Here is a 457,813-nt window from a genome sequence, read left to right on the forward strand (position 1 = left end):
TCCTTTGGATCTATCCCAGTTCTATTACCAAGTATTCCTGGTGTGAGTTCTATGCACCGGAACATACCCTCTGCTGTACAAGGCAAATACGCTCATAACTATATGAACATATATGTAAACTTTACTTACAACATCGATAATGTGATAGCCCTAATGAAGATCTTTACTTATACAGTATTAGGTACTTAACAGTGATCCCCATGAGGTACTTTCACACCGTCAACACGGTACTTACAACTGAGAAGACTTTTCTTCTTGGTGAAATTTAAAACCAGACATCTCACAGTTTTTGCCATCATACCATTGTCTGCTGTCCATCTCACAACCATGACGAGGTCTTTTTGCAGCCACTTACAATCCTGTCACAATTATTACTTTATAGAGTACAACATCATTCATATGAAGGGACGGTATGTGAGTCCTTCTCCTACTAAATTTCCTTGACATCCTGTGGAGTGAGTTGTCAGTCTGGATTTCCAGGCTCTAATTCAAATCGGTGTATAGCTTCAAGAAACAATATTCATTACACATTCCCCAGTGATCCGACAATTGTTTACAAAACAAATGTCTTTCTCTGTTGATCCATATGATTCATACGTGATGAAACATACAAATTGAGTCTAATTTGACACATCAATGGACTCGCCAAGTTGAATTGAAGTAAATTCACTATGTTTTCTTTCTTGCATTATGTGTTCCCTAACATTTTGAGTAATTTCAGAAATGCGCCTTGCAATCCTATCATTTGACAAGGAGATTTATTTGCGTCCTCGGTGCTAATTATTGTTAAGACCATATCAGTAGTACAGGGAAGGACAAGTTCTTCAGCAATAGCGTGCGGCTTACATTTCTTATCTATTCTTAAAACAAGCTGATATGATGCTTTAAGAGCCTTTCCACTCTTATTCCTTAAGTGCATAATGCTTTCCTGTTAGTACTGTGAGTTTACACTGGAAAATCTCAATGGACTTGTTTTAAGAGTTTGGTGTTTTATTTTTTAGTTGGCGAATCATCTTAGAAGAATTCGTGCTTTCTGTAGACGACAGCTCACAGCATAGTATATACTGCGGCTGGTTTCCACACACCGTAAATCCTAATTTCAGATATGAATGATTATATTTCTAAATTTTTCCTTTTGCTTTGATTCATCTTGGGATATTATCCATTGTATAGTCTCCTCAGTATGTAATTTACAAGTTAAAGCATATATTGTACTGTAACGTTTATTGCACCAGTTGAGAAATGAATACAACAATGAAGGTTTTGATGATTAACGGAAATACGCGTGCTACATAACTTGCCGATATGGGCAATGAATTGGTGGTGGTGGTGGTGGCGTGGGGGGAGTGTATTAATGTGTTACAGTCAAAACTTAATTCCAATAAAAATGTATTTGTAAATAATTACAACAATAATAAAATGTACCTTAACGGCGACCAACCGACAGTCCGTCTCGACACGCCCGTCTAAAATATCTGCTATATCTTGTTGGAATCCTGCAAGTTGAGTCGCACTGGAATTACTTTTCCTAAATCCAAACCGCCCTCTATCAAATTAGTAATTTCGCCAACATATCGAAAATAATCAGAAAAATGCTTTCCCAGTGCTTACATGCAATTCACCCTTTTTTTGTACTCTAGGGATACTATAACAATTCTTCATTCATTTGGTTTAGGTCCTTCATGGAAACAGTAATCAAGTAACTACTTAAGATATGGTACTATATCCCAACGCATTGCCTTCGGTATATCCCCAGAAATCTTAACAATTCCAGCGGCTTCTCTAGCTTTCAACGTTCGTATCTTTTACGTAAATATCTTTATTATCATAAGTAAATTTCAGTATTTCGCTGGTATTAGTTACCTCTTCTACCTGGGCATTGTCCTTATGTTCAACTGTCTTAAGATACTCCTGACTAAGTACTTCTACCTTCTGTAAATCCTCACATGAAAAATCCCCTTAGAAATTTGTTTCGAAGGAGGGGGAAGTTCGAAAATAATGTGTGGATAAGTGGCTATTTTGTCGGAATTACACGGATTTGGAACGCATATCATTAAAACACTAGCAGTGCAATCCTAGACTTACAGGCATGTGATATGATGCACAAATCACTTCTGAATAAGATTATTATTATTATTATTATTATTATTATTATTATTATTATTATTATTATTATTATTACCGGGCGAGTTGGCCGTGCGTGTAGAGGTGCGCGGCTGTGAGCTTGCATCCGGGAGATAGTAGGTTCGAATCCCACTATCGGCAGCCCTGAAAATGGTTTTCCGTGGTTTCCCATTTTCACACCAGGCAAATGCTGGGGCTGTACCTTAATTAAGGCCACGGCCGCTTCCTTCCAACTCCTAGGCCTTTCCTATCCCATCGTCGCCATAAGACCTATCTGTGTCGGTGCGACGTAAAGCCCCTAGCAAAAAAATATTAGTATTAATTATTATTATTATTATTATTATTATTATTATTATTATTATTATTATTATCATTATTTAGCGTTCGTCCCACATACTGATAGGGTCCGCTGTTTTGGCTCTGTCGACATTTCACACAATCGTGTGCCTACTCAGGCTGCTGGCCTGTAACCCGAGGATTTTCGTGCGGGTTTTCAAGCCAACGCTGAATTAATCGTCCTATCGGCCCTGTACCAGCATAGACAGCTTTCTTTCATCTTTTCAGCGATTGATGCTGCTTCATATCGCCTATGAAATCAATCATTTTTGACATGCATGTAGTGTCAAGACTGATATCCACCTCAGCATCTTTGTTTCCATCGCGGTAAGTCATTCTTCAAACTATTTTGATGAGATTTTTGGCACCATACGGGGCAACTGGGCGGACTACAGAACGGTATATTGTCGACTTGAGTCTGTGTGGACTCTTCTTGTCACAGCACATACGAGTCGCAGAACTTTATTTAAACTGTGCACTGCTCAAACTGTTAGAGATTTCAGCATTGGGGATTCCGTCAGCAGCAATTGTCGGGCCACGGTACTTGATCCTCGAACGTCACACTAGGGTTCTATAGAACCCCATAAATGTTATATCATTTGTAGTATTTTTCCCCGGTTCGTTTGGGCCTGCTAGGGACCACGAGCCTCGTCTTAACTCTTAGCTAAGGTCTTTTGCCTTTTCTTGGCCCAATACGCTTTCATTTTCTATGCCTGCTTCCTCCCATCCGTCCACTTTGGTCAGGTGGTCCCTGTACTCTTCTTGCTTGTGGGAGACAGTGGGAATACTCCCTATAGGATGGCCTATCGGTACTGAGATAGGTTCTCTGTGGTCTCTGATGGGGTCTACAGTTACTCCAGGTCTGATTTTACTGAGGTGATCCACTTGGTCTTGGAAGCCATTCACCTACTTGTCACTGTGAGGATTCTGTTGGTGAGCCTGCAGGGTTTCAGTCATTTGCCCATAGAAGGACAGTCGCGTTTACCTCATACTCTTCCTGATGTTCGTAGAGCTCGTTGTTGTGCCTAATCCCGTAGGCGCCATCCCCCTCTCTTATGAATCTTTGTATCCTCCTCAAGAGCTTCCTTTCTAGTTTCCTAAGTGGGCCCTTTCGATTCATCAACAGGTACCCAGAGGTGTATAGTACAGAGGGTCTTACTACTGAGTTGTAGTGCTTCAGCTTTAGGTTCTTGCAGAGGTACTTGGAGATGTAGATGCTTTTACAGGAAAGATAGGCCCTATGGCCAATGTTTCTAAATTTTATTCTATCTCTTTCCCATTCGAAGTTGGTTGGAACTCCTGCAGGGCACTTACCAAGGTTATTCGAGAGATATGTGACAGGAAAATCCTGTCACATATACTTCTTTTAAATATTTTCTAAACATGGTCCTCTAGAGCCCAGTATACAGTTCGCGTCACATTAATACTGTATAAGTGTACTGCAGGAGGTTTGGTGGTCCATACCGTCGATTTTGATGGTATCGAAATAATTAGGTCTGTTTTCTTTACATTGAACGTAGGCCGACTTCTGCAAGGCGGTAGTTCCTTGCTTGGACTTGATGTTGAAGGTCACTTTTATCTTCAGAAATCAACAGCACATCGACAGCATAAAGTCCAAGGTGCAGTTTTCCACAGATCTCTTGTGATGGTATTCATGAGTGCGACTAAGAGGAAAGGTAAGAAAGCTGATCTCTGACTGATTCCGACAGAAAAAGGAAAATCACCAGATAAACTAGCATCTGATAGTATCCGACTCTTTGGATCATAACAGAGCAGTCTGATCTATTCTATTAGCTCTTCAGATACTCCATGTTCATGGAGGGCAAGCCAGATCAACTGGCACTCGATCATAGGTCTCTTCCAGGACAAGGGAAATGACCCGTAGGTGCTTTGAAAGCTCGCGGTGTACTTTTCGACAAACAAAGCAGTGTGCATAGTGTCCGCCGTTCCGCAGTCTTTCACGAAACCACATTGATTGGTGGTGATTATGACAATTTGTCGAATCCCTTTATCGATGATACATTCGACTATCTTCATCTTATGTGGTAGGAAGTGTACTGGGAATAGTTGCAACTATCGCCTGCTCCCTTTCTTTCTGCTTCTAAATCGGAACAGTGATATTGGACACCCTCTCGGCTGGAATCCTCCCCTCTTTGATGATATTGTAGAAGCAATCTGTCAGCCATTGAATCCCTATTCATTGATTTCAGCAGTTCTGTGGATAGATCAGCTGATCCAATTGCCTTTTCATGTCCCATATTAACCAGCGTTTCAAGGACCTCAGGCTCAATGATCGGTATACTAGCTCTGTAATAGTGTGGACTCTGGAGATCAAGCATGTGGAAACTCTTCGTTTCTAATTTCCTCGAAGTATTGCCGCCATCGTTTAGTTTCTTTATATTGGTGAGAATGCCTTCTTCATCGCCGATGACATAAAACAAATCCTATATCAGCTGTAGGCGTATGTATCTGGCGCTGCTTAGCAACTCGGTAGATTCCTCGCTCGCCGGTTGATGTGTTGGAAGTTGGCTGATTTCACTATCGGAATTACCTTCTTTGCAGCTGATCTGGTATATCAATAATCACACCAATCTTCATTGACTTAGAAGGAAGAAACTTGTGATTTAGTTGCACTTCGCACCGTGTTTTCACTCCCCTCTGTTCATAGTCACGTTTGACGATCGATTATACATTTTCCGGGTTTTGTGGTGCCTAATTGTTCATGATAGACTGTGATGACACTTTCCTTCAGAGCACTCCACGTTGTTTCCATGTCGGTAATAGGTAGAAAAATGAGAATGATGGCTGAAATTATGTCATCTTCCTGTCATTTGAATTGCCAACAATTTATCCCTGCATAGCCATTGCGTTCTTCCTACCTTCCTTCAATTTGGAGGTTTGATACTCATTCGGACAACTAGTGGATAGTGTGTATCAACCGTTTCGTAGGGAATGGCTTTCGCACCAAGGCAAGTTTTCAGTCATGTCGCCGTACAAGAATTTAACCGATCTGGCTCACTGTGTACTATACTACGTCCACAGGTGAGACAATTGTCTTCTTGGAGGAGGTGATCATGATAACTAGTTCGTGTGTCTCAGCAAAGTTTAGGATTCTCTCTCTTTCTTCACTTTTGTGTCGGCACCATGGTTACCGAGGCATCGATATCCATCTGCTTTTGATCCATCATGACTGCTGATATAACCGGGGATAATGTTGGTATCCTTGGATGGTCATTCCAAAACGTTTTCATAAAGCATCTAAAAGTTGTCTTCTGCGTACAGCCAGTATGTAGACCATAACATGAGAAAGTATGAATCTTCTACACATGTGTAGCCAAAACAACTTTCATTAAATGGTAATCAAATCGCTCACGCCAGTGATGGTCTTTGGGCTACCATTAAAAAGGGTTTTATATACAATGATTTTTCACCACTCCGCCTGATCTTCCATACTGTGCATATGTCGATTTTGCGCCTCTTTAATGTCTCGGCTAATTACTATTATCTTGTCCAGCTTCTTGGCTAAATGGTTAGCGTGCGGGCCTTTGACCACAGGGGTCACGGGTTCGATTCCCGGCAGGGTCGGGAATTTTAACCATCATTGGTTAATTTTGCTGGCAAGGGGGCTGGGTGTATGTGTCATCTTCATCATCATTTCATCCTCATCATGACGCGCAGGTCGCCTACGGGAGTCAAACCAAAAGACCTGCACCTAGCAAGCCGAACGTGTCCTCGGACACTCCCGCCACTAAAAGCCATACGCCATTTCATTTACTATGCTCTTCGAGTAATCGAGTTAGTATTGAAAGAGTCTTGCTGTGCATCTAGAGATTGTTTAATTGGTATTGCTCTGAAAGTGCAGGTAACATTGCTGGAGTCGCGTTGCCTACGGGGAACACCTTAGCCTTTTTCAGTTCCATATACACACCTCAAAAAAATGTTTTACACCACCTGGAGTTACTGGTTTCTAGATGTTTGATGACCCCAGGGAATATATGGGATGCAAATACAGACTTTATGTCAAACATAACACGATCGATGTAAGGAAAAAGCAACGGCAGGCGTAACACAAACATTATTCTTCGGCAACGTGCATCCGCCTACCGAACATGGGAATCTGATTCTGCCTCTCAGTATGGTGTAATTCCACCCCATGCAGTGAAGCATGATCATACCCATCGTGGCATGCTGGGCATGCTGTCCACAAGGTGGCTGAGGCTGTCCTGGTCGATCCTGTCCCACCCTTCGACAGCAGCCCTCCGGTAGTCGGCCAGGTTGAGAAGTGGATTCGTTTGTCATCACACTGCCTGTTTCACCATACCAAACATGTCCAATGGGGTTTGTGCTCGGAGACACCCCAGAAGAGTCCATCCGATTGATGTGGGCCTCCCTGAGGAAGATGTTCACAAGACTAGAATGGTGCGAGTGCGCGTTGTCATCTTTCAGAACGAACCTGTTACCGAAATTTTGTCGGTATAGTTGATCAGTGTGCCCGAGGATTCTGCTCCGGTATTGAGTACCAGTCATATTGCCCTCTACGGCGAAGAATGGCGTCCGACGACCATACATAGAGCCGCCCCGAAACATGATGGATCTGCCTCTCGGATGTCCATGTGGGGTGGCGTACAGAACAGGTTCGGTGTTACCTCGCTCTCTCCAAGGCCTGCTGCGATGATTGTCCGGCGTCAGACACATTCGTCTCTCATCCATAAAGAGGACTCTTCCAGAGTCCAGTTCAAGAGCTCCTTTGCCCATCTGTATCTGACACCACTGGGTTGAGGTATACCTGCAGTGCTCGCCAAGGAACACATGAGTATAAGTTGTCCCTGTGGAGACGATGTCTGATTTTCTGCGTAGACACAGCCTTGCCCGTTGCCTGACGTAAATCATTACACAGTTCTGTTGCGGTGTCTGCTGCGTTCTTGGGAGCAAGGATTGGCACGTAGCGGTCGTCAGCTGCTGTGTTTACCGCGGACGACCACTACGAGGACGATCTTCAACATTTTGTGTCACGCGATAGCGGCTATATATCCTGACAACGTCGCTATGGTGTATACCAACTAGGCCGTCAATAGCCCTCTGACGCATCGTCACTCACTATGCACGCACGCTTTCATCGAGACATGTTTGCATATAGCACAGGACACAAATGTATTCTTGTCGTGCTGTTTCCACAGGTGACAGTAACAGTGCACTGCCCTGGACTGTTCTTAGACTGCTTGTATTACCTCCACGTCCTTTAACAGACAGCGTTACACGTCATTCGGACGTCTGTTTGTAATGCAACAACTCCTAGAGCGAACACAAAAAGTAGAGATGGTGCAAAACATTTTTTTTAAAGGTGTGTACTTCGATGTTGAGCCATAAAGACGTGATAAAAGTATATCAATCGGCCTGTCGTAGGGGCTTTAAGCGGTGGGTCTCGACTTTGACGAGCCAACATCCGAATACCGGACAGTATGTTGCCTATTGGTCCACGGAAGGTATTGAATTTCTCTACAGTCAACCATATCTGGGAGACACCCACTATCCGCCATCTGGGGACCCTCCCTCTGCGGGTTACAGGACCCCCCCAAAGGACTCTTAAACCTCTGAATGAGCATTGCATTAATAATAATAATAATAATAATAATAATAATAATAATAATAATAATAATAATAATAATTGTTCCGAGGATTGTGTGGAGCGCAGAGGTGAAAGAGGCTGCGGGCATGAATGGGTGGATATAAGACATCAGAAGATTAATTTAAAACTTTAAAATTATTAATAATAATAATAATAATGTTATTTGCTTTACGTCCCACTAACTACTTTTTAAGGTCTTCGGAGACGCCAAGGTGCCGGAATTTAGTCCCGCAGGAGTTTTTTTACGTGCCAGTAAATCTACCGACACGGAAACTTTAAAATTAGAGCTATGTTTCTTTTTTCTTCTTCTATTCTTTTCAAAAGTTAGACTTTACAAATCCAGGTACCAAAATTTAGCTCATAAGTTAGGTGACAACTTTTACAAAATCAGAACAATCAACTAATAACAAATTAGCAAACTTGAGCTTGCAGCTCCCTAGTTACCAATTTTACATGAGCACAACTGCTCTCATTAACAAGACACGGAGACGGGTCTCCCAATTTCTTTCACATCAACAGGAAGAGCGTTATTGCTCTATCAATTTACACTTAGGAATCCATTTTCAAAAATTTCCAGGCCTATCAAAGACACAATCTACATTTTACAAAATCAAACAGTGTTCACTGTCTTACATGCTCAACAGTCTGATATCTTGACATGAAAAGAATGAGATAGAGTTTAACAGAGGTAGTGAGTACCCATTCTACAAGGCCTTTGGTAACGAATGGTTAAGGTCAGTGGCCCAAAGGTGAGGAGGCGGGCAGAGGCTAAGCTACGGAGGTGACTATATGGAGAAAAATATTTTAAGCTACAGAAATTACAAAATAGAAAATGTTACAAGGTCATAGTCACCTCAAATCAAGTTCAGAACGAATCCGAACGAGAGGGTACCTCACTCTCTATTCCCTGATTTCCAATAAGTCTTTCGACTAGTTTGAAATTACTTTTTGGATTAGAAATTTACATTTTAGAAAATAAAGTTACATCACTGAATATTTGAAACATTCCCCTCGAGGTAGCTTTCAAAGACTATAAGATTTTAATCAGGATCTGCCATTACCTTGAGCTGGTGGACCTCTCTAAGATGGACGAGGCGCCCCGCCTCCTTTATAAACACACTCTGGACTGGAGCGATCACTAATACAACCTGGTCCGAAAATGTGCCAGCTTTTATAGTAGAGAGGAAAGATACAGAAACCTCTGGGCTACCTGACGCACCCCCCCCCCCAATTCTCATTGGATAATCAAATAAATACCAGAAAATTTTGATTGGTAGAAAAAACAAATGTACAAAATTTTTCATTGGCCAACATCTTAAGTTGGCGGGAAGAGATAGAAGTGTTGTAAACTTTTGAAAATCAAAAAACAAACGCTCAACATCCCAGTTTAGGAAACCTATACATACAAGGTTATTCTAGAATTTCAATAGTCCATCTTCACACCAGAGGGCACAACATGCGTTTACAGTAGCGGCATCTGTTGAGAAATATTCAAATTTCTTGCACTAGTTGTTGAAAGTTTTGTATTTTAGATGGCATTCTCCAAGGCGCTTAATTTAAATGCGCGGGGCGAGTGTATCTCCGGTACAATAATAATAATAATAATAATAATAATAATAATAATAATAATCATCATATGGTTCAGCTGCCGTGAGTAGACATTTAAATTTGACTCCATCTGACCGTATCGTTAATTTTGACGTTCCGTTTTATTCTATGACTACTAGATGTCAGAAAAAACCGAATCACTTCTGCGCGTCCATGGCAGAGTTTTAATTAATTTTGTCGGGTAAATATCAAATGTGTCACCAGAGATCTTTTACATGCCGACGTCCTACGATATGGAGTGTCGAATGAATTTTTCTCGCCCTTCAAAAATCCGATTTCCTCTGCAGGTTTCGAATCCGCTATCTTCGGATCCGGAGGCCGACACTCATCCACTAATGTACAGAGGTTATTTGTTATAATGCTATTGGTTTTACGTTCTACTAATTACTTTTACTCATTTCGGAGACGCCGAGGCGCCAGGATTTTGCCCCGTGAGAGCTTTTTACGTGCCGGTAAATCTACCGACACAAGGCTGGCATATCGACCCCCCCAACTTGTTGAGCTCAGAAGGCCAGCTCTCTACTGTCTGAGCTACCCAGTCTGTCACTGCATTATTATTATTATTATTATTATTATTATTATTATTATTATTATTATTATTATTATTATTATTATTATTATTGCACCCGCTCTTGCAACGGTCAGTGCAAGATTATCCCGGTAGCTCATTAATTCTTCTCAGGGTATCCTTTTTCCGCCCATAAAATCTGAGATTTTATATGTAATTATTTAACGTGGTTTCGGAAGAGAAATTGGCCGCTGGGGTACTCGTGGTGGGAGTATCAATATCCACGAGAATGACGACCGATATCTAGAAATCATCTCGCATTTCGTTTGTAAGAACTTGTCGATTGCTTACATCTAGAAAACTTAACAACTAACTTAACTCTAAACGTTACCAGAACAGAAATCATAACTCAGTCACATACTAAAGAAAATATATAAGATTATTTATTGACAAAAATTAATGTTCGAGATATAGTGAAATCTGGGTAGTATTAATTCCGTATTATCTCATCATTTGAAAATAAGTTAGAGTCAGCGCTGGCTCATTTAAGATAAAATAGTGGAACTTAAAAAAAAAATGCTAACATTCTCTCATTTATAAGTTCAAATTCCAATAAATACACATGTGAACCTTCGTAGCCATGTTCCGAAAGTATTACATTTTTTTTTTAAATAATATTTGCGATCATTGAGCATTCAAGGAATCAAATAAAATTTTCATATTGTAAATACTGCTCTGTTAATTATTAAAGTTATCCTCACAACATATGAGACATGTCTCCCAAGTATACACTTTCGCGTGTATTAAATTATGGCAGTGTTCACCGACCTTCCATTCATAAGTTAAAGTCTTTCATAGGTTTGAACTCCGAGTATTAGGTAATATCTTTCTAGTGTGAACAAGTAACGACTTACGAGCTAAAGCAATACCACCCTCGTGCCTACGATATCTGGCTCCTAACTAACCATTGTAATATTCTTCATTTTTATATACTGAGTTAAAATCATATTTATCTGAGTAGAAATAAAAAAAAAATCTAACTAACTCTTCGAATAGTTTCTAATCTACACACTCATCTATTATTGGCTCAATGTACTCTTATGATCTGCACTGTCTCAATATTTCATTTATATACGTGGTACTGAACGTGTATGGATAGTATAGAATGCAGGTATTTCATATCAACCTGTAAGATCACCGCTCCACGAAATACTAGATATATAATCAATCATGAGTCTATTGCATCATATATAAGAACACTCTCTCTTACGCAGTACCTGTTATTCACCCAAGTCAAACACAATATCACTGTCACGATACACAATTCTACATAATTCATGTTTACCTTACCTTGAAATGGTCATCTGCGCGGAATTCTCTTCTTGACGTATATTTTCAAACATGGCATAGAAACTCACCTTATATTACTAATAAATCATTAACACGTCAAATAGCAATTCTTACACTTCCCGTAGAACATAACTAAATCTCTTCACTTAAACCATTCATCAATATATAATCACATTTCAATACACTACCGTCGATACTTTAACATCCTATCGGCTTCCATTTAGCCGCATGCATATAGCCATAACTCCGAAACCATATGCTAAATATTCAAGAATTGCTTAGCAAAATACGCAGTCAATAACCTCTATTTTTAATAACAGTAGTATGAATTCATATGCCCTCTTTCTCTGACGAAAGGAATACTTAATTTGTCAATGATCATCGTATTGCGCAGGTAATTCGTGACGTAAACTATACTCAGGTAAAACGAGATTAATCGAACCTTTACTAGTAACTTAGACTCATTGATTCTAGCTCTACTCAAGTAACATACCTTTCTCTTATCGGATATTATTTCCACTGTCGATGTGCTAGTGCAGTATCCAGTATATGTCATATTGTCATTCTAATTCATCACTTCCATCTAATTTTAAAATCTTAAGTATTTCACACATTACTTATATTACACACGCGTTCTTAATTACTTCATAAATCACCAAACTCTCAGCACATGCCAAAATAGATTGAGGGTGCAGATTGCAAGAAACTACTCTACTATAGAAAAGTATGGACTTAGCTCGTCAGTTGCTACATCTGGTCTGGTGGTTGCTCCGTCCTTCACTTGCTGCTAGACCCTCAGATTGGAACTGGATCTCTGTCTGAACTGGACATTCGCGGTCATCTGCTGGTTACATAGCTCGTCAGACCACTTCGTATCATCCGGTCTTTCGGCTGGCCGATGCTCATCCAACGTCATCATCTCCACTGGTTGGTCTGTCCAATAATCTCCGCCTGGTCATCTGATTCGACGGTACATATCCCCAGTTCGGTCCATCTTGATGAATTAGCAGACAGTCATCATCATGTATCTGTTGACAATGAAAAGAATTCCCTGTGCGCAGTAATTAGTCATGATAATCTGCATTTTCTGTTATTTAAAATAATCGTTAAAGTTTTTCTTTTTGTAAAAAGTTTTCTCCGTAAATAATTATTTTTTTTTACTGCTACGGTAGTTATACTCTTCTCGTGTGTAGTTATTAAATATTTCACAATGGTGAATTCCGATTCTTTCGATCGTTACGTTGCTACTTGATATTCCAAATCCGTCGTATATCACCAAAATTTATATATTTATATTTTTTTTCTCGGCTCATCTACTGGCATACAGCGATGAATACTTTAATTATATGCTGTCGCGAATATATATAATTAATATTCTTCTTCAGTAGGCAAATCTATTCTTGGAATATGTAGATCTGCTCGCATCTGCGTCTTGTCTACATGAAAGTAATTTTTTAGAGTCTCGTTAAACAATTCACCCGCTGCTATATTTTTTTTAAAACAATTCAAATGAGCCTCTACTGTTCTCCAGTGTCTTCGAAACCTATCCTTTCCGTGACGTACATAGCCTCCTATACGTTGCATTGATACGAAGTTCATTGCCTTAGTAGATCGCATGGGCCATACCTTCCTACGCCGCCATTTTGTTGTTGGTCTACGAGATGCGAACGGGCACATTATTATTATTATTATTATTATTATTATTATTATTATTATTATTATTATTATTATGTTATTATTATGTGATTTGTGAACTAATAACATGTCTACTTGATTGAATGAAACATGTCTTCCTATTCTTATGACGTTATTACTTTCTACTGTAATTTAAAGTTTTATCTTTTGACTTTTCGCTTATATTACTAAATGTATTTCATCGACGCAATTCTCACTGTTAGCAAGTCTACACTGAAAAATATGTCTTCTAACCAATCAGAGACGTCTATATTTTGCCAATGAATGGAGATTACAATGCCACTTAATCACTTAGTAGGCCCTATTTGTTTATTTCTACTTCTATGATTTAGCATGCTAATTGTCTTTTTGCAAGTTGCTTTACGTCGCACCGTCACAAATAGGTCTTATGACGACGATGGGACAGGAAAGGACTAGAAATGGGAAGGAAAATTACCCTGGCCTTTATTAAGGTACAGCCCTGGCATTTGCCGGGTGTGGAATGGGAGACCACGGAAAACCATATTCAGGTCTGCCGACAGTGGGGTTCGAACCCACTAACTCCCGAATACTGGATACTGGCCGCACTTAAGCGACTGCAGCTATCAAGCTCGGTAACTTCATCTGGACCATCACTTGGCAGCAGTATTATGGACACATCAGCAATACCGTCACCACATCAAGACTCGAAACTATGGATGAGCGCCATACGTTTCATTTTGCATAACTTTCGTGCTTCAGTTGTGTAAAATAAAGGCCAAACAAACAAACAGAAGTGATGACATGACAGTTTACACGCGATGCATGATCAAATGTAATACTCACGTCATTTGGGTGTGGCCCCTCATCGCCAAAAACCCTCGATGTGTTGGGACGACATTAAACAAGTGGCAGGGGAAAAAAGCAAGTCTCATAAAGTACCTGGAGATTCAGGTCAAACAGCACCCTTTGCAACAAAATGAAGTGAAACTGCAGTTGTTGAAAAATATTAAAGGCTTTGGACATCTGTGGGGCTCCCTAGCCGAGGTGGTAAAGCCGTGTTTGGTTCACCTGCAAGTACGTGGGTTCGATGCCCTGTGACGAAGTAGACGCATGTAAAACTGCGGTCTATACCTTCAGTACCATTCTAGCATTCATCTGGAGTTAAAGTGTGGAAACCACAGAGTATGACTTGCATAATAGTCGAGAATGGGATTTCTAGTCATTTATATTTTCTGAGGATGAATGCACCCCATTCTAACAAGGTCATATTCGTACAGGCCATGAAGGCCGTTGGAGGACTGGAAGATAAAGCTTTCCACTATCCGTAAGCTCGGCTGCTCTTACCGCCAGGAATTAGCCTGATACTCATTTTGGATGAAGAGTAAGAGAACAATATGGCCTTGTGCCTCTTCAGAAGTCGAAATCAAAATTCTAAATGTTTCGACTTCCTGACGAGGATCGAACTGTCGTCTTTCCGAGTGAACCGAACACGTCTTTACCACCTCGGCTAGGCAGCCTCTGCTAGTCGTTCCGATACCATCCCTCTGTGGGTGGAGGCTGTAGAATGCGTCCACGGCATAAACTGCCTGTCGTAAGAGACAACTTAACAAGCAATAGGGGCTCTCAACTTGTAAGCGTGGTTTCTCGACCAAGGGTCCTTAAGCTGAGTCTGCCATTGCCTCCATTTACTTGTCCCAGGCCCCTCAATTCCAACTTTCCTGTTCGGCCTCCCATGGTCAACTCTTGTTTCCTTCCGATCCAGACGGTATTAGATTTGTGAGCCCTACTGTATCTTTCAATATTCAAGCCTCATTCTTCGAAAGTTCAGAGTCCGGCTCCTTGGATGAATGGTCAGCGTACTGGCCCACGGTTCAGAGGTTCAATTCCCGGCCGGATCGAACTTAACTTTGGTTAATTACCCTAGCATGGGGGCTAGATGTTTGTATTCTTCTTAATACACATAACGCCAGAAACCATCACAGAAACGCGCAATAGTGAATGCAAGATCCCAATTGGAGTATAGTTTCAGAACTACTTATACGAGAACTGGAAAAGATCCAAATGAATACTGGGTGATTTCCGACACGTCAGTAGTGTTACGAAAATTTTGCGAACTTTGGGGTGGAAAGACTTGAGAGTAAGGAGACGAGCTGCTCGACTAAACAGTATGTTTTCTTTTTCAACGGAGAGATGGCGCGGAATGACTTTAGCAAGCGAATAAGCTTGAGTGGAGCTTTTAAAAGTAGGAAAGATCATAATATGGAGATAAATCTGGAATTCAAGTGGACAAAATAGCGAAAATATGAATTTAAAGGACGAGAAGTAAGGGACTGGAATAATGGGTGTCGTCCAGATTGCGAACAAGTGGGTACCTGAAGGGGATGACTTGAGGTTGACACCCATTAATGAGTCCAGATTGCGAACAAGTGGGAAATACCAAGTTGCCCAACCTGCGAGATTAGAAATGTTGACTTGGATGGGAACAAAATTCTAATTTGGCGGGCTGCAGAAAAATTAACCCTCACTTGGTACACCAAGCTCTGGTACACACAATTGGAATACTGGGTAATACACAAAAAAAAGTTAAAAACATGTAAGAAAAACCCACTTGTTTCCAAACAAACTGACTATTTCACTTTTTATGTATTATTTTGAATAATAATAATAAATATTCTAAAGCAACCACTCACTTCTTTCACTAACATAATAATACCGGACGAGTTGGCTGTGTGGTTACGGGCGCGCGGCTGTGAGCTTGCATCCGGGAGATAGTGGGTTCGAATCCCACTGTCGGCAGCCCTGCAGATGGTTTTCCGTGGTTTCCCATTTTCACACCAGGCAAATGCTTGGGCTGTAACTTAATTAAGACCACGACCGCTTCCTTCCAATTCCTAAGCCTTTCCTATCCCATCGTCCCCATTAGACCTGTCTGTGTCGGTGCGACGTAAAGCCACTAGCAAAAAAAAAAAAAAAAATCTATTAATAACACAACTCTCACTAATCAACCATAAACAACTACCCTTCTAGTTATGTTATACAATAAAAAAGATATCTAAATAGTAAGATTACCTCAAACTAAATTATTAAATATTTTAATAAGAAAAATATTTTTTTAATATGGTTAGATTATCTAAAACATCCCAATGTACCAGTTAATTTTAATACTACTAGAACAAAAATTACATATGAGACTGTTTTGAAAATTGTATCTGTTTTATGTATCTCACGTTAACACTAATCTCTTGTTCGCAATCTGGACAGGGTATATTTAGTTGTTCGAAATCTGGACGATTTTTGCCTTGTTCGCAATCAAGACACAACCGATTAATGTATCAAGAGAAATATCCGAGAGATTTCCAACTTCTTTGAAATCATTTATGAAAAGTCTAGGTAAACAATTGAGAGGGAATCTGCCACCTGGGCGACAGTCCTAAATGCAGATCATTGATGATGTTTGATTGATGAGGATTGATTGATGATATCCCTCAGCATAGGGTTAGAATCAGGGAAGTCATCAGATAGTAAAACTAGACCAAATCCATACAAAGTACCGAGCCTAGGTAATTGCGAAAAGGGCAACGAAAAAGATTCTTCATAGGTTCAGACCACTTCCATCATTTCCTCCGACTGACGCTAAGACAGACAAGTCTGGTTCCTTGAATGAATTACCAGCGTTTAGATCTACGGTTCTGAAGGACCCAGCTTCGATTCCCGGCCGGATTTTAGCCGCGTCGGGTTTATTCCTCTGACTCGGGGTCTCAGAATTTGTATTTGTTCGAAAACACTTCTCTTCATATGCACGCAACACACGATACTACCAACCGTCACAGAAACACGCAATAGGGAATGTATTCTTCTCCATAAAGTTGGTATCGGGAAGGGCAACCCGCCGTAAAACAGGACGAAGTCCATATGTGCTATACAGTTCGCACCATGACTCCGACTCCGCCAGTGTGTGGGGAAAGTGGCGGAAATAATAATAATAATAATAATAATAATAATAATAATAATAATAATAATAATAATAGCCGGGCTGAGTGGCTCAGACGGTTAAGGCGCTGGCCTTCAAACCCCAACTTGGCAGGTTCGATCCTGGCTCAGTCCGGTGGTATTTGAAGGTGCTCAAATACGACAGCTCGTGTCGGTAGATTTACTGGCACGTAAAAGAACTCCTGCGGGACTAAATTCCGGCACCTCGGCGTCTCCGAAGACCGTAAAAGTAGTTAATGGGACGTAAATCAAATAATAATAACGAAGGAATAATAATAAGAACGAAGGAAGAAGCTCAGCGAGAGGATGAAGAGATATTGGGAGGAAAAGAAGGCCAACACATCAGCTAAGCAAGTTCAATCGTGCTCCTGAGTAGGGCATAACGATGTAAAATAATAATAATAATAATAATAATAATAATAATAATAATAATAATAATAATAATAATAATAATAATGGAGGACGGTTGCCTAGTTTTACTTCCTCCTAAAATAATAACCACAACTACCACCATCCTCATACCACGGTAACATAACATAATCCAAGAATCGCAGCACATCGCAAAGCGAATTAGATAAATTGGATCAATGGCTCTCGTTGTACTTCCTCTTAAAACAAAAATCACCACCACCACCACTTAGTGATACTAACACACCCACCATATCTGCAAAATTTAGCAGCACTCTGTCAGTGTCATCAGAAGTCCTCATTCCCTGCGCCCTTGAAAAGGCTCTGTATTGTTCTCTTGATACCTTCATCCTTACTGGAAATATACGAGATACATTATTATGAGGTTCAAGGTTTTCCTCATATCTGTGGACTGTAAATTTCCTAATTACTCCTGATGTTACGCACAATCTATGTCACCATCGCCATTTAAACCACATTTTTCCGTTCAACGCATTCCATGGAAATCCTACATGGAAAAGCCCCATCAGAGCCTTACATAATAAGGACTTGGTTTCAAAATTCTGACGATAAAGGAAGTGAATATGAAGTTGACGAGAGCGATGGTATAGTTCTCGTTACATTCGACCGAAAAGCAGGCAGAATACATCAATCCAGGACAAATTTCATCTGGAAATGAGTTTCAGAAAAATAACTCGGAACAGAGGTCAGTTCCATTAGAGTGGTACGATGAATATTTTAGGAGAGAGGAAAACTAGGACACTACCCTATATTATTTATTATTATTATTATTATTATTATTATTATTATTATTATTATGATTATTATTATCATAACGTGATGGTGGGCAGCAGGTAAATAAATACAAACTGGTAGCGTTTACTCTAAGATTTATAGGCTAACACTAATTATTGCTATACTCTCTCTCTCTCTCTCTCTCTCTCTCTCTCTCTCACACTCTTTCTTTCTTTCTTTCTTTCTTTCTTTCCACTGTCTGGCCACACAAGTTATTCAGTCTAAAACTTACGAAGTAAAACAAGTACATTACGGTCACTTCTACAACTGAATCTCGGGCCCTAGGGAAATCCACTGTACTACAATAGCAGTCGCACACTTCACACTTTACGCTCTCAGACATAGTCTCAGAAATCTGTACGTGGTACAGAGTTGACGCACTAACGGCAGTCTTCACACACTGTCCCACGTCACTCAGCTGCACTGCTCCGCCAGTCCACAAGCAGCACTCCGTCGGTACTGTAGCACGTTGGTCTAGTATTTACAGCAGTAGACGCACTTCACAGCACTGCCCTCAGCTGCACTCCACTAGACCCGTGACTGTTGCACTCTTCGCTCTCAGACTGAGCTCACACTGAACCGTCTCGGGCTAGTCCGATCTGTCTGTTATAGGAAGGCCGATCATTCCAGATGTTTCGTGAGTGTGGAAGCCGCTGGGAATCTCTAGAAGTCGAATCCTCTGACACATCTTTCTCGTAGTTTCATATATCGCCAGAAGGCACGTAGTGATGACGGTGGTGGTAGTAGCTGGGCTGGCCTATGAGCGTCTGACTATTCTCCGATTGGTTGGTTAGCGGAGGATAAGGCAAGGCCGTATCTCGGTGATGTCGTTCGTGGTTGGAGCTGGCTAGCTTGTTTCGCCCAAAGTCACACTGCCCCGCCCCTTTAAAGTTGCTCGTCCCAAGTTACTCCACGATACGGCGCCAGGCCATCGAGATGGACAACCATCATCCTCCCCAGGAAAAGCCGCAGGATTCTGTAGACAATCTCGTTGAGCCTAGCGAGGACAGTGTATGTGCGCTCCCATGGAGACTGAAGCTTCAGTGACTTCACTTTCGACCGCACACACCAATACATTCAAACCCGGTCGACTTCCTGGAAACCCGCAGAACTCGCCAGCATGCCGTAGCGGGCTTTCATCCTGTCGCTGGCTACCCTCAGATTGTGTTAGGTATTATCGTCGATGTCGTTTAGCTGGTCCACCAACCCCCACACGTAGTCCTTCGCTGGCTGCTCCTGATCCAGTGCCGACCCAAACATCAGGTCGCATAGCAGGAGTAGCTCCCTCCCGAAGGACATGATGACATGATGGCCGTCGTCTCGTGAGTGGACACTCGATAGGTCATCAAGAAAAATGGGATCCTATAACTCCAGTCCCTCTAGTGCGCCATGACCATCTTGCTGAGGTGCCCCTCGATGCTCTTCACGAAGCGCCCCACTATGCCATCCCACTGAGAATGAAAAAGTGTCGTTTGGTTCTTCTAAACTCCCAGACGTTGCTGCCCTGGTCGCTATGCAGCTCCCTCGGTACACCAAAGTGGCAGAATAAGTTCTTCACCAACATGTCGTCTACTGACGATGTGTCTTGGTTAAGGATAGCGTAGACCTCTGAACACTTGGTGAAGTAGTTCATAGTCAGGAGTAGGTAACAATTCCCGACGTCGGATACGGAGAATGACCTAGCGATATCGTTGGTGATCCTCTCAAAAGGCACTCCAACGTTGTATTGCACCATCTGGCCCCTACTCTCGGTATGTGGGCCTCGGCTCGCAGCGCAGGAGTCGCACATCTGCCGATGTCGCTCCTCAGATGGACACAGTAATAACACTATCCGACACGGTGTGAAGTCTTGTTTACTCCCAGTTGACCGGCAGTGATGTCCCCTTCGTTCCTCACACTCCTGGGAATTATGAGCTGGGCCATCTGCTTTTTGCCATCAGCAGACGCCCGCAAGCGGGTTACCACCCCGTCCTTGACCTTCAGAGATATCCACTTGAAGGTTTTCAAGGTTGCACTGCGTTCGGAGATGTCCTTCCATTCCGGTCACTGTACAGACAAGACGCGTCCCGCAGAATCTTCGGACAAAAAATCAAATTGACTTTCTTCACACTAATTTAAATCCCTCTTATCAAATCACCACCGTACACGATCCGTTTCTTTCACAATACCTTTATACCGCACTACTATCTAGAACCGTTCTTTCGCAATCTCTGCTGCCAGGTTATGGAATTTCCTCCCTCCCCACACAACATCAGGGACGTGACTTCCCCTAAAAACCTTAAGGTGGATTGCCGAAGGTACATGCTTGATTCATCAAACTGATTTGTGGGATGACCCAAGTATTAATGTGTAAGTGAATGGTCAATTATTGTTGTATTTGGATTATAGGTATGCATTATAATTAGTTTCAGAGCTGCTGTATTGTAAATAGACGTGTTGTGTCCGTATATTTCACCTTGCAGCCAAACCTACCCACAGCAGACCACTGATGTTTGTGTGTGGTAGTGGCGTCGAGTTTCCCAACGTGAACTATGGTGGCTGCATATCGGTAGCTGTGGTGGTGTGATAGATCTGGGGTTGAAATGAAAGTGGCCGACTACATATCAAAATAGACGTGTGTGTGTTCGTATAGTATTTCACATTGCAGCCACAACTATCCACCGCAGACCACTGGTGTTTGTGTGTGGTAGTAGCCTCTAGTCTTCCATCGTGCACTATAGTGGTTACGTGTCGGTAGCTATGGTGGTGTGGGAGATGTGTGGGTTAAAATTGGCTGATTATGTGTAAAAATATGTGTGTGTCTGTATATTTCACCTTGCAGACAAAACTACCCACCGCATACCATTAAGGTCTGTGTGGTAGTAGCCTCAAGTATCCTATCCTTCACTATGGTAGTTGCGTGTCGTTATCTGTGATGGTATAGTAGATATGGGGGTTGAAAGTGGCTGATTGCATATCAAAATAGACGTGTGTGTCCGTATATTTCACTTGCAGCCAAAACTATCCACCGCAGACAACTGATGTTTATGTGTGGTAGTAGCACCGAGTCTCCCATCGTGCACTGTGGTGGTTGCGTGTCGGTAGCTGTGGTAGTGTACTAGCTATGGGATTTAAAGTGGCCGACTACATATAAAAATAGACGTGTCTGGTCGTATATTTCACCTTATAGCCACAACTATCCATCGCAGACCACTGATGTTGATGTTTGTGTGTGGTAGTAGCCTCGAATCTCCCATCGTGCACTGTGGTGTTTGTGTGTCGGTAGCTGTGGTGATGTGGCAGATGTCGGTGTTGAATATGGCTTACTATGTATGTTCGTATAGTTCACTTTGCAGTCACAATTACTCACCGCAAACCACTGGTGATTGTGTGTGGTAGTAACCTCGAGTCTCCCATCGTGCACTATAGTGGTTGAGTGTTGGTAGCTGTAGTGGTGTGGGATATGTGGGGTTTGATATTGGCCGACTTCGTCGTTGAATGTATTAAAATGAGTGAGAATGCAATAGAAAGATTGGAGTGAGAATGTACTCTAAAAGGCTGTGATGTGTACTCCTTGGTTATATATACCATCTATGATTCATCTGGCAAGAGAACTGTCTTGTCAGATGCATAACAGTTTGCTGCTTTGGTACATCTATGTTTTCTGTAATTCTTGAATATAAAGCAGATACTTACTGAAATAGCTCCTTGAGGTAGTAATCCTAACCGACAAAGAAAAAGGAAAATCGGATACCATACCAAGAATTACATTGATCTCAAATGATTTGTCATTTTGTTTCAAACAATTACAATTTCCAGTGAGATTAGCTTATAGTATCAATCAATCAATAAGGCTCAGGGTCAAACGTTCCACTATTGCTGATTTAATTTGAAAGATTCCTGTTTCTCACATGGCCAGCCCTACGTTGCTTTCTTCCGTGTCGGACAAGTATGAAATCTGTTTGTGCGTACTCCAGACAACAAGACATCAAATATAGTGTATAGGAATGTATTTTTATGAAATTATTTATTAATTGAGATATGTATGTACCCAGTAAATAGAATAAAAATAAAAGAACGAACAGGAAAAGAGTGGTCTTTGAATGCAAGTCTTCTGTATTATATGAAAAAAACTCCATGAAAAAGAAATACCCAGTAAAGCGGGTTATCTTCAGCTAGTGGTTAAATACTCGTATTATTATAGTTAGATTATATTTATGTACTAAGATTAGTATTGCATTTTAAATGTTCAGATTTTGTTCTAATTATATTATAACTATGTATTAGTGTTAGTATCAGAGTTACTGTATTCCAGATTATTATTATTTTGTTATGTTATTATTTATACTATTATTATTAGTTTATTGTCAATTTTGTAGCACGTTAATTAAAATATGAAACAGTAGCTAAGTGTAAGAAAAGGCCCAGGGTTCAAACATCGCCACCAAGATCTAGCTCTACCGAGCTCGATAGCTGCAGTCGCTTAAGTGCTGCCAGTATCCTGTAATCGGGAGATAGTGGGTTCGAGCCCCACTGTCGGCAGCCCTGAAGATGGTTTTCCGTGGTTTCCCATTTTCACACCAGGCAAATGCCGGGGCTGTACCTTAATTAAGGCCACTGCCGCTTCTTTCCACTTCCTAACCCTTTCCTACTCCATTGTCGCCATAAGACATAACTGTGTCGGTGCGACGTAAAACAAATAGCAAAAGAAAAAAAATCTAACTCAGAACAAGCAACTGGGTTTCTTCCTTTGCTTTCTTGTTTTTGTCCATTATTATCCATAATGGACAAATCAGTCTCTTGAATTGTCTTGTTTGCGTCATAATATTTAGTCCAATCAACTGTTTGTTTTTGTCCATTTGGTATCTATGGTATCGAGTTCAATCAATCAAGTGTTTTTCTCCATTTGATAACAACTGTATTTTCCACTTTGTTTTATGTGCAATTTGTATCCGCGGTATTTAGTCCAATTAACTGTTTTCTTCGCTTATATTACAGGAAAATGGTTTTACCTTGACAAAGTTCTCAGGTGGACAGCAGGCAGTGATATGATGGTAAACGGGGTGAAAAGTCAAGTTGCAACGTTCACCAAGACGAAAAGTAATCTCATTTTCAATTACTGCAATGGAGTGCAAGTACCTCATGGGGAACACTGTTTAGTACCTAGATCAAGTTAATATCAGGAATGATCTCCAATCGGATTATCACATTAACGAAGTTGTAACAATTTTCTTTTTTTGCAATTTTGCTTTATGTCGCACCGACACAGATACGTTTCATGGCGACGATGGGATAGGAAAGAGCTAATAGTGGGAAGGAACCGGCCGTCACCTTAATTAAGGTACAGTCCCAGCATTTCCTGGTGTGAAAATGGGAAACCACGGAAAATCATTTTCAGGGCTGTCGACAGTGGGGTTCGAACCCACTATCTCCCGAATGCAAGAAGTTGTAAATAAATAAAGGTCACGTTTCTTTTCATATGGGCATGAGCTATGACGGTAATTCAGAATTGTAGTAAGCAAGTAAATGAGAAGACGTATAAGTCACTGGTAAGGTCTCAGTTAGAGTATGGTTGTAGTGTATGGGATCCTAACCAGGATTACTTGATACAAGGACTGGAAATAATCCAACAAAAAGCAGCTCGACTTGGTCTGGGTGATTACTGACAATAGAGTAGTGTTACGAAAATATTGCAAACTTTGGGCTGCGAAGACTTGGAAGTAAGGAGACGAACTGCTCGACTAACGTTCCTAGCTGTCAGTGGACAGTTAGTATCGGATGACATTAGTAGACGAATAAGCTTGAATGGAGTTGTTAAAAGTAGAAAAAATCACAATATGAAGATAAAGTTGGAATTAAAAATGAGAAATTAAGGATATATTCGTTTATAGGAAGTTGAATATTAAGGATTGGAATGATTTACCAAGGAACATGTTAGATAAATTCCCAACTTCTTTGAAATCATTTAAGAAAAGACTAGGTAAAGAAAGGATAGGGGATCTGCTGCCTGGAAGAAAGCACCAAGTGCAAATCAGAGATGACTTTGATTAATTCCACTTGTAATCATACTTTTAATTTCAGGTTTGGTAGATTTCACTTGTAACTTATACTCACGTTTTTAATGCAATGTTTTCCTAATTTATCATTTTTATGCGGTCTCAATATAATAATCATTCTTATTTTATATGCAAATTCATAGAATGCTGCATTCCCTGAAGTTCGATTTTTCAAAATAATCTTCGTTTGTGTCCCAAACCAAATCTGCCAACTCTAGCTGTAACCTTTGTCGATATGGATTTGAGCTCGATGAGGTCATGACATGGGGCCAGCCAGGCGCGAGTCACATAGCGTGCCGTCCTAAATCAATCTTGCTTGCTACTGCATCGTACTGTGATTTATTTATGCTCCACCTGCACGTACATCAGCTCTCTAACTAGGCATATTTCTCAGTTACGGTAACAAAAAACTGAAACTGATTGCATTTTAACGAGAGAGGTCGTTTCCTAAGTCGGCAGATGTCGTGGCTGTATGAGTACCGGTACTATTATTAACCATTTGTCTTCAGTTGTATTCTGTCTTCTAGTCTCAAGGTTAGTAATAAGCCATAAAACGTCAATGCCGATTAGTAACAGCAATGTTATTCGTTTAACATGACTTAAATTACCAGGTCTTAAGAGACAACTTGATGTGGGGAAAACCAGTGACAAGGAGTTGTATTTAAATATCCTCAAATACCACTAAATTCAACCGGGAACGAACCCGCTATCTTGGCAATAGAATGACAACTGTACCATTGAGGTCGGTTCGACACCAATTAGATTTCTCCTCGTTACTGAAATAGAAAGGTTAGCTCCTTGTCCCATTTATTAGGCCTACTAACAGCAAATCCTATTGCGCTTTGTCCACTAGACAAAGCATTCCGAACATCAGTTATTATATATCTTAAAAGTAGATGTTAAATGCTATGTATATTATGTTATTCATAGCAGTTATACGAATGGTTTCTCAAAATAACAACAGAACCCTTAACAGCTACCAAGGCCACCGTGTTCGTAAGTTGATTGTCTATAATAGCCTGAACAGCTTACAGAACTGTGCACATTTGGATGTTATTCTGCCTCTGCCTCTAGCTCCAACCATAAGACCCACTACTTCTATAGACGTAAACTTATATTTTGTTCCGTAGTATGGAATTGTGGCCTCTGTGGTGTAGTGGTTAGCGTGATTAATTGCCTCCCCCGGAGGTCCGGGTTCGATTCCCGGCTCTGCCACGAAATTTGAAAAGTGGTACGAGGGCTGGAACGGGGTCCACTCAGCCTCGGGAGGTCAGTTGAGTAGAGGTGGGTTCGATTCCCACCTCAGCCATCCTGGAAGTGGTTTTCCGTGGTTTCCCACTTCTCCTCCAGGCCACGGCCGCTTTCTTCCCCCTTCCTTGCCTGTCCCATCCAATCTTCCCATCCCTCCACAAGGTCCCAAATGAGCATAGCAGGTGAGGTCACCTGGGCGAGGTACTGGTCATTTTCCCCAGTTGTATCCCCGACCCAAAGTCTGAAGCTCCAGGACACTGGCCTTGAGGCGGTAGAGGTGGGATCCCTCGCTGAGTCCGAGGGAAAAACCGAACCTGGAGGGTAAGCAGATTAAGAAGAAGAAGTAAGGAATTGTGGGTTCGTAGGCGTAGCATTTCTCTTTATGAACATCCGCTGGTTGAGTTTAGGAGGCCTCAGTTCTAACTGTAGGTTCAATTATTTAACAATGAGTCGAGCAAGCCGGAATGGTTATCATATCTATGCGCTTGCAGGATTCATCCAGCGCAAGTCGATGTAGGTACTTACTCGTGTACTGTATATTGACGATCCCTTAAGGCACGGATGGCGAACATATGACCACTAGATGACACGCAAACACTATCTGTGTGGCAAGCCACACATCATAATAACATATTTTAACATTACACTTTAATAAAGAAGTATCTTATAATGAATTCTATGGCCATAGTTTTTAAAAATTTTATTAGGTTAGAGTGAGCCTCCGTGGCTCAGGCGACAGCGCGCCGGCCTCGCACCACTGAGTTCCGGGATTCAATCCCGGTCACTCCATGTGAAGTTTGTGCTGGACAAAGCGGATGCGGGACAAGATTTTCTCCGGATGCTCCGGTTTTCTCTGTCATCTTTCATTCCAGCAACACTCTCCATTATAATTTCGTCTCTCAGTCATTAATTATTGAGTTGCCTGGTAATGACAAGAAGTTGTATTTAAATATCCTCAAATACCACTAAATTCAACCGGGAACAACTCCGCTATTTTGGCAATAGATGGACGACTAACCGACTGTACCACTGACGTAGGCTGAGTAGAAGCCATTTGCCTCTCTGGAAGTTGAAATCTCCTTTCATTATTTTCCCCTTCCTAATGGGGAATCGAGCTCTTGTGCATCCAGGTGAGTCGTCACTGATAGGCAGCCACTCTAATATCAACATAATTTTTATACACAAATTCCCAAATTTGTAGATGCTTTCCGCTCTCAGTGGATAGAAAATATTTGGTTTCATCCTTAATCTACATAATTCACATACTAGAATATATCACTTTAATTACCAGGTCTTAAGAGACAACTTGAGGTAGAGAACTTATTAATCTTGTTTACTTAAAATTAAATATAAGTAACTATTTCAAATTGGTACGTCTTACTGGATGCTGACTTATCATATTGGTTCGAAAATAAGTCACACCGTTAAAATTCGAGGAAGGAATAAAACCTAAACGGAGGAGACATTCTGAATGTTTATTTTACTGCATTCGTAAAATACTACAGGATTATCGTCCCCAATAAATCACTCTTTTACAGCCAGCCGCCCAGACCCTTGTACATTAAATTATTATGTAACGCATGGTCTCTTGATAACAGAAGTGGATCGATTCTATTTCAAAGAGTAACAACTAGAGTTGTATATGCACTTCTCTAAGCAAGGTGTTTCTTTTTATTGTACATGTTAAATATTTACTACAGGATTATCGTCCTCAATAAATCATAATATGAATTTCCGAAAAGTCGAGTACCGGTACCTCTGGTTCGGGCCGAACTTCAAACTCCGCGTTCCGCGAATTACGTATAACACGACAGCTAGGTGTCCGACCGCCGCAACTCCACATTCAAACAGCTTAGGATGGAAAATAAATATGCGTCATTGTGTTAATATGTAAGATTCAGTATATACGAAAATAAATTTTATTTAGATTACTCAAGAACAGTGTTACCAACTTATATTTTCAAAATCCGCTAAATACTACTAAAAATCCGCTAAAATTCCGCCAAAAAATCCGATCCGAAATAATGAGCAATAAAAATGAGCAATAATAATAATAATAATAATAATAATAATAATAATAATAATAATAATAATAATAATAATAATAAAAGTAAATATCTGCACTCACCTGATCTGCGAGTTTCACTGCGAGCCGGCGAGCTAAAACTTGTAGATGTTTTACTGCCGGGTGAAAACTAGGAATCCCCTACCTCAAGGGCCACACACAGAACAGGCTACTTCATAAAACGGTTTTCCTTCATAGCATAAATATAAATGCTACTCTCTCACAGTTTCATTATCTGTCGTTATGCGTCAACTAAGAGATAAGTACCCATTCCGCACGCATTGCAAATATATGATACCATGATCTCATAACATCAGATCCAAATAACATGTTTTCCTCATGTGACTGCTAGCTCCTGACAAGAAATACGGAATAGCTCGGAGACAGACTGGAGTACAAATTTGAATTTAAAAAACGTAAAATGGATCAAACACTAAATTCCGCTATAATAAATCTAGAAATCCACCAAAATTTCCACTGTCCGCTAAATGATATATTTCTCCGCTGACAGTCTTCTAATTCCGCCAAATTTAGCGGAAAATCCGCTAAGTTGGCAACACTGCTCAAGAATACGATAATTTGTAAAGAAGTAGTCAACATGACATATAAAGTCATTTCATAGCTGGAAATCGTCATCATTATTTTCTTCTATGGAACATCTAGGCACATTCGCAGCAGAAGATTCTGAAGCTTGCTGGTTGATCATACCACTGTGCTTTAGTCATCCTTCTGAATATGTTCTTCGACGGTTTGAAATCTTTGCACGTATCACTGACTGGTCAGCAAGCATCCATTCACTGTAGAAGTAATTCGCCTGTTCCTGTTTTTGACTTCCATGTGATGAATTTTGATTAATATTGTTTCAGAATCAGCATTCGAGTGACGGGGTGACAAAACAGAGTATGAAAATTCTGGAAGTGCGGGAAACTCACATTAATAAAAAGTGTTTTTTACCTCCTGTAACTTAGCCCAAAATGCATTTACTTCATAGCAGGCTTTGATATCATCGTTGATATTGACAAAGGGTAATTTCCTCCATTCATTGTCAATCTGCTGAAGGCGAATGCCATGTTCTACAGACGCGAGACCGTGAAGTAACTCAGAAAGGAAAGAGCCCTCTCTTGGTAAATTCCCCTTAGGAATTTAATTATTCGAAAAGCCTTTCCTTCTCTATCAAACTTGTCATCTATGACAGAACATAACTATAAAAGCAGCCTTGTATTCATCGAATGTAACGCGATAACCCTTGTCTACAATCCTCCCGACCGACAGAAGATTGGATCGTAAATACGGCACGTGCAGAACTTCACTCAAGTCAATTATATCATCGAGTTCGTTCACTCTTGTCACCAACTGTGCAATACCTTTGGCACTGATTTTAGTTGGGCTGAAGTTCACCAAGTTCAGCGTTTCACAAATGGCCGATTCAATGCACTTAAAACTGCTCATGTGTCACTATACAAACACCACCGTTTCTTGTCTGTCGAATGAGCCAGCGAGACGTTTGCTTCGTGACACACACTCGAAACCGGCGCAACATAAAACGACATGTTTTTAGTTTTGATTTGTTTTCTTCACTTTTCATTTTCGATTGACAATTCGTTGATTTTTGCACTTGAAACACCTGAATGTGTCACCGTCATACTTATTGATTTACCTGATTTACCATAGTTCCAACTGTTGTTGTTGGTCTGTTTCTGCACCAACATCGCGTTCTCTACGTGAGTCTGTCGTTTAATCATTCGCGCGTCACTTTCTTCAAACATGTTTATGCACAATATTTCGGGATTCGGGAGTTCGTTACGTTGACTCGATCGCTATGCGATAACTATCAAAACTCCCCGGTAAATTGTAGAGTATCAATATCGAGAGAAGGACGTTGTTTATCGGCACTTTCACATCGCTGTCAGTCAACAGCATCGAAGAATCTTCGCAGATGATTACGAACGTCGCCGCCCTCGTTCGTGCATTGAAGCACTATTTATTCCTGCAAATTAGCTTTCCCTGCAAGGCCTTTGGACTGGTACACATTTTCCAACTTTTGCCAAAGTTCTCTCGACGTTGCACAAGCCTTCATCTATTTCAACTCTGTTGAAGAGATTCCCAGAAGTATGTCTGACATGGCTTTACTATCTTCTAATTAACACGCCGTCGCCGTGGCCACGGTCTCTACATTTTCCTCAGGCTTTACTTTTGCACCACTTTCATAGGTCCACGCATTTTTTAAATTTTTTTTTTTAGTAAAGCTTTCATATGGATTTTCCATGTATCAAAATTGTCTTTTTTGCGCATTATCGCATACGACACCGTTTCTTGTTCTTTCTCACCATGCTACGGACGGAATATTCGAGAACAACGTAACCACACTTACGCGTATTTCTATAATTTCACTCTCTTACGCGCGACTCTCGGCTCATAACCTATTAATAAGACTGTGGATTACGAAATGGAATTCGGCGCCCGTTACTTTAGAGTTCAGGCTTACTGAATGAGAAAAGGAACAAGCGTAATATAATGAACCAGTCTGAACAAGTCAAGCGACCGGCGCGAACTGAACTGAACAAAAGATGGCTACTAGTAATCAACGAGTAAACACCAAAGACTACTAGGTAGCAGCACTAGAGGGCGTTTCGGTTTGAACCATATTTAACATCTTGCTAGTTAAGAAGTACTGGGAGATATGGCAGTAAGTTGTAACTTCAACAAAGAAATTATTTTCAAGTTGAAAACAAGGCTATTATTATTATTATTATTATTATTATTATTATTATTATTATTATTATTATTATTATTATTATTATTATTATTAATCAATTAATTTTATAGCAGCCTAATTGAATGCTCCTATTTATTTAATATCGTTTCCACAGGATAGCATGCAAGGCTCTGCCGACAGAATACCATATTTCCAGCATATGTACGTGACCTCAGAAAAAATGTCAATGCTCTACCACTGTTGCTTTTACTATAATTATTATCAACAAAATTTGTAGGATTCTGCATTATTGGAAGATTAGGAATTATTATTAGCATGCATGTGAGATTTGTAAAGTAGAATTAAATCATTTCAATTGACGCCTAACTGTGAGATTAATAATTAACAGAAGAAGATAAAGAAATTACACTATGTTAAGGGATGTATTCACTGTCTCTTTGTGTATGATTGGTACGTTTAGGGCTGTGTGTGAAGAGGTATGTGTTGAGCGACCCAAGACCCTCTGAACCGAAGGCTGCATCGCTGATCTCTCAGCCAAGGAGCCGGGCAAACCGTCCGCTATTACGGTAAAGAACTTCGTTTTTCACTGTCATACATTTTTTGTTTTTAGGGCAAACATTTAAATAAAGGATTATTTGAAAATATAATTTAATTACAGGAATAGTTTGAAACCGTATTGTTGTATTACACACAAGAATCCTGCTTACCGGGTGAGTTGGCTTGCGGCAAGGTTCGCGGAGCTATGAGCTTGCAAAGATGTTTTTCCATGGTTTCCCATTTAAACACCAGGCAAATGCTGGGGCTGGACCTTAATTAATGCCACGGTCGCTACCTTCCCACTCCTAGGCCCTTCCCATCCCATCGTCACCGTAAGACCTATCTGTGTCGGTGTGAAGTAAAACAAATTGTAAAAATATAAAGAATCCTGCTTATTTTTTAATGTAATGACAATCATTTCATGTACTAAATCTTCAGTTGTTCTTCGTCCAGTTTGTAACGTGTCTTTCTGTCTACATTATGTACAGGCTGTCGACGTTTCGAAGGCAATACAGAATTATTTATCAAGGAGACTGACGTACACTTTTTTATATTCCTGTAACCTTCTATCTCTAAAAATCTGTTCCGTGATAGATCGAATCTAAACACTGTATGAAGTTTGATCGAAATCTGTTCAGCCCACAATGAACAAACAATTAAACAAACAGACAGACGTAGAAAGTATAAACAACTGATATGGTCTACGTCGGCTGTGACAGATTAATATTCCTCTAAAATATTTTTTTAAATAACATAAAGACAGATATATCCCACAGTTTTATGTATTGTACATAGATAACTAGCTTTACCTGGGGTTTTATACGCGTGGAAAATATTTAAGTGGCCATTCAGAGAATTGATGAACACTATAAGTTACATCAAAATATTTTCAGTAATGTTTAAGAAAGTTCTGCTTCCCGCTCTTCTTCCATTCCGATTCGCCTTGTTTTTTCTCTTTGTACCTTAAAGTAGTAGTTTAAAATAATGGGGATTTTATTTTCGATTTACAGATACACTAGCATCATTTTACAGGGTTATCTGGCAACAAAACAATAAAAAACGTCCCTATGCACACATGTCTACAATATGTTACGTATGATGGGGTTATAGGACTACATTGGTCACATCACGGGAAAAGCTCTAAGTGTCCATCATGAGCAGCTTCAACATGGACTGATGAAGCCGCTCGAATCTGTCAAACAGCTAACAGGCGTTATTGATAACCTGTTCCAAGTCTTTGATCGTTAAGTTGAGCAGCAGATAAATATCCAAAGAATTGAAATTAGGTGACTGGGCAGGCTAACGCACTATACTTCGACGCCTGATCCGTTGTCGTGGGAAAGTGTTGTACAAAACCCGGAGAATAATTTAAACTGAAGTGCGCCGGAGCCCCATCATGTATAAGCCACATGGTACCGCAAACTTCTACGGGCACATGCCCCAGGAGTACAGGCAGCGTGTCCCTCAAGGTCAGATACAGCGGGCCGTTCAGTCGTCGGGGTAGCATGTATGGCCCGATCAGTAGATCATGGACAATTACACACCACATAGCGTACAAACTGCTGTTGATGATTAGTGACAAATGTACCATGTATATTTTCAGCTGTCCAGGTGTGTGTGTTTTATGCAAGTTTATAAAGCCATCTCTTGCAAATATGGCTTCGCCGGTGAACAAAATGGAAGACGGACGTCAAAAACACTATGGCAGTGACAACGTGGAACGCCTATACCTCAGTACCAATGCATTGTAAGACATACGTTCATAGTGACATTTTTTTTTTGATCCCAGGAATCACCTCCTACCCCCCTCCCCTTGTTTAGGTAAACTCTGTATATAACCTATAATAATCTGGAAGAAATAAGCTGTCTAGTGAAAGAATTAAAAATGTAAATACCTTGGATCACCACAGACGGAGTGACATTACCAGACACCCCAACACGAGTAAATGCTATGTGGCTGAAGTGCCGTCATGAATGCTATATGACAAGAAAATTCCCACCCGCCTGAATGGAAAAGTCTACAAAACCATGGTCCGATCAGTCGGAATCTATGGGTCTGAATACTGGCTTACAATTTTAAAAAAGCACGAGCAAGTTCTACATGGTATGAAGATGTTACGTTGGTCACTGGATCTTACAAGATTGGACCACGTCAGAAATGAAGATGTCCGAAGGCGATTGCGAGTGACACATATTCCAGAGAAGATACGAGAAGCACGACTTAGTTGGTATGGTCATGTCGTCCGAAGCCCTGTAGACTCTAATGCATACAGCCCTCCAATTTGACCCTGGAGGTTCTCGATCCCGAAATTGTCGTGAGAAAAGATGGTTAGGCTGCATCAAGGAAGACATGCGTCGTGTAGGTATCACTGAAGCTGACGCCCATGACCGCAGGAAGTGGAGGATGGCATGTTTAAAAGCGGACCCTGCACCAATGCGGGATTAAACGCTAGGAAAGAAGAATTAAGTGAAAGAATTAAAAACTGGTTGAATGGTTACAGACGTCACCCTCCATAAATAAACTCACAAACTGTCTCTTTAGAATATTAATGTAGATTATCTTTAATATGTGCTTAACGTAGCGTCAACTACCATTGGTCATATGAGGAGTTGCTCTATATGCCAGTAAATTCCGGTCCCTTTGCCTTAGTCCTCTGGAGATTTTTCCATGGGGAAACATGAAAAGTGTGATGTGTGCTGGTCCAACAACGATCTGAGTAGCATAAGTGGGGGGTTCGGCCGCTCCGGTATCCCGTGGCCTCTGGACGGGGCCTGATCCGGTGAGTGACGTCACAACGCGGTGCGAGCTGCTAGCTAACAGCGCGCTCTTAACCTCCATTGAACTTAAACTGGCTACGTGTCCAAGCTTAACCTTACAGACCTCAGGTTCGACCCCAGGCCTAAAGGCGTTAACCGTAGAGACCCCAGTTCGAAGAACGCGTTCTGGTTTAACCTTACAGACCCCCGGGTTAGACTCCAGGCCTGAGGCCGTTAACCGTAGACACCCTAGTTCGAAGCACGTGTCCAAGCTTAGCCTCACAGATCCCGGGTTCAACCATAGACCTAAGGTCGTTAACCTTACAGACCTAAGTTCGATGCCGAGGCTAACAGCATAACAGTGCAGGCTTAAGCTCACGCTGACCAGGCGTTAACCTAACCAGTTGCCATTCTTTACACCAGCTCGGTCATAACTTTACACCCTACCTAATTGTGCAGGCTTTACCGCACGCTGACCATGCGTACACCTAACCGGTTGCCCCTTCCCTACACGAGCTTAGCGGCTACACGTTGTACTCATAGGACTACGGAGATGGTGTAAGACCTGAGCTGAACTTGGACTCTTGAACTAGATAGCAGCTACACACAAGATGGGACTACACACATTGTACTGATAGGACTAGTGAGATGGCGTAAGGTTTAATACATGTGCTTTATTCATAGGGGCGTAACGTTGAAAAGCACTCTCAGAGGGCTTGGAGCTAAGCTTGGAACAAGATGACGACTACACATGGGACTAGGAAGATGGCGTAAAGCTTAATACATGTATTTTATTAATAGGAGCGTAACGTTGGAAGGTACCCTCAGCGGGGCTTGAAAGTGAGCTTGGAACAAGATGACGGCTACACACATTGTACGGTACTGATAGGACTAGGGAGATGGTGTAAGACCTGAGCTGAACTTGGAATCTTGAACTAGATAAGCGGCTACACACAAGATGGTGGCTAAACACATTGTACTGATAGGACTAGAGAGATGGCGTACGGCTTAATACATGTATTTTATTAATAGGAGCGTAACGTTGGAAGGTACCCTTAGCGGGGCTTGGAAGTGAGCTTGGAACAAGATGACGGCTATACATGAGACAAGGGAGATGGCGTAAGGCTTAATACATGTGCTTTGTTCATAGGGGCGTAACGTTGGAAGTTACAATCAGTGGGCTTGAAGCTGAGCTTGGAACAAGATGACGGCTACACATAGGACGAGGGAGATGGCGTAAGGCTTAATACATGTGCTTTGTTCATATGGGCGTAACGTGGGGAGTTACCCTCAATGGGCTTGGAGCTGATCTTGGAAGAAGATGACGGCTACAAATGGGACTATGGACATGGCGTAAGGTTTAATACATGTGCTTTATTCATAGGGGCCGTAACGCTAAAAACTGAACTTGGAACAAGATGGTGGCTACACATGGGACTAGGAAGATGGTCTGACTCAATACATATGCGTTGTTTATTGGGGCTAAACGCTGAAAGGCGACCTTATGTACGTCTTGGAGCTGAGAGACCGCATAAATGGCAAAAGGGCAAAAAGGGATAAATGTCGAAAGGGCAAAACGGCTGAATGGCTGAAGGACAAAAGGACAAAAGGCAAAGGGGATAAATGACAAAAGGACTAAGGTGCAAAAGGGCAAAAGAGAAAAAGGGTAGAAGGGCAAAAGGGCAAAGGGGCAAAAGGGCCAAAGAGCAGAAGGGAAAAAGGGAAAAGGGAATGAACTATGGTCTAGGGCTTAGAGTTGAACTTGGAACAAGATGGTGACACGGGACTAGGAAGATAGTATAAGGTTTAATATATGTGCTTTATTCATAGGGATATAACTTTAGAAAGCAAAAGTACTTCAATGTCTAGAAGCTGAGCGGTTTCAGAGTCAAAGACGCTAGTAACTGAGCTGATGCGTAACGCGCTGTTGGTTTCTAGTGTTTATAACACTGAATTTTTATTTTAACATTTTCGAGCTTGTAGACTTATAATATTGTTTACATCACTTAGAGATCAAACCTATGTGTTCAGAACCAAAAGAATGTTCGCGCTACATCTGACAGGGAATGGAACACAGGGCACTTCACTTTCTACTGCTGAGTATCATACTAAATAAATGACTCCGCATTGAAATCGTGCGTGTAATTCATGTGAACTTGTGTTCGAATTAGGTTATCTCCCATTTATCCAGGATTGAAACGGGCTCTACAGCTAAAGGCGGAGTTAACACCCTGAAGGGGTTACTAAATAGTTTGTAAGATTGTTTTGTACTATATGCTACAGAAAGAAGGCTTAGGATTAGAGGAAATACGAGTAATATATTGGGAGATATTTAGGTGCTGTACTGTAAAGAGAGTTAGTTTACAGGTAACGTTATCGCTTTGAAAATATATTACTTAACAATACCCACGCGACGTAATTCCAGCTCTATTTCTGAAATGTCTGCTTTATACTGTGTGTAACCAGCATCGTAAGAGACTCTTAGCAGTTGCAAACGTTTTAAGAGTAGGTTGGGGTCTTTACAGTATCTTACATCTATATTAGGTAACAGAGACTTGTTGTTAACATTGCATTTACATGCAGACACTTGATGTGCAGGAAATGGTGAAACTTGTTTTGAAGTAGTGTGTGCTTCTGCGATGGCATTTGCAGGTCATTTAGCTGTTTTGCACTTTCGACATTTAGCCCTTTTTGCCCTTTTGCCATTTATGCGGTCGCTCAGCACCAAGACCTAAGGTCGCCTTTCAGCGTTAAGCCCCTATAAATAAAGCAAATGTATTCAGTCTTACGCCATCTCCCTAGTCCCATGTGTAGCCACCACCTTTTTCCGAGTACAGCTTCCAGCGTTACGGCTCTTATGAATAAAGCATACGTATTAAACATTACGCCATCTCCCTAGTCCCATATATAGCCGCCATCTTGTTCCAAGCTCAGCTCCAAGCCCCATGAGGGTTTCTTCCAACGTTATGTCCCTATGAATAAAGCATACGCATTAAGTCTTACACCATCTCCCTAGTCCTATTAGTATAACATGTAGCCGCTAAGCTCATGTAGGGAAGGGGCAACCAGTCTGGTTAACGCATGGTCAGCGTGCGGTAAGGCCTGCACAATTACAGCAGCTAGGGTGTAAAGTTATGTCCGAACTGTTGTAGGGAAGGACAATCGGCCAAAGTTCAATCGTATGCATATGTTTTTTTCATAGGCAGACCGGGGTAATGATATGTACAAGCACCTGCATAAAAAGCTATATTCGCAAATTTTTGCTAGGTTAGTAACCCCTGCTGTTTGCAAAATCAATTCTGCTGTGACGTGACAATATTTTTCAGCATTCCATTTTTCTGGAGCGAATTGAGCTGTTAGGTTACACTAGCCTTCGGTCCAAGAAAAAATCTAGTGTTCGATTTCTTGGTTATGTTGATCTTCAGTCTAAGGGAGTTCCAAGTTCTATATCCGTTCTCGTCTCACATCGCCATAAGACCTACCTGTGTCGGTGCGACGTAAAGCCACTAGCAAAAAAAAGATATCCGTTCTTCTTTTGTTCAAGGGAGTCTAGACTCGATCTCTGAGTAGGTTAGATATTTTGACTAATGTTACTTTCGTTCAAGGGCGCCCTCAGACTCGATCTCTGTTTTGGGTCAAATAGTAATAATGTTATTAACTTTATGTCCTATTAACTGCTTTTTAGACACCGAAATGCCGGAATTTAGTCCCGCAGTCGTTCTTCTATTGTTCAAGGGATTCCCAGACCCGATCTCTGTTTGGGTCAACTATTAATAATGGTATTGGCTTTTAAGCCTTATAGCCGCCATCTTGTTCCAAGTTCAGCTCCAAGTCCGGCGAGGTTGAGTTAGATTAACGCGTGGTCAGCGGAAGATTAAGCCACCACTTTTATCCAGGGTGTAGGGAAGGGCATCCGGTTATGTTATCGGCTGGTCAACGTGAGCTTAAGTCTGCACAATTAGCTAGGATGTAATGTTATGTCCAAGCTGGTGTAAGGAAGGGCAACCGGTTAGGTTAACGCCTGGTCAGCGTGAGCTTAAGCCTGCACAATTAGCTAGGATGTAATGTTATGTCCAAGCTGGTGTAAGGAAGGGCAACTGGTTAGGTCAACGCCTGGTCAGCGTGAGCTAAAGCCTGCACAATTAGCTAGGATGTAATGTTATGTCTAAGCTGGTGTAAGGAAGGGCAACCGGTTAGGTTAACGCCTGGTCAGCGTGAGCTTAAGCTTCCACAATTAGCTAGGATGTAATATTATGTCCAAGCCGGTGTAAGGAAGGGCAACCAGTTAGGTTAACGCCTGGTCAGCGTGAGCTTAAGCCTGCACAATTAGGTAGGGTGTAATGTTATGTCCGAGCTGGTGTAAGGAAGGGCAACCGGTTAGGTTAACGCCTGGTCAGCGTGAGCTTAAGCCTGCACAATTAGGTAGGGTGTAATGTTATGTCCGAGCTGTTGTAAGGAAGGGCAAGCATTTAGGTTAACGCCTGGTCAGCGTGAGCTTAAGCCTGCAGGTAGGGTGTAATGTTATATCCGCGCTGGTGTAAGGAAGGGCAACCATTTACGTTAACGCCTCGTCAGCGTGAGCTTAAGCCTGCACAGTTATGCTGTCAGCCTCGGCATCGAACTTAGGTCTGTAAGGTTAACGCCCTTAGGTCTAGGGTCGAACCCTGGATCTGCGAGGTCAAGCTTGGACACGTGCTTCGAACTACGGTTTCTACGGTTAACGCCCTTAGGTCTGGAGTCGAACCCGAGGTCTGTAAGGTTAACCCTAGACACGGAGGTATGTAAGGTTAAGCCTGGGCACGTAGCCAGTATAAGGTCATGGGAGGTTAAGAACGCGCTGTTAGCTAGCACTCGCACCGCGCTGTGACGTCACTCGCCGGATCAGGCCTCGTCCGGGGGCCACCGGATACCGGATGCGGGCGAAGCCCCCACTTATACTACTGATCTGAAACAGCGTATCAATAACTTCTGTGCAGCAATTCTATATGACTCGGGTTTCTTCAAGCAGCTTCAGCAGTCCATATTGAGGCTAATTATGGTGGGCACGTTGAATCTCTCAACATTAAGCATAGAATGCGAGCATCTAACTACACTACGGTGCTGGCTTATCATCATTAAATGGATAACGAGCTCACAGGGAAAAGGGAAAAGAAAACAATGCACGTGTTCTAGGAAGAGCATTATCCTTTAAAGTTTTAGTGAATGATCTGCCTCGTGTACTACGTAACCTCTAAACCGGAAAAGCTTTCTTGTAGACACGGCGCCTGTCAAGCTGGATCTAATCGAATTTCCTTGTTATTGTCTAGCAAGGCTCGTGGCGAGCGAATTAGCAGGTGCCACACTATCCTGTTCTGCTCATTATCGGGTAACACAATTACACCTGCTGAAAAGCAGGCCTTCCTCGTTATGAAGGAAGTGCCAGACCCAGTTTCTCAAGATCTTTGCTAACGAAGCTCATTTAGAATATCACTGAAAATCACTTCCATCCTCGGCCTCAATAGTCAGATATGTTACGTCGTTATGTCACGATATAATTTCACTGTTATTCCTTGTCATCGCAATTTGCAAAGTAAGAATAGTTAAAACTTATTAACTTATTTATATACTGACCGTAATATTATTGGTTCTTGGGCAATAGAGAAAATGTCAAATTTACGAGCTGTACTAGCAGTACTCACTCGTGTCCTCCTGCTGAGGTTTTGCAGCTCCTTTCAGGCACACCTCCAGTGGAGATGATCTGTGTACTGTTTGAACCATATGCCAGTTTTTCTGCCGTTCTTAAATCTCTACCAGTACCGGGAATCGATCCGGGCCTCCAAAGACGGCAGCTAGTATAATCGTTACGCTACGAAGATTGAGAATAGCCTAATAAAAACGCACCTCTGATCAATCTCTCTGTCATGTTAAATCTTTCTTCTCATCCTCTTAGACGCGCAGGTCGCCTATACGACGTCAACTCGAAAGACCTGCACCAGGCCTCTTCGGAGGCTACACGCCATTTATTTCTCAGCCTCTAAATCGATAAGCGTGTGCTGTATGTACTTCTAATACTTTAGGCAGTATGTTCTCTTTTAGGGGTCCCAGACGTATAGGTACTGTGTTCTTCGCATTTAATATGTTACCTAACTTAATATTGTTATCAAAATATACTTCACCTTCCATGTAGATACAAACCCCGTGGATAACCAAAACAAACAGTGCGTAAATAGCAGCCATTTCGATAATCTTGCAATTTTTTATATATTAAAAATAGATTTAACACTGTAACGGTTCAAATCCCGTTACGAGGTAATATCTGTATTTTATTATTATTATTGCATCCGTGATATTATTATTATTTTTATTATTATTATTATTATTATTATAATATCCGTATTATTATTATTATTATTATTATTATTATTATTATTATTATTATTATTTTATCTTGAGATTACTATTATTTTGTTATAATTATTATTCAATTCCATTATGCAAGGCTTGTCGCTTGCGTATTTGTAATTGAGTGTATGCATATATACGTATATGTAGATTAACATTAAATATATGTACAGTGAGAATTGTTATATATCAGATGTTGGATATGGCATCGTTACATTGTGCAATAATGCTGGCGATTCTGCCAAGTCATTGCTACGTCATGGCTACGTCATCGTGAGCTTTTAGCAATTCGCTCAGAGACTCAGCCGCCCCAGGGGATTTCACCAGTACATGCAACAATTTGCCGCGTTGTGGGAGTATGTCATTGTTATTTCTGGAGGTTACGTAGCTGTGTCAACCAACGTCTATAAAAGGTGGATGCATATTGTAGCGTCAGTCATTAGTTAAACGGAAGCTGAACAGTGAATAAGTCTACTAGATGAAGAGGCCTCAGTCGGTCAGTCAACGAGTGTGAACGAGAGACGGAGAAGACTCAGTGAGCCATTAATTATTGGTCATTGAGAGAGTGAGGACAAGGCTGGTCGCTCACTTAGTTGAAGACACGGACACAAGGGCTTACCATGGAGTCAGAGAGGGATACCATATTGACTTACAAAGAAGTCAGATGATATGGAGAAGAAGCAGTCACAAGGATGTATCACCAAATTAGGAGTGACACATCTACAGTAAACACCAGATCAAAGGAATACGTCGTAATTGCACTCAAAGTGTTGAAGGTACAGTCAAGTGAATCAGTGAGGGAAATATTTCGTATAAATTGTTAAATGTCCGGTCAAGAAGAATTCAAATTCATGCCTAGTTTCTTTCAGTTGCAATGTCATAATTTCATATTCTCATCTGTTTTATCGCAACAAGACTCACTATTTTTTATATATTATTTAAAGAATATATTTTGTTCTATCAAACGAATTCATAGTTTTATTTCAATGACAGTAAAATATCTTAACCTCAAAGTTAATGAGGAAACCGAACGCCAATCTCCTTTTCCCAGAACTTATATGGTATGTTGTCAAAAGTAAGCTTATTACTCCACACCCTAGAGATAGTCAAGAGTCTCATTCTATTATTGCTGCACTGAGTGGCAGCTGGCGCCCTTCAAATAACGTATGTGTAAGTAAGCAGGTAACAAGTAAGTGTGAGTACAAGGTCCGACGAGTGTGTATTTTATTTAAGGAATATTAATTTTCAGATTTTCCATTTTAAATGCAGATATACAGATTTCTCAAGTTAAAAGAAGTTTTATAATGTTTCAAAAGTTAGTCAGTGAGATAGGAAAGTCTCAATGTGTCGACGCAACGTGGTGCACGAATAAATTCAGAATTTGTTCTGAATGACAGCATATCATAGGTTCATTTTGGGAAGAGTATGCGCATTTTGGGGATATGTCAAGGGATTTGAAGAGGGAAATTAATTTGAGATCGCGTACTATCACTAGTGAACCAAAGATGGACAAGGAAGACAATAACAAGTCATGTGACGACGAGGTCATTGCTTCTGCGGACATCCAAGGTGAAATTCAGAATAGGGAACAGGTGAATACGATGGAAGCTTCTGAGGTAATTCAGGAAAGTGCAGAAATTGATAAGCATACTGAAACTCAGAAGGAAATCGCGGGGGGGAATGAACCAAGATATTCTTAATTTACTGATGGCCAAATTTACCGAGTTCATTAGTAGAATGGAGGAAAAGATTGATACTAATAATGAAAATAGTAATGAACGGATGGAAAAATTTACCGAGCAGAGTGAAAATAGTAAGAAATAGATAACTAATAAAATGGAAGAAATGATTGGTAATAGTTATGAAAATTGTAATAAACAGATTGACTCCATGAGTAGTAAAATGGAACAAGTAATTAGTAGTAACGAAAATAGTAAGGAAGAGATGAAAGAATTAATTAGTACAAATAATGAAAATTGTAATAAACAGATTGACTCCATAAGTAGTAAAATGGAAGAAATGATTAGTAGTTGTAACGAAAATTTTAATGTGATCAATGGTAAAATAGATGGGTTAAGTGAATCACTAAATTCTAAAATAGATACTAAGATAGTAGAGGTAACTAGTCAAATATCTAAGTTAGAATATAAGGTAAATAAAGAGTGTGTTGACCTTAGAGGAGAAATGGAGTTGAGTCAGAGCGATCTTCATACTCAAATTGAGCATGTCAAAGGAACATATACAGAGAATATCAAAGAGTTAAGTAATAAGATTTCTAGTAATCGGGAAGAAATTCACGAGATTGTAGACAAAAAAACTAGACAAGATCCATAAGGCAGTGGGGCAAGATATGAGGGAATGTGTCAGTAAGGTAGATACGTTTGAAAAAGAGCTTGGGCAGGTCAGAGAACTAAAGAATAAACAAGAAACTTTGTCGCAGAAGATTACAGAGAAAGAGGAAAAGCTACAGGAAGAATTGAGAATAATGAAAGAGAATGCGGAGAGAGTGGCGGAAGAAAAAGTTTTGAATTGCCAGAGGGTACTACGGCAAGAAATGAGAGAAGGTCAGATTACAAGAGAAATAGTAGTAACGAGTGGTTTATACAATAGAGACCAAGATTTGCCTAAGTTTACTGGAAAACAATTTAATCCTATGGAATTTGTAACAATAGTTGAGAAAAGATTTGCAAATAAGTTGAGGGATAATATTATCGAATGGGAATACGTGTTAGAGATCTTGTCTAATTCCTTCATCGGTGAAAGTAAAACCTGGTTTCAAGTGTACCGTAATAATATGTCTAATTTGGAAGAATTTAAAGAGAAGTTTATTAATAAGTTTTGGGATGAGAATGTTCAGGGTCCTGAGAGAGAACGGATTATGTTTGGTAAATATAGACAACAGGAGGGAGTGTCTATAACAGAATACTTTCTGGCACACGTGCTTATCTGGAAAAATCTTAATAGTATTGGTTCAGAAGTTGACATCGTAAGGATTATGTTAAAACATTATTCTGATAGGATTAGGGAAGCTGCGTGTATGCAGAAAGTTAGTACTATAAAAGAAATGGAGATATTGTTAGATAGTTTTGATTCTCTGAATAGTAGCATAGGTGGTAATCGACCGCAAAGTAGAACTGTAGAGGGAGCGGGAAACAGGTCAGATAATTATCAGAGGAGAGGTAACAATTATGATCAGACGAGGGTTAATAGGAATTTCAATAGTGATAGAAGGTAGCAGAGTTACCCGAGGCAATCCGACAATGGGAGGCGTGGGGATTTGAGTCATAGAGATGAAAATAGGCCTAACGCGAATGTTATTCAGGATCCATCATTGAGCCAGCGCACTTTAAACTCCCAGCGGACTGCATAAACAGGTCACGAGAACAGTCCGAAGGTAAACGTTGTCAAAAACAGGTAGGTAGTGTAGATAATTGTGTAGTAAAAGTAGATTTAAGAGAACAACGTGATTGTGACCTAAGTAGTGCTAAGTCAAATGTTTTAAGTGATGACGTAGTCATAGATAATAAAGAAAGTAATAGTAGTATTAATTTAGATATAAGGAGTGATCTGTTAAGTGATGTAAGTAGTTATAATACTGAGGATATAAGTAGTGAGGTAGTGACTCCGATGATAGAAATCATGATATGGAGAAGAAAAGTGAAGGTATTATTAGATTCTGGTAGTGAAAGGTCGTGTATTAGCTCCAAGCTTTACGAGGAAATTCTGAAAGAAAGTCAGAATATAACAGAGATTCCTGTGAGGCAAACCTTCATTATAACAGCGGTGGGTAACAAGTCACAGAGAGTAAATAAAATTATAGCGGTACCAATTACGATTGAAAATGAATGTAACTTTCAACCATGCCTTGTTGTGCCAAATCTGGTGTATTCAGTTATTTTAGGAGCTGACTGGCTTACAAATCATGGAGCTAGATTAGACTTTGATTCGGGTAGTGTGTGTTTGTCCTGGGGGAAAACTAGCAAACAAGTATGTATTAATTATGAAGGGTCTGAGGTAAGTGTTGATAACGTGTGTTCTGGTAAAGGTATTAGGGAGGTGAGTGGAGGTGTTCCTAGTGAGAGGAGATGTTTTGACGTGTGTCACTTGTGTATCAGACAGGATCCAAGGGATAGTCTGTATGAGACAGTGACGTGAGGTAATTTGAGTGAATTGCAGGAGGAGTAATTGTGTTCGATGTTAGGTAAGTATCGAGATGTATTTAGTGGTTAAGTGAGGAAGAACACGTATATGAATAAATTTGTTGTACATGACCATTCATCATGTGTGGGAGGTAAGTACCCCCATTCAACTTAAATATGCTAGTGAAGTCTAAGAACAAATAAACATTATGCTGGATTACGGAATAATTGAACCATCTTGTAGTCATAGTATTGATTCTTTAATTATTGTTGCCAAGTTGGATGTGATTTGTTGAGATATGTAAGTTTACAAGGGCAAAATTGATTCAGTTTGAGTGACAGGGTGCTACTCAGAGTTCCATTTTCATCATCTGCAGAGGCGGAAAAGATGTCTAAGTTATTCTTTTGTATCAGGGTTATTTCACTATTGTGAACCGTATCGGGAAGTGTGCATATTCCTTGAAAGATCAGGAAGGGAAGATTGTCGGTACTTATAACATTAGGAATTTGAAGAAGTACTTCACGTGAGATTTGTTGAGATAAAAATAAGATGATTAATTTGTGTAAGAAAATGGCAAAATAAAATTAACATATATGAATTTGCGTGTGAACCAAGTGTCGTATTGGTGTATTGGAAGAATAAGTGCTACATTGTCATGTGTTGTGTGGCAAAACGGAGAACAGGACATTGGACAGTTATCTGCGATAACAATATGCGAGAAAAGTTCTCATATAAGTGAATTTTCACAAAATGTTTTGATATGTAAAAAAAAGAAGAATGTAGTATAATCAAGTAAAATTATTTGTATGTATTTAATCAAGTGCTATACTCTTGTGATTTGTATGAGAGAGACAGAGAATGGGACACTGAACAGTTAACTAGGATGGCAATGTGCGAGAAAAATTCTCATATATGTGATGTATTATAAAATGTATGGATGTTGAAAAAGAAAATTATTGTTGTATACTCATTTAAAGTGTTTATCTGTGTCAGTGTTATATATATAATTTTGTTCATAAATCAATCGATTCTTTGTTCTTCGATTTATTTATGAGGGAGGCGAATTGTAACGGTTCAAATCCCGTTGCGAGGTAATATCTGTATTTTATTATTATTATTGCATCTGTGATATTATTATTATTATTATTATTATTATTATTATTATTATTATTATTATTATTATTATTATTATATCCGTATTATTATTATTTTATCTGTACCGGGCGAGTTGGCCGTGCGCGTAGAGGCGCGCGGCTGTGAGCTTGCATCCGGGAGATAGTAGGTTCGAATCCCACTATCGGCAGCCCTGAAGATGGTTTTCCGTGGTTTCCCCATTTTCACACCAGGCAAATGCTGGGGCTGTACCTGAATTAAGGCCACGGCCGCTTCCTTCCAACTCCTAGGCCTTTCCTATCCCATCGTCGCCATAAGACCTATCTGTGTCGGTGCGACGTAAAGCCCCTAGCAAAAAAAATTATTTTATCTGTGAGATTACTATTATTTTGTTATAATTATTATTCAATTCCATTATGCAAGGCTTGTCGCTTGCGTATTTGTAATTGATTGTATGCATATATACGTATATGTAGATTAACATTAAATACATGTACAGTGAGAATTGTTATATATCAGATGTTGGATATGGCATCGTTACATTGTGCAATAATGCTGGCGATTCTGCCAAGTCATTGCTACGTCATGGCCGTGTCTTCCCATTAGTTCCGATTCCCACCAGTTCCGAATTCTTCCGCGAATTGGCTATCTGCCAATTACACTACTTGAGCGAGTCCCATCAGTTCCGAACACTACCTGGGTGAATTTCAGCTTAGTTTTCTACAGCAAAATTGTATTAATTTGTTTATTACTGAAACAAATAAGGTCCATTGTTAGCGCAAGCCGGGAGTGCGTGCCCTCTTTAATGAATTGGCTCTTCTAACAGAGGGGGGGCGAACGCCACGGACCGGTAGCTCCCATAAGCAGTTTCGCCTTGTCAGTATCTGTGTCAGCATGTCGCTTCGTCTTTGAACTGTTTTTTTATCTTATTTACGAGTCACTTATTAATCAGCACGTAGCTTCGTCAAACTAATCTTTTAACTGAATTATTCTTCTCTTTATACTCTAATCAATATGTACAGCAAAAGAAACATTTCTTAAAAATACTGTTAAATCACCGGTCTCTTCAAACTGTTGAGTTGCTCTTTGAATTCTGTCATCCATTGCAACATATTTCCTTTTCCATTTTGTGGCTCGCAAATTCAACTCTGCCCGCATAATTTCTTCGTCTGAAATTTGAGACTCCTTCAAACACAACACCAAGTCTCTTACACGGGGATGTTGTTTTCCGCATTTAATATTCAGCTTATGGTTCCAACTCTGTACAGAGTTATTCGTTCTATGCCTCTTCCCATAGCAATTCCACATTTCAATCGGAATATGCACGTTTTTAAGCCATTGCTCGACAAAGTAATAAGAAAACTCGATTAACTTTTCATTGTCCGGGAGCGTGCTATGAATGTGTAGCCAACCGTCTTCTACTTTTCCTAGTTTGAGGAATACAAGTGCAGCACACTGTGTGATGGTGTTTCTGATTTCGTGGCTAGTTTTATACATACTCGAAAGCCCAATTTCTTGCACTTTTCTCCAAATACTTTGGTTTAAGTGGAAAAAACAACCTTGCACTTGGACTCTTGGAAATACTTCTTCTATCGCTTTGATCGTGATGAATACATAACACCCTATTACATACAGCTACAATGGTTGAAACTCCATGAACGTCGGGAAATCTCAGTAGCTGTTGCTACGCACAAAATTCTCAAACTGAAGACACCATCCTACCTTTATAATGCATTTAAACCTATGGAGTCGGTACATAACAGAGATAATAGGTTTACAAAAACCACCCTTCAAATTCCCCTTCATCGTACCACTAAATTTAACAAATCCTTTGTTTGCACTGCATCACGTATCTTTAACGTCTTTAATCTTCACCGTTTCGCAAGTAACACTAACTGTACCCAACTAAAGCAGTTCTTAACATCTATCTTTCTGGAGGAGTACGCAAGAGTCTGAGATCAGGCATTCTTGTGTCGAACAATCAGGAATATGTATATTTCGAAGAAAATTGTTTCTCTGCTTTGGCTTTATATTCTTTAAACCCATGTAGTCCAAAATAACAGAAGGGCTTAATGATTTACTTTCTTACTTATTATATAATGTATGTCTTAACCTTACTGGATTTGGTATCTGTATTTTCATTTTTTTTAAGTTTCTTGTTTACTTTAATACTTTAATATTATAAAAATGTAGTTACTGTTTTAATAAATCTGCATTGTATTATAAGAAGACGCTGCATAAAGGGGCTTTTCAGTCTCAGTGGCATGTAAATCATGATTAATAAATTCAATTCAATTCAAGCGATAGCTCCAACCTCAAAATCCATGTTTACTATTTCAGGTGACCATTCAGGTATTACATTAAGGATTTTTTTGAAGAGGCGAACATAAGGGCTTTGCTCTTGTCTGGAAGCAGTGCGAAAACCGCAGGCGTTACATTTATCTCCTCCTTGTTGCTTCCCAAGTCTGCATGAATGGTGCACACTTTGCTACTGACACTCTTAAATGTCCCGTCCGCTAAGAAGTGTTTTTTTTTTCTTTGCCTCTAGGGCTCGCAAATATCAATAATCTGTCGCCTTCACAGACGTCAACCAATAATAAGTTTGTGCCATCGGGCATAGCCTACATAGAGTTTCTTCAGCTAAATTTACTTCATCTCAATGCATTGGTTCTTTCTGCACTCCTTGTGCTTTACTCCGCTGTCTGTACAATGAACTCTCTAAACTTTGGAACTGAGGCATTCGAGTCACTAACTCGTATCCTGTCTGATGCAAGTGTCCGATTTCGTCGTATATCTGAAACAAATATATAGCGTTAGAATGGTTCATTTTGCCGCTTGTAATTATTTAATTCATTATTACAATATTGTTAAATTACAATAATTGTTAAATAAGTAAATAACATGAATCATTAGATCCCTGAGCATGATGATATTATTCCTAAGCATATTAGAAGAAGATAAATATTATATTACTTAATCATTCATGTTTTAATCTTAGCCTTATATTTAATATAATAATTTAAAGTGGTTTAAAAGTCCAACAACCCTGTGTTCATTTTCTGTATTTGATTAATAAAATATCTTGTAAAAAATAAATAAACAGAAGCAATAAGAAAGTAATATGAATCATCCTTACCTGTGAGACTGAAGTGTTATTCTCCTCGCGAGCTCTTTTCCTGCCCATGGAAGCTGCTTTGAACACTTCAACACTGGCCATATCAGAAACAACATCATGGTCCATTTCTTTAATCATTTCCCGATTTTTTAAAATCACTTTTCCGGCACATGGTTTTGCAGCACAAATCCACACTTCGCTTGATTTGTTATCGCGTTTCTTATAAAAATGGTAACCATTAAATATCAAAATTTGGTTTCCTTTAATGCTACTTTTGAACTCCATGTTTATCTGCTCCACTCAAAGACACAAACTACTTGAAAATAGCCCTTAGGTACCTGGTGGTAAGCCCATTAGCTCTTGAGGTCGCGTCGTACTATTATTAGTCGATCAAACGTCAGAACTGACAGCTGGGTTTTCCAGAGACATTCGGAACTATACTGAAATTCAAGTTAAGAGCTTAGGAAAAGTATCCTTCCGCATGTGAGTACGTCCCCTGTTCCCCCTTCCCGTCTCGTCAACGTTCTTCATCTCCGCCACAACCAGCTTATCATTAACGCCGTGCGTCTATCTGACAAGTACAGTATTTCATTCCGAAACAGTGAAGCATCAAACGAAATCACTGCCTTTCACATAGCTGTACTTTGATTACGTACCATACCTATTTATTCCTTCATTGACCATATAAAACCTACAGATTACTGACGAATTCCGAGGCAAGAGAAGCAAGAATTATTTTTGTTTCATAATGCGATTTGTGTGAGGCACATGGAGACTTACAACATACGTATACGATTCCGCTCTCTTGCAACGACTGTCAGTGGCAGTTTCTCATAGTTAAAAAAGCTGAAAAACCCACCGGTGAGTGGGATTGCAAAATACAATGCATCCAGGAATGTTGTAAATATTGTAGTCTCGTCATTCGGAAGGTATAAACGAACTCATGGCCCTCTCATGACAACATTTCTGTGGGTAAAGGGCGGTTGCGAATATAAAGTAAAGTACACATTATTATTATTATTATTATTATTATTATTATTATTATTATTATTATTATTATCATCGAATACGCCAAAGATCCTATTCCCATACCGTGTTAAGGCCCTTCCTGTTTTATTTACGGCGAGTGCTGAGCTGACACATCGTTCTTTCCCTGGAGACTTGGATTTTCCATTCCAAGCGAGCGGCGTAAACACTGTACACAGAAACGCCGATCAGCTGCGTGGACTTTTTCATGTCTTCCACAGTCCACAGTGGATTCTAATCTCGTAGGCTACTGTAAACGTTTAAAACAATTTGGTTTAGATTTTCTACTTTATTTTCCTCTACTTTTGTTAGCTTTAAAGTATTTCACAGGGGACTCAAGCGTCACAGCATCACACACGTCTTGTTCACAGCTGGCAGCCATTATGAATACTGAACAGTGAACACGCTGTTGCAGCCAGTATTGCCAACAGTTTTCTTGGATCCATCTTCAACGTCCCACCTATTATGCGAACTTATCAACAGTGGAATGAACTCGAACAAACTTACTAAGTACACAGTGCAATAAGATATCAATATCATATTAAATTATTATTATTTTGCTACATACACCACTGAGAACAATAACTATTCACAGCCATCTACGTATGAAATATAAGAGTTGGTAACGAACCCGAATAACATACAATCTGTGATATATTTTCCATATTTATACAGGGCAAAAATTTTAATTCATCAAGTCAGTTCACCAGAATATCTAACCAAACTGAAGGAAGCTCCTGACTTCAGGAACAAGTAACAAACCTAGGGAACTATTTGGCGCTGCGGAAGCCTTTTCACCGACCAGAAGTCTGACTAACATCAAAGGGACCGCTAAGGTCTTAAGTTGACTCTCAGTATAGTGGGACTCATTACCTTATTTACTCAGGCGTGAATACGCGATAGGAACTCATGGGACGTTTTTCCTAACCAAATTGTTTTCGGAACTCACGGGAATGGAACTCGTGGGACGGAACCGTCATGGCTACGTCATCGTGAGCTTTTAGGAATTCGCTCAGAGACTCAGCCGCCCCAGGGGATTTCACCAGTACATGCAACAATTTGCCGCGTTGTGGGAGTATGTCATTGTTATTTCTGGAGGTTACGTAACTGTGTCAACCAACGTCTATAAAAGGTGGATGCATATTGTAGCGTCAGTCATTAGTTAAACGGAAGCTGAACAGTGAATAAGTCTACTAGATGAAGAGGCCTCAGTCGGTCAGTCAACGAGTGTGAACGAGAGATGGAGAAGACTCAGTGAGCCATTAATTATTGGTCATTGAGAGAGTGAGGACAAGGCTGGTCGCTCACTTAGTTGAAGACACGGACACAAGGGCTTACCATGGAGTCAGAGAGGGATACCATATTGACTTACAAAGAAGTCAGATGATATGGAGAAGAAGCAGTCACAAGGATGTATCACCAAATTAGGAGTGACACATCTACAGTAAACACCAGATCAAAGGAATACGTCGTAATTGCACTCAAAGTGTTGAAGGTACAGTCAAGTGAATCAGTGAGGGAAATATTTCGTATAAATTGTTAAATGCCCGGTCAAGAAGAATTCAAATTCACGCCTAGTTTCTTTCAGTTGCAATGTCATAATTTCATATTCTCATCTGTTTTATCGCAACAAGACTCACTATTTTTTATATATTATTTAAAGAATATATTTTGTTCTATCAAACGAATTCATAGTTTTATTTCAATGACAGTAAAATATCTTAACCTCAAAATTAATGAGGAAACCGAACGCCAGTCTCCTTTTCCCAGAACTTATATGGTATGTTGTCAAAAGTAAGCTTATTACTCCGCACCCTAGAGATAGTCAAGAGTCTCATTCTATTATTGCTGCACTGAGTGGTAGCTGGCGCCCTTCAAATAACGTATGTGTAAGTAAGCAGGTAACAAGTAAGTGTGAGTACAAGGTCCGACGAGTGTGTATTTTATTTAAGGAATATTAATTTTCAGATTTTCCATTTTAAATGCAGATATTCAGATTTCTCAAGTTAAATGCAGTTTTATAATGTTTCAAAAGTTAGTCAGTGAGATAGGAAAGTCTCAACACTTGTAAATAATGTATGACCAGTACCTGTAAAACTCTAAATTTAATTCAGTTATTTAGTATTTATATGTATTTTCTTCCTAACGAAAAAATACATTTCTGTTTTGGCACGCGATTTGTCTGATAAAATATAATGCATAACCTGACAGTCCTGTTTAAAAGGAGTATACATTCAGAATTAAAAATTAAATTTCCTACAAAGATGTTCATATGCATTTGTTTCGTAACTGTAACAGTTTGCCAAATAATTGGTGTCGAAGGAGCATTTTGAGCATGCACCCCAGAGGGCTCGTATGTCGAGCGTGGTACAGCTGGGTGGATTAGGGAACTGACTGTCAAGCATCCCAAATGTTGTCAATTCACTTTTTGTTAGGAAGGAGATAATCACCAATCAGCCAAACATAATTTCTTTGTACACTCACTATTGTTAAAAAAGTAATAAACAAATATTTTAAAATTAAAAACCGATCAGTCAAGATTACTCAATATTTTACATCCTTTAAGCTATTTCTCAATCCCTCTCTGCAACCCGCCTGAATACCTTGGCCAGAAAGAAGGTGCTACCATCCTAGATGGCCCGCCTCTCCCTTCAGGGGAGGAATGAAAACTTGTTATGATGATGATCTATGTCTATATGATCAATTATTTCTTAGGAAAATGCACCTGCGAGGGACATATATGCCATGCGATCAATCTTTCTTTAAAAGTGACAGGACGTGTGCCCTGGCTTGCTCCACTTTCTATTTCTTTTTTTAATCTTTTTTTTTTCTGCCTTCCTCCTTAACAAAGTTTCTCTCACAAGGTGAAGAAGTATAACAATTGCTGAACTTACACTACTAATGGATACAACAAAGATTTCAACCCTAATCCACCCAGCTGTACCACGCTCGACGTACGAGCCCTCTGGGCTGCATGCTCAAAATGCTCCTTCGACACCAATTATTTGGCAAACTGTTACAGTTACGAAATAAATGCATATGAACATCTTTGTAGGAAATTTAATTTTTAATTCTGAATGTATACTCCTTTTAAACAGGACTGTCAGGTTATGCATTATATTTTATCAGACAAATCGCGTGCCAAAACAGAAATGTATTTTTTCGTTAGGAAGAAAATACATATGACTTTTTTGTTTTAAATCGAATTATTGAAATCTAACTAGATTTGGTGGACTCCTTTAGTAGGATATTGTATTCACTTTTAAGGGTCCCGGACGCGCAATTTCACCGACTACATTTTTAAACTACCTTCTTCCCTTGATTCGCTAGCAAAATTACATATAGACTATGATAATCTGTAAGAAATAGGCTTTGTAAATGATGTTGAAAGAATTACTGAATTCGGTTAAGTCGTTCTCGGGATTAGCCTCCACAAACAGCTATTTTTTGCTATTTGTTTTACGTCGCACCGACACAGATAGGTCTTATGGCGACGATGTGACAGGAAAGGTCTAGGAAGTGGAAGGAAGCGGCCGTGGCCTTAATTAAGGCACAGCCCCAGCATTTGCCTGGTGTGAAAATGGGAAACGACGGAAAACCATCTTCAGGGCTGCCGACAGTGGGGCTCGAACCCTCCACAAACAAACAAACAAAACTTTACTTCTTCAGATTATTAGTATAGATAAAATATGTTTCAACTTATTCCAGTGATGTCGTCCCATCAGTCCCATTTGCGATCACTCCGGTAGAATAAAAGACCAGTTTTTTTTTTTTTTTTTTTTTTTTTTTTTGGACAGGTCCCATTTGCGATCACTCTTATCAGTGACATACAGTCGGGTTGCTGTGAGGGAATTCCCTGCTGAAGGACTGGTTCAGGAAGACATCCCTCAAATAACTGGCGAAACTACATACTAGGATTTTTACTAATCGTATGTTTAAACTCATTAAATTACTTACTGTATGTACCGTTTGAGACTGATGCGTTAATACCGGGACTGACAGAGAATAAAAAGAGTTACCAGATAGTTGTGGGTGTAAAGGCGATTAAACGAGTTTTAAGAAGTAGGTCAAAAGATGGGCGTATTAAAACCGTTTAATTTTACACTTTTCAATTTCAAAACAAAGGATTTTGCTGTAACACTTTGCTTCTTCGAGAGTGCTACCCTTTTCTTAAGAAATTATAGCTCATTTCAAACTTAGCAGTTAACTAACACTTTCTTATACAGTAGGGGACACTATTAAATTACTGCTTTTCATTTATTATTAGCTATTTGTTTTACGTCGTACCGACACAGAGGTCTTACGGCGACGATGGGACAGGAAAGGCCTGGGAATGGGAAGGAAGCGTCCGTGGCCTTAGTTTAGGTACAGCCCCAGCATGTGCCTGGTGTGAAAATGGGAAACCACGGAAAACCATCTTCAGGACTGCCGACAGTGGGGTCCGAACCCACTATCTCCCGGATGCGAGCTCACAGATGCGCGCTCCTAACCGCACGGCCAACTTGCCTGATAAATTACTGCTTAAATAATGCTCAAACTGTTCAAATATTCATACTGACACGTTAAGTAAACAGCTGCTCAAAACATAATTTGCCTGCTTTCATCTATCTGTAGGTATGTCTACACCTTAGTCTCGTTTGTTGATACCGGGTCGGGGATGAGATGAGATTAATTTATACGGCATGTTTCTACGGCCGGATGCTCTTCCTGACAACTCGGTTGAGGAGCTAATGAATTTGAAATGTGTTATGGTGAATGAAATTGGGTAAGGGGGTGGGAGGACTCAGCTCTGGCCTGTGGATAGGAACTGTCCCGGCATTTTCCTGGAAGTAAAAATATTAAACCACAGAAAACCCTTCTGAGAACAGCCGACGGTGTGGTTTGAACCCACACGTTTCCCGAATGCAGAGCTTGGCTCCATAGCCGTAGCGCGTTAACACGCGCAGCCACTCAGCCTACTTTGACCTATATAAATAGGCCTAAAATGATAATTTTTGTCTGTACGCTCGGATTAGATGTACAAGATGCCAGAACTTAATATTAAGAAAATAGAATAAAATAAGTTGAAGAAATTATAATTCTGTAATGATAGCGCGAAAAGATGAGATTGCATTCGGGAAATAGTGGGTTCGAACCCCATTGCCGGCACCTCTGTAGATGATTTTCCGTGGTTCCCTACTTTCACAACAAGAAAGTGTACCTTAACTAAGGCTACGGCCGCTTCCTTCCCACTCCTAGCCCTTTCCTATCCCATTGTCGCCATAAGACATATCTGTGTCGGTGCAACTTAAAGCCAGCGGTAAAAAGAAAAACACCCATGTCACCATACATCCCTGACTTCCGTAAATTTCTGTAAGAGTACCCATAATATAAAGCACAAGGCTTGCCTCTCTTCGTCTCAATGACCTGCATGTCGTAAGTAAGCACGCAGATAACAACAAAAGCTACATTAACGATGGATGTCTACAGCTGGAATAATTACAGTATGTTAAAAACTGTAGACTAATATTACCTCAAAAAACGTTCAAGAGAAAGGGGACGGGTTGGGAGAATCCATATCACACGGTTGCGTGGAGTACGCCCTAATTAGCAGTCCCCCTTCTGCATGGACGTTGGAAAACCCTGATAGGCTGCTGATAATTTTACAGTGATCGCAAATGGGACACGAACTGGTCTTTCTTCTCATTCTTTTTTTCCACTGTAATGGGAGTGATCGCAAATGGGACAAATTTTGCTGTGTTCGCAAATGGGACTGATCGCAAATAGGACATTTCCGAGGCCACTGGAGCCACCGTGGCTCATTTTCGGGTTTGGCTGGATACCCTTCAGGATGCCAGGTAATAATTCCAACCCGAGTATTTCCTATTCTCGAAATGGACTGCCAGTCCTCACTGTCGCTGGAGCACAAACTCGTCCTCGACGAGTGAAAGCTACTTACTTCACTTACAGATTAAATAACTATCCTTTGTACAATACAACGAGATACAAAATAAAGCATTGCTAAACTATAGCATGTGCTTGAGAGAAGGAGGTACCCAGCAGGGGCCCAATGAAATGTTTCCACTCTTAATTCGCCAATTACTTTGGAAAATGTAGGTTAATATTGTTAGTTGATAGTGACGACACGAGCGCGCACAGGTTTAGTGCTCTGTTTGTAAAACAAAATGGCGTATGCAAGGTTGTCGTTCGAACAACGGAAGGCGATTTTGAAGTTCTACTTTAAGTTTGAAAACATTAGCGAGGTACGGCAACAATGGCAGAACGAGTTTCGAACAGAGCCACCAGCACGTCTAACAATTGTGCGTATTCGGAACAGATTCGAAGTCGACGGTAATGTTATGATGTGCAAAATATGACGTTTCGGGTGACCTGTAACATCTGCGGCTACCTCCAACAGCTGTCACAAAAATTTCACTCTCATCACAAAAGTCGAAGTCTGTGAAACTGATCTGCATTTAGGGTAGTCGACAAGGTAGCAGATTACCTATCTGTTGTTTTCCTAGCCTTTACTTAAATGACTGCTAAGAAATTGGAAATTTATTGAACATCTCCCTTTATAAGTTATTCCAATCCTTAACTCCCCTTTCTACAAATGAATATTTGCCCCAATTTGTTCTCTTGAATTCCAACTTTATCGTCATATTGTGATATTTCCTACTTTTAAAAACACCACTCAAACTTATTCGTCTACCAATGTCATTCCACGCAATCTCTCTACTGACAGCTCAGAACATACCACTTAGTTGAGCAGCTCGTCTCTTTTCTCCCAAGTCTTCCCAGCCCAAACTTGCATCATTTTTGTAACACTACTCTTTTCTCAGAAATCACCCAGAACAAATCGAGCTGCTTTTCTCCGGATTTTTTCCAGTTCTTGAATCAAGTAATCAAGTGTAGTGCGAATTTTGAAGAGTGTAAAGTGGAAGTTGTACATTCCAAAATTGCTGCATGCAGTGAATGAGTACGACCCACATTGACGAACTGGAAGCATGGTGAGCGAGGATGGGTAGCTTTCAGGGAAGATTGCCTGGTCTTACATGGGACAATTCAAGAGGAATAGTACTGTAAACCACCACAACTGCGTGTACTGGACTCCCAAAAATGCGCATGTCCATCTGGACAAAGTCGTCAATTTACCAGGCCTTATGAGCGGTGTGGTCTGTCCTCTCTGAGGTTTATTGGGTCATCCGAGAGCTGTATGAGGGTGAGGGGTTTTATCTGCAACAAGATAGCGCCTCAGCCCAGCTGCCATCTGAATGAAACTCTGCCCGGATGGATTAGTCAGAGAGGTGCCCGTGAATATCCAGTACGGTTCCCAGACCTAACACCTCCCGACTTCTACCAAGGATGTTCTTTACAGGGAGAAGCCACAGGATGCGTTACGAGAACAAAATAATCGAAATAGGCATGTGCAGCTATCACACCGGACACGTTACAGAACGTAGTTCGTGGAGCAGTTCGGCGGCATCGACAGTGCTTCGATGCTGATTGTGGCCACTTCGAACACCTACATTAAGCTGCACTTTTCCCAACAATGAGCATTTTATTTCAATTTGTTCAGAAGTATTCGACGAATAAATAATGATACATTTTATTGGCCGCCCTCTGTGTTTTGGAAGAGAACAGTCTCGTGTAAACTAAGCGTGAGTGCTATCCTGAAATAAAACAGCGTTCTGTACTGTGGATGGATGATTTAAAGATTCACCTCCTGTCGCACAAGTGAGAAAGGTTTATTTTCATTCGAAATAATAATAATAGTCCGCCTCTGTGGCGTAGTGGTTAGTGTGATTAGTTGCCACCCCGGGAGGCCCAGGTCCGATTTCCGACCCTGTCACGAAATTTGAAAATTGGTATGAGGGCTGGAACGGGGTCCACTCAGCCTCGGGAGGTTAAATGAGTAGAAGTGGGTCTGATTCCCACCTCAGCCATCCTCGAAGTGGTTTTCTGTGGTTTACCACTTCTCTTCCAGGCAAATACCGCGATGGTACCTAACTTAAGGACACAGCCGCTTCCTTCCCTCTTTCTTGTCTATCCCTTCCAATCTTCCCATCCCCCGCAAGGCCCCTGTTCAGCATTGTAAGTGAGGCCGCCTGGGCGAGGTACGGCCCTGGTAATTCTCCCCAGTTGTATCCCCGACCCAATGTCTCACGCTCCAGGACACTGCCCTTGAGGCGGTAGAGGTGGGATCCCTCGCTGAGTCCGAGGGAAAAAACCAACCCTGGAGGGTAAACAGATTAAGAAATAATAATAATAATAATAATAATAATAATAATAATAATAATAATAATAATAATAACGTTACATCATTAACAGTTGTTTTAGACTGCAGATCCCTAAAAAGGAGTTATTTTATCCAACAAACAAGTTGCTTTACGTCGCACCGACATAGATAGGTCTTATGGCGACGATGGGACAGGGAGGGCTAGGAGTGGGAAGGAAGCAGCCGTGGCCTTAATTAAAGTACAGCTCTGGCATTTGCCTGATGTGAAAATAGGAAACCACGGGAAACCATTTTCAGGGCTGCCGACAATGGGGTTCGAACACACCATCTTCCGAATACTGGATACTCGCCGCAAATAAGCGACTGCAGCTATCGAGCTCGGTAGTTATTTTATCCGTCAATAAATTTAGAGAGAAAGATCATTGCCGAGTTCTATTTTATCATAAAACATTAACCAGCACAATAACCAGCACCACTACCTCTGAATTCTGTATATAAGCATTCATAAATCATCTTAAATAATCATTTCTACTTCATCTTCTTCCTTTTTTTATTTTTGGGGTCAGCACTTGAAGTGGATTTGGCATAGTCTTACGATAGGATGCCATTCCTGTCATCATTGTGATTAGTGTCACAGGCCATACACCACACACGTATACAAGGCCGATAACCATTCTTGCCCACTCATCCTAATACAAAGCATCGTCAACAAAAACAACGGGAACAAAGTAGCGTTAAAATCACAAGTAAAAGCAAAGCAAAGTCACCTCCGTACAGGCCATGAAGGCCCTTCGAGGAGTGGAAGGTAAAGGCTTCCACCATTGTTAACCTCGGCACGTGATGGGGTAGAGTGGTTAGCTCTACGTCCGGCCGCCTTTGCCCCCAGGAATTAACCTTGTACTCATTTTTGGTGTAGGCTGAGTGAACCTCAAGCTCATATGCACCTCCGGAAGTGGAAATCTCGTTTCTTAAATTTTTCGACTTCCTCACTGGGATTCGAACCCACGTCCTTCCGGGCGAACCGAGCACGCCTTTACCGCCTCGGTCAGGAAGCCCCTCAAAATCACAAGTACGAGTATAAACAACTACACCATATTTTAAACACGATAGATTTTTTTTTTTAAAAAAAGCGCCATTGAAACTCCGTTCGGACTTCTGTCTGTACTGCTGGTGTCATTTCTTCACAGATACGCAGCCCTCTCAAAATCAGTTCTAACCACAAAACATTTGTTCGGTTTACACTAGAAGCTCACAACTACACTTTCACAATGTCATTTTTCCAGGGTTATGTTATCCAAAATCAAATATTAATTAAAGTCCGATTTTTTGTAATTAAATTTCGTCGTTCAGTTTTAGAGGTATTTATGTTCTGTTTAAAATATCTCATAATTTTCTTTATACACTCCTGTATTCCTATACAGTAGTCTAAGAAACAGAAGATGACAAGTAAATTAAAAGAACACAACAACAATGGCATTATCTTCTCGCGTAATTCGGGAATATTTCTAGGTGGATCATCTGTCTTTACGTAGTCGCCTTCGGTTCGGAGGCACTCGAGTTCGATTCCCGGTCGGGTAGGAGATTTTAACCTTAAATGGTTATTTCCCCTTGCTCGGGGACTGGGTGTTTGTACTGTCCCCAACATCCCTGAAACTCACACACAACACTACCCTCTACTACAAAAACACGCATTTCCCATACATGGCGGATGGCGCCCACCCTCGTTTCAGGGTCTGCCTTACAAGGGCTGCACCAGACTAGGAATAGCCACACGAAATTATTTATTATTATTATCATTATTATCATCCGTCTTGAAAATTGATTCTGTCATATGCCCAATATGTAGGCGGCATCTGATGGAGGGGTAAGTTTCTGACGCGACAAAAACGGCACGAATCCCGCACGATTCGGGTAATAATGAAGTCCCTGTAGACTACCTATTCTACTGCTTTTGGATTCTGTGTAGCATCCTCAACGAAATAAAGGCCTAATATTCTATGAGCGGACACGGCGTACGAAATTGTAACCAGCTCACTGTGTAGTGGTTTCTGTGTGACGACATCAGGTCATCTAAGGCTCTATAAGATGGATATGCTTAGCCGCCATTTTGGTTCATACATGCGCAATGGGCCATATGATCAAACTCTAGTTTCTCCTACGAGCGCTCGCTCCGTCACATTGAACGTATTGCTTTAATCACCGCGTGCAGGGACAGAGTAGTGTTATATTTGTGTGGATATTTATTACATAATGGTGGGTTGTTCTGCACCTAATTGTAGTAATGTCTCTACTGCGGGATACTGGTTGTTTAGATTTCCTTCTGGTCTGCATTATGCATCCACTCCCTATGCTGACTTAAACCTGCATCCAGCTCCCACTGACACTTCTACATCCCTTAATTCAGTCACATTGATAATTCAATATTCAGTTCTGGCCCCAAAGTCCGGGAACAGGTGTTCAACATCCAAGCACCACAGTTACAATATTTGTCAAAACTAATTTCATATGACAGAAATAATTTGTTTAACGTTGATGGTAGTACAACAAATGCATTTTTGTAAACCAAGATCTGTGGTAGGCTTATATGCAGAGAGGTACATCACATTTCAGAGTTATTTTTGTTCGATGAATATTTTCCTTGTTATTTCGACAACGTTGAAAATAGCGCCGAATCAATTTTACGCAAGTGTGAAATACCAACTGAGATCATGTGGTATCAAAATCTTCTATCACAATTTATATATCTTCGACACTAACCGATTACTTCGTCAAATTCCACGATTTAAAATTGCCAGTAGCCTATATCAATACCACGGTGTCCCTCATTTCATTAAACGGTACCGCGGCGCATAGCTTACGAACAACCTGTCTACTTATCAATAATATAATAGTAAAACAACGATTTATTAGTAAGCTATTTTTTCTAATATTTCTCCAGTGAGAGTACATCCCTAGTTTGTTTGTTTGTTTGTTTGTTTATTAACAGGCAAATTATCAACGACCTTGTTTTTATAATCACCGTCTCGAGTAAAAATTACACAATAATGTACGAAATACACTAATATTTATGTTGTGTAACCGTTTGAGTAATACTGAGAATGAGTATTTTTACAGTATGTTAGTTTAGCCTTATTTTCTAGCGTCGAGAACAGTAAAAAAGAGGAATATACACTGACTGACAGAGCAAATGCAACACCAAGGAGGAGTGGTTCGAAAGGGATGAAAGTTGGGGAAAAAACAGAGTCGGCACGGAAGAATAATTGATGTCTATTTCAAACCGATATGCAGGTTACACAATGCGCACGGCATCGACTCAGTAGGATGTAGGACCACCGCGAGCGGCGATGCACGCAGAAACACGTCGAGGTACAGAGTCAATAAGAGTGCGGATGGTGTCCTGAGGGATGGTTCTCCATTCTCTGTCAACCATTTGCCACAGTTGGTCGTCCGTACGAGGCTGGGGCAGAGTTTGCAAACGGCGTCCAATGAGATCCCACACGTGTTCGATTGGTGAGAGATCCGGAGAGTACGCTGGCCACGGAAGCATCTGTACACCTCGTAGAGCCTGTTGGGAGATGCGAGCAGTGTGTGGGCGGGCATTATCCTGCTGAAACAGAGCATTGGGCAGCCCCTGAATGTACGGGAGTGCCACCGGCCGCAGCACATGCTGCACGTAGCGGTGGGCATTTAACGTGCCTTGAATACGCACTAGAGGTGACGTTGAATCATACGCGATAGCGCCCCAAACCATGATGCCGCGTTGTCTAGCGGTAGGGCGCTCCACAGTTACTGCCGGATTTGACCTTTCTCCACGCCGACGCCACACTCGTCTGCGGTGACTATCACTGACAGAACAGAAGCGTGACTCATCGGAGAACACGACGTTCCGCCATTCCCTCATCCAAGTCGCTCTAGCCCGGCACCATGCCAGGCGTGCACGTCTATGCTGTGGAGTCAATGGTAGTCTTCTGAGCGGACGCCGGGAGTGCAGGCCTCCTTCAACCAATCGACGGGAAATTGTTCTGGTCGATATTGGAACAGCCAGGGTGTCTTGCACATGCTGAAGAATGGCGGTTGACGTGGCGTGCGGGGCTGCCACCGCTTGGCGGCGGATGCGCCGATCCTCGCGTGCTGACGTCACTCGGGCTGCGCCTGGACCCCTCGCACGTGCCACATGTCCCTGCGCCAACCATCTTCGCCACAGGCGCTGCACCGTGGACACATCCCTATGGTTATCGGCTGCGATTTGACGAAGCGACCAACCTGCCCTTCTCAGCCCGATCACCATACCCCTCGTAAAGTCGTCTGTCTGCTGGAAATGCCTCCGTTGACGGCGGCCTGGCATTCTTAGCTATACACGTGTCCTGTGGCACACGACAACACGTTCTACAATGACTGTCGGCTGAGAAATTACGGTACGAAGTGGGCCATTCGCCAACGCCGTGTCCCATTTATCGTTCGCTACGTGCGCAGCACAGCGGCGCATTTCACATCATGAGCATACCTCAGTGACGTCAGTCTACCCTGCAATTGGCATAAAGTTCTGACCACTCCTTCTTGGTGTTGCATTTGCTCTGTCAGTCAGTGTATAAGGCTGGGGCGGTCAACTGCCTTACCAACGTAGTGCAGGAATGAACCATAATGGCGGGCGAGCATACCTATTCTTTAGAGAGCCCTAAGGTCATCCAAACCCTAAAAAACGAGTTGATTATCGGTTGATGTAGCCGTCAATGTGAATATGGCTTTCATCTGAAAACCATATGTTGATGAAGGAATCTGGAACTTCATACGTCATGGATAACTCTCCGTTCCAATAACGTAATCGGTCTCGTTCATCCCTTTCTGTTAAATGCTGAGCATCTTGAATGCGGCATGTAAATCCACCTAGCTTTTTAAATATCCGCCAAGCATCGCTCAAACCGAATTTCAGCGATGTTCGTCGTAGACTACGCTTTGAGGACTGTAACACCTTTAGGAGAAGTCGTGCAGGATTCTTGTTTGTGAAGACGGTTCTTGGGGGCCCTGTTGTCCCCTTTCGTTGAAATAAGACTAACCCCGTGTAACGGAACTTACCAAAGACAGCTAACATTGTTCTGCTATTTCGTGTCTCATTATTAAATAGCTCCTCGTATTGTTCTTTAACGTGAGTCCGACTCGTTGGCTGAATGGTCAGCGTATTGCCCTTCGGTTCAAAGTGTCCCGATTTCGATTCCCGGCCAGGCCGGGGATTTTAATCGTTTTTGATTAATTTTTCTGACTCTGGGACTGGGTGTTTGTGTCCGTCCCAACACTCTCCTCTTCATATCCAGACAAAATACCACACTACCAACCAGCACAGAAACACGCAATAGTGATTATATCCCTCCATATAGGGTTCTATGACGACGATGGGACAGGAAAGGACTAGGATTGGAAAGGAAGCGCCCGTGGCTTTATTTAAGGTACATCCCCAGTATTTTCCTGGTGCGAAAATGGGAAACGACGTAAAACCATCCTCAGGGTTGCCGATAGTGGGGCTCGAACCCACTATCTCCCGAATACCGGATACTGGCCGCACTTAAGTGATTGCAGCTGTCGAGCTCGGTAATTGCAGAAATCAACACAACACTGAATTCACAATACATCGAACTATTATCGATGGCCGATGGTTACAAATCAAAATCCATTATTTTTTCAGGAGAAGAGTTTAAAGTGTTAGCAGTTTACACCACTGCCTCTCAGAAATACACACATTTTTTAAATGAAAATTGGTGGGCACATAGTTCTTACATCATTTATTATAATCTGGAAAAGAGTTACAACTGTCACTCGGCGGCCGCGGGTTCGATTTCCGGCCGGGCCAGGCGTTTTTAATTGTAAATGATTAATATCCCTGGCCTGGGGACTGAGTGTTTGTGTCGTCCTTTCCTCACATTCAACACTTTACACTTTGGCCAGTTACATAATACACGCGGGTTTCTCACATATGGTGCAAGTAGGTCGACGACCCGAACAAATATAATTTTTTATAATAAAAATCCAACTCAAAATGATCCTTTCGAACTAAGCAATGCTACTACAATAATATCAGAACATTGCAAATCGTTAGAAGTGCTCCCTAACCTAAACATACATATATTACGTCCCACTAACTAATGTTTGACGGTTTTCAGAGACGCCAACGTGCCGGAAGTTTGTCCCGCGGGTGTTCTTTTACTTATATTATACGTATAACGTATATATATATGTTGTTTTATATTTGAGCACCTTCAAATACCACCGGACTGAGCCAGGATCGAACCTGCCATGTTGGGGTCAGAAGGCCAGCGCCCAATCGTCTGAGCCACTCAGCCCGGCTCCGTTCGCAGCCTTCGTTATATAAAACAAATACATACTTCGTTGCTGGGGAAACATAGGTAGCAGTTGAACAATAAATTCAGTGTCGTTTGTTCTGCCGCATTCTGCATATGACAGGGCTGGGAAACTGAACCCAGGTCAACGAAGACGCCTGTTAAGAGTGGTACCCGCTATGCTATGGTGTCAGACAGTATATTGGCTTCATTCTATCTTGTGTTGTACTGTATTATAACGTGAGGTTATCAATTTACTGTTATCAAGTGAATGAATATGTACAGTGAAGGTTCATTCAAATTACGAATATTTGAACTTCAAGTTAAGAAAGTTCAACCGTACTACCCTCGAGTGAAGTGGAGAAATCCAGGAGGAAACTAAACTCAAGATAGCCAGCACAAAGCACTCAACATTGAGTTTGCAAATTCATCATGAAGCGAGATGGTTTATGAAGATGTGTCGGAACTACGTACTGTACACTGATACTGACTGAAGCTTGCTACTGTAAAAATGTGATAAGAGCCCTTGACAACATAGGAAGGTTCCTACGCCCACAGAGATAAGGACGTGCTCTGTATCAGTGATAATTTAAAGGAGATTCAGCTAAAGCCACAAACTTTTATCGCATGGCAGGGACAAAAGTCACATAAATACTAGGGTTCACAGGAAATTACCGACCCAGTTTCAGATCAACGGGCCCGCCGGGCGGCAGTGCAGCAAGAGGTATGCTATACGGTGGTATACGAGTTTGATACATGTTATGTATTCGAAATATTTTACTCCGTGATAGGGATTTGGGACACTGTGGTCATCAACAACGTATACTTAGTGCTTGTGAAGTCTCTATAATAAAATGTATGGATGTGTTATCTGCGCTCAGCACAGTATTTTTAATTTAGGCTACGCTGCAAGTAGACCCTGTAATTTACATTTTAGTAGGTACTATTCCGTTATTCACGTGGATTTCAAGAGAAGGAAATTTTACTGTATATTCACTTGTAGTACTGTATAAAAAAGTGAGATTTTAACCGATTTCTCATTTATAGTGTGTTATCCTTGGCTGATTTTTTTTCCAGTGCCAGCCTCCGAAACTAGTGTTAAACTCATGGCAGAGCAGGGAATCGGACCTTGGCAACCCGGACGTAATGCTATATCGAAGTCCTGTGTAATCCAATTCAGTGTAAATATCGGGTGTGATTTTGCATTTCTAAGCGGATTTTTTAATTGTATAAACATGTCGTCGGATTTGAGGTGTAACAAATATTAAGTTAGTGATCGTTGGTGTTGGTGATTGTGTCTTTTTTTTCTTTACGTCGCACCGACGCAGATAGGTCTTATGGCGACGATGAGATGGGAAAAGTCTAGGAGTGGGAATGAAGCGGCAATGGCCTAAATTAAGGTACAGCCCCAGCATTTGCCTGGTGTGAAAATGGGAAACCACGGAAAAACATCTTCAGGGCTGCCGACATCGGGGCTCGAACCTACTATCTCCCGGATGCAAACTCACAGCTGCGCTGTCCTAACCACACGGCCAACTCGCCCGGTAGTGGTTGTTTTAAGAGGAAGTACAACGCAGGAACCATCCTCTCTTAACATTGATCAGAGAAAAATTGAGAAGATCCGATCCTTCGAAGAACGAGGGCGTCGGTAGGAAAGGGATACCTCAGACTCAGCTAGCGCCAACTCACTCTGCGAAGTTAGAAACCCCTGGAAGTACCCGTTTTATTCTGATTTTGCAACAGGCAGGGGATAACGCGAATGTATTTTCTACCCCGACCCCACAAAGGGGATCAGGTACGGATCCCATGGTCGCCAATCCACGCTCCCAATTTGAGAGCTCCTCTTAGTGGCCTTTTATGACAGGCAGGGGATACCGCAGATGTATTCTGATACTCCCGTCCACAGGAGATAGGGTCTGCCCGGCCGAGGAGGTAAAGACGTGCTTGGTTCACCGGAAAGTACGTGGGATCGATTCCCCATCAGGAAGTCGACAAAATTTAAGGAACGGGGTTTCCACTTCCGGAGGAGCACATGGCCCTGAGGTTCACTCAGCCTACGCCAAAAATGAATACCAGGTTAATTCCTGGGGGCAAAGACGACCGGGCGTAGAGCTAACCGTTCCACCCTACAACGTGCCGAGGTTACGGGTAGAAGCCTTTACCTTCCAGCCCTCCAAGGGCCTTCATGGTCTGTACGGTGATGATTTTGCTTGTTTTTTATTTTTTTATTTTTTTATTTTACTTTTGTACCCACAGGGTATGTAGTCAGGAAACCTATTTTTAGAATCGCCGATCGTCTCACATGTTTATTGATAGTAGTTCCTGGTAGTTGACGTGAAATGAACGCTGAATTAGCAGCATCGGCAACACGTTAAATAATAGGGTTATGACTACAGCTATTTCCCAGCTCCTTATCCCCATTGTGGTCTTCGGTTCGGAGAGTTAAGAGTCCCGGTCTTGTCGTGGATTTTTGCAGTGTCTGGTTAATTCCTCTAGCTTATCTTAATATAATCCTCCTCATATACACACAATACATCACATCATACAAATAGGCTGCGCAATAGTCAAATACATCCCTCCACATAGAGTTGGCGTTAGGCAGGTCATCCGGACTTAACATAATGCGAAAAGGATCACACCCTCGACCCCACAAGCAGATGGCGAAAGGAAGACGAATGATTATATGACGGGAGAAAATAGCGGATGATGATAATATTCTGGACGTCAGAGATAAATTACCGTGACATTTCACTAACTTAACAGGAGAGCAGAAAGAAGCTGCTGAGGAGCACATGTTATTACTAGGGTCCGGATGTTAACGAACTAAAAATTGCCCAAATATGCAGGCAAATATGCTGTTAAAAATAGCTAAACATGATCCAAAAAATGGAAAATATGGTCCATCGAAAGATTTTTGCCATTGGTTATTTTATATTGATTCATTGTACAATGTTATTCCACTACTTTAATTAATACCTTACTAGTTCATTTAGCTTAATTCGACTAGTCTCTATCATGAATTCAAACATGCATACATACATACATCATTATAGACCGTTATGCCCTTAAGCGTTCAGTCTGCAAGCCTCTGTGAATTTACTAAATATTGATTAATAATCATTAAGCTATTATCAGTACCGAAGATAAATTATATATATAAAATAAGAGTTTTATTATTTATTATTTATTATTTATTACAATTTGTTTTACGTCACACCGACACACATAGGTCTTTTGGTGACGATGGGAAGGGAAAGGCGTAGGAGTGGGAAGAAAGCGGCCGTGGCCTTAATTAAGGTCCAGCCCCAGCATTTGCTAGGTGTGAAAATGGGAAACCATGGAAAACCATCTTCAGGGCTGCCGATAGTGGGGTTCGAACCTACTATCTCCCCTAACCGCACGGCCAACTCGCCCGGTTGTCTGTACACGCATCACGAGAAAACGGCTGAAGAGAATTTAATGAAAATCGGTATGTAAAGTCGGGGGATGAGCCACTACACTCTAGGCTATGTCATTTTATTCACGCTGAGTGAAATGGTAGTTTAGGGGAAAGCCTAAAATTTAATTCTCAAATATTTGTATTAGTGGTCCTATCGATAAATACTCCATAACTAAAGTTATATAGAAGTAAATTTCAGATTGGGAAGAAAACTAAATGTGAAGGCCTACAATATCGAAAGCGCATTGATCAACAATGACATTACATTGACCATTGTTTGTTGTGATGTTCTTTGTCTCTTATGCTGCCACTAAACTCCGATAGATGGGATTACTGCTGCGTACTGAGTATAACAGCCTGACTGAATAATGGGAGGAAATGGCTGGGGAGTTAGAAAGCTTTCTTCTTTAGCATGCCATTCCTCTGTTTCATACATTGTCTGATACTGCTGGTATGTAACACTCAGGTTCATCACAGTATTCCAGCTATTTGATCCCTACTCTGACGCAATGACATGGGTTGGGATATAGTACTACATCCGAAATACTTATTTGATTATTGTTTGGTTGAAGGAGCTGTACCAAATGAATGGAGAGTTGCTATAGAAGCCCCTGTGTATAAAGGAAAGGGTGATAGACATAAAGCTGAAAATTACAGGCCAGTCAGTTTGACATACATTGCATGTAAGCTTGGGGAAAGCATTCTTTCTGATTATATTAGACATGTTTGCGAAATTAATAACTGGTTTGACAGAAGGCAGTTTGGGTTTAGAAAAGGTTTTTCGACTGAAGCTCAGCTTGTAGGATTTCAGCAAGATATAGCAGATATCCTGGATTCAGGAGGCCAAGTGGACTGTATTGCGATTGACCTATCTAAGGCATTTGATAGGGTAGATCATGTAAGACTACTGGCAAAAATGAGTGCTATTGGACCAGAAAAAAGAATGACTGAATAGGTGGCTATATTTCTAGAAAATAGAACTCAGAGAATTAGAGTAGGCGAAGCTTTATCTGACCCTGTAATAATTAAGAGGGGAATTCTTCAAGGCAGTATTATTGGACCTTTATGTTTTCTTATATATACCAATGATATGTGTAAAGAAGTGGAATCAGAGATAAGGCTGTTTGCAGATGATGTTATTCTGTACAGAGTAATAAATAAGTTACAAGATTGTGAACGGCTGCAGGGTGACCTCGATAGTGTTGTGAGATGGACGGTGGGCAATGGTATGATGATAAACGGAGTTAAAAGTCAGGTTGTGAGTTTCACAAATAGGAAAAGTCCTCTCAGTTTTAATTACTGCGTTGATGGGGTGAAAGTTCCTTTTGGGGATCAGTGTAAGTACCTAGGTGTTAATATAAGAAAAGACCTTCATTGGGGTAATCACATAAATGAGATTGTAAATAAAGGGTACAGATCTCTGCACATGGTTATGAGGGCGTTTAGGGGTTGTAGTAAGGATATAAAGGAGAGGGCATACAAGTCTCTGGTAAGACCCCAACTAGAGTATGGTTCGAGTGTTTGGGACCCTCGCCAGGATTACTTGATTCAAGAACTGGAAAAAATTCAAAGAAAAGCAGCTCGATTTGTTCTGGGTGATTTCCGACAAAAGAGTAGTGTTACAAAAATGTTGCAAAGTTTGGGCTGGAAAGATTTGGGAGAAAGGAGACGAGCTGCTCGATTAAGTGGTATGCTCCGAGCTGTCAGCGGAGAGATGGCGTGGGAGGACATCAGTAGACGAATAAGTTTGAGTGGCGTTTATAAAAGTAGGAAAGATCACAATATGAAGATAAAGTTGGAATTCAAGAGGACAAATTAGGGCAAATATTCGTTTATAGGAAGGGGAGTCAGGGATTGGAATAACTTACGAAGGGAAATGTTCAATAATTTTCCAATTTCTTTGCGATCATTTAAGAAAAGGCTAGGAAACAACAGACAGGGAATCTGCCACCTAGGCGACTGCCCTAAATGCAGATCAGTAGTGACTGACATCTGCTCTGTTTTGAATGAGCAGTGTGCACACTTAGCAGAAGCTCACTTAGTAGTAGCAGTAGTAGTATGACCTGTTCTAGAATTACAATTTAAGTCTATCCCAATTTTTTGCACCACAATTCACTAAACAACTCAAAATTCAACCCTGAAAAGAACGATTTCTTAAGAAAAGCTTCTTCCTCTTCACTTTTATTAAGTTTTGTTCCAATTTAGCAGTGAAGAGGGGTTTGCATATGAAAGCATTGCTTTTCATCGCGCCATTCCTACTGACGTCATTGTAATGACCTATGTTGATTTCAGTTGGGAAAACCACTAAGACAGTCTTTCTGAGAATGTAAAGAGGCAGGTGGTGAGTGAGTGTCTGCGATTATAATGAAAACTCCTCAACCTGATTGTGACTGATAGTAGACAAGAGGGCCTACCATTACAATGAAAATTCCCTAACCCAGTCTTCATATGAGAAAAGACGTTTGGTGACGTCCCCGTCGCGTTTATTGGGTAAAGTTAAGAGCTAAGCAATTTAATACAATCTTACTCACAACGTGTACACTACCTAACCTAGAATTCTGTATATTATGTAGAATTCCGTAGCGAAGCACATGTACATCAGCTAGTTTTAATTAATATTGCTCTCTTACACAATGGTGACAGAAACCACATCGCTGCTCCTGCAAAACAATGTCAATCGTATTAGTTATCGCTATTAAGAATGCGCCGACAGTCTCTGTGGGCACGAAATATTTAATTTAAGTAAAGTACACACACAAAAATAGACAAAATACATACCTCTTATTGCCCATCCATTTCAGCATATTTTTGTGTCTAGCAGTGCCTCTATGCTTCTTTCTTTCTTTCTTTCTTTCTTTCTTTCTTTCTTTCTTTCTTTCTTTCTTAATCCGTTTACCCTCCAGGGTTGGTTTTTCCCTCGAACTCAGCGAGGGATCCCACCTCTACTACCTCAAGGGCCAGTGTCCTGGAGCGTGAGACTTTGGGTCTGTGGGATACAACTCAGAAGGAGGACCAGTACCTCGCCCAGGTGACCTCATGTTGTACTAAACTGGGGTCTTGTATGCGGGTGGGAAGATTGGAAGGGATAGACAAGGATGAGGGAAAGATTAGGTACTATCCCGACATTTAACTGAAGGAGAAGTGGGAAACCACGGAAAACCACTTCGAGGATGGCTGAGGAGGGAATCAAACCCACCTCTACTCAGTTGACCTCCCGAGGCTGACTGGACCCCGTTCCAGCCCTCGCATCACGTTTCAAATTTCGTGGCAGAGCCGGAAATCGAACTCGGGTCTCAGGGGGTGGCAGCTAATCACACAAACCACTACACCACAGAGGTGGACGTCTCTATTCTGATGGACATTAAATCACTTATAGTACTTACTCCATCTTCGCACTCTTCGCAGAAGAGGATTTTTCCTTCGGTGGAGATGCATTCTTCTCCGAACTCTTTAACGCAATTTCTTAATTTAACACTTTCTTTAGGTATTCCTATGGTACCTCTATCGCGGTTCATGTAAATATACAGCCTTGAAAATTGTCTGTGTTGGCATTTTTAAGAAGGGAAGGGTAATTTAGGCGCTACCTGAAGTGGTCACGATCCACAAGTCCTAAGACAGAAAAGAAGTTAAGCTCTTGCGATATTTCCTTGCTTTTTAAAAAGGGTGACATTCTAGTGGAAATAAAAACTCCAACTGCAAGTCTTACGCTAAAGTAAGTTATTCCAAAAACTAGTGATGTAAACTCAGAGACGAGATTCAATAAGCGTCAACTATTCAGCTTTGAGGCCCAAGCTTCAATTTCATCACAATGCCAGAAACACATTTACAAAAGCAACATCGTACAGTAACTTTTTCCGTGCAAATTAGAACCAAAATATGACCTTAAACATCTAAAATGACCGAAATATGACCAAACCATTAAAAATTGTAAAATATGTATTTATATGCCCTATAAAATAAGGCTAAATATGCTCAGAAACGTCCAGTTCGTGCTTAATTCCAACATAAAGCCAAAACGGAAAACGAGAAAGAAATATGACTTGTGCTAAATGTCCTAACATTAGACCTTTAAGGCAAGTCGAATCGACAGTTCTGCCCATTGAAAACTATCGCAATAGCTACTACGAAAAGGAGTGCGACAGACGACATAAGGTTGAACTGTTGTATGACCATTTACAACTGTTTATCGCGGTTTCTCCTTGCGCATACGATAGTATCCATAGCTTATTTTCATTCCTATCAAACACATAGGCTACAACAGTGTACCCGTAAGAAGACACGACCACAAGTCACATCAAAATCGTCATTTTTGCATTTTCGATAGTTTACCTCTGACTTCCAGAATTTTTGTTTGAAGAGAACTATTGGCGAAATCACTGACAGAAAACTGAAAATAACCAACACACCGTAATTCAATAACAGTCATTGCATGGTAAGAATACAAACATATTATTATTTTTCAAATAATATTTTGGAAAAATACATATCAAAAATACCAGACGGGAATATCGTAAGTTTCAAATTCATTAATTAAATTATTATTATTATTATTATTATTATTATTATTATTATTATTATTATTATTATTATTATTATTATTATTATTATTATTATTATTATTGTTACCGTGTTTTTGTGGTAGTTATGCGTGAAAGAAGGTGCGGGGTGGTGAACGGGTCTCAAGCTACTAAAGTAAAATTAATTAAAATTTAACCAGGTTATATTTTCTTTTCAAAAACAAAGAAATAACAAGCATGGCAGGTACAAAGTAGCAAGTCAAAGGGTAGTTACAATATTTACAGGATTTGGGCTTCGAGCCCTGAAAACACAATGCTTGGGCAATCAGCGCAGTTTTACCTCCAAACACAAGTTTCAACAGAGGGGCAGAAAACCCCATTCATGCCTAGGAGCCCTAGCTCCAAATTACACTGAAAAGCCTCCACGAGGCATACAACACTCAATTTTCAAAAGAGCCACTCGCTCTCAAATTTAAGCCTCTCCCAGGCCACACCAAACTCCACCTTCAAGTTGTCCTCAACGGACATAAACACAGGGGGAAAAATACCCAATCTACTGAGGTCTACTAAATGCAAAGGAGGTTAATTAAATGACCTCTAAAATAACAATTTGAGAGGAGGCGAACTTGCACTCCTAATACACTTTGATTAAGACCTACTTGGCACTAGGCCGTTAATACAAGGGCTAATCCCATACTAAAGAGGTGACTTAAGAAGAGAACAATTTGTTTTACGTTAACGAAGAATAGGTTGAGAAAAATAAGTTCACCTCAAAACAATATGAGTGGGAGCTCGAGAGGGTTAGCACTCTCTATCCCAGTATGTAGCTTTAAAAGAGAATATATGAAAAGAGTAGTTACATTTAGGAAAAGGTTACATGGTGGAATGCTTCGAACCCGCCCCGAGAGTTAAACTGCTGAGCTAGCAAAGAAAGAAGTTATTAATCGGCCATTACCTTGTTGTTGACCGCTGCCGAGGAAAGAGGCGCTTCCCGCCTCCTGCTATGTACTTAATACACTGAAAGATGGAACTGAAGTGGCCCGGAGACCCTAAAATCAGCAGTTTATATCCTCTCGCGGAAGGTTCTAGGGGTTAGGGGAATGAAAACACCCTCCCACAAACTTTTTATTGGGTAGGATATAGCAACATATTCAAGTTGGGGGAAGATACCTACGATTGGTCAGAAATTAATAACAGAAATTCGGGATTGGTTAAATGCAAAACAAGGGGAAAGAGAGGGGTATACAGCCAACTTAACCAATGACTGAAAAAATTTTTAGCAAGGAACAAACATTTGAAATAAAAATTTCTCCAACAAAATAGTTCTTTGACTCCGCACTAGGGTGCACTATTGTTGATCTTCAGTAGTGTCCTCTAGAAGAGAAAGTTCACACTTCTTACTTCAAGCAAAACAAAAACACATCAAAAATGACACAGTTCAAAAACTCAAAATTTTCCACGTGGTGACATCTTTTGAGAAGGTAGCGAATTAATAGCGTATATAAAGTTCAGACTTCCTCCAGCAGAGGAGTTTCAACTGGCGCAAATTTTAAATTAGCGGCGTGGAGGTGTACCGCCCGGTACAGACGTCCCCCCCCCAAAAGTACCTCCAGGGGTGACACATGAAATCTGTTTGAAATAAGGTCCAAGTTATGCTGTGGATATGAAGATTGATTGCAGAAGCATTTATAAGATTTCTTAATTTGGTTTGATTCAGTTTCAAAATTTTGTTGTTGCAGGTGAAGTAAAGTCTTTATATTTGTAGAAGTTGAATTTCTGAAGATAAACTTTTAATACTTAGAGGTGAAGAAAAATTTTGCAATTGCCACCAAATATTGCTGTTGAATTCCCAAGTGTAGTCATTGCTTATCGTAACTGTCCATGTAGTTGATGTTGATTAAGTTGAATGGCCAGACCGGCCGTTGCAGCTTGCGTCCAAAGGGAGGCCGCTCGGACCCCTCAAGTACCCTGAGATACCGCTCGCCCGCACTATGAGGGGAGCAGAGGTGTTGAAACACGCCGCGCCCGCGGTGAACATATACAGGCTGCGGGCAAGTAGCAGGTCGTGCGCCGCGCATCAGCCTCGGCCGGGAGGAGAGCTCCGGCTCGCCGTGCACCTGACGTACTCGCTGGAGAAGAGGGGGCCCGTCCTCTGCCCCAGTTGCTGCACGGCGCCGCGCAGCTGCGGGGGCACTGAAACATTAAAGCTAGGCGGCAGAATTGTGTTGGACCATCATCTTTTTGAGGGCACAGCCTTGGTGAAGAGGTTGAGGGGTCAGCGGCGTGCAGGTGTCCATGGCATTTAATATAATCCAGCCACAGTGTGTATTGGAGCAGGAGACGGGAGCGTGGTAATGGCCGAGGCAAGGACAGGATGGCAGTTTAACAAATCGGGGGAGGTTTCACACAAATGCTTACATATAAAACAAAATATTATAGAAGGGGCAGAATGCCTAGAAATTGAAAACTCAAAAAAAATATAACCTTCATATCCCCTCTCACAATAATATGAAGCAAGTTAACACGGAAATTACACCGGTTTCACCTGTGACAGGTGAACCCTAAATATCCTCTCGGTGGTTGGATTGCTTACTAACAACGTAACTGGCGTAAGAAAATCGAGAATGATACAAGGCCCATGAAATCTGGGGGCAAGCTTGCCCGCGGGAACAAAGTTCTTGACCATCACCTGGTCACCTACATTCAAAGTGGTGGGTCTCCGTCCACGATCATACCTTTCCCTAACCTTTTCATGAGATACCTTAAGATTGACTTTAGCCTTCTTCCAAAGATCTTTAATATTATCCGGATCTATTGTCTCGGGTAGAATGTCACTCAGAGACCAGAGGTTAGAGAGCGGCGTGTTGGGAACAAACTTGAACATCAAAGAAGCTGGAGTAAATTTATGTGATTCATGAACCGCCGAATTCAAAGCAAAAGCTAACCAATGCAGGGACGTGTCCCACCTGGAATGATCATCATGATGATAGGCAATAAGTGCGGACCTGAGATTACGATTAACCCGTTCAGCCAGAGATGGTTGAGGGTAATAAGCAGAAGTAGTTACATGAGAGATGGATAAGTCAAAACAGAATTTACGAAAAAGATTTGATGTAAACGCCTTAGCATTATCGGACACAATATATTGGCACGGACCAAAAGAAGCAAAAATAGAATTTAGGCAAGTAATGGTGGACTGAGCGGTAGCCAGCTTAGTCGGAAATAACCAGGAAAATCTTGTAAAACCATCTACACATACAAAGATGAATTTGTTGGCATTTCCCTTTGACTGAGGGAAGGGTCCTACATAATGAATATACAGGCGTTCCATGGGGCGCGATGCTTGATGCGAAGACAAAAGGCCTACCTTGGTGGACATGGTGGGTTTACTGAGCAAACAAGATTTACAAGCTTTTACAAGTTCACGGATTTCACCGTCCATACCTTTCCAGATGAACATTTCACGAATCTTTTCACGAGTTTTAAAGATACCCAGATGCCCTCCTAATGGGGTCTCATGATAATACTTGAAGATCATAGGTACAAGAACCGCTGGAACAACAACTTTCATCATCTTATCATGCCTCGAAGGGCAACATAGAACACCATTCCTCCGAATATAAGGGACAACATGTTCCCCAGAAGAAAGGGTTTCCATTATCGGAGCCAGCGTCGGATCTTCACGTTGGTATTTCTCGATATCCCTAAAGAGCATGGGAGCATCAGTTAAGATGGCATTAACATCAGATAGTATGGACTCGGGAGGTGATGAACTGTCGACCGGTTCATGGTTCTCAACGTCGTTTGAAAACATACGACTGAGTCCATCAGCAACAACATTTTCGGTACCTCTGATATGCCTGACATCGAATTGGAAGGCAGAAATACGGATGGCCCAACGGGCTATACGACCAGTACGACGCGGCCTACCTAAGACCCAGCTTAAGGCTTGATTATCTGTCTCCAGATCGAATTTAACATGTTCCAGATAGAGACGGAACTTCTCTAAGGCGAATAAGACTGCCAAACCTTCGAGCTCATATATGGAATACTTGGCTTCTTGAGCCGACAAGGTCCTAGATGCATAGGCGATGGGTCGCCTCCCTAGTTCAGTCTCTTGAAGAAGGACTGCCGCTACTGCTGACGACGACGCGTCGGTTTGGACGATGAATTTCTTCGAGAAATCAGGCATAGCAAGTACAGGGGCATTACAAAGAGCTAATTTAAGGTCTTCAAAATCGGCTTGTTGAGAAGGTCCCCACTCGAATTTGATGCCTTTCCTACGAAGAAGGTTTAAGGGCGCCGCTCTATTAGCGAAGTTAGGAATAAACTTCCTGAAGAAATTCACCATACCAATAAACCTGGCGATGCCTTTGATGTCCTTGGGAGGTTTAAAATCACGGATGGCCTGTGTTCTAGAATGATCGACGGCTACACCATCAGGTGACACAATATGCCCTAGGAAAGACATAGAGGGCTTAGCAAAGGCAACCTTGGACAACTTAACAGTTAACCCAGCTTTACGAAGGCGATCGAGAACTTCTCGCAGATGATCTAGATGCTCTTCAAAAGTCTCTGAAAATACGACGACATCATCCAAGTAGTGATATAAGTACTCAAATTTGATGTCGGAGAAGACCCTATCTAGTAGCCTAGTGAGTACAGCTGCTCCCGTGGGGAGCCCGAAAGGCACGCGGTTGTATTCGTATAAGTTCCAGTCCGTGGCAAACGCTGTAAGATGTTTAGACTCTTCGGCAAGGGGAATTTGATTATAGGCCTGATTCAAGTCCAAGATAGTGAAGAACTTGGCCTTACGAAACCATGAAAAACAAGAATGAAGGTCAGGAAGGGGCACAGATTGCAACACCACCTTCCGATTGAGAGCCCTATAATCAATTACAGGCCTGAAGCCTCCTTGGGGTTTCGGGACTAAAAAAATAGGCGAAGAATACGCTGACTTAGAGGGCCTAATAATACCGTCCTTCAACATCTGATCGATAATTTCTTTCAGAGCCTTCATTTTAGGTGGAGATAGCCTATACGGTGGAAAACGGACAGGAATCGAATCCGTGACCTCAATTTTGTATTCGATCAGGTCAGTAACACCAAGAGTATCAGAAAACACCTCTGGAAACGACTGACACAGCTTACGAATACTATCAGCCTGCTCCTCAGGTAGATGTCTAAGATCTAACAACATCTCATCCTAGGTAGGCGAAATAGAAGAACATGATGCAGAATTACACTTTAATAAAGGGATGTTACAATTAGAGGCAAATTTGAAAGTGCAAGACCTACTCTGAAGGTCGAGCACAAGACCAGTGTGAAAAATAAAGTCCGCTCCCAATATAATGGGGCAAGACAAGTGCTTGGCCACAAACAATTTAACTTTCCATGTGAATTTAAAAATACGAATTTTGACCAATAAGGAACCTAGAATTTCTAATGGGGATGAATTAGCCGAAACATATTGAACCGGAGATGAGACATAGTCAGGTAGTTTACAAACAGATTTCAATTTAGAATACCATTCAGCCGAAATAATCGAACAAACACTGCCTGAATCTAAGAGAGCTGTTATAGGCTCGTTATTTAACTCAATCTTAAGAAAAGGAACAGGTGCGGGGGAATCCGCCGCAATCCTAAGACACTCTTTGGGACCTTCAAAAGATAAATTTGAAAATTGCTCGTTCCCTGAATTTACAACCTGTTTACCAGGGGCTGAGTCTCGGGAAGATGGATTAGTCGACTCAGCCGAAGCCACTAGTCACTTTTTATTATTGGCATAGGTAGAATTTGCACCAGAAGTTGAGCAGGAGGGGGTGCTATTCGAGTTTGGGCAATTCTTGGCGATATGTGAGAAAGCCCCACATTTAAAACAGCCTTGTGCTGAACCAGCTCCATTATTTGCCCTACTAGTTTTGACCAATGGACATTTATTGCGAAGATGGTCAGGCGACCCGCAAGCATAACATTTACGGGGTGTGACTGGTCGGCGAGGTGGAGGCCGAGTATTACTAAACGAAGGAGGGGGTTCTTTTGTCACACGTAAAGAATCGGCGTACCTAACTCCTTCCGCTGAGACGGCCAACGCTTCAAGTTCAGAGAAAGTTTGCAGGCACGCCGCGAAACACAAGTATGACCTATAAGATGGTGAAATACCTTCCACAATAGCTTGTACAATTTGATCCTCAGGGAAGTGAAGAGCAAACACCCTAGTATAAAACTTAATGTCTTGTATGAAATCAGCCAAGTTCTCATCCAATCGCTGTACACGATAATAGTACTTCTGAATCAGAGAAGACCTCGCGCGGGCGGGAATAAAATTTGCAAGCAAGTGTGCATGAAAATCTTCAATAGATGACTGTTCGGCTATGGCTCTTACTATTTTGTCAGAAAGAATACCAATTGCATAAGGATAGATGATTTGCAAAATTTGACATGGAGAAAGAGAAAACACAAGGGCATGATCCTGAAATTCAACCAGAAATCTTAAAAATGAAATTACTTCACTGGTGGTATTAACGGAAAACTTAGAGATACCTCTGAGCAACATTGCCAATGGATGAGGCAAGCTGCTAAACCCGGGTGACATAGTAGGTAAGGGTTTCAATGGCAAGGAAGTTAATTCAGAACGGATGTTACTCAACGATGCACGGCGTTCAGATTCGTTGTCCAATGGGGCAGAGATAGTTTGAGCGGCGATGGTTTTCCTATTTACTTCTCCCTTAGGAGGTTCTTCCGCGCTACCTACATTCACTGTGGTGGGTAGATCGCTTTTGGGAGGAACCTCCCCTGTTAACAATTGAGTGACCTTGCTAGATAATTCAGACATATTTTCAAGCAGCGTACTAGCTTCCTTCTTCTGAACGTCATTCAACTTTAGAGACAACAGATCGTTAACTCTATTGGAAAAATGAAACAGCCTAGCTTGCACACGCTTAATTTGATTAGGAGAAGGATCATTTTCATCAAAAAAACTAACTACAGAAGCTAGCCCAGTAATATTCTCCGTGATCGTGGAAAGAGAGTCGTCAATTTCTTTCTCTCCCAAATTGGGGATGGAAATGGGCAAATCTAGGGACTCTCTAAGCTTATTTGTGTCTACTGCAACCGTGCCTCCAGATTGTACATTTCTAATAGTCAATTCATAGATCAACTCCTCCTTGCGCAAATAGTTAAGATGGAGAACATCGCGAGGGCCGGGCATGGTGACAGAACAATTTTGAAAAACTCAAAAGATTCCAGCAACTGGGAAAATAGTTAGAGTTCGGAACAAAACAATGTTTAGCCGTCAAAAGGGGCTAAATTGAGACCCATTCAACCACGCTCTGCTACCACTTGTTACCGTGTTTTTGTGGTAGTTATGCGTGAAAGAAGGTGCGGGGTGGTGAACGGGTCTCAAGCTACTAAAGTAAAATTAATTAAAATTTAACCAGGTTATATTTTCTTTTCAAAAACAAAGAAATAACAAGCATGGCAGGTACAAAGTAGCAAGTCAAAGGGTAGTTACAATATTTACAGGATTTGGGCTTCGAGCCCTGAAAACACAATGCTTGGGCAATCAGCGCAGTTTTACCTCCAAACACAAGTTTCAACAGAGGGGCAGAAAACCCCATTCATGCCTAGGAGCCCTAGCTCCAAATTACACTGAAAAGCCTCCACGAGGCATACAACACTCAATTTTCAAAAGAGCCACTCGCTCTCAAATTTAAGCCTCTCCCAGGCCACACCAAACTCCACCTTCAAGTTGTCCTCAACGGACATAAACACAGGGGGAAAAATACCCAATCTACTGAGGTCTATTAAATGCAAAGGAGGTTAATTAAATGACCTCTAAAATAACAATTTGAGAGGAGGCGAACTTGCACTCCTAATACACTTTGATTAAGACCTACTTGGCACTAGGCCGTTAATACAAGGGCTAATCCCATACTAAAGAGGTGACTTAAGAAGAGAACAATTTGTTTTACGTTAACGAAGAATAGGTTGAGAAAAATAAGTTCACCTCAAAACAATATGAGTGGGAGCTCGAGAGGGTTAGCACTCTCTATCCCAGTATGTAGCTTTAAAAGAGAATATATGAAAAGAGTAGTTACATTTAGGAAAAGGTTACATGGTGGAATGCTTCGAACCCGCCCCGAGAGTTAAACTGCTGAGCTAGCAAAGAAAGAAGTTATTAATCGGCCATTACCTTGTTGTTGACCGCTGCCGAGGAAAGAGGCGCTTCCCGCCTCCTGCTATGTACTTAATACACTGAAAGATGGAACTGAAGTGGCCCGGAGACCCTAAAATCAGCAGTTTATATCCTCTCGCGGAAGGTTCTAGGGGTTAGGGGAATGAAAACACCCTCCCACAAACTTTTTATTGGGTAGGATACAGCAACATATTCAAGTTGGGGGAAGATACCTACGATTGGTCAGAAATTAATAACAGAAATTCGGGATTGGTTAAATGCAAAACAAGGGGAAAGAGAGGGGTATACAGCCAACTTAACCAATGACTGAAAAAAAATTTAGCAAGGAACAAACATTTGAAATAAAAATTTCTCCAACAAAATAGTTCTTTGACTCCGCACTAGGGTGCACTATTGTTGATCTTCAGTAGTGTCCTCTAGAAGAGAAAGTTCACACTTCTTACTTCAAGCAAAACAAAAACACATCAAAAATGACACAGTTCAAAAACTCAAAATTTTCCACGTGGTGACATCTTTTGAGAAGGTAGCGAATTAATAGCGTATATAAAGTTCAGACTTCCTCCAGCAGAGGAGTTTCAACTGGCGCAAATTTTAAATTAGCGGCGTGGAGGTGTACCGCCCGGTACAATTATTATTATTATGTGTTGTTTGTAAAACATCCATAAACTTGTAGAGTTTAAGTGATCATATTTTCTGATAATCTACAAAATTAGCAAGTAAAGGAGTTAGCTCTGTCTGAGGTTGTAGTCCTGACAATAATCTGAGTATTGTTCATCCAAGAACAGCCTTTTATTCAAAATGTCGACATTTTATCCCGCTTGAATTTTTCAACGTGACAGAAGACGACAACCCTTAAAGTATCGCATTTTAAACAAACTGAAATGTCACCGAAATAGCGTGAAATCGAACTCGTTACAATGCTTCACTGAGAATGAGTATCATAATCTTAAAATAAATTTTAATCCCGGTATATCACTTGTCATTACGTGCGGCTCCTTGGCTGAATGGCCAGCGTAGTGCTCATCTATTCAGAGGGCCCCGATTCCCGGCCGGGATGGAGATTTTAACCTTAAATGTTTAATTCCCTTGCCCGGAGACTGGATGTTTGTACTGTTCCCAACATCCCTGCAAACACATACACCACATACAACACTATCCTCCACTACAATAACACGCAGTATCCTATACACGACAGATGCCGCCCATCCTCGTCGGAGGATCTACTTTACAATGGTTGCACCAGGCTATAAATAGCCACACGGAAATTATTGTTATTAGTATTAGTTATATTATACTTGTCGTAACACCACGATCAGAATAAAATTAACAAAGACCGTAATGAACAATGCAACGAGTGCTCTGTAAATTTCTGCGAAGCTCTAGTCTATTTTTGAATATTTCCCAAGGAGCTTTCTTCACTGGACTTTCCACTAAGACAGCAGCACTTAGAATCGTGACCAGTGCATGTCGGATATTTTTATTGAAGAGTCTCACCCCCTGCGGTTCTAATTTCACTCAAACCTAGATGGCCCATGGATATGATCTCGAAATCAACTGTAACGTAAACCCACAGACTTGCCATTTTTCTCGATTAAATTTATAAAGTCTGAAAAGGTACATCCTCTTCTGTCATAAGTAGGGGGCGGATTTCTATGACCTAAAAATATATGAAATATGTAGGCTATGCATTTATGACCTAAAACATAAAAATATGACCTGTAAAATTCAAAATATGATTTAATGAATCGCTAGAGACTGCAATTAATTTAGAGTTTAAAAAGTTTTAATTCTTAGAAATCTTTAACCCAAAATCAACTAAAATGATGAATATTTCATGAACTCGTTAAGGTTACACTGCATGCTCCTAGGCAAAGACGGACTCTGTGGAAGACATAAACACTACAGTTACTTTCACTGTTCAATATTCAATCAGTTTTAATTTATACACAAAACATATGTTATTTGAATGAAACTTTCATACCTGATCTAGTCTCCATTATCAGAATTGTTGCAATTTATGACCACATGCATCTTAGGATTGTTGAATGAGAATCCCCTCCTGTTGTCGCTGAGTATCGTCTTGTAGCGGGAAAAACTTCTTTCGACATCACATGATGTAACAGGAGCGTACTTGAATGGAGTTAAGTCACTTGGAGAAAATTCCTGGAAATCTGCAGATGAAGGGTTTCCACAAAGAATGTCACTTATTCCACGCAGGTACACAAGTCCGCTACTTTTTTTCAGTTCATTTTCTAATTTTTACACACCCTAGATGCTATTGTTCCTTTCGCATGCGTTAATTCCTGTTCAATGCACTTTACAACATCCAGTGTATCGCTTAGTTCTGCACCGGAAACTTCCAGTTGCATGATTGCTCCAGATAAAGAATTAAAATTGGACTTTATGTAAGCCAGGTCCGCTTTTGTTGTAGTGCTTGAAAACAAATCTTGAGTGGTTTTTATGGAGGACGATTCTGCAGGATCGAAAGACTTCGCGATCTTCTCCACGACATCCAAGTTGTTGCAATAGTACACTGCGGCATCAAGCCAAGTGCCCCATCGCGTTATAACTGGTTGGGGAGTTCTGAACGCGAAGTGGAGCTTTGACAAACACTTTCTTACACTTCTAACTTCTTCAGCTGCCCTATGCAAGGCATGTGCAAGACATGTCACATGTATCATTTTCGAGTATAGCATTTTAAGTCCCTTTGCTGCCTTCGCCATACACGGAGCAGCGTCAGTTACAAATAGAAAAATGTGCTCTCTCTTTGCCCCGTTTGGCCACAACAGATTCATTGAATTGTCGAAGAGAACTGCATTGATGGAATGGTTTGTCTTCTCTAGTACTTCACATGTCAGGAGGAACGTATCTCCAGTCCGGTCTTCCTTCAGCGTGCCAACGATCACATTTGCTACATATCTTCCATCCACATCTGTGGTCTCGTCTATTGAAACCCATATCTTACTGTCTCCCACGCCACGCCTTATTATATCCAACATCTCTTCATAACAAGGGGTCATATAGTCCTTCCTGAGAGTAGATTCGCTGGGAACAGGATGCTTTGTATATTTTTCAGGAAACTGTCTGAAGCATCGGCTGTTAAGTTTCTTCAAAGTAATATTAGACGAAACCATCATCTTGCAGAAATCTTGTGAAAATTGTGAACACTGTGAACTTGATGTCGGGGTTTCGAATAGCAGACGTTGCCTATTTTCGAGTGCAGAATATCTAGTTACACAATTCTTATGTTTTACAGTATTGCAGTGTTGTTGCACAGAGAAGCGTTTTTTGGACAGTAACTTTTACCTCACATAATTTACAGAATAATATCACTCCATCCGTACTGAATATGTTTTCACCGAACACGCGAACAAAACTTCGCAACTTCCCACAAATTGAGACTTGCGTTTCAGGCATATTGAAAGGAACTGAATGACTGAAGCTCCCTAATGACCAAGGTCATTCAGTGTGTTGAAAGTGTAGGAGGGAAGGGCGAAGGAAAGAGATAAGAACAATGACAAATAACTGCAGAATTACCTCTTCTTCCGTGTAAATAAGAGCCCGGTTTCCAGGAATTGACCCAGCTAGCAAACAATAGCTCCTACCTGTTAGAAACATTCCATACACTACTTTAGAATGGCTCTTCACTAGTATATTCCAGTCTATCCTGAAAAAATAATTTCTAGAGCTTATTCTGATTTTTATAAAACGAAATTCAAATGAAAATTACCAAAATATGCCGTTATAATGATATTTTGTTCAAAATATGCCATCAAACTTAAGAAAGCCTAAATATGCATTTATATGCCCAATAAAACCTGTTTAATTTTGATTATCATGCTTGGAAACGTGTTGAAAATACAAGACTATAAGATATAATGTTAAGGGAAAAAATATGACTTGTCATAGAAATCCGCCCCTAGTCATAAGATATTAAATTCCAAGCCTAGCGAGTTAAGGCTAATTTAGACAGGGAAAATTTAGAGGAATCAAGTACTTGAAGCCTCTAAACTTGAAACCAGTGTTTATTATTACACAAGGACAGCATGCGCGGAAAGCTTTGTACCGATTCATTGATTTTATTAAACTCAAATTCGGCCCCAAATTACTATTAATTAGATAATAAATGTAGGATGATACTCATGAGTCTGACATTAAAATATGCAAGTATATATAAAATTAATTATTGCAATTATTTCATAATTGCTGCAAGAAAGACGAGGAAAAGGAAAACTCGTAGACGAGGCATACGCGGTCCATAATACCCCATTGAGAGAATTGGCTTATTAATAGGGAATGATAGTTCGTATACTTGCCACTAGATGGTTCCCAAAAAAAAAAGTTCGTACAGTGTCAGTATCTATATCAACGAAGTCTTGGTATTTCAATTTGAGGACAAGTCCCTGTGCCGTACATTCCACAAAATGTAATATTCCTCGTACACTTCTAAGAACTTAATAATGTTGTTTGCTTTTGGAGGAGTTAATGTCTTGGAACCTCGTGATGATGTCAAGTGAGGTTAAGGGTAAGTTGGGGTTTACACACGGACATTCTTCTTCTTCTACTAATCATTTTCCTTCTTCTGTGTGGGGTCAGCATTTCTATCCTCTCTATTCAAGGCTTCCTATTTCGTCGAGCCTCTTTCTCTCAGATCCTCAGCTATTTTATTTACCCACCTCAGCTTGGATCTGCCAATTCTTTTTCTTCACGACACCTTAAGCTTCCGCACGTTCTTTCCCACGTAATTCTTGGGTCTTCGTTCAAAGTCGCCAGATCACCTCACCCTGCTTTTTCGAATTTTTTCCCTTCAATGGCCCTACCTTTACGGTCTCATTAATACGCACATTCCTTTCACTCTTGAAATGCCACTCATTCATCTCAACATTGTTGTAGCCACCTCTAGTTTCCTTTCCTGAGCTTTGATAATCGCCCATGTCTCAGCACCGCTGATCTTAACACGGTCTCGTACTGTACAACTTCCCTTTCAACCTGCTGCTCGCATTTCCGTCACACAACACTTAACTCATTTTCCTTCAATTCCTCCATCCCACCGTCGGCAGCCCTGAACTTGGTTTCCCATGGTTTGTCATTTTCACACCAGGCAATACACAGTAGTAAATACTGTACATCCCTCCACATTGGGAAGGGCATCCACGTCAGTGCCGACCCAAGGTAACTGGGAAAAGCCCAGGAAGCAAAGAAAGAAAGAAAGGGCAAAAGGAAGGTACTGAAACAAACCATATAATATGCGTCCATTGGAAAAAGATCTATTGGACATTCGATACTGATCGTGAGACCACAAGGTATGGATGGTAATGATGAAACTCTCACTCACAAGATTTAATGCTGTATTTCTCTATTTACCATGTCACCGAGCTCGATAGCTGCAGTCGTTTAAGTGCGGCCAGTATCCAGTAATCGGGAGATAGTGGGTTCAAGCCCCACTGTAGGCAGCCCTGAAGATGGTTTTCCGTGGTTTCCCATTTTCACACCAGGCAAATGCCGGAGCTGTACCTTAATTAAGGCCACGGTCGCTTCCTTCCACTTCCTAGGGCTTTTCTATCCCATCGTCGCCATAAGTCCCATCTGTGTCGGTGCGACGTAAAGCCAATAGCAAAAATATTTACCATGTCACATATTGTTTCTTCCTTTTTTGTTCTGAATAAGCTCGGGAACCATTGCTTTACAACTGATCTAGTGGAAATACCGTGTAACTTATGCTACTGAATTTAGGTCTACCTAGGCGACTTAGGTAACAATCTTATTATTATTCTTATTCTTATTCACCTGTGGGGTCGCGGGTGCGAACTGCGTCGCAGATGTGGATTTGGCCCTGGTTTACGGCCGGATGCCCTTCCTGACGCCAACCCTATAGGCTATGGAGGGATGAAATCACTATTGCGTGTTTCTGTGGTGGTTGGTAGTATAGTGTGTTGTGTGAATATGAAGAGGAGAGTGTTGGGACGGACACAAACACCCAGTCGCCGAGCCAGAAGAATTAGAAGCGATTAAAATCCCCGACCCGGGACCCTCTGAACCAAAGGCCAGTTAGCTGACCATTCAGCCAACAAGCGACTTAAGTAACAATATCGTCGTTCTATTCTCAAAGCCATATCGCACCACAGCTGAAAACACTATGGTCAGTGATCCTAGAAACGAAACTGTGAGATTTATAAATTGATGGATTAGAACAGGGGTTTCCAAATGGCGGTCCGCGGGCCGCATATGACCAGCGAGGCCAATTTTGCAGCCCGTGGCAGCACTGTACGAAATAATGTGAAGAAAAGTCACAAAAAATATTTCATAGCTCGTTCAAAAACGTATTAATTTTATACACCTTATAGACCAAAGTCAGAACTAATTATTCTTTAATACTAGTTCCTTTTTTCAAGTGTTCACTTGTTCTCAACAGATTATTTTAAAATCCAAATTTCAAGTAATAATGTTATTATTTTTGCGTCCCGCTGACTACTTTCGATGGTTTTCGGAAACGCCGAGGTGTCAAAATTTTGTCCCGCAGAAGTTCTTTAACATTTCATTAAATCTACCGACACGGGGCTGACGTATTTGAGCACCTTCAAATACCACCGGACTGAGCCAGAATCCCAGCGCTTCAACCGTCTCGGCCACTCAGCCCGGCTCCGAAATTCACTCTTTTATGCAATTTTAAAATAATGTTTTATGCAATTAAAATAATCAAAACCTCATTTCAATTGAACTATGAATATTATTTCACAATGGTGCTTCTGTACTATTTGCAGAATTTAACGAAAATTGGCATATTCAAGTGCGGCCCACGAACATGACTAAGGTTTCCAAAATGGCCCTCGAGTCCCTACAAATTGGAAACCCCTGGATTAGAATATTGAAAGACTATTGATGGGAGAAGAGGTATGCATTATGTATTTATGTGCAATAGGTTCCTTCACATACCGACGGGATCTTCAAAAAATAAAATTATGAGCTCCCCTTTTCTCCATATCATTCGTTTATGTAAAGTATGTTTTTTTGTGGTGATAGGGATAAGGAGGTTTTGTAGTTGTTGTCTGTACCGTTAGTTAAAGCGATGTAGTCTACTTCATAAAGTCGCCGCGGCTACACATTGTGGAACTAAGCCATCATAATAATTCTCCTCCCCACCAGCGACATACTTAAACAAGCAGAGCGACATGTTTCAAACCGCACCCGTTATTACCAGGTTCGATTTCAAAGTTCGTCTCTAGTGTATCTTGTCAGAATTATGAGTAATTAGTTTACTATACCTGACTTCATTATAGGTGGCATACTGCAAGCGGTAAGAAACCCTACTTCCCTCAAATATCGAAAAGGTGAATTTACAACAGATATAATTAAATCCGACAGAATGGTGATTTTGAAAAGTATTTTGATGTATTTTTAAAAATACATAAATTGTTGTTTCTGGTTTCTCATAGCACTTTTCTATTTTTGGCACAGAGCCTTCTCCATCCAGTAATTTGTGGAACACGGTAGAATTTGATATTATTCTGTCATGACATTTCCCGATACCAAAATGAATTACTCGCATTGGATACTTCATATTGGGAAGATCTGATCATTTTTCGCTATTGTGATGAGAAACAATTCACTGTTTTGAAGAAACAGTGCGGTTCTTCGTCTCAGATAACAGCTTTCAGGGTTGCTGTTTGCCATGTCTATGAAAGCAGGGCATATTCCAAGAAAAAAGGAAGATATATTTTATTTTTATTTCTGCATGCTACTTATGACGGTATCACAATGCATAACTGATTAGAATAAACGAAACAAAACAATCAAAAAATAATATATACATATTTACACTCAGTATTTACACTCAGTAAATACCAGGTTGGTAACAGTAGCTTATTATAGTTAAATGAACAAGAGAGTACCTACGGTACTTTAAAATACAACAGCATTCATTACTTTATTCACGTGGATTAAATTCAGTTAGATAAGGTATTCAACATAATCTCAAGCTGTGACATAATACAGGTGAGATGTATACAAACATACGTATTATTTAATCAGTCATCAGAGGAGATAAATCCTAGGGTAAAGCATTAACGTAAATTACCACGTAACTTTGCACTTATGAAAGTTTCGCTTCCATTCCAATTATTCCGACATTATCAGTTAGATGTACTGTACTTCACGCGATAAGCTGTTACGTTACAGAGGTCAATCAATCTATTGAATGATATGACTAGGTAAACAATATTTGTCATTAGGTTCTATCTCAGATAGCAGAGATGCACAAAACTTGACTCTGGGAGCAAGAGTGTGTGTTGTGACTTGCTTGCCGCTCCAAGCTCTCGTCCCTCACTCTTCTCGCTCGTGCTTGTCCACTGTTCCTTCCCCCGCACACCCTCGTCTCTCTGCAGCTCCTTTTTTTTTTTTTTTTTGGCTCAACCCACTCATGTGAAAGCGCCTTGCGAAGACTGCACTGGAAACATTTTCACAAACTTTATGGGTTCGGTTTGACGTCACGCTAACACAACGAAGGCTTTCCGCGACGCAAGGACGGTAAAGGGAAGGAAGCGACCGTGGCCTTAATTAAGGTTCGGCTCGTTTAACGTACCCAAAATGTCTCACATAAGAAGCTGAAACATAGTGAAAAGAAAAACGAATACAGGAGTTAAAAATGAAACGCATTTTCTCTAATCCGTCGTTTTCTATAGTATGGGTTTCAGTACTGAAAATGTACGCTTCCGCAGCGCAACAACGCTCTGAGGCCCGGATTCGATTTCCGGTACTGCCAGAAATTAGAAATTGGTGGAAGGTCTGGTGTATGGTCAAACTGGTACATGTTGCTCACTGTCAATAGGGATGTGTCTGAAAAGAGCTGCACCACATCGGGACGACGACACTAGTTTACTTTAGTATTACAAACATGATTGTATACTGTATACTTACTGTATTCTTGTTTTCGTTTCTTTAGCAGCAACAGTGTATTATTTCACTTTAATAATAATAATAATAATAATCGGGTGACCTCAGCTACCGTGTACAGACATTTTGATTCGACACCATCTAGGCTGCTTGCGTTAGATATCGACGTTGCATTTTACTCTACCAGGTGGCAGAGAAACGGATCTTTGTTGCGCGATCTAGGTCGAGTATTAATTAATTTTATCGGGTAAACTTAGTAAGTTCCTCACTACTTAGCGATTGAAACCAAACATATCCAAAATTGTGGCGACCTGCTTTCACTTGAACAATAAACAAGCAGCTTACACGCTTTAAGTACAATTCAGTGGACAGCTAATGAAATTTAACCCTCATCCAGATGGATAAAACGAAAATCTGCAAAGGTCAAAACTCGTAACAGCACAAACTCTCAGGAACAGGCTGGAGTACAACTGCATCTACCTTGAGAATAACACCTCTTGCTTTAGTTTACCCGGCAGCTGAATGTTGCAGTCCAGTATGGCTTAATAGTGCTCACACAGAAAATCGACACTCAGTTGAATGACACAATGAGGACTATATCAGGAACCATGGCTACCAGTACTTTCTAACATTCCACCCCCTCATATTGGAAGACAAATAATGGCACTGAAAAAAGAATTGCTTAAATGCCGTGAAAATTCTCTCACATCAACATCAACATCTCAGGTTAAAATCAAGGAAACCATCATGGGTACTTGGTGAGAGACTGATCCAAGAAGAATTTAACGTGAATCAAACATGGCGCAATACGTGGTTCTCTTCAAACCCAGACAAACTTGGCTTAGTCCTGGATCCAGTTAACCGTCCTCCTGGTTTCAACGTACCCAGAAAAATCTGGACGTCATTAAATATAATAAGAACCCAACATGGCAGATGTTAATACTGGAAGGTAACTGAGAACCCATACTATGACTGTGCCAACGTGCCCCAGACTCTGCAACATATTGCTATGGATTGCCCACTCAGGAAGTTCAACGGAACAATGCAGGACATCCATGCGGCCATTGAAGAAGCTGTAAAATGGTTAAGCATGTTGGACATTCAACTCTGACACTACTACATCGTGTGATCTAAGTCTCAGTCTGTATATTTTAAGACTATTCAAATATGTATATGGTTGTAAATATTTTGATCACTGTTTGTAAACATGTATCCTTCTGCCATACGAGATAATAAAAATAATAATCGGGTAAACACCAAATGTGTCACCAGAGATCTTTTACATACCGACATCGTATGATATGGAGTGTTGAATGAACTTCTTTCCACAGTTTTAAAAGGCGATTACCTCTGCTGAGTGTGAATCCGCGATCTAGATACCCAGAGGTCAGTACTGTACGACTGATCTACAGAGATATTAAGGCGTTGCAGCTCTTCATGCCACCCTATCCTGTGCTAACATTTTCGTTTCTATGTAACTAGTACATCCTCTGTCTACTCTAATCTGTTTGTCATATTTCACACCCACCCATAGCCCCTATTGCAGCGATTGAAATTGTGGTAGTGGATGGAGAGGGGACGCCTATAATATATGCAAGCGATCCTCGAAAGAGAATACAGCACGATTTATTCAAGAGCTCGAAAGAGACGTAAACACATGCATAATACATGGCCCTTGGTTTGTGTTCCTTTCCTATTATTTTATTACCATGTTGCGAAGAATGGACAATATAAAAATGTAGACAACGCATCTTCAAGACTTCCGCATAAAGCATGTAACTGTTCATATAACAGCCCCTTAATTTATGAAATTTAGCCACTATCGATATTTCGAATGGTGTGTATACGTAGAAGGGCAATTTATGTTCTAAATCACTTGCATCAGCTGAGTCAGCATCCGAGGGCATTGACCCTAGTAGTTGGGGTAGGGGGTTCTGACCCGAGATCATTAACCCCTAGTATAGTAGTAGGGCAATGGGGATTCGCATAAGAGAGCACGCCTAACCTCATGGAGGGCCCAACTACACAGTCGCCATCTTGGGTCCACTGTTACGGTCAGATGCCATTCCCGTCGCCATTTGGATCCTCCCCCCAGAGGGGCACATATGGCCTAACCTTGTTTCATGGCCAGATGCCCTTCCCGACGCCATTTTGGAGGGCCTAAGTACAAAGGGCCCAGTTGTACGGCCAGATGCCCTCCTCGTCGCCATTTTGATCCTCCCACCAGAGGGGGCACATATGGCCTAACCCTTTTTTATGGCCAGATGCCCTTCCCGGTGCCATCTTTGAGTAGCCTAACTACACAGTTAGGCCCCTTCAAGTTGGCACCGGGAAGGGCATCTGGCCATAAAAAAGGGTTAGGCCATATGTGCCCCCTCTGGTGGGAGGAGCAAAATGGCGACGTGAATGACATCTGACCGTAAAACTGGACCCAAATGGCGACTGTGTAGTTTGGCCCCTCCAAAATGGTGCCGGGAAAGGGCATCTGACCGTAAAAATAGGCTCTGTGTAGTTAGGCCCTTCCATGAGGTCAGGCGTGCTTTCTTTGCTAATCCCCATTGCCCCTACGCCTCAAGATGGCGTCGGCAAAATCTGCGAATCCCCATTGTCCTACTACTCAAGATGGTGTCGGGAAGGGCATCTTGCCGTAAAAGAGAAGTTAGACCCCTTCATTTGGTTAAGCTTGCTCTCTTACGCGAATCCCCAGTGCCCTACTACTCAAGATGGTGTTGGGAGGACATCTAGCCGTAAAAGTGAGGTTTGGTCCCTCCAAGATGGCGACTGATGGCGTCGGGAAGGGCGTCTGGCCGTGAAAGTGAGGTTAGACCCCTCCAAGATGACGACTGTGAGGTTAGGCTTGCTCTCTTCTGCATAATCCGTGTCCGGGAAGGGCTTCTGACCGTAAAGGTGAGATTAGGTCCCTCCAAGATGGCGACTGTCAGGTTATGCTTGCTCTCGTACGCAACATCCGCGAATCCCCATTGCTATATTACGATTGTAGGGGTCAATGATCTCGGGTCAGAACCCCCTACCTCCACTACTAGGGTTAATCACCTCGGGTGCTGACTCAGCAAAAAATATGCTGACGCAAGCGATTTAGAACATACATTGTACTACTACTTTTATATATTTTATAAAGTGCCGTATTGTTATTTGAGTCAATACTGTACATGTTAAAATAGGTTTGAATATTGTAGTTGATTGATATCAGACAGTATATTATGACTGTACTTTAACTGTAGTGGGCTAGGTATTTGGCACGTTGTATTTTAGTATGAGCCAGTGGCGGCGCGTGACTTTCATCACTGGGGGTTCAAAAGAAGAAAATTTCCCCACCCCCGCCACCTCTATTCTCGCCCTCTCCCCCAGCACCTCTTCCGTCGTGGGCCTTAACCTCCTAAAATAAGATGACAGAAGTTTTAGAAATGTGATCAAATACGAGAGAAGCAGACAACACATGCCAAAATTTACCACATGCAAAATAATAAATGTTTCACTATCAACTTACCCTATGCAGACAGCTTATACAAAAAAATCCATCCTGCGCTCCTTGAAGGACGCATACTTACCTATAACTGCTTTCTTGAAGTCCGCAGAGTCTCGAACAAAGTCCCTTTCAATTGATAACATAGCAAGAGATTAAGTCTATCCTCGGTAAATGAAATGGCGTATGGCTTTTAGTGCGGGGAGTGTCCGAGGACATGTTCGGCTCGCCAGATGCAGGTCTTTTGATTTGACACCCGTAGGCGACCTGCGCGTCGTGATGAGGATGAAATGATGATGAAGACGACACACACACACAGTCCCCGAGCCAGTGAAATAAACCAATTAAGGTTAAAATATCCGACCCTGCCGGGAATCGAACCCGGGCCTCCTGCGACCAAAGGTCAGCACGCTAACCATTTAGCCATGGAGTCGGACTACCCACGGTCACAGTGCTGCGCTAGAAAGTCTTTATTCTCTTCAGGGTAGAGAAGCGCCTTTCTGCTTCCGATGTCGTCATGGGAATAGTAATAACGATATTTAAAAGTTTTCATTGGTATTACCTTGCCGCTATTCTTTACCTCAATGATTTTTAAGTTTTCTCGCCAAAAAGAAGTTATTCCAAAGAAGGCAAATGAATAGTTGTTTAGTACGTATTGATATATTTGAGACAAGATATCAATTAGAATTTGGCAGTTTAATGTGACTTTTGGTATTAATGATGCTTTTCAACACTAGCGCTAGTTACGTGCACTATTCTCTGTTGCCTATTTAAATTCCTGTGAGGGAAACAGGTGGCAGGCACATACCCCAACAACACGACTTGCGAGAGACTAGAGAGAGTGGCATATTGCGCATGCGTAAAGCACAGATATCCGTTTCTGCGATATCCTGATCTTGCTTTCTGGCCGACGTCCCCCCGCACCTCGCCACTCCCTTCGCCGTTGTACGGACGGAGAGATCACCTTCCAAGGGGGTTCATTCAAGACGAGTATTCAGCCACAGACCTTGCGCAGCTCACATGAATTGAAAACCAGTACGAATATATTACGGATAGAGGGACTTAGCAAGAGCTTCGAGGTCGACAAGGGAGTTATGAAAATTACGTAGTTGAGTACGATTTGATATAAACTGGAGGTTCATTGCTCCATTGCGCTATACCAGAAACCGCCACTGGTATGAGCACTTGGATTATTCTGTGACTCAGATGGAAAGTTTCTTTTCTGCAAGGGGCACTTGGGTTGCACTAGCTAACTATGCAAAGCTAGGGCGTGGGTAAGCCTACTTGTATAAAAGGATGATTTTGCATGTAGGCATCTTTCTGTTTCATCCTATGTGGTTTTGTCCTGACCCTTATTACCCGATTACACCGCTATTAAATACCCACCACCACATCTGGCCTGGTAACATGCCCAGCATGGGGACAAGCAGATACTCCTGTAGTATCACAATCCCACTCCTCCCTGCTTTCTCTTCTTAGAACTAATAGCATGTCGGAGGCCATGTAGATTGAGTCGATGGTCACGCGGGGGGAGCGGGTTACGTGGTCCCCCCCCCCGAAAAAAACAGCAAGTGACTCATTATATTACAGCAGTGAATGAGTGAGGTTGTGACGTTTTTCACACAGTATACTGTATTTTCTTTATGAGAGGGTGCAGAAAATGTAAGAGGTCTTAAAAATATTAGCGTGCGAATTGATATTAAAGCATCTTTACGTATAATCTAATTCCGCAATGTGGAGATTACTTTATTGCTATTCTCCAGGCCACCTTTTGAGCAGACTAACCCGGAAGAGAGGGTATAGGCCAGGAAAAGACGCGGGTGAGAGGGGCTGCACCTACGGTGTTGTCACATGTTAGGATTGGGGCAAGGGAGAGCGCGTTTAATGCCTCCTGTCAGCACGAGTTACGGCAATGGTGTGCCCAATACGGAGCTGCCATTCTTATTCAATAGATGTTTTGACCACGTAGATGCAGCTACTATCACAGTCCGTTTAAAACAGCAGTGGCGGCATGCGACTCCACCAATACGTTAATGCATTCATTCTTTCAAATGTGCTCAAGTTACAATCAGTGAGCTGTGCTGTGTTATAGAGTTGGAGAACAACTTTCAATCGCACGCCGGTTTATTTGTCAACCAAAGAGCGAATGTGACGAGGCAATGACCTTACATCCGCTTTAGTTTGTTCAAAAGGTGGCCCGGAGAATAACAGTACTCAATTACTGAGATATACAGCGTAACAGCTTTCATTGCATGCCAGTAGCAATAGCACATTTTGGGACAACAGTCTGCATGTTGTTCAGTGAGATCAAGTCGAGGTTATCAACAAATTAATTATTGTTATTCTATTTACGTCGCACCGACACAGATAGGTCTTTTGGTGACGATGGGACAGGAAAGGCCTAGGAATAGGAAGGAAGCGGCCGTGGCCTTAATAAAGTACTACACCGGCATTTGCCTGGTGTGAAAATGGGAAACCACGGAAAACCATCTTCAGGGCTACCGACAGTGGGATTCGAACCCACTATCTCCCGGATGCGAGCTCACAACTGCGCGCCCCTAAGCGCATGGCCAACTCGCCCGGTCAACAAATTCATCGGAAGCTGTTCTAGTGGTGGCGTGCCACATGCGACCGTGCCGCATGCGACCCGTGCCACTAGCGACCGCATAATCTGTAACCGTGCCGGCTGCGACCGGCGTTGACAAACATATTGTCATTTGATAAGTTGTGTCATCACCCAAGATAAGGTAAGCTAAACGAAGTGCAATGCCATTTCAATAAGTCCTATAAGCAGCTACTGCCCCTAATTTACATAACACTTCTGGGGGAAACTCGTTTTACAACACGAAACATGGTGATGCGTTTACGTCTTTTCCCACCGGGCAAGATGGCCATGCGGTTAGAGGCGCGCGGCCCTGAGCTTGCTGGGTTCGAATCCCACTGTCGACAGCCCTGAAGATGGCTTTCCGCGTTCTCCCATTTTCACACCAGGCAAATGCTGGAGCTGTACTTTAATTAAGACCAGGGCCGCTTCCTTCCCATTCCTAGCCCTTTCCTATCCCATCGTCGCCATAAGACCTGTCTGTATCGATGCGACGTAATCCCACTAGCAATTAAAAAGATCCTAATTCTCTGAAATTATTTACGACTTAGGCCTATGTACTTATCGTGTCCCATTAGTACCAGGAGTGTCCGAGGACGTGTTCGGCTTGCCTGGTGCAGGTCTCTACCTGACGCCCTTGGGCGGCCTACGCGTCTGGATGTGGGATTATGATAATGAAGTAGGGAGAGATGAAATCCGGTTTCGGCACTTAGCCTACTACTCTCGAATAATACCAAGGGGTCTGCTCAATGCTTTACGTCGCCATCCGATGGCCGAATCACCATCAACAGCATCATATCCCCTCACTCCATTTGAACACTGCGAAAAGTTTTGGATTTGAATTCCGGCTTTTGGCATGCAATCTAGTGATTAGAAACTGTCTACCACCAACTTTCCTACGCTGCCGGCCAACATTCTGATGGTGTTTTTTTTTTTTCATCCAGGCTAAGTGACTCAGACGGTTGAGATGCTGGTCTGCCGACTCCAACTTGGCAGGTTCGATCCTGGCTCAGTCCGGTGGTATTTGAACGTGCTCAAATACGTCAGCTTTGTGTCGGTGGATTTATTGGCACGTAAAATAGGACCTGCGGGACTAAATTCCGGCACCTCGGCGTCTCCTTTAACCATAAAAGTAGTTACTAGGACGTAAAGCCAGCAACATTATTATATTTTTCTTTCGACCAATGGCACTCGAACCTGCTAACAACGATGTCAGACCTTTTTTTTTTTTTTTTGCTAGTTATTTACGTCGCACCGACATAGATACGTCCTATGGCGACGATGGGACAGGAAAGGGCTAGGAGTGGGAAGGAAGCGGCCGTGGCCTAAATTAAGGTACAACCCCAGTATTTGCCTGGTGTGAAAATGGGAAACCACGGAAAACCACTTTCAGGGCTGCCGACAGTGGGGTTCGAACCTACTATCTCCCGAATACTGGATACTGGCCGCACTTAAACGACTGCAGCTATCGAGCACGGTGACCTTTATTTTAGAAAAGACCAAGTTAGCTACTTATAAGCAATCTGCCACTTGGTGACAGCCCTTAATGCAGATCAACTGTAAGTGATTGATGGGTCGCATGCGGCACGATGCTTTTCCACTCGGTCGCTATTGGCACGATAATGGCAGGGTCGCATCTGGCACGTAACCGTTCTAGTTACGGAGGTGGAATGTATTGCCAACTATTACGTATTCGGTATGAGAGAATCAATGTGGGTATGGTGAAATGTCCAATTAAAAGACATCAAGATATTTACGACAAACGTACAAGGGAGAATTTTATAAATTGTTATGAATGCCGTTCTGATCGTATTCTGTTGATTATGTTGTTTTGAAATGTTTATTTAAATACCGTATATGTAGATTTCCAAGTTTGTTTGTCGATTCTTCGTGGAGAAATCCTTGTGGCATATTATTCTTCAGTTATGTCGTTTTCAGAGGGCAAGGCCTAACAGAATACCAGATTTCCAGTTCATGAACGCGACCTGGTGTGAGATTTTCATTTGCTCTACCAGTATTATAATTTACATTTGATGGAACCTCTGTTTGACTCGGACACCCATTTACTCAGATTTTCGATAATTACAATAAAAAGTATTGCAGTTTGTTGATAATGTGGCATTGATCAGCGACAACGAGGTATTGCTTCAAGGGGTTTCTGGAAAATGGGCGAAAAGTCTAGAAGTGAGTGGCTCAAAGACCAATCATCTTCACTGCACTTTCAAAGATCCCATGGCTTTAACGCCAGATATTTTGCTTGATTTCCAGCCACTCCAGAAATGCACCCTTTTTAATTACCTCGGCTCTGAGCTGGAAAAACTGCTTGGGTGTGATGAGGATGTAAATCACAGGATCAATATAGGCTAACTGAAGTGGAAAAAATTTCGCCTGTGTTCTGTTCTACTATCGGCACACTTTTTATCGATAGATTTGTTTACGGGGATGAGGAGTAAGGAGGGAGCTCTCCCGGTTCCGGTAGTGCTGCCAACTGAATGGAAATGAAATCTGAATTGAATCGATAATATGATCGATCGATATGAATTTTCTAAACCTTTATTATTTTAAGGCAACAACTGTGTCACACACACACATTATATAACATTATACAACATTATATAACATTATATAACATTATATAAAGGGGGGTAGCAGCCTTTCGATAGTTGCAAGGGCGACAGTCTAGATGATTGACTGATACGGCCTTGTAATAATACTCAACATGGCTTAGCTGTGTTGATACTGCTACACGGCTGAAAGCAACGGGAAACTACAGCCGTAACTAACTCCCGAGGACATGCAGCTCTCTCTGTATGAATGATGTATTGATGATGGCTTCCTCCAGGGTAAAATATTCCGGAGGTAAACTAGTCCCCCATTCGGATCTCCGGGTGGGGACTACACGAGAGGGGGCGATCATCAGGAAGATGGATACTGACATTCTGCGAGTCGGAGTGTGGAATGTTAGAAGTTTGAATCGTTGTGGTAGGTTAGAGAACCTGAAAAGGGAGATGGATAGCCTAAAGTTAGATGTAGTTGGTATAAGTGAAGTACGTTGGCAGGAAGAACAAGATTGTTGGTCAGGCGACTACCGAATTATCAACACAAAATCAAACAGGGGAAATGCAGGAGTTGGTTTAATAATGAATAAGAAAATAGGGTAGCGTGTAAGCTACTACGACCAGCATAGTGAAAGAATATTGTTGTCAAGATAGACACCAAACCAATGCCCACCACAATAGTGCAGGTCTATATGCCTACTAGTTCAGCGGATGATGAAGAAATCGAAAGAATATATGAGGAGATAGAAGATTTAATACAATATGTAAAAGGTGACGAGAATCTAATTGTGATGGGAGACTGGAATGCAGTGGTAGGCCAAGGAAGAGAAGGTAATACAGTAGGAGAATTTGGATTGGGACAAAGGAACGAAAGAGGAAGTCGGCTGGTTGAATTCTGCACTGATCATAATTTAGTCCTTGCCAATACTTGGTTCAAACACCACAAACGACGGCTGTATACGTGGACGAGACCTGGAGGGAGGTATCAAATAGACTCCATTATGATTAGGCAGAGATTCAGAAACCAGGTGTTGGATTGCAAAACTTTCCCAGGAGCAGACGTGGACTCTGACCATAACTTGTTGGTCATGAAATGCCATCTGAAGTTGAAGAAGTTGAAGAAAGGAAAGAATGCAAAAAGATGGGATCTAGACAAGTTGAAAGAAAAGAGTGTGAGGGATTGTTTCAAGAAATATGTTGCACAAGGACTAAATGAAAAGGCTGAAGGAAACACTATAGAGGAAGAGTGGAGAGTCATGAAGAATGAAGTCAGTAGGGCTGCTGAAGAAATGTTAGGAAGGAAGAAAAGATCAACTAAGAATCAGTGGATAACTCAGGAGATACTAGACCTGATTGATGAACGACGAAAATACAAGAATGCTAGAAATGAAGAGGGCAGAAAAGAATACAGGCGATTAAAGAATCAAGTGGATAGAAAGTGCAAGGTAGCTAAGGAAGAATGGCTGAAGGAGAAGTGGAAGGATGTCGAAGGCTGTATGGTCCTGGGTAAGGTAGATGCTGCATACAGGAAAATCAAGGAAACCTTTGGAGAAAGGAAATCTCGGTGTATGAATATTAAGAGCTCAGATGGAAAGCCACTTCTAGGGAAAGAAGACAAAGCAGAAAGATGGCAGGAGCATATCCACCAGTTGTATCAAGGTAAAGATGTAAATAATTTGGTTCTGGAACATGAAGAGGCTGTTGATGCTGATGAAATGGGAGACCCAATTTTGAGGTCAGAATTTGACAGAGCTGTGGGTGACCTCAATAGGAACAAGGCACCTGGAATTGATGACATTCCCTCTGAATTACTGACTGCCTTAGGAGAAACCAGCATGGCAAGGTTATTTCATTTAGTATGCAAGATGTATGAGACAGGAGAAGTCCCATCCGATTTTCGGAAGAATGTTGTTATACCTATTCCCAAGAAAGCCGGTGCTGACAGGTGTGAAAACTACCGCACCATTAGTTTAGTATCTCATGCCTGCAAAATTTTAACACGTATTATTTACAAAAGAATGGAAAAACAAGTAGAAGCTGAGTTGGGAGAAGATCAATTTGGCTTCAGAAGAAATGTAGGCACACGTGAAGCAATACTGACTTTACGTCTGATCTTAGAGGATCGAATCAAGAAGGACAAGCCCACGTACATGGCATTCGTAGATCTAGAAAAGCCATTCGATAATGTTGATTGGACCAAGCTATTTATGATTCTGAAGATGATAGGGATCAGATACCGAGAACGAAGAATTATCTACAGTCTGTATAAAAATCAGTCTACCGAGCTTGATAACTGCAGTCGCTTAATTGCGGCCAGTATCCAGTATTCCGGAGATAGTAGGTTCGAACCCCACTGTCGGCAGCCCTGAAAATGGTTTTCCGTGGTTTCCCATTTTCACACCAGGCAAATGCTGGGGCTGTACCTTAATTAAGGCCACGGTCACCTCCTTCCTACTCCTAGCCCTTCCCTGTCCCATCGTCGCCATAAGACCTATCTGTGTCAGTGCGACGTAAAACAATTAGCAAAAAAAATAAAAAATCAGTCTGCAGTGATAAGAATCGAGGGCTTTGAAAAAGAAGCAGCAATCCAGAAAGGAGTGAGGCAAGGCTGCAGTTTGTTCCCTCTCCTTTTCAATGTTTACATAGAACAGGCAGTAAAGGAAATCAAAGAGAAATTTGGAAATGGAATCACAGTCCAAGGAGAGGAAATCAAAACCTTGAGATTTGCCGATGATATTGTTATTTTATCTGAGACTGCAGAAGATCTCGAGAAGTTGCTGAATGGTATGGATGAAGTCCTGGGTAAGGAGTACAAGATGAAAATAAATAAGTCCAAAACAAAAGTAATGGAGTGCAGTCGAACGAAGGCAGGTGATGTAGGAAATATTAGATTAGGAAATGAAGTCTTAAAGGAAGTAGATGAATATTGTTACTTGGGTAGTAAAATAACTAACGATGGCAGAAGTAAGGGGGACATAAAATGCAGACTAGCACAAGCAAGGAAGAGCTTTCTTAAGAAAAGAAATTTGCTCACTTCAAACATTTATATCGGAATTAGAAAGATGTTTTTGAAGACTTTCGTGTGGAGCGTGGCATTGTATGGAAGTGAAACATGGACGATAACTAGCTCAGAAAGAAAGAGAATAGAAGCTTTTGAAATGTGGTGTTACAGAAGAATGCTGAAGGTGAGATGGATAGATCGAATCACGAATGAAGAGATACTGAATCGAATTGGTGAGAGGAGATCGATTTGGCTAAATTTGACGAAAAGAAGAGATAGAATGATAGGACACATCTTAAGACACCCAGGACTTGTTCAGTTAGTTTTTGAAGGAAGTGTAGGTGGTAAGAACGGTAGGGGTAGACCAAGGTATGAATATGACAAGCAGATTAGAGCAGATGTAGGATGCAATAGTTACGTAGAAATGAAAAGGTTAGCGCAGGATAGAGTGGCATAGAGAGCTGCATCAAACCAGTCTATGGACTGATGACTCAAACAACAACAACAACAACAACAACAACATTATATAACATTTCTCGATGCGAATCTTGTTCCTAGCATGAATTCTATAGTTTGGCTTTGCTGTGTAAACAACAACAGTACGAGTACGTAAAGTGTACGCCAGATGTCGCACAGCGATGCATAAGCGATTCATAGTTTGTGTTTCAAAGGTTGCCAGTACGAAAATCGAAGATTGCCTAGGTCAGGGATGGCGAACCTTTTCCATCTAGTGTGCCATTTTAGGTCTGGATTGTTATTCTCAACTGTCTACTGTGCCACTTGTTAATTTCGCTTGTAATGGATATAATGCCCGCCCCACTCACCATTGCCACCACCGACTTCCATCCCTAATTCCAAATTATGTTTCATAAAATGTGATATTGTAAAATACCAAATACATATGTTTGCATGTTTCATGGTCGTATTTTGCCAATGCCGTAAAAATACTTACTAGCTATGCCATTTATGTAAGGTTCATAACTTGTCTTCACAACGTTCATTGTGGAAAATAGCTGCTTGCAGGCGTGTGATGACCTAAACAAAGTAAGTAGCGCTGTAGCAAATTTCCTCATGGCCGAAAACTTTTGTGGGAGGCTGTTCCACTGTTCAAGTACTAAGTTCTCCGGCTTCTGGAGAGAGTATTAACCATCAACAGCACACTCGATTTTCACTAACAAACTTTTTCACCCGTACATGCTTTCTTAAAATTCAATCAACTCCTAGACTATCAATATCTAACCACTCAAAAATGAAACCTCATTTGTGCAATATGAGGTTTAGAAATAAAGTGGGATAGTTTCTCCAAATCTCGAAACTGGGATAATTTCTTGGCAACTATTTGTCTTACAAAGTTCACAGCAACAAACAGTTACTCACTAAAAATAATTACGCGATGCTGGCAACCATACACAAGCCAAACTTCATTAATTCACTGATGTGTGTGAGCGAATGGCTCGTCAGCCGCAGCTGACATTTATTTCACTTGACTTCCGGACCTATCAGAGTTGTAGTTTTGCCATAATGCACGTTCGAATGGAACTAGAATAATTTAGATTTTTCGGTATTTACTTTATTTACCTGAAACACTATGACTACGATGCACGAGATATGTATAGTCTGTAGTACAAAACGTACATAAAGTGGTGTGCCACCGAAATCGTGTTCGCGTGTCACCTAATGACACGCGTGGCATAGGTTCGCCATCCCTGGCCTAGGTCGACCGATTCAGCACTAGGGTGTAAATCTATCCAGAAAAAGTGTGCCGATAATAACATGACAGTGGTGAAACCTACACTGACTTATGCTTCGAACTGCTGCTCATTCTATGAACACCACAATCCTAGTTTAAATGCAATGAAGATGCTGAGAATGTCAGAAAGACCACATCCGAGAGCAGTGCATCAGAAGGACGTTACACGTGTGGAGAGGGTTGTGGAGAAGATTCATCGTGAACAGACGGCGTGGTTCAGGAAGGTGAACGAACTGGCCGAACGCCATGTTGCTAAAAGTGCTCCTGACTTTCATGTACTCGGAGTACGAAGAAAAGGAAAGCCTATAAGACTAGCTGGACCCAGCAGATGAGGCAACAACTTTACGGCTCCACTGACGTTGAAACTCAAGCAGCTGCCAACAACAAAGTGCAATACTGCTTTCCGCTAACCCTAACCCCTGAGCCTATACTTAAACAATGTTAATAAATGATCATTTTAAATTGAAAGAAAGCGGAACTAAATTGATAGAATCGTCCACAGTTCGACGCAATTGCTCCACTGAAACGGGATCGTTTCTTTCCCGGAGTGCTGTGAAACAAGTCCCTACCATCAGCCCCGCTTCCGCTACTGCTATGTTCCCCAGTCCTTTTTTCCTTCTTTTCTTGGAGGCGAACACCTCTCTGAATAACAGTAGACTACGTTTTGAAAGCCCTAATGTTTGACATAAGTTATGCGTTCTACAACTTGATCTGCAGGAATAGAGAGACGGCTATACAAGCGTACGAATTTCCTCTCCCTCTCGTAAAACTCATGAGTTCTCGGCACTAATTCCAATGCCTGACTAATAAGGGCCACTTAGCGGCGCAAAGGATTATCGCTTCGGGCTTCATGACTATGTTGTCGTTTCCGTGACATCGCACTGCATTCGTTAAAATAAAATTTCACAATTATCTCCAAAAAAAAAAAAAAAGAGAAGAATTTCATAAACACGTGAATCACACCTGACCATGTGCTAGCGGCGACAGACTAAACTGTAAAACTTCAATACGGTAGTCAAGCTAGTTATATATGGTATCACTATCTACCCATATTCCCAACAACAATTAACTGAAAATAGTTCGTATTTATTTTGTGGCTCGCTTAAACCTTACAATATTTTTAAAATGCTCATATTTGTGTAAGCAAATAAAAGATTATAAGCACTGTACGGAATTAAATGCGATTTAACACGAATAAAATGCATAACTCTATCTGACATAAAAAGTAGGTAGTAGGTTGGTGATTCTGATTGACGGGTGACGTTCTTCATTTCATTTTTGTAGTGGTGCCAACATGAATTACGACTGTCAAGTGCAACCTTGTGCCGGCTCACCTAAAGTGTAGTTTAAAGGTCTGGTGCACAACTGAGTTAGCTAGTCAAAGTGACCATGCTTGCCGTCTCGCATCCTCTATTGTCAAGTTGCAGTTCTCTTCGAGGGAGCAGGTAGGCCTATATGCGATCTGAATATCAAAAATACTCTGCAGACTCAGATGCTGAGTCTTATACCATTTAGGCAAGATAAATAAACCTGCCTTTTCTCAACGAACAGGTCGGAATCTGATGGAAATTCTATATTACAACTCACACTTATTTGAGACTCCGACCATTCCAGTTTCAACTGGACAGCATGCTGCATCATGTAACCTCAAGGTTACCTAAGCACAAGGCTTCGGTAGATAATGCACGACAGTACAGGTATAGTAGTAGTAGTAGTAGTAGCAACCAGTGGCGAATTTCCCATACATGCGATTGATGTGTTGCATCCCTTGTATTTTCAACGAAAAATAAATATTCACCGCTCATATTTTCATGAAAGTCATTTATGTAAAATTCAAACGCACAGTTAACGATACTCAGAGATGGAAGTAACGAGCGTGGATGGTTGCCAAACTATTCAGAGGTGGCAGCACGAGAATTGAACCCTTGTTGGTTGTTGATCTCTTCCGTGGGGTTGAAATACGGAATGAACAGCTACATCCATGAAGAGGGCGGTGCAAGCTGGAATCCTTTAAGTTATCACGCCTGGCCAGGACTTATTTTTGTTATTTCGTGAAATACTGGAGTTCTTGCTTGTGAGCGGTTCTTTCCAGTGCTATAAATAATGATATATGACAAATGTGTGTAGTAGTATTATAAAGAATTCAGTTTCGTGTGCTTGTAGTGTAAATTTCAAACAAAGAAAATGCGGGAATGATGCGATTTTGAACTGACATCACACCGATCAGAGAGTAGTTCAGCAGGCATGGCTGTAGGAGCGCCAGGGTCACGCATTTCAGAATTGAATTATTCTAACCATTGTGTAATCGAACGATTATTAACAGAAACATTTAGTATGCTTTCTTTTAAGGAGAAAAGCAGAATTATAAATGAAGGACAACCGCGTCCAATTTTGGATGTAACTACACAACTTAAGTTGTGTGTTCGTCATTTCAACAGAATTATTTATGAAACAGACCACTGGATTGGTGGATGTGAGATTGTAAATAAACTTTTCTGTTGGCCCTATTTGTTGTTTTCTCTTGAAAATGTTGTTTGGAATGACGGTTTGTTTGCGTTGATGTTTCCATTTTTTTTTTTTATTTTTTTTTTTTTTTTCGGTTACATCCCCTAAACAGAAGTCAGGAGTCGCTACTGGTAGCAATAGTAATGGAGCTTTATAAGTTTATTTATTTATTTATTTTGGTAGACGCAGTCTTAAAGTCTCCTCTGACGCTGTGTCGTCGCTGTTCATTTCACAGAAGGCCGGATATGTACACATTCCAGCAACCTTTTACTCGTCATTTCTACCACTACTAGGGGATTCCACTGAGGCAACATTTGGGCGACATGGAGCATGCGACAGTGAAGCATGCTGCAGTCGACTTTCAATTGAAGGAACACGGCACGACATGTAGCGTGCGGCTGTGTGGCATGAGACATGTTGCCATCTGTCGAACACTCTCTGGTGCCGCATGCCTCAAAAATATGCTTGTCGAACAGTGTCGCCCGGGATCCAACAGTGCGTGGATCAGTGCTACAATTTCCGTGCGACAAGATGAAGTGGGCTATTGAAAACACTGCGAATTTAATTGGGGATTATCACAATGCTCCGGAATTGCGGAATGTAACATTGAGTGATTATAAAAACAGTAGAAAAGAAAGCATACGTTAAAACGGCCCCCAGAAAAATATTACTGCAGTGTCCACGAATTGAAAAAAATGAAAAAAATGTGTTCGGCTTTCCACCGAGAGCATAAAAAATTCAGTAAATGAAAACTGGTGTTGCTTCTCCATTGAGAGGAAATCTGTGGTTCGCGTATAATCTACTTACCTTTCTTCTTGACATCGATGCTCCAAACGTCAGGTGACAATGAGGAACGTGAGGTGAATTGATTTTATGCTACTGTTTTCCTCTAATAAATGAAATAAGTTAACTGCTTATGAACTTCTTAAAATAGCATTGTGATTTATTCAATGCCCACCGGGCTGAGAGGCTCAGACGGTTGAGGCGCTGGACTTCTGACCCTAACTTGGCAGGTTCGATCCTGGCTCAGTCCGGTGGTATTTGAAGGTGCTCAAATACGTCAGCCTCGTGTCGGTGGCACTTAAAGGAATTCTTGCGGGCCTAAATTGCGGCACCTCGGCGTCTTCGAAAACCGTAAAAGTAGATAGTGGGACGTAAAGCCATTATTATTATTTTCTTATTATTATTACTATTCAGTTCTTGGTTTTATCCTTACTAGTACTGGCAATAGTTTGCACTAGAAATAAATAAATTAGAGATAACTATTAAAATATAATTTAATGACATCATAGTACTAACTACAACAACAACAATAATAAACTTGGCAAGTTCGATTCTAACTCAGTCCGGTGGTATTTGAAGGTGTTCTAGTAGACCTACGTCAGCCTCGTGTCGGTAGATTTACTGGCACGTAAAATAACGCCTGCTGCACTAAATTCCGGCACCTCGGTGACTCAGAAAACCGTAAAAGTAGTTGGTGGGACTTGAAGCCAATAACATTATTGTACAACAATGATAATAATAACAAACAACGAACAATAATAATAATAGTAATAATAAATTCTACATATCAGTATATTATGGCATTTCCATGCCTATCGATTTCTCGTAAATACATCGTTTAATAGCATAACAACAAATGGTTCTCTTTTCTACACTGTTAACACACAACAATTAATCTACTTTTTATTCGGATATTCTTCGCCGCTACTCTAATTACGCAGTCTTCCAACACTGTTTCATCATAGTCTTTTTCTTCCTCACTATGTCTACTTATCGCCGGCCCCGTGGTGTAGGGGTAGCGTGCCTGCCTCTTACCCGGAGCCCCCGGGCTCGATTCCCGGCCAGGTCAGGGATTTGTACTTGGGCCTGAGGGCTGGTTCGAGGTCTACTCAGCCTACGTGATTAGAATTGAGGGGCTATCTGACGGTGAGATAGCGGCCCCGGTCTAGAAATCCAAGAATAACGACTGAGTGCTGACCACACGATACCTCGTAATCTGCAGGCCTTCGGGCTGAGCAGCGTTCGCTTGGTAGGCCAAGGCCCTTCAAGGGCTGTAGTACCATGGTATTTTTGTCTACTTATTGTCATAGTTGCCACGAGTTATCTTTCATTCTCCTAGTATAACTGTAAGGGAGTCAAATAATCAGAATAGGGTTAGGATATTCTGCTTAAAACTAATACATTTACATTTTTTAAAATATCATTACATTCTAGTGAACAAGAAGTTTCTAAATCTTCCCGTACCTCTAGGCATACAGATTCTGTCATGGTACATCTGACAAAGTACTCCAAAAAATCATCACTAATGGCTTTCGCCTCATGAAAATTCCAACGTGGTTTGTTTGCCAAGGGCTCTATGCCTTATCAGCTTGGATCACTCCGCGCCATGCACATTTCCGGGGTGATTCGTGAGATGATAGGTTGAGAAATTCGAAACAAGGAAGTATAGCTGTCACCAGCCGGTCAAAGTCGAGTGAGGAACTGTTGTCTTGGTTGCCTTGATGGAATAAAGTTTGTAGTTGGCGACAAGTCTCCACAAGCGACGCATGCTACACCCGGCAACACATGTAGCATACCCCATCTTTTGTGCCCGACTGACAACAAGCCGCATGCTACAAAGAGCAACATTTGTTGCCAGCCGCATGCTCCATGTCGCCCAAATGTTGCCTCAGTGGAATCCCGCCTTCTTCTTTGCGACATACCATGCGACCCAGCGTTCTTATCTTATAAACTAGTTTTAGTACTTAAATATATACTGAAGACACTGTATATAAATTAAACATAATAATTAATATGAAGAATGTGTTCGTAATATGGAACTTGAAAATAGATGTAATGAGTATGGTATGAAAATTAGTCTCTCGAGGACTAAATTGATGTCAGCAGGTAAGAAACACAAGATAATTGAATGTCAGATTGGTGATACAAAGCTGGAACAGGTCGATAATTTTAAGTATTTAGTTGGTGTGTTCTCCCAGGATGGTAATATAGTAGCGTAAGTGAGATTGTATCAAGGTGTAGTAAAGCTAATGCAGTGAGCTCGCAGTTGCGACCAACAGAGCTCTGTAAGAAGGAAGTCAGCTCCCGGATGAAACTATCTTTACATTGGTCTGTTTTCAGAACAACTTTCCTTTACGGCAGCGAAAGCTGGGTGGACTCAGGATATCTTATTCATAAGTTAGAAGTAACAGACATGAAAGTAGCGAGAATGATTGCTGGTACAAACAGGTGAGAACAATGGCAGGAGGGTACTCGGAATGAGGAGATAAAGGCTAAGTTAGGAATGAACTCGATGAATGAAGCTGTACGCATAGACCGGCCTCGGTGGTGGGGTCGTGTGAGATGATTGCTGGTACAAACAGGTGAGAACAATGGCAGGAGGGTACTTGGAATGAGGAGATAAAGGCTAAGTTAGGAATGAACTCGATGGATGAAGCTGTACGTATAGACCGGCCTCGGTGGTGGGGTCATGCGAGACGATTGGAGGAGGATAGGTTACCTAGGAGAATAATGGACTCTGTTAAGGAAGGTAAGAGGAGTAGAGGGAGACCAAAACGACGATGGTTGGACTCAGTTTCTAACGATTTAAAGATAAGAGGTATAGAACTAAATGAGGCCACAGCACTAGTTGCAAACAGAAGATTGTGGCGACGTTTGGTAATTTCACAGAGGCTTGCAGACTGAACGCTGAAAGGCATAACAGTCTATAATATAATGTATGTATTTATGTAATTAGACTAATATGAAATAATACAGTACGAGCTTGCGTGTTTATAAATAGGCCGACAAACTTTGGGATTGGATAGACAACCAAACATTGTTGTGGGTTTATGTCACTGACGCTACCACCCAGTTTCTTTACTCTCTGAGCTATTTACCACAAATTCACCCGACTTTATTACCACCTGGGCTCAGTATCGTCTGTTTATTCTATCCTACCTGTTGAATTCTTGTGCTCAGTATAATTCTTCCATCAATTCTGTTGACTTCTTCTTCTCGGTACAGTCTTCCTACCGTACAGATCAGTGAAATTTATTCTATTTTCACCCAATGAATTACTTCAATTCCTTGCTGTAAGATCAGACCATGTGATGAAGATGACATAAACCCCTTTTGCACTGAAAAGAAGCGCCGCAGTCCACGGGCTCCTTAACAAAATAGTGTTAAATACATTCTGTATACATAGGATATTTGTTAATGATGGATATGCAATACTGAGTCACTGAATTACACGGCGGATATTATTGAAATATACCAGTAAAATCGAAGACAAAATTCTTCACACTCGCCTTTACTCTTAAATTCACTCAAACACAATCATCCTCCACAGGCGACCACTACTACTGTTCATGATTCCGCACCTGTCGGTACTAAAACGTGTACTCATCATGAGAAGACGACTTCGGATCACGGCCACTTCCAGCCACTATTCGCATTGTAGATGAAACTTAAAATAATGAAACTTTCCAGCATTTGTCCTAGTGGGCTCAGTAATCTACACTTAGAATGATCGCTAAAGTAAGCTTAGCCCAGATATGAACTACTGTATATTGATTTCCAAATTCTTTCAGGGAATTGTAGCAATATCTCACGGTTGTGGAAGTAATTTTGTTGTCCATACTGGTAACATCATAAGAAGAAAATGAAATTTGTCCTTCTAGTTGTTTTGAGTGCCAAACTACATTCAGCGGAAAGGGAGCACTTGGATTATGGTGGCTAAGCAGTGATTACGGTCTTGATTTTCGCAAACGATTCACTGTGTGGGAGGCTGGAATTAGCGTCGAGAGGAAATTGAAATGAGGGTCGGAGCAATTTGCATATCGGCTGACTGACCCATGCCCTCCTCGCCTTGAACGCTTTTAGAGAAACATTACGTTCTTCGGACACGAGAAGACATGTCGTAAAATACATTTTCATTAACGCATGTTCCTTATGACTACACCAATTAACTACATGATATTCTAATGATATCTAAGTGTACTTAAAGTTATCTCACTCATTTACATGCATAAACATCACTACTTCTTTTGAACAATTCAGTTAAGCTCAATACATTTGTAAATCGTTCATACGAAATAACTCCGAAGTACTACGCCCCCAAATTCCCAGTTTTCGGAGCCGTAATTTAAAGAACTTGGTCCTTAAATCACCGAGCGACTTGGCCACGCGGAGTTTGTTCTGTCTCTACACTTATCTGTAATTTACAGTCCACACAACATATTTCTCCACCACAACTACACACAATGCCCCACGTGACAGACGTCACTCATCCTCCACGGAAGATATGGCTAAGAAAGGCTTCACTTACGCTACAATATCATACAAGAACGTATGATTAATACTTTCGAATGATGTGGCACTTCTATCAGAATGTTGGCCGACGGGATAGGGGAGGTGGTGGCATACAATTTCTAATCACTAGATTGCGTGACGAAAGCCTGGATTAAATATCAAAACTCTCCTCAGTGCTCATATGGAGTGATGGTGATTCGTCCATCGCATGGAGACGTAAAACATTGAGCAAACCCCTCGTTGCTATTCGACAGGAGTAGGCTATGTGCCGGCACCGGGTTTCACCCCCTCCCTTCCTACGATCATATATCACGTCATACAATTCATCTCATTAACTCCTCTGATGAGGTTGACGTCAGAAAGAGCATCCGGTCGTAAAACCTCGCTACGAAGATTCATCTCACTTCATACCCGACCCCGTAGAGAAACGGGACAAGGGTTGCACACACATGTTGTAGCACTTTTACAGTTTTCTTTTCAAATATGAAAGAGTTTACAGTACCACAGAAAGTAACTGCACTTCCGTACTCTTTAAACTAATTGAAGGCACTGCAAGGAATACAGAAGAACAGTGCCATGAAATTCAGGAAACAAACCAGGAAAGTAAGGAATTTCAAGTTACCCAATTGCAACAGTCAAGTTTTAGGGAGGAAGAGTTCTGAGATTGCTTTTGGTTAACTGGCAAAGTGTAGTAAATAAGTAATTTAAATTTAGTACATTGACGGAATCTTAAGAGATTGATGTGGTGATAGGAGTGGAATCATGATTGAGAGAAGGAATGGGTAATATTTCCAGAAGGGTATACAGTTTATCGCAGAGACCGAGGAGATAAGATGAGAGGGGGTTGTTTATTCTAATGAAGGAAAGTTATTGCTTACATGAATGGTTTACCGATGAAAGGGATATTAGGGATGAAATTAGTTTGTGATAATACGAAGGAGGTGGGAATTATAGGGACATATAGGCCTGAAAGAGACATGGAAATATTTGAGAAACTAATAGATTATACTCATAAAAACAATAATGAAAATGAAATGGCGTATGGCTTTTAGTGCCGGGAGTGTCCGAGGACAAGTTCGGCTCGCCAGATGCAGGTCTTTCGAGTTGGCGGCCGTAGGCGACCTGCGTGTCGTGATGAGGATGAAATGATGATGAAGATGACAATTCACCCAGCCCCCGTGCCAGCGAAATTAACCAATTAAGGTTAAAATTCCCGAGCCTGCCGGTAATCGAACCCGGGACCCCTGTGACCAACGGCCAGAATGCTAATCATTCAGTCATGGAGCTGGACAACAATAATAAGATATGGCAATAATTGGGGGAGATCTAAACTTGCCTGAAGTTGAATGGAATGGAGCTGCACATGAAGCCCATGCATGAACAGAAACTGGCAAATAAGTTAATTTGGGAGGGAGAATTTACACAAGCAGCACAAGCACCAATTTCACTCAATAACTTACTAGATGCATTCTTGGTTAAACCATTGGAAATTTTAGTAAAACGGAGGTAATTGGAGGAATAGGTAACCATGAGGCTGTAATAAAGGATGTAGGACTATTACCAAAAAGACTTAAAGGAATAGTCACACAAGACAAGAAATTGTACAGAAAAACTAAATAAAGTTGATGAATTCGGAACTTAACTTAAATCACAATTCAGTTGTTGGATAAATGAAGGGAGTAATGCGGATACACTTTGAACAAATTTTAAAAGAATCATTTGGAAAGTAGAGAAGACATTTCTACCTGTTAAGAAGTGTAAAATGACTTCCCGACCCTGTTTATTGTACAAGAGAAATAAGGAAAAGAAATAGAAAATGTAGAATAGTAAACAACAAATAGGGTATGGAGAATAGAGAAACTAAAAAACAGCCAATAAGGGAAAATAGAGTGAAAAAGGAATGGCATATTTCATGAGCATAATGACCACAAAGGGAAATAATAATAATCATTTCTAGCCGAGTGCAGCCTTTGAAAGGCAGACCCTCCGATGAGGGTGGGCGGCATCTGCCATGTGTAGGTAACTGCGTGTTATTGTGGTAGAGGATAGTGTTATGTGTGGTGTGTGAATTGCAGGGATGTTGGGGACAACACAGACACCCAGCCCCCGAGCCATTGGAATTAACCAATGAAGGTTAAAATCCCCGACCCGGCCGGGAATCGAACCCGGGACCCTATGAACCGAAGGCCAATACGCTGACCATTCAGCCAACGAGTCGGACTACAAAGGGAAATGGAAAAGTTGTATTCATATATTATGAATCAAAACGGAAATGGAATCCAAATTCTCACAATGGTGGGAGAAGAGTGTGAACACTTTCTTTGCAGATAATGAGAAAGCAAATCTATTTAGTAGGGAATTCATAGATTCAGCAGAAGTTTGTCAGGAGTTGGAAACTGTAATATAATATAGAGAGGGAGAGACGTATAAGGAAACAAGAAGCTTCTCATTCACAAATGAGGATATTTTCGGAGAAATCCAACTACTTCAGCAAGGAAAAGCAGCAGGGAGTGATTAGATTATTGGGGAGGACCTTAAGACAGTGGGGTGGTACATAATGCCTTATTTAAAATTTCTCTTTGGCTATGTCATGAATAACAGTATAATACCAAATATCAAATACAGGCCAGAGTAAAGTGTAGCTTCCACCGAAGTCCCAGTCAACATCCATGGCTGTGACAATATGGAAGCTGCTGGGGTATGGGTAGTGCTGAGTAATGACATTCAGAGCACGACTAGTGCATCTCAGTGTTATGAAAGGTGCCGCTCATAACGTCAGTCATGCTGCAATAGTACTTTCTGGCCCAGTGAGGAAAGCAATGGCAAACTACCTCACTCCTCATTTTTCCTAGTATGCCCCATTTTGGTGCTGCCATTGGTTTTTGGAGTTCCCTTATAACCGCATAACATTTGGTGGTGCTATTTGAGGATCCAACCAGCCTCTGGGCTGATGACCAGACAGACAGACCGACCAAAGGAATGGTAGGAATCTATAATTTATAAAGGAAAGGGTGATAAAAGGAAGCTTGAGAACTACAGACCAGTCAGCCTGACCAGAGTAATTTGCAAAATACTGGGGAATTTAATAGCAAAATATATTAGAGGGGTATGTGAAGATAAAAATTGGTTTATGAGGAGCCAGTATGGATTTAGAAAGAAATTTTCTTGCGAGGCACAACTGGTGGTATTTCAGATTAGTTGGATACAGGAGGCCAGTTGGATTGCATAGTCATAGGCCTTTCCAAAGCATTTGCCAGAATGGAACATGGAATATTATTAAAGAAACTGACGGAAAGGGATTGGGCACAAGGGTTATATGTTGGATAAGAACATTTCTAAATTGAAGGGTTCAGAAAATCAAAGTAGGAAATCATGTATCACAGGAAGAGAAAAGTTTGAAGGGGAATTCTACAAGGTAATATAATTGGTCCATTACTTTTCTTTAATATATGCAAGGATTTAGGGAAAAATATAACATCAAAAATAAGATTGTATGTAGATGACATAATTGTATACATGGAAATAAATAACATAGAGGATTGTACAGAATTAGAAAGAGACCTTGACCATATCCAACAATGGGTTGAAGAGAATAATATGAAAGTTAATGGGGAAAATCAACTGTCACAACATTTGCAAACAGGATCTTAAAAACCAAATTAAATATACTTTGGATGAAGTAGGTAATTGTCTCAAACGATGGCAAGTGCAAATACTGTACTTAGGTGTAAGATTTGAAATTCATTTACACTGGAAGGGTCATGTTGGTGACATCGTTGGGAAATCATACAGATTATTACATGTCATGATGAGGCTACTTGAAGGAAACAACAAAGAATTAAATGAGAAAAGTTACTTAAGTATGGTTATTGGAATATGCAATTTTTTTGTAAGCTGCTTTACGTCGCACTGATACAGATAGATCCTATGGCGACGATGGGATAGGAAAGGGGTAGGAGTGGGAAGGAAGTGTCCGTGGCCTTAATTAAGGTACAGCCCCAGCATTTGCCTGGTGTGAAAGTGGGAAACCACGGAAAACCATCTTCAAGGCTGCCGACAGTGGGGTTCGAACCCACTATCTCCCGAATACCGGATACTGGCCGCACTTAAGCGACTGCAGCTATCGAGCTTGGTATTGGAATATGCAAACAGTGTTTGGGATCCTCACCAGGAGTACATAATAAAGGAAATGGATGGTGCGCAGAGGAAAGCAGCAAGATTTGTAACATGGGATTTCAGGAGAAAAAAGTAGTGTATCTGAAATGTTAGAGAAACTTGGGTGGAAAGCTTTAAGTAAGAGAAGGGAGAAAAATAGACTAATAGGATTATATAGAGCCTATACGGGAGAGGAAGCATGGGGTAAATTGAGAGGCTTCAGTTGGAAAATAATGATATCGGCAGGGCTGACCAAAAGTATAACAATTAGATGGGATTTTAGCAGAAGCAATTGGGGCAAATTTTCATTAGCGGAAGTGCTTGATCTTTTTCCAAAATGTGTATAGATATTGAACAAAAGAATAAACAGCAACAGAAAAAAATGTTAGAGAGCTTTTGACCTGAGCGGGTTATATTGTATATACAAAATTTTTGTGAATAAATTAATTCTATCATCCTGTCTGTGGTGATTGAACAACTGAAGTAGGGGACTGCCTGTAGGGGTGAAGGAAAATGGGGACTTGGAGGGCTCTAGGATCGCTACAGTAGCTGTGAAGGAACTCTGAAAAGCAGGGGCAAAAGGGGTTCTGGTTAAGATGCAGGAGGTAGTTATGCATGTTAGGTACTAAAATGGGTTGTATAGTATTGTTTGAAGTAAAAGCAAAGCGGTCATCTCCGTACAGGCCAGGAAGGCCCTTGGAGGGGTGGAAGGTAAAGGCTTCCACTATCCGGTGGTTAGCTGGGGTAGAGTGGTTAGCTCTACGCCCGGCCGCCTTTGCCCCCAGGAATTAACCTGGTACTCATTTTTGGTGTTAGCTGAGTGAACCTCAGGGCAATGTGCACCTCCGGAAGTGGAAATCTCGTTTCTTAAATTTATGACTTCTTGACGGGGATTAGAACCCACGTCCTTCCGGGCACGCCTTTACCGCCTCGGCCAGGCAGTCCCTATTATTTGAAGTGATTGTACTTAATGTACATGAGTTGATTATGTGTGTAAGTACAGCCTTCGTCGCTCAGGCGGCAGCGCGCCGGCATCTCACCGCTCGGTTCCGTGGTTCAAATCCCAGTCACTCCACGTGAGATTTGTGCTGGACGAAGTGGAGGTGGGACTGGTTTTTCTCCGGGTACTCCGGTCTTCCCTGTCGTCTTTCATTCCAGCAACACTCTCCAATATAATTTCATTTCATCTGTCAGTTATTAATTATTGCCCCAGAGGAGTGCGGCAGGCTTCGGCAGCCGGCACAATTTCTATCCTCGCCGCTAGACGGGGGCTTCATTAATTCCATTCCTGACCCGGTGAAACGACTGGAAACAGGCTGTGGATTTTCATTTTCCTGTGTGTAAGTACAGAAGATTTTATGAGTAGAATTTTGTAAATAATACACATTTATTAAGTATGAGCTATGTGTTCAACAGAAAAAAATAGTATAAATTGTGTAATACTGTATTTTAGGAAATGTTCTTCTTTTAAAATTTTTTAAATGCTTGATTTAAAGTTCTTGATAATAATGTATTTTTGTGTACTATTTGCCACCGAGGTAGATACCTCATTTGCAAATAAAGTGATTTTGATTTCATCTTGATGATGGCTCTTATAAAAATGAACAGCAAATGCGTACTGTTTCATCACTATTTATTTATTTATTTATTTATTTATTTATTTATTCCTGGGTAAGCGACACTATGCAACACTGGCGATCCCGTAAGTGGTTGGGAGAAGGATATATTTACCGAGAGGCATTAGTATGATGTCAGTATCTCAGCAATAGGTCGCCCAATACAGTACAGTTCGCGTTTTACTACTCCCCGCTAGGTTGGGGAGTAGTAGAATAATACCACGGTATCCCCCACCTGACGTATGCATGTTGGGTGGTCAGGTCGAAGGCTGGTTTAATCCTCAGCAACTCCGCCTTCAACCGTCACAGATGGCCTAGGCGTCACTGAAGAGGGATTCTAAGTAAATGAGAAGTGATGTAGTTTCCCGTTGCTTTCATCGCCGAGCCAGAAGTTGCTATCATATATCAGTCTGCCAAGCTACTGAAATGCATCCCCCTGTGTATGGGGGTGTTAGAATAACATCCACGTAATCCCTTGCTTATCGTAAGAGGCGACTTAAATGGGCCCCAGGGACTCTTAACTTAGGAGAGTGGGTTGGCGTAAAAGGGCCCTTTAGGTGAGTTCTGGCATTGATTCCACTTACTTGTACCACCTATTTTACCCGACCTCCCTTGGTCAACTCTTGTTCTTTTCCGTTCCCGACGGTATTAGGTGTCGAAGCCTAGAAGGTCTTTCATTTTCATGCCCTTCATGTAGGAGGATAATTAAACACAATTTGACAATTTGTAAGAACTTCGTGACCCTTCTCTTTCTTCGGCCATACCATCATTTTTCGAAGTGTCGAACCCCTTTAATTTGTTCTTCTGGTTAGTGTTAACAGAGGATGGTTGCCTAGTTGTATTTCCTCTTGAAACAATAATCACCATCACCGCTTCCACCAGTGAAATGCACTCACCAACCTACCCGTCGAGACATTTTCACATCAAGGGCGCCCATGCCCGGTGGCAAGGGGAGCCCCCACCCCCCACCCCCCTAGCTCTCGGAGAAAGGAAAGCATCTAATCTAGTTAGGTGTCTTTCTAACAAGAAAACGGTTTAAAAGTCGGCATTACGTAGAAGTGGTAGTACCGCCCCCACCAACAGGCAAGGTATACCGTGGGTGTTATTCTACCGCGGAATACAAGTCACCATTCATCTTCCAAATAGAAAAAAATACTACATACCCCCAGATCTAGATCCCCCCCCCCCCCAACAAACTGTCATATGGGCGCCCATGCGTCATACCATTCATAACAGGGACTGGCTGCACAAGGAATTTCATGGGGAAAAAATTAAATGGCGTATGGCTTTTAGTGCCGGGAGAGTCCGAGGACAAGTTCGGCTCGCCAGTTGCAGGTTTTTTATTTGACTCCCGTAGGCGACCTGCGCGTCGTGATGTGAATGAAATTATGATGATGACGACACATACACCCAGCCCCCGTGCCAGCGAAATTAACGAATGATGGTTCAAATTCCCGACCCTGCCGGAATCGAACCCGCGATTCCGTGATCAAAGGCCAGCACGCTAACCATTTAGCCATGGAGTCGGACAGGAATTTCATGACTAGCCTCACTCATACCTCAGTCACTTTCATAACATCAAAACCAAGGATGAGACTGAGATATATCAATGAAAGTAACAAATTTGACCTAGCCCATAGCAAAATACACAGTGCACTGTAAACACTAGGTGTAACGGGCTGAGTGGCTCAGACGGTTAAAGCGCTGGCTTTCTGGACCAAAGTTGGCCGGTTCGATCCTTGCTCGGTCCGGTGGTATTTAAAAGTGCTGAAATATGTCGACCCGTGTCGGTAGATTTACCGGCACGTAAAAGAACTCCCGCGGAACAAAATTCCAGCACCTCGGCGTCCCCTAAAACCGTAAAATAGTTGGTGGGACGTTGAAAACATAACTTTATTTTTATTAAACACTAGGTCTCGCCAGCAAAGGCACCACTTGTCTTAAGAGGCGACTAAAGGAGACCCCAGTGGCTCTCAAAAAGCAAGCGTGGGTTGATGACCACGGTGCTTCTAGTCGAGCCTATCATTGTTTCTAATAACTTGTGCCAGTCTTCTAAATTTCATCTTTTCAATCCGACTTTCCTTAGTCAACTCTTGTTCTCTTCCGATTCCGACTGTGTTAAGTTTGCGAGGCATAGATATTCTTTAATTTTCAATCCCTTCGTAGGAATTCCTTTCTTCATTTTCGAAGGATTGACGCCTTCCTTTTTTTTCCCTTTAGTTAGTGTTAATAGAGGATGGTTGCCCAGTTGTACTTCCTCTTAAAACAATATTCACCACGGCAGGTTTCTCTCTATCATCTGGCAGAGCAAAATAGAAGATCGAAATTAATACGAAGGCAACCTAGATGACGTCTAATAAAAATTCCTGAACACGGTAGCTACCTGAGGCCATACCATTATTATGTATGTTGTGTATGTTGCGTATTCATCCCGAAGGCTGGTTTGATCCTCTACAGCTCCAACAACAGCTGTCATAGATAGCCTAGGTGTCACTAAAGAGGCATACTAGGAAAATGAGGAGTGAGGTAGTTTCCCGTTGCTTTCCTCACTGAGCCAGAAGTTGCTATTACATATCAGTCTGCCAAGCCCACTGAAATGCATGCATCAACCGGCCCTATAAGCGATATTTTCACACCGTTCATAACAGGGACTGGCTGCAAAAGGAACGGTATTATTAGAATCGCTCGTACCTCGGTGAGTTTCATATCGTCAAAGCCAAGGATGAGACTGGGACAGGTCAATGAAAGTAACAAATTTATCTAGCCCATATCAGAATATATAGTGCACTGTAAACACAACATCCTGCCAGCAAAGGCATTACGATTATTAGGTTATTATTATTATTATTATTCTTCCTTCGTTATGCCCATTCATAGAGCGCGTTTGAACTTGATAGTTGGTTTGATGGTTTGTGCCTTCTTATCCTCCCAAAATCTCTTCATGAATGCACTGTGTTGCATCTTGCGTTCTGTCGACCACTTCCTACCAGTTGTCTTTTTTGCTTTCTCCCTAAATTTATGATTAGCTACTTTGGTTCTAAAAGCTCCACGATTTTCCATGATGTCGTCTGTACTATTTATTTCTTGGAGGTCCGCCTTAGTTTCTTCTAGCCATTTTATTTTGACCTTCTTTGAGTTGATTACTTTGAATAATCTTTTAGTTAGTCTGTCGCTGTTCATTCTGTAGATATGGCCATAGAAATTAAGGCGCCTTTTCCGTACAGCATCAGTAAATCTGTCGGTGAAGGAGTAGAGGTCCGCTGTTTTCCTCTTAATCCACATTCCATTTTCTCTCGTAGGACCATAAATTTTCCTGAGAATTTTCCGCTCCTGCTTTTCAATTTCTGTAATTTTAGAGTGACCACCTAAGCATATGGTTTCTGAGGCATATAAAGCTTCGGGCAATACAACTGTCTTGTAGTGTCGTAATTATTAGGTTATTATTATTATTATTATTATTATTATTATTATTATTATTATTATTATTATTATTATTATTATTATTGATTGTATTTACTTACATAATTAAGTATTTTTTTCACAACGTTGTGCCCACCTAAGAAGCACAAGTGAAATTATTAAGCAAAGGAATTTGCTTTCTTCTCTTCCCAGGATCTCTATGATTTTTCTATGATCTCTGATCTCTATGATTCTCTATGATTTTGCTATGATTTTTCTTCCGTTCTTCCGTCCATCGAGTGGTGGTTTTCATCTTGGATTTTTCATCAAAATGATGCTTGTTCACCAAAGTTCTAAAGCTAGGTCAGTTATGCTCATTTCTGGAAGGTCATTTTCAATTTCGATTATCCAATTATTCTCAACCGTTTGTGGGGAGGCATAATTAAATATCCTTTTAGTGTTCTTCATCGTCCATTCTTTAAATATGGCCATATCATTTCATTTCAATCGTATTTTTCTAATAGTGTCTGATATTTCTCAGAATGTTTGCTGTAACTCAAGAGACCTTTTCATCCAGACTCCTTCTACGCATACTGGCCAAAGATTCTCCTAAAGATTTTCCTTTCTCATTACATTTTTTAGTTAGAGATCTGCCTCCAATGATCAGCAATTTATTTATTTATTTATTTATTTAATTTATTTATTTATTTATTTATTTATTTATTTATTTATTTATTTATTTATTTATTTATTTATTTATTTATTTATTTATTTATTTATTTATATAATATTCATCAAATCGGACACAAATTGGGCTTGCCTAAGGGGGCAGAATAATGATTGATTCTTTTTACGTACTTTTGGATAATTTAAAATTGTAACGATCTTTCGATGAATTATCCTTTAGAAGCCGTTAAAAATCTCTGACAGGTGTCTATGCATCAAAATGTTCGCTATCTGATAAACAAATGTTCCCTTATTGATAATTTATAATCCTTTTTTTTTTTTTCTTCAAAAATTTCATCCGGTTGAGAATATTCGCTCAGTAAATGACACGACCAGAGACCACCCTCGATGAGACTGATGGATTTAGTTATCATTTTCTTACTAATTCCCATGTACAAATATCAGCACTTATTTCATACAGCCCAGTTAAGTTCAATAACTTTGTAAATCGTTTACACCATAGGACTCTGGAAGTTCGGAATTTCAGTGAATTTTTCTTCATGAAAGCAAAAGATTTTAGATTTCCATATATGTTCACAATATGGTCTAATCATCGGTTTTCATCGAAAACTTTCACATTCTTCGTCGGAATATACTAATTTACTTACGTGGCGTAATTACAAATTGAATTTCGTTTGGTCCGCCTCTGTGGTGTAGTGGTTAGCGTGATTAGCTGCCACCCCCGGAGGCCCGGGTTCGATTTCCGGCTCTGCCACGAAATTTGAAAAGTGGTACGAGGGCTGGAACGGGGTCCACTCAGCCTCGGGAGGTCAACTGAGTAGAGGTGGGTTCGATTCCCACCTCAGCCATCCTGGAAGTGGTTTTCCGTGGTTTCCCACTTCTCCTCCAGGCGAATGCCGGGATGGTACCTAACTTAAGGCCACGGCCGCTTCCTTCCCTCTTCCTTGCCTATCCCTTCCAATCTTCCCATCCCTCCACAAGGCCCCTGTTCAGCATAGCAGGTGAGGCCGCCTGGGCGAGGTACTGGTCATACTCCCCAGTTGTATCCACCGACCAAGAGTCTGAAGCTCCAGGACACTGCCCTTGAGGCGGTAGAGGTGGGATCCCTCGCTACGTCCGAGGGAAAAACCGAACCTGGAGGGTAAACAGATGATGATGATGATGATGATGATGATGATGATGATGATGATGATGATGATGAATTTCGTTTGGTTATTGCTAGCCTGCCGGCACCGCGTTGTAGGGGTAGCGTGTCTGTCTCTTACTCGGAGGCGCTGGATTCGATTCCCGCCCAGGTCAGGGACTTTTACCAGCATCTGGGGACTGGTTCGAGGTCCACTCAGCCTACGTGATTACAATTGAGTAGCTACCTGACGGCGAGAGAGAGGCCCCGGTCTAGAAAGCCAAGAATAACAGCCGAGAGACCCGTCGTGCTGACCACACGGCCCCTCGTAATCTGCAGCCCTTCGGGCTGAACAGCGGTCGCTGGGCAGGTCAAGGCCCTTTAAGGGCGTTAAGTGCCGTAGGGAGGGGGGGGGGGTCTGTCTAACAGAAGAAAAGTGTAAATTGTATAGTACAAAAATTTAAAATGCTTGATTTAAAGTTCTTGATAATACTGTATTATGTGTATTATTTGCCACCGAGGTAGATACCTCATTTGCAAATAAAGTGATTTTCATTTGATCTTGATAATGGCTCTTATAAAACTGAACCGCGAATGCGTACTGTAAGTTTCATCATGATTTATGTATTTATTTGTTTATTTATTTATTCCTGGGTAAGCGACACTATGCAACACTGGCGATCCCGTATGTGGTTGGGAGAAGGATATATTTACCGAGAGGCATTAGTATGATGTCAGTATCTTATCAATAGGTCGCCCAATACAGTACAGTTCGCGTTTTACTACTCCACGCTAGGTTGGGGTGTAGTAGAATACTACCACGGTATCCCCCACCTGACGTATGCATGTTGGGTGATCAGGTCGAAGGCTGGTTTAATCCTCAGCAACTCCGCCTTCAACCGTCATAGATGGCCTAAGCGTCACTGAAGAGGGATTCTAAGTAAATGAAAAGTGATGTAGTTTCCCGTTGCTTTCATCGCCGAGCCAGAAGTTGCTATCATATATCAGTCTGCCAAGCTACTGTGTATGGGGGTGGTAGAATAACATATGCAGGCCTTCGGGCTGAGCAGCGGTCGCTTGGTAGGCAATGGCCCTTCGGGGTTGTTGTTCTATGGGGTTGGTTGTATTGCTAGCCTAGTGCAGTCTTCATGAGGTTGACGCACCGACGAGGAAGCTACGTGTGTGTGTGCAGTGGAGAATAGTGGTGTGTGTGTTGCAGAAATATTAGGGACAGCACAAATACCCATTCCCCGAGCCAAGGGAATTAGCCGTTTATAATCAAAATTCCTTGACCCAACCAGGAATCAAACCTGTGGTCCTGAGGACCGAAAGCCAAGACGCTGACTAACCAGCCACGGAGACGAACTAAATTTCGTGGCCTCGGATTTCAAGACAAAGCATGTCCTGTCAAACATGTCGAACGGATATAAAATATCCGGTTTTTCAAGCCTTCATCTAATAAATTAATTACATAAATTTTCTTAATATTTATGTTCATAACTTGATGTATAGCTCTAGCGATTCTAGAAGATGTTTTTCTCTCTCTTACAGCTAGTCACATTTTCAACAAAATTTTAAAATCTCTAACCACGAACGGTTTTGTAGGTGCAAGGCGGGCTGAGTGGCTCAGACGTTTGAGATGCTGGCCTTTTGACGCCAACTTGGCAGGTTCGATCCTGGTTCAGTCCGGTGGTATTTGAAGGTGCCCGAATACGTCAGCCTCGTGTTGGTAGATTTACCAGCACGTAAAAGGAACTCCTGCGGGACAAAATTCCGGCACCTCGGCGACTCCGAAAATCGTAAAAGTAGTTAGTGGCACGTAAAAATAACGTTATTATTATTATTATTATTATTATTATTATTATTATTATTATTATTATTATTATTATTATTATTATTATTATTATTATTATTATTACAATATGTGAATACAGAAGTCTCGGTAATTCAAGGTGGATGGAACGGAGACTACCTCGAACTACAGAAAAAATCAAAATAACGAAATTACGCGAAAGAGCCTGTATACATTAAAAACTTTAGCAATGTGAAATATTATAGCACAGTAGTTAGAAAACAAGAATATACAGATTGCTGTACACTAAAGGGAATTTTCAAGTGTTTTTTGAAAATTAAAAAACTAATTAAGTTAAACATTGCATGGCCTATTTCAGTAGCGATGAAAACACATACATACATACATACATACATACATACATACATACATACATACATACATACATACATACATACATACATACATACATACATACATACATACTGCACCCACCCACTACCAAAGGGCTCCGGCAATAAATCTACAGGGTCGCTAACGGGTTAAAAATCAAATGGGCGTTGAACATAAAATAACGTAGCAGCATACAGGGTAGGAAAAGACGGGTGGCATAACTAAATTAGAATGCGAACACACTCTTATTAAGCTTAAACTAAATCGGATAAATTTATTAAATCCTGTTGGTTATGGGGAATGGAACATATGAAATTTCTTAAAGCTGCAAAATCAAGCAAGAACAGCAACTTCAAAGTGAAGACCTCCAACAGAAACAGTAACAGATACACCTAGGCCCAGTCGGCCTACCAATCGACCACTGTTCAGTCCAAAGGTCGGTAGATTACAAGGTTACGCGTGGTCAGCGCGTCGAATCCTCTCAGCCGTTATTCTTGACTTTCTAGATCGGGGCCGCTATATCAGCCTCAGATAGCTCCTCAATTGTTCTCCCGTAGGCTGAGTGGACCTCAATCCAGCCTTCACATAAGGGTAAAGGTCCTTGACCTAGCCAGGAGTCAAACCAGGGGCGTCCGAGTAAAGGCAGACCGCGAGACTGGCACATGAGTCTAACAGTGAATGTTATGTATAATAATAATAATAATAATAATAATAATAATAATAATAATAATAATAATAATAATAATAATAATAATCTTTTAGTTTATATCGCCCGGTTCAGACAGGCCATATCGTCGCTCCTATGCCAAAACCACGAATTTGAAAATGCTCTTCCAATCCATTGTTTCTCTTAAACTGGTCGCGCCTCCCAGCCACATGTGGATATGCACTCCATCAGAACAATTTTCCTATGCGTATGTGTAAAAGAATATGAATCTTAAATACCTCATACTCTAGGAGGGGTAAATACGTCATTCAAACATACACTCCTACAGTACGGTACAGTAAGGTTAATTTTCCTTTACACACGCGCATAGGAAAATGAAAATTGTTCTGATGAACTGTATATCTATGTCTGGCTGGGAGGCGTGACCGGTCGTACGGTTAGGGTCGCGCAACTGTGAGCTTGCATTCGGGAGATGGTGGGTTCGAATCCCACTGTCGGCAGCCCTGAAGATCGTTTTCCGTGTTTTCCCATTTTCACACCAGCAAATGCTGGGACTGTACCTTAATTAAGGCCAGGGCTCTTCCTTGTCAATCCTAGCTCTTTCCCATCCTTGAGTCACCGAACTGAAATGTGTTAAAACCACAAGCAAAAAAAAAAAAAAAAAAAAAAAAAGCTGGCGCTGCGGCTCTTATCATTAAGATCTAAGTTTAACCATCGTTACCTTGGTCTCTGTCTACTTCTCTTACCCTCCATGGTCGAGTCTTATTTTGCTGGGTAACCTATCCTCCTCCATTCGCCTTACATGACCCTACCACCGAAGACGGTTTGTTCGTACAGCTTCACCCATGGGATTTATTCTCAACCTTTATCCCCTCGTTTCGAGATTTTCTCCAGCTCTTTGTGCCAGCACTTTTCCTCGCTAATATTATGCCAGTTACTTCCAACTCGACTTCATGAGTCCATCCAGTTTCGTCCGAGAACTCAACTTCTTTCTTGCAGAATACCGTCGATCCCAACTAGCGAGCTTACTGCTTTAGCTTTGCTGAATCTTATTAAGATTCACTTACTGTACTGTCATGCCTTTGCTGGAGAGATTTAGTGTTTACACTGCACTATGTCTTCTGATATGGGCTAGAATAAATTTGTTACTTTCATTGACCTGTCTCAGTCTTATCCTTGGCTTTGACCATATGAAGGTGACTGAGATATGAGCGATGCTAGTAATTCCATTCCTTATGCAGCCAGTCCCTGTTATGAATGGTGTGAAAATGTCACTCATAGGGTCGGTTGGTGCATGCATTTCGGTGGACTTGGCAGTCTGATATATAATAGCAACTTCTGGCTCGGCGAGGAAAGCAACGGGAAATTACCGCACTCCTCATTTCCCTAGTATGCCTCTTCAGTGACGCCTAGACTATCTATGGTAGCTGTTGGCGGAGCTGTGGAGGATCAAACCAGCCTTCGGGCTGAATACCCAACATACATACTGTACTACCCTGGGAGAATATGCATCCTGATTACTATTTCAGTTTTTTTACTCACGACCTGACTTTCTTTTTTTTTACTAGTTGCTTTACGTCGCACCGACACAGATAGGTCTTATGGCGACTATGGGACAGGAAAGGGCTAGGAGTGGGAAGGAAGCGACCGTGGCCTTAAGACCTGACTTTCAATCCTCTTTGGTTTCTTCCCTATCGACATTACCTTAGTCTTTGAAATTGTAATTTTCTAATTATACCTGCTCCCTGCACGTTCTATTCGGGTTCCAATATATTAGATCGCAGGATTTCGGCACAGTTTGGCCCTAAAAGCTTTATTTATTTATTTATTTATTTATTTATTTATTTTTTTTTTGCTAGAGGCTTTACGTCGCACCGACACAGATAGGTCTTATGGCGACTATGGGATAGGAAAGGCCTAGGAGTTGGAAGGAAACGGCCGTGGCCTTAATTAAGGTACAGCCCCAGCATTTGGGCCCTAAAAGCAAGTCGTCGGCAATGGCCGGACTGTTTACCGTATTTCCACACAACTGAATTCCTCCTACTATTAATAACAAACGTGAACCACTGTAACTACTTTGAACCAACAAATTTACCGTGCATGCTCATCAATTCAAATAACGTTAAAGAACACTCCTTAGAAATAAAACATACCGAGCTCAATAGCTGAAGTCACTTAAGTGCGGCCAGTATTCGGGAGATAGTAGGTTCGAACCCCACTGTCGGCAGCCCTGAAGATGGTTTTCCGTGGTTTCCCATTTTCACACCAGGCAAATGCTGGAGCTGTACCTTAATTAAGGCCACGGCCGCTTCCTTCCCACTCCCAGCCCTTCCCTGTCCCATCGTCGCCATAAGATCTGTGTCGGTGCGACGTAAAGCAACTAGCAAAAAAAAAAAGAAATAAAACATAATAAACGATTTCTACAGATAAGTGACAAGAAACTGAATTGAAGGACAGAGCTTAAATACGTGTAACTAAAATAACAAATGCCTAGAAGAGACCGACTAACAGTTCATGAAAATATTACGTTAAAGAAAGGGGTGGGGGCGGTGGTTTCTAAACAAACATTATCTAAAGAAAAATACGTAAGTAGCATAGCGAATGTAACGAAAAAGATGATTAGATCATTTAACCGGTTTTACAAAGCGACCATCCCAGCTTTTGCGTATGTAACTCCATAATGGCTGCCAGTGTTCTGAAGCAAAGTTACCCACCTAGAAAATCCATTTGCTTAACAATAAGTGCTATCGTATGTCCATAGTACGTGAGGAAGAATGATAGTGAGTAGTATGATTCAAGCCTTCGTTTTCTATCGTCTGCAGAGTTAAAAATTAAGAACATGATGTGAGAGCAATTTTCCTACGAACGCCGGCCGGCCTGGTAGCCTGTTCTAGCGGCGGGGAGGGGAGAGTTGAGGGAGAGAGACTTGCACCTGCTAGTAACGATGATCTCCGAACATACCCGAAGTGAGGCCGAAGCTAGCGCCGCCATCGCGGCCAGGGCCATGACGCAGTCTGACGTCAGCAGGCGGTCGAGGCGTTCAATAAAGGCCATTGCAGTTAGAGCAGTCTCTTGGCTTGCTCAGCCGAGCCTGGACACAGTGTGGAAGTTGTGCAGTGTGAGAAGGTCGTGTTGTGCCTCCCTCCTTTAGTGCTGTAGTGCGTGTGATTGCTTCTTAAGTTTTACTGGATCCTTCGTTACTTCCCTGCAGGACAGGAAGGCGGACTATAGTTACATCAACCGCTGCTGAACTCCGACCACACCTCTGCCGCTCGCCTGAACAGACCAAGCAACTAACGCCAAGGGATACTACACTTTCACCGCCAACATGCCGGCTGATAAGGTTAGTTATTCTCCTAAATGAACTTCTGGCTACTTCTCATATACCTTCAGAATCCAGGTGAGATACGTAATTGTTCCAATATGCAAGTTTTCTCTTATATTTTCCTAGTTCCTTTTGCCTTTGAATGTAGTACAGTCGTAGATATGAGTTCATTGCTTTCGTTATTTTCATTTTGTCAAGTTGGCCTTGCTTGTTTACTCGTTCTACGCTAAAGTTTGCTTCGAAAAAAATGCAGACTGGTATACAAAATCGTACGTTGCTTGTGCTGCTAACTTACGGAGTTTAGCATAAGTTATAGTCATAAAACGCGTAGATGTTTTTTCTTGTAGAGGGTGGCGTCTGAAATGTGGCTTCTCAGGTGCAACGTACTTTCATGTTAGCCCAGTTAGTCACAGCTTAAATAAAGCGAGAATTTTGAACTGGGCGTGCCGTTGACCTTAGGTACGAAAGGGACGTGGCCGTTAGTTAAAAATAAGGTCATTGCATGTCCTAGAAACATGTTTGGTTTTATATTGGTACCTAGTTTGTTTTTGCATCATAGTAGTTTTGCTTGTGTGCGGATAACCCCCCCCATGATTTTGGTTTTCTTGTTTAGCGTGGCTTTTACATAAAGTGTAAGCAACATTATTTTCTGTCTGTTTAGGAATATTAGGATGCATGTCTTTCCTAGATGAGAGCTTGGAGGTCATAGAAAGGGGAACCAGTGAGTAATGTCCAGCTTAGGGGCTGCCCTCGTAGCGCGAGGCACGGTCCGTATTGATCCCTACACTATGTTCTGCACTTTCATTGATTTATCGAACAGTGGTGCAGGTGGCGCCACGAAAGAACTGTCGCCGCGAATTGTAAGATTGTAAGGATATGTTTATCCTCTCTCATACTTGTCACAACCCAGAGTAACTTTTCCTTTAGAGATTTGGCTTTATACAACCACAAAATAATCTAGGTTCTCTTTTGTGTGGGGTTCTCCAACTAATTTGAAGTATACGGGCTGTAGAGAGGCTGTGATGGGAATGTGGTTGTAGATCAGACTACCTTTTGCGGTGGGAAGGACGCAGCAAATACCTGTCTTCATCCACTAATTCTCGCTAATATATTTTTCAGAGCTTTTTGCTAGTTTTGCTTGTCGAACACGGACATCACTTTTTTAATATCGTATTTGTTTTCGTATGTATTGTCCTTGGGTTCATTATTTGCGTTTCAAGACACTTATCGTACGAAATATCTGGGTTATTCTATTGAGAAACTTGCTCTGGTTCACTAACTGTATAGATCCCACGTAGAATTATTGCATTTCTTGCCCCCCCCCCCCGAGATAATTGTCTGCTAGTGGTGGTGTAATGTGAATTCGTAATTCTCCGAGGATTTGCATGAGGAATTACTCTAAAGGGAGGCAATCAGTACACGTTCCAGTTAGTAGGCCTTTATTGAATAGTTTGATCAGGTTTTGACCAATTATGCGTGTATTCGATCAAATATTTCGCTGTTGTAGTCTTGGAACTGGGTGCGTTCAGTCTATTGGATACAGCAGTCGGTTTCCTAGAGAAGTGTAGGCGGTAAGAGCGGTAAGGGTAATATGACAAGCAGTTGTAGGGTGTAATAGTTACGCAGAAATGAAAAGAATAGCACAGCATAGGGTGGCATGGAGAGCTCCATCAAATCAGTTTATGGACTGATTACTCAAACAATTTTATTAGCTAATTAAGTTACGTTAGAGGCATTTTCTCTACGGCTTCCCACCAATAAGAAATGGAAATTCTGTAATCGTGTCAACATTATAGATAACGGCTGCTTTCTTCGCAGTTTCTAAGACAATTGCCAATATCACAGGTACACGGTTTATCCGGTCTATTTACACGCATAGTGTTGACGAAGGTCTTTCCTTTCCCCATGGAAAATGTGTATGCTCTTCTTGCTACCTCGTCGTGGTCTTGTGCGACTTGTATGATTTTTCTTTCTGTTAAACGAGATGGGCGCTCATCACTCCGTCTACAGTATGCTTCGTTTTTTAGGGGTTTTTTTTTTTTTGGTAACAAATAAGTGGTGTACCTATTGAGTTTTATCTCAGAAGGCGTGTTCGCGAGGATGAACAGATGTTTCTTCCAATGCCTTGCTTCCTATATAGTCTGGGTATTTAATACTCGTACGCCTATCCAGCAAGGTCCCACGAGCACCGATGGAGTGCGTAGCCCGGTGCATGGCATGAGAGGAATGTGACAGTGGCAAATCTGATAGAATTGGAGGCTTGTTCTTGAACTTTTCTCTACACTTTCCTATTTTCTATGGTTTTTATCGTCATGAAGGACTTTTCGTGTTGTTCCCGGTTTTGTTCTTATTTCTCAGTAGTTGAGTAATATTATCCAGCTGTTCAGTGGCAGTGCTCTTCTTGAAGTAATGTGAGGACGTTCTTTGCTTATTTCATTGTGGGATAAGGACGAATTGCCTCAGAGTTTTCTATTTGTTGGCAAAAGTCACCCGAAATTGAATTAATTTCTTAGCATGATAAAGGGCTCTTTGATTGGTATGATCGTGATTTCTAAAAATGTTGATCATTTGAAGCTGATTTTGGTACAGGTTCGCTGGCACTGACGTTGTTCTGCTGGTTACGATTGCTTCGAAACATGCCAGGTGCATACTTCGTTAGTTTTTCAGCTTACCCGTCCTGTGTACTTGGAAAGATGGTGGAGGACGGTCTGCGTGTTTCCACATTAGTCGTACTTCCCCCGGTGTGCATTATTACGTTGAAGAACTGTTGTAACACATGAAATAATAGTCAAGCTGCAGGACTGGTGCTCCTCTCCTTTAGTTACACCACAGGCTTCTGCTCTCTGTTTAGTGGAATGCTAGAATGATACCATAGTTCGATTTCTATTCCAGTTAAACACCTAAATTGTCAGTTTTTCAGGTTGCATGCACATGAAACGAATGGCGGGAGCTAATCCTTGACAGAAATGGTAGCAACGGTATCTCTATCCGTGCATAGATAAGCACTACAGGATCAATTCAGAAATTTCCGATTTTCCATCGGATTAGAACATTTTATTAGCAGATTTTGATTTTTCGTGTTTTCCTTTTCTAAGTTTTATGCCATTGATGTTGTTGAATAATTACATGTTTTCTGCATATTATATCCGTATGTCATGGCCTGCGTCGTTTCCTCAGCGCATTACTTTTATTTTACTATTTCGAGGAGGGGGAGGGGGAATATCTTCGAAGATTGGTGAGATTGCATGGGATTGTCGACTATATTTGTACAGAATAGGTTTCTCAGGGCTTTTATTTTTTGTAATGTTATGTAACCTAGCAAAATACGTATTGTCCATTCATTGCCATTTCAGCGGAGCGGAGTCATTCTTCTTTAATGTGTTGGCTTAAATATGTTCTTGTATTGAACATAGCTACGGTTTCGTTAATTTTCTATCTTGGAAGTTTCTTATTTCTTCTGGTGTAAATCCTTTGCCGCCCCTATAGTCTAGACGTAGCCGGCCAGGTTAGAAATGTTTACTTAGATCTGATGACTGGTTCGAGTCCCCAGTCTACGCGAGAATAATTTGAGGAGTTATCTGATTGTGAGATAGCGGTCCCAGTGGAGAAAGCAAAGAATAACAGCTGAGAGGATTTGTCGCGCTGACCACTGGTCACTCAATAATTTGCTGATTTTCGGGCTGAGCAGCGGTCTTTTGGTAGGCCAAGGCCCATCAGGCTGTACCACCATGGGGTTTCAGGTGGTATTGTTCATTCACTAGGTGTGCACATTTTTTCCCCGTTGTTAGGTTTATTCATTTTTATTTATTTGTTTTGTCGGGAGTGAACTTTTCGTCAGTCACAGTTTCTTCTTCGGCCCAATAACCTGTTCGGTTTCAACCCATCTTTTCCTGGTCTTTTCAAATCGCTCTTGCAATTACTGATATGTAATTTCGGCGTAAGCGTATCTACTTAGGTTCTTTCGTCCTCTCTATTTTGTTCTACGTTTAACTACAGCATTTGATCCAGTTCAGGTTCTAGGCGGATTTCCTTATTCCGAATCGCTCATCTTATATGAATATCTGTACCTCAGATGTCAAGAATCTTAATTCCATTTTGTAATTTTGAAGCTGTGGTATCGTACAAATTGTTAGAAGGAAATCTATTTGAAGGTATACTACCCATTTTTATTCAAATTCATTATTGGTTATAAAAAACGAAGACACATGCCTATCTCCGATATCGTTTACTGGTCTGGCATTAATTATATAAATAATAATGGTTATAAATGAAGTAAGTTCATAAAATAGCGAAATGTAAAACAATGTCCTAACTATGTGCCGGTATTAAGAGCGCAATGAAGGATGTTTCTATTCTCCTCAAAAATAGATTAAGACTCTTGGTATTCCGCGTTGAGGGTTTCGTAATCTTTGTAGTTCATTGCTCCTTACATCCAGTCAACGAGCTTCTCTAGCTTGTTTCATCCAATGGATTTCTTCCAAGACCACTCCTTGTTGCTCGGTACCTTCGGGTGCTTTTTCGAGTCAGCGAAATAATACCTCGGTCTGGTAGTTGTGTAAGTCATCCCTATCTTTCAGGATTGTATAACCTTCCGTTTTCATGTGTGTTGGGTAGTTTTCTTTCTAGGAATAAGAATATTTTTCACTGTCTAAATATGGAATTATGTATTTCTAAAGGTTTTTTTTTTTGACTAAACTGTCAAGTATACTGTAACTTTCATGTAATGTGAGGGAATGTGTACCAGACGCGATTTAGGCACAGGGTGCAGTTATTTATTATCGTGTGGTATATTTCATGAAGATTCAGCGAGATTTGTTCCTTTGGTGACATTCCTGAGCATCCGATTGAAACTATATCATTAGTTTATCATATCGCCGAGGGCATTGCTCAGAAGTGGTATGTTCAGTGGTAATGTAGGTGTAATGGTTCAGACGTTCTCATTTCTGCAGAGAAGAATGATTAGGGTGTGTTTAATTTGTGGAAGAGTTGGTCTATATGTAAAGGGATATTATTCGGCGTTTGCTTCCTTTAGTATGTTTAGTCATACCGAGCAGGTTGGTCGCGTAGCTATGAACTTGCATTAAAATGATGGCGGGTTCGATTCCTATCCTTGGCAATCCTGAAGATGGCTTTCTATGGCTTCCACTACCAAAAATGTTCGTGTTATTAGAGAAGATTTCTTTTCAAAGTAGGTGTATTTGCTGAAGTTGATAGTGTTTGAATCTTTTGCTCATAGATTTTCCTGGGTTTGTTTTTAGTATTTTTATGTATTTTGCCTCAGTGCTGCAGTACTGTATAGATGAGGCCAAAATGTATTCCACTTTAGATTACCTTGCTGGAAATTAATGACATAATAATAATTATAATCGAATATGTATTTTAGGTGAAGTGGGTGCCTTGACATCTCTTTAGATGTGTGAGACCTGTACAGTGCACATCTGTTTTCTTACAAAGTTTTCATACTGTCATTTCCTCAGTTTCCTCTCATATACAGTAAATTTTCTTTCCTGTAGTACTCATCTGATGATAGTGGTCTGACGTCCTTACTTGCAACTATTTCGCAATTGTAGGGTCTGATAATACAGCGCTTTACAAAAATATACTTTCCTTCTGCCATTTACGTGTCAATCACTGTATCCGCCTGAAATACTTCTAGTAGATGTTAAAATGATATTTAATTATGGTGTGTTTCTACATAATAGCTTCAGTTTGGCTTCTTGGCGATTTGCTGTCCCGCATGATGTTAATTAGGGTTTCCCAGTTTTGCACTTCCAGATCGTTTCGTTCCAAGGGGTGAGAGTAACGCAGATAATTATTTTGGTGTCTGAGATTACGGCGCGCGCGCGCGCGCGCGCGTGTGTGTGTGTGCATGAAACGTTCGACCAGCTCCTTTACCATTGTGCACTCTGTTAGTCGCTGCCTTATGTTACCAAGATAGTGGGTGAGGTCGGTGGCGAATAGTTAAAATTTGGCAACTCTGTGTTGTAGGTCTCCGGCATGTCGGAAATATTGACACCCTGGCGTCCTTATTGGGTTCCGTACTGGAATTTGAGTACCACTAAACATTGTTATTTGTCCATGATCTATGTATACTCAGTGCATTGTGGGCCTTTTTGTGAGGCGGTATAACGAGAATGCACGGCTCCTTGGCTGAATGGTCAGCGTGGTGACCTTTGTTTCAGAGGACCCTGGGTTCGATTCCCGGCTGGACTGGGTTATTGTGTTCGTCTTGTTACACATCTTAAATTACATGCAATATATCACACTACAAACCGTAACAGAAACACGCAGTAGCCTTCCTAGTGAATACATCCCTCCATATAGGGTTGCCCCAGGAAAGGCACAGGTAGCTGGGAAAAGGCCAGGAGCAAGAATTACGTAACGAGAATTATATCAGACTGGTTCTTCTATAAATTATCTGGATGATGTATCTTTTTCGATCTAGTATGGGATGTGTCCATAATGCTGTAGATTTCCTCAGGCCTGTCCCGCCTCCGCTTTGTCCACCAAAAGTCTCACATGGAGCGACCGGGATTTGAACCACGGAACCCTGCGGTGAGAGGCCGGCGCGCTGCCGCATGAGCCACGGAGGATCCCCGGCTGTTTTGCAGGCTCCTACAAATGATACAGAGGCCCCCAAGGTCGCCAACCCAAGCCCCAAAGTTAAGAGCCCTTGAGATCCCTTTTAGTCGCTTCTCACGACAGGCACGAGATATCGTAGATGCATTCTCATTCCTCCATCAACAGGGGGAACTTAATGCTGGGCTCTGGCGATTTCCTTGCCCAACCCTTGTATTGACTTTGGGCTCTCGCTACGGGCCCTAATTAAATGCAAGTGGACCGAACGTTGTCTATTTTAAGAGGCAAGAGATTATCAGATCTATTGACTTACTCCACTCACTCTGAGATACTTTCCTCTCTCCTGTTCTGCCTTTCCTTCACATTTCGTCTGTGGACATGTGCTTCTGTCTTTAAGCTACTTGTCTTCACTTTACTTAGAGGCTCCGTGGCTCAGATGGAAGCGCGCCAGCCTCTCACCGCTGGGTTCCGTGGTTCAAATCGCGGTCACTCCGTGTGAGATTTATACTGGACAAAGCGGAGGCGGGACAGGTTTTTCTCGGGGTTATCCGGTTTTCCCCGTCATCTTTCATTCCGCCAACACTCTCCAGTATCATTCCATTTCATCTGTCAGTCATTAATCATTGCCCTAAAGGAGTGCGACAGGCTTCGGCAGCCGGCACAGTTCCTGTCCTCGCCGCTAGATGGAGGCTTCATTCATTCCATTCCTGACCCGGTCGAATGACTGGAAACAGGCTGTGGATTTTCATTCATTCTTCACTTTACTTATGCTCATTTTGTTTCATTGTTGGTTGATTCCTATTTCGGGGACGTTTTCCCGTTATTCCGTATGTTGAATTATTTTCTGTGTTATTTTCACCAGTGCAGTGAGAAGTTTGATTTCCTCCAACTTTGTTTTCCCTAAGGCGGTACTTGGTGGTGGCGTTCCTTCGTTACATCTCGTGGAGGTGCTCGTTCCATCTATTTCCTACGCATTGTTCAGAAACATTTTCAGTTTTTAAACTGAATGGCAGGCTTCTCCAAGTTATTGGTGCGGAGGTGGTGCTAGCGCTAGGTTCATTGCGTTTGTAATGTGCTTGTACAGGGTTGCCAAGGAGAATGCCAGAAAGGACGTAATTGTTGCTGGGAATGGGTTGGACTCGTGACCCGCACTGATGTATGGTGCGGACAGGCACGCGTGCTTGCGACCTCCGACACGGTCTAGTTCCTGACCCTTGCTAAGGGTTGCTAGCCACGCGCACGCAAAGTATGTTGCAACCCTGCTCGCTCTGAACACACTGACTTGCGGTCATGCAGAATTCATGTTGACCTAAATATGTCCTAGAACTGGGGGTCATCCTAAAATTTGTGAAACGAGATAGTGTCATGTAACAAAATGTGTGACGGAAGTAACCTTAAAACCGTGCGGGCTGTGCTGTACAGTATGGATGGATACCTCAGAGATGCGGACACGGAGATTTACAGACTAACTGTTTGCGGTGACTTGCGGGCAGTACACGAAAGGATCGACAAAATTCAAAAATATTTCCATAGCGGAGATCTGCGGACACCTTTGCGAGGGGGCGAAACCTGGTGGCTCGCTGATTAAACGCTAGCGAAGCGAGTTATGACCAGCTAGTTTCTTCAAGGCATTTTGTTTGGAGATTTAAAACAACATATAGTTGATGCAACTAAGAAAGATGATTCCCATCACATTTTACACAGATTTTGGTCTGTCAAAATAATTAGTTATCATCTAGTCGTATTTAAAATCAGCTTAAATAGGCTTCATCATTTTTATACTACTGTATACGTATTTATATATACCCTAAAATTCAACGCTGATTAGGCTTGGTCAGTATATATGCACTTTAACCTAAATATCTAGAAGGCGTTAGTAGTGTTGGTAGCTTTTTATAAAACTTGTAAGATTAGTGGTATCATTCGACATGGTGTTTAGTGTTAAGACCAATTCCTGAACGTAGGCAACGGCTTTTAAGCAAGACCTAATGTTACCCGGCAGTTTTCTCAATCCTGTCGTCCAGCTTCAAGTATTTCCTCTTCCATCCCTTCGAGTTGATCTCTAGCTTTCTGCACATGGAGTTTGAGAGTTCCGCTTCCGTCTTCAGCACAACCAAATAGGCCTAGTTGACTCCATGGCGAGGGTTTCCGATATTGATTTTGTTGTGCCACCCTTCAACATTATTCGTTGTTTGGTGCCGTTTTCCGTACCAGTTCCACATTGCGATGGAGATCTCATTGTGTAGCCACGTATCCATAGAGTAGTCAAAAACAAACCAGGGTTTTTGGTTTTCAGGAGCTTGCGCATCCGTCATTCACGTCCTCCGGTTTTACAAATGCTAGTGCTGCACACATGCTGATGTGAAGTCTCAGCCTATATCTTCATTCTGATCGTAATCCTCAGTTAGACCCGAATGAACTTTCCTCCATAGACACATTTTCATATGGAAGTAACATCCACTTTTTTCCAGTTGAGAACATTGGACGAAGGGCCATATCGCAGCTGCCTCAAAATATTTACTATACTTTGACTCCTCAGGAAATGCGTCGTTAATCAGACGGGACAGGTGGACATTTCTTTCTTCCTTTCTTCTTATTTGGAAACAGGGCAAATACGAGGAGGACTTTTTTTCCTCACTCCGGCCTCCTAAATTTGCGTGGAGGTGTAGATTTGTGCGAACTGCTCGCTGCAGCTCTTAAATGTTCCAGCCATTTTAAAAAATGAGAAGACTTTTTTAAGCTTGATTCTTTGTATCCACTAACATTGTTATTCTCTCTTCTAATCCATTGTCTTCTAGTAGAAACCTGTTGCCCTCACACATTTTAAAGATATATTCATGAAGAACATTGTCCAGACTTTTCTTGGGATTTTGTTGGTTTCTCCGCACTTTACTCCGCTGATGCCGCAAGACTCTTCAAAGTTTGAGTGGGGCATTACTGTGACAAAATCATAACCTTTATTATGTAGATTTCCGTTTCATCCGTGTATATCCCAGATAGCTGGGTAGTTTCTTCTCGAGCCCTCTTCTTCGCCATTCTCCACTTGCCTTTTCACTTTTAGAGCCGCGTCATTAGGTGGGCCATACTGATGTTCGGACACATACAACACGCTTCTTAATTCTTCGACCACATCTTTCCTTTGCGATGATTTGGTTTTTCATGTTAGCAACTCCACGTAACACCTTCAGTTTCCCTAAATTTACGATACACGTATCTGCTATAATGAATGTCGTTGACATTAGCTAGATTTGTTTCTCCCTCCCGAAGGCAGTATCCGCAACTCTCCGGCAACCAAATAGTTGTAGCAATTTGTTAAACCCTTGCCAGGCAGCCGTAAAGCCCTGCTGTCCGCAAGACGCCGCAAATGGTTTATGCTCCCAAATCTCCGTGTCCTCATGTATTCGGACATCGGATGGAGGGCCGGACAGTGTTACCTAACCAAATTTTCCCAAGGGCGATGGCTGGCTGCCGGTGATTTGAAATAGCAACCGTTGAGAGATGGCCATGACTGAGGGGTATGAGACATATTTATATGAAAATGAATGAAAATCCACAGCCTGTTTCCAGTCTTTCGACCGGGTCAGGAATGGAATGAATGAAGCCCCCATCTAGCGGCGAGGATAGGAATTGTGCCAGCTGCCGAAATCTGATAATTAGATTTTCCGATAGGCAAATTTGACACCGTTGAATATACCTAAATTGTTAGATATACATAGGTTGAACTCTGATAGCTTGTCGCTTTTACTTCTCTGACTTGCTCATGCTGTAACAAGGGATTTTGGCATCAGGAAAATGGTTATGGATTCTAGGAAAGGCATGGCGATGACTCGCGTGTTTTTAATTTTTTTTAGGCTACCCTTCGCTCTGGCAGAAGTGCCACAGTGGAGGGTGAGCGTATTTTATAGACCTTATCATGCAAGGTTGGCTAAGGGGCGCTGGGCACGGAAGGAACAAAATACAATCTCTGGTTTGACTGCCCTCTACAGTTCTGCATGTTTTAATCACGGCGTACCGGGCGAGTTGGCCGTATTGTCGCTGCTGCTGGTTCAGCAGTAATACCGTCGCTGTATGTGGACGATTTTGCTCTGCATTATAACTCGCACAATGTGGTAGTCGCGGAGCGACAATTACGGCTAGCTATTAGGAGAGTGGAACAGTGGACTTTAGAACATGGCTTTTGGTTTTCAACTGCAAAGACCTCTGTACACTTTTGCCGGAAGCGCACTCTTCACTCGCATCCTGAGCTTTATTTAGGAAATGTCTCTCTTCCCGTAGTTGACACCGATTTCTTGGGCTCCTTTTCGATAGCAGATTATCGTAGCAGCCACATGTGCGGCAGTTAAAAGTGCAATCCACTAAGAAGTTGAATATTTGCAAGTTTTTTAGCAGTACTGATTGCGGGGGGGGGGGGGGGGTGACTGCACGGTGCTCCTACGATTTTATAGGGCACATATTTTATCCAGGCTAGACTACGGCAGTGCAGCATATGGAACAGCAAGGCGAAGCATACTTGCGAAATTGAAAAGCATCCGGACCCTTCGATTTATCGGAGCCTCTTCCTGTCTGTTGTTGGCCGGTATCCAGGTTCAGTCATCATTTACACGGATAGTTCGAGGGCAGAACCGAAAGTGGGCTATGCGTTCGTTGTCGACAATGATAGGTTCCTGTTTGCTCTCCCGGAGACCTTTAGTGTGTACACAGAAGAGGGTCTGTACTATCTGAAGCTCTGCGATACGCACTGTCCGATGAGCGCCGACACTTTCTGCTCGCAGTCTATTGATACCTGTTTTCCTTGGCACCCTCTGGTGCAACGGATCCAGGACCTGGTGTTCGGATGTCGGCACCAGAATCACGTTTATGTGGCTTCCCAGTCACATGGGCGTAGGGGAAAACGAGTTAGCTGATAAGGCTGCCAAGGAGGCAGTTGCATTGCCCCCGTTTGTGTACTTAAGGCGATCATCTTACCGTGGTACACATCCTTACGGAGTGCGTGGACCTGGTCGATCTGCGCCGAAGTCAAAAACTCCCGAGTACCATCTCCCTCATCTTGCGAGATGACGAGCAGTCAGCAGACCTCGTCATCCGTTTTATGAGGGATAGTGGTTTGTTTGATCGGATATAAGTGTAGTGTTTCGTATTAGTCTTTGTACTATTGCTCACTACGTTTTGAGTCTCTCTTTTAGTTTGTGTTTGTATATTTTAATGTGTTTTCAAAAATGATAATTTGCATGATATATAATTGAATTTTAAGGCAATGTCTTATTATACCATAAACTATCATCTTGCGAATTAGATCCACTGGTTATTTTAAATTCACCATCATTATTCATCAGGATTTGTTTTAAATTCTAGTCAGTGGATAATTTTAAAGCTTTAATTATACCATGTCGTCCATCTCGTACCATTAGGAGCCGATGACCTTAGATGAAGAAAATGAAATGGCGGGAGTGTCCGAAGACATGTTCGGCTCGCCAGGTGCAGGTCTTTTGATTTGACCCCCGTAGGCGACCTGCGCATCATGATGAGGATGAAATGATGAGGACAACACATACACCCAGCCCCCGTGCTAGCGAAATTAACCACTAATGGTTAAAATTCCTGACCCTACCGGGAATCGAACCCGGGACCCCTGTGACCAAAGGTCAGCACGCTAACCATTTAACCATGGAGCCGGACGATGACTTTAGATGTTAGGCACGTTTAAACAAGAAGCATCATAAAGTGTTGCTGAGAGATGGATTAGTTTAGAGCTATTCATCTCACTAATCAGTGACTATAAACCCCCTCCCCCCGTGGCACTACAGCCCTTGAAGGGCTTTGGCCTACTAAGCGACCGCTGCTCAGCCCGAAGGACTGCAGATTACGAGGTGTCGTGTGGTCAGCACGACGAATCCTCTCGGCCGTTATTCTTGGCTTTCTAGACCGGGACCGCAATCTCGCCGTCAGATAGCTCCTCAATTCTAATCACGTAGGCTGAGTGGACCTCAAACCAGCCCTCAGGTCCAGGTAAAATTCCCTGACCTGGCCGGGAATCGAACCCGGAGCCTCCGGGTAAGAGGCAGCCACGCTACCCCTACACCACGGGGCTGGCTCAGTGACTTATAAAGGAACTGCTATTCGCTTGCGGGCTTTGTGTATATTATTATTATTATTATTATTATTATTATTATTATTATTATTATTATTATTGCTACAGGCTGCTATATTGGGGACACATCCTTTTATCACTTAGTGGGGCTATTGCCATAGCCCTCTCTAATTAATTTCTTACTTTTACGAACAAATTATGTGCACGTGGCTGAATTTTGGTCCGAGGCCACCTTGTTCGTCTATCACGCCTCTCCTCACCAGTCGTTCGGTAGTATCTTCAGAACACTATCTTTCGGGTATTTATTATTTTTTCTGCTTGTGTTTTAATGCATTATTGTGCGTATGTAAGTGATATTTTCCATTATTCATATAGTTGACGGAAACTATCCAGAATGTCCATGGTCTCTTTTTCTCGTAAGTTTGTGACAAGCCGGTTAATGTGTGTTCGAGCATCAAGTTTGCAGGTACCACAGGGATTGCAGCGATTAAGGACTAATGCTTTACTTTTTCGTTGATATTTTGAGTCATGTTCCAAGGTACCCGGCATAAAAAGTCAAGGACAACGGCCAAGAGGATTCGTCACGCCAACCACGCGCCATCTCGTAATCTACAGGCCTTCGGGCTGAGGAGCAGCGGTCGGTTGGTAGGCCAGGGCACATCAGTGCTGTTGTGCTATGGCCTTTTCGAGTTTGTTTCACTCATTTTTACAGAGAGGTGAAAATCACCCAATGACTTAAAGCATTGGCTTACTTAAAGTCGTTTTGACGGACAGGATCATCTTTCTGCATACGTCTGTCACCCCACTTGGTTTTAGGGATAGAAGTCCGCTGAAATACGATTTGCTTTTCTTGTAGAAAGGGTACTAAATGATGATTCTTTCAAGAAATTTACCGAGGGAAACCAATAAGAGCTACTGTGTTAGCTTCAAGTAGGTTTGACCCTCCAAGATAAGGAATTGTAACCATTTTGCAAATGTCGGGTTTTATTTATTAAGAGTCTGTTTCTTCGTACAAGATGACAATGTGCTTAGACAGTGTAGACATAGCTTTCATCATAGGGTTTCTTAATACGTGTTAATTTGTTTTTCACTCTTCAGGGAATTATCTTCTACATAAGCAGTATATCGTTTTCATTTGTATAGGACTTTTAAAGGATGAAATTTATGTGTTTACTTCAGTAAATCTCCCCCCTCCGTGATTCTTCACGAAATGTGAACCTGCTTTACGATACAGTACATTTAGTTTTTATTCCCTGTTTGCATATGTTGACATTTTTCCGCAGTCTCATCAGTAAGCTGTTGTATTGATAGTCGTGAGTAGTGGAATTTTTCCCCCTCAGGCCATTAGACAACTCATGAAACATCACTAAGGTAAGAAAGGTGACAAGCATGGTTATGCGTGTCCATCGTCCTGCTGATGGACCTCATCTGAAGAACGCTGGGCTGTATCTTGTGGTAGACCTTAAGTTTTGTGACTATTCTAACATGGAATATATATATATAAAATATGGAGATAATATATTATACGATGGCGATTGAGGTATGGGGATTCGTGGTTACGAAGGCGTAACGAATATAACAGGCCCGTCCGCAGAAAACACGGACCGTTCAGAAAAATTGTATGTAACTGTCAATAAGAAACTGACCGTTCAAGGAAATTGTATAAAACTATCAATAAAACAGATCATTTGCTTACAATACACGAGCTATTTTAAAGTGTTCAAAAGCTGGATAATATCATAGCGTACAACATTCGAGTGTCATGAAATAGTCACAAGGACAGCTAGTTTAGAACTGGCCAGTTTCTTATTGGCTTTACGAATTTAGATGAACTCATTGTCGAACAAATGCATGAGAGAAGAGTTAGATGTTGAATAAAAATTATACTGAGTGTGATATCAGGTGTACTAGACATGAAGAAAATGTGATTTTGGTGCGTAATTTTGTTATTTTCTAACTTGGAGCAACTCTTCAGTGACCTGAGTTCACCGCTCGTGTTATGGGAGACGGCTGTGCTAATCTCATTTCAATAATAATAATAATAATAATAATCATTATATAATATTAGTATTATTAAATTATTATAAACCGAGCGAGTAGCTGCGCGTTTTGGGTAACATGGCTGTCTGCTTCCTTTGGGGAGACCGAATATGGTTTTCTGTGGTTTCCCATTTTAACAAGATGCAAATGCTAGGGGGCTGTACCTTCATTAGGGCCACAATCGCTTTCTTCCCACTCCTAGCCTTCTGTGTCAGCGACGTAAAGCAAATTGTAATTAATTAGTAGGGCCGATGCCCTTCGACGTTAGGTCCCTTAAAACAAGCACAACAATTATTATTAATAATAATAATAATAATAATAATAATTGAGCTTGCATCCGGGAGATAGTGGGCTCGAACCCCACTGTCGGCAGCCCTGAAGATGGTTTTCCGTGGTTTCCCATTTTCCACCAGGCAAATGCTGCGCCTGTACCTTAAGGCCACAGCCGCTTCCTTCCCACTCCCACTCCTGGGCCTTTCTTATCCGGTGCGACGTAAAGCAAATAACAAATAAATATTATTCTAGCTAGATGCAACCATTTGACAATTCCTCTACTTACGAATTGTAAAAGTTGTCCTTTTCGAGCCACTGTACAAAAACCTCGTGATATCACCTTTCCCGTGCAGAGTAACATTCGGGTGAAATGAATTAATCATTATTCATTCACTCGTGGAATGCCTGTGGGGCCCCCTGTAATGCAGCCGTAACGTTACGCCACTGGGTGTTCATACACATCAGAATGTGTTTCTAACTACTATTCAGAGTTAAAAAAATTAAGGGTTATATATATATATATATATATATATACAAGTAACTCCACCAATTACGTTTTCAGGAAAGTCTATTTTGGTTGTGAATCTTTGTTCAGAGTTTATTCTCGCTGGTTACCTCTGTTTTCATTTTCTGCTGTGAGGGGAAATGAGGCAGAACTTTGCCTGTCAGTTGTAATTAACGAACGGATGGTCCTTGAACTTGTACCTTTGAAATGTCCAGTTGGGTATTTGAAATTAAGGTAGGAAAGAAAACCATGAGCCGGGCAGTTTCTCAGACGGTTGAAGCGCTGGCCTTCTAACCCCAACTTGGCAGGTTGGATCCTGGCACAGTCCGGTAGTATTTGAAGGTGCTCATATAAGTCAGCCTCGTGTCTCTTAGACGTAATGTTGTTGTTATTATTATTATTATTATTATTATTATTATTATTATTAAATCATGAGACTTTTAATGTAGTTATGTAGTGGTTAATACATGATGTTCAAAATTGTCCAGTAAAAATATTTAGTGGTCCTTGAATTTAACGATTCGGTGTTCCATTCCGCAACGTTACGTAATATGTATTAAGCGTATTCGAGCAATGCTGTTTACTGGTGCGTAGAATTCATTTTGCAACGAGCGAGTTGGTCGCGCAGCTGTGGGTTTACAGTCGGCAGCCCTGAAGATGGTCTTTCGTGGTTTCCCATTTTTACACCAGGCAGATGCTGGGACTGTACCTTAATTCAGGCCATGGTCACTTCTTTCCCACTCCTAGCCGTGCCCTATTCCATTGTCACGTCGGTGAGACGTAAAACAAATTTTTAACAAAATATCCGTAACGCAGGATGGGAGGATAGAATATCTGACGAACCTGATTTTCATTTTTTAATTTGTACAATCGAAATCGAAAGAAAAGTTTACTAAATATAATCGGATGGTAAAGGTGAAGAGAAGAGCTTGGAACATGTACGTAACAGCATATCGAGATTTGTTTGAGACTCGTGGTTGTCACATTAACGTTTTGCGTGTGTTCAATCCCGGAAAGTGGAGGTCGGAGGAGACATTCGGAAGTCGTGACCACGGCCCTGCTGCTGTACTTGTAACGGGATTCGAAGTCATGATGCCATTTTGAAGACTCCCTGTTGCACAGGATTACCATGTCAAGAAAGGATACTGCTGATGTTGTGCAGTGGAGAGCCACGATTGTGTAAACTGATTGGTTATTGACCCTTTGCTCATACAGTAGGGGTGTTCAAAATTGCGTATGTAAGTACTGTAGTGTAATTTGTCTGCACGATAGCTCTTCACTGTTTGGCTATTCAAGTTTTATTTGTTAGTTTGTCTTTTTGTTATGAATAGGGTCAGTCGTACTGAATCACTGACCAGTTAGGAAAGCAATGACATACTACCTCATTCCTCATCTTACCGAATAAGCCTCATTTAGGCGCCGCCAATGGTTGTTGCGGTTTCCCCGTAACTGCATAACCTTTGGTGGTGCAATTTGAGGATCCAACCAGCCTCTGGGCTAATGACCTGAGGAACAGACAGCAGCGTGAGCGTAGTTCTCATTTTCTTAGTGTAAAGAAAATAAAATCTGTAATCTCGGAGTTTTAATTAGACCGTCAGTGGACTTAATTAGATTGAGATGGTGTTACAGGCAGTAGAATGAAAATGATCAGACTGCAGTGACTCAGAAGAACAGACGAGTTCATTTCAGAGATTAAATTGATAAGTAGAGCCCGGATTTTAAGGCAGTGACGGCTTAGAATGCAAACTAATTTGGTTATGAGTTGTATAGTTCGCTCTTCAGTAATGTAACAAGAGTAACATACATTCTAGGGATTCGTTTACTCAAAGCTCATAGCACAACCGTTGTGCAGGTTAGAGTATACTTGTTACTGCTTCAGTAAATTTGCTTTCAACCCAGTACTGCCTAAAAATCGGGGCTCTGTTGATGAAAATGAAATTCTATAGCCTGTTTCCAGTCATTCGACCGGGTCAGGGATGGAATGAATAAAACCTCATCTAGCGGCGAGGATAGGAATTGTGCCGGCCGCCGAAACTTGTCGCACTCCTCTGGAGCAATGTTTAATGACTGACAGATGAAATGATATTGGAGAGTGTTGCTGGAATGAATGATGCCAGGGAAAATCGGAGTACCCGAAGAGAAACGTGCCCCGCCTCCGCTTTGTCCAGGACGGAACCCGGCGGTGAGAGGCCGGCGCGCTGCCGCATGAGCCACGGAGGATCCCGGACTCGATTGATAACTCCGAAAATATGCCGATCGCAATATTGGTAGTAGTCATTTACTGAATTGCGATTAAATCTTTTTCGATTTTGTGCCCGATCGAAATTATCTTTACACCAGTGGTTCTAAAACTGTGATACGCATAACCCTACAGGTGCTAAATAAGTGTGGTGCCGCAGTAAGCTAATTTTGGAGCCACACGCAGTTCCCAAGTTTCATTGGACTACCACGCATTTGAAAACTTTGTTACGCCATGCAGGCACACCCTTCCATTGAAATTTTGATGGTTCGTAATCTCTCGGTTCCAAAAGTAAGAATAAAAATGATTCATTCTTAGTTATTGTTTTGATATTGGGGCTAACATCTAGCTGCTTTTGACACTGTTCATATAGCGATTGCTGTGTTATTTCATCATTGCATAATATTTATTACAGACACAAACTTTTTAATTTATTGCGATGTGTTATAAAGTTTGTATTTCATTTCACGATCTTGTCTTATTTATGACTTGTATTTAAAATTGTATAATAAATTAAAAACTGCCGTTATTAGCCAGGTGCTCGTATTTTAAAACCTACCTTTTAGGATTTTTTTTTTCATCAGGGTGCATTGTACTCTTATCGCCAGTGGTGGGGTTACAGTCTTATAGAAGTTTGAGAACCTCTACTTTTGAACGTGTTCATTGAGATTGTATCAGGTAGGTCACTGCGAGTCGGATTGAAGGTGTTTGTCGTTTTTATTTGAAAACACGGGATATTTTGCATCTCTTTAGATAATTCGTGTGACGTGGGAGTGGGGAGATATCCATCATGGCGAAGATTGAGGATATCTGCTTACGAAGGTGGGATGTAAAATTATTAAGGGACAAAGTCTACTCTGTTAGGGTCGGGAGAGAACCAGAATTCTCAAAGACAGATCAAATAGCAGTGCCGGCCACAGCTATATCTCACGTCGTCGCCATGCTCTCTTCCCACCTGGCGTTAGAATTTCTTGGGAGATCGCACTTAATGCCTGGCGTGGGATACGGCAGATCTGTGCTTGCACATGTTATAACTACCAGTAGCCTTAATACAATACAGTGCATATAATACCCTTTTAACTTTTATCCGGCTTGCCTGCTGGATGTCACCGTAGTGGCCTTGGTTCAAACTGCCCCCGGTTCGATTTCCGGCTATCCCGGGGGTTTTCACTGCATTGGTTTGATTACTGGAGCTTGGGGAGCGGGTGTTTGTGCTCGTCATTAATTTTATTATACACATCCTCATTTATTGTACATAAAGGCATCGCTCTACAAACTACCAAAGAAATACACCATATTGAATATTAGTTATTCAAAATAAGATTGCACTTACACGAGGTGGCGTTAAGTGTTTTATCGTAGTGGCTAGATGACAGCGTGGCTAGCAGCGTGCATGCCACTGGATCGAGTAGTTGTCATAAGAGTCTCGCATTACCAATAGAAAAATACGAATTTTATAGAAAAGCATATTTCGGTGCTACAAATGCAAAAACAATAGTGAGTTCAGAATGGAATGTGTAGTCGTGTATCACGAAGCCTTGACAGATTGACTGAGAAGTCAGACTTAGCACACTACTGTACCTGGTGACAAAGAATCGGATGACAGAGCACCGGACGTAAACACGCAGTAGTTCCTGGTATGGTGCAGTGCAGTCGTATTTGAAACATGTAGTACATCGCTCTACATAGGGCTGGCGTCAGGAAAAAAAGCATCTGACCGGAAAGCTGAGCTAGATGCGTTTTAAGTGCCGAACGTAAGTAACCGGGCCAAGATCAGGAGAAAGAAGAGTACCCTTTTCTCTTTGGATGGTTATGGTTAAAGGATTCTTTAACATACCAGTTTGACGCTGGTTTTCAGTACTCTTAAATGGTGATCGATACAGTCGTCGCATTAGAGGCCGTACCTTATAATGTTGTGCTAACGCTTTTCGTCCCGTTACTGACGAAGGACCAATATTGACCCACTCTTTTAGCTGGATTAGATGTAGTAGGCTATATTCGGAAGATTACTAAAGGATTATTTTTAACGATTACTTTCACTTATCCACGAAGTTTCATAGATTTTTCTAAATTTTCATTGTATATTCATTGGATTTAGTCCTTCTTTACTCTCTTCCGTACCGGGCGAATTGGCCGTGCGCGTAGAGGCGCGCGGCTGTGAGCTTGCATCCGGGAGATAGCAGGTTCGAATCCCACTATCGGCAGCCCTAAAGATGGTTTTCCGTGGTTTCCCATTTTCACACCAGGCAAATGCTGGGGTTGTACCTTAATTAAGGCCACGGCCGCTTCCTTCCAACTCCTAGGCCTTTCCTATTCCATCGTCGCCATAAGACCTATCTGTGTCGGTGCGACGTAAAGCCCCTAGCAAAAACTCTCTTCCGTTCATGTATCTGTTGCTTGCCTCTGTTGTCAAAGAACATCTCTATCAGTTATTGCCTGGGTGAGTAAGAATATAGCTTGCATGTGTTAAGTGTTATGTCCCATTATGTTCTAAACGACTGCTCGTGATTGGAAGGATGCGTTTAAAATTGAAAAATCAAAGTCCAGTTGCCATGTTCCTTTGTGGATCAGTGGTGGAGTATCCCTAGACCGTCAAGTCGTATTTGTGAACAGCGAAGAAAGTCTGTCTGACAGTCCAGGTTTTACATATCTGCATATGAAAGCTTTCTGGTGACATGCGGCGTTTATCCTATAATATTAATTCTGCATTAGATCGCCTAGTGCAGCTCTGCTTTCTTTGCCATCTTGTAGAGTGAGACGGAATATCAAAATTGACGCGCGTTAGCCTAAACGGTATCGAATCAAAATGCCTGATCATAATATGCGGGGGTCATATTTATTATTATTATTATCTTTTCGTTCGAATTTTTTAATATTTAGGAACTAAATGGCATATTTAGATGCTTAACTTTTTGCATTATTATTATTATTATCTTTTCGTTAGAATTTAATATTTAGGAACTGAGTTGGCACATTTAGACGCATTATTCGACTATATCTTAACTCAGCAGTCATTTGATATTCCATTGGGTCTGCCTACGGGCGTCAAATCAGAAGACCTTTCCAAAGGCCACACGCGGATAATATTTTGTATATCTGCGCAGAGCTCTACCTAATACTTCGTATGACATCTGCATATCGCTAGTTATGTCTCCCACGAGCGTCTCGGTAGTCTAATTACATACGTACGTGCTGTTACCATTACTAAAAACTAGTAGGATTTTTCAGTATGAATGATAACTTCGTGTTGCTATTTCTAGCCGGGTGTAGCCCTTGTAAGGCAGACCCTGCGATGAGGGTGGGAAGCATCTACCATGTGTAGGTAACTGCGTGTTATTGTGGTGGAGGATAGTATTGTGTGGTGTGTGAGTTGGAGGGATGTTGGTGACATCACAGACACGCAGTCCCCGAGCTGAAGGAATGGACCCTTTACGGTTAACATCTCTGACCCGGCCGGGAATCGAACCCGGAACCCTCTGAATCATAGGCCAGCACGCTAATCATTTAGCCATGGAGCCGAACATTATAAATGATAGTAGTCTTATATTGCGAGATCTCGTCTGTTATCTGTATGTCTGGCACATCTGGTTCCTTGTTGACTACACGTTTTATCTTGGCTGTGTTATCGTAAGCGATACATCATGGTCACATAGTATGATAAAACAAGAACAACTTATACACGCCATTGGGAAAGAAGTAAATAGGACAGTACGAATTTCAGGCAGAAAATATACGTACCTCCACTTTTTCCTCAGTTCGCCCTTCGTTACCTGAACCTAGCAAGACGTAGTGGGGCATCGTTAGAAAAAATTCCACTACGTTCCACCTGTCTGTTGGCTCGTCTGATGTGGCCATGACCCGCTTATCCCCAACCATCTCTAATTCAGGGTCGTTTACTTGTAACAATGCGCGGCACACTCGAAGGGAAGCTGATTTCAAATCTACCGTCGTTTCAGGTACATTCTGCCGTAGTTTAGGTACGTTATAGCAGAGCAGTGGAGATAGTGATAACGAGTTCACTCAGTCAGCAGCTTCCATTTCATAACAAGCTCTTACTACATGTATGGTGAGTCATTGCTGTCCGACGTGGTTAGTGCACTTAGCTCTGCCCAGACTTTTTTTTAAACAGCTGTGGGAATACCGTACCCGAAGACTGTCATTATGTAAACTTAAAACGCTCACCTCTCCGACCATACCTTTCGGTATATCCTGGGATCTTTTCGTTGTAAAGTGCTCAAGCTGGTGGCGAGTTGCTTATGGTTAACGCTCGAATTTGTCTGCCCTAAATGCCAAGATATGGCATTAAAACGTGGAAATATGATGCAAAAGAAATTATACGTGCTGGTGATTGTTTTATGCGGAAGTGCTACTGGTTAGCCATCCTCTTAACACTAATGGGGGGTGGGAGAATCCTGATCCTTCCAAGAAGTTATCGGCGTTAGGAAGGGAAGGGCCACGAAGGGTGAGAAGATGGATTACTCTAGCCCTTGTAAAACCTAATATCGTTGGCGTCGGAAAAGAACAAGAGTTGACCAAGTGAGGTTCGATAGGAAAGATGAAAGTGAGGAGTCTGTAACATGTAAGTGAACGCAATCCAAGACTCGGCTAGTGGTCCTGTGGTCGCCAACCCCCTCTCCCGAGTTTAGAGCCCTTGAAGTCCCCCTTTTAATCTCCTTTTGCGGGGCTGAGTGGCTCGGACGGTTGAGGCACTGGTCTTCTGACCCCAACTTTGCAGGTTCGATCCTGGCTCAGTCCGATGGTATTTGAAGGTGCTCAACTACGTCAACCTCGTGTCGGTAGATTTACTGACACATAAAAGAACTCCTGCGGGACTAAATTCCGGCACCTCGGCGTCTCCGAAAACCTTCAAAAGTAGTTATTGGAACGTAAAGCAAATAACATTATTAATCTCCTTTTACAACAGCCAGGGGTTACCGTGGGTGTATTCTGCCCCAACCGGTGGGGTGGGGGAAATTAAATATAGTACAAAATTTGCTGGCCACATTCCTAACATTATTCGGTCCTTTTTATATTGATAATTTACTGCTCGCGAAACCAATTACCTTCAAACTTAATTTGAACACTAAATATTCTAGGCGGCAAGAAATCCAACGCAATCAGTCGCATGTAATTATCAGCACAAACCATGTGAATAATACTTGGAGAACGTATAAGATAATTTAATCATAATATGCTTTTATGACATTCATTTTTTCTATACGATACGAGGCATTGTTGCGGTTCTGTAAAAGTCACCAGCGACATATGAAAGACAAATCTACCCGAAAATAAGTTGAGATCTTCACTTCTAACAGACTGCATGAATCGCCTACTGATGATCAATGTCAAGAGCCCGTGCGGTTAGGGTCACGTATCTGTGAGCTTGCGTTCAGGAGATGGAGGTTCGAATCACACCCGACGTCAGCCCTGAAGATGGTTTTCCGTGGCTTCCCATTTTCACGCCAGGCAAATGCTGGGACTGTAAAGGACACTGCTGCTACTGTCCCAGTCCTAGCCCTTCCCATCCCCGCATCGCCGGAAATATTCGATTTGTTAGTGCGACGTTAAACCATTGCTGAAGAAAAAAAAAGACCCTATAGGGAATTAACGTGTCGATAAGAGTAGCATCCACGAAATCTACAAAACCGATATTCGCTAAGCCCCGTAAACCTCATCCGCCCGGGTCGGAAAAGCGTAAAAGTTGACCAAAGGTGGTCAGTTTGAAAGGATGAAAGCGCGTAAGTTGAAGCGAAGCTAGACTCAGCTGAGATATAATGGTCACCGCTCCACGTTCGCAAGTTAAGAGCCCGAGGGATTTCTTCTTAATGGGTACCATTATCTGCCCAGCGAGGTGAGAGTTCATTCAAGGAAACAGATTAGAAAATGGTTTGAATTTTAATTTTGTGCTGCAGTCCGTTGTCGTAATGAAGCAAGTTCCTCCCTAACAAGTGATCCATATTTTTCTGTCACTTTTACCACACCTTGGGGGGGGGGGGGGGGGGGGCGTCGCGAGTGCGTCCTGTGTAGCACATGTGGACTTCACCCTCTTATACCGCAGGATGTTCTTCCTGACGTTAACCCTATGTGGAGTGATGTCATTATTACGCATTTCTGCGGTGGTTGGTTGTGTATTTATGAAGAGAAGTGTGCTGGGACCTTCACCCAGTCCGCGAAACAGAGGAATTAACCAGATACGATTCGAGATTCGAACCCGGGATCCACCTAACCTAAGGCTATTCAGCCAAGGTGTTCCATCATTTCTTGAGTATATTGAGGTGGAAGTCATGGCGTGTGGCCTCCGGAGAGGCCTGGTGCAGGTCTTGCGATTTGACACCCCGAGGCGACCTGCGCGTCGTGATAAGGATGAAATGATGAGGACGGCACATACACCCAGTCCCCGTGCCAGGTGAATTAACCAATTATGGTTAAAATTCCCGGTCCTGCCGGGAATCGTTCCCGGGAGCCCTGTAACCGAAGGCCAGCACGCTAACCATTTAGCCATGGAGTCGGACGGAGTCATGATTATTGACGATCAGTAGTTATTATCCCTGTTTTGGCATGATGCCCTGTCCCAAAGCGTCCTTCAAACATCAGATAATCTTAGTCTCGCTCATGAGAATTCAAGGACTTGTAGTGTTGTTTTTTATTGAGGCATATTGCCGACAGTACTGTTGAGGTTTCTTAGTCTTGGTTTTACGTTGCACCGACGCAGACATGTCTTATGGTAACAATAGGATAGGACTGCGAATGATGGGTTTATGCACTTCAGGTACAGTCCAAGGCCGTACCCAGGGCGGAGGGTAGGGGCATACAACCCCCATTCCCCCACTACGCCGAAAAGTAAAACAATTGAATTTAACCTATAAAACTGAGCAGTCATCAAATGTTTCTGTGTGCATGTAGTTACCAAATTTTCTGAATAACGTGATTGAACATTTTAATCTTGGTGAGATTTGTTTGTTTTTCTTTCTTTCTTTCTTTCTTTCTTTCTTAATCTGTTTACCCTCCAGGGTCGGTTTTTCCCTCGGACTCTGCGAGGGATCCCACCTCTACCGCCTTAAGGGCAGTGTCCTGGAGCTCCCGACTCTGGGTCGGGGATACAACTGGGGAGGATGATCAGTGCCTCGCCCAGGTGGCCTCACCTGCTATGCTGAACAGGGGCCTTGCGGGGGGATTGGAAGATTGGATGGGACAGACAAGGAAGAGGGAAGGAACCCACCTCTACTCAGTTGATCTCACGAGGCTGAGTGGACCCCGTTCCAGCCCTCGTACCACTTTTCAAATTTCGTGGCAGAGCCGGGAATCGAACCCGGGCCTCCGGGGGTGGCAGCTAATCACACTAACCACTACACCACAGAGGCGGACTTTGTTTGTTTTTAATTTTTAACATAGATTTTGCACAGTCATTAAATTATTTCCACTCGAGACCAAGTTATTCTTGTCTTAAATGTTTGCTTGGGCCTTTTATTAGCGCGGTATAAATACATAACAATTTATATTATAAGTGTTGAAATAAGTTTATATTTGAATGGCTGTAAGCCTAGAAACTTATGGTACATTTTATCTTCAGTTTTCGACACATTTGTTATCAGTTGATGTGGATATGCTTCTGATTTCCTGGACTGTTTCCCAATTATCTAGGACCAGCATCAGCACTATTAGATTAATCCCTGATGAATGGATGCAGGAAGCCCTTCCTCACGCCAGCCCTATGTGTGGGGATGTACTCGCAATTGCGTGGTTCTCTGGTGGCTAGTAGTGTGATATTTTGTGTGTAGGTGAAGACGTGTGTTATAATGATCACAAACACCCAGTCACCGAGCTAGATGAATAAACCAAATGTGGTTAAAATCCGCGGCCCTTCCTTGAAACGAACCCTGGACACTACGCCAGTAAGCTGACAATTTATCCTGGGATCTGAACTTTCAGATATACTTCAGAGACTGAAGTATTCTTTAGAGAATTTTCTGTAAACTCGCGGTATAGCGTGGGCTGCCCAGTATGCCGCGGCTTTACCTTTTCACTTAACCGGTCGATTTGTAAATGGCACTTCTCTGAAAATGTCTGAATATCTTTTATTCGATTTAATATATTACATGACTAAAAATCAATCGATTATATTTGCTGATAGTGGTGACTTTAGAAGTAAGTTGAAGTGTGCAACGTCCGCCTTCGCAGCGTAACTGCGCTATTAGCTGCCGTCGAGGGAGGCCCCACATTCGATGCCGGGTACTGCCAGAGATTTAACAATGGGAGGGCTGGGTCGAGGTTAAAATGGTGCAAGCAGCTCTCCATTGTGGTTGTCTGAAAAGAGCTGCATCACATCGGGATGAGAACATGAGTTTTGTCCAGGTCCATGGCTAAATGGTTATTAGCATGCTGGCCTTTGATCGAAGGAGTTCCGGATTCTGTTCCCGGCCGGATTGGGGATTTTGACATTCATGAGTTAATTATTCAGGTTCGGAGGCTGGGTGTTCATGCCGCCTTCAGTATTAGAATTCATCTCGGGTAGAGAGACATCCTCACAGATGCTCAGGTGTCCTGTAGGGCGTCATCTCGAAAGACCTGCACCAGGCCTCTTGTAAGGCCACACGCCATTATTATTATTATTATTATTATTATTATTATTATTATTATTATTTATTAAATTGTTACTAGAATAATAGCAATAATGGCAACGAACCTCTATTAATACTACATCAGATAGAATATGGAAGATTCTCGCCTGTCGAAGAACGAAGGCATCGGCAAAAGAAAGGGGTGGGGGGACCATGAAAAGATGAAAATTCGACTCCCTAAGCTTCGAAAATCGAATAATGTTGGGGTAAGTAGAGAACAAGGAAGAGACTGACACAAGTGGAAGCAATGCTAGACTCGGTTAAGGGAACCGTGGCTGCTTTTCCACTCTCCCAAACTGAGAGCCCCATGTCCCCGTTGTACACGCATGTACGGAAATGGTGTTCCGACATAAACAAAGCATGGCGTACACCCACATCGTCGCTTAACGCATTGCCGCAAGTTGACAGCCCGCTACGAGATTGTTGTGATCTAAATGGGCACAGTGGTGAATGTATAGCAATAAATACACTATGTGTTAGGCACAACCCGTTAACTCCCTTCCACTCCTTTTAATTTCTGGAGTGGCCGTCAACACTATCCCTTCACTTCCTCCCCTCCTTTTCAGTACTGGAGTGGAGCAGTGTTGATTGTTTTTATGTGCATGCGTGTACTATGGTCGTCTGACTAGAAGTCTAGTGGTTGCGGGGTAAGAGGTACGAGGAGTAAGCATGGCTGGTACGCGTGCGCCAAATTCAAGTCACAAGCATTGACGATAAACATCTGTTCCGTCGGTGGTGACTTTCGAATTATGGTGCTCTTATGATGTTTCAAAGTGGTAGTACAATTGCGCTTTAATTTCACATTTGCTATAAGTATTTCATAATGAACAGTTTAATAATGAACATGCATCTGTGTCAGAGAGCTCGCACTTTCTGTCACGACTGGTGTTTGTAGCTTAGACTGTAGTATGTTACTCGTGCCGTATCTAGAGGCTGCCGCGATTTCTCGTCAGAACCAGATAGTAATTTCCTCGTTCGACAGGCAGCGGATACCGTGGGTATATTCTACTCTACCATCCCCGGCCACAGTTTACTTAAATGACTCCTATAGCTTTTCTTTGGAAGCCCCTCAGGCAAATCCTACCCCTCCGTCTCCCAGAAAAAAATCCCGGGTACGACCTTGGTACGGCCCCAGCATTTGCCTGGTGTGAAAAGTGGGGAAACGCAAAAAACAGTCTTCGAACCTACTATCTCCCGAATGGAAGCTAACAACTACACGACCGAAACGTGCGGCCAACTCTCTAGGCGAACGGCTTATTATGAATACTGTATTGTGGTATTGTAGAAAAATGAATTGCGATTTTGGGCCTTAGACTGGGATTTTGAACACTTTCTTGGTCATAGTGCGAGTCCCATCCGAAATCAGCTCAATATGAATCTTCTGTTACTCGAGTTAGGAATCATTAGTTAACTCCCAGTATAGGCCTACAGCTTTTACTGGGAAATTAGCCGTGATATTGTTAAAGAATTCATTTTTCAAGGGAGCGGCCCACAATAACTGATCGCCGAAAGTTGCCGAGACCTTGCCTGTCTTGACAACTTGTGAATGAACACAGGCATTGTTTCTTCTTTACTGTGCAAGAGGCTGCGCGGTTTTGGTCACGAAGCTATGAGCTTGCATTCGGGAGATAGTGGGTTCGAACCCAACTACCGGCAGACATGAAGATGGTTTTCCGTGGTTTCCCATTTTCACACCAGGCAAATGCTGGGGCTGTAGGGCCTACCTAAACTTAAGGTCATGTTGCTTCCTTCCCACTCCTATCCCTTGCCCATCCCATCGTCGCCATTAGACCTATCTGGGTCGGTGAGAGGTAATGCAAATCGAAAAAAGGGTCTGGTACATAGTGTGGACACCATGCCGTGAGTGGTAAGGAAATTCTCATTCTCGTTAATTCTGTGACAAATTTCCTGTGTACGGATGGAATGGGCTATATGAATATCTTTGTACAATCTTAGCAAAATTAAAGTTTTCCTGTCTTCCACTCCACCACAACAATAGCTGGTAGTACTGGACTCTAGTTCGTTTTACCTAGGAATTTACGGTTTAAGTACGTTACTAGGGTTACAATAATGGTCTAACTGGTAATGGTGGCTTGCAGTATGAACTACATATTTTCGGAGGTTATTTACACTTTCTAGCATTCATTGTGAAGGCTCGCACACTGGGTAGCGATACGTACCGTGCTCCTGTCCCGCTGTCTAAGAAAGGCCCACAGTTGCCTTGATCTGAAATCCGTCAGGGGCCCGAAACAGAATGTGAAGCCTGGTTTGATTTCCTCTCAGTTGTTAAGCGTCTGGCGCGAAACTTTGAAGTTGCTTGTACACAGTACAGTGTAAATTGGCCTCGTTGCATCGCAGCTTGCCAGTATTTTGTACGCCTGAATTCGAGCTTGCCTCTGATGCCAAATATTGTCCTTGGGGCGTTGAAAGTGTTACTGCAAAGTTTTCTATTAGAAGAGAATAAATACGTCGATATCCTTGGGTGATACTATATTTGTAAGTTTAAATGCACTTCGTTGCAGCTAATTGCGGAAACGCCATAATACATCTTCCTTGAACTCAGATAGTGAAGCCATATAACACTATTACTTGTACTTAAAGGATAGTCTGTGAGAGGAGAAGGAGGGATTGCTTGTGCAGTCAATCGATTCGGACGGAGAGTGATCCGCGTTGCGAATTCCAGTTACTCCCGATGAGGACAAGCGTGTGCTGGCAGGAAGGGCCAGTATTAAGCCTTTCTGTCCCATATAAACGCGGGGATGTTATTTCGGAAAACTCGTCTGAAGGATAAATGCCGATTTTTCTCGTTAAGTTGTGCTGAGTAGCTCAGATTGCAGAGCGCTAACTTTCTGAGTTCAAGTTGTTGGGTTCGATCCCAGCTCAGTTCGGTGGTGGGCTGAGTGGCTCAGACGGTTGAAGGCGCTGGCCTTCTGACATATACTTGGCAGGTTCGATCCTGGTTCAATCCGGTGATATTGGAAGGTGCTCAAATACGTCAGCCTCGTGTCGTTCGATTTACTGGCACGTAAAAGAACTCCTGCGGGAGTAAATTCCGGCACCTCGGCGTCTCCGAAAACCGTAAAAGTAGTTAGTGGGACGTAAAGCAAATATTATTATTAGTTCGATGGTATTTGAAGGTGCTCACTGGCATGTGAGAAAACTCTTGCGGCGCCAAGTTCCGGTACCTCGGATCTCTGAAAACTGTAATAGTTGGTCATAAAACCCATTTTTTAATATTATTATTATCATTATAATCTGCTGTTCGGCTCCATGGCTAAATGGTTAGCGTGCTGGCCTTTGGTCATAGGCTTCCTGGGTTCGATTCCTGACAACCATAATTGGTTAATTTCGCTGGCACGGGGGCTGGGTGTAGGTGTCGTCTTCATCATATATCATCCTCATCACGACACGCAGGTCGCCTACGAGCGTCAGTTCAAAAGACCTGCACTTGGCAAGCTGAACTTGTCCTCGGACACTCCCGGCACTAAAAGCCATATGCCATTTTTTTTTTTTTTTTTTTTTTTTTTTTATCATCTGCTTTTTCCATCCATGTTCTGGGTTTTATAGCTTGTTTGCTTGACGAACTTAAGATTAGTCTTTTCTTGAGGTTGGTATTGGGGGGGGGGGGTATAAAGCCCAGTTTTAAGGCAGAATGACCCTTCTGACGCCTACGAGTTTCTGTGGTGGTTGGTAGTGCTGTGTGTAAACGAACACAAATACAGTCCCTGAGATAGAGAAATGACCCATACTCGGCTAAAATCCTCGGAAATCGAATCCGGGGTCCTCTGAACCGAAGGCCACTGCGCTTCCCATTCAACCAAGAAGTCATGATGTTCCACCATGTCACTCAACTTTCACATCCCTGTGTAGGTTGCCATCGTGATTCAGTCAACAGTTTTCCTGTTTCAGTCACGTGTCGCGAGGTGACCTTGTTAAATACCGGTATCAAGAATACTTTTCCGTTGAAGGTTACATTTTTCTTTTGTTTCACCAGTCTTGCAACCTCGGTTCCAAGAACTAACCGCATTACTTCCCTCGCATTTCACTGGAGGATATTGTATGCGCTGAAGTCGAGGAAATCTTCTTATCTCTCGTGATTAACATATCTCCCGTTTCAAGTTTTGAAGCACGTGCACATTGATTTCTTATGTTTGTAGCATTTCCTTGTCGTTTTATGGGCTAGAGGCATCACATTAACAGGTCTGTGTTCTTCACTGTTAGTGTGAATGTTTTGTTATTGTGATATATTTAGAGTCCGGCTCATTAGCTGAATGGTCAGCGTTGAGGCCTTTCGGTTCAGAGGGTCCCGGGTTCGATTCCCGGCCGGATCGGGGTTTTTAATCGCGTCTCATTAATTCTCCTGACGCGGGGACTGGGTGTTTGTTCCCCCAATTTCCTCTTCGTATTCAGTTAACACACTACACTACCAACTAGTGATGGGATAATCGAATACAAAATAATGGCTTAATCTATTCTATTTTTTCATTCGATTATTTTTGGAATATTCATTCGAATAAATGAGGCAATCGAATGAGTATCTTTTTTCATTCTATTATTTTTTTCTATTCATTCGAAACTCTATTCGAATGAATGAGGCAGTCATATAGCGAATACTTTTTTCATTCCATTATGTTTCGATTATTCATCCGAAAATCCATTTGATTCAATGAGGCAATCGAATAGTAAATGTTTCCGTTTGAGTATTTTTTCTATTATTCATTCGAAACTTCATTCGAATAAATGAGGCAACTAAATAGTGAATGCTTTCGAAATACTCGAATGAAGAGTGATTATTTTAACATTCTTTTGCTCCAACCGATTCTGCTGAAACCATCGAATACAGTTTCTTTGGAATAATCTAATTAACGATTTGCCCGTTGGCAAGGAAATAATTGATAAATTTACTGTTTGAGGGAGCGTGTTAGCTCAGTGCCATAATCGTTGCCTCCTCACAAAGAGGGACTGGGTTCGATTGCCGGTCATTGCATATTGGTGTTATTCGAAGTCCACGTAAAATACGATGACTCGTAGCTTGTAAACGCAAGATTGAAAGTCACATAATACTGGAAACTATGCTTATAGACTCATTGAAACAGTCTTTAATCGCTCTCCTCCCCATTCGGAATGGGTAAATATTTCCAAAATTATATTTTGTCGTTAGAGCAACACGTTACAAAATGTTACATAATATTAACATTTATAAAAATCAAAATATGTATTTACTTTTGTGAATATCTGCTCCCAAACATACATTGCTTTATAAAATGTACATGAAATTTTAAACAAATAGGAATTAAAGTTGCTGTTAAACAAATTCACAGAAACGGTAAAAAAATACCATACATTTTCACATTAAATTATCAAAAACCTATCGAAAATAAACTCTCTAAACTTATACACGCACTTGAAACTTAATAAAGCGTAATATAGATTGTAAAACTACCTGTATCTGGATCCAAACACTTCTGTATGAAAACGATATACGTTATTAATGAGAAAATAAAAATGAGCGAAGAGCTATAAATGCTGACCTATCCAAAACAGTAAAGCAAGGCACACACTTCTGTAAAAAGAATCATAAACCATATAAAAATACACGTTAAGAATTTGTATACATGAACAAAAATACACTTGAATTTCATTATTGCACCCGAAAATTTTAAATTTGACGTACATTTGTTGTATTATAGAAAAAAAGGAAATAAGTATAAATACCACTGTACAAAACGACTCAGTTGATCGAACCACCCTATTGCAAATCCTTGAAGAGTTTGGCTTAGATAAGACAGAAGCTATTATCCAGCAAACCCTGACTAACACCACCTCCAAAGTGAAGTTCAGAGGAGAGATGTTTGATGCCTTTGAAATCAGGACAGGAGTGAGACAAGGAGATGGGCTATCACCTCTTCTCTTCAATTGTGTTTTAGAAAAGGTCATCCGAGAATGGCGGAAAGAAATGTTCAGGGGTATAAAATGGGGTAAGGCTAGGCTACAAGTATATGAATCTCACAATCGACGCAGAATCGAGAGTTACTTCTGGATTGAGTAATTAAATTCGAGTCATAGGGTCGACTGGTGCATGCATTTCTGTGGTCTTGGCAGACTGATATGTAATAGCAACTTCTGACCCGGCGAGGAAAGCAACGGGAAACTACCTCACTCCTCATTTCCCTAGTATAACTCTTCAGCGACACCTAGGCTATCTATGACAGCCGTTGGCGGAGCTGTGGAGGATCAAACCAGCGTTCGGGCTGAATACCCAACATACATTTTTATGTATTATTGAATGTGCTAGATTTTAAACGCATATTTTCAATATAATGTTAATTTAAACCGCGGCAAGATTTTGAAGATTTCGAAAATGTGACCAAAAATTTTTAAAGTCATATTTTTTTGTCATATTTTAATACTTTTTAGGTCATAAATGCTTGCACATTTCTAACATTTTTAGGTCATAAATATCCGGGCCCTAGTGATAACTAAATACCAAGGTAGTGGGCTGGGGAGAGAAGGAAATGACATATCCAGTACGAGTAGGTTTAATCCGCTAAACCAGGATTTGCCTAGCATAATTAGATGGCTCAGCATTGCTAGCAGTATTATGATCGCCAAATGGTGAAAATGTAGCCGAACATCGGGCCCCATTTGATTGAGGGGGGGGGGGGGGAGAATTGAATTGTATTTATGATGATTTATATGCCACTGAGGCTGAAAAGCCCCTTTATGTAGCATCTTCTTATAATACAATAGTTTTATGAACACACTAACTACATTATAATATTACCGGGCGAGTTGGCCGTGCGCGTAGAGGCGCGCGGCTGTGAGCTTGCATCCGGGAGATAGTAGGTTCGAATCCCACTATCGGCAGCCCTGAAAATGGTTTTCCGTGGTTTCCCATTTTCACACCAGGCAAATGCTGGGGCTGTACCTTAATTAAGGCCACGGCCGCTTCCTTCCAACTCCTAGGCCTTTCCTATCCCATCGTCGCCATAAGACCTATCTGTGTCGGCGCGACGTAAAGCCCCTAGCAAAAAACATTATAATATTCAAATATTAAACTAAACATGAAACTTAAAAAATGAAATACAGATACCAAATCCAGTAAGATTAAAACATGCATTATTATAATAAGTAAGAAAGTAAATCATTAAGCTCATTTGTTATTTTAGATTACATGGATCTAAAGAATATAAAACTAAAGCAGAGAAACAATTTTGTTCGAAATATACATATTTCTGATTGTTAGACACAAGAATGCCTGATCTCAGCCTCTTGCGTACTCCTCCAGAAAGATAGATGTTAAGGACTGCTTTAATTGGGTACAGTTAGTGTTATTTGCGAAACGGTGAAGATTAAAGGCGTTAAAGATACGTGATGCAGTGCAGACAAAGGATTTGTTAAATTTAGTGGTACGATGAAGGGGAATTTGAAGGGTGGTTTTTGTAAACCTATTATCTCCGTTATGTACCGACTCCATAGATTTAAATGCATTATAAAGGTAGGATGGTGTCTTCAGTTCGATAATTTTGTGCGTAGCAACAGCTACTGAGATTTCCCGACGTTCATGGAGTTTCAACCATTGTAGCTGTATGTAATAGGGTGTTATGTGTTCATCACGCCTGGCATTTGTCACCTAGCGAACACATGCGTTTTGTACCCTCTGTAGTTTTGTTCAGAGAGAGGGGGGGGGGGAATACATTGTATTCACTTGTGCCAGGATCCCATCACATTACCTGTCTCCCTAGATCACCTGTTACTATCTTCCAACCCCGATGGTAATGCGGCATCCAAGACCTAGAGAATAATTCTATATTATGCTTTTGCCCCTTACGACCATTCATCTTTAGAATTCCCACCTAGTCTAGATCATTTTGCCTCTAAAATCTGACGATTACTTATCGTAAACATCCCAAAATAATTGCTACATTCTCCTAAACGACAAAGCAATAAAGAAACAAGAGTGGTTATGTAGTAATTCTATAAAGAAGGTGGCAAAAGAAGCAGACAGTTTCTAAGCAACACTTCCATAGGTCAATCCATGTGGAGGTTTCGAAGAAAATCATGATCAACTTGTAGAGGCAAATGATGATCTTGCTTATCTCATATCCTCAGCATTTTGTTCATTTGAGGATATAGTTGCTTTTCATCCCGTAAAGACAGTCTCAGGATCAGAAATGTCACAGATAACCAAGAAAGTTGTTCAACTTCAAGACGACTAATTCAAGGTTTTGAGTGTCATTTCTGACAATAATAAAGTAACAATGATCCATCTAAAACCTTTAAGTTCCCGGAAATTGATTCTAAAACAGCAGGTCGACTGTGAGAAATCGTTAACGAAAGCAGAGTTCAACCACGTTACGGACATAAGAATGAGAGTAACAATATGTTGAAAAAAGGGTACCGATTAAATTATAAAAATCTACATTCTAACAGCATAGAAGCAACAGATGTCGCTAGCCCTAAATATTTATCCACGAAAGCACTGTCACTTTTGGTTGTAAATGGGTATAAGGCCACTGCACAAATCCATTGGCATCATATGCAAATGGTGGTCTATTGTCAATACAGAAAATAGAAAAATGGAATTTGGCGAATTAAGAAATTTTCCAATCCGTTTTGGTCCAGTTGTAACTTCAGGTTCTAGCTCCTTGAAGAATTGTCACCTGGGTACAGAACTGGATGAAACTGGGCGCAGAAGGACCTCTAATCAAGAGTACAAAAACCTAACAAAAGCAGTGGTTTTGTCCAGAAATTGAAAATGTATGTATTGCCTGGGAAATTTTAGAATGACAAATCAGAAAAAAACGATTTAGCATGTACAGACAATTTAGTGGTGGAATTTAAAATTACTTTATTAGTGTCACCCAGGCAATTGATGCAGAAAAGAAACTTAGATAGGGGAAAAAATATTCTTGGAATAAAATCTGAAAGATAACTTCGAATTGTGAATCCCTGTACTTCAATTCTGAGAATTCTAGCGAAGAAAGTCTACACTGTACAATCAGCGATGTGGACGAACACTTTGAAGGTATTAACTATTTATTACGGTACCTGTAGATGAGAGAAATATCACTCTGCGTATCTCTTTATTTCCGGCTACGCAGCTTTCAAACTATCTACTGAGTTGGCATGCAAGAACTGAACAATTAGTGGTTGAAGAAAATGAGTGATTCGTACATAGGTGATTACCAGAGGAGGGCTGATGGTGCCAGGGGACTGTGTAATATTCGAAACACTGCATTCAATATATCGTGAACATAATTATTTCCAACTCTATGAGAAATCGGTATGAAGTGAACAAAATTAAAGGCTCTGAACACGGTGAAACATATGAGGGGACCTAGCACTTTTTTTCCTACTGGTTCACCGTCGCCATACCACATCCAAGGTTTTCGGCGAGGCAAGGATGTAAAAGGGCTAAGACTGGAAAGGTACTGGCCGTGACCTTGATGACTGTACTGCCCCAGCATTTGCCCGTGTCGTCTCAAAACTCACGAATTCCAGGAAGAGGATTGGTAAGAACAGGTTTCTCTACCTGGACCAGTCTCAAAACTCACGAGCAGGGCCAGTTCTTCTTTGAATGGATAAATGTCTACCCTGTAACTGATGGGATAATGGAATACTTTTAATAATCGAATAACTTCCATCCGATTATTTAAATAATCGAATGAGTTTCAAATATCATTCAGTTATATCGCACAGAATAATCGGACGCGTCATGAGTAATTTCTTTCGGTTTAAGTGTGTCGGGTCGACAATCTATTGAAATAAGGGAATAGACGAACTCTTACGATAAATAGAAATACGCCTTTTTAAAATGAATCTCAAAGTGTTGAAACTAAATGAGTGAATTAACTTTCTTGATCTTTAATATCTAAATAAAATTCCTTATTCAAGTAAATGCCGCCTTCTAGCTGCAAAATGGAACTAAGCCCCAGTACTACAAATTGACAATTTCTTTTAACTAGCAGCGGGCAATATCCTACTTTAATTTTATGTCGTCCGGCTGCATGCATAAATTGTTAGCATGCTGGCATTTGGTCCAAGGAGTCCAGGGGGTCCCGGGTTCGATTTCCGGTCGGGTCGGAGATTTTAACTTTTATTAGTTAATTCCTATGGCTCGGGGACTGGGTGTTCATGCCGTCTTCAGCATTAGACTTCATCTTAAGTAGGGTCTCATCCTTACACACGTGCAGGTCACCTATACGGCGTCAACTCTCAAGACCTGCACCAGACCTCCCTGGAGGCCACACATCATTATTATAAATTTATGTGAAAGGTAAAAAATGCATTATATTAGCTTTAAGGCAACAGTAAAATATTTTAATAATAATACACCTCGGTCTCTTTCATTCACTAGCCATTATCTTTCCCCTGTGGGTTGGAGTGGCAGACTAACGTCCACAGTATCCCCTGCCTGTCGTAAGGGAAGCGTGAGCCACCGCGCACCTCATCCCTCCTGCGGTCATCGCAAGCACCTGCTGTCCGGGGTCGTGAATTTTGACTCATTAGAATGTTTACTTTAGCTACCAGTTTGTAGTCGTGAGTTTTGATACTATTTGTAACTAATTTTAACCCGTGAGTTTTGAAACTCGTGAGTTTTGAGACGTAACCCATTTGCCTGGTGTAAAAAATGGGAAATCACGGAAAACAATATTCACGGCTACAGACAGTGGGATTAAAACTCACTATCTCCCGAATGCAGGTTCACAGCTGCGTGAACCTAACCGCACGGCCAGCTTCCTAAGTGACGGAACCTGAATATGTGGACGTGATATCGCTAAAATTTTGCAGAAAATCATTAGTATTGTAAAATTTTATTTTCTACCTATAAGAACAGGTGTAACAATGTCTTATCCCACAAAAAAACTGAAAACGCTTCAATACAAATAGGGAGGTAATTTTTAACCAACGATATTATTTAACTCTTGCATTATTTGTGGGCATGTTCACTGTTATTCACTTTGTCTACGTGATTAAATCACGATTCGCCTAATAACCATAATATTTAATCAAGGTATCGCTTGTTAACACAGCAACATGATGTTGCTTATTGTTTAAATGGAGCTAACATCTCGGTCATCGACCCCGCAGTGAAGGAAAAGCTCTCTTAACGCTGTTGTTATAAGGTCATTCAACGAACGGTAAACAAATATCACTCCTTGTTATAGATAATTCTGTGGATCAGTGATATTGTGTCGTATTCCGGACCCTGAAATGCCAGGTTCAAATCCGGCAGAGGTAATCTGATTTTAAGGGCGGAAAAGAAAAGCCCAGTGGACTTTATTTTTTAATGATTCGGCAACACCGAACTGTGATTTCCAATTCCCTGCGTCAACCTTCTTAGTTACTTCTCGTCAGAATTGCATTGTCCGACCGTTGAAAATGAAAACCTACAACCTGTTTTCCAGTCATTGACGGGGTCAGGGATGGAAGAATGAAGCAGATATAGGCCTATTAGTACGACGGGGTCGCCACTCACAAAGTGATTTATTAATGACTGATAGATGCAATGAAATGAGAATGGAGAGTGTTGCTGGAATGAATGATGACAGGGAAAACCGAAGTACCCGGAGAAAAACCTGTCCCGGCTCCGCTTTGTCCAGCACAAATCTCACATGGAGTGACCGGGATTTGAACCACGGTGTCTAGCGGTGAGAGGCCGACGCGCTGCCGTCTGAACCACGGAGGCTCCCTGTCCAACCATTAATTCCTTCAAATCATGATTCTGATAAGATCTATCTGTCGGTGCGACGTAAAGCAAAAGCTATTCGTTTTACTAACAATAGGATCTATACAAGCCATGCTCTTAAAAAAAAACAAAAAAAAAACAACGATTTCTCAAGGTATAACGAACCGTCAAGAAACCTTCCCTTCCGCAGCCCCATAAAATTGTACTCCAAACAATGACGGACAGTTTCAAGGAATAAACACGAAACTTTAGGCCGGAGATTAATTCGAAAGTAATTAAACTTCCAAGAAGCAGATCTTCGAATAGATGCAATAGGAAGACCAGATAAACATCTCAAAAAACTTATCTAACATCTTCAGGTCATACTTGTAACACTAAGTAAAACTATAGAAAACAAATTGCTATCGACTATCTCACAATCTGATAAGGATTTTTGCTTCATCAAACATGGTGGTAAACATGCCCTCACCTTCACTTAAACAAATGCGAGCCGGACTGATTGGCTCGGACGGTGGTAAAAAAAATATGTTTGAAGGTGCTCAAATACGTCAGTCTCGTGTACTGGCACATAGAAAAACTCTTGCGGGACTAAATTCTGGCACCTCGGCGTCTCCGAAAACCTTAGTAATTAGTGGGGCGTAAAGCAAATATTATTATTATTATTATTACTATTATTATTATTATTATTATTATTATTATTATTAAACAAATGTGAAGTACTTATCGTCTCTAGTCATTAGTGACTTGATGTACAATGCTACCGATACTTTTTCAAACACGCGAATATAAATGTTATGTAAATGTTTTCATCAAGAAAATTGATGGCAATCCTTACTTTAAATCCTGGTCCATAAACTGTTCATCTGTGAGAAAATCCCCTCAAAGTGAGCATTTGAGGCAGGCAGACTCAAGCAGAAATAACAAAATTTGAACATCGTTATTTCTGACCAAAGTCTCCTTACTTAAGCGAGCAAAAGTGTGAAAAACCGGAGAGGGCCTGGGGAGAGCGAGAAATAAAAAAAGTCGTATTAATAATTTCAATGCATTCAGTGATAAAAGGGACATTTTACGTCCCAGTTAAACTTTGTTGGGACACCACTTCATCATCCCGTAAGTTTGCCGAGAATAACAAGACTCCACAGTTGCTCATAAGGCTTTAAAATTTTCAAGGTAAGCAAGTGTATTTAATCAGGTGTATGTGTCATGAATAGCCAAAGTGCCAACTTAGCTGAGGAAAGTGTGGCATCCATGCACATTACATCTGCAAAACTACGCCCTCGTGAGAATTTGATAAAAGAGAATATGAATCTTTTCGTTAAATATTTATTTCCCCGTTATCTTCGGATAAACTTCATTTAATTTCACTTGAAGCCCCTCTAGAAGTAAACAAGCCGTTACTCTCTCATTAATCATACAGTAGGCCTCCTTCTCTACAAAACAACTTTTTTCCCCTCCCAAACCCGACGGTATTAAGTGCCTAAGGCCAAGGATTCTCATTTTCACGTCCTTCGTGGCTCCTCTCTCTCTTTTGGCGGAGTTTTCATTATTCAACACGAATCAAAAATAAGAACTGCAAACTCTGCCGCAGTGTTGGCACATAAAATCTGCCGAAGCTCCTTTCTGTTGTAGAACCTGGTGGCGGTTATTTCTACCCTGATTCAAGATATTGTGAGTATAGTGTCGAATGCTACGGCTTCAATTCAGTTCAAATCATTTTTACGTAGGCTAAGGATGAATTGGAGCCAAGGCACTCCAAATGAATTTTTCAAGTTGTACTTCCCCAAAAAACAATAACCTTACTTTTATATAAATGTTCCCTAAAGGAAACCATAATTTCGTCGATTGCGAATATTAAATTATTCAAGCCTTTTACGAGCTCTGTTTTAGCGGCGCAATAGCCACCAACGTCTTGGAATGGTGTGGCAATCAATCTGCTAAGCCCATTGCCACACACGAGTGAAACGCTGGTAATTTCATTATTGAAAAAGCCGTAAGAGTTTGAATAATTTAATGATTTTACTTTCAACATGTGAATGCCGGACTTAAGAGTTGGCTGCGTGGTTGGGGCCGCGTAGCATTTAGCTTGACTTTGGGAAATGGCGCTTTTGAACCCCATTGACGGCAGTCCGAAGAAGACTTAACGTGGTTTCTCCCTTTTCACAACAGTTGCTTCCTTCCCAGTCCTAGTTCTGCCCTCTCCCATCGTCGCCGTAACACCTGTCTGATAGAACAAAGAATGAATATCTTGATCCAATGTATAAAATTAAGTAAAGGGACCCCCCTTGACTGCGAGGGATTATTGATCATTCAACTCGGCCAACTACGAAATTGTTAGATTGTGAGATGAAAATACACTTCCCGACCAACCCAACATTAATTTTCTATAACATTTAGGCCTACTCAGAAGTTCCCTTTTTGGTGCGTTATGCTATTTTTGGTTAATAATAGCAATAATTTCACCATTTTATACCGAATGAAATTAAAATGTAGAGCAGTCCCTTTCTTTTCAGAAATGTCTCAGACAGACCGGAGACCAATCTTCGTCCATTCAAGTTTTATCGGTCTTAGTTCCCAAATATCGCGGAAGGGTGGGAGGGGGTGGGGGATGGTAAGAACCTAAAATGGTCCTAATCATACCGGGATATGTTTTCTTTTCTTTTGGCTTAGGTTCTAACTGGATCTAATCTGAACCCTAGACCTCCTCCAGAAAACCTTTGATTTAAATAAAGAAGGAAAGGGGACAGCATTCAGTTAAATTACCCAAGCATGCAAGCAGTAAAATTTCACAAGAATATTCCACAAGAGAAAATGGAACGGAAAGGAATTAGCTTGATCCATAAATCTGTATCAGGGCCAGACGTATGCACCAGATTCTCCCTAAATGAAGTAATGAACTGCCTAATAGAGGATTAATTTGCTCATGGTTTGTTGGGTGATCTGTACGGAGAACACTGCTAATTAGCTTACCCATTTTGGACTAAACTAGTAGAAAACCAAATAGTACAATGAGGCTAGGTGTCACCGATTTTCACAATAACTTTGAGGGGGATTGTGTTATCCTGCCTGTTTCTATCTCTAGACATTTAACTGATTAAAATAGCGATCTCCATTCATTAAGGACTACTTTCAAGTTTGAGAGCAAATGCTTTGCGTGTCCTGTACTACAAATAAATACCAGGTTAGCATAGTAGGGACAGAAGGAAGTAGTAGTAGATCCAGTACGAGTAGGTTTAATCCGCTAAACTAGCATATGTCTAGCATGAATTGGATGCTTCAGCATTGCTTGCACCTGACTGGCTACACGTGGCTGATTAAAATCATGATTAAATGCATACGAATAAGCAAAATTATCCAGGTAAGCAATTTTCTTCTATTATCGAGAAGAGAGTATTCGAAAGGTGTTCGGCAGACGACCTTCGTGTCAACAGCCAGCATGGCGGGCGCCAGCCAGTACAAGCCAGTGGCAGCCAGTTCTTGTCTGGAGTACCTGTTTGACACACTAAGCTATATAGTCATACAACGCAGTCTCCCCCAGTTTCTAACTACAGTCATGGAAATACGTATTCTACAGTTTAGAAAAGTAAACTTTATTTTTGCCACTCTGAAAACAAAAAGGCTCATTGGATTTGTAACATACATTATGCATTCCAAGTTAATTATGCAGGTACTATGAAAACAAGCATTTACAAAACATAATACAGAAACATACTGTCAAGTGCCTTTTTCCACTGCGAAATATTAATACACTGACAGAAAATCACTTATTACAAAGCTACAACTGGTTTAATACTTCGTATGCACATATCTCCTATGTATCGCCTCTCTCGTCATCTAGCACACAGAATGGGCCAATTTTCTTGTAGTCTGTGACGTAAAACTTTGCTATTCTCATAAGACATTCTTTCAAAGCTGTCGTACTATGAATTACGTGTTTTCTCACACTTTATTCAAGTTCTCTTCACAAGTGCGCGATTGGGTTTAGGTTCGGACTCTTAGCTGGCATTCTGAGAGTGTGTGAATTGTACCACAGAAGTACAAGCCCCGATGTAGTTTTGGGCCATTGTCGTGTTGAAGGTAGCCTAGTAATTTCTCGCAACATTCAAGGCATCAACACTCTGTCACACGTTTTTTTTGTTTTTTGTTTTTTTCCTTCAGAATATTCAAATAAACAAATTTGTCCATGTTACCTTTAATAAACACAAGTTACCCAAAACCGGAGGCTGCCATACTTTCCAATACCATGCTCCACCGTGGCTTGAAGGTATTTTTGAAGGTCCAGTTCTGTATTCGGTCTCCTCCAGACGAATATCCAACCATCGTAAATAATCCGTAAATAATACCTTATCCCAAAAATCTGTTTTCTTGGATACAGACTGTTGCGCGAATTTCAATCTCCATTTCTTGTTCTCTTTACTAATGTAGGGTTGTCGTCTAGGTACCCTGGTTCTGTAGCCCGAAGGTTGATACCTGTACGGATTATCCCTGGAGTGATTTCACTTGTAATCAATAACCAAGATGCAATACAAACAAGAAACACAAAATAATAATTAAACTGGGCCTATTACTTTAGATGTTAGACCTCTTTAAACAAGAAGCATCATCATCAATAAATAAACTTTGAAGACAGTCTAGATCATTCATAGGTAATGGAGTTGTTTTGTCGTAATTCTTTTTCGGTATATTCTGAATGTTCCAATGCGAGATTATTAATACACACAGCGTAAAGGGAAAACACCTAGGAAATCCCAAACCTTTCATAAGTTTGAAAGTGAAACATATTCTTAGGATTGAAATTTTAGATTCTAAAATTTCGAATAACATCTTGGTACAGCATGGCTGGCAGTCAAACTTTGTAGATAGTCAAATTTCTTCTGAGATATAGGAAGAAGTTTGCTCTAAGCTTTTTCCAGTATTGGTTCTCGGAACGTCTACAAACGCCTTCTGAATTTTCAGACTTTCATCTTCGCTGTGTTAAAATCTGTTTCTTTGAAAGAAGTAGAAAAAGCAATCATGTCTCTACCTTCAGTACAGAAATGTTATGGAAGAGGACTTTGTCATCGTTCGTGTTTACAACAAAATTATGACAACGCCTATCTGTGAGGTCCTATACATCAACAAAGTCATCGTGTTCCATTTCGAACAGTTTGAAAGGGTTGCCATTTTCTTTTGCCATTCTAAGTGAAGTGGCGTATTGCGATGGGGCGTATTGCGATGGGGCGTAATTGGACCTGATTTCAGTGATCGTTGGACAGTTTTTCTATTACAGAATGAACACAATCACCTTAATTTCGTGTGTGCCCGACAACGAAATATTTGTGTTATCCTTTTTCTGATGATGATGATTGTTGTTTTAAGGGGCCTAACATCCTTTTCATTTGAAATCTTACCACGACATAAAGGTAATAGGCAACAATATACTTATTTGATTATGCCTTTCGACTGACAACACCGAGAAATTGGGAATATTTTCTCTTTACCTAATACTGTAACAACGGCACAATTAGAGACGGACCCCAATCAAATTATTCACCAACACTGGCACAACTTACAATGCGTCACTATTAACAGAGAATGCGCTAAGCGACTGCCGAGCTCCAGGTACTAACAGAAGAAACGACAGTATTGCAGCCAACGTAAACAAAGCAGAGAAAGCAATAGCGACACTTCTGCCATTTGTTGGTGGAATATTGAACTAGGCCTACAAGACATGTCGCTCTTGCTGCTCGAAGACTACTAATCTGCAATGCTGGATAGTGCATTAACACTGAATTCGTATTTTCTGAGTTGTGCCATTATTGCAGCCCACGAGCGATATATTCCGATAAAATTTCCGGTCGTTTTCTTTAAGACAGATGAGTGAAAAACAGGACCCGGATGTTTGACATGCCATATGTTTCCCTTATATTACTTCCATGTAAAATACAAGTTAATTTTGTCAATCTTATCCACGGCGACTAAAATTATGCAATTTTCATGGATCATATGTCATATTTTGGCTTCTTAACGTCTTTTTTACGATAATTTTTCATATTATGTTCACATTATGCCTTTGCCGGCAGGAGCTAGTGTTTACAGTACACTAGATTTTTTGGTATTGGCTAGAGCAATTTTGTTTTGTTACTTTCATTAATTTGTCTCTGTCTTATTCTTGACTTTGATAATATGAAAGTGACTGAGGTATGAGCGATGCTAGTAATGCCATTCTTTCTGCAGCCAATTCCTGCTATGAATGGTGTGAAAACGTTGCTCGTAGGGTCGGTTGGTGCATGCATTTCAGTGGGCTTGGCAGACTGATATGTAATAGCAACTTCTGGCTCGGTGAGAAAAGCAACGGGGAAAAAACCTCGCTCTTCGTTTCCCTAGTACGCCTCTTCAGTGATGCCTAGGCCATCTATGATAGCTGATGGCAGAGCTGTTGGGGATCCAACCAGCCTTATGGCTGATGGCTGTACATACATACATACATACATGGTCATATTTCCCCGTGAATTTTCATATTCTTGTCAAACGTTTATCCTTTTAAAATTCAATTTTCGCATACCTGTTTGCAGTCGTTTCAAAAACGGATTTTTCACATCTAATTGTCTGTAATTTCTTAAATAAATTTTTCTAAGAAAGATAATTGTATGTGAATTAGGACACTGTATAGAAAGACAACTGCGTAGAAAGCGACAGCAAAGTGAGCCGCATGAACTCTGATTTGACGTATTTCAAATATGCCCCAGAGTGGTCATTTTTTCTTTACAAGCCGATGTTGCCTGAATTGTAGTTTTCATTACAGGATTGAATTGTTAAATGTCGCAGACAGCTCCACTTCTGTAACGATAGCTATGGCCCTAGATTTTCACTTAGCTCTTGGTAACTAACCTCATTTTCATTTAAATGCGCAGAAACTTTCATATTCTATCTATATTTATATAAAATTTAACATTCAAAGAGTCAAACTGCATAAAATACCACTTCATCATCGAACAGTTTAAAATTCAACCTAAATATCGCTCAACTTACCAGGTATTTTCCGCATAAATTTTCTAAATTTCCGTCACTGTCGTCTATAGCATCCTTTTTCAACGCCTCTATCTCAAGTTTTTAACCTTTCTTCAGTTTCCAGTGTATCATCTGTTTTTTTTCTTATTACTGGCGATTTTTTTCGAGTGATTGAAAGGCAATCCATCGAAAATTGTTGGAATAGAACCAGCCTTCAGTTTCGGTTTATCATAGACAGAAACCTTTTCCTTACCTTTGGCAGTCCTATATGGAAGTCCGTGATATAAGCAGTTTGAATCACAATGTCGAATGCACACGACGGTCGACCCCGAAGGAGCCTTTTTTGGGGGGGGGGGGGATAATTTCCCACCAACTGATTATGAAACATTTTTTCTTTCGGAAATGGAACATTCTGTGCATTGACTTTTAACATCTTTTACTTCATAATTGGACTTGCAATCTGGCGCACAACATTTTCGTGTCATTTTCACAAACATAAAATTGCTTAAGAATTATCCGAGAGCACGTGGCCTCAGTTCTCGGCGTACTGCAAGACGTGTGCGAGATTAAAACGCATGGTCTCGTGACCTCGTGACGTCACGCTCCCCTCCACCAGAATTCCCGCCAGGATAGATTACGCCGTGGTTCAGACGATATTTAAGTTGAAAATATACACTTCAAAATAGTGTGGGATATTGTTGGAGTAGGCATGTAATGTGGTAGGGCGTGTGTAATCCTTTCGTCATTGGTACAGAGCACTGTACACACACGTAATTCAATTGCTTGTTTAAAATGCAGCAGATATCTCTGCCTAGGGTCTGTGTTGAGCCTGAGATGAACTATGCCATTTCAGGCGAAGACTGGTAGTAGTGTATACAGTGCAGTACGAGCTTCAGCTAGTGCTTACATTCATGAGCAATGCGTATTTCCCAGTTTAACCGAACCAGAATTGTTGCATTTATTGGAGGTGGACATACACAAGTAGCATTAACGAGCATGGTAGAGGTTACTCAAAGTACAGTTTCAAAAACGTGGAAAAGGCACCGTGAGACCGCTGATATGACTGACTGACCGAGGGTGACAACGCAACGCCATGATCGGTAGGCCTATATCCGCGTAACAGGGGAGACAAACTTCGACTTCTCAACAATTACGAGACTACTGTACTTCTTGAGCAACCGGGTTTCGTGTATCTGTACAAACTGTACGCAATTTGCTGGATATTGCCCAGTTAAGATCTTTTCGACCTAATCGAAGAGTTCCACTCGAGAATCGCCATCGTGTTGGCAGGTTGGAGGTTGGATGGCTGGCGTAATGTGTTTGCAGATGAAATACGGATATTTCTGAAACCAGATGCACGACGACGGAGAGTGTGGAGATGTAAAGGACGCGGTAAATAGTACCAGCATGCTCATTTGGAGGTGGTGGTGTAATGTTTTGGCAGGGATTATGCATGACCGTCGTACACCTTTAATACCAGTTCGAGGGATGTCGAACAACCCTTTATGGAGGAATGTGGTGCTGAATTAATTTTCGTCGACGACAGTGCTCGCCTTCACCGAGATGAATCAGTGTGGAACTTCTTGATGTAGGCGGGTATCAATTACATGAATTGGCCTGCTAATTCATCGGACATAAATTGCATTCAGCGTGCATGGGGCAGGTTGAAAACAGCTGTTCTTGATAGTCCACAACCTCCACAGGCACTCCCAGACCTTACTAGAGTTGCACAGATGGAATGGGGCCTTCTTTCTCTAGATGGCGTCAATGTACTGACGGCAAGCATGCCACTGTATGTCAGACACCTGAACAAAGCCACAGAAGACGATACACGGTACTAAGGCAGAGTGGAAGAGACATCCTTCACAACAAACACACACAAATTTTAACCTTATTATTATGCGGATTTTTTGCGTTAGATATTGGAAGAAAAATATTTGAGTCTGTAAAAGTTTACATTTCGAGTTTGTGTGTGTCTGTCACACATAAGCAACAATCTGTTTCAGTGCATTGCATCCTTGACATTCCAACTTTTCTTTTGCTGTTTACAAAATCATATGCCTATAGTAGACGTAAGTTTCGACAGATATTAGAAAATACGTAAACATAACCTGCTAAATTCAACCTTCAATATAAATTGTAGTTGAAACTTTGAGTTGATGACATTGAATTTGTTGTATGTTTGAGTGAGGCAGCCCGTATGTGTGTGTACCTAAAACCATAAGACTTGGCAGAAATCACGAATCCTCGAATTCTCATGATATACTGCTTTCTGTTCTGAGATAATCTAGAAGCATGGAAGTACTGTGGTAGAGGGAATGTTGGATTGCTAAAATAAAGTTCCAGGTAGAAACTGTGAATATACTTGTGGAGCTTGCCGTTTCACTACCTGGAAAGTTGACATTTTTTGCTCTGACCGGACCGTATTTTCGAAAATCCGTGAACTCCCTACTTAATATTTATCGGGTGAGGAGTGGAACCAAGCGACACAGTCGAAATGCCACGGGCTCGTTGGGCGCCAGTTCGTTCAAAGCAACGAGATGGCTAGTTGTATCAGCTAATCTCTCTCATAGATTGGTAGTGCGATTTTCTTCTTGACAAGGGCTACTGAACGGTTGTCGAAACGTCGGCATATTTGTTACGTCGACATGGCATGATATCCTTGAGGAAGATAGACACTTTCAAGGGTTGGTAGTGTTGGCGATTGTTGTTTTCAGGGCCAAACATTGGATTGTCAGCCCGTCGTAAGACTAATTTAGTTGAGAGAGGAAGAGATCCTCCAACACTTCGGAGGATGAATGTATAAGAGAAGAAAGGTCGATTGGTAGTGATTAGAGAAAGTACAATTGGACAACACTAACACAAATCAAAGGGAAATGTTCGAGGTCCGATCTTTCGAAGAATGAGATTATCGACAAAAGAAGGGAAAGGCCGCAACTGGCATGAAAATGACTTCTTAGGCCTAGCAAACCTAATAACGCTAGATTCGGTAGAGAACAATAGTTGACCAAGGAAGGTCGGATAGGAAATGTGAAAGTGAGGAGTATGGCCCATGTAAGTGGAAGTAATGCCAGGCTCCGCTAGGGGACCTTGGTCTCCAACCCACGCTCCCATGGGGGTTACCCTTTGTCACCTCTTACTGCAGGCAGTGGATACCGTGGATGTAATCTGCCGCCCCGTCCCCCTCCCCACACAGGCGATAAAGGAATAAAGAACCATAAAATGTGTAAAAATATAAATATACGACTTGGAAGGCCTCCCAAATCAAGCCAGTGGAGTTGGAAGAAAACTAGTAGACTTCAGACCCTGGAAGGTCGAATAGGGAAGCTAAAAGAGGGGATCGTTGCATGCATACGTGAAATAATGCCAGATGCAGATCAGACCAAGTGACATCTATTCATGTTCACAAGTTGTGAGGTCCAATGGAAATTACTACAAATATGTCGATGTAGTTCATGAAGTGTCAAAATGGTATAGTAATTGAGACGTTGCCAATACACCTCGGTCGGCTGGATCTAATATTCCAGGGGGAAGGGTGGAGGTAATAGCAGAGTGGTATTGTAACTAGCTACTCGCCAAGGCAACTTCGGTTTGAATTCAGACTAATGTGTGAAAGAATTTTAAATGAGGTTCATTCTCCAAGTTGAGGGGGAGGCTCAAAACAGTGATATATCCTCTTAATGATTATGGAAGGAGAAAGAGGAAGGATGCTGACAACCTTTCACCCACCCCACCAAAAAAAGTATTGTGGGCTATAGAAAGCAAGTGACATGGAGGAAGTGAAAATTAGTTCCTTTTTAATCTAACACCATCAGAATGGGAAGAGAATAAAAGTAGCAAAGTAGTAACGATAATAGAGCAGCGTGGTGCAAACTGTGCGTGTCATATAAAGTTTTGCAATGTGAGAGCCCCTTGTAGAGGTAAGGGACACTGAATATTTGCCTCTGTATTGAAATTACTCCACGTACGTTCACGATTTATATTCTCAGTCACGTGAGTTTGTGTTGGGAGCTTTGATTTTAGCTTCACTTTTATATATATAATATATATATAAGTGTTGACGGAAGTAGCCAATGGTGTCATAGTTAACGTTTACGCCTGATGTTATGAGGTCACTGTCGCCACTCCCATCCATTGTCTTTTCTCTACATTGCTGTTCGGCAGGGTTCACATTAAGAGATAGATTCGAACTGAAATGCAATTGCGCCTTTTGATTTTACACTTGGTTCGAATTTCATTAATTATTGTTTTTAGAACATGCGTCGTCTGTCACTGTTTGTAATAACTCGGTTGGATTGTGAAACTTTTGCAATTGCCACTGGTTTGATTGTTACATTAGTTTTAATCTCGTTTGTGCAATAAAGTGAAGTTAAACCATAATTACCCTACAACAACGAGTAGTCTGCTCTAAATATGCAGCGACAACAGCGCCATGATTTTAGGCCGACAATGTCATAATTGTATGGTAAATAAGCGTGTTCAATTTTGTAGGTACAATAGATCTTAACATTGACGTTGTCCAAGAGAAAACAGAGGTGGGTCCAATCCCAGCTGCCCTCGGTTGCCGAGATCAAGATTTAAACCATAAACCTATTTCCTAATCTGAGCTTGTAGCGAGATGTGTGTTCTAGAATAATGGTCGTGCGTTCAAACCACGTGCCTTTGATACATTATGAGATGGTTAGACTGTTAGTATTGTGTGGCCACGTAGTGGGCGATCTAGATTCGTTAATTCTACGTGAGTTAGCGACTCGTTGTTTACGTCAAGAGTCGAGAATGCTTAGCCCTGTTAATTTGCTTGTCATTAGGAACACTGGCCGCAAAAATTTACTCCAAGTCTAGTCTCAGTTCCTGATGATTGTTTAAAGTTTAGCGTTTATCCAGTTGAATTAATCGTGTTGTCATTAAATTTCTGAGAGCTTTTGGCGAATGTTCCATAGGCTTATTTAGTCGTATTGTTTAAAAAACTGATTTTTCAACATCTAACGAAATAACGTTTTACTGTGTCTGCGTTAGGTTTCATTGTGATTAGTAGTGGCGGTCATTGTGGTCGTGGTTTTTTTGTACGCGAAATACGCGAAAATACGGGGAAATAAGACAAGTTCTGACTCTTCGAAGAAAAGGAAGTGCCATGAAAATTACTCCCGACCGAGTGTGGTTGCATAGGAAAATTAAAACAAGGAGCTTGACTCATGTAGGTAGCCTAGGCACAATCGAAGACTAGATTAGGGGCTCCGTACTCTCCAAAGTAGGGACGCCCAGGTAATTAATAATGTAAGCTATTTATTTCAAATCTATATATAAAACGTTTACTAAAAGCAACTTTATCCAGTCCGTCCGGCCGTTCTACGGGACGGATTTGCTTTAAAAAATATATATATCTCTCCGGAGTCGACTTTGAGTAATCCTTAAATCATATCACTATACTGTATAACCACTTCAACAATAACTTGTTGGCGAAGTCTTGCCCTAGCCCGCAATACATTCCGTACTTAGCGGGTTGCACACAGTTAAGGAGTTTAAAGATATCGGCGAAGATAAACGATTTAAATTGTCAGGGGACTGTAGGCAAAGCTGCAGTTTCAACCAAAATTTGTACACGTGTGAAAACTAATACTATATCTATAGAAATCCTTAGGGGTAAGAATACTACCTGTATAGAAATCCTTAAGGGGTAAGACGCCCTTAGGGGTGGAGTGGGGAGAGAGTGACATGTAAAAATAATCAAAACTATCTATATTAGCGTTGAATCCATAGTTATCGGGGTCGCTGAAATGAACGACACTCTGGTTGCCGGTTAAGTTTCCATCGGCATTGAGTGTGAAAATGACTGAAGAGGAAAATGTCCAAATTCACCGAGACTATGGATGTATGTGTGAATGTTTCAGCATCGCTCTCAACCAAACTTCGAGAGAAATACTGTAGGGGTAAGATACCCCCAGCACCCCCTACAGTTGGGGTTGAGTGGTGAACTCTGAACCGGTATTCCATTTAACAAGATTTGTCAAAGACGCAAATAAACTGTATCGGTATTTTGGTCGTCGGAGGTGAAAAAATGGATTGTTTACTCCAGGAATCTTGAATCAATTTCATGGAGGACCATTTTCAAAGTACTATATGAAGTGGAGGTCCAGAGCCACCAAAAATACGAAGGTATCAAAGGAATTATTTACTTAACATATAATACTGTTTTACGTAGAAAAAATTATGTAATTATAATGGAATGAACGGTAAAAATGTAATAAAACACATTTTAATTACTACAGAAAGATACAGAATGTTAGTAGAGAATTACTGGCACTGTGTACAAATTTCACATACATATCATATTCATTATTTAACCATCAATCATTCTGTGTGAAGTGACATTTTCTAGATGGGACCATTTTTCTGAAATCTGGCTCTGAGTGGAAGCTATTTTCAGCAAGCCCTTTAAGTGATCATTAGTTAATCTGGATCTAAATGTATTCTTTATAAAGTTCATTTTTGTAGATGTGGATTCACAAGTGTACGGTGAACTAAAAAAGCGTACGTAACTTTCTTACCAACTTCTGAAGCTCTGAATATTTATCTGCAGGCACGTAATTTATTTGCACCAAAACCGTTCATAGGTAATGAGTAAAGGTACATTTTAGTATGTGTCTTCCTAAGCTGTATCCTCTTGGAACTCAAATCACCTGCAGATGTAGGGATCCAGTGTAGCTGTTGACTACTTCCGCTTCGCGGGCCCATTCGCAGTTTGTCTCCGAAGGGCAAATAGTGTTACAACCTGTCTACGTTGATGATTGTTGTCTGTTCTGGAATTCGGTTAATAAATCAATCATAATTTAATTGTTTTATTGTTAATTTGTATCTAATCAATTAAATTCGGAAAATGCAACATTTTATCATATCACTGCATCAAAGTATGTTGTGTTGAAAGAGCTTTAGTTTATTTGTGGGAATCCTTGTGTCTGATATTGAGCCACGATCATTCCCTTTCTTGCAATTTCTTGTTGAGTACGTTCATGTGTGCAAAGAGATCTGTTAAGAAGGCAATTATTGCTACATGGGTTTTGCACTTTCGATTGAAATGAGGCAGAACTAGCAAATAGAGTGGAAAATTGTATCTAAACACGAAGAAATCTCTTTAGTCAAACTTATAGATTTTCTGGAATGGCTATATTCACTAGTCATTATTTCCAACTTGCTCTTATTTCGCTGTCTGGACTTTCTTTGAATGGAAAGTCATTTGGTGATTTATACACTGCCAAAAAGGCCTTGCTTCTTCGATTCCAAGTTAGCCGGGTTCTATTCTTTCTCAGTTTCTAAACTGCTTGAACATACAAGAAGAATCGTGGGAGATATTGCAGGGTAGGTACTTGAACGATTTTTATTATATTTATTTTATTTATCAGCAACAGCATAACGCCGAATTTCAAAGATCCATAATATTTACAACAGTTATTACTGTTAAAGTGAAGTATTTACAGATGTTTCTAATTTTTGCTAAAGAAAACTTCTATAATTCAGCAGCAAATTGATATTAATGACGAGCCCACTGCCACACTGGGGTGAAACACTGGTAATTTCACGATTGAAAAGGCCTAAAAGAGCTTTAATATTTTTAACATTCGCACTCAAAATAGTTAAATTACGGTTTCCTTCTGGGAACATAATTTTTGATAATATCATATTACTTTCACGTATGTTTTGTAGCATTTTGATTGTCTTATGTAGTTGGTTACTGATTATGGAATTGGTCAGAGTACATTTCATTAAACAGATACTCCTTGGCGTGTTTCTTTCGGGTACCTAATCACCCGACCCAGAATTTGGTGGGAATCAGTTTAAGTTGTTACAGTTAATTTAATAGGTAAAATTTATTATAACCTATGAAATTGATATATTTTGAAAAAGAGCTGCAGTCTAGGTTTAACGATTGCGAGAGAATCATTTGTACAGTATTTATTTTTGTGCATTCAGCTTGTTTGGGAATTTTCGATTTATTTATTTCCAGACACGAACATCCTGAGGAATTATTTTCTACAGCGGCATGAATTTACTCTCGAAATTGCTTTAGTGCTGCAGTATTGAATATGTAGTATATCTTAAGACTGTACAAATCCTTTCCCCCATTCCTTGCATCTCGCTGTTTTACTTAAGTTACGTATATAAGCTTCCAGTTGTTTATTATGCTTTTTGTTAGTTTTATTTTGTTTCTTTAGACTTTATACGATATATTTTGTTGTTAGAAAGAGATCAGAAAACTCTGAAGTTTTATATTTAGTTCGTTTTGTTTGTATATTTATACCTGAGCTGTTTGTGGTTGTTGCGTTTTTTGCTTTGAATTTCTTTGCATACTGTGTTGCAGTTGACACTGTAACAGCGTACAGCCCCTTGGAGTTCTGGCTAAACCTTGTGTTGTATATTTGTTCAGGGCTGTATGATATAATCAGTTAACTGTTTTCTTGCTGCAACCTTACTTAACTACATGAATTGTAAAGTGATAATGAGCACCACAAACAGGTCAGATTTTAGATGTTATTTTCTGTTGCTTTGCTAGTGCACGACCTACCCTCACATGTTACAGCACGGCCGCACAGACTCTTATCGAGATGCTACCTTCAACAGCACCCCAGATGATAACTTGACGGCGGACGGCCAGTATAAGGTACTAGAAATCTGTGACTGATATGTACTTCTTTCCCTCTTTCTCACTTGTGGTGGTGGATTTTCTATACACTGTGTGTCTTTTATGTAGGTGTGTGCAGTTTAGTTTACAGTGTTTGTTATACTTGCATTTTGATGTAACTGTAATGTTCATATAATAACCTATGAATCGGTGTACATTTCGCTGTCAGAAAAACTTGACTTATTTGTATTTGACTGAGTCAGTAGGAACCATTCATGTTCTGCTGCATTGATTAATGTTAATGATTCAGAGGATTGCATCACGATAACTTGCCTCATTACAAAAATGTGTTTTATCCTAGTCCCTAAATCTGATTTTTTTTTTTTTTTTTTCGAGTGTCAGTTTTCTCTACAAATACCGATCCGCGATTTTGAAGATAGCAAAGATAGCATTGAAAAATTGAAAAGTAGCATAAGTTTAAGTCGGTGATGTTTCAGATTATTTCGGTAGGGACTAAACTACGGCTCTGGGGAGATAGAGAGGACAATCTATTCTTATCTGCCGAACGATAATTTCCCCTCCACAAACCTAGCTTTTTAATGCATTGTAGTATAATTGATATGTACTTCAAAGTAATGACTCTTTCCGTATAAATTTTTATAATGTATTCTTCTGCAGTCATAGAATGAAACTCGAAAAGATTTTACTTATAGACTGTCACGTGATGATGCAAATTGCTGTATGGGTTTATATAAATATGGCTTCGGTACCAACAGTAAAGTTATCACCAACCGTTGACATTTTGTTCAAAGTCTTTAATTATAAATTAAAAGAATGGGATTTTCAGTATGTCTCTAAATCGTAGATAGCTTTTTTCCTGTCTAGCGTAGACGTATTTCTAACCTACCGAATAAATTTCCAATAAAATATGAGTGTTCCATGTTGACAAATGTCCAGATATTGATACAAGGTTAGTGTAGCCTATTTATCTGTTATACCTATGCACCTTCACTTTAGCTCTCTGTGGTTCAGTGGTAGTGGCGGTCACTGGATCCCAAGATTGTGGGTTCAAACTCGGCAGGGGTATTTGGATTTTTTGAAGGGGCAGAAAAAGTCCATTCGACACTCCATGTCGTACGATACCAGCATGCTAAAGATCTTTGGTGACATAATTGGTTTTTACCCGACAAAAGTAATCAAAACTCAGCCATAGATCGCTCAAGAAAGATCCGGATTACCCTGCAGTCTGCTATGATGATGATGATGATGACGATAATAATAATAATAATAATAATAATAATAATAATAATAATAATATTTACGTCCCCTCGTTTGATGATTGTCTTCGGGGACGCCCGACTACCGGAGTACAGGGGACAAGAACCATCTGAGCTACCCAGCCAACCGAAAGGGAACAGGGAGAGTAATTTGGCAAGGAATATCCTTAAACTTTTGATCAGCATTATTCTTTGTAGATTCTTGGCTTGTTTCTTTGGGTGTCCGTGTGTCTTTCCCCCGCTCCCCTAGTGGTTTTAATGTGTCTAACACATCGAAGGTTTTCGGCGACGCAAGGATAGGATAGGATTAGGAATGATAAGGTAGTGGCCGTGACCATAATTAAGGTACAGCACCAGCATTTGCCTGATGTGAAAATGGCAAACCACGGAAAACCATCTTCAGGGCTGCCGACGGCGGAATTCGAACTCGCCGCCCCCTAATGCACGCGAACAGCTACGCGACCTTAACAGCACGGCCAACTCTCGGTCCCTGTGTATTTTTATTGGCTAAATGGCCGCATGGGTAAGGGAAAGTAGGGAGATTCACAAACCGACGATAACAATATTACTCGTATGTTCAATGTTAAAGAATAAAGAATGGACTTTTATCAGTAATGTTTCACTCGGAGATATTACGCTCCTCACACGTGCGTTTACACTTACTAGAGTAGAACGCAGCCCAGAAGGCGGTTTCGTTGCGCAGAGGGAGACAGAAGTATGAGGTGCGGTGATGCCAATGTGGCTACTCATAACAGCATGTATGTGTAAACATTTTTTCATCCAGTTATATCTTTAATTCCAAAGCGATGACCTATAATTTTTTGGGGCTTAAAAGTTTCCTGAAAATCCAAATTGATTTTTAACATCAAACCTCGAGAAAGTGTTGAGGGTAATTTTCGAGATATTAAAGAAATTATGTGGAAGTTGAGAGAAATGAAGGCGAAGTGCAGAGAGCATAACAGCATGACTGTGTAAACATTTTTTCTTCCAGTTATATCTTGAATACCAAAGCGATGACCTATATTTTTTGTGGGCTTAAACGTTTTCTAAAAGTCCAAATTAATTTTCAATATCAAACCCCGCGAAGGTGTTGAGGAAAATTTTCGAGATATTAAGGAAAGTAAAAATAAGGTGAGAGAAATTAAAGGCGAAGGGCAGACAGCATAACAACATGAATGTGTAAACATTTTTTCATCCAGTTATATCTTGAATTCCAAAGCGATGACTTATATGTTTTGTGGGCTTGAAAGTTTCGTGAAAGTCCAAATTAATTTTTAACATCAAACCCCGAGAAAGTGTTGAAGAAAATTTTCGAGTTATTAAGGAAGGTAAATGGACGGTCCAGTTTCAATGCCGTAGGATATTCGCCGTTTTTATACATATCAAATATTGTTGTACGCAGAACATTTTTATTGAAATCATCGAGGACCGTCACTGGCTTCTTCCTCTAAGGGTTCTTCTCTGGCGACCTGAACACCGGATTATTTTTATTTCCGAAGCTTGTTTTATCCTCTGTACTGTTTGCAGGCCGATACCACACGCGAGTGCTGTCTTCTTTTGAAGCGTGGCAACATGGCGTTCTTCACCTCCTCCGCCTATGAACACCTGCTGCTGCATGCTTACCATATACAAATACACTTTAAATACTATTTCCCTCGCCTGTCGACGGAATACTTGTCTTTTTGCTCTTCCTGGATCTATCGTACATATGCAAATAGTTCCCTAAATTCGTTGATTATGATATTTACAAATAAAACTCTAAACATTCACTCGTGACCCGCACAAACAGGCACCTCTTACTGAAATGATTCTATTGGCTCAGCGGAAAACACGTCATACTACAAGGCGCGCGAATGCTACTGCGCAACCCTCTTCAAACCGCCTTCCGGGCTGCGTTCTACTCTAGTATAAAGCTGCGTTTGTCATGTGAATTTCCACGTGACCCGTACTGTAGTGTTGTAGGCTGTGCTAGGATAGGAATCATTCCGGTAAGCTTCGTTGATGAAGTTGGATATATTTTATTGGTCATAATGATGCAGTCGAATATCAAGAGATTTTTTATACATTCCTTAAGATCATGTAAACTAGCTGTCGTTTCCGTTGTTTTTATTTCAGTATCTCATAGAACATATGTCTCTGAATGTTAAGGTTCTTTTTTTTTTCTTTTTGTCGCATGTTATTATTGGCTTAAGGACCGTACTGTTATTTACATTTTCCATGCTTGTTGAACTTTTGAGAAGTGCATTACATTTTTAACTTATTCCTCTGCAAACGTCGATTTTAAACACATTGAATGGATGAGTGTGTTCTTATGTTCATCGTCATTTCCTTCGTCCTCTTCAGTGTACGCGGTGCTAATGGTTAAAATAGTCGATGAAATTGGCCAAGGTGGTGAGATGGAATGTATCATCTCCTGGTGCATATAACCATAAATGTACCTCCTGGGTGCAAAAAGGAAGAAAAATAATTAATCATTAACTTCAAATGTACTAACTTAAAATGAATTCTCTGCCATACATGTTTTATACCCGACAGCACTGATTTTGTAACTGGTGGAATAGAACTAAGACATTTTCTCTCCTATCCATTTACCCTTCACAGGGTGTGGTGGCATATCGTGTGTAGTTGCAGAGTTTTTCCCATGCCCTTCCATCCTGCGCTAGATTTGTCGCTTGATGTAAAGACCTCCCAACCAACTCCATCTGGGCAATCCACCTTCCTGGAGCTCGTCCTTGGGTCATTGTTCCTTGCATTTTTTTCTTTCGATCAGAGTTTCCGTAGCTCCAGTCCTCAATATGTGGCCAAAGTATCTCGAATAGGCTTCGCTAATCTTCATGAGCCTGTCCTTGATCTTGAGCTCTTCTAGGATAGAAACGTTCGTCCGGAGCTCGGTCCAGGATTACGAACTCGGCGGTACACCCACATTTCCATCGTACAATCTCCCTCCTGTTGGCTTTATTAATTGTCCAGGTTTCATCTGCGTATGTGACGGTGGGGGGAAAACCGGAGCATTTACCAGCGCGAGTGGGTGCTGTTAGTGATGACTAGAGCCCGGATTTCCATGCACTATCAAATCTCAAAATATGCATGCATTCATGCGCTATCATATGGCAAAACATGCACAATAAACGGGAAAATAGACACTATCAAAATTCAGTTCCTTTTGAAACATTGTACAACTAACGTAATTTCTCCAAATTGTCTTGATGTAAGCTCATTCGTTTATCTATCAGCATATTCTTAAACACATAAAATTATCTTTCTACATTACAAGAAGTGACAGGTGCATACTTAAATGAAGACATTTGGGACAAAGTGCGGTCAAATTGTACATTTTTTTGCATTTTCACCACAATGTGTATTATATAAGTTTGACGATTTCCAAATCAGGATTTGAACGGATCACTTTGTTCGACCTATCTCTAGCTGCCGCAGCTACTTCTCCGTGCAATGATTGCAGACACTTTTGAATGTCCTCAACTGGTAACGATTGCCTGTTGCGATAACAAAGACGTGTGACGAGAGTTCCGGGTAGGAAATTCCAGAATAACAACGGAAGAGGGTTCAGTACAAAACCAAGGTTTGTAAGCTGCTATCTCAGTAACGCGGCGTCACAGAAGTGTGATAAGTTTTGTTTTGTTCGTCTAACATAGACGATATTAAACGTCCAAATATCCGCTATTAAATCCAAAATCTTCAAAATACATTATGCATGAATTTTCTCCTACAGAGGCCAAAATATGCAAACATGCAGGGGAAAAGAACGGTTATTTGGAATCGTTAAGCCATAAAACGAATATTTGCAAAGTTTGAGCAAGTATAACCAGTTTATTTATAAACATGCATTTGCATGGATATCCGGGCTCTAATGATTACTGTTTTCCCATATCTTGTCATCTTCGCAGTCACATTGCGTGCCATTGCAAGGCGTATCCTGATCTCACCCGAGTAGCGCCCATAGCTCGTTATCAGGGCACCGAGATAAACTAAGACGTTAAATGATAGACCTACAAAATTAGGGATGTGCAAGAGGTGCTTAAGGGCGTAAAAGATTATGCGAAAGGAATATTGTTATTTTAAGAGGAATTGAGGTAACCTCTCTTAACTCTAATAATTGGAGAAAAATGAAGTCCGACCCTTCGAAGAATTAGGGTATCGAAGGACAACGGCATGAGAGATTTACATTGGACTCGATAGACCTCGCAAACCTCACATCGTTGACGTTGGAAGAGAACAAGAGTTGACCATGGGAGGGCGGGCAGGTAAGTTAACAGGGGTCCGGCTAAGGTATGTGGACTCAGAGTTCCGTGTGTTCCTCGCGTACCAGTCCGCCCTGGAATGTAGCGGAGATAAGGAAGGCTCGAAGACCTTGAAGAATAGATCAGGATGTCGAATATGAACAGCAGAACAAATAAAATATAAGTTTCGGATATGCTAATTCCACCAGGCTGGAAAAAATCAACGCTCGGACACTTGGAGTTTTGGTTTGCCTTTTAACGCTGAGGATGAATTTGACCCGAGTAAAGAAAATGTTATACAGGGTGCGGCAGAAATATCTGACGAATTTCAGACGTAAAGAACTCAGCAACGCAACAATTTAATATTGAAATCTAGCATTATTTCCAATTCAGTTAGTCAGCATTTAATTGACGCATTTACAGGTATTAACAGAAATGACAGGGAATTAGCGGGACAACATAAGAATATTATTAACTGTATTCTAATATTGAAAATGCCGATCTTGTATACTATTTCACACATAAATATATAAACAACTTTTCTTTTTCCGTCTCTCTTCCACACTTTGCTGGGGTCGCGGGTGTGAATTGCTTTGTACATCTGGAGTTGGCCCTGTTTTCCGGCCGGATGCCCTCCTAACAGCAACCTTATGTGCAGGCATATATCTAATGAGTGGTGGTGTGTGCACACGAAAATGACTGTATTGGGACAAACCCAAACACCCAGTCCAAGAGTCGGATGAATTAGCCGGACGCAGCTAAAATCCCCGATCCGGCCAGGAATAGTCCAAGACCCTCTGAACCCAACACCTCCACGCTGATCCCCAAGGAGCCGAGCATAATTTGTCACCCTTCCATGGTGCATTTTCCATGGATCATTTTCTTCAGACCATACATCGTTTGGTGGAAAAATTAAATCGTTCGTCTCTGTAGTGTAACGTTTAGCTCTATTCGATTCCCGATACGGCAGAGACTTAAGAATGGCGGTTGGACTGGTGTGTTGTTAAATGGGTACATGCTGCTGAACTCTCCGTTGGGGGTTTTCCCGAAAAGAGCTGCACTACAATACATCTGGACGAGGACTTGGGTTTACTTTATTCTCCGTATTGTCAGGACAAAAAGAGCTTTTTGAATCTCGGCTAGCTCATCATCACGTAAATATCTTAAGAGACGCTGAGTAACCAAGCATAGATTAAAACACTTCTGCTGCTGCTGCTAGACTGTTTCTCGAATTTACATTCTTTAAAGACAGCATGAACACGTATCATCCTCGCATAAGAGATAGGGCGCAAGTACAGTACTGTACATGGTCATCCAATTAATGTAGGATCACAGCTGAGGCCGGCAAGCTTTCTAATATCTCGTCGTAAAGAGGTTCCTCGTGGAGCAGGTTAGGGTTTTTGGCATTCCAAAATCGGCTGTTTAGAGAATTTACGTGCCCGCGTAAGTAAAACCGCGCTTCGTCTGAGAATAGCTTGAGATTGGGCTAATTTTCTCAGTCATGTACATTATTTAAAATCCACTAAATTTAGTCCTACACACAGTATCACTCAGTTTTAATTTATTGCACCACAGCATATTTATATGGTTTTAATTTCGTAGCCCTGTGTACGGAATTCTATTAAATTTCAGTTTGCTGGGAAAGACTGCTAAAAAATTACTTAGGATAATTTTTCAGGCGTTGTCCAAAGTCTTAGATATTTTCTGAAGTTTGCACTGTACGTCGCCTTCTTCGCTTCTTATCATCAATATTTCCCTTTCCACGAAATGTCTTAACTAATCTATGAACCGTCCCACTATTTGGAACTCGAACGCCTGGACATTTCTCTTAAAATAATCTAACAGAACGAGCGGATTTTGCACGGACGTACGAACAGTAAACACTCGATATGGAATAGAATAATAAGGTATTAGTATTATTCTATATTGTGAGCCTACTAAAAGCAGCTTTAGCAAATCCGTCTGTCCGTTCTGTTGGACCGATTTGCTTCATCCCTGTTTTTCTCTCTCCGAATTTACCTGCCGGTGAATCATGTGACATTGATAGGTCTCTAAATTCAATCAACTTTGAGTAATCATAAAATTAACTCATTAAATGATCACTCCAATAATTGCAGGTGAAGGCTTACCCTAACCCGCAATACATTCTGTACTTAAGGTTGCTAAGAGACTAACGTTTTCATTAATATTCTGATAGATGTGATTATCATCCTTAGTAATGTGATTGTATGCAGCCATGTTTGATTACTACCTGTGAAGCCAGGGGGTACACATTTCCTCTGACGATGGAAGAATACTATTCTCTGCTAGATATTCTTTGATTCTCTGACCTCCAGTTTCTGAATATACTCAACAGATGGCAGAACGTTTCTAATAACTTACATGCTGCTAAGAGAAAACAGTTTACGTAGTGTACGTATAGACGGAAAGGAATCAAGTCGACTAGCAGTCTGTATGACCATTAATATAGCGCAGGGACAAACTTGAAAAAGTGGATAGTCTACTTACCCGAACCAGTATTCAGCCAGGGCAAATTGTATGTTGCACTATCTCGTGCAAGATCGTTTGAAAGTGTTAAGTTCCTGATACGGCCGAATGGTCGAAGCACAGAGAATATTACAGTAGAGTCTCGATTATCCGACGTAAACTGGACCTGGAGTACGTCGGATCACCGAAAATGTCGGATAATACAGAATAACTTTGAAAATGAACTGAAACAAAGAGGAAGGCTAAAATAAAGACATGTTTTACGGTGCTCTACTTATTGAATTACCAATTCAATTGTACAGTACATGCAGTATTAAACGAAAACATTCCAGATGTCTTACGAAAAGAAACTTTTCTCCACAGATATTAAGCTACCTAATACCGTACCGTTTCTGCCACTGATCACGGCACCCAGCACTGGCAGGAAAATTAGGGTCCCCTTCATTAAACTCCTTCTGGAAATACACAGCCTTTTCCTGCAGAATGGTGCCAGATATTGGCAGGCCCTTTTCCCGGTGTTGAGATACCAAAGAAATAGTGCTTCACTTACTTTTTCGTACTGACATTTTTCATTGTTTTTCTGTGCTCTGATAGAGCACAACTTTTTAATTTCTTCCCTCTGTTTTTTCCAGTCTCCCACTGTAACACGTCCAACACCATAATCTGAAGCCACATTTGGAAGAATTTCCCCTTTGTCCAGTCTCTTTAATGCACTCAATTTGTGTTCCATAGAAACAATCACTTTCTTCCATTTACTCGCCATACTCACAGAGGATATGAAAACTATAACATCCGCACCCAACCAATACTATAATGACTGAAGACTCACTGCACCTGTCCTTGAGAAAAACTCAGTCCTACCGCCAGCGTTCAGGCCAGTGCTTGTCCCATGGTCGCACCCTCCACAGCGGGTGTGCCTGAATTTAGTCTCCACCAAAAGTTGAAATTAAGTCTAACAGTGTCGGATAACACGGAATGTCGGATAAGCGAAGGTCGGATGAGCGAGACTCTACTGTATATGGAAAGTAGTGTTATAACTAAATTACGAATGAATCGGTTATTATGTACCGGTATTAAGTGTTCATAAAACTATAGAAAAGGGCAGCAAAACAATGACTGCGACAGGCATATCAAGAAGTTATCTGACCCGTTAATTATTATTATTATTATTATTATTATTATTATTATTATTATTATTATTATTATTATTATTATTATTATTATCCATTTATTTTCACTTCATTTTACACACAGCTGTTGTTGCTCTCGCTAAGATACGAAACAAACTACGTTGCAAGACAAAGCGAGAACCGGTAGTCTCCGCAGGCTCCTCTCCCTCCCACGCAACTGTTGTCTTAGTCACTCTCAACCGCCGCTCCGGTTACAAGATAATTGGATGACCCAGCAGAAGCAACGCCATACTCAGCTTGAGACTCGAAGTAACCACCAGCATTTTAGAAGCTGTGGTGGTATTTTGTTTTATAATGTTATTTGCTTTACGTCCCACTGACTACTTTTACGGTTTTCGGAGGGTATTTTATTTTAAGGGGAAGTACAACTGGTCAACCATTCCCGCTTAACACTAATCAGAGTAAAAACTGGAAGATCTGGCGCTTCGAAGATCGCAGATATAGGCAAAAGAAGGGCAAGGGCCGTGGTATTAAGGCCCTGAATACCGAATACCGCCGGAATAAATACAAGAGTTGACCAAGGGCGGTCAAATATGGAATATCAAAGTAAGGAATCTGGTACATGTAACCGGAAGCAATGTCGGACACTGCTAGGAGCCCTGCGTTTCGGCATCCCACACTAATTTCCCTACTCCCAAGTTGAGAAACTATTAAAGGTTCCCTTATAGTCGCATCTTTCTACAGGCAGGGGATGCTGTGGATTTATTCTGCCGCTGTCATTGGATCTGAAGCTGTGAGCACCTTAGAAATGTGTTTATACCTGCCAACAATGTGTGAAACAATATCGTGTATCCTTTCACCCATTCTATTTTCTAGTGAGCCATACTACGATTTTTTGATCGCTTGATTGTGCTTGCTTCTTTACACACGGCGTAGAATAACCCGCGAGATAGTTGGCCAAGCCCCTGGAGTTGCAACGTGGTGTGTCTCTGGCCTATTCTTAACTCGGCCGGCCACAACTGGTTCCACTATCCACGGAACACATTCATAACTTTTCCAGCATATAATTGGCAGAGTTATACAATTATCTTTCCTGTTCGTGTACTAGTATTCTTATGTTCCAGTTCGGTAACTTTTCATCAACAACGAAACCTACATTATTACGAAACATATTTACAGCGATTTACTTGAACAATATTTTTCATTATTACGTCTCTTGAAATCGCGTAACTAATAGTCTTAATGTCTAATGTGCTGAACGTGTCTCACATAGGGACGGTAAGAAAGCTATCCGATTTCATGCAAATTATTATTATTATTATTATTATTATTATTATTATTATTTTGTAAGTTGCTTTACGTTGCATCGACACAGATAGGTCTTATTGCGACGATGGGACAGGAAAGGGCTAGGAGTGGGGAAGGAAGTGGCCGTGGCCTTAAGGTACAGCCCCAGCATTTGCCTAGTGTGAAAATGGAAAACCATCTTCAAGGCTGCCGACAGTGGGGTTCGAATCCACTATCTCCCGAATACTGGATACTGGCCGCACTTAAGCGACTGCAGCTATCGAGCTCGGTCATGCAAGTTAAGTTCGCGGCTCGCGCAGTGGAAACGTTTTGTTCCAGTGTTTGTCTTTTGCTCATTTGCTGTAATAAATTGTTGTCGAATTTAAAATTCCTGTGTTCAGTAAACACTACAGTTAGAGTAATTTATGATCATTATATCAAGTAACTCGAAACTAAAACCTCGCTTGTTACCTCGCTTAATTTTAGTTCAGTATATATAGAATTTTAAGGCAAATAAAGGAAATTATATCCTTCAGTCCAGTTCCTTCAAAACTGGTATCTCCGTCGCCCAATTGGTTGATAAGAGTACATCGGAAAGGACAATCGTTTAAAAAAAGTACGTCACAGTACTTTACGCAATTGTTTGTACAAACTCTATACCAGGTTTTAAATTTCTGTATTCATAAATGCTGGAGATGAACCGTTAATATTTTTTTGCGTGCCGGACTAATAAAAAATTTGTCATCTGTCTAGCTCTAAGGCTATGCAAATAATTTTTGGATGAGAAATGGTGATAAGTTTTAAGAGGAAATACAGCTGGGCAGCAGTCCTCTCTTAACAGTGATCAGAGGAAAAATGAGAGAGTACGACAGTTCGAAAAATGAAGGTATCGCCAAAAGAAAGGGAAGGGCCATGAAGGGCTTGAAAATAGCCGCCTTAGGCCTCGCAGACCTAACATCGTCGAAGTCGGACAATAAAAAGTTGACTAGAGGAGGTCGGATGAGAAAGATGAAAACGAGGAGCATGACAAGAGTGGAAGCAATGCCACCGTGGTCGCAAACCCTCACTCCCAAGAAGAAAGCTCCTGGGATCCCATTTAAGTTTCCTCTTACGACAGACAGGGGATACCGTGGATGTATTCTATCGCCCCGATTATATGGGGATTTTGGATGAGGACCATTGGACCAAAATTGCGGTTTTATTGTATCACGGGCAACGTAATGAGATTAACGGACACTTAATTTTAATGAATAGAAGTGGAAAGGTCCGACCCTACGAGGAATGTTACCAGCTAAGAAAGTAAAGGGCTGTGAATGGCTGGAAAAATTTCGTATATCTCGTTAACGTAATGTCGACGGAGTCGAAACAGAACACGAATTAACCGAAGGTGTTCTGGCGCGTGAAAGGGGAAACAATATCGGACTCGGCTAGGTCTCCGCAGTAGTCGCAGCGCGTGTTTCTGGTTGTGGACCTTTTGTTTTACCAAACCAAGCTTGGAAGTTTATGTGACTATTGATATCGTGATCATAGCCACAATACCTTTGATTTCATCTGCAATCCTAACCGCTGGGACGAAAGTTTAAATTTTAAAAATCCTGTATATATTGCCCGGGTTTGTCAATGTAGCCAAAATAGAAGCCGGTATCGCCACATGTTTATCTTGTTATTGATAATAAATTATTGCAAATTGAAAGCAGACCAACTACTTCTTGGTGTTATAATTTAATACTTGACGGCTCGGAATTCTGCACACTTCTCCATTTTTTACCCAGCGAATCGAGACAAACTGTCTAAAATTCTTGACATTTCGCTTCCCGAAAATGGTTATCTACTACATAGTAGTTGTATTTCTCCTTTAAACAATCGCCACCACTACGTTTCTTCCTCCGAAGGAACCACGACTGTTTTAGTTTTAGTTCTGGTAATTGGTTTCATTTCATTCGGTATATGCAATTAGTAACAAGTGGAACAAAAATTATGTTTCCTAGCGAGTTTGCCGTGCATTCGGGAGATGGTGGTTTCGAATCACACCGTCGGCAGCCGTGAAGATGGTTTTCCGTGGTTTCCCATTTTCACCCAAGATAAATGCTGGGACGCTACCTTCCCTATCCTAGCCCTTTCCCACCCTTGCAACGCCGATAACCTTAGATGTGTTAGTGCGACGTTAAACCACTAGCAAAAACAAAATAAATTGTTTTGTAGTATCCTTTTACACACAAGTTTATGATAACGAAATTCTATGGTTAAAGAACTCTTTTTAGCATAATACTAGTCATTTCGTGGCGTCTCCTTAAGGCGAAGTATAAAAGATATTTCAGCATGGGGTAATACTACTAAATGGCAATATCTGCTCCGTGGATATTTTTCCCCATATAAGTATGTGTATTCAGATTAAACCTTGGATTTTGATGTATGTTACATGTGCTACCGACTTGAAAATGTAGGTTGGCTGTCTAGATGAAAATGTTAATTGATTTATTTCAATCACTTTGAGGTCTACAGTGCACGAGTGCGAACTAGGTCTTGTGTTTTTATCCGATAAAATCGCATAGTACCCCTGGAAAATGACCCTATAATTATCTCTCCGTCGCATCTTTCTACAAGATGGACATGATTTTCTACCTTCTTCGCATATAGGTTATAGAGACGGGTTATATATCGGCCAAGTCTCATTCCTCAGGAACAGAGATAAGACAGAACATGACATTTTAAATCTGAGGTAGTCATCTCTACAGATATTTTGGTCGCCACTGAGTTTGTTCCTCACAAATATAATCGATGTTATTAAATAGTATTCCCTCTTCTTATTTCTTCTTCTACACAGAAAAAAATATTAAAACAAATCACACGCTACGAGACTGGTCGCAGTCATAGAACGATCACTCAAAATTGCCTAACCTTTATTGATTTTCCTTTTAACAGGGAAAAATGTTTTGACGACTTAACATTTTCTTTTAACACAACAGGAATACGAAGTGACATCTACGCTAGGCTGATTTACTGTAACTTTATTTTGGACACTCACGTTGGATACAGGGTCTTCGTTGTTCATATTAGCCCTTTAATAAAAGGACAAATAAGTTACTATATTTTTCTCCACGACAGTTTATTAAAAGATCATTCATAATATGAAGAAAAAGTTGGAATCAAGAGAACAAATTGGGGCAAATATTCATTTATATGATTGCCGGACTGAGTGGCTCGGACGGTTGAGGCCGTGGTCTTCGACCCCAACATGGCAGGTTCGATCCTGGCTCAGTCCGGTGGCGTTTGGAGGTGCTTAAATATGTCGGCCTCGTGTTGGTAGATTACCTGGCACGCAGAATAATTCTTGAGGAACTAAATTCTGGCACCTCGGCGTCTCCTAAAACCGTAAAAGTAGTTACTGGGACGTAAAAGCAATATAATTTATTCATTATTCATTAATTTATCACGGGGAATATTCAATAGGGGCAGATGACCTAGTGTTAGGCCCCTTTAAACAATCATCAAATGTTGAATAACTGTCAAAGTTCTTTGGAAACATTTAAGAAAAGGCTAGGTAAAAAATTGCTAGGGAATCTGCCACCTAGGCGGCAGCCCTAAATGCAGATCATTGATGAATGATTAATTAATATAGTACTTGAAACTCGTATAATTGTACTGAACACTGAACTTGTGAAAAGTACCGCTAACAAAATATTACCAGTTTTCTGAAAATGAAAACCTACAACCTGTTTTCCAGTCTTTGACCGGGTCAGGGATGTAATGAATGAATCATATATATAGGCTGTTATTACGATGGGGTCGCCACTCCCAAAGTGATTTATATTAATGAGTGATAGATGCTATGAAATGAGAATGGAGAGTGTTGCTGGAATGAAAGATGACAGGGAAAACCGGAGTACCCGGAGAAAAACCCGTCCCGCCTCCGCTTTGTCCAGCACAAATCTCACTCAGTGATATTATTAACTTAAACCAATAAGATATACGTAAAGAGTCAACGTGTTATAAATATGAACAAGTTGTATTTCAAATTCTTCGTCGTCTTTGGGTCAAAGAAGCGGTCAACTCATGCCTGTGCAAACTTGCCAGGGTTTACGCATGCTACGGTTGATGGCGTTGATGGTGCGGCTGTTAAGATTTCCTGCGTCCTGTTGGCTGTATTGGGTACGTCAATGTTGCCATGTCTCTTCGTATGGTAGCTAATTTCGTTACGTAAGTCAGTGTCGGTCGCCTACAGCCTACAGCCTGGGATACAGCGGTGTTGTGTCACTGTACACAAGCTAATGGGTGATTTTCTACCTTCGTATGTAGGTTAGCTGGGGACTGGTAACACATGCCAAGTCTCGTTACCTCTCAAATTGTGCGCTACTGAGGTTTGCATTGGATTGTTTAGATGAACCTTTATAGACTTTATACACTTCATTGGCATATTATACCTCCAGATCCAGGAAACAGCTTAGTGTATTAGGAGGTCGGACAAGATGCTAGATGGTGATATCGGCTCCTTGATCTAATGGGCAGCATAGGGGCCTTCGTTTCAGACGGTCCCGGGTTCGATCCCCGGTGGGATCAGCGTTTTAATCTCGTATAGTTAATTCCTCTGACTCGGGGACTGGGTGTGTTTGTTCGTCCCAGTACTCTTCCCTTCATACACTTTGAACACATTATACTAAGAACCACCACAGAATAATAAATAATCCCTCCACATAGCGTTGGCATCAGGAAGGACATCCGGCCGTAAAACAGGGCTATTTCCACATTTGCTAAACCGTTCGCACCCGTGACCCCACCACGGTATGGGGAAAACGGCTTCATAATATTAATAATAATTATGTTCGAACCCCACTGTCGGCAGCCCTGACGATGGTTTTCCGTGGTTTCCCATTTTAACACCAGGAAAATGCTGGGGCTGTACCTTAAGGCCACGGCCTCTTCCTTCCCACTCCTAGTCCTTTCCTGTCCCATCGTCGCCATAAGACCTATCTGTGTCGGTGCGACGTAAAGCCAACAGCAAAAAAAAAAAAAAGTATTTAAGTCCCACTAACTCAAGTTGTTCGAAACACGCCGAGGTGCCGGAATTCTGTCCCATAGGAGTTATTTTACATGCCGATACGAGGCTGACGTATTAGAGCACTTTTAAATACCACTGAAATGAATGAGGATCGAAATTGCCAACTTGGGTACACAGCTCGGCTAAGTCTATATAATAAAAAATATTACTCCAATCTTTTGGCTGGATTTTCATATTCGTGGTAACACTGCGGCCAGAAATAAATAAATAAATAAATAAATAAATAAATAAATAAATAATACAGGCAAATTGCATATAAATAACCAGTGTTTGCTCCTCGACGAAATTCTCCGTACGCCACTATAATGTATTTATGTATGTAGTCCTTAGTCCGAAAACTGGTTAGATGCTGAACAGTTCTACCATCGGCTGTCATGAATGCCTGAAGAAGCGCAATGGTCCGGTTCCTTGGCTTTATAATGAGCGTATTGGACTTCGGTTCAGAGGGCCCCGTGTTCGATTCCTGACCGGGTCGGGAATTTTTACTTAGTGTAGTTAGTTCCTACAGCTCGGGGCAGGGTGTTTGTGTATTCGTCTTATTACACCCAACATGTCACACAAGAAACACCACGGAAAAGCACAGTAGTGAATACATCCCTCCACATAGGGTTGGTGTCAGGAAAAGCATCCGGCCGTAAAAATGGACTAAACCCATACAAAGAGCCGACCCCTGGTAAACAGGAAAAGTCCAGGAAGGAGAGATCGTGAAATGAGGACCAAGGTCGTTTCGTGTTGCTTTCATCCGTAAACACATCAGCCAACCCCACTGAAGAATATACACAAGACATACTTTCAGAACGTATATCACTGGAACTGGCTGGTTAAAAAACGGCTTTAGTATCATGGCTCATACCTGTTGTCATATTGTCAAAGCCAAGACAGGTCGATGAAAGTAACAAACTGAATCTGCCCCGTACAAGAAAACTCTTCGCACTGTAAACTCTTATTCCCTGCAGAGAATGGATTTACTGTAGTCGTAATATTGAAAGATGAGTTCTGACAGTTCTTAGAGACGGGTCCGTCTACTGCCTGCCTGTCTGGGTAGAGATTAGGGAGTATGATTGCCATGGAAACGAGGACGGACCCACTCCGGTTGCCTGCTGGCCGGCTCGTGTTGTTTGGAGTTGCCAAACCTCTCACTTGAGTTACGTATAACAGAATACAGCGGTCTGATTAATTATAAAGTCCCATAGACCTGAACATTTAAAAGAAATTCGGTTTATTGGAAATTGGCTTTTGTGCTGTGGTGGTTATTGTTTTAAGATGAAGTACATTTAAACAACCATCCTGTGGTAACATTCATCAGGGAAAGTGGAAGGGGTCGGACACTTCGAAAAATAAAGGTATTAGCCCAAAAAAGACAAGGGCCACAAAGGGTGTGAAAATGAGACATCCTAGGCCTCGACACTTAATACCGTCAGAGTCGAAAAAGAACAAGAGTTGACCAACGGAGGCTGATGAGTCTAGCGCAAGTGCAAGCAATGCCAGGACTCAGCTAAGGGTCCCGTGTTCGCCAACCCACGCTCCCAAGTTAAAAATAGCCCTTAGTGCTTGTGTTTTAAAGGACTTAAGCGCATTTCTAAGATGACAGGCAAGACGGAACACGGAAGAGGACACAGAAGTTCCGTTTCGCTGTTAGTCTTGCGGTGGGTCAGTGTTCGCGAGTCGTGCGTGAGTGACATGTTAGAGAAACTTTTAATTTACACCATTGCAGCATTAGCTTTGAGATCAAAAGCTAAAAAGGAAGAAACTACATCAAAATGGATAAGTTTGGTTACTTTAAAATATATAATTGCGATATATATAATGTAAGTGTACAGTACGGTATAAAATATGAAATATCATGGGCTTTTTTAACACCGCTTCTTTTGTAGCTTCGCGATCAATTTTCTACAACTTTACGCTTACACTCCGTGGCTCAAGCGGCAGCGCGTCGGCCTCTCACCGCTGTTTCGTGATTCAAATCCCGGTCACTCCATGTGAGATTTGTGCTGGATAAAACGGAGGCGGGACAGGTTTTCCTCGTCATTTTTCATTCCAGCAACACTCTCCATTATAATTTCATTTCACCTGTCATTCATTAATCATTGCCCTAGAGTGCGACAAGCTTCGGCAGCCGGCACAATTCCTATCCTCGTCGCTGGATGGGGACTTCATTCTTTCCATTCCTGACCCAGTCGAATGACTGGAAACAGGCTGTGGATTTTTATTTACTCTTACAGTAATCGTACAGTAACTGCCCATAAGTAACAGTTTTGTTCTGTTTTTATTCCTGTACTCTTTACTTATCTCCCACAGGTACGGATTAGAACGCTATAGCAGAATGAATTCTATTAAAAACGCTCGAGGAATGATTCTCAGGTCCGACATGATGTCCTATAAGCGAAGTGCGCAGTTAGAGCAATTGGTTAAAACTTATGCTATGACTGAAGACCCCACACATGCTTTACCTTGTTCATTGGCTTGCCTCTACATCCACCGACACATTTATTTCGAGCCAAGACTAAGACGGTACAGGGACGAAAATTCTACCATACACGATCCGTCTGGCCTGTCATCTTAGAACTGAACAGGCAAGATAGGACGGTAAGACCTATGGGACCCTTTACAGTTTGATTCATGGTGTATTATGGAGAGAATAGAGTTGTGGAAGGGCTGATAATGTGACTCGTAGACCTGATCCGGCGGGGCCAGGAAACAACTTAAGTTCATCAAAACAAGCCGACAAGAAATATGAAAGAGGATTTGGCTGGATAAGTTGGAAAATATTCCAGGCTCTGTTAGAGCGTTGTGCTCTGTTTTTCATTAATTGTGAGGTATACCGTTAACTGCATGTCGGTGAATGTTGTCGCGCAAAGGTTAGCAGTGAAATGGACCGTAACGGGCTTCTTCGAAAGATACGTAAGCCATAAGAGAACTAAATTTGAGGTCACCTTGAAAGGTATAAAAGTAATTCACAAATTACCGCATATACAAGTAGAAAATGCTGCATATGACAAAGGCACCATGCAAGACATAATAGCATAATTATGAAAAAAGACTTAAGTTATACAAACTATGAATAAGAACATTAAAATGAACAGACAGTTCTGTAGCACAGACGAATAAAATATATTCAATAAAACTTCGTAGCACTTGGTGCGCCGCGTTTTGTTCATCATGCGGCGTTGAGGTTGAAATGAAATGTAGACCAAAGAAAAACTATACAATCAATGTTTCGGTAAGAATTAGTTAACAACTCTTCTAGTGTGCGCATTATTGTTACATGTTGCAGCTTATGATTAACGCTATAAAAATACGCTTCACTAATACAGGAACATTATTTACAGGTATTTAGGTTGATGCTTTCACGACTCATAATTGTAGAAATGATTGTAAGCTTTTGGACTTTTGGCCAATAAGCCCAAACACTTATTACCTTGTTTACGATTATTTACAAGTATTATTTTAGAAGTTGGGTACGGGGTAACTTCATTCCTAAGCAAGGATCTTTTCTTCTTGGTCGAGAGATAAATTTTTGACTAGATCGTAAGAGTAGAAGAGGCAAGTTGTATTTCTCGCACAGGTGTACTGTGAAATATTTCGTCCAACTGTTCTTCGCGGAAACTTAGACCAGCTGCCCCCAGTTATCTTGGTGCTGAAGTTCAAGGTTGACATCTGTGTTGAACTCCGGCAGTGTGACGCAAGATGAGTAATCCAAGTACAGTAGATTGAATCCAACTCAGTAAATTTATCTCCTTTACTCTGCCAATATTTTATTCATGCGAGTTTGCAAAGAATTTCGGCCCTTCTGCCACGAATACGAGGTGGTGGTGGTGGTGGTGGTGGTGGTGGTTGCCGTTGTATGGGACAAAAAGAGATTATCGGTTCCCCGTAATGCTAATCGTCGGATTATTGTTTTAAGAGGAAATAAGACTGGGCAACCATTCTCTATTAATACTAATCAGAGGGAAAAAATGGAAGAGGCCTGACACTTCGAAAAGTGAAGATATCACAAAAGAAAGGGAGGGACCACGAAGGGCATGACAACGAGACTCTCTACTAGACCTCGAAAACCTAATACCGTCGGGATCAGAAAAGAACAAGAGTTGGCCAAATGGGATCTAATACGAAAGACGAAGGTTAGTAGCCTGACACAAGTGGAAGCATGCGAGACTCAGCTAGGAGAATCGTGGTCGCCAACCCACGCTCCCAAGTTTGGAGACCGTAGTCCTCTTTTAGTCGCCTCTTACGACGCGGGATGTTATCAGTCCATATACTGGTTTGATGCAGCGCTCCATGTCACCGCATCCTGTGTTAATGTTTTCATTTCTCTGCATCCTACATCTGGTCTAATCTGCTTGTCATATTCATGCCTTGGTCTACCCGTACCGTTCTTAACCGCCTATACTCCTTCATGAACAAACTGCGCAAGTCCTATCATTCTGGTCTTATCATTCTGGCTCTTCTTCCCGTCAAATTTAACCAAATCGATCTCCTCTCACCAATTCGATTCATTATCTCATCATTCGTGATCTCACCTTCAGTATTCTTCTGTAACACCACATTTCAAAAGCTTCTATTCTCTTTCTTTCTGAGCTAGTTAAACATGGACGAAAGTCTTCAAAAACGTCTAATTCCTATATCAATGTTCGAAATTAGCAAATTTCAATTAGCAAATTTCTTTTTTTTTAAGACCTTCTTTGCTTGTGCTAGTCTGCATTTTATGTCCTCCTTACTTCTGCCATCCTTAGTTATTTTACTACTCAAGTAACAATATTCATGTACTTCCTTTAATACATCATTTCCTAATTTAATATTTCCTGCATCACCTGACTTCGTTCGACTGCACCCCATTACTTTTGTTTTGGAATTATTTATTTTCATCTTGTACTCTTTACCCAAGACTCTGCCCATACAATTCAGCAATTTCTCCAGATCTTCTGCATTCTCAGATAAAATAACAATATCAGCAAATCTCAGGGTTTTGATTTCCTCTCCTTGGATTGCGATTCCCTTATCGGGTGGACACGGACGAAAGGCGATAGCGCGGCCGGGTGACTCATTTGCCGAGAGATATATCGCTTCATGACCAGCTAAGATGATCTAATGCAGTACGGTAGCGATAACCATTGCTTCACAGCAATAGTTTAGTTCAACATCTGAGGTATTGGTTGCGTGTTCAATGTGTTCGCTTTAAAATAGCGTACTTTATGTAGGAATACTAATCGTGTGTTTGAGTGATGTATACAGTAGAACAGCGTGTATTCATTGTGTTGTACTATGCGAAGCATTCTTATACAGAGTGCCGGTTTCGATTAATTCGCAAATTTCCTGCCATCCTCCCTCCCCATAGGAGTAGGCCCTACGGTACGTAAATTAGTAAAGAAATTCCGCACCAACGGGTCCATTCTTAACAAGAAATCACGCAGAAGAGGTACCGTTTCAACAGAGGAAAAGCTTGACGAAATAGCTCTCTTGGAAAGAACTCCAACAAAATCCCTGTCGCGTCTCGCCGTACAAGCTAATGTCATTATCTTCTATCCACAAAGCAACAAAACTGTTAAAAGAAAATCCGTACAAATCCAGCCCTGTCCCATATTTGAGAGGACCTGACAGTTTCGCTAGGGTTCGGTAGTGTAACTGATTGCTTCAGGCAGTTCACGATGGGTATGTTGACCCAGAACTTTTATTTTATAGTGATGAAGCATGGCTACACGTACGTAAATAGTCGAAACAGTTGCTACTGGTGTTCAGAAAATTCCCACCAGCTGCATCTACGTCCACTTCATGATGTAAAGATAGGAGTTTGGTGCGCAATAAGTGCTCGCAGAATTGTAGGACCTATATTTTTTCGTGAAACCATAAATGCTGATCCATATATAGATCTCATTCTCACACCATTCTTTCAAGAACTGACGGAAGAGGAAAGGAGTAATGGTTACTCTATGCAAGATAATGCGACGACACACACTGCTAATCGGTCTATGGAGGTAATACGGGAAGTTTTCGAAGATCGTGTGGTTAATTATCTCCCTAGATCTCCTGATTTAAATCCCTGTGATTATTACCTGTGGGGGAAGCCGAAGGGAAAAGTGTATGTGAACAACCTTCACACAAGAGAACTAAAAGAACATTACACAAGTTTTTCGAACATCACACGGGGTGAGATTCGCCGAGTGTCGGTAAACCTATTTACGAGGTGTCAGGCGTTTTTGACAGCTGAGGGACAGCATTTTTGAACATCAAATGTAATGCCAGGTAGGTTTTAGACATATAGTTTCACTAGAAATGGATTTCTATTAGTGTGAATTGCGGTTAGGAGCGCGGAGCTGTGAGCTCGCATCCGGGAGATAGTGGGTTTGAACCCCACTGTCGGCAGCCCTGAAGATGGTTTTCCGTGGTTTCCCATTTTCACACCAGGAAAATGCTGGGGCTCTACCTTAAGGCCACGGCCGCTTCCTTCCCATTCCTGGGCCTTCCCTGTCCCATCGTCGCCATAAGACCTATCTGTGTCGGTGTGACGTAAAGCAACTAACAAAAAAAACCAAAAAAAACATGTGAATTGCTGTGCGTAGTGGGAAGGAAAAGCGCACATTATACCGGCTAGCGACGGAGAGTCATTGCGCCAGCCGTGCCGTGCTCTGAGTGGTGCTGCGGAGCGAGCCAAAAAAAAAAAGAAGAAAAAAGTCCCTGTATGTAAACATTGAAAAGTAGGGGGGACGAACTGCAACCTTGCTTCACTCCTTTCTGGATTGCTGCTTCTTTTTCGAAGCCCTCGATTCTTAACACTGTAGACTGATTTTTATACAGATTGTAGATAATTCGTTCTCGGTATCTGACCCCGATCCCCTTCAGAATCTTAAATAGCTTGGTTCAATCAACATTACCGAATGCTTTTTAAGGATATTCGAACGCCATGTATGTGGGCTTGTCCTTAATTCGATCCTCTAAGATCAGACTTAAAGTCAGGATTGCTCCAGTGTTCCTACATTTCTTCTGAAGCCAAATTGATCTTCTCCCAACTCAGTTTCAACTTGTCTTTCCATTATTCCGTAAATAATACGTGTTATAATTATGCAGGCGTGGGATACTAAACTAATGGTGCGGTAGTTTTCATACTTGTCAGCACCGGCTTTCTTGGGAATAGGTATAACAGCATTCTTCCGAAAATCGGATGGCACTTCTCCTGTGTCATAAATCTTACACACTAAATGGAATAACCTTACCATGCTGGTTTCCCCTGAGGCAGTCGGTAATTCAGAGGGAATGTCATCAATTCCAGGTGCCTTGTCCCTGTGCAGGTCTCTCAAAGCTCTGTCAAATTCTGACCTCAATATTGGGTCGCCCATTTCATCGGCATCAGCAGCCGCTTCTTGTTCCAGAACCATATCATCTACGTCTTTACCCTGATACAACTGTTGGATATCTTCCTGCCTTGTCTTCTTTCCCTAGAAGTGGTTTTCCGTCTGACCTCTTAATATCCATACACCTAGTTTTCCTTTCTCCAAAGGTTTCCTTGATTTTCCTGTATGCAGCATTTACCTTTCTTTGGACACCCTTGTACTTCTCCTTCAGTCATTCTTCCTTAACTGTCCTGCACTTTCTATCCACTTCATTCCTTAATCGCCTGTATTCCTTTTTATCCTCTTCATTTTTTGCATTCTTGTACTTTCTTGCACTTTCGTCGTTCATCAATCACGTGTATTATCTCCTGTGTTATCTTTTGATTCTAAGGTGATCTTTCCTTTTTTTCTTCTTTTTTTTCCTATCATTTCTTCAGCAACCCTATAGAGACCTCATTCTTTACGACTGTCCATTCTTCTTCTATTATGTTTCCTTTAGTCCCTCTGTAACATATTCCTTGAAACAGTCCCTCACACTATTTTCTTTCAACTTGTCTAGATCCCACCTCCTTGCATTTCTTCCTTCCTTCCTTCCTTCCTTCCTTCCTTCCTTCCTTCCTTCCTTCCTTCAACTTCAGGTGGCATTTCATGAACTAACAAGTTGTGGTCAGAGTCCACGTCTGCTCCTGGGAAAGTTTTGCAATCCAATACCTGGTTTCTGAATCTCTGCCTAATCATAATGATGTCTATTTGATACCTTCCAGTGTCTCCAGGTCTCGTCCACGAATACAGCCGTCTTTTGTGGTGTTTGAACTAAGCATTAGCTAGGACTAAATTATGGTTGGTGTAGAATTCAACCAGCCGAGTTCCTCTTTCATTCAGTTGTCCCAATCCAAATTATCCTACTGTATTAATCTTTTCTTTCTTGGCCTTTCACTGCATTCTAGTCTCCCATCACAATTAGATTCTCGTTACCTTTCACATTTTGTACTAAATCTTCTATCTCTTCATATATTCATTCAATTTTTTCATGATATGCTGAACTAGTATGCAGCATCTACCGTATTGTAACGTGCTGTAGGAATGTATATGTTCATAAAGTATTTATGCACTCGTATAGTATAATGCATTTCGCGTTAATTTTCCTTTACAAAATATCACAGGAAAATGAACACAACGAACGTTGATCTGATGTACTGCTTATGTACTGCTTATCCGTGTGTGGCTGGGAGGCGTGACCAGTTTTCGGAGGAGCATTGTGGGATACAAGATATTGCTCACGCACAGTCGATATCCATCAGGTCAGTGGGATGTGGGAGCAGAAGACTCTTGTTAACACCACGACACCGGGCACCCTCACATGGACGCGTGACGTTGTCAATTGAACCCTAGAGAACTGGTGACATGTACCTTGGTCCGGTGAGTCCTTGTTCCAGTTGTTTCGAGCTGATGGTAGGGTTCGGATATGACGCAGGCCACATGAAGCCATGGACCCCAGTTGTTAACAAGACACTACACAGGCAGGTGGTAGTTCCATAATGGTGTGGGTGTGTGTTCGGGTGAGTTGGGCTGGACCTGCTGATCCACCTGAATAGGTCATTGACCAGTGACTGCTACGCTGGACTGCTTGGTGACCACGCAGCCCTTCATGGACTTAACGTACCTCCAGAATGATGAGATATTCCACCAGGATAATGCACCCTGTCATCGAGCTGAAGTTTTCCAGAATTGGTCCGAGGAGTGTTCTGGAGAGTTTTCAAAGACTGCTGTAACCACTTCGTTCGCGTAATATGAACCCTGCCCAGCGTTTATGGGGCATGGTGGTGAGGTCCATTCACACTCAAAACCTTGCACCTGCAAATAGCAGGAAATTGTAGGTAGCTATCCAAACGTCGTGGGTCAGTGTTTCTTGCACTTGTGGAATCGACGCCACGAGGAGTTGCTGCACTTGGCCGAGCTAGAGGAGGGCCGACACGATGACTTACCACGTCAGTGTATATGTGTGTTTACTACTTTAGTCATCTTAAATTAAATTAGGCAAACAGTGCTGTATTCGCAACAATATTTTCCGAAAACAAATTCAGAAAATATCTAAGTTTAACATTATTTCAAAATAAATTTTTAAATTTAAGTGTTTAAGCTACGTGGTATTTTATATAGGATACTAGCATGTACCCGCGGCTTCACCCGCGTTTATTAATTTAAACACTTAAATGTTTTTAAACCATTTATTAAAAAGCAAAATAAATAAAAACATTAACACCGTTTTTACATAAATCATATGAAATATTATATTTTTAACATTTACTTTCAATGCTTAAGATACCAGATTGATGGGTGGTACATAATATTGAAACGGTGTAAAAGCGTCGCCACAAGACCTACATGTGTCGGTGCGATGTAAAGCCAATTGCAAAAAAATATGTAAAAGACCATATTATAAAAAACACAAACTGTTTTTTCTCTCTCTCTCTCTCTCGAATAAACTATACAGTATTAAGTGTCCTGTTTGGAGCTAAGATGTATAGTGTGTTTGCCTTACCAACTCTTAAACAACCCACGTACAGTTGACTATGGGAGAAGCAACGTTTCCGAAGATAGTCCTACAACTTTAAGAGATTACCCTTCTCTTGTTGGTGTATGTAGCGAAACTCAAACTAACGGGGAACTGCAGACGTCTAAATTTAAACAGTATATCCTAAGGGACGATTTGAATCCGATGAAAAAATATTACTTCACTACTTTACCAGTTTGAGTGGTCCCTCTGGCCAAAACAAATAAATGATGGATAGTTCTCGACTATTGTTGAACTGCTTATACACCAGGGATTCGATTATCTAAAGAAAGAGGAAATACTATAATCCAGCTGAAGGATTATCTTTTGCCTCTTGTGGTTTTAAAAGGTAGACAGAGTGGCTAAATTGTCAACAATGCTGGAATTAGCAGGGAATGTCTGGAATACCGTTGGCCATTTCCCGTATTCCGTTCCCTCCTCTCTTTGTGATGCAATTGAAAGATGTATGCGGTTTACGCTTGAAATGTTTTCTCTTTTGCCATCGTTGTTTACTGCATACATGAAATGCTAATGGTGGACGAGGATGAACATTGTCCTGTATTTCTGGTCATTCTATTATTGGGATTTGATTTAAGTTGTGATGGTGGTAATTATTATTTTTAAATAAAGCGGAGGAACTGTTGCATCCTTTAGCAATAATTACAGGAGAAAGATGAAGTATGTTGGCTCATCGAAGAACGAGAGCATCAGGGAAGAGCTATGAAAGACTGAAAAATGGAGACGTCCTAGATCTCACCAACTTTTTTAGTCTTCGGGCCAGAAGAGAGAAAATATTGATCAAGTGTAGTGATGGTGGAAGGACCACGTAGAGATGAAAAGAAAGCCTTCCTAGGCCCCTGCAAACCTTGAGTCTGCCGGGGTCATAAAAATATTATAGGAGGTTGCTGGAAAAGATGAAAGCTAAGAAGACCGCCATAAATAACTTGAAGCAATGACAGACTCAGCCTGAGATGTGATATTACCACTCCACGCTCCTAAGTTACAGTAGGAGCTTCTTCAGGGAGGATATTTTGAGAGGAAAGGCGCATGGAACGTTAAGGTGGAATTTTGATTCATTACACTTCGGGAAGTCCGATAACGTTTAAGTTGAATAGAACGAAAATTGACCACAAAACTTGAGAAACCTTCGAGCCTCTTTTAGTCGCCTTTTACAGCAGACACGAGGTACCGTGGTTGTAAGTTGTACGGCACCGGTCGAGGATTGTCGAACAGGAAAGATGAACAAGAACAGTAAAGTTGGCGCAAGAGGAGTTTTCTGCCCCTCACCCCCACCAAAAAAATCTTAGGAGGGCAGAGTTCCATCCCCCCCCCCCCCCCAAATTCTCCTCTTAGATGTTAAGTCCCTTTAAAACGTGGAGTTTGGTAGTCTTCAGAGGCTGCTAAGGCATTAGATCTGGAGGAAATGTATTTATGAAGCAAGTTCTAATTTTTTTCTTGCAATTATTTTTGATAGCTTCGTACGTCAAACGTTCCTTAAAAGATTTACTGTATTTATGAATCAAGTTCTATTTTTCTGTTTACTTGTGAATATTATTGAAAGCTCCGTTCATAAGACTCGTTCAAAAATGTATTTGAGAAACAAGCTTTATTATTCTGATTTTTCTGTTTGTGAATATTATCTAGAAATGTTTGCATTAATAGTTGCTCTTCATTTCACATGCCTGTCTTCATGTTAATGATGCCTCCCTCCCCAATAATTACCTGAAGTCGGCGCGCGTGAGTGAAAGACATGCCAGACTGAACTGGACCCGCGTGCTTGCTATAGACCTACCTTCTCACGAGGTGTAAGCCGTGAGGTGGAGACTGCGCGGGCTGAAACTGGTCACATACAGTAAGATCTGTACCTGCCAGTGAGAAATGAACGAGGTTCAAGCTCGTTACGGTGGTGGTGATTTTAGACTACCTAAGCCTCAAAAACATTACACCATGGGAGTCGGAAGAGAGCTAGAGCTTAAGGCAGGTGAAATAGGCAAAATGAAAGAGGAGCTGGACACAATACCATACTCTGCTACCGGTTCACTTTCTTGACAGTAGGTCTGCAGGATACACATTACTCCGAAATACTCTCGTAGAAAAAAAAAATTAAGGTGGTGACATTTTCTTTTCCTGTCTGCGAAAAATCACAAATACCAATATTATTGGTATGCAGAAATTTCCTGACTTTATACCTTGAGATTCAGATATTAAGCTGTTTAAAACTACTTTCGAAATAATTTCCTATTCTGGTAGAAGCACGCCCATTGTTTATTGGATTATTCCTTTGTACGTCTAATTATATCAGACAATGGCGTTGCCTTGCACAATGCGTCTTCATTAACCCAACTTAACCCACGACAGTCAGACATGTATTGGGTTAACACTACTAAATCAAGGCTAGCTGTTCTTTTTCTTTGCTCGACTTCTGTGGGCTCAGGCACAACCCAAACTCACAAAGTACAAACCAAACCCCATGGCACTACAGCCCTTGAAGGGCCTTGGCATACCAAGCGACCGCTGCTCAGCCCGAAGGCCTGTAGATTACGAGGTGTCGTCTGGTCAGCACGACGAATCCTCTCGGCCGTTATTCTTGGCTGTCTAGACCGGGGCCGCCATCTCACCGTCATATAGATCCTCAATTCTAATCACGTAGGCTGAGTAGACCTCGAACCAGCCTCAGGTCCAGGTAAGAGGCAGGCACGCTACCCCTACACCACGGGGCCGGCTCACAAAGTACAACTCCAACAATATCGAAATACTGTAGTTGATAACTTTGTCCATTCCTGTAGATTGATTGCAGCATACAGTCTCCATCCCCAGTGTGGATAATGTGCGAGTATAGAATGTTAATGGTAGGCATCTTCCATCGTTCACCAAGGTAGATCTGAAGTCGGCTCCTCAAATTGATTTGGTGAAATGCGGGGAATAGGCTTACGAAAAGTTTTTATTTTTACAACTTGCTTTACGTCGCACTCGCACCGGTACAGATAGGTCTTACGGCCACGATGGGACAGGAAAGGGCTAGGAGTAGGAGGGACTCAGCTGTGGCCTTAAGTTTCATAAAGCAAATTAGATAGATCTTATTCCCATCAGTCAGATATATTGTATTTAGTTGTAAACAGAATGTTTTCATTTTCTCCTTCGTCTACCACGTTTCCCCGCTGCATGTGTTTGGGTTGCGAGTGCGAATTGCGTCGCACATGTGGACCTGCCCCGTTTTACGATTTGATGCCCTTCCTGACGCTGGCCCTATGTGGGAGGTATTATTCACTATTGCGTGTTTGTGTGCTGGTTGGTAGTGTGTTGTGATGTTTGAGTATAAAAGTGAGTTTGTTGGAACAGACACGCACCCAGTCCCCGAGTCGGTGGGATGAATCAGATGTGATCAACACCTCGGACCGTCTGAACCGAAGACCAGTCAGCCAAGGAACCGGACACAGAACACTCCTCTTGAAACATATAATTATTTCTTCAGATTCTCAGACCCCCTGTAGGTGGGGGACTCAGACGAAGAATACACCCACCGTATCCCCTGCCTGTCGTAAGAGGCGACTAAATGGGCCGACCCAGGGATGATCAGGAATTAGAACTATGAGCCTACTTGTGATTAGTCTCATTACGTGAGCAACACCATGGGTCGACTTTACGTAGATTAGTACCACCCTGTGCGTAACATGATGGGTCTACGTTGCCTAGGAGTAGTACAATTATGTGAATAATACAACGGATCTAGGCGTTGCCTGTGATCAAGACCATCGTGTGCATCGCACCGAGCCGGGTGAGCGGGCACCCAGCTGCACAGACTAGTGTCTAACGAGAGAGGGTGCCGAGTGTTCCGCTGGAATGTGTTGGTTCTACTGTGTTCACCATGGGTCTGTTACCTATGAGCGGTGCCATTATGTATGACATACCATGGGTCTACATTACCTGTGATTAGTACTATCATGCGATGAACACCATGAGTCTACGTTACCTGTAATTATTATTACCATTATGAGGGGCCAGTGACTTTGATTTTGGATCCCTTTGAACAACAAGCATAATTTCAGAAAATAAGGCATTGTGAATTGGATCCACTGAATGTTTTGGATTCATGGTCATTTTTTCATCATTAGTTTTAGATTCTAGTTAGTGGATACATTGTGAAATTATTATTAATGATCCTTAAATTCCAAGTTAGAGTACATAATGATTTGTGTTCCGTCACCTCACCCCTGGGAGTTTTTTGAGTCTCATTACTAGACCTGGGATTTTAAGGCAAATGCCTATTTCGTTCCTTACGAAATAACACGACTTTTTAAAAATATGTTGACGTTTCATGATCAATCCCTTATATTAATACTTTCATAGTGCCCTAAAATGCCTATTTGGACCTTTAGAGCCTATTTTACTATTGTAGTGCCTAAAATTGCCTATTTTCTACATTTAAAATGAAATTCAACTTCTGAAATTTTTACAATCTCTCAATGGGCTTCCCTGGAACGAGAAGAACTGCAGAGGGTGGGTTTTTGACAGAAATGTGCTCTTCCCAGGCAAATGTCACCAAAGGAATGATGAGTGAAGGGTGGAGGTGGAGGATTAGCTCAGAAGAACAACGAGCAGGTAGTAAAGGACGTACACTGACAGGGCGAGGGGGAGGATTATCTAGAAAGAACAAGGAGCAGGTAGTAAGAAGGGATATACTGTGTCAAGTCGCCAGTGAAAGAACATCAGTTTAAGTGAATATAGTTCATCATGCCTAAAACGAAATCATCTAAGAGTGCGCTTATATAACAATGGCTTGTACTTTTGATAGCAATAAAACAGGTATGTGCCTACATCTTACATTTCATATTTATCTAAAACTAAGGTTTTGATATTGGCTCCTCTAATTAATTGTAGAGACCTAGTCCAGGGGAGCTGGGTTCGATTTCCAGTAGGCTACCGGCAGTAATTTAGAAATCTATGAGGTCTGGAACGGTATTGACCCAGCATCGTGAGGCCAATTGAGAAGCTACAGTGGGCAGGGGTCACCGAGGCAAGGTAATACGGCTGAGGGATGTATCGTGCTGACCACACGCCACCCAATATCTTCAGGCCATGAGCTGGGCAGCAGCCGTTATTGAAAGCCAAGGCCCTTTGGGGACTGTAGTGTCTTTGTTCTTAATTAACTTTAGAGTAATAATGGCTTAATTTAAATAGTTCAAAATTATAAATTTTATTCAATAGCTCACCTTTTCTATTCCTCATGTTAGTCTCTAATTGACATCACTTTATTGTGTTTTACATTTCACATGAGAAAAAATGCCACCTTCTGCAGCATGCAGATACTGCCAGTCACAAAGCGAAAGCAGCCATGAAAAGTAACATTAGACAGACTCTGCTCACACAAACTATATCTCCTGCAACCCATAATGGTTTCTATGCTGATATGTGTAGAGCCCTAGTTGCAGCAAATATCCCCTGGAATGTTGTGTATAATCCGGTTTTCAGAGATTTTTTACAGAAATACACCAAGCAGTACATCCCATCAGCATCTACATTAAAGAAAATTTACTTAGATATTTGTTGCAATGAGGTCATTTTGTCAAGAGGATATTGGGGATTCTTGCATATGGTTGTGTGTGGACGAAACCACAGACTCTGTGGGCAGGTACATTGCTAACCTTATAGTAGGAAGGAACCCAATCAGGAATCTACCACTCACCTTCTTTGCTCTAAACAGCTTGAGAAAGTCAGTAGTCAAAGCATTGCATACTTCATCAACAAGGTGTTGCAATTATTGTATCCTGAGAGTGTTGATGTTTCTAAAGTCCTTCTTGTCTCCGATGCTGCTTCCTACACGATTGCCACTGCACCTCTCCTCAAAACTTTCTATCCTTCTTTAATTCATGTTACTTGCATGGCCCATGCCTTGCATAGACTCGCAGAAACAGTTAGGGTCGAGTTTCCTGCAGTAAATACTCTCATTTCAACAATGAAGAGTGTTCTGTAAGACTCCATCAAGAATAGCCATCTTTCGAGAGAAACTCCTCTCTATTCCCCTTCCACCACAGCCAATCATCACCCGTTGGGGTTCTTGGATGGAAGCTGCCCTGTATTATGCAGAACATCTTGAGGAAATCATGACGGTGATAGACAATTTGCCTTTAACGGACAACTCTGCATGTGTTTCGTCTGTCAAAGAGCTGTTAAATGATTGTTCCAGTGTTCAGAGAGACATTGCGTATATTCAGGCACATTTTTCATTTTTTCCTGTCACCATTACAAAAATGGAGGAAAAGGGAAACGGTCTCGAACAGCAATTTTCTGTAATTGAGGAAGCTGAGAATAACATACAAAGTGCTAGGGGCAATGTAGGGGATAAAATAAGAGACAAGTGGTCTAGTGTACTGCAGAAGAACCCAGGTTATTCAGTGCTGAAAAGGGTACATCAGGTAATGGATGGGGAAAAGGTACACTTACCAAGTGAAATTGAATTGAAAAATGCCCCTGTAACATATGTGAGTATGGAGCGCTCTCTTTCTGCTTTCAAAATGATTTTAACAGACAGAAGACACAGCCTGACTGTGGAAAATTTGGAGAAGATTATTGTATGTACTGTAAAGCAAACTACGAATGAAAGTACAGTAGGAATGTTCCTCACAAATAATAAACACAGACTCCAATCGCGTTTACACCGTTATTGGATGCCTACAGTGCTGTAATTGTGTACAGTGATTTTAGTATTAAAGTTTTAGATCAGTACTGTTAATGATATATCATATAATCCATAACCTTTTTTGACACATGACTTTTTTGTATTGTTTATGATAAATGTCTTTTTTGTCTTAATTTTGCAGTTTCGGTTAAGAAAAGGGATACCACATTTGTTAAAGTAAAAAAGTATCACGTTATAGTGTATATTGTAATATTTTAGAGTCTATTTCCTGCCTATCCACACATTTTTAAAACATATTTTAAGTGCCTATTTTCTCTTTTAAAAGCCTATTTACTAGTTTTAAAAGCCTATTTTAGGCACCTAAAACTAATTTTTTTAGAGCCTAAAATCCCAGGTCTACTCATTACGTATTATTATTATTATTATTATTATTATTATTATTATTATTATTAATTATCAACTTTCGTTTTCAAGCCATAAGCTTGAAGGCTGGCGCCCATGGGATGTTGTTTATGGAGAAACAATGAGGTATAATTTATTTACACTGACTGACAGAGCAAATGCAACACCAAGAAGGAGTGGTCAGAACTTTATGCCAATTGCAGGGTAGACTGACGTCACTGAGGTATGCTCATGATGTGAAATGCGCCGCTGTGCTGTGCACGTAGCGAACGATAAATGGGACACGGCGTTGGCGAATGGCCCACTTCGTACCGTGATTTCTCAGCCGACAGTCATTGTAGAACGTGTTGTCGTGTGCCACAGGACACGTGTATAGCTAAGAATGCCAGGCCGCCGTCAACGGAGGCATTTCCAGCAGACAGACGACTTTACGAGGGGTATGGTGATCGGGCTGAGAAGGGCAGGTTGGTCGCTTCGTCAAATCGCAGCCGATATCCATAGGGATGTGTCCACGGTGCAGCGCCTGTGGCGAAGGTGGTTGGTGCAGGGACATGTGGCACGTGCGAGGGGTCTAGGCGCAGCCCGAGTGACGTCAGCACGCGAGGATCGGCGCATCCGCCGCCAAGCGGTGGCAGCCCCGCACGCCACGTCAACCGCCATTCTTCAACATGTGCAAGACACCCTGGCTGTTCCAATATCGACCAGAACAATTTCCCGTCGTTTGGTTGAAGGAGGCCTGCACTCCCGGCCCCGGCGTCCGCTCAGAAGACTACCATTGACTCCACAGCATAGACGTGCACGCCTGGCATGGTGCCGGGCTAGAGCGACTTGGATGAGGGAATGGCGGAACGTCGTGTTCTCCGATGAGTCACGCTTCTGTTCTGTCAGTGATAGTCACCGCAGACGAGTGTAGCGTCGGCGTGGAGAAAGGTCAAATCCGGCAGTAACTGTGGAGCGCCCTACCGCTAGACAACGCGGCATCATGGTTTGGGGCGCTATTGCGTATGATTCCACGTCACCTCTAGTGCGTATTCAAGGCACGTTAAATGCCCACCGCTACGTGCAGCATGTGCTGCGGCCGGTGGCACTCCCGTACATTCAGGGGCTGCCCAATGCTCTGTTTCAGCAGGATAATGCCCGCCCACACACTGCTCGCATCTCCCAACAGGCTCTACGAGGTGTACAGATGCTTCCGTGGCCAGCGTACTCTCCGGATCTCTCACCAATCGAACACGTGTGGGATCTCATTGGACGCCGTTTGCAAACTCTGCCCCAGCCTCGTACGGACGACCAACTGTGACAAATGGTTGACAGAGAATGGAGAACCATCCCTCAGGACACCATCCGCACTCTTATTGACTCTGTACCTCGACGTGTTTCCGCGTGCATCGCCGCTCGCGGTGGTCCTACATCCTACTGAGTCGATGCCATGCGCATTGTGTAACCTGCATATCGGTTTGAAATAAACATAAATTATTCGTCCGTGCCGTCTGTTTTTCCCCCAACTTTCATCCCTTTCGAACCACTCCTTCTTGGTGTTGCATTTGCTCTGTCAGTCAGTGTATATTATTAAAGTGACCCGCCACGTTATAATTTTGTCACACATCTGTGGGCCGAGCGGGTACGTCACAACTGTCCTCACTGGATGCTAACAAAAGCTCTCATCGTAACGTGTTCATATCACTAAACCAAATTCTACGCCGAGAAACTAGTGTACGTGCTTGTTAATTAACAAATGAAAAGAGTCATCTCTTTGCAAGATATCTGAAAACTTTTTGCTTTATTTCTTTGCACTTCGCATTTCTGTACCAATGGAGAAACATAACGGGCTTGAAAAGTGAAGAGATTCCTAACTTTTCACTTTGCAAGCTAAATCTGAAAAGTGATGGTGGAATAAAATCTGAACTGAAAAGTGCAAAGTTGCAAAGTTCGTTCGTGGAACAGGCCCCAGGGGGCTTGAAATGTTTTTATACTACATGCAGGTTGAGTTAGGTCGATGGACTCTGAAGTAAGAAAATTGAAACTTTTGCCACATGAGCCTCTGGAGTGATGCTGTTACAATTTTGTAAGAATGAAACAGAACATGCGCGTTCAGAGTGTGGGAATTATAAAATAACAGCATCGATAACATGGAAGTATTGTTTAGTCGTGTTACGTGGCGATGGTGGTGTTTCAGTCGTGATTGTCTTAAGGTGAAAAACGACGTGCTCATCAGCCTATATCGACATGGAAAATTATGAAGATGACTGTAGAAATGAGAATGTGAAGGAACGTCATGAAAAAAAGTCCGACTAGTGGGCTGAATGGTCAGCGGTTCAGAGGTCCCGGGTTCGATTCCCGGCAGGGTCGGGGATTTTAACTTTCATTGGTTCATTCCACTGGCTAGGGGGTTGGGTGTTTGTGCTGTCCCTAACATCCCTGTAACTCTCACACCACACAAAACACTATCCTCCACCACAATAACACGCAGTTACCTACACATGACAGATGCCGCTCACCCTCTTCGGAGGGTCTGCCTTACAAGAGCTGCACTCGGCTAGAAATTGCCACACGAAATTTTGGAAGAAAAACAAAAGGAAGTGATCAAATCAATATCAGCAATGATTCAAAAGAATATGAAACTGCAAATGGCCACAGAGATCAAGGAAGCGAGTACGTCACAACCCGCCTACAGGGAGAGGGGTATGCCCATGTATGCGCCTCAGAATCTGGGGAACAATATATGGGGATGGACAAGTGTCATCATGCACATGCTAATTAATGTCCCGTCAACGACGGGTATTACAGCTAGTCAACAACAAAACTCGCTGTTGTAAATCTATATAACAAAAGGACAATTCACAATCAGCTCTGGAAAATGAGTGAAACGTACTCCTGTATTCTACAAGGTACATAATAGTTAAATTTTAGGTTGGGATTTTTTTTCTTCCATGAATGTATCCTGGCCTCATTCGAAGAAAATGAAAATATTAGAGTATGGTTACTTGTCTACTTATATTTTCGACGTGGTACGCAAAACTTCTTGGAATAGTGGCACTTGCAAACTTTCACACACTGTATTTACCTCGCATCACATTATATGTCAACAAAAACGGTAACAATTCAGTGAATAAATTCCACGAGAAGTATTATGTCCCCTGAATTTATATTACTCATTACGTGAAGATAACATTCCTAACTGTGAGGTCTTCTTATCTTGGGTCGTATTCAAGAACAAGACTGAGCGAATACTCTGCAAAATCTACTTTGATAGGAAAGTCTAACTTTGCTACTTTTTTCCAAAGTCGACTTTGGCTGAAGTAGATTTTATCAAGTGTATTTGAGGTTGGTATTGATAATGTGCCGGGCTGAGAGGCTCAGACGGTTGAGGCGCTGGCCTTTTGACCCCAATTTGGCAGGTTCGATCCTGGCTCAGTCCGGTGGTATTTGAAGGTGCTCAGATACGTCAGCGTTGTGTCGGTAGATTCACTGGAATGTAGAACTCCTGCGGGGCAAAATTCCGGCACCTCGGCGTCTCCGAAAACCGTAAAAGTAGTTAGTGGAACGTAAAGGCAATAACATTATTATGATAATGTCTGATAGAAAACAAGAGAAGAGCGGCTTCCGTCAAGCACTTTTTCAAGATAAAGTATTTGCAAGAAAACATTCATGATCAAAACCTATAGATAATGTTCTGATCTATATGATACATGCAATTTAAAGGAAATAAATCATGTATTTTTCCCTTTATGTTGCTATAATCTAAAATTATCACCAAATTACCTTACTTTACCCTATACCGGCACCAGGGTTCACCATTTCCCTTTCTCCTATTGTATATATCATGCATCAAGTCATTCATTTTATCTCATAAACTCCTCTGAAGAGGTTGACGTCAGGAAGGGCATCCGATCGTAAAAACTCGCTACGAAGATTCATCTCACTTTATACCCGACCCCGCACAGCAACAGGACAAGGGTTGGACATACAGTGGTACTCATGGGGATGCAATACGTTTAACAATATGATCAGAATGAAGTTGTAACCTGTCGTAGGTCTCTTTCATTTTCAGGATTTCCGTCATAAATACTAATTTACGTCCACGGTTTTCACTGCATTTTACGTTTAACCACAACAGCCAAGCAAGGTAACGCTCTTGTTACGATTTCGTGGTCTCTTCGTATGTCACTGTATGACGATTCTCCCTATATCCTTTTCGAACTACCCTACATTCAGGTGATCGTGATGTTGGCCTCGCACCGCACATGGATGAAGTGGCGCTATTTGCTATGAATGCTCTAAACTTTGGGCTAATGGTCTTTAATTTTGCACCAGTGATTCTGTAATGCGTATTTTCAACATTTTTGTCACTCGAGAGCCACGCCCCTTTGCTTATGTAACCACTGAAAACATGGCGGACGTTCGTTCAGTTAGCTTCAGCCAGGTAGCGCGTCCGCCTCTGTTATTCTAGGTCGTTGTTGTTCATAAAAGTATTACTCAGTGCTGGCACTCTTTCTCAGTCTCTTGCTTATTCCATTTGATTCCAGCGAGACCTCTGGCTCTTGCGTGTCATTCCAAACCTGTGGGTATCTCTTTATTAATGGACTTGAAACATCGATTCTTGAAGAAAGCAAATATACTATTTGAGAAAGGGAAAATGTTTTTCTTGGGTTGGTATGGATGCGTTCACTCCCTGGTTCTCACCGACCCTGTTTTTACTAATGGATTCTTTACTGTGTTTGGAGTTGGAGGAATCTAAACCGCGTAAGCGTAAGGTATATTTTATGAACGATACATTTTTGAAGTTCGATGGCTAAGTGGATCACAAAGTACTCGGTTTTTGTTTTCACATTTGGATTTACTAATCCCCACGATCGCTTTATATTTAACTCACGCCAGTATGCTTCATAACCTACGCTTATTACCTGGGAGGTACAGGTGGGTCATGTTATTATACTATTAAATTATTCGGTGTTAGCATTTCGCTTAGCTTCATTGCAAATGTAATTTTCGGTGTAACCGGTGTTATTCTCCAGCATTTCTGTCGCTAATGCTAAATTTTCTGGCAATTGCTTTGATGTGTTAATGAATTAATTAATGGATTAATACTTTATTAACGGTAATACCATTTTACATAACAGTAGAGAAGAATAAACAAAACAAAACACACTAAAAAGAAAGTTCAGTGGAGTATAAGTTGAAAAATATGTACAGATATATACACAGGTTATATTACAAGTAATCACAGGAAAGTAATAGTCATATTTGGAGATTATGTAAGTTATTTCTCAATTTTGACAATGAGCAGTTAAATATATCAATATCCAGTTTGTTTAGAGATCTTGACATTCGTTCAATTGGCCCATTGAATGCGTAGTTAGTTCTATGCCAATTTGTAGAAAATGTATTCTTGAACCTCGTGCGTCTGTCTGGTACATGCACGTTAATTTTTGCAAGGAGTTGTGGACAATTCACCAAGGAATGAAGCAATTTAAAAATGAAGAGTGTATCCAATAATTCATGGTGTTGTGACAGGCTATGCATATTTAAGGACTGTTGTAAGGATGTATAATCAACATTATCATATGAGAATCCTGCTTTAAATGAATATAAACGAAGAAATTCGTTGTACTTAATCTAATCTATGGATAGAGGTCTGATGAGAAGGGTTCCAAACAGGTGTACAGTATTCTAGTATAGAGCGTACCATAGACACATACAGCAATCGATAGGTAGCTAAGTTTGAAAATTCTCTAGAATATCTAGTAATGCAACCCAATCTTTGAAATGCTTTCTTACAAATATTTTCAATATGTTCATTAAACGATAGGTTATAACTGAATAAAACACCAAGGTCATTAACTTGTGAAACAGGAGTTAGAATGTTATTACTAAATTTGTACCGAAATGATATTTTCTTGTTTTTAAAAAACTATATTATTTTACATTTCTCATGATTAAGTTTCAACCCATTTTGAATGCAATACTTTTCCAGATGATGTAAATCATCTTGAAATTTTAAACAATCAAGTGGACAATTAATTTGCATAAATTTTTTTGCATCGTTAGCAAACAAAAGCATTTCAGAATTCTTAAGTATATTTTTAATGTCATTTATGTAGAGTAAAAAGTAAGGGCGCAAGGTGAGATCCTTGAGGAACTCCACTGGTAACAATAATGGGTGCAGAAAAATGATTCCTTATTTTAACAATCTGCAGGCGATTTTTAAGATACGATTCAAACCATGAGAGGAGAGGCCCATTAATTCCGTAGCCTGTTAGTTTTTGCAGCAAGATATCGTGGTCGACAGTGTCAAAAGCTTTTGAGAAGTCTGTATAAATGCAGTCCACTTGGGAGTGGTTCTCTATTGCATCCAAGAGGAACTGAAAGAATAAAAGAAGATTGCTACAGGTTGACCGCCCTGAAAAGAATCCATGTTGCTCATCAATGATGATGTTTCTAAAGAGAGGTGTGATTTTGTCAAGAATTATTGAGTCAAACATTTTGGAAATATGAGAAGAAATTATAACTGGTATATATTGTTTTATGTCAGTTTTATCACTATTTTTGAAAACTGGACTAACAAATCCTTTCTTCCATTCCACTGGAAAAAACGCCTTGGTTTAATGATAAGTTAATAAGATAAGATAAGAGTGCTTCACATAAAATAAATGAGCAGTACTTGAGCAGGTGTTCGACTTAACCTAACATTCTAAAATAGGGGAAGCAACATTTATCAGTGTATTGAAACGCAAGCTATTACGTAGTTTTTCCAAGCTAATAATAGTTTCCAACCTTTTCTAATGAAGGTTTAAACATGAATACTAGATATATCTTACTCAAAAGTCGTCTGTGGTACTTACATGCATATCTTGTGTAGTTTAATCGGTACTCGTGGGCGTACACAACGAAAAGGTGAGATGAAAATTAGGATAGCTACAGTACATTCATTTGCTCCGAGCGACTTGGCCGTGCGGTTCAGGTAGCGTAGCTGTGAGTTGCGTTCAGGAGATGGTGGGTTCGAATCCAGTCAGCCCCTGTTGGTAGAAGTTACAGAATACATCTCCCGTATCCCCTCCCTGTTGTAAAATGTGACTAAAAGGGGGTCTAGGAACTCTCAACTTGGGAGCGTGGATTGACAACCATACCATAGCTGAGTATTGCATTGCTTCTACTTACTTATCATCTCCTCGCCATGAATAAAGACGAATTACTTACTTCTCTTGGCAATCTGGTTCTCCTCCGTCCTCGACGTTATTAGATAAGGGAGGTGTAGGAGGTCTTTCAGCCGGGCTGAATGGTTCAGATGGTTGAGGCATTGGTCTTCTGAACCCCACTTAGCAGGTTCGATCCTGGCTCAGCCCGGTGGTATTTGAAGGAGCTCAAATACCTCAGCTTCGTGTCAATAGATTTACTGGCAGCAAAACAACTTCTGCGAGATTGAATTCAAGCACTTCGGCGTCTCCGAATACAGTAGTTAGTGGGGCTCTTCTTTCTTTTGCCGATACCTTCATTCTCCTTCAAGGATCGGAACTTTCGAGGTACAAACTTTGATCATTGTTAGGAGAGGATGGTTGCCCAATTGTAACTTACTTCATTTCGTTGCCGACGGTAAGATTATTGGTGGTGCTGGTGGTGGTTGTCATTGTGATCATTGCTTTAAAAATTATTAGTAAGTTATTATTTTATCCTACTATGCTCTAACAGAAATGAAAATTGCCATTTGGTTAAATGCTGAAGGAGCGAGAGGGCTACCATACACAAAGATGCACACATATATCAGGCAAAATACTATCTAATATAACTTACTGTGTCTACACTACAGTTCTTAGCTGAAATGCGGTTATGTTATTTTTACTGCCGGCGGATTACTATTTTCCCTACTATGCGGGATGGAGAATAAAAGTATCCTTAAATGCTGAAGAATAAGAGGTCTAAAAACTTTTGTCGAATCTATCCCAGGGACTTGGTATTGCAATTATTGGGATATAAGAATTTGATTATTAACTTTTACTCAATGACTAATCGAAGGTGCAAAGTACGAAGTATGCTGGGGACTTGGCACTACAAATTATCAGAATCAGCTTATTTTTGTATTATTGTTTACTCAGCTACCCTCTAATCTTTGATCTCATCAGAATGCAGCAAACAATAGTCAACAATCCAAAGACTGTTCAGTAATTCTCCAATGAAATACAGTGTATTCTCTCTAACTTCTTTTTTAAAATCAAAGTTTACAGGCGTATTGTGTTATTTAACTGAAAAAAAATTATTACCTTTGTGATAGATATATGAAATACCATGTCTATAGTCTGCTCAAATGTAAAAGCTGCAGTAGTTAGAACTCCTTATGATAATCTAAGTATTATACGGTACTAACGAACCTACAGATATTTAAATGTTAAAAAAAAATTATTACCTAAATTATTTCCTAAACCTAAATTTGAAACTTAACGTAGAAAACATGATCTACTGAACACCAACTGAACTACTTGATATAAAATTCAAATAAATATCACCATTCCCAATTTCTACCAACAAGCACTAAATACCAATATGTAATTAGCACTAAATGGATCTCACTCACTCACTCACTCACTCACTAACTCACTATTTCAATAAGTTTTAAATACTTTATAACTCTGCTAATGCAAGAGCACTCTCCAACATCTAACCATTTACAAGCGCATCCAACAATGGATAACGATAAAAATTTGAAGTAAATTCAAACTATCCTCGCAGTACCGAATACAAATTACTAATTGCTTTTTGTTAACGTAGCTTATTATAAAATGTAAGATGAATTTCTAAACAGGAAAAAACATCGATTTGTGATATTTTGCATTCAAACTACCCAATGGGATATTTTATAGCCCTTCTGTAACTAATTTTTCTGACAGTTCTTGAGGTACCGAAAATTGGTACTGCACTTGCTCTTGAGTAACTAGTGCCCAAAGCCATATCAAAAAGAAAAATATGTATTGAAGTTAATGCATTCTGTTCTTGTCTCTGGTCTTGGCAGTAACATATTTTTGAATTAAAATGAATGCTGTCAATGTATATAAAATTGATGCTGGCATTGATTCATTTTAAGACAGTCATTTTCCAAAACTTAATAATAATAATAATAATACATTGGGGAGAGATATTTAGAATTGTGAGAATTGTGTTGATTTTTTCCTTCATTTAATTTGGTTTTTAACTGAACTGTAAATTCTCTTAAAGTTCTTTCATACGTATAAATTTCAGTCAACATTAACAGTAAAGATATTAATAATTACATTGTTTAATAACTTTTTCTGGATTTTCTTGACTGATTCAGTTGGTTTCAATTTTTTGGTACTGTATGTCTATTCACATGCCATTTAAGCATTTTTGCATTTTTGTAAGTCTTCCAAATGGATAATTTTAATCAAATTTACATCAGAAGGCTGTACATGATAACAATAGCTCTTTTAATCAAATTTTGATTATGATCTCTTCTTGATTTATAATTTGCTAATAACATATTATAAATATATCAGTGGCACTGACCCACATTTTCTGTTTATTCAAGAATATCTATTGTCTGAGTGGTAAACTTTTCTGGGAGCTTGCATGCTGTTAAAAAGGACATGTGAATCAAATTACATAATTTTAAATGTTTGTTTTGACTTTTCAGTCCCGTCGAAAAGATAAGAAGAGGAGGAAGGGAGACAATCTCGATGACCTGAAACAAGAATTGGACATAGACTTTCACAAAATCTCTACTGAGGAACTTTATCAGCGTTTCAGTACACATCCCGAAACGGTAAGTACCTGCTTTTTTCTTTCTTATTTTTAAAGATTTTATTTATCTTATTGCAAAAGAATTAATATAGTATTCAGTTATTCCAAGCCTTAGATTATATTCAACTTTTTGTTATTGATTTTGTACCACAAATTTTTTTGTTAAAAAATTTAAAATATACTTCTGGAGAAAATAAAATAGCAATACTCAGCATAGGAAGGTGGTAAAACTGGGCTTCAGGAAATAATTCTTTGTGCTGATAAATATTTTCATAAAGTCTCAGTGTGTGGTATAAATTATCAGTGTTCCGTCTAGTTCCACATAGTAGTTAAATATCATTTAGCAGTACATAAATGTACATTTCTTGCATGTGTTGATGCAATTCTACAAGGTGATCATAAAAATGATCGTGCAGAATCTGACATATTTTTGCAGAAGTAGTCTAGACAGATTTGCCAAAGAAATTGTTGGAACATTACTGTTATTTTGACTTTCATCAACCTGTCACTTATCCCCTTTACTTTCTCTTTCTATCCATTTCTCACTACCATTCCTACTCCATTTTGCTTTCCTTCATCATTTCCTATCCAGTTGAACCAAAAACCAGCCTCTTACCTTCTCCCTCCATTTAGTCTTCGCCAGCCCTACATCCAGTTTTCTTCTTTCCATCATGTCTACAATGTCTTCTACTTTTCCAGTCAGTATATGTATATCCAGTGTAGCAATTTGTAATCCTGTTCCTCACCAGGGTTGTAGTCTGTTACATCCGTCCAGCTTATTGTTCCTTATTTCCTTGAAAGCGAGTTTACATTCATCACCGACTTTGTAGGCTTGTCGTAACTTCACCAGAGCCCCATTAGCTGCCGTCCACCATCTTTTTCAGGATTCCTTCTCGGGGCACATGTGGTCCCTACTGTACTTAACCCACACTGGCTATTCCCTACTTTATGCTGTTGCCCATCTCCCACGGTGTGGACCAGGGGTTGGACTTGTGGAAGATAATGCAGCATGTCAGCAAATTGAAGAGAGCTGTTGTGTCCATAAAAGAAAATCACAAAGATTGTGAATACATATAGTAAGTCTTATTATTTATGTTTCATTTTCCATATTGATTGAATGCACTATACAGATAAGAAATGTTCCACCTATCAATACTTATTTATTATAAATGGAACACATTTCTTGTCTGTATAGTGCATTCAATCAATACGGAAAATGAAACTTGTAAATAATAATAATACAGAAGCCAACCAGGCAAAACGTAATGCATTCAAATACTAATGTAAATACATTTATAATAAATAAGTATTGATAGGTGCAACACATTTCTTGTCTGTATATAGTGAGTCTTTTCCAAAATCAAAACATCAGACTATTCCTAATCATTTTTCATTGCTGTGGGGGAGGCACTTAATCTGAGAAACATCCAAATGATTATGCCATAAATCATCCAATAGCTGTCATAGATGCAGTAGAAAAACAGAGTGAAGGGATGGGTGGCTACCATGGACTTCTTCCGCATAAAATAAAGATGAGATACTGTGTTGTTGTTTGGGTCGTCAGTCCATAGACTGGTTTGATGCAGCCCTCCGTGCCACCCTATCTTGTACTAACCTCTTCATTTCTGTGTAACTACTACATCTACTCTAATATGTTTGTCACGGTTGAGGTGCTGGCCTTCTGACCCCAACTTGGCAGGTTCGATCCTGGCTTAGTCCGGTGTTATTTAAAGGTGCTCAAATACGTCAGCCTCATGTCGGTAGATTTACTGGCATGTAAAAGAACTCCTGCGGGACTAAATTCCGGCACCTAGGCGTCTCTGACAACCGTAAAAGAGTAGTTAGTGGGACGTAAAGCAAATGCCATTATTATTAATCTGTTTGTCATATTCATACCTTGGTCTACTCTTGCTGATTTTACCACCTACACTTCCCTCAAAAAATAACTAAACTAGTCCTGGGTGTCTTATGTGTGTCCTATCATTCTATCCCTTCTTCTGGTCAAATTTCGCCAAATCATTCTACTCTCGCCAATTTGATGCAGTATCTCTTCATTCGTGATTTGATCCTCTCATCTCACCAGTGTTCTAGCTGCCTCTGTGAATCAGTGGTAGAGTGTCAGCCTCCCGATCCCAAGATAGCGGGTTCAAACCCGGCAGAGGTGGTCGGATTTTTGAAGGGCGGAAAAATGTCCATTCAACACTCCATGTCGTACGATGTCGGCGTGTAAAAAATCTCTGGTGACACATTTGGTGTTTACCTGACAAAATTCATTAAATCTCAGCCATAGACGCCCAAGAGAGTTTTGGTTTACTCGGTCTGCCATCTAGTGGGCCTAGAGTAAAACGGAACGTCAAAATTGACGAGTAGACAGCCAGATGGCGTCAAATTGAGGCCATACTATTGTTATTATTATTATTATTATTATTATTATTATTATTATTATTATTATTATTATTATTATTATTATTACCAGCGTTCTTATTGTAACACCACACTTCAAAACCTTCTATTCTCTTTATTTCTGAGCTGATTATTGTCCATGTTTCACTTCCATTCATTGCCACACTCCAGACAAAAGTCTCCAAAAACTTCTAATTCCTATATCAATGTTCGAAGTGAGCAAAATTAATTTTCTTATAAAAGGCCTTCCTTCCTTGCTTGTGTGAGAGTCTATGGTTTGTCACCGGGCGAGTTGGCCGTGCACGTAGAGGCGCGCGGCTGTGAGCTTGCATCCGGTAGATAGTAGGTTCGAATCTCACGATCGGCAGCCCTGAAGATGGTTTACCGTGGTTTCCCATTTTCACACCAGGCAAATGCTGGGGCTGTACCTTAATTAAGGCCACGGCCGATTCCTTCCAACTCCTAGGCCTTTCCCATCCCATCGTCGCCATAAGACCTATCTGTGTCGGTGCGACGTAAAGCCCCTAGCAAAAAAAAAATGTTTTATGTCCTTACTCCTGCCATCATTAGTTAGTGTAGTACCCAAATAACAGTATTAATCTACTTCCTTAAAGACTTATTTCCTAATCTAATATTTCCTGCATCATCTGACTTCATTCAACTGCACTCCGTTACATTTGTTTTCGATTTATTAATTTTCATCTTGTACTCCTTCTCCAAGACTGTGTCCATACCATACAGCACTTTCTGCAGATCTTCTGCAGACTCAGACAATATCATCAGCAAATCTGTTTTGATTTAGTCTCCTTGGATGATGATTCCTTTTCCAAATTCCTCTTTGATCTCCTTTATCACCTGTTCTATATAAACATTTCCTGGATTGCTGTTTTTTTTTTTCCCTATAGCCTTTGATTCTTATCACTGCAGACTGATTTTTGTACAGATTGTAGATAATTTTTCTTTCTGAGTACCTGATCCGGATCACCTTCGGAATCTCAAATAGCTTGGTCCAATCAACATTACTGTATGCCTTTCCTAGATCTACGAATGCCATGTATGTAGGCTTGTTTTCTTAAATCGATCCTGCAAGATCAGGCGTGAAGTCAGGATTGCTTCACGTATTCCTACATTTCTTTTGAAGCCAATCTGATCTTCTCCTAGCTCAGCTTCGTTTTTTTCCATTCTTCTGTAAATAATATATGTTAAAATGTTGCAAGCGGGAGATACTAAACTAATAGTGCAGTAGTTTTCACACTTTTCGCCAGCCCTGTGGTGTAGGGGTAGCATGCCTGCCTCTTACCTGGAGGCCCTACGTTCGATTCCCGGCCAGGTCAGGGATTTTTACCTGGACCTGAAGGCTGGTTCGAGGTCCACTCAGTCTACGTGATTAGAATTGAGGAGCTATCTGACGGTGAGATAGAGGCCCTGGTCTAGAAAGACAAGAATAACAGCCAAGAGGATTTGTCAGGCTGACAACACGACACCTCGTAATCTGCAGGCCTTCAGGCTGAGCAGCAGTCGCTTGGTAGTCCAAGGCCCTTCAAGGGCTGTAGTGCCATGGGATTTGGTTTGATTTTTTCACACTTTTCAGAACCTGACTTCTTGGGAATAGATATAACATTCTGTATAAAATTGAATGGCATTTCTCCTGTATCTTACACACTAAGGGCCAGTTCTACCACCTTGCCCTCCGCGTAAAAGGATGTTTCCATTCGACCCCTCCCAGATAGCACTATCAACAGCATAAATCGTAGTTATCTAGCGCATAATGTATTGGCCTCTTTGAGGGCCCGATAAGACTTTACCTGTGGAAATTCTAAGTTCCCATGGAGGGAAATAGATATTTTTCCACCAATAGAGCATATCAAAAATCAGATAAAAAATTAGATGTAATTAATTCCATTGTGGAGTTTTATCTCCCATATGCAGTTATCAGACTGTGCCTCTTAAATAGGCTTCTGATAAGTTCACCTGCATACACCCCAGCGTCAGTGGGTAGGGTCCGACACATCCCACTCTGAAGAGTCTAGTGTCAGACCTAAGACAAAACTCTGGTTAATAGAGCAAACGCCTGAAAAGCCATACATCTAATTTTTGATCTGATTTAAGACTTTACCTGCCGGGCAAGTTTTGAGAGCTGAACATTATTAGCTGTATTTGTGGTGACATACAACATAAATTAGCTTAGTATACTGAAAAAAACCATCATACTGTAACAGTGATCGATATTGTATTACAGGATTTTGAACATTAATGCTTCCCTTGAGTTGCTACGGTCACACCAGCCTCTTGCATCGGTAGCTTAGGGAACACATTTTATACTGAAGCTTTCGCAGAGAAACTCTAAAAAGGATATAAAATCAAAACCTATTTGGAAATCGTTTCAAATGGGCTTTAATTTTCTACTTTTTCAGTTTTCAGACACTACGTATAACTTAGTGTATGTATCGTAATTACATCAAGCTTTTTCATAGCGCAATGGCTACCGCGCTTGTGTCATAATATGAGATATGCAGGTTCGAGTCTTCATTATGACGAATCTTCTTTATTTTCATTATTAGTGTTGTATTAATCTGTATGCCTCTTTTCATAGTTCTTTTTTAAAATAATATATTTCATTGAAATGTTTAATCACAATATTATGTCTACTAAGAAAATGCTCTATATGTGCGCTACTTATAGAAAGTGATGTTATGATTAATATAGCATACAGGACTGTGGCCCAGGTAGCAGATTCCCTATCAGTTGTTTACATAGTCTTCTTATATATGATTTTGAAGAAATTGGAAACAATTTCATTCTGAATTCCTTTTCCTATGATTGGATATTTACCCCGATTAGTTCTTTGCATTTACAGTACCTTTCAACTTTATCTTCATAAAGTTAAAAATTAGAATGAAATGCATTATCACGAAATGGAAGCATGTGGAACTAAATGAGGTCACAGAGCTAGTTGCAAATAGAGCATCGTGGAGATACTTAATCAATTCACAGAAGCCAGCAGATAGAATGCTCTAAGGCAATAAGTCCGTAAGGAAGATGTGTGTGTGTGTGTGTGTGTGTGTGTATACGAATATGGGAGCACATAAGAGAGTTAAGAACAACGGCAGGGAACGAAAATAAATTTTAAAATGTAAATTAGAAAGACGATGAAAACCTGCGTACCTTCTATTACGGAGCGAGCGACTTGACCGATCTACTACGAAAATACTCTCGAAAAACACTGCCTTACATGACAGGTTATAATTGTCATAAGAAAATGTAATCTCGAGATTTTAATCCCAATTAAGTATTGATTTTGAAGCTCATAGATTAAAATCACGAAAGCTTGACATAGATCGTTGTCCATAATTCTTAAGACTCCCCTTATTAGGCTTTTTGGTGATAATCAGCAGATGCAAGCACAGGTAAATAAGACAATCGAAATGAGCTTCAAACATCTGACGATAGATAGCACCACACTTGAAAGCGAGAAGTCTCTGAAAATCAGTCTAGCCAACTCCGTATATCGGTGTCTAGCTCCGGGTAGCTACCTAGTGCTTGCATGGAAGTGGTTGCATGCAAGCCAAAGTACCAGCTGATTTACACCCTCATGTAGTTTACCTCCCGAGCAGCTGCCAGCCACTTTACCAGCAGATGGTCGAACCGGCTCTAAATGGAATAACCTCACCATTAAGGTGGTCATTACTTGTGAGGGTATGTCATAAATTCCAAGTGCCTTCTTCCTATTTAGGTTTCTCAATGCTCTTGTCAAATTGTGACCTCAAAATTGGGTCTTCAATTTCATCAGCATCAACAGCCTCTTTTTGTTCCAGAACCTTACCATCTACTTCTTTACCTTGATACAGTTCTTTAAAATGTTCCTGCCATCTTTCTGCCTTGCCTTCTTTGCTTAAGTAGTTTTCCATCTGAGCTCTTAATATTATATACCTAGTTTTTTTTTCTCCCAATGTTTCCTTGATTTTCCTATATGAAGCATCTACCTTTTATACAACCATACAACCTGCATCATCCCTGTACTTCTCCTTCAGCCATTCCTCCTTAGCTGACCTACACTTTCTATCTACTTCATTCTTTAATTGCCTGTATTCTTTCTTCCCTCCTCACTTTTTGTATTCTTGTATTTTTGCCGTTCACAAATCGGGTCTAATATATCCCAACTTATCCTCTGATTCTTACTTGATCTTACCTTTCTTGCTAACTTTTCTTCTGCAGCCCTACTAATCTCATTCTTCACTGCTATCCACTCTGTTGTTTCCTTTGGCCTTTTCATTTACTGTTTGGTGCAACATGTTCCTTGAAACAATCTTTCACACTTCAAATTTATTTTGATCCCATCTTCTTGCACTCCTTCTGTTCTTTCTTTCTTTCTTTCTTTCTTTCTTTCTTCAACTTCAGATGACATTTCATGACCACCAGGTTGTTGTCAGAGTCCACACCTGCTCCTGGGAACGCCATGTAAACCAACAAATAGTTTCTGAATCTCTTCCTAATCATAATGAAGTCTATTTGATACCTTCCTGTATCTCCAGGTCTTGTCCACATATGCAGCCTTCGTTTGTGGTGTTTGAACCAAGTATTACCAAGGACTAAATTATGATCAGTGCAGAATTCAACTAGCAGACTTCCTTTTCAGTCCTTCTTCCCAGTCTGAATTATTCTACAGCATTACCTTCTTTTCCATTAATCAATCAATCAATCAATCAATCAATCAGTCGCTACTGATCTGCATTTAGGGCAGTCACCCAGGTGGCAGATTTCCTATCTGTTGTTTTCCTAGCCTTTTCTTAAATGATTTCAAAGAATTGGAAATTCGTTGAACATCTCCCTTAGTAAACTTGTGAAAATTTAAATTTATAATTCCACCTTTACATTACTCTAATTGTCTTTATTAAAAATATATTAGACTATACTCGTGAAAAATACATTAGACTATACTCGTGATACATGTTTTGTCCTCTTATGGGACATCTTCAGTCACACATACAAACATTGAAAATAAGGTGAGGACACGCTGAAATGACTAAATGAAAGGTCTTTAGATCTTGTGACGCGGTGTGTTGGCGTCTTGTCAATTTTGAATGTTAAAATGGGGCAAAGAGATGACTAACCAGATGGCACTCAGTTTGCATTTCAATTGAATTTTTTCTTTAATTCACTGTTTTTTGAGGCTCATATTGTCAACACACAATCAAGTTCAACTTGCATCATCAGCATAACTCCACCTTCATCTAATCAAGAAAGCTATTTTAATGTGGCATTATCACCACACTATTTTATGTACAATAGGCATATAATTTTATTCGCACAGCCACTCGTGTTTTATAATTGGGCAATTCCATGCATATAACATTATTTTAATCTGTGTTTTAACTGGACTTCATGCTTCATATCATTGTAATTGTGGTGGTAATCTTATACAATAGGGAACTGTCTGAGAGAATATATATCAGATGGAATGTAAAAACACTTTCTTGGGTCCTAAAATTTTCCTAAGAAATTTCTGTTCCTTTTTCTAAATAGTGGGATTGTCTATTTTGGCTAGTGTGTCTGCAGCGTAAGGCATTCTGGTCTGACTACTGTGCGTTAGTGCCTCAGATTCACCTGAAAGGAGATTGATATGGATCTGTGGATATTATGGCACAGTCTAGACCATTTCCATCCTCATCGTTCTTTCTCCTAGCAGTTCTTTTTACTGCCATTGGGAGTACTTAAATTTCTCATTCCTCCAGATACTTCCATACACCATCTCAAATTTGCAGATAGGATCAGTTTTAGTTGAGTCGCTGTACATTGTGCTTTCATGTGAGATCCTCAGGTTACTCTTAGCAGGTATGTCTTGTAGAATTTCTGTTTGTTTCACTGCATTGTGAAGTCTTTTGCAGCCTACTCTAAATATTTATTAATTCATTCACACTATCTCCATTAGGGTAGATCATATGGCAAAAATGTGTCTGATATGAAAGATTGTAAATTTGATTTTTTTTTTATCATTCATGTTATTTATACCTTTTTAGATTAAACTACTACTACTACTACTACTACTACTACTACTACTACTACTACTACTACTACTACTATTACTGGAGGTATTTGGGTGTTTGTGAAAGTTGTAATAATCACATATCTCTTATTATTCCTCATACACATGAACTATCAGAAATTATATTTTACACATCATTTACTTTGCAATGCTCTTCAATACAGCTAATATTAACAGACAGTAAGGGAGTCAAAAAGTAAATTTGTCTCTCTGTCACTGTATACTAATAAAATAATACATTGCCTTGTGCCCAACCCAGCTATCCCCAAACTTAAATACTGAATTTATAGAAATTCTGTTCTGTCGCTTTCCCGTGATGTGATAGACACAGACAGACATTGAACTGAACCTATTTTTTATATTTGTATACCTAATCCAAGATAATGAAATATTAGACAAAAATTTGAAGTGTACAGACATAATTTTATTCAAGTATATATGTTATGTACAGTGAACACCAAACAGAAATTTACACCATATTCAAGCAAGGTGTGCATAGCAAGCTGATGAGGACAGGGTATATTTCCCCACTCAAGAGATGAGGAAGGAACTACCAGGCAGGAAATACCAGCTTCTTTGTCCCATTCTCTGTCCTACATGGCTTGGTCATTAGTAGAGCTCTGTACATATCCTAGAGACATGTGATTGGGATTGCGATTATAAGTGCACAGTAACAATTATCATGGTTAAGTACACCATTGAGTAACAACTGATTATTATTGAACCATATCAAAAAAAAAAAATTCTATGATGTGTGTGTGTAAGTTCTGCAAACAATTTCTGGGAAGTTCGTTATCATCAAAACCATGTGTGTGCTTTATTTGAAAGGTGACATATGACAGGATCTACATACAGCTGAGGCCCTGGAAAATGGAATTAGGAGAGTGATGAGTGAAATAACAGAAGGCGAACTATGATGTATGTCACAGAATTGCCTTAGATGAATATGCTAGGTCTGATTAAATGAAAATGGAAATCATTCTCAGCAGCTGCTATGACATTAAGAAAGGGGAAATCATTGCCTGCTTTTTGTTTCTTTCCTTGTTTTTTAAATTATGATGAGCAGAGGTGCCAACTGTTATGGATTATCCGTAATTATTACGGATTTCCCCGGACGATTACGGCATTATGGTCCAAGGGTAAATTATTATGGAGAAGCGACATTATAAGGAAAATATTTCTACGGAAAAAATAAGGAAACGAGGAGAATTAAATCTTTTTTGAGCATTGGTACTCGACTCTCTTGGTTTCAAATTTTGTGAGTTGGCAATGATACTTACCCAATCGTCACTTCCTTCTGCTACCCGTGAGCGTCGTGATATTTATTGTGAATGAAGTAACTCTACTCTCCTATTCACTGAAAAATGTAATCTTGTATTATTGCAGTATTAAGTGTACCTGACATTAAGTCTCCAACAGAAAGAGTTTTCAGTGTTAATAGGAAAAACAGAATGACTTCAGGCCTACAATAATCACATATACACTGGAATCGCTTATTGTTCATAAGGTGAAAATGTCCTCATAGGGGGGAGAATGCTACAAGAAAAATCCCACACAAAAGCACCTGCTGCGTGGGGAAACAATTTACAAAGAATGTTTTATGACAGAACTGGTAATGTGCCAAATTTATGGTGTAATAGGATATATCTCAGAATAGATTGTTGTTGGGAAGGGCAAAGAGGGTGACATTATCCAGCAGAGATGAGTGTGCTTTCGATTTGACTCCAAAATTTTTCGAAGGGGAAAGGGGAGGGGAATTACGGAAAAGCCATTTCAAAGGTTGGCATCTTTGAATGAGGCTATTTCCTAATTCTTTCTTGTTGAAGAAAATAGTGGCTGTCTCCAGCAAGAAGGGCTGGTAGGGTTCTGGGGGAATTCAGCCTGTCCTTCCAGTCAGCTCCCTACACGTGCCTCACGTGAGTTTACTGTAAATTCCTGTTTGGTGTTCACTGTATATTATGTATTGCAACAGCATCGGCATCCAGCAGATGCCGCAAATAGATGGAACATGACACAAATCTTCTGACTTCAGGTATTCAAGATCTCGGGTTGAAACTCTATAGAGTTTATTGGTTGAAGGAACAGATTAGTCTAGTTAGTATAGAAGGTATTTCTCATGCAATCACTTTATTTTTAATACTGTTAGCTCTAGCCCAGGACCTTTTGGTTTTGACTGATAACAAGCTGCTAGTCCAAGAAGCAGCTCTATAACAATGGTCTGAGTCTCCTTGGGACATCATGACACTGTCAATTTTCTCTTCATTGATAATATTAGGTGTTGGTGGCCTAATAATACAGCATTTTGATTCTTGTACTCTAATCAACCTACTTTTAAATGTCCACATGTAAATGTATTTAATTTCTCCTTTGTTTTCCAGGGTTTGACGCATGCAAAGGCGAAGGAATTCCTAGAAAGAGATGGTCCCAATGCCCTTACACCACCTAAACAGACACCTGAATGGGTGAAGTTTTGCAAAAACCTGTTTGGAGGTTTTGCCCTTTTACTATGGATTGGTGCAATCCTTTGTTTCATTGCCTACTCTATCCAAGCCAGCACAGTGGAAGAACCTGCGGATGACAATGTAAGTTTAAAGATATGAAGATTCAGAGATTTTCTATGCCAGACAGTATGAAAATGAGACAGGATGAAATAAAAATGAAATAAATTTAATGTTTCTGGTTATTGATAAGTGTGGATCTACCCATGTTTTTATGTCAACATTGTGACATCTTGAATGCTTTCCTGGGAAGAATTAAAAGTAATGTCAAACATTGCTAGTAATTCTGTATGCCAGAAAGAAATATGGGATTCAGTCAGAAAGGAAGATTTTAAATTTTACGCCAATATTTTTATAATTGAAATAAACTTTCAACCTATTAGGTCGAACTTAACATTTCAACACAGTACTAAACACGACTTAATAGGTTGAAAGTTTATTTCAGTTACAATACGGTCAAGAAATTTCAGTGGTGTTGTTGTTGTTGTTTGAGTCATCAGTCCATAGACTGGTTTGATGCAGCTGTCCATGTCCCCCTATCCTGTGCTAACCTTTTCATTTCTATGTAACTACTGCATCCTACATTTGCTCTAATCTGCTTGTCATATTCAACCTTGGTCTACTCCTACCGTTCTTACCACCTGCACTTCCTTCAAAAACCAAGTGAACAAGTCTTGGGTGTCTTTAAAATGTGTCCTATCATTCTATCTCTTCTCGTCAAATTTAGCCAATCGATCTCCTCTCGCCAGTTCGATTCAGTATCTCTTTATTTGTGATTCGATCTATCCATCTCGCCTTCAGCATTCTTCTGTAACACCACCTTTCAAAAGCTTCTATTCTCTTTCTTTCTGAGCTAGTTATCGTCCATGTTTCACTTCCATTCAGTGCCACGCTCCACATGAAAGTCTTCAAAAACCTCTTTCTAATTCCTATATCAATGCTTGAAGTGAGCAAATTTCTTTTCTTAAGAAAGCTCAACCTTGCTTGTGCTAATCTGCATTTTATGTCCTCCTTACTTCTGCCATCATTAGTTATTTTACTACCCAAGTAACAATATTCATCTACTTCCTTTAAGACTTCATTTCCTAATTTAATATTTCTTGCATCACCTGCCTTTGTTCGACTGCATTCCATTACTTTTGTTTTGGAGTTATTTATTTTCATTTTGTACTCCTTACCCAAGACATCGTCCATACCATTTAGCAGCACCTCGAGATCTTCTGCAGTCTCAGGTAAAATAACAATATCGTCGGCAAATCTGAAGGTTTTGATTTCCTCTCCTTGGATTGTGATTCCCTTTCCAAATTCCTCTTTGATTTCCTTTACTGCCTGTTCTATGTAAACATTGAAAAGGAGGGGGGACAAACTGCAGCCTTGCCTCATTCCTTTCTGGATTGCTGCTTCATTTTCAAAGCCCTCAATTCTTATCACTGCAGACTGATTTTTATACAGATTGTAGATAATTCTTCGTTCTCGTTATCTGATCCCAATCACCTTCAGAATCTTAAATAGTTTGGTCCAATCAATATTTCAATATTCATCAACATTTTTTATATTTTATGTTCTAGTCTTGGGTAGTTATATTGGTTTTTTTTTTTGTTTGTTCGATCTTGCTCTTGGCTTAAATCTCCTTCCTAAATTTAGATAATCTAGAACTCAGATTTACTTTCTGGAAGTATAATTAATTATGTCATTGCAATGTAATTGGGAAGTCGCAGGAGGAATCAAAATATAAATGCTTCTGCAGTATGCCATGAATGATATCTGAAAATTGGAATTAGTTTAGCAGTGCACTTTGTTTGAATACACAAAAGGTAGGAAGTTGAAGTACACCTGGCTGAAAAGTCAGCAAAGCATAATTTTTAAGTGTAGCATAATTATTAATTATTCCCTCATCAAAAGAATTTGTGTTTTTGTTAAAATGCTGTATATTTAGACAGAAGAGGAATTTGCCTGATTATCTCTTCATTGCTCCCCTAGTTTCGTGGTTAGTGTTGGAAGGTATTGACCCAGTAGGTCATGGATGTGAACCCAGGCTCTGGCCGCTTAAATTAGTGGTCCGAATGGGTTTTGTACAACATTATGGGACTGTTGCGGAACTATTGGACCAAAAAGATACTGGTGTAGTAAACTAAAGAAAATGGTTGTGGAATCAGTCCAGCTGATCACAACACCCTCCTGTTAAAGGAAGGCAGCTGTAAATAAGCTGACCTTAGGTGCTCAAGGCCTGCCTTGAAGGTGGGATATTTTCTCTAATATTCATACTTGGTGTACTGTCAGCAAATTTATTATCAAATCTTTGACAAATATTGTTTGGTGTGTTCTGAAAGTGAATTTTATTATTTTATAGTTTCCAGCTGTGTCAGAAATCTGCTATATAAAATCATATGTGGACATGTTCCATTGTTATAACAGTAATTTCCTTCATCCGTTTGGATGTTAGTCTTATCGATTCACTTCTTGATTACTAAAAATCAAAATATTGTCCACATTTGTACCAATCTGTCTCGTGTCTATAATGTTTAGTCTTAATTTTATTAACTTGTGTTTTCCCCTTACAACCCTTCTAGTTGTTTTTGGGGGTAGTGTTGTCTGCGGTAGTGATCGTCACGGGCTGCTTCTCATACTATCAAGAAGCCAAGTCCTCAGCGATCATGGAATCCTTTAAACATATGGTTCCTCAGGTAAGGGGGAACGTTCATAGAAAGCTGTTATGATGCTTATATAGAATTGTGGCTGATCTGTATTGTAAGTAGGATGTGTTGTCCTTATTTTGTACATCTTCTGCAATCATTATTGTACCCTGTCCAAATTCCCGGTCATTAGCTGTAAAAGTGTTTGCTTCTGCCTAAGCACCATCATTGTTGTTTCAGTGATTGGCATAAATAGGCAATGGTCACTCGCATACAAATGTACACTTGCAAACACTGCACTTTTAATATTAGCAACATGCTTATCAACACTGTAATAGCAAAGACTGTATTTATTTTTTTTCAAATTTCTCATGGCTATTCCTTGTAAGAAGTAGGTGATCTCTGGTATACATATTGAGGAAAAGACTGAGGAAGATAAACCTTCGTAACAAAAGGTGAAGAATCGGTTATTCATTTTAATGCCAATATTTAAGACAAGAGGGGAACATGAACCTTATTTTATTTTTTAATAAAATATAGAAGCAGCTTTTGTAGCAATCAAAATGAAGTCTCCTAGCTTGGTTTCTTTTCTGTTCCCAATGAATTAACCTTAAATGTATGCTTATACAGCCATATACTATTCCAGATTTATTCCAGTATTTAACAGATATATCGTATTTGCTTGCATATAACTCGCATTTTTTTTTGACAAAAAATAAGTGAACATTTTCAGTGCGTGATATATGCAGGGATTTATGTGCAAAGGATCGCGTTCCCAAAAAAAACGTAAAATTTGCATTAGGCTATTGAAACAAGACAGCTGGCATACTTACCCTATTCATTGTCACTACCTTCAGTCTCCGAGCTATTCTCGCATGCATCATTCTGATCACCATCCCATACTGCATCATCCTGACTTCTGTCCAACGCATTTGCAATGTCCGTCTTCAAGAAAATCTTCACAATAACGTCTGTCGACACCATAACCCATGCCCGCAAAACCCAATCACACACGAGTTCAACTGATGGCCTCTTTATTGTACCTGCTGGCGTCTACTCATGCTTCCCCCTGTCATCCATTCGGCGTATAATTTACGTATGTTGCCCTTGAAGGGCTTGTTGATGGAATCTAAGGTCTGTAGACAATGTGAGAGTCCACCAGGAATTTAAGAGATCAGTTTTCATTTCCTAAAGACATTTATTCGTGTCTTCCAAGTGTCCGCGGAAACTGTCCCACACTAGCATTGCTGGGTGTCGATGAAGCAGTGCCCCTGGCCGTACTCCCCACACAGTACGGACCCAGTCCTGGACAAGAGGTGTATCCATCCATCCTTTCTCTTGAACCTGTACATAAATGCCTTTGGGTAACTTCACTTTAGGCACTGTTTTTCTTTTGCAAATAAATGTACGGTGGCAATTTTTTTCACTCTGCAGTTATTGCTAACATGACAGTGCAACACTATTTTTCAGAACCCAGTTGTACGTACAAGCACACTAGATTATCTCTTCTTGTTGATGGTGGTGTTGCATGTCGAAGTTTGTTGTGGTTTGATCTGCATTGCCAATTTGAGATAAGAGGCAATTGTTTTTCTTCCATATTGATTTTTATAATTGTGTCGCTGAAATCTCTTGGCATTCTCTGGCAGAGAAATGTTCGCCTTCGCAGTCACAATCCCTTTCATATCATGAATGTACGGATCCAACCCCGGCTCACTTCCAGATCCAAGCAGCTAATTTCTCCCTTAATCGCTAATTTGCACGCTTTGAAATGTAGCATCTTGTGCGAGATACTAAAGCAATCATTTTGCAACTCTGTAATGTAATGAAGCAACTCGTCTTCCAGTTCAGGAAACTTACCAGTTTTTGGCCCTCTGAAAGCCTTAGGTGTTTGGTTGGTGGTTTCTAGCTCAGCTTTCTGTTTACGCCAGTAGCGAACATTAAACTCAATCACACTGAATTCTTGACCGGCAGCTCTGTTACTATGTTCTTCAGCATATTTTATCACTTTGAGTTTAAACCCAGCTGTATAACTCCCATGTTTCTGCATAACTTGAAGATCGACCTACACAAGAAAACTTAAGTGAGAAACAAGAATGAAAAGTGAAGACAGAATACTGGTGCTTGTCGACATAAAACAGATAGACGATACCTAATATCGTGATCAGCCAGCCCCGTTGGTGTAGGGGTAGCATGCCTGCCTCTCGCCCGGAGGCCCCGGATTCGATTCCCAGCCAGGTCAGGGATTTTTCTCTTAACCTGAGGACTGGTTCGAGGTCCACTCAGCCTATGTGATTATAATTGAGAAGCTATCTGACAGTGAGATGGCGGCTCCAGTCTCGAAAGCCCAGAATAACTGTCGAGAGGATGCGCCATGCTGACCATACGACCCCTCGTAATCTGCAGGCCTTCGGGTTGAGCAGCGGTCACTGGGCAAGCCAAGGCCCTTTCAAGGGCGTTAAGTGCCGTGGGGTTTTAATACCGTGATCACTTGACTGCCTGGGCAGGTAAACATTCCCAGTTCACGTGATCACCTCTGCTGGACAGGTAGCCGTAAGCATATTGACAAAGACGGAAGAGTGAGCGGGATGGCAGAGTGTGACTGAGTGGCCAGGAATGCGGCCGTGGGGCAGGGGTTTGTGAGTTGGGTATTTTTGTTACAACAGCTAGCCTCAACCTCAACGTACATGGTACCGTAACAGCAATTGGTACAGTCCCAATATTTAATGTAGGCATATCCATGGAATACCAAAACTTTACTTCGTGCATGTACCGTATGTCATTTTGGGCCAGTTGCATAAAGACATCTGACCAGAAATTAATTTAGAACCTAGTTCTGAAAATGAACAGAGTAAGGCTTCATCGTGTTGTTTAAAATTGAACTCGGTTTACACGTGTAGTTCAAATGTAATCGGAGTTCAGAAAAGTGGACGTTCCAACACTGCAAAACAAAATGAAATACAAAATAGCTTTGTTCCAAGTAGCCTACGCAGTGGCCTCCACAGTATGCACTAGCCATGCGTCTTTGGTGGGTGTGCTATTTACCAACTGATGAGCCCAATTTTAGCACACTGGGACAAAACTCTGGCAACCAGCAATGAGTTAACTGGAAAATTTATAATGTCCAATAACAGACCAACTACATTGGTAATATAGCTTATATGTAGACAATTACAGCTAACAATGTGTTAGGTTAGTGTTTGGTGCATTTTCTTATGATTTATCATAACAACACAGGTAATATTATGTTCACAATCAGCTGTTCTATCTCAAATAGAAAACAACTCCTTGAACTGAGATCAAAGAGTTTGATTGGATAAATTTCTCCCGTGAAAGTTAATCCTAGTTCAGTGCGAATTAATCTCAGTTTAAAGTTTATACAATAAAAAATCAGAGGTTAGCGTGAACTGAGATCAATTTAGTCTCTGTTCTAAGATCAAACGGTTTATACAATCGGCCATATGATGTCAGAAATTAATGCGAGTTATGTGTGGAGAATTTCTGCTCCTGCAATTTGAAATGTTAAAAATGGGGTGTGAGATATATGCGGTGGCAAGTTATATGCAAGCAAATATGGTATTTTGCTTGTGGAGTGAAGATAATTAAAGGCAATTGTCTAAAGACATGTTTATATAACACTGTTATTGTTGTCATAGATTCTATTAGAAAGAGGCAGCCTGAATTTTGTCCCAAAGGAATCTCATTACTTGCCGATAAATGTATGAGTACAGAGGATTTAAATGAGAAATGAGCCTTGGCAGCACTGGGTGGGCATAATTTGGCTCAAATTTTCACTCACTACTCCTTATGCTGAGACATATGCAAAGCTTCAATACAGTATTGTCATCTGATATGCATTTAAAACTTTCCGTATGACAGTTGTTGCTCAATCTTTACCAAGATTTACCTGAAAGAAGAGCTGTAAACTACATAAAAAGATTCTGCTCAGATTTTATTGTATGGTACCATTGTCACGTATAGTTTTCTAGAAAACTAGCTGAAGACAACCTGTTTCACAGTCTTTTTTTGTACGTCCGTGCGGTTTTCTCTGTATAATACAGAAGATGTGAATTAAAAGACTACTGGTGTTTGAGCACACACATCTATTTTTATATATAGTCGACCACTTTCAGCACCCACATCTCCCACACCACCACAGCTACTGACAAGTAGTAAGCATAGTGCACGATGGGAGACTGGAGGCTACTACGACATACAAACCAGTCGTCTGCGATGGGTAGTTGTGGTTGCAAGACGAAATATACAAACACATGCATCTATTTTTATATATAGTCAGGCAATTTCAACCCCCATATTTCCCACACTACCACAGCTACCGATACAGAACTACTACAGTGCACAATAAGAGGCTCCAGGCTACTACTGCACACAAACACCAGTGGTCTGTGGTGGATAGTTCCAGCTGGAAGCTGAAATATACGAACACACACGTCTATTTTTATATATAGTCGGTCACTCTCAACCTCCACATCTACACCACCATAGCTACCGACACTCAACCACTATAGTGTATGATGGGAGACTCGAGGCTACTGCCACACACCAACACCACTGGTCTGGGGTGGGTAGTTTTGGCTGCAAGGTGAAATATACGGACACGCATGTCTATTTTTATATATATAGATTTAGTGATTAAATAGTTCTGCGAGGCAAAATGAAAGGGAAAAGGTCTTTGTGTGAACAGTTGTGAGATATTTGAAAAACAGTCTAAACTATAAATGTGCTCAGTTTATACTGAACATATTCTGTGAGTGTGTTCATAAGGTATGGTTGCAGCTGACCACCAGCTATTTGTGTGTTTCATATCAGTTTGCCTGCCACATAATCTGAGTGAACATACAAAGCTGACTAGCATGCACAATAAATGGGCACTGCTTCTGTTAGTATTATTATGTCAGAAATCAGACGTGCCAACCAGCAAAAGAGGTCCCTCGTCTTCATGCCAAATGATGGAACCGTTGAGCCACTGTATGTATCTCAACTATTTTATGTTACTGGAAACATCACATTTCAGTTGTTCCTGGGCATTGTACTGGCTGCTGTGGTGATCGTTACGGGTGTCTTCTCTTATTACCAGGAGAGCAAGAGCTCCAAAATCATGGAATCTTTCAAAAACATGGTTCCTCAGGCGAGTATAGCTGTTATTTTATTTTTTAAATTTTATTTTCTTTACTCTTCTGTAAAATTCACATAAAATCTCTTCAATTTTCTTTAAATTTTTTATTGTATTCTTTCACTTCTATCGAATGGTGATAAAAGGACCTGTAAAGATAAAGCTTGCTAAGAAATGCAGGATAATTTTACTGTATTTTGTTATGTTTGGGAGGTGAAGTAGATTCAGTTTTTATTTATTTTTTATATTCTGATACTGTGTTACTGAAAACTTGGTATGGAAAAAGACTCATAAGCAACTGCAGTAATTGTGCTTGCCATGTTTCCTTGAACAGAGGTGCCATAATGAAGTTACTTGAAACATATTTTAGAGGGAGTTGGAGGGTTTATTTACAGGACTTTCCGAAAGCTGGTAAAGAAAACCCAAAGTAGAATAAAATAAAATAAAACTTGTGATATTGGATAAATGATTCCTCAGTTTCACATTACGTATCATCTGGCTGGGAGTGTCGGAGGACATGTGCAGGTCTTTTTATTTGACGCTCATGGGTGACCTGCATGTCTGGATGTGCGATGATGATAATGAGGTAGGGAGAATGTGAAACCCGGTATCGGCACGTAGCCTACTCGTGTCAGAGAACACCAGGGGTGTCTGCTGAGAGCTTTTAAGTCCTTATCAGACGGATGAATCGCCATCAACAGGGCTCTCACTCCATATGAACACTGCAGAGAGGTTTGGAATTGAATCCAGGCTTTTGACACGCAATCTGATGTTCAGAAATTGTATACCACCACCTCTCCTACGCTGCTGACCAAAATTTGATAGTGAATTTTTTAAATAAACGGGACTCGAACTGGCTAACCATGGTGTCGGGCCACATAGACTTGATGCCTTAATGATCATGGCCACCAGGAGGGCTATTTTCACATAATACATATGATTTTACCTGAACCTTGTAATCCATTTGCTTGAGGAAATAGGCTAGAACTTTTACTTCTCATTCACAATTTCCGTACACAAACAGCAGGCAGCAGACTGAGAATCTTGAATAAAATATATTCCAGTATTACTGGGTAGCGAAAAAATCATTGTAAAAGGAAAGGCTGTGCTGAAGAAGGCTAAATAGTGCATGTTGCTGGTGAGAACTGCTATGTTAATGATTCTGCACTCTTCACGTGGTTCACTAGTCTCTTAAAGGGATATACCCCACCTTAATATGCAGCTTTACTTCACCTCTCAAGAAAAAGTATGAAAGAATGCAGTATATTTATCGTCTAGGTTTATGTATTAATCTTTCCAAATGGTTTTTATTTGACTAAGTGTCTTTCATTAAGTTTCTGAACGTACAGTACTTCATGATCAGAAATTGGACTTTCATAAGCGTTGTTTTATCTGCACCTCTTCACCTCATCTATTAACTCTGGCTACATCTGAAGCAGAAATGTGCAGGATAGAAGTGGTAAGGTCAAGTTTGATGTCTGCATGCTTCAGAAGGATGAATCACATAAGGATTAGGATTACATAAATTAAGTCACTAATGTCTGCGCTTTTAGCTGTTATTGTTGCCAGTCTTCATGTGTTCCCTAGTAGCGGCTGGTTTATTGTTAAATGTTGAATGTAGAGATGGTCAATACTAATATTTTCATGATACCTTTGCAAAATTTTGTATTGGGAGACCAGCACCATTTTTATTGATTCTGAGCACATGAATATTCACTTACTCAACTGTTTTCATGCCCCTCTTTGTATGATTTTCAGAAAATAAATGTATTCTTCATTCAAGATGTTTGATTGATTTGTTTATCTTTAATCTATTCAGTTCATTATATTTCTTTATCATTTATACAGATTAATAATCCTGAAAATATCTTGACTTACAACCTAAACCAGATATCACCTAGTTGTATTAACCAAGCTCGAAGGGAAGACACAGTGTCATTTAATTCATTTGATCATCTAGAGGCATATAATGCCAATAGAATATCACAATGAAGGCACTCAAACTTTCACTGCTAACTAGAGATATTGTATCAACAGCATTTTACCAAAAAGGTTGCCTACTGCTGTGGAAGCCATTAAAAGCTTTAATGCACTTCCTAAATTCTAACAGTATTAACTGTATTTGAAGTTGGTGACTCATGCCATTTGATGTAATGCATGGAAAAATATTTTATAATCTGCCTCATCCATTGTCAATAGTCTTGAGTTAGCATGGTTAGCTTCCTACCTGGCTAGATTGGGTTAATTTCTGGATAAAATTTAAAACTTATGATGGATTGAAAAGGAATTCATTCTGCCTTGGGCAGTACATTTAGAGTAGTACAGTAGTTTAAAACTACTCTCAGCCATCCCAGAAGTGACTTTCAGTGGTTTCCCATTTCAACGTCGGGTTGTCGCTGGAGCGGTTCCTAGAATAGTATATAGACCATGCTTTCTGCCCCAGTTAATTACAAATATAACAGCAGTACAGACACATTAATAGTTAAGTCAAACTAAGTACCCCTGGCTGATGATAAAGATGTCTTAAGCACCTTACATGAGCAGCAGCAACAACAGTAGATAGATATTCTGTCTCACTGAGATGCATTTGCTCCCTTACTACATCCAGAAAAGATTCTTTAAAACCTAAATTTTTTGATAAATCATTCTTTTTATTTTCATATTACATTATAATTTTATTCAAAGCAATATACACATATTCAAAATCATTAGCACATTCTTTTAGCATTATACTGTGTTCAGAAACATCTGTTTCGGAGGCTGTGACTAATGCCAAGTTTACATGTTTGGCACTGGGTGTGTTGAACCTAGGAATGGTGTTACGGTATAGAAGAAAGTTGTATGGGTATCAGATAATGCTAGTTTGATTGTTCCATCTCTAATTTTGTTTTGCAAGGAAGGTAGATTTGGAAGTTAGAATGTAACAGCTTTGTAGATTTTTTTTCTCTGATAGAGAATAGTATGTAGAATAGGGAAACCATTGGTGTATTCTTTTAAATTATGGTATCTTAATCTGTTTGCTATAAATTTACACTGGCTCTTGGCATGCTAATTTACAGGATAATTTCTGTACACTGATGCACAAATAAGTGATCTTTGTAGAAATGTTCGCTTTGAAATAGGAAAAATACCATAAGAGCCTATTGAACTGAACGCAACATTTTTCTTTGCTATACCTAGGTATAACAAACTGAAATTGTACAAACTATTGTGCGTTTCTGGGCAAGAAAGTTGTAGACTTGCTTTACATTTTCAAAATTTCAGATGTTGTATGAATTGTAAATATTTAGTAGAATATATAATGTTTTAACACCTTGATGACAGAGAAGCTTTATTACTGCCTTAGCTTGTTTAATACTGGAAACAAACGGGGGAAAAGAAAAACATTAAAAAGAAATGGTTCAATGCTTTCCGAGATGTGATTGGAAAAATGCAGTGCTTAATTTCTCCTCAAGCATTCCTTGCTTGTTCACTTTTTCCCTTAGGTGTAAAAAGTAAGAAGCTTAGATCGCTTAGATGGATTGCAAAGGAAAACTGCTAGTGCTTGGAAAGAATGAGTAGGTGGGGAGGTTGATGATTTTAGATGGTAGTGGTGGTGGTGGTGATTGTTTTAAGAGGAAGAACAACTAGGCAACCATTCTCAACATCATCGGTTTGCCCTTCCTGCGAGCCCGGTAGGGTGTTTAAAAATGAGCTTCTTCCAAAGTTGCCTATTCAGAAAGATTTTATTGTCCATAAGATTCCAATTTCCATCCTCTTATCTCCTTGTCTTCCCGCAGTTGGTCCATCCATCTTCTTGGTCTTCCAGCTGGTCTTCTACCTGTTACTCTCTTTTCCAAATAAGCACATGCTAACCTTGTGCTATTTATTCATTTAACATGCCCAAACCATTTAAGTCTAGATGACCTAAGTCTTTCCTCCATCGATTCGTTTAGACCTAGGTTAGATCGGATTTCATCATTTTTCACGTGATCAAGTAGTCTTTTGGAGGGCAGTTCTAAGAAATTTCATTTCATAGGCTTGAATCCTACTACAATCCTTGGATGTTAGTGTGCAGGTTTCCAGAGAATATGTAAGGATGGGAATGAAATGACTTGTACAGGATCATTTTTGTTCTTTGTGGGACATTCTCATCCCATAATAGGTGTCTAATGATACTGTAAAAGTTAGAGCCTTTAGTTACTCTGTATGTTATTTATATCTCAGCTCTATTATTACTAGCCATTACGCTTCATAAATATCTGAATTGGTGTACTACTTCAACTAGGTGGTCCTGCAGTTTAATGTTGCATTCTGTATTACATCTGCTGATTTTCAGTGCTACTGTTTTTGATGGGTTCATTTTCATTCCATAATCATCAAACTTCTTACACCATGCATTCAGATTATTTTGCACTCCCTCCTCCATTTCATCCCACATTGCCACAGCATTTGCAAACACCAGAGCCTGAAGCTTTTTATTACCTTTTCCTTTTAGTTCCTTTGAAAAAGTATCCATAACTGCTATGCCTAGAAGAGGTGAGGCACTTCCCTGTTGTATTCCTTTGGTTGTATTGAACCATTCAGAGTGACCATCTCCAATACTGACATAGCTTTTGCAATTAGTATATAGCATTTGGATCTTCCTAATAAGATACTCGGGTACACCAAGTTTTCTAAGACTTTCCCAAATAGTTGATGTAGGAACTTGACCATATGCCTTTTCAGGGTCCATAAACACAATAATTAGGTCTTTTCCTCTTTCTTAGTGTTTTTCTGCCATCCTCAAAGCAAATATCAGATCTGTTGTGCTTCTTCCAGCCCTAAAACCATGTTTTTCCTCTTCTAAGATAGGCTCTATTATATCCCTTACTCTGGCTTCAATGATCTCCATGATTTTAAGGCCATGTGATAAGAGGGTAATGCCTCTGTAATTTTCACTTTTCCTTCTACTCCCTTTCTTAAAGATAGACACTATCATCCCTTTTGTCCAATCTTCAGGTATTTCATTATTCTTCCATATCGTTCTGAGAACTCTATACAGCCACTGTATTCCCGATGGACCAGCAGCTTTAATCATGTCGGCTGTAACTTCATCAGCTTCTGCTGACTTACCACTTCTAATCTCATGGAGAGCTTGCTCTACTTCTGTCCATGTAATTGGGATATCTTCCTCTATTGTTTTGTCCTACTGTACATCCTCAACAGAGATCTCATTAGATTAGGAGCTTGTCGAAATACTGTCCCATTTTATGCGTGATACTTTTCATATTGTGAAATATTTTCCCCGTCTGCTGTCTTCAGAGCTGTAATTGCTTCTTTATCTAATCTTTTACTTTTTACTATTCCATATATCATTTTCATATTCCCTTTACTGTCTTCTTCCAGTGTAGTTGTAAATTATTCCCAATTTTTTCTTCCTGTACAATTCTCTTGACTTCCAACTTCCTGTACCTATATTCTTTCCCCATATCTTTCAATTTATTGTTGTCTATGCGGTCGCTGTTGATTCTTCTATCAGACTTAGCCACATCAAGAGCTTTTTTGGCTTTATTCATTTTCATTATGACTTCTTTCTCTTTATCATTCCACTTTCTTTTGTCTCTAACGCTTCTGCTTGTTCTTCCACATATTTTATCTGCGCTACCACCCAGACTGTCTTAAAATCATTCTATCTATTAACACTAATCAGAGGGGGAAAAATTGGAAGGGTTCTGACACTTCAAAAAATGAAGGTATCGGCCAAAGAAAGACAAGGGCCACAAAAGGCGTGAAAATGAGACTCTGTAGGCCTCAATATTTAATACCGTTGGGGTCAGAAAAGAACAAGAGTTGACCGAGGGAGGCCAGATGGATGAAAGTGAGGAGCCTGGCACAAGTGGAAGCAGTGCCAGGACTCAGCTAAGGGCCCGGAGGTCGCCAACCCCCACTCTCAAGTTAAGAGCCCATGGGGCCTCTTTTAGTCACCTCTTACAACAGGCAGGGGATACTGTGGGTGTTATTCTACCACCCCCACCCAGAGGAGGGGATCAGTTGTAGGACTCCACGATCGGTTAAGCTAGACAGGAAAAGCTATCACCATTTTTCAACACTTAGGCAATGTACAGCCAATAAAGAGCGTACCAGAGAAGTGAACTGTCAATATTAAATAGTAATATTGTATGTCCTAGTATTCCGAAAGTCTAAAATATCTATCACCACTGGTGATAGCAGCTACAATTTTAACCATTTTGCTTTCTGTGTTTTAGTCTGTCACTGTTACGGAAAAATGTTATCTTTTAAGTCATTACTTTCAGATATTTTAGATATGTCTGAACAATATGCAATTTTTAATTTATATAATTGTTGTTTGCTAAAATAAATAACACAGAATTCAGTCTGTGGATTAGAAAAGGAAACCATCATATAGGAAAAAGTGCTTCCAAACCATGAAAACAATTTTTTAGAGATTACCTTTTTCAACATTGTATTGTCCCCATTCTTTTATTTTTGCTCATGAAGACTATATTTGTAATTGATTTTTATATTTCTCTGGATTTTTTTATGTAGATGAGGTTTACAAGGCATACACAAGAACTTCGTTTATCCAGATTAAGTTGAACCGGAACTGATCTGGATTATCGAAAATACGGATAATCCAGAATAACTAAAAAACAAATACATGTTATATAATCTATTAACGTAAGTTGTACAGTAATACCTTTTTGCAATTGTACAAGAAAGTATAAAAACGCTTTTCTTAAATTTCTGACTTCGTTTTATGTGTGAGCTTTTACTGTTTTACATTTGTATAGCGTTTGCCCGCTGCTCGATCACAAAGACGTTTTACTAATATCAGTTCTGCCAATGTGGTTTCAGTCTTGCTGTTGCATTGTTGCATCTCCATGAATCATTGTTTCTTCTGATGGAGCGCTGGTTTCATTTTCGAATTCACCATCACACTCGCTATTATCTGCCGAGGAACAAGCGGCAACAATTTATTCATCTGTCATTATGCCGTAGCCTGAATTACAGTCATTTTTCAACCAATCATTTACGTCGTTCACATCTACGTCCGAGCATCCGTGAATGCATGCAGATGTGTCGAGAAACTCAGAAGAGTCCACAATTTCCCATTCTCAATTCCAGGCAAATGCCAGCACAGTACCTTTGGTAGACCGACTTACTTCCAATTCCTGTTGTTAACTATCCTTGGTGGAGAAGACATTCAAAAAGAATTGACCCAGTAAAAGAAATACTGTACAAGTAAAAATAATTTTTTATTATTTTAGATCCAGATAAACTGGAGAACCGGATTAATGAGGGCCGGATTAACGAGGTTGTTGTGTAGTTATAAAATTGATCATTGTTACAAAATGCAAAATTATCAGTGAAAAGGAATTTTACTCACCAAATTCTTGATATAAACATACCTTAATTGAATTGAATTGAATTGAATTTGAAGAGCTCTGAACACTAGTAAGTATATAGGCCTATCATTAATGTTGAAATGCACTATTTACAGTTCGCTACAGTGATCAGAGAAGGTGAAAAGCTTACACTACGTGCTGAAGACATTGTGCTCGGTGATGTAGTAGAAGTTAAGTTTGGCGACCGTATTCCTGCCGACATTCGTATAATTGAGTCAAGAGGCTTCAAGGTGGATAATTCTTCACTCACAGGAGAGTCTGAACCACAGAGCCGGGGCCCTGATTTTACCCATGAGAATCCCTTGGAAACTAAGAACTTGGCCTTCTTCTCCACCAACGCTGTTGAAGGTGAGCAAGCAAACTAGATACCTAAATATTTGTTTGGGGCATGTGGTCAGGCTTATAGTGTATATCTGTAAATATATGTAACAGAAAGTATTTGTGAAAGTGTAGGAATATTGACCTGGAAAGAGAACTAGAAAGGTGAATGAACACACTCAAAAATAAATTGATCTTAACTTACCCAGTTGTACGTCATGGTTTTGCAAAAATGCTGTAGTCGCCACGATTGATGTACAGTATCATATTTGTCCTTCCATAGAACAATTTGAAAAAGCAAAATTCATAAAATTTTAAGGAATTTGTTTTCCTTCCATAGCGTAAACCCCAAAATCAAGTACAGTAGAAGTCCGCTATAGTGAGTACGGCATATAATGAGAACTCCGTTTTAGCGAAAATTTCTTTCTGTTCCTTCAAAATTCCTATATTAAGCTATGTATCGTCCTTCGGTTAAAGCGAGAGCCCTATCACTGTCGCATCTGTTATTACAAGCTATTAAGCTCGCACAATTTTTTCCATTACCAATATTTATGCACCCCAGGAATTATATTACACGCGATCAATTACCTTCGGTATCGTTTCCTCGCTATGTCTACTAGCGAGTTCTCTCGTCGACATTCGAAGGCAATGTCGGAAGTCGATTAGTAATACCCGTCGACTGCTGTTCCGTAAAGAAAATTCTAAATGAAAGAGGATAACAAGTTTTCGTAATAAATGCGTAAATAACGTAGCCGATGGCAGTTGTTAAATCGTTAAAAATAAAAAATTTCTGAATTTTAATGTTATATTCGGAAATTAAGTACGAATGTGATACACTTCAAGATACGGCAGAGTACATCACTGATTTCAGAGGATAGTTCATATCTTCTCGCGTCTAGTTAATTTTCGGAAAGGCTATTTACATATAAATTTTTGCGAGGAGGTTATCATTTCTCTACATGCGTTTAAAATATACACGGTTAGGTTAGATGACGCCGCTTAAAAAAGAAAACTGAAGTGTTTGCCACAGAAACCTCTGGAGTGATACCGTATTTCTCCGAATTCGACGTTTCTTTTCTCTCAGAATCTCATACGAAAACTCAAGGGCTGTCTTGCATTCGCGACCTAACAGTAAGTTAATGGATACCACTGGCAACTACCGCGGTAACCACGCTGCTTCTTTTTACCCGTGCACGCACACACAAAACTCGTTGACAATAAACGACCGCCTCTTTATTATACATCGTTAGCCGCGACAACTGGTTGTACAGAGCCTATGTGTAACGTCACTGGATCTCGGGGAAATAGTGAAGAGAGAATGACGTTTTATTAACCTCTACAAAAACGTTTCTCAAGTCTGCAGAATGGCATCAAAACATGCGAGCCTTCAAATTCTTCGAAAGGCCAGCTACTCAGTTATAACGCGTCTATTTTACTTCAATAAGTATAATTAAAGAACCACCTAATTAATACTTTATTTTTAATAATAATAATGTTATTTGTTTTACGTCCCACTAACTACTCTTTTACGGTTTTCGGAGACGCCGAGGTGCCGGAATTTAGTCCCGCAGGAGTTCTTTTACGTGCCAGTAAATCTACCGACACGAGGCGACGTATTTGAGCACCTTCAAATACCACCGGACTGAGCCAGGATCGAACCTGCCAAGTTGGGGCCAGAAGGCCAGCGCCTTAACCGTCTGAGCCACTCAGCCCGGCACTTTATTTTTTGTGTTGGGCAAAATTAAATATACATAATCACTCACAGAACATGTTTCGACCACTTAATGGTCATTTCATTAAGATTCCGTTCCCCATAAATGAGCAAAAAGACCTCTTATACGAGCACATCAGCAAATACATGGAATGGTTTGACAGACTACAAATAAGTCAAAAAAATATAATAATCAAGCACGACATCGCGGAATCACTGCTAAGTCTCCCTCCTCCCTCAAATGACGTACTAGATGATGACACAACTCCACTTCCCATTTCTTCTGTGGATTGCACAAACAATCAAACCGTGTCACATCATTACTACACTAGGTCGTGCACAAAGACAGATCCCTAAGGCAGCGCGGAATAAACATCTTTGCATGATATGATAACGTGAGAAAAGCTGCCCTAACCAGATGATCGCCATTTTATAACAGAGAAGATACCAAAGAACTTCTACCAATCAAACAATCGACACAGCAAATATTTTTTCCATAACCTAAAGATTAACGCTTGTGCTTATTGTCCAATATTTTTCATCTAAGGTTTCCTTATACAGCTGGTGATGACCATTAAGTGGTCGAAACATGTTCTGCGAGTGATTATGTATATTTAATTTTGCCCAATGCAAAAAATAAAGTAGGCTATCGATTAGGTGGTTCTTTAATTATATTTGTTGATTATACTCATCGATATGGTCATGAAGTGGACAACTTGCAATCTATTGTACTTGACGCTTAGTAAAATTAAGTTTTGTAGACAGCAGGAATATTTTCGTGATGGATAGTCGTATTGTAAAGATACGTGGAAAAGGTATTGCCAGCAAATTTTCAACGGGTTCTCGTCGATATTATGATGGCAATTTTAAGTTAATGGTTATTGAACACTCGGAAATGTAGAATAATTGTGCAGCCGCAAGAAAATACGGCATAGGCCTAACTAAAGTCAATGTTTGGCATCAGTGTGAAGACAAAGAGCTAAAACAATGAGTACTGCACAAAAAATGCATTCAGTGGTCCGCAACCAGGATGCTATAAAGAACTCGAAGATGAAATTGCGAGTTATGTGCACGAAAAATGCAAGGGCGGAATGGCCATACCGTGGCGCAATAAACTTCTTCGTTGACTTTCAGCGTCCACGATTAGGCCTATACATCGCTAGCCGCTAAATTTGGCCGAACCCGGCAAGCGAGACGTGCGTGTGTCGTAGCCAGTTATATCTGACACTGAGTAAAAGTAAGTTTTATAGACAGTAAGAATAATTTCCTGATGGATCATCATATTGTAGAGATGCATGGAATAGGTATTGCCGGCAAATTTTTAACGGGTTCTCTTTGGTATTATGATGCCAATTTTAAGTTAATGGTCATTAAATCTGCCAAAATAAAGAATAATTGTGCAGCCACCAAAAAATACAGCATGACGAAGGCCAGTGTTCAGCGTCTAAAAATAGTCTCAAAATGCGTACGCCTACTGTACAACAAAGGCATTCATATGATTGTACAAAGTTTCCAAGTTTTTGAAGGAAAAATTGGGGTTCGTCTTGGATTCGGAGAGATACGGTACTATATTTTTTCAGAATGAAATTAAACATACACTTTCCCGTAGTATTGGATTTCGAAAAATAACAAGTAAGCCATAGTGTGGATGTCATCTGCGGAAATGCAAGTTTTGAACAAACTGACCGCAATTTCATACCGATTTTAATGTGTATGGGTTTTTTCCCCCGACTTTATACATAAATCAGATATAATGACAATCCACTATAGCAAATAAATGTTTCGCTACTATGAATTCTCGCTATAACAGACTTCTACTGTATCTAACACATTTGTTGGAGGTTGGGAAGGTATATACATACATAAGCATTATAACATAATAATAATCCTCATCCTCAGAAAAATTCTGGGCGTTGTTCAAACTGAAGGCAGATGGAAACTTCGGAGCAACAGAAGTTTACCAGAAGGTGGAAAGAATCTTGGAGACCATGAAGACGAGGAGATTGGCGTTTCTAGGACATTTGTACAGAATGAACAGAAATAGACTTACCAAGCAGATATTTGATTACTTCTGGAAAAAGAAGACAACTACAGCATGGGTTAAGGAAACTCCGAAAGATATGGACAGGTTAAACATTTCAGAGGTCCAAATGTTAGATAGAAATAAATTTAGGAACACTGAAAAATTTGGAAGGGTTTCAAGCCAACGGAAAAACTAAGAAGGTCGGGGGGGAGCAGGCCAGCGAATGCATGAAGGAGTAACTCCATACAAAGAGAGAGAAATGAGGTTGTAGCTTGATCCTCAGTGATCAGTTTACTTTTTTTTTTTTTTTTTTTTTTTTTTTTTTTTTTTTTTTTTTTTTTTTTTTTTTTTTTAGAGAGAAATAAAATGGTCATATGGTCTCTGCTGCCATGTGCAAGCATTTCAGTTTGATGCCATTTAGGCTACCTGCATGCTAATTTTGATGTTGTCTTGTAATCTACCAGATGGGAAAGTAATGTTTCTTTAAGTAAATCTCAGTTGTTAAAAATTAAATAACTGGAAAGGAGGTTCAACCTATTCAATACTCAAAAGAAAGAAACGTAGCAATCGCATTTCTATTTAAATGGGACCGGTTTCGACCTTAGCCTAGGTCATCATCAGCCATAAAAAACATATAAAATGTTTATGAATGTTGGAGGTCAGTTCCACACTCTGTTAGGCACAAAGACACGACATCACATTCTGTCCTGCACAAAGTCACAACACTACTAATCAACATACGAAGATCAAAAAGGCTTGAATTCGCAGACGAACAGATCTGTAGTAGAAAGCCGCCAGCTCCCGGTGACCAGTGCGGCACACTCAAGGTCACGCGCTGCGGCCAAACACCAAAGTAGAGTGGAGAACGTTTCGAAGGTCCAGAACCTGTCACGGCTGCGGGAAGCCAATTACGTATATAAAAATATACGACGCCAATTAGTACAACTCCAGATAAGTTCTTGGTAAACAGTTGACGTTCTCCACTCTACTTTGGTGTTTGGCCGCAGCGCGTGACCTTGAGTGTGCCGCACTGGTCACCGGGAGCTGGCGGCTTTCTACTACAGATCTGTTCGTCTGCGAATTCAAGCCTTTTTGATCTTCGTATGTTGATTAGTAGTGTTGTGACTTTGTGCAGGACAGAATGTGATGTCGTGTCTTTGTGCCTAACAGAGTGTGGAACTGACCTCCAACATTCATAAACATTTTATGTTTTTTATGGCTGATGATGACCTAGACTAAGGTCGAAACCGGTCCCATTTAAATAGAAATGTGATTGCTACGTTTCTTTCTTTTGAGTATTGAATAGGTTGAACCTCCTTTCCAGTTATTTAATTTTTAACATCAATAATTTCAATACGGAACAATGAAATTTTTATCTTTAAATCTCAGTTGTGTCAATAGAGCTTTAACATGCACACATGGAGTATTGAATGGACTTCTTTCCACCCCAAAAATCAGACTACCTCTGCTGGGCACTCGTGGGATCCAGAGGCTGATACTCTATCACTGATCCACAGAGGGAGTTATAAGCATTGTGACAGATATGTAGAGGTAGAGGATGCTAGAGGTAAGGGAAAACGGTAATACATAAATCAACAAGAACCATCACCACATCTTCAGAGAATGAATTCTCATCAATCCCACTTCTTCTAGTTCTGTTTCTTGTTGACTCCCACTGAGAATTTCTTCCCTCCATACTTTCAGGGATGCCTGTTCTTAAGAAATATTTAGTCATGATGTAAGTGTAGTGTAAGAAGAAAGCTTAGGAAAAGAAGGGACAAAATGTAATGAAGCGTGCACAAGTGGTAAAACATCAACTCTGGCCAAACACAGAAAGGGAAGGGTAACCCTATAGGTATTTTTATGTATAATATGCTTGTATATAATGTATCGTAAGGGAACATGAAAGGGCGTGAATATAAATTTCCTTTCCCTTGTTTGCTGCGCAGACTGTTCAGTTATTCATTGTTTATCCTCTTTCCTGCAAGAGAAATATCAGTCAGGTATTTCAGTTTCACTTGACTGTTACTATGGCCGACGCATAACAATTGTTGACACATTCCGACTGATCAGTACGGAAGTGTGGTAAATGAAATTCGTGCAGATGATAAAAGTGGTGATTAAACAGTGATTTCAGAATTAAATGAGTTTGAATGTAATGTAATGTTCTGTGGTGACAGGAAGCAATCCCTGTAGTGGTGACAGTGAAAGTGAAAATATTGTGACAATAGTTACATTTACAGGTACTTTTGGAATAAAACTTTGTATGACTTGCAAAACTGACTTTTTTAAATTTTCTAGACAGAGATTTTGCAAATTCAGGCACGATGGAATGAGATCGTAATTACAGGGATTCTACATTAGACGTAATGTGGACTTAACTGGGAGTTGTATTTATGACTGGTGTGGACAAATACTTGCAGATACTGTAGAATATTAGTCTACTAGTCCTTCCTTTGCACCCCATATGGCAGATTACAACAAAAATATTTACAGAGATTTCACTCAACACTGAAATTTACTTATTTGAATAATAGAGCTGAGAAACCACTGATAAAGTGTATGTTACATGTTTGAAATATAAGTATCTATTAATACTTTATAGTTCATGTTAAGACTGATCAGTATTGGAGTTATTTAAAGAATTGTTTTATGCAGCTTGAGGATTGAAGCTTTTAAATTGCCTGCCAACATGAAAGGCATTTAAATACCCTTCACACTAGGCATAGGGGTAAATTTGTTTCCTTTCCATTGCATGTGTTAATAAGTGTTAATTTATTGTGTATGCATCATTTTTGTTGCATTCATTAATACATCTCCGTTCCATAGTAGATTTTGTAGTTATATAAACAAAATTACAATCTGAATTTTTATTTCTAGGTACTGCCAAAGGTGTGGTGATCAGCTGTGGCGACAACACTGTGATGGGAAGGATTGCTGGCCTTGCTTCGGGTCTTGATACAGGAGAAACACCTATTGCTAAGGAAATTCATCACTTTATTCATCTGATTACTGGAGTGGCTGTGTTTCTTGGCGTAACCTTCTTCCTCATTGCCTTCATCTTGGGTTATCATTGGCTGGATGCAGTCATTTTCCTCATTGGTGAGGTTACATTTTATTACATTTCTAAACCAATAAGTTAGACTTGTGTTCTAGTAATGCATTGTTTATCCAACATCATAACTGCACTGCCAAACAAAAAATGTGTAACACTTCCTTTTCTTTGAGAAATATATATTTAATGAACCAAAATTACATTCTATGTACAATACAGTGGAACCTCAATTACCCGTTCCCGGAAAGTAAGTTTTCCGGAATTATACGTTCAAATTACGTGGTTCCGTGGGCATCCTAATTAAATCACATTGTAAAAATCCCGCGCTTCTGTTGCTCGAAGGGACGATTTCTTGGATCAACCGTCCAGGAATTTAAGCCTCATCAATGCTAAATCCTCGATCAAGCGGTTTTTTCAAGAAACTGTATATCATGAAAGGACTTCTACGGCATACTTAACAGTGTTCTGCTCAGAAATATTTGTCAGCCGGGTGACAGGAATGAGTAGCTGGGAAGTGAATATTACGTAAAACTTCAATATGTAAAAATTTCAATTCATTTCCCTTAAGACATTAACAATAATATCAGATAGGTAAACATTAACTGCAAAATAGAACTATTTTAGTGTTATTATCACGAACAAGACATAACAGAGTATTTTGAACTTCTAGTGTTATATTGCTCATTCCAAATCATGTAACAGCGGACTTAAGCCTACCACTCGGTTGCTGTGGACATGTGGACTGCAATACGGGTTTGTAATGTCATGCGGAATAGAGGGCTCGCATGCAATTCCATGGTAATCTAGACCCCTCTTGCATACGATGCTACATGGTGGTCAAGCTAAACATTTGATCTCCGATGTAATTGATGCAATTATGCTGAAAATGATTTATCATTTTGATCAGTTTTACAGTATTTATATGTTAATTTGGAGCACCCAATGAATCAAATATGTATTAATATTATGTAACTAGCACACATCTAGATCATATTAGCTGGGCAGCCTCTAAAAACGGCAGGGTGGTTAAAAAGGTCCTAAAGAGAACACTGCCTATACATTTTAGCGTTTACGCCCCATCATTGCGATAATTAGAGCAAGTACTGTATTGGAAAAACTATTGGCGGTGAACTTGCATAAGGGGCCATCTTAGTACTGCATTTGGATGGTATTGCTTAGAGAATCCTCGGAAATAATAAAGCAGAGAGTGGCCACGACAACTGGAAGGAGACAGACTGCATTTCGACAGCTCTACTTGAATTGCATGTACAGCTTCATTTTCCGTATCAAATTCTAATCACAGAGACTTACAGTAATTGAAAATCTTCCACCTTTTTGGTACTATTTTATTTGCTTTTTAGCAAATTAATTATAAATAGTACATGTTTCGTTCTCACTTGTTAAGCTTAGGTGAATCGCTAAGTTTCAGAATACATTATTTTCAGGTACATTGTTCCTCTTAAAAACCATTTAAATATAAATTAAATTAAAATGATGTTAAAACAATGGGGGGGTTAATGGGTTGATGAAATGAGACAGGATGAATGCATAGCTAGCCTCTTAAAAAATTATATCTATTCATAGGAATAGTTGTTAAAAGTTTCAACTCTGTTACAATTAATAAAAAACATCAGGTGGATGGACAATGGAGATTATTGCCTAATGCAGTGGTTTATAGGGAAAGTGAATCTATAATAGATACGATGAGAAAAAGAAGAATTGCCTTTGTCTGTCATCTTTCTAGATTAAATGATAATAGGATAATAAAACAACTATTTAATTACTTTTGGAAAAGTAAAACAAAAAATAATTGGTTTAAAGAAGTTCAGAATGATTTAGAAGAGCTGAATATTAGTGAAGCAAATTGAAAATAGAGAAGAAAAAAGGATTCTCAAGAACAAACAAATAAGCTTGTCATTAAAAACTGTACAACACAAACAATATGTCATATCTGATGAAGAAAGGGCAGCCAGGTCAGCCAGAATGAAGAGGTTTTGGGAAAGGAAGATGATGATGCAAGCTAAATCTTCAGTTAATTCCTTGTTAACGTAAATGTATTTGGATTTGATTTAAGTGCTCCAATGTGGGCGTGAACAATGTAAATAAATAAATAAAAATATCTGTTTGTCTTCTAGTTAAGTTTTTTTTAAAATGATTGACTCCCCCCCCTCCGCAGCCTTGCCTCCCCGGAAGGAGGAGCAAACAACGGAACACACACATAATTATTTTACAAGATGTAAAGCAACTTCAAACGTAGCCCCTCCAGGGTCACGGTAGAATTGGAGTTTAACAGTAAGAAATTGAAACGAAGCTCCCTTCTCAAAAAGTGAACCACAATCAGCTTCATAGTTCCGCATTAGACTCAATTTAGGGCACATTAAGCAAGCTCAAAATAAATAACAGCCAACCTGGAAGGAGTGAAAGAAATGAACATTCACCAATAATTAGAACAGTGTCAAGAAGTCAATCATTTTTAAAAAAACCTTTTAACTAGAAGACAAACCGATATTTTTAGTGTAACAGAGTTGAAACTTTTAACAACTATTCCTATAAATAGATATACAGTAAAACCTCGTTAATTCGAAGTTGTTGGGACTCAAAAATCGGACTTCGAATTACATGATTTCGAATTAACTGCCAATTCGCAATTCAGAAATGCCAACCGCGTTACAAAATATTATAAGGCCCGTTATTGCACGCAGTTAACCTTGATTCACAGTTTATACCTTTCAAATGCCATGAAAAAAGAACTATTTCCAAAATGTACCCAAGAAGGTGCATTTACAGTATTCAAATAATGCACTCGGATATCTCACTGGTAAACATAACCTCACGCAACGAAAGAAAGAAAAAAAAAAGCACAATTCAAAGACGAGGAGAAATCTATGCTGGCTCTCATGTGCAAGTGCTTTATTAATTGGATTACTATACTGTGTGCATTTTAGATGCCTTGTATTTACACAAAAAGTACCCGATGCCCTTAAAATAGAACTTTCCAATGACTCTATCCTTGTATGATTTCCCGCCATGGCACTTCTCTCGTACTTCAGAAATGTAAACATTTGCCGCGTCACAAAGTATTCTAAAACCCATTAATACATGCAATCGCCTCGATTCACAATTTAAACCTTTCAAATGCCATGGAAAAAACAATTTCCGAAATGTATCCAACAATGTGCATTTACAATGCTCAAATAATGCACATAACCTCGTTCAACGAAAGGAAAAAATCACACAATTCAAAGACGAGGATAAATTATGCTGGTTCCCCTGTGCAAATGCATTGTTTTTTGGATTTCTGTACTGTTTGCATTTTTAGATGCTTTGTACTGGCATGGAAAGTGCTCGACACCCTTAAAACATTTGGCTTATCGAACTTCCCTATGATGAGGGGATAAAGTTTCTCGTTTCCATGTGCATTGTAATGCACTACAATTACCCCCCTCTCCCACCCTTGTACGATTCTCCGGCTGGCACTTTCTCCTTTAAAACCATAAGACCGTTTGGGCTCGCATTAAAATAAAGCAATGCAGTTTCATCAGCAATGACAATATTGTTCGGTGCCTACGAATTTATTATATGAGCCACGTTTTTCGTCAACTGTCGGCATCGCCAGTGTTTGCGGATTCTGTTTTCCCGCACACTACCTGTTGTGTGATATTACGGCGTTCCTTAAAAGGTTGAATACAAAAGAATTCCGATTTCATTCAACTTAGCAATCATGAAGCGCACTGTAGACCCACCGAAGTGTGTGTAAGTGCGGAAAGCTACCCCTCCACGTTCCGGAACACGCGTTCTATTATGACGCGGAGCGGATAAATTTCGAGTTGAAATTACTCTGTAACATACTATTGTTTTAAAATATAAAGGCAGTTTCGAATTAAAAGTCTGAATTTCGGTAATGGGGCTGACATTGTACTTCGAATTATGAATTATCTGTATTTCGAATTAAACAATTGAAATAACATGCAAAACTGTACCTCATGTTTGCGGGAACAAGAGCTTCTTCGAATTAGGCGGGATTTTGAATTAACCGATTTCGAATTATCGAGGTTCTACTGTAATTTTTTAAGTAGGCTAACTGTATTCATCCTGTCTCATTTCATCAACCCATTAACCCCCACATTGTTAATGTTACATTAAATGTTACTGTACAGAAACTGGTGTCCAAGCCTTTCGAGAATCTGCCTAATTTTGTATAGCCTATCAGGATTCCCCCTCATGATTGCTGTCGTTAAAGTGCAAGAATGACTATATGTTTTCAAAGTGGGTTTGTGCCTTGGTTTTCAAAAAAATTGGGTAGCCAGAAATAGTGTCCTCTGTCCAGTATATTTTCAGATCTGGTTTTTGAATTATTCCGGTTACAAACATTAGTCCTAAGAACATTTTCCTCTCATTTACGTTGACCTGTTTCCACGTTTGTAAAATAGAATGGACGCGGTGTTGCACTAATAACTTGTTCCGTATATTACAAATTACAAATAAATTGATGAAAGACATAATTTCATTGCTATTTACGATGTCAAAATTTAATCCTACCTGGCCAATGAACTTGATTGCAGGCTGGCAATAAGACAGATGCGTATCGGTTACTTGAATGTGCTGAATTTCACTTTGCCCAGAGCCTAGTGTATCTTCATCGGAATTACTTTCACTATCATTGAAATGAAGGAGGTATTCGTCACCAGAATCATCGTTCAGTAGTATGTCTTCAATTTCCTCACTTCGTATACTGTGTTTGTAACTCGTCATGTTATCGTGACACAATAACTCGCTTCACTATACACCCTCACAAGAATACTATGACTGGCTTAGGTCTCTATTAATAATCTTGAGCATAGTGGCCGGTATTGGATCCGTATTGACTTAATCACAACAAATACATAGGTAAATGATCTGCCTAGTCAATACTATATTATATAGTATATATAGTATTATATAGAGAAAAGTATTTTGAAGAATAAATGCATTAGGCTTCCTCTGACCACTGTACAGAGGAAACAATATGTTATAACGGATGCGGAGAGGGCAGCCAGGTTAACCAGACTCAAGACTTTTTGGGAGAAGAAAAGGAAGACAAATTTGTTGTAGTCTGATTTAAGTGCTCCAGTGTGGGCGTAAACTCTGTAAGTAAATAAATAAATATATAAATAATAGTATTATATAGTATTGACTAGGCAGATCATTTACCTATATATTTGTTGTGGCTTAGGTTGGTGTTTACTCAAAGAAAAAAGAAAAAGCATTGGAATGTACAATCTGTTCAGGTAGTCAGGGTGAGGGACTGTTAATTTATATGCCATCAATGGTTTTAAACACGAACTACGACAAGCGACTACTAGCGCTAAATTCGAAACAACGTTTACATCGCGGGACCGTAAACTCCTTAGCTCAGATATGGTCCCGCACATAGGTTGCTCTTAAACGCCTTAAGGCGTCTATGGGAATGAATGTGTTAACACGAATCTTGTATTCTAGTATTATCGTATACGGTATGTTTGTTATCAAGACCAAAACAGATGGGAGACATGAGAGGTCTTGGGATTCCCTATTACTGTTTTGGTCCTAATATAAGAGCGGGAATTTTACATTGTGTTAAAATTTCATAAAAACCAGTCGTTTAATTTGCATACGTTTCATTTAAAAAGTTTGTATCATTTCCCACTCGTACTGACTTCTGCAGCGAGCGCACTTGCCAGCTGAGCTCAGGGCCGTGAATAACCGTAATTTCTGAAGTTCTGATAATATTTTTTCTGTTTCCAATTTGATTGTGATTATTGACGGGTAGAATTTACCGGGCGAGTTTGCCGTGCGGCTAGAGGCGCGCGGCTGTGAGCTTGCGTCCGGGAGATAGCGGGTTCGAATCCCACTGTCGGCACCCTGAAGATGGTTTTCCATGGTTTCCACTTTTCACACCAGGCAAATGCTGGGGCTGTACCTTAATTAAGGCCACGGCCGCTTTCTTCCAATGCCTAGGCCTTTCCTATCCCATCGTCACCATGAGACCTATCTGTGTCGCGGTGCGATGTAAAGCCACTAGCAAAAAAAAAAGGTAGAATTTAATAAAATGCATTCACAAACTTTTGAGAATAGATATTTGCATTCGAAACCATGTTGAGTTCAACATAACCTGTAAATGTCCATGTAGGCCTGATTTACGTGGTACAAGCATTCCAGATACTGACTACGAACAGTACACTAATGATCAAATTACAATAGAAGATTAAGAAAACAAGGGATTTTGCCATCATGTTGGGCACTTTTGTATCTAATGTGTTTAATTTTATCAGATTAGAGAATTAAAAACAACTTGTGGTTGATTGTTGTTTAGCTTGGTGTTATTAGATTTCTCGAAAAATTTGGCTGATCAAAGTTGCTGAACTGGAAGAAGTTTTCATGGAAAACTGACGAAGTTTCTCCAGTGAAACTGAATATAAAGTATCGAGATTTTTAACTCTCGTACCAGTAATTAATGTTTGAAGCCGGTCCTGCGGTCTAACTTGCCTGCCTTTCACCCGGAGGGGCCGGGTTCGATTCCCAGCCAGGTCAAGCATTTTTACCTGGATATAAAGGCTGGTTCCAGGTCCACTCAGCCTATGTGATTACCTTTAATTGAGGAGCTATTTAATGGTGAGATGGCAACTCCAGTCTAGAGCCAGGAATAAGAGGATTTGTCACACTGACCTTGAGTTACCTCATAATCTGCAGGCCTTCGAGCTGAGCAGCGGTCGCTGTAGTTTGCAGCTGTAGTTTAGTTTGGTTTGGGAGTGTTTGTAAGATTATAATTATACATATTTCATTTTCGTTTCTGTTATGTTTAGCCAAGATGTTGATGGTTTTCATTCATTCCTGTATTTTCCGTTTTCCCGTGTTGTAAGTTTCTGTTTCGTGGTTCCTCCAAAAACTGAGAATTGAGGTTCCACCTTATATTATCATGAATGTTTAAGCACTCCTTATTACAACCTCATGTAACCATAAAACCCATTTTAAGAACAAAAGCCAGATCAAAAATGGAATGATTGAAAGTTGTGCACATTGGTCCATTGGCATCATCCACCATCTGAATGGCCCTTCCACAAGCCAGTGTGATGAAACTCTTGGACACAGAACCTCCTAAACAGGACCCACTCGGTAATGAGTGTTATGACCTACATCAATAACAGCTTTCACCCTATTCAGCATGCTGGCAATTAATGCCATTCGGCACGAAGATCCAGGTTTGAAAACTTGTCGATCCGAAACACATCCAAGCTTGTTCCACACATACTCGATGGGATGAGGTCAAGCCTACGAACTGGTCTGCCAAGGGTGATGATTCTGGTGTCTTGCAAGAATGTAGATGCACATCAAGCAGCTTGAGGCTGTGCATTACCCTGGATCAAAAATTTTCTTCTATGTTAAGGGCAAAAGGGATGCCATGTTAGAGAAGAACCCCCTTGATGTTTTGATGAGCATTCATTGCTTCATTTTCAAAAAGTACTAGCTCAGTCCTGCCATGAGAACTAATGCCTCTCCAACCCATGATGGAACCACCCCCATAAGCTGTTCTTACTGAGGATGTACAAGCAAAATAATGGTCTTCTTTACACCTTCTCCCTTTCATATGGAGATCTAAAACTGAACCTTGATTCTTCAATGAAGAAGACATCGCTCCTGCATCCAGTTGTGATGTTTTCATGCAAACTGTAAGTAGGCCACCCAATCTTCTTGACACCCACTCTGCTTCTGTTCTCATTATCCACTCGTTAATTCTGATGCCGTGCACTTCCTGTAGGCAATTTTGAATCCCAAATAGTATGACAAGACAATTTTGTAGTACCCATAGCATTGGAAATATCATCTCTAGTCCTTGTAGACCTTGGACATCCAGATCCAGATTTCCTGTGAAAGGTGTGGTGTTTCTGATGATGGGTTAAAGCCTTGTATGCACTTTTTTGTGATGTTCTCATGACATCTGCAGCATGCCATAAGCTGTGCCCAGAGAGTGCAATAGAAAGAGAAGACCAGGACAAACGTGGAAGCAGAGAAGGACAATGACAGTCTCCCACCTACACTTAACTGCCCTCATCCTTCCTAGTTCTACATCAATTTCTTCCCACACCCCTGACGAGTTTGTTACTGATTTTCAGCTTCATCAAAAGGGGGAAATCATGTTTTCATGTCAAGGAATATTTTTTTTTTTTAAATTAATATTTGTTTGCTGCATCGAAGGAATGTTGAAAATAATAAAAATCAGACTAGCACTATGTGCATGTGAGATAAAAAGTTTGTTTTTACAAAAACATTTACACATTTTAAAATCACATTTTCTGGAAAAACCCACACCTTATATATATTTAATAGCTGTCATACCTGTCTTTGACAGGTCAGCCATGTAGGTGGTTCAGCTAAATGGATGAAAGCAATCTGATTGAGTGGAAGTAGGAATATGATGGTCTATCTGTAACACGACAGGCTCCTCAGAAAGTAAACTATTAACCTGTGAAACTTTTGTAGAAAGTGTGAATAAGTTGTCAGTCCTTCTGTGTAGCTTAAAGAGATTGTCAGTTAATTGAAGGGATATCTTTCTCCAGGTGAGTCTAGGTATAAACAATACTCTAGGTCTTGTCATCTGGAAAGTTTGTAAGAAAAGAATTAGAGGACCTGGCTTGAGAGAATGAGTTATAAGAAAATATCACCCTGACCAGTACCTGTTAAAATATCGTCCTTGATAATATTCTTGTATAACTTCCTTACTCGTAGGCAACTACCATAGCTTAGTTTTGATGCATTTAGTTTCCTCAATAACTTAACCCTTTCAGTCACCTTGTTCTCAATTGAGGTCATCATATTAAACTCTCTGTAATTTCCTTTCCATGTGGAAATTTCACAATTTTTTTATGACAGGAAATAAATTGTGATCAAAAGGGCTAAGAACTTTACCAGCACTCCTGTTTTTAATGTAATTCCATGTGCTGTTTAGCTGGTGCAGAAATAGAATTGGGAGGAACTCTACTGGCTGATGAACTGCATCGTAGTTGTTCATAACAGTTAACTCGTATATATTTTCTTTCTTCACCCGAAATTCAAGTTATATTTTCCCCATTTATTTCCATGACCTGTTCATATATGGAAGCCTCCCTCATTCCCATCTCTTAATTGCTATACAGGCTGTTCCTGTCAGCGAGATAGCTCTCTGTATGGTGCATGAGAACACATCTGTGCACACAAGGTTTGGGACACACAATACATCAGGACTGGTCAACTTTTTTACTAGAATAAAATTGTATAAGGCATGGAAAATTAGAATTTAATTTTTCTCTTTTCTTTGTTACAAAGGATTCTTTGGTAAGTTTGATATAAATGTTAGGGTCCACATATTGAACAGAACATCTAAATATTTCTGTTAATAGTAGTCATAAAATCAATTTGTACAGTACATAAGATTGGAAATTTTCTACAACAGTTTGTTTTGTAGTATTTATCAATAAGACTAGTATTAATATGGATATTTGGGAATTAATGTTTAGACGCTCCCCTAAATTGTTTCAGCCAGCGTGATAAAATGTGTTTATAGCCTGGATTGTTGTCCCTTCTCCTCTGACCTTAAATACTTATTGTATTTTCATTAAATTTTGCTCAGCAGTTCTCTTGTGGTGCACATGCATGCATACAGACATTATGGAGATTTAAAAATTCTAATCAAAGTACAGACATAAACTCTTCTTTATATAGACATCTGTAATTTTTAAGTTGTTTAATTAATTAATTAATTAGTATATTTTAAGGCTAATTCTGAATGTTTCAGGTATCATTGTGGCTAATGTGCCTGAGGGTCTGCTGGCTACTGTGACTGTGTGTCTGACCCTGACTGCCAAGCGAATGGCCTCAAAGAATTGTCTGGTGAAGAACTTGGAAGCTGTAGAGACTCTGGGTTCCACGTCTACCATCTGTTCAGATAAGACTGGTACCTTGACTCAGAACCGAATGACGGTCGCTCACATGTGGTTCGACAACCAGATCATTGAGGCAGACACTACTGAGGATCAGTCAGGTAAGAATTAACACTGTAAAATTAGCAAGCATGCTGTGCACTTTCGTAACTGGAGACAGGCCAACAGAGTACTTTGTATGAATTTCTTTTCATTTCTTTGTATGTTAGCTTTTAAGTGATTTAAAAAAAATTGTAGATCTATCTGAGATCTAGTCAAACATTTGAGAACTGCTAAGCACTGGATCAAGCAAGCCATGAAACAGATCAGGTACAGTGGAAGCAAGTAGTCAAACATGTTACATGAAAGGTTACAAACATTTGTCACTAAAAAATGGAGTTGATGAGGAGTGGAGTGGAGCAACAATGGAGTGTTGCAATTTCTAGGAACTTTAACACATTGAAGACTGAGCAGATGAAGTTGTAACTTACGCTGTGGACTGAGCATTTGAGTGCGTTGTCACATTGTTATACAAAAATAACTGATGACCTTACTTCTAGTCACAAACCTATTTTGGATTCGGCAACGGTTGAGCTACGCATACATACCTCGTTTAAAAAAAATTGAAGCAAAACCACTAACTTTCATAAATACATTTTTAAAAAACCTTGTTTTCTATTTTAACTTTTTTTTTTTTACACATTACATATTAAAAACGTGTAAAGTTTCCTATGATGTAGATGTTGATTCCCGTAGGTCCAAGTACGGACCATTATATTGGTATTATAAAGTTTTCTATTCACACACTGTGATACATTTATGAAACACAACATACATAATATGGTTCATGGTGTGGGTTACTGTGGTCACGTCCTAGTTCGTGAACCATGGGCAACGGCTGTGTGGCCTAGCAAGTGGTCCTGAGAGTGGGGGTACCAGTTGCTACGGAATGGGAGTGGGCATTTTGGACATATTCTGAGCCATGGCCCTCAGGTGGCTAGGACTATACAATCCACCGTGGTACTTAGCCCTTTGAAGGAGAGATCCTCACTTGGACTATGTGTAAGTAGGATAGCATCCTGCTGCACATATTTACTGAGCTCGGAACATTTTAAGGAAGCGTCGGACCGATGGGAGTAAAGGAGTCCCACTCCCATTTGACAGGTGAGGGATTCCTTGGAAACAAATCAGCGAACAAAATGGAATTCGATAGGGAGCGATTAATATTAATGGGGCTTATGGAAGAAAGTAGAACTGGCTGAGTCAGCAAAGAGGATGCATCTGGATGTACTAGGAGTAAATGCTATTCGGTTAAGGGGAGATAGCGAGGAAAAGGTAGATTATAAAGTGTACTTGACAGGTGTTAAAAGGGGAAGGGCAGAGTGTGCATTAGGGCTGTTCATCAGGAATACTATTGCACGCAACATAGTTTCGGTTAGCCACGTAAATGAGCAAATGGTATGTATAGATTTGGCAGGTGGAGGAATTAGGACTAGATTTGTCTCAATGTACCGTATTTTCTCGAATAATTAACGCCCTTGCCCAATATTTTTGGGTCCAAAGTGGACGAAAAGAAATGTTCCCATATTTTTCGAACATCCATCACAGAGCTCCTGATGCGTTTCGAAATAAAGATGTCAACTACTCGAATAGCAGGCTCCCTATTGCAAAACCGGGCATTCCAAATATTGGGCAATGTGCTGTTATCAGCCGGTACGAAATACCACTGCACTAGCCTGCGAGTGAATCAGCGCAGAAGTGGCAGTGATCTCAAAACTTTATTCATCTACAGTGAGCAAGTATTCGAGTAATACGGCATTGTATAAACTCGCAGTGATCAGTTATGCCGAAACATACGGGAATAGGGCAGTGGGCCGCAAGTATTCAGTGTCTGAATGCAACGTGTGCTAGTGGCAAAAACAGAAATTTGCACTTCAAGCAACCAACAAGGCTCGCAAAGCATTTCACGGACCAAAAAGTGGCAAGTTTCCACAGTAGAGAAGGATGATTTTAATACGTGATTTCGTTGTGCAAAGTTGGATATGCCATTTCTCACTAAATGCTGCATTTTAAAGGACGAGAAATAGCTGCTGCACATGGAATCAGTGTCTTGGATTTTAAAGTTAGCTGAGGCTGGATGATTAATTTGATGAAGAGAAATGGGCTCTCTCTTCGAAGAACATCATCATGCCAAAGAATGCAAATTGATTTCAACCTAAAAGTAATTTATTTTCACTGCTTTGTGATTGAGAAGCGTAAAGTTAAGGAATTATTTGCTCTCCCAAATAGGAAACTCTGATCAAGACGCCAATAAATTTCGACATGCCACAAAGTCGAACAGTCGACACAAAAGGGACATAGTGTTATCGTATACACTATGGGAAGCGAAAAATGATGCACTGTAATGCTTGCTGTAAAAGCTGATGGCAGAAAGCTTGCATTTACGTTGTTCTAAAGCGTAAAACAATACCAAAAGTAAAAATCCGCAACGGATCCACGTTCGTATCCAAGAAAAAGGGTGGATGGACATATCACTTATACAAGATTGGATATGAATGGTTTGGGGAAATTGAGCAGGTTCCCTCCTTCGATGCCTAGCCCTTCTCTTAATGGACAATTTTCGTGGCCACCTGCCGGAAGACACTAAAGTTATTGGAAACCATGAAAACCGATTTGGCACTGATTCCGGGTTGGGAAAGTGTGCACGAACTTACCCCAACAGGCAAGATTCGGAAACCACCTGTGGAACTACTTTATTAGTGGAAATTATTTGGGACATTATTTTTACGAAGGTGATTGAATAGAGCTTCAAGAAAACAGGAATCTCAAATTCGTTAGATGGGAGTGAAGACGATTTTTTATGGAGAAATGTGAGCAGTGATAAAAGTAGCAGCTGTTGTTCCTGCAGTGCTGGTAGCGAACTAGAGGACAGTACCCTATGAAAGGTAAGGCTTTTTTTTGCTGGTATGTCAGTATGTACTTACATGAATTGAACTTTATTAGTTCATATTTATTTCACTTCAGGTCGTATCGTCGGCTCATAACGGGAAGAGAACTTTCCAGTGTCGATACTTCAAACCATTGTCTCCAACATATCTTATGTACCCTATCTGGCATTCAGAAAGAAACACATGCCGTAATTTATGCCAAATGACTATAACCGCAAATGAGTTGAACCAATTGTGTGTATATATTTGATGTGTTCTTTTAAATGTTCTTTTAATTTGTAAATATTCTTTTTAATATCTAAATTCCATGAATAATTTACGCATCCAATCCTCCTCCCCCCCCCCCCCCCCGGTCAAAAAGTGCATTAATTATGCAAGGAAATATGGTATTCACCATGTGAGGGTGCAGGTGAGGATTAAGTTGACAAGTTTTATGAAGCATTGAGTGACAATCGTAGTCAGAGTTAACAGCAAGGATAGGAGAGTGCTAATGAGCGATTTCAATGCAAGAGTTGGAAATAGAACTGAAGGCTACAAAAGTGTGATTGGTAAACATGGGGGAAGATATGGAAGCTAATAGGAATGGGAAGCATTTGCTGGACCTCTGTGCTAGTGTGGGTTTAGCAGTTACGAATAGATTCTTGATGCATAAGGCTATTCACCGCTACACATGGGAGAGTAGGGGTACCAGATCCATAAGACTATATCTTAACCGACTTCGGATTCAGGAAATCTGGTAGGAAATTACAGTCTTTCTGGGGATTTTTTTGATGATACAGACCACTATCTGATCTGTAGTGAACCAAGTATCTCAGGCCTAGGATAGAGAAGCTGAAATCTGTCTGCAAACGAAGCAAACGAATAAGGGTAGAAAATCTCCAAGACGAGGAAATTAGACAGAAGTACATCGATATGATTAGGGAGAAGTTCCGAACAGTGGACAGTAAGCAGGTTCAGCATATAGAAAGAGATTGGGTGGCATACAGGGATGCTGTAGTAGAAACGGCAAGGGAATGCCTAGGAACAACTGTGTGTAGAGATGGGAAAAAGCGAACATCTTGGTGGATTCATGAAGTGAGCCCAGCTTGTAAACATAAAAAGAAGGCTCATCAGAAATGGCTCCAAACAAGGGCTGATGCAGATAGGGAATTGTACGTAGATGAAAGAAACAGAGCAAAACAAATAGTTGTTTAATCCAAAAAGAAGTCATGGGAAGATTTTGGTAATAACCTGGAAAGGCTAAGTCAAGCAGCAGGGGAAACCTTTCTGGACAGTAATAAAGAATCTTAGGATGGGAGGGAAAAAGGAAATTAACAGTGTTGTGGGTAATTCAGGTGAATTCATAGATCCCAGGGAATCACTGGACAGGTGGAGGGAATATTTTGAAAATCTTTTCAACGTAAAAGATGGCGGTGTCGCAAACAACCAAGCTCATGGGGAGGAGGAAAATGATGCTGGTGAAATTATGCTTGAGGAAGTGGATAAGGTGGTAAATAAACTCCATTGTCATAAAGCAGCAGGAATAGATAAAATTAGACCTGAAATGGTGAAGTATAGTGGGAAGGCAGGGATGAAATGGCTACATAAATAAAAATAGCATGGAGTGTTGGATAGGTACTTTCAGATTGGATAAAAGCAGTAATCGCACCTATCTATAATCAAGGAAACAGGAAGGATTGCAACAACTGTCAAGGTATGTCATTGATTAGTATACCAGGCAAAGTATTCACTTGCATCTTGGAAGGGAGGGTGCGATCAGTGGTTGAGAGGAAGTTGGATGAAAACCAGTGTTGTTTCAGTCCACAGAGGGCCTGTCAGGATCAGATTTTCAGTATGCGCCAGATAATTAAAAAATGCTACGAGAGGAATAGACAGTTATGTTTGTTTGGTAGATGTAGAGAAACACACAAGTATGAGGATTTGAGTTTTCCACCTAATATTATATGAAGTGTCTAAAATTACCACTGGAAAGTTCTCTTCTCGTTATGAGCCGACGATACGACCTGAAGTGAAATAAATACAATGAACTGAGGATGAGCATAAGTGCCTATAAAACAAGTACAGAACCTCATAGACTACTGAACATAACATTCTTCCGCATATTTGCAGCACAAGAATGCACTTTTGGATTTACCTTGTACAACCATTAGATATAATGTGGGGATTACAGCACAAGATATTTAAACTTGACATACCCTGTTTTATAAATTTTAACATTATAGCATTATATTTTATTGGAATATGTGGCATTCAGGTTTAGTCTAAATGTTTTATATTGTATATTCATTATTGAATAAGCAGGTTCATCAGCAGCTGACGATGACCTAATTAACAGGTTGAAACTGGTACTGTGTTTTAATGTGATTGAAGGATTTTAGACACTTTATTATGTAAAGTGTTGATTACATGGAAAACTCTCATCCTTTATATTTGTGTGCTCAAACTATCAGTATGGACAATAAAGCTGATAGATTATAGATTTAGAAAAAGGATACGACAGGGTACCGAGGGAAAAGATGTTCGCCGTACTGAGGGACTATGGGATTAAGGGTAGATTATTACAATCAATCAAAGACATTTATTTTTACAATTGGGCTGTGGTGAGAATTGATGGTAGAATGAGTTCTTGGTTCATGGTACTTACAGGGGTTAGACAAGGCTGTAATCTTTAACTTTTGTAATTCGTAGTTTACATGGATCATCTGCTGAAAGGTATAAAGTGGCAGGGAGGGATTCAGTTAGGTGGAAATGTACTAAGCAGCCTGGCCTATGTTGACGACTTGTTCTTAATGGCAGGTTGTGCCAAAAGCCTGCAGTCCAATATCTTGGAACTTGAAAACAGGTGAAATGAGTATGATATGAAAGTTACTTTCGAAGACTAAATTGGTGTCAGTAGGTCGGAAATCCAAGAGAATTGAACAGGTAGATAATTTCAAGTATTTATGTGTGTTGTCCCAGGATGGTAGTATAGTAAGTGAGATTGAATCAAGGTGCAGTAAAGCCTAATGCAGTGAGCTCGCAGTTGCGATAAACATTATTCTGTAAGAAGGAGGTGATCTCCTGGATGAAACTATCTTTACATCGGTCTGTTTTCAGACCAACTTTGCTTTAGGGAGTGAAATCTGGGTGGACTTAAAACTAGTGTAAAAACTTCTAACAATGTTCGACATGGCTAAGAGAAAAAAGTACACACTCGTGTTGACAGAGGTTAAAACATCAAAGTACAACATAGAGCTGGTAGTGGAGTGATTTTCTATAATGTAAATGCAAATCTTAGGGTACCATATACTTTTAAGGCCACTAGGTTCAGGCCCTGACCTAAATTTAGGCTAAGACTTATTTTGGCTGATGATGCTTACGACAGTTAAGCGAAACATGTCCCAACTAACACCAGTTGTAATGTGTATATCCAAAAAATAAGGCAAGATAAGTATGGGAAAGGTGGTGTAAATTATTATTTCTTATTTTAATGTTTATAATCTGATGTCCAATACAGTCTACAAGGAGATTTATTACGTGTAACATACATACTAATCATTGGGAAATTAAAAAATTACATTAATTGTAGAAATTAGCTCTAGTCGTTGATACGCGAGACCAAGCTGCTTCGGTAGTACCATCTTTGTATCGTAATAGAATTAGGTTCTGATGTGGTGCTACCTGGTATTTTTGAATGAACTACAAGCACTTCAGAATGTGTTTGAGCACTCTGCTAACGTTTGTAGTACGTTGAAGCGAATATATAAGCACTAGAACTCAACAGACCGAGCTCGATAGCTGCAGTGGCTTAAGTGCGGTCAGTATCCAGTATTCGGGAGATAGTGGGTTCGAACCTCACTGTCGGCAGCCCTGAAGATGGTTTTCCGTGGTTTCCCATTTTCACACCAGGCAAATGCTGGGGCTGTACCTTGATTAAGGCCATGGCCGCTTCCTTCCCAGTCCTAGCCCTTTCCTGACCCATTGTCGCCATAAGACCTATCTGTGTCGGTGCGACGTAAAGCCAATAGCAGGAAAAAAGAAAAAAAAAACTTGACAGCGTATGTTGCTCGACCTCCATGGAATATTACCATCGACGTACGGCACACGACGCTTGTCTTCAAAGTGTTAACTCTGTCATTCTCCATTGTACCTTTTATAAAATCTATTAAATTTAATGTAATGCAATTAGTATTTTGGGACATGGCATCCTAGTAATTATTGTAATTTTAAATATTCATATTAGGATATGTGATTTTTTTATTCGTGCTCTGCAAGCTTAGTTTTGTTGCCACAACCACAGGGTTCTGTCTTGAGCAGTTCATTTTAGCCCTTTATGACTTTACAGACAAATAAGTATTGCAGATTATTCCAGTAGTCAAGTTTCTAAAATACTGTATTCTCACATAATTAATGCCCTTTTAAAAAATGAAAATACAAGCAAAAATTTTGGGCACTTAAATTATTCATGGAATTTATATATCTTGAAATTTTATGTAGAATTTATTTACATTTAAGAAACGTTAGATTTACTCTACCGGAGGTGCCAGCTACTATGGATTGTCAGTAATGATTATGGATTTCACCTCACAATTACGGCATTATGGTCAAAGGGGAAATGATTACGGAAAAGTTGACATTATCAAGGAAAACATTTTCTGCAGAGAATAAGAACAGAAGTTAAAATGTTATATCATTTCGAGCATTTCTGTTAAACCCTCCTCATTTCAATGCTTTTGAGTTGGTAGCTATAATTATAGGATTGTCACTTTATTTTGCTTCCCATGTACGTTGTGAAAATCATGATGATAGAAAGAATGAGCCAGAATTGAGGCCTAAACACATCTATACTGAAATTGGTTATGGTTCAGAAGGCAAAAATGTCATCACAGTGCGAAGGATGCTTCAAGATAATGTACACTGTAAAGCAGGTGCTGGGTGCAAAACAAGCTACAAGGAATGTATTATCTCCAAGCTAACAAGTAGTGCGCAAATGTTATTGAGTAATATGATATACTTAAGAATAGATTGCTGACTGGAGGAGAAAAGAGGGTGTCATTGGTGAGAAGGGAGGAGCTTGCTTTGGACTTGACTGGGAAAATTTTTAGGGGCGGGGGTCTGGGAGTGATTACTGATAATCCACTTCAAAAGTTCGCACCTCTGCTATATACAAAATTGGTTTTACTTATTCACAGTTAATGTCATTTGGCATCAAATTAGGCATTTATTCTGAACAGTCAAATAATGTAAGTCCTTCATCAGGCAAGTTGAACACATGGGTTTGAACTATAGACACTGGAAAATAATCTTCCTGTTATGAACTGGTAATGCGACCTGTAGTAAAATAAATATGAATTAAGTACCAATCACGTAAATAATAATGACATACTGGCAAAATGTCTTGCCTTTTATAGGCTACCATCTTTGACATCGCTACTGACACTGCAGCAAGAATTGCTGCTGCTATAACTGCCCATATATCTCCGCAAGAAGTCATCTCCGTCCCATCTAATGTATTAAAGATTCCAGTTTTCTTGAACATCTTTTCAGTCACCTTCGAGAAAAAATGAAGTCTTAAGTGTGCAGTAGCCACTCGCAAAGGAGTTCCACCAGTGGTTTCTTGCCTATTGGAGCAAGTTCGTGCACACTTTCCACCATCCAGCACTGATACAGTTTACGCACTTTGTCCCTAAATGGTTTATTTATCGAAAGATCAAAGCATTGAAGTACAGATGTTATTCCACCAGGAATTGCTGCCAAATTGGTTTTCATGGCTTCCAAGAATTTCTTGGTGTCTTCTATCAGATGGCCACAAAAACTGTCCAACATGAGGAGAACTGGGCATCGAAGGAAAAACCCCGCTCGATTTCACCAAAATCTTGTACGAGTGACTTATCCATACGCCCTCTTTCTTGGATACAAACGTGGATCCCTCGCAGAAATTTTACTTCCGGCATTGCTTTTCATTTCAGAACAATATAACGTGTAAGCTTTCTACCATCAGTTGTTACAATAAGCAGTACAATACAGCATTGTTTCTCGCTTCCAGTAGTGCATACGATAACAATCCCCTTTCATATCAATTGTTCAATTTTGTGGCATAGTCCAAGCTGATTAGTCTGATCCTGCATTTCCTATTTGGGAAAGCAGATATTTTTTCACTTTACTCTTCCCAATCAAGAAGCGACTAAAATCAAAGACTTTTTGGTTGAAATTGTGTGGCATTCTTTGGCATAATGATGATCATGGAAGGGGAAGTGCACTTCTCGTCATAAAGTTACAGTAATCATCCAACCTCGGCTAACCTTAACATTTGAGATACTGATCCCATGTGCTACAGCTATTTTTCTTTCAAAATACAGCATTTTGTGGGAAACTACATATCCACCATTGAATAACAAAATCTCATATCTGTAGATCCTCTCTACTTCCAGAAATTTTCCACTTTTTTGGGCTGTGAAATGCTTTCCAAGATTTGATGGTTGCTTGAAGTACAGTTTTCTGTTTCCGCTAGAAGCGTACGTTGTACTGTGACATTGAATACTTTTGGCCTACTACCCTATTCCCGTGTTTTGCAGCGTAACTGATCACTGAGAGTTTATATGATACAGTATTACTTGAATACTGGCACTATGGCTAAATGGTTAGTTTGCTGGCCTTTGGTCCAGGAGCTCGATTCCCAGCCGTGTCAGGGATTTTAACCTTAATTTGTTAATTCCGATGGCTCAAGGGGTGGGTGTGTGCCATCTTCATCAGAGTTCATCATTAGTTAGGACCCCATCCTCATAGATGAGCAGGTAAACTATAGTGTCAACTCGAAAGTCCTGCATCAGGCCTCTTCTGAGGCCGCATGCCAAAAAAGAAATAAAACGTCAATACTTGCTCATTGTGGATCAACAAACAGTTTTAAGATCACGAAACGCGCATGTACCCAAAACACACATAAAATCTTTCTCTACCAGACTGGAATAGAGCGTCACTAGTCAGGTCTGTCCTGATTCACTCGCTGAACTAAAGTAGTGCAATGGCCAGGTGATAACAGAAAGTTTCACAGTGCTTGGAATGCCAGGTTTCGCGATCGGAAGTCTGCTGCTTGACACCGGTATTTCAAAATGCACCAGAACAGTGTAATCAATCACTGAGAAAGTGGGTGTGTCAAATACACAAAACATTTTCTCCTAACTTTGAACAAAAAAAAAAAAATTAGTGTGCTTTAATTATGCGAGAAAATACAGTGAGACTCTTTTGATTGCTTATCCTTCCCCCTCTTTTTTAACGTTTCCTTCAAAGATGTTGCAAAGGAAGCTTCCCCCCAAACTTTGACTTCTGTGTTTGGATTTTGTAGATCACATTTCTTTTTTCACCAATTACAGTATATGATATAAGAATATTTTCAATTCAGTGATTCCTGATTGAACAGTAGACTGATATAATTTACACCATGAGCTTGTTATACATTCCTTGTTCTTCCATCCATACAACTTGAAAATTGTATATTTCAGTAGAAATGAAAATAACTAGTCAAAATATCATTAAAAATAGACTCCTAAGAAAAAATTATATTTTTCCACTTTTCAGTACACCGTTAAGAAAGACTTTACACTGTTGATAAATAATTTTAAAAAACTTTTTTCATAACACCAGAACACGTTTCTGTTCCCGTTCGATCATCATCAGCTGGCTAACAAATAAATTTACAAGAGACATTCTAAAACATTTCTAGAAAAAATATGATGCGTAAAGGAAATAGTGTGTTGTCAAACATAATAAAAGTTCATTAAAATATAGCACGATGATTTTAAAAAGTCCACTTGCGAGTCTTAATGCTAAATACACACTGTGTTATTATGTAAAAATGAAGTCGTCTTGTTATATTCTTATCACGTTAAAAGGAATTGTTAGTGTTGTTGGTAAAAAGGACATTTAATAGTGTAAAGTCTTTTCTTTAACAGTGTATTGAAAGGTGGAAATATATAATTTTCTCTTAGGTTTCAATATTTAATGATTTGTAAGTCAATACTGAATCATCACGAGGTTTATTGTGTGTAGTCAAAATATAGTTGTGGTTACTCACTCACAGTTTTTTAAAATAAACTTCGTAAACATTACACACATTCTCTTGTCAAACCAGCTTTTTAACTTTTTTCTTCTTGTTCTAATGGCAGATGTGTAATTTCAGGTGTTCAGTATGACAGAACCAGCCCAGGATTCAAGGCTCTTGCTCGCATTGCTACTCTGTGTAATCGAGCTGAATTCAAGGGTGGCCAAGATGGTGTTCCAATTCTGAAGAAGTAAGTTTTGTTTCATCCCTTAAATTCTAGAAAGAATTCTTTTTTATAGTGGTTTTCATGTTGAAATTGATTTTTAACTTATCAGTTACATGCAGTTAACTAAAACCACACTTTCAAGTTTTGTATACCATATATAAATTGTACGAAATTGTGTTGATTATCATCCCAGTCAATATTCAACATTACATCCAATTAAGATTAAATTTTAAATACACATGTTGTACTGAGGACGACACTATGATCTTAAAGATAAACGTCCATTCTGTTCAGTCAGATGGAACCGTGAAATGAATCCAGGCACTTGAACAATGCAGTTTGCTTTACGTCGCATTGACACAGGTAGGTTTTACGGGGATAATGGGATGAAGGCAGCCTAGGAGTAGGAAGAAAGCGGCTGATGCTTTAATTAAGCATTTGCCTGGTCTGAAAATGGGAAACCATGGAAAACCATCTTTAGGGCTACCAACAGTTGAGTTTGAACCCACTGTCTTCCAAATTCAGGCCCACAGCAGCGCGCCTCTAACTGCACGGCCAACTCGCTCAGTCCAGACTTGATCTTTGTCATTACTGTCATTACCGGCCCATCATCCTAGAAGTAGGATACCAGTCGAAGAAAATTCACCATGCCTGCGATTGAATTTTTCCAAAGCTAACAAACCAATTTTATTAAGATAAAGATCAATGAAGAGTGCAATTTTCCTGTTACTTACGCCAAGCCTTGCATCCCATGCGCATAAGAAATGTTCGAATACTGTGGGAGTTATTCACGTTTTCGTGTTGGAAGTGTACTTGTATGGAAAAGATCGCACATTCTTGAAACCTTCCGGATTGAGTGCTTTTCCAATAACCAGTGGTGCCATCTTATTAGTCTTAGTTCCACTTTCATTACAGCACAGGAGAACTGCAAGCCTTTCCTTGTTAAGTTTGCCGCCGTGACACTTTGCACCCTTAAAATCCAGGGTTTTATCTGGAAGAAGATGAAAAATCAGCCCCGTTTATCTGCATTAAAAACATAGTCAGGAGTATAGTCTTTCAAAATTGCAGGAAGCATTGTAGTTTTCCATGTTTCAGTAGTTTTGCACAGTGTAGCATCAATATCCAGGCCAGCAGCTTCACCTCCCACACATCTATAAACTAGGTCATATTGATTCTTGAATCTGTCAGCCCAGCCATTAGATACCGTCAAGTCCCATCTTCTGTGTGTAATGAATGTTGCCTGAGCTCAAACCACAATACAGTCTATCAGCACGTTTGAAGCTCACGCTTGTAACTTGCTTGTAAATCTCCTTTACTTTATTCACAAGCTGTGAGGGAATATTCCATCTGGTAGGTGTAGTACTGCTGAAAATATTTTTTCCTCTTTGACAAAAGTCTGAAGAGCATGTGTCCATTCAGTAGACTACGAGAAGAAATGGATGTAAAGAAACTGGAATTGCTGAGAGAACAGATCTATTTGAGGATGGCAGTGTGTGAAGATCTGGAGATGGGGTTTCTGTGTTTATCCTTCTCTCTGTATGTTGCTCCCTCTTCCCACATTGACCTGTCGTGTGTTCCTATTCATGTTCCTATCTTTCTTTGAATGTCTTGATTTGTCTCTTGTTCTTTTATTTCTACTTCATAAATAATGGAAGAGTGCATATAGTTTTGCTCTTTTTTTGAAAAATATCAATTATCTGAATAGGGCATTGTGATGTATTTTGGAATTTATTTTTCTTTTCAGAGAAGTGAATGGTGATGCATCAGAAGCTGCTCTTCTGAAATGTATGGAATTGGCTTTGGGAGATGTTTTGTCCATCCGTAAGCGTAACAAGAAAGTATGCGAGATTCCATTCAACTCCACCAATAAATACCAAGTATCAATCCATGAAACGGAGGATCCTAATGATCCTCGTCACCTCATGGTAATGAAGGGTGCTCCTGAAAGAATCCTGGACCGTTGTTCAACAATTTTCATTGGTGGCAAGGAGAAGGTGCTGGATGAGGAAATGAAGGAAGCTTTCAATAATGCATACCTGGAATTGGGTGGTCTTGGAGAGAGAGTGCTTGGTAAGTCTCCAGCCATAAATTTAGTAGATCTTGCCTCTTCGCCCTGCAGTAAAGCTCACAGCATCTCTGCTGTTGACTCTCCGCAGCATGGTGTTATTTTGTTGTAACAATTATTAGTAGTGATTCTAACTGTTGACAAGATTTTTTGTAGTGGCACAGGATTGGTCCGGATAGACCTGGGGCTTAGCTGTGTTTGTTGATTTAAATTATCCTGGGTATATAGGAAAGAGCCTGCTTGGCAGCCAAGGAGGCAGGGAGGGAGTTTGTGCGGCGCTGTCATTTGAACTAGTGCCTTGGTGCTTTTAATGCACTGCAGCCTTTTTTTTTAGCCAACTATAAGAATGAAATAAGACATGTAGGGCCTACAGAAAATGGAGATAATATTCAACAGTATGTGTATTACAGGAAATTATCACATACCCATTCCAGGTTGATTTGATTCATGAAAAAGATATCCAAATTATATATATTTAATTTATTATAAAGTTTCAGAATTTTATTAAGAGAATTCTTATGGGCTTCTGTGTGGCATTTCTTAATGTAAAATAAATTATTGAACCTGCCAGACTTCCAAGGAACGTAAAATGATATACTTCCAAATAAATTTTCATTATTAATTTTGCTATTCAATATTTTATATAGAAATAACATCATGGACTTTTTACGTCTTTGGAATAAAGTTTTAACACCAAAGTGTGATAACATTGTGGAGTAGGACAGAAATGTCGGGTACTCGTGTGACTATTTCCAGTACACATACTTTAAGAACGGCTTTTGTACTGTATCACTTTGATGTACTTAGTGTCTGAAGGACTCCAGATAATAGGACCATATTTTAGTTTCTTACTAATGAGTTGTATAAAGTAAATAACGTTTTGAAAATTTAATGAATTTTGAAATATGAAACCCAAATTCTTATAGGCTTTATTAACTATATATTCAACATGACTTCCAAATTTCAAATCAAAATTGAACTGAATACCTGAATCAATCTCTTGTTTGACTTCCTTTCAAGACTGAACCGTTGATGTTATAAGTATACCCGATGTGCTGGCGACATCTTGTAAAAGACATTTTAACACATTTATTTACATTGAATGGTAATTCATTTTCTTTACTCCACAATGAAATAGCATTTATATCATTTTGTAAATGTTTAGTCATCAGTGGATTTAATTGAAGAAAATGCTTTCAGATCATACTTCAGACTTAGACACGATATCTACAACATCATTTACACAAAAATTAAAAACAGTGAAGGTTCTAGATTTGACCCTTGAGGTACACCTGAATTGGCTATAAAATTGTGAGATGAATGTCCTTTATAACACACATATTGTTTTCTGTTAACTAGGTAAGATCTTATCAAGGAGTAAAAGCCCTGAGAGAAATTTAGAGAGTCGATTTTCTTCAAAAGTATATCATGTTCTCCTTGAAGGAGAAATGAGGGTGGAATGGGACTTTGTCTGAATTTCTGTTAAGACCTAAGGGGTTACTACTTTGTCGAAAGCTTTTTGAAAGTCAGTAAATGCAACATCAACTTGGCCTCTCTCATCCAAATACTCTGAAATATACTCTGAAAATTGGATTAAATTTGTGGTGGTAGAACTTGGCATGAAACCATGTTGACGAATAGAAATAATAGGTTTTACATGATTCATTATTCGTTCAAAAAGAATACTTTCAAATAGCTTTGCAGTAGTTGACATTATAGTTCATCATCATCATCATCATCATCATCATCATTAATGTACCTCTCCAGTCGCCCGGGTGTAGGTAACAAGCCTCCTCCACTCCTTTCTGTCCTTCCACTTTTCCTGCTCTATTACTTCCACCACAGCCAATCCAGCTTCTCTAATGTCCTTCCAAATCTGATCCATCCACTTTCTTCTCGGTCTTCCAACTGGTCTCTTTCCCTTAACTTCTCTTTCCAATTCCCTTCTTGCTACCCATTCCTTTCCCATTCTTTTTACATGTCCGAACCATCTGTCTTGCTTTCTGTATGTTCTGTACTAATGGTTCTATATTTAGCTCTTCTCTGATTTTAATATTTTGAATTCTATCTCTTCTTGTCTTTTTAACTGATATTCTTAAAAATTTCATTTCTACTGCTTGGATCTTACTATCTTGTCTCTTATTAGTTACCAGCATTTCTAGTCCTTATGTTACAATTGGTATGAAATACTGTTTATATAATGTTAATTTCATTCTCTTGAGTACTTTGTCATCCCATAAAAGCTCTCTGACTTGATAAAATGTTGCACCTTAGTCTGTTATTAATTTCAGGGTTGATTTCATTACTTCCTGTAATAATGCTACCCAGATATGTAAACTGTTCTACATTCTCTAACTGTTCTCAGTCTATGTTCACTTGGCTTCTCATTTTCTCTTTTCCACAATGCATGGCTACAGTTTTCTTTTTACTAATTACCATTCCAAACTCCTTCAGATTTTCATTCCAAACGTCCAGTCTCCTATGTACTTCCTTTTCTCCCTTTCCCCAAATCACCACATCATCTGCAAATACAAACACATTCACTTTATCACAACTGATACTCTGCTTTACTTGTTTTATGGTTTCACTCATCAATGTAATAAACAGTAATGGCGACAGTGCACTTCCTTGCTTGAGACCTTTTTTTGTATAAAATGTTTGTCAGCACTTCCCACTTGTACACTGCTTTTACTCTCATGATACAACATTTTTATCTTGTTAATTAATGATTTTGGTACATTCCTTTTCAGTAGGCATTCCCACATGTTTTCTCTTAACTGTACCATAAGCTTTTTCCAAATCCAACAATACGAATATGATTTCCTTGTTCCTTTCCAGATGTTTTTCCATTATCGTTCGCACTGTAAATATCAAGTCTATTGTTGATCTATTCGGTCTAAAGCCATATTGTTCTTCCTCTGTGTTTCTATTATATCCCTCAGACTTTTGTCTATAACTTTGTCCATTATTTTTAGCCCATGTGATAATAGGGTTATATTTCTATAATTTTTCACATTTCTTCCTATTTCCTTCTTTTGAATAATGATACAATGCTTCCTTGTTGCCAATCTTCAGGTATCCTTTCATCCTTCCATATGGCATTCAGGGCTCAGTATAGCCACTGTAGTCCAATGCTTCCTGCTGCCTTAATCATATCCGCATTGAATTTGTCTTTTCCACTTGCTTTACCTTTGGTCATTGTTTTCAGTGCCCTTTCAAGTTCCAACCATGTTATCAGGTTCTCTTCTTTTTCTCCATCTATTGTTTTCATTTTCTTTTCTCCTTCCTCCGAGCAGTCGTCCTCATACAATTTTTCAAAATACTTTACCATCACTTTCTGAAGACCCTTTTCGTCATGTACTATGGATCCATCTTCTCTCTCTAATGCCTTATTTATTTATTTATTTATTTATTTATTTATTTATTTATTTATTTATTTATTTATTTATTTATTTATTTAGATTTTATTACTCTGTATAATAGTTTCTGATTTCATCGACTATCTTGCTCAATTTTGTTGGTAAACTCTCCCCAACATTTCTCCTTTTCTTCCTTGATACTCTTTACCTGTAGTTGCAATCTTTTGTATTCCATATGTAACCTTTCTATCTTATTCTCATCCATCTGATACATTTTTTGCTTTTCCTTATCCATTTCATTCTTTTATTTCTTTTTTTATTTTGTCTGTCCACCTCCATGTCTCCTTTCCCTTAACCTTTGATTTTGTTTTTCTGAATTGTTAATCTATATTTAAAGCTATAGCCAACAACAAGCAAGAATGTTCCCATTTAACTATCAGTATAAGAGAAAATAACCACTCCAGCTAGTAAAGACCTACACGGCAACATTCAGTTGTGAACTTTTTATTATTTCTTCAACAAAAGTATGAAGACCGTGGACCCACTTTGTAAACAACGAGATTAATGGATCCAACAACTTTATCATCTACACAGCACCATACTATAGTTCAATATTACAAGTTTCCAATAAGATAGTTTCAATGTAGTATTAATTAAGCTACTAAGGTTAAAATGGACCTTTTTCTTCAAATTTAAATTGGGTTGCTTTTAATCGAATTTCACTCTTACATTGATACTGCAACTCAAGATTCAAATTTAGCCATAGATCTTCTTATGTGAATATAGACTAGTTGTTTATTTTATAACATTTTTCATCACAGTGCAATATCACACCAACATTATTCATTTCTTCGCAAACATTTTAAACAAGCTTTAATTGTAAATTATCAATTAAGAAATAACAATTTCATATTTTGTAATACTCATTCTTAATATTATATTTTGACCAAAACAATCAGGATCCTGATTTTTGTCTTTTAGTTATGAGTGTAAAAAGGCTGATGATGCACTTATAACGGGCGAAACATGTCCCCATGGTCGCTAACCCACGCTCCACAGTTCAGAGCCCCTGGGGCCCCTTTTAGTCGCCTCTTACGACAGGCAGGGAATACCGTGGGTGTTATTCTACCGCCCCCCATCCACAGGGGGATCCCCTGTGTAGCAGTGAATAGCTTATGCTTGAAGAATGTCTTCATAAGTGTTGATTCCATACTTGAATACTTCCATACTTCCTGTTAGCTCACATATCTTTCTTACATTTACCAATAACCTTCTCATATCCTTCAATTCTGTTTCAAATTCTCACATTGAAATCACCCTTTAGTACCATCCTATGCTTGCTGTTGACCCTGATTATGATGTCACTCATTGCTTCATACCAAGACAATTCTCTTCTTAATTCCTCCAACTGCTAAATCTACCCTCTATATTTCCTCCTTTACATGCTTAACAGAAACTATTTTGTGTGCAGTAGTATTCTTCATGAACAGTCCTACCCACACTCTGCCCTTCCCTTTTTTTTAAGACCTATGAAGATTACTTTATATTTTCATGTCTCTTCCTCAGTATCTCCCCTTACCTGAATATCATTTATTACTTTTACATGGGGATTGAAATTGACTTGAGTACATTTACCAGTACTGAATATGATTCTGGTTTACATATTGTATTTAATCCAGAAATGTAGAGATAAACAATATAGAATAACATAGAATCATAGAATATCAATATTACTTATATTCTTTGATCAGCATAACCTATAGTTTTACAATTAAGAGATGAAAGTATATGATTTTCCACCTGTTCAATACAAATTCAAATGTGATATTACAATGAAATGTCACATTTTGTTCATAAATATTAGGGACCGGTTTCGGCATATCTATGCCATCATCAGCCTAAAGTTAGATACACAAGGACACAAGTAAATTACACATGTCAATACACAAATAAACTTTCTAACATATTGGCAATTCATAATAGCGTTGATATATACAAAATTTTGAATGTATAAAAACTCTCAATTATACCTCTTATAAAATTTACGATAAGGTAAAATGATCTATTTACAATTCTGTGATATCTATTACCTAGTGATGTTTTGTGTTACAATTGTGTGTTAAATAACAAAAGATGTCTTTTAAAACACTTCTGTCTGAACAGCTTATACACCTAATAAAAATTTGGGGTATTGACATTCCTATAGTATTAAAATTTAAGACATCACATAAAAATACTCATGTAAATAAAATTAGTAACAGTGTCCAGTATTGTTACATTGTAAAAGAGAGTAGAAAAGTTTGTATATATCAACGCTATTATGAATTGCCAATATGTTAGAAAGTTTATTTGTGTATTGACATGTGTAATTTACTTGTGTCCTTGTGTATCTAACTTTAGGCTGATGATGGCATAGACATGCCGAAACTGGTCCCTAATATTTATGAACAAAATGTGACATTTCATTGTATATCACATTTGAATTTGTATTGAACAGGTGGAAAATCATATACTTTCATCTCTTAATTGTAAATTTTTTTTTCAATACGGACCAATTATGAAGTTTTTAACATTAAATAACCTATAGTGACGTGATCAACTATGTTTCTATTTTCAAAGGTGCCTTTTAAATAGCCTAGCGAAGTGAAGTAGCGTAATAAGTTATTTATTATTTATTTACATAGTTTACGCCCACATTGGAGCACTTAAATCAAATCCAAATACATTTACGTTAACAAAGAATTAACTGAAGATTTAGCTTGCATCATCTTCTTCCTTTCCCAAAACCTCTTCATTCTGGCTGACCTGGCTGCCCTTTCTTCATCAGATATGACATATTGTTTGTGTTGTACAGTTTTTAATGACAATCTTATTTGTTTGTTCTTGAGAATCCTTTTTTCTTCTCTATTTTCAATTTGCTTCATTGTAATATTCAGCTCTTCTAAATCATTCTGAACTTCTTTAAACCAATTGTTTTTTGTTTTACTTTTCCAAAAGTAATTAAATAGTTGTTTTATTATCCTATTATCATTTAATCTAGAAAGATGACAGAAAAAGGCAATTCTTCTTTTTCTCATCGTATCTATTATAGATTCACTTTCCCCATAAACCACTGCATTAGGCAGTAATCTCCATTGTCCATCCATCTGATGTTTTTTATTAATGATTGTTCTGAGTATCCTTCTGTCAACCTTTTGCAGTGTATCAGTTGTTGCTTTGGTGTTCAATTTAAATAGTGTTTCACAAGCATAAGTCGCTTCAGGTTTAATGATGGAACAGTAATGTTGAAGTTTAGCATTTATTGAAAGAGATTTTTTCCTTGTACGTTGGCCATGTAATTCGTTGTGCTTTTTTTAACTTAAATGTTCTGCTTTCTATTGATGATTTTTCATTGGTGTTCCAAGTTATAATTTCACCAAGATATTTAAACTTATTCACAATGGTTGGTGCTGTAACAGGGAAGGTTGGCATTATTTCTGTTATTTCATATGAAATTTGCAATCCAACTTTTCTTGCTATGTTAATTATGGATGTTTTAAATGCACTTCTATGGATGACTAATCATTTTCTTGTGGTTCTGTTGTCTGTAAATATTCAAGCGGGTATAGATTATGAATGAACATTAATAGCACGAATTCTATTATGGAAAATATTTTCAACAAAATAAACATTTTCAGTATGTTCTCTGTACAATCCACATTTACATGAAACTGAGTTCGAACTGAATATGATCCTAGATTTTACTGTATCGACCTTGAGACTCAATTCTGGACTGAGTCTCCGTTTACATGGTGTTTACATTAAACACACTAACACTAAACACACTAATTAACACCTTCCAGGCACACTCTCTTGGCTGACTCAGCCAGTTCTACGTTCTTTCTTCCGTAAGCCCAATTACTATTAATAGCTCCGCATCAAATTCCATTTCGTTTGTAAAGTTGTTTCCAAGGTTTTCTTCACCTGCCAAATGGAAGTGGGACTCGGTTACTTCTGTAGATCCAAGGCTTGCTTAAAACATTCTGAGTATGCTTGGGTAAAATATCTGTGGAGCAGGATGCTACTGTACATATGCAGTCCCAGTGAAAATCTCTCCTTTAACAAGTTAAGGACCATGGTGGGTTGTATAGCCACCTGATCACAAGTGGGGCCATGACTCAGAATACTGTATGTCTCAGATGCCCACTCCTATTCCATGGCAACAGGTATCCTCACTCTCTGGACTACTTGTGACTGCAGTAACCCACACCACGAGCCAGGAACTTATTATTAAGCTTATAAATTGCATAAAATCTTGGAATTCCACAATAAGGAAATAGTTTCTCAAAATCAGCTTTCACTTCAGAAAAACTGTGGTCATACTGCCACCCCTTTTGCGCAAGTAGCACACTCACTGACCAGTTGCGAGTTTTCTTATAATAATTAATGAATTAATGGATTAATCAATTAATTAATGCAGTAACAATAAATTAGAAAATAAAATGTTCCCAAATGAAAACTCTGCCAGGAAGTCAACAATCCCCATGCATGATACATCAATAATATACAATATATCATCTTCAGTAATGAATCTCGAAAATGATCAGTAAACTAACCTACACCGGACCCTGTATTTTGGTATATTATACCCTGTGATAACACTTATAAGTTTTATTTATGTTTTTTCTCCTTCATAATAGAATAATAATAATTGATGTTGCATTTATTTTGTTTTTCAGGTTTTTGCGACTATATGTTGCCATCCGACAAGTTCCCCCTTGGATTCAAGTTTGATTCTGACGACCCCAACTTCCCACTGTCTGGTCTTCGTTTTGTTGGTCTCATGTCTATGATTGATCCCCCTCGTGCCGCTGTGCCTGATGCTGTTGCCAAGTGCCGATCTGCTGGTATCAAGGTCATCATGGTCACTGGTGACCATCCTATCACTGCCAAAGCTATTGCCAAGTCTGTAGGAATTATTTCAGAAGGTGAGCATTGTTGTGATTGTCTCTTCACTTTTTTGGCTTTGTATTTGCATGTAATTGAGGCTAAGAAGATAAAATTATTCAACATGTTAGATTTACTTATTTGACCTTTTTAATTCCTTTATGAATTTCTTCCCTTTCCCTGTAATAAAGAAAAATGAAAAGCTCCACTTTCAAAAACATTTTATTTTGTCATAACTTCCCCCATTTTTAAGAAAACCTCTTTAAGAAATCTGGGTTCATCCTTTGTAAATTCTGATTTTCTTTCAAAGGTAATGAGACCGTGGAGGACATAGCACAACGTCTGAACATCCCTGTTTCTGAAGTGAATCCACGTGAGGCCAAAGCTGCTGTTGTTCATGGAACTGAACTCAGGGACTTGAATTCTGATCAGATAGATGAAATTCTTAGGTCAGTATTTTCATATCCTATTGCTAAAAATGCACATTTATTGTTTACTTTTGATGATCTTAGCAACATAGGCTTGAATTGTATTTACTCTTCTATATTATGTATATTTCCTCAGAAATCATGAGAAAAAGTGAGGTACATCTTGCATTTGAAATCTTATTGTCCAACACTCAACTTGCGAGGTTGTATTTCTGGGATGTATATTGTATGGCAAGTGTCACAGATAATAATAATAATAATAATAATAATAATAATAATAATAATAATAATAATAATAATATTCGTGTGGCCTCAGCTACCATGTGCAGACATTATTATTTATAAGTTTCATATTCCGTATTGATTGGATTCAATGTAATAGATAAGAAAAATGTTCCACCGATCAATACATTTATTGTGGATGAATTATTACACTAGTACCAGTTTCGACCTATCTTGGCCATCATCAGCTAGCACACAAATTTACAGTCATGGGATAAATTACAAAGCAGTTACTTAAGAGCATCCGGATGTCTGATAAAAAATGGAAGTAAGATATATTGCAGTATGTTGCGTTAAAGCTCTGATTAAAAGTAGTGATGGTTAGAATAAACTAAAACCTATTGATTGAGCATGGACATGAGTACATAAACACATTAAAATATATATGGCACATCATAAGACACTAAAAATATATAGCACAATAAACACATTAAAACATGGATGTTATAAAACGTCTATTAAAATTTGAGTTCATGTTGCGTTGCATTCATTCTTCAATCCTCTTGTAGTTCATGTGTTGATTAAGTTGAATATCGAGAATGTTCTATGGTTGATATACTTTGTATTGGTATGTTATGAGAACTCTTGTCAGTAAAATTCGAAAATTAAGTTGATGTAGCAAGATAGGTTTTAATATCAGAGTAGTTGGTGGTGACACTTCTCTCGTCTATGTACGTATATGGTTGTTATCTGTAAAGAAAAGCTAATATGAGTATAGCGTATGTATGAAGGAATGCCTGGATGTATGTGTGAAACGAAAAATGTACTTACTGTTGTTGCTGTGGAGGTTGTGTACCGATATGTTTGGATATTTGTTGTGCTCTGCTGCGAGTACGTCTGGGGCTCGTGTGAGCTGTGTGGATGGATCTTGGTAGAGGGGATGGAGGAGTGGCTATTGTGAAGGTAGGGGCGGGGTTAGGTTTGTGATTCGTCGGTTTGTTATGACGTGTGTTTACTAATTTGAGATAGTCGTTTTTTATTGCAGGAATGACTTTGTCAAAAATGATACTGGTTTTCTCTGTAATGTCGTTAATGTTATGTTTGGGGTTAGCGTATAGATCCAAAGTAATATAGAAATCTTCGGTTATGTTACTTTGGATCAATACGCTAACCCCAATCATAACATTAACGACATTACAGAGAAAACCAGTATCATTTTTGACAAAGTCATTCCTGCAATAAAAAACGACTATCTCAAATTAGTAAACACACGTCATAACAAACCGACGAATCACAAACCTAACCCCGCCCCTACCTTCACAATTGCCACTCCTCCATCCCCTCTACCAAGATCCATCCACACAGCTCACACGAGCCCCAGACGTACTCGCAGCAGAGCACAACAAATATCCAAACATATCGGTACACAACCTCCACAGCAACAACAGTAAGTACATTTTTCGTTTCACACATACATCCAGGCATTCCTTCATACATACGCTATACTCATATTAGCTTTTCTTTACAGATAACAACCATATACGTACATAGACGAGAGAAGTGTCACCACCAACTACTCTGATATTAAAACCTATCTTGCTACATCAACTTAATTTTCGAATTTTACTGACAAGAGTTCTCATAACATACCAATACAAAGTATATCAACCATAGAACATTCTCGATATTCAACTTAATCAACACATGAACTACAAGAGGATTGAAGAATGAATGCAACGCAACATGAACTCAAATTTTAATAGACGTTTTATAACATCCATGTTTTAATGTGTTTATTGTGCTATATATTTTTAGTGTCTTATGATGTGCCATATATATTTTAATGTGTTTATGTACTCATGTCCATGCTCAATCAATAGGTTTTAGTTTATTCTAGCCATCACTACTTTTAATCAGAGCTATTTTAACGCAACATACTGCAATATATCTTACTATCATTTTTTATCAGACATCCGGATGCTCTTAAGCAACTGCTTTGTAATTTATCCCATGACTGTAAATTTGTGTGCTAGCTGATGATGGCCAAGATAGGTCGAAACCGGTACTAGTGTAATAATTCATCCACAATAAATGTATTGATCGGTGGAACATTTTTCTTATCTATTACATGTGCAGACATTTCGCTTTGACGCCATCTGGCTGTCTGCTCGTCAATTTCGACGTTCCGTTTTACTCTAGGCTCACTAGATAGCAGACCAAGTAAACCAAAACTCTCTTGGGCATCTATGTCTGAGATGCAATGAATTTTGTTGGGTAAACACCAGATGTGTCACCAGATATCTTTTATATGCTGACATCATACGACATGGACCGTCGAATGGAATTTTTTCCGCCCTTCAAAAATCACACTACCTCTGCCGGGTTGAACCCACTATCTTGGGATCCGTAAGCCGACACTCTACCACTGATCCACAGAGGCAGCTAGTGTCCCAGATATCACCAAGTGATTTTTCTTACTAACAGCCACACAGAGCAAGTCAAACAAGTATTTATGAATATTTGCATTGCTAGTTCAAGTTATTTGCCACATTTGCATTTGTTTGAAAACTGTTCCCCATTGAAGATAGTCCCATGGAACTTGATATACTCTACAAAATTGTGTACAATTGATTTATTTATGTATGTATTAATATCTGGCATGATTTCTTCAACATTGCTGTAATGTTTTTGTCTTGTTAAGATAGAGATTGGGCGAACGTTTTCTGAAACGTTTCAAAGAATTTAGGAATATTGCCTCAAGACTCTATTCTCATGAAGTTCCCTCCTGATAGGAGTGGTGTGGGGATTACGGAGAATTGACATTTATCCAGATACTTTAACCCCCCACAGTGTCAAAAGCTTGAGTTATATCTAGCATTGCTATAGATATGTTGGTTTCGTAATTTCTAGCTCTTCTTAAACATCCATCGACCAGTGAGTGATACATTTAATAAATGTTCCTGGCAGAGATACAAATCCCTCTGATTCTCACTGAAGTATATACATTGTCGTCTCAATATCCTATTTATATTCCATTCTATTAAACGCTTTATCTCGGAACGCACAGAAATTTGCCTCCGTTCGTAGGGTCATATCTCTCATCCTTACCCTTATAAATTAAGCTAGTTGTTGCTTTTCTCAACAAAGGGACCACTTCCCATTTCAGCATTACTTCTAGGAGTGCAGAAATTACCACTGAATATTGTAGTTAATTTTAGTGTCTGTACTAATATCTTGCCAAGTCCGGGTGCAAAATCAAATTTAATACTATTTAGAGATTGTTGTATATCTACAGAAATTTTGCAAGACTGCTCCAGATCACCCTGCTTTTAAAATAGGTTCATAATGTTAAACATAACAATGTTTTTATGTAGGCCTTGTCCATAACCGTGAATTAATTCTTTATGTAATAATAAAAACTGTTACTAGTCACAGGTTTTATTAAATGATTTATTCCACTACACGTTTCAGAGACTTTCCTCAATCATCAGGTGGTGAAATGGTGATATTTAATTGTTGATACACAAATGATAATATAATAAAATTCTTCCGGGCTGTTATGCCGTGGTCCACTCCTCTCGCTTCTCCCAGACGTTTCGACTACTGCTGCGGTAGTCATCTTCTGTGGCATCGTGTAGATACGCTCTCCTGTATCCCGCTGGTGACTGCAAAAGTTGTTTGGGAAGCAGCTGTATTTATATGTAAGTGTGTGGCCTCCAATTGGTTCGCGCTGTGCAAACCGACATCTGATTGACTATCTGAAAGCACGACCTCCGATTGGGTCGCGCCGAGCAGCTTGACGTTTGGTTGGCTATCTGAACACACGACCTCTGATTGGTTCGCGCCGGGCATGGATTCTGACTGGGTCGCTCCGAGAAGTCTGTCGTCTGATTGGATCTCGGAGTGCACGACCTCCGATTGGGTCGTGCCGAGCAATGGATCCTCTGGTTGGTTGACTGTAATGTCCCTGATCTTAGTAAACTTCGGCCGTATGTTATATAAAGGGGTGTACCAGGCCTTGCTGAGTTTCAGTCCTTCCTCCTTTCTATTAAAGTTATCTGGATGTTTATGTATTTCGATTGCTTCCCTGTAGAGACGGGCGTGAAAGTGGGATGTTGTGGCCAGTATGTCAGTATCCTCGTAACGGATCTCATGATTTCCGTCAAGCAGTGCATGCTCCGCTACTGCTGATTTGTCGTATTGTCCCAAGCGACAATTCCTTTTGTGCTCCGTCAGGCGAGTATTGACACTTCTGCCAGTCGTGCCAATATAAACAGCTCCACAGCTGCAAGGTATCCTATAGACCCCAGTAGATGTTAAAGGGTCACGTGGATCTTTGGCAGAACGTAACATGTTTCGTAGCTGTTGGGTCGGCTGAAAAATGGTTTTAACTTCGTGACGTTCAAGGAGCCTTCCAATACGATCCGTGACGTCCCGTATATACGGAAAATAAGCGATACCTTTCTTCCTGGGTTCTTCTCGCTTATTATTCGCTGGCTGTCTTCTGGGGTGGAGTGCTCTCCTGATCTCTTGTACCGTGTAGCCATTGGTTTGTAAGGCTAGATCAAGATGCCGTAGTTCCTTCTCGATGTACTCTGGTTCATAGACACGAAGGGCGCGATCCACCGAAGTCTTCATCATGGCGTGCTTCTGCCCAGGATGGTGATTCGAATTTTTGTTTAAATATCGGTCTGTGTGTGTTGGTTTTCGGTATACTTGATGCCCTAGGGATCCATCATTCTTCCTCTTCACCAGCACGTCCAGGAAAGCTAATTCTCCATCCTTTTCCTTCTCCACAGTGAATTGTATACGAAGATGAATACTGTTCAGATGTGTAAGAAAACCGTCAAGTGCCTCCTCTCCATGTCCCCATATTACAAAAGTGTCATCAACAAAGCGGAACCAACAGCTGGATTTATTTACAGCAGTCTGCAGGGCTTCCTCTTCAAAGAACTCCATATAAAAATTAGCAATAACAGGGCTGTGGGCTTCCCATGGCAACACCGTCTGTCTGTTCATAAAATTCATGTTTCCATTGGAAAAATGTCGTCGTAAGTACATGTTCAAATAAAACTATTGTCTCCTCTGCAAAGAGATGTTGAATATGTTCAAGAGTATCCTTGATTGGTACCATAGTGAACAGCGAGACGACGTCAAAACTAACAAGTATATCCCCCGGTTGTACTCGCAAGTGTCGCAATCTGTTTATGAAATGGGCCGAGTCTTTGATGTGTGAGTCCTTAGTCCCTACGTAAGGTTTCAGTAAATTGCTTAAATATTTTGCGACTTCATAAGTTGGAGAGCCAATGGTATTAACGATGGGACGAAGAGGGACGTCTGGCTTATGGACCTTAGGAAGACCATATAGTCTTGGACACAAGGCTTCTGATTTCTTCAGCTTCTTCTGTTCTTCTGGTGAAATAGAAGATTTCTTAATCAGAGTATTGGTCTTGCGCAGGATACTCATAGTCGGGTCACGGGGAAGTTTTTTTGTAGATCGATGGATCAAGAAGTTCTTTGATCTTATGTTCATAATCCATGGTGTTCAAGATAACAGTAGCATTACCTTTGTCAGCTGCTAATATGATAATACTTTCTTCGGCTTTTAAATCCTTTAGAGCAAGCCCCTCCTTCTTGCTAAGATTACGTTTTGGTAACTTGGCCTTGCAGAGTATCTTGGAACAGTCGTGACGCATTTCCTCGGAAACCTCTGGCGGCAACTGACGTATTCCTGATTCTATGTTGGAAATAATATCTTCTATTGGGATGGTCGCCGGTGTAACAGCAAAATTGCCTCCTTTTGCAAGAACAGTAGTTTCATCTTCTGTTAAACAACGGTTAGATAAATTAACGACTGTCCGGGCAGTGTCCACTCTGTCGATCGGATCCCTCGTCCTCATATTGCCACTTACACGTTCGTACTTTTTCTTCTGCCGTAGCGTATCCTTCTTCTCCTGATGTTCCATGGTGTTGTAAGTAATCCTGTCAATTCGGTCCCAGTCACTCCAGTGCATCGAGTTACCTGTCGTCAAATGTAGTGATAAAAGCCGTTCATCATTGAGGGCCAGTTCTTTACGAGTAAAATGAATACGTTCCCTAAGAAGGGCTTGTTCAGTCCTGTTATAAATTCTGTGTGCCGAAGGAGATGAAAAAACTCTCTTCTGTCGAAGAAATTGTGGAATAACACGTGTCGCGGCAGCGGAGTAAAAATGTAAGAGAGCACAGTAGATGGCATTTCTTCTTGCGAAGCGTTTCAAATTGACGACTTAAACGATAAATATCCTCCCCGTAGAGGTGGGTCATTAAAGTATGAAGGCTTTCACGGCCGGTGTCAATATAATAAAATTCTTCCGGGCTGTTATGCCGTGGTCCACTCCTCTCGCTTCTCCCAGACGTTTCGACTACTGCTGCGGTAGTCATCTTTATGAACAGACAGACGGTGTTGCCATGGGAAGCCCACTTAGCCCTGTTATTGCTAATTTTTATATGGAGTTCTTTGAAGAGGAAGCCCTGCAGACTGCTGTAAATAAACCCAGCTGTTGGTTCCGCTTTGTTGATGACACTTTTGTAATATGGGGACATGGAGAGGAGGCACTTGACGGTTTTCTTACACATCTGAACAGTATTCATCCTCGTATACAATTCACTGTGGAGAAGGAAAAGGATGGAGAATTAGCTTTCCTGGACGTGCTGGTGAAGAGGAAGAATGATGGATCCCTAGGGCATCAAGTATACCGAAAACCAACACACACAGACCGATATTTAAACAAAAATTCGAATCACCATCCTGGGCAGAAGCGCGCCATGATGAAGACTTTGGTGGATCGCGCCCTTCGTGTCTGTGAACCAGAGTACATCGAGAAGGAACTACGGCATCTTGATCTAGCCTTACAAACCAATGGCTACACCACGGTACAAGAGATCAGGAGAGCACTCCACCCCAGAAGACAGCCAGCGAATAATAAGCGAGAAGAACCCAGGAAGAAAGGTATCGCTTATTTTCCGTATATACGGGACGTCACGGATCGTATTGGAAGGCTCCTTGAACGTCACGAAGTTAAAACCATTTTTCAGCCGATCCAACAGCTACGAAACATGTTACGTTCTGCCAAAGATCCACGTGACCCTTTAACATCTACTGGGGTCTATAGGATACCTTGCAGCTGTGGAGCTGTTTATATTGGCACGACTGGCAGAAGTGTCAATACTCGCCTGACGGAGCACAAAAGGAATTGTCGCTTGGGACAATACGACAAATCAGCAGTAGCGGAGCATGCACTGCTTGACGGAAATCATGAGATCCGTTACGAGGATACTGACATACTGGCCACAACATCCTTCTTTCACGCCCGTCTCTACAGGGAAGCAATCGAAATACATAAACATCCAGATAACTTTAATAGAAAGGAGGAAGGACTGAAACTCAGCAAGGCCTGGTACACCCCCTTATATAACATACGGCCGAAGTTTACTAAGATCAGGGACATTACAGTTAACCAACCAGAGGATCCATTGCTCGGCACGACCCAATCGGAGGTCGTGCTTTCAGATAGTCAATCAGATGTCGGTTTGCACAGCGCGAACCAATTGGAGGCCACACACTTACATATAAATACAGCTGCTTCCCAAACAACTTTTGCAGTCGCCAGCGGGATACAGGAGAGCGTATCTACACGACGCCACAGAAGATGACTACCGCAGCAGTAGTCGAAACGTCTGGGAGAAGCGAGAGGAGTGGACCACGGCATAACAGCCCGGAAGAATTTTATTATATTGACACCGGCCGTGAAAGCCTTCATACTTTAACAAATGATAATGATCGAGAGTGAGTCGAGGCCCCGGAAACGGCTAGTGCCCCCAAAGAGCGACGCTCCATTCCTGGTGTTCCCATCATTGGAGAACTGTGAAAAGTGGGCAACCAGTGACTAAGATTGCAACCATAAATGCTTTGACCCTTAACAGCAAGACATAAGAACTAATAGAATGCATTTTACAAAGGAAAATTTAAATGTATCCTCCTAATTCAATACAAAACGTAATTCCATCATGGGGTGGAGCAATATAATTCGAACATGTTTTGACTTGTTTGAACCATCTGCAGTGAAATAAGGGGGTTAAACTAATTTATGTAATACAAGCTAAAAAAAAGTGCTAAAAATATAATGAAAGAACAAAAGAAAAAAGAAAATGACAGAAATAAAAACAATAATATACAATATTTACATCACTAGATGGAGCAATAAATAACTCGCTGAGACAAATTCAATTATAAAAGATTAATATAAAACTTGATTGAATCCAAAAAGTGTGCTAAAACTAAGGAAGGAAAATAAATGATAGACAGAAACGAAACAATAAGTGCTAATGGTGAGGTTGCGAACCTCTTAGTCTAAATATTTTAGTTTGATAACAATTCAAAAGACGAGACTAAATCACTGTGTTGAAAATTCAGGCTGACTAATATTTGGTCTTTGTAGAAACACAATCACGAATGGCTAGAAGGGGAGCATTAAAGCTTGAGAAACCAAGTTTGAGAAGAGACAACGTGCCAGGTGAAATGTATGTGATGGAAAAACGCCAGTGAATTAAAAATTTTAGAATAACACCATTCTCAATTTCTTCTTAGTTTAGCGGTCCTGTTCTCGAAGATTGTGTCCTATGTTGGTTAGGTGTATAAGCCTTATTTTAAATGGTCGGGAGGACAGCGACAAAATCGAGAAGCTGCGTTAGAGAAGTAACAGGTGCATGGTAAACTGTAAGTGGTCATAGTGGAAACTGTCAATGAAGTTCCAATCTGTAATGGGAAAAGCAAAGTTGTGTGAGAAACTTCGGCTGATTAGGAAAAATGTGAAATGGGTGTGAAGAAATCTTTAAACTTACGGTACTTAAAAGATGGTTGTCCTTTCAAACCAGCCTAGCCTTCTATAGTTAACGGTCCCATTCGTACAATCGAGTCTATTGTTGACTCAGCTGTGTTTGCGAAGATGGGAGGTGTGGAGGGGAAGAAAGGTGCAGGACTGCTGGTGGGAGTGGTGGTGAGTTGGAGAGATGGAGGCGGAGTTTGTTTTTATTATAGAAGTTCTGACCAATATATGGAATGAATGTTTCAAGTAGAATGTTCTTTTTTTTTTTTTTTTCATTGGTTTCATTTAAATTGTGTGAGGGGTTCATAAACTGATCTAAATAGATGTGGATGCTCTTGAACATTGAGCAAGGTGCCTTTTGCTCATAATGCAAGATCTTAATATCTTTATCTATTGATGCGTATTCATGGCTGGATGCTTATGATATTCACTCATAGCTGAAAAACGATTATATTTGAGAGCGTTGTGATGTTCTGTGTATCTTATGACAAAATTGCGGCCTGATTGACATACGTACACTATGTGATCAAAAGTATCCGGACACCCCCAAAAACATGCATTTTTCATCTTAGGTGCATTATGCTGCCAGTTACTCCATAGCAGCGACCTCAGTAGTCATTAGACATCGTGAGAGAGCAGAATGGGGCGCTTCACGGACTTCGAACGTGGTCAGGTCACTTGTGTCAGCAGTCCGTATGCGAGATTTCCACACTCCTAAACGTCCCTAGGTCCACTGTTTCCGATGTGATAGTGAAGTGGAAACGTGAAGGGACACGTAGAGCATGAAAGCGTACAGGCCGGTCTTGTCTGTTTACTGGCGGAGACCGCCGACAGTTGAAGAGGGTCGTAAAGTGTAATAGGCAGGCATCTATCCAGACCATCACACAGGAATTCCAAACTGCATCAGGATCCACTCCAAGTACTATGACAGTTTGGCGGGAAGCGAGAAAATTTGGATTTCACGGTCGAACGGCTGCCCATAAGCCACACATTATGCAGGTCAATGCCAAACGACACATTGCTTGGTGTAAGGAGTGTAAGTATTGGACGATTGAACAGTGGAAAAACGTTGTGTGGAGTGACGAATCATGGTACACAGTGTGAAGATCCGATGGCAGGGTGTGGGTATGGCGAATGCCCGGTGAACGTCATCTGCCAGTGTGTGTAAAATTCGGAGGTTGCGGCGTTATGGTGTGGTCGTGCTTTTCATGGAGGGGGCTTGCACCCCTTGTTGCTTTGCATAGCACCATCACAGCACAGGCCTACAATGATGTTTTAAGCACTTTCTTGCTTCCCACTGTTGAAGAGCACTTTGGAGATAGCAATTGCATCTTTCAACACAATCGAGTACCTATTCATAATGCATGGCCTGTGGCGGACTGGTTACGCGACAATAACATCCCTGTCATGGGCTGGCCTGCACAGAGTCCCGACCTGAATTCTGTAGAACACCTTTGGGATATTTTGGAGCGCTGACTTCGTGCCAGGCCTCACCGACTGACATCGCTACCTCTCCTCAGTGCAGTGCTCCGTGAAGAACGGGCTGCCATTCCCCAAGCAACCTTCCAGCACCTGATTGAACGTATGCCTGCGAGAGTGGAAACTGTCATCAAGGCTAAGGGTGGGCCAACACCATATTGAATTCCAGCATTACCGATGGAGGGAGCCACAAACTTGTACGTCATGTTCAGCCAGGTGTCTGGATACTTTTGGTCACATAGTGTAGCTGGAATTACAGGATTGGCATTCTAATTTGTAAATTCCAGAGTTCAAATATCTATTATTAATGTTATTATTGTTATTGTTGACAGTGTGTGGATTGAAAATGAGTTTGGAGTTGGTGTGGGGTGTTTTAAACGCTATTTTGATGTGTTTTTTTTAAATATTAGAAATTTGGTAAATGCTGCTATTATTGAAAGTGAATGTGGAAAACTTTTCTTTAGGAGTGGAATCTTTTTCTAGGGTAGTCTTGGGTCTGTTCTTATATCTATTGATGATTCTGCTGATGAAGGTTCTACTGAAACCGTTGTGTTCTGCAATGTTGTAAATAGTATTTTCTTTTTTGTAATTCTTGTGGGATAAAGGGAACAGTTAATGCTCTGAGTATCATGCTATTGTAAGCTGCTTTCTTATATATATCTGGGTGCACAGAAGTTTGTTGGATGGTATTGATGGTGTGGGGTGGGTTTCCTCTATACTGTATATTAAAGGATAAAGTGTTGTTGCAGTTGCGCATAATGGTTAAGTCCAGGTAATTGAGGGCTTTGTTTTCTGACTCTGTGGTGAATTTTATGTGTGGGTCAATGGAGTTCAGAAATGAAAAGTACTGTGTTGCTGTTAGTAACATGGGAGTTTAAAGTAACAAACATATCATCTACAAAGTGTGTCCAGTGTTGAATGCCGTTAATCTTGCCAGTGATGTGAGAATGTTCTAAATGATCGATGTAAATATCCGCAAAGATCCCTGAAGCTGGTGACCCCATGGAAAGACCTATCTGTTGGTAAATGACATTGAAAGTGAAGAAATTGTTATTCAATGTAAACTTCAGAATCTGAATAAATTCATCTATTTCATCTGTACTAAAATTGCTGAATTTTGAAAGATTGTTCTTGATCAATTGTATGGTGTTGTTAACGGGCACATTAGCACACATGTTAGCGATTTCAAATGAATGAAGTGTGTGGTGCTTGGATAAATTAAATTGTATAATTTTATTGCAAAATTCTATGGAATTTTTTTCCTGAATTATATTTTTCCCTTAACCTTTCCATTTGGTTTCATTCTTGCCAAGGATAGATATTGATCTCCTTTCCATGAGATATACTAATTCCTCACACTTTTCAGTTAGGCTAATTATGTTCATAGTCCCTATTTGAGTTTGTAGTCTTTTCCGTGATGTATGCATCACCACATGGCCCATCGTTTTGTCTAGGCCTGTGTGTGTCCTGTTATTTTTCAATCTCTTTCTATTCTTGAAAGCAACTACAGTTTTACTCTTTATACTGGCTTGCTAGGCCTCACGTACTAGAGGATTTTCTGTTAGGGTTTACTCCCTTAGCCTTTGATAGTCCCCTACCATATATACAAGGCAGCAGTTTCCAATGAATATATTTATGATAATTACTTTTATAATTTTTGTCTTAAAGCCACTGTAATAACCACTACAAAAACACCTACATAAAACCATTACAGTCGAACCTCGATAATTCGAAATCGGTTAATTCAAAATCCCGCCTAATTCGAAGAAGCTCTCGTTCCCGGAAACATGAGATACAGTTTTGCATGTTATTTCAATCGTTTAATTCGAAATACGGATAATTCGTAATTCGAAGTACAATGTCGGCCCCATTACCGAAATTCAGACTTTTAATTCGAAACTGCCTTTACATTTTAAAACAATAGTATGTTACAGAGTAATTTCAACTCGAAATTTATCCGCTCCGCGTCATAATAGAACGCGCATTCCGGAACGTGGAGGGGTAGCTTTCCGCACTTACACTCACTTCGGTGGGTCAACAGTGCGCTTCATGATTGCTAAGTTGAATGAAATCGGAATTCTTGTTTGTTCAACCTTTTAAGGAACGCCGTAATATCACGCAACATGCAGTGTGCGGGAAAACAGAATCCGCGAACACTGGCGATGCCGACAGTTGACGAAAAAACGTGGCAAATATAATAAATTCGTAGGCACCGAACAATATTGACATTGCCGGTGAAACTGCATTGCTTTATTTTAATGCGACCCCAAACGGTCTTATTGTTTTAAAGGAGAAATTGCCAGCCTGGAAATCGTACAGTGTGAGGGATGGGGGTCAAAGTAGTGCGTTGCAATGCACATGGAAGCGAGATACTTTATTCCCTCGTCATAGGAAACTTCGATAAGACACGATGTTTTAAGAGCGTCCGGCACTTTCCATGCCAGTACAAAGCATCTTCTTCTTCTTCTTTTATGACCACATAGGATCACTTTAGTCAGTCCGTCGTTCAGGTCTCTTTGAAGGGATTGTTCGGGCTTTGCGGTCCTCCCAGTACTTCTTCAGACGCTCCGATCTTCGTGCCCTTTCCTCAGTTGAAAATGTGCGTGTTGTTGGTTTGTTTTGTGTAAGGGTAAAGCGGAGGTTTGTATTCTTGAGTTTTGTATTCAATTTTATCTTATTTTTGGTGTCTTCTGTTGTAAGGCCTATTTCCTTCAGATCCTCTCTTACTTCTCTGATCCATTTACATCCTGTTGTGGTATTTTTTGAGACGAGATTGTGTTGTACTAGTTGTTTCAGAAGTCTCGAGTCCTGCATCCTCATGATATGTCCAAAGAATCCCAGTCTCCTCTTACGCATAGTATCTGTAATGGGTTCTAGCTCTTTGTACACGACTTTGTTAGGTATTAACCGCCACTGTCCATCTTTCTGATATTTTTTGTTGATACAGGTTCTTCCAATCCTCCTTTCAATTTTCTGAAGTCTGTCAGTCTTTGATTGTTTATTCAGGTAAAAGAGTGTTTCTGCTGCATATGTAGCTTCCGGTTTTATAACTGTGTTGTAGTGTTTTATTTTTGTATTTATTGATAGACATTTCTTTTTGTAGATATCCCATGTTAATTTTTGTGCTTTAGCTAATCTATTTGTTCTTACTTGGATTGAGATTTTTTCATTTAAGTTATGTGTTATTACTTCTCCAAGATATTTAAACTGAGTTACTATTTTGATTTTATTACCATTTATGGTGACTTCTTTTAGCTGTGTTGGTTTTTGGGGCATAATTTCTGTTTTTTCAAATGATATTTTGAGGCCAATTTTATTTGCAATGTTTTGAAGTTCGGATATCTGGGTTTTTGCTTCTTTTATGTCCACTGCTAGTAATGCTAAATCGTCAGCAAAACCCAGGCAATTTGTTTTGATTTTTCGGCCAATCTTTATTTTGGGGGGACATTTTCTAAACCATTCCCTCATTACCATTTCTAGAGCACAGTTAAATAATAGTGGTGAGAGCCCATCTCCCTGCCGTAGTCCAGTTTTAATTTCAAATGTCTCTGATGTTTCACCCCTCAACTTCACTTTTGACTTGGTATTGGTGAGAGTCAATTTTATCATGTTTATTAATTTGGGGTGTAGTCCAAGGTGTCTTAAAATTTTAAACAGAGATTCTCTATGGATGCAATCATAAGCTTTCTTGAAATCTACAAATGTTATCACCATATCTCTGTTTCTTCTCCTGTTATAGTCCATTATCAACTTAAGACTCATGATCTGATCAGGACAGCTCCTCCAGGGTCTGAAACCTCCTTGATATTCTCCTAGTTCTTTCTCAAGTTGTAAACTTATCCTATTAAGGATGATTATTGAAAATATTTTGTATGTTATGTCTAGGAGAGAGATTCCCCTGTAGTTATTAGGGTTGGTTTTGTCCCCTTTTTTGTGCAGAGGATGAATGAGGGCTGTTGTCCAGTGTTCTGGTAGTTCTTCTTTAATCCAGATAGAGACAAGTTGTTGATGGAGGGCAACTTTTGCTGAGGTTCCTGCATATTTCCAGATTTCCGCAAAGGTCTGATCTTCTCCTGGCGCTTTGTAGTTTTTTAATTTATTCAGAGCTTGGTAGACTTCCTTTATTGTGGGGGGATTGATGTTTTCTGGTGATGTTTTTATCGGGGTGTTGGTGTCCAAATGAAGGAGTTCTGTAGGTTCCTCACAATTTAAAAGCTTGTTGAAATGTTTAGCCAGAATTTCTGCATTGTCTTTATTGTTATGGGCCAGCTTACCATCTTCATCCTTCATCAGTAGGGTCGGGGGTTCATATTTTTGGAGCTGCTTTCTGAAGGTTTTGTAGTAGTCCCTTGATTTAGTTTTACTGAACTGTTCTTCAATTAACTGCAGGGTGTCCTTATGATGTTGTCTTTTTATTCTTCTTAAGACTTGGGTAGTTTCTTTTCTCTGTTTTACTAGCTTTTGATAGGATATTTCTGTCTTTTGGGACTGATGTAATAGCCATGCCTGATGTCTTTTCTCCACTGTTTCATCACATTCACTGTTCCACCATTGGTGTTTTTTACGTGGTTTAATTGGAGCTAGGTCTTCTGCAATTTGTTTAAGGTTGTGTACTAAGTCTTCAAGTTTGTCTGTGATTTTTATTTTTTCAGTTGCTTTCTGGTAATTTTTGTTGTTGATTAGCTGGGTAGGATCTATTTTTCTTTTAGTTTTAAGGGCTTGCTTTTGTTGTCTCCTCTGGGGAGTGAGTTTAATTTTAATTTTAATTACGTAGTGATCTGAACCTGTGTCTATTCCTCGGAGGACTTTGACGTTATAGATCTCTTTGTGGTGGTATTTGTCCATGCAGACGTGGTCCAGTTGCCATTCTCCTTTAGTGTAGTCAGGGTGTTTCCATGTTTTGAGTTTTTGAGGTTTCCTCTTAAAACATGTAGATTTTGAGATTAAATTATGGTTTCTACACAGGTCAACTAGTCTCTCTCCATTTTTATTTGTTTTCTTGTGTGCTGGCCATTTTCCGATGATGTCACGGTATTTTCTTTCTCTGCCTAGTTGAGCGTTGAAGTCGCCTATTAATAATTTTATATGGTGTTTGGGGATGTTATCTATGGTCTGGTCCAATAGGTCCCAAAATTCTCCTGTTTCCTCCTGGTCTTTTGAGGAGTTGTTTTTATCATTAGTGGGAGCATGGGCATTTATTATAGTATAGATTTTATTAGATGCCTTTAAGGTGAGCGTTGAGAGTCGTGGAGACTGTGATGTCTTTTCTCCACTGTTTCATCACATTCACTGTTCCACCATTGGTGTTTTTTACATAAAGAAATCCAAAAAATAATGCATTTGCAGAGGGGAAGCGGCATAATTTATCCTCGTCTTTAAATTGTGCGATTTTTTTTTCTTTTCTTTCGTTGCGTGAGGTTATGTTTGTCAGTGATTTATCCAAGTGCATTATTTGAACATTGTAAATGAACCTTGTTGGATACATTTCGCAAATAGTTTTTTCCATAGCATTTGAAAGGTTTAAACTGTGAATCGAGGTGATTGCACGTATTAATGGGTCTTTAGAATACTTCGTGACGCGGCAAGTGTTTACATTTCTGAAGTACGAGAGAAGTGCCATGGCGGAAAATCGTATAAGGATAGTCATAGGAAAGTTCGATTTTAAGGGCATCGGGTACTTTCTGTGTAAATACAAGGCATCTAAAATGCATACAGTATAGTAATCCAATTAAAAAAGCACTTGCACATGGAAGCGAGCATAGATTTCTCCTCGTCTTTGAATCGTGCTTTTTTTTTTTTTCTTTCTTTCTTTCTTTCTTTTGTTGCGTGAGGTTATGTTTACCAATGAGATATCCGAGTGTATTATTTGAATACTGTAAATGCACCTTCTTGGATACATTTTGGAAATAGTTCTTTTTTCATGGCATTTGAAAGGTATAAACTGTGAATCAAGGTAAAATGCATGCAGTAACGGACCTTAGAATATTTTGTAACGCGGCAAGGGTTGGTACTTCTGAATTGCGAATTAGCAGTTAATTCGAAATCACGTAATTCGAAGTCCGATTTTTGAGTCCCAGCGACTTCGAATTAACGAGGTTTTACTGTACTTTCAAAGGATGTATAACACCATCACAGAAATAATTTCTTTGTTCAATCACTTAATGCACTCAAAAGCCTTCAAAAAAAACCCAATGGATAACATTTTAAAGATGAAAATCTATCACTTCACCACAATTCAGACCAACACAAAAAAACCTGTATAAGGAAAACTTTAACTTTCAAAGAACAGGATTAATTTGTTTATAGTACCATAGCAACCATCATCAATCCTTCACTCCATAATTTTTAACTTCCCCCCCCAAAAAAATATGACACCCATAAATGTATCTATCAAAGATGACTTAAAATTACAGACAGCAGCAACAAATCTAAATAAATTTTGAAAAACCACAATTATAATAATATTATTACAGAACTCTTCACACATGTTATCATCAATATTGAAGTAAATGGAAGACAATTAGAAGTTGTGAAAATTTTAAATATTTGGGGAGTATACTTGCAGAAGATGAGAAAATAAATGAAATAGGAAGAGAATCAAACAAGCCAGTGGATTTTATCAATGTGCGAGAGGTATAGTGTGGAACTAGGACATCCCAGAGAAATGCAGGAAAATTCTGTACTCAATGTATTACACACAAATTTGACATACGCGGCGGGCACATGGACAACAACAAAACAAGATGAAAGAAGAATCCAAGCAGCAGAGATAAAATTCCATAGGGAAATAATTGGGAACACACGAAGGGATAATATCAGAAACATAGTAATCAGAGATGATTGGATTCTCTAAACTGCAAGACAAGATAGACCGGTTAACTGAAATGGTATGGACATATGATGAGAATGGAAGAATATAAGAGTTCCAAAGCATGTATTTATGGAGAAAATAATAGGAAGAAGACAACAGCGAAGGACCAGAAAGAGGTGGATGGATACGGTGAAGGAGAGTATAGAGAAAAGAGGAGTAAAAATAGAAGAAATATTTGAGGGAGGAAGGAAGGAAGGTAAGAAAGAAGGAAGGGAGTTGTGGGGGGAGAGAGAACTGTGGAGGTCCATGATTCACAACCCGACCTAGAAGACTGGAAATGGGAAGTAAAGAAATGATACACAATTAAATGTCAACATTTTACCACCTTATTTTGATTGTCTGAAACACATACTGGAGTAAATCATTTAATAAAACTTTGTGACTGGTAACATTTTTTAAAATTATTACATAAAGATTCATAATGTCCAAGACAAGAATTATTGAGCACTCTTCATTTTTCTTACATTGTATCCTTCAGTACTTCAGTTAGTATCTTAAAGAGTTTGTTATTTTGCGTACTTGGTAAAGATTAACACACTGTTTTTATGTTCATTAAAGTATTGATATTGGATAACCATGTACTTGAATTTTTCCTTTGTTTTCTCCCTGTCCCTTTTCAACTGCTGCTGTGGGTTACTACACTCACAGCATTTTTTTTATTTTTTATCATTCCTTGAAGGAAATTTATTCATTCCTTGTTCCATAATAAGAAAGGTGCTTAGGACCTTGCAGCTTGCTGTTAACATTAAACAATGCTGTGATAAATTCATTATGTTAAATAGTTCATTCAACTCACCTGGACAGTGATCTTTCCTGAGCAAAGGCAGAGAACTTTTCCTGAAATGTCAGAATAATTTCTCAATTTACTTGCATACATGCATTCACCAAACTGCTGTTTTGTGAGAAACTGCATTTAACATCCGTTTTCATACTGGTGTGTTTCGACTCTCATTAGAAACTACATGCCACTTGAGATTTTCTCTGTGGTTATCTGAATGAGATCTTGCAATGTGAGTGCATAACCTCCTGTAGCACATTATGGACATGTTGAAAGATTTTTATTAGAAGTGATGGTTGAAGTTGTGGAACAGTAAATTTCTCTGGATATACTTTGATGTGACATAATGTGCAATGAACTAAATGAAAAATACCAATGAAATACATGGTTACTTTAACCTGTAAAGTCCAAGGGATGTAAACAACCTCCTTAGCAATCATTCACTTCAGAAACAAAAAACATACTGTTAAATATACTCTAGAATTGCTAGAAATTTAAGAAATATATAGTTGTCCATCATAACTCGTACAAATACATGACATAAAGACACACATGCACTGAAGATACCTATAACTCTGAGCATATTAACTGAAATATGAGGAGTGTGCAATGTAATCAACTACCGTATATTCTCTCATAATTAACGCCCTTGCATAATTTACGCATCCCATTATTTTTGGGTAAGAAATGTTCACGTATATAACGCACCCACTTCTTCGAACATCCGTCACCCAGCTCCAGAGGCGTTTTGAAATAGATGTCTACTACTCAAGTAGCAGCCTTCCTATTGTGGAATAGGGCATTCCAAATACTGGGCAATGTGCTGTTATTAGTCGATAGGAAATACCACTGCACTAATAAGTGAGAGAATCAGTGCAGAAGTGACTAGTGACGCTCTATTCCAGTCTAGTACAAACCTATTTTAAGTGTTTCAGGCACGGGATATGAGTTTTCTGTGACCTCAAAATTGTATGTTAGTCCACAGTGAGCAAGTATTCGAGTAATACTGCATCATATACATTCGTGGTGATCCGTTACGCCAAAACATATAGGAATAGGGCAGTAGGCCGCAAGTGTGCAACGTGTACTACCGCGGTAACAGAGAAGTGCACTTAAAGTGACCAACAAGTCTCACAAAGCATTTCACAGACAAAAAAGTGGCAAATTTCCACAAGTAGAGAAGGATCTGCTTAAATATATGATTTTGTTACACAACATTGGATATGCTCTTTCTCGCGAAATGCTGTATTTTAAAGGACGAGAATTAGCTGCTGCACATGGAATCAGTGTGTTGGATTTGAAGGTTAGCCATGGCTGGATGATTAATTTTATGAGGAGAGATGGACTTTCTCTTCAACGAAGAACAATATTATGCCAAGAAATGTCGAATGATTTCAACCAAAAAGTCATTGATTTTCATCGCTTTGTGATTGAGAACTGTAAAGTAAAGGAATATTTGATCTTCCAAATAGGAACTGCAGATGAGATGCCTATCAGTTTCCTTATGCCACAAAGTCGAGCGATCAATAAGAAAGGGACATAGTGTTATCGTACGCACTAACGGAAGTGAAAAATAACAATGCACTCAATGCTTGCTTTAACAGCTGATTGCAGAAAACTTCCACCTTACATTGTTCTAAAACGAAAGACAGTGCCCAAAGTAAAATTTCTGCATTCGTATCCAAGTAAAAGTGTGGATAGACATGTCACTCATACAATATTGGATACAAACAGTTTGGGGAAATCTACCAGGGTCCCTCCTTCAATGCCTGGTCCTTCTCATGTTGGACTTTTTTTTTGCTGATATGTCATTATTTACTTGCATGAATTGTACTTTTATTAGTTCAAGTTTATTTCACTTCAGGTCGTATTGTCAGCTAGTGACAGGAAGGATATTTTCCAGTGTCAGTACCTCAAACCCACGTATCCAACTTCCTGATGTACCTTATTCGACTTTTCAGAAAAAATCTCACGCCAGAATTTTACGCCAAACGACAATAACCGCGAATGAATTGAACCAATTATATTTTATTTGATGTTTTTAAATGTAAATGAAATGTAAATGAATTGTAAATAATTTTAAATATCTGAATTCCTTGAATAATTTATGCATCCAAAGTTTTCGCATGTATTTTTCATCAGAAAAGTGTGTTAATTACGTGAGAAAATACGGTATATTGTTTACTGCTTTCTTGATAAATGTAAATAGCAAACAATGCGGATTTGTCTGAAGCACCTAACCAAAAATTTTACAAAATAATTTTTTTCAACTGGTAAAGGACAGCTAGACTATCAAGAGATTAGACAAGTTAGCCAGTTGAGCAGGAACCAATTACAGAGGTACATATTTCAGATTTAGTATACTTCTGTGGTGTAGCTATCTGCGTTTCATAAGCTGTGGGTAAATCGAAGTGATGAATCTCTCATCCAGTAACTAGCATTCTCAGAACTTCCAAACATTGTAATTTGGCCTAGGAAGGTCATGCTGTAATGAAAGGATTAATTTATATGTAAATACTCATAGGTTCATTTACAGTAATGTTAATAAACATGTTCTGATATATCTCTCTGCTGCTTTCACCCCATCCTGATGGGGTCATGGGTGTTAACTGTGAATTTGGCTCAGTTTTACAGCTCTTCCTGACTTGTTCTACCCCTGTCCCAATCATCCCATGGGTTTGAATCTCTTGAACTTGGATGTTAGATCAACCACCCTGTAACCATTGATAGAATAAACAGTTTGTCAGGAAGGAACTGAGTCATGTAATTCCTAAGCAGTGTTGCTACTGTGCCATCTTCCTGCCTTTCCAGCAGCTGTAAACTGAACCTATTATTCTGCATGAGCATGCTTTTAAGGTCCTTAGGTGGAGAACTTTGACCTTTATCAGACAATCTGCCAGCATCAGTCGTACAATCTCTAAGTAAATTAGGTCAAAAAGGGTGGATACATTACAATTCAGCCAAGGAGTCAGACTGGGGTACCAGTTATTATCTGTGGTTAATTCCTGTATATAATTTGAATGTTGTAATTTTTTAAATTTTCTGGAGTAGATCCCGAGCACTGGCATGCTGCTGTTACAAAGCATCCTTTATTGTTTTAATGAAGATCTTAGTAGAAGAAGAGTTTTATAAGATATGTAGGATATTATTATATTAATGTATTGCTGACCATTGAGATTGAGTTAATGAACTTCTTTCAATCTGTTGTGTTCATCTTTCTTACAGGTATCACACAGAGATTGTATTTGCCAGAACTTCACCTCAGCAGAAACTAATCATTGTTGAAGGTTGTCAACGTATGGGTGCTATTGTGGCTGTGACTGGAGATGGAGTGAATGACTCTCCTGCCCTCAAAAAAGCTGACATTGGTAAATTAGTAATTTGTTAAAATATTAAGGCAAATCTTCACCCGTCCTCATGAAAATGTTCTGCATACAGTTTATGGATTCGATTTTGTATATGGAGACCTAGAATGGGGAAGATGATATGTGCTAAGGCTAGAATTTCAACCTCTGACATTTTCATTAAATTACTCTGCCTGAGAATTAAATCAGTATGATGAATTTGTATAGTTCGCATTCAGAATTAAATTAAATTCACTACTCTTTTAAAAGGTGGCTAAGTGAACTTTTGAAATACTTTCCTACCCTGTGGAAACAGTGATTCTGAGCAACTGGCTCATGGGACAGTAACAGTTGTAGTGTTGTGTTCATTAACAACACCATGACTACATATTAGGAACTCCATAATAATAAAATATACCAAGTGGTACAACTGCCCCTATTCACTCAGTTTTATGCAACCCGCAGATTATAGCCTAGCCTAAAAACATTGACCTTGGCTACTCACAGCGATGTCTGGTCTTACTATGCTTTCTATAATTAGTTTATTCATGTCAACAAAAGCAGCATTAACAATAAAATACCGAGTGATTGTAAGGAATCGTGAAAATTCTGTATCACGGAAACTTCATGTACAGAGAATATGATGGCTGAATGACTAGAAGTAATGTTGATATAACACTGCCAAACGACAGCTCGTGATAGCCAAGTGTGCTTGAAGTTAGAGGAGGAAAGCAGTGCTCGTTAGTCGGAGGTTCGAGTCTGATATACGACGATACTTTTATTTCGTTGTTAAATGTTCGTGTGAGTCATGTGGTTGAAGACAAATCTAAATCATGATCAGTTCTCATGTTGCAGGTACTGTTATGTTCATTTCTAAGTAGCTCTTCTTCATTGCCATAAGACCTATCTGTGTCGGTGCGACGTAAAACAAACAGCAAAAGAAAAAAGAAAAGTAGCTCTTAAGAGCTATTTGCAGTAAAATAAGCTATTAGCGACAGAGATGAAATGGGCTTGTGCATCGCCATTCGATTAATGAAGGAAATGTTCAAAATGACCACCTCCTTCGTTAATGCATATCTGCAACATATGAGGTGGAACCTGCCTGCAATTTGCTGCAAAGATTACTATGTGCTGTTTCACGTGCCCTACGTATGAAGTCCAGTCATTCAAGTCAAACTTGCGCAGTTGCTTGGTTGAATGGGTGTGTCATAATGCTGACAATAAGTGCAGTGCGCTTCATTCGTCCTAACCATTTGCCATATAAAAGCCACATGTTATTATTTCTTTCTGATGTATGCTTTTTTTTCTAAAGGTGAAAAGTGACTTTTGAGACTTAAGGAAGTATAATAATAATAATTTTGTGTGGCTATTTCTAGCCGGGTGCAGCCCTTATAAGGCAGGCCCTCCGATGAGGGTGGGCGGCATCTGCCATATGTAGGTAACTGCGTGTTATTGTGGTGGAGGATAGTGTTGTGTGGTGTGCGTGTGTTGCAAGGATGTTGGGGACAGTACAAACACCCAGCCCCCGGGCCATTGGAATTAACCAATGAAGGTTAAAATCCCCGACCCGGCTGGGAATCGAACCCGGGACCCTCTAAACCGAAGGCCAGTACATTGACCGTTCAGCCAATGAGTCGGACACTTAAGGAAGTTAAACCTTAATAAGTTAAACTTTAACTACGAATGCCTTAAGAGTATAAAAATAACTCATAGCTAGATTCCAACTCTGAATCCGCCAAACAAATCACATGCTAGCTGTGATTAGTACCATGTAGCCACTCCAGGCGATGAAGAGTAGGTCTCATTTCTGTACTAATGGAATAATGTACACGATCGGTTCAAAACTGATCTTATGTGTTAAAAGTTATGAACTCGAATGTGCAGACAGGTATTCCTCCTCCCTTTTCTCCTTCCCATGACCCTTGCTGCAAACACCACAGTATACTAAAGAATCATGTACCTTTTAAGCCCAGATAGTTGCAACCATTCCCTACGAGTAGAGTAGGTACCTATTGGGTAAATGAGTCCAGCATAATATTTCAGGTGGTATTCAGAATTAATTTGTCTGTAGTTGGTGCTTACATGGCGATAATTATTATGTCTGTTTATTATAACTTCCGCAGAAGAATATCTGAGACTTGAAAAGGGTCAAGTCTTCGTAAAGGATGCCTAGAAGGGTACAAAATGAAAATTAAAAAAAAGGCATGACTCAGCGTTTCAAACTCTCATTGCTCCCTGTCGCTTATCCAGGTACATCTAACGCGCTTAGTTCTGCGCAGCTACTTCATGCTTGAACATCTAGCTCTTACAACTCTGTATTCACAAGGAGAATGGAAGTTCTTGCTTCGTAAAGTTACTGATGTGTTACAGCCTTATGGTCCAGTTTTATGGCTTTATTGACAGCTGTAACGGTAGTAATTACATGCGTAAACTATCACATCTGCTGCACAGCATTCGCGTGCCATAGATTATAAAATACTGTGAAAAACAAGTTTCTATCAATTTTGATGTGATGAGACAATACAAAATGGCAGTGAATTGACATGTCTGTAATTGGTCCTAACCTATCACGTTTTCTATGATACCGTGACCACCCTTTCCTGTCAAAAGAAAAAGGCCTTTTGAACCAATCAGGTGAAAAATTTTCTACAGAGACCTAAAGGAGGGGCTATGGTTTGAACAGTACAGTAACGTTTCGTAAAAATGACTGTATTGGACTCCGCTCTACATAAAATGGTACAGTGCATTTTTGCATTGTGCGGGGAAGTCTATATCGGACTAACTGCACATAAAATTGCTGTAAGATGTTGCGCAAGATAGGACTAAGATACTTAATTCCTAGCTGGTTGCATATGTTTGGGAAAAAAATAGGGGCAGCTGTACCAACCAGTACATTAATAACAGTAGCAATAATACCAAGCTTAATAGCTGCAGTCGCTTAAGTGTGGCCAGTATCCAGTATTCGGGAGATAGTGGGTTCGAACCCCACTGCCGTCAGCCCTGAAGATGATGTTCCATGGTTTCCCATTTTCACACCAGGCAAATGCTGGGGCTGTACTTCAATTAAGGCCACAGCTGCTTCCTTCCCACTCATACTCATAGCCCTTTCCTGCCCATCATTGCCACAAGACCTATCTGTGTCGGTGCGACATAAAGAAAATGAAAAACGAAAACCCACAGCTTGTTTCCAGTCATTCAACCGGGTCAGGAATGGAATGAATGAAGCCCCATCTAACAGCGAGGATAGGAATTGTGCCGGCTGCCGAAGCCTGTCGCACTCCTCTGGGGCAGTGATTAATGAATGACAGATGAAATGAAATGATATTGGAGAGTGTTGCTGGAATGAAATATGACAGGGAAAACCAGAGTACCTGGAGAAAAACTTCCTCTGGTTTGTTCAGCACAGATCTTACATGGAATGACTGGGATTTGAACCACAGAACCCAGCGGTGAGAGGCCGGTGCACTGCTACCTGAGCCACGGAGGCTCCTGTGAAATAAAGTAACCTCTGAAGAGAAATATTTATATATAATGAATTTTGCTCTCTAATGAGCACATAGAACCATTGTTTGGCACTGATCTTCTTGTTCTTATCTTCTCAAAACTTCCTCATCCTTTCAGTATGGTCTTGTCTTCTCTCATGTGTGGAAGTATTTTTGAGTTTGTAGTTCCTGGCTGTTGGGTTCTTGGATATGAAGTTACGTGAATTGATTTTCTGTCTGAATGTGGTTCGTGTATTTGCCAGTGGGTCAATATCAATTTCTGCAAAGTCGCTTTGAGTGTCTACCAACCAGCATAATTTGGTTTGTTATTCCGTTAATGTGTGGGTTTTTTTTTTTTAGTTTTTTTTTTTTAGTCAAGTCGTCCATTCTTGCTATTTGTCCCTAAAATTTCATACGCCTCTTCCGTGCAACTGAGGAGAATCACGCAGGCATAGAATAGTTCTGTTGAGCTTTTATGCATCCAGATACCATCTTAAATCTTGGGTCCAGATATCTTCCTGAAAATCTGCCATTCTATTTTCTTTGTCCTTGATGTTCTTGGTTAAGGCTGGCGCCTCAATTGCGTAGAGTGCTTCGGGGAGAACAACTGTGAGGTAGTGACGGACTTGGGCTTTGGTGGAAAGCGATTTCTTCTTGTATATATTCCAAGTGATTGTGTGGGCTTTATATAATTTTTCTGCACATGTTATATTAACTATTTTTTTCACTTCCAGTATACCTGATAATTTCATGTAAGTACTTGAAGTGCTTAACTTGTGTGATGTTTCCATATTTGGTTGCAAGTGATGCCAGGCTTTGGTTCTTGGAGTCCGTGTATGGTGTTTTGTCGTAAGAGATTTGGAGATTATTACATACATTAATACATTCATCTTCAGTAGACTGTTATGCCTTTCAACATTCAGTCTGCAAGCCTCTGTAAATTTACTAAATGCTGCCATAATTCTCTGTAACTAGTTCTGCGGCCTTGTTTAGTTCTCTACCTCTTACCATTAAATTTAGAAACTGAGTAACTTCTTGGTCTACCTCCACTTCTCTTACCCACCATGACCGAGGCCATTCTTCTTCTAGATATCATATCCTCCTCCATTCACCTCACCTGACCCCACCACGTAAGAGGTTTATACGTACGGCTTCATCAGTCAAGTTCATTCCTAACTTAGTATTTATATCCTCTTTCCAAGTACCCTTCTACCATTGTTTCCACATGTTTGTATCAGCGGTCATTCTCGCTACTTTAATGTCTATTACTTCTAACATGAATAAGATATCCTAAATCCATACAGCACCCACTCCTATAAAGCAAAGTTGGTCTGAAAACAGACTGGTGTATAGATAGTTTTATCTGGGAGCTGACTTCCTTCTTACAGATTACTGTAGACTGCAACTGCGAACTCACTGCATTAGCTTTGCTGCACCTTGATTCGATCTCACTTACTATACTAGCATCCTGAGAGAATACACATCCTAAATACTTGAAATTATCTGTGTGTTCGAGCTTTGTATTCCGAATTTAACATTCAATTCTCTTGGATTTCTTACTTACTGACATATTCTTATTTTGTCTGGCTCCTTGGCTGAATGGTCAGCGCAGTGCGCTCTTCAGTTCAGAGGGCCCCGGGTTCGATTCCCGGCCGGGTCGGAGATTTTAACCTTAAATAGTTAATTCCCTTGGCTTGGGGACTGAGTGTTTGTGCTGTCCCCAGCATCACTGCAACTTGCACATCGCACATAACACTATCCTCCACCACAATAACATGCATTTACCTACACATGGCAGATGTCGCCCACTCTCATTGGAGGGTCTGCCTTACAAGGGCTGCACCCGGCTAGAAATAGCCACACAAAATTGTTTATCTCATATTTTCAATCAGGCTTTCAGCACAATCTGCCATTAAACCAAGTCGTCAGCATAGGCCAAACTGCATTACTACATTTCCACTTAACTAAATCCCTCCCTGCCAATTAATAACTTTCAGTAGATGATCCATGTAAACTGTGAACAGCTAGGTGAAAGATTTCAGCCTTGCCTGACTCCTATAAGTACCTTCAACCAAGAACTTATTCTACCATCAATTCTCACTGCAGCCCAAATGCCTAAGATTGCTTTTAATAATCTTCCCTTAATCCCCTAGTCTCCCATTACGGTGAACATCTTATCCATATGCCTTCTCTAGATCTACAAAACAAACAGAACTGTCTATTCCTCTCATAGTATTCTTGTGTTACCTGGTGCACACTGAAAATCTGAACTGGACAGCCCCTCTGTGGTCTGAAACACTGGTTTTTATCCAACTTACTTTCAACCACTAATCGCACCCTCGCTTCGCAAATGCCAGTGAACACCTTGCCTGGTATAGCGATCAACGAAATATCTTGATACGTGTCGCAATCCTTCCTTGTTTATAGTAAGTGCATTTAGTATCCTCCTTTCCTCATACACAACATTCCATACTACCGCCATTCCAATTACACGCAGATTCATAAAATATTGTGCCAGTAGGGGCAAAAGATCCACATGGGTCGACGCCCTGAACAAATAGCATTTAAGAGAGAAAAAAAGTGCAGTTAGTGCTTTCATCCAATCGGAAGGTACCTTACTAACATTCTGTGCTAATCTTATCAGACTATGAAGCCATTTCAGGTCTAATTTAATCTCTTCCTGATGCTTTATGACAGTGTATTTTATTTACCATCCTTTCCACATCCTCAAGTGTAATTTTACAAATATCATTGCCCTCCTCCCCATGAGCTCTGTTGCTCATGATGTCCTATGAAAGATTTCCTTTTACGTTAAGATTTTCAAAATATTCCTTCCACCTGTCCATTGATACCCTGAGATCTATTATGAGTTCACCTGATTTACACAAAACACTATTAATTTCTTTTTTACCTCCCTTTCTAAGATTCTTTATTACTATCCAGAAATGTTTGCCTGCCACCTGACCTGGCTTTTCCAGGTTATTACCAAACTCTTCCCATGACTTCTTCTTGGATTCAATAATTACAGTATTTGTTTTGCTCTCTTTCATGTACGTACAATTCCCTATCTGCATTAGTCCTTGTTTGGGGCCATTTCTGATATGCCTTCTTTTTACATTTACAAACTGCTCTCACTTCATTCCACCATTCCCATCTTTACACACTTGTTCCTAGGCATTTCCTTGCTGTTTCTACTACAGCATCGCTGTGGCTGTTTAAACCACAGATGTTTTCACGACTGCGTATTTCACAAAAATATAAATAAAAAAAACCTCATTGATGACAGAAAACCTTTATAAAATCATTGCTGGAAAAATTTTAAAATATTGATTTTCCCCCAAATTTCCATTTCAAAATTAAGGGTAGAAAAATAAAGCAAGGGGGTGGGATTATGTGAATCAATATGGTATTTTCCATTTAGATCCAGGTGACATCAACAAGTATCAACTTTCAGACAGACTTTAGTCTTCAGTGAAAATCAGGTACTTGAAAAATTGAAAGCTAACTTAGATCAGATTACCAGGACTTACTTACTCCAACTGCATCAAAAACTGACTGTAATAAATCAGTTTATTGGCCCTATACTGATATACCACTTCCAGACTGTTTTGGTTGAGAAAATTCCCAAATCAAGTCTGTTAAAAGCAGACATGATCAGAAGCGCACTTAAAGAAATTCTACAACTTCCGAGTGACACGCCGACAAGTATGATCTATTCGAGCCACAAATATAAAGGGTTAGCATTAATGCGCGCTACTTGGGAAGCGTACCTTCAACAGATGAACATCAATCTTAAGTAGAAGCTGTGAATAATTCGCACGTAAATGCTGTTCAAAATTTCACAGCAATAAAAACTCGCTGCCTATCTGAACTTCAACTCAATGAAGAGACATCATCGAAATCTGTTAGACAACTGCGCGACTTACTTAGAACACGCAAATTTGAAGCTTGGTGTGCATATCCACAGAAAGGAAGAGGTGTTGAGTTATTTGCTCAAGTCCCTGCTGCTAATTCTTGGGTTACCAGAAGGGATGGTTTAACTTGTTCGGAATGGAAGGAGATGTTGAAGATGACCGCGATGGTTGCACCAGTACATACTCTGCCGGGACGTTCTACCAGCACAGGCCACTGCAAACACTGCAGTGAGTATGAAACCTTACCACGTGTGCTGGGGAGTTGCCCTCAAGGAGAACTGCTTAGGATCAAATGCCATAACATCATCAGAAACCTGATTGCTAATGCTCTTCGTCTCAAAAATCTAGAAGTGTACGATGAAGTCCACTGCATCACCGAAGGAGGCAGCACTCTCAGGATTGATATTATAGCGATTGACAGACAGAGGAACGAAGCAGAAATTATTGATCCTACGGTACGCTTTGAATCTTCAGCCTCTCAGCCGATTGACGTAGATAAAGAGAAAAAGGATATCTATAATCCAACCATCCCTTTCTTTCTTGAGTCATATAACCTTTAAAAAATTACGGTGACTGGACTTTTTTTTGGCGCGAGGGGAACAATTCCCAAATTTTTCATCACATGGCGCCAAAAATATAAACTAGCGAGAAGTCTAAAAGATGAGATAGTCGTCTCACTCATCAAATACTCAGTTTCGATTCTTCGTCACCATTTATATGGAGTTCATGCCATTTAACATGGTTAATTGTAACCTATCATTTTTTAAACATTAATCTTCTTTATCTTCCCTCAAAATTGTTATTGTGTATTATTCTGTGTCTTATGGCAAATCTAGGGTGTCCTGGATCAGACTAAATAAATAAAAATAAATAAAATGTCCATCAAGATCAGTGTGTTGTGTGGTCATTAAAGGAAAACTAACAAATAGTCATTTTTAGTCAAATGTGGAGAATATATTTTTATATTAGTATAGTTTGTACATGACATTAGAGGTAAATAATTAAATGAAAGAAAATTTGATGTCATAACTATTATAATCTGTATTGTTACAGGTGTGGCTATGGGTATTGCTGGCTCAGATGTATCCAAACAAGCAGCCGACATGATCTTGCTGGATGATAACTTCGCTTCTATTGTAACTGGTGTGGAAGAGGGACGTCTGATTTTTGACAATCTGAAGAAGTCCATTGCATACACATTGACATCAAACATTCCTGAGATTTCTCCATTCTTGGCTTTCATCCTCTGTGACATTCCTCTGCCATTGGGCACTGTTACCATCCTGTGTATTGACTTGGGAACTGACATGGTAAGAAACTGTGGGCCAAGTTCTTCAGTTGTTAATTTCTTATTTTCTGCAAAGTTAGGCACTATACAGTTAGATAGTAAACTATATATTGTATCCTGCATTTGAAAAATTACCAGACTGGAAAATTCTTACTGATTTCTTTTTCCAGCTTGACTATATTTAATTGTTCAGTTTTATGTACTGTTGTACTAAAGTCTATTGCCTAACTCAGCAAATGAGCCTTTGAAAATGATAAACTCATGAACATATTTCAGCTACCAAAATTGCAGCAGCTGCCTGTTATTAATATTTACATTTGCAGATTGGAAGAAGAATATTGCAGAAGCAGCATATACATTCCTTCTGTTCCTCCTTCCTTATTTGTCTTAGCATGGCATGTTTTTGAAGTGTGAGTGTGAAGCACGAGCTGTTCCATCAAATTATCTACCCTCACTGGCATGAATGTTGTATTCTATGTGTACTATATTGCTTTAAGTGTTCGTCAGGTTGGTTCGAGTTCATTTTCATAATGAAGGATATTAAGATACAGTAGAACCCTAATTTAGCAAAGCCTCTATTTAACCCATATGCACCCACCTGCCCTTTGCTCTGACATTGCTAGGAATCCGCCAACTTATTAGTATGCAACCTGGGTGTTGTAAGCTTTCGGTTAAAACAGTATGGTGGGTGATCGACTGTGCGTATTATCACAGGACCTGTTTTATATTATTGAGAAATTCCACGCTATTGTTCATGACACAAAAGAACAGAACAATTTAGAAATATAACACATAAAAAATCCCTTTGAAATCTTATCTCACCTAGGAAGTTCTTTAGTGTGTGTTATGGCCTTAATTATACGACACGAGCCTAACATTTGCCTGATTTGGAAATAAGGAACTAATGGGAAACAAATCACGAGTAAGCGAATGATGACATTCGAACCTATATCCCAAATACGAACTTCAGCCTTATGTCTCACTCGGGTGTATTATTATTATTATTATTATTATTATTATTATTAAGATTCAGAGTGAGGGTCAGTGGTAAAGTGTTCATATCCAGGTACCAAGATCGTAGTTTCAAATCCGGCAGACAGTCGGATCATGAGGGGCGGGAGAATATTCATTCGGCATTCTATGTCGTACGATATTACTACGCGAAAGATCTCTTGTGATATATTTCGTGTTCATTCATGCAAAGGATCACTAATAACTTCTTCCTCACTAACACTGCTGAAATCAGAGCCTAAAACATCAAATATGCTTTGAATTTCGTTATTACTGAGCACTTCGCGTGATAAGCAACTTCCTTCTCAGCCATCTTGTCAGCAACAGAATACAGATTTCTCGATCGATATTTTAATCAATTCTCTTTGCCAAAGAAGCATACCAGAGCACTCTGGTGACATTTTGAGACACCAAGAAAAGATTTCAATTAGAAATGTTTCCGGAAAAAACAACAACAGATGTCACAAATGTCTCCAACATGTGACCTTGCATCCCGGCGTACCAGTCTGCTTGTGGAGTCCTGGCCCAGCCGCTCAAGCGCGTACCAGTCCGCTTATGGGTGCATAGGGGTTAAGTGTTGGCGTATTTGTTGGTTCTTTCTCTTTTTTTTTTTTTTTTTTTTTTTTCTTCTTAGAATTTGTTCTAAAAATCAATGTAAGTTGCATATTTAATGCAATTTATTAACATAAGAATGTGAGAAATCCCAGAAGTTTGTACCTGTATTTATGTAAATGAGACTCGAAATATTGTGACAGTCTGTTTTCTTGTATTGGGTGTGCTGTGATTCAAGTTATTAAATTGCAGAAAATTGTACATTTTTATTTTTCAGACCAAATTCTCTTGGCGATTCCACAGCAGAAATAAATCTTGTTTAATGTTCCTTTTAGTTCAGCCTTTTTAAATTAAATTGACAATATATTATGGCATTAACATTAGATGATTTATTATTATTATTATTATTATTATTATTATTATTATTATTATTATTATTATTATTAAGAGAGAAATTTTCAAATAGTTTTTATTCTTCTTCACTGGGTGTGTATTGATTTGCTATTTGTTATACCACTGGTTTTCAACATTGACGGAAGTGATGCTACTAAAGAGACTGGTTCTAAACATGGCATATTTTGATCTTCCTGCATTAGAGTGGCAGTGGCAATATTTAGAGTTTAGATTTGCAATTTGTCTTATCTGCATTTGCTTTCAATTTTGTAGACAAGAGTAACCATTCCTCTTAAAGTACAGTTTATCAAGGCAAACATTTATGTATATGGACTTTTTGTTCCAAGAAATGACCAAGAAACATACAAAAAGCACCAGAAATTCAGTGGATCAGTCGGATGATTGCCATCTTGAATGTTAACTGTAACAGTTTCCCTTCTGAATACAGTTGCCACATACCACTGGATACTATCTCTCTGTGCTCGTACATTATTAATTATTTTAGCTTGGGAAATATCTCGAGGGTTACTATGCTTTTAATGTTGTTGTTGAAGGCTTAATAGTGTTAGGTGTTTGCTGGGTAAATAAATGATCACAACTGGTACCATTTAATTTCTAAAATGTATTGATTAACTACTAATAGCTACTTACACAACTACATACACACACACACCAGGGTCACAATTTACACTCACTGAACAGAACACACAATTACACAATCCGTGCTCTCTCTCTTTTCCTCTCCATCACACTAACTCACACTCTTGTCTTAATTCACTAACACCTACAGTCTCACTCAATCCCACAGTTACTCTCGCTGTCTCTTTGATGGTCCTTAGTTCACATCCCGCACGCGACAGTCTCACACCTCGGTATGTCGTACGCTGCTCATACTCCGTCCCATGCCGATGCCTAGGGAACTCTCTCCTATGCTGCACCAGATGTACGATGCTCACTCACAGCAGCTGGGCCCAGAGATTCAACTTCACGGCAACAGACACACAGAACAAACACTCGGTTCCACAGACAGAGCATGCTAGAGGCTGCCTTCTCAACTTCAGGCTGTCAATGTCTACAGGAACACACTCGCACTTAACTCTCCACTCCAACTGGACTGAACTGAACCATTGCTGGCAAGTCTCGCATATTATATAGCTTTCAAGAGACTTCGGACACTAGAAGCCCATGGCAGCCTCTGGAGATGTAAGGCTCTCAGTTTAACAATTCTAATTGTTTCTGGTCATTGTTAGCAGCTACAGAGATACTAGGAGACCAGCACACCCCACTAAAAGTTCCTCCTTCCTGAGTGAATGTGTAGGCAGCAGCCAATAGCCCAGATATTCAAACATACCTGCTGGATAATCTGGTTATTTACCAAAATAGGCTACAGTGGCTGTTGCATTGTACCATTCTTCCCAGGCTTCACATATTGTATTTTAAAACCAACTGAGATCTTGTAGTTAGTTCTGAGAACTGATCGCCTCAGAATCCTGAGAATGACATGGATCAGGAATTATTTTATGATATCAGTAGTTCACAATATTTCTCGGTTGTTTTTTATATCTTTTATTACTTGAAATATTGCAATCTTCATGTTGTTTTGGACAATCTCATACACTAATAAGTTTCAGAATTGACAGAGAAATAGTGAATTCATTAAGTCATATTTGTTAATAATTGGAGGTTTTTCCTGTATATATAACATTTATTTCATTTTTCTGTGTGTGGTACTTATCATGACCATTTATAATATGGAAGGTGGAAAGGTCCCATTAACAGCCTACAACTCTGAAGAGTATGGCTTCCAACAAATAATTTGTAAAGTGTTATTCCAACATTCAGAGGTGTTCCTGCCTACTGGCCATTACCTCTCGCTGATGAAGTGTAACTTTAGAGTTAAACAGGATGCTGAATAAAATAAGCAAGTGTTGTTATAAGAGGAAGTACAACTGGACAGCCATCTTCTTAACTATAATCTGAAGAGGAAAGGGAAGAATACAGACCTTTTGAAGAATGAGGGCATTGGCATAGTGGAGGAAAAAGCCACGAAGGGTGTGAAAGTGATACACATTCCAGGCCTCGCAAACCTGACACAGTCGGGGTGGAAGAGAACAAAAATTGACCAAGATAGTCTGACTGCCAGTCCACATTCCCAAGATGAGAGCCCCTGGGGTTAGCACCTTTTAATTACCTCTTACAATGGGCAGGAGATTTATGTATATATTCTACCAACCCTGCCTACAGGGGTAAAGCAAGTGTTGCCAAAGGTGTTTTAAAGATTCGTATATTTGTATAAGAGTGCCCCTACTCTTCATAGAGTGGTATAATTGAAAGTCGTTTAGCAACAGTGATCAAAGTGCCAAAACTACAGTGCTTCCAGACAGGTCTCTTCTAACTCAGGAAAAACGATCCACACAACAGCTGTAATGTGCTGTTGCCTAGCGGAAGTTAAAGCACCACCTACCCTATCTCATATTTCCATTTCAGCAAAGGTGATCCAAATGCCTTCTGTTTTGCAGTAGTGATCCAAATTATAATTTGGATACTAAATAAAATTCATTCTAAATGCCTGCTATTTATAATCGTACTAGCAATCTTAAAACAGGATACAAAATTTAAGTGGTGATTTATTGTTGCTAAGTTAAATCCAGGATACTAGTTTCACAAATAAGCAATAATGATCCAAAAGTCATTCTTAACATACCATGGTGCAAGGTTTTAATATTTATTAAAGTGTGCATTATCAACTAACTTTTTCACAATTTTTGGAAAACATCACAGTTACACAGAATTTGATGTATGAGGTTTACAAAAATCAATAACTGTTTATTATATTGGTGCTTGGATCATTATTGCCAATTGCCATCCAATTGAACATTATTACTTTTCTCTGCATCTCATGAACTTTAATTGCAGAAATTGTTAAATTTTTAAATAAAATTCCAAAGAGAAGCTCAAACAGCACTTTTCTCTATTTTCACATAAAATTTAACTGGAGAGAAAATTATGGAAAGCTGTATGCATCATGTTGTAATATTTCTTAGCTTAATGTAACATTACACATTGCTTGTTACTCCTTAATTAAAATCTACTTTCTGCTAAGAAAATGTTTCAAAATTATAATTATATTATCATGATACATTAATATTTGAAGTAAAATTTTATTAGTTTTTTTGTAATTTCATTCTGAAGTTTGTACTCTTAAAATGTGAACGTTTTAGTAAGCAGTTAAGTACCCAGCTAATGTATGTATGTTTTGATGTTGGCATTAGCCAGAAAAATGTGTTGCCCTTCTCAATACTCCTGTTATCAAAAGGATTCTTGCAAGTAAAAAGGAAGCTTGTCATTGTTTTACATTTAATACGGTAGACCATTTCTGTAATCATCAGGTTCCTGCTATATCGCTGGCTTACGAGGAAGCAGAATCAGATATAATGAAGCGACGCCCACGTAACCCTTACAAAGATAATTTGGTAAATGAAAGGTAACTGTAACCGCAGGCTCCAGCTCTGTCTCTTTCAAACTTGTCACATTTGCAAGTTTGAAGTTTCAATTCTTCTCTTTAAATCGTGTTTTATTCTCCTTTCCTATTTGCCATGTTCTCTTGCAACTTCACAGGAAGTTGTAAACGAACACTGCCCTTGGTTTGTCAGTTTCTCGCCTGTAGTTAACTGTAGTGTAGTGTGATCTGCAGTAAAATCTTGGTGATTAAGGAGTTACTATTAAGTCATATTCATGGTTTTGCTAGATTTCAACCAAGAGGATTGTTGTATAAATACAAGCCATGCAGAACCAAACCAATTATGATTAGGAATTATAAATATTTGAGAAAACAACCATGGAACGGGATCGATAGACACAATATTGCTTGGATTATTGTAATCTTAGGAGAATATAACCAAATATGAAAAGATTTTATGTAAATTTTCTCTTCCTCTCTTGGACTGACATCTGCAGTAACATCACAATAAGATGTCATATTCATGGGGAAAAAGTGAAACGTGATGAAAGATGTAAGTGCACATTTTACGAAAGGCTTCAAACGTGTGGTGATATTACAAGGTAATATTTAAGCTATGCCAGAATAAATGGTAAAATATTGGTACTTCACTTTAAAGAAGCAAACTTAGAATAACTCTGAAGTTACCCTTGTTACTTTTTTGAACTGATAATTTTAGTATTACTTGGGAATTTGAGATAAGAATGATAATGTTACTGTTAATATTTCTACTGACATAGGTCTGTTAAAATTTAAAGTACGGTAAAACCTGTCATTACAGACACTCCTCATATATGGACAGATTTTTTTTTTATGTCCCAACTGAAATAATATAGACAGTTATAAAATCAACTCCCATACAGTCTCACTCTGATGTCTTGGACAACTGATCGAGACTCCTAAAGCTTGCTTTAACTCTGGAGTGCGGACGGAACTGTACTGTGTGTTACAAAAAATAGTTTTGTAAACTGTGCAGAGATGTACTCTATAGACAGAACAAGGAGGGTTTAGTTGTTTGACTCTACCTGTTTACCCTCTAGTACCGTTAAGAAGTGGGCAAATTAAAGAAAGTCAAAAGTCCAACTGATGGGTCCAGAGTCTAGTTACTGCAATCAATTGGACACATATTGTAACTTTATTTTTCTCTCCACTGACTTACCAGTCATTTTAAACTTCTCTCCCAATAGCGGACACCTCCTTGATGCGGACAAATTATGTCACTTTGTTATTAACCCGTTCCAGTCCGGACCTGAATATCCCTAACAAACATTCTGGACTGGGCATTTCTAAGGATTTGAAAAAGATTATATCTCTGTACCTGTTGGAGAAATTTGCATGATTATTTTTTCTTTGTGCTTGTTTGAGCATCTAGTTTTTTAAAGTATTTGTTTTATGTCAGCTTTCACTTGAAATTTTAAAATTGTTTATACAGTATATTATACCATATTTTGCAAATGAAAAAAAAAGTCAGATGGATTATTAAGTAAGTACAGTTTTCTGAAATACTGTTATATTTTCCCTAGGTTGATCGTGTAAAGTGTGCATTGCAATTACAAACCAACAATAATAATGAAAATGATATAAAATAACAGTTCAATAATAATAATAATAATAATAATAAGAATAATAATAATAATAATAACAGTAATAAGAACAAAGAAAATACAAGCTCTTATGAAATTTTATATATTTTTGTGACGATACTGGCTCGGAAGGTGATGTTAGCGAAGATGATATTGAAGGCATGCAATTGTAGTTTTATTCACAAATGGAAATATTGACATCCAAATAGGAATTCGAAACATCTTGCATTTCATTATGATTGGAATTCATTTTACCGTATGTTCCCGTATGTTCATAACTGCTCGAATACGTAAGAATATCCACAAAGTAAAGTTTTCTGTTTTTTAGATGTGAAGGATTACGTTTACATAAAATATCAAAAATATATCTTCTGTCACGCACTTGCTTGCCACGAAATGCCATGGTTTAGAGCACATTGAGTGACAACACGTACTAATGCACACTCGTCAATTATATCGTAAATTCTCTGACTTAGACAATACTGCCATCTGTTGAAATACTCTCGTAAGTAACACATGAAAAACACGATGCAGTCGCCAGAATGTGTGCATAGCTCGTTCTAGATTTTTAGCGAATTGTCAAACTTTACTATGGGCTATGCTCGCAGAGCGGTGTGAACGTAATTTTGGCCGCTGCGAGCTATGCTCGCAGTTAGACCAGAAAGAGTTAAAGATTGTTGGATGCTTTCGAATTACTTCCACATTCATGGTTCATGTCCGTTATGCTTATTTATTCTTTAGCACATCAAGGTTCTCAACGGAGCAGAATCAGTATGCAACACACACAATAGTGCTCTGTTAATACAGTAACATTCTTTAATTAGATTATAAATAATTACACCAAAAATAATGTTGCAGTGTGTAATAGTCATATACCATAATGTTTTATATAGTTCAGAAAAACAGTCTTTTCAATTGAACTCCATACAACACAAAGTAAACAAACCACTAAGGTTTTACTGCATTTTTAGTATTTGCTACCGAAAATCCAGCTCTTGATTTCACTTTAATTTTTTACCCTATTGGTATAGTTCATAGACATTTATCCCTTTATTATGCATGAAATTATTCTAGCTAGGTATGTTTTCAAAATTTTTGTCGTTAAGTCCTTGTCTCGTGTGACAGTCCTGGTGCTGTACTATGGTAAGTTTAATTTCTTCCTCATACTTCCTTTCATCATTCTTACTTTTTTCTTTATATTTTGTCATGGCTGCAAGTTTTACAAGTTTCATATCACTCCTTCTCACTTCCTTACCCTGACCCAAAGGCCTAATCATGTAACAATATTGAATTGCAGTTAAGTCAGGTTGAAGAATATACTGGAACAGCAGTGGTTTGAGATTATTTGTTTTTCATGCTTTTTTCCCCCAACATCGTTGTGAGGATACGATGACCACACGAGCCTATGGAAACCTCATTTGTTTGTTATGTTTCAGATGTCTATCCCCTGCTAGTATACTGCAGCAGAACAGTCAATGCCAAGCTTATGCATTATAATTGGATACTTTGCTAAATAATCAATGGTGTAATTTAGTCTAATGGTACATTGTTGATAGAGTATATGTATTTTTGTACTCAGAAAAAAGGACTAAAAAAAAGAATTGATGGATATTAAGGGATATACAGATGGCAGTTCTCCTATTGATTTCTTAGTAATTATCAGCTACTGAAATGAAGATATTTATAATACTTGTTTATTTATACATATCCTCTGTAAACAAATTTGTACTTGTCAGCAGTGTATCCTGAGTTTAAGGTCATTGTTCTTTTAAATGCTATTTTGTAGCCCCTTTTCAATGGAAATTTTTTGTCTAGTATGTAGAAAGCTAATATATTTTGTTCACTTTTTAGGATACCATAGTAATTTTCTATTTTGTTTAATTAAAATTAGTTGTTTTGTTTGTATATAGCGGCTTTCTTTGACAGAAGAAAGAGACTGGAAAATCTTGTCTCTGTAATTGCTGTCCAAGGAAGTCTTGATTGTTTGGCAGTAAAAGCCAAAGTAGAAATTGAAGTAGTATTTTTGTTGCCAACTGTGTTTCTTAGGTCCCTGCCATTTCTCTTGCATACGAGAAGCCAGAAAGTGATATTATGAAGCGACCCCCAAGAAATCCACGTACAGACAATTTAGTGAATTCCAGGTAGAACTTGCACAGTTTTTGCGAGAATTGTGATATTCTGGATTAAAAAATGTCAATAACTCTGTAGTACTAACCTGTCATTATTACATGATACATATTCTGTGGTTTCTTGTATCAATGTATGTTGTTAGTGACTGTTAAGTTGATAACTCTAGATTTAGTAATAGGATGTCTCTTTAGATCTAGAAGTATATTAATATTATTACTAGATAAAATGCTCCTGACCTTGCCCTAAACTCCTGATTCCTTGCTGTTATCATTCATTTGCCTCCCCATGCCTGCACACTGCTGCCTTGGATGTATTTATTTTACACCCCGCAGTATTTGTGTCTTGCATAGAGTAGCCCTAGCAACCCTCTAATGTCCCTTATAAATGTTTGTGTCGTGTGTATGTTGATTTTGATTTTAGTTTTTACTTTGGTTATATTTTTCACCGTGTTGCGCCATTTTGTTAGGTCCCCGCCATTTCCCTGGCCTATGAAGAAGCCGAGTCAGATATCATGAAGCGTCAGCCTCGAAATCCTTTCACAGATAAACTCGTAAATGAAAGGTAAATTAACACTATACCATCAGATGATGTTTTCTGGATTCTCTCTTGATGGTGTCGGAACCTACTTCCTTATTCTATCTCTTTCTGAAGACCATGGCCGACCGGCTGAGCGTTTTCCTCACGGTTGTCCCTGGTCAATCCTCCTGTGACTTCTGCTTTCCTGCACAGATTTGCTGTTAATTTCTGTTCCATGTGTGTGTTTGTGCGTCTTGTGGCATGCTTGTCCAGGTAAGTACTGTGCCATTACTTTTTCCCTTTGTCCATCACCCTAACATGATTCTCTTTTTATTTTAGCCTTTTTCCGCATCCCTTTTTTCTTTTCTTTTTTAATGTTTCAGCTTATTTCTCTTCTCTTGCACTCCTGCATGTTTTCAAATGCACGTACCCACAGCCATTGCCTCTTCTGATATAGCACTTAAAGTTCCATTTCCGTATTCTTAACCATCTGTTCCTATCTATGCTCTGCCTGCCTTCTACCCTTCTCTTATTCTAACTCTAGTATGGTTAGGTTCTAAGCTACAGGCCATCTTAAGACAGGGAATTTACTACTGCATGTACAGTATTTTGACTAACTTTCTACTTTATTACTAACACTGCCACACTATAGGTGCCTGCTATTTCTCTGGCTTACGAAGCTCCAGAGTCTGACATAATGAAACGCCAGCCTCGTGACCCATACAGGGACAATCTAGTGAACCGCAGGTGGGTGTCCTTTCCTCGATCTCTTGGTAGCAGCAGCGGATTAGCCGAATATTGATGTGTCCCTCCCCATCCGTTCCCTTAGCTGTCTGCATGATGATTTTATCCATCTGTGTAAGCCTTCATATGACCGAAGGTAGTGGTCTCCTTTCATGCTGAGACTAGCAGATCTTTGTTGCAGAAAGACTCGCACGACAATGAATCTCCTCCATCTAGTTGCACGGGTAGTGGGTGGGGACTTGACACCTAGCTGTATTAGTTGTAGTGATAGCAGTCACTGGTAAGACATGTGGGATGTGCCGCGAGTCTTCTTGCAGGACATTGCCTGTTAAGAAGTGCTTGCACCCAGGAGATATGGTTTGTCTTAGTCAAGAAGAATCATCATCCTTGTGTTTCTATGAACAGCATCATAGATTCTCCTGATAAGCGTGTAGCTTAGACAAGTCTAGAATTAGTGTGAACATTTCAGTGCCTGGGGAACTGATTGCACTAGCTCATTAGTTTGCTTTATTCCGTAGTGGATGAGCAAAGTAGCTGGACTCGGTTGTTTTTGTTGCATTCTTCCATATCTCCATGGTGCAACACGCTCAGTAGAAGGACAGACTGAGGATGGTTGCAAGCAAATTGCTTGATGTTTCTGTCTTGTTCTGTACTCTGTTGGGGTATTATTACTTGAATGTGGTTCATGGCAGATTCCAGAATAGTAAAATCCCTGGGCCTTTTGGACTAAACACAGGTAAATGATGCGAGTTTTCACTATGACAGAGGATTCCGTAAGTACACAATTACGTTTTATGTCTTATTGTTCTTATGCTTGCCTGCTTTTGCTGCCAGTTGGCAATTACTGGTAAAAGAAAAGGAAATCTGACCATAAACTTTTATGTTCATTTCTCTGCTTTTTGATATATGCTTACACTTGTATTTTATTGTGCACATTTATAGCTAAACAAACTAACACAGTAACAAAATTTTGAAAACAGCTTTAATTCTTGTTGAATATTAAATATTTGATAGCATAGTTTGAATTATTGAAAACACTTTTAATTATCATGAAACTACTAGATCAGAAAGTAAAGAAAAAGTTACCATCCTGTATTTAGAATCTCTTTGCCTACATATGAAGTACACTTTAGTCACATTTTTTGAATGGAGCATGAAAATGAACTTAATTCCACACACTTAGTTACTAAACATTGAATTGCTTTTAAAAACACTATGCTAATTGACTGTTGGATATTACACAGGCTCATTTCTATGGCTTATGGCCAGATTGGTATGATCCAGGCTGCAGCAGGCTTTTTTGTCTATTTCGTCATTATGGCTGAAAATGGTTTCCTGCCTCCTGACTTATTTGGCATCCGTAAACAATGGGACTCGAAAGCTGTCAACGATCTGTCCGATTCATATGGTCAGGAATGGGTATGTAGCATTTGCTTTATAAGTAAATTTTTTATAATACCTGGTTGGGGCAGTACTTGTTAGTTGCCACTCTATTCTGGACTTTTTATCTATGTCAGCATTTGTCTAGAAAGTGAAATTATATGGATAATAATTTTCTATTTGGCACACGATACTTATCTCAAAAGTTGTTACTCTTACATCATAACAGATGTATTCTATTCAAACATCACAGCCTTCCAGAAGTATGTGGTTTATACACAAACAGAGAAGTTCTATTTTTAATATACTTAGAGTAGTAGAACATCTTGTGTTGTCAAAATCTTACTATCTTCAGAACTCTGAATAAGTCATTCTGGCCATGTACTGTTATCGAGAGAGGCACTTGCTTTCTTCGCACCTAGTTGCAGAATCAAATTTCAGCACAGTTGGTTGGTATGTTACAATGTTTAAGTGTGAGAGACTTGTAATGATACACTGGCACCTTAGAGATCCCTTTTACAGGCCAAATTTCTCTCTTCATTATCTCCTAAATTTTTAACTGGAATTAATTCATATCCTTGTCTTAAATTGTAGGTTTAAAAGTTCTATGAAGTTCGCATCACGAGTATGTCATATACTGTACTGTAATTATTGAAATACTGTATTTACTCGCATATGAGACCCCCCTCCCTTTTTTCTTTTTTTTCTTTTTTCACTTTTACAGCCAAAAAATGTAAGGTTGGGGGGGGGGGGGGGTCCAATGTGCAATAACCTCAAATTTTGTGCAGTGAACACAAGAGCTATAAATTGTACATGTAAACATTCTACACTATTCTTTAACAAACTTATGAATGTATTTGAGTTATACTGGCTATTTTCGTTGGAAGGCAGTATTTCTAAATGTAAAAGGACAAATGATGAACACTACTTTTAGGCCTACATATAAAGTAAATATAGTTAGTTTTAGTTACCGGTACTCGTATCACGTCTTTCGTTTCATTCCATTAATTCCTCTGGTGAGGTTGATGTCGGGAAGGGCATACGGGCATAAAAACTCACTACGAAGATTCGTCTGACTTCATCCTCGACCCCGTAGAGAAAAGGAATAAGGGTATCGCATTATCATATTATGGCCAGTCATTTGTCTCTTTTGTCAGTTGAACAGTATGCCTACCACACAGTAGGCCTAAACCTGATTAAACGTGATCACTGCTACCGGCGTGTCATCATTCCACTGCCATCTCGTCAGCCATGCACTGCAATCGAGAGCATTCGAAGTCCCGTCTTTTTGAACCTTTTAAAAATTGTTTTGTTCCTGACCACAGAGTCCAAAAAGTGTGAATTTATTTCCAAATGATTTCCAGAGATAGTCTCTGATATTCCCAGTTGATGCATGAGTAGCAGAAGCCACTCCTTCCGAATAAAGCCGTGCTGTAAAAAGCGCGCCAAACCACCAGCTGATAACTAACGTATGTTACTAGTTGTACTGCGAAAGGTAATACGTAGTGACTGGCAGGCAGCATTCTTCGGATAACTGCAGCTGTTGAAAGCCAGACCCTAGTTCTGTACATTTACCACATCTGGATTTACCTAAACAGCTGTAAATGAGAAGAGAGACCACATTGTTTAGGTTATGCATGCTATCGCCTGGATAGTGTCAAAAGTTTCATGACAGAAAGAATAAAAATAAATAGCAGGAAAGCTTGCTGCATTTATAGGTGGTAATGCGTTTTATTATCATAATGTTTATTTCGTACATTCGTTGTCTCCATTTTTTATTAACCCATATGCTAATATGTTTTGTTTGGAGTCTCTGAAAATCGTTAAAAGTGGAGACATAAAATTATTATTTGTTAGGTACATTGGCGAATAAAACAATCGTTATCATTGGATAGTTTTTATCACGTTTTAAATTGACTTCTCTCCAAAAAATACCTAGGCCTATATTGGCCTGAGTTACGAGATATTAAAGAATCACTTTGTAAATGATCTTGCCTGCTATATTACTAGCAACAACCGTGAATGTTTCTCAAATAAAGTAAACTTGTTTCCTCATCCTGAGGTTATGCAGCTCTTCTTAGACATACCCCCAGTGGAGGGGAGTTACAGGTACCATTTTTACTGCATATCATTCCTGCCATTCTCTGGCAGTATGGCACCGGAAATCGATCTCAGACTCCCGAGAATGGCAGCTAATTGTGCTAACCATTATGTTGGCGGACATTCTTAACTACAAAACAGACATGTAGCATGACTGATGCATGCTTGCATTGCACGAGTCAGACACAAAACTATTTACCTATTTGTGCAACGTCATCACAGCTGCAGTAGGCCTACGCTACGGAGGCGGATATTTAACTACGAAACACAAATGTACTGCATGATTTCGACGCGTGTTTTCATTGCATGGGTTATGCTGACTAAATTATTCACAAATTTGTGCAATGCCATCAGAGTTGCAATAAGACTTGTACCCACTTCGAAGCAGAATCGTTGTTCTTCTCTGACGAATTATGTTGGACGGGAGTGTGTCTTGTATGTGAGATTTTAGTTCATTTCATTTTCTTCATCTTGAAAAGCTAGGGAGGGTCTAATATGTGAAGGGGTCTAGACACAAGTAAATATTTTTCTATTTTCAGGAATAAGATTAATGCCAGATAATTTCAGAAATATAAATTAACAATGCAGTTTGTACATGTGGTTCTTTTAATAGATCATGTTTGCAATATTATTAATCAACATTGTTGGTTTTGCACCCACTTTTAAAAGAGTTGTCTAAAATAGCGTTTCTTTTACTAATGACTGTGCAAAGTGTCGTGTAAACAATTCTTAAATGTCCATAGATTTCAATTTTAGTTTTATGTGGATTATTGTTCACTTCTGTTATAAATTTGACTTAGTCGTCCAACGTATACCTTTTTCCTCTTTCTTTTCTCCTTGGCTGACTGACAGCAATGTACAACTTCTACTGACAGAACCACAGTTTATATTGCACATTATGGCAAATATCAGTTGTTGGCATTATTTTAATGTGTCTCGTTTAAATAACCTGCTAACAGTTAAAACGGAAGAGTGTTCTATGTCCCAAACACGTGTCTCATAATCTTTCTACTGCAGCCGTATGCTGCACGGTCGCTTCCCACGACCGTCACTATACCACGTCAAAGCACCCCTCTGATATCTGCAGCTAAAGTCCTGCCACCAACAGTGCCGGCTCTAATGGTTGCATTTCTATCTCACCTGTATTTCAGTAATATCATGAAATTCATTCTTCTACGGCATTATTTGAACTCTGTTACATGCAAATGAACTGTATTCCACTAACAGCTCCTGGCTCATAATCTTTCTCTTTCAGTTAAAAACCACGCGTTCACTTCCCATGACCTTCATTATAGTAATCGCCACGTAAGGCCATACACTAAAAGGTAAATATTGCCGCTCGGGTCTCCTTTTTTTTTTTTTTTTTTTTTTTTTTTAAGGCTCATCACTGCTGCCAACATGATTAGTTACATATTAAAATCACTAGACGTAACTTTAACAAACTAACCTCAATGTATAAGCATCGATAATGATCAATCCCTTACTCCAGTAAATGATAAATGTTAAGATTAAATAAATCAAGATATTCATAATTAAACTCGTTTCCATGCTCAATGAGGAATTAAGGAAATAAACACACTTTCTCACTCTCACTCAAATTGTTACACATTTCTACCTTTATTTTGATATACGCATTACTATAACCATATTCTTGAAAAGAGGCTTGTCTTAAACGATGCAATTTATTTAATAAGTCTTTGCAGTTTGTTTTTTAAAAGTTCCAGAAATTATTTAGTGCCTTTCCTTTCTTTTGAGCGAACGTTTCTTTCTCTCTTCAATAACCAGTAAAGGAGAGAGATTATTGGGCATATTTTTAGTTTACAGGCTGGTTATATCTTCAAGCTTATCCAGGAAACATATACTGTAGGAGAACTAATGTGCTAAGCTATGTGAACGGAAATTAGGTCAGTTTTAAAGCTCACTGCGGAACTGAGAATAATAATGTTATTAGTTCTACTAACTATTTCTATGGTTTTCATAAACGTCCCTCAAGAGTTCTTTTACATACCGGTAGGTCTACAGACATGAGACTGGTGTATTTGAGTATCTTCAAATACCGCCGGACTTGAACCCATCAACCTGAACTAGTCATACATTCTCTCCTTCACTCGCTTAAATTTAAACATTTTCTGCCTTTATTTTGATGTACACATTACAGTAACTGTATTAAGGGGGAGGGGGTGGGGGGAGTGGTCTAGATTATATGTTATTTGCACTTTCCATAAGTTCAAGGACTTACCACGTAGGACTTATCTTTCTTTCCTTTTGCTTGGGTGTTGTTTTATTCTTCTTTCTTCAGTAAGCAGTAAGAGATGGGGAGCCATTTTAAACATATTTTTAGCTTGCAAGTTGATGTATCTCAAGCTTACCACATTAGGCAAACACAGGAAATGTACAGGGGCACTAATGAGTTAAACAACATTAGCAGATTTTTATATATATTGGCTTAAATCACACTGATTGACGACAGGTTGTAAGGCAAGAATGGGATAGGAAAGAGGGCTAGGACTTCAATTACACGGTTTGGATTTCTACCATAGGGCGACCCACTTACCTGTATATCGATCTTCAGTTCTTCAATTACACATATATGTAAGAACATTATGTACCTTAATTAAAGATTTTTCCCTAGTCTGTAGTCTGATTGGTGCAGGTTTAACAAATCTGATGATGATGCTTGTTTAAAGGGGCCTAACATCTAGGTCATCAGCCCCTAATGGTACGAAATGAGACAAAATGTTATGACAATTTAAAAGTTCAAAATCATCCACTGACCAAAATAAAAAACATGATGATGAGGAATGAATGGATGGATATGAATTTAAAACAATCAGTGGATCCGACCCAGAAACTATCATAAATAACAGTATTACTGACCAAGGGACTGCTTCTAAAGCACAATCCTGAATCAAGGATGCTTGTTGTCTAAAGGGGTCCAAAATCCTTGTCTGCAGCCCCTCATAATGGTAATTATCGCTAATGAAGTAGAACCATGGTATTTGTCATGTGGTACTAATCAAAAGTAGTGTAGACTCACGGTGTTCCACAAATTATGGTACTACTCACAAGTATTGTACTTCGCACAGGTAACACAGACCTATGGTGTTTCTCACATAATGGTGCCACTCATAGGCAACGCAAAACCACGGTGTTCCTCACCTGGGTGTACAGTACTAATCATGGGTGCTGGTATTCCCATGGTGTTCCTCATATAGTGGATACTAATCACAGGCGACGCAGACCCACGGTGTCGCTGATGTGGTACTAATCCCAGGTAATGCCCAGACCCATGGTGTTTCTCACAATGATACTAATCAAGGGTACCATGCAGACTCACCTTATGTTGCTGCTAATTACAAACCTATGTGTACCTAACATAGTGGTACTACAAGAACAACAACAAACTATGGTTCCCATTTGTTGCTGCCGAACAAATGGCATAGGTGAACAAAAAGAACCTTGGACGAACATACTTTCTACAAACTACCAACCTAACGATTCATCCAAAGATGAAGAGATCCAATTGTTGCTTTGTACAGTTTGTAAATTGTTACAAAAATGAAATGTATTCATGTAACAAATTTTGGTTTTTGATTTAAGTTGGACTTTTATATAATTTTTTGTACATATCACCTAAAGTAAGGCCCTGACTCAAACAAGACCTGCGTTTGACCTTAAGATTGACAATAGACTGAAGATGCCCAAAAAACAGGGTGAAACATGTACCTATGTAGTGTATACAAATCACTTAGAATTTAATCACCACAAATGGTGAATTGTATTGAATAGGTGGCTACAATAAATTTTATTCTATTAGAATCTTACTTATAGTGGTACTACTCACAATTAAAGGCAACCCATGGTGTTCCCCGCGTGATGGTACGAATCACAAGTAGTTTCATGATTCTAATACAATCATCCCTTGGTCGCCCTTTTTAGTCGCCTCTTACAACAGGCAGGGGATATTGCGGGTGTATTCATCTGTGTCCCTCACCCACAGGGGGTGTATAACAAATCTATTTGGGAAGAAATACTTTCATACTGTATCTATTCATCATAAAAAAGTCATGTTGTCATAGAATAACAATATGCAATGAAATAAAGCATAAGCATAATTTACTGTATTAAATATTAGTTTGTTTAGATTTTAAGGGATATGTAATAATAAAAGTATTCAATAAAAAATAAATATGAAGTAATTTACACATCAAGAGTAGGGGGTATGAATAAACAAACATAATAATAAACATGAATACTAGTATTTAAAAAGCAAAAAGCAGTCATCTCAGGTCTCCCAATGGTATCAGCACCTTGATGAAGGCAAAATACATTTTTCTGGGTGTTTTGGAGGCTTGTGTGTTCAAATGATCCTTAGAGCTATGCCGGCAAGAGCATATGCTCCTGGTAGGGCCACACAAGCCGGACAGGTCTAAGGTGATGATCCAGACTAAGTGATACCCTGGTCCTCCGGGTTGGGGGTTGGTGCTTGGGGCTAACAACTCCACCACCACAAAACTACACATTGTTCAGAAACCAAATCGAGATAACCGGACAGTCCCAAACTTACGACGACTAAAGCGTGCTAAATGGCAACGATACGGATCTAGAGGAACATGGAATGTGAGAAGTATCTTTCAGGCTGGAACTAGAAGAAGATTGGAGGAGGAATTACTTAAATATCTGACAGATGTGGCAGCATTACAGGAGATGATGGAAGACTATCGAGGTGGCAGACTACAGCACTACATTTTGTTCAATAGTGGGGAGGAAGAAAATATAATAGGAACAGGGTTTATGGTCAAGAAATCGATCAGTCATAATATGATTGAATATGAAGCAATAAGCCTCGGACTATGCCACTTAAGATTGAAAGGGAGATTTGCCAACATATCACTAATTAGTGTTCATGCCCCAACAGAGGATGCTGAAGAGGAAGAGAAAGAACAGTTCTGTGAAAAACTGGAGAAAGTATATGACAGGTTGTCCAAGTATGATAAAGTTGTCCTAGGGGATTACAGTGCCAAAGTAGGCAAAGAGAAAGAAAACCACCCAGTGGCAGGATATCACACTAGACACCAAGAATCCAATGAGAATGGATGGAAATTGATTGATTTTGCCTTTAGCAAGGAGCTGTGATTAAGAGCATATGTTTTCCCCATAAGGAGAACCATAGAGAGACATGGATATCACCAGATGGTCTGACAAAGAACCATATAGACCATGTGCTGATAGATGTGCAACATGCCCCCAATATTATGGATGTGAGAAGCATGCATGGTGAGACAGTGATTTGGATCACATACTAATGAGGATCAAGTTCCAAGAAAGACTGGCAATTAAACCCAGGGACAGAGCTGAGCAGAGCAGGGTTTGTAATGTAGAACTGTTGAGGGTTGAGAAGGAGGAAAAGTATAGAGACCGGTTGCAAAGAAAACTACAGATGGGTAGAAACGGGGATGTGGACATCAATACAATGTGGGAAGAAACAAAGCTAGCAATAAACGCAACAGCGCCGGAAGTACTTAGAGAGAGAAGGAAACAGAATAGAAATAAATGGTATGACGAAGTGGGTAAGAAGAAAAATCTGGCCCAACAAATTATGCTACAGAGACCCACTTGAAAATATATGGCAGTTTTTTAAAGAGAAATGGAGAATAGCAAAGACATTTCTAAGGAATAGAAGAAAGGGAGAGAGTGGGTGAAATGCAGAAGACTTTTGAAAACAAACAAGGTAGAAAATTCTTCCATGGAGTCGGTCAAGTAAAGAAGGGATATCAACCTAGAGTGAATATGCTTAAGGATGAGACATTGTTGGGAAAGAATGAATTCTGGAAAAATGGGCAAAACATTTCAAAACATTATTTTACTGTCAGATCAATAAACAAAAAAAGAGAAGGATCAGGTAATACGGAAACTTCAGAGAGAGATTAGGAGGGGGAATGTGGAGATGAGTGTGAGGGAGAATGGAGGTCAGGATGAAGACGATATGTGATCACCATTGGTTGAAGAAATAAGAGAAATTATAAAACAATTGAACAGTAAAGACCCAGGGAATGAATGACTACTACTACCACCACTACTAAAACTTTTTCATTCCTCCCCTGAAGCGGGAGGCGGATCTCTTAGATGGTAACGTCGTCTCTCAGGCCGGGAGATTTGTTACGGTGAAGGAGATGCACGGAGAAGGCGAGGGGTTGGTGGCCGTGGCCTATACGAGGAACTGTCCTGGCATTCGTCTTAGTGCAGGAGAATGGTAAGCCATTCTCAGGACAGCCGACGGTTGGGGCCAGCCATGAGATCCAGCAGTGTCCCGAATGCAGAGGCGTAGAGCCACAGTAGAGCCATAGCCACCCTTCCTCTGCTCGGTTGGCCGGTCGGAGTGCAGAGCTGTTGGACTACAGACCAGTCGTGGCCACTTGTGGGGCCGAACCCTACTCTGCTTCTACCCATCCCTTGTAGTAGTGCTGATTGCAAGTAAAGTCGACCCACAGTGTTCATCGCATAATGGTACTAATCACAGATGGTCTCACGGTTCCAGAAGTATCATCCCTTGGTCGCCCCTTTTATTTGGCTCTTACGGAAAGGCAGGGATACCGTGGTTGTATTCCTCACCTGTGTCCTGTGTCCCACATCTACAGGGGGTGTTCCTGGGATATTCAACTGGACATCTACATTTCCTGCATATGGATTGTTTAGCCAAACAAGTGCACTATATCTGCTGCCGAGTACACCAGGCTTAGAGAAGATCATCTAAGGGTGTCAGCAGAGGGTCCCCATGTTGTACCACACGGTTTGTGAATGATGATATTTCCAGTTTTTAGTTTGCCAGTTAGATGTTTCAGATGCTGCTTATAAGACAGAGTTCTGTCCAGGGTTATTCCCAGGAACTTCGGGGTCTGATTATTGCGGAGAATGCTATAGAGACCCACTCGAAATAATATGGCAATTTTAAAGAGAAACGGAGAATAGCATTGATAAGGAACAAGAAAAGAATAAAAGAAAGGATGAGAGTGGATGAAATGCATAAGAATTTTGAAAACAAGGTAGAAAATTCTTCCATGGGGTTGGATGAGTAAAGCAGGGATATCAGCCTACAGTGAATATGCTTAACCCTTTCCCGCCCTTAGCGCCCGACTCTTCACTTTGCCTTCTGGTCCTTAGCGCCTGCATTATCTGCACACTTACGCGAACTATGCGATAGTTGATAGTTAGTTGTCCATTTCGATTTCTTCGGCTTTGAAGTGTTTATGAGGCATTTATGAACACGCAGTATGATCTAAAAGGCTTAGGAAATGAAAGCAGAGCGATAATCTGTCTTGACATCGCCTAGGAAACGGTCTTGAACTTCCGCGAGCGCGGGACAGCTGTTTCGTTCGTAAACATGGCGAGATTGAATACTGCGGATATTGAAACTGAGCTGAATATAGGCGACGAAAGTGACACAGAATCGTTGAGTAGGGTTGGGAGTGAATTTTTAGTGAGGGAATAACGTATCAACTAAGATAATTTTAGTGATAACAATGATGTAAGTGAAAACAGATATCGAGAATTCGGACCAGATTGCGATGCCGCGGCATTTCAGTTAACACAAATATTTCGTTTCGTTACTCCGAATGATTATATGATTGATGTTGAACCTGTCCATAATTTTGAAAGAGTATTATGAGAAATATATTATTTTTGTCATGTGTTAGGAGGAGACAAACTATTCAATGAGATAGCCACTTGCATATACAGTGAAACTCTGTTAAGAAGTTTTTCAAGGGACTGCAAAAAAAAAAAAAAAAAAAAAACTTAAGCAGGAAACTTCTTAAAAGGGGTAATGCCCAAAAACTTATTCTGTACTTTGAAATACATGTGAAACACACAGCCAACAGATTTCCTTGTTTGTGAACAATACCGAAATAGGCCGATATATAAGAGCTGCTTACAGAAAGCCACAATATAAAAATTCGATTATCATGACAATATTTTTAGAGATAAAGTAAAATTATTGAACATACCATATTATAAATATATTTGATAAGAGAAGGGATCATATTAAGTTATATAAAAACGTTGCAAGGTTTGATTATTTTAGCAGGGAGAACCATGTCCTTCCACACTTCCCTTTCCTCCGAACTTACACTCTCTGTTTTGCAACAAATTGTTTTGTAAATGAAAACCAAAAACCCTATGGCACTACAGCCCTTGAAGGGCCTTGGCCTACCAAGTGACCGCTGCTCAGCCCGAAGGCCTGCAGATTACGAGGTGTCGTGTGGTCAGCACGACTAATCCTCTCGGCCGTTATTCTTGGCTTTCTAGACCGGGGCCGCTATCTCACCGTCAGATAGTTTCTCAATTCTAATCATGTAGGCTGAGTGCACCTCTAACCAGATCCAGGTAAAAATCCCAGACCTGGCCGGGAATCGAACCCGGGGCCTCCGTGTAAGAGGCAGGCACGCTACCCCTACACCACGGGGCCGACTTTGTAAACGATGCCGGCTCGATTTTTAAAGCGTTCCAGCCACCCACTCGACGCGGTAAAAGGTACCCTTAATTTGCATGAGGCTTTCTCCTGCACAATAGTCCCACTGAAAGGTATGTTTAAACTTCGCTGCTGTTTAAACCATATTAGCAGAACTTGTTCTATTTCATCATACTTTTCAGATTTAACTTCCTTACAATTTGCTGAAGTATTCCCTGCAGAAGCAGAGATCTCTTCTTTCTTCGCTATAATACCATTCAAAGTAGACGGCGGCATCCCCAGCTCCTTTGCCAAAGCAACACGAGAAAGTGTAGATGACTCCACTTTCCTTATAATCTCCACTTTGTCTTTTATTGTTACTGCCATTCGCTTGATCTCTTTCCTCTGAGTTGCGCTCATTTTCACTTTAAAAAAAAGCTTGTACGTTGATATTACAACTTCACCGACTCCTATTCATACTAATTACGACGCTACACTATGCTTGGCAATCCGTAGCTTAGGCTTACAAGAAGCAAAGACAAGACGTGTACTAGTTTGTTAGGATGTGCTTTCTATCTTCCTCACACCCCTGACACCTGCTTCAAGGATAACGGCAGCAAATGGGAAATCTAGCAACTTAGTCTTAGAGATTCTTAGAACCTAGGCCTAAATCGCCCCTGCATTCCTACTGGTTGTCACGGCAACAGGCGTAGTTTCTGGCTGTTTCACAAGTACCGCATGGCCAAGCCAGTATTGAGTTTATTTTCCCGCTTCAATCCTCTTCATGCTATAGGTACTGAAGAAAAGAAACACAGGTTCGAAGTTGCAGAAATTAGTGCATGGAAATGTATCTGGGGTATTACGTGGGAGAGATAAAGGTGCAGTAGCAATGCTAGCACATCTAAACGTAAACAGTTTCTTTCCCCGCGAGAATTTTATTTCATGTCCCCTCATCCTTGTGCTACGTTCTAACAATGCAATGTAATAATTACGAGTGACACGATAATACAATGTTTAGCTCGTATAAAGGTAAAATTAAAAATAACTTTCAATTTTATACCAACACGTGGTATTGCAATGCCTATGTGTGCCTCCCTCAACACCCAGTTGGCTATCAACATTCGTTCAACTTCGTAAACGATCGGGATCTTTCGGCCGGCTGTTTGGCGGCATGTGTATCAGCTGGCTGCTGGCAAATCAGCTGTTTCCTGCATACTGCATAGAGTCGCGAAGTTGTTTTTATTCACCTCACTAATAATAGACACGGAAAATCTTATCAGTTTAGTTCAAAAACGTAATTTCCTCTACGGCAAGACCCATAAGTATTATTGCAACAACGTAAGACAGAATGCCTGGAAGGAAATAAGCAAGGGAATGACAAATCAGACAGGTTAGAATATTCATTTTTGTGGTAGGTTAACAGTAATGTTGTGGACAAATGCACTTAAAGGTTTTTAATTAATGTTTAGGCCACCTCGATTAATGACTTCACATTGTCGCGGCCCGCAAATTACTGCATTAAAGTTTGATATCATCCATTGCGTACTTCATGTTTCTTACGTAGAATCCCGTTCGATTTTATTCCGCTAGATGGAACGGTGGAGTGGAAATTTTGACTGATGGGTTCGATTCGATTCCACAAGTCGAGAGTGAGCATCTGCTGTCCGTGTTGTCATAGCGTGACGTCATATGGCCGTGGCAGGCCCGCACATGTTTCGTGACACCAGACACACACCGCGAGCGCGCGAACGGTCTAACACAGGGTGCAACTTGCGCGGAGACTGGAGGGTTCTAACCACGGGCTGCTTTGAGCGGACGTTTTCTATCTCAAGGGGCTCTAAAATCTGAACTGTTTAAGCGGGAAATATATTTACAACAGAATACTTTAAACGGGAAAAATATACATATATCTTAATGCAACTGATCAAGGGACCAAGAATATCACACTTCTTAGGCGGGAAAACTTCTTATGCGGGAACTTCTTAACCGAGTTTCACTGTGTATATATATATATATATATATATATATATATATTTATTTATTCACAAAGCACAAGATACAGCTACACTGAGCAAATTTCACTTGCACTGCCAACAGACTATTTAACCAACGTAAACTTTCATAATAAAATATAACAAACATAACAAAATATAACAAGATCAGGTACACAGCCTACTAATAACAACTGTCCAAATCGAAAACCATAAGAATGTCCATATTCATAGCCAAGTCGTCGTGGGTCAAGATGGCGGTATAATCCCTTCACATCAACTTATCTTTAAGAGGCTATTTACACACCTCTCGAATACACTTTTATTTGATGTTATATCGAGTTCTTGTCTCCTGTTAATATTGTTAAAGAGTGTCGGGAGGCGGATTAGGAAAGATCGTTGAAGTATTGAGTGCTGAGTGTGGGGAATGTGGAGAAGGTCTTTGGTTCGGGTGGAGCGGGAAGGAACGCGGAGAGAGAAGAGTGAGACAAGATGTTCCGAGCGGTAATGCCCATTTAAGATCCCGTGGAGGAAACTCAGGTCAGATACCTGTCGCCTGATGTGCAGCGGTGACATATTAATTGCCATTAATACCTGCTGCGTAGACAGATTTCTGAGCTTGGGGTTTCTGTTCCTTACAATTGCAGCAAAGAAGGACACTGCTCTGTCTAACTGCTTAGTATTGGAGGGGGAGGCTGTTGTCCAAATAGGAGAGCAGTAGTTTAAGAGAGGTTGAATGATCGTGAGGAAGAAGTGACGAAGAGCAATGGGGTCAGAAATTTCTGTGAAGCGATAGAGAATGCCTAGTAATTTCATGGCCTTGGTTGTATATGTTTCTATGTGGGTCTTAAATTGTAATTTTGTATCAAATATTACACCTAGGTCACGCTGTTGCGTAACTACGGTGATGGGCTTGTCGAGTAGGTAATATGATGTCGGTAGAGGAGATTTACGTAATGTTATGGTCATGTGGCTGCATTTTTGTGGATTAGGGATAAGTTTCCAAGTACGGCACCAGTTCGAGAGGGCATTAAGTGAGGACTGTAGCAGAGCTGCATCTCCTGGATTCCTGATCTCCCTAAATATCTTGCAGTCGTCAGCAAAGAGTAGGGTATTGGCTGTTTCGTTGAGTTCGGACGGCAGATCGTCCATAAACAAAGAAAACAGCAAGGGGCCAAGAGTACTGCCTTGTGGGACACCGGACGTGACTGGTAACCATGAGGATGAAGTGCCTGATATTACCACTCTCTGCCAACGGTTATGTAGGAAGCCAGAAAGAAGGGTCAGAAGACTGCCATGTATATTAAATCGTTCGGAGAGTTTATGGAGCAACAGAGTATGGTCTACAGAATCGAAAGCTTTCGAAATGTCTACGTAGCAGATATCCAGCTGCGATTTAGCTGCAATGGCGTGTGATGCAAAGCTATGCAGAGTGGCTAGGTTTGTTAGACAAGAGCCACCTGGTAGAAAACCATGCTGCTTGGTTGAGATATACGGCAACGTGAATGCGAGGAGACGCTGGTGTATAATTTTTTCAAAGATAAAGGATAGTGTGGGGAGAATAGAAATTGGTCGGTAAGATGAAACATTAAATTTGTTGCCTGATTTGAGAAGTGGAACAATATTTGCCTGTTTCCAGGTATTAGGAAAATAGCCCGCGGCAAAACATCTGTTAAATAATTTAGATAGAGGGACACAAAGAGTACTGGCAGTATTTTTTAGGAAAAGAGGACCTATAGTGTCGGCACCGGTAGCTTTGTTGGTACGAAGAGTTTGAAGAAGGTCATGAACTTCACTTGGTGTGGTAGTTATGCTTGATAGGGTTCTGTTTGAGGCTGTACCAATGGGTGGGAGCGGTTGGTTTTGTAAGGGAGGGGAGAAGTTGGAGAAGAAATACCTGTTGAACAGTTCATTGCGATCGGCGCCGTCTGCTGTTGCATCGTTGTGGTTCACGGTGACAGGAATCCGCTCCGTCCTTCTTCGTGTGTTGATGAGACTCCAGTAGCGCTTGGGATTGCTGCGGACGTTTTCAGTGACAGTGTCTACGTGTGTTTTGTAGTCTCTTCTGACCATAAACCTCGCGTGGCGGCGGATTTTAACGAAAGTATTGTGAGTGTGTGGGTTAGGGAAGTCTTTCCACAGGCGCCAAGCTCTCTTTTTATTAAACAGTATCAGTCTGGTCTCATGTGATATCCAGTGTTGATGTTTGCTGGTAGTAGCCCGTTGTGCAGGTACGAAGTCTTTAATTGCAGCTTGCAGCCAGTCGTACAGCAGGTCAAGAGCCGATTCGATGTCAGCTATTTCGAGCAGACTCCAGGGAAGGCATTCCAGGGCACGACACATTGCAGGCCAGTCGGCACGTCGCCAGATGTAGGTAGGGCGGTAGGATGTCCTGCTGTGAGGCTTTGAAGAGGGGTGGGGAAGAAGGAGTGTAGCATCGAGAGACTGGTGGTCGCACAGGAAAAGGTTTCTGCCTGGGGTTAATGTTTTAAGTTCTAATGAGGAGAGTATGAAGTCCAGGGTGTTGGGTCCACGGGTTGGGTACATATTAAACTGTTTCAGTCCGAGGCCATTAATAAAACTGTCTATAAAGTATGTGTCGCAGTTGTTAGCTGACAGTCCGGTAGTTGGAGAAGACCACTTTATAGACAGGTTAAAGTCGCCCATTAAAATTACTTCACCATGAGGGAGAGCTGCAATGACTGAGTCCAGGCACTGTTCAAGGTCACAGAATGGGCTGTTTGGTGGTCTGTAGTAACATCCCACAAGTACAGGGCGTCGAGGAAAGAGTAGCTCCACCCACACTAACTCACAGTTCCGTTCGAGATCTGTCCTTCGTTTACACGGTAACGCACTGTTCACTGCTAACATCACTCCACCACCTAGAGTAGCGCGATCACGACGGAATATGCTGTAATTAGCACTGAGTGGTAGTTCACTGTCACTAGCCCAAGAGAGCCATGTTTCCGTAAGTCCAATCACGTCAACTTCTCTTAAGTCTGGCAGGGATAGTTCACAATCAGACAACTTATTGTTTAGGCTTCGCACATTTTGACAATAGATGTTTATGTCTGTTTTCATTTCACAAGTGGTGGGACCGGGGTTTAAGTGGACATCTCCAGCCAGTAGTAGGAGGCAAAGCAAGCCCCTAATCGCTGAGCGACCAGGCCTAGGCTTGTCCGGCTCCGAGCCAGTAGGGAGGCGCCTATAAGTCTGGAAAATGGCGCATCCAGTCAGAGAGAACGCCGGAATGTAGTAGTTTCTCTCTGCTAGTAGCCATGCAAAAGGAGAACTCACTTTTTCACTTGCACACACCGATTCCTTAACTCGAATACACCCGTGCAGAGAACCGTAAAGCGCAACAACTCTGATTATTACCACACAAACAACACAAACTGCAGCAGCACTAAGCTTGCGCGTGTCTACTCTAGCCGCCATCTTGTTATCCAATATATATATATATCAATGCAGCATTCAAACAGGCACATTCCGGAAACATAGACACATAATGTGAAGACACTTGCTCAGGGGAAATAGAAGCTGATATACAGTATACATTCCAGTTCCAGAATCACACGGTTTTTGGTTTAGAGGAATTCATACAACATGTGAATGTGACAAATAGAGCCTACCTTTGTGTCGAGTACCACATTTAGGGGGCGTGGAGGTTTGAACCAACAACCTTATGACTCGGTGAATATGGAAATGGATGTGATGGTATGTTTTCTAATATTATTGAAAATTTGAGTACATTGTGATCAACAGATTTTATTATATTTAACTTTTTCTGAAACAGTGTGCTCTGCTTCAATTTTTCCTAAATAATAGGTTGAAATTGGGCGATAAGCGGACTGAAAATGTGGGCGGGAAAGGGTTAAGGATGAGACTGATTGTTGGGAAAGAACGAATTCTGAAAAAATGGGTAAAACATTTCAAAACATTACCGCCTGTCAGACCAATAAATGAAGAAAGAGAAGGGTCAGGTAGTATGGAAACTTCAGAGAGATGAGGAGGGGGAATGTGGAGATGCAGTGTGAGGGGGAAGAGAGGAACGATGAGAATGGAGACGAGGATGAAGGAGATATGAAATCACCATCGGTTGAAGAAATAAGAAGTTATAAAACAATTGAAGAACTGTAAAGCCCCAGGGAATGGGCTCATAACAGCAGAAATGGTAAAACATGGAGAAGTGTTGCTGAGGAGAATACATGAGATAATTAAAAAGGTATAGGAAACAGGTAAATTGCCGGAGTACTGGACACTAGCAAATATACGCCCTATACTTAAGAAGGGGTCACGCATGCAATACGAGAATATAGAGGTATATCTTTACTGATTATAGTGTACAAAATCCTCTCTACACCCATAACAAAGAGAGTTAGTATAGCGGAAAGAATTATAGGGAAGTACCAAGCTGATTTCAGACCTGGAAGATCAATGACGGACCATATTTTCACCATAAAGAGACTCTGGAAAAGACAAACGAATACAACGTTCGACAAGGACCTTTTTATAGATTTTAAACAAGCCTATCACTAAATAAAGAGATCGATATTATGGGAAACAATGAAGGATTTTAAATTCCCACAGAAGTTAATAAAATTGATTAAGATGACCCTGGAGAGCAGCAGAAGTCAGGTAAAAGTACCGGAAAGTCTGTAAAGATCTTTCAGCACCAAAGAAGGCCTAAGGTAAGGAGATCCCTTATCACCAGTGTTATTTAATATAGTGCTGGAGAAAGCTGTAAGATCAATAACTACTAATCTGGGTGGTAATATTTACAATAGACTGATCCAAGTTTTGGCTTATACAGGTGATGTGGTGGTAACTGCTAGAATTAACGAGGCACTGACAACTGCCTTGAGGGAGCTGAAAGATGCGGCTGGGTCTTTGGGTTTAGAGATAAGTGAGGCTAAATCTAAATATATGGTAACGGAGAGAAGTGGAAGGAACACCGAAAAACTCCAAGTGGATGATTACACCTTTGAAGCAGTAGATAGCTTCACATACCTTGACTCAGTAAAAACATCAAAAAATAAAGTTGAGACAGATATTGTAAATCGTATTAAGGCTGCCAACAGATCCTACAGAGCACTGTACCCTCTTCTGAGAAGTAAAAACTTAAGCAGGAAATTAAAACTGACTCTCTACAAAACAATAATTAAACCAGTAGTTATGTTTGGGAGTGAGGCATGGGTATTGACTGAGGCCATAGAGAGGAGATTCAATGTGTGGGAAAGTACTGAGGAAGATATTTGGACCGGTGAAGGAGGGAGATTTATGGAGAATCAGAACAAATGAAGAAATAAGATCATTGTATAAGGAGCCGGACTTGGCGGACTCGGTCAAAATGAGACAAATTGGATGGCTGGGGCATGTGGAAAGAATGAAGGAGGGAAGACTTCCAAGGAAGGCACTGATAGGGCACCCTGGGGGGGCAGGAGAAGGAGAGGTCGGCCCCAGATGAGATGGCTGGAGGACGTGGAGACTGATCTGAGGACTGTTGGAGTCAGGAGGTGGCGTAGGCGTGCTGAAGATCGGGACGACTGGAGAGCTGTGGTCAAGGAGGCCAAGGTCCTTAAAGGACCGTAGAGCCATGGAGTAAGTAAGTAAAGTCATCTCCGTACAAGCCATGAAGGCCATTGGAAGGGTGAAAGGTAAAGGCACTTGGTGGGGTAGAGTGGTTAGCTCTACATTCAGCATGAGCATTGGAACTTGCTCACTGACTTGAAGCTCGCTGATCCCAAATTCTTCCAGCCAGGTGACAATGAGTTGTTAATAGGCGCAGAACATTTCTCTTCATTATTGAAACTTGGTCACAGAACTCTTATCACCAGATTATCCTATTCTTCAAGACACTGAACTAGGATGGATTATTGCTGGACACTACCATCAGAGGGAAGGGAAATGTCTTACTCTAATTGCATGTTTGTTGAAGTCAGAGGACAGGTTAGACACCCAGCTACAGCAGTTCTGGGAAATAGAAAAGCTTACATCCCCAGTGATGACAAGAGAAGAGAGCCACAGAAAGGCACTTTACAGAGCATACCACTAGGGATGCTACAGGTAGATTTATAGTTCACTTACCCCTCAAGCAGAAACCTGAGGTTCTGGGGAAACTCCTTCAATCATGCCATGTCAGGACTAAATCAATTAGAACTGCATTTCAGTAGGCAGCCCTCACTTAAGCACAAGTACTGTAACTTTCATCATGAGTATCAGGCCATGAGGCATATGTTTAAGGTCAGGGAATGAAGGTAGAACCTATTATCTACCCCCATCATCTTAGAGTAGCTCTGCTACAAAAACGAGGGTTGTATTTGATGCATCTGCAAAAACTTCTGACAATATTTCATTGAATGATATATTACTGGTTGGAACGACAATACAAGAGGATCTTTACTCTATTATTATACTATTCTAAGGCCGGTATTCATAGTCGCAATAAGTAATACTTACGTTCAAGTCGAACATAAATCTCTACTTTATTCCAGATTCCGGCACAAATAAGTCCTACTTTATAGTGATATACTTCATAAAGTCTAACTTCATGAAGCTGGACTTATTGAAATTCATAGTCATTTAAGTGTTACTTATGTGATGAAATAAGTTGAACTTCAAGTCAAGCAGACCCTTGACTTATTGCGCATCTTAACCTATAAAATGGATGAAGATTTTGAGGAAGAGTTAGAAGAAATCCGTGCTCCAAAGCGATACTTGCATAATGTTATGGACCCATTTGAATTTTACAGTGAAGTGGAATTCAAAAGGAGATTCCTGTGATGGCATTTCATATTGCCCATACCTCCAGCAATTGTTGGCATCTCGCTATAATAAATTATAACCAAATTAGTGCTAGGTATAATAATACTTGTACAGTCTTCGCTTCTGAAATAGTATGTTTACTTACAGTATGTATTGAGGAATTGAATTCTTCAGCAATACTTAACCAAGCATCTTCCTTTTGCTTAGAAGATACCGCGTTCGTTTTCTTATTCTCTACTAACAAATGAATCTGTGCTTCGCTACGGTATTCTACATTGTATACAGATTTCTACGTGAATTACTGTACATGCGCTGAGTTGAGATTTTATTAAATAGCATGTCTCTTAGCATTATCGAAGAAACGCCACGGGAGGACCCCATACGTTCTTTCCCGTGTAACGTACGAGTTGTGGAGTTCTGATGATGACGGCAGGCTCACTTGCCTACTGCCATTCACATTCGAGTTGGAAAGTTTCATTATCATGGCAGGCCCCCTTGTCTACTGCCGGTCTCAATTGATTTGGGGAGTTTTTGTTACAATGGCAGGCCCTCTTTCCTACTTCCGGACACATTACAGATGAAGAGCTTTCATTACAACGGCAGGCACCTTCCCTACTGCCAATTAATATTGAGTTATACTGTTATCATTATAATGACAGGCCTCACTTTCTAATGCCAATCACCTTACTGTCAGTCACACTCGAGTTGGTGAGTTTCAGTTACAATACCAGGCCACTTTGCCTAATGCCAGTCACATTTTAATGGGTAAAATTGTTTATAATGGCGGGCACCCCTGTCTACTGCCAGACACAACCGGGTAGGGGAGATTTGAACAAAATTGCATGTTCCCTTGCCTTTTGCTAGTCAAACTGAGAAGAGAATTATTCATTAAAATGGTAGGCCCTCCTTACTAATGTCAGTTACACAAGAGTTGGAGAAGGACCCCATTCTTTTTTTTTCTTTTTTTTTTTTTTAACAAGTTGCTTTACGTCGCACCAACACAGATAGGTCTTACGGCGACGATGGGATAGGAAAGGGCTAGGAGTGGGAAGGAAGCGGCCGTGGCCTTAATTGAGGTACAGCCCCAGGATTTGTCTGGTGTGAAAATGGGAAACCACGGAAAACCATCTTCAGGGCTGCCGACAGTGGGGTTCGAGCCCACTATCTCCCGAATACTGGATACTGGCCGCACTTAAGCAACTGAAGCTCTTGAGCTTCGGTGGATCCCATTCTTACTGCCAGTCAAAGTAGGTGTGGGGAGAATTTATAACAACAGAAGACGTCCTGCTACTGACAGTATCAATTTGTAAAGTATTAATAATAATGACACACACTTTCTAGATCGCTCCAAACTGACTTGCTTTTATATATAGATGACAGATAAACATGGGCATGTTTGTAAGTGCAGACCTTAATTTCTAGATTTACTGCTCCTAAACGGTTCATCATATCGACAAACGGTTTAAACCGTCAGACGCCACTTTTATCGTTCTACATGTTTGGTCCTCAAACATTTTCTCGTATCTCCCATATTTATGGGTTCAATTGAGTTAGAAAATTTGAATGGGGTGAAATTTGGGTACTTTTTAACACTTTATATTTTTCGCATACTTACGTGGAAGCTAGAATCATGAAATTTGGCTCGCATATGGCCTGTATTGTTCGTGTCTGTGTGCGTGCCAAATTCGATGACTCTCTCTTTCCTATAAGTGTGTCAGGTTATGAAATATACATGTCAAAATCACAAAATGTATGTACAATCTAGAAATACAGCCACATCTAACGTATAAGGGAGAGAGAGAGAGAGACAAAAAATCGGGAGTAAAAAGTGAAAAATTTAAAATTCTTGGAATTTTTCCGTCGCTTACAGGCTAAAAGCTATAACTTCGCCAAATTTCAATTTTCTAGCTCGTCTGGCAGATTGTGCCACCAGCTTGATTTGCGGAGAAGGGGGATAAAAATTAGGAATTTCCTGAAAGTTTTTTAAGCCCACTAAACTTATAGGTTATCGCTTTGAGTAAATATATAGGAGTGCATTCTTATGCTGAGCCCAAAATTTCAAGCCTCCTCCCACCCCCAGCATGCCCTCTGAGGGGAGTTTGAGAATTTTTGATTTTTCTAATAAGTTGTAAGTTTCTGAGATGCCTGGAACTGCCTCATTAATTCACGTCTATTCTCATTTTTGTAGCTATATATATATATTTATAGACCGATGATTTATAGATAGATGATTTGAGAATGTTTCAATAAAATATCCGTGACAGCCTCCTTTTCATTGGAAGTAAAATGCTTGCGACTGCATTTCATATCCATTTAAGAAAAAGTAACTACAATTTCAGCCGCAAGAGAACAGGTAAAAGGACAAATATATAAACAAATAAACTCGGAATAAGGAGCACAGCGTAGATCTAGTTGGCCATGTCCGTAGGATGACTCGCATATTCAACTGTTGTGATGATGGCTGTACTATTTCTCATACTATAAAGTTCAACTTAATTGTGCAGAGCATCTGCATAGTAAGTAACGCTTTATAAAGTCCAGCTTAAAGTACTTTCTTGTTGCAGACTTACCGTGACAGGAAGAAGCTGGAATACACTTACCACACTGCATTCTTTGTTACCATTGTCATTGTGCAGTGGGCTGACTTGATCATGTGTTATTTATTAACATCTCCTGTCTACAAGTCAGTTTTTCTTATATTTTTCTTTAAAATGGCCATACAACTTTTGCTTGAACTCGTAAGACTCGTGTAATTTCTCTTCCCTTCAATTCCCTGCCTCAAAATTGTAAAAAATAATAATTGTGGGGCAAGTACGCAAATAAATACGGTACGTGTTTTTTTTGTTTTTTTTTTTTTTTTTTAAATACCGGGCGAGTTGGCCGTGCGCGTAGAGGCGCGCAACTGTGACCTTGCATCCGGGAGATAGTAGGTTCGAATCCCACTATCGGCAGCCCTGAAGATGGTTTTCCGTGGTTTCCCATTTTCACACCAGGCAAATGCTGGAGCTGTACCTTAATTAAGGCCACGGCCGCTTCCTTCCAACTCCTAGGCCTTTCCTATCCCATCGTCGCCATAAGACCTATCTGTGTCGGTGCGACGTAAAGCCCCTAGCAAAATTTTTAAAAATCCTCAAGACATTTAATTGCTCAGCAAAATATATTGCTACATCATAATTTTTTATCACAGAATGAACAATAACATACAAGCAAAATACAATTAAATAAGAGTATTGCTAAAGGGAGGTCGGTACCAACAGACCCCTCATGAATTTCACTTTGAATGAGATTGATATTGTAGTATTGGTTGGTATACCATACAGCAGAGTGTTCTTAATGTTTTCTTTTCAGTTGATGACAAGAGATGATGAGATATGAGGGCTAAATTTCTATGTTTCATTTTGTAGAGTAGATCTGAACTGTTTGGCACTCTATGGCTCAATATGCTTTACTACTACTACTGCTACTGCTGCTGCTACTACTACTACTACTACTACTACTACTACTACTACTACTACTACTACTTTGAAGTAATTATTTTCCCTTCCTCTGCTCATATACCTTTTGAGGGATTATGGATGTTGATGTTTTCCCTTCTTTACCCTTCTCTTGAAAATGTAGATTTGTTTTGTAGCTATTTTGATTGGACCATTTTCATCCCTAAAACAGAAGGAATTTTCCTTTCTTGTTACAGACTTACCGTGACAGGAAGAAGCTGGAATACACTTGCCACACTGCATTCTTTGTTACCATTGTCATTGTGCAGTGGGCTGACTTGATCATCTGTAAAACACGACGTAACTCGATAGTTCATCAAGGAATGAGGTTAGTTATTATGCATTTCTGAATTATAAGTATTGACAACATTATAAACCTCCAATGGGTTTGTTTGGAAACTCCCAGAGAACTTGGAACTATCAGTCCCATTGATCATTCATCATATACAGAGTGTGTTCTTTAGTTTATTAAATGTTGGAAAGGAGCAGCCAAATTGCTATTATCAAATCTTTACCTTTATGTATGTATGTATGTATGTATGTATGTATGTATGTATGTATGTATGTATGTATGTATGTATGTGTAATAGATAACTGCCCACTTCATGTTCTTGAACATAACTTCAAGTTAAACTGTAACTTTGATGACCTTTGTTTTATAAAACAGTTGCTCTATTTTTTTAAAACCAAGAATTGTTGAATGCAATATCACATTGACAAAATTCTGAATTTTTTCTCAAAAGATTATCATAAAACTGGGAATATTTTTGTATGTTAACTTCCTCTGTTTATACATCCAAGGAGAGGAAATCAAAACCTACGAGGGGCGTTTGAAAAGTCCGTGCAAAAATAAAAACTACTTGCATGTTTGGGGTAAACCTTTTTTTTATTTTTCGACATAGTCTCCTTTTAGGCTTACACACTTCATCCAATGATGTTCTAGTTTGTTGATCCCTTCCGAATAATAGGATTTGTCCAAGTCTGCAAAATATCCATTAGTGTTTGCAATCACCTCCTCGTTTGAATAAAATCTTTGTCCTGCCAGCCATCTCTTCAAATTGGGGAACAAATAGTAGTCTGAGGAAGCCAAGTCCGGAGAATAGGGGGGATGTGAAACTAGTTGGAATCCTATTTCCATTAATTTTGCGACCACAACTGCTGAGGTGTGTGCTGGTGCGTTGTCGTGATGGAAAAGGACTTTCTTGTGGGCCAATCGCGGGCGTTTTTCTTGCTTCTCGGTTTTCAAACAGACCAATAACGATGAATAATATGCACCTGTAATAGTTTTACCCTTTTCCAGATAGTCGATGAGGATTATCCCTTGTGAATCCCAAAAGAAAGTCGCCATAACCTTTCCAGCCGAAGGAACGGTCTTCGCTTTTTTTTTTTTTTTTGCAGATTCCCCCTTGGTAACCCATTGTTTAGATTGTTGTTTGGTCTCAGGAGTATAGTAATGTATCCTTGTTTCATCCACAGTGACGAAATGACGCTTAAAGTCCTCCGGATTCTTCTGGAACAGCTGCAAACCATCCTTGCAACACTTCACACGATTCCGTTTTTGGTCAAGCGTGAGCAATCGCAGCACCCATCTTGCGGATAGCTTTCTCATATCCAAATGTTTATGCAAAATATTATGTACCCATTCAGTCAAGATGCCCACAGCACTAGCAACCTCACGCACCTTAACTCTTCTGTCATCCATCACCATATCATAGATTTGATCAATGATTTCTGGATTCATAACCTCCACAAGCCGTCCAGAATGTTCAGCGTCACTTGTGCCCATATGGCCAGTCCGAAAATTTTGAAACCACTTTTAAACTGTTCTAATCGAAGGTGCAGTCACCATAATGTTTATCAAGCTTCTCTTAATCTCCTGAAGTGTTTTGCATTTCATAAAGTAATGTTTAATCACCACACGAAATTTTTTTTCGTCCATTCCTTGAAAATCACTTGACTTCCTTGATTCACACGAATGCCAAACACAAAGAAATAGACCAATATGGCTGCAACTTGGTGTGCGTTCATTCAAGAGATGCTACTAACTAAACGTGACCTCGATGCGCGCCGGTGGTGCCATCTCTCGGACTTTGCACGGACTTTTCAAACCCTGTTCGTATGAAGCCTAAATGCCACAGAAAACAAAAATAAGTACAAAATCGAACAAACAACTTCCTTAGAGTACTGATGAAGAATGAGCTAATATTCAAACCACATTAAAACAATCTGCTTTTGAGAGTCTTAGTAAGGAAAAATGGTGGCAGGGAAAGAAAGGTTTCAGAAACAATTATCATATTGAGAAAGTAATTGGACAAAAGGGAAGCTTTCAAGAAATATTCATCATCCAAGGAATTAAAGTTATATTACCAGTAATCAAAATCAATCCGTACTGATATGCATTTAGGGCAGTCTCCAGGGGGCAGATCCCCTATCTGTTGTTTTCCTAGCCTTTTCTTAAATGATTTCAAAGAAATTGGAAATTTATTGAACATCTCCCTTGGTAAGTTATTACAATCCCTAACTCCCCTTCCTATAAATGAATATTTGTCCCAACTTGTCCTCTTGAATTCCAACTTTATCTTCATATTATGATCTTTCCTACTTTTAAAGATGCCACTCAAACTTATTCATCTACTGTCATTCCACGCCATCTTTCCGCTGACAGCTTGGAAGATACCACTTATGATAAAGAACCTGAAATATTTTTTGTTCCAAATGAGTCATCATCATCATCATCATCGGTTTGCCCTTCCAGCGAGCCGGGTAGGGTGTTTGAAATAGAGCGTCTTCCAAAGTTGCCTATTCAAAAATATTTAGTTGTCCAAGACAGATTCCCAGTTCCATCCTCTTCTCTCCAAGTCTTCCCTCAGTTGGTCCATCCATCTTCTTCTTGGTCTTCCATCTGGTCTTCTACCTGTTATTCTCTTTTCCAAATAAGCACATGCTAACCTTGTGCTATTTATTCATTTAACATGCCCAAAACATTTAAGTCTAGATGACCTAAGTCTTTCCTCCGTCGATTCATTTAGACCTAGGTTAGATCGGATCTCATCATTTTTCACATGATCAAGTCGGGTCTTCTGGAGGGCAGTTCTAAGAAATTTCATTTCACAGGCTTGAATCCTATTACAATCCTTTGATGTTAGTGTGCAGGTTTCCAGAGAATATGTAAGGATGGGAATGAAATATGACTTGTACAGGGTAATTTTTGTTCTTCGTGGGACCTTCTCATTCCATAGTAGGTGTCTAATGATACTGTAAAAGTTAGAGCCTTTGGTTACTCTGTTATTTCTATCTCAGCTCTGTTATTACTAGCCATTATGCTTCCTAAATAACTGAATTGGTGTACTACTTCAACTTGGTGGTCCTGTATTTTTATGTTGTATTCTGTATTACATCTGCTGATTTTCAATGCTACTGTTTTTGATGGGTTCAATTTCATTCCATAATCATCAAACTTCTTACAACATGCATTCAGATTATTTTGCACTCCCTTCTCTGTTTCATCCCACATCGTCTGCAAACACCAGAGCCTGAAGATCTTTATTGCCTTTTCCTTTTACTTCCTTTAAAATGGTATCCATAACTGCTATGAATAGAAGAGAAGTGATGAGGCACTTCCCTGTTGTATTCCTTTGGTTGTATTGAACCATTCAGAGTGACCATCTCCAATTCTGTCACACCGAGCTCGATAGCTGCAGTCGCTTAAGTGCTGCCAGTATTCGGGAGATAGTAGGTTCGAACCCCTCTATTGGCAGCCCTGAAGATGGTTTTCCGTGGTTTCCCATTTTCACACCAGGCAAATGCTGGGGCTGCACCTTAAGGCCACAGCTGCTTCCTTCCCACTCCCAGCCATTTCCTGTCCCATCGTCGCCATAAGACCTATCTGTGTCGGTGCGACGTAAAGCAAAAAAAAAAAAAAGCAATTCTGAAACAGCTAACTTTATCCTCATATTATGATCTTTCCTACTTTTAAAGATGCCACTCAAACTTATTCGTCTACTAATGTCATTCCGCACCATCTCTCCGCTGACATCTTGGAACATACCACTTATGATAAAGATGCTATTTGCCAACTGATGATCCCAACTTAGTACACTGGGGCGAAATGCTGGCAACCAGGAATGAGTTAGTTGGAAAATTTATATGTCCAATAACGAACCAACTATATTGGTAACATACCACTTAGTCGAGCAGCTCGTCTTCTTTCTGCCAATTCTTCCCAGCCCAAACTTTGCAACATTTTTGTAACGCTACTCTTTTGTTGGAAATCACCCAGAACAAATCGAGCTGCTTTTCTTTGGATTTTTTCCAGTTCTTGAATCAAGTAATCCTGGCAAGGGTCCCATACACTGGAACCATACTCTAGTTGGGGTCTTACTGGAGACTTATATGCCCTCTCCTTTACATCTTTACAACAACCCCTAAACTCCCTCATAACCATGTGCGGGGATCTGTACCCTTTATTTACAATCCCATTTATGTGATTACCCCAATGAAGATCCTTCCTTATATTAACACCTAGATACTTACAATGATCCCCAAAAGGAACTTTCACCCCACCAACGCAGTAATTAAAACTGAGAGGACTTTTCCTATTTGTGAAACTCAAAATATGACTTTTAACCCTGTTTATCATCATACCATTGCCTGCTGTCCATCTCACAACATTATCGAGGTCATGTTGCAGTTGCTCACAATCTTGTAACTTATTTATTACTCTATACAGAATAACATCATCCACAGAAAGCCTTGTCTCTGATTCCACTTTACTCATATCATTTAAGAGGCGTGTTTTTTAAGTAAGGTCCGTTTTAAAATAAGTACACAACAAAAGGTTATTTCAAAAAGGTAAATTTATTTTCAGAAAGTACATACTTCACTCTATTTTTCGACATAGTTGCCAAGTTTGTTCAAACACTTATCATACCTCGTAACCAATTTTAAAATACCCTCTTCATAGAAACTTGCCACCTGCTCCGATAACCGAGAGTTCACTGCCGTTTTCACGTCGTCGTCGTCGTAAATGTTGCCACTGAGGTGATGTTTGAGGTGGAGGAACAGATGGTAATCGCTCGACGCAAGATCAGGACTGTAGGATGGGTGGTCTAAAACTTCCCAGCCAAAACTGTCCAATAAATCGCGGGTCTGACCTGCAGTGTGAGGTCTTGCATTGTCATGGAGAAGGACAATTCCCTTTGTCAGCATGCCACGTCTTTTGTTTTGAATCGCTCTGCGTAGCATTCTCAGGGTTTGGCAGTATGCTTCTGCATTGATAGTGGTTCCTCGTTGCATGAAGTCGACCAACAAAACACCATGCCTATCCCAAAACACCGACGCCATGATTTTGCACTGGGACAGAGTCTCTTTGGCCTTCACATTTACAGGCGAGTGTGTCTCCATTCCGTGCTCTGTTGCTTCGATTCGGGTGTGATAAGCGAAAACCATGTTTCGTCTCCAGTTACGATCTGGCTCAAGAAGCAGTCACCTTCTTCGTCATAACAAGTCAAGAACTTCATCGCACACTCAAATCTTTGGTTTTTGTGGTCCTCTGTTAGGAGTTTCGGGACCCAACGGGAGCACAGTTTCCTAAACTTTAGGTGTTCAGAAACAATGTTGTAAAGCAGTGATCTCGACACGTCAGGAAATTCGTTTGAGAGACGTGTTATTGTGAAGCGCCTGTTCTCGCGAATCTTCGCTTAAACTGAAGCCACCAAATCGTCTGTAATCAAAGAAGGGCGACCGGAGCTGTCCTCATCATGGACGTTGTCACGGCCATCTTTGAATTGTCGTACCCACTTACACATTTTGCTTTCACTCATAACAATATCACCGTACACTTCGAATCTGACAATGAATTTCTGCAGCAGACAGTTTCCTTGCTGACAAAAACCGTATCACTGACCGAACCTCACACGCGGCAGGCGAGTTGATAGTCTTAAACATTTTGAAAGCACACAACAGAACCGTACAGGTTAGCTACAGAGCTGAAACTGAGCACAGCTGATCCTGAGGCATGCCGGTACATGACGCATCCGCTCGTTGCAATATGCACGCGAACTACTAGTGTCTACAAAACGTACCTTACTTAAAAAACACGCTTCGAGTGCGTGTTTTTTTGAGTCATCAGTCCATAGGCTGGTTTGATGCAGCTCTCCATGCTCATACAGAGAGAGCTGCATGTCCTCGGGAGTTAGTTACAGCTGTAGTTTCCCGTTGCTTTCAGCCGTGTAGCAGTATCAACACAGCTAAGCCATGTTGAGTATTATTACAAGGCCATATCAGTCAATCATCTAGACTGCCGCCCTTGCAACTTCCGAAAGGCTGCTACCCCCCTTTCGATGACCCATTTGTTAGTCTGGTCTCTCAACAGATACCCATCCGATATGGTTGCACCTGTGGCTCGGCTGTCTGCGTCATTGGGACACGCAAGCCTCCCCACCGCGGCAAGATGACATGGTTCACAGAGGAGGCGTAATATATATATAAGAAAACATAAAGGTCCAATAATACTACTTTGAGGAATTCCCCTTTGAATTATTACAGGGTCAGATAAATCTTCGCCTACTCTAATTCTCAGAGATCTATTTTCTAGAAATACAGCGACTCATTCAGTCACTCTTGTCTAGTCCAATTGCAGTCATATTTGCCAGTAGTCCCCCATGATCCACCCTATGAAATGCTTTAGACAGGTCAATAGTGATGCAGTCCATTTGATCTCCTGAATCAAAGATATCTGCTATATCTTGCCGGAATCCTACAAGTTGAGCTTCAGTGGAATAACCTTTCCTAAAACCGAACTGCCTTCTATCGAACCAGTTATTAATTTTGCAAACATGTCTATAGTTCTATCACCCTTTCCTTTATACACAGGGGCTACTATAGCAACTCTCCATTCATTTGGTATAGCTCCTTCAACCAAACAGTGATCAAATAAGTACTTCAGATATGATACTCTATCCCAACCCATTGTCTTTAGTATATCCCCATAAATCTTATCAATTCCAGCCACTTTTCTAGTTTTCAACTTTTGTATCTTACTGTAAATGTCATTGTTGTCATAGGTAAATTTTAATACTTGTTTAGCATTAGTCACCTCTGGACATTATCCTTTTAACTAACAATCTTTACATACTGCTGACTGAATACTTCTGCCGTTTGAAGATCTCGCATACACACTCCCCTTGTTCATTAATGATTCCAAGAATGTTCTTCTTGGAACATGTTTCTGCCTACCTATACATACCCTTTGATTTTTCACTAAAATTTGTATGACAGCCAATTTTGCTTGCCATCATGTTATCCCTAGTTGCCATCTTTGCTAGATTCAATTTCCTAGTAATTTCCTTCACCGAGCTCGATAGCTGCAGTCGGTTACATGCGGCCAGTATCCTGTAATCGGGAGATAGTGGGTTCGAATCCCACTGTCGGCAGCCCTGAAGATGGTTTTCCGTGGTTTCCCATTTTCACACCAGGAAAATGCTGGGGCTGTACCTTAATTAAGGCAACGGCCGCTTCCTTCCCACTCCTAGACCTCTCCTATCCCATCGTCGCCATAACACTTATCTGTGTTGGCGCGACGTAAAACAAATAGCAACAACAAGTAATTTCCTCCAGTTCTTCCTTACTTCCACAGTTATTTCTAACTCTATTACTTTACTTTTGCCACCAGAATTAGCTTTCTTAAGATTCCACATAATAAAATGTAACAATCTCCAGGATTTCTTAACTACATTTTCCACTTTCTCTGACCAATTTAAGTCTCTTCTAATAGTAACACCCAAGTACTTACAACTATCAACTTCAACAACACTTTCCCCTTGAACTTTGTAATCCCTCTTTCCTGTCATTTGCTTTTTACTGAAACACAATTTCTTGCTTTTTCTGTTGTTCATTTTCATTCGATTTTCACGCACACATTTTCAATCGTATCTAAATCCTGCTGAATCAAAAAATCAAAATCAAAATCTCTTTATTTGCAAATGAGGTGTCTACCTCGGTGGCAAATTTTACACTAAAATACATTATTGTCAAGCACTAAATATTAAATTAACAAGAGAAGAAAATTTTTCCTATAATACAATATTATACAATTTACGCTAACAATGTTTTCTATTAAACACACAGCTCATCCTTAATAAATTTATATTGTTTACAAAATTCTACTTATAATATCTCCTGTACTACTTACAAATATAGTCAACTGATATACAGTATGTGGAATTACTTCAAATGATACTATACAACTGGTATAACATTAATATTTACATTGCATTTATTTATTTACTTTTTTTTACCGTTCTGGATCCTAAGTAGCATAACGACCTGCTGCGTCTTAACCAGAGCCCCTTTTGCCACCACTTTTCAGAGTTCCTGAAGGGCCTTCACAGCTACCGTAACGGTCCCAGGGCCCTCGAAGTCCCCACTGTACTTCACCCCTACAGGCAGTCCCCTACTTTGGCTGTCCAAACTCCTTAGACCAGGGGATGGAATTAATTTATTCACACACTTTTTTTTTTTTTTTTTTTTTTTTTTTTACAATAACCTGAACTGGTCGAATGCCCTCTAACACTTCATTTATTTTCTCTGTTGCTGTTTATTCTCTTCTTGAATATCTGTACAGATTTTGGAAAAGGATCAAACACTACCCCTGGTAAACTGTTCCACTCCTTCCCACCCTTCCCAATGAATGAAAATTTACCCCAATCGCTTCTGCTAAAATTCCTTCTAATTTTATATTTGTGGTCAGTCCTGCCGATATAATTATTTTCCAACTGAAGCCTCTCACGGATATCTCCCCATGCTTCTTCTCCTGTATAAGCACTATATAATCCTATAAGTCTAGTTTTCTCCCTTCTTTTACTTAAAGTTTCCCACCCAAGTTCCTTTAACATTTCTGATACACTACTCTTTCTCCTGAAATCCCCTGCTACAAATCTTGCTGCTTTCCTCTGCACACTATCTATTTCTTTTATTAGGTATTCTTGGTGAGGATCCCAAACACTGTTTGCATATTCCAATAATGGACGAACCATACTCAAGTAACTTTTTTCTTTTAATTCTTTGTTGCATCCTTTAAGTAGCCTCATTATGACATGTAATGATCTGTATGCTTTCCCAACAATGTCATCAATATGACCCTTCCAGTGCAAATTACTTTCAAATCTCACACCTAAGTATTTGCACTCGCCATCTTTTGGGATAACTACCTCATCCAAATTATATTCAAATTCAGTTTTAAAGCTCCTGTTTGTAAAAGTTGTAACAGTTGATTTGCCTCCATTAACCTTCATATTATTTTCTTCAACCCATTGTTGGATACTTTCAAGGTCCCTTTGTAATTCTGAACAATCCTCAATGTTGTTTATTTCTCTATAAACAATTATGTCATCTGCATACAATCTTATTTTCGATGTTATATTGTTCCCTAAATCTTATACTACCCTGTGCAATTCCCTTCCAAACTTTCTTTTCCTGAGATACATTATTTCCTACTTTGACTTTCTGAACCCTTGAATTTAGAAATGCTTTTATCCAACGTGTAACCCTTACGTCCAATCCTATTCCCTCCAATTTCTTTAATAATATTCAATGTTCCACTCTATCAAAGGCTTTGGAAAGATCTATGGCTATGCAATCTAACTGACCTCCTGAATCCAACTGATCTGATATGTCCTGCTGAAATCCCACCAGTTGTGCCTCACAAGAAAATTTCTTTCTAAATCCATACTGGCTCCTCATGAACCAATTTTTATCATCACATATCCCTCTGATGTACTTCGATATTAAACTCTCCAGTATTTTACAAACTATACTGGTCAGGCTGATTGGTCTGTAGTTCTCTGGTTTCCTTTTATCACCCTTTCCTTTATAAATTGGTATTATTATAGATTCCTTCCATTCCTTTGGTATTACACTATTATTTATGACATAGTCAAAGAGAAATTTTAAATAAGGCACTATGTACCACCCCATTGTCTTTAATACCTCCCCAGTAATTTGATCACTTCCTGCTGCTTTTCCTTGCTGAAGCAGTTGGATTTCTCTGAAAATATCTTCGTTTGTGAATGAGAAGCTTCTTGTTTCCCTCTGTCTCTCTCCCTCTCTATCTTCTGTTTTGGTTTCCAACTCTTGACAATCATCTACTGAATCTCAGTATCTGTTAAATAGTGTTCACCCCCTTCTCCCACCATTGTAGGAATTTGGATTCCTTTTCCTTTTTGATTCCTGATATATGAATACAGCTTTTTCCATTTCCCTTTGTGGTCATTACCCTCTTGAAGTATGCCATTCATATAATTCTCTTTTGCTTCCTTTTTCACTATTCAGTTCCCTCATTAGCTGTTTTCTAGTTTCTCTACTCTCCCTACCCTCTTTGATTTTCCTGTTTACTATTCTACATTTTCTTTTTAATTTTCTTATTTCCCTTGTATAATAAACAGGGTCTGAGGTCATTTTACCCTTCTTAACAGGTACAAATCTCTTCTCTCCTTCCCAAATAATTCCTTTAAATTTAGCCCAAAGTGTATCCACGTTACTCCCTTCACTTATCCAACAACTGAATTGTGATTTAAGGTAAGTCCCAAATTCATCAACTTTAGTTTTTCTGTACAATTTCTTGTCTTGTGTAACCCTCTTATTAAGCCTTTTTGGTACGAGTCCTACATCCATTATTACAGCCTTATGGTCTCCTATTCCTTCAATTACCTCAGTTTTATCAACAATTTCCCATGGTTTAACCAAGAATACATCTTAGTAAGTTATTGAGACGAGTCGGTTCTTGTACTACTTGTGTAAATCCTCCCTCCCAAATTAACTTATTTGCCTGTTTCTGTTCATGGGCTTCACTTGCAGCTCCTTTCCATTCAACTTCAGGCAAATTTAGATCTCCCCCAATTATTACCATATCATTATTATTGTTTTTACGAGTATAATCTATTATTTTTTCAAAGATTTCCATGTCTCTTTCCTCTCTTCCAGGCCTGTATGTTCTTCCTATAATTCCCACCTCCGTCATATTATCACAAACTAATTTTATCCCTAATATTTCATCCCTTACATCGGTAAACCATTCATGTGAACAGTAAGTTTCCTTCACCAGAATAAACACCCCCCCTCCCTTTTTATCTCCTCGATCTCTACGATAGATTGTGTACCCTTCTGGAAATCCTCCTCTGTCTTTATCTCCCGGTATATGATGCAGTCATCAGCAAAGAGGTGCACTTCGAATTTTATCGAATCAGGCATATCGTTTATGAAAAGAATTGGCCCAATAACGCTACCCTGAACCCACACCAGATGTAGCACTTATTGGGGAAGATAGTGTTTCTCCCGTGCGCACCCTCTGAGTTCTTCCATTGAGGAGTTCTCGTATCCATTTCACAACTCTGGTGTCCATGCCCGTACATGCTAACTTGTTAAGAAAGATGTCATGTGGCACAAGATCGAATGCCTTAGGAAAATCATTTACTATTGTATCAGTCCTTGACACACTGTCGAGCTTATCCGATATATCTTGACATACGGAACAGAGCTGACTTTCGCAGGAGAAGCCTTCCGTAAAACCATCTGCCCCTTAAATCATTCCAGAAAAGAGTCCTATTAAACTTCAAATAATCTACTATTAATTGCTCTATTTGTTTGCATGCGATTGACGTCCAACTTATCAGTCTGTGGTTATTGAAGTCGCTCTTGTCACCCCCTTTGTGAATAGGAACTACAATGGCCGATTTCCAATGCTCTGGAACTTTCGTATTGTTCAGTGATATATTAAAGATTCTTATTAAATATGGTAGGATCGCATCACCCCTGAGTTTAAGTTTAAGTGCCTCTCCAGAAATAGAATCTGGCCCACAAGATTTACTTCTTCTGAGTTTAGAAAGACCTTTATGCAATAATGAAGCTTTAATTCGGAAATCATTATTAGTTTTCAGAAAATTGTCCCTGAATAGCTGTGCTGCCAGATTAAAAACCTTTCCATAGTGCTTATTTAATGCCTCCACTTTATCTACATCTGTTGTTGCCAGTAAATCCCCTCCTATACAAAGAGAAGGAACTGACTTGTTCTCTCCCTTCAATCTTCGTATATATATATTTTTTTAAAGGGTTCCAGGAATTTCCATTCCATTTTCATTCAGGATATTGTCAGGATATTTCACTTCAGCTACTTTCTTTTCTGCTAGCAAAAGCTTCACCAAACTACTATACTCCGCTCTGTATGCATTGTTATTATTTCTTCTGTTGAACGCTCTCCTTGTCTTACGTTTAAGCTTCCTAATAGTCACAATGTAGTATGGCGGATCTGAATTTTCCTTAATTATCCTTTTGGGAACGAATTTATTCTGTCCAGTATTTAAAATGTTTTTGAAGTTCTCCCAGATGTCGTCCATCCCCTTGCCCTCCTTTAACCAGTTAGTATAGCATAACCTCAAATAGTTTTGAAAACCTAAGGAGTTTCCCCTCGCATAGCACCAAATAGTCTCAGAAATCCCCACATGCTTCGTATTACAAGTTTCCCAAGAGAGATCGAGTACCACTGCATTGTGGTCATTAATCCCCTTAATTACGTCACAAGATATAACTGTGTCATCCGGTCTGACTAGAAAAACATCTAAAATTGCTTGTTTACGTATGTTCTTTGTAACTGCTTGGGAAAAGCCATTATTCCACACTAATAAGTTAACTGCTTCCTGCGATAGGCCCCCCCGTAGTTGACCCAGCCCAGTTTACTGGCGGTAGGTGTAGATCCCCTGCAATTATAGTTCTTTTCCCGTAGCTTATATTTGCACGTGTCAGTTCTGAAAGACGAATGATCGTGCTTAAACCTGATTTCAGCGGGCGATAAACTCCAAGCTTGTTTACTGGATGCATTATTTACCTCCACCCCAATTATTTCGCAGTCATCGAGAACACATTTTAACGTACTGCTTAGTTCTCACTTAACACAAATAAAAATTACCCCTCCTTTCGACCCGCTATCCCGTCTAAACGTTAGAAATTTTGACCTGAATATTTCTGAATTATATATATTAAGTAAAACACTTTCAAGATTAATATTATTGTGTCCACCTTTTCAATACAAATATTTTTTAGTGATTAAATTCTGCATGAATTAAAAACACCAGTTAGGGACATGTTTCGCCCTAGTTATGGGCATCTTCAGCCTAATACTAAATTTTAAGGTCAAGAATTAAAACTATAAACATCGGAACTTAATAGTAAACTTAATACTAAATACAATGGTCTTATGCTTTTTACATAGTTTACAATATGTAGAGTATGTACAATATGTACATTAACTTTGCCAGAATTTATGAACAAGTTACACTCATTTTTGACAGTAGTCTCCCATGATCCACCCTATCAAATGCCTCAGACAGGTCAGTTGCAATACAGTCCATTTGACCTGAAATCAAGATATCTGCTATATCTTGCTGGAATCCTACAAGTTGAGCTTCAGTGGATTATCCTTTCCTAAACCCTAACTGCCTTCTATCGAACCAGTTATTAATTTCACAAACATGTCTAATATAATTGGAAAGAATGCTTTCCTAAAGCTTACATGCAATGCATGTCAAACTGACTGGCCTGTGATTTTCAGCTTTATGTCTATCGCCCTTTCCTTTAAGCATTGCCAGTGGGATTCCTGAGCCGTAAACAACTCAACATACCTCCAAAGTCCCATGGACTCAGCGAAAGCAGTAGCATTGTTGAATGATGGCTCTAGCTACTGCTATGTAGCAGAGATTTTGAACACATCTCCTACAAGCATTCACTGGGCTGTGAAACATTTTCAGAATCATCATACTTGCCACAGAAAGCCTGATTCAGGCTGTCGTAGGTGCACTTCTGCCTTACAAGATTACTTTTTTAATCTGCAAGTGTTGAGAAATGGACATCTTACAGCATTTGAGGCTTGGAGTTGTGTGGTGCAAGTTCACAATGTAGCTGTGAGTGAAAACAGTCAGAAGAGGCTTCATGAGGAAATTTAGCCTCTATAAAACCAGCCAGAGGATCAGCACTTCTGCCGCATCGCCAGAGAGACAGTCTTCATCTCGCGCAGGTGCATGAACATTGGACTGACGAACAGTGCGGACACATCCTCTTCAGTGACGAGTCCAGATTCAATGCAAGTCCACGGGATAGAGTGTGGAGAAGGGTAGGAAAATGCTTTTCTCCCAGTACCTTAACCCAGATTAAACAGTTTGAAGAAGGTTCCGTGAGAGTGTGGGGTGGCGTACGTAACTTCAGATAACCGTACCAACCTTATACTCATTGAGAACGGCTGCCTCACGGCATACAGGTACATGAGGAGATTCTCATTAATCATGTAATGCCATTTGCATTCACTTTCGATAAAAACTTTGTGCTTACACACGATAATACAAGACTCCATGCTGCCCAGAGTATCACTAAGTTTCTTCAGTGGTCAGCATTCGCACTCTGGAATGGCCAACCTCAACTCTATTGAGTATGTATGGTACATCATTGGTTGTTGCCTTCAGCACAAAGGTTTCAAAAATCCAGCTGAATTAAAGGTGGCACTCGGAGAAGAATGGGAGAGCTTACTGCAAGAGGACATCCGGTGTTTGAGCAGGAGCATGCAAAGAAGACTTGCAGTGCTAATTGCAGCAAGGGGTGGCGGTACCTCCTATTGATCACCACGTAATCAACATCCAATAAGATTCTAGTGCACTTCCTTAGTCTTAGTCATTTAAATCAATCATTTCTATAATCAGAAAATCTGTCTGATTCTTCTTTTAATTTAAAAAACCCTTTCTTCTGAAATCAAAATGTTCTGAGTATTGCTGTCTTTGAAATACAGTAGGTATGGAAATATCCTCCCTTTTTATTCTGTAATAGTGCTTTGAAAGGAGCGATAAATTTTGCTACCTTAAACTAAGATTATTTTTAAAATATGATATATTTTTCTCTGCTAGAATATCATCCAGTTTGGTCATCTTTATGGGCAATGCCTTGTACATTCCATGTCACAAAATTTCATATATGTATAGTCTTCTTTATGATCAGCCTGGCTAGTATCTTTAAGACTTGAAAGCAAAATCATGTCCGTCCAACTGGTCACTGGCCAGGAGGATTGGGTCCTGGATTCCAGTGTCATTTCCTCCACTACAGGGACCACCACCTGAGGGAGCTCATCCACCCAGAACTGTTGGCTCCCATAGGGGGTCGGATTATTTACCACCACCCAACACTCAGCGTTATAATTTCAAGAGCGCCTCCTTTCACATTCCGAACTTGGGAACAGTCAATGGTAGTGTTTCTTCATATTTGCCACAAAATTTTAAGCAGCGTATGTTATGGCTTGGGTAATAATATAAAATTACACATGGTTCGTGAAGGTTTATTTGAAGCAAATTATAGGTCACATTACACAGTCAACGGTTTATCAACTCGCCCTTTTCAAACATTCCATCTTCAATTACCTCAAACTCGCTGACACAAATACTAGTACACGTCCAATCGCTCACACTCACTCTATTACTAAAATTACCATGTCTAGTCTTGCCATTTCAAAAAAATTCCACAAAAATTACTACATCATCGCTACCCTTTCGTATCAGCTCCCACTTGCACATCTATAATGCCAATAATACTGTTATTCTCAATTCTCTTACCAGAAGTTTCGTCGCCACTTTCACACATAATCGACGTTACATTACTCTTCTCACATACACTAACATCCAAATTCTCATTCTGACGTATACTATATTTATTTTATTTTTTAACTTGCTTTACGTCGCGCTGCCACAGATAGGTCTTATGGCGACGATGTGATAGGAAAGGGCTAGGAGTGGGAAGGAAGCAGCTGTGGCCTTAATGAATGTAATGGGAAACCACAGAAAACCATCTTCAGAGCTGCCAACAGTGGGGTTCGAACCATCTTCCGGATGCAAGCTCACAGCTGCGAGCCCCTAACTGCACGTCCAACTCGCCTGGTCGTATACTGCTAAAACACTCTTTACTCACTAAGAAACCTTCATCTTCACAAAAAACTCCTTTCAGTTTCCTGAACTTCCACAAGATCATTCATCACAACAGTAATATTATCACCAATATTGGCACAAAGTAGGTCATCTGACACATCTTCCCTAATTTTTCGTGCCCCCTACTTTCATAATACCATATTTACGCGAATAGTCCCCGCCACCAGATAATCCCCACACTCTAATTTTAGGAAGGATCAATCTAAAAAACTGAAATAGACTAAAATTCCTTCAATTCAAAGAGTAACATAGGTATAAACAAAAATTTCATATCACTTCCACGTGGTCTTTACACAAATATGAACATGATGGATAAAGCTACTTTGCCTGAACATATCTGCGATGATAAAAATGCATTATCACTGCTATAAAATATATTTGTCATGAAAATTTGCAAGTAGGCCTTCTTACGTGACAAGTATTTCATTAATTTGAAAATGCAATAGGCTCGATTCGCTGTAGATTGGAAGATTCTTTGTCTCTTGCATCAGTAGAATCTCTTCTAAATTACTTACAAATTTGTCACACTCCACGTCTAAAACACTTCTCATACGCGGTCTCCTTTTTACTTGGATAGTAACACAAGTGGTGGATATTTCATTTTGTGCTATGTACACTTGAAGCATACACACCTGCAAACTTGTTTGTTAGTTTTGCAGTACAGTAAAACCTTGTTCATTCAAAGTCGTAGGGACGCAAAATTGTGGCTTAGAATTACGTGATTTCAAATTAACCGCCAACTCATAATTCAGAAATGCCAACTCTTGCCGTGTCACAACGTATTCTAAGACCCGTAACTGCACGCAATTAACATTGATTCATAGTTTAAACCTTTCATATGTCATGGAAAAACTATTTCCAAACTGTAGCCAACAAGGCGCATTTACAGTATTAAAATAATGCACTTGGATAACTCACTGGCAAACATAACCTCACGCAACAAACGAAAAAAGAAAAGATAAGATTCAAAGACGAGAAATTTATGCTGGCTCCCCTGTGCAAATACTTTATTTATTGGATTGCTGTACTTGTATGCATTTTAAACACCTTGTACTTGCCTACTTGCCTACCAAATATACAAATACTGGTAGGCCTATATAAATCACTGAAATGAAATGTCGTATGGCTTTTAGTGCCCGGATATCCCAGGACGGGTTCGGCTCGCCAGGTGCAGGTCTTTCTATTTGACGGCCATAGGCGACCTGCACATCGTGATGATGAAATGATGATTAAGACAACACATACACCCAGCCCCCGTGCCATTGGAATTAACCAATTAAGGTTAAAATCCCCAACCCGGCCGGGAATCGAACCCGGGACCCTCTGAACCGAAGGCCAGTACGCTGACTGTTCAGCCAACGAGTCGGACATATAAATCACCGAAACCTCGAAATGAAATTAGGCTGAAGTTAGGAATTTATACATAGCCTACACGTTTTTACATTTTGAGTGACTTTTCTCCAAAGTACAAACTGCGCATGATTTCAACATTTTCAGGATTCAAGTTGTGCAACAGTCAGAAAGTATCTTTGTGTAAACAAAGCAGCCCCTTTCGCTGACCACATTAGACGTCGGAAACCATAATGCTTGCGAACACTTGGGTGCAAATTTACTGTGGTCTTCTATCGAACCTCCTGAAACTTCACGAACAATGTCTTTATCAGACGTGCCTTCACTGCATTTTGCAAAACCATATAGCCCTGCAAGGTATTTATGGATATGCTGGTGCTGCCCGGCCGGGGATGAGTAAGGCGTTGGCTTTCTGGGCCCAAGTTGATAGGTTCAATCCTGGCTCAGTCCAGTGCTTCAATACGTCAGCCCGTGTTCCTAGTTTTATTGGCATGTAAAAGAACTCCTGTGGGACGACATCCCGACACCCCGGCGTCTCCGAAAACCATAAAAGTAGTTAGTGGGACATAAAAACAATAACATTATTACAACTTAACCAGGCGGTTTATTTACAATAGGCCTACTAATATTGTCATATTTTACAATAAAGACGGTATTGTTTATCTTTCCTTTTATATTCATCCATGTCCTCGTGCCAGGATTATCCAATTTTTCTATAGAAATGCTGGCTTGCATGAATGCTTTTGTTGTGTCTATTACAAATTGCTCTATATCCCTCTTCAACTCCTTTACGATGTGCAAAGTATCGCCGATTGTTATTTGCCCCCTAAAATTATGTTCATTTGCTTCTTCTTTTTGTGGGTTTCTTATTCTCTACAGTATTTATCGCATGTCTCTCTTCTTTTTCACGTAATACGAACATCACAGTACTTACACATTAGAATCTTTCTTGCAGCACCAAATACATAGAATGACTCACTGTTGTATTCCTCTGCCCTCGAAAAAGCTGTTGTGACTTCAGTTTTCAGCATTTTTATACTTAAATGCTGGACATATGCTGATAAAGGTTCATAAGTGGCAAACTCTCACTGCAAAAGAGTATAATGCGCACTGCTGCATCTACAACCGATCTTGCTACGACCACGTCATTTGCTGTAATCGATAAAAAATCAACTTTTAATGATTGTCTTAGAGGTCGCGAAACTGAATACACATACTTCTGATACACAGGTTCATCGCTTTGTGTGCATTTGTGTAGAGAATATACAGCGCTATCAATCAACTGAGAAAGAAACTACAATAGTCTACTTCTTGGAAGCATTTAAAAGTTTAGTGGAGATCTTTTCCGATACGATTTCGCATTTTTCCTACCAAGTGGGGTATATTTTGTGATTAATTGTGCAATTTGCATAATAAATCAGATTTTGTGATATTTCGCGAGTTCATTTCACTAAAATACAGTACGGTACCTACAAGGTCATATATAAGCAAGGAAGGAGATATGAAAAACTTCAGTGCGTATGCTATCACCAAAAAATATGGCCCCTAACTATTGTACATAGAACATAAGGAATACAATTCTCATCTAATGTTGTTTAACCCCATTCATCGAAATATACTCTTCACTTTTAACATTCTCTGAACACACATCAAAATACTCTTCACTTGTTTGAACATATACATTAAAATATACTCTTCACCTTCAACATTGTTTGACCATATACATCAACATATATGCTTTACTTGTTGTTTGAACACAAGCCTCCGTGGTTCAGTCGGCAGCACGCCAGCCTCTCGCCGCTGGATACCGTGGTTCAAATCCCGGTCTCTCCATGTGAGATTTATGCTGGACAAAGCTGAGGCGGGACAAGTTTTTCTCCGGGTACTCCGGTTTTCCCTGTCATCTTTCATTCCAGCAACACTCTCCACTATCATTTCATTTCATCTGTCAGTCATTAATCATTGCCCCAGAGGAATGCGACAGGCCTTGGCAACCGGCACAATTCCTATCCTCGCTGCAAGTTGGGCGCTTCATTCATCCCATCCCTGACCCGGTCATTGACTGGAAAACAGGTTGTAGGTTTTCATTTTCATTCATTGTTGTTTGTTTGAACACATACATCAAAATATACCACTCACTTTCAACATTGTTTGAAGAGACTCAGACAGATCAATTTTGTATTCTACCCTATATTCTATAACTTGTGCATACAAACAGGTCCAACATATTACCAGATTAATTCTGCTCCTTGGTGGTGCACCATTTGTGATATAATATGAATAAATAAAATAATTAATACTCGCCTCATGCTAGGGCATCAATTGAGACAACTATTACTCCACTGTTGGGTGACAATTGTAATCTACTTGAAATATCCACGCTACTGTTGTACGCTAATTGTAATATAAATAAAATATAAAATTTCATTAACCGAAATATTAATTTTTGTGCCATAATTGAGTGTAAATACCGAAATATTAACTTTTATGCCATAATTGAGTGTAAATATCACTTGGCAAATTCCAGTGAAGTAATATTCAAAATGAGTGAATAAACAAATAAATGATACTGATAATAATAATTTGCCAAAAATGCAGGTAAATGGGTGCCAGAGGTCACCATAGGATTCCTCAATTTAGAATATTAATAACAACCAATAATAAATGATAGAACATAAAAAGATTCCACTCGGGTCATATTCATAGAGCTGGAAAACTGGTATTCTGCTGACTGGGCCTTACCTAACCCCCTGAAAATGAGTAAGTTGTTAGGAACTTTACCTGGATTCTCCAATAAATAAACCATCTATATTCAGATCTAACCATTATCTTCACATAAGCACTTCCTCACCACACAAATTTAAGATAGCAACACACTCATTGAATATTTACAACTGCTGAAAGACTCCCTATGTACATTCAACAATCCTAGAATAAAAAGAAAAGCAGTGATGACTCTACTATGGTGAAAATTGACTCAAGAACTGAGGAAAAGTATCCTTCCGCGTGTGAGCACGTCCCCTCTTTCTTGTCTATTGTCTAACAGTAGTCTCTTCTTCGTGCTGCAGCCTGCTTTCTCTTTAACAGCCATTCAAAACTTATGTACAGTCGAAACTGGTTAAGAAGTCCCTCTCTAGCGCATTTCCCTGGTTATTACATCATTATTCCAAAGTCCCAGTCCATGTTCTATTAAGTACATGTTAAAGAAACCTGGATAGCACATTTACGTCACTCTTTAGTACGTTCATAATATTCCCACCATAAGAAATTTAAATTAGCGTTCCTGGCTACGTTGCACGCACTATGCGCCAGCGGCGACTGACCTGGGTGAGGATTTGGTAGAGAAAATTTCACAGCCCTAGCATGTCGGCCTACAGCTGCAGGGAGCGGCAGTCTTAAGCCAGTCTTTGATGTGGGCATGTGTTTGTTTGGATCATCCAACAGGAGCTCGTGTGACGTGTTAGTGCTTATTTTACGATTGTAAGTACTTACCAACAGGGAAATGTACTGTCCCCCCCAAACTATTCATCATAGTCATGGATGAAATTCGTGAGAACATAGAGATTGGGAAGACAGGCAATAAAAACCATGTTGTTTGCAGATGATATAGTGATATGGGGCAAGGATGAAACGGAAGTGCAAAAGCAAGTAGACGTATGGAATCAAGAGATAGAAAAATTTGGCATGAAAGTAAGCACAGAGAAAAGTAAAACAATAGTGATGACAAAGGGAAGGAAGAATAGGAAAGATAAAACTGAACGGTAAAATTCTGGAAGTGGCTACAAGTTTCAAGTACTTGGAAAGTGTGATCACAGAAGATTGAAAGATCTGAGGAAATTGGGAAAAGAATACAACAAGCAAACAGCTTCTATACCGCTTTTCACGAGAGTTTAATCCTGATGTAAACAAATAGGCGGAGCACCTTGCGTATGCACGTGGACATAGATGTAGTTGATTGGAGAAGCAACCGTCGCACTCACTCAACTGTATGTGAACTCAAAGAAAAGTAGTACGTTGCATTAATTTTATTTTATTTTAGTTTATTACATTTAGATAGTTTGGAAGAGTACGTAATCAAATTAAAATAGGATTGTCATATATACACGTGTGTGTGTGTGTGTGTGTGTGTGGGTGGGTGGGTGGGGGGGTGTGTGTGTGTGTGGGGGGGGGGGGGTTGGTTTTGTTTTAATAAAATAGTGATTAAATAACGAGAAATGAGGCATAAGGCGTGGTGTAATACAGGAAGTCTTCTTGTAGTGAGGGAAAGTCCCAAACTGTACAGTGTGGAGATAAGGTGTTGTATCTTGCAGCAACAGTGTTAGTATTCATAATGAGAGAAATAGAGCAAGAGGTAGGACCATCGCGTGTAGTGAAGGACAAAAGAGGGAAACCTCTCAGAAGTGACCATAGGCAGTGTTTTCAATAAACTAAGTGAACAGAATCCTGGTTTAGTAGTTTATTCAGAAGTTCAGATCTTTGCACTGTTGTCGTATGTGATGCGCAGCCCTGTACATCCGAACACAAGACATTGACGGGGTGGAGGTCGGTACTACACGCTCAGTGAATCACAGCTCTTTCTTTGGCGGAGCCGTGGACATGCCATGTTTACATCAGGATTAAACTCTTGTGAAAAGACATATACCAGAATGTAAGGGGTATTTTATGGAACCAAGATGTCCCAAAGAAATGTAAGAAAGTATTATATTCAACCTATTATGAACCCATACTAACCTATGCAGCTGGATCGTGGACTACAATAAAACAAGATGAGAGTAGAATACAGGCAGCGGAGATGAAATTCCTAAGAGGTATTGAGGGCAGGACCAGAAAGGATAGAATCAGAAATGAAGAGATAAGGAAAAGGACAGGAATCTTGAAACTTCAAGACAGGACAGAAACAGGATAGAAAGGTAAAGTGGTATGGGCATATGATGAATGGGAGAAGGAGTGCCAAAAAAAAAAAAAGTTTTTTCAGAGAAGTTAACAGGAAAGAGACCAGGAGGAAGACTCCAAAAGAGGTGGACAGATTCAGTGTGGTAATGCATAGAGAAGAGGGGAAGAAAACCAGAAGATGTACTTAATAAAGGACAAGCGTGGTGGAGAGACAGGCAGTGATGGAGGTCCTTGGTTCACAACCCGACCCGGGAAGCTGGAAACGGGAAATGAAGATGATGATGATGATGATGTATATTGTGTAACAACATACATAAATTAGGCCTACTGTACGTGCATATACAGCTGACATTTTGCTTAATTTATGTCCTATTAAATACACTCAAAAGAAACCTGGATAGCACATTTGTCACTCTTTAGTACGTTTGTAATATTCCCACCATAAGAAATTTAAATTAGCATTCCTGGCCACGTTGCGTGCACGATGCACCAGCAACGACTGGCCTGGGTGAGGATTTGGTAGAGAACTTGATTTCACAGTGCTAGAGTGTCGGCCTACAGCTGCAGCGAGCGTCAGTCATGAATGAAGAGGTGTTTTATGACAAATAAAAAGATGGCAGGATCATCTAGTAGGCCATATACTTAGACATGATGGGTTATTGAAGAAAATAATAGACAGTTCCTTAGCGGAAAAATTATAGAAGACTATCAAGATTTTTTAATTATTTTTTATTGCTAGTTGCTTTACGTCGCACTGACATAGATAGGTCTTATGGCGACGGTGGGACAGGAAGGGGCTAGGAGTGGGAAGGAAGCGGCCGTGGCCTTAATTGAGGTACAACCCCAGCATTTGCCTGGTGTGAAAATGGGAAACCACAGAAAACCATCTTCAGGGCTGCCGACAGTGGGGTTCGAACCCACTATCTCCCAAATACTGGACACTGGCCGCACTTAAGCGACTGCAGCTATCAAGCTCAGTACGATCAAAATTAGAGTACATGACGCAAATATTAGATGACACAAGATGTGGCTCCTACTACGAACTGAAACTTGAAGAATAGAGAGCTGCTGCCAACCAGCCTGACAGCTGATGACTAGAGAGAAAGAGAGACAAGTTAATTGTGTAACAACGTACATAAAGTAGGCCTACTGTACAAGAAAGCTAGACATTTTACAAATAATGAAAAATGAAAAAGTTTATTGAGAATGCGGATTATAATCCACACATGAAACGTGTACAAATATCCCAGATGTTGGACATTCCTACGATAACTTTAAACATAACTGTAAGTGATGTGTATATTTCGCGTCTCTAAAAACGTTTTTCCTTGATGTTTTGCTTTGTTGGTGTTGTTAAAATGTATTATTTCATTAATTACACTAGCCTGCAAAAAAACTTTTTTTGTGCGGTAAAAACGAAAATAGGTGGGTTTTATGAATTTCTTAATGCAGAATTCGAGAAAAAAATTAGTTTTGGCGTATCACATCTGGTTTAGTGGCAATTTTACAAAATATTTTGTTCTTACGTAAAATTTTTGATACTTAGTATTGATTAAAATTGATGTATTAATTATAAATTTCAGCTTGCAAAACATAATCATATTTTGCATGCTTTGAATACACATAAATGCTGCTTACAAAGCAAGTAGATGGTTTATATTATATTTTTAATGTATATTGAAATTCGTGAGACTGAAGCATAAAAAGCCTATTTAGTTTCAGCTGTACAGTTGCTTTTAAATTAATATAACCGTACCTTGAATAAAAATTACATGGTTAATCATACATAGTTTTGTTACTTACATTATATGCAGGTTAGATCCACACCTCCATCTTTTCCCGTTTTCCGTGGAATTTCCGGGTTTTTGAGGTTCTTGAATGATCTCTAGAAGGGTCGTCTCGTGCGATCGACCAACAGTAATCGGCCATCATATTCACATCCCAATGTCCCTGATAGCGTCGTTCTGCATCTTTGAGATCCTGGTGAAACCTTTCACCTTGTTCTTCACTGACAGTTCTTAAATTTGGAGGGAAATAATCCAGATGCGAAGCTAAGAAATGAAGCTTAAGGTTCATATTACAACAGAGTTCCTTAAACTTTATCAACATTTTCCTTACAATTTCTTTGTATTGAGGGTCCTTAATGTTGCCAAAGAATTTAGTCACTACATCTTTGAATGCGTTCCATGCCTCTTTCTCAATTTTGGTCATCGTGTCTGTGAAATGTTTATCCTTCATCAGTTTACGAATCTGTGGTCCATCAAATACGCCTTCTTTGATTTTTTCATCTGATAATGGGGGACATTTAGTGGATAAATATTGGAAGCATAGGCTACTTTTATCTAATGCCTTGACATACAGTTTCATCAATCCTAATTTGATGTGCAAGAGTTGAAGTAGAATTTTTTCACAGTCAATAAGACTTACATTCAAGAAATTTTTGGATCCTGGTTGTAGTTGTTTCCTTTCTGGCCAATTCACTGTATCCCAATGTTTATCCCGTGCCCTGCTCTCCCATTCGCATAGGAAACAGGGAAATTTTGTATAGCCTTTTTGTTGTCCCAGCAACAATCCAATGATCTTCAAATCACTGCAAATTTGCCACCCATGCTCATGATATGTAAATTTTTCAAGCACCAACTTTAAGGTCTCGTATGTTTCAGACATTTTTGTGGAATGTGCAAGTGGACGGATGCCAGAACATTTGTATTATGAAGCAAAACAGCCTCTAAACTTATTTTGGAAGAGTCAATAAAAACACGCCGGTTACTAGGATCATACTCTTTCTCTCCCAATTGACGTAGAAGATTTGAAACATCCGTACAAAATACAAGTTCATCTTCTTGAGTATAATACTTTCGGGCTGTTATCTTTGAAAGGAAACTGCTTTATTAGTCCATCATAAACATTGCATAAGGGCTGGGGCTTTTAACACGTCTGTTTATTCAAGTGGTCTAAGATGAAAGACAAACTCTCAACTGTCTTATTTTCAATCCTACATACCTCGCGGTCTATTGCGTATCTGGGGGAGTTTGTTATGAATTTACCAGGAAACCCCCCAACTACAAAATAAAAATTTAGACAGCAATAAACCTATAACAAAATGCAAACAATAACAAATCAAATCACATAATAGTTTTCTAAAAATAGTTGTGCGAGAACATCTCTCAACATTACATCTTACAAATTCATGCAGATACTAAAAAACCGAATTGCGTCAAAAATAGACGTGATAGGAAAAAAATATCATTTTCGGAATCAGGGCAGCAATTTCCATAAGAATTACATATTTTCTATTTTACTGCAAAATCATGTTGGCTAGTGTTATAATTGTAAACGCTTGTTTCTTTGTTTTCATCATAATTATTTTAACTTTTCAAACCTAGCCTTAAATTAATCAGCATAATTGTTTTTCATTTTTTAACACGTTCCCTCTTTAGGACGTTAATTTTTTTTCGGTCTCCGCAAAAATGTCCTAACCAGTTTTGACTGTATTTTGTTAATAAGGCACAGTTACATGATTTTATGAGTCACAGACACTCACTAAATCTAGGGATAATTAATCTGTTTTACTTTTGCTCAAACCGGCACCATGGCATAAATCAGCGCTTATTTTTAAATGATTCCAGACCTTGTCTTCACTCATATTTCTCTAGCTTACATTGGCAAACTGGACTCTCCAGAATAAAATCCAAGTGCCCTGTTTTGCTCTTGGCTTGGTGCCTTCTGTCTACTTGGCTGCACCCTGCTATCTTTGTTCGCCTCGCTTACCAAACTCGGCCTCTGCACACTGGTGACTCGCCATTTGTGTCTCGGCGAATGTCTTCCATGCACTTTAGGCGGTTAAATAATGGCCCTAGGACGACCATATTATGTGGTTCAGTATGTTGCATACCACCAAAAGTTTGTACTTTTAAAACATTATATTCCTTCATTAAATGTGTAATTAAAACTATTAATTAATTTGGATCACATTTACATCTTTTTTTCCTTCCCCCCCCCCCCCCCCCCTGTTTTAGGATTTTTTTTGTGTGTGTGTGGATATTTTAGGTCTCTTTCAGGTTTTTAGGCAATTTATAGGTCTTCAGTTTTTAAGCCCTACTCATCACCATTGACGTGAACTAATTGTTCTTTCTTGTTGGGACCAATAATACCAGTGTCAGAGGTAGTCAGTGGCTCAAATGAACAAAGTATTCAATGTGGAATCCATTTGTTTATTTATTTATACACTACTTATATTTATGTTTTCAGTAACATTAAGCATCAGTATTTTACATGTGTACCTACTAAGGGGAACTTTTTTTTTTTTTTTTTTTTTTTTAATTTGCCCTGTAGGGAACAGAAAGAATAAAAATGTGATGGCAGAGGAAGGAGGGCAGAAGTTGAAATATGATGTTCCTTAGACTTGCAACCAAACATTTACATCCATTTATGTCCAGATGTATTTACTTCTGAGCACTGGTTTTGAGTAAAAGAGGAAGTTCAGAAGAAGACTGGCAATGGCCTGAACTACCAACTGCCAAAATCACAAAAGTATGGAGGGACAAAACATTAACAAGAAAATCCTAAATCCATATAATCAGTGTCCTTATATTCACTATCGCTACATGTGCTGCTGAAACTTGGAACGATTAGGAAAGCCGATAGGAAAATGGAAAAATGTTTTATGTCTGTTTGTGGCTGTTGCTGATAACAGAGGCCCGAACACGTTTTCGAAAAGCTTCAAGTGAAGGCCTGACTGTTGAAGAGAATAGACAATGCCTATGATATTTATTCATTTTCATACAATGAAGACATTTATTATTACTTATTTATCAAAAATTGTGTTGCAGTTCAAGGATGGAAGTTGAAAAACGGGCAAGCCCCACTAACTCATAGAAAAAATGTACAAGGGAAAATTGAAGGAAGGCAAATTCAAAGTTTATGTTCCAAGGGGTGGGTTGGTAAATCACTCCACAAGGCATCGGAGCTGACACAAGGCTGGGAAGAGTGGTATTTTCACACCCTGTTGGAGGGGTAAGGGTAGAATAAGATGATGATTTACTATAGTATTGAGTAAAATAACATTGTTGCACCTGTGAAAACCACTATGTGAAATATTTCAGCTTAGAAATTTGACCAGTAACATTCTGTCATCTCTCTCTTTCCTAGCGTTTATCCCAAATTATGGAGTCCGCTGTTTTGCTATATCTCTTCCATTTCGTCCTATTGCTGACATCTTCAGGTTTTAAACCAACGTCGTGCATGTCGGCCTTGATATTGTCAGTCCACCTAGTAAGATTCTGTCATCTAAGGTTCAATATTGTGTGAGTTACACCAGAGAATTCCCGTTCTTATTAATATACATGCTGTAAGTCAGTATTTCTCTGACAATGTGGTCACATAGCTGTTTTCATAGGTGCTGTGACTATAAACATAATCATTTGGGAAACAATGTGACATTCTTGACTAATGACTCATAAGAACAAAACCAATTCTCTGTTGTACCTATGTCTTTAACATGTAAACTTGAAGGCTGTTCAAAACATTGCTGATTATAATAAGAGTAGTAATGGATATATTTTTAGGTACAAATGCACCCCATCAGCATGCCCTTTATCAGGTCATTAAATCACTGTTATGGTAAATGGTCCCACTAATTTGGCTGATGCACTCTTGAAAATGCTGATGTGCTGCCGCAGTAGGGTAGTCTTGAATGTTCATTTGGTACTGAGTGATCGATCATTTTCAGCCTGAATGACTTCTGCGTTCGTTGCCAGAAAGCGAGCCTCAGCATATCACAGAACATTACCATGATTTATTTTTTATTAACAAGCAGTGGGCATAGCAACAGCACACATCCATGAAACTATAGGTGACATATTGGTAGGCTATGGCTGTGTAAATTATATAGAGGTTATATAGAGCAATTGGAAGAAGTCTAAAATAAAAGGCATTTCCCACGGTTCCACGTCTCCATGCTACGGAACGTCTACTCCCCCCTCCCCCTCATACTTATTTGAAGTCCGTACCACGATGTTACAGTACATAGTGACTAACTTTATCTTCTGTGCTTCCCGTCTTCGCTGATTAGACGCTGTCTCAAAAGAAACAGCATCATTGATGTCCTTCAAGGCCAAATATAGTCACCCATTTGAAGGAGTGGTCCCTAAAGTAAAGTTTGTAGGGTCTAACAGTGGCTTCTAAAATCACTTGATTGTACCAGAAGCCAGTCAGAATGACATTAATAGGAATGATAAAAATTTACCAACTGGCCATTATTCTGTCAGCAAATGAATGGACATTCCCAACTTGGCCATATTGCTGGTTTCATCCTGAGGTTCTCCACACTCTTCTATATACAGTGTTAGGTTTCAAACCAACCCTGGTCTCATCACTCAACATCACACTCCTTTATTCTTGAATAGTCTGGTGTGGACCGTATTCCATTGATGAACTCGGTTCACTATCTAAGAGTTGAGCAATTGTCTAGGGAGGTCAGGAGCCTGGAGCTTTTTCTCTTGTTTTTGATTTTTCAGCTTAAAGTAAAATTTGTTCTTAAAGCACATGTAGAAATTTCTTCTTTATCACTTTCTGATGGAATCCACATATTGTTTTGTTAAATTGTCATAGCAAGTGTAAAAGGGAAGCATACAGTTGCGTGAAAAGTTTATGGCTGTAAAGAGTGAAAGTTTCTTTAATTTTTGCTTCGCATTGAAGTAAGAAATAATAAGCCAACAATGTTAGTATTTTTGGAATGCCTAAAGCATGATATAGCTGCTTATTTTTTGAAAGTATGTCTGTTTTGGTGGGAAGAAATATATTTTAGCACTGCCTAGGGGTGGCACTGCACCTAAATCTGGCCCCGAGTTGGAAGTAGCAAGTTCTAAGAAATACAATAGATGTTGGTTGCTTGACGTGCAATTTTCTGATACTAGTCCTGGAGGTGCGTAATAACAGTATGGGGCCGATGACCTTAGATGTTAGTAGACCCCTTTAAATAACAAGCATCATCATCATCATCGATAACAATATGCCACTTTTTTGTATGCCTATGCACAAAAAATGCATGCAACAACTGATGCCTTTATGGATTAACAAACTTCTCCCTGTGCATCATGGCATAAAAGGTAGGTTAAAGAGACTGGGATAGAAACACAAAGCATATCAGGAGTACATCATCTGCTTTGCGAGTTCTGTGAATGGACTGTTTTGATTTCAAAACATACTTAATACACTATTCCAAACTTTTGTTGAGGAATTAAAAAAAAAAAAATTCCCCCTAGTGAACTTAATACACTCTCCAAACATTTGTTAAGGAAATTTTTTTTTTTTTCCTAGCCAATCTTTATTTACTGATAAAGCCTCTGAAATATGTGCAAATCCATCAATCATTTGTTTGTTCTTAAAATATTGTTTTCAAGTTCATAAGTACATCCAGTTTTCATTTCTTCCTTTTATTTACCATAATCATTCCAGATTTTTTCATGATTCCAGATTCATTACTGTTGGTTTGTTTGTTATGAGAATTATTTTTATTTGGAAGCTTGATGTACTGTATATACTGTACAAGTTAAATGGCTGTATTAATGTTGGAAAGCACTTTGTAACATATCATCAATCTATTTTACAGGAATTGGGCTCTGAACTTTGGCCTAATATTTGAAACAGCTTTGGCTGCTTTCCTGTCATACTGCCCAGGAATGGACAAGGGTCTTAGGATGTACCCTTTGAAGTAAGTGACTAATGATTTATTGATATTTCAATTTTTCTCTCACAATTATTGGTTAATATTCTTTTTTAGTAGAAAAGGCATATTAACAAGCAAGGCTTCTCTTTTTTTTGTTCACTAAAAAGCCTTTCTCCATCTTGTAGATTCATATGAACTTCTGAATATGCCTTCCATTACTAAGTAACATGTCTCTCTATCAAGTCTGAGTCAAACAAAAGTAGAGAACCAACAGTGGTGTGCTTTTACTCGGCAATATCTATGATTATTATTTCAATATCTCTGATTGTAAGAAATAAATTAAGTACTTCCAGGTAAAAGATAAGACATTCTCCATACATGATTCACATCCGCTTAGGTGCTGAGAGAGCTGAGAAATAGATGACTAGCATCGAATTACATCATTGGGAGAGGCAGGCATAGCAAACTCATTTTGAGAACTATTCTTGAGAGACTTTCAGTCCTGATGTAGGAAGTAAGAATACCAGATTTTAAAAATGAGTTTGGAAGGGAAAGCATGAAGAACAAAGTTTTTTTGAATAATGGTACAATATGTATATTGTTATTTATGTAACATATATGGTTTTATTAATTTCTTAGTTATCTTGATATTCATTTAACTGTCCGGCTCTGTGGCTAACAGGTTAGCATGCTGGCCTTTCATCCAAGGGGGCCCTGGATTCAATTCCCAGGCACGTTGGGTATTTTAACCTTCATTATTTCCTTTGGCTCAAGGTTTAGGTGTGTGATGTGCCATTGTCAACAATAGATTTCATTTTAGGTAGGGCCCATCCTCGCAGACGTACAGGTTGTCCATGGACTTAAGCTTAGAAGACCTGCACCAGGCTTCTCTGGAGGCTACATGCGATGATGATGATGATGATTATTATTATTATTATTATTATTAATCAAAAGGAGAAAGAAACATGCGTGGTGGAACGAGGAATGTGACAAAGCAATTCAAGCAAGACACAAGGCATGGATAAATGATCAACAGAGGAAAACGGAAAAATCTCGAGAAGAACTAATTAATGCCAGAAGACAAACAGCTAAAGAAATTAGGACAATTAAAAGGAATTATCAAAAGGAAATGCTTAGCACTATAGAAGAAACATTCAATCAGCATAAAACAAGAGACTATTACAAAACATTCAAGCAATATCAATCTAAATTTACCCCTCCCACACTTATGTTAAGAAATAAAAATGGTAAAATGGCACACAATAATCAGGATAATGCTAACATTCTTGCAGAATACTTTAAAGAGTTACTTAATTGTGAGGATCCTGTAGAACATTTAGAATTTGATCCTAACCCAAAAAATAAAACTCCATTACAAAAGATTATACCACCAGTTTACAATGAAGTGAAAACGGCAATTAATGCACTTAAAAACTACAAAGCAGCAGGAGAGAATCAAATAGTAGCAGAAATATGGAAGAATGCTAATGATCAGACTATTCAAAACCTACATAAATACATCATTGATATTTGGAACACGGAGAAGCTTCCTGAGGAATGGAATACAGCGATAATCCACCCGCTGCACAAGAAAGGTGATCGCTCCGATCCAAATAATTATCGGGGGATATCCTTACTTGATATTACATACAAGATTTTATCCAAGATTATATACACAAGAATCCAAGAACAACTCGACCAAGAACTTGGAGAATATCAGGGAGGATTTCGACCAGGTAGAAGCTGTCCAGATCAAATCATTAGTTTAAAATGGATAATGAAGCACCAAAGAGTTCGAAGTAAGGGTCTGGTCATCACGTTTGTAGATTTTAAAAAAGCATACGACAGTATTCATCGTGACTCATTATTAAAAAGCCTTAAAGAATTTGGCTTACATCAAAAACTTGTTAACCTCATTAATATGACTTTTAAAAATACGAAGGCAAAAGTTAAATTTAGAGGTGAATTATCAGAATCATTCACTATAAGAACTGGACTTCGACAAGGAGACGGACTTTCACCATTGTTATTTAATTGTGCATTGGAGAAGGTTATGCGTGAATGGAACAAGAAATGCCAACCAACTATCAAGATCGGTAGAAATATTAAACTCAACTGCCTTGCTTTTGCGGACGATTTAGCATTACTTGCAAATACAATAGAAGAGGCTAAATTTCAAATTGAACAACTAGAAATTATAGCTAAAAAAATGGGATTACAAATTTCATTTGAAAAAACAGAAATGATGCCAGCTTTTAAAGTTGATTTACCAGTTATTCAGCTGAACAGTAATAAAGAGATTAAAATTGTTCAGAAATTCAAATATCTTGGGGAAATAATAACATGGAACACAAATGAAAAAGAAGCAATAGAACACAGAACAACTAAATTTAAACAAGCACAAAGACTTACCTGGCCAACCTATAAAAAAAAATCTCTTTCGATAAACGCTAAGCTGAAACACTATAATTCCATAGTTAAACCAGAGGCAACCTATGCTAGTGAAACTTTATTCAAATTAAATGTAAAATCTACAACAGACAAATTACAGAAAACTGAGAGAAGAATTCTTAGAACAATTATTAATAAAAAACACCAAGTTGATGGACAGTGGAGATTGTTGCCTAACAACATTGTCTATCGTGAATGTGAATCAATAATATCTACAATGCGTAAAAGAAGAATTTCCTTTTTCTGTCACATATCAAGATTAGCAGACACCAGGATATTGAAACAACTATTCGATTACTTTTTGAAGAATAAAATCAATAATAATTGGTTCAAAGAAGTTCAGGACGATTTGGAAGAATTGGGTATAACTCGGCAACAAATCAAAGACAGAAAAGAGAAGAGGATTTTGAAGAACAAAAGCATAAGTCTCAAACTAAAAGCAGTTGAACGGAAACAATATACTATATCGGACACACAAAGGGCTTCCAGGTCGGAGAGGATGAAAAAGTTCTGGGAGAAGAAGAAGAAGAAATTAACTCAAATGTATTGATTTCAGTGCTCCAATGTGGGCGTAAAATATGTAAATAATAAATAATAAAATAATTAACGTTGTCTGAACAAATGAGGTTCTGCTATACTTCATACAGTGGATGACCCTGTTTTAAGATGAAAGAATTTCCACAAGGAAATTAGGTACTCTTCAACTATTTAGTTAGAACAGTCAATTTAATCTTAAATTAAGACGTCTTTCAGTCCATCTTCAACTAACATCAAAAGTACAAGATAAAATTAAGAGTGTACAGAGACATTTAAATAAAGAATAAAACATGAGTGCATTAAAAAAAAAATGGTGTTTTGCAACTAAAAAGGATTAAAAAACTAATTCCTTTGGTGTTCTTTGAAAAGCAAAATAAACAAAATACAGTTAAATTAAAAATTACACACACAGATACATTTAGAACATTGTGTAAATTTCTTGCTTATTAACATCTAAAGAGGATAAAAAAACTTATGCTTTTGGTGTTCAGTACAAAGCAGTAAAACATCTGATGAATAAAACTAAGCTAAAATGTTCCTTTGTTATGGCTAAACGTAACTATCATTATGTACTACTGCTGCTGGTTCTTTAATATGGAACGATGGTTGTTCTTTGAAATCCAAATAAATTTACAATAGCGATTGAATTATCCTCCTGCTTTGAAGGGTACCGGTACACACTGAAGTGTTGTAAACACTTTTTAAAATCCTTTTTAGATGCAAAACGGCAGTTATTTAATAACATGTTTTTAAAATGTCTGTACTCTCAATTTTATCTTGTACTTCTGATGTTAACTGAAGATGGTCCATACAAGGACCAAAATATGTCCTAATTTAAAATTAAATTGACTATTATAACTAAATAGTTGTGCAGTAATGAACAGGTAGATATATATATAGATATAACAAAATTTCCTGCTGGAATTTCTTTGATCTTAATATTGTAATTCAGTATGAAACAAAAATGAACTTTATTTGTTGTAATGGGGGTGACCCATCACTATACTACATAAAAATATCATTTTACCATTGATTTGAAATAGAATATTAATTTTCACTTTAGGAAGTAAGTCTGTTATATCACTTATATCAATTGTTCTATTTCAGATTCGTATGGTGGTTGCCTGGACTGCCTTTCATGGTATCTATCTTTGTGTATGATGAGGTACGTCGTTTCTACCTGCGCCGAAATCCAGGAGGTTGGTTGGAGCAAGAGACCTACTATTAATTATTTGGTGCCGGCCAAGCGAGCGTGCTAATGGGCAACGGGTCCCTGAACACTAGTGACGGTTGTTCTGTGTCAATATTCTCAAGTCATAGCAGCAGCAGCAGCAGCAGCAGCAGCATTGTACTAGGAACTCTTGAGGGCACCCAAATCGTTTTCTCAAAATTCAAACCAAAAACGCTTTGTTGGAGCCACGTTTTAGTAGGCAACCGCTAGGGACTACCAAGGACAGGGAGAGTGGACAGATCGCCATGCCCATCCGTCGGGCTCATGGCCAAGTTGTGGAGTGAGGCTGCTGAAGTGCGTGACGTTGGTGCGAGTAGGACCTGCTAGAAGAGCTAGTGCAACCCAGTGCTACTGGTTTTCACCCATGCAGCATTCTTTGCTAGACTGTTTCATCAAGAAGTATTTTATGAAATAAGAATAATTGGTTGTTGCAAGATGTATATGATTCTGCTGTTAAATTTACACTTTTAACTTGTTTTAGTTTGTTTAGATCAGGGTTCTAACACTGTTGAGGTTTTCTTAAGGAAGCCAGGGAGTGCTGCCTCCCGCTGGACGGGTGGTCTCCTGTGACCTCCGCAGCATTTGGAGGCCAACACATTAAATGCATTTGTAAAATGTTATGACACACCTCAACACATGTTTTTTGGAAGACAAATTGGGATGATAAAAGCTAAAATAAAGAATTTTTGATTTGGGGAAGAGAGATATATATATATATATTATAAATAGAAATATATTATGAAGGTTATATGAACACATACACACACAAGAAAATGATCGTTTATAATAGAGTTGTATGTTGGAAGTTTTAAAAAGAGAGAAAAATCTTTAAAAAAATTCTGTCACAAATGTAACAAATTAATGTACTGCCTTGTACAAATGAAATTATACCAGTTAATCTTCAAGCCGGCACTGTCGGTGAGTGCATGTCAGCCTCCCCTTGTGTTTGTGCTGGTATAGAGAGCTGAGCTACACCCGCTTGCGTAGCCCACTCGTCTGTTGTATCGGTCGGTTACGACATTCCACATTTAAGAACAGTTGCCTTAACAGAAGGTGTTGCTAATCATCGGTAGAGCACACACACTCACACGTTAACACAAAAAACACACTTCATTCAACATTCATGTCAACTGTAAAAGCTTTATTATATGATTATATAAAGTTTTGTTTTATCAAGCTATGTGTGAACTGGCCCCATCTGTTGCATTTCAAGTTTTTGAAAAGAAGAAGAAGAAACAAAAAAAGTCCGTCATCTTGTTAAATGTGAATTCCCTTGCTGAAGACTGTACACTGCATAGTGAATTTCTTTTCTTCCTTACAAAAAATGCAAGTGTCATATTTAGGAATTTGAGTTTTTAGCATAGCAATCACAGACAAGGTGCATGGATTGAACCACAGTAAAACATAGCAGAATTTTAAAAAATCCCATGCTTGAAAAACTGGATATGTAGACTTTAGATGTGCATTAGGTTAGTGTTGCCGTGTTGTTAAGAAAAGGTCATTACAAGAATCGTACACTTGGTCTCTTTGTTATTAAAAGGGGGCAGGGGCGAGCAACGCTCACTAGCCGCAGCCAGCTCTAGCTGAAGAAGAGTGGCTGGAAAGTTAGTTTTGTCTGTTAAATTATATATTGTGTAAATATTTTAAATAATGCAACTGTCTGATTAATTTCTTATTTGTGGTCTCATTAGAACTTTCCACCTCCTTCTTGTTTTGGCTAGTGACAAACTGTAAAATAAAATAAAAACTATAAAAGTGTCAAGTTTGGGTGTTAATAAAATAAATAAACAAAGTTCTTAAACATCCGCAGTTGAATATATTCTTTGTTTAAAAGTAGTAACCAGCTATTAAAATGTTACAGTTTAACTCATTTTTAATAGCAGTGCTTCACCTCAACATTTATTTTGCAGCCTCTTTCATGTGTTCTCATATTGATGCTTTGGGGGCCATTTAGCAAGATATTTTATATGAAATTGCTGGTAAATGAAAAATAAAAAGTAGACAATAACCAATTTTTTAAAGAAGTTCAAAAGTGAATTTAATTCTAGAATGTTAAATATTTTTTGGGATAGAATTGACTGGTTTTATTGAATGTTGAGCAGGGATACTTCATGTAATGTGACGTAATATAAGGTAATGTAATAAAAATTGTTTTCCAAAACCAGGAAGTTAAAAAAGCTTGATGACATGGTTAAAGTGATTGGCGTCCCAACCAAACAGGATGAAATCCCATGCAGTAATGCAGATTTTTCCAATTGTTTTAATGATTGTATTCATAGGCTGTTGAAAGTTTTCTCCAGGATTAGGTGTAGTCAGTCTCATGGTAAGAAAAATAGAACTATTAATCAACATTTATGCTTGTCTGGTGTTTCACAATCCTCTGTAGAGGTGATAGTGCTATACCATCCTTCTATTGCCGGACTCTTCAAGACTCTGAAATCCATTATGAAGTGCATTGACATTGAACCAGGCACATTCATTGTAGGAACAAGGCAACATTTCTCCTACATTTGGTCTACTTGTATTGGAATACTCATCGGTTTTTCTCTCTATAACATTTTCTTTTTAAACAGATATTCATCCTGGCGATTTTCTCACACTTGACATAAATGCCTAGGTATTCAGTGTGTAGTGCAGAATGCACAGAATTATGGCTGGTTTGCTTTGTACAGATTGATATAAAACATTTCAAGGTATTTTATGTATAAAATGAGTGAAGTCGTCCCCTCACCACATTATAATGAGATTTATTTTTTAAGAACTACTTAACTATGTTATTGAAGTCTGAAGAGTTTTCAACAGTTTATTATGTAATTTGGTAATATTTGTGTCCCATTCTTACCGTTTCGTATGCAGTGAGGAAATAAGAGCCCCATATAATATTGTTAGAAACTAAAGATAATTTTAAAAATGTTTGAAGTAATTTTTTCATTATGAATACAGTATTTAAAAAATTTCATCATTATATGATGTAGTTAAGAATTTTTTATTATTATTTCCTGTTTACAATAAAAATTCTTTGTTTAAAACTAGTATTGAATTGTGAAATTATTTATAAATACTCTGATCATTGTTTAATCAATGAGGGTAACAATCTTCTGTGTAACAGAATTTATTAAAATATTCCAATTTCTGTTAATCTTCGAGTTTCAAGCTAGTTTTACAAGATACTAGTTAATATACCAGATGTTGAATAGCACTCTTCAGAACTTCTTTTCAAATAAATTGGCAGTAAATAAACCATAAAAATTAGTTGTTTAGCTGAGAGGCAGGATGGGAGAAACACGGTAGGAAACAGAATACTGTGCGACTTTCATTTAACACCTGCCTTTTCTTTTACATTTTGACTTCTATAATCAACAAAATAGTGTGGTAAGTTGATTTGATTGCTCTTGAAAGTATGGAGATCTAACTCATGTTATCCCTAAATCACAATAAGGGCCGTTTCTACCACCTGCTGTCCAACCACTCCTGGGTAGTGCTACTGGCAGCATAAATCCTGATCCTGATTACTTGATAGGCAAGTTATCGGCCACTTCAAGACTTTACCCGTCAAGCAGATCTTAAGTGCTGAACATTATTAACTGTATTTTATGTGATATACAACTGAAATTAACTCGGTATGTTGATAAAAACTTGAATAGTTCTTTTGACATCATCATCATCATCATCATCATCATCATCATATTATTATTATTATTATTATTATTATTATTATTATTATTATTATTATTATTGACATGTTTGAGAAATGTTTATTACCACCTTGCACCTAGATATCTCAGATTACCCTAATAGACCTTACAAGTTGCCTTTAGTTCTAAGACAGGCTACCGTGTAATCCCAAATACCACCCGCCACCGAATAAGACCTGCACCTTAAATTTGAGACGGCAAAATACAGAAAAAAATAAGATATCAAATAACTTGCATACCTATTTAATTTCCTTCAAATACACCACAAATATAAATTCAAACAGCTTACAATTAATACAATCATAACAAAAATCATAAATAAAAACTGTCCAATACTCAGATCAATCACAATTCAGTCGTCATCTGAAGTTTCACGATAGGAAATTTCATCGCTGGCATCTTTCCACAAATAGTCGTCCTCACTACTGTCTACTGAATTTTATATTCCACATTTCTTAAAACTTTTGGACACTAGATCGTTGGGAATGCGCGCCCATGTGGTCTTGATCCAGCTGCATATTAGTCCCACTTCAGGCCTCTTCACTTGTCTGGTTGTTGTTAAACGCATGATCACCATCAGACATTCATTTGGTGTACAACTGTTTCATTGCAGTTTTGAAAGGCTGGTTCACGCACACATCCAGCGGCTGTAGAATAGAAGTGAGTCCTCCAGGAATTATCGCAAGGTCGGATTTTCTTTCCTCATATCTTTTACGGCGTCAGTTGTATGTCCTTGGTAACTGTCCAACACAAGCATGTTTAGTTTCTGTAACAAAGCTCCAGGCGACGTTGCCAAACGCACTTCACCCAGTCCTCAACTACTGCACTGTCCATCCAGCTGGACTCTTGTTCTAACAATAACACCAGATGCTAAGTTTCCTTTCGGAAGTGTTTTCCTTTTCAGAACCACATGTGGAGGGAGTTTGGTTCCATCCACTAATACACACATTACCATGCATCGTTGCTTTTCGTTACCACCTGTTCTGATGGTTAGTTTTAGAACCCTTCGTATCCACTGTATTCCAACGGCATTTCAAAATAGACAGGTGTCTGGTCAGCATTCCTGATTTGCGACAGCAAATAAGAATTTTGCTTCCTCAAATGAATACAGTAGAACCTCGATAATTCGAAGTCGGTTAATTCAAAATCCCACGTAATTCGAAGAAGCTCTCGTTCCCGGAAACATGAGATACAGTTTTGCATGTTATTTAAATTGTTTAATTCGAAATACGGATAATTCGTAATTTGAAGTACAATGTCGGCCTCATTACCGAAATTCAGACTTTTAATTCAAAACTGCCTTTACATTTTAAAACAATAGTATGTTACAGAGTAATTTCAACTCGAAATTAATGCGCGTCATAATAGAACGCATGTTCCGGAACGTGGAGGGGTAGCTTTCCGCACTTACACTCACTTCGGTTGGTCTACAGTGCGCTTCATGATTGCCAAGTTGAATGAAATCGGAATTCTTTTGTATTCAACCTTTTAAGGAACGCCGTAATATCACGCAACAGGCACTGTGCGGGAAAACAGAATGCGCGAACACTGGCGATGCCGACAGTGAAAGCGTGGCTCATATAATAAATTCGTAGGCACCGAACAATACTGTCATTGCTGATGAAACTGCATTGCTTTATTTTAACGCGAGCCCAAACGGTCTTATGGTTTTAAAGGAGAAAGTGCCAGCCGAAGAATCGTACAAGGGTCGGGGATCTTTATTGCAATGCATATGGAAGCGAGAAACTTTATCCCTTCGTCATAGAAAAGTTCAATAAGTTACAATGTTTTAAGGGCGTCGGGCACTTTCCGTCCCAGTACAAAGCATCTAAAAATGCAAACAGTACAGATATTTAAAAAAATAATGCATTTGCACAGGGGAACCAGCATAATTTATTCTCGTCTTTGAATTGTGTGATTTTTTTTCTTTTGTTGCGTGAGGTTATGTTCTCAGTGATTTATCAAAGTGCATTATTTGAACATTGTAAATGCACCTTTTTGGATACATTTTGGAAATAGTTTTTCCATGGCATTAGAAAGGTTTAAACTGTGAATCGAGGTGATTGCATGTATTAATGGGTCTTAGAATACTTTGTGACGCAGCAAGTGTTCACATTTCTGAAGTACGAGAGAAGTGCCATGGCGGGAAATCGTACAAGGATAGTCATAGGAAAGTTTGATTTTAAGGGCATCGGGTACTTTCTATGTAAATACAAGGCATCTAAAATGCATACAGTATAGTACTTCAATGAATAAAGCACTTGCAGCATAGATTTCTCCTCGCCTTTGAATCGTGCTTTTTTTTTCTTTCATTCGTTGCGTGAGGTTATATTTGCCAGTGAGATATGCAAGTGCATTATTTGAATACTATAAATGCACCTTTTTGGATACATTTTGGAAATAGTTCTTTTTTTCATGGCATTTCAAAGGTATAAACTGTGAATCAAGGTTAACTGCATGCAGTAACGGGCCTTAGAATGTTTCGTAACGCGGCAAGGGTTGGTACTTCTGAATTGTGAATTGGCGGTTAATTCGAAATCACTTAATTCGAAGTCCGATTTTTGAGTCCCAACGACTTCGAATTAACGAGGTTTTATTGTAATGTAACGCTGAAAGGCCGTTAATTTTTCTTCATACGCCCCAGGGAGACGTTGTGAAATAGACGTCTGTCTCCGAATGCACAATCCCTTTCTCCGATAAGTTTCAGATCCATCCATGGCTTGCAATAAAACCTTGTGTTTTGAGTTCTTTTGAGATCTCTAGTGCTTTCAGTTGACACATTTCACTAGAAACACCATATCCTAACTCACGTTTTTCTATCACAAATTTGTGGAGTCTTTCTTCAATTTCCGGAAACACTGCATTCCATACACGGAGCGCTCTGGGATCGCAGTTACTTTTTAGATGTTTTTTCCTTCTTCTGCCAACGGCACGATTTTCGTATATTTCAGCTTTGGTTACAACTTTTAAGTTTCTCACGCACAGTAAATGACCGCAGGCGCTGTTTTGAATCCATCGCTTACTATCAAGACAGCACTTTCATGGGACAGATACGGAACTCGAATGTGAGCGAGGTAGACTTCCGTAACCAACAGTCTCGACTCTCGCAAAGCACGATATTCCGCGAGATCGGCTATTCGCGCACCCAGCATGCCAGCAACACTTGTGAAATAAATGACGATCGAGCATCCGCAGCAGCGGCTTTCATACTTACCGCATATTTACCCATATTCATAGATTTACCGTATTTCATTACCTTACATTTCGCGCGTACATGCCACTATAACTGCATTGAGAAAAAATCGATCTTGTTTTCTAGAACGCAACTAAAACGCAAATAAGACCTGAATGCCCATTTACGTGTGGTATATTGAGTACGGTAACTGTATTCAAATCTATTTCAATACTCCATGTAAATGTAGTAAATATTTACTAGAATGAACGGCTTGAATACTACTCGCACCCAAGATTTAGAACCAATATTTTGGGGAAAAAAGTTCAGGTGGTACTCGGGATTATACAATATTTTTTCAGTGATTTGAAACTACCGTTGTGATTAGTAATTTTATGGTCTTGTTTTGAATTCTTAATATAACTTCTCCAGTCACCATATTGCAGATTCTCTTTTACTTTCATTATATTCTTATGATTTAACTTAAGTTACCAATAATTATGCTTCCCAAATTGTTTCAATCACATCATACTCTCGCATTGAAAATGTGGTAGACACTGGTTGTGTCAAACTTTTGCAAGGAAAAATGTACATGGTTCAATGTCAAAACTTGTTCAGAACTCATCTCAAATGTACTTCAATTTTTGATATTTGAGATGTTCAGTTTTCAAACACCAGTTATAAGGAATCATAAATGCCAACACGTAAGGAAGGGTACTCATAGCATAGCGGTCAAGGCTCTAGCTTCATAGTACTGTATTTCCTTGCATGTCAGCCACACTTATTATGCCAATTTTGAGGTCCCAAAATAAGGGATCCAGATATTATAATCGGAAAATTTTTAAAAGACCTGGGGACATGTTTTTCCTTCTGCCAACGGCACGATTTCCGTATATTTCAGCTTCGCTTACAACTTTTAAGTTTCTCACGCACAGTAAATGACCGCAGGCGCTGTTTTGAATCCATCGCTTACTATCAAGACAGTACTTTCACGGGACAGTTTCTAATAATTGAAACTATTATTAGAGAGGTATTTATATAATAACAAGGAGGTGCCATGCAATTGACAGTACAACTTTTGACTAGGACAACATTACAATGAGCTGAGAACAGTACATCCACCACTAAATTAAGCTTGGTAAATATTCCGCGAAAGCATAGTTAAAATGAGCAGTGATTTCAGTACAACTTCACCGAAGGCCGTAATTGAATTTAACGCTCTATTATTACGCATGAAGACCTCAGAATGGGGCAGACGGTGATGCTGTCACTTTTTATATCGCGTGCTGTGGAAATAGTACTTGCAATTTTATAATTTCCAGCCCCTTGTATTCAATCCAATTACTTGAAACAAGCTACCATGTTGCAAGTGATAAATATCATTATTGATCCGTATTGAAGATACTATATGTAGGATGCTAAAAAGTTTATTATGTCACCTGTTCAATACATTAGAAATTTTAAACATTTAGGAATTTATTATTATTTCCATATGAGAAATGTCTCTCCTTTCTTTGAGGGCATCATCAGTCATAGTACTACCTCAAGGCATACGACATGACTATGACTGATGCCCTCAAAGAAGGGCGAAACATGTCTCATATGGAAATAATAATAAATTCCTAAATGTTTAAAATTTCTAATGTATTGAATAGGTGACATAATAAACATTTTAGCATCCTATATCAGCTACCATGTGCCTTTAAGACAATTGTACTAAATGCCAAGATAATAGTCTAAACTTAAAACATTACTCAGGGAACCTGGTCAAAGGACAACTTGACCAGCTTACTTGCAAATCATCACGACAAAAGACAAGTGTAATTAACTTCCATCATAGATTTATTTTTCTAAACCGCAAATCTGATGTCAAATTTGTAGTCAGCCTGATGAACTAGCAGATGTGCGCGTTGTGTTCCTGCGTCAGCTTGTTCGTGTGCCAGATCTGTGATGTATTCTTCACTTTCTGGCGTGTTGTTGTGAAGGCCACTGCGAGGTTGATTGCATCCTCGTGCGAGATGGCAGTGCGTTGCACATTTAAGATTGGCGCATGTTCCTGATAAGGCGCTGTCACTAAAACACAGAAGTAGATGGTAATGCATACTGTATGAAATGAGTGATGTTGCCTGTGTTGTTGAACTTACCAAACTAAATATACTGGATACAAGCAGAAGATTTTACCTTATATATAAACTTACAACAAACAAACAAAGACTGTACACGGAGGCTATATGTGAGTTTATACGCGGTTTGTAATTTACCAGAACTGTAGGCCTTTCACTTGCAGAGGGGCTAGATTGTTTACAGTTTTAAAACTTGGGAGAAAAATACATTATAATTGTACAGTACCCTGTCATTAAAAAACGCTGCTTACGAACATTTACTCGGAATCACAAGCAAAGTGGCTAGTTTCACTTTCGTCTCATGAATACCAGTCGGGAATGTGATGTTCTTCAATAATGTTTTGCATTTAAATGAAATGTACGGAGGTAGTTTATGGCCATCAACAGTAATGGCCAACATCATCGTACAACGTAACTTTTTGTTGCCGGTAGTTTAAATTAGAACAATTGCCACTCCCATCTCAGAAACAGTAGTGCACCTTGGCATGTCAAAATACACAGTGGTTTGGTCAACATTGCCAGTCTACAAGGAGAGATAAGAGTTCTGTTGCCTTAACCTGATCACATGCATGTGAAACTATCAGAACAGTCATTATATCAGGTAGTGTTTGACACAGATGTTTTTGGCTGCATGAACCAAGTAACCCATCTGCAACTTGCCTCAAATAAGTTTCCCGGAATATCTTGAAATTGTATTATTTCCTGTGCTTTTAGTTATATTTCGTGAGAAACACTGCAACTGCTGTTCCGCATCTCTCACCCATTCCAGTAACACTTCCTCAACACACGGGAACTTGCCCTGTTTTTGGCCAAGAAATGCCACTTGCTCCTTTCTTCAATTTCTCACTTCTCTATTGTGAAGAGAAACTTCGCAACCCGCTGCTCTGTTGTCATTTTCTTCTGCAAATTTCACCACTTTTAGCTTGCATGAGGCCATTACTAACAAGCTTCACATGGTTGAGTTCAGATTGTGCATGGCAATGGCCCTTTCCATTTGTTACTGCAGACACACGTTCTTGCATCAAGACCATGAATTGGGTGTGCGCTGCTAACTTTTATGCAAATATTCTGTCAAAGATTAGGGGTGCAGCTGATATGCGAGTAAGGTGCACAGGCTCATGTCTCCAAGAAATGTTTTATTTTATAATTAGCTGTTGTATTTATCTGTATGACTTTTCATCTCAAAAATAACTATGAATTTAAATTAAATTAAAAACTTAATGGAGACTTGAATTATGCACCTTCTACTACGAGCGCCTTGACCACTGTATTATTGGTTCCTGAAGAACTGGCCTGAATCATTACTTAAAACTGGTGTATGAAACTCAAAATGTTACAATCTTGATTTTAAGCCCAAATAGGTATACATTTGAACCCTTTAGATCAAACTTGCAAAAGCATATTACATTCCCTTCATCAGTGAAGTCCAATCAATGTTCCTGAAACCTGTATGAATAAATAATTTTCAATTATAAAAAGTGTATTGACAAGGTGGACCAAACACTTACTATTTTAAATAGTTTTTAATAGCTTGAGGCAAGTCTGTACAGGAACAAATCAAATACCTATTCTGGTTAAGTTTATCAACGATTAGGGTTTTCAAGCAGTCGGAAATCCCATAATTTGTGAAGTAGAGAGCGAGTGTCGAGCAGACCTCGAAATTAGAGTGGAAAGGTTTAAGAAAAGCCTTCCTTTTTTGTGGTTTAAATTTTATTACCTCCTTACTTCTGCCATTAGTTATTCTGCTACCCAGGTAACAATATACATCTTCTACCTTTAAGACTTCATATCCTAAACTAATATTTATTGCATCATTGACTTGCTTCGACTGCACTCCACTACCTTTGTTTTGGATTTATTTTCATCTTGTAAGTTGTCTTTCACCACTTCTCTTCATAACCATAATGGATGAAGTTTTAAAAGCAGTTAAAAGAAAGGATTCAACAACTAATGCCCTGGTTTTTACTGATGATGTAATGGTATGGAGTGAGACGGAAGCGGAAGTACAAACTAGACTAGATCTCTGGCATGAAGCTCTCAAAATCAGCAAAACAGTTGGTGATGAGTAGAAACTCTCCAACTGTTCATCTAAGAATTGGAGATGAGGAGATGGATATTGTAGACAACTTCCAGTATTTAGGTAGTGTTTTGTCATCAGACAATACCATACATGAAGAGATTAGCAACAGAATACAGAAAGCTTCCAAATTCTATCACACGCTACGTCAAATACTTTGAGATGAAACATTTCCGTTAGTTTCCAAGATCATCTTGTATAAAATATATCTAGTACCTATATTGACGTATGGCCTGGAAGCAGCAACACTTACTGGACCAACAAAGAGTTGTCTTCAGGCAACAGAAATGAAGTTCCTCCATTCTTGTTTACAAAAAACAAAACTGGATAAAATAAGGAATGTGGATATCTGGCAACAGCTTGGATTGAAAAGTAGCTTGCTGGAGACTAGAAGTGAAGAGATTGCAATGGTATGGTCACATGAAAAGAATGGACCCTCATAGGACTCCTCGAACATACTTTGACTACAATGTTCCTGGGAAGAGACCAAGAGGAAGACCTTGTGATGTTTGGGTAAAACAGATATTGAAGGACCATGAAATTAAGAGATGTGAACTGGCATTTCATATATGAGCAGCATCTGTGGATGGATAGAACAAACTGGAGGAGGCTCGTGCTCAACCGCACCCAGCTTGCTGTAGCGAAGAAATGATGATGATGACTACTCCTCCAAGACTGTGTCCATACCATACAACAATTTCTCCAGATCTTCTGCAGACTCATAAAGTAACATCAGCAAGTCTCAGAGTTTTGATTTCTTCTCCTTAGATTGTGATTCACTTTTCAAATTCCTCTTTGGTTTTCTCAGATACAGTAGAGACAATACGCGACTAGTGATGAGCATTCTGAGACGAGGTCTCGAGACTAGCGCAGGCATTATTTCTCGCGAGAAATTTCGAGAAATCTCGAGAGTGTTGTCCCCACAATGTGCGGCGAGCAGAGTGTCATAGGCCTGCAGGTAGTCGGAGCTGAATGTTGTTTGTTCCGAATATGCGAATAGCCAACCACGGGCCTTCTCATTTTCGTAAATTCGTGTCAACAAGCGACTAGGGCTTTCATTTATACCAAGGTCTATTTTGACACAGTGTAACAAAATTATAAAGGATACGCATTCGGGCATTGTATGCACTGGTAGGTACACGAATGAGTGGTTTAAGTACAGAACCTGACGGCTACTGTAGGTACACGTAACTGGATACTAGAGGCGTACATTATTCGAACTCAAGACAAGGCAAGATGCGCTTTGCTGCATATGCAACCACCATTACGCATGAGTAGAATGTGCAATCTAAATTGCTATAGAGTATTCGCGTCATAATTAGGTAGGTACTTCGATATATGACGGTGCAATGTGAACTGTTAAAAATTAAATAATTGAAAAGGAGGTTCAACCTATTCAATACTTAAAAGAAAGAAATGCAGTAATCACATTCCTATTTAAATGGGACCGGTTTCGACCTTAGTCCAGGTCATCATCAGCCGTAAAAACATGTACAATGTTTATGAATATTGGAGGTCAGTGTCACACTCTGACAGGCACAAAGACACGACACCACATTCTGTCATGCACAAAGTCACAACAATATCAAATTAATATACGAAGGTCAAAAATAACTTTAAGTCGCAGACGAATAGATTTGTAGTAGAAAGCCGCCAGCTCCTGGTGATCAGCGCGGCACATTCAAGGTCATGCGCTGCGGTCGAACGCCAAAGTAGAGTGGAGAATGTTTTGAAGGTCCAGAATTTGTCACGGTTGCGGGAAGTTAAGTACGTATATAAAAATATACGATGTAAATCGGTATAATTGAATGAGTACTTGTACTCCTGCTAAGTTCTTGGAAAACAGTTGACTTGAAAAAACAATTGTAGAGAGAAGAAAAAAATGTAGTAAAAAGCGCAATATCGGAAAACAAATGAAAACTTATATGCCTGTCAGAATGTGAAACTGACCTCCAATATTCATAAACATTGTACATGTTTTTACGGCTGATGATGACCTGGACTAAGGTCGAAACCGGTCCCATTTAAATAGGAATGTGATTACTGCATTTCTTTCTTTTAAGTATTGAATAGGTTGAACCTCCTTTTCAATTATTTAATTTTTAACATCAATAATTTCAATACGGAACAATGAAATTTTTATCTTTAAATGTGAACTGTGTCGAATTGTACGTGACAACTTGAAGACGATGTCCGAAACGCAACGTAACTCGTGGATGTCAGTTATTTTTAAGAGATGTCACATAGCACAGCCCACTGTGTTGCTTATTCAAAAGAAGTAAAATACTTCTGGGATGATCCGGCACTTACAAACGCATAATATCAATGAAGAGGAATCGGCACAGAACACCTCCGGCCCGATCTGAATCACAAGAAACTACCCTGCCAACAACGATTGTGAGGCATCCAGGTAGGATTACATCCTAATAACAATTATTAACGAATTATACGGGTTATTCAGCTAAGAAGTCACCTGACATAACTCGTGAACAGTTTGAAATACTGGCATTCTGTATTCACTTTCGTTAATGGTAAGGAGCTCATAGTTCAACATGCAGTGCTTTCATAGGATTTTGACAAAATTTATCGTCGCACACATTTCCATGTGAGAACTGCTGATGATAACTATCAAGCTTACACTCGTAGTTACTGGGACGTCACACAGCTCGCAGCACTCGAGAATCGGTCTCGAGAGCATTGCCCATCACCCCTGTTACACGTTCCACTCATGTGTAATTGGGGTTGCGTATGTAGCAAAGCACATCTTCCCCGTTTCAGGTTCGAATAATGCACGCCTCTAGTATCCAAGTAGGCGTACATCCTATCTAGTTATGCACAAATTATGCATTGTTATTCACCTAAGATGTCCACCCCAAATAAGTCGTGAACAGTGTAAGATACTGACATTCTGTTTCCACTATAGTTAATGGCATTAAAGGGTTCATAGTTGAACATGCAGTACTTTTCCAGGCTTTTGACAAAATGTATTGGCTCACACGTTTTCATAAGAGAACGTTATTTCACGCAATAACTGCCAGTGATATACTATCAAGTTTACAGCCGTAGTTACTGGTGCGTCACACAGCTTGCGCTGCAGGAGGATCGGTCTCGGGATTCTCGCAAGAGTCTCGAGATCTGCGACGTCAGTCTCAAGCGAGAGCGTTGCCCATCACTATATGCAACACTTCTGGATTTAGCCTTGTTAAAATGGGAGACAATTTGCAAGTGGTGTGGCCTGGAAATTCATGCTAAGTTCAAATATTAATGGAAATGCATATACGGAAATGGATAAATAAATTACATCTAGAAAGGAAGTGTTATTAAGATATTAACTTCAAAGTTGCTAAAGCAATTCTGGATAAATGAATAAAGAATTATTTAACAGTTTATTATTTAAAGACTGTAATTAGACATTAATCAAGATGTGAAATGGACTGCTATGAAAGGGCTTGACCTTTCATTTATGCATTACTTTTTTAGCTTTAGCTTTAGCTTTCATGGCTAGATTTGTCTTTTTTCTCATTTAAAAATGTATCATCACATTAAGATCTGTGTCAATAAAAATATCGGCACGTTCCTTACACACGATTCAATGAATTAACATTTAAGAGCTGGACAATTTTCCTCTTAACTTGAAGCCTGCTAACAGAAAGAAAATCTATAAATTTAGCCTCAAAAACATTCAAAATTTCCCTATAAGCAATTCTTGCCATTAAATTAGGGTAAAGCAAATTTGCATCATATTCATCATTGCCAATGTGTGCAATCAAATACGAATTAGCATCTGCAATCATCATCCTCATTTTCCCATTTCCAGCTGACACCCATATTTTCTTCAGTGCTTGCCATAGCATTACGGCATTCCAAATGGGGTAACTTGGAACACAACCAGCCACACACATATGCATATGCATTTTCCTGAATTAAATCAAAACCCACATCAATATTGAAGGCTAACTGCTGCACTATAAAAAAAAATAAAGCTTATTATATTTTAAACCAGTTAAAATATGGGTCGCGCAGTTCAGAAGTTTAGGAAGTACTATAAAAATATATTTGTAACTGGAAGAATATAGTGTGTATGCAAAAACAATATTTACTTACATTTTCTTGTCATGAGGAAAACTGAAGAAAGACTGCGAATCCTTCTGCACTTGTTTACCTGTGCGCGGGATGCGTGATGCTGCAACTCTAGCCAGTTATAATGCATCATTCTCGTACACTATTCTTTGCTCCTTTGAACCTTCCAGGAATTCCTCTTCGCTGTGCCACTTGCGAGCCCTCATTTTTATTATATCTCATGTGATGTCTTCATTCCGTCCTTGCGTTTTTCAAGCGCACAGTTCAACGTTTCACCTTGGACATCTTTAAAGCATCCTTGCACCACGCCATTGAATGTTTTTCTTACATAGCACACATTTTAGGCAATATTTTATCTTTATGCCAGTGCCAAACAACATTTATTTCTCTAAGAAAACATAATAAATTATGCAACATTTTCCATAAGCTTCAATTAGGCCATATTTTCTCATGACTGCACAATTATTTGTGATCTTCATGTGTTTAATTACCATGTTCTTAAAACTGACGTAATGTTGACAAGAATCTGTTGAAAACTTCCAGGTGATACTTGTTCAACATGTCTTTAATATGATCATCCATCGCATAAATACTCTTGCTGTCGATACTAGATCTTATGCCTACTAAATGTCAGCTACGAGCGCACATCTCACTAACCAGCTTCGACAGCTTGCGATGTATAACAAAAATGAATTGACGTATGGCTTCTAGTACCGGGAGTGTCCGAGGACAAGTTCGGCTCGCCAGATGCAGGACTTCTGATTTGACGCCCGTAGGCGTCCTGCGTGTCATGATGAGGATGAAATTATGATGAAGGCGACACATACACCCAGCCCCCATGTCAGAAAAATTAACCAATTATGGTTAAAATTCCCGACCCTGCCGACAATCGAACCCGGGACCCCTGTGGCCAAAGGCCAGCACGCTAACCATTTAGCCATGGAGCTGGACTATGTATAACAAAGAGACATACATTGAAGGCATATATGTTTCATAGATGGAAGAGCATGATTACCACGGTACCTGCCAGTAATGTTCATTACTGTTAGGTTGTGATTGCAAAGTAGTTAGTGACATAAAATCAATAGTATTAACATAACTATACATTTTGAAAGGAAATATATATCGAGCACAATTCACCATTTGAAGAATTTTAAGACATTTCAAGGCAGTCGGGCATCGGCTAGTAGCTCTTCTACTTTTCAGGGTGCATTTATAGCTTAAACCAGTGATGCTCACCTTTTTGCATTTGCAAAACTCAGGGCACCCCTGTTTATTTTTTTTTAATGGGAACGTCAAATTATTTTAATTTTTTTAATTTTCACTTTGATATATATATGTGTTAAATTATATTCAAATAAACACTCCAAATCAATGGACAGCAGGCAATGGTATGATGATAAACAGGGTTAAAAGTCAGGACGAGAGTTTCACAAATAGGAAAAGTCATCTTAAGTTTTAATTACTGCGTTGATGGGGAGAAAGTACCTAGGCGTTAATATAGGGAAAGATCTTCATTGGGGTAATCACATAAATGGGATTGTAACTAAAAGGTACAGATCTCTGCACATGGTTATGAGGGTGTTTAGGGGTTGTAGTAAGAATGTAAAAGAGAGGGCATACAAGTATTTGGTAAGACCCCAAAGATGTGGTTCCATTGTATGGGACCCTCACCAGGATTACTTGATTCAAGAACTGGAAAAAATCCAAAGAAAAGCAGCTTGATTTGTTCTGGGTGATTTCCGACAAAAGAGTAGCGTTACAAAAATGTTGCAAAGTTTGGACTGAAAAGACTTGGGAGAAAGGAGACGAGATGCCTCCGACTGGCCAATGAGTTCGCTGGAAAAATATGTCCAATAACGGACCATTTATATTGGTATTATAAATTTACTCATTCGGGACAAATATTTCAGGTTCCCTATGGGAATCAACATCTATATCATAAGTAGTATGTTCCAAGCTGTCAACGGAGAGATGGTGTGGAGTGATATTAGTAGACAAATAAGTTTGAGCGGAGTCTTTAAAAGTAGGAAAGATCACAATATGAAGATAGTTGGAATTCAAGATGACAAAAATTGGGGCAAATATTCTTTTATAGTAAGGGGAGTTAGGGATTGGAATAACTTACCAAGGGAGATGTTCAATAAATATCCAATTTCTTTGAAATAATTTAAGAAAAGGCTAGGAAAACAAGATAGGGAATCTGTCACCTGGATGACTGTCCTAAATGCAGATCAGTATTGATCGAATTTGATTTGATAGAGAAGAATGTTGTCGTTTATCCAACTCTTGTCCTGTTTCTCTACGGGGTCGATTATGAGGTGAGATGAATCTGTCGTGGCGGGTTTTTATGACTGGATGCCCTTCTTGACGTCAACCTCATCAGAGGAGTTAATGAGACGAAATGAATGACTTGATATATGATAGTAGGGAGAGGGTGAAACCCGGTGCCGGCACATAGCCTGCTCCTGTCGAATAGCATCAAGGGGTCTGCCCTCATATGCCCTCACTCCATATGAACACTGATGAGAAGTTTGGAATTTAATCCAGGCTTTTTGGCATGCAATCCAGTGATTAGAAATAGTATACCACCACCTCCCCTAACCTGCCGGCCAGCATTCTGATGGTGACATTTTTTTCGACAAACGGGATTAAACCGGCTAACCACGGTGTCAGACCATTTAAACTTCAGCGTATACACCAGCTACCTACCTACCTATTTACTCTGGATCGGTCAAAACTGGGTAGAAACTGCCAGGAGCTGAATCTGGGCCTCTTAGACCAGAGAAACAAAGTGTAAAAGGCATGTCCCCAAAGCAGAGATACAATAACGTACAGCAGAGGTCAATTAAAACGAATAAGGTTTATTAACATAAGCTTGTCCGGCCCCGCGGTGTAGGGGTCAACATGTCCACCTGTCACCTGGCGGCCCCGGGTTTGATTCCCGGCTGGGTCAAGGGTTTTTCAGTTGTAATGATTAATATACCTGGCCTGGGGACTGGTTGTTTGTGATGTCCTTAATCTTCCTTTCCTCACACACAACATTCCACACTCGCCATTCCAATTACACACAGGTCCATACAATATGCTGCCAGTAGGTGCAAAAGATCACAAATAGGAAATAGGAAAAGTCCTCTCAGTTTTAATTACTATGTTGATGGGGTGAAAGTTCCTTTTGGGGATCATTGTAAGTATCTAGGTGTTAATATAAGGAAAGATCTTCATTGGGGTAATCACATAAATGGGATTGTAAATAAAGGATACAGATCTCTGCACATGGTTATGAGGGTGTTTAGAGGTTGTAGTAAGGATGTAAAAGAGAGGGCATATAAGTCTCTGGTAAGACCCCAACTAGAGTATAGTTCCAGTGTATGGGACCCTCACCAGGATTACCTGATTCAAGAACTGGAAAAAATCCAAAGAAAAGCAGCTCGATTTGTTCTGGGTGATTTCCGACAAAAGAGTAGCATTACAAAAATGTTGCAAAGTTTGGGTTGGGAAGAATTGAGAGAAAGAAGAAGAGCTGCTCGACTAAGTGGTATGTGATATAGATGTTGATTCCCATAGGGAATCTGAAACATTTGTCCCGAATGAGCAAATTTATAATACCAATATAAATGGTCCGTTATAGGACATTATAAATTTTCCAGCTAGCTCATTCTTGGTTGCCAGCGTTTCGCCCTCGTGTGCTAGGGTGGGCTCATCAGTTGGTACCTAGCACACCTACCAATACGCTGGCTAGTGCATACCGTGGAGGCCACTGCGTAGGCTAACTGGAGCCACCGGCAGTGCCATGCACTAAGAGAATTTGTCTCATCATTAAAAATTGATGCCTGCTTGGCCATCAGATGATATAGATGTTGATTCCCATAGGGAATCTGAAACATTTGTCCCGAATGAGCAAATTTATAATACCAATATAAATGGTCCATTATTGGACATTATAAATTTTCCAGCTAGCTCACTCTTGGTTGCCAGCGTTTCGCCCTCGTGTGCTAGGGTGGGCTCATCAGTTGGTACCTAGCACACCTACCAATACGCTGGCTAGTGCATACCGTGGAGGCCACTGCGTAGGCTAACTGGAGCCACCGGCAGTGCCATGCACTAAGAGACTTTGTCTCATCATTAAAAATTGATGCCTGCTTGGCCATCAGATGATATAGATGTTGATTCCCATAGGGAATCTGAAACATTTGTCCCGAATGAGCAAATTTATAATACCAATATAAATGGTCCGTTATTGGACATTATAAATTTTCCAGCTAGCTCATTCTTGGTTGCCAGCGTTTCGCCCTCGTGTGCTAGGGTGGGCTCATCAGTTGGTACCTAGCACACCTACCAATACGCTGGCTAGTGCATACCGTGGAGGCCACTGCGTAGGCTAACTGGAGCCACCGGCAGTGCCATGCACTAAGAGACTTTGTCTCATCATTAAAAATTGATGCCTGCTTGGCCATCAGATGATATAGATGTTGATTCCCATAGGGAATCTGAAACATTTGTCCCGAATGAGCAAATTTATAATACCAATATAAATGGTCCGTTATTGGACATTATAAATTTTCCAGCTAGCTCATTCTTGGTTGCCGGGCTGAGTGGCTCAGACGGTTAAGGCGCTGGCCTTCTAACCCCCACTTGGCAGGTTCGATCCTGGCTCAGTCCGGTGGTATTTGAAGGTGCTCAAATACGACAACCCCGTGTCGATAGATTTACTGGCACGTAAAAGAACTCCTGCGGGACTAAATTCCGGCACCTCGGCGTCTCCGAAGACCTTAAAATGTAGTTAGTGGGACGTAAAGCAAATAACATTATTATTATTACATTCTTGGTTGCCAGCGTTTCGCCCTCGTGTGCTAGGGTGGGCTCATCAGTTGGTACCTAGTACACCTACCAATACGCTGGCTAGTGCATACCGTGGAGGCCACTGCGTAGGCTAACTGGAGCCACCGGCAGTGCCATGCACTAAGAGACTTTGTCTCATCATTAAAAATTGATGCCTGCTTGGCCATCAGATGATATAGATGTTGATTCCCATAGGGAATCTGAAACATTTGCTCATTCGGGACAAATGTTTTAGATTCCCTATGGGAATCAACATCTATATCATCTGATGGCCAAGCAGGCATCAATTTTTAATGATGAGACAAAGTCTCTTAGTGCATGGCACTGCCGGTGGCTCCAGTTAGCCTACGCAGTGGCCTCCACGGTATGCACTAGCCAGCGTATTGGTAGGTGTGCTAGGTACCAACTGATGAGCCCACCCTAGCACACGAGGGCGAAACGCTGGTGACCAAGAATGAGCTAGCTGGAAAATTTATAATGTCCAACAACGGACCATTTATATTGGTATTATAAATTTGCTCATTCGGGACAAATGTTTCAGATTCCCTATGGGAATCAACATCTATATCATCTGATGGCCAAGCAGGCATCAATTTTTAATGATGAGACAAAGTCTCTTAGTGCATGGCACTGCCGGTGGCTCCAGTTAGCCTACGCAGTGGCCTCCACGGTATGCACTAGTCAGCGTATTGGTAGGTGTGCTAGGTACCAACTGATGAGCCCACCCTAGCACACGAGGGCGAAACGCTGGTAACCAAGAATGAGCTAACTGGAAAATTTATAATGTCCAATAACGGACCATTTATATTGGTATTATAAATTTGCTCATTCGGGACAAATGTTTCAGATTCCCTATGGGAATCAACATCTATATCATCTGATGGCCAAGCAGGCATCAATTTTTAATGATGAGACAAAGTCTCTTAGTGCATGGCACTGCCGGTGGCTCCAGTTAGCCTACGCAGTGGCCTCCACGGTATGCACTAGCCAGCGTATTGGTAGGTGTGCTAGGTACCAACTGATGAGCCCACCCTAGCACACGAGGGCGAAACGCTGGCAACCAAGAATGAGCTAGCTGGAAAATTTATAATGTCCAATAACGGACCATTTATATTGGTATTTTAAGTGGTATGTTCCGAGCTGTCAGCGGAGAGATTGCGTGGATTGACATTAGTAGACGAATAAGTTTGAGTGGCGTTTAAAAAAGTAGGAAAGATCACAATATGAAGATAAAGTTGGAATTCAAGAGGACAAACTGGGGCAAATATTCATTTATAGGAAGGGGAGTTAGGGATTGGAATAACTTACCAAGGGAGACGTTCAATAAATTTCCAATTTCTTTGAAATCATTTAGGAAAAGGCTAGGAAAACAACAGATAGGGAATCTGCCACCTGGGTTTCTGCCCTAAATGCAGATCAGTATTGACTGATTGATTGATCCACATGGGTTGATGCCCCGAACAAATAGCATTTTTTTTTAAACCATAAGCTTAGCAAGAATAGATTAACACGTTCCCTGCGGCAGTGAATTTCCATGACTTAATGTTACGTCGTATCGGCCCACCGGTGACCCGATGCTGCCTTTAGTTATTATCGGTTCGGGTCACCGGTGACCTGACGAATTTGACTTTGTTTACTCCCTGGTATGACATCCTAAACCATGCATGTGCACTTGTTGTGTGCGTTATTGTTGAGGAGACATTCCAGCGTATTTACCTGTGCGACAGTGTTCCTATTCAACAATTGCGTGAAACAGAAATGACCCCGGAAATAATTGGGTCACCGGTGGGCCGATCAGAACTAGCAGTATGCCTCGATCCTTTACTTCCATTGGAACAATATGTTGTCGATTAGTTAACGGAAATTCGTAACTAGGACGTACTTACTCACTTCGCAATTCTGAGAAGTTCGCACCGACGGATAAGAGTAACATATTTCGGGGCACATGGTGACCCGAACCACACGGAACGTGATATAAGCCTACCCCAGTGCTGTCCTAACCCTCTTTCTTTTCCGTTCCACCGGTGTGTCAGAATGTGAAAGCTCCATACCTCAAAAGGACGTGAAATTGCTTGTAAATATTATATTCGGAAGATACTCCAGTAACCTCTATAGGCTTTCCTAAGAGCAATGTAGAAAGCAGATATCAGAAGGGTTACTCCTTAAACAACAATCTACCATCTGCGGGAAGCAACACTCTAGGCTTCATTCGCCGTAACCGCGCTAAGCGATTCCCGCGTAAAAACATAGGTCAGACAACAATCGGGACTCAGGGTGACCCGAAGCGATATGAATGGAAGATGAAAAAACTTCCTTCGGGTCACCGGTGGGCCGATCATAACTAGCAGTATGCCTCGATCCTTTACTTCAATTGGAACACTAGGTTGCCATTAGTTAACGGAAATTCGTAACTAGGACGTAGTTACTTACTTCGCAATTCTGGGAAGTTCGCACCGACGGAGAAGAGTAACATGTTTCGGGACACATGGTGACCCGAACCGCACGGAACGTGTTAAGATATGGGCATAGAACAAGCAAAATGGGGAAACACAGGAGTCGAATACTCACATGCATAGTTTGTGAAGATACATCAATTGCAATCGAGTCATTTGACTCATCAAACTGGACCGCATGAAATTTTACACTGTCGCAACAGACATATCATGAAAAGTGTTACAATTATATTCAATCATTACCAGACAGTGGTAATTAAAACGTGATCCAAAGTTTTTCTTCCTTAGGGACCAGATGTCATAAAGAGGTGAAAGCAGTAGCTTTCACACAAGAAAATACTATCATGGCTTCCCAGATAAAGTCAAAGCTTTTATAAAAGGAACATGGCTCCCGACAATCTCCATAGAGACTATATCCCCAGAAATCGAAAACACCAGTGAAGTAATGCTGGCAGAAAAGAAAACAAATACAGAACACAAGGAGGTTAAAAAGGAGTGCCATAATTACGGAAACAAACATGAGTCAAATGAAACAAGTAAAATGAAAGTAAAATCCTGAAATAAGAATGTAAATCGGCTGAGCAAGCCGGAAACAATAGTGAGATAAAATAAGAATGATAAAAACAAATATCCATAAGATACTGAAAAATAACAGATCCGATAACCATACTACACCCAGACACACACACAGAGAGACCAAATATGCGAAGCAGAATGAATAAATATAATATCATGAAACGTTACAATAAGAATCGTAACGGCATGACAAAAATCTGTCGATGGCTCATGAGCTTGATCTGAGAGCACAGATCAGATATCTGGGTCGCCGCAAATAGGCCTAGCTCACCCAGTCGACACCATAACTAACTTACACGCTGCATGACACGCATTCATATGGCACATCCAGGTGAACATGAATCGTACAGCATCAGCGTTAAACCACATTACAGAACATAAGCTCAAGCCAGACGTCAAAGCCGAAGAGAAATAAAAGGTCTCCAATCAAAAACCTCAAACAAATTCGTCACACACACGAAACAATCGGATCAGTGCTACCTTTCCCTCAACATAGGAACGATAACATAATAAGCAGACATGAAGAAAAAGGAAGGACACTGAAATAAGTCTGCAGCAAATAAATAAAAGAATAATACACAGAACAGGGATCACTCAGTAAACAAACCCAGCATAACTATGGCAAGCCAAAGAAGGATAAATAGGATAAATACCTAGAAATCAATTGAGAGAACCTTACAAGGTAAAATATGAATCTTTTTTAAATACCATTTATATGAGATGAAAATCATCTCGGGCGTCTCCAAGAAACCGTAAAAGTAATTAGTGGGATGTAAATCAAATAACATTACCTGTATTATTAAAATTATCTTGTAGACTAACGTCTCCATCTTTTTTATCCAAGCCATTATTGACCCCAGATCAGAGATCACATGAATCAAAGATAAGCTAGAAAGAAATGCTTTGGCAATCCTCCGTTACATGAGGTGCCATCTGTCTAATCGAGATGAACTACACGTCAAGTTAGGCATAGAGAATACTAACCAGTCGCAACTGACTGATGTATGACATAGTAAAGAATGCGATATCAGTAAAGTAAGATATGAAGCCACCAGGCAGGCTTTGAAAGAGAAGAATATAGTTCCTTTATTTTATTATTAATTTAGGCCTACAATTTATGGCCTGCCAATGGATAAAGTGTACTATACAAATGTTTAATATACACTGGCTATGAATAATTGAACTTATCAAATACAGTTTTAAAAGTAGAGGACTAAAATGTAGTTTTGTAAATCATTACAACAAATTTTGCCTTATTAATGTGAGATTTGTGATTGATGCTGAGAATACACTTTTTTTTAAATATCAGGTCTAACAGTTGACAATGAAGCACGCATATTGTCCTCAAGGCTAAGCAGTCTTATTTCTTGCCTTGGATTTGAGTGTCACCATAGCAGAAAAGGCTTGCTCGAACAAATAAAAAGTTGAAAAGGGCAAAAGTAGATCTGTTGCTTTTCTCACTAGGGTAGGATACCTACTCATCTGCCACTGATGCCTCACTCTTGGTAAATTTAACTTTTAGTGTGGAATCAGCACAGAGAGCAATTAATTTGTCTCGTTCGCAAGCTGTAAATTCTATTTCTTCAGCACTATCTGCCAAATAAAATGGCAATATAATCCAGTCAAGACTGATGGTGGAAATCTATGAAAAGTATTTGGCTGTTGCATCTCGTGGTCTTTATAAGTGGTAATGAATAAGATCTTTCAGCTTTTCTAGATCTGTATCTTATGCCAGATTAAGAAGAGACCGGGCAAGTTGGCCGTGCGGTTAGGGGCGCGCAGCTGTGAGCTCGCATCCGGGAGATAGTGGGTTCGAATCCCACTGTCGGCAGCCCTGAAGATGTTTTCCGTGGTTTCCCATTTTCACACCAGGCAAATGCTGGGGCTGTACCTTAATTAAGGCCACAGCCGCTTCCTTCCCATTCCTAGGCTGTTCCTGTCCCATCGTCGCCTTAAGACCTATCTGTGTCGGTGCAACGTAAAGCAAATGGCAAAAAAAAAAAAAAAAAAAAAAATTAAGAAGAGATGGAAAATTTGACAAATCACCTTTCTGAACTGCAGACATCCAACAACCAAGCTTTCTCTTAAAACCTTTGACTTTATTGGTTGAGGAAAGTATAGTGTCCCCTGCATGGAAACAGAGAGTTCATTTAACATCTGCCAGATACAATAGTTCTAAACGCAAGTATCATTTTGCAACCTTTCATTTCTTCTTTCAGTTGGAGAATTCGGTTGAGTACATGACCTCGCAATAACCACCTTATTTCTGTGTGCAATATCGAGTTGTGAGCTGCACCCATTTCCTGACATAACTGTTCAAAACTGCATTTCATAGGTCAAGACTTCATGTAGTTTACCATTTTCACAACCTGATTAAAAATTGCATGAAGATCTCACCACAAGCTTTTGCAACTAACACCTCTCTTTGCAAAAAAAAAAAAAAAAAAAACCCAGTGGGTTACTATGATGGTTGGATTTTCTTCCAAAACTCTGGCATTAAACCATTATATATCCCACGCATGAATGGCGCACCATCTGTAACATACATATGCTACAACAGTCTTTCCATTGAAGGTTATGGTCATTTAGATAAGATTTAACACAATCAAAAATATGTGGCCAGTGGCTCTAGTCTCCAGCATTCTACAGAACAGAAACTGTTCACTAATATCTTTATCTAATATATATAAAACTAGCTGTCATACACGGTGTTGCTCGGTTGGCTTTTGACTGTTTACTTTTAAGATTAGTATTACCAATTAGTTATGTGTGAAGTGAACATTTATAGAATTCCTTTTTGGGATATTGATTTTTACCATCTATTATGTAGATTTAGATGTGTTTTATGTCAGGTTTTAGATTATTTAAATTTTGAGTAAATTTACCCTTGTGGAACCTTGTATTTCAAAAAAATAATAAGTGATAACTTATTCATCCGTCACGCTATAGATATGATCTACATGATTTCAACTGTCTTTGAGACTGTCGCCAATCAGCCTTGTGACCCCTAAAATCAGTAGATTCAACACTAATTTCTATCATTTTAGACTGTTTTCTATTAAACCCCATTCAGCCTCCCGTCTCAATGGAGGCTGAACGTGGACTTAAATGGTAATCAGAGCGTCACAATTCATCTCAGCGACACATGAACAATGGATTCGACATTAATACTGGTTATTTGCATATTTCATATGTGTACCAAGTTTTGTTGAGAGCTATTCTGAAACATACCCACATACACAAATATGTATGACTTAACCATCCAGACTGTCACGGTACAACTCAGCAACGTCCTAAACGATGGTATTCGACATTAATTTCAGTCATTTTTGTTTATTTTTATATTTCACCACCTCTGCCAGGAGTGCTAGGGGTGTTTTACCCAACAGTATTTGTTTCAGATAGTAAGTCATATGTGTACCAATTTTGTATGAAGGCTATGTTGGAAGAAACACTCATACATCCGTAATTTTGGTCATTTTTGACAATTTACTTTTCAGCCCTTCTCATCTCCATGCCGATGGGGGCTGAAGATGGATTGCAATGACGTCCGGAATGTCACTATTCTCTCTCAGCGACCACGAAAACTATGGATTCGACACTATTTTTGATTACTTTTACATCTCAGCCCCTCCCACCTCACCGCTAGGAGTGCCAGGGTTACCATACCTCCTCGCAGTTCTCCCGTAGTCCAGAGAAGTATGGATTCAACACTAATATAGGTTGTTTTTAGTTATAACTATATTTCGCCAACTTCTCTAGGGCTTTGTCTTGCCCCTACAGTAATTTTTACAGGTAGTAGGTAATATTTTTACCAAGTTTAGCTGACACCTATGCTGGAACATACATACAAACATCCAAAATCTCAGTCAATTGGACATTTTCATTTCATCCCTACTCTCCCCTGCCAACTGGAGCTCAACTTGGACTTAAACAACATCCAAAGTGTCACTATTCATTTCAACGACCCCGAAAAGTGTGGATTCGACACTATTTTCGATTATTTTTATATTCCAAACCCTTCACCCCCACCCCTAAGAGTGATAGGGGTGTCTTGCTCCCATGCAGTTAGTCTCCTGATAGTAAGTCATAAGTGTACAAAGATTGGTTCAAATCGCCTCAGTAGTCCTGATAACTATGGATTCGACGCTATTATTGGTCATTTTTATTTACATTTGCGTTTCACCACTTCCCCTAAATTTTCTAGGGGTGTCTTGTCCCCACCGTACTTTTCACTCATATTAAGTAATATTTGCACCAAATTTAGTTGGCAGCCATGCTGCAAAATACACAAATACATCCATAATCTCGGTCATTTTATTTTCTTACCCTTTCTTATCCCCTACGCCAAGAGGAGCTGAACTTGAACTTTTAAAAATTCCGGGGTAGCACTATTCATCTCAGCGACCCCGAAAGCTGTGGATTCGACACTATTTCCATATTTTATACCTCACGGCTCCCTACCCAAGGGTGCTAGGGCTGTTTTATCCCCACGCGGTTAGTCTCTTGATAGTAAGTCGCATGTGTACCAAGTTTGGTATCTGTCCTAATCCCGATAGGAGTAATTTTGTCAAAATTGTTCATACTCTTTGTCCATTGTCTTTCAAGTCTTGAAAGTTTTTATAGTCATGAACGCATTGTCTTTGTAACCCTATTGACTGTAAATTGTCTTTCTCAAATATCTGTGAAAGCTTTGGAGAACCGAGAGACATTTCAAGGCAGTTGAGCATCAACTAGTTACTTTTCTATTTTGCTGGCTGTATTTGTAGATTAACTGTTCTCTCTTTTCCTTCACTCCCTTTTTGTCAATAAGTATTTATAATTTTACAGTAAAATAAAGGTTTTTGTAAAATATCAAGAGAAAGCATTATTCAAAGGAATAAAACCACTCAACTTTCAATTCATTGCATAAAATAATGTCTGTTTTTTAAGAGCTCCTAAGCTAAGTTCATTTTGCAAATGTGCAACTATTAATATTAACAAAGATGATACAATAATTTATACTGTATTCTGAAGGCAATAAATTCTAAAAAGATGTTTTGCTGTGTTACAACAGTTTAACTGGAAATTTAATTCTTTAAAACAGTGAGAGATCTGAGTTCAGAGAGAGAAATGTCTGCAGTAAGTTGCGATTCCCACACACACACACGCATAGGGAGACTATTCATTTTTGGCTCAAGAGGTGTTACAAAATTCTCAAGACTTTGTCTGCTGGCCTTGAGAATCTCAATCTCTGTTGGGTACACAAGTTCAATATAAATATTCCACTATAATGCATCTGTAAAAAAGCTATTAAACAAGGAATAAAAATATACACTATTAAACAAAGAATGACACAATTTATTCTTACAAGAACATCTTCACATTCTATTGCATCACAATAGCCATATGTTGGGCCGGTAGTCCTGTGTTCAAACCTACCTTCTGCTTTTAGTTGCTCTGTGGGGTTACTGGGCTTGCAAGACGGAATGAAAGTAAGGACAGCTGGCAATCAGGATTACCGTCTCTCAGGCAATACCGGCAAGCCACACTGCCTACTGTGAGGAAGACAGTGACTTGTTCTTTTAAGAATGAATCGTCATTATTTGTTTAATAATGTGCATTTTTATTCCTTGCTTAATAGTGTGTGGGTTTTTTACAGGTAATTATAGTGTAATATTGATATTGAACTTGAGTGTTCGACAGACTGAAAAAGTATTTTAATTACATTTAACTGAGTCAATACTGGAAAATATGTCTTCCTTTTAACAAATTTTCATTATAGGCTATTAGTAAGTAAGTAAGTAAGTAAGTAAGTAAGTAAGTAAGTAAGTAAGTAAACCTTTATTTTGCTCCAGATCTTACAGGTACACAGCCTAATCGATCTTAATGGAGAAAAATAACAATTCTCAAATGGAAAAAAAGAAAAAACATGCAAAACTACGACAGTTACAGCAAAAACAAAGAACAAGGAAATCAGATGTCATAGACAATACATTATAAAGATACAAGGATACCCCACACTGGTGGGCATAACAGCACATAATAAAGAGAACAAGGGAAAGTCAGTCAACTGGCCTCTCGGCCAGCTGAATTAAAAGTAAAATTAAAAGGGCAAAATACGGCATATACGGCAACCCCAGGTTTAAACCACCTCACTTCCTGGATACGTGATGGCATGTGTCACCCGCCTGAACTAGCATCTATTACATATGCTAGTAAGTCTCTCTGTGGTGGCACACGCCAGCACCTCCCCTCCCCACTTCCCCGCTACTAGTCAGCAGCTAGAAAGGTCGACAACTCCACTGTGCTGATTCAGTACATTGCTTGTGTCATGACAAACCATTACACTATCTTCCTTCTCTTGGCACAGCTGAGACTTTGCCTTTAAGGCTACTGAACATCTGTTTGTGGTTTTGTCAAAAACCTGCACAAATTCCCAGCACTTTTCCATTCCGCCACTAACCACCTCAAAAGCTTATCTTCATTGCACGGATGAGAAATCCACTCTAACTGTTGTTTATTAAACATCCGTCTCTCTTCCAGCGTTCCTTTACACTCTGTCAGCAAATGAAAGTCTTTCCTTTCTTCACCACATAATACACACAACATATTTACTTTTAATTTAGTCCAGCCTTTATTAACATATACACCTAACAACCACCAGATTATCCCTCTTCTCACCCCCCTATTTACATTTGCCACTCTCAGATTTAGCATCTGATTAACTCTCAGAAACATTTTTAGGGTAGCCTTCTCCCGGCATTCGGCCTTCAATTCTTGTTCAGCAATATCTCTCACCCTCTTAATCACGTGTTTCCAATGCGTTCCCTTACTCCCGCCCCATTTAACGTTATAAAACTTGCCCAAACCCAGTCTATCTAAGGTGTTTTTCACCTTGTCCACCCAGTGGTCACCACAATTATCCTCCATTTGACTTTGGTAGGCCGACTGTAGGATCAGGCCCCCTACCCCTTCTCATAATCTACACCAATAACCAAGCACTCTTTTTAAAATATCGATCTTAATATACTCTCTACACAACATCTTCACACCTGCATTCGCGGTGCACAAGGGTAGGCCTGTAACAATCTTGCAGAACCTACTCTCTACCTGCTCTAATATCACACACTCTTTTTCTACGCCCCAGACCTCCGAAGCATATAGCATTTTCCCCTTCACCACCTTGTTAAATACCATACTTTGTATAGCATAGCTTGCTCCCCTAAATTTATTTTCCAATATCCTATCTACTGAGAGTGCAGCTTGGCCTTTTCATTTGACATGCCTAATCTGCTCCATCCAACTACCATTTCTACTCAACATCACCCCCAGGTACTCCATCTTTTCCACCACCTCAATTCCTTCCCCGTTTATTGCTCACTTTACTCCCACTTTCTTTTTATTCCCTTTCCTGCATACCATCACCTTAGATTTTTTACTGTTGTTCTTCAGTGACCATTTTTCCGCATAACTCCCTACTTTATTCAAACTTTTTTGCAAACCCCCTGCTGTCAACGACAGCAACAACACATCATCGGCAAAGATTAATCCTAGAATTTCTTGTTTGCCTAGAACCGGGTAAGCCCATTTTCTCTCTACATGGCCACCTAGTAGGTCGTTTAAAAACAATAGGAAAAGGATTGGCGACAATTTACATCCCTGTTTCAACCCAACTTTCGACTCAATCACTCCACTCACCACCCCTTCTACCACCCTGATGCTACAATAGACTTTCTCGTATATACTTCTGATCGCTCTTCTCATCTTCTCTCCCACCCCAACCCTCCCCAATCTTTCAAACAGGGCCTCCCTGCTCACTGTATCGAACGCCTTCTGGAAGTCAATTGTGGCAATAAATACTTTGGCACCTGCTTGTCTCACATATTTATCAATTATGGTTCTCACGATCATTAAATTATCAGCCGTCATCCTCCCCTTCCTAAATCCATTTTGAAAGCACGATATAATTGAGTAATCCTCTGCCCATTTCCTCAATCTATTTGCTAGAAAACCCGTGTACACCTTGGTCAGGGAGTCCAGCAGGGTTATGCCTCTATAATTACTGGGATTAGTCCTGTCCCCTTTATTTTTATAAATAGGACATATAATCCCCTTCTGCCATTCTTTAGGGAATTTCGCCCCTTCAAATATCTTGTTGAAGAATGTTACCAGACACTCTATCATCTGCTTATTTTCTGCTACTTCCTTCCAATAAACATTAGTTATCCCACTTTTCCCACCCGCAGTCCTGGTCTTCAAATTCTTTATCACTCCCCTCACCTCCTCACCTGTTATTCTCTTTTCCAGCTCTTGGCAGCCCCTCTCTCCCCCTATCTACTTTATCATCTCCGTCGACCCATACCCACCCTTCCTGTTCTCCTAATAATTCCTGGAAATATTCTACCCATGTTCCATACCCGATTTTCAGTTTCGTCACTCTACTCGCCCCCCTATTAATTTTTTTTACCCTCGCCCACACCTTTTCTCCTTCCCTGTTCTTGCACTCTCTATTTAAAGCTTCCATTTGAGCCTCCTGCCAAACCTTTTTCTTCTCTCCTATCATTTTCTTGAATTCTTTCCTCATCCTGCAAAATTTTTCCCTTAACCCCCTCTCACCATGTTTCCTGAACTCAGCCAATGCTCCCAGCACTGCCTTCCTTTTTGCCTTACATTCCTTATCGAACCAACCCTCTCCCGCCTGTCTATTCTTATTCATATATGATTTCTTCTCCGCTATTTTCCTCCCCAGATACTCCAAAAGCTCCACAGCTCTGTCAATATTATTACCTTTTACTGCTACCTCAATCCCCACCCTGATGATCTGGAATTCTTCCTCCTCCAGGTATTTGCTTAACTTCGCTCTCCTCTCCTCTGACCAGATGCAACCTCTCACACTCCACTCTCTTCCTGAACCCTTCTCTTCTGCACCCCCATCCGTTTTTATGATTATATATACCGGGGAGTGGTGGGATTCCAGCCGATCAACCACTTCCATCTTGTTAATTCTGTCCAACATATCATCCAAACATAATCAGATCAATAACACTACCTCCTTAGTATGTAATATGTCATTTTTCCTTCCCTATCGCCCTGCCACCACCCATTTAGAATATACAAGTCACACACCCCACATACTTTTAACAACTTCTGACCATAAACATTTCTCACTTTATCTTCACTTTTCCTATCTCCCATCTTTACTCTCCTTTCCTCTTTACCATACTCTGGACAAGAGCTTCCTATTCTTGCATTTAAGTCCCCTAAAAATCAGTTCATCCTCTTGGTACTTTCCACTAATAATATTAATTTGCTCTATCAGGCCATCGAAGAAGTAATCATTCACATATATTGATCCCCTAATAATAATAATTTCGTGTGGCTATTTCTAGCTGGGTGCAGCCCTTGTAAGGCAGACCCTCTGATGAGGGTGGATGGCATCTGCCATGTGTAGTTAACTGCGTGTTATTGTGGTGGAGGATAGTGTTATGTGTGGTGTGTGAGTTGCAGGGATGTTGGGGACGGCACAAACACCCAGCCCCCGGGCTATTGGAATTAACCAATGACGGTTAAAATCCCCGACCCGGCCGAGAATCGAACCCGGGACCCTCTGAACCTAAGGCCAGTATGCTGACCATTCAGCCAACGAGTCGGACATTGATCCCCTTGGAGGGTTGTATATAAAACTCAAACACACAATCTTTCTCCCCCCCCCATTTTAAACCTAACCCATAAAACCTCTTCTAGCTAATTTTCTATATCTATGACTTGACCACTTAGTTCTTCTTTAATTAACAATGAAATTCCACCCAAAGTTCTCCCCTTCTTCCCCTGCTTTTTCTTCGTTTTATTCCTTATCACGGACCCCTTCTAGGTTAGATTTGTCCCTTCTTTTAGCCATGACTCTAGGAGGGCCACCATATCAAAACTCTCCACCATCTTGCAAACCTCTTCATTCCCCATTACTTCCCACCCCTTCAATATTTATCATGCCTATCTTCCACCCTAGCTACCTACTACCCTACCCTAGCACCTCCTTATCGTCCTTTTTTATTTACCTCAGCAGCATTATTTAACTTACTTCCAGTTCTACGAAGTCCTTCTGTTTCCTCTCTGCTCTCTCCCTTCTTAACCACCCTTACAGACACTTTGTTCCCCCTCTCCTCCTGCCTTTTATTTCTCTTTCCCCATAGATCTTTCAGACTTACACCTCTAGTTCTGGTCGTTATCTCTCTCCGGGTACTTGCTGCCTCTTCCACTTCAGCACTTTCCGGTGGTGCACGACTGTTTACGTCATGCTCCACTCCCTGATCGTCCTCTTCTTCTCCTTTCTGGCCATCTTCACTCTTGCCTCCTCTTCTTTCTTCACGCTGGTCCTCGCTCCCCCTCTCGCCAACCGCCGTTTCTCCCTCATCCACCACCGAGCTCTCCTCTTCTCTTGTCATGCCTATTGCTCTCTTTTCTGTAATCGTCTGTAAATAATTTTGGTCCATATGTTGCAACCTTTCCGTTGACCATTCTCTTACCCAGCGGCCATTTCCCACCACCAACTCATCTCCCCTAATGAACGCTCTCAATCCTTGTTTCCTCACACACCACATGTGTCTTCTTAGCACATTCAACTCTCTGCTCTCTTCACTACCTATGTCCTGTCTCAAAAATACCTTCTCTTCCTTTAAATTCCCTGCGTTCTTTAGGATAATGTCCGCCATCAGGGTAGACATCAATGTGAGCTTAATTGGTCTCCCACCTCCGCCTTTCACTCTTCCCACTCTCTGTGCCTCACCAATATCTACTTCACTAAAATTTATCTTCATTCTCTCCCGTATCAAGTTCAATATCTTATAAACTAAAGCCACCTTATCTTCTTTCGCTGTTTCTTCAATTCTGTATATAAAAATGTTTTTCCTCATTCATACCTGGATCCCATCAACCATTTCTCTTGTTAGTTTCGCCACCTACCCCTCCAGCACCTGGACTTTCAATCGTATTTTCTCCATCTCCGCCTCATTTCTCCCCACCTTCTCCTTCAGCTCGTCCTCCTCACTTTTGACGCACTGTCGCAAGTTCTGAGCTCCTTGGAATGGTCACGTATTATCGCCTTCAGTTGGTCTATCTGACACGCCTCTTTCACCACTTCTTTTAGCGCCTCTATCTCTTCCCATCCTAGGGCACCAATTGGGCCTGGCCCTGGGTATAACTCCACTCCACCTATTATGAGCAGCGCTGATAGCACCACTGCCACCAGCAGCTCTGCCAACACCCCTACTTCCTCACCCTTCATCCTCTTGCTCAAGTCCGTTTTCTTCTTCCTCCTGCATTGCCAACTCCCAATCCTAACTTGATAGAGCTCTAGCGCTATCCCCATACTTCAGCACACACTCAGCACATCCGTCCTCACTGCTTACTCGATTGAGACTCCTTTTTTTAGGCTATTACCGTGGGGTTGTTACTCCCTAAGGAATTTTAGAACTACTGCCTGCAGGTGATCAGGCTGCTCCTAACCTGGAGTAGACACCTTTCACAGCCGCCACTAACCTGGGATCAGAATCTACTAGATGGGTTCCAGTGTCATTTTCTATACTGAGGGGAACATCTCTCCACCTAAGGAAACTCATCTACCAAAGCTGCTGGTCACGTTAGAGGATCATGTTATTTACCAACACTCGGCATTGAGACACTGGCAAACGCCTGAAAAGCCTTACATCTGATATGTTTTTGACATGCTCAATTGGTGAAAAATATCTAATTCCCTCATGGGAATTTAGAATTTTCCATTCGGAATTGCTAGGCGGGCAATAATTCTACTGTGGAGATTTATCTCCCATATGCAGTTATCAAACTGTGCCTCTTATATAGGCTTCTGATAAGCTCACGTGCATACACCCAGCATCAGTGGGTAGGGTCTGACACATCCCACTCTGACGAGTCTAGTGTCAGACCTAAGACAAAACGCTGGTTAATAGAGCAAATGCCTGAAAAGCCTTACATCTGATATGTTTCTGGCTGTACGGTCGACTTACTACCACACCAGGATAACCGGACTGACGAAATCCTTTCATTACTTAAGTTTTGGAAAGTGACCTGTCAACCCTGAATTCCCCCCCTGGTAACGAAAGAATTATGAATCACTTAGGCTACTAGGCAGCATATTTGCAGACATTTGTAATAGAGATTGTTATTGCCATATGATTTTAACTTCCAAAGATATTGTTACGAATAAAACACTGTCCGGTTTGCCTATCTACCATATTTTTGGATCATATGATACACTTTTTACCACAAGAAATACTACCTAAAATAAGGGTGCATCTTAGGATCTGAGTCTATCATACTTAGACACTGAGTGTACATGATTTGCTACACTATCGATCAAAAATTCCTCACAGCACTGGATCCGTTTTAAAAAAAAAGTTAAGATACAGCGGCGATGGTATACCTGCATTTGTCTGACAGGAATGTGGAATTGCCAGGGAATTCCTAACAATACGACTCACAACTCCTTCTCCTACCAGGCAAACACAAACAGTTGCGACCTTGACTACCATTATAGGTAACCGTAAAGGAAGGGTAGAAAAAACATCTTTCACATTGTAATCAGTAGCAAGTTCCAGTAGAAATAATTTACTGTACACAATGTCAGTTGTACAGAAGAGGTTTCTTTACAACAGCATTCAAATTAAAAGTTAAGAAATGTGCAAAATTACATGGTAATAGTGCAGCAGGAATGCAATACCTACTTATGTTTTGTGACAGTATTGCACTTACTATTGGTAGAGGCAAAAATATAGTGGTGAAAATGTATGCCTAATTTCATGATTTAAAAAACATCATTTTGGTATTTTTAGCTCTATTTATTTTATTTCGACAATAATTTTGCTAAATTTTAATTCCATTTTTCAGCAGTAAAGCTAAACCAAATGGTAGTTAGGGGCATATTTGCAGCAAAAATCCATATTGCCCCCATTATTATCGAGCTAAGCCCAGCCAGTGAGCGAGAGATCCCGGGGTGGACCGTTCATTCCCGGCTTTCCATTTTTAGAGGCATTTAAGGGAAAAAGGGATGACGACCAAACAAAATAAAATTAAAAACAACACTTTTACATTTATTAACATAAGCATCAATGAACACAAAATATTCTTGCTGGGATGAAATACAATGATCTTTCATAATGTCTGGTCTTCCTGTAGCAATTAACAATCAATCAAACATAATCCTCGTCTTCCAGCTTTATGGTAATAATTCTGGAATTCACTGCCTTCAAAAATCAAAATATTTCTCTAAATGAAAGTATCCTTAGGCTTCAATGAGGATTTACACAAAATTAGTAGGCAGCTATCTCGCTTATTATTCCATTATAAAATTAACTTAATCTTCCATTAATTTAACGCAATCCCAACACGTGGCCAATGTTAAATGCTGATGAATTTCATTAACTAAGGTATGTAACGTCCATTTATAACACCGGTAGGAATTCTGATGGAAAATCTAAGTTAACTTCAAGATTATAAATAATTTATTATTATTATTATTATTATTATTATTATTATTATTATTATTATTATTATTATTATTATTATTATTATTATTATTATTATTATTATTATTATTATTATTATTATTATTATTATTATTATTATTGATTTCCAACCCTATCTGTGTAGCATTTACTTTTATCATCACACGATCGTGTTTACAAATTAGTGTATCTCACTAAATAATTCTCACTGAACTTATGACACACACTTTTCCAATTAATTATTATCATCATTACTCGTTATCTCTTAAATTCAAGCTAATTATGCCGTTTGTGGACATTAAATTTATATTTGCATGGCATTTAAAGTTTCAAATCAGCTTGAAAATATTTTGGAAATTTAATATAAATACACTGAAAATTTTCTCATAGCCACGTGTGAGTTAATTAAGGATTAATTTATAAATCGTTTGCCTTTGCTGGAAATGAACTCGATGATTTTTCGTCTAAATCTTTGGTAAGTACAAATTAAATCCTAGCCTGGTCTTACTCGACGTTATTCTCAGCAAATTGTTCATTAAAATATGCTAAACAAGTCATCATGGTGGCAAACAACGTTGAAAATAATCCGTGCCGTTGCGACGAATGCACGACCAGATTAAATGACACTAAATAATTGAAAACATTAAAATATTCCTAATTACAAAACACACACACACACGGTAACACGTATTTTTATATACACAATATTTACAACGAATCCTGCCATTATGAATTAATTCATTATTTTTAGCATGGTCGCATCAATATATCCGGAGGATGAACTCGTCTGGTAATGTTCTCGATTCTTTCTTTCTTTTCTTTCTTTCTTTCTTTTCTTTCTTTCTTTCTTTCTTGAGGAGGTTGGTTGGGATTGAATGTTCTATCTCCCAGTCACAAGCCGTTATTGCACTTAATTCACTTTTAGGTTACACACGCATCACTAAAGCCCCATTCACAAAGCAAACGTAACGTAACGTAAACTTAAAATTAACGTTAACTTAGAAGTTAGCGGCCATCTTATCTAATGGATCCATTCACAATGCGCCGACGTAAACTTAACTGCGAGTCCGTAAAATTAAGGGATTGCAAACTCCAAGCTCTTGCGGTTAATTTTACGTTAACTTTAAGAACCAGCCAATCAGAGCAGAGGTAAACATTGCGTGTTGTGTACGATATAATGACTTCTTTCGGCGAAACACTTGTAATTATCTTTCAAAATAGTCTTTGTGTACAGGCTATGTATGATAGAAGGAAAAAGAATTACAAATACGCTGTACCGGAAAATAATAGGTAGAAATTAATATCCTGTAGTAATGAAATCTGACAATAAATGGCGGGGGACAAGCTCGCAGCGCTGGCAAACGGACGAGAGACAATCCCTGTCATAAATAAAACAGTGTCCTGTATATTTCTTAACATTATGACGGACTACTAGTTTACGAAAACGATATCATCCAAACAAATAGATCCAAACATCTTATCGGGGTGTGATAGATAGGGTCATAGATGTCGGTAAAGGATACCTTACATTTCTTTTTATTACAAAAGGGGAAGCAAATCGTAAGAAAGGCAAACAGTTCAAGTTTCATCCGCATGTCCAAAACGAACTGATGAGGGTCATTTCTTACAGTAGATTACCGAAATCGCCCTGAGATAACCTTCTTTCATTCAAGGGATGAACCCATTTTCTGCACCGTTGTTTAGATCGCTTTTTCAGGTACCGTAGGCCTACACAGCTCCCAGGAGCAAAGCAATAGATGTTTGAAGTAATAGGAATTCCGCTACCACGTTGTTTGATTCCATCGAGGTATTGAAATATAAAACTGCGAGATAGCCCAAAACCTGACTTCCGTACTAAATAACATGGCAGTGTTTTGATTGGCTGCTGTGTACTCTTTACGTTAATGTTACGTTCCTCCATTGTGAATACCACAAATTTTACGGTTACGTTACGTCGTTAAGTTTACGGTTACGTTTGCATTGTGAATGGGGCCTAATAGTCTTTAGAACCACTAAATTACGTAATAGCATGTAATAGAAGAAAACGCTATATGACCTACAAAAAGGGGATGTGAGGAATGCACTGGCAACTTATAGATGTGTCACCTCCAGGTAGTAGTGAAAGAACTGAATGACTATAGCGTAATTACAACTTTATTTGAGTGGAATCAAGATAATCGTTAAGAATAGGGATGATTTGTGGTGAAGGTTAGAATGGCAAGACTGAAACTCGCGTGGGCAAAGGTACGTGAAGTCTGATTCATTTCCTCATTAAGAATCTCTGTTGAGGCGCATATTGGGGACACTGAAAAATTAAATGATCACTGTCTCCATTATTATATCCACAAGAACAAGATGGGCTATTTGCTATGTTAAATCGATAGTGATAAACAGGGGTGAGCGAATGATTAAAGCGTAATCTTATACTTAATATTAATAATATGGCGTCGCGTGTACGTACCATTGACAAACCATGGTTGTTTCGGAATGGTGGGCTGCAATTGATAATAGTGTTGTCCCTTCGTACCGGCAGAAAGGCGCCATAGTGTATTCCACGCTTGATGAGCATCCCTTTTAATACGTGAGAAGAAAGAGGAAACCGGGATTTTAATTTGCAATAAATGTGCGATATCAGTACTTGCCTCTTTGGCTGCTAAACCGGCTGTGTCATTACCCACGTGATTATTATGTCCTTTTATCCAAAGTAACGTTATAGAAAAACCAGACTTCTAGAGTTGAAAAAGGAGGTATTTAACCTCATATAGGCTACGTACATATTGTAACTTTGTGAAAAAGATTGTAGAGCCTGAAGCACACTTTGGGAATCGCTAAAAATATTTATTTTTCGAGAATTCAGTTGTTGAACATATAAAAGTGCTTGGTATATGGCACAGAGTTCCGCTGTAAATATAGTTAGACTATTCGGCAACGGATATTTAAAACTTGTGTGGGTTTGGGGATCAACGAATGCTGCCCCTACGCCAGTAGACGACTTTGCTCCATCGGTAAATATATGATAATCTTGGGAATGCAATAAACCTTTAAATCTCTTATGAGGAAAATTTTGCTAGTTAATTTCACGTGAAGCTTGGGTAGGTGGACAAGAAGAAGCTATAATTATGGATGGACGGAATATGATAATGTCATAAATGTGTGAATACATGATGAAACGCGGTGTTCGTAGAATGGAATCGTGAATATTTTGCATTTCAACGTATGCCGTATATATTACAGGGTATCGGTGATTCTTTGGAGGACGCTGTTGGTAGTATTCATATAGTAATTTCAATTTAGGGAATATAATAGAGTTCGATCTACTGATTTGCTTGAGCAGAAATCTTTTCGCAATTTTTAACCGGCGAATATGAAGAGGCTCTTCTGTGGCTTCAACTAACAAAGCGTTAGTCGGTGTTGTTTTGAGAGCACCAACACTTATACGTAAAGCGGAAAATTGTATGCGATCTAATGTTAAAAGATTTTGTTTGGAAGCTAAATCTATTATGTGTGCACTGTAATATAAGGTAGAGCGAACGGTAGCACGGTATAACTGTAACGCTGACAAGGGATCAGCACCCCACGTACGTTTCGTTACTGTTTTCAAAATGTGGATATAGCGATCAGCTTTTCTACTTAAACGCTGAATTTGATGATTCCATGTTAACCTTTGATCTATGTATATGCCTAAATATAAATGTTGAGGGACAAAGGGGGTGCTGTAATCATCGAAAATGATAGGACTCTTATCAAAAACTCTTTTATGAGTAAAAACCAGGAAAGATGAAGGCCATGAGACATTAGCCCCCGAAAAACAAGACTCAGAACATTGGATATTGTGCGTCGGCAATTGTCAATGTTAGGATGTGAACAATAAATGACATAATCATCTGCAAAAGCTAATATCCGGGCAAACGGTGTTACAATAGATTCGAGATCCTTCATATAGAGAGAAAACGAGATTCCACTCAATATGGATCCATGCGGTAAACCCTGTGAAGTTTGTCGACTGTCAATTTGATGTTGGGTTGATTTAATTGTTAAAATGCGGCTGGTGAATAATTGGTGTAAAATAGAAATGAAATGGGAGGGAAAGCCATAAGTAGGCAATCTGTCCTATAAGATATGTAATAAAACCGAATCATAAGCACCTTTAATGTCCAAAAAAACTGCAATAGTAGATTGCTTCCGCCATTTAGCTAATAAAATATCAAGTATCAGGATGGTAAGGGGTTCTTGTGTACTGCGGCCGCGCATAAAAGCAAATTGGTATTTAGGGAACAAGGAATAATATTCTAAAATCCACACAATTCTTTTCATTAGGATTTTGCAAAATATTTTACGTATACATGATCCTAATACAATTCCTCGAAAACTTTTGGGTGCATTCGGTCGTTTGGTGGGTTTTAATATAGGGGTTGTAAAAAGTTGTTCCATTGTATTTGTACTTGTAGAGTCGTAAGAATATCATTATAGTAGTGTAGTACATAAACTTGCGCTTGCGAAGGAAGTGATTTCAGCATAATATACGTGATCGCATCTGGTCCTGGTGAGGAACGGTTGACATTATGTAGAACAGATTGAAGTTCATTATAGGCGATTGGTTGTAACAAAATAGTAAATTGGCGAGAATCACCAGTTGATGAGGGTAGAAAGGGAGGAATTGCTGAGTCTGGGGTGAGTGTGTGGAGAAATTCTTCTAAAACCGTTCGAGAAAAGGAATATTGAGGTTGATATTGAAGCGTTCTAGTTATCATACGAATAACATTCCAGAATTTTGCGGCAGGTAGCTGAGGGGTTAAGGATGAAATAAAAGATTACCAAGCCTTACGTTTCTTGGTGTTAAAAATGAGCCTTGTTTTTGCGATATGCTTGCGTAGAAGTAGGTAATGAGGTTGTGTCATGGATTGACGATATTGCTTAAATAACTGTTTCCTCTTATAAATTAGTTCATGACATTCCTTATCCCACCATTTAATTTCATGAACTGGGGGAGGACTCGATGCTTTGATAGGCCTGCACGGGTGAAACATGTTCAAGTAATGGGTTAAATAAGTAACCAAACTTCTAAAAGTAATAGGGGTGCCACATTCATGCTGCAGAATATGATTAATATATGCTTGATAAGTTTGGATATTGAAATTTTTGTATGAACGTACGTTACTTACTATGTGTGAGGCATATGATTTGGAGACAAATGGGCTACTACCATACGTTATAATGATGGGAAAATGATCACTGGTGTAAGTGTCTGCTACGGTATGCCACGTGGTAATGGGAACCATGTTCAGACGGCACAGCGTGAGGTCCACCGCGCTTGGTGGGGATACGGGAGGTGTAAGACGTGTTGGTGAGCCATCATTTAAAATAAAAAGGTCGTGATTATTTGACGTGACAAGTAAATTTGATACTTTTATTGTAACAGTTGTACAACCCCATTCCGTATGGTGACAATTCAAGTCGCCGACAATGAAGAGATGCTGAAAGTGTGTAAATTGTTCAAAAAATTGCGCCCATTGTCCTTGGGTAACATAAATTTGAGGGGGGCAATATATATTCAGAAAACAAATATTATTATAGACTATCCCTACCGCATAAGTATGTGGGATAAGATATTGTAGAGTGATCGTGGTATAACTTAAAGTCTTTTGAATGCACGTGGCTACACCATCATTACCGTTACCATCATGGCGCATAACGTAATAATCTCGTAATCGAAAGAAAAATTGTGTTTGAAGGCACGTTTCCTGCAGAAAAATAAGATTAGGCTGCGTCGCATTTATTAAAAGATGTAATTCGTGTTGCTTGGGAGTGACACTTCTACAGTTCCATTGCACTAATCTGATCATGTAGTAATATGCATAATGTTTCCCTTAATTTATATATTACATTACTTAATTGTGGCTCGTGACCTAAATGTTGAATTAACATCACTAAGATACGTTGAATTTCATATTGGAGGTATTCCTTCGTGGAGATAGAACTTGTGGCTTGGGGGGCCAAAGGATTCTGCTGCTCACGTTGTTGTGGCGAAGTTTGTGTATGTAACACTGGTACAGCTGTCACCTTTGAACTCGACGCTGGAGTAGGACGTTCTGAAGCGACGTGCTCATTCCTAAGAATGGCTAAATATCCTTGCTTATCGTATCCAGGTTCTGGTGTAGGGGGTGGAGATTGTAAAATAACTAGGGTAAACTTGCGCTTTCGTGGGTTGTTAGTGGGTGGAGATTGAGGATTTTTTGGTAAGGGGGAAATTGGTTTGCCTGTTGGTGAGGGTAATAAACTGGAAGCGCTGTTCTAGCCTTTGCTTCCGGAAATGACAGATATTCCGTACTCATAAGCCGTTTGATTTTGACTTGATATTTATGCTCAGGACAATCCTGAGAGCCCATAATATGGTCTTTCTTGCAATATACACATTGCAAGAATTGTTCAGTACAGGTATTAGTTTCATGTTGTTGGGAATATTTGCCATATCGGGAATTTTTTGCCGCACATTGTCTGATAGTGTGTCCATATCGCTGACATTTTCGGCAGCGGATAGGAGAGAAAATAAAAGGTTCAACCTCCATATAAACTGTATATAAAGCAACCTGTTGAGGGAGCATTTGCGCACGAAACACTATCTTAATGGAACCCATAGGGAGATACTGTGTTTCACCGTCTTGGGCAACCCTGCGATTTAGCCTTTGCACGGATTTAACTGGAGCCACAGATTCGAGATGCTGAAGAATGTCCTCATTTGAAATACCCTTATCAACCCCGCGTATTATTCCCACTCGCAGAAATTGGGAGGAGGGAATAAGATGGGATTGTTCAAAACAGCATTGGCTTGCGCAGCAGTATTAAAGGTCACCGGTATTCGGTTTCGGCCTTTACGCTGAATGGATTTGACATTTAACTGTTGTTCATAGAAACGGCGACCAAGGGCCATAGGATGTAAGCTACCAACATTCTGATCGGTCTTTGATTCTACAAATACGAAACATGGTCCATGATGAAACCTGTTATAGTATTCCGGTGTAGGTACTGTTTGTTGCACTGCTGGTTGTTGGTTAGGTTGTTCATCATTAGAACGAGGTGATACTTCTGTATTGAGACGTTGCTGGTCACTCTTAGTTGAATGGGATACCCTGCCGTTGCTCAGTATTGATAGAAGTATCAGACATGGATTCCTCGTCCATGGGAAGCTCAACTTCACTTTCCACTAGTAATTTATCCCCTGTCATCGCCAACGGCCCTCCACTAGCGGCAGCCATGGCTTACAACTCCCTCACCACACACTCACTAAGCACAATTAATCACCACTGCCACACTCAACTGACACTCACGACGGAGGTAGTGTACCGCACGGCAAGCAACGACAAACTGGGGATGTTCTCGATTCAATTAGTGGCTAGTGATCGAATTTGTGATATCACTTGAAATGAATACTCATTAAACAGCAACGGAGATCCATCTAAATTTCTGAGCTTAACTTGAAGACTCTAATAGAATTCCATAATCATCACCATCACATGGATTACAAATCGCAAATATAGCATTCGTGAGCCTTAATCACATTATTATTACTCCCTATTCATGAAATGTATTCAACGTGTGCTCCACTTTATTATAAATCACATTGTGCTCCCAAAGACACAAGCAACAAATCGTTCAATAATAAATTATTCAATTAATATCCCACTGGACTGCCAATATTCCAGGCGCATCGTGAACTGAGCACATTAAATATCACATATAAGGAATCTAAGATAATGTATAGCCCACGACCGTTTAATTCCATTCTTAACCCGACCTTTACTTACATTTATTATTATTTTTAGTGATTATTAGATCCATCAGTCCTCCTGAAATGTCGTGAAATTAGATGACTCGATCCAAAAGAATGCAAATGAACTTAAGATGACATTAAATTCGACCCTATCTCACAAGATTTACATATAACTCCAATCAAGATTATTTCCAATATCACACGTAAGCAAATGTTTATCGCGTGGTCAGTGATTTTTAAATATGTCTATACGTATCAGAACTTAATCAAAGACAGACTACACAGCTAATCTAAAAGATTTCAAATTTCAGTCACACACACGTAACTCAACTATCATGACACCTCAAGAAATGAAAATGAAAGTAACTCAGTCTACAACAAAAACGAATAGAACTACGATTTAGGGAAGAAAGATCATCTAGTTTTACAAAGATGAGAAAGATATCAAACAGTTAAAGTGGTACACAAGTTTAGCTGAAGTTCGATTCCAGGTTGAGGTTCGTCATTCCGGCATTTTCCCGTCAGTCACCTGCTCCAGCCAGAAATGCCTTACATGCTTATCAGGTCATGGAAACACGGCAGTAGACGTCCCACGATGAAATTATGTTGCACATTGTTGAGGAAGAATCCATCTTGAATTACACGGTGATTCGCTGGATTGAGTTTCGCCACGTGCCAGTAATGTAAGCTGTAACTAATGCAACAGATATTAGAATGTGCACACACACGCTGGAATATTTACTGTTCTCGTGGAGAAATAATCCTAACTTGGATCACTAATGTTGCAGTTCAGTCCATAAATTTCATAGTAAAACTGCACTAAATTAGCAGAGCGGATGTCTGCCTGCACGGCTGAATTTTGACCAGGTTATTCCGACGAATATCGTCACCAGCAGAGTCACAGAGTAGCGTAGAGTTGATCAGAGTAGAGTAGAGTGGAGCTGATCAGAATAGATATTGATTTACTGTGAACATGACGTTTTATAGTCTTCGATCGGGGGGTGCGATTTATTTAGAGACGTTCAATGATTCACGGGGTCTCTTGTAATTGGTCGTGACTGTTTCTAGAAGCTTCCCTGCTTGCAGCGCAGGTCGTCATGCGCATGCCTCGCTTGGGAACACTGGGTTGTCACGTGATTTACCTTGCACTCAATCGAAGACAGATCAATACTTTGTCCCTCTGAATGACAGAAAAAACCAGTTCGGTGCGCACTCACAGCTTCCCAAATGATGAATACAACTCTCGGCGAACAATAAAGCTTTTAATGTCGACCTGTCGTAAATAATCTAATGAAAGCCCAATTTGAAGGGACAATATTTTGTTTTTACTTATGTACAAGAGACTTGAGAGTTATGATTTTGCTAAAAACATACAGTATGTTTATGTTTCTTTACTTTTACAGGAAATTCCAAATACCAGTTTTCAAATTTGTAATATGTTACGTGTCTGAGAAAATTTGCAGATATCGTCTTTTTAAAATTCACCCCGTTTCTCACTCCTTTTCACCCCGTATTCGCCGGATTATCCAAAAACACAAAACACGTGTTTCTTTATTTTCAAAGGAGATTCCAAATTTCAAATTTCATGTATGTAACATCTTGAGTTTTTGAGATATAAGTCTCCTCATGAAAGGTGTTTAACCACTTTTCCTCCTTTTTTCACCCCCTTAATGGGATTTTCTAAAAACATAAAATACGTGATTGCTTATTTTTAAAGGAGATTCCAAATACTAATTTTTACGTCTGTAAACTTTTAAGTTTTTGAGATATAGATACCCTCATTTAAAAACTTCACCCCCCTTTTCACCCCCTTAGCGACGGAATATTAAAAAATCCTCTCTTAGCGAGCACGTACATGCTAATATGAATGTATCCCCAAAATTCCATTTCTTTATGTCCAGTAGTTTGGGCTCGGCAATGATGAATCTGTTAGTCAGTCAGTCAGGACAAGTTCCTTTATATATATATAGATTATAATAAGGCGGGTCTTTGGCATTCCTTGCCACCTTTAAAGGTACAAACCTGTTTTCACATTCCTCAACAATTGCTTTAAACCCATCCTAGAGTCTGTTTACATTTTTATTTACCGTTTTCCGCCGATCATATTTACTTTTTAGAAACTGCCTCATGCCTGCTTTATCAGCCATATGGTACTGCCTAATAGTCCTACTTTTTAAGACCTACCTTTCTATCTCATTTATTTTTAACTACGACTAAAACGGCTTCATGATCAGTAATGCTATCTATTACTTCGGTTTCTCTATAGAGCTCATCTTGTTTGACCAGCACCACATCCAGGATATTTTTCCCTCTAGTTGGTTCCATCACTTTCTGAATCAGCTGTCCTTCCCATATTAGCTTATTTGTCATTTGATGCTCATGCTTCCTGTCGTTCGCATTTCCTTCCCAATTGATATTTGGTAAATTCAGATCTCTCGCTACAATCACACATACCAGTATTCCTTCTCTTTTCTCTGCATGGGTGGACTCAGTATTACCTGATAGATTCCTACTGAGGAAATCGGCCAAGACATTACCTTTACCCTTAATATGTCGAATAGTAAAGTCATATTTACTGATAGCCAAAATCCACCTTGTCATTCTATTACTTGTTAACTTACATGTCTTAATAAATACTAATGCCTGGTGATCGGTCCATATCTAAAACATTTCCTAATACATACATCCTAAACTTAATTAATGAATAATGGCTAAGAACTCAATTTCCGTTGTGGTATACCTCTTTTCTATTAAGCTGAGTCGCCGACTCGCCAAGGAAACAATGTCCAAATTTACTTTCATCATCCCTCTGACACAAACATCCGGAAATACCCTTTTCCGATGCATCGGACATGAGTACGTACCCGCGATCAGGCATAGGGTATTTTAACATAACGGCATCATTAAAACCTTTCTTCAGCCTATGAAATTCCTCATCATGTTCAACCGTCCACTTCAATTTAGCTCCGCCTTTCAATAATCTTCTAAATGGATCTAACAACGCTGCATATTGAGTAACAAAACGTCTAAAATAATTACAAACCCCTAAAAATGATTTTAACTGTTTAACATAACGTGGAGTACTCGTGTTGTTAATCTTCTCTAATCTCGTTCTGGTTTTACCCCCTGTGCAGATACAGTGTGCCTCAAAAATTTAATCTGTTGTGTGCAAAATGTTGGCTTATCCAGTTACAACGTGAAGCCCAATCTCTAATTTTCTGTAAAACTATGTTCAAATGTTCCATGTGTTCTTCAAAAGTGTGTGAGATTCCTTAACTGCGTTATAAATAAACTTCGTAACAAAATCCCATGTATCCCGACCTAAAACCCTAAACATAGCACAAATCAACGCTGCGGAAGATGTCTTTGTCCCAAATGGGAATCTAGCAAATTGATACAAACAGTTCTTATAAGCGAAGGCTGTGAGAGGTCTATCCTCTTTTCTGAGGGGAATTTGCCAAAATGAAGACGACAAATCCATAAGGGAAAACCACAAAACGTGGAATGAGTTCTTCCACTGTTTCAGGCCTCTGTTCCACTGCTGAATATGGATGCTTCGTGTGGCACAAGTCCAGCCACGCCAGAACATAGATGTGGCACTAAATGGCACTTGGCGTATTATCACAGCTTGTTTAAGACCTACTGCCATAGATAAAATCCACTGTCTCGCTGGTATAGCATCACCTGAAATCCGACGTGAGATTGCTTCTAGGTATCAGAAAGGCAAGGCTATGACTATGGAAGCCCACCCTTTGTATGCTTGTCAACCAGCACATCCTAGGCTGCAATCAAGAAAGAGCTTCTTGACAACAACTGAAGCTCTTAAAGGAACACCACAGCAAGCAAGAATCTCAATGTGGCGGGGAAAATGTCAACGTTTGAGAGAATGGATGATTCCAAAGAAAGAACTTCCCCCTGGATATTCTGAAAAGTGGACAATATGGAAGGCTCTCAATAGATTACGCTCCAGTACCACGAGATGCAAGACCAACCTACAGGAATGGGGCCTTCCTGTGGAAGACAGTTTACTTCAACTGTTGTAAATAAATAAATTAATTAAATAGGCCTGTTTGTCTGCCTCAATTCTCTGATTCATCATTCTGTTATCCATACATAACCTGACAGACCCATCCTTCTTGGCAACAATAATTAAAGGAGTAATACTATAGCTACAAAATGGTTCAATTATTCCGTAATCGAGCATAATGTTTATCTGTTCTTCGCCGGCATTAGCATATTTAAGTGGAATGGGGTACTTAGGTCCCACAAATGATGAATTGTCATGTATTATAAATTTGTGTTCATATACGTGTGTTCGTCCTGGCTTGTCATTAACATATCCCGATGCTCAACTAACATTGAACACAATTGCTCTTCCTGTAATTCACTCAAATTACTTCTCCCCACTGTCTTCTACAGAGTATCCCTTGGATCCTGTCGTATGGACACGTGCCACAGATCAAAAAATTTCCTCTCACTAGAAACACCTTCATTCACCTCTCTCATATTTTTGATAGAACACACGTTACCATCGCCTACCTCAGACCCATCATAATTTGCACATACTTCTTTACTAATTTTCCCCCAGGACAAACAAACACTACGTAAATCGAAGTCTGATCTAGCTCCATGATTTGTAAGCCAGTCAGCTCCTAAAATAACCGAATACACAAGTTTAGGTAACACAAAGGCATGGCTGAAAGTTACATACATCTTCAATCGTGATTGGTAATGCTATCATCTTATTTCCAACAGCTGTTATAAAGAAGGTTTTCCTCACAGGAATTTCCGTTATGTTCTGACTTTCTTTCAGAACTTCCTCCTAAAGCTTGGAGCAAATACATGACATTTCACTACCAGAATCTTATAGTACATCCACTTTCCTTCTCCATATCATAATTTCTATCGTCGGAGTTACTACCTCACTACTTATATCCTCAGTATTTTAAGTACTTACATCACTTATCAAATTACTTCTTATGTCTAAATTAATACTACTATTATTCACTTCATTATGTATGACTACGTCGTTACTTAAGGTCATGTATTAGCTCCAAGCTTTACGAGGAAGTTCTGAAAGAAAGTCAGAATATAACGGAAATACCTGTGAGGAAAGCCTTCGTTATAACAATCACGTTGTTCTCTTAAATCTACTTTCACTGCACAATTATCTACACAGCATACCTGTTTCTCACAATTTACACCTTCGGAATGTTCACTTGACCTACTTATCCAATCCGCTGAGAGTTTAAATGCTCTGGCTCGATGATGACTCCTGAATAACATTCGTATTAGGCCTATTATTATCTCTCTGACTATTCCGTCCAGAATTTCTCACATAATTCACATGTTCAAGACTCCTATTTTCGGATTGTTCCTTGTAACTCTCCTGACCCCTATCACTATTGAAATTTATATTAGCCCTCGGCTGATCATAATTATTACCTCTCCTCTCATAAATATCTGACCAATTTCCCCCCTCTCTCCACTGTTCTATTTTGTAGTAGATTACCACCTACGCTACTATTCAGAGACTCCAAAATATCTAATAATACCGGTACATCAATTTCTTGGGTAGAACTAACATTTTGCATACAGGCAGCTTCCCTAATCCTATCAGAGTAATGTTTTTAATCCTTACTATATCAACTTCTGCTCCTATGCTATTAAGGTTCTTCCATATGAGCAAGTGTGCCAGAAAATATTATGTCGTAGACACTCCCTTCTATTGTCTATATTTACCAAACATAATACGTTCTCTTTCACGACCTTGTACATTTTCATCCCAGAACTTGCCAGTGAACTTCTCTATAAATTCACCTAAATTAGGCATGTTATAACGGTACACTTGAAACCAGGTTTTACTTTCACCGATGAAGGCATTCGACAAGATCTCCAACACGTAAATCCTTTCGAAAATATTATCCCTCAACTTAATTGCATATCTTTTCTCGACTAATTTTACAAATTCCATAGGAGTTAACTGTTTTCGAGGAAACTTAGGCAAGTCTTGGTCTCTATTGGTTAAATCACTCGTTACTACTATTTCTTTTGTAGTCTGACCTTCTTTAATTTCTTGCCGTAGTACTCTCTGGCAATTTGAAACTGTTTCTTCCGCTATTCTCTCAGCATAATCTTTCATTATTCTCAAATTCTTCCTGAATTTTCCTCTTTCTCTGTCACTTTCTGTGGCAAAGCTTCCTGTTTGTTCTGTAGTTCACTGACCCGCCCAAGCTTTTTTCTACTGATACATCCCCTCGTATCTTGTACAACTATATTATGGATCTTGTCTAATCTTTTGTCTGCGATCTCGTGAATTTCTAGTACTAGAAATGTTATTGCTTAACTGTACGATATTGTTACTATTCTCATTACATGTTCCCTTGACTTCCTCAATCTGAGTATGAAGATCGCTGCGACTCAACTCTATTTCATCTCTGATGTCAACAAACTCTTTATTTCACTTATTTTCTAACTTAGATATTTGATCAGTTACCCCTTGATATTTTAGTATCTACCTTACAATTTAATGATTCGCTTAACGCACCTAATTTCTTATTGATGTGAAGGTATTTAGTGTACAAAACCTCCTCAGAAAACCTTTTGGACTGGTATCTGCACCATTAGAAATTTGTATCAACAAACCTTGATACAAAGATATCTCACTTGGAGTGAAATACCTTGCCATTCTCGTGCGATATTTGGGTTTTCCCTTCAACCTGATCCGCGCAGTGCTGCTCTTTGTTTAGCCTATTTAACTCTTGATACTGCTTTAGGCAAACTGCGCACGCGTTGCGAGCTGCCTGGTAAAACGGCTCTGCTTAGCGAGCAGACGCCTTCACTTGGAGACCGGCAGACATCATGAAGAGGTGTTTGTGTCTTTTCAGTGCGATGGCGTGGCTGTGGGGAATTGAACCCGGATAAGACTGATTTACTACGGGCATTGTAGCCCATTAACTTTTGGTGGAGTTGCTCTAATTTTATATTTATAAATCCACGCTGGTTTACCTGCAATTTTCTTATCTCTGCAGTTTCGACGATAGGAAGGTAGCGTCCTTTGAGCTTGTGAAAGCCACACCTGATATCCTGCAAACTGTAAGTTACGTGTTCTTTCTTTAAAAATCATGAGGAGAGTGTTTTGAATGAGAAGAAGAAGAAGAATAAAAAATAGGATGAGTGGCTCAGTGGAACTCTAAACCGAACCTTCGATGCATCGCGTCTCAACCTAATAATAATAATAATAATAATAATAATAATAATAATAATAATAATAATAATAATAGTAACTTTTGTGATGAAAAGAGTGTTTGTTCGGCTAATAACTTCTACTCTATGACCAAAACTTCATCTAGGCTTCTGGAAAATGCGCTTTATGGACGTTTAAAAAATTTAACTTCACTTTAATATTTGTAAAATTTATTTGTGTATGAATTAATTGTTAAACAATGGGTGGTTTACACAAGGTCTTGTTTAAATGTAATTAACCTTTCCTAAATTTTACTTTCGATTGTCCTTGCGATTTATTGTTTAACCTATCTGGTCTGCTTATTTCCTTTGTCATTTTTATTTTTTTCTATTTTGAACGGGCCTGTTTCGTTACGCCCTGGCCAGACATGTTGTTGTTGCTATAGTGATGTGTTGATTGATAGCATCGTTGAAAGGCTTGCAATTGCTTGTGTCCGGCTGTTGTGTTTTTGGTACTTCGTGCCTGTGAATTTTTAATGGGATTATTGCTTTTTGAGTTTTCCCTTGCTCTTATTATTTACTTTTGGTCCACCCTATTGATTTGGTGTGCGTTTTGGGGCGTTCATGTTCTTATCTGGAAAATTATTTTACGATCTTGCGATAACCAACTTAGACGAATTTGGAGTCAAGCCACGTAACGGCTCATAGTACCTGGAAAGACTTTCCCGAAGCTGACAAGTTGTAACTAGCGCTAATTAGTAGTAAGTTTGTTTTTCATTTTTAGTATTTCATCATAAGTGGACGGTCACGTGTTCGAGAGTAACTTGGATTGAAACTGTTTAATTTATTGGAGGACAACTCTCTTTAAATTTATTAATTTCACTTTGGTTAACCTAATTAATTGAATTAGTCCTTTTAAACTTATTGGTTCCTTTTTGGGTAAACGTAATTAATTGAATTAGTTAATTATTAATGTTGGTTTTCCTCTCAGTTAACCTACTTAATTGAACATTTGTTTATTAGGTGACATTGACTCTCCTTAATTATCTTGACTACTTAGTATTATTTTATTTCCTCCCTTGGTTATTACAATTAATTTATATTCATGAATTAAAGTTACCTTGTGTTTAAAGAATGGTGTTGATTTTCATTTCGTGAATTGATAGAGCACTGTCACCGTTTACTTTAAATATTTTCCACGGCCTTAAGCTACTTTTGCAGTTTCTTTAAGGAAAGTGTGTGTTTTTCTCCGATTTGCTGTTCATTGTGATGTGTTGCTGACGTTGTTATTTTCTTGCTTCTTGTCACTCCTTGGTGTTCGCTTATTTCCCGTCAGAGGGCGAATACACAATCAACCTTCTCACACTTTTGGTGTTTAAGCTTATAAACCCATCGTCCTAAAGGGTTTGGTGGTTGCCCTGAGGATGGTGTCGGTTTGATTGATCACATTAAAATTTTCGTTAGTACTGCCAATCGATTCATCCATTTTCCTACTTATCTGTTTACTACTATTTTCGCTAATACTATCAATTAATTCTTATATCTGTTTCTTACAATTTTCGCTATTACTAATCATTTGTTTCATTTTGCTGTTAACATGTTTATTTATATTTTCGCTAAACACGGTCATTCTGGCCATGGGGAAGTGAAAAAGATCTTGGTTCATTCCTCCCCCGATTTCCTTTCCAGTTTCAGTTTGCTTCTCAACTTCTGCACTTTCCTGAATTACCTCAGAAACGTCCATCGTGTTCACCTGATCCCTATTCTTAACCTCAACTAGGCTGTCGTAGAAGAAATAGCCTCGTGGTTACATGACTTGCTATTGCCTTCCTTGTCCATCTTTAGTTCACTAGTAATAGTACGCGATCTCAAATTGATGTCCCTTTTCGAATCCTTTGACATGCCCCAGAATACAAATATTTAACACAAAATTGCACTCCTCACATTTACCGGTTATAATTCCGTTGGCTTAGATGTTCATACTCTTCCCAAAATCAACCTAAAGTATGCTGTCATTCAGAAAAACTTCTGAATTATTCGAGCCTTACGTTGCGGTGACACGTTGTGACTACTACTCACTGATTAAAAATATATAAATCTGAATTTAAATGAAATACAATAACATGCTCAATTGTCGGACTATGTACTCACACTTAGTTCTTACCTGATTACCTGCACCAAATACAGTAGAGACAATACACGACACTGAGCGAGATATCGAGGGACAGCTATTGGAGCTCACTCTAGCGGATAGACCTGAACGGTACTGATTCTCTCATAAGAGCACGTGTATTTTTGTGTGAAGTTTTTGGTGTTATTTATGCGTTTTCAGTGAGTTGGCATAATTAAATAGTAGCGTGTGTCATTCCTTGATATCTCCTCTCAACATGAGGGGAAAGGTATGTGCTGTGTTTGGCTGCAGTAATTACGAAGTAGAGAAAAATGCGCGGTCGTTCTTCAGGTTCCCTCGTGACAAGAACATGTAAGTAATATTGTGTTTGCATATATATTCTTCCAGTGACAGTGATTTTTATAGTACTTCATAATCTTCTGACCTGCTCGACCCATATTTTAACGGATTTAAAATATAATACGCATATTTTATTGTGTAGTGCAGCAGTTAACCTTCAATACCGATGTGTTGTTGTAGGTGTGATCTGTGGGTTTTGAAATGTCACAGAAGCGATTTGGATAAAGTGTACAAGAAAGAAGGGACGTTACGCTTGTATAAGAATTATAAGATCTGTTCAGATCATTTCCAGGCCAGCGACTTTAAAAATCCTCGACTATACAGCCAAGGGTATGTTACGTTTTTACTCTAATTGTACGTAAATATTCTTCAAAGCATCACTATCGACAACATTTTCAAACTTTTCTTTCTTTTATCCCTCTTCTCAGATTAAAGCCGAGATTTTATAGATTTTCTTTCTGTTAGTAGGCTTCATGTTAAGAGGAAAATTGTCCAGCTATTAAATGTTAATTCATTGCATCATATGTGTAAGGAATGTGCCGATATTTTTATTGACAAATGTCTTAATGTGATGATACAATGTTTTCAAATGAGGAAAAAAGACAAATCCAACCGTAAGATTTCAGGCAGGTATGCTAAAGCTAAAAAAGTAATGCATAAATGGAAGATCAAGCCATTTCACAGCAGTCCATTTCACACCTTGTTTATATGTCTAATTTCAGTCTTTGAATAATAACCTTTTAAATAATTCTTCATTCATTTATCCAGAATTGCTTTAGCAACTTCGAAGTTAATATCTCAATACCACTTTGTTTCTAGACGTAATTTATTTATCCATTTCCGTATATACATTTCCATTGATATTTGAATTTAGCGCGATTTGTTCAGGTCAAGTCACTAGGAGCGCCACCGTCGAATTGTCTCCCATTTTAGCAAGGCGAAATCCTTAAGTGTCGTGTATTGTCTCTACTGTATTTGCCTGCACATACATTTGTTGATGGGCGCCAGCTACAAATAGATGTAGCGATAATAGAATGAGAGTCTTGAATATCTCTAGAGTGTGAGGTAATAAGCTTACTTTTGACAGCATAACATACAGTTTCTGAGAAACGCAGATTGGCGTTCGGCTTCTCCATTAAAATGTGAGGTAATCTGATCTACTCTAGAAATGAAGCAATCAATTATATTTGGTAAGGAACAAAATATATTCTTTAAAACTTGACTTTAACGAGTGAGATTTACTGCGATAAATACTAAAGATAATATAAAACTCTGAAATTATAATTGAATGAAACTAGGCATTAAATTTGAAATCCTCTTGACCGGACGTTCAAAAGTTATACAAGAAATTTATCCCTCACTGTTCATTTGGCTGTACCTCGAACACTTTGACTGTTGTAACGACGTATTCCTTTTAGTTGGTATCACATAGGCATATCAAGCCTAATTTAGTGGTGTATCCTTTTTATTTCACAGACGAGTTATAGTGTGTCTTGAATTATATTTACACTTCACAATCAACTTTACAAGTAATTCACTGATAACTGTTAGTCTGCATTATGACGATTCAATATTCGGCTGTCACCTAACTGACACCGAACAGATGCAGTAAACACACTCTGAACATTAAATGTATTGTCCTCTATTGCTGAAATTGAAGTGCTTAGAATATTTTCTAATTGTGAGAACAGATCCTCTTGGAGTATGCATATATTTTGTGATGCCATTCAAGTGGCTTATGCAGCCGTTATTTTCTTGAGATCTTTCAATGGAAAAGAGTTTGAAGTTCAAATGTTCGCAGAAAAATCCAGGGTAGCCCCACTCATGATAGTAACGTTACCGAGACTGGAGTTATTAGCTTGCACTTTAGGCTCACGTCTAGCTTTTTCGGTGACTCTGACGGACATCCTAGAGTCCTACTTCAGTGACTCTTCTTCGGTTCTATGTTGGATAAGAAGAGAGGAAGATTGGGAGGTGCTCGTCACTAGCAGCGTAAAATAAATGAGAACACTAACTAACCCTAAACGTTGGTTTTATCTATCAGGCACATATAACTCAGCTGATCTCTCTTCGAGGATTTGCTCTACGTCGCAGCTGGTCTATTCTCACAGGCGGGTGGGGACTAGCGTGGCTTAAGTTGAAAAAAACAGTTGGCCATCGCGCATTGTAGAAATTAAGGGCGAGGGGGTCGAAGAAGAAAGAAGAAAATACATTGTTACCAATACTATGCTTGTCTTCCAAGAAAAATAGTGGTATTTGAGATTATTTTCCCGGTATTCAAGAACCATCAAAATTGTGACTTGGATACTGTGGTTTGTCAACAACGCCAGAAACGATGTAGTGCTGAATGTCGCTTCTGATTTGGATTGTTTTAACGTCAGAAACGACGTAGTTCAGAGTGCTGCTTCTGAATTGGATTGTCTTAAATTTCAATGGCGGAAAAACGAGTGTGCACACGTGTTATTACCATCTAATTACCCTTTGACCCAGGTGATAATCGGACAACATCATTTGAGACCTTCTCATGCTGGTGTTTAGTTTCTATTCGCCATACTACGGGAGCACTACTGGATATCAAAGGGAAGAAGAACCATTCGTAAGGTCATCAGGAAGTGTAGGCCTATCCAGTGCAGAGATTCGAAATGAAAAATTCATTTCCTGATATTTCCCTTCCGAAAGATCGTGTGAGAGATGCAGATGTGCTTGAGGTGGTAGGAGTGTATCTTGCTGACCATCTAAAATTCATGGAAAAGACTTGGATGTTAATTTTTACTTGTGCAGTAAGTAAAACGGTCCATTTTGAAATAGTAATGACATTTTCACTGCAGGGTTTTTTCTAGCTCTTAGGCGTTTCATAGCCTGACGAAGCAGGCTTCATGTGATTTATAGTGACAATGGGACAAACTTTTCTGGGGCTAACAATTTGTTCGGAAGCGTTGTTTGGAAAAAAATTATGTGTAGAAACATTAGTTACGAGAATCGAGTGGAAGTCCACGCCACGTTCACCTCCTTGGTGGGGTGGATTCTGGGAGCGTATTGTGCAAATGGTCAATAAACTATTAAGGCATGTATTAGGCAAGGTCATCTTGACTTAAAAGAACTGTTGACTGTGACTGCTGATTTTGAATCGGTGATCAATTCCAGGCCCATCACCTACATTTCAGAAGAGCTATAATGAATTGGTACTTCTAATTCCGCCAATGTTTCTTCAGGTTATTCCCGAGGTTGGCACTCCTGATTTAGACACACTACATCAGATCAGTCTCTCCAGAGGGTTTCAGTACTTTTAACTGCTGAGGGATGAACCGAGGAGGAGCTTCCGACTGGAGTACATGGGTAACCTTCCGTCAAGGGGCCTGATCGGCAGTGGAAGGTAGGAGATGTGATCATCATTGGTAGGGATGACAAGAGAGGAATGGACTGGCCTCTGGGAAGAGTGACAGCTATATTTCCAGGTAAAGACAAAGCGATACAGTGACGTATAATGGGATCAAAACGCGGGCGACCACTAGACTAGGGATACCGACCCCACCCCAACTTTTCATCAGTTGGTTTACTGAAGGTCAAGTCTTAAGCGTTTTGAACCACTGGAGTAGCCTGCAATGTTATCAAGGCTACCCTATCTGTTGTTTTCCTAGCCTTTCCTTAAACGATTGTAAAGAAAGTTATAGACTATCTCACTTGGTAAGTTATTCCAATCCCTAACTCCCCTTCTTATAAAGGAATATTTGCCCCAGTTTGTCCTCTTGAATTCCAGCTTTATCTTCAGCATAGTGTTAAGAAAATTAAAGCCCGGCTTTGTGGCTAAATGGATATAATGCTTGCCTTTGGTCAGATGCCCTCCGTTCAAATCTTGGGATCAACCTCCTCGCACACTTAATTCCCCTGAGTTGGAGAACTCGGTATTTATGACGTCTTCGCCGTTCATTTCAACGTTATTGTGTCACAACCAAGCCTTTCCAGAGGCTATGCACTATTATTATCATTACTGTTATTATTATTATTATTATTATTATCATTATCAAATTAAAATGTTGAATTTTACAGCATGGTCTGCGGTCGTACACGTCGTTCACTGGTTTATTAGCTTCCCGGTAGATCCGTGGTGGTGTCCGACCCATGATTACGGGTTCGATTCCAAACAACATAAGGGAACACTAACCCTAATTTTTTTATTTCAGTAGATCTACATATTAAAAAAATATATTTCTCCTATAACAACAGGCCTGGTGTCTTCATGCAAGGATGTATCAGTAGACGGGAGTGAAATATTAGCACTCCACCTATATCATTAATTCAGAAGTATGAGGTGATGAAGTTTATACGATGAAGAAGGCATGGTTGTTTGAAATCGAACCCGTAATCATAGGTTGGACACCTCCACTGATCTACCAAGGAAGATAATAAACCAGTGAACGACGGGTACGACCGTTGGAGTGCTGTAAAAATTATATTGTAAATTAATAATAATATTTTTTACCATTTGCTTTACATCGCAAGGCACAGATAAGTCTTATGGCGACGATGGATAGGAATGGGCTAGACGAGGGAAGGAAGCGGCTGTGACCTTAATTAAGGTATAGCCCCGGCATTTGCCTGGTGTGAAAATGGGAAACCACGGGAAAACCATCTTCAGGTCTCCCTACAGTGGGGTTCGAACCCCACAGCTAAATAATAATAATAATAATAATAATAATAATAATAATAATAATAATAATAATAATAATAATAATCACCGTACCCAGAGCGTTAGTTTGCGTGGGGTTTAGCTCCGAACTGAGTAAGAGCTAAGAACAACCCTGCGTGAAACACTGGCGTGGAGGATCCTCAACCCCGACACGGCGTGTTCCGATGACTGATAGGGGAAGTTTCTTGTAGATAGGCCTATGCAGGACAGGTGTGAATAAGGCCTAGCAAAATAAGCATTCGCGGATCACCTGAGGTAAAGAGAAAAAGGATCAAAGGCCCCGACGACAGAAGAGGGTATATCCCAATTGCAGAGAGGGTGGGAGAACCAATTAAAAACCACATCGCGTCTGACTTTTAGCAAGCGACAAAGTGAGTCAGCGTCTTTTCACCAGAGGTGCGGATGTAAACATGTTCCAGGAACTAACCTTCCCTGGTTCTACACCACTAGCGAAAGCTAGAAGATTGATTACAATTAATCATGACTCGTATAAGTAAAAACAACATTACCCTAGGTGGAGGGTCCACTCACGCTAAAGTGCCAACCAAGCATTCCGATTCTGGGGAGCTTGGGATTCTAAGAGAGAGCACTTCGGTGTGCTCTGGTAAACTTCGACGGAGAACACACACTTACATTGGCACTTTCAACATTCGAACACTGATTCAAACAGGAAAATTATACAATCTCACAACAGAACTTACGAAGCAGAAATATCCAAATGCTGGCCCTGCAATAAATACGTTTCACAGATTCAGAAACGATAGACTACAACAGTTACAGAATCTTCAAAAGTGGAACAAACAAGAAAATTGGCAAAGGAGCAGCGTTATTTGGCATGGCCTTCATTGTAGACAAGAACGTTTTAGAACCTGTAAAAGATGCGAAACCCATCAAAAATTGATTTATGACTTTAAGCTACACCTTTATTAATGTCCATGCACCAACAAACCTAACCAAGGAGGGGTCAGACCAAAGCATGACAATTTTTTCATGTGGTGTTGATGGAATACCGCCGTACGTACTGAAAGTATGTTCTAATGTGTTGGATTTTCCCTTACGAACCTTTAAAAACGCAAACCTTTCCAAAAGTATGAAAGATAGCGAAAGTGTGTCCAGTTTTTAAATGTGGGGACAGTAAAAATATTGAAAACTATCGCCCTGTTTGTATTTTGTGTGCACCGGCTAAAGTAATTGAGCAAATAATGTACACGCGTATATTTAATCATGTGAGGGTCGGTATACATATCAATCAGCATGGTTTTATGCCAGGTAGATCAACTACGACTAATCTATTAAAATTTATACAATATGCGTATGCCGTTTTGAATAATCAAGGATAGGTGGACGTAATATACACAGATTTTTCCAAAGCCTTCGACAAATTATATCACGGCATTTTAATGTAAACATTGTCATGATTTGGTTTGACCCCTCCTTGGTTAAAACTGCTTGCATCTTATCTTAGTGCACGGAAACAATATGTTTACTATCATCAACATGAGTCTTTTACATACAATGTTACTTCTGGTGTACCAAAAGAGTCTAACCTTGGTACTTTATTCTTTATTTTATATATTAATGATTTGCCCACTAGAATTAGGTTTTCTCAGTGTTTATTATATGCTGATGATGTCAAACTTTATAAAGAGATAAAAAATGTTGATGATATGTTGAAATTACAATATGATTTGTATTACTGATACGCATGGAGTATTGAAAACTCTTTGCAACTTAATTTAAATAAATGCTGTTTCCTTCAGATTTCAAATAAGAAAAATATATTGAATTATAAATATAAAATTAATAATGAAGAACTCAAATTTGTTCACTCTGTTAATGACTTAGGGGTAATTGTTACAAGAAATTTATCCTTCAAGGAGCATATTAATACAATGGTTAATGATTCCTATAAGAAATTGTGTTTTATAATTAGAAATTCAAGAGATTTTTCCAACACGTATTCACTAACCTTATTATTCAATAGTATTGTCCAATCAAAACTTGAGTATTCATGTATAATTTGGTCTCCATGTTTTAAATCTTATCAAAATCAAATTGAAAGGGTGCAGAAACGCATTTTAAGATATATTTATTATAAAATATAAGATATTCCCCTTTAGAAATTATGTTTCATATGGATTTTTGTTGAATGAATTTAAATATGTATCGCTAGCCAGTAGGCGTGTAATAGCTCAACAAATTTATCTCTATAACATGGTTAATGCATTAATTGACGATAATAGTTCGCTTCACGAGTTATGCTTTAATGCTAGAAAAGGAAATTTAAGATTTCGGCAATTGTTTATTACTCCAGTCTCCAAAACTGTATTTTTTAAGAACTCTCCGTTTATCAATATGTGTGAAACATACAATAACTTAATTAATTTGCTTATGAATATGACACATATGTAAATATATTAAAATAATTTTTCTCGTCGAAGTGATTTGTTTATATGTAAAATATTTACATGATTTTGTTACAATTTTTTGTTTGATTTATTAGCAGGCTTCTGTATATGATATATTGTTTCATCCATTTCATACAGAGCATTATCATCTCATTTACATAGCGTTTTCATATTTTCTTCTTCTTGATATTTCTATGTTATTTGTTCAAATAATCTGTAAAAGCCACCTATAATTGGAGCGTGTCTCTGTTGGTGGCACATTTATTAAAAATATAAATAAATGATGACAATGAAAAACAGATCGAAAAACTGAAAGATTCTGGGAGAACTTGAAACAGAGATGGCCAAAAGATGATGTGAAAAATCTACTCGGTGATTCAAAGCTCAAATTGGCAGGAAACACAAATACCAAGAAGACAGTGCAAGACGATCCGGGACGCAGGTTCACCAATAAGAATGTCACAGGTCTCATTGGGTTGTGCCAACAAAACAACTTGAAAATCACGTCAACTTCACTCCAGACAAATAAAAAAACAAAAGCATGCCGATCACCTAACCACCATTTAGGAGAATTCCAGATTGATCATGTGGCAATATTGTACGATTATCGAAAGGAAACTCACAATGTGCAAGTGCGCAAAAGGGCTAACATCGATTCGGATCATTATTTATCCAGGATCAAAATTAAACTCACATCCAAAAGAAAATTCAAATGGAAAACGCCGGTGATCCCAAAATGTGGTCTACACAAAATCAAAGACTCCAAAATAACAGAAGAATGGGAATAACAACCTACAGAGAATTGGGAGAAATTTCAAACTAAGATCATCAAAACGGTGAAAGATCTCATACCTCTTCACAAGAAACCAAAATACCTTTGGTTGATTCAAGAATGTGAGAGGCATTTCAAAACTACAATTGCAACAAATCGGAAGAATCACAGAAGAAATTTTTCGAAGTTCGAAAACAAGCATCTAAGATTCTAATTCAAAACAAACGGCAATACGTCAAGGATCAACTGAAGTCAATTGAAGACGATTTCATATATTAGAACACAAGACCTTCGCGAACTAATTTTAAGTGTTCTCTCCACAGAACCTTTGCTTTCGGAAGCAAGATGGTAAACTGGCCTTAAAAAAATAAAGAAAATGGCCAAGAACTAGCCACGCATTTTTCACAGCTTTTGAATTGTCCAGAACCTACAGAGATTCCCGAAAATACAGCCAGAAATCACAGTAGAAAATTCAACACAACCTACACCAGAAGAAATTTATTCACACATCAAGAAACTTAAAAACAACAAAGCATCAGGGGAGGACGGAATTGTAGCAAAATTTTTGAAAAAATAGGCCCAACTTCACTCAAAGTAATTACACAAGTATTTCAAAACATTTGCAAACTGAAGAGCTCCCGAATGATTGGAAGATTTCTCTAATCCATCCACTACATAAAAAGGTGACAAATCAGTTGTAAATAATTGTTGAGGGATCTCTCTTGTATCCATCACCTACAAAATGTTATCAGCATGTCTCTTGTATAGAACACAAAAGCAATTAAAACCCAAATTTGCTGAATATCAAGCAGGATACAGACCAAATATGCCATGCTCCAAACAAATTTTTAACCTCGAAAGCACACTCAAAATGCGAGCTCTCAGACAAAAACCCCTCGTATGCACATTTATAGGTTTCGAAAAGGCTTACGATTCGATTGACAGGCCCTTACTGTTCCAAATTCTAGAAGAGAGGTGACTAGATTCCAAATATCGAGAACTTATAAAACAAACACTGACTGGCACGAAATCTAAAGTAAAATTTGTGGGGGAAACCTCAGAACCCTTCGACATTCAAACAGGCGTGAGGCAAGCTGATGGACTCTCTCCTATTCTGTTCAACGTCGTCCTAGACAAGGCTATGAAAGAATGGGAGAAATAACACAAGAAATGTGACTTTTCGAAACCAATCCGCCTGGGCTTTCCCAAAGATAACCTCTACATACCATACCTCGCTTTTTCAGATGATCTGGCGATACTAACAGAGGATGAGGGGACGCCGTTAAACGGCTCGAGATACTTAAAGAAAGTGCAGAAAAAATAAAAAATGCTATTTGTTCGTAGCGTCGACTCTAGAAAAATCTTTTGCTCCTACTTGCACCATATGGGAAGAACCTGGGTGTATTTTATAAATGGCGGAAGTGTAAAGTGTTGAATGTGAGGAAAGGAATGTTAAGGGAGTCACAAACACTCAGTCCCCAGGGCAGGGATATGAATAATTTACAATTAAAGACACCTGACCCGGACGGGAATCGAACCCGGGGCGCCAGGTGACAGGCAGACGCGTTGCCCCCTACACCGCGGGGCCGGACAAAGTGCAGACAAGGTGGGACTACAGATATCATTCGAGAAGACTAAATTCCTTTGTTCAAAGACAGATATCAAGAGTGTGAGAACAAAATATCGTACAATTGACAAAGTCCCTTACTTTTAATACCTTAAAACTGACAGGCCTTGAAAAGATCTCAACATCAAACTCGTCTCCAAGAAATTGAAGAGAATTATGGTTAGTCCAAAACATCTACAACAAAAATCCATGTCAAGGCATACAAACGTTCAGCATTACAACCGAGCATTACAACACGCAAGTGAAACATTGGCACTCAACAGAAAGCAAGAACTTGAAGAGATCAAAAAACAAGAGAGGAAGATACACACAAGAAGGTTACAGGTTACATTCAATCAAAACAACAGAAAAGTTCTCAAACATGCAAAATGACATTAGGAAAAGACAAATGAAATTCTTCGGCCATCTGACCAGATTACCAGAAAATCGATTGACGAAAAGGATAATAGATTATGTAACCTTGCTTCTAACTCAACACCCTTGCTTTACAAACTTCGAAAGGAACTCAAAATCGCAAACACTAAGTTCAACAGACACCCTAGAAAGAGACATCCTTAGACACAAAGTAAACAACTGGGAAGTTACATCAGAGTAACCACAACAAAAATAGTACAAACCAAAATGGTCGGCAGAACGTAAAATTGTTCCGAGAATAGTAATACTACTAAAATACACAAATAATTTTCTCAACTATAAACAATCAGTAAGAAGTATTGTACATGCAACAGCAAACACGTGACGCCGCAGTGCATAGGTCAATCGTGTCTGTTCGAAGTCTTCCGGAGAACTTCGAGTCATTGAGATCTCTCTCCTTCCTTAGCAGTGGATGGGTGCGTGGCGTACTGACGTAGCGAAGCCTTGTCCACCTATCCAATCGGTAACCACACCTTTCGAACATTCAGCAGCGTTCCACACGAGGTGAGGCGAAGGTACAGAGACGCAGTGCTAGGACTGCGATATCAGTCTCCGATGCCTTGCACTCAGAAATAGGAGGGACGTTTTTTCCTCATTTTCAAGTTTTGTAAATGGAACGATGTGTCTGATGCTTACAGTATAATGTGATTTAGATTTCCGTCTTTCTCATTGATGTTTGGCCTCACCGACAGTCTTGCTAGCACTCAGTAGTCACCACTGAAGTGATGAGGGTAGTTCGTTTGAAGGCACCCTCAGGAGAACTCATCCGTCCAACGGGGAACCTTTATCCACTGGAGGCAGAAGGTGGAAATGAGGAAAAGCCCTTACCCAGTGATGCGGTTCCTGAGACACTAAGTCTCGGCAGCCGCAACTTAACCAGGATTGGACGAAGAGCTAAACTATTTTCTCGCCTTTGTTTATAAATACCGTTTTGATTGGCATCAAAAGGCGGGAGGATGTTATGTTTATTCTATGACTTGCTTTTTTATTTTGTTGCTGTGGCTTTGAAAATAAATGGTAGACTTAATTTAAAAAATTGCAGCTACCGATACTGCAGTAGAGTGTTCCTTTCCCAGAAGTTGTGAGCATTTTATTTAATGTATTTAACTGGTTATACCTATACCAAGTAGGCGTAAGTACCTACTACAGTTGTTCTTAGGCATTCCCTCGCTGTTTCTACCAAAGCAGTTATATATGCTACACATTCTCTTTCTATATCCTGAACCTGCTTACTATCCACTGTTTGGAACTTTTCACCAACCATACCCATATACTTCTGTCTAATTCCCTCGTCCTGGATATTTTCTACTCTCATTCGTCTGCAAACATATTTCATTTTCTCTATCCTAGAGCAAGAGATACTTAATTTACTACAGTTCAGATAGTGGTCCGCATCATCGAAAATTCTATTAAAACCCGCACATTCTTAACATATTTCCTAAATTAAAAGTCTGTTAAGATATAGTCTATTATGGATCTGGTGCCCTGACCCTCCAATGTGTAGCGGGAAATAGCCTTACACCAACATGTTAAATTTAACCTGTTACAATTGACATGTATATTGTAATTATGTCTTCCAATTGACTTTGCATGTTAACTCAGAATGTTGAGGTTAACACTTTTAACATGTTGGCGTGTTTTCCGCTCCAAGTGGAAAACATGTTAAGTCAATTCGTTGTACGTGAGATGTTGGCACAGCTTCGGCAACTTCCTTGCCGTTTCCATGTCAACAGATAGCCAAACAACGCAAACAACGTTCTTCTCGTAAAGTAGGATTATAGTTACAACACTCCACAACACTCATTATCTTTGTTATAAGCTACAAATACAGTACCGGTACGCGCACGTATGTCGTTCTCTCTCCACTATACTAAAATGTATAGTCAGAAATAGAGTGGAGCAAGATTACTTTGGACTTAATTAATGATATAATAGAAAGGCCTTGTTTGTGGGATGTCTCATCAAAGGAATACAGAGATAAAGCGATGAAAGCCGACAGTTTCCAGGAACTCTAAATTATCTATAATTGTTCCCGCGAGTGCATTGAAAAAACCTAGCGTCCCTCCGCTCCCAGTACAGTCGAGTAATGTAAAAAAATTCAGAAGTCGGGTGCGGGAGCGGACGAAGTTTATACTTCAAAGTGGTTTGCTTTTGAAGCAATGAGCAGGATGAGGGGAGGAAATGTGTCTAATAAAACTGCATTTCTAAGTCATAACAAGAAGCAACAGTGGCAATAACAAAGGGCCAAATCCTCTTCATCTGAGTCCATTGTTCTTATTTGAAAATACTAGACACCACCTAAAAGTATTACCACAAATTGATGTGATGAACTACTTAGGGCCTATATATAAACAAAGAAAGTCAAGTTTAACACCTTTATTAAGTGTAGACACAATGTTAAATGAAATAGTATTCAACATTTAATATTGAACATGTTGATGGTGTCACCAGTTAACATTTAATATGTTGTTGTTAAATGTTAATCAGTGGAGACCTGCCTTTATGCTTGATGAATGTATTCGTAACTGCTAAACCCAGACTAGCACAGAAGACCCTCACGCACTTTCAATTCCTATTACCTTCCTTATCTTCACCACATTTACGAATCACCCTTTCGAATCCTTCAGTTATATTTCCAACTCTTGCATTGAAATCGCCCATTAGCACTATCATATCCTTGCTGTTGACCCTGACTACGATGGCAATCAATGCTTCATAAAACTTGTTGACTTCATCCTCATCTGCACATAGTGAATATGAGACAATTCTCGTCCTAATTCCTCCAACTGCCAAATCTATCCCACATCATTTGCTCATTTACGTGCCTAACAGAAACTATGTTGCGTGCAATAGTATTCTTGAAGAAGAGTCTATACCCCACAATCTGCCATACCCATTTTAACACCTGTTAAGGATACTTTATAATCTCCTATCTCTTCTTTATCTCCCCTTACTTGAATATCATTATCTCCTATGACATCTAGGATAATTAGTCTTTGTTAACTCAACCAGTTCTACATTCTTTCTAACATAAGCCCCATTTATATTCATAGCTTCCCATCAAATTCCATTTTGTTCACCAAGTTGTTTCCAAGGAGTCCCTCACCTGTCAAATGGAAGGGTATGTATAGGTACTTTAAGGCAGAAACAGCTTCCAAGAAGGTTACTGCAGGAATCATTAATGAACAAGGGGAGTGTGTATGTGAGGATCTTCAAAAGGCAGAAGTATTCAGTCAGCAGTATGTAAAGATTGTTGGTTACAAGGATAATGTCCAGATAGAGGAGGTGACTAATACCAAAAAGTATTAAAATTTACCTATGGTAATGAAATTTACAATAAGATACAAAAGTTGAAATCTATAAAAGCAGCTGGAAGTGGGACTTTGTTAATCCCATAGGTTTGAGGCTTGTTTAAAATGGTCCGAGCTGTATAAATTATGTGGAGCAGGTTGCTACCATACTTACAGAAAGTCCCAGTGAGGATATATCCTCTAATGGGTTGGGGACCACAGTGGATTGTATAGTCCCAGCCTCCTGAGTTCAAAGAGGGCCATGACTCAGAATATGTCCGTGATGCCCACTTCCATTCCATAGCATCTTATTCCCGACTGTCAGGACCACTTACTAGACCACTTACTAGGCCACTCACCTGTTGCCTATGGTTCACGAACTATAGGTGGGCCGGCATAAGGTTGCACTTGACAGTTGTAAGTCATGCTGGCACCACTACAAAAATAATATGAAGAACGTCACCCGTCAATCAGAATGACCAATCCACTACTTTTTATGTCAGGTACAGTTACGCATTTTATTTATGTTAATTCGTATTTAATTCCGTACAGTGCTTGTAATCCTTTATTTGCTTACACAAATATGAGCATTTAAAAAATATTATAAGGTTTAAAAGAGCCACGAAATAAATACGGACTATTTTCAGTTGAATGTTGTTGGCAATATGGGTAATATAGTGGTGCCATCTACAACTAGCTTGACTACCGTATTAAATGGGTTGCCGTTTTGTCTATCGCCGCTAGCACGTGGTCAGGTGTGATTCACGCATTTATGAAATTTTGTTTTCATTGTAAGATAAGTGTGAAATTTTATTTGAACGAATGCAGTGCGATGTCTCGAAAATGACAACGTAGTCATGAAGCGCGAAGTGAAAATCCTTTGCGCCGCGGACTGTCCCTTAATAGTCAGGCATTAGAATTAGTGTGGAGAACTCGTGAGTTTCACGAGAGGGAGAGGAAATTCGTACGCTTGTAGAGCCGTCTCTCTGTTCCTGCAGATCATGTCGTGGAACGCATATGTCAAACATTAGGGCTTTCAGAGAGGTGTTCGCCTCCAAGAACAGAAATAAAAAGTGACTGGGGAACATAGCAGTAGCGGAAACGGGGCTGATAGTAGGGACTTGTTTCACAGCACTCCGGGAAAGAAACGCATTAAGCTATCTCCTGTAACAGGAATTAATTCTTTCCAGGCTGATGCAATACGAAGACACGAGTACGATTATTACAGCTCAAAGTCCCTTCTGTCATTATTATGGACAATGCACCTTACCACTCCGTAATAATGGACAAGACCCCTACTTCGAGCGCCCGTAAAGAACTGTTAGTGGAATGGCTGCAGTAAAACAATATCCCAGCGTATATGTGTATTACTAAATTAGGCGACACCAGGCGAGTTGGCCGTGCGGTTAGGGGTGCGCAGCTGTGAGCTCGCATCCGGGAGATAGTGGGTTTGAATTCCACTGTCGGCAGTCCTGGAGATGTTTTTCCGTGGTTTCCCATTTTCACACCAGGCAAATGCTGGGGGTGTACCTTAAATAAGGCAACAGTCGCTTCCTTCCCATTCCTAGGCCTTTCCGTCCCATCGTCGCCATAATACCTATCTGTGTCGGTGCAACGTAACGCAAAAAAAAAATGTCGACGAGGTAGCGAAGGGACAAGGGCACGAGGTTATTTGGTTGCCGCCGTACCACTGTCACTTCAACTTCATTGAGTTGATACGGTATGGGGTGAAGTAAAACATTACGTACGCACTAATAACAACTCCTTCACAGTCACTGAAGTGTAAGGACTGTTCCGGGAGAGTACTTTGTGGAGGAAGAAAGTTAGCCATGTCGCAGCATTCATTTACTCGGCAATGGCAATACATGGCATCATCAGTGACTCTCAGGAGTTGATGATCTGCCAAGACGATGATGACAATGACAACGAAGGCGACGGTAGTGATGGCAGTGATCTGGAGGGTATCGAGCCTCTACCTTTGTGAATCAGGTATGAAAATACGGTTTCTGAATGTTCGTAAATTTTATAGATTTTACTTGAAACATTTTGTGTTACCACCGGTGTATATTATCATCATCATCATCATCTGTTTACCCTCCAGGTTCGGTTTTTCCCTCGGACTCAGCGAGGGATCCCGCCTCTACCGCCTCAAGGGCAGTGTCCTGGAGCTTCAGACTCTTGGTCGTGGGATACAACTGGGGAGAATGACCAGTACCTCGCCCAGGCGGCCTCACCTGCTATGCTGAACAGGGGCCTTCTGGAGGGATGGGAAGATCGGATGGGATAGGCGAGGAAGAGGGAAGGAAGCGGCCGTGGCCTTAAGTTAGGTACCATCCCGGCATTCGCCTGGAGTAGAAGTGGGAAACCACGGAAAACCACTTCGAGGATGGCTGAGGTGGAAATCGAACCCACCTCTACTCAGTTGACCTCCCGAGGCTGAGTGGACCCCGTTCCAGCCCTCGTACCACTTTTCAAATTTTGTGGCAGAGCCGGGAATCGAACCCGGACCTCAGGGGGTGGCAGCTAATCACGCTAACCACTACACCACAGAGGCGGACGGTGTATATTATTCTAACATTTATTGGTGTATTTAAAGTGAGATCCTTGTCGGCCGATTTCTTCCGTATTTTCTAACATCGTGTTAATAAGAAATTCGTAGTATATTTATTTCGTATAATTTTGAGTGATGAATAATCGGTGAGTTGAAACTTCGATTTTTGTCGGCCGATTTCATTTGTATTGTGTATCGTCGCGATGACATTACAAACATTTCTCCCATGTTTTTAAAAACTCATGTGTCGTGCAATCAGCTGTTGTTACGGCGGCAACATCACTTCGTGCGCCAATGCATTGTGACCAACATTGTGCACAGCTGTCATCAGGGGGTTGACACTTCATAGGGAGCAACGAGCTAGAAAGAGGACTATAGAGTGGCTAACATGGCTGCTACAGCGCTCTGGGTGGTGCCAAGACGAAATAGCGACTCCATAGTTTAAGCGCCTTTCTTCCGCTTACGATGCGTTACTTTTAATAGATTAGATCGAATAAATTATGCTCTCTACGTGTGTGGCAAGCTAATGCATAAATTGTAGGAAAAGCACGACGAATGTAATCATATTTCAAATAAGATTTTTTTTACTAAAGTACACAGTTATGGGCGATTAGCAGAATTACGTTGCCTGTGTAGCACAATCCAGCACGTGTAGGGTAGGCCTACTTTCATTTTCTTGTAGGAACCGACCAGACAGCCAGACATGATAAACTGTATCCTGCCTGGCTGAGTGACTCAGACGGTAGAGCGCTGGATTTCTGAGCTAAGTTGGTATATTTGGTATTTGAAGGTGCTCAGATACGT

General features: G+C 39.8%; 1 protein-coding gene across 7 annotated transcripts; it reads left to right on the forward strand.

Moving 5' to 3' along the window:
* The first annotated feature begins 64,672 nt into the window (after positions 1 to 64,672).
* Positions 64,673 to 389,125, forward strand: Atpalpha (sodium/potassium-transporting ATPase subunit alpha). Of its 7 annotated transcripts, XM_067137567.2 has the most exons (20): positions 64,673 to 64,808; positions 127,365 to 127,496; positions 181,072 to 181,152; positions 223,147 to 223,275; positions 234,078 to 234,281; positions 241,863 to 241,976; positions 249,445 to 249,697; positions 256,282 to 256,503; positions 266,244 to 266,489; positions 277,471 to 277,582; positions 279,303 to 279,628; positions 287,701 to 287,949; positions 288,219 to 288,357; positions 309,776 to 309,918; positions 318,344 to 318,600; positions 328,213 to 328,307; positions 330,251 to 330,425; positions 353,380 to 353,510; positions 383,045 to 383,146; positions 387,197 to 389,125. In XM_067137567.2, exons 2-20 carry the CDS (start codon positions 127,482 to 127,484, stop codon positions 387,315 to 387,317), a joined length of 3,114 nt encoding a protein of 1,037 aa, XP_066993668.2. In that variant the 5' UTR covers positions 64,673 to 64,808; positions 127,365 to 127,481; the 3' UTR covers positions 387,318 to 389,125. The 7 variants fall into 7 exon arrangements, with proteins under 7 accessions (XP_066993668.2, XP_066993673.2, XP_066993670.2 ...); XM_067137569.2 differs by lacking the exons at positions 64,673 to 64,808; positions 328,213 to 328,307 and adding an exon at positions 327,663 to 327,757 and having other exon boundaries at positions 127,166 to 127,496; XM_067137570.2 differs by lacking the exons at positions 64,673 to 64,808; positions 328,213 to 328,307 and adding an exon at positions 328,915 to 329,009 and having other exon boundaries at positions 127,166 to 127,496.
* Positions 389,126 to 457,813: the final 68,688 nt, after the last annotated feature.

This window comes from Anabrus simplex, chromosome 1, assembly GCF_040414725.1.
Source record: "Anabrus simplex isolate iqAnaSimp1 chromosome 1, ASM4041472v1, whole genome shotgun sequence".
Lineage (NCBI taxonomy): Eukaryota > Metazoa > Arthropoda > Insecta > Orthoptera > Tettigoniidae > Anabrus > Anabrus simplex.

Coding starts and splice junctions, on each gene's coding strand:
- Atpalpha (XM_067137567.2), top strand. Junction 279,629..287,700: donor TCTTGGAGAGAGAGTGCTTG/GTAAGTCTCCAG, acceptor TTTGTTTTTCAG/GTTTTTGCGACTATATGTTG. Junction 328,308..330,250: donor GATAAACTCGTAAATGAAAG/GTAAATTAACAC, acceptor GATATTACACAG/GCTCATTTCTATGGCTTATG.